At 40.2% G+C, this 562,387-nt stretch overlaps 2 protein-coding genes, 2 long non-coding RNA genes and 2 pseudogenes across 6 annotated transcripts; 2 read left to right on the top strand and 4 right to left on the bottom strand.

Moving 5' to 3' along the window:
• Nucleotides 1–34,135: 34,135 nt before the first annotated feature.
• Nucleotides 34,136–47,509, bottom strand: LOC125079552 (uncharacterized). Its single transcript, XR_007121142.1, has 4 exons — nucleotides 47,413–47,509; nucleotides 40,915–41,046; nucleotides 38,775–38,895; nucleotides 34,136–34,802 (listed from the first exon to the last, which is right to left on the bottom strand). It is a non-coding gene; the product is annotated as an uncharacterized LOC125079552 (long non-coding RNA).
• Nucleotides 47,510–82,700: 35,191 nt separating this feature from the next.
• Nucleotides 82,701–91,992, bottom strand: FZD4 (frizzled class receptor 4). The gene is made up of 2 exons (XM_047691218.1): nucleotides 91,265–91,992; nucleotides 82,701–89,154 (listed from the first exon to the last, which is right to left on the bottom strand). The coding sequence occupies exons 1-2, from the start codon at nucleotides 91,547–91,549 to the stop codon at nucleotides 87,826–87,828; spliced, it is 1,614 nt and encodes a 537-aa protein (XP_047547174.1). The 5' UTR covers nucleotides 91,550–91,992; the 3' UTR covers nucleotides 82,701–87,825.
• A 61,090-nt stretch (nucleotides 91,993–153,082) lies between these two features.
• On the bottom strand, nucleotides 153,083–154,597 carry LOC125079699 (cofilin-2-like; annotated as a pseudogene).
• Nucleotides 154,444–408,424, top strand: TMEM135 (transmembrane protein 135). 3 transcript variants are annotated; one of them, XM_047691065.1, is made up of 15 exons: nucleotides 154,444–154,837; nucleotides 184,153–184,280; nucleotides 186,588–186,680; nucleotides 202,689–202,722; nucleotides 253,789–253,854; nucleotides 324,076–324,122; nucleotides 376,845–376,886; nucleotides 388,411–388,557; nucleotides 391,554–391,623; nucleotides 395,194–395,361; nucleotides 398,468–398,531; nucleotides 399,485–399,561; nucleotides 404,011–404,109; nucleotides 405,370–405,437; nucleotides 407,286–408,424. In XM_047691065.1, exons 2-15 carry the CDS (start codon nucleotides 184,258–184,260, stop codon nucleotides 407,416–407,418), a joined length of 1,131 nt encoding a protein of 376 aa, XP_047547021.1. In that variant the 5' UTR covers nucleotides 154,444–154,837; nucleotides 184,153–184,257; the 3' UTR covers nucleotides 407,419–408,424. The 3 variants fall into 3 exon arrangements, with proteins under 3 accessions (XP_047547021.1, XP_047547018.1, XP_047547020.1); XM_047691062.1 differs by lacking the exon at nucleotides 154,444–154,837 and adding an exon at nucleotides 154,844–155,120; XM_047691064.1 differs by lacking the exons at nucleotides 154,444–154,837; nucleotides 253,789–253,854 and adding an exon at nucleotides 154,844–155,120.
• LOC125078416 (40S ribosomal protein S3a-like) lies at nucleotides 192,861–198,946 on the bottom strand (annotated as a pseudogene).
• Nucleotides 209,550–211,231, top strand: LOC125078417 (uncharacterized). Its single transcript, XR_007120886.1, has 2 exons — nucleotides 209,550–210,053; nucleotides 210,273–211,231. It is a non-coding gene; the product is annotated as an uncharacterized LOC125078417 (long non-coding RNA).
• Nucleotides 408,425–562,387: the final 153,963 nt, after the last annotated feature.

Here is a 562,387-nt window from a genome sequence, read left to right as displayed (position 1 = left end):
TTTATTCAGAATTTTGAATTTTAGAAAGGATCTAATCCAAAAGAATGAAAAAAATACGGCTAAAAAGGAAAAGAAAGATGAGCCAGCCAGTAGTGGAGTTGCAGGTGTTTTTCTTTTATCGTTAGTTCTTTTGGACTGAAAGTGGATTTAAAATGACTGGAAAGCAAGTTGGAACCTCAAGATCATGGTCTTGTCTTTGTGCGACCCCGTGTCCCTAGCCAGGGCAAGCCCCCGGGGACACCAGGCAGTATTTAAGGTGGCAATCTCTAACACCTACCGGAGTCTCTGGTCCAGAGCTTGTCAAGGACGACACATGATGCTGAAGGGTAGAGTCAGCCGGGGGAGTTATGACCCCAGTCCTTGGCACTTCCTTTCAAGAGGCTGGTCACTGTCCTAGACTAGGGGGGCTAGTAGATAGGCTCTGCCCAGGCCTGGCTCTCCTTGATTTGTCTGAGTTCTTTTCATGCCTGGCCCTCTTAGTCCTTGTTACGAACCAACTCAAGGATGCCTCGAGGTTGCCACTGTCAGTTTATTTCTATTTGGTAGAACGTCCATTTATTTTATCTAGAATGGAGTTTTTTTGAGCCTGAATGGGAAGTCTGTGAATAATGAGTTTAGGACAGCAGGCATATACCAGGTGTGTCCTTGGAAATCCAGCATGTCTGCTCCACTCTAACTGGTAAGCCCTTCAGAGCACTGTCTGGAAGGAATGCAGACCGACAGCCATTTTTGTAACCTCGGAGCAATGGCCAGGCTGCAGCTTCCTGCCTGTCTCATACCTGGGCTGTCATGGGGTTCCTCCTGCATGCCGCCTTTGCCTGGAGCAGCATTTAGAGGGCTTCCAATGGAGGAAGGGTATTAAATTTTTTTTTTGCTGGGCTGGCATTTAGAGCAGATAGGTGGTAAACATGGACCATTTCTAGCAGATAACATATTAGTTTATAGTCTGCTGTTAGCCCAGAGAAAGAAAGAAACCAGCTTCCAGGAGTAGAATAAATAAGGCTAAGAGATAGGACATCAGACTGCTGTGGGAACATGATGGCCTTGGAGTTGGGCAGACTGATTCCATAGTTGCCTGGTTCCTTTTGGTGAATAAATCTCAGTGCAGTTTAATTTAAGACTTAAAACCCTCCTATCTGATTCAAAGATCCTCTGTCTTCAGATCCATCTCCTCCAGTGGGCTAGAGTGGAGCAGAGAAAGAGGGAAAGGGCAAACATCTATGTCCTATCAGTGATTGCTACTCCTCAGGTAACAACAGCTCTTCCATCCTCCTTAGCACATACCTGTGGTAATGTAACCCTCTGCCTTCTGAGGTTGGTTCACAATTACCTGCCAGACAGCCCCCTCCAGTGGTAAATCAACAAAATACCCCAAGCCCAGGCTTGTTATACATAAGCTGCTCATTGAAGATCCAGGGGAGGGAATGTTCCAGGCTGAGGGAGCCGAATGTGAGGGCCCCTAGCAGGATCAAATTTGGCCTGTTCAAGAGGTGAAATGAGTGAAGGGGATTAAAAGGTACAAACTGCCAGCTATAAAATAAGTAAATCATGAGGACGTAATTACAGCACAGTGACTAAGATCAAAAATACTGCATTGCAGGGGTGCCTGGGTGGCTCAGTGGATTAAAGCCTCTGCCTTTGGCTCAGGTCATGATCCCAGGATCCTGGGATCAAGCCCCGAATCGGGCTCTCTGCTCAGCAGGGAGCCTGCTTCCCCCTCTCTTTCTCTGCCTGCCTCTCTGCCTCCTTGTGATCTCTGTCAAATAAATAAATACAATATGTAAAAAAAAATACTGCATTGCATATTTGAAAGTTGCTGAGAGAGTAGATCTTAAAAAGTTCTCATCACAGGAAAAATTTGTTATCACTGTGTATGGTGGCAGACATTAACTAAATTTGTAGTGATCATATCACAATAAATACAAATATACAATTATTATGTTGCATACCTGAAACTAATATTATAGTGTGTGTGTGTGTGTGTGTGTATGTGTGTGTGTAATATTAATTATACCTCAGTGAGAAAAAGAAAAAAAGAATGACACTTTGGTTTGGGGCCTGAGCCTCTAGATAGAGTCCAGGTACCATCTGCTGAGATGGTGAGAACTGGGGAAGGAAGGGACTGGGTTTGGGATCCGGGGAACGAAAATCAAGAATTTTTGTGTTGGTCATGTTAGATTCAAATAATAGACACCCAAGTGGAGGGGCACCTGGGTGGCTCCGTAGGTTAAGTGTCGGACTCTTGATTTTGGCTCCAGTCACGATCTCAGGGCTGTGGGATCAAGCCCCACGTTGGGACTCCGGGCTCGGTGGGGAGTCTGCTTCTCGCCTTCTCCCTCTGCTGCTCCCGCCCACCGTGTTCTCTCCCTCGGATAAATAAATCTGTAAAAAGAAAAGTGGAGATGTCAGGTAAGCACTCCAGTTGCTCAGTAAGGCTCTCCGCTTGCGAGCTTGTGAAATTCGCTGGAAGGACCTGAATCAGCATGTGGGATTTAAAACCGCAGGACCAGATAACATCACGAGGTGTGAGAATGGGAGCATGAGGCTTGAGAAGAGGACTGAGGACAGAGTCCTGGTCCACCAGTGTTTAGAGGTCAGGTTCATGGAGGACGAGGAGGAGGAGGAGGAAGGGAAGGAGGAAGAGGCAGCCCAGGGGCTGGGAAGAAGCAGCCCATGAGGTCAGAGGAAAACCGCGAAAATGTGGTCTCACAGAAGCCAAGGGAAAAAAGTCTAAAGCGGAGTGGGTGAAGAGGGAGGGCCAAGGGACTGTCCCTCTGGCTGCAGCGGGCAAGGCAGTGGGCTGTGGGCAGCAGACCTGAGAGGGGCCACACAGTCCTCCACACAGAACATGGCCTTGTGCATCTCTGGGCTCCCTGCTGCCGGAGCCCGGACTATGCTTGGTCAGTGCCTGGCGTGACTGATGGACGAAACCCTCCCGAGGAGCCTTGGGACAGCTCTGCCCCCAGGAGGTTCGAGGATCCAGGGCCACACCCTCCCTGGAGGAATCTGCCCTTGGAAGGGCAGGAAAACATGGGCTTAGGGATGCCCAGGGGCGCCGTCCCCTCCTGCCCAGCCTCATGTTTTCTGAGGGCAGAAAGTGCAAGATGACTCTTCAGTGTGGTATTTGTGTGTGTGTGTGTGTGTGTGTGTGTGTGTGTGTGTGTGTGTGTGTATCAAGTGCGTAAAAATACCAAGTGTCCCTTAGTCTTGATTTATCACTGCTTGTTGTCTTCAGACTTTAAAAAAGGACTCAGGCCAGGGCCCCTGGCTGGCTCAGTCTGGTAGAGCACGTAACTCTTGATCTTGGAGTCATGAGTTCGAGTCCCATGTTGAGTGGAGATGACCAAAGGAAAAAATAGAGGACGAAGGCGCTCTCTTCCATAAACAGGACAGTTTTGGGAAGCGTTGAGTTCCAATCCAATGAAGCAAGACTGAACTCTTCGCACTGGAGAGAAAGAGGAGAGCTCAGAAAACGAAATAAAAAGAATGAGTGGCTGGGCCTGGAGCCGCAGCTGAGGGCACGGCGGCCCCCCTTGGCTCTCTGCAGAGTTATCCCTTCCCTGGCCATCTTCTCTAAAAGTCCCGCCCTCCCCAGCCCCTGGCTCAGTCGCCCTCACTTCCCTTCCCTGCCTCATTGTCTCCGCTGAGCACTAAGGGCTGTCTCACCCACTCTGCTGTGTTGGTTTCTCTTCTTTGTCCTTCTCTGTCCCTAGAATATAGTTTCATGAAGGTGAGGCTTTGTGTCTGACTTACCCCACACTTGGACCAGTGCCTGGCACACAGGTCTCCATACATCATGTTTTATATAACCTGTAATGCCCTGACTTGGGATGACGTGGGTGTGGAGATTCCTTGGGTCCACATATATTCCAGAATAAAACTTGGGTGATGGCTTGTAGGCGTGTCTTCTAGCCTATATTACATTGCTATTATTTATGTGTTTGTTTCTCCTACAAAACCTTTAAATCTTATAAAAGCAGGGGCTGAACCCTGATCTTTCCTGTATCTTCCATTGGCCCCTGGTCCTCCACAGGAAATACATGGTGAGAAAATGAATGGATGTCTGTTATAACTTAGCCTGTGGTCCAGAGACTCCTGCCCCTCCCGCATCTCCTAAGTAGTCAGGCCATATGTCCCTTAGATGTCTGTGCTACCCCTGTCCTCTCCAGCTCCTCTGCCACGACCCCAATTCTGGCCCCTGCCCTCTCTTCTTTATATCATTATAGCCGACTCTGAACTCAATCTTGAGCTCCCTTGTTCTCAAGGGAAGACCTGATCAGGTCCATTACTCTGTGTCCTGTGGACTTAGCCTCTGGCCACGAGAGGCTAATGCTTAGTTTTCTTAGCCTCCGATCGAGCCCCTAATCCAAGATGGTGGTCAGGTTTAGCCTCCATTGCTCCCCGGTCCTACAACCTGCTCTCCAGCAATTGGCACCAAATGCATGGGTGCTTTCAAGCCTCTCTCATTGCCCAAGCTCTCTTCCTCTCCCTGGGGAGCCCTTTCCCCACCTCTTCAATTATTTCAGTTATTCATTCCAGAATAAGCCCTTCTTGAAGGTACTCTGGGCTCACCCTGGAGGCGCACCCCTGTGCTCGAGATGTTTGTGTGTCATCTTCTTTAGAGGTCACTGTAATCGTGGCTCTTGCTCTGCCTCCCCAGTGGTGAGCTCAATAACTACTACCTTCTTTCTAAGACTATCTTAGTGTCAGTGAAATGGAATTGCCGCCTTGTACATGGAATTGATTGAATGTTCTCCTCACATTTTAATAGATCTTTGAGTTAGGTTGTCCTGCCTGGTTAGTACATTTCTTTCCTGGGACTTACTAATATTTGCTTTCCATCCAGTTTCCTGATGTAGAAAATGCCATGTTTGGTAAACCAATATTGCTCAAGTATGACTAATATCCTCCACGGATAAGCCATTCTTAGACATAAGGACATTGTCCTTTAAAAGTGACACGTGTAACCACTCCAGGACATTTAGCAGACAGGCCAAACGCAGAGCCAGAAGATCCCATGGAAATGCAGCCACCTTTTTCCCAGCCTCAAGGGAAAAATGTGTTTGTTGGTTGACTATCATTATATCCACAAGAATTCATTCAGTTCCTTTATTACATTTTTATTGATCTGCTTCTTAGGCCTCATTAAGTTCTTCATGCTATTTAATAACCATATTCTCTGCCTTTTCATACATCTACAATCTTTTTTTTTAAAGATTTTATTTATTTATTTGACAGAGAGAGATCACAAGTAGACGGAGAGGCAGGCAGAGAGAGAGAGAGGGAAGCAGGCTCCCTGCTGAGCAGAGAGCCCGATGTGGGGCTCGATCCCAGGACCCTGAGATCATGACCTGAGCCGAAGGCAGCGGCTTAACCCACTGAGCCACCCAGGCGCCCCATACATCTACAATCTTAAACATGCTAAAATCTTATGGAGATTTATCTGGAAAAAAATTTGACTTGAATATCCAATTATTTATAACACCCACCATGTGAGAGGATGAAACATACAATGATCACATTTGAGTCTATGAATCTGGATATTAACGTTTGTGATCAGTTTTCTTTTCAGTCCATATTTTTTCAAATAGCCCATTTTTCTTGAAAGTTTAGCTTTTTGGAGTAAGAAAGAGCCTTTGATTTGATTTTTTAAAATTATCTTTACTGTGAGCTGCTTTTTCCCTTGACATTTTCTATTTCATTGATAGGGTCCCTTGGATCATGTTTTTCTTGACTCTGGAGCTCCGTAACCATTTTACCTAGTGTTTCTTTTAGATGCCGTTTAAGACAAACAAAATTCTCTTTTGAAATGTTATCGATCTGTCCAGAGAATCAAGTTAGTGATTTAGGTTTTTAAAGCTCTTTAGATGATTACAACTGAAAAGATAAAAAACAAAGCAAGAAATTTCTGTGACTGCAGAGAGAACTACAGAACTTTTCTAAGTGGCTAACAGGCATTTTTGAGACAAAACTCTAAACTTCTATTGAAGTGCCAATATTCTGGCTCACGGATTGTGGCCATGTTCTAGAGGTGAGACAAAGAGGCTTGCCTGGTAGACCTGAACTCCAGTTAGAGTTCCTTTTTGGAGAGGGTCTCACTGTTCAACTCTGCTGTCTGTCGCGGGTCCATTGACTCTTTACAGCCAGTGAGCACACATCCAAGGATCCTGCAATTTCCTCATCGATTTGTCCTTATAATGAATTTATACTGAGTGAAGGCAAGTATTAAGTCATTCATTCATGGGATCAATAAGCATTTATTGACCACCTACTGTTTGCCAGATACTTTCCAAAGTGCTTTATACACATCAGCTCGTTTACTTCTCTCCAACAAACCTATGAAGTCGGCATTGATTTTTTTCTCTGTTTCAGAGAAGGGGAGAAGGAAGCATATAGAAGTTAAGTCACTTGACAAACATACACAGTTAAAATTGGGAATCTCATCTTACCAGTCTGCCTCCAGAGTTTATACTCTTTTTCTACTTACAGCAAGGGGCTGTGGAACTACTGAGAATTTAGCAACTAACTATGCTTCTTTGTTGGGGAATGGGACATCCAGCAATGTAGCACAGAGCAAGAGATGTTTGAGCCTTGATAAAGCCTTTATTTAATCCCTGAGAGCAACTGGTTAGCAGATATGGAGTTACTTGGAAAGAAGACGCTCTAGGAAAATAATGTGCACATATTCGCAAAGCCATATTACACATCTAAGAACTTGCAACATGAGTTCAAGTATAATACAAATCAGTATGATTCTATTCATTTCACCTATTCAATGGAGTATTCTCAGATATCTTTTGCACTCTTGTCACATCCTATATATATTGATAACTAAAATTTTGGGACACCTAGATGGCCCAGTCAGTTAAGCATCTGCTTTCAGCTCAGGTCCTGACCCTAGGGTCCTGGGATGGAGCCCCACCTCCCGTTCTTTGCTCAGCAGGGAGTCTGCTTCTCCCTCTCCCTCTCCCTCTGCCTTCCCCTCCCTGCTACTTGTGCTTGCGCGCGCGCTCTCTCTCTCTCTCTCTCTGTCAAATAAATAAGTAAAACCTATTTAAAATGGCCAACACTTGGAAGGTTTTCAGGTGTCTTGGTGAAGGAATCTTAAAATTTTAATTCTAATCTGTCTCTTGTCATGATAACATAATTCCAAACAACTCTTTATTTAATACGCATTCCTAGCCATTTTGGAAGACCTTTCCTCTCTAAGTCACGATAATCCACCATCCAAAATGGCAGTTTTAAATGTCACCTTGCTCTATACATTCAGGCCAATAACCTCAGATTTCTTCAAGCTTCTGAAAAATACACTAAAAAACAGCCTCTCTCCCCAAGAGAACTTTCCTCTGCCAACTGGGCATGACATTTGCTCATTCTTGGATCGCCCCCTAGTGGTTTGCTTGATTTATGACCACTTCTCAGATACTACTAGGAAATGCCTGGTTGCTTTGGATGTTTCTAGTTTTGTTCCTTCCATACCTTCTCACCTTTGCTCAGGGGAACTGCCAAAGACAGCATCTTGAAGTGAAAAGTGAGTAGTGTGCAGAGTGACCCAGACACGATGGTCATCGAGACATGCTGCTGCCGATGGTGAGGATTAATCCTTCCCTCAAGTCTGTGCTCTTGTTTCTCCTCCTCGTATCATGGCACCATGTTTTTAGTTGCCCTCCCCTCACTCTCTTCCCTCTGTCAACATCCCACTGGACTGGTGCCAGGTAATTGAAAGATGAGACAAGGACTTATAGGCAGTGCTGTGCCTCAAAAATGCCAATGAAGCCCGTTTAATGCTGCTGGGTGGGAGACCCATCCCCTCACCCACAGAAACAAGTCACCACTCTAGAAGCCTCAGTCAGCCCCAGACTCCTTGGCTCCTTCTGCGCAGCGAGGGCTGTGACACACTGGCCCAGCCACTTGGGTATCTCCCAAATAACATGAAACACCTCTGTGTTTCTGCCAGCTTTGGGTGGGGCCCAGCCAGCATGATGGACCTGACCCTCTGCAGAATGTGGGTCCCAGTCTCCTGCACCAAGCAGACCAGAACCGGATCCTCAATGCAACAATCATCACTCTGAATAACCTGTAATTGGCTTGATTTAGTAGATAAGAATACCAATAAATTTTTTGAAGTATTTTTAAAGATTTTTTTTAAAGATTTTATTTATTTGAGAGAGAGAGGCAGAAAGAGAGCACAAGCAGGGGGAAGGGCAAAGAGAGAGGTAAAGCAGGCTCCATACCCACAGACAGCCCGACGCAGGGCTCGATCCCAGGACCCTGAGAATCATGACCTGAGACAAAGGCAGACATTTAACCAATGGAGCCACCCAGGCACCCCTTGAAGTATTTTTAAGGAAAAACCAAAACACTTGCTTTTGTCTGAATCCTAAGATGGTTGAAATCACAGAAGAAGTGATGGTTGAAAAAGAGAGGATCCTTGTATATGAAACAATGTCCATAAAATGGGACTAGTGATTTCTTCCCAGCACAGCTGTGAGAATTAGAGATAGAGAATGTAAAGGGCCTGTGTAATTAAACAGCACTTGAAAGAGGGCCATTCATTCACTCATTCAGAAAATATGTATTGAGTACCTGTTCTGTGCAAAGCACCACTTAGATAAAACTGAAAAGATGTGTGTGCTTGTGAAGCCTGGGCGACTATTTCTCATCCCACACATCAGGAAGACATCTTAGCGGGGAAATGACCACCATCTTTTCGGGACTTGTGGTGTTGTGCTAGAGTGGCTGTGTGGTTGCAGAAAGCAGAACTAGGACCAGTGGGTGGACTTTCAAGGTGGCTATTTTCAGTCAATGAAAGGAAGACCCTGGTTGTAATCATAGCTTATCAGAAATGGGGTGCGTCTGCCTCCGGAAGCAGAGGGTGGGTGGGCTAGGGGATGTTCTATCAGTGTAAGTATTTTATAAGGAATTTACGACCTAGAATCAGGGATCTCTGTAGTGTGGGCAAGATGGGGATACGTGAAATCCATGTTGCCTTCTATCTTTTAGTTCCAAGATGGCGGGACTGAGATAGAAAGTCTCGGTCGTTGGCCAGAGAGTCAGGGAGCTCTCTGGGTGGGAGCCCCATCAGAGAGCTGTTGGCTGTAGACGAGCTGAAGCCATAATTCCTGTCATCTTCAGCCTCCAGGAATGGAGTGCCTTGAGTCCAGGTCACCCTGGGTCTGGATCTGACCAGGCTGAGTGTGGGGAGGACCCTCTCAGGAGATGGGGCAATTTACTGTAGTAAGAGAGTCAGGAGGCTGTACTGAGCAGCTGGACACACACACACACACACACACACACGCAGATGGCAATAATGATCACACCTTCAGTTTCTTCAGAGCCTATTTCTCTTACTTACTTCAGTATTTCTAATCTTTTAAAAGCACCCTGAAAAGTAGGTGTGTTCATCCCATTTTGCAGAACTGAGGGCTGCACAGCTAATTAGTAGCAAGGCCAGGACTTGCATTCACTGTCTCTGTCCTTCCTGTGCCCCACGGTGCCCCTCTAGTGAGTGGAATGAGCTCTTGACTGAAACAGGATGCCTGGGTTCCTCTCCTGCTCTGGGCCTCACCTTCTACCCCTCGGTGGGAGAGCGGGCTCAAGATTTTCTAATCCAGTTCAAGAATCACCTCCTAAATACATATGAGGTTCAAGAATCTGGCTAGAGGCAGAGATACCAGGAGAGAGAAGATGGTGGCCTCCCCTCATGGAATTCACAGAAGAGTAAAGGAGGCAGGTTCCTACATAGGTCATTGTGAAAGAGAGTGTAATTCACTTTAATGGAGCAAAGCTCGCTCATAAGGTGACAGGGAGAATTCAGAGCAGGGGGCCTTGGGGAGGAGAAGTGGAAGCCAAGAGAGGGCCTGCCCAGGAGGAGGGATTGAGAACAGTGAGGCAGAGCCTTTGAGTTCTGAAGTTGTGGTAGAACCCACTCTCTTCTCTGGAGTTCCTAATCCCGCAGAAACCCAGTGAGTAATGGCCAAGGACCACATGTGGCTATCTGACCCTATTTTCAAGGTGCCTAGATGATTTTCTTCATTGTGATTTAAATCTCACCTGTTTCTACCACACCTCTGCTCTCAACACTTCCACTGAGCTGGCGGGCACTCGGTATGAGCCATGAAATGAGAAGGAGGCTTTTTGCCCATCCCGCCAGGGTGTTGATTCAAATGCATACGGCCCCTTGACCTTGTCTGTTATAGAAAGTATTGCTGATCCAATAAACCCAGAAAGGAGCCTTAGACAGAGTGGGCTAGTGGGAAGCCATGGCCTCCCTCCCTCTGTGGGCAGAGGCAAACAGGGCTGACAGTACAGTTAGGTAGCCACGTGAACGGAACAGCTCTGCAAATAGATCGACATCACCAACAAGTTTCCAAAACAGGAGAAAGCACAAGCAGCTTCCCTCCAGCCCTTGTGGATCGTGGCCCACATTCTTGTAGAGAGGAATAGTTCCACAGCATCACCAAATCTGGAATCTAAATATTTACTCTAGGGGCTTACAGAAAGACTGTTAGGTCATGAATGATGTCCTGATTTTGTGCTCTCGTGTACAGGTCAGTCTTCATGTTCATTGCAGTGGAGGAACGTGTGTCTCGATCACTCTTTATTCCTTCCAACATTTCTTCCATCTTTCCCTCTCTTTGTGTCTATTCACCATTTTTTCTTAATTTGGTCTCTGGGTTTTATAGAATACTTTATCACTTGACACCCTGCTTGCTCCCCTCTCATAACGGCCCTGGTCATCACCTTCATAATCATATTTTTGCACAACGATGTTTTGTTCTTCACAGTTCATAAAACACAGATTCATGATCTCATGAACCTCCCCCCACAAGGCGCCCTGAAGTCAATAAAACAGTTGCTCTTATACACACTTACAGGTGAAAAAAGTCCAGGCTACAGAAATTAAATCATTTGCTCCAGGCTGCTAAGCTCCGTGTTAGAGCTTCAGATTGAGTCCAACTCCCCTGCTGCTTAACTGTGTTCCAGCCACTCCCCGACATCAGCAAAACCCCAACATTTGGGCTGTGGCAAACCTTATTCAAGACTCAGATTCTTCCTTGATAGAACTTAAACAGTTTTGTAAACAAATTAATCATGTGATTTATAAGTCAACGTGTATATATTAACATCACTTATTTGGAATCTCAATAAACTTTTTATGGTTCAAAATGCCCCCCCAACACATACATACACACATAATCTCCAAGATGGGATCACCATTACATAGTAGATGCTCAGAGTTTTTGTTGAAGGGATGGATGGATGCATGCGTGAGTGGGTGGATGGATGGATGGACGGATGGACAGATGGATGGATTGATGGAGGATAGGTAGATGGATGGATATGGGACTGGCCCTATTCTGGGTCCTGTAAAATAGGCAAATGCCCTGCTCCACGTCACTCACAGTTGAGTAAAGAGGTGTTTTCCAGATTTACAGAGAATGCACTAAGATTTCCCAGGTATTACAAGCAATCCTTAAGTAAATAAGTAATAAAACCAAAGATTTCAAAAACATATGATAAAAAGACTTTTAAAACACTTATAGCTCTCATATGTGGATTTGAATGTCTGACAGCAGCCACCAAAAGCAAGAGTGCCCAGGTTCTGCCATCATTTAAAACAACCTCTGCCTAGTGGAAATAGCCCCAATTGTGGGTCTCCCATTTCAAAGAACCACTGGGTGTTCTTATTATTCAAGTGTTAAGATGTTTATGAGATGATCTTTGAGCTGAGATAACTAAAAGAAGGGAGAGATGAAAGGAGGGAAAGGGAGAAAGAGAGAGAGGAAAAAGCATTTTTAAAAGCTTGACTTTGGCGTGGCTGCTGCCCTCAGTAAGACCATATATCTTTGCCAAGTCAAAAAAATGAGCTGCTAAGATAGGGATTTGTTCTCAAATAGGTATGGCAAATGCATAATTTACTTTTCTTAGCTCCAGTGCAGGACGCCTGGCCATTCAGACACTTCAGAGGCACTGGCATTAAACCAATACTTAAATAGCAGCCCCACTGCAGTCCCTGGGAGGGTTTTGCACAGGGTGATGTATTTTGCTCAGTTTTTTCTTGGTGCCTGGGAGCAGGGAAGCAGGGCTGTAGTGGAAAGAACAACGGGACTGATCAGCTCTGCACAACCTCCGATTAAAGGAGACTAGCCAGGTGACAACTAATGCCATGCAGAATCCTAGATTGGCTCCTCATCCCTGGAGGGAGGGGGCAGGAGTCATAATGGACACGATCAGGGCAATAAGCAGAATTGGAATTGGACTAACATATAGTTCTGTAGCAACGTCACTTTCCTTGCTTTGGCAGAAAATACCCTCAGTCCTAAGATAAGTGCTCTTAAGCATTCAAGGGGGAATTGGGACTGTTTGTTACAGTAGCAATAGTAATGATGACAATGATGGTTCTTGTAAGAAAGTGGACCCACTGTTGCTGGAGACTGGGGTATGGGGGGCATCTCCTTTCGTACATAGGGATTCCACCCCCCAGAGCCTTCTATATCCATGATGGCTAGAGAGCAAAAGCTCGGCAAATCCTAAATCCCATCATGGTGTAACTTACTGCTAAGCAGAGTGGGTGGAGAGGTTCCAGAATTTGAGGAGTCATGGCCAGAAATTCAGACATGCAGGATAGTGAAAGTGGGTCACTTGGTCCTTCCCAGGTGGGATCTGTCAGTGGTAGGGACTTTTCTGGGAGTTGAAGGGCAGGACAGGTTGTCTTAGGTAGCATCCTTTGTAAGGACACAATGATCTCACTCTGCTTAAAGGAGTGGGACATAAAGCACCTAACCTTCAACCTCACCGATGGCCACTGTGATGGTCAATTTTATGTGTCAACTTGACCGGGCTGAGGGATGTCCAGATAGCTAGTAATACACTGTTTCTCGTGGGTCTGTGAGGGTGTCTCTAGAAGAGATTCGCATTCGAATTGTAGACTGCGTAAGGAAGATCTCCCTCACCAGTGTGGGCAGGCATTGTCCCATCTGTTGAGGGGGAGAAAGGATGAATTTGATCCCTGCTTGAACTGCAACATTCATCTTGTCCTGCCCTCAGACCTCAGCACCTGTGGTTCTGGGGCTTCGGGTTTGTATGAGAACTATACCACCAGCTGCCCTGGGCCTCCAGCTTGCCAATGGCAGAGCATGGCACCTCTCTCTCTATCTGTATATTTATAGACATCCTATTGGCTCTGTTTCTCTGGAGAACCCTGACTCATACAGCCAGGCATCATGCTAAGCACATCACACACATATCACTTAATCTGCACAACCCCCATTTTACAGATGAGGGGACAGAGGCTCGGAGCACCTAAGTAACTCACCCAAGTTCACACAGGCAAGTGATGGCAGAATAGTGTTTGAACTCAGAGATGTCAACTCATACCTCTAGCAGCTCTGAGTGCAGTGAAAAGCAAGAAGCAGTCAATGTATGTTTGAGGAATGGCCACCAAGTACCATGACAGGGACTCAGAAAGTTCTTGGAATAAAAACAGCTGGCATTTTCCTTGCAACTTTGAAGAGTGTCTGGAACTGAAGCTAGCAAATGTCCACCACATTTGTGGTCCTCTGGGAGAAAAGCAACCCCAAACGCTGGCTGGGACTACTGTGTGGTCACTGCTTGGAGGACATCGAAGCCAACAGAATAAACAAGAGCTTGGGTGAGCCCTTCTGCTGTGAAAAACAATGAAGTCTCACTCTCCCATCCCTGTCTGCCCTCTGAGAGCTGGTGAGCTTCACCCATCTGCACACCCCCAGCCAGAGTCCCAAAGACGTCCACCATGAGAAGGTGCTGCATAGTCTTACTGTCTGGCCAGCCCCTCACTCACTCAATCCATCTGTTCATTAATATATGCATTAAGCATTTGTGGAGTGCCCATTCTGTGCCAGACAATGAGATAGATGCTGGCATAAGATATAGCAATACCTAAATCCGGGCCTTTGGGTGTGTTTAATGGTGGGGGGTAGTCATTATAGAACCACTAAGTAAGAGTCAGATTTAATCTGGGAATCTGTGATAATAATAACTCTCCTTTATTAAGAGTTCACTGTTGGCAAGTATTCTGCTAGTAATAGAAATAGACAGAGATCATTGTATAATGCTATAATTATATAAATATAAAATACATATATTATATGACATAAATTAAACCTCTTTGCAATACTCCATGTGAGATGCTATTATCATTTCTAATTTATAAATGCAGAACTTAAAGCTTGCAGAGCAAGCCTAATTCATCTGCTTAAGGTCATATAACTGCTAGACAACAAGATTTAAAGCATCTCCCTCCAAAGCCCGGGGCCTCACTCTGTATATGGGGCTGCGACAGCACAGAGAGGGTTGAGACCATGAGTTTTGGAGAGAAATGACCGGGTTTGAATGTCAGCTCTGCCAGTTTTGGGTTGTGTGATCATAGGCAAATTACCAATTCCCCCGTGCCTCAATTTCCTCATGGAGAAGTTGAGGGCAAAGGCTGTTGTTTGCCCCCATGAGCCCGTTATAAGGTTGAAATGAGTTAATAAATGCAAGATGCTTTAAAAATGCTATATAAGGATTCCCTTTGTATGGAGAACCCATAATCTGAAAAGGAGACCTCAGAAGCTTAGCTGGCAGTGACCAGAGCTAAAAGAGAAATGAAAATAAATAGGACGGTAAAATCGGACAGGCATCAGGAAATGGGGACATGGGCCATGAACACTGGGCAGTTAAATTCAGATCGGGAAGAACAAGGCAAGTAAGGATAAGGGGTCAGAGCCAACACTGGTTTTAAGGCATGAGTTATATTAAGGTTGTCAGAAAATATGTGCACGTTTTTAGAATTTTGTTTCCAGCATTCTGGCTATGTTCAAAAAGAGTTTGTTTGGAGGAAAGGAACCCCATTTGGTTGAGCAAAAGGAAGTCATTCTGTTCTGTATGCAAAGTTTCTCCCTGGGACTGGATACCCAGAGACAATGTATCAAACGGTCATTTGAAGACCTTCAGGGTAATTGGCAACACAATAACGTGACCCCTGTAAGGGGAAAAGGATGAGATGAGCTCTGTGATCGCACTGCTTTCAGCCAGAGGTGCTCTCCGGACCGCTGTGCCTGATGGCGGCACCCGAGCAGGCCGGGGCCATCTTGTGGGGTTGAGGGGACAGAGGCCATGGAAACCGAGGAGGCTGGAATTATGGAGCAGATACCACAATGCTGGAGGATGTGCAGAGAGCCGTCGAAGTTTTCTGTGAGCTGATAGGGCATCGTTTCTATGCTACATTGTTAAGTGAAAAAGCCAAGAACAAAAGAGTTTATATAGTATGCTACTTTTTGTGTAAGCAAGAAGAAGAAATAAAGCATACATGTATCTCCTTATATATTCCCCCCTCCCAAAAATCATAAGAAAAAATCACCCGAAATCTTTAGAAGATCTCCTTGGACTTGCTGTTGAAAACTAAGCTCTGAATACATAGGCAGAAACTTCAGAGGGAGGGAAGGTACGGGATAACCTGGGACATGTTGTTGGGCCACAAAGGAAGGATGGGCTCAAAAAAAATAATGGGGCTGACCCAAAGGACACAGAAGTTCTAAGCCTTTACTCTCCTTATCCATCATGATCCTCAAATCTGGGACACTCTGAAGGTCATAAGAACTAAAGACAGGAAAGACATGATTCATTGCGTGAAAGAGGAATCCATAAGTTCATGCTGATAATCAATAGATAATAAACAAATCAGTTAATTTATAAATAGGGGAGAAGAGAGCTCTATCTTATAGTATGAACTGAGTGCTGATTGATCAAGTGGAAGGATGGGTGAAGTTGCGGAGGAATCACCATTTTACACACATCATGGTAGAGTTCAAGCAAGATCATCAGTAGCTTCCAACTAGGAGGGAAAGGTTCATGAGATGCCAAATATTTGCGTGATCACAATGTGCCTCCCTCAGCTAACACTTGCAAGGGGGAAGAATCCTAATCACGCGGTGGAGAAGCCAGACAGCATCGTGACCGGGTCATCAACATTAGCCTCACCGCTGAGGGAGAGCCAGACCAGGTGTTCCTCGAGGTGGGACACCCAGAAGGAGCGTGTCTAATCCAGCTGTGGAGGTATAGTCTGAATCTAATCTTGAGGAAATATTGAGTCTAATTGAGAAAGTTTCTGTAAAATAACTGGAAAATTGTGAATATCAAGACAAATAAAAAAGAGAGACTGAGGAATTTTCTTCTAGAAAAAGACACTGAAGAGAATTGAATGGGATACTAGATCCTAAACCAGAGGGAAAGAAATGTTATGAATGATGTTACTGGGACAATTGATGTCATTGGGGTCTAAACTGTAGACTCAATTATAGAAATGGAATAAAAACTGTAGCAAGTACTATATACCTGTTAAGTTTCGTGCATAAGAGAACTGCGCTGCTCATATCATCTTAGGAAGTATACCTTGAGTGTGTGGCAGGAGGAGGAATAGGGGCGTGGTGTAGCCACTGCCTTCAGATGGCTCAGAAAAATAAAGTACGTCCACGTGTGCGTGCGTGTGTCCACAAGAGAGAGAAAGACAGACAAGCAGAGACAGAATCTTAAATGTAGACTAAGTTTAAAATTGATTAACCTGAAATTTATGTGGGAGTTCCCTGGGCTACTCTGGCAACTTTTCTTTAAATTTGAAAGAATTTCCAAAGAAAAAGTTAAAAATAATAGAGGCAGACCTCTAGCTTCAAGAGGGAACAAATCTGTGGTCTGTGGTGGAGTTTACATTCCAGAGGCCACTCTCTGTGGGTTGTGCCAGACAAGATCATGGGACCGTATTCTTGCTTGGCTGCCTTCTTTCTGTCCTGCTTTGCTCCCTTCTCTACAGGATTCTCCTAAAATTCGTCCTGTACACCCAAATGCCTATCTTGGGCTCTGTTTCTCAAGATTCCAACTTAAAACACCTATCCCGGGGGCGCCTGGGTGGCTCAGTGGGTTAAGCCGCTGCCTTCGGCTCAGGTCATGATCCCAGGTCCTGGGTTCGAGCCCCACATCGGGCTTACTGCTCAGTGGAGAGCCTGCTTCCTCCTCTCTCTCTGCCTGCCTCTCTGCTTACTTGTGATTTCTCTCTGTCAAATAAATAAATAAAATCTTAAAAAAAAAAAAAAAACACCTATCCCGACCAACCCTATTCATCCTTCATTTTTAATTCCCCTTATCCTGGGGAAGGTTGAAAAATGGGCCCCTTGGCCCCTCCACACCCTCATTCCTGGAAGCTGGGAGTGTGAATTTATATGGCAAAAGGGACTTCACAGATGTGATTAAGTTAAGGGTTGGAAGTAGGGGATATTATTTTGGTCTCTGGGGAGGTGGGGAGAGTGTTGGGGAAGCTGATCTAATGGCAGGAGTCCCTATAAAGAGAGAGGTGGGAAATGGACCCCTGGGTGGCTTGGTTGGTTGAGTGCCTGACTCTTGATTTCTGCTCAGGTCATGATCTCAGGGTCCTGGGATTGGGCCCCGCATCCGGCTCTCTGCTCAGCGGGAGCCTGCTTCCTCCTCTCTCTTTCTGCCTGCTTCTCTGCCTGCTTGTGATCTCTGTCAAATAAATAAATAAAATCTTAAAAAAAAAAAAAAAAAAGAAGGGAGGTAGGAGATCAGGAGAAGTTTTCTGATGACAGAAGCAAGCGTTGGACTCATGCGCTTTGAAGGTGGAGGAAGGGGCCAAGGAATTCAGGCAGCCAGAGAAGCAGAAAGAGGCAAGAAAATGATTTCTCCTCTCGGAACCTCCAGAAGGAACCAGCCCTACTGACCTCTTGGCCTTACAGTCCAGTGAAACTTGAAACTGATACACAACTTCTGACCTCCAAAACTGTGAGGGAATAAATGTGTGCTATTTTAAGCCACCAAGTTTGTGATAATTTGTTACAATGGCCATAGAAAATGAATATACTCCTCTAACTTTCCTATTTCTGTTGCACTTATCACCTTGTATGATGCCATATAATTTACTTGTATCACTTTGTATGATGCCATATAATTTACTTGTTATACTTTTACTATTTTGTCTTTCTCCTCCCACTAGATGTAAAATCCGCAGAGGCAAGGACAGATGTCTGTTTGTTTTTGTCTTTTTTTAAAGATTTTATTTATTTATTTGACAGAGAGAGAGCAAGAGAGCACAAGTAAGCAGAGGGGCAGGCAGAGGGAGCAGGAGAAGCAGGCTCTCCACTGAGCAGGGAGCCTGATGTGGGGCTTGATCCCAGGACCCTGGGATCATGACCTGAGCCAAAGGCAGTTGCTTAACTGACTGAGCCACTCAGGCATCCCAGATGTCTGTTTTGCTCATGGCTCTATTCAAATACCTAGACCAGTGTCTAGAATTTAGCAGGTGTTCACTTAAATCTCCTGAATATTCCTCATTGCCCTCCTCTCCAACTATCCAAATTCTAACACCATGTGCTCCACGAATCCTTCGCTGACCTTTTTAGGTCACAGCTGTCTCTCCCTCCCTGAATTCCAAGAGCATACCCTCCCTGTTCCTTTTATTCATACTTAATCCTTGCGGCTGGCATGTGGTGTGAGCAGAGACTCCCATCAGACCGCCTGGTTCCAAATCCTGTCTCCATCACTAACTCACTGTGGGGCATGGCAGTGGGCAGATGTGTGACTTAGGTAGATCTCTGCAGGTAAGGGCCTGGCACATAGTGGGTGTTCAATAAATGGTAGTCCATACAGTGAGCCCCCAATAAATGTTGCTAAGAATAGAATATTTGCCTTACGAGTTCTGGTTTCTTTGTTTTATTTTATTTTTTTATTTTATTTTTTCAGTGTTCCAAGATTCATTGTTTATGCACCACACCCAGTGCTCCATGCAACACGTGCCCTCCTTAATACCCACCACCAGGCTCACCCACCCCCCCCCACCTCCTCCCCTCCAAAACCCTCAGTTTATTTCTCACAGTCTACAGCCTCTCATGGTTCGTCTCCCACTCCAATTTCCCCCCATCTCACTTCTCTCCATCTCCCAGTGTCCTCCGTGTTATTCCTTAAGCTCCACAAGTAAGTGAATCCATATGATAATTGACTCTCTCTGCTTGACTTATTTCACTCAGCATAATCTCCTCCAGTCCCATCCATGTTGATGCAAAAGTTGGGTATTCATCCTTTCTGATGGCTGAGTAATATTCCATTATCTATATGGACCACATCTTCTTTATCCATTCGTCTGTTGAAGGGCATCTCCGCTCTTTCCACAGGTTGGTGATTGTGACCATTGCTGCTATGAACACTGGGGTACAGATGGCCCTTTTTTTCACTACATCTATATCTTTGGGGTAAATACCCAGTAGTGCAATTGCAGGGTCATAGGGTTCTGTGGTTTGTTTGTTTTTTTTAATTCTCCTCTCTTCCTGTAAAGTTTCCCTCACTACACCAGGAGTGTCTAGAGGAGACAATGTTGGCTCCAAACATCCTAGTACCCTCATAGCACCCAGCAGGATACAGGAAATGCACAGGTGCTAACCCGAGCCAGGGATGGACACCTGGGGAGCTGAGAATATTTGTGGGTCACAAGATATTTCTTGTATGGCAGAATCCTCACTAAGAATTTAAGGTCTCACGGCAACTCAAAATGCTTACAACACTGTACTTTTTCTCTCTCTTTTCCACTCACCAGATTTTCCCAGATCTGTTTTCTCTTTCACAAAATCCCTTCCTAGACTTCAAATACTTCAGCATCCCCACCCCCATGTAGTTTTAAAATTTTGACTTCCTCGTGATTAACAGAAAAAGAAGGAAGAGACAGCCACCAGCTGTGAGAAGAATTAAAATCCAAACCCAGGCCTGTAGTCTGAAGCACGCTCCCATCATCCTTCTACAGAGCAGGGCCACGTCTGACACAGGAGCCCGCACAGGTATTCAACCTGCGATCACTCGAGCTCACGTCCATGACTCACCTTTAAAATGTATGATCATAACGAGAGTAGCTGTCATTTGGGGGGAACTGACTTGGTGCCTCATGTACCAAGGGTATTTTGCATAAATCATCTAGATTTCCGCCCCCGACAGCTCCATGAGGTATGTGTTCCTATCCTCGTTTCACAGATGAGATCACCCAGGCTGAGACATGAAAAACCTTGGCCTCGAGCCTGTAGTCCCGGCCTCACATGTACCACACATCCCGTTAAGGGGATTCTTTTCCCTGGACTTTTTCTTCAAAGCCTGGGGTTCCCGGCCTGACCGAGGACCTGGCAAAGGTAGAAAGAGGGTGGGGGGCGGGGGACGGGCAGAGCCAGTGCTGGGAATCAGGCAGCTGCCACAGGCCCAGGCCTGGATGGGAGATGCAGGGTCCCAGGAAGGAGCCAGGCAAACACGGGGAGGCTTTGAAAGTCCAGTGGCCGCGGGGCTGGAGCCATAACCCGGAGAAGGTACCAGGCAGCCATCCCTGAGAATCTTGGCAGGTGTGGTGCCCCCAGTTCTGGTCAAAGACTCTGTCTCTCTGGGGCCACCTCCCCCGATCACCAGCTCTCACGGTGACCCTCAGGGTCCCTCTTGTCCTGCGGCAGGCTCTCATATTTTACAGAATGTGTTAGTTTCATACGGCTGCTATAACAAACCATGGCATACTTGGTGAATTCCAGAACACAGATTTATCGTCTTACAGTTCTGTGAATCAGGAACCCCAAAATGGGTCATAGAGGCTAAAACAAGGTGTCAGTAGTGGTACATTCCTTCTGGAGACTCTGGAGGAGAATCCGTTCCCTTACCTTTTCCAGCTCCTAGAGGATGGCCTCTTCACGGCCCTGCTTCTCACCTTCAAGCCAGCAGAGAGCAGCTTCGGGTCTCTCGGATTCTGCACATTGGACTTCTTTTACTGTGACACTCCTGCCTCCCTCTTATAAGCACTCTCGAGATCAGATTCGGCCCACCCAGATAATTCAGGGTATTTTCCCCATCTCGAGATCCCTAACGCAGCTCGGTCTGGGAAGTCCCGAGGCCACATAATATAAGCTATCGACAGAGTCCGAGGAGCAGGATGTGACCGTCTTCCGTGGTGGTGGAAACAGGCAGCACATTATTCCGTTTCCGCAGAAGGAACATAGCAGGAGCTTGGTGGATATTTTTTGCCCTGGAACTGGCCCTCCTGCTCTAAGGAGGCACCGTGATGCTGTGAGGAGCTCACAGGCGCTGAAGCCTGATGGGTGTGAGATTCAATTTCCAACTCCACGGTTTATCATGGTCTTGGGCAAGAGACTTAACTTCTTTGAGCATCAGTGCCCACCTGCAGGAATGACAGCAGCACTTACCCCCTAGGGTTCTTGTGTGGTTCAGAGACAATGCGGGCAACGTGCAGAACTGATGAACAAGGAGCCATCCTAACCGTCTCTCTGCGTTCTCTGAGGGCAGTGACGGGAGTGCTAACTCCAGATGTTTGAGGCAGAAGGAGTCCCTGCCGGGGCCGTTGCAGAAATGCCTTTAAAGCCTTTCTTTCCTGCAGTGCAGGAAGAAGGCAGTGAGCTATTATTGTACAAGGCTCAGGAGATGGTCAGACTCTCTCTGGCCATCGATTCGTGGGTCTACACTCCTCCACTTGTGGGCAGCTTCTCTCAGGCAGTTGATTCCTGGTTTGGATCCCACTGAGGACTCCACGCACAGTGCCGGAAGCTCAGGGACCTCCTCCTACCCACCTCATGATGCCAAAGTGTTCCTAAGTTCAGTGGAAAAAGCGGGACTGGGCCAAGAGGACAGCTGATTACAAATTCATTTTCCGTGCGTGGAATAAATGGAAAATGTCAATGGATTACACATCATCCTTGGAACTGAAGTCACAAATGCAGCCTAGAGAAGCCCACGTGGTACTGAATAAACAAATTCATGGCTGGGAACCTGCTCCTCAATCCTCACTTCTTTGATTTCACCGTTGAGGAGCTGTGGGAGTCATTCTTCAGGTTTCTGGAGCTGGAGAAAAGCCTCCTCTCCTCCTGTATGGCCTCCTAGATCTAAATTGAGCTGGAATATTTCAGTGGTTGAAAGCCTGTCTCATGTTTTTCTGTATATTTCTCTTGCATTTAAAAAAACAGAGCACCAAAGGGGTGAGAGCTCCAGCACCTCCCAGATTGACCGCGGTGAGATAATCCTGTTTCCCTCACCAGTAGTGAGCAACCTGAGGGCAAGGGCCACCTCTCCTTTATCTCTGTATTCCCCTTGAGTCTAATACAGGGATCGGAGCATAGTAAGTCTTCAATAAATACTGCATACTGACTCAATGAATGAATGTTGCTCACCGAGGTAAATTGACTTGTTTAAGGTCAGTTGAATAGTAAGCAGCAGGGCAGGGACGGAATTCAAGTCCTCCGATTCTGACCCTGGACTTTTCCCTCCAACACTGAATGAGGGAAAAAGTGAACCAGCTACATGTGAATGTCCCAGCTGACGCCTGGAGTTCTCCATCCAGCCAGAGATTGTCAGAGGAGAGAGGCAAACTCATCCATTCTTCATAAAATTCGGCTCCTTTGCTTTCTGTGATTCTCTCTCTCTCTCTTTCTCTCTCCTACCTCTCTTTTCCCCCTCTCCACTCTCTTCTCCTCCTCCTCCTCTTTTTTCAAGGGTTTAAAAAATATGACACGTCAAGAATCCATCTTCCCCCACCAACCGAGCAGAGCATGAGATGGCTCCATCCGACCAGCAGAGGGCGCGCTCGGATGCACCGAGCTTCCAGGGACCTGCTGACAAGTCCTCATCCTGTCTGCTTGGCTAAGCAGAGACAATGGATTTTTTTTTTTTTTTAACAAAGGGAAAACAAACAAACAAACAAACAAACCACCTGAGCTAAAAGTCTTTTCCAAATTACCCCACCTGTGTCGACAGCACCTGTCTTGTTCCTTGGAGGGTTGTCAACCGTGTGGTTGCTCTTTAGGAGGCGAGTCTGGAAGGAGGTGTTTGCATCAGTCCTGGTCCTTTTCCGGTGTACCATTCTGGGGCCTGCAACCTAAACAGTGACCTGGGTAGCCAGCTGGAACCAAGCAAAGACAGCTGTGAGGAGATCTTTAATTTTGGAAATCTGAACGTGAAGGGACTTAGAAGTCATCCTTCTACAGAGAGCCAGAAAAGTTTGGCTGACATTACACAGCAGATCTGGGGCTACAGGGGTCCCTCACCTAACTGCCAGTGGGAGACGGTCTGGATTACATTGCTGTCCTCTGAAGAGTTGCAGTTTTATTTCAGCGGGCAGTTACTAGCCCATATGTTGACCCTGGTGAGACTTGGTTCTGCGTTTTATTAGTCGCTCCAGCATGGCCCTCACCCCAGGACCTGATCCTTATCCCTAAAGCATGGCCTTCTTGATGTCTCAGCCAAATTCCCTAAGTTTCATGAGATCCCTTCACTGGAGTTGGTTGAATGTACAGCGTTTCCGAGCACTGTCTGATCTCGGGAGCCTTCGCTCAGCTCTCAGCCCTTTGGGTGTTGTTCTCTCCCAGGACTTCGGGAGTCTGATCATGCACAGGAGCAAACTGATGTTCAGTCAGAGACCCAAAAGCTTCTCTATGCACATATCCGAAGCTCCTTTTCCGCACAGTGTCCTCTTCTCCTGCCCCACAAGTTCCCGCACCCCCTCCAGGGGAAGCCCACACTCCAGTGTCCATTTCTTCCACTCAGAGAAAACGTGGGCTGCTTCTACCCAGCAGGAACCCGGTGGTGCTTCCAAGTGGTAATTATGTAAAACATCTAACAAAATAGTAGCATCAATTCTCCATAATGGGTCATTGTAATTTGTTCTTTTGTAAAGGCTTAGATAATCTTCAGAGAGTATAACAATACTTCATTTACTCGGCCATGTGTAAAAATCAGACAATATTTTCCAGATATAAATACCATTTTTTTTTTCTGAGTTGTTTCAAGTTCTTGGAAATCTAGTGGTTCGACTAGGAACAATGGAGAATTTCATGTCTGTCCCACGCTCAGCAGGTTCCTGACTCTAACATCCCCTCATTTGTATTATTTATAAACATGTCTATTCTCCACACCCACCCCTCCATTCTTTTTTTTTTAAATTAACATATAATGTATTATTTGCCCCAGGGGTACAGGTCTGCGATTCATCAGTCTTAAACATTTCACAGCACTCACCATAGCACATACCTTCCCCAATGTCCATAACCCAGCCACCCTATCCCTACCCCCCCACCCCCCAACAACCCTCAGTTTTTTCATGAGATTAAGAGTCTTTTATGGTTTGTCTCCCTCCTGATCCCATCTTGTTTCATTTTTTCCTTCCCTATCCCCCACAACCTCCTACCCTCCCTCTCAAATTCCTCATATCAGAGAGATCATATAATTGTCTTTCTCTGATTGACTTATTTCACTCAGCATAATATCCTCTAGTTGCATCCATGTTGTCACAAATGGCAAGATTTCATTTCTTTTGATGGCTGCATAGTATTCCATTGTATATATATACCACTTCTTCTTTATCCATCCATCTGTTGATGGACATCTGGGTTCTTTCTGTAGTTTGGCTATTGTGGACATGGCTGCTGTAAACATTCGCCACCCCTCCATTCTTATCTTAGATGGTTCAGCTCCTCTGCCTGCAGAGGCCTGTTTTATTCATATTTGTGTCTCTTATGGACAGTGGCACAGCACAGAGTAAGTTCTTTCAAGTCTTATTAAATTTTTTAAGTGGAGTAAAAAAAAGCAGTTTTTCACACAAGAGAATAAAAATTAGAGTTATGCATCTACCATAGCAAAGCAATGTGTTGTAAAAGTGAAAATACAATTATCCCATTACCAACTCCATACTGAACAGCCAGTTAGGGGTAGTAGAAAGACATGGGGAAACAGAGACCTGGTTTCAGATCCTAGCTTCCTGCTGTTACTAAGTGAGGGACCTTGAATAAGTGACTAATACCCTGCACTTCAGTTTTTTATCTATCACAATTGAGTAACAACAATGGGGCACCTGGGTGGCTCAGTGGGTTAAGCGTCTGCCTTTGGCTCAGGTCATGATCTGAGTGTCCAGGGATCAAAACCCAGAGACAGGCTTCCTGCTCAGCGGGGAGCTTCTCCCACTCCCTCAGCCACTCCCACTGCTTGTGCTCTGTCACTCTTTCTCACTCTCTCTTAAATAAACAAAATCTTTTTTTTTTTAAAGGAATACTAACTACCTCACATGGTCTGTTGTGAAGATTATAAGGAAATAATATAGCTCAAGAAACTAAGTTCCCCACCATTCTACTGATTCAGTTGCCCATTAATGAATTCTGGATTTTTATGTAACACCAGCAAGTTTGGTGGACATTACGAGGTAGATCAGGAGCTATCGTGGACCCTCACATATATAATGTTGTCTAGACAATCATCTCTCTCCTTTTTGGGAATAATTTCCCTCCCCCGCAATTGCCACTATGTGATTTGCATAGGAAATTTCACATTCTTACAGTCTGTACCTCTGGCTAGAAATGATTGATCCAGAGGTAAGCAAGGTTACAGGCTGGGAGTGGCTTGTACAGGGTTGCCTGACTAATATAGGACACCCAGTTAAATTTGAATTTCAGATAAACCATGAATTATTTTTAGTATAAATAGGTCCCTGATACAGGGGACCTTTTTTTTTTTTCCCCTGTATTTTTATTTGCTAAATCTGGTACCACCGAGCTTGTGAGAAGGTTGGACTCAGTGTGAACACAGGGATGGCCGTCAGAGTGCAGCCCTGGGGCCATTGGTCAGTCATGTTACCACAGTCCATCTGCAAGGCACGTTGGTTGATGTAGTTCTTTATCAATGTGTAACAAACCATCCTCAGTTTCCTGGTGTAAAACAAAAACCATCATATTATGCTTGTGGATTCCATGCCTCGTGAATTAGGAGGACATATTTATTCCTGCTCCACAATATCTAAGGCCTTATCTGGGGTGCAAATAGCAAAGGATGACACAAGGAGCTGGAGGATTAAGTCATCTGGAGGCTTCTTCACGCCTACATCTGGCTCCCCAGAGGCTGGTTCAGTGGGTTCAGACCATGGTCTCAGGGTCTAGTTCAACCAGAAAGCCCACACACATCTTCACTTGGCTTGGAATCCCTCACAACATGGCTGCCTCGAGCTAGTTGGGCTTTTTACATGGTGGCTTAGGGCTCCAAACATGATTGTTCTGGTAAATAAGACACAAACTGCATCATGTTTTATGACATTGCCTCAGAAGTCCTACAGCCTTGCTTCTGGTGCTGGTCAAAGTAGTCACAAGCCACCTTGTGTCAAGGAGAGGGGATCTAGATCTCACCTTTAGGTGTGAAAGGACTTACAGTCATGACTTAGAGTGCCACGCTAATTAGGTGACCAAACTGAGACCTTTTTTTTTTTTTTTTTTTGAGAATGTCATTTTTAATAACACTGCTTGCCTCTTAATGTCTATCAGAGACCCTCTGTAAGGAGCTCTGGCTCTTTCACAAAGAACTCAAATGCCTGCCAAGTCCACGGCATAAAATTCTTTTCCAAACATCTGTTCAGGCCATCCTCAGCAGCACCGACATGACCACTAAATTTTTCTGCACTCTTTCTTGATTAAATCTCTGATTAAGAATTTAAGCAACTGCGTACCATAGCAGGACCGCCAGAACAAGCTTAATTTCTTTATAGACGGAGCCCTCCAACCTCATCAATTTTTCTGTCATTCGGCATAAAGCTGTGGGTAGAGGTTGCAACAGCTGTGACAATGTACAGCAGGAAAATGAGAAATGAAAATGCTTTTCATCTTAAGCGATCTTGGGCAGATCAACTATCATTCTCATGGTCAAGTTTCTACAGATTTCTGACAACCGGCGTGTCGGTAATAAGGAAGCGATTGGTTGAGAAGCATTTCTTCCCTGTATGATGTGTGCACGACTGTGTAATTAAAAATAGGGCAGATGCAGATTTTTATTTCCACTTCTATCTGGGTAGACTTTGGCAAGTCACTCCACTTCACAGAGCCTCGGTTCCCCCAGTGCACAATGCAAGTAATAATTCTGTCTGAGTGGTTTAGTGCAAGGATTAGAATAGTAAATTTGAACTAAAGCAGCCAAAACATCGCACAGTGGCTACCGGGATATAAAGGGACATTTTGGAATAAGTCAAGATCAAGCGCTTCCCATGTGCCAACACCACAGGGGACACAGTGATGATCAGGGTGCAGTCCTTGTCACCAGAGACATCACGGTCGATTTAGTGGGTCCCGTACGTGCTGCAGAGGAGCAGATTGTCTAAGGTCGAGTTTTAGGCAGGATGCTTCCACGCTTCCTCTGGCTAGCCAGCATGTGCATCAGTTTCCTTATCTGTTACAAGAGGAATAATACTCCTACTCTTCCTACCTCACGGGATTATTTCGAATGTCCTAAGATGTAGGTATTTGAGTGCTTTGTAAATGTGAAAATATTAAAGATGTGGTCTTGCCTTACTAGCCAAAATGTGACCCAGGGACCACCAGAACTGGCATCAGCTGGGAGCTTGTTAGAAATGCAGACTCTCAGGCACCCGGGTGGCTCAGTGGGTTAAGCCTCTGCCTTCGGCTCAGGGCATGATCTCAGGGTCTTGGGGTCCAGGCTCACATCGGGCTCTCTGCTCTGCAGGGAGCCTGCTCCCCGCCCCACCTGCCTCTCTGCCTGCTTGTGATCACTCTCTGTGTCAAATAAATAAAATCTTAAAAAAAGAAAGAAAGAAAGAAAGAAAGAAATGCAGACTCTCAGGCCCCCATCCCAGACCTACTTAATTAGAATTTCCAATTGAATAAGACCCTCAGGTGACACCTATACCTATTAATGCTTGCAAGGCAGTGGTCCACAAGACTACTGCATTTTGATGAAGTAAAAAACAAAGCAGTTTAAGATCCATTATAAGGCAACCTAGCTAGGGTACCATGCATAAGATTCTAATAAAAATTAAAAGCCTAATTTCTAAGGATTTCAGTTAAAAGGGAAAAACAGGGATGCCTATAGAAGGATTTGCAGGGTTTGTGGGATTTTGAACACATGCTTCAGTCTTATTACCCTAAGTTTATCCAGGAAAGAGGTTCCATTGTAAGATTGAATTGTATAAGCTCTCTTCCCTGCCTGCATAGCTGGGCCTCGGCCAAACAGGTTGTTTTTGCCGCCTCAATGACCAGGGCACCTTGTGGTACCCTGGGCTCACTATGGTAATTGCACGGAAACCAAGATGGCCGCCCATAGGTTTGTTCAGGGCAGTGTGCTGAGCAGATGTCTAGTTCTCACAGTGCCTCTCATTTACTCCTCTGTCATAACCTTATCCATTCTGCTGTTATGTGCATTCAAGTCCATCTCCTGTAATGCACTATGAGCTCCTTGAGGTCAAGGACAACATCTCTTGTCTGGAATGCCCAGCTCTCCATGGGAAGCGTTTGTCTCAGGCTATCAGAAAGGGCCCTATTCTGGCCCACCAGAATGGCCCATCAAGTGTGTATACTCTTCTCCTTACCCAGTTCTGTGTATTTAACTCTTCTAAGATTTCTTTTAACAATGATTTGTAATATTGTGCAAGTTTCCACCTCTTTTGTTAAATTTACTCTTCAAGATGATGTTTAGGCTGTTGGTGTGAGATCTTCCCTTCTTAAAAATAGATTCCCTCTAAGCATTGCTCTAGTGTATCCCACAAGTTTTGGTATGTTTTGTTTTCATTTTCACTTATCTCAAAGTGCTTTCTAATTTCCCTTGTGATTTTCTTCTTCGATCATTAGTTATTTAGGACTGTGTTGTTTAATTTCACGTATTTATAAATTGTAAACATATGGATGCTCCCTAGGCATCTCAAATTTAGTAACCAAAATTAAACTAAGATTTTTTTGGTCTCCCTTCTCTACTTTGCCTTCTCATCCTATATTCCTTAATTTTTTGGTATGTGTCTCTATTCATTTCCCAAGCCAGAAGCCCTAGAGTCATCCCATATTATGCACTTTTCTCTTATGGGCATAGCCAATAAATAGATCATCTAGTTTTATTGCTTCTCCATCTTCCCCAAAAATCTTGGCATGCATCCTGTTCTCTGTCTTCCTTCTGCACCGGTGCTATTGTAGAGACTAGGTCCTCTCCCTCTCCCCCTCTCCCAGATTATGATGATTTTTACCTCTTAGTTTCTAGTCCCTAACACCTTGCATTCACCTTCCACATTGCCTATAGAATATTGTTACATTCAAAATTGATCATATCCATCATTTTCCTGCTTGGAACTCCATTATCAGTAGAATAATCCCTATATTCCTTTGCATAACATAGTGCCTTCAAGGTATGGCCACTGTCCCAAACCCGCTCCATCTCTAGCTCCATGATGGTTTATACCACCATGCCTTACTCGATTGTCCCAGAACATGCTAAGTTACTGAACATGTTTTCTGTCTTTCATGCTTCCATGACCTTAAATGATACTACCTCTCCCAGAGAGCTCCTCCCAAACTTGGCATTCTGCCAACTAGCATCTTTCAAACCTCAGCTCAGAATCTGCTTTCTCTGGAAAGCATTCCCTGTTCCCCCAGACAAACTTAGGTGCTTCTTCTCTGTTCACAGTATACTGAATCTACGTCTCCAGTAAGGCAGTTATTTTATTTCATTGCATTCATTGGGATGTTTGTGTTCCAATTAGAAAATAGTTTCTTGAAGGTAGAACACATATTTTGTCTCTGGATTTCCAGTGCCAGAGGAAAGGCTGGCCCAAAACAGGTATTTCAAAACTGAATCTCCCAACTGTATCATACCCTACCACGTACTATATAACAGCATTAAATTTCCCTCACTACCAGTGACTCATGAGTGTTTGTTATGGACTTACCTATTTCATCACCAAGTACTTTATAGGCAAAAAAAAAAAAAAAAAAAGAACAGAGACCAAAAACCTATTTTGGCACCATCACTGCATAATGTTCTTCACACCATAAAACACTCTTTGTCTAATTCTGAGTCCATAAATTAGCTGATTTCTCCTATTCACTTCCCGTGATAGTTAAGTCAACTTGGTTGGACTGCTGTGCCGAGATTGATACTGAAATCCATGGAATCTGAGTAAAGCAGATTGTACTCCATAATGTGGATGGGCCTGATTCAATCAGTTGAAGGCCTTAGTAGAATGAAAACTAACCTCCCCTGAACATGGAATGTGGCCAGCAGATGGCCTTTGGACTTGAACTGACTCTTTGCTGGGTCTCTTGCCCACTGGCCTACTTATTTTGGATTATTAGCCTTCATAATCACATGAACCGATTCCTTAAAATGAATATCTCTGTCTCTCCACATACACACCCCTTATTTGCTCCACTTCTCTGGGGACCCCTGACTAATACCTGAGAATCTTTTCTATTAGCATAAGCATTAGCTTTTTTTATGCTGCTAAAGAATGATCAATTATTTTAAGGGAAGAATTCAGTAAATAAGCTCATTTGTTTTTCTACAAGCAGAGCAATTTATTCTATTCTTGCTGGCAAAATGGCAGTTATGGGGTATGTGGTGGTGAATAATGATGGTGATGATGACAATGAGAGCAGCTAACGTTTACCAAGTGCTTCCTCTTTGGCGGGCATTGTGCTAAGCATTTCACGTGTTATCTGTGAAATGGGTGCATTTGAGAGGGTGCATTTGAAAAACTGCCCTCAGCTAGGAAGAGCTGCCTCCTCCGAGGTCACACTCCCTTTGGGGAGGGACAACCTCCTCCCAATACCGGGGCAATGGATGACACCCCAGCTCCCTCCCTAGATTTGAAGACAAGTCTGAAGGGCCAGCCAGCTTTAGAGGGTCCCGTAAGACTGGCTGAATGCTTGAAGATGTTTCTCAAAGAACTTAACCCACAACGTCTCTGCTGTGAGGAGTAAATGAAAGAATCCACCAAAAGTCCTTTGCCTGAGGCCTGACAGAGAGCAAGTATTCAAATGATGGGATTGTTACTCATCAACCATCTAAAAAGGTAGGTACGGTTGTTATCCGCTTTTCACAGATGGAGGAATTGAACATAAGAGGGGTAAGTGACTGACTGACTTATATAGTAAAATTCAAGAGGGATTGCAAGTCCACGTGTGACCGAGTCCAAATCTGTGCTCAGCCTCATTAGGCTCTCCTGTCTTCTTTCACATCATTCTGGAGACTCCAGATGCAATATCTGGAGGAAGGTATGTGACAGGTGGAGACTGGGTTGTTGAAGCAAAGTTCAGGGCCAACCTGGGTTGGGAGTGAACTATACACATGTGCCAAGGCCATCCAAGAGGTGAAAACGCCAAATTGGAAACCCCTGGAAAGCAACAGGTAAACAGTTGGGAAAACCAGAGGGAGAAAACCAGGACTGTTGCCGGAGGAAGATTTCATAGACCCAATATGAAGAAACAGATGAGAAGGTTCAGGAAATATTCCTTGCGAGGACTTGGGACACTTCTTTACGGAACACCTGGAAAAGTCAAATATCCCTGACACCCACTGCAAAAAAAAAAACAAAAAACAAAAAACAAAAAAAAACACAAACATGAACCAGGAGCAAATTCAGTTCCTCACCTAATATTTAATGGGCATCTAACTACATAATCAATCCCTGTCTTCAAGGAGCCCATAGTCCAGGGTCCTGGGAGTGCAGGTGGGAACGTGCAGGACATAGGCACATTCACTAAACAGCTAAATGCATACAGTGCAGCTGAATGAAGAGTCAGTGGAGAGACCAAGCTGGCACAGAAGGCATGCTTGAGAAAACCCTGGAAGACTTTATGAGGAGATGACTTTTTGTTTTTGTTTTTGTTTTTTTAGAGAGGGTGGGAGGGGCGGAGGCAGATGGAGAGAGAGAATCCCCAGCAGGCTCCACACCCAGCATGGAGCCTGACTCAGGGCTTGATCTCACAACTCTGAGATCATGACCTGAGCTGAAATCAAGAGTCAGATGCTCAACCGACGGAGCCACCCAGGTGCCCACAGGAGCTTACCTTTGAGCAGGGTTTTGAAGGATAACAGAGCTCTCTGCAGTCATGGAGAATGTAAAAGACTAGTCTATTTTCTAAGGGGGGAAAGGACACCCACTATTTGTTTTTCTCCAGGGTGTGGAGAGCACTCCACGAGGAAGAATTCCTGTATCGTCCTATAATAGATTGTAGGCACTTGGTGATTTCCGTATTTCAACAACTAGAAGAAAATGCTCCCGGAGAAATCCTTGTAAATCCAAGCACTTCATCCTTTGAAAGCCCTGTCATGGGGCAAAAGAAATGGTCTTTTGAATGTACGTGTCATCAAACTCCAGCAGGAGCCACATGTGCACGGGGAAGGCAGCCTGGGTTCCCTGGAGCTCCGCAAAGGAAACAGATGCTTTGCTCTATTCTCAGGCTGTCGACCATTCCCGAGAGATTACTTGATCATGTCTAAGCCATGTGCCCCCAGAGACTTAGTGGAGAGCCCCGTCTGTAAGTCCTGGTAGCCGCGCTGACGTCTAGACCACAGGAATTCTGTCCTCGGGCTCTGACCGGAGGCATTTGAAACCACACCGGGAAGGTGGCTTCATGCTGAATGCACGGTTACTGACCAGGTGCTTTGAAACCAGAAGAGCCGCTGAACTGCCACAGAAGGAAGAGCTGGCCAGTTCCCACTACTGACGACCAGATGGCAGCTTTGGGCTTGGGGAACACTTGCTGCCCGGATGAAGTCTCGGCTTTTAGCCATTATGGTCCTGTTGCGTGTAATGTGTGTGGGTGTGACCCACGGAGGCACCTTAGGAAGTCTGGCCACCATGAGGTGGGGATGCGCCTGCTCCTCGTCCATGGGAGGGGCAGCTTTAAGGAATTAAAGGGAAATGGAAATGGTACTTTCAGTCCCTCTTTGTTAATAACTAGTTCTCTCTTAATAACTAGTTAAGTGGTTTGGGGTAAGTCCTTACGTTACTCAAATTCAGTGTGGACGGAGGGCACCACTGGACCCTCATGCAAACTTTGTCTACAGGAGTGTTAGATGTCAGCAGACAGGCACAGTGAACACCTCTGAGACCCAGATATCAGGGCAGTTTGGGTCCCTTCTCCTGGAACTCTGGGGAGTAGACTGAACAGCCAGACAGCTTCACCTGTCACACTCTGAGTCTTCATGATCAGACATGTCAAACCCTGGACATGACCTTCAGGTGACAGAAATCTACCTCCCATCTTTGAGTCTTCCTCTACCTTGCAATGGTCCTGGCCTTAAGAATTATCTGGAGAGTTCTTTAAAAATACCCACGTCAAGGACCGTGACCCAGAGATCCAGAGTAACTGGTCTGGGGTGGAGGCTGGGAAATCTTCTCTTTTTTAAAAGCTCCCCAGGTAAGTCTAATAGGCAGCTATGGTGAAAAGCTTTGCCCTGAAATCTCATACCATTGCATAAAACGTAATTTTTTATTCAGTGTTATGCCAGAATATACTACCACCAACAAAAAAGTAGTACTGAGGTGCCTGGGAGGCTCAGTCAGTTGAGCGTCTGACTCATGATCTCAAGGTCTTGAGATCAAGCCCCAGTTCAGGCTCCACACTCAGTAGGGAGTCTGTTCGAGATGCTTTCTTTCTCTCTCTCTCTCTTGCTAAAAATAAATGAATAAATCTTTTTTTTTTAAGTACTACTACTAATAATTGCTTAAAGTATACTGGCGGGACGCCTCGGTGGCTCAGTTGATTAAACATCTACCTTCAGCTCAGGTCATGATCTCAGGGGTCTGGGATTGAGTCCCGCATGGGGCTCCTTGCTCAGCAGGGAGCCTGCTTCTCCCTCTGCCTGTCGCTCTGCCTGGCTCTCTCTCTCTCTCTCTCTGACAAATAAATAGAAATCTTAAAAAAATAATAAATACAGTATACTGGCTAGCTTTTATAGCTTATCATCCTGAAAATGGCCATAGGCTCAGTGAGGAAAAGTTGCCAACCCGGAGTAAGCAGGTCATATGCGGGAGAGCTTGCAAACACCCGGGTTTTCTAATTATGTGAGCTCAGCCCTTTCAGAGCTTCACCTTGACTCCTAAATTACCAAGCCTGTTTTCAGTTATCAGACTATTTGAGGCCCGTGAGACATTTACAGCTGGACCTCTACCACCAGACTGAATTGGAACAGTGAGGTAATTATCGGAGTAATTCTGGCAATGGGGCTTATTTTTCCTGAATTACCTGGATAATGACCTCAAGCCTAATAAGATGGAAAGAATCCAGAGCCACATTCTGATAGTTTTATTGCCCCCTCAATGACGCATTCTTATTTAAAAGCTCTTGACTTAAAGAATTAAACTGTTGACGCTTGCATCTTCCTCGTTTGCCACAGGATGCCTCATTAATCATCTGGCAAGGATAGCAGCTTCTCACTGTTCAAGGATCCCATGGCTGTTGACTGCTCCTCCCCGCTGAGGAACGCAGCTGTCTTGGATTCCTGGCGTGTTCTCTGTGTCTCTGGGAGTCGTCACCTCACCTAATGAGGTGACAAAGAGGAAGGCTTCTGGGTGTTGAATTTTCATTTCTGCTTATCGTTTCTTCCTTAAACTACAGAACCAAACACGCGGCAGTCTTTCCTGTTTTCCCCAGGCTAGACTGGGCCGGGTCTGTAACGTGAAGTGCCTTATCCGTGTGGCAAGGCCTCGCCTTTCACATGAAGGCTCATGACTGGAACCTGGAGAAGCTATTCCAACTAAAGGGACAGGAACTGCCTTGCTTCTGCTGCTGTCACTGTCTTCCTCATGGATATGACCAAACATCTCAGAGGAAGGGGCGTCCGTCTTATTTCCCAGGGAGAGTTCTTCCTCCTGAGCACTTGGTCATCCCTCCAGAACCTTGGTTCATCAGTCATTCCTGTCTCTCATCTCTCCTCAGTCTTTGCTCTCTACTGGCTCCTTCCCTTCTGCAGATAGGACTCAGTTTTCTCCAGCCCTGGCAAGTAAGAAGCAAGGTAGCAAATGAGACTGGGTGGGACCAGGCCATAGCCCGCGGTGCGTGGAGTGGAAGGAAAAGTAAAAGCCAGATAATGGAGCCCGGGTAGAAACACTCAGATCAATACAACAATATGGGGTCCAAGAAAGACCAGGACACACTGGGAAAACATGGGTTTGGCATTGAATCCTGGCTCCTTCACTTTCTGGCTGTATGATAACTTTAAAACAGTGATGTTATTAAGACCCACCTCCTGAGGTGTTATGAGATTGAAATGATTTACTGCATATAAAATTGCTTAAAGAAATTTTACACTACATAATTGTTACTATGACTATGGCAAAAAAGGAAAGCCTGGCCAAGAACGTTAAATGCTTCTCTGGAATCAGGGTGGAAGAGGTAGTAAGGGTCTGTCTTTTAGTCCCGCCCTTTAAACTTTTGAAAATTCTCTCCATGATAAGAAATGGATCTTACCTAGTGTTCAAGAACACATATTCATTCATAAAAACATTGTTAAATACAAACTCAACTGAGTAAATTTTGAAGATCTCACAAGTGGAGGGGTTCTCCAGAAGAGCTATGGAAAAGGGAAGCTTTTTAAGGTAGAGCGGTAGAGGAAAAAAGGAAATTATTAGCAAAGAATCCACTGAAAATTCATGCCCACCCTGAGCTTTAGAATATTTAGAATATTTTTTTTTAAAGATTTTATTTATTTATTTGACAGAGAGAGATCACAAGTAGACAGAGAGGCAAGCAGAGAGAGAGAGAGAGAGGGAAGCAGGCTCCCTGCTGAGCAGAGAGCCCGATGCGAGACTCGATCCCAGGACCCTGAGATCATGACCTGAGCCGAAGGCAGCGGCTTAACCCACTGAGCCACCCAGGCGCCCTATTTAGAATATTTTAAATAGCTTATTGGGAAAGAGGGTCTTTGCAGATGTAATTTAGGCAAGGGTCACGATGAGATCCTGCTGCATGATGGTGGGCCCTAATCCAATGAGTGTGTCCTTGTAAGATACAGAGAAGCCGATGTGCAGATGAAAGCAGAGATTGCAGGTGTACTATGATAGGCTAGTAATACCAGCAGCCTCCAGATGCTGGGAGAATCTGAGAAGGATTCTCCTCTAGGCTTCCTGAGAGTCTGGCCCTGAGCACCTTGATTTCAGACATCTAGTCTCCAGAACTCTGGAAGAATACATTTCTCTCATTCTGAGCCACCTGGTTTGTGGTAATTTGTTAACAGCAACTATAGGAAACCCATACATGTGCTTATAGCTCACAAAATATCCTTACTATGTGTGATGCACTTTGATATTTTCTATCCATGCTGGTTGTGACCAACTGAAATTGATATCATGACCCTCTGAGGGGTTGTCATCCACAGTTTGTGAAAAAAAATCCACAGAACAGAAAAAAAAATTGTCCTACTTTGTGTCTCATTGAGGATGAATGTGGAGTAAGAAAGGATATTTGGACTTGGTCATCAAGAGTCAGTGCTGAATCCACATTAAATAAACACAACCAAAAAGCTGGTGGGTATTGGAGGGAAGAGTCAATGCTGACTAGCAAGGGAAAAATTCAAGAAGGGATGGTAGGAGCTGATGATTAGAATAGAGGTTTGACGATCTGAGAATTTTGAAGGGGTGGGGGGTGGGAGGTTGGGGGCACCAGGTGGTGGGTATTGTGGAGGGCATGGATTGCGTGGAGCACTGGGTGTGGTGCAAAAATAATGAATACTGTTATGCTGAAAAAAAAAATAAAAAATTTAAAAAAAAAAAAAAAAGAATAGAGGTTTGATCATTATAACAAAGACCCAAAGTAGCAGTGGCTTAAATAGTGGACTCCTGTTGTTAAAGAATAATTTTTTTTTACACAAAAGGTAAAATCTGGGGCACCTGGGTGGCTCAGTGAGTTGGGCCTCTGCCTCCAGCTCAGGTTGTGATCTCAGAGTCTTGGGATCGAGCCCCCAATCGGGCTCTTTGATCAGCAGGGAGCCTGCTTCCCCCTCTCTCTCTGCCTGCCTCTCTGCCTACTTGTGATCTCTGTCTGTCAAATAAATGAATAAAATCTTAAAAAAAAAAAGGCAAAATCTCAACTCTTGTACCAATATAAACTGAATACATGCCATAGATTTTTAACTCATTAACTGATGCGGGATCCAGTAGGATATTACTACTAGTTCAATGGAGAGTTCAAAGTATCACACTTACATAGGTCAAACAGGAAGGCTGAAAGGAATTTATAAATACATGTAAAATTGGCTTTTTCCATGGGGCAGGAGTGAGGAGCAAGGATGAAGGGAATCAACTATCCCCCCACTGGACAGAATTTGTTCGCCTGCGGAAGGGAAACAGTTCTTTGGACCACTATCCATTGTCTATAACTTAAGCGCTATAAAATAGTTCAAAGATAATGAATGGTAGACATAACCACTGGATAAGCTCCTCAGGACACCCTAAATCTTTTTATGGCTCATTTCAAATTATTTTCGTTTTTCCTGGCACTCTCTTATATGAGAATGTAAGTATTCTAGATACTTACATTAGAATTCTAGAATACATCAAGATCAAAAGCATTTGCACAGCAAAGGAAACAGTTAACCAAACCAAAAGACAACTGACAGAATGGGAGAAGATATTTGCAAACGACATATCAGATAAAGGGCTAGTGTCCAAAATCTATAAAGAGCTTATCAAACTCAACACCCAAAGAACAAATAATCCCATCAAGAAATGGGCAGAGGACATGAACAGACATTTCTGCAAAGAAGACATCCAGATGGCCAACAGACACATGAAAAAATGCTCCACATCACTTGGCATCAGGCAAATACAAATCAAAACCACAATGAGATACTGCCTCACACCAGTCAGAATGGCTAAAATTAACAAGTCAGGAAATGACAGATGCTGGCGAGGATGCAGAGAAAGGGGAACCCTCCTACACTGTTGGTGGGAATGCAAGCTGGTGCAACCACTCTGGAAAACAGCATGGAGGTTCCTCAAAAAGTTGAAAATAGAGCTACCCTATGATCCAGCAATTGCACTGCTGGGTATTTACCCTAAAGATACAAACGTAGTGATCCGAAGGGGCACATGCACCCGAATGTTTATAGCAGCAATGTCTACAATAGCCAAACTATGGAAAGAACCTAGATGTCCATCAACAGACGAATGGATAAAGAAGATGTGGTATATATACACAATGGAATACTATGCAGCCATCAAAAGAAATGAAATCTTGCCATTTGTGACAATGTGGATGGAACTAGAGGGTATTATGCCTAGCGAAATAAGTCAATCAGAGAAAGACAACTATCATATGATCTCCCTGATATGAGGAAGTTGAGATGCAACATGGGGGGTTTGGGGGGTAGGAAAGGAATAAATGAAACCAGGTGGGATTGGGAGGGATACAAACCATTAGTGACTCTTAATCCCACAAAACAAACTGAGGGTTGCTGGGGGGAGGGGGGTCGGGAGAGGGTGGTGGGGTTATGGGCATTTGGGAGGGTATGTGCTATGGTGAGTGCTGTGAAGTGTGTAAACCTGGCGATTCACAGACCTGTACCCCTAGGGATAAAAATACATTATATGTTTATTTTAAAAAATTTTAAAAAAATAACCCAATAGAAAAATGGGCAATTCACAAAACGGGAAATTCAATGGCCATTTAATATATGAAAATATTTTTAATCTTACTGCTAATAAGAAAAATAAGATTAAAGCAATGAGATATCATTTCACATTAAAAAAAAAAAAAAGAATTCTAGAATACTGTGGAGCTCCCAGTGCTGGGAGACTAGCCATTTCTATCCTATTTATTCCTCCTCCATCCCTACAGTGACACTTTTCATCTGCATGGACTAAGATGGCATGCCAGTGCCACAACCACATTCCTTTCAACAAGAAGCAGGGAAAGGGGAAACAATTATCCTTCCCTTTAATGATATAACCTAGAAGTTGTACACATAACTTCTGATTGTGTTCTGTTAGGCCAGAACTTAGTCATATGTTCATTCCTTGCTGCAAGGTCAGCTGGCACATGTAGGCTTCATTCCCTGTGGCCATGTGCCTACAACTGGAGGGCTCTCTTCCTAAAAAGCACAGAGAAAACAGAAGTTAGAGGACAATTAGTAATCTTAACGAAAGGACCGAAACCAAAATCATGAGTTTAAGGATTCCTAAATAATAATGAAGAAATGAAAACAGAACATCTTGGTTACTCCTTTGAGAATTGGCAAGAAAAGGAAGAAGCAGGCTAGGAACAGGAAGGAAAAGTCAGACAGAAGGGAAACAGGACTGACTTTTCCTGGTCTTGAACTCCAAAGCTCACAGTACAAACGCCATCCCTTCTATGTAGTCTTTCCTAATCCCCAGAGCTAAAAATCTCATTATCTTCTAAGCTCCCAGATCCCTTGATGTATGCCATTTGCCTCATCGCTATTTCTGTATGTGTCTTATCTTTCCTGCAGGCTCTAAGTACCTCATTTATATTTTCGGCCCTCACAGCTTGTAGTACACTGTTTTCCCCACAGCTGACTTCTTTCTCATTTATCACCTTCCTCCCTATTGGTCTCTCTTCAGTATGAACCAAGAGAAGAGTCTAGTATTTCCCTTCCCCTTTCAACAGCACACAGAGTTAACAGTGGTCTTTGAATAGTACTCTTTCCTTCTTTCACTCCTGATGACTGTGAGAATTGACTGTTCTCAGACCTCCGTGTGTAAGCAGGAGTTGCTCAGGAGAGAAGTTTGCTAATATAGGGAAGAAGGAGTGGGTGCTCTTTCTTACTTCTCATGATGCGTGTTTCTGTATGTTAATGTTTTGTTGTGTAGCTATTAAGATACTAGAGTTGATAAATATGTTCAGGGTCCTTCTGCAGCAAAACTGATTATGATTTCAAAAAAAAGTGAGACTTCAGATCCTGAGTTTGATAATCATGGCTTCAAATCAGACTTCATTTTGATCTATAGTAACACATAAGATTTAATCAGAGAGTAACATGCCTGTCTAAAAATGTAATATGACAGTCTAGCATTTTAGAAATTCAGAGAAACTTAAGGGGCACCTGAGAGGCTCCAACTCTTGATTTCGGCTTAGGTCATGATCTCAGTGTCCTGAGATTGAGCACCGCATCAGGCTCCAGACCCAGTGCTGAGTCTGCTTGGTATTATCTCTCTCTCTCCCTCTCCCTTTGCCCCTCCCTCCCCCCACTCGCAAGCGCTCTCTCTAAAATAAATAAAATCCTTAAAAAAAAAAAAAGAAAGAAAGAGGAATTTTGAATACACCTTAAAGATACAAATCCTGATCCTGCTGCTTACTAGGACTTGTGACCTTGGCCAAGTCACTTAACTTCTCTGGATGTCTCCCTTCTCATCCATGAAACGGGGATAATAAACCCACCTAGCAGAGCTATTGTAACATATAAGGCTCTTGTCTATAGTGTATCATAAATTCAATGGCATTTATTTTTATTTCAACCCCAAACTGAGAGTATTTGAATTTTTTTGACTGCCTTCATCCTTTTTAACCAAATGCGTGGTATTGCTATGTAGATAGATCTGTAGTCTGCAGAAGATACGTCAGGTGTATGTCCATTTTAGGCTATATTAACAAATGCTTCTGGTCAGCCCATCCATCATTTCAGGCAAATTATCAGAAGTATCACAGTAATTTGTATAACGTAACAGTTCATCTTCCTGTGGTGTGGGTAATTGGGGATTGGCTTACGGTCGTAAGTATACAGCTTTTAAAAACCTACTTCTGTTTCTTATTTACGTTGGATGGGGGATCTTTTTTAGGCTCCTTAAAACTTTAAGTAAGTCTCAGAGCCCCCAGTTAAAATGACCAATTACATTGTATAGAAACTCTTTCCTTTTTCCACACATAATGATAGGGCAGATATTTCAGATTGTATATAAGCAGTGGTATTTTAATAATTTTGTTGAGCCTTAAGGTGTGGTATCAAACACAGTATGTTCCTTCCACTCAGGAGTAGAAGAATGGGGCAGGCAGAGAGGAATGACTTACTTGACCTTCCTATTCTTCAGTAAGGCATTGACCCTTGTCAAAGAGAACACATATACATAGCACATAAACAAGGACTCCCATTTACCTTATTTTCAAATTTAAATTATAGTATCCGGTCATTCATCTTTGTCATAGTCCGCCAAACAGTTTTGCAAGAACATGTTTCATAAACAAGCTCTCCTTTCAGCATCGGCCAGGAAGGTTAAGGTTTAGGATCCTGTGTGATAGAAAACCTTTTTGTAATTCTCCCCCAAACATCTGTTCAGTCGTTCATCATTAACATCTGTCACCCATTTCTAGGCTCAACCCAGACAGAGCTATGTTTTTCTAACACACTCCATTCCAAATTGTTACCAAGTGATTCCTACTCAGACTAATCTTGCCCAGGGATTGAGAAGATGTCTTATTGGATCAAATTCATCCTCCGCTAATGCAGCATCTACCCTGCAGCCTTGGAAAAGACCCAGTGGCTTATAGGAAGGGAAATTCCTCATTACATTCTAGCACTTTCCTGCCTCAAATTGGTAGTTACACTGAAACTTTTAATTCTCTTTAATCCTTCCAGGTTAGCAAACATTATCCCATACATCCTATATGTTTGTGTATCAAACTTTGGCCCATGGAGGCCCATCCTATACCGTATTCAAGCCCCAGCGGGGTTGCTTTGCAAACAACTGTAATAAGAACATATGTAAGGTTTTCTAACACTTGACCCAATTATTTTCATAAAAAGGCAAGAAATGTTGGCTCATTTGGAAAGACAGCAGAGTGGTTAAAAGCATGCAGTGACCTGAACTGAGATCTTAGATCTTTGTTACCTCTAAGTCAGTTAGCTTTAGTCACTTCAGTTAATGACACTGGGACCTCATCTGCTTAATGGAGAAAATGGGAATCTCATTTTTATATGAGTTAAAAGAGACATTGTAGAGGTGCCTGGGCAGCTCAGTGGGTTAAAGCCTCTGCCTTTGGCTCAGGTCATGATCTTAGGGTCCCGGGATCGAACCCCGCATCAGGCTCTCTGCTCTGTAGGGAGCCTGCTTCCTCCTCTCTCTCTTCTGCCTCTCTGCCTACTTGTGATCTCTCTCTATGTCAAATAAATAAATAAAATCTTAAAAAAAGAGAAAGAGAGACGTTCTATGTAAGGTGCTTGACACAGTGCCTAGCACATAGCAAGCAACTCAGTCAGTGGTAACTCTTGCTGTCATCACCATCAACATCACCATCACCTTATCCTCACCAGCATATCATCATCATCACCATCATCACTATCACCACCATCATCCTCATCATCACCATCATCACCATCATCATCACTATCACCATCATCACCATCATCCTCACCATCACCATCATCATCATCACCATCAACACTATCACGACCACCACCATCATCATCATTGTCAAAGAAGTAGAAAAAGACCAGAATGGCTTTACCTTGCTCTCTTACTCTCAGTATGTCCTTTTCCTTTCTGCTTGACCAGAGTTTGCTGAGTGCCTCTTATCAGCTCAAACATGTGCCAAATATTAGCATGAATGAGAGAAATTCCTCTTCTTCAAGAAGCTCTCCCCTCAGTAGAGGAGATAGATCGACCAACACCCTACTTCAAATCAGACTGTGGTCTAAGTGCTATACAGTTACAAGTAAAGCTCCCCACAGATTATTTGAAGATGTTTTAACACCAAATCTCTGCTTTTCTTATTAGAAGACTTTAATTGGGGCTCATCTTACACAGCAGGTTAGGAATTTAAACCCCAGGGCAGACCTTACATTTCAGTGGGAACCTAATGGTTATAATTTAGGTCAATGTTTATAATGTCAATAGTGCAGTGAGACCGAGGAGAAGGGTTTCACCTCTGTTTCCATGCATGTTTTAAAAAAAAATAAAAAAGGGTAATAATGAAGAAGGCCCCCAAACCGAACCAGATGGAGAAACTGAATTATTCTTTTTATATTTCCTTCATCAAGTATAGTGTAAAAAAGATATGAGCAAGATGCCATGACTTAAAGCCACTTTGATACCATAAGGTTGGTAATATCAATACCAATCTCTTCCAACCAGTATCTATCTATCTATCTATCATCTAATTTTTTTCTTTATTAGAGCTCAGAGACCTGTGGACACCATTTTCCACTGAAAGTAGTCATAAGGAAAGAGTCCCTATGGGAATTCCATCCTGGCCATAGCTTTGGGCCCCTTTCCCACATTATCTGGGGAAAGGGCAAGTGGAACTGAGCACCTCCCAGATCTGTATCCTTCTGCTGTCGTTCCTTCGTGGGTCCCTGACCTGGGGTCCTAAGTCTTGTGTGGGAGATTTGTTGTCACACTAAAGACGTATGTGTTGGGACTAACAGACAGAATCTGAGTTCCTCAGAAGAGAGGGCTGGGACAGACAAAGACTTTCTAGGCAGAGGGTACTGCTTGGGAGAAGAGGGATGAGGGCTCCACATAGCTGGTCTGTAGAGGAAATACAGAATAGAAGTGGGGAAGAATGGGCCAAGAGCAGGACCCCAAACAGAGCACACCTTCTTAGGAACAGGTGAGATCCAGTCCCCAAACAGACAACTTCCTAGGAACAGGTAAGATGCCAGGCCCATTCTAGAAACCCATCAGATGTGTACACTGAGGCCCGCACAGGCCACATAATGCCACATGTCTTCGTGGAACTTTCCCAGTATACAAATTGCTCCTTCAGGCTTTATCAGTCGGTGATATATTTCTGTCCTCCTTCAACAGATTAAAAAATTGAAATTTACCAGCTGTGTATCTTTGGGTATTTTACTGAACTTCTCTGAACTTTTATTTCCTCATGTCTAAATGGAAAAAACAACACCCGCATCTCTGAGTGCCCACGCCCATTTATGTCCGTTGTCTGGTGCTAACAGGCACTCATCCATGCTCATCCCTTTGTGTCCTAGGATTATCCACTGGGAAGCGATAAGAAGTCGAACCCAGGTCTCCTGACTGGTAGGTCATGTGTGCTCTGAGGCATCCTTCTACTTCCATGCACACCCTGCAGACAAAGTGCACCTGGTAAGTCGCAGATGAACTGCCACCGTGTTTACAGTGTGAAGCTGGGAGGTGTGTGTCCCTCACCCTTCAATCCCCCACCTACTTCAACAAACTCTGACCCTGCCAGCACACTCCTGTGTTGATCCCTACCCAACTCCACGCCCCCACCTACAGGGGCTGAGAGGAGAACCAAGCTAATTCCAACAAGTCAAGAAAAAATACCACCTCAAGAGAGGTCACAGCCACAAAGTCGACTGGGAGGGGAAACTAATGACAAATGACACGAACAGGGCCAGATTTTTCAAGATGTGTTTACTTGTCTTAAAAAAAAAATTACAAAGGCAAATCAGATAACCAAAGAATGCATGGTTGGTGAGGGAGAAAAGTAGGAAACGGAGTTAGAAAAGGAAGGTGCTGACTAAACACTTGGGAAATAGAGACGTTTCTAAATCAACCCACCCTAAGGACTTGGTGCTGAGACTTTTGCCACCAAGCGGACTCCTTTCCCTGAGAGTCAACCTGAGACTGCAATCTTGTTCTCCAAGTTGGTGACATCTTTAAAACTTGATTTATTGTTTCCACCTCAAAGCCTTCCTGTGCTGCAGTCACAGACACTTGATTTCGGGGTCTGGAAGCCACCCTCCTCCAGGTAGGACTTGAGCCCAAGGAGGCAGGAGGGAGGCGGATCCGCCAGGTGCCCGGGATGCGCGTGCGCCTGTGCAGCTTCCGGCCCACCTGGCGCCAGAGCTCAGACCCAGAGCTGCTCAGGCACAGGGCAGGTAAGCCAGGTGCGGAATGACTCAGGCTCTGTAATGTGATCCATCTGATCCGGCAACCACAGAATCCACAGATTTTTTTTTTTTAAGATTTTATTTATTTATTTGACAGAGAGAGATCACAAGTAGGCAGAGAGGCAGGCAGAGAGAGGGGGAAGCAGGCTCCCTGCTGAGCTGAGAGCCTGATGTGGGGCTAGATCCCAGGACCCTGGGATCATGACCCGAGCGGAAGGCAGAGGCTTTAACCCACTAAGCCACCCAGGCGCCCCCACAGATTTTTTTTTAAAGATTTTATTTTATTTATTTGACAGAGAGAAATCACAAGTAGGCAGAGAGACAGGCAGAGAGAGAGGAGGAAGCAGGCTCCCTGCTGAGCAGAAAGCCCGATGCGGGGCTCGAACCCAGGACCTGGGATCATGACCTGAGCTGAAGGCAGGGGCTTAACCCACTGAGCCACCCAGGTGCCCCCACAGATTGTTTTAATGTAGACAGATCACACCATTTCCCGGCTTGCGGCCCTTCCGTCACATCCCATGCCCCCTGCCCCGCAGGATGCAACCCATACTTAATCAGGGGCTGTGAGGCCCTGCACGGTGGCTCTGAGCCACCTCGCCTTGGCTCACTTTGCGTCACTGTCCCCCACCAGGACTATGTCACAGCTGATTGCCTTTCTGACTGTTTGCAGGTGACTTTCTCCTTCTTGCTCACAGTCGAAGCTTATGCTCTGCCCTCTGCCTGGCCGCCTTGCCTCACTCTGCCTCGCTGGTGCCCACTGCTTCAAATCTCAGTGTTACTGTCTCTTAAAGAGGCTTCCTTGTCTCCCCATCCTAAGTAGGGCCACCCCATGATGAGCTCAACAATAGCCCAGTCTTTTCCTTAGTGGCACTTGTTAAAATGCGTGCGTGGGGTTCTTTGTTCAATGCCTGTTGCCCGTCTCTGATAGATGGAGGCATTGACTATATCTATTTTCTGTGTGTTGGATACCGAGAACCTCACAACAGCTCCTGGCTGTTGGTAGGACAGCTCCTGGCAGGGTGTGACAAATGTTTGGAAAGTGAATGAATGGCTGGTTTGAAGAGAACTTCCAGCTGATGGACTCCTACAGCTAATGGCTTCAAATCAAAATCAGCTCAGGACAGAATATCAAGTTATTAAAAGTGCCTGTAACTGAATTGAATTAGACAAAATTGTAGTTTCACAGACTGTCTTCTCCTTCTAGCCAAAGAACTGTGATAAAGGGAGGTCACTGGGGGGGGGGGGGGGCGCAGTTCTTTAAGCTTGGACACTTGGTTTCAGCTCAGGTGGTGAGCTCAGGATCATGAGATCAAGACTGGCCTCCGGCTGGTGCTCACCATAGAGTCAGCTTAGCATTCTCTCTCCCTCTCCCTCTGCCTCTCCTCTCTCTCTCCTTCTCTCTTTTATATAAATAAACAAACCTAAAAAAGAAGGGGATATCAGTGGGCTGCAAAGTTATAAAGAACTTTGGGAAAAACAAGGCCCATTTTTCAAAACCAGAAAGCCGCTAATCAGAAGTTTTCTGGGAGAGCTGGTCACTCTGGTTTCTAGTCGTACAGTCATTCGTGTAAATGCTAACATGTCAGAATTTAAAGCTTTTATTTGAAAGAGAAGCAGCTGCATCTCCAGCAAAACCCACAACTCCTTGCTCACATGGGGTAGTAGTTTCCAGTGTGATCCTGAGAGGCCCAGCTGTTCCCATAACGAAAGGCAACTTCCAGTCATTCCTTTGGTTTTCCACTGATTATAAAGTATTATTATAAAGGCATAGCATGTCAAGTCATGGTCATTTATGAAAACCAAGAAACTGCCACGGAAAAGTAGATAAAGAGAGAAACTCATGACTCATGTCTGTCTCCCTCTACTGAACCAGGACTGGGTTCATGGCCAGAAACTGGAAGTTGCTGTCTCTGGGTAGCAGAATGGTGCTGGGCACAGAAAAGATCATCTGTTCAGGTCTACCAGTGCTCAGACCCTGTGGGGACATTCTCTACAACCTCTAGAACGCCCTCGCTTTCCTCCCAACTTCTGTTCTATTTAGATGTAGCCTGTTCTCTGACCTACAATAGTATCTTCCAGCTAGAGTCTTTCGGACTCCTTTCGGACAAGGCATTTGTTCTCAATTTTCTACTTCCTAAGAACTGTAATTCAGACTATCTCATTCCCAACTTTGGCTGACTTGGATAAGAGTCTTCACTCAAGCCTCAGCCACTTTGGGTCCACCAGCCTTCCCTCAGTCCAAGCCCCTCTATGAAATCTGAAAGAGTGAATCCCAGAAAAATGGGATATGTTAGGGAGCTGCCACCAGCTGACAGGTAACAGGCATGGTGTCCCAGGCCTGGCTATTAAACTCCCTCCAGACATGAATGACAGAGGAGGAAAGATTAGTGGACATAATGCCACCACCTGTGTTTTTTCTAGAAAAACAGTAAAAATACAACCCCCAAACACAATAGCATCAAGGCACTGATTGGTGCTTACTTTTTCTAATATGAATGAATTCCAGACTGCTTCTCTAAACCATTTTATGTTTTCGGGCCTGAGTTAGAAATTTCTTCCTTTCCTCCTAAGGATAAAAGACATATGTAACAGTTGTTAAGAACTTGGGCTTTGGAGATTCTTGGTCCACCTCTGAATAGTGGGGGAAAGCTATGTAACCCCTGCAAGCCCCAGTTTCCTTTTGCCAAGATACAAGAGAGTGCAGACAAAGCTTGCCCACTGCGATGTCAGGGACCTCACCTGCCCCCAGTGAAGGATATTTCCAAAGATTAGATATCTTACCTTCAAAACAGCTTTTTCTGCTACCGTGTGCTCGAGCTCCAGCATCTTCTAGATATATTTTCTCCTCCTTCCACCCTCTTGCTCTCTAGCTCTCTCTCCGCGATGGATTAGGAGATGGGATGTGTAATGTTAATTTGCACAGCTGCAGTTAAAGAGTGTGAAAGAGGGGTGCCTGGGTGGCTTAGTCATTTAAGCCTCTGCCTTTGGCTCAGGTCATGATCTCGGGGTCCTGGGATGGAGTCCTGCATTGGGCTCTCTGCTCAGCGGGGAGTCTGCTTCTGCCTTTGCCTCTCCCTCAAACCCCCGGTGCTCGTGCTCTGCTCATGCTCTATTTCTCAAGTAAATAAATTAAATATCCTTTTAAAAAGAGTAAAAGATGTGATCCCCAAAAATATAGTCAAATAAGAATCACCCCACCTTCTGTTTTATAAGCTGTGTGTCTCAAGATAACTGCAGTCAGCCCTAATGGTCCACAGCACGCTCTCTGCTGTGTAGATGGAGCCTCTCAACACGGCCGCCGGTCATTCACAGCCCAGGTCGATGTATTACCGCCGTGCCAAGCTGTGCTATTATAATTTTTCATGGATAATCATTTAGAACACTTTTAGAACAATTGAAATGCTTACCTCCGGGCCCCTAGGTAAGTGATCTATGCCCCTCATGCCCTCGAAGTGAGGATTAAGAGATAAACCGTGTAGACCATTAGCTGGGTGACCTGGTACAGGCAAGTAAACAGTAATTTACAAATGTGCTAAAGGGGGGCTGCTTGAATTGGTAGCTTTTACTGAGGACGGTCTTTCCTACTAGCATCTGAGAAAAGCAAATCTGACTTAAGTAACATAGATCAGGAAAAGCAAGTCGATTTCAACCTTCCTTTCAGCTATGTTTGGTGGATGGAGGTCCCTGCATATCTGCAAGGTTAAGAAGCCTTCCGAAGCTCCATTTGGCCCAGCAGGAGTTCTGTGATCCATTTGCACTATCTGCCATGGGCCTGGATGGAGGGAGTGATGATTCCTCTGCTGTATATTTGCTGTCCCTGATGTTGTTGCAAACACATAGGACTGACTGGGCACCTGGGCGGCTCAGTCGGTTAAGCCTCTGCCTTCGGCTCAAGTTATGAGGCCAGGGTCCTGGGATCGAGCCCCACATCAGGCTTCCTGCTCAAAGAGGTCTGCTTCTCCCTCTCCCTCTGTGCTCACACTCTCTCTCTCCCCCTCTCCCTCACCCCTTCCCTCTGTCCCTATCCTTCCTTCAGCCCCTCCCCCTCCTCCTCCCTGTGCTTGTGTATGCTCTCTCTCTCTCAAATAAGTAAATAAAATCTTAAAAAAAAAAAAAAAACCCACATGGGACTGAAAGTCAGACTGGATTCTAGTCCTGCTCCACCTAGACACAGGAACTCCAGGAAGCCACCTAACTCAGACTGGTTTCCTCATCTTCCACAGTCCCATCCTGCACTTTGTCTCCTAGCGACCATAAAATACCCATAGCTCTCCCCACATATTGGTCTGTTTTCTGTCTCCTTGGCTCAGTTAGGGTTGCTTTGTTTTGTTTTGTTATTCACATAAAACTTCATAAGTGAAGCTGTCTTGTAATATATATTAGACACACCATTATATATAGTTTTGTGATAGAGATTGGCAGATAATTTGGGCCTATATCTAGACAGAAAGATGGTTCCCTGTGCTGACCTCGGTGCGTGGCACAGTACTTGGCACGGTCTAAGTGTACAGTAAGTGTTTATGGAATATATTAATGATTGAGAAAACTGAAGGAATCAAAATGTAGCTGTGGTATTAGGTCAATTGTCATTTTTATCTTTTTTCCATAAGGAACATGTATTTTCTTGTTGTGATGGTAAGAACACTTACCGTGAGATTTACCCTCTTAACACATTTTTAAGTGCACGATCCCGTAGTGTTAGCTGTAGGCACGGTGCAGTACAGCAGGTCTCTAGAACGTTTTCTTCTTGCATTATTGAAATGTCATACCTGTGAGGCAGCCATCTCCCCATGTCCCCCTAAACCCAGCGCCTGGCAACCACACTTCTACTCTTGGCTTCTAGGAGTTTGGCTGTTTTAGATGCTTCACGCAAGTCTTTGTCCTTCTGTGACTGGCTTATTTCATTTAGTGTGATGTCCTCGAGGTTCAGCTGTGTTGTCACATATGGCAAGATGTCCTTTCTTTTTTCACACTATATGTATATACCATATTTACTTTATCCATTCATCCATCAAAGGACCCTTAGGTTGTGTCCACACCTTGGCTATTGTGAATAGTACTGCGATGGACACGGGAGTGCAGACAATCTCTTTGAGATCCAGGTTTGGTGCTTTTGGATAAGTACCCAGAAGTGGGATTGCTGGATCCCATGGTGGTTCTAGTTGTAATTTTTTGAGGAGCCTCCACACTGTCTTCCATGGTGGTTCACATCTTACACCTCCCCAACAGTGTGGGGGGGACCTGTATTTTTAGTAATCAATATATGTGCATGTCTATCACTTTGGTAACACCGTCAGGAGACTCATATGTCAAAAGTAACAGGAGTTCATGAAGATGTTCATAATCTCAAGTCAGTTTCCTGCTACAGCTTGACTCTAGGGAGGAACAGGGGGAAAGAAGCACTTTTCAGCTATCTCGGGAGCACAGGGCTTCCCCCGCAGCCATTCCCAGGGGGACTCTCTAGCCCAGCCTTAGGCAGAGGCCGACAGCCGGGGTAGCTTCAAGGCTAGCATCAGGCTAGCAAAGTAGTGCTCTTTCCACACTGCGGAGTGCTGGACAACGATTTACGAGTAATAATTACAGAAGCTTCACGGTCGGTACAATTTGTAGAAACATGGAAACCACTGAAGATGTAATGTGAAGTAAAAGAGAGAGAGAGAGAGAGAGAGAGAGAGAGGAAGTGAAAGTAGTGTTAAGGTGGTGGGATTTAGGTAATTTCTTGTTTTATTTTCAAAAACTTTAATGGTTTGGATCCTTGCTCACCAGAGGGTGGCGCACTGAGCACAGGCAGTATAAGCCAGTTTCACCCCGGAGCTTGTAGGAAATGCAAAAATTGGGGCCTTGGGACCCCTGAGTGGCTCAGTGGGTTAAAGCCTCTGCTTTCAGCTCAGGTCCTGATCTCAGGGTCCTGGGATCAAGCCCTGCATCAGGCTCTCTGCTCAGCAGCCTGCTTCCCTTCCTCTCTCTGCCTGCCTCTCTGCCTGCTTATGATCTCTGTTTGTCAAATAAATAAAATATTAAAAAAAAAAATTGGGACCTTACCCCAGATCTACTGGCTCAGAATTTGCACTTTTTAAAAGATTTATTTATTTGTTAGAGAGAGAGAGAGAGAGAGCGCACATGCGCTTGAGCCGGGGGACGGGGAAAGGGGGAGGAAGAATCTCAAGCTGACTCTCCACTGAGCAGAGCCTAACTCAGGGCTCCATCCTACCACCCTAAGATCATGACCTGAGCCAAAACCAAGAGCCAGGCACTCAAGCCACTGAGCCACCCAGACGCCCCCAGAGTTTGCATTTTAACAAGATGACAAGTGATTTACTTGCACATTCAGTTTATATTATCTTTTTAAGAAAAAATAGATAGTGTTGAGTGAGTTTCCCCACTTTGGTCTTTGAACAATCCTGAGTTGTTAGTACAGGTGTGGTTGTCCCCATTCTACAGATGAAGAGGCAAGGCTAGAGTTAAGTGGCTGCCCAGGGTCACACATCCTTTCCCGTCTGGATCAGCTCTCAATCTCGCCATTCTGGAGCTGAATCCACACCAGCTACAGCCCACCCGGCCTTGTGTTTATGGGCCAGACCTTCCTCCCTATGGCCCGAGCTGGGCCACCCACAGTCCTCTGCCTTAGACTCAACAGCACAGCCTGCAGATCCTAGGCGCCCCATTCCAGGAAGAAGAAGAAGACAGGCTGAGTCTCCTGCGGACATTTCTCACTCTCCCATAAGACCCTGATGACAGTCTGCTGACCCCCACCCCGGGGGAGGGCTGAGGCTTGATGTTTGCAAGCTAGCAAGGGATTGTAGGGCCAGGTGTGAGCAGGGGAGAGGGCCACCATATGGCATCAGCTTGAAGCCGCCCTGGCTTTCATGGAGTCCAACCCCATCCAACTTCGGAGGAAGAAACAGGCCCAGAGAGGGCAAGTGACTTGACCCAAGCCGCAGAGCTAGTTGGAATCAGGGTGAGGAGCAGAGGTTTCCCAAAAACTGGAACTCAGGGCGGTATAGCTGGGTGCATCTGCAAAGGCACTGGCAGAGGAGGGAAAGGGGTAGCCACGTCCAGAGGGCTCCCTGCAGAACAGGTCTGCAGTGGGCTCCCCCAGCACTGTGTGGCCCTGGTAGTCACACACCTGCTCTGATCGGAAGTTCCTCCTGCCCCTCCTGCCCCGCCTCCAGCTACTGTGCCTCTCAGGGGCTATCCCCTCTTTAACCTCTGACAAAACCAAGTGGTGGTCATTTAAAGGGTAAGCTTGAAGAAATCAAATGAACATTTTAGGTAAGGGCTGCCAACAGGCAAGGAGTACTGGCTAGCGACAGTGTGCCATGTGCTGGGCTGCTCATACGTGCTCTTTTCAAAACAGAATTTAAGGACAGGCTGCTTCAGAAGAGAAATGCATGTCCAATTAAAAATTTCAAGAAAAGAATGCAACTGTTTTGAATGAGCCTCCAAAAGAACTTCTGCACAATGCACCGGAAATAGAAGATCATTAAAATACATGACTATTTAGAGATAAATGGACAGATGGGACAGCAATTAATGTTGCCCAGGCTCAGATGGCTCCTGTAAGGTCTTCCACAGAAATCGCATGACAGGGCAAGGTGCCGTGGCACAATATTTCATCAGAAGCTTGCAGCAGCATTTCATTAGACAAGGGGAGATGACAGACGATGGGGGATCGCCTTTCATTACAGCCCTTCTCTGACTGTACTAATACCTCGTGCCTTCTCTAAATGACAGACGAGTAAATTCATGCTCAATTGAAATAAAGCCAAAACACTGAGTCAGTTCAGGGTTTTAAAAAAAAAAGAATTGGTCAGAATCATTTGACTTCATAGACAGATCCAACCACAAAACCTAGACTGTACCTATGTAGGATATATTTTAGCATTTTGTGGGTAAAAAATAACATACCCTTAACTGTGAATAAGGTGTCTACATGCAAAATATGTATATCTGTACCATTGGCTACCTGAGAGTAATTTCTAAAGTATCAAGAATGAGCTAAATTCTTCCCAATAAAGAAAAAGACTTCGGATAAGTGCGCACTTCTATCATTCTAAATATTCTCTCTCTTGTTCACTGTTGTCCAGCAACGTTGAGTTTTATTTTCTTGAAATCCCCATCTTGAGTATTACATTACACATCTCTTTGTTTCTTTTCTCCTCATGTGACTCACATACTAGAGTGAGAACAAAGACTTTTATTTTGGAAGGCTGTGCTCCCAGTACCAAGGATAGTCCCTGGCACGTAATTGCTGCACAGTGAATAATTATTGAATAATGAATCATCTTACTTTTGTTCTCCTGTATCTTCTAACTGTCCCATGCATCATTTGTATAATAAGAAATCAAAATAATGAATTATGCTGGAAGTAATGGAATCCAAAAAGTGACCAGTATGGCTTATCATAAGATGAGTTCTGAAGTTGCTTCCTCCTGTCTTCGACTCTCCAGCTCCCCCCCGCCACACTCCCCAAGTTACCACTGCTATGGTTGTTACCCTGAATGCTTTTCTCTGGTTCTCATATCTCATGAGACTGTATGCTGCTGAGTTTTAGCTTCCCTGCTTAGCACTGACTGGGATTTGCTCTCAGGCCAAAGTCCGTAAAAATGCGCAACTCACACATGACATTATATTCTTCCAAGTGCTAACTCCTGTCCACTATCTGTCTACTTTTGGTTCTTCTCTAGTGCCTTCTGATCATTGGTTTTTATTTTTTATTTTTCTATGGTTCCTAGTTGTTATTTGTGGAGGGTTGTCTAGCGGGAACGACTCCACCATGATCAGAAGTGGAAGCTCAGACTGCCACGTTTTACAAAGTGCTCTACAGGGGCGCCTGGGTGGCTCAGTGGGTTAAGCCGCTGCCTTTGGCTCAGTTCATGATCTCAGGGTCCTGGGATTGAGTCCCACATCGGGCTCTCTGCTCAGCAGGAAGCCTGCTTCCCTCTCTCTCTCTCTCTCTGCCTTCCTCTCCGTCTACTTGTGATCTCTCTCTGTCAAATAAATAAATAAAATCTTTAAAAAAAAAAATAGAAAGTGCTCTACAGGAGCGTGGAGAGTGGGTTGGAGGTGACGGAGGGTAGAGAAACCAGTCGGGGAGCTCTGGCAGGATGCCCAGGAGCCAGTGAAGAGGGTGCTTAGCAGCAGCAAGTAGATAAAAAGGAAAGCTCATGTGTCAGAGGTCCAGACCGGGGTTCCAACTCTTCGGGAAAGTGGTCATCAATTAAGTCTGGACAAAATTGTCAAGAGTGTCCAGGCGGTGATGTAGGTTGTGGTGAGAGTTGATGTGATGGTCTTGAGTCGTGTCTTCCCAGAAGAGCGTGGGAAGGGACGTGGATCAGGAGTGGACCCAGGGAAGACAAAGACCGTGACCGGGCAGCAAGGTCGCTAAGAAGAGCCAGAGAGAGAATCGGGAACGTGGCAGTGGTCGTGCTGAGAGCAGAGTTACAAAACTGCTGGTTAACCAACCGACCACTGGTGAATAGCGTCAAGTGCGTCAAATGAGTACAGTGAGCTAGAGTCCCAAAAGTCGATTCTGACTTGGCCATTGGGAAGTCATGCTGACCTTGGTGGGAGCAGTTTTAGTAGAGCGTGGAGAAGCCCCATCAGAAAGGGTTAAAAAGCGAATGGAATGTGAGGAGGTTCCCACTGCTCCATACGTATAGATCCACCTCCCTTGTCTTCCTCTGTTCTTTCCCCACACATAAATTTCATAATCAGGCACCGTGTAATTTCTGAAAAGTGTAATTACATTAAGACATTTTCTGCCCCCACATTTGCATGAATATCCTTGGGAAAAAAGTGCCATCTGGTTATGCTTTCAAAAGCATTTAGAAGCCAACAGTTGGCAAATAGATTATAATGTGGCAGACACTGTCTATAGTGTCCATGAATAACTTTCTCCTCACAAGGTTTTACACTTTTGTTAATTCTTCCTTCCAGTCCTTTGGGATCCTAAGCTGCCAATTATTGTGTATACGGCTCTAATCTTCCTGAGCGTCCATTCCGGGCAGAGAGATTAAGGAGAGCAACAACTGTAGCAGCTAAGCATTTATCTGATGCTGGTATAAATGAGCATCACATACATTTGCCAGATGCCAGGCTAGGTTCTTCACATATAATAAATACGTTCATTCTTTTGACAACTTAACTAGTGAGTATTAGTATTCCCGTTGAAGATGATAAAACTGAGGTACAGAGAGGTTAAGCTACTTGCCCAAGTTCACAGAGCAGAGTCAGGATTTGAACACAAAAACAAGGACCTCATTCAATGGAAACTGATATTGTTATTATCACAATTCATTCATTCACTCAACAAATATTTATGGAGTACGTATTCAAAGACAGGTATTATACAAGGATCTGAGTATTTGGAGGAGAATGAAAATTTGGACTTTTCCATAAAAGATTCTAATCTTACCAGGCAGATTAATGGATGAAGAAACAAATAAACATATAACTGCAACTTGCCCTAAATGTTATGAAGAAAACAAACAAGAATCATGTGGGATAGCTTAACCCTACGTGGTAAGGAAGGCCTTACTCTAAGAGAATAAAACTGGCACCTGGTTGACAAAAGGGATCTGGCCATGGGGAGACTGGGGAAGAGTGTACCAGGCAGAAGGATCTGTACTGGGAAGGCTCCAAACAGGTAAGACCCAGGGGGCCCGCTCTGGCAAGGGAAAATTGAGATAAGCCAAGGTTGGAGATGGGGTAGGTGGCCATATCATGCAAGGTCTTGCAGGCCAGGGTAAGGAGTTTAGATTTTACTCAAAAGATAATGCCACATCCTCAAAAGGCCTAAAGCAGGGAATTAGCATGATTCAGGTTACATTTTTAAAAAAATAACTCTTGCTTTGATGTGGAGACCGTATCAGGGAAGGGGAAAGAGTTGGAAGGAGGAGATCGATGTGGTGTTGTAAAAGTTTAAGAGAGAGATGACGCCATCTTGGGCCGGTGTGGTGGCTGGATAGGTGGGGAGCAGAAGGCACTTGGCTGCGGGCTGAAGGTGCACCAATGGGAAAAGCTGGTTGAATCTTGCAAATAAATGATGCCCACAGAAATGGCTGGAATAAGAGGTGAGGCCCAGATGAATTCACATGCCGCATAAGAAGTGTCTAAGACAGCCCCCCTTTTCTTTTGAGGATGGTTTGTATGTAGAAACTTTCCGGCAGACTTCCTCTAAATCTCACTGACTTTCCTTGCTGGAGGCTGGGAATGGCGTACCCTATGGAGATCGCCTTGATGGGCTCAGACCAATCTTGGCTCAAGCCCTGCTCTTGGCACATTGTCCCTGAGCAAAATCAAGTTTCTGTGAACTGAGCAGGAACGGGGATGGCTAAGGGCGAGATGGCCAACAATAAGAATTCTGATATGGATGTGGCAAGTTTCAAAATATCTGAGGAAGGATGTCAATTAGATGTCTTCTCAGAAGAGAAGTTTGAGTTTGATGTATTTTTTTTAAGTTTATCATCCTGTTTAAAATGTGCTGAGTTGCTGAGGCCACTTCTGACCTTGGAAATTGCTGAGAATATAAATGGGAATCTAAATGGGGCCCCAGGAACCCTGAGGGCTTTAGTGAGTATATCAGGATTCACTTTTACACTGGGGAGACATGATTAGCCTCACAGCCTGCCCATGTGAGAACAGCTGAGAACGAGGGCGGCCGAGAGCGCATGGAGCAGCAGTTGGGAACCATCAGTGGCATCAGCCCAGCTGCCTGGGAACTTCCAAGTTGAGAGGGTTTAATTGGAGAGTCTTGAATCTCATTAAGGGACCAGGGTATCCATGGGGACGTGAAAAGAGTGAGACCAGGATTAAGATTTCGGACAAAGGGAAGTACGAGAACATTCTCCCATCGTAAGCCATGATGCTCTGGGAAGACAAAAGACTCATGGTGGCTGTGGGGTAGAGAGAGCCAAGTACAACCAGGGTGTGATAATGGCTGGCTCAGGGGTTAGAGAGACCTGGTTACAAACCTGACTCTAACCTTGGGATGGTTCCTCACCCCCTTTGAGTCCTAAGTCTTTCATTTCTAAAAACTCTGTACTGGCCACTCTGGAGGCTCAAGATGAGGAAGAAGATAATATAAGGAAAGAGACCTGTGGTGTCTCTCAGTGAGGCAAGTGTCTGCTTCGAGTTGTAAAATAGAGGCATCTGGCTGGCTCAGTGGTTGGAGCTTGTGACTTTTGATCTCAGGGTTGTAAGTTTGAACCCCACATTGGGTGTTCAGATAACTTGAAAATAGAAGAGTCATAATAATATACTAACCAAAACTTGGGGGGAGGATTAAATGTCTAACAATAGGGGCGCCTGGGTGGCTCAGTGGGTTAAAGCCCCTGCCTTCGGCGCAGGTCATGATCCCAGGGTCCTGGGATCGAGCCCCACATCAGGCTCTCTGCTCTGCGGGGAGCCTGCTTCCTCCTCTCTCTGTCTCTGCCTGCCTCTCTGACTACTTGTCTGTCAAATAAGTAAATAAAATCTTTAAAAAAATAAAAATAAAATAAATGTCGAACAATAGATTGATCAACCAAACCACAGAACAACTGTATAACAGAATGTTATATATCATTTATAATTATGTTTTAAAGAATGTAATTAGTGGGGTAACATTTACCATATAAAGTTATATGAACAGAGCAGGATGTAAAGTACATATAAATATTTTTTTAAAAAGAAAGTATATATATCAAAATGTTAACAGTAGTGTTAACAGTAGTTGTTTGGACTGGGAAATTAGAGATTTGGTATTGTTTTTTTACCAAAAAGCACACAAATTTTTTTGCCGTTTTCTGTGAGAATGAATTGCTTTTACAGAATATGGGAATTAGAGATAATAAATTGTGGATGTTTCAGTGTCACTGTGGTTGTTACCCTTATTAGTATATTGTTCTTATTTGCTGTTCCCCAAATCCACCTCTGGCTTGGCCGCTGGGAAAATGGCAACAATCCAGTGGAACCCAAAAGTGTGTACCTAGAGGAATTAAAAGGATTTGTCTTCATTTAATTTGGGTGGTTTCGACTGGGTGTGCCTCATCCTGACAGGAAGTATGTGTCACCAGGAAAGAATTTAATTCTTTGCAGCAAAAAGATGGTTAGTGAAGAGAGAGCAAACACCCGTGCGTGTTTATCTCAGACTCTGCCTGATTGTATCAGACCATCTCAGCTGCGTAGCTGGCACCTCTGGGAGAGGAGCTGCCTTCACCCAGCCTGCTGTCACAGGGCAGGGACATGCTGTAAGGTCCTCCTTGGGGCGCCTGGGTGGCTCAGTGGGTTAAGCCGCTGCCTTCGGCTCAGGTCATGATCTCAGGGTCCTGGGATCGAGTCCCACATCGGGCTCTCTGCTCAGCAAGAAGCCTGCTTCCCTCTCTCTCTCTATGCCTGCCTCTCCATCTACTTGTGATCTCTCTCTGTCAAATAAATAAATAAAATCTTTAAAAAAAAAATCTATTTTTAAAGGGTTTATTTTTTATTTGAGAGACAGAGAGAGCAAGAGCGGGAGGATACGGAGGGAGAGGAAGAGAGAATCTCAAGCAGACCCCCGCTGAGCACAGAGCCCAGGGTGGGCTGGATCTCAGGACCCTGAGATCACAACCTGAGCTGAAACCAAGAGTCCAGCGCTTGACCGACTGCATCACACATGCGCCCTGAAAAAAAAAACAATCTAAAACAAATATGGGGAAATGTTAAGATAATCTGGATAGTGGTACTTGAATGGACCCACATCATATCCATAACAACCTCTGATTTGTGATCTTACTCAGATACAAACGAGTATCTACCTCATTCTTTTCTGCCTTAAATGACGAATGTTTTACAAAATGCTTAGCACATTTGTGTACTCACTAGATGCCCGTTTCTTTCAGCAAAGGGAGTGAAAGTTCTTTTTAGTTGGTCTTTTATTTTTTTTTTTAAGATTTTATTTATTTATTTGACAGAGAGAGATCACAAGCAGGCAGAGAGGCAGGTAGAGAGAGAGGAGGAAGCAGGCTCCCTGCTGAACAGAGAGCCCAATGCGGGGCTCGATCCCAGGACCCTGAGATCATGACCTGAGCCGAAGGCAGCGGCTTAACCCACTGAGCCACCCAGGTGCCCCATTAGTTGGTCTTTTAATTTGAATGCTAACATTGGACTTTGTGATCTAAAGGACCTGACCACAGTCATTCTGGCTGGATCCACAGTCCCTGAATTCAACAGTGACACAGATTTTTCAAGGGAGAATAAATTGGCTCCTGTTAGGATAGACCATAACATCGATGTCAGCCCAAATCCCACCCAACGTTGGAGGTCTTCTCGGGTAGTGTATACAAGTGTAATTAACTGCTCATTCACTTACCGGATGCCCACCATATGCTAGGCATTGTACAGGCCCTGGAAAGTCAGGGATGACAAGACAGAATCCCCGGCCACAAAGAACTCACTGTCCAGGACAAGAGACAGAGGCAGAAACAAATTAGTATAATATGATGCAGTGAATACTAGATTAATAGCCCATGGGAGGAAGTGAAACCTTCACCCACACTTAATTTCATTTTAGTAATAAGGGCCATAGCTCTCCTAGACCTCTGAAGTTTAGAAACCATTAAGAAGAGTCTGTCTGCTGAAAATGAAAAGGCATCACCTTCACAAAGAATAATCTTATTTGTGTAGGAAAAAAAAAATAAGACTGAATGTGTGCGTGAGATACACAGAAATGAACATAAACGCAGAGACAAAGTTCAGGAAGGGAACGCACCATTGTCAACGTGTTTACTTGGAGGGAGGGGGTGAGAGGGTGGTGAGAGGAATGGGCTCTTGGTACCCATATATTCCTGTGTTGCTGGAAGTCTTTCACATTGAGGATGTAGTTTTCTATTGCTTACGCTATCATTGCATTATTATATGTGCACAGAAAATAGAAGGTAAAGGAGAGTCTCCCACAGATGTCCACACAGTTTGCTCCCTCATCTGCTTCAGGTCCTCATTCAAATGTTGCTTTCTAAATATCCTAGTTTCGGGGAACCTGGGTGGCTCAGTCAAACGTCGGACTCTTGATTTCAGCTCAGGTCGTGATCTCAGGGTCATGAGATGAAGCCCCGTGACCTGGCTCCTCGCCCAGGGCAGAGTCTGCTTCAGAGTCTCTCTCTCCCTCTGCCCCTCCCCCGCTCAAATAAATAAATAAATCTAAATAAGTAAATAAGTAAGTAAATGAATATCCTACTTTCAGTCCCCGTCCACTTCTCTGGTTTGTTTGTGTTTATAGTGTTGACTACAGTCTGATATTCTATATATTTATCTTCCTTTTCAAACTAATTGATTCCCCCAGACTCCTCCGCTAGAATGTAAGCTCTGGGAGAGGCCAGCTGGGTGGGTGTAGTTTCCTGGCTCTGAACCCAGTGCCTTGCACCACACACCGGGCAGGAGCTCTGCAGGTCCACTGCTGTTCAAGGCAATGATTTATGAATGGAAGGATTACGGATCTTTCCTTTTCTTCTTTCTGCTACTTGGCACCTGAATTTTTGTAATAAGCCCATATTAATTTTATTACCTAAGCTACAGTAAATCTCTTTTAATTAAAAAAAAATGTTACCTGGGAGGCAAGAAAAGGGGACTCCTATAGATGCCACACAGGGAGCAGAAAGGGCTGGTGGCTGTCAGGCCAAGGAGCCTGGGAGCGACCTCATGGGACACCTGGACAGAAGGCTGGAGTCCCTCCCTGGTGGCTCCTTGGCTACCCTGTTCCTTCCAGACAAGGGGACAAATGCCTGGCCTTGGGGTCACCAGCTCACAAAGGCTCTTCTGCCCTGTAGCTTCCCATCCCCTGAACAGCAGGGCCCAGAAATGCATCCTTGTGCCACTCTCCAGCAAATGGTTTTATCTAGTTCCTACTTAGGTTTCAGTCATTCTCTGCTGAGGCAACTTGGCTTCTTGTTTTCCTTGGGAACCAGACTCTTTTTAGTCGAAGCCATAAAGAGGATGAAACCCATTACCTGATACTTTTCTATTCAGCTATTCAAACCTGGCTACAGACGGCGGCCCCGCGGGCTGCGCTCTCATTGTCAGCGATGGCGTCCTAAATACCTGGACACTTTGAATAAGGCACATGTGAAGGTGAAAGCTGGGGGGTTTCCTTCATTCTCTTTTCTTTCTCTGTCTTTTCTCTAGTCTATTTCCAATCTAGAGCCATTGTCTTGAGTGAATGATAGTAGGGACAGCTGGGTTCTCATCTCCAAATGCCCTTCTAAGAGCAGTGGGGAAGGTGGTTATGCTGGCCCCGAGGTTAAAGGGCCATCTCTGTGAATTGCTTTGCCACTAACTTGTAATGTGAGCTTAGTTAAAAATCATATTTACCTCTCTGTGCCTCGGTTTCTTCATCTGCAAAGTAAGTGCTTTTAAAGGCTTTCTGAAGTCCCTGCCCAAATGAATTTTTGTTAAACCAAGGATCAACAGTGACACCTTGTGGAACCCCTTGAGCTTCCGTTGTTTCAGCCCACAGCCGGATGCGTTCCTTCGCAGGAAGCCAAGTCCCCCCTGTCCCCGGCCACCCACCCACACGCAAGTCCGGTGCGTCTTTTCCGATGAGGTTTGAGGCTTGATGGGAACGGGAGGGTTTCAACCGCAGATGTCTTGCGGGCTGGCAGGGACCTGGGAACAGTGAACGGGGTTGGGCTGAAGATTCGATGGTTTTCGCAGGCGCTCTTCCCACTCTGAAATAACCGAACCCCAGATTGCTCTGTGCCTTCATTTTTCCATTCATACCATAAAGTTGCCACTCAAACGTTCAAACTCCTGGTTAGTTAATTCATTCACTTACTTATTCATGCGTCAAATATTCAATGACTATCTTCCGAGTGCCAACTTCTAAGCACCTACCGGTGCTCATGACACAAGTTTGAGAAGACACAGTTGTACCCTTCAAGGACACCGCTCTTGTCTCATGGGGAAGAGAGCCAGAAGAACTGCATCACGTGCAGTAAAATAAGGCAGACAGCATGCTCACAGAATGGCATGGGGCTCAATACGGACATCTCTGTGGGCCTGAAAAGAATGTTTGACAGATGACAGGACACTTAAATCTGGACCTTAAGCAATAACTAGAAATTTGCCAGAGAGACACTCAAGGAAGAGGGAACTGAGTGAATGTGGGCAAGAAAACATCAGCTCTGTGCCCTCTCGGAGATCAAAACCCAAAACTTTCTTGACCAACCCAAAAGATTATCACTCTATTTCTCAACTGCCTATTTTGGCCAAACTTTCCAAAAGAGCAAATTCCTTGCTCTGTCCTCACACCCCCGCTTCCCATTCAAACTTCACCCAAACCCCTCAATGACTAATGGATGTCCCCACACACCATATCCAAATGACCCTCTCTTGTTGCTGGCTTGCTTTCTCTCCCAGCAGCCCTTAGGGGTGGTGAGGCACTCTTCTTGCCCAAATCGACTCTCTGCTCCTTCCCTTCCCCCCGTCCCTTGTCACCTCCTCCTAGTCCAGCCCTCGTGAACTGTCAGTATTCCTCCATGCTCAGTCCTGAACATTTTTTTTTTTCTCTCTACCTAGGGAATCTCATTCATTCCCATGGTTTTAAATATCGTGCATCATCTCCTAAATGTGCATACCCTCACATGACTTCTGCAATCCAGACTTCCCAACTATTAGGGTCTTAGCTTCTGGCACCTGAAGGGTAGGTGCCCTTCCCTGGCATTTTTCTTCTTTGTGTCTGCCTCCTCCTAGACTGAATATTCCCCATATGGGTAAATCCATTTTTACTCTCTTCAAACTTGTATGTTTAATGGTTAGTACAGCGCTTAGTGGGTCATTTTTAAAAAGTATTTGTGGTCTGAATGAAATATAAGTTAATATATTATTTCAAAGGACAGAATAAACCTGTAGTTTTGAGGTTTTTTTTTAAGTCCTTCTATCAGTCTAGTTCACGTTCAGCCAGGCAAGCCCCACAGGGTGTCATATGCTCTATGTTTTAGGATATGGTCTAATTTTGAATGGTTTCTTTTTTAAAATTTTTTTAAGATTTTATTTATTTATTTGACAGAGAGAGATCACAAGTAGGCAGAGAGGCAGGCAGAGAGAGAGAGAGAGAGGAAAGCAGGCTCCCTGTTGAGCAGAGAGCCCAATGCGGGGCTCGATCCCAGGACCCTGAGACCATGACCCGAGCCGAAGGCAGAGGCTTTACTCACTGAGCCACCCAGGCACCCCGACAGTTGTGGTTTCCAAAGCTGTCCACCTAGTCCCCTGCTGTGTGTTCGTCTTCATCTCCCTGCATCTAGCAGAATGCCTGGCACGTGACAGGGGCACAAAATATTTGCTGACTTTAGACCTGCACTGCCCAATAATGTATAGTCACATGTAGCTATCAAGCGCCTGAAATGTGGCCAGTCTGAGTTGAGTGCTGCAACTGTACAACACACACTAGTACAAAGTAAAATATTTCATTCATAATTTTTATATTGCTTACATAAAGTGAGACTATACTGCCTATACTGAGTTAAGTATGTTATTGAAGTTAATTGCTTGTTTCCTTTTACTTTTTTAAAATGTGATTACTGGAAACTTCTAAATTATGTATATGGCTTATATGTTGGATTTCTACTAGACAGAGCTGAGCTAGACCATAGACCATTTACTGGCTGAGAGATCATTGGATACATGCCAGACTTCTCTCTCAGTGAAAGATGTACAAGCTCTATGAGGCCCTTTCCAGTTGAAGCATTCTATGATTTTATCAATTTGAGGCCACAGTTTCTTTTTTTTTTTAAAGATTTTTTTTATTTATTTGAGAGAGAGACAGTGAGTGAGAGAGAGCGCGCAAGCATGGGGAGCAGCAGAGGGAGAAGGGGAAGAAGACTCCCTGCTGAGCAGAGAGCCTGAAGCAGGACTCCATCCCAGGACCCCAGGATCATGAGCCAAAGGCAGACACTTAACCGACTGAGCCACCCAGGCACCCCAGGCTACAGTTTCTTAAGTATAAATACTTATTAAATTGTTACTATGGGTTAGAGCTTTGTGCACATTGCCATTTAATCTGTATAAAAATGTGAGGGAAGAATGACACTCCTCGTTTTATAAATGAAGAAGAGAAGACCTGCCCAAGTGGAGAGACTTGTCGGAGGCTGGCTGGCTAGAGCTAGACTAGAATCTTCCTCCCTCTTCTCTGGTTCTTCATAGGAATTTCCAATGGAAAACGTGACTGGGGAGTTAATGCAGGTGCTTGGGCTCAGTTGTTCCCCAAGACGTATTTCTTTGTCTGGAAGAATCTTATATCATCAAAATCATTGTAAATATGTGTGTAAGGGGCTCCCAGAAGATGAGAGAGGACACCCGGGGCCTGTCAGGTTTGGTAGATCATTGATACCCAGCAGTAAAGTACTGGGAGGCTTCTGGGGAGAGGAGATCAAGAGCTACTGGGAGTTAATGTTCACCAGCCTCAGAAGGTCGGGTGGGGAGGAGAGTTGGGGGAGTGAAACATTGACCAGTTCTGATTGAGATGCAGGAATGTGGTAGGGAGGCAAGGAAAGGTCAGGGGGAGCAGTCGGCACCTGAGACAGCTCCCATGGGCAACATTCCTCTCCCAGAGACTGGACCAGGAAAGGGAATGTGCTCAGAAGGGGAGAAAGGGGCCTCTGGCCTCAACGTGCACTTAATTTGTGAGCTCCTACAGCCATTTCTAGGGCCTGGCGGACTTAAAAAAAAAAAAAAAAGTCCTGTCATGTTTGACTTTTTCAACTCCCCAGACCCAACCAACTTTTGGAGAGCGGGACCAAGTAGGGAGGGATAGAAAAACACAGATCAGTAAATAAGATAATGTTCTTGCCTTGAAGCTAAACGGGACAATGTGGTCCCTGAGCCTGAAGTTCAAGTGTTGGCTCTACCTGTGGGGTAATCCTGGGCAACTGAGTTACCCTCTGAGTCTCACTTTAGTCAACTGGAGAAGAAAAGTGATAAAACTGACCTCCTAACATTGTCCTATAGTTACATGATAATGAGAGAGTTCCCGTCTCCAAATTCAATCGATGTTGAAGAGTAGGAAAGAAAATACTGTTGTTTAAAATGGTCCAGAGTCTCCCCACAATCCTGAGGAGAAGGTGTAAGTTCCCTTCCTGCTGTGATCTGGCCCTGGCTCATCTCCCAGCTTCCCTCCTCCAGGCATATCCCCTCCCCTTTCCCCCTCTCCTCCTCCTCCCACTCCATCCTTAGCAGCTTCTGATCTGTGACACTTTTGGAACCAACAGCCCCGATGCCCGAAGCTCAGTGTTTCATTCCTTGGCGTTTACTGCCGCCTTTAAATCGCTGAAGGAAACCGATCCCTTGAAGACCGTCCTTTAGTACAACCCACCAAGGTACCCCTGTCCTTTACCTGGGGTTAGCCCTTAGCTCAGGAGGGCCACACTCCATCACCCTAGACATTACGTGACAAAGAACATGTTGCATCTCTCTCCATTTTTCTTCAAACGTAAAACCCAAGTTTGCTGGCTGGCTGCCCCATTTCTGTTATGTACACCAAGATTAAATTTCTCTTGGACTCGATGCAGAGCCCCTGGATGCTGGACTGGAAAGTAATATACATCTTCTCTTGGCAGGCAATCCCCCAAGTGGGAATTACCTTGAAAAATCACTGTTTATCTGAAGCCTGTGGGCATGTGTGTACACGCGCAAATATACACGAATGCCCTCAGGTCAGCACGAATGTCGACTCGGGTCGATGAGCTTTTTCTCATTGGTTCACGAGCTTTGGAAGTTGAACATCAAGAACGAGGAAAAGGGGTTTTGATACTTCAGCTTTAACGGCAACAAGGTTGTCAGAACTGCGTTCCTTGAATCTGATTCTGAACTCCAGGCCCAAAGGGAAAGCAGCTGAAGCAGGTAGCTCTTACTATCAGGAAGGAGTGTGCTCTTGACCCTTCTTGGGAATATCGAGAATGTTACACTGTTACCTCCCATTTACTGAGCACTCGCCACGTGCCAGGAACACATTTAGTGCTTACAACAACCGACAACTGCACAAATGAAGTTTTTCTTGTGTGATTGAGAAAATTCAGATTCCCAGAGGTGATGACTTCCAGAAGCCTTCTCAGCTCGTAGGCGCTGGAGCCTGAATTCCTACTCTGGTGTATGTGGCCCTAGCTACCGCCACACGCAGCTTTTCCAGCCCGTGACAAACATGTCTTCTGCGATGTTCTCACAGCGAAGAAACTACTTTTTATGGCTCTTTGACCTTCAAGTCAAGATGTCTAGGCTTTGGGGTTTGTTTGGGGTCATGTTCAAAGCAGGAATGAATTGACCGACTGAGGCTAAAACTTGGCCCCATGCCTCCCCAACCTGAATCTGTGTCTGTAGCTGTAAACCTGAACACATGTTGAGTCCACTGGAGTAGGTGCCCGTGTTCATTTTTCTTTTCAAACCTCACAACAATTGTGTGACTCAGAATCCTGGGTACCAGTAGCAGGACCACGTGAAAGAATTTGAACAGAGGGAGACTTCGGGTTGTAAAGACTGGGCTGTATCTGGGAGAACTAAAGGGTAAGAAACGTGGCCGGGCTTCCTAAGGGAGAGGAAGCCGTGTGTTCCAGCACGGCAGAACACAGACAACAGGAGCTACTTTTCTGGGTGGAGTTGTCTCTTGGCCTGGCTTCTCGGTGCCTCTGTGTTAGGGTGACCTTCCTTGTTTTCAAGTACAAGGACTTCATTAAGGTTACACTCCCAGCCTTTGGTCATGGATTTGGGAAAAGAATAGGGCACTCATAGCTGGGTCCTTCTCTTCCCCTTTCTTCCTGAAAGCCCCCAGAAAGCCCCCATTCTCCCTTCCTCCATCTTTGTGAAGCAGCCCCTGGCTATTTTGGGCTGCCTATAAAAAAACTAGTTCACAGCGGGGTTCAGCAATGCCACACTAAGCCACCTTTATCAGCAAAAAAGCTGATACATTGCTCTTCCCTTGTCCGTCCCTCAGTAGGCTCTGAAGTGAGGCAGAGAAAGGGGAGGCCACTAGTGGGTCCTTTCAAATTCCACCTTCAGTCAAAGGGAGGCCAACCCGGTCATGGTCTCACCCCACTGCCCAGACCAAGAATTAGCAGCACCTATGGGTTCGAGACCCACATGCCTTTGAGGCAGCTCTGCCAGGCTGGAGGGAGAGAGGAGAGTCACTGGAGGAAGAGAATCAGGCTGAGCAGCAGCCTCGAGATTCCTGTCAGAGGTACACGTTGTCCCGGAAACTGCATCTTAGGAGAGGACAGTCTCACAGCTAATATCAGAGCTGAGATTCTTACCCAGGTCCGATCGACCCTCATGGCATGTTCTTAATGGGACACAAGTAATGAGGCCCCCAGAAACTGGCCTTGACTTGGTACTCTCTAGTTGGCATTAAAGAGAATGAATACCCAGCATCATAAATAAAAAGAACTTCAACAGGGGCACCTGGTAGCTCAGTCAGTTAAGCGTCTGCCTTCGACTCAGGTCATGATCCTGGGGTCCTGGGATTGAGTCCCACATTGGGCTCCCTGCTCAGTGGGGAGCCTGCTTTTTCCTATCCTCCCCCATTGTGCTCTTTCTCACTATGCATAGACTGATAGAAAGCAGACTAGTTCCTGCAGAAGGTCTCCGCTTACAAGCTGTGTGTCCTAAATATCTTCACCTCAAGGTCTTTGATCATCATTCATTTCTTCATCCATTAAATTAATCTACGTATTAGTATATAATACATATGCATATTGTATGTTAATACCTAAGACATACATATATAGCATATGAGACGTCATATTATAGATTACTATATAATGCAGATGCTTATTTTTGTATCAATAAATGTACTGGGTATCTGCCACATGTCAGGCATTGTGTGAAGTAATCAAAAATACGATGGATTCTACTAGATGCTTTTTTCCTTAAGTAAGAAATGCAAAGTAAAACTAACTCTGCTGAAATAATATTTTTCTGCTCTCAGATTGCCAAATGTCCAAATGTTCTGCAACACATATGGGTGAGGCCAAGGGGAAACATTTATGCTGAAACATTGTGGGCGGGAATACAAAGTGGTACAACCCCGTGCCAAAATTTGTTAAAATGCAAGCTCATATACCCTTTGTACCAGCAATTTGTTTCTGAGAAATTATCCTTCAGATGTTCTCACACTCTTTATAAAAAGTAACGTACGCATGTGATTGTTATCATTGCAACACTGTTTGTAATAGCAGCAGATTAAAAATGACTTCAGTGGCCCTCAGTGTGGCCTTGGATGAGCCAGAGAGTGAAACACTGAGCATTGGTGACAGAAAACGTAGAAACTGTCTAAGGTCTGAAATGGAAAATTGCCCAGGCATGTTGGCAAAAAAAGCAGAAAAAGCAAAGTGTGGGACAGGGTGTAGAGGGTGCTAATGTAACGCCAGTGATAGAACAGTAACATGAATAAGGTAGTCATGTAGAGTAATACTCAAATGGGATTAGAAATATTTGTACACTAATAGGGTAAAATCACGTGATAGTAAGAGTAATGCTAATAATTAGTATTGTGTGTGTGTGTGTGTGTGTGTGTGTGTGTGTGTGTGTAAAATTTTGTATAGGCATTTAAAAAAATCTCTGGAAAGACTTATTTTTTATTTTTGGAAAGACTTTTAAAGCCAACACAAGGGGTTAGGGTTTTTAAAGAAATACAGGAGTGGGGGCTCAGTCAGCTAAGCCCCTGTCTCCAGCTCACGTCATGATCTCAGGGTCCTGGGATCGAGCTCCACGTTGGGCTCCCTACTCAGCAGGGAGTCTGCTTCTCTCTCTCCCTCTGCCTCTCCCCGACTTGTGCTCACGCTCTCTGTCAAATAAATACATAAAATCTTTTAAATTTTTTTAAAAATATATAGGTGGGAACCCAGGCGAATGGGGAAAGAGGTAGGAATACAACTTTTCTCTGAAAATCTTTCGAGAATGTTTGAACCTCATGAATGTATAACCCATTCAAAAATGGAAACAAATAGACAGAATTTAACTATAACAGCAAGTGGCATGAGGGTGAAGTAGGAGGCCGGGACGCTATGGCAGCAGATGACAGGGTATGGACTTGGCCAGCAGAGGAAGTCCCTGAGGAAGTCACTTTTGGAATGAAATTTGATGGAGAAATAGGCAAAGGGGCAAATGAATGAACAAGGACCCCGTGTGCAAAAGCCCTGAGGAGGGACAGGGCTTCAGCTTTCAGGAACAGAAAGATACCTTGTACAGCTGCCCTGCAGACACGAGGGGTAGGGGGACTGGGAAAGCAGGAGCTGAAAACACAGCGAAGGACCAAAGTATGTAAGCTATGTTAAAAAACTTGGACTTTATCCGAAGGGCAGTAGAAAGCCATTGAGTTTAAGCAGGAAAGTGATGGGATCAAGGTTATGTTTTGAATAGATTGTTCTGGAACCTCTGAGGAGAAATGATTGGGGGAAGTCAGAGTGGATGTTGACAACCCATATATCTGAGAAGCCGCTTTGGAGCACTATCTGGTGGTTCCTTACAAAGTTAAACATACACCTACCCTATGACCTGGCAATTTCATTCTTAGGTGTTTATCCAAGTTAAATGAAAACATATGTTCACAAAAGTATTTGCACAAGAATTTTTATAGCAGCTGTATTGGTAAGAGCAAAAATGACCTCCCTAAACCCTACAAATCTCTATGAAAAGATGAATTTCTAAGCAAATTGTGGTGTATTTATACACTGACATACTACTCGGCAATATGAAGGAAGGGACTCCTGATCCACACAACACAAATGATACTTAAATCTACTTTTTGGAAAAAAAAAAAAAAAAAGACACAGAAATGCATATACTGTATGACTCTATTGAAATGAAATGAAATTCAGGTACAGAAAAAATAATCTATAGTGTTAGAAATCAGAAAGTAGCTGCCTAGTGGGGAGAGAGAAATTGACTGGAAAAATGAGAGAATGTTCTGGGGTGATGGAAATGTTTTATTTCTGGTTGTCCATGGCAGTTATGTTGTGCATGCACTGTCAAAACTCATCAAACTAAACAACTGAGATTTATGCTTTTCATTCTATGTAAATCATATCATATATCTCAGGAATACAAGAAGAAGAAAAAGAGAGAAGGAAGGGAGGGAGGGAGGGAGGAAGGAAGGAAGGAAAAGGTCATTGAGAAAAGTAGGAGGTATTTGTGGTAATCTGGGGGAAAGGTCATGGTTGCCTGATGCCCTATGATGAGGTTCAAGTAAAATAATGTGCAGAAGAAGGCAAGCTCTGGAGGTCCATGCAGACTGTAAAGCTGTATACATATAGTGAAGCCCTGTGCAAAAGTGAGGATTTAGTCAAACTTAAACCATATCAAATTCTGGAGGTGAATGTGCAACATCTGATTGCCCAAGGCCGTCCTATTTATTTGCAATGAGGGGCTTGCGGGCTGTTAATCATGATCTTCTTGTAGGTCTGTCACCATGTGGCGGGAAATGGATCTAGAGGCTGCTGCGATTCATCAGAATACTTGATCTTGAGGCAAAAATAAAGCAGTGGTGGTGCCTGGCTGGCTCAGCCAGTAGCTCGTACAATTTGATCTCGGGGTTATACGTTCGAGCCCCACGTTGGCTGGAGAGGTTACTTAAAAATAAAATCTTCAGAAAAATTTTAGAAAGAATGAAGTAGTGTGGGGAGAGGTCGGGGGAGGCGGAGCTGCCTTTTTGCCAAGGGTAATTTTCTACTAAAAACTGGGCTTTCCAAACAACAACCAAAAAATGCATTTAGCTCCTGGCTTGAGTCTTGAATTTATTTTTTGAATAATTAGGGTTTGAAGGATACCAAGAAAAGGAAGCAGGCTGTCAATTCCTGAGGCAGGGACCATAACGATCAGTGACACGGCCACCCAGCTTTCAGGAGAGTTTGCTGGGAGCTGAGAGTGTGTGGGAAACCCACGTGGGCTGCTCGAAGCATCTGCCTCGGAGTACAGACGGGTTTAGAGAAACAGCTGTGGGGGAAAGCAGTCAAAGCCATCGGAATGGTTGGCTACTCACCATTTAACCAAACACAGCTTTTTTTATGTGCTTTTTTTCGATGTTAATAAATCCCTAATTATTTGCTTGCATTTCTTATTGATTTTTCTCCCCCAAAACCACTTTGAATGAGCAGACACAGCGGGGTCTGCCCTATCCACACCCAACGATGCTAAACCCCTTGCACTGTACCTGGGCCTTTTGTCATCGAGCCATCCCTGCAGGAGTCACGGTCTTAGATTCTATGACCTCCTGAGGAGGTTAGAAGAGCCTCTTGAGAGCTGCTGTGGACATTTGCCATATTTTTATTGTCGAGTGTCTGTCCCCTAATCTCCCTCTCTTTCTAAGGATTGATCTCTGCTGTAGTTTCTCCTGGTGTGAGGTAGAACCCATCTTTAACATTGAGAGTAGATAGGATCTCTCCCTATTCCTCTCTCTCTCCCCCCACATTTGCACCCACTGACCCACACATACATATACCCTTGGCCGTGGCAGAATCTAGTGACGGCCACCTGACTTGGGCTTAGCCCACCCAGTGCTCTTCCCTTGAACTGGGAGCCTCCGGAGAGCAATACTTGAGCATGGATATGGCTCGTGGTCATCCACGGAGGCAGCTGGAAGTCAGGTGTTCAAAAACAGCAAAAGTCATTTGTTTGGGGCTCCTGGGTGGCTCAGTCGTTAACCGTCTGCCTTGGGCTCAGGTCATGATCCCAGGATCCTGGGATCGAGCCCGGCATCGGGCTCCCTGCTTGGTGGGAAACCTGCTTCTCCCTCTCCCACTCCCGCTGCTTGTGTTCCCTCTCTCGCTGTGTCTCTGTCAGATAGATAGATAGACAGATAGATAAAATATTAAAAACAAAACAAAAAGTCATTTGTTCAAAAGTTGGCATGCTGACCCAGTACTTTCACCACGACACTATCACCTCACCCTCTGACTTGCCACTTCTGGTTTGGAAAACTGAATCCTGGGACTTAAAATGACGTGTCTATGTTCACATGATAAATTATCATCCAGGTCCAAACTCAAACCTAGATTTTTTTTTTAAGACTTTATTTATTTGATAGGGAGAGAGAGAGAGATTGCAAGTAGGCAGAGCAGCAAGCGAAGGTGTGGGGGGCACGCAGGCTCCCCGCTGAGCAGAGAGCCCCATGTGGGGCTCGATCCCAGGACCCTGAGATCACGACCTGAGCCGAAGGCAGAGGCTTAACCCACTGAACCTCCCAGGCGTCCCTCAAACCTAGATTTTTCCTGTATCCCCACTGCTTCCTGCCTAGCACAAGAATCTCCCTTAATTTCTACCCATTTCTATCCTCCAATACCCCTTTAGTAAATTCCCTTCTGTATAAGTTACCTGGAATCTGTTTCCACTGCTGACACCCAAGACAAACACACAATCATAGGGGCACCGGGTGGCTCAGTTGGTTAAGCGGCTGCCTTCGGCTCAGGTCCTGGTCTCGGGGTCCTGGAATCGATCCCCACATGGGGCTCTCTGCTCCGTGGGGAGTCTGCTTCTCTCTCTCCCTTTGCCCCTCCCCTCTGCTCATGCTCGCTCGCTCTCTGTTTCACTCTTTCTCTTTCCAATAAATAAATAAAATATTTAGGAAAAAAAATACACAGTCCTAAATACACAGTGGCTTCATGTCCCATCTCACGCCTTCATAGAAATGCTCTCAGGAAGTTTCTCAGACACTCAGATCCAGGGCATTACTCTGGGGGCAATGGAGAGACACTGCATACACGGGAGTGGGGATGAGGAGAGAAGAGCGAGGAAGAGGACCGGAGAGGGAAAAGAACCACACATTTTCCATCCACTTCATTCCAGGACTGAGGATACAGCAGGGGTCGGCCGAGGCAGAGGCCGTAACAGATGCCCTGGTGGTGACGTCACGGGGAGGGAGGCGTCTCGCCTTCGCAGTGGCAGAAGTGAGGTTGGGTGAGGCTGGGAGTCTTGCCCAGGAACCACACTGCGCCGCTAAGCAGACCTGTCCTTTCTGCTTGAACACGTGTGTTGAGCGCCAGTGGGTAAACCGTGTGCCTTCTTCTTTTATAGTAGGATTGCCAAGTTGTATCCGGGATTTGGAATGAGTTCATAATCATGTGACAAGATCACTGGATTATGTATTTATTTCTTTAAAAAACCCGAGGTAGGAAACTTGACTGAGCCCGCACGTGAGCGGCAGAGCTGGTGGGGCTCCGAAGTCTGTTTTGATTTAAGGGAAATGGATCCAGCTTGAGTGTAAATTCGAGACCGTGTTTGCTTGTCTCACACTTGTTTTTTTCAAACGACTTTCGTATGTTTTATTTCATCTGTTTTCCCCACTTCTGGATGAGAAAACTGAGATTCAGGACTTGAAGTAACGTGTCTGTGTTCATGCAACAAATGAGCGTCCGAGCGAAAACTCAAACCCAGACCCTCTGGCCGGACCCCACAGTCCCTCCCGCCCCACACAATTATTGTTGCATCACCCGGTCTTAACAAAGAGATTTGCACTGACTTATGCTGATGATTTGATTTGGCCTCTTGGGATTCTGCAGGTAAACATTAGTCTCACGTCACTGTCCGAGCACATGCAGCCTCTCTCTGTGTCTGTCTATATCTCTGCACCTTTCCCCTTGCTTTCCCCTCTCCTCCCTCCTCCCTTTCTCTGTTTCTCTCCTTTCCTTCTCTTCTTTCCTCCCTTCCTTTCTTCCCACAAACACACTTATTTTTTCTTACACGACGAGGGTCTCATGTTGACAAGGTGGGTGAAACTCCAAGCGTCTTTTAAGCGCCTGGAAGCAGATATTTTCTTACAGATTTTTATTGTTTGGATTGTTTTGCTAGGCTAATGAAGAAAGACCCGCAGGTCTCCTTATCTCAGGCCAACCAGAGGATGCCTTCAAGTTTTTGTTTTTGTTTCCAAGCTGGTTCCTTACAAATGCATCTAGAAGGTCACTCTCAGGTCCCCAAGATAGGAGCGGGCGTAATCAATCACACCTAGGACAGCAGCATCACAGAAGAGAGTCTCATGAATGGAAGGACTTGAGGAAAGGGAGAGGGGGAGCCTGAGCTGCCCCAGAATTGTGAACTCAGGAAGGGTGATCTGAGGGATTGCTTGGGATAGTCTAAAGAATATTCTAGCTCAGTGGCTATTCTTGTCCTCTGATTTTCTACTCCAAGTAAATAAATAAGTATACACTTACCCCAAAGGCTCAAACGTTTACCAGGTAATTTGATGATTGCAACTCAGCAAGAAATAAAGACTGTCTAATAGCTCTAAGGGCTGAGTCCACAAGGGGCCCCCAGGCAATCCCTTCAAAACAGACAAAGGGGACGCCAGTTCCAGCTTTGCCAAGGACGAGCTTTGTGAGCTAGGGCCACTCACTTCACTTCTCTGGGCCTTACCTCCTCAACGGTAAAATGACCTAATAAGTTAGTTTATTCTTTCAACAAATAACTTACTAAACATCCATCTGACACAGGTCTTGTGCAAGGAACTGAAAGGATTATTTAAAGGTAGGTAGACCCCTGGTCTCAAGGGGCCTCAAAGTTTAATTGGGGAAACTATGCATAATAAAGGAAAATAGAAATATTATAATATTTTTAAGCATTCTACTGGTGCTCTGTGCAAAGTGCAATGGAAAGACTAAGGTGGAAACAACTTGACCCAGCTTTAAAAGTCTGTGTGTGTGTGGCTTTCTTATTTGTGTGTTTTGTTTCGATCTGCTTTTCACACTAATGTATTTTATTCTTCCTTGACTTAGCTATTTTCAAATAATTGTTATTATAAACCATTACATACTGTGTAATTCATTATATACTGTTTAATTTCCTCAACAATTGTAAAAGTTAGATATTATGATCACCATTTTGGATATTTTAGATATAAGAACACTGAAGCTCAGAGAGGTTAAGTAACCTACTCAAGCTCACACAGCTGGGAAGTTACAGAACTTGAAGCGATCCACTTCAAGACTTGTGTACTTTCCACTATGTGGTACTGCTTAGGCGTATGCAGCAACTCAGGACTGGCAACATAATTTGTAGAAACAAGTGCAGAGTAAAAATACGGGGGTCATTTGTTCAGAAACTATTATAAATTTCAGGACAGTACAGTAGAGCATTAAATAAGGCAGAGGGCCTTCTAAGCGTGGGGCTCTGAACAACTGTCCAGGTCACACACCCAGGAAGTCTCCCCCACCAGCTACAATTTACTTTCCAGGTATCATCTCCCATCAAGGAGCAAAAGCATCATAGTAACTGGCAGGCCTAGACCTCAGTGACAGAGTTTTCCAGTAGTCATGCTTCACATGCACACTTCCTGAGCCCCCCGCCCCCTCCGCAAGAGGGCTCAGCATGGATTCCTCTGGCAGAACTTCCGGGCTCTCTGCAGTAGCTTTCCCAGAGAAGGAACATTTTGGGTGGGGTGGGGGGGTGGGGGGGAATAGATCTTCTTGGACTGACAAGGGTTCTGGCCGCACCAAAGTCCCTTAGCCTCTCTTATTCAGCTGTAGAATCGACCTGTAGGTGTGCTATAATGCGGCGCGGTGGGGAAAAAGCAACCACGACTCTGCATATGCTGGTTTATAAGCCTTGCTCCTGAAGCGTTCAAGAAGGTGTCCACTGCTATGGACCCAGCAGATTATGATGGGCCTTTTGGTCAGCAGTTCTGAATCAGTTGTATTTAATCATCTGAAATCATAGACCCATCTATGAAACTAAGGGCCATCACCACAGAAAAAGGACACATGGGTACATAAAGTATTTTGCATACAATTATAGACTCCCTGCTTTGGCTCCATATTTTTTTTAAAACCCTGGTTTAGATCCTAGCTTCCCCAATTATAGAACCTACCATATTAGACCCAGGCAGGAATGTAGAGATTATTTTTATGAAATCGTCTTATTCCTCAAGAGGGGGTGAAGGCCGAGGTCATTTGGGATAATAAAAGGTTCTGTACGTTTCCAAAGACTCAATGGTCAACTCTTCCTTGAGGTAGTTACCCCACTCCTGATGTGCACCTACCAAAACACTGTCACCACATGGGACATTCTAGAACCACGAATGGCTAATGTCAGGACATTAGTGAACACTTGGGGAGCACCTGACAAGCCAAGGTGTTGGGGATAAGAAGAGTCTGTGTCTTCAAGAAGCTCACAGGCATCTAGGGGAGAGACACATAACAATAGAATGTGACAGAACTTGTGTAATTATAGACATCTGAGGTAGGCTGAATGCTGACATACAGACGGATGCCATCAGCTCTGCTTGCTTGAAGCACACCAGGCTCCCAGGAGAAAAAGATCCTACAACAGGGTCTTGAAGAATGGGCTCCAGGCCATGCAGGGAAAGAGTCTTCTAGCTGAGGGGATGGGCACATGGCAAGGCAGAGAAGGACAAGGCAGCCTGAGGTCCAAGTGGGTGGGATTGGCTAGAACATAGGCTACGTCTGAGGAAGACGTGGGAGGTGGTGTTGGAAGGGACCAGCTTCCGGGTCCTCCCTTGGAATCTCTGAAGAATGTCAACCAAAGTGACAGATGAAGGAGTCTCTTCCTGGGGACAATACAAGAAGGGCGGCTATCCATCTGTTCTGCATGGACTGCCGCCGGGCGGGGGTGGGGTAGGGAGGAGGGAGGCAAGCAGCCTCTCTGAGACCCCTGTCACCTCTCTCCATAAAAATCTACTGCTACCAAACACTAGACAACATAAGAAGGGCCCTGGAAAGCATTCATAAATGACGGGCAGCAGCCTAAAATTTATCTCTGAGATGCCAATGAGATTTATTCACCAGAAAAGTACTGTTCTTCTCCACTGAAAGATGGCTGAATGGTAAGGGGCCTTAAAATGAAAGAAATATAAAAACCTGATCCCAGCTTGATATATGAAGTGTTTCTTCTGCAATTTATTTATTTATTTATTTATTTATTTATTTATTATTTATTTATTTTTTTAATTTATTTAATTTTTAATATTTTATTCATTCTTAAAATTGAGCTGTTTTAGTTAGCCCTAGGGGTACGCTGCCTCTGAAGAAATGTTAATCAAGAGAAGAGAACATCTCCAGAAACACGTTAACAGTTGCTGTTTCCTTGTCACTACTTCTCAGGATTCCTGGGCAGCATGGGCTAAGAAGTCCTCGGAAGGCGTGTGTTTTCTCCAAAGCAAAGGCAGAAACAAAATCCTAGTAACCTGGGACACTCCACGGAGTCGATGCTCTGCCCTGAAGATGTTATTCCGAGGCTCACCGCTAGATGTCATAAGAAACCCGTTTTTAAAGAAACAAAGCTTCCAAAATTGCAGACCTAAAGAAAACAATTCCCCCCAGTGTTCAGATTTTTTCAGGAAAAAGTGTTTTTAACAAGAACACAAACTGCAAATGTTCAGAACTTAAATCTTGAGTAGCTACATAATGGTCAGAATTCCTCAGACTACCTGTAAATAGCATGGTTCGTACAGGCTCACCAGAGATTTTTGTTGAACTACCCATACTAAACGTACATCGTGCAGGAAATTCCATTGCATTTACACTATTTATTTAATAAAAATAATCTCTGCGATTATTTGCATTTATTTCTGAAGGAGGATGTTTTTCCTTCCTCAGAATAAGTTCAGGAAATGGGTGAAGTGTTCAGGAAGTTAGCTAAATGCTGATGTAAATCCAAAAGGAAGGTCTGTTGTTTAAAAAAAAAAACCACCAAAAAAAAGCTAGGAAGTGGTTCTCTCTTTTACTTATGGAAAATGTTATACAGAATTTCTCACTGCAAAGGAAGAGGACTAGGAAAAATGTGTGTGCCCATGATATCTTTTTCCGTGGATCTGGGTAGGCAGTGCAGACTTTTACTGATAACGAACGGTAGCCGGCACAGAAAACTGTGTCAAGAAATAAAATCTAGATGGAAGGACACGACTGGGGATTAAGTTTGTCCTAAATTCAGCCCTTACTATGGCATTTGCATCAGCTATTCTAGGAAGCGTGTCCTGATAGGAAACTCTGAGTCCAGAGGAGGTGGTGGGGCCCCCGCCGATTAGGAACAACCAGACACTACCCTCTGCTCACAAGCTCCCTGTCCCTTCCAGCCACGCGCAAACGGTGTCAGGCTGACCCATGCCCTTCCAGGGAGGGAGCCTCTTTCGGGAAAAGACCAGCTCCCCAGGGCCGCCTGGGCCGTGTTCGGCAAATTTCAGAGGCCCTTCGGAGCAGGTGGTCATTTCTCCGCACCCGGCGGTGCAGGGACCAGGCTGCGTCAGGTGCTCGGAGCAAACAAAGCTTCTGGCCTTGAAACACCCCCGGCCAGAAAGCAAAGGTTCGGCCTGTTGACCAGGGGCCCTGGAGGCCGCCGCGCGTTGTGATTTCTCAGAACGTGGTCCCGGCCTCTCTCTCTCTCTCTGCGACCACCTTCCCTCAGGCCTTCGTGGTTTCTCGTCCAAACGGTGGGCCGGCCTCTGCCTAGTGTCCAGCCCCCAGTCCGGGCAGCAGCCGGGCCGAGCTGCGCGGAAAGCCCAAGGCGGACGCGAGCCCTCCCTGCCCTCGCACGGTGCCCGGCGCGGCCTCCCCGGCCTTTCCTAACTTGGCCTCGGGCCACCTTCCCTCCCACTGCAAGAATCTCCAGTTCCAGTTCCGGAGCGACCGGCCGCCTGCACCCCGGGCCACTCTCCTCTGCACGCTGATTGGCACGTTTATTCCTCTCCCTCTGGGTGAACGAGGAAATGGGGATTGACCACATGCCTTTTTACACTTCCACTCTTTGGATTTGTAGAATTTCGACAGGAGAGAAGCGAGGGAACACGGCTAGGAGGACTCAAGGCAGAGCCACCTGCACAGCCGTCCTTTCAGAGCAAATAATCCAGAGTAACACGGGGGCTGGGAAAGATGCTCAGGGGTGGGTGGTGAGCCATTCTGATGACTCGATGCCTTCCGTGGCACATCATGGGTACATTCTGGGTTTGTTTTTTAATGATTTTATCTCTTAGAGAGAGAGCACAAGCCAGGGGAGAAGCACAAGCAGAGGGAGAAGCAGACTCCCCGCTGAGCAAGGAGTCAGATGCACGACTCGATCCCACGACTCTGGGATCGCGACCTGAGCCGAAGGCAGCCGATTAACCAACCAAGCCACCCAGGCACCCCTCATGGGTATGTTTTATGTTTTATTTCTTACTGGAACCAGCCGATCAGCCAGTGTTTGTGATGAGCAGACCAAATCTTAAGGGTGGTGGTCTCTGGGACCCACTCCTTCCTCTCTCCTCTTCCTCTTGCCTCCCTACACATTTACCTATTGAGGCAGAAGTGTCATTTTCGGGATTAAATGATGAGACAACAACAGTTTGACGAACGTTTTCTCATTGTACTCGGTACTCAGAGCTGCTCTTTGCCAGCGAAACCACCAAGGTCCTGGAACATTGGTTAGGGAAAAATTACATAGCAAATGCACTAAGAAGAGTAGCAGGGATCCTTCAGGGGGTAGGGATAGCCGCAGACGTGCTGTACAGCCGATGAACTTCTGGAGGGAGACGTCGTATCTTATTTATCTTGGTGTCCCCTGCAGGGCTCTCCCAGGACAGTGGCTGGTGCATGATGGGCCCTCATTCAGCTCTTCAACAAATATTTACTAAGCAGTAGAGGATTTGTTTTTCCAGGTTTGGAGTTTTAAGCTTGTTAATAACAGCTGAATTCTTTCTCTGTTTTGTCATCTGCACTTTTGGACTCTGAGTTAGACCTTGTCTTTTGCGGCATTTTACAAGCACTCCATCTCTCCCTTCCCCGGCCTGGCCCAGTATTCTACAAACAGTAGGCTCGCAGCACATGTTGCTGGGGAGGGGAAGGAGGGAAAAAGAAGGAAAGAAAGACAACTAAAAATAAGCAGCACAGGGGGTAGGTGATCATTCTCAAAACTGCCTTTGAGACTAGAGAATTTTCTTTGAGAATTTTGCCAGAGCGTCTTTCCAGAAAGTCCTGCCTATGTGATGGCTCTTATTGTTAGCTTTGATTTGTTTCCTATGCTGGTTACATTGATCACCAACCCCCCACCCCCAGCCCCTAACTAACACAGTTTTAAAGCTCTGCCTCCCTCCCGTCTTCTTTCCATAGACATTCTGGTGACTCGTGCCCTGTGTCAGGCACAGCAAGGGCCAGACCCCGAGGGGCACACAGGCAGGCAGCTTTGGGCACCCAGTCACCCCCAGGGATATCAGTCCAGTGGGGAGATGGACACATGAAGAGACCATTACCAATAGTGCCGTGACGGCACCCAGAGTTAGCAGCACAGGGGCTTAGAGTCACCCTATGGTAAGAACAAAAGGCCAGAAGTGTAAGGAGGAGAGTCAAGGAAGTCTTCCCAGAAGAGATGCTCTAAGACCCGAGTCTTGAATGAAGAACAGACACAACTTTCCTCTTTGAAGAAAGATGGAAGGGGCATTCTAGGCAAGGGGAAACACCTATGAAAAAGCCAGAGACTGAGAGGCAAAGCGTGAACGGATTGCTCCCTGTGATTTATCAGTTCCATCTCATGGCTTTATACTTCACCCTTTAGCCTCCTACCTGTGAAATGATGCAACCCTCAGGCATTTTAGAAAACTTGGAGAGCCAATCCCTTCATCTCTTAAAAAGAAAGGTACTGAGAAGGTGGGTGCGCCAGGAGATTAAACACGCTGGTGGGTGAAAACAGGATCAGGCACTGAGAGGAAACCACGTGGGAGGCTAATAAATATTGGGACACTGAGGTGAAATGTAGTAAGTTCTTTAAAATCTTTATTCTCTCTCCTGAGAGTGAGACATTGGAATCCTTTGTGTGAGGGCAGGTGAATGTGTGGCTTCTCATAGCCTGAGAATAAGCTGAGAGAGAAGACAGGATGATTTTAGGAATTTCAGGTGGCACGAAGGCCCATTTTGAAAGCCTTTTGGGATATACCTTTGCATGTCCAACATTTTTACAACATCTAGCGAGATGATCCCATTCCTCCAACCCTGCTGCATTGAGAAGGAAAATGGAGAGAGGATGACCGCCTTCTCCAAGTGTGGTTTGTTTCTGTTCACAGAACCTCCGAAGACAGGAAGCCGAGGCTGACCTCTCTAGTCAAGAGTGAGCTCAACTTTAAAATTATGATTGCATGTGAAAGCTAAAATGGGAAAGAAAAAAATCAGTTCTCAGGACAGTAATGCTAAAAACCCTTGGGCCACATTCCAGTCAAGGTCCTGGCCTTGCACACAGAGCTCCCATTGGGGGTGGGTGGGTGGGAGACCAGCCAAGACCAGTTCGATCCAGTTGAGTGTCAGGGATCATGGGGTTGATTCTAGAGGTGTCCAGTTTGCAGATAAAGAAACTTGCCCGGGTGATTTATGCTGCATAATCCTTAAACAACAGAAGCTCATGGCCAGCTCTCATTATTGAGAGAGTTGCCTGCCAAAACATTTACCCATTCCCACCAAATGGTTTGCATGGGTGGAAGGAATCAGAGGAATCGAGAATGTTTTCGTTTCCTAGGGCTGCCATAACCAATGGTCACAAACTGGGTGGCTTCAGACCCAGAAATGTATTCTTGTGCAGTTAAGAGGCTAGAGGTCCACAGTCAAGGTGTCAGCGGGGTTGCCATTGGAGCCTCTGATGAACAACCATTCTTGCTCCCTCCTAGCTTTCGAGGGACTGACCATCCTTGGGGGTTCTGGCCCAGCGGGTAGCTGCATCACCCTCATCTGTCCCTCCGCCTTCATGAGGCAATCTCTCCTCTCAGTGTCTGTGTCCAAACTGCCCCCTTACTATAAGGACGCCAGCCACTGAATGAAAGTCTACCCGAATGGAGTATGAGCTCGCTTTAACCTGATTAAGTCTGCAAAGACCCTAGTTCCAAATAAGTTCACATTCACAGGTATAGGGGGTAGGACTTCAACATGTCTTTTGGGTGAACACACCCACTCACCACTGTGTGTAAGACCACAACAGAAATCCATGGGCTGAGTGTGAGAAGACCAGGCTGTCCAAACTGCTAACTCCCTGGGCAAGTCCCTTGCCCTAAGTTTCAGTTCTTCCTTAAACAAGACGATGCCTGTCCAGCTTACTTTAAAGATGCCATGAGAATAAGATGAAATCATGTAAATGTAAAACTATTTTCATGTGGAAAGTGTTCCTCCAGTGCAATCATGAATTCATTCCAGATTGTGTTGACTTTTCCTTAACTTCCTAACTACTTAATGAGTAGGTAATGAAATGAGAAACACAGCCTGTCTTACAGGGAAGAGAATTTAAATTACATACCTTCCTTCATTTATGGTTTCAGATAAAAGTACAATAGCAATCTGCAGTGAAGGAGAATAGTATTACAGATCCTTCTTCCTTGGGCTCTTTCCTTACACCAAAACAGGGTGGTATTCAGGTGAAACCAGGGTGTGGAAAGTAATTTAAAGGCAAACCAGGAGGGCTGATGTTCTCTCCTGGGCCATCAGCAGACATCTCTAATGGGAATGGTTCCTCTTTCATCTGCGTCTGTGTGGTCCTTATTATTTGCTCCCATGAAGTGTTCTGGTAAAGGCTTTGAATTCGCTTCATCTGATGACTTCTGGATATGGAGACATAGGCCACCCCATTTATAAAATTAACTAAGGAAATGATCATCCTGATTGACTGATATGACATACTCCCATATCTATTACACAAAAATGACTGTTGGGGAATCAGGAAGAAAAAAATTTTAATGAAAATGTTTAAAAAAAAAAAATTCCTCCTGCCCCTTTTAAAGACCCCTGAAGCTCTCGTGGTGATACAAAAAAACTTTCAAGCCACCAGATTAAGTCAGAGGAGCTTGGAAAGTATACTAAACATGGCCATGCCCAGTGGAGACACCAGAAAGAGGTGTCACAGACAACAGCTTGGGAACTACAGTTTCCTCCAAAGCATCATGTGACGATTTCAGTGATACTGATGACCACGAGAGCAATAAATTCTCTTGACCTTGGACCTCGGGGGTGTACTGACCCAGGAGAAATCCCAGAGGGGAAAAATAGCACCAGCAAAAAAGAAACAAAGAGGCTCTCAGAAAGAGCCTCTCAATCTTCCCTGCAGACCCAAATCTCTCTTTTGCACTACTGGGAAGGTGTGCCTCCTGGGAGCTCTGCTGCACCTTGAGGAACACGCCACATCTCAGACCAGTTAATAAACAAAACTTTATTTTCCTTTAATACAAAAATTAAATAGCAAAGTTTATTTTTTTTGTACAGTGATAAATTAGAAATTTACAGTACAGACATCAATGCAGACACACGTTTGTACATCCTTAAAAGCAGGGTCCATTTCCTTTGACATTCAGCAGTTCATGAGGGCAAGTGTAGCAGGTGCCTGGTACCTCTATGTCAAACATCTGGAAGCCCCCCAGGTTGGCCTCAAGGTGGCTGGAGGTGCAGGGTGGCACGGGATCCAAGGACAGGCCACAGGGCACGGCCTGCCTGCTGCACAAGGATGCTGAGTCCCAGTTCATCTCTTTACAAATCACGCTTGACACTGACTCCACCTTTCCTGCAAAGAGCTCAAGGGGCCTTTCACCCTCAGACCTTTGCAAGTTCTCAAAACATCCCTGTGAGGTAGGAAAAAATTCAGAACCACCTAGATGCCCCAGTGGGGAAGACAGCGAGAGAGCGGCCTCCCCCTCCCAAAGCACACAACCAGGTTGGGGCCCAAGCCCAGGAGTAGGACGTGGAGAGGAGCACATCCTGGGGGAGAAGACAGACCAGTCTTCGGGGAGCAGAGCTGCTCCCGCCCCTCTTCTCAGAAGCTCTTCTGAGAGGACAGTGGTCAGATACTGAATATGGCAGGAGATCAAGGAGCCACCAAAGCTTGGAGGACATGGCTCACAGAGGACCCCAAACAGGCCCTCTCCCAACTGCGTGGGCAAATATGGGGAATTCGCTGGTGCAAAGAAGAAGAAGGGAAGTAAGATAAATCAGAAACAGGATCAGGCTGCTACAGGGCAAATGGGCCACCGGAGGGGAAGAGGCCTGTTGGAGAGGGTCAGGGTTCACTTCCCTCTCAGGGAGAGTCAGCGGGCCATGACCGCACATGCGCGTGGCAAGATGCAGCGGCAGAGGGCTCTGAGCAGGCCACAGGGAAACAAAATCCATTATTTAAGGCTCTGGTACCTGATCCTTGGGAGGAGCAAAATGCTCTTCTAGGAGATTCCAAGATCTATGACCTAGGCCCAGAGGAAAATGATAACCTGGGTCCTTCGCCCAACATTAGGAAAATCAGAGGACTCAACCCAAATACAATAAAAGAACACCCAGAACTGTTAGAGTCCAGTGCCTCGACATAACTGGCTGGAAAGACAACTAACTCCCCCCAATCTCTCCCATCACAGAATGAAAATCAGGACATAGCTTGATCCTGGGGGCTCCTTCCAAAGTCCGTGCTCTGTGGCTCTCCCCACTGACTGCTGCTAGGGCCACTTCCCCAGAAGCCACAGGCCACACCAGCCTGGTGACATCCCGGTAAACCGAGTCTGTGCTCCAGGGCTGAGGCTGGTGAGCTCCTCCATGTCCTCAGGTCCCAGCTCCATTGCTAACACAGTAAGGCCTGAATTCAGTGACCGGGAACGCTGGGGGTTGGGAGGGCACCAAAGAAGACAGAGCTCAGGGTGCTGGTAAAGTCACAATTCAGAACGTCAACACAGAAGTTGTCCTGATCCTGGGTATAAGGGTGCTGGTGAGGGAGTGACTGGGGAGAGGAAAGTCAGAGAGCATCTCAGGGAAAGAAACAGCGGCACTGCCTTCTGTGGTTTCAGGACCCTAAGCAAACTGGCGGCTCAGAAGCCTTCTCAGAGTTCAGGAAACGGGAGGAAAAGGATATGAATCGACCAAGTAGCTCAACCAGACGGTTCTGGCCAGTTGCACCCTACCCCGTGCTCCTCGGCCCTGAAGGGTCGCCTTTGCGAAGAGAAAGAGGGGCTTGCCAGAGCAGAGGGTGGACAGAGGTGCCCTGGGGCCCCGTTGAATAAAATCTCCAGAGGCCAAGGTGTTTTGGGGGAAGCTACAATCATCCCTACTTATTCTAGATTTCAAAAAACCCTAGCCCTAACCTTTCCCCTAGCAAGATGTCCTCAGATTCCCCTGCACACGTCACACGTAACACCCCGAGCCCTGAGCAGCCTGCCCCCTCACCATCCCCACGAGGTGTGGGAGCTCACATCCTTTCAGCCAGTGTTCAGTGTTTTCCTGGGGGATCTCCACAGAGCTGGTCATGAAACTGGGCTGAGGCATCCTGTCAAAACTCCTGGAGCTGACGAGAGGGGAATCGTGGGGAGGGATGAGAGAGACAGGAAAGGCAGAAAGACCCAGGAAGTGGTTGATGGGTGGGAGACCGTGAAACAGAGGCCCGTCTTCCAAGAGCAACACTCGGCAGACCCAGGCGCATCCTCAGTCCAGGCCAGTGGGGAGGACAAAGCCTGCACTCCTCCACGTCCCCAAAGGTGCCTAACAACGGGGCTTTACACAGAGTGGGCACTCATAAATGTGCCAATAATTGACTTTTTTTTTTTTTTTCAAACAGATACCAGCGGAAGAGGTGATGCAGTCACGTCAAGGTAACGCGTAACTGACCGCAGCCACAAAGCTCTTTTCCTGAAACTGTAAACACTCTCCATTGTCTGGAATGTGAAAGGAAAGGCCCACAGCCCTGTGACACAGCTAGGGCTCCTAATCCCGGCTGCACCGAGGGCCACTTCCGGTCAAATGGACTTTCCCCTGAGAAGGCCAGACATTTGCAGAAGGGACGTGTTTGCTCCCGAACTCAGGCAGAGCGGTTCACCCAAGCCCTCTTATTATTATTATTTCATTTCTCACAGATATCGAGCACCTACTCTGTGCCGGGCCCTCTGCCGGGTGCTGCCTGGGTCACACGATCACTGAGCCATCAGAAACACAAGCGCCTGACGGAGGCCTACAGTCGTAAAGTGAGGCCAGTGCCCCGGCTGCACCGTCCTTCTTCCCCTTCCTGGGCCAGAGTCTCCGCGCAACTCCCAGGACGCTGGAGCGGAGCGTGAGTAAGGGCAGGCCCTGCCCCTGGGTGAACACTCCGGGGCCCTGGGCAGCTCTGGGAACTGTCTGCAAGCAGCACAGGGAGTTCACATTTGTATTCCAGAGGCGACACAGTCTCAAATGGAGTTCAACGGGCCCTTCTGGGGATCATTTCTCATGCTCCTGGAACCCTGACCCAGAGTCCAGCCAAGGTACTGGGGCTCGGCACGCGCACACACACACACACACACACACACACCAGGGACCCTCCGCGCCCAGTCAGCATCTGTCCTCAGAGCCCCGAGACTTTCCCTCCCAAAATACACAACAGACCTTCTATGCATCTTTACCTCAGACGGCTCAGGAGCCCCAGAAAACAAAGAAAGCAAAGTGTCAAACCACAGCTCAAAAAAGATGGGAAAGGACACATGTATTTCCAGAATCTGACCACCTACCACCTATTAGGGAATCTGAGTCCATGGAAATGTTTTTCCACAAAGAAATGTGATAAAAGAGTTTTCCTACCTGTTTCTGAAAGGGGGGTGAGGTGGGGCATGAATAAATAATAAGTGAGTCATTGCAAAGTAGTTGCTGAAGCAAAATAGGTATGAGCTACAAGGACTTGTGACATTGTCAACCATTTGTCCCAGAGATCTGGCGATTAGAAGGCCTAAGGTTAACAGAGAGTCCAGTTACAATTTTAAAAGAATTGCAACTTTTTGAGAGGCTGCTAGGGGAGTACCCCATTGTGAGGAACATAAAGCATAACTTTTAAAAGCTCTGGATACCCCTGCAAAAGGCAATTAAGACCTGTGTTGTTAAGAGTTTGCAGTTCACTTCATATGGTCTACACTTTATTCCCTACTAACCAACCTAGCTCCTGGCTGGAATCCTGGAGATTCATTAAGCACCATATAAATACTCCAGGCCACACTGCCTCCAATGAAATCTTATAAGGAGCCTTTGCCAATTACTAGGAAACAATTCTGCACCGAGTAGTTGGATTAGCTGTCCTTAGTTCTCTCTACAGAACAGAAAAGTCTTCATGGTGGTCATAGACTAGACTGATAACATTCTTATGCTAAAGAAAAGAAAGGCACTATCATTCTGAGAATGCAAGCTGACCATGGTTTTAAAGTCAGTTGAGTATACTATTACGTCATGGTCCAAGAATGTGCTTTTAATTGTAATTGACACACACAAATTACACAGCTAATCTGTGTGAATGCAAAGTTGCCAAGAAACTTAACATTTTAGCTCTTCCAGACCGGCGTCTGCATAGATGCAATCACACAAAGTAAAATATATTAAGTCCCCATTGCTCAATGCAACAGGTCTCTGGGGTCTGTAAGGTAAGTCGACTTGATAAATCTCATTTTCCTCTGAATTAAATGATTGTCAGAAAGTGAATCACCCTTACTTTCCCCCTCATTAGGCATGCTGCTGTGCAAAAAAAAAAAAAAAAAATCCTATAAAAATACCTATTTTGAGTCATTAATGCAAAACGAAGAAAACAGCAGCAGTCTACAACAGGGATGTTGAAATTTAAGAGGAAGAGACAGAAGAAAAATCCACTGGATACCTTACGTGTGTTTGTACAGTACTTTTGTTGTTTTTTTTTTTTTTTCAAACAATTCTGTTTTATGACAAAGGCACTGAAAGGTTCTGACACCACCTCTTGGGAGAGCAATCCACAAAGCCCTAAACAGCGGACAGCACAGCACAGAAACTGTTTATGTTAGATCAGCCCAACTATAAAACTCTTGTAACACTTGCCTGAACCCAGTGTCTCCAGTGTTTAGAGATTGCTTTGCTATCTGAAAGACCCAGTTAGTATTTAAGATTTTAAGGGTTAAAAAAGTTAATCTTTCTCCCTGCAAGTTACCTACTCACAGCCCAGATCTCACTCTGCAGGGAAAAGCAGTATCGCCCTGGACCCTCTTGGAATCGAGATAGGACCTCCACGCTCCAAGCTGCGACCTGCTAAAGTGATCAATGTTTTGATTTTTCACAGCTTCAAAAGCCTCTAACTGGCTTTTCCATTTTGGATCGTTCCAAAGTCTGCAGCAAAATCATTCCTTTTATGATGCAGGGGAGTGGCGGGGGGGGGGGGGGGGCAGGTGGCAGTGGCTTATAGGGGTCACTGATGTGTTGCCAGTTTGCTCAAACTGAGATACACTGCAGGAAACTTTTAGTCGCACTTGCGCCAAAATGCTAGCATTCCCCCCCACCTTCAAAATTTGGAAAGCGTGGAGCCCGGGTAGCCTTATACCACAGTTTCGTTGCCTTTCCCAGGCTTCACCCAACCGTTCCCTCGCTTTTCTCTCTTTACCTTCCCAGAATTCACCAATCTGTTAGAACACTTCTGCCAGGTGTGCAGAGTCTTGGCAGACCAAATCCACATGCCTGAGGTGATGCCCACCAGCAAAGACATAAAAATCTTCAACATCTCCACCGCCATATTGGAGTCATCTGCAGAATACTGGAAGAGCGCCCAGTTGGAGATTTCATAGAAATAGCAGGCAATCACACATGTGGCAGGCACCGTGTACAGGACCGAGAAGACCCCGATCTTAACCATCAGCCTTTCCAACTTGTCTGTCTTTGTCCCATCTTTTTGCAGATTGGATCGAATTTTGAACAAGGCCACTAAACCAGCAGCAATGAACAGGGTTCCAATCACCAAATACGTGAAGAGGGGAGCCACCACAAAACCTGTGAGGGCATCGAGGTTTTGGTTCCCGACGTAGCACAGGCCGGTCAGTTCGTCTGCATCCACCAGCCTCATAATCAAGATGACAATGGTTTTCACAGCAGGGATGGCCCAGGCAGCGATGTGGAAATAAGAGCTGTGCATCTCGATGGCCTCGTGACCCCATTTGAGTCCCGCGGCCAAAAACCAAGTGAGCGTCAGAATAACCCACCAGATGGAACTGGCCATTCCAAAAAAGTACATCAGCAAGAAAATGATTGCACATCCTGTGTTCTTAAGTCCTTCTTGGATGAGAACAGGTTCTGCTGCCTCTTCAAAATCGCAGGATATCCTTTCCCGGCCTACGGTCAGCCTGACAATATAAGCAATGCTATAAATATTATAGCACATACTGAGAAATATGATGGGGCGCTCAGGGTAGGAGAACCTGGAGGAATCGATCAGGAAGGTGAGCACGGTGAAGGCGGTGGAGATGAAGCACAGGCTGGCCCACACAGCCATCCAGATGTCCGTGAACTCCTTGGCCGAGCGGCTGTACAAGCCAGCATCATAGCCACACTTGAGAACACAGTTCAGGCTCCTTTTCACCCAGATGTACTGATCCGAGTTGGTGCCTACGGAGTGGCACTCTTCCCCAGGCTGGAGGGGGGTTTTGTGAGGTAAGGGCACCTCCTCATCACCCGGCCCTTCCATGCACATGTGGTTGTGGTCATTCTGGGGTGGGAATTTGCTGCAGTTCAGGCTCTCGGGCCAGGCAAAGCCAAATTCCTTCAGGACGGGTTCACAGCGCCTCTTGACCGAAAGACACATGCCCCCACACGGGCCAATGGGGATGTTGATCTTCTCTGTGCACATTGGCACGTAAACCGAACAAAGGAAGAACTGGAAAAGTAATGAAATGAACAAAGAAAACAATGACTTGGAAGTCTGACCAAATGCTTGCACGAAGCGGAGTTGAATGCTTCCAGGCAAAAGTACATATCGACTTTTAAACCAGCTATAAGGACTCTGACTGTTTACTCTGACCTCAGACTAGGGTGCTTAAAAAAATCCATCGCATGCACACTTTGCTTCCTGGGTTCTAGCAGTCCTTTCCCGGAGACCGTCAATAAATAAATATATAAAAAGGACCTGAAGAATTACATCACCCCTTTTTTGCATAACGCTTAAGAAAATAAACCTTAGGACTTGACTTTGCATCTCCCTCTTTCAAAGAGCTGAACAGACTAATCTAATGACTGAGTCATTCTGGTGATGGGGTAATTTATTTTGGTCCTCACTTCTTTATCATCATAAAAATAAATGTAAAAAGAATTATAGATCCGGCTTTTCTCCTATTTATATTCTCTCTTTTCTCTACTTTATCCCCTCAAATTTATTTTGTTAATCAGTCCCATACTGAAACAGAAAATGTCCTAATTGAGACACTGGTGGACCCAAGGATGGGGTGCAGGTTGGGGTCTCTGGTCACCAGGGCTTTGTTTGGCCAGATTTCCTCAATGAATAATAATGAAGCATAATAGGAAAATATAAATGTGAGGTCTCTGGAACAGCAGTACCAGCAGGACAGAGTCCAGTTGCTGTCCTCAATTCCTCCAGCATTGATAAACAGTCAGCTTGGCTCCTTACAGATGTTGTCTATGAAGTCTAGAGTTACAAGTCACTATTTTCCAGCATGTAAAGGGATCCAGTCCTGTCCTTCAAAACAGCTTGGCTGCTTCCCCAGGATACATGTAATTAAAAATATATATCCCTGCAAAAGCTGTTTCTCCAACAAAATTGCCACTGATGTCAGGATATGTGCTGTTTCCAAACTGAGAGCTAGTGGATCATTTCTGAAGCTTTTATAACCTAGTTCTAAAGTTCTGAACACTCCAAAGGGAGTGTTTCAGCAGCAACAGGTCTAATCCCGACCATCTTTCTGAAACCACAGTCCAACTTTTTTAAATGACCTGTGTAAAAACACACACCTACTAAGTAAGCTGCCTGCCTATTTCTTATCTCTTGGAAGCTATAACCAGAACCACGGATTTCTGAAGCTTTCAGCCTGGACAACTACCCTCTGTTTTTCTTCCCAAGTTCTCTCTTGTCTAAATTTCTAAAACTCACTCAGAGCCTCACCAACCAAAACACAACCAATGCTAACCTTTAAAAAAAAATCTCTTTCAGTTCCTTTTTTAAAAAAAATGAATGGGTTCTTGGTTTTGTAAGATTATAACCACTCTGTATATGCAAATTATTTCTTCACCTATTGTAGGTTGAACATTTTCCCTATCATTACAGAAGCTTTAAAACTTTTAATGACTGGGAAAAAAAACCTTCCAATATGCAAATTACCTTCCTGGAGCTTGACCACACACTATCACCTTTTCCCCAAACTGTTTTCTCTCCGCCAAATCCTAAACCTGCCCTCAACCCTGAGGATCAGAACGCTCTCAAGCCACCCAACTATTCCTTCCTGCATGACCTCTAAAGTCCTGCGGGACGACGCGAGGAGGGGCCACTCCGCAGAAAACGCGGCAGGGGGGTTTCATTTAATAAGCCACCCCAAAATATGAGGGAGAAAGAAGGTCTGAGAGGAGAAGTTCCCGGCTCCTTATCTCTCCTTCCAAGTCTTAGTTGCAGCTGGCTGCCCTGCTGGGGACTCGCCCACCGAACAGCGGCCGCCAAAATCCTTGGCAAAGATAACCCTCAGCTCCACTGGGGTTAGGGGCTTGGCTAGACACGGGTGAGCAGGGGAGAAAAACGGAAGGGCGGGGTGTAAGAGTGGGTTCTTTCGCAGGCCAGATGACTTACACAACGTTTTGGCTTCCAGTCCCTGAGAAGGGACAGAAAAGTGGGGGTGGGGTTGGAAATCACTTTTCCAGGATAGTTTTACCCTTCAGCCTTGGAAGGGGGCAGAGGGTTTGGCTTGGCAAGGGCTCCACGGAGTTAGCTTGGGGCGTCCCTGCCCAAGGGGTCCCGTCCCGCTAGGGGTGGGGGGGGCGCCCACCTGCAGCTGGCTGGAGCAGCCGTACTGGATGAGCGGCGTGAAAGTTGTCAGTTGCAGCTCAGCGTCTGTCTGCAGCTCGTGCCCCACCAGGTTGGGCATCTTGGTCACGTTGTAGCCCAGGTTCTGGCACATGGAGATGCGGATGGGGTCGCAGCGCCGCTCCTCCTCGTCCCCGAAGCCCCGCGCTGGCTCCAGGAGCAGCAGCAACAGCAGCAGCAGCCTCAGACTGAGATCGACGCCCCCGGGCGCCCCCAGGACGCTCGGCACTGCGCCCCGCCAGGCCATGGCCAGAGCCGGGGGCGGCGGCGGCGGCGGCGGGAGGTGGTCCAGCAGACACCCCCAGTTTGCACGGAGGCGCCGGCTGCCCGCGCTGCTCCCAGCTCCCGGGAAGGGAGTGTGATAAGGCGCCAAGGGCGAAGAAGGGGCAGCGGCCGGGTCTCCGGCAGCTGCGCGCGACTGTGTGGGATATTAGACGCCCGTGGCGGGGGCCGAAGGACAGACTGCGAGGGTCATGGCTGCAGGCGGAGAGCCCCCTGGCCCCTAGCCGGCGCCGGCCGCGTCCACTCTGCGTCTGGGCGAACACCGCCAGCACCCAGCACCGCGCCGCTCTCACCGCCCCAGCCCTCCGCGGCGCTGTGGAGGTTCGCTGGGCGGTGGCGGGGCGGGACGGACAGCGCGCCTCTCCAATGGCCGGGCGCCGTGGGCAGCGAGGGGTGGGGCCGCCTGCCGCTGGGAGGGTCAGGCCCCCGCCCGCCCGCCAGCCCCCCTCCCCCGTTCCTCCGTCCCTCCCTCCCCGAGCGCCCCGCCCGGCTTCCCGGCTCTCACTTTCCTCCCACCCGGTTCGCGGCGCTCGGGGGCCAGGCGGGGATGGAGCGGAGTTGCTCCCGCTGGGCCAGCCTGCGCCCTCCTCTCCCAGGTGAGAAACGCTCCCTGATCAGTCGGCTCCCTTTCCTTCCCCTCTTCCGGCTGTCACCTCAGCCCGGGGCTACCTACCTATCAGGCAGAGAAACGTGCACAAAGAACACGGGATTTCGATTTACAAACGCTGTGGCTTTAAATCCCAGCTGTGTGACCTTGAGCAAATTGCTCAACCTCTCGGCGTCCGTTTCCTCACCCGTAAAGAGACTTGGGAGGATTAGAGGTAATGCGTAAAACGCTTAGACCCGTGCCTGGTACAACGCAAACTCGCAGCTATTTTCACTGCTAACTTGCTTGGGTTGGAGCCGGGCCGCGTCTCCCCGCCCCCAGACTCGGCCGGACCTGCGCCCGGGAGCTGCCTGTCTCCAGCCGCGAGTGGGGGAGGCGCCCCGGAGCAGCCGACCAGCCGACGGTCTAGCGCTCCGATTTCCTCACCGTATGAAATGAAATTCCACAGGGGGATTCGAAAGGAAATGAGACCGGGACGCTCCGTGCTTCTCGGCCCGCCGCCCTTCCTGTCTCGGGGACACGGTTTCTAAATAAGGTTGGGAGGGTGAGAGGGCGGGAGGGGAGAGGCTTGACCTGTGCACGGGAGGCGAAGAAGGCGCACAACCGCCGGGGGTACCTTTTCCCCCCGCCTCGCGGGCATCCCTCCAGGGCAGCCTGCATCTCTAACTTATTCTGCTGCTGCGAAGGGCCCTGGAGGTCTGGGGATCATGGGACCGCTGTTTTGATCTAATTTTCTTCCCGCCTCTCATTCTCAGCCTCCCCGACCCCACTGCCTACCCCGTGGGTGGAGGTTTGTGTTCGTTCACCCTTTCCCCTTCCAGTCGTACCAGTGAAAACCTCAGCAGGTGGATTTCTAAGCCTTTACTTATTGCTTGACTGTGGTAAAGCTGCTCTGCCTCTCTGAGCTTCAAATGGGCCATCTGTAAAATAAGGAAATTCATGTCTACCCCACACAGTTGTTCCAAAAGTTAAATGAGAATGCCGGTAATCATTTAGCACAGTGTCTGGCACATACAGAGTAAGTGCTAAATAACTTGGTTTTTGTTGTTCTGAGGCACCTCCTGCTTTCCAGCCTGGTCCCAAAGACATCTCCTTCAGCCCAGGTCTGAAAATCTGAAGAAAGAGCTTTCTCCTCTCTTCTTGAGATCTTTTTGGCCAACACTTGCCAGGGTTTTCCTGGGGCTTGGTGACAGGGACCAGGTATGTATGCATGTTTGTATCCTCTATTTCAGCCAAGTCTGGCAGATGGCAGAGGTTGGATACAAGTTGGAAGGATATCTGTTCCACTCATGTGGTGCTCCTGTTTTGCTTTTTAGTTTTAGTTTTCATATACTGGCAACTAGACTTGATTGAGGGCAAGAATGGAATCAAGTTGTTTTGGTTTTTGGCTCTGTACCTAGAACTGTGTTAGGCACATAAAAGCTGCTTTGTCTCCAGCCATTGTCACAACCTCCCAGGGAAGGAAAAACTCTATTAGTCCCTTAAAGAGATGAAGAAACTGAGGCTAGAACCAAAGTAATAGTTAGAAAATGAAAGAACAAGCAAACTAGGGCCCAAGGAGGACCCTTGAAGATGGGAGGCAGGGTTATTTCTCTAGAAATATTTCCAGCTGGAAGTTTACATACTCAGCAGTAGGGTTGCCTCTTTTGTTTGACTGTGCTGAGTAATGCAGGAGGCCATAGGCCCACAGAGGTGAATAAATGATGAGATGAATGAATCCAGTGAATAGGTGATCCCCACCCTCTAGGAACTCACAGGAGGAGGCAAAGAAGAAACAGAAAACTGTAACACAGTGTGGTAAGTACACTGAGAGAGAATGGTGGGTAAAGTGAGGATGGAGGTAGCTGAGGTTACAGGGCTGCTCAGAGGCAGATGGCCTGCGGTATTCTGAGCTACTCAGCAAAGCAAAGTTAATGTGCAATGGGCACTTCTCCTGACATGTTTGCAGGACGGGGAGGAAGGCTTGCCATGTACTGAAGGTATGCATACATGGTTTATTGAACGATGAACTCTGCGAGGTCAGGGAGCAGCACAGGGCCTGGCATGCAGAAAGAACACCATCAGTGTTGGAGGAAGCAATGCTATTATCAGACCGACAACCAAGAACTTCCATAGAGCACTTACTCTGTGCCAGATACTGGGTCACATGCTTTCTGTGCATTAGTCCATTTATTTCACACAGCGGCTTGAGAAAACTGGTGTCTGGGGGGTTGAACAATTTGTTCAAGATCACACAGTAAGTGACAGGGGACTCAGACGCGTGGCTACGTGGCCCAGAAGTTCATGGGCATGGTACTGCTCTCACAGGGGAAACCGCTGGACACTCCACCCAATCCCTAGTTACAGACGACCCTTTTGCAATCTGGACTTCTTCCTAGCTTTGGCATCCCTGCCCCGGCTTGCTCGAAGCACTGTCTCCTTTGAGGACGCTGGAAGAAGCCCCTTCCCTGGCAGAAGCTTTTCCTGTCAACAGCTTTTCTTTTTTGGGCATGGAACTCATCGCAGGTATTTTCCAAAAAAGAAAGCCAGGGGAATCACATTTCAGTCTGAATGTGGAAAGAAAACAAAGACCACGACTTAGAGCTAAGTCTGAATGGCCTGGAGCCCCTCAGCCTCGCCTCTCACAGAGTGGTTTACACAGTCGCCAGTCTGCTCCGGTGACAGGCCTGGCATGTTTGTCTTTGTTGCAGAAAACACTTCCCTGAGGGAGTTCCAGGCAGAGGGCTCTCTGCCCTGTGACAGGCAGAGCATGTAGGAGAGGAGCAGAGATGGGGACAAGGCAGTGGAACCCTCCATTAACCTAAAGGGCAGGCTGGGGGCCCCTAGTGGCTCTGGCTTGAGGGCCTGGGCAGCTTCCTCTGTCCGCTCGCTGAGTGGGAAGGAGGCAGCCACTTTGGAGCTGCAACAAATGTGACTTCAGCAGGCCGCCCAGCAGTTGGAGGGCTCTCTATTTGCATCTAATGAGAGGCTGGGTTCTAATTAACTCCTGTGATGTGTTAATTTTTCAACCTGACATTTTCTGCTCTAATAGATTCTTGTAATGATTTCTAAATTAAAGGCTGCATTTGAAGACTAGGGTTTAGGTTAAAATCCACCACCTAGGGGGGTGGGGGGCCGTAAACATCCTTTCCCTCCTAAGGAAAACGTCTCATTTGCCGTTCTTTGCTAACCCAATTAAGTGCTGAAGTACTCACCCCGGAGCCTGCTTTTTATTTCCTGCGAAACAATCCAGCTAATCCATATTCAGTAGCTTCCAAGAGAAGTCTTATTCCAACCACTCAAGAAGAAACCAGCTTCTTTGAATATGGACAGAACATTTAGAACTCACAAAGAGCAGTCTTGGTAGAAAATGCAAGAAAATGGTTCATTATTATCCTGTTTGGTTTTTGAGGGGAAAATTCACTGGGACCAGAACTTCATAAGGACTGGGAATTTATCGAAGAACAAGGGGAGCATGGGGAGAAGCCAGGTGCCATCCCACCAGTTTATAGATAGTCTGGGTACTGTGTCTCCCTCTGCACCCAAACTAGTTATGAAACAAAAACATGTGTACTTGAGTAAAGCAAAGGGAACCCCAATCTTGCTCAAAGTTGAGGAATCACGGGCCCGAAGAGGAGAGACAAACCTCGGCCTTCTTATCACTTGCGCCACTAGCCGGGGGAGAATCAAGACCAGAGAAGTCTTGAATGTCAGGGAATCAAAGCCCTGTTGTTCCCCCTACCAAGCATAAGATGGTACAGAGGACAGTCTTATTTGTTGGTGGTGATGGTCTAATATACAGATGGGCAACTTCGAACCCACACAGGAGGCAAAAAAACTACCAATATACTTCATACCTCTACGACTTCATTTCATTTCAGTATTTGTCAGTCAAACCAGTAGCAAATGTTTAGTGATAGGTTCTTGTGGACATGTCACTAAGCAGAGTCCTGGGACGTTTGGAGGCATTAGAATGTGGTTCCAGCCTCCAGCGAACTTACAGCCACATTAGAAGAGGCAAAGATACAAGACCCAGAGTGAAAGTTATTTATAATTAAGTGCTTTTTCTTGAGCTCCCTTACTCATTCTGAGTTTGGGTGTTTTGTTTTGGTATCAGTTTTTGTTTGGCTTGGTCTTGACCCCTTTCACAGTCCTTCAAGGTTAGAGGCTGTGTCTTCTTCATCATTGTGTTCCTGAACAACGCAGAATTTACCTTATGTGTCTGCAGCACTCGATAAATGCTTGTTGAATAAAATGAATAGTTCAGGCTATGAGTGCTCTAATTCTTCAGAAAAAGAGAGCCTTCATTATGTTCAGGGTACAGGAGGCCATCAAAAATGCAACCCAGCTGGTTCTGGAATGATGGTCAAGTCTACTGTATAGGCTGTGCCTACAGGACAGCTTTCTGCTTTCTTCAGAACTCAAAAGTGATTTGCCAATCACTTCTTTTTTTTTTTTTTTTTTCTTGTGCAGGTTCTTAAATATTTTAAGGTAGAAAAATGCCTTGGCTAGAATTGTTGTTTGATTCGGAAGCCTGTTTCTAAACTTCATGAATCAGCCCAAGATATTCTCTTAGCATTGTTCATTGGCTAGTTGACCACTGATCTCAATATTGTCCATAGAAGGCATTAGGAATCATATAGGCCCTATATGTAGGAGTATCCAGCCAAAGATTTCTAAGTCAGGAGATCACCTATAAGTAGTAAGTTTGTAGAAAAATTGAAATGTGAGCCTAGCTGTGTGTGACTTTCCAAGAGACCCAGGGAAGCATGGCAGGGAAAGCACCTGTAATAATAATCTCACAGGCAGCATTCTCATCAGTTGATACAGGTGAGAAATGAACAGTAATAAAAATAATGTAAAATAATGAAAAAGTGTGAACCAGCCACCTGCTGTGGATAAACATGAACTAGACTAGACAAGGTGTCAGGTGGTGGTTTTAAAACATAGCCTCAAGTTCTTCGACATTCCTCCCATTGAAGGGCAGAATTTATATTTCCTCCCCTTGAATTTGGGAAGGCTTGTGACTTCTGCAACCAATAGAATACAGTATAAGTGACACCAGGTGACTTCCAAAGCTATGTCATAAGGCCTTTTAAGCATGGCCTTATGCAGATTCTTCCTTATTTGCTGGGAGGTTGGCTTTGGGGCTCTGAGCAGCCCTCTAAGTGGTTCAGCTATTCTGAGACCACCTACCAGTGTTCCAGTTGACAGTGCCAGGTAAGCCTCTCCTTCAGCTCCCCTGGGCTGTGCACCAGAAGTATGAATGGAGAAACCATCTTGGAAGTAGATTCTCTGGTCCCAGAGGTTCCTACCCCCAGCCGTTGAGTCATCTCAACCCAGACATCGTGGAGCATAGAAGAACCACCCTTGCTGTGCCTTTTGCAAATCTCTGACACAAAAAGTCCATCACGATGATTGTTTTATGCCTGTCCAAGTCCATTTGGGCTGATATAATCCAACACCTCACATTTATTTCTCACGGTTCTGGATATTAAGAGCTTCAAGATCAAGGTACCTGCAGAGGCAGTGTTAGTAAGAGCCCATTTCCTGGTTCCTAGATGGCTATCTCTTTGCTGTGCACCTCCAGGGCAGAAGGGATGAGGGGACTCCCTGGAGTTTCTTTTATAAGGACTCTGCTCTTGTGACCTAATCACCTCTCAAAGCTCTTACCTCCAAAGGAGAGAGTGACTCAGCTAGAAAAAGAACGAAGATCACCCAAAGGTGCATAAAAGGACTTATATCCTCTCTTGGGGAGAAGGATAGACTGCTTTCAGTTGCATGAGGGACCCTTGGGTTATGTTAAATGAAAGCATGATTTTGCTATTATCTTTAACAGCTACATGTGATTTTAAAAGGTGTGTCTGAATGCCAGGTTGACAAGGAGTAGATTCTGGTGGCTCTGTGCTGTCTATTTTGCTATAGTGGAACTCGTTTGTCAAAATTCCCTTCCCTACATTATTCCAGATGGGGACTGGCCACAAGAGAAATTAGCATAAGACTGGAGAGGTGGGAAGCAAAGTCCTGTTTTCTACTCTGAAAGTCACAGTTGGGTGCCTTCCTGACATTGAGTCAGCCTGTCTTATGGGCAAGGACAGCACTCTGACCTGTGTGAGCTCGTCTTCAGCTGCTCTGAGTCTTGGGCTAGGTGCATGATAGCTCCGTGGTTAAGGACTCTAGCTTCTGCAAGTCACCTGCATCGAGATTAGAGATGGTTCAACAGACTTGGCATCCGGTTTGTCCCTGTGTGTTCCGATTTGCCCTTGACTTCCCAAACTTTCCTTCTTGATTGCAGGGCTAGCTGATCTCTCAGACTTTGGGCCCAACACCAGGCACAGAGGCAATGACTTACATAAAGTACTTCACTGGTTTCCATAGTTTTGTGAGGTCTAGTCCTTGCTATAAATTGCTTATTCTACCTCACTCACAGTGACTCTGCTTCTCCGAGCATCTGGTGATATATCCCATCAAAATATTTGAAGGATGTAGCTCTGGAAGCTGCCTTAGAGTTCATTTGGCCCACTCCTCATTTTATAAATGGGGAAACTGAGGCCCAAAAGGTGACTTGCCCAAGTGGCACATTAATAACGAGTGCTTGAACCAGTTTGCTAACCTGCTCTGTGACACTCTAAGAATTTGGTAGATTTCTTTTTGACTTACGGGATTGTGACTGGCCTGCCACACCAGGCCATATTATCTACAGCATGCATTTAATGGAGCCTCTTCTGTCTGGCACTTTGTGAGGTGTTTGCTTAAGTCACCTCATTGAATCCACATGCCCTCCAGAAGATATCCTAAATTTGAGTTCTCTCCACTCTCTATCTCCACCACCACAAACTGTCCAGTCCCCATCTGCTCTCACGTGGCGTCTCCTGACAGACCTCTCCCCACCACTGCTCATTAACAATCTCTTCTCTACATGGCAAACAGGGACATTTTCAAACCAGCTTCCACAGATCATGCTCTTCTCTGAAACTGCTGGAAACTCATCAGTGGTCTCCCATTGCTGTTAGAAGAAAATTTATCAGACCTACAAAGTCCTGTAAGATCTGGCCATCTTCCCTCACTTTCAGTCACACCCCTGCCTTGCTCACCACACTCCAGCTACACTGACTTTCCTTTTATTCCTAAAACATGCCCAGCCATTTCTTGCTGTAGGGTCTGTAGTCTTTCTTCTGTGTAGAATGCCATCATCATATTCTCCCCCATCTTCCCAGGGCTGCTCCTTATTGACAAATGTCATTTCCTCTGAGACATCTTCTCCAACACTCCTGTTTCATCCTTCCCTCCAGTCACTCCTTATCCTGTTTTATTTCCTTCACGGCACTTACTGATGTCTGTTCACTGTCTTGATTATTCACTTGCTTATCTGTTCATTTTCTGTCTCTCCTAACTAGAAAGAATGTCCACAGCACAGGGTCTTAACTGTCTGATTCACTAAGATATCCCTGATGTCCAGCAGGTGCTGAGTAAATATTTGTTAAGTGAACAAACCTATACAGTACCTACTGTTATTCTACCCATTTTATAGGTAAGGAAGCAGAGTCCCTGAGAACGCTGAATTCCAACTTGTGGAGGCAATGGAGCTGTCTAAAGTAGGATGCCTAATGGTCGAGAGCTCAGGCTGAGGAGTCAGGAAGACCTGTGTTGTAATTCAGCAAAAGGTGTATCATGGGTTACTAGAAATGTAAGCAACCTTTGATAATCAGCTAGTTCCGTGCCTAATCATTATAGTAAAGTTAATCAGTCAGCAACTATTTTTTGAATTCTTATCGTGTACATTACTAAGGTAACAGAAATTGTTCCCCCAAACAGGACAGATACTAAAGATCACTCATTTATCACATCCTGGGAATTTCCAGATGCCTGCATTTTTTTCCTTCAACAGCCTTCATCTTTTAAATTTCTTTCTCATTTATTAAAAAATTTAAATTCAGTTAATTAACATACAATATATTATTAGTTTCAGAGGTAGAGGTCAGTGATTCATCAGCCTTATATAATATCCAGTGCTCATTACATCATGTGCCTTCTGTAATGTCCATCATCCAGTTTCCCCATTCCCCCACCCCTGTCCCCTCCAGCAACCCTCAGTTTGTTTCCTATGATTAAGAGTCTCTTATGGCTGGGGCGCCTGGGTGGCTCAGTGGGTTGAAGCCTCTGCCTTCAGCTCAGGTCATGATCCCAGGGTCCTGGGATCGAGCCCCACATTGGGCTCTCTGCTCAGCAAGGAGCCTGCTTCCCTTCCTCTCTCTCTGCCTGCCTCTCTGCCTACTTGTGATCTCTGTCTGTTAAATAAATAAATTTTTTTTTAAAAAAGAGTCTTTTATGGCTTATTTCTGTCTCAGATTTCATCTTTGTTTTATTTTTTCCTCTCTTCCCCTATGATTTTCTGTTTTGCTTCTTAAATTCCACATGTGAGTAAGAGCATGTGGTAATTGTCTTTCTCTGATTGACTTCTTTTACTTGGCATAATACCTTTAGTTCCATCCCCATCATTGCATATGGCAAGATTTCTTTCTTTTTTTTTTGATGGCTGAGTACTATTTCACTGTGTGTGTGTGTGTATATATATATATATATATATGCCACATCTTTATCCATTCATCTGTCAATGGACATCTGAGTAGTCCTCAATTTTTTTATTTCAAGAATTTGACTGCATTTTAGGCCTTCCTGCCTCCCCCCCCCCCATTTCTTTGGCCTTCAAGAAACTATACGTGGGGTTTCATTTCTGTCATAAAACAAAAACAAGGGACACATTTCAAAATAAACAATTTTCAGACACATGCAAAGAAATTGTAGGATCTGATAGCATCTGTTAGACTACCATTGACCTGGAAGGAACCTTCCATATCATCTTCTGCAGAACCCCACTTAACAAATAAAGAAGACTGATGACTTCTCCAAGACAGAGTTAGCACTAGATATCCCTTACCCTGCCTTCAGAACTCTTCCCATTACATCACACTGTCTTCCTTCCACCTCCTTAGCAAACCAGGATAGTTTGGGTAAATAACAGTAGACCTATTAATCAGACCTGAGGGTTCAGCCTGCAAATACAGAGAGCTGGGTGATAGATTATTTAGTGTAACTGGGCCCTTAGAAATCACTCTTTGAGGGGTGCCTGGGTGGCTATGTCAGTTAAGTGTCCGATTCTTGATTTTGACTCAGGTCATGATCTCAGGGTTGTGAGATTGAGCCCCGCAATGGGTTTAGGATTCTCTCTCTCTCTCTTTCCATCTACCCCTTCCCAACCTCCCCCAATCTCTCATGTACAAGAGCAAGTGCATTCTCTCTCTCTTAAAAAAAGAAGAGAAGGGCGCCTGGGTGGCTCAGTGGGTTAAGCCGCTGCCTTCGGCTCAGGTCATGATCTCAGGGTCCTGGGATCGAGTCCCACATCGGGCTCTCTGCTCAGCAAGAAGCCTGCTTCCCTCTCTCTCTCTCTCTGCCTTCCTCTCCGTCTACTTGTGATCTCTCTCTGTCAAATAAATAAATAAAAAAATCTTTAAAAAAAAAAAAAAAAAGAAGAGAAAAAGAAACCACTCTTAGAAACCAAAGAATCTACCTCATCACCTCATTTTTAGATTAATGTGGAGAGAGAAAAGGAAATGTTAATTGACTGTCCACTTTGATACTACTATCTAGACATATGAGTAAGGCTAGAACCCAGGCCTTCTGACTTCACAGATCAGTACTTACTGCATCATGCTGAAGCCTTGGCAGGTAGAACACAGAAACACAGTAAGCCCCAGGAAAGGGTGTTGAATGACTGACAGTATCTTCCAGCAAGGAAATCAGGAAATTCTCTTTCCATCTTAGAATTAAAAAACCTACCATGGTAACTGTCTACAGGAAAAAGAAAAGCTTAACAAAATTTCTTTATCAACTTAGGGCTTTTGTGAAAATTAATGAGATACATATATGAAGGTCCTTACCATTGGGCTTGGAAAATTCTGTTAGCTTTCCTTCACCTGTTTGTTGAGGCATTGAGTTGAAACTTGCCAGTGCTGTAACTACTTAAATCCAAGAATTCTCCACTTCTCATCCTAGAGGTAAGTTTTCTGTACAGCTTAGTAAGCTATGGTGAAACTCCAGGGGAAGTGTTCATTGTATATTCTAGGTGAATAGTGTCCCCTACAGTTGTACAAGATGTGGCTCTTTATACTCTGGTGGGGCAGCAAATACAGATAATCTGTAACTTAACAGTGGTTCAACTTATAATTTTATGACTTTACAGTGTGCAAAAGCAATACACACTCAGGAAAAACCATACTTTCAACTTTGAATTTTGATCTTTCTTCAGGCTAGCAATATGGAGGGATGATTCTCTTTCATGATGCTGGGCAGTGGCAGCAAGCCATAGCTTATGAATGTAAATAACCCATATACATACAATGATTCTGTACTCATACAGGCATTCTATTTTTCACTTTCAGTATGGTATTCAATCAATTACATGAGATAATTCAGCATTTATTATAAAATAGAAATAAGCTTTGTGTTAGAGGATTTTGCCCAACTGTAATCTAATATAAGTATTCTGAGCACCTTGAAGATAAGCGAGAGAAAGCCATGACGTTCAGTAGATTAAATGCATTTTTGACTTAATGATCTTTTCAATGTATGATGGGTTTATCAGCATGTGACCCCATCATAAGTCAAGGAATATCTGTAATAGTGAAGGTTTACATTCATTAAGTTAAATGATACTCTAAAAGGTAAGGACTGTTATTATGTCTGGTTATCAGTGATAGAAATGAAGATTTGGAGGGAATAAGGTTATCATACAGGCAGAGTTAGGAATATTTACAAATAGACCTGCAAATAGAGCAAGTAAATTAGAGCCAGAGAGATCTGTTTGGACAGTTTACTAGGTGTGTGATGCTGACCAATGCAATCTTTCTGAGCCTAAGTGATCATATCTTTAAAATGGGTAATAGAAATTATGGAAGACATTGTTAGTTGTTAAGCCAGTAGCTTCCCCCAGCCCCTACATGCCCAATCCAAACGTTTCTTCCTAACAACAATGTATCAAGATAGCAAGTGTTTCTTAAGAAGACGAGCTCTTTCCCAGTCTTTGGGCTTGGGGTAAATTTTACCCTTGCAAATGATTCGTTTAAGAGTAGGTATATGACATAATTGTAGCCAATGAGATGGATGTAGAAGTATGGGGGATAAATAGGGAGGGTTTGTCCCTAACTTCCAAAGGGTATGGCAGAAAAGTCTGCCTTTTCTTCCTCCAGCTTTTCAATATCATGTGAGGATGTGATAACTAGAAGTGTTGCTGCCATCCCTCATACCAAAAAGGGTATGGGTCAAATGCTGAAGATGAATGTGTGATAAAATTTAAGGTGTCAATTTGATTAGGCTGCAGGGTGTTTAGGTATTTGGTTAAACATTATTCTGAGTGTTTCTGTGAGGATTTTTGGATGTGTGTAATATTTATTTTTTTTTAAAGATTTTATTTATTTATTTGACAGAGAGAGATCACAAGTAGACTGAGAGGAAGGCAGAGAGAGAGAGGGAAGCAGGCTTCCTGCTGAGCAGAGAGCCCGATGTGGGACTCGATCCCAGGACCCTGAGATCATGACCCGAGCCGAAGGCAGCGGCTTAACCCACTGAGCCACCCAGGCGCCCCGGATGTGTGTAATATTTAAATGAGTAGACTGGATAAAGCAGATTGCTCTCCCTAATGTGGGTGGGCCTCATCCAATCAGTGGAAGGCCTAAATAGAATAAAAAGGCCAACCCTGCCCGAAATGGGGAAATTCCTCCTGCTTTCCTGGCTTCAAGGTGGGGTATTGTTTTGTTTCTGCCTTTGGACTCTAGCTGAACTATTGGTTCTTTCCTGTCTTGAGCCTGCCAGCCTTCAGACTGAAACTATACCATCAGCTCTCTTGGGTCTCCAGCTTGCCAACTTACCCTGAAGATCTTGGGACTAGTTAGCCTCCATACCCAATCTGTTATAATAAATCTCTTTAAATACGTGTGTGTGTGTGTGTGTGTCTGTGTGTCTGTGTGTGTGTATGCATATATAGCCTATTGGTTCTGTTTTTCTGAAGAACCCTACTACAATAAGAGAGCAGAGGGACAGAAAGAACTTGGGTTCTTGCAGATATAACTGAGCTTCTGAGTTAATCAACCCCAGTAATCTTTACATCTGGCCTTGTGGTTAAGTGACACAATACATTTTTCTTGTTTAAGTCACTGTTAGTTGGGTTCCCTATTTCTTGCACCTGGAGGCATCATAACTGACCCAACAATCAAGTCAGTAGGATCTTTGTGAAGATTCAGTGGTGGTCGTAAATACTACTTTTCTTCTCAGCATCTAAGTTATAGTGCAAGACTCTTTTGTTAATAATGATAATCCCTTAAGTAGTATAGTCTTATGTTTGTAACAGAATGCTTCCATAGGCCTTCTTCTACTAGGGCTGGATTTCATGAAGTTTGAGACACATTTGGTTTATCTCTAGCTCTAGCTCCTAGAATAGGTATTGAATGTTTCTTACTATGTCTTTTAATGAATTTGTTCTTCCTTAATTTTCACTTGGAAATAATTATGTAGGAACTGGGCAAAGTAAACTTGACACAATTCTAGATATGTACCTCATAGTATAGTCATTGGTTATAGAACAGCTTAGTTTGGTTCTCGGATGGGCAAACCTTATGTTGACAGCGATGTGCTCATATATTAACTACTATTATGTGAAGCCTATGCTGCATTGAAGATGTCATTGACTTAACAACCCATCATGTGGACATTCCCTGACTGCTAGGATTGCCATCAAGGACACAGTTAGGTTGCTTGGAAGGTCTTGGGTAACCCAGGACTCTAGGAAGAGCAATAGAAAATGCTAGACATGGTTCTAAAAGGTAAACAAGAATTTTAAGGATAGCCATCACCAAGCTGCCTCTGCTTGCTGGGAGATATGTTCTATACACCACAGCCAGAAACAAGAAAGGGAGAGAGAAGAAAGAGCCCTATGAGAGGTAATATATATGTATTCGGGGTGTGGAATGTAGAGTGGAAGAAGGTTATCAAGGGAAAGGAAGCCTATGGCTTTTGAATCCTCAGGCTTCTTCTAAGAGAAAGAGCCTTTCTAGGGAACATTCAACTCTTCACCATGACTCTTCTGTAGAAGGGAATGAAGGGAAGCCTGTGAGGAAGAAATTAATAATATATTAACAGCTTTTCCCTAATTTAATCTCTAGAGATTGAAGAATCTAGAAGGTGAGGTGTATGGCTCAGGAAATTGCATTTTCCATCAAATAACCCAGGTACTGGGGTACCAAGTACCCCATGGTATTGGTGATTTTTCAGACCCTACCTTGAATATTATTACAATATGGGGCGTCTGATCTAGGCATCCTATTTTGAGGAGACTCCTGGCAGGTAATTACTATGGCCTAAAATATCTTTGTCAGGCTTCATTTGTGAGGGTTGGGCACATAGGTGAGAGAAAGTGGATCTAGAGAGCATGATGCCTAGATCTTCTCTTCAGGGTATCCTCATAGTCTGCTCTGCCCCCAAGAGGGATCTAATCTTGAACAAAAGGTTTGCACAATGTCAGGGCTGCCTCTAGCCCATTTGTTGTGAGAACTAGTGAAGTAGTCCTCCTGATGGACACTGCCTCTGGGGTTCATGGCTTGGTGAGAGGAAGAAGGCTGGATTTTAGCCCCTCTTACCCAAAGTGGGGCACACCTGACCACTGTGCAGTCTGCTCAAGGCCTCAGATGGCCTTACATTATGTGAGGATCGTAATAATCTGAGGATTAATTAAAAACAATTAAAAATAAAATTAAAATAGCTCTTTGCGGGGGGTCCCCAGTAGAGCTCTAAATAAGCAGCATCATTTTCCCCACTTGTTTGAAACAAGTTGAATGAATGAATGAATGAATGAGTAAATAAACAAAGAAATAAGGCCAAAATATCACCCTTATTAGTAAGAGAAACCAGGCTGATTGGTAGATGCTACCGCTAGAGTTCAGAAAAGTAGCTGCTTTTTAGTCACTGGCTAATGTATACCAGGTGCTAAACTGATGCTAATTCTACCTCCCTACCCTCCCACCACCAAACCTTGAGGGGGTGAATATTAGGATCCCCATTCTGTAGATGAGGAAACTGAGTTAGCAAGTTGGAGAATCAAACCCGGGCCTGACCAGAGCCCACCCATCCCAGCTTCTTACTGGGCACTGTGACTTCTGGAGAACCAGCTACAGCTTCTGTAGCCAGAACCCAATCCAATCAGCCACCATTTTTAGGAGATTTCCAGAACTGTCCCCTGCAGAGCTTTCTCCTTTCCCCAACATTCTCCTTTGGCACAAGCCAAAAAGTCCTTGCTCGTCCAGAAGATGCCAAAGTGTGGAAGGCCTCAAGTGCTCCGATTCCAGGTCATTCTTCATTGCCTCTGGGAGCACTAGGTCGAATGCCAGCACGGATGTACTATTTTGAAACTAAATGCATTTCTCAGAAAACACAGGCATAGTGCCATTTTTCAAGAATATATTTCATATCATCACACAAGTCCTTGGTCTCCCACAGCACAGGATCACTGCTGCTGTTTATTCCAGGCCCTGCCGCCTACAGAGAAGAGTTGCTTAGTTTAGCCACTTGAGCATGTTGGGAAGAACCACCCTTGTGGACCCGAAGGGCTATTTTGCTCTCATGACTTCCATCATTACAGATAAGGCTTTCTGTGGGATCGTTGTTGTCTTAGGTCAGCTTCCTTGGAAGCAGAGCCTGAGATGAGTTGTGTTCAAGTGATTTATGGAGTGTTTTCAAGGAGAAACCACACAGGACAGGGAAGGGGTGCTAAGCAAGAATTTGGCTTCAGCTTGATCCCATGGGGAGCTCTGGAGCAATGCATCGCCCCACTGGGTTAGCGTTGCCTTAAGGTCAGGAGGGCTGGCCCTCTGTGCCTCTGCAACACGCGGTTATTGGCCACTGGCTGTGAAGGCCACATGAACGTGTACATGTTCACGGAGCCTCCTGGTCAAGGTGGCTCCCTCTTGGCCAAGGGCAGTTATCCAGAGAAGTGGGTAGCTGTGTGTCAGATGAGCCAACTTCCCAGCAGCTCGGAGAAACTGCCTGGTGCGCTGGCTGGTAAAGGGATCTGGGCAAGGTACCAACACCAGTTCTGAGTCACAAGACACAAAAATCATTTGAATCTGTTCATTAATTGGTTCATTAATCTCAAAGTTCCCAGAGATTATGTCTCATTATGTATTTCTCTCTACACATGTAATTGGTGAGTAAACCAAGGCAAAAACCACATAGTAAAATAGTCTTACACTTCTGAGTGGCTGTGACTAAAGATGATGTTCAAGCAACAGTCACCCTATTTTGACATTCAGCCAGCCCTATTGAAATATGCAACGGGGACTGCTACAGTATAATTTCCATTTGGTATTTCATTTGTGGGACCAACCGTACTGCATATAGTCAGTCTTACACTATGACCAATAGGTGGCACCAGAAACACCCACACTTATCCCAACTAATTGATGCGTTAGGTATGGATTTGCTCAAATTTCAATTCCTTTCTACTTAGGTTTTTGTGTTGAAAAGGCACTCGTAGCATTAAACCCAAACTTGATAACTTACAGTTTCCCATTTGCTAGTTGACCTCTTGCTTGGAGGGTTATTTGAGTGTTAAAAAAAAAAAATAGGGTGATAGGGCCAGTGAATTCAGAAAGAAAACATCTATTCATTAGCAAAAGGAAGGAAAAAAGACTGGAGCCCTGCATCCTTTTCCTTCAAGGTCTCTTGAGTGTATAAATGCTGAAGATTATTAGGAAATATTTGAATAACAGGATAAAAAAGTCAAGGATACTGCCTCCAAAACATGAACTTTATTCCCCACTGAAAACAGGCTTGGATTGTAACCAAGTTGTTCAAGGATCGCCCTGGCCAGTATCTGACTGCAGGGTTCTACTCCGGGAAAGACTGGCCACCATTTGCGAGCATGTTTCTTTTGAAGTTTGGACTTTATTGTTGGTGGGGGGAAGTAAAGGGGGGGAGGGGGTGCTGCATCTTCCAATTTTTTTCAACAATCCAGCACTGCACTCTTTTCCTATGGAAAGCTGTTCGAAGGAGCAGAATGGAGGAAAAAGTGCTGAACTGAGCATTAAGCCAGAATATACTGAACTGAGCATTAGGCTACTTTCATGATTTGATCTTCCATCCATGTTAGAAATGAGGATGCTGAATGTCAGGAAGGTGATCAAGGTCTAGCCAGGACCTCAGTCCAGTTCCCCCGACCAGTTGCAAGGCCCAGCTAAATCTAGATGTGTCACGAGCTCACCCTGCAGATCTGGACCAGCCATTTCACCTTACTAGGCTTGCCCTTCATGTATAACAGGGAGTGGGGGGCTTGTCTACCTGGCCCCAACACACCTTCCAGCTCGGAACCTCGATGCTGAGCTGTACGTGTAGAGCGCAGTGTCTTGTGTACTGATTGGGGTGGGAGGTGTGGCTTGGCAACGCAGTCTGTAGGAAGGGAGGGTAGAGCGCACTTTGATAGTGTTCCAAAGTGGAAGGTGACACGGCTATTATGCAATGCATTAAACAGTCTGGTTCTTGTATTTTTGGGGAAAAGTAAATACCAGGTCCTGATTAGCGTTTCCTATACCTGTCGTCGGCTTGTGATACTGTAAACACTGTGCCTCTGGGAGCTTGCCGTTCCAGATGAAATGATCCCCAGGTTTGGAATGACTCTTTCCACGGCATGTTCTTCTGCTGTGCATGCCACACATTGTTTTCACTTCCCTGCTCTGAACCTTTACTATTTTTGCTCTGCCTTTTTGACAGCAAGACTGATTAAAGGGAGATTTTTAAAAAAAAAATTTTACTTAAAATGTTCTTCCAAAGGATACACATGGATTCCTTGCTCCTGCACATCTCTGTTATGTGAATAGGAAAAATCAAGAAAGAGGAAGGGAAGAAACTAACCTGAATGGAGTGCCCACAGTGTACCGGGCTCTCTACTATGTCCACCCGAAAGTCGGTCTTTCTTCATCCTCTGGAGTGGGTGGCAGTGTGGTGTAAGGGCTGAGTGCCCAGGCCCTTGGGTTAGACAGACCTGGCTTCTTATCAGGACACTGTGCCCCCCTGCGCAACCTGTGTAAACTGTCAAAGCTTTGGCTTCCTCGATGAAACGATATCCACAAATTACTTAGGACTAGCCTGAAGTAAGTACTCCACGAGCGTTAGCAAACACCACGACTACCACCCCAAAGGGCTGCTCTCGCGCCACTTCACGCCAGGTCAAAACAAAACAAAAAAGCAAAAAACCCCTGAAGTTCTGAGAAGTTAAGTACAGGTTTTCCGAGCCCATAGTGATCTAACTTGGTTATGGTTACGTGTTGTTTCTTTTCCCCCAACGCCCCTCTTTACCCACAAAACCATCCTATTTCCCATCCCACGTTGTTTGGCTGGAACAGACCTGAACAGTGGCCAGAGTGACCCCTGGAGCCAATGGCTTGGTTCAAATCTCAGCTCTACCATTTATTTGCTGTGTCACTTTGGACAGATTCCTTAACCTTTTCTGTGCCTTAGTATTTTTGTTTATCACATGGGGATGATAGAAGTTACTATGAAGACTAAGAGAGCTAATACAAATGAAGTGCTGGTAGCATTGCTTCACACTCTTGAGTGCTCAAAAATTACGAAGTATTATTACTTACCTTACCTTGTCTGTCTCCTAGGTGTGGGTGCATGATTCAGATCCGACCAGTCACAGTGTCCCGTCTTCTTGCCTACCATGACTGGTCTAGGGCAAGGTGAGCACAATTTTTCTGTAAAGAGCAGATAGCAATATTTTAGGTCTTGTGGGCCAATCTGGTCTCTGTTACCACTACTCCATGTCTACTGTTGTAGAGGAAAATAGACATAAGAAATATGTAAATGAATGGCTGTAGTGTTTCCAGTAAAACAATTTATGGACACTGAAATGTGAATTTCATATAACTTACAGGAATTAGAAAATATGATCTTTCTTTTGGGCTTTTTTCCCCCAACCGTTTAAAAATGACAACACCATTCTGGACACACTGTCCAAAAGCAGGAGGTAGGCTGGATTTGGCCCATGGGTCATAGTTTGTTGACTCCTGGTCCAAGGAAGGGGCACATGACCCGCAAAAGGCCAGAGTCGTGCCATGAGTTTTAAAAGGTGGACACTGGGAGAGAACGTGTGCCTCTCTCTTCCTTTTGGATCATGATTTCCCTGGCTGTCTTCCTTCCCACATGGAGAGAAACTGTTTGTGACAGGAGAGAATGAGGCCAACAGCAAAGAGAATTAGAGCCAGCTAACAAATAGTGAAAAAGAGCCTTGAAAACCTCCCTTGAGCCTCTAGGTCTAGCCATACCTATGAATTCCATCAACCAGTGAATTCCTTTTATTTTTCTTCTAACGGACTTTGAGTCAGGTTTCTGTCACCTCTACAAGAGAGCTCTGAGAGTGACACGTGGGCTTGTTTTCCTCACCCTGCGCAACACTGCCTTACACAATTACTCAGAAAAAGGCAACGCTAGCACGCATTCTGTCCTCATCACGGACCAGAGAGTTGGTAAGTGCTTTCACGTGTGATCTCATTTACTTCTCACTGCAGCCCACCACCGTTGGCATTATTTGCCTCATTTTACCAAGAACACAGACCCATCCGACGGCAGTAGAGCGGTGAATGGCTTGTTCAGATGCAAAGTGTGAAGGCAGCTTGGAAAAGTTTGAAGGGATTTTTAAGGGAGGAAGGAATGGCTGGTTCAGGTCTCTTTTCTCACCCACTTCACTCCCAGGAAAGAATGATGGAAGAGGGAACTCTGTCAGGGCACGCTTAATCCCTTTTCTGGGAAAGAGAGCTTGTCGGGATCAGGAATCCCCACTGTTCCCTCTGGCCGTTCCGGGCACTGGGAGCGGCGCTCCTGGAGTCCTTGCCCAGCTGCCCAGCCCAGCCGAGAGGATGAGCAGCTGAGACGCACTGATGAACAGCCTGGGTTAATCCAGGCTGCAGTTGACCACTCCCTTGCAGGACCGATCCAGGATTTCCTTCAGAAGTATCGCTTCACAGCAGCTGGCTGCCTTGACTTTGCCAACGGCTTGACCCTTGGCTGCACAGAAAGCTTCCGCAGGTAGGACTCAGCCTGCCGGAGGCGCTGAGACACCCTGAGCTCCTGAGGACAGAGCAGACAGGCTTGTACAAACAGTTTGTGTGATGCAGGCTGAGAAAGGAGCCAAGGAAAACTAATCCTCCACCACCATCCATTGATCCTCACCTTGATGGATCAGCCCTTGGAGCTTTGCATTGAGGACAAAGAACTACCATATTAATAGCTACAGCCTATGGGGCAATTACTGTACCTCTTTCCATTTCTTATTGAAATAGCTGCCATTGTTTTTTGAGCAATTGCTCTGTGCCAGGTACTTTACTTGTATACATGGTTCTTAGTCATCGTAACACCCCTACAAAGTAGATGGAAATAGTACCTACTATTTTATGGACAACGTAACTGAGATGACTAGAGTCTAAGAAACGATGAACACAAGGAGGGAAGGGGAACTTGTACCTGATCGGTCTCTATTTCACACACCCCACCCCCATGCCAAAGGGGGTGAGGGATTAAATGAGAAGAGAGGGGCAATTCTTTCCCAGCCCTCAGTAGTGGGTCAGGAGGTCAGGAGGGGTCAAGCCACCCGAAATAGAGATGGGGCTTGAGGCGTGAGTCCTTCCTGGGGCTCTGGGCCTCTTCGACGGCAAGGATTATTGTTAATTGGTGTTTCCCTGGTGTACCCTCAGCATAACTCATACTTGGCCCTGAGCCGGGGCACAAAGAATGTTTGAATGAATGAGTAAATGAGTCCAAATATCTGCTTTCCATAAAACAGGAAATGGCTGCAGGGACCCTGCCTCGATGAGGTTTTCTCTTTGTTTGAGTTGCTTTCGAGAACTCTGAGAAATTATGGGAGTTTGTAGGGCCATCCGTGCTACCATTCAGTGCAGCAGGGTAGAAATTTACCCCATTTCACGGGTCATTTCATAGGCAGTGATTTACCTAAGGACACCAAGGTGGCCTGCAAGTCAATGCATCTTTCAAGAACACCTCCTACTGGACTGCTGAGCAGGAAAAGGATCTGATTCTACAAACTTTCTGTAGGCCTTTTTTTTCCCCCTGAACCTCAACCAGGCAATGTTCAAGTCAAGTGCTGGATACTGAAAAAATTAAGCAGAGACCTCTAGAAAGCAAGTCTTTCAAGTGGGGAAAGAGGGCAAAGGAGGGAAAATTTGGCCAAAAAGTTCAAAAATTGGAACTTTGACTATTTTCCGCCTTAGCAGGCAAGCCCTGAACCAAATTCCCTCTTGCTTGCTCTTTGGGGCAAGGCTGAGTTAGCAAGCTATAAATTCCACTAGTGTAAGTGTGAGGAATGTGGAGATGAATGTGGGGAAGTCTTTGGTCCAGAGGAAAGGGCATGACAGTGGGCCAGCTGGAGATGGAAGACAGAACATATCCCAAGTGTGAGCCAAGGAAGATTTGAAATTAGAATCAGGGCTCAACCTGCATCTAGATTTTAAGAACTCTGTAAGGAGATAGGGCTGTCAAGTAGTTGGAGAAAATTTTCCAGAGACCTGAAGTGACACAGCATTGATTGGCCAAGAAAAACGTTCGGCATAGTTATCTGATCATTTGAGTCAATGTATCTTCTTGGCGAAGAGCAGCGTTCGTGCAGGGCACTAGAGCTGGAGGGGAAGGGCCACCGAAGAGGGCCCCATGAAGGTGAGCAGGAGGAGGTCAGCTGGTGCCCAGAGAAGCCCATCTGGCTTTGCCATCAAAGGCAACTTCCTGGAGATGGGTTGTCCAAACAACGTGCCAAATTTCCGGTGGGTTGTGGATGGCGCCCTCCTGTAGAACCCATGGCCTGGGATCTGGGCCTGGAGCTTACTTTGGAACTTGCTCTGGAGGATCATTTTTATTGGGAAGTGTGGTTTGGAATGTAAAAACGGTTGAGGACTCTATCTTTGAAGATCAATGTTTTCTGGCACAAACTAAGGCGCTTTGGGTTCTTGGATATTTAAACAACTGCCTATTTCCTTACCGCGATTAGACTAGGTATAAACAGTGCATATGTGGGAACTTGGAATTCAAGGTCTTAAGGTTTGCTCTGAGTGCAGGGATTTAAAACTGTGCTGTCTTAACATGAACTCACCCAGTCATTGGGCAGGTGAACAGCAGAAAAAGTGTTGCGCTGATGGCCAGAAATGGGGACTCTGGACCAACTCTGCCATTCATGTGTGAAGTTGGGCGAGGCATTGATCTTCCTGTGTCTCATTTTTCTTACTTTTAAGATGGAGATAAGGCTGTCTGCTTTTCTTCCCACGGAAGTTCTTGTCAAAGTGAAATAAAGTAATGAGTAACCAAGTGCAAGTATAACCAAGTTAGGTATAAAAATGGATTCAACTGCATTATAGGAAAAAGGCCCAAGAGTCTGCATTTAAATCCCAGTTCTGTGTTTTGGCACCTGTATAATCTTGGACATGCTTCTTAACTGTCAGCGCCTTGATTTCCTGATCTCTAAGCACCTCTCTTAGAAAGTCGTTGTAGAGAAAGAATAATGTAGGTGAAACACCTGGCTTCTAGATGGGACTTAATAAATGATACTGGTTATGATTATGACTCTTACCAAGCAAGACTTACATGCTAAATTTTTACACTAGTACTTAACCTGGTATATGGTAAATTCTGATTATTAATGTTTCTACCAGATATGAAATCCATGTAGAACATTTAGAGACAGAATTTCTCTTGCCTCTCCAGAGAATGGCTGAGTAAAACGGAAGTAAATCCAGTCTACAAAGAGCAATCCTTCCTTTATGGGACCTAAAGCATCCCCAGAAATCCTGTTGGACAAGGAGTTTTTATTTTATTCAAATGGGAACAATGAATGGACTAAAACCACTAACAGTATTTAATGCATAGGAAAAACCCAAACTGGGGATAGGCCTTGGACATGATTTCTCAGCAATAAACTAGTGCTAACCACAACCACACAAGACTCATGTTCTGCCAGAAGCCTCAAAGCCAGGGTGGTGTCCTTCCTCCAACTCACCACAAGAGATTGTACCACAGCAATGGGGTAGAAGGAGCCCATATTTTAAAAATTACAGGACAAAGAAACTTGAGTCCAAAATATTCATAGGCAGGATGTATAATAATCTCATAGTATCCATAACTGCTAAGGGAGAACTAACAACACCAGCACGCTTTATCTGGTAAAACAAAGAGAAAATGGTAGGGAGACAATATTGGTTAAGCTTGCTAGAAAGCTCATAAAACACCTAGATATTTCTTTTTCTAACTCCAGGGTCTAATGATTACGTCAATTTTTTTTCCTGCCCGTTACATTTTTTTTGGACACAGGTCATTTTTGTGTTTAATGAGTTTCTGAAAACGTACATGAAAAGTTTAATATGTGAAAATCAAGCAATGCCTTACATGTTATGTGGGGAATTTATCCTCAAGAGCTTTAAAAAAAAAAAAGTAGATAAAGTCCCCAGTAGATGTTATAAATGTTTTAATCTTGGATTGAAAATAGAAACCTGAATGTTAATATAATATATGTGATTACTAAAAATGTTCAAAACACAAATTAAACATTAAATACAGGCAATAGAATTTCTTATCTAACATAATATCTCACCTCAAATTCTGCTCCTAGCCTATTTGAAATGACATTTTGCAGACATAAGCTATTGATTTCATGTTAGGAAGGAGGACTTTCTGATGGTAAATTTTCCATGGCTTGGGCACAGATTTTTGCACTCGAATGAACAGACTAATAAATGGATTATGAGGTTATCAGTTTTCTGCCAAGTTTCTATCTTGGATTAAGATGGTGGAATGATCATACAAGTAAATCTTGCTTCTCCTACCTTCCAAAGCTCTTAAAATAACACACATAATAGTAAAAAGGAATTAGGGTGAGCATATTTAACAACAACAACAACAAAATCAATACAGGACATCCAGTTAAATATGGATTTCAGGTAAGCAAAGAATAATTTTTTAGTAAAAGTATGCCCTAAATGAAATATTTTGGACTCACTGCATTTTATCTGCCAATCATAAAAGAAATCCACAACACTGTACCATTAGTGGGTCACAGCTATGAAGAATTTTTGGATTGCATCAGACTGGATTTGTCCTACAATTCTACTTCTAGGTATTTACCCAATAGAAATGAAAAAATACGTCCACAGAAACATCTGTACAACAATATTCACAGGAGCTTTATTTGTAATAGTCAAAAATCTAGAAACACCCAAATGCTCATTAGTCTTATGGCTAAACAATTTACATTTCTAGCAAGTTCCCAGGTTTTGCCGATGCTGCCGACTCAGGCACTATAACTAGAGAACTACCATTCTAGAGAAATCTATAAAAATAGATTGGGTCAGAAAGAAAGATACAAGATGAAAAGAAACTCCCAGCTCAGAATCAGGGTGTCAAGTCAAGAGTAGTAGGGGGCTCTGAGATAATTAATTATCGGGATCATTAATGACAATATAATTAATTACAGACCAGCAAAGCCATTCAGAGTAGCAAAGCCAGTCATGTCTCTGACCCCACCATCAGCACCACCACTGCCAGTAGCAGCAGCAGCCTTAGACCTGGGATAAAACCCGTAAGAGAATATTCCTCCAAATAGTGTGAATTTCCTGTCTGGAGAGGGATAGTGACGGGGGGTGGTAGCAACAGGGGTGGAGGGGGGCGGAAAAGAGAGATACAAATCCCAAAATGAGGGGCGCCTGGGTGGCTCAGTGGCTTAAAGCCTCTGTCTTCGGCTCAGGTCATGATCTCAGGGTCCTGGGATCGAGCCCCGCCCCGAATATGGGCTCTCTGCTCAGCAGGGAGACTGCTTCCCTTCCTCTCTCTCTCTGCCTGCCTCTGCCTACTTGTGATCTCTGTCAAATAAATAAATAAATAATCTTAAAAAAAAAAAAAATCCCGAAACGGACTCAGAAGACTAAACTATCTAAGTCATCCTTCCTGAGGTGGAAACTTCACTGAAGTCCAACAGCACCTGGCAGGAGGTGAGAGCAGAGAGGGTAAGGTGTCTTCAGCCTGTCTTCCCCGTGTCCCAGTCCCTGGGGTGGAGTCTCTCTGTCAAGGCACTACCCACTTAAAAGAAGATCACAGCCCCCCTGCCTTTTGGGGGAGAGCTCATTGGGGGAAACGAGCCCCAGCAGCTGCAGAGGGAGCCCATACCAGGACCCCAAATCATAAAAATATGAACAGACAATGAGGGATTCCCAGGCAGCTGGGGATCACCAGACCTCAAGACAGAGAAGGAGCAAGAACAAATGACTAGAGGAAGCAGAAATAACTCCGGGAGCAGAGGAGAACTTGAAGGAAATACGAATTTGTGTCAGGAGGAGATATTTATTTGAGACGTTATCCCATGCATCAAACAAAAGAACCCAAATAATCGTAGCCTAATACTGCCAGAGAAACTTAGGAGAAGCCGAACGTGGCCGAGCACTGTGTCGCTTACCGTTTTCCTCCTATTTTCTTTGTAAATCATAATGGCTAGGTGCAACAAAATATGCACCCAAACTGTGAAATAGGAAAAGATGTGCCTCGGCCAAAAGCAGAGCTGTGGGTTGGCAGGTGGTGCAGGCCATGGGATACCTCAAATTGCTCATTACACTGCAAGTGTAGGAAATTCCCGATTCAGTATGGGAAAGGCATTTTAGGGATGGCATGGATAATGTGTGAAAATCGAGTTGTAGAAAACTTGACTATGTGAAAGTTAGGAACCATCTGTGTCCACATTCCATTTGGCCTTCCCCAGAGCTCAGTAATATAAATCCTTCGGCTGAAATTCAAGGTCACCATAAAGATAACTAATATCTATAGATCACTTTACCACCTAGTTAACAAAACACTTTTACCAATTATCCTGCTCAATCCTTATCCTGGGAGGCAGTGAATATCCCTGTTTTACCCTTGAGGGAACAGAGGCAGCCAACAATTTGTATCTTCCTTCCAGGAAGTAAAAGGACCTGTCAGAAATGCAATTTTACAAATTGTTTCCCAAAGGGTGTTCTGCATGCAGATTGTTAACCATAGGACAGTGGTTCTCAGACTTTAGTGAGCATCAGAATTGCCTGGATAGCCTGTAAAAAACACAGATTGCCCTCTTCCTTCCCCTGCCCCACCAACCACTACCTCCCAGTTTCTGATTTAGTAGGTCTGGGGTGGAGCCTGAGAATTCGCATTTCCAACAGCATTGCCGAATGATACTGCTCTTGGTCCAGGGCACACGCTTTGAGAACCACTGCCATAAAATAGTCTCGGAAGAAGGGGTTCCATGGTCAAATGCTGAGGTATTTACTGTGTAATAGAATACAGAAGAGCTTCAGCTCTGAAAGGGAAAGTGTAGGGGAAAAGAATAGTTATACTAAAATGATAACATTGTGAATAATTTTTATTTAAAATTTATTTTAAATGAATGTCTTATCTTCTCAACTAAAATGGAAGGGGAGGATATAATGTACTGAAAAATAAGGTGAAAGATTATCTACAAATCTTTTTTTTTTAAAGATTTTATTTATGTATTTGACAGAAAGAGAGATCACAAGCAAGCAGAGAGGCAGGCAGAGAGAGAGGAGGAAGCAGGCTCCCCACTGAGCAGAAAGCCCAATCTGGGGCTCGATCCTAGGACCCTGAGTTCATGACCTGAGCCAAAGGCAGAGGCTTAACCCACTGAGCCACCCAGGCACCTCAGACCATCTACAAATCTTAATAAAAAATTCTTAGTGGTTTGGGAGAAAGTTTATGGTAAACAATGTAATCTTGACTATAGACCTTAAAATAGATCTATCTTTTCTGTGTGTGTATGAGTATGTGTGCATGTGTGTGTGTGTGAGAGAGAGAGAGAGAATAAGAGAGAGAAGAGAGAGAGGAAGACTGATTATGTTTGGATTTTGAGCATATGCATGTTATGTGTTATTTGCACAGTCAGGAAAATAAATATGCAACTTTTTAAAAAGGTGCTTACAGTCTATAGGAATCTCAGTTTTAAAAAGATCTCTATGGTTGTTTTTTTAAGACCAACTTTAAGCACTCTCTCTAATAAAATTACACAGTTCTTATAACATAATTCATACAAAAGTCAATTTGGGGCTATTTACCAGTGCAAAAAATCAACTGGGATCAAATTACCACATTTCATTGCATAGAGGCTGTAAGAAAGGCAAGTCTAAACTAGACTGCTCTTTTCTCTTCTTTTTTGTTTCCCATAATAATCTAATTTATCCTTACCTACTAGTCTTCTGTATTTTCTCAGCTGTGTTTGAAAACTGCTCCAAAGTTACTGACCAATTTTTGATACTCGTGCATAACAATAAATGTCTTGTTAATTTCAGAAAAAGAGGGGTAAATCCAGGCCTATTGTGATATGCTGATTGGAACAACCAAAGGCTAGAAGACAGTTCCTGTGGGACAAGTTCATACTGTACAAGTTTCGTTGCAGGGAAAATATTCCCCTGAGAGAAAGAATAAACCAAGAGTTCAAAATTAGCTGAATTTCAAAACATTTCCCGGATAGACTCAGAACGATTTTTTTTTTTCAATAGGTAGCTTAAATCAGATTGGGACTGCTTAAAATGACTACCAGTGGTTCTTATTTCTGTAATATGTTCATGAATATACCCCTTCAAAAATTCAGTTGATGCATATGTTGCATACTCTTAGGTGCCCAGTTTTGTCAGAGCTACAAAAAGTTCTCTACCACGAAAGAGCATCTCTCTAAATTGGTGGAGATAAAATCATACATAAGGAAGAAAGAAACAGGTGAAGGATGGTATAAATGAGTGGTTCAGTGAAGTTAGCCCACGAAACAAGGGCAGGAGCCATATCCCAATCGTCTCCAAAGCTCTCCGGACACTCCTGGAACAGAGAGGTGACAGTTCAGAGAGTTTGGCAGTGTAGCAATTCCTAAAGGATTTTAAAATCTCCCAAAATAAGGTGGGTTTTTGTTTAGATAAGTCTTCAGTAAGGAGGCATTTACTTTTTTCCTTCTTTGTCTTACTGCTTTCAGCTCTCAGTACATTTCCTATTCCACCATGAGCTAGTGAGGGAAACAGGCATGAGGGAGCATTTCCTCTAGGGAAGTCTGGTAGCTAGGATGCTCTTGGCCACCAGAGAAAACCCTCTCAAGTGGACAGAATAAAAAAGAAATCATCTGTCTCACAAGATAGGAAACACAGAGTGAAGATGGGTTCCAGGTGTATCAGGGGTAGAGGATTCTGTCAAGGGACCAGGTTCCTTTGTCTGGCACCCACTGTCTCCACGTTCAGGCAGCTAGCGATATGGCAGCTGCAGTCCCAGGAGGCGCTGTCCCAGATACGGCCGGAGGAGAGAGCAGGGGTAGGCAAACTGTGACCCATGAGGCAAACCCAGACTGTCTCCTGATTCTGTAAGTAAGGTCTCATGGGGACACATCTGTAGGAGTTCCTTTACATATTGTCTGTGGCTGCTTCCGCTCTGTAACGGAAGAATTGAGTAGTTGTGACCAAGAGTTTGAAAAGCTCTCAGAAAGCCGGGTCAGGACAGGCAACAGCCAGGCCACTGCGGCGCATTGCTCACCTGGCCAGTCCCGTGTGCAGGCAGCCACCCATCCAGCCACCCGCTCCCTGACCCATACTTCCGCAAACATTTCTGGGATGCTGATCTCTGCCTGGGTACTTTCAGCTGAGATACACACACATCCTCTCAGTCTCTCTCTCTCTCTCTCTCTCTCTCTCTCACACACACACACACACACACACACACACGCGCATGTGCACGCGTGCGCATACACACACACAGAGCACTGTTTAAAGAGAAAGAGATCCCAGACCCTTGATTCTCAGAAACTTGTTTCTAGACTGCTTGACCCGTAACATTTCTAAACCCCTGTTTCTTTTTGCTCCCAGTCCTTGGAATAATCATTCTCTGACCTGTCCTCCTCCTTTGGGCTTCAGGTGTCTTCTTCATGGGGGCTCCCTTGCATACTGAGCCTGATTCTTTAATAAACTAAGACTGTGAGGGTGCCAGGTCTGGTGAAGAGAGGAAGGGAACATCGAATAGCATCATGGAAGGTCTCCTGTGAGCCACCCTACACGCTTCCTAGCTTCACATCTGAAGTCAGGGGCAGGCAGGCAAGCAGGCATGCTGCTGGGTATAAGCATGAGGAAGGATCCTTTCATTAATAGTTACTAGGGAAGGATTGTTTCTCCAATTTGTTTAACAGGTGCTTGGGATCTTCTCATGCTCAGTCTCTTGCTAAACTAGGTATTTTTTCTAGTCCTTCCCTTTCCTAGTCTCTCTGAGGCCTTGGAAGATTAAAGTTAGAGTAAAACCAGAAATGGCTCTGAAAAATTATTCCATCCTAAGTGGCTTATTCTTAAAAGGACCTTGTACAAAATGTTAACGATACTGAACAGGGAGGGAATGATATCCATCCGTTCTCTGGGAAATAAATAAAATAAATAAAATAAATAAAATAAATAAAATAAAATAAATAAAATAAAAAAGTGAAGAGAACCATCATTTTTTTGAGCATCTACTATGTGATTTGTATATTAAGCCCGTCTCATATTCACAGTAAGCCTGTGATATATTGAAATTACTTAAAAATAGATTTTACTGCAAAACGCAGAAAATCTAACCAAAATGACTTAAAAAATTACGGGTTTAGTAGTGTAGTAGGTGATCCTGGCATTGACTCAGCTTCTCAATGATGACATCTAGTGATCACAGTGAGTTCCTTTTTCTGCATCATTAACCTTAGCAAGTTGACATTTAGTCTTATGCTTCTCATCTCTTAATGGCAAGATGGCTGCATCAGCTCCAGACACTACATCCACATTCAAGGTATAATTAAGAGGGAAGTACAGGGCCGGCCATGTTAGTCTCCACTTCAGCAGGAAAGCAGGAACATTCTTAGAAACCTGCTCATGAGGCTTCTAGTTAGGTATCATTGGCCATAACCAGATTACGTGGATACCTTTAGTTGCAGAGGAGCTGGAGAAAATCAGGACTAGAATTGTCAGGGTGCTCTTAGATTGGGGATGGGCAAACACCAACAAAATCTGGACCATGGCCTGTTTTTGTAAATAAAGTTTGGCCTCAACACAACCAAATGCGTTCATTTATGTATCGTCTCTGGCTGTTTTCATGCCACAGTGGCAGTCAGTGGCAAAGAGTCAAGGGTCTGCAAAGTCTAATTATTTACTATCTGCCCTTTTGCGGAAACATTTACCGGTTTCTGCTGTAAGCCACTCATGAGCCATCACCTAGGTTAGGTGTTTCTCTTCTGAAAACAAAACTGGGAGAGCCTCAAGAGCGACACAAAGAGGACACTGTCATTGGGTAGGCCACTACCATTATCCGCCATACACAGCCACTGTTACCCGTTTTAGATGAGGAGATTGAAGATCAGAAAGGGAAGTAAACTGCCCAGGGACCCAAATTGAATGAGTACAGTCCTAAGTTCAAACTCAGGGCTCTCTGACTTCATGGTTTTCTGATCATATCCTATTTTTGTGAGTTTTCTCATCTCTGAAGGATGAGTTTTCTCATCTGTGAAGGAGCTGTGAGATATCCACCTGTTATTCAATTTAGTTCTTCAATGAGCTGTACAAAAGGGCAGAGGGCCAAGGGATCTATCTTAATAGGTTCAGAAGATAATTAAGCATTTACTTTAAATTGTTTTTTTTTTTTCAAAGATTTTATTTATTTGACAGAGAGAGAGAGAGAGCAATCACAAGCAGGGTGAGTGGCAGGCACAGGGAGAGGAAGAATAAGTGCCGCCCCACCCCCCGAGCCAGGAGCCCAATGTGAGATTCGATCCCAGAACCCTGGGGTCATGATGACCTGAGCCAAAGACAGATGCTTAACCGACCGAGCCATCGAGGTGTCCCTTGAATTGTATTTTAATATTCATTTCCTATCTTGTTTTCTTTCCACTACGTGCACACATAGGCTGGTAGACCCTGATGTACTTTAGGTAGGTTTTTATCATCTTTTCTCCCCAGCACTTGACATAGCACCCAACAGGTAATGAGGATTCAATACGTTTGTTTGTTGTACACCCCCCTCCATAATGTCTCACACCAAGTAAATATATGCCATTCATGTTTGCATAAATTATGTCCCTGGTGAGGCTGTTAATTACATCAGTGGATACCCACTGTGCAGTAAACACATAAAGAATGATGATGGCATGACATCCCTGCCCCCACCGTTGGCCCTTGGAACTGACAGTGGTTGCAGATGTGATGTTTAATGGCAGTGGGAGTCACCTTTGGCCTGACCAGTCAATGCCATCTGTTTGTGGTGGCCACAGAATCTATGTTGAGGTCAGGCTTCAAACTTGGGCTGCCTCTGTCCCTTCATTTCCTCTGCCTGGAAACAACAGCATGAAGAGTAGGAGAGCCAAGAACAGCATACTCTGGGACAAAGGAAAAGGACAAAGCTTTGAGATGAAGAAAAGAAAGGCTTTCACAAATCCATGTTTCTTCATTTTCCTCTCACCTTTCTCCACAACTTGATCTAAGGGGAACTGGGAACCACCACATCCCTTCTTCCCATCTTCCATTCCAGAAGTCTTAGGCTTCTTCAAAAGTTCTCCACCTCTCTTGCTTGTAGGAATCAGCCATTTCCTTAGCCAGGACCCTTCTTCTCCAACCCCTTCACCCTCATCAAGCTAACTTCTCTTCTGAGGACTGACTTTGGAGTCACCTTTTTCCAGAAAGCCTTCCTCGCATTAGCTGAAGACAAACCTGATACCACAGCCATAGCCTTCTGTGCACTGGACCCAACTGTCTGCCTCTTTGTCTCTTGTATGAGTCTAGAAGCAAAACCCATGAGGCGCTACCTCCGGCTTATCCTATGTGCTCAGTTAATAACTGGCAAAGCCAAGAATGAAGAACAGGAGGAAGAATTCATCGGGCTCCTCAGTCTTCCCCTGGCCAGGCCAAGAAACATGTCATTCCCTCCTTCCTGGCGGTTTCTATTTGTTCCTCAGACTGTAGAAACTGTTAACCAGAACAAGTATCTTTGTTTGGAGATTTTATCTGCATCCTTCTCCACAGGGTGTCATTTTCCTCTGTCTTTCCAGCCAGGCATTCCTCGGCTGCCAGACCAGCACACCTCAGCTCTTTAAGTGGTGGAGCCTGGAGTCCTGGACAGAGGGCAAAACTACAGTGTAATCTTGCCTTCTTTCAGGGCCATTGACCAGAGGAAACAAACAAAAAAAAAGGACTGATTGGGGTCTCCTGATGCAGACCAGCCAGTGGCTCTGTAGTTTCCTTCTGTTTAAAATTCCTTATCTGGCCTTGCTAGCAAATCAGCAGGCCTGCAGGTCAATGCAGGATTATCTCTAGAGCGGGCTCTTCAAAGAGATCTGCGCACACCATTCCCCTGGGTCAGATAGCTGTGTGCGAGAGGCCTGTGTAATTGGGAGCACTCACGCAGCTCAACACGCAGCACAACCCATTAGCTGTTTTTTTAAAAGCAAGGGTTATTTATATTTCTTCCCATTATAAAGCAAATCAGTGCTCATTATAGAAAATTTGGCAAAAAAAAAAAAACCCCAAAGTGGAAAGAATAAAATTCCTTAACGATTTCACATATTTGATGGGTCTTGCTTAAAGTCTTTCACTAGGTTATTCCTTCAATAGTTGTGATTATATACATTTTGTAATAAATATACATTTATATCCTGGCTTTTTTTTTTTTTTAATTTAAAAACACAACAGGAATAGTTCCCCAATTTTTCTATTCTTGGATAAATAAATTTTCCATAGCAGGGTAATATATCACTGTTTCCTCATTGTTAGGTATTTTGCATGGTTACTTTTCATCTGAATTGTCTTGAATGCCATTGAGCATAAAGTCTTTTCTATATGTTTAATTCTTTCCTTAAGCTAGATTCCCAGGAAAGATCAAATGTTAGGAATATTTAAGTTCTTAGCTTGTATCACAAGAAAGGCTCTACCAGCTTATGCTTGTATCAGCATGTTAGAGAATGCCAGTGTATTTCTCCGCAGCCAAACCTAGATGGCCTCCTTCAATATTGCATCGTTCTCTTACTCAATAGGAAAAAAATCATCATAGGTGTAACTTGCGTTTCGTCCATTGTTAATGAGGTTAAATATTTTTTCTCAAATGAGTATTTCTTCTTGGACATTGGTGTCTATTTATATCCTTGTTGCCCCTCTCCATTTGGTTCTTTAGTATTTTTCTTGTTAATTTTTATGTGCATTCATCCTTATCTTCCTTATGTACTATAAAGACCGTCTTTTCATTTGTTGTTTTCCATTTCATTCTGGTTTGTTTAGGATACAGAATAACATTTTTTGTGCTTTAATGTGGTGCTTTTTAACTTCGTGTTATCTCTTGTGACTTTGACGCTTAAATAGCCTTCCTCCCAGATATTTGATAACCATTCTTTTCTTTGTTTGCTTTGATTATGTTTGTTTGTTTGGCTCAGGAGGGTAGTGATTAAGACCCCAAAACCTAGAGTGAGACTTCCTGAGCTCAAATACCAGCTCTATCACCCACCAGCTCTCCAATGTGGGGCAAGTTACTCACAGTACCTCAATTTTCTCATGTGCAAAATGGGGACACTAATGTACACGCAACTCAAACAGTTGTCATGATGATTACATTATATAATATGTGATATACTGGGGTGCCTGGGTGGCTCAGTCAGTGAAGCATCTGACTCTTGATTTCAACTCAGTTCTTGATCTTGGGGTTGCAAGTTCAAGCTCCATGTGGGGCCCCATGCTGGGCATGGAGCCTACTTAACAAAAATACAGTACAATACAATACAACACAATATTAGGTAATAATATGTGTAAAGCACTTGGAATTGTTCTTAGAGGCTTATAGTAAGTGCTGTGAAAGTGCTGTTTATTAATATTTAATTATTGTTGATTTATGTTGTTTTCGAATCCATTAGAGCTCAGGTCTCTTTTCCTACTTAAAAAAAAATTGATTGGGGCACGTGGGTGGCTCAGTGGGGTAAGCTCTGCCTTCGGCTCAGGTCATGATCCACTGTCCTGGGATTGAGCCCCACATCGGGCTCTCTACTCGGCAGGGAGCCTGCTTCCTCCTCTCTCTCTCTCTCTGCCTGCCTCTCTGCCTACTTGTGATCTCTGTCAAATAAATAAATAAAACCTTTAAAAAAAATAAAAATAAAAATAAACGTAAAAAAAACATTAAAAAATTGCTTATTTTTAAAAAATTTCTTGGATAGTTGTACCTACTTGCTTTTCAGGATGAAATTTCAGTCATGCTCCTAAAAAGATTTCCAGTGAGAATTGTAGTGGCCTTGCTCCATCTACTCTTATGTGGCGTCTACAGCGCTATATAGCATGGTCAGAGGCAGGGGTGTTGTGGTTAAGAGTAGGAATTAAAGCATCAGATACACCTGGGTTTGTGTGCATCTCAGTTCTGTCCCATTCTAGCAGATAGGTTACTTCCCTGATACTGAGTTTCCTTACCTCTAAAACAAAACAGAAGTAATAATAATAGAAATTGCCATAACCCAAATGTCTGCCAACTGACAGATGGATAAACAAAATACGGTACATTTATACAATGGAATATTCTTTGGTTATACAAAGGAATCAATATGATACAGGCTACAACACAGATAAAGCTTGAAAACATGCTCAGTGAAATAAGTTCATGTATTTCGTGATTCCATTTTTATGAAATGTCTATAGTGATAGAAGGCAGATTCATAGTTGCTTAACGCTTGAGTAGATGGGGAAACTGGAGAGTAATAATTAAGGATACCACGTTTCTTGCGAAGTCTCCTATGGTTTGAACTGATTGATGTATGAAGATTGTGTGTCTGCAGCCTCATTGCAAAGGAGATGGATGACTACATTGGAAAATTTGCAACTAAAATATGGGAATTTCCCCTAACATAGAAAGGCTATTCAGAAGACACTTGTTAGTCATGATTATAATCCTACCTACTACAAGAACAAAGAAAACCCAGAAAACCCAAAATCTAAGGTATGGGCAGAGGAATAGGACCCAGAGAAGAATATAGCTGAGGAAAGATGATAGCGATGGAAAGAAAATTTATGAAGAAAAATAATGAGGCCCCTGGGTGGCTCAGTTGGTTAAACATCTGCCTTAGGCTCAGGTCATGATCCCAAGGTCCTGGGATCGAGCCCCTCATCAGGCTCCCTGCTCAGTGGACTATCTGTTTTTCCCTCTCTTTCTGTCTCTGCCCCTGCTGCTGTGTGCACTCTCTCTTTCAAATAAATAAAATCTTTTAAAAAAGAGAGAGAAATCATGGAAGAAAATTGATGAAAGACTTTCGAGAAGGAGGGAGTACTGAACAAGAGGGTTAATCTTATACAGAAGGCAAATCAAATAAAGGCTGAGAATTATCCACTGGCTTTAGCCATTAAGAGATCATTCATAGCCTTACTAAGAGAAGTTTAATTGGTATGGTGAGGAGGAAACCTAACTTCAGTGGGATGAAAAAGAAATGGAAGATGAAGTAACGATATACTCTCTCAAGATTTGGGGACCTAGTCTCAACATGTGTATGTTGTAATAAACATCGTATTTAATCCTTGTAAAGCCTTATGAGGTAGGGACTCTTATTACCCTGTATTACACATGTAAACAGGCTTTACGATCCAACCTCCTGTGAGGAGCAGGTCTGGGTTTCACTCCCCAACTTGTCTGACATCAGAGTCAGAAAGAACTCAGGTACTAGATCACACTGTCAACATTTATAATAGCTGTTTGTGTCTTAGGGCAATCTCCATAAAAATGGATTCTCAGAATAGGAAGGAATTTGAACTCTGTTTCACTTCTTGGTCATATTCCATAGACCCTTAAAGTCAGAATATATCTCTACCCTAACCTCCTATCATACTATGCTTATTCCTCTGTTGTATTTTCTTTTTAATAATTTTTCCTTTTTCTGGTAATAGAACTCTTGATTTTTTTTTTTTCCTCAGAGGATTCATCCATTCTCTCAACCTTGGTCCACTTGCTTTGGCAGGTGCTGACTCCATCCTTGTCTCCAGGGCTGGGCAAGTCACATAGTCTTCATCAACTAGAACATGACATCCCTGTGGCCACCATGAAAAGATTAGGGAGAAGCGTGCAGACCAATCCAAGCCACTGCAACTCACATCCAAGACTTATATCACTCTGTTTTGGAAGAAAAGTCCTATTTCCTGTTAAACTTAAATTTGGTGAACATAGACCTGGAGCTGTGGGAAGTCATCTTTCCTTCACACAAACTCTGCAAGTGAAGCCTACACTTGGGAGAACAGATCAAGAAGGTGGAGAGATTGGGGGTCTCAGTGAGTACTTTGATCAAGCCTCATTTAAGCCCAAGACCTCTTGCCTTTTCATTGCATGAATAATAATTTTTGTTTGTTTAAATCCATTTGATGGGATTTTTCCCACTTGATGCCAAGAAAGCTAATGCATAGCTTATCACTGCCTGTCTTTCTTAGTTTCTCCTCCAATACAATGTTAATGATAGAGTGCCTTAATCCTGCCCATATGTCTCTTTGTACACCACCCTACCAGTGCCTAGGATGACATCTTGTATACAGCAGGTGTTCATTAAATGCCTGAGGTGTTTAGTAGAATTGAATGTGGACTGATTCTGCACCATTCCCTAAAGTTGCTTCAGAAAGACTTCCCTTTCTATAAGCTTGCTGACGGTCACCCTTGTCTACTAACCTCAAAAGTAATCTGCAGAAGACTTTCCAAATATTTGATCTTTCTTTTTGTTTGAATCCATGTTGAACTGGAATTTAGTGTAAACATATACCTGGAATACTCACCACACACTCCAGCAAAATAGCTTGGCAGATGCAAAGTGCCTTGCTCTATTAGTGCTCAATAAAATGAATTGTTTATTTTCTGTCCTTTGTTTAAAAAAATAATAATAACTGGTTTTTCTCTGGGGCTTGATTCCTTTTGCACAAAGGGATTGACATCCTCTCAAATAAAAAAAGGGTAAAGAAGTAGGACACTTTTTGTTTATTATTGTGAACGTTTAGCAGTAATTCTCTACCAAAATGGCCATGACCTTGCAGTTGTACACAGCTTAGGATTCGTAACATAGATTTTTGTAATAAAGGACCATTCCTGGCGAAGAGAGAAAGGATAGAAGCCGTTTTTTTTTTTTTATATTTTATTTATTTATTTGAGAGAGAGCATGAGCGAGGAGAAGGTCAGAGAGAGAAGCAGACTCCCCGTGGAGCTGGGAGCCGGATGCGGGACTCTATCCTGGGACTCCAGGATCATGACCTGAGCCGAAGGCAGTCGTCCAACCAACTGAGCCACCCAGGCATCCCAGAAGCCTTTTTTTTAAGGAAAGGAGCAAGTCTGGAAATCAGAGGTCAAAGTGAGATGAAATCAGGTAGTGTGGTCAGTTCAGGGCAATGTGAATGTGGGTTCTCTGAGGCATGGTGGGGCAGGCACTGCTGAGCATTGTGGGCCGGGAGTCCAGAGGAAACAGTCAAGGCAGCACTGAGGTAACGAGGGACTAGATGCTGCTGCCATTTCCACTCCCATTCCATATATTTATTGAAGTTCCCACTAGCAACTCTGCAGCTTTGGAAACTACTTATCTTCATTATAAAGGCATCTGCCTTTTCCCCACCATTCATCCCTCCATTCATCCACTCACTCATCCAATAATTCATTCAGCGAGCATTTGTTGAGTGCCACCTATGGCCAGGCCATATGCCCAGGGGTCATTCTGTGGTAAGCTTGTTTCTGCTGTAGAAGAACAAAAACCTTCCCCCCCAAAACCTTACCTAAGCATGAACATGTTCACTTACCCTGCCTCATTATGTAAAAGAGGATGGAAAGAAATGCTTTTTTCTTATATTGGGGAAGGGGTGGGCATTAGACTTTTCACTGGAGTCCATAATGGCCATGTTGAATACCCATGACCTATCATGACACACGAGGCTCTCCAATCTGACCCTGACCTATGTGACCTGTCCCCTCTCTTACCACTTTCTACTCAAAACACCCATACCAAATTTCTAAGCACTCCAGAAGATAGCATGCTTTGGTAGCCTCTTTGTCTTTTTGTAAATGCAGGTCACTTTGCTTGGAAAACCCCTACCCATCCTTTATGAATCAACTCATTTGTCACTTCTGTGACACCCTCGGTCACCTCCGCAAAGGATTCATTCCTCCGTTCTGGATGTCAGTACTGGTTGTTGTTGGGACTTAAGGTCTAGAGTAAGTTCAAGATAGTTGGAAACCTGTGAAATAAACCACCCACGTGGTACTGAAACCCTAAAGACAATAAGAGCAGAAATGAAGAATCACCTACAGATAAGAAAGTTCCCAAACTTGATTGTAACTTGACTGACAGAAAAATGTTACAACTCTGAGAGAGATTGTTCAGTTGCAAAGCACAGAATAAGAGTCTGAGCAGCAAATGTGTTTCCCATCTCAGTATTGCCCCAGGGGGTGAAGTTCCCTTGCTGGAGATAAACTTTGAATTATTTCCAGGTCTAATGACAAGGCTCTTCCTAAAGTGGAACTAGATACAGGAGATTCTGAATTTCCAGTCTCATGATGAGAAAGATGTAACAGAATTTCTTCGCCAGGCTCACAAAGCAATCATTATGATTATAATTAGGCTTCCTGTGCAGCTTAATAATAAGGAGCAGAAGCATCCCTCAATATAATGCTGATATTTTAATCTATTCGACAGTTTCATTGCTCACTGAAGATTATTAAATCATCATTCTGGTGTCTGTTTTTAGTCTCATGTGCAATTTATTTATCATGAGTCACTCAATTTATTTATCATGAGTCACTGGCAGGCCCCTGTCATCCCTAGCGCTGAACTCAGCAAGCATACGGACTAGCAAAGCAGAGGAAGAAATCTTGGAAGTTGGTGATCATTGAAACACAGTCCAGCAGTTCTCAACTTTTATTCCCCAACACACGTGGTGAATGGTATTCACATGACCAGTTCCCTTGGGCAGTCCCAGGCTGACATGAATTCCAAGGTGCTGGTTCTAGCTCCATTTCTTTATTTTCTACTTAAGAAAACATATTAGAAGTGAGTACAGCTTGCCATTGAGATGACCTTGAAACTGCTCTTGAAATTACTTTTGAAATGACCTTGAAATTACTCCTTTTGTTTTTGTTTAGCAGCCTGACTCTGGGCTGTCCAGTTTTGAGGGTGAAGTCTGTAAAGGATTTTAGCAGGTAAGTGACGTGATGATATTTGTATTTTAGAAACACAAAATGGCAGCTGAAATTTAGAATGCTACTGCACTATTTGGGCAAGAGGTAATGATGGCCTGAATCAAAGTTGTGGCAGTGAGGATGGAGAAGAAAGGATAGATTTGAGAGCTGTCTAGGAGTAGAATGGCTAGAATGATTGGATACTGGGGTGGGGTGGGGTGGGGTGAGAGAAGAGAAGTCACAGACGAAGTCAGCTTGCTTGAATGACTGGGGAGTCATAATACCACTAACGGGAAAAGAACTACAGGAAAAGCAGCTGGTTTGGGTGGTAGAGGACACATTCTACTTTATGTACACTGGGTTGAGGTTCCCAAGGAAAATCCAGGCATCATGTAAGACATCAAAAATGCAGGAGATTCAGATAGAAGTGTGAATATAAAGGTAAGTAAGGGTAATTAGGTTATTGATCACAGTTGAAGTCAAGGGAGGAGCGTGCAAGGTGAAAAGGAAACAGGTAAAGGGTTAAATCTCCGAATGGAAACAGGTAAGGGCTGACCAGCAGAGGAAGAAGCCAGCTAAGAAGGTTGGGAGGTGTTGAGATGCATCAAAACAATGAGGACAATGGATTGCCATGGAAACCAAGCGGGGAGAAAATTCCAAAAAGAGAGTATCTGGGGATGTCAAATCCTCCAGAGAAAGCAGAAGTAACAGTGAGAAGTAGTCATTGACTTGAGAGTGAGAAGACTATTGAAGATCTTTAACACGATGTCCAGGGTGTGTGGAGCATGGGCAGTGGATTACAGTGGGTTCATGTGTGAACATGAAGAATGGAGAAGAAGGAAGCAGAGAGGAATTTGGTGATAAAGGAAATACTAACAAATAGTGACATTTATTCAGCACTCCTTTTGTGTCAGGCACAGTGCCTGACATAAAATTTCTCATTTCATCGTATGAACTGTGTATAATTATAATCCTCTTTTATACACCAGAAACATACTTTAGAAGTTGAGTTGCTGAAGATCACCCAGCTAATAGGTTGTAAAAACAGGATTCAAACCTAGCATGAACTGACCCAAAGCCTAGGATCTTGACTACCATCCTGGGCCAGAAGAGAAGGTGAAGCCAGGGGATACTTTTGTTTATCTGGTTATAAAATTAGAAGTGGAATATTTCTTCTGAAGTGATAGATTTAGGTTTTTTTATCGTAAAAGTCAGGCACAGAAACAAAATCACTGCCTTCCTTGAATTGTCACGGTGATCTCATGTCTGGAATCAGCTGACTCAGGACCAGCTACCTGGCCAATCATTAATTAGTATGTGCTGAGCATGTGCTCCACAGAGGAGTGAATTCACCTGAAGTGCAAGTGAGACACCAATTGCAACTTCTTGGACCCTTGAGAAAAGGCAACAGGTGAAATACAGAGAGTGGGAGAATTCCAGATTCACCTCTGCTGGAGGCAGTCCAGAAAGGTATTTTGACTACAGTGTCTTATAGGGATTCAGGTCCATTGTCCAGTTGGCCTGGGAGTCTGTTTCACACTGAAACTCTGCGTTTACTCCAGCTTCAATCTAGAAGACCTGAACTCTCAATTTTACTGGGAAAATGGACTTTTCTGAGGTCCCTTGGTCTCACGCATTACCATTATGTGCCCCCCGTGTAGTAGATGCTTCGAGTGTATAAAGCTAACTGATGAGAATGAAAAGGAAGATATTTTACCATCTTACATTTTACATTACATCTTACCATTTTACAGAAAATCCAAATATAATCAAATCTTGTTAATTTCTTCAGTTAATTGCTCTACCTCCTCTGTCTTCATTAGCAGAAAGTCCAATGCCACGTGCCCCTGAATTATTCCCGAATTCAAAACATTTCCTCAATCCAAAGGGTCATCACCACTTCCAACCAACAAGTTGAAAGGAAACTGGGGAGCTGATCAAACCAAAGGTCTCTTAGTTCTCTTTCTGCCATTAAGGGTCCTTATTGCTCCTTTATAGTCCACTGCTGAGGCAGTGCTATTACTGGTCCAGATCTTGCCCTGGCTGCATGAGGCACCAAGGTTTGGCCTCAAGGCCCAGCCCTGCGGTTCACTTAGTACACATTCAGCATGTTCTGTCCCTGTATCTCAATGGCATCGTCACTCAGAAACTTCTGTTGGGCCTAGCTGTCTGAAGACAGTCCTTTCTTATGGCAAACACCTCTCTGGGGCCCTTCATCTTCTTTCCTGCCAACAGATCTCAGTGAGCACTACCTGATCCATTTCTGGTCCAATATCCTTGAACCTCAAAGAAAAAGGGCCAGAGACCCTTTCCTCTTTTCTTCCTAGGACCCTTTCCTCTTTTCTTACCCTTCCTCTTTCCTCCTTGTACAATTCCAGGGACGCCATTTGTATTGTATTCAGAAGGAAGGGTATCCCTTGGAGCCTATTCCAAAGAATATTTACATCCATCACAGCGGATGACAGTATGAATGGAACTCTCTGGTGGTGTGCAACTCAACGTCAACTTTCCTACCTAGTCCCAACCCCAGCTTTCTATTCAAGAGGAATGAGAAAGAATGGATATGTCTATACTAAGAAAGAATGGATATTTCTAGACTAAGACTACTGCCTTCTTCCCAGGCAGTAGGTCTCTTGTAGTTGCAAAAGGTCTTTTGTAATTGAGAAAGGCAAATAAAGGGACTCTTGCAAAACAAAACAAAGATCTATTTCAAAGTGATTTTCTGAAGCTTATTTTTTAAAAATAAGATGTATTTTCTGCTCCTCCAGCCATCTCATTACACAAGTAATAATAGCTATCATTTACTCAGCAGATGTGGCACAAATGCTTTACATGCATTATCCCATTTTCCTTGTAGAAAAATTCTGACTCTGATAATGGAGTTAAATTCTACAGAAATGAGAGTACAAGGTAGAATGTGAAAAAAAATTACATCAGTGAGGTAAGTGTAAAGTACCAAGAGAACCCAGAGGAGGAGGGATTATTTCCAACCAGAGAGGCTCATTCAGTCAACATTCAGCACATAATTATTTGTGCCTTTCACATCCTGCTCTCAAGAAACTCACAGGCTATGGGAAAAAGGATGAGGAAACAGGTCATCTTGACAGTGTGATGTCATCTGATGACTGAAATGTGGCCATCAGGGTAGGCTCCTTGGAAGAGGAGGCATTTAAACAGCAAACATGGAAAGTTTGGGGGGTTTCTAACCAGACTAGGATGGGGATCTCCGATATCCCAGTGCTGCACCTGGATCTTATTACAACTCCATCATCTAAAAGAGGAAGAGAAACAAGGGGTTGTTAACTTTCCCATTCAATTCTTCTCCAAGGCCCTAATTTTGAAGGCTTTAATGGTAACCAGTCCTTCCCCTTTGTGCAACTGGCTTTCCTCCCATGGAAGATTGCACTGCACTTTCCCCTACTTAATGCCATTCAGCCTGTGACCTCCTCTCCAATTTACCAATCCTGATTCCCATCCTCCACCTTTTCTCCCACTGAGAAGAAACAGCCAACTTTTGGACTTTCAGACCTCCTGGAAAGAGGCCAAGCTTCCATAAACTCCAGAATATTATTGTGTGAATTAAAATATTCACATGGTATCAAGCCTGCAGTTACTCCAACATTTATTTTGGAAAATATTACATTTGGAAAGTGGGAAAGATTCCAGAGCATTCTCTTACCTTGAAATATCAGTAGACACGAGGGGATTTAGAGATCATTTCTTGCTCAAGAGTTCGCAAACAATCTACAATTAGAGATACATAAAATTGCCTCAAATAACATTAGTGAAGGGCTCTGGGGCTTAAAAAATGCCTATAGAATCTTTGTGGAGAAATCTGGGGCAAAAGGCTGCAATTCTAACTCACTGAAGCAAACTTTCAAAACGCCTTTGAGTTCAATCCCAGTTGGCTCTTATTGCACGTTTCTCTTCCAATCAGTGATAATTAGACCTTGCTCAGTTGTACGTTTTCCAGGATCGTACATGCTTCAAACTCCATCCCTCTGGCGACGAGAGGCAAAGCTGTCTAGAGTCCCAGTGAGAGCTGTATCTAAACCTAAAGCCCCAGACACTTAAGGTCCCAAGCAGTCCTTACTCTCCTCTCTCTTCCACCTGTTTGTACTCAGCTCACTTTTGTAATGCGAAAGCCACAAGAGAAGAGTGGGGCAGGGCAGGGGCAGTCAGCTGTCCCATGGGAATCTTACCGATTGATTGATTGATTGATTGATTGATGCACCTTCTTCTTTAATGTGGCTCGGCTCCCATTGCCAATGATATGTTTGCAGTGGCTAGAATACAAGTGAGGTTGGAGGGCTTTGAGGGAAAAAACGGCCTGGAATGATGGTCAGATTGCAGTCCTTCTTGTGTGTTCTTTCAGCCTTTGAAATTTGGCAATTCCTGACACGTATCCCATTTATGAGAAAGAAAACCCACCCGCCCAACACACATGGGTGAGTGTGTGTGTGTGTAAACGAATAAAGAGCAAGTAGGACATATGTCAAGAGACAACAATGGTTACCTCTGAGAAAGGAAGTGTGAATAGATGGGGGTAAGAGCACACCACTGGTGCCCATCTATCCCATTTTTACGTTGACATTTTATTCATGTAGTGTGTAAATAAACATAAAGAAAAATGATTACAATAAAGGAAAAATTTATTTTTATTTTTTTAAAGATTTTATTTATTTATTGAATAGAAATCACAAGTAGGAGGAGCAGCAGGTAGATGGGGGGGGGCAGACTCCCCGCTGAGCCCGATGCCGGGCTCGATCCCAGGACCCTGAGATCATGACCTGAGCCGAAGGCAGAGGCTTAACCCACTGAGCCACCCAGGCGCCCAGAAAAAAATATTTTTAAGAATAACTAGGTAAAATTCTATTACTAATATGGAAGACTATCCAAGAAATGTTATATTAAAAATAGCAAGTTTAGTTATACTAAATTATTGCTATCGTTAAGTGTGGGAGATGGAATATTTCTGAGAGATGGAGATGCAGGCGGGGATTTTAATTTTCTACATGGTATGGTCCTTGGAATATTTAAATTTTTCAATATTGGCATTATTGATTTTTCTAACAGATTGGCTCATGTAGGATTCTGACCATGTTTCTTGATACTGCCCTCAAAGACAGTCAACTGCTGTTGACTGATCTGAACAACTAACTCACATCCCAACCCAAAGGATAATGTTCATGGCAGGTTCTTGTGTTTAATAACAATCCCAGCTTTTACCTGTTCTTACCTTAAATAAGCACTTCCTTCTGCTACACATTCCCTCCTCCCCTTCTCCTGGTAAACTTCTGTTTCTCCTCTAAAACCCGGTTTTCCCCAATTCCCCAGACAGAGTTCCTAATTTCCACTTTGCTCCCATAGCATTGAAACATATCCCCATTTCCACAAGTTGACCCCATCTATGCTAGTTCCGTGTTTCCCCTCTTCTGGATTGTCGGCTCCCCAGGGCAGGGATAGTAGCTTATTTTCTACTTATCTGTCTCGAGGTTTATATGATGAACAGCACTTAGTAAATATTTAGTTAATAGGATTGGTTTCCTCAGCCTCTCCCAGTGTAAGAGTTGTAAATCCAGTGGACCCCAAACGTGGGCATTATCAGAATCTCCTGAGGGAGCATTTAAGAACACAGGTACTGATGTTCCACTATAGCTATTTTCAATGCAGGATCTCCCAGATGATTCTTCCTCTACCTCTTCTGCTTCCTCTTCCCATTGTTTTGCTTCCTGAACAATCCAGTCCAGTGCTATTAACTGGGCAATGTGGGTATCCATAGTGGTGGTGGGCGGGGGGGATGGAGACCCAGGGTGGGATGATAAAACCTATGCTGGGTGAGTAGTGTCCCTGGGTAGGGGGGTGGTATGGTATGGATGTCAGAGCTGCAGCAGAGTGGGAAGGGCAGTCACACAGAGCATGATGCCGTGGTGGCCTGGGAAGGAGCATCAGAGCCTGACGCATCCTGGTGGGGTGTCCAAGCAAGCTGAAGAGTGGTGTCTCCATGCAATGTCTTCCTGCTTGGATGAAGTGTCAGAGCCCCAGAGGCATAAGGAGGGAACTGTATAGGTATTGGGGGCTGGAGTAAGAAAAAATTAATAAATAAGTACATTTATTGATGGAAAGTCTCTTAGCATCAGACAGTTACAAATATGGAACAGGAGAAAACTAGAATGACTCCACGGTGTCAGATTGTCATGGGAGGCTTTTGTGGTTTTCAAGATGGAAATAGATACAGAAATCAATATAGATGTAAATAAATGGTCCGTATGTGCAAATATGTATGAATATATATGTGTGTATATATGTACATTAATGTGTGTGTATAGGTGTACATTTATACATATATATCTCAATGTGTGTATAAAATACTTTAATATTACACACACATGCACGCGTACACATCTTAGTTCTGTTCACTTGAAGGGCTTGGGAGCAGCCCCACCCCAGTTGCAAAGAGTGTACTGAGCATCGTGCTTTCTGTAAGGAACCAGAGTTCTTTGCAGGATTGGGAGACTTCCATGCTGGGGCAGTGAAAGTAAAAAATGAATCTGGACATCTTGTGCCCAAAAAACCCAAAAAGGAGTGCTCAGAGAATATGAGGACATTTGTAAAGAACACAGGATCTGGCTTGAGGGAGCTCCCACTGACCATACCTGGGACAGTCTGAACATCAAAATAAGTAATGATAGTAATGGGTTATAACCCGTTGGATAAAATAGGACTCCATCAATACATATTGAGAGAAAGAAATGAAAAAATGTAAAGTTTGATAAGGAACTGGATATTTACATAATCTTAAATTTCTCTCCCATAAAAACATTTTACAGAGAGGAAAAAGAATGACTTCATGGTGAACAAAACTAACAGATACCATTTTATAAAATTTTTTATTTTTTATTAACATGTAATGTATTATTAGCTCCAGGAGTACAGGTCTGTGAATCGCCAGGTTTACACACTTCACAGCACTCACCATAGCACATACCCTCCCCAATGTCCATAACCCCACCATCCTTTCCCTCCCCCCCATCCCCATGGCAACCCTCAGTTTGTTTTGTGAGATTAAGAGTCTCTTATGGTTTGACAGATACCATTTTAATCAAGTGATCAAAATAGTCATCACTGTAATAGGACAAATCAAAATTGTGGGCCACCTGATGGGACGCAGTGAGAGAATGTGGCATTGCTTCTTTGATGTTCCTTTCTGAGGTGTAGCCAGTATCGAGTCATGAGAAAGCTTCAGACAACCAAACTGAGGGTGATTCTACAAAATAAATGACCCAGAATCTTTAAATATCAAGGTCACAAAAATCAAGGAAAGACGTGAATTTTCAGAATAAGGAAATAAAAAGACATGTCATAAACACAGCACAGGATTCTATACTCTTCTTTTACTTGAAAGGATGTTTGGGGAACAATTCACAAAACGTGAATGGGGTTTGAGGAGTAGAAGATAGAGACCTATTGATGTTCACTTTCCTTTGGTTTTCTTTGGTTATGTGAGAGGATGTCGTTGTTTGTAGGAAATACTAAAGTATTTGCTAGGGCACCATGTTAACAACTAACTCTTGAGTAGTTCAGAAAAAAAAAAATATTGGCGCCTGGGTGGCTCAGTGGGTTAAAGCTTCTGCCTTCAGCTCAGGTCATGATCTCCGGGTCCTGGGATCAAGCCCCGAATTGGGCTCTCTGCTCAGTAGGAGAGCCTGCTTAACACTCTCACTCTGCCTGCCTCTCTGCCTACTTGTGATCTGTCAAATAAATAAATAAAATCTTTAAAAAAAATTATTTGAGTCTTCTTACAACTTTTCTGTAAGTTTGAGATTATTTCCAAATTAAAAAAAAAAAAAAATCCCAGGTAAGTCCACGGTAGCTCTGTTGGATCAAAAGGTGATCTCGGGTTCAGTATTAGAAACTACTGGGTTAAACTGCCTGCGAGGACACCTACTCACTTGGACTTTCCCTCCACACCTGAACTTCTTTGTCATATGAGAATGTTGGGAAAAATACAGATTCCTAGGTCCAACCTGAAGCCCATTGGATCAGAATCTCCAGAAGTAAAGCCTGGATGTCTTTATTTATGAAAAGCAGCTCTTAGGTTTAGAGAAGTTTGTGAAATACTAAAATTCATCCCTCAACCTTCTCTCCAAGGCATGCATGGTGTGTCATTTAGGATCAAAGTTGTGAATGGTATTTGTGCGTCAAAGAAGGTGGTCAGATAAAGCTTTCTAAATCCTATTGCCAAGGAAGGACCTTTGGTGTCTAGGGGTCAACAAAGCTGCCAGCGGAGGACCGGGGGCATCCCCCCCCACCCCAAGACCTCCTAGGTAGTCGCTCTAGCTGAGGGCTTGAAAGGGCCTGTTGTCCGGCAGAGGATGCACTTAGCGCGGTTGGAAAGGAAAGTGAGCTGGCCTCTGGCAGGTCGCCGAGAACTGCATGGCAGGGGTTTCACAGCCGATGTGAGTGGACCATCCTATTATCACGGGTGGGGCTGGAGGGGAATGGTGGCGCGGGATGGAGAGCACTGAGCGTTCAAGCCTGCAGATCGGGAGATCCGGCAAAGGTCATTCCCTATTGATCTTGGCCCGGAGAGAATGGAGTATTGGTGGAGGTAGCGCGCTGGGCTGTGCAGCCCATTGGACCAGCAGCAGCAGAGCCAGGCCGCCAGTCGGAGGACTAACTCCTGACTGCTTGACCTTGAGGCCTCAAGGAGTAGTGTGGATGTTTGGAAATCAGAGCATATGTTAGCCTGAAGGGGAAATCAAATGCACCGCCTAAAGGGTCAGTGTATAGCTTCCGGGGTTCTTACAAGATCCAGAAGAGGGGAAAGGGACCCTAAGAAAGCGACACCAGTTTCCACGCGAATCTAGCACAAGGGGGCTCGAGTCATTGTCTCATCAACTCATTAGAAGAGTTGAATGTGTGATCATAATTCTACCTTGCACACGAAGCAGCAGTTTCTACCAGCAGCATTTCAGTGGATCTGCTTTGGTTTCTATCACACTGCTTGGCCCAGGCTGGCATCCGGTATGTCATCCCATACATCATCACGTACGTCATCACGTAGGAACGAGTGGATAAAACAGAAGGCGGTCAGTGTGACTTCCGCAGGTTCGCCTAGGAGCCCATGTCAGGCCTGCTTTTGTATTGTGCAAACTTACGTTAAACAGGTTACTAAGATACAAGGACTACGTTTTATAGTGCATTCCAGACGTGTGTACCCAGTATCCCAGACCTCACCAGACTATGATTAACAATGAGGTCAGGTTTACCTCGTAATGTCCAAATTACCGTGGCTCCATCTTTCATCTTATCTGATGACAGGAAGTTTCATCTTTTATGAGACTCCTCCACAAGTAGGCCTTTGCACTTCCCAGCTGCTCCTGCATTCCACAAATCCGTACTGTCTTGGCCGCCTCTGTGGTTCTAGAGCACTCAACGCAGATCCCCATCCCCACCTACCCCTCCTACAACTCCACCACGGCTATGCTGGCCTCAAGAGAAGGCTTTTCTTCCCTTCACTAAACGTTCCCAAAGGTGGACACAGACCCTTTAATTTCCCACATCATTGCAAGGACTAGACTGTAACATTTAGTAAAATTTTACAGAATGATCGAGGATAAGAGGAAGGCATTATTAGACTGATAAAGATGGCTGTGATTTCTGAGTGCTTTGTGTCCACAAGCCAACACATAAGTTGTAAGCCCTGGACACGCCTTCTGGCCAAGTTCCCGGGCTTAGGCTATCTTTTCCCTTTGGGGGTGACCTCCAGTGAGTTGGCTCTCCTGCAAGTTCAGGCCCCCATCTCCAGAAGCTCAGAAGGAGAGCACATTTCTTCCCGTGGTGTCTGTGGTCTCAGGCTCCCTCCCTGTCCACATCCTCTGAGGAAACCCCAGCCCTGCTTACCATGGAATCAGGTTCATTCCTATGGTCTCTATGAGATCATCACATAAAAGCAAAAAATCCAGCGGACTACATTGCCCAAGTCTGTGTGTGAGTATTACCACATATGAGATACTAGCAAGCCAGTCTTTCGTACTTAGCCTCAGCGAGTTCTGTTTCTTTCTTTTTCTTTTTTAAGACTTTATGAGAGAGAGAGAGAGAGAGCAAATGGGGAGAGGAGCAGAGGAAGAGGGAGAAGGAGACAGAGAATCTCAAGCAGTCTTCACGCTGAGCATGAGCTGGGACCCATGAGATCACGACTGGAGCTGAAACCAAGAGCCCAATGCTTAACAGACTTCGCTTCCCAGGCACTGCCTCCCTATTTCTTTTTTATGACATTTTTTCCACATAAGGTTAAAAAAAAAAAATCCAGAACTGTAGCTTCCCGGTAGTCCCTTAAATCTTTACTCCCAGTCTTCTGTGAGAAGCTTTTTAACAGGAAGTAGTAGCACCTCAACTAAACTAAACAACACCATGTAGACTGGAGGTGTCTACACCCACACCTGAAAGGAAATATTTCTCCAAAGGAGTCGTAAACTATAGAGATGTAGCTCTGCCCATAATAAAAGCAACTTGGATTATTATTATGCAGAAAAGTTTAGATCTCTGGAGTCACAATTGTCAAACTTCCATACCAGAAAAAGTTCTGGTTCAATATTAGTATATCTAACCCTGTCCATTTAGATAATTCTCCTCAAACCAAGGATGAATCTGCCTCCAAATGGATGAAAATTTTGCCTTCTTGAAAAACTACCTGAAGATCTGAAATTATAGTGTTCAAACCACTCTGCCTACCCCAGCCTTCAAAAATCTTAGGCTCATTTTTATTGGGGTTCTAGTTAAAAATGCTATGTGGTTGTCTGTCTCTGGCGGTCTCTTCTCTTTCCAAGGGTCTCACTTACTGGGGAGTCCAAGCTCTGAGGTGAGGATAGAAGAGAAACTGCTTCCTCCAACCAGGCTATACAGCTCTTCCCCTGCCACATAAATATGGAATGAATTTTGACTTCTCTTCCTTCAACCTTAGGTACCTGGCTTGTCAACAGTCATTCAGAAAGAACTTTATAAAGGTAAAAGAATTACAGTTAGCCAAATTGTGAAATTGAGATTCTTTAGGGAGTCAATTTCTGTAGTCATAGGTCATGCAGAATTAAATGAGTTTGGAGGTGTGGATTTTAGTTGGTTTAGGTGGTGGAGACTGTCAGCTCAGATAAATTGAAGCAAAAGGTGGATTTTCTCCATACTTTCCTGAATAGACTTTGGGATTCTATCATTAACAAAAGCTGGCAAGTGCTCACACTGATTTCTATTTCTATTTCTATTGGCCGCTCGCCCAAACAATAAAAATGGATTTTGCCAATCATGAATTTCAAAATCATCAGTGGGGGATGCCATTTTTAATTTTAAAAACACAGTATAATACATATATACAGTATACAGAAAAGGAGTCATAGAGAACTTTCCATTCTTTTTTCTTGATTTCAGTTCCGGTCATTCAAATCCTTATTGCCTACTGTGTGGCAGGCACTGGGCTAGGTCCTGAAGCTGCTATCAAGACGAATGAGCAAAGCTGTCCTCGAATTCGTTACCACCTGGTTAACAAATAGAGGTGAGTGGGTTGGCAGGATACAGAGTTAACTAAAATATTAAACTAAAAAGCCTATTCTCAGTTAAAAACATGGGTGTGAATTATGTGTTGTAGAAGCATTGAAAAGAGCAACTATATCTAGAAAACGTCTTAAAGGGTGAGTAGAGGGTCACCAAAAGAAGGGGAGGGGAATTCAGTATTTGATTGATATTACAGATCCCCTTCTTACTAGATGGACCCTAAAAACCATGTGGGCAAGGACTGGGTCCTGTTCACTGTTGTAAGCCTGGCACCCAGCTCAGCATTGGGCACACATCAAATGTTCTAGAATATTTGTTGACTAAATGACTGAAAGTGTCTTAGGCAGAGAGAACCACATGTACGATAACAAATACAAAATGATTTTTTAGACCATGGTTTATAACATCAGCACCATTAGCTTCTAGAAAGGAAAGAGATGAGTCCTAAGATAACATAGAAGAGCAAACTCTGCAGAAGAAGCCAACAGACTTGAGTTCTAATCCCAGCCCTATTATTAACTAGTTACATGACTTTGAATCAATGATTATCCTGTACCACCCTCAGTTTTCTCACTTGTAAAATAGTCTTGTAAGAGCTCATTCTAATGATGTTATATATTGTATAAAATAATCATAGTAACAGAAGGGGAAAGAATGTAGCATTGCCTCTTCTCTTTTTTCTAAATGTAAATGAATACATGCATCCCAGCTTTAAGATGGCAAATGGAGTACATACTGATCATTTCTCCCTCCCTCACCAAAACTGTAAGACTCATAAACCATAGATTTTAGGAAATATTCAAAAACAAGGAAGGAACTTTCTTTGGATCAGAAGCTGTGAACAAATGAGAAATCAGAGCAGGGAGCTGAGGCTCCCACCATCTCAAAGCTACCACTCTTGGTCATGTGCTGCCCTGACTGGAGGCCTTGTAGCTCTAATTTAACCAAAGAGATGAAGACTGAAATGGGAAGAGAAACTAAAAGGCATTGGTATTAGGGAGATCTTATCATTGATCTAATGCAAGTGTTTTAAACATGTGTTGTGCCATGGATCTCTTCAGCAGCGGAGTGAATACTGTGGCTCCCTTCTCCCTTAAGTTTGATTGAACTTCTATAACAAAATACCACAGCCTTGGTAGCTCATAACAGAAATCTATTTCTCACAGCTCTGAAGCCTTGGAAATTCAAGATCAAGTTGCCCACATGGTTCTCTTAAGGGTCCTCTTCTATTTCTTAGCTGGTAACTTCCTGCTGTGTCCTCATCTGGTGGAAGGGGTAAGAGAGCTCTCTGGGGTCTCTTTTATAAGGACACCCATCCCACTCATGAGGGCTCCACGCGCATGACCTAAGCTCTTTCCAAACACCCCATCTCCTAATACCATCACACTGGGCCTTAGAATTTTAACAAATGAATTTGAGGAGACAAACATTCAGACCATAGCACCTTCCCAGAATATTACCTTTAAATATATAAAATAAAATACATAAGATTATAAAAGATATTATATTGAAATGCAATACCAAATATTAAAATTTTGTGATATATTGACATTAACAAATTAAATAACAAGATTTGATAGTTTACTATGATTTTTGACATATCTTCTATAATTATAGGATATGAAAATATCTGATTTCTACTGGTGATAATACCACAAGTACTGTGGTTTGTTGTCTCCATTCAAGTGATGGGAGATATTTTATTTCAGTTAGAGGTTAATGGAAATAAAAATGAAATTGTTTTCTCGTCCAAGTTCATGGACTTCCCTGAATTCTATCAACAGACCCCAAGTCCAAAAAAAAAAAAAAAAAAAAAGTCTGGTCTAATAGAATTTCCAGGAGAATTCCCCAGAACAGAGAAAATGTGATACTTAAATTTTTTAGAACTGAAAGAGGACCTGATACTGATACTTCAGGTTAAAGTAGTTCACTAAATTCTAGCAGAATAATTTTAAAAAATGAAATAAACCTAACTAGAAACATGTAGTAAAACATCAGTGATAAAGAGAAAACCCTAAAAACTACCAGAGTAAAAAGAAAAACAACCTACAAAAAAAAAATTAAATAAAATAACACTGAATATGTAATTAACAGTGCTATGCAAGAAAACAATAGAGAAATATTTTTTGGATACTCAGGAGAAATATACTTTGAATTTAAAATTTTATTCATAGCCAGATTACCAGTAGTTTAGGAGGAATGAAGGTAAAATAATGCTGTTTTTTTGGGCTTAAAAAGATTTACAACAATTAGCACTCATGACCTAAAACAAACTCTAGCAAAAACCAAAAAAATCAGAAGGAAGTGTTAGAATGCAAGCATAACTTGGGAATAAATTAAATAATATAGTATATGTAAAATAAAAAGTGAAAGAACTCTATCCCAATGCCTTTACTTGTTGTGTATTCTCATACATGTTTTTCAGTGCCTAGGTACATATATACAAAATATCTTTTATTCTTTTTTTTTTTATTTTTTAAAAAAGATTTGACACAGAGAGAGACAGTGAGAGAGGGAACAACAAGCAGAGGGAGTGGGAGAGGGAGAAGCAGGATTCCCGCTGAGCAGGAAGCCTATTTGGAGGCTGGATCCCAGGACCTGGGAGCATGACCTGAGCCGAAGGCAGACACTTAACAACTGAGCCATCCAGGCGCCCCTATTTTATTATTATTTCTTTAAAGAAGTCTCTATGCCCAGTGCAGGGCCTGAACTCACGACCCTGAGATCAAGACTTGAGCTGAGATTGGGAGTTGAAGGCTCAACCAACTGAGCCATCCAGGAGCCCCTGTGAAGGTATATTTTAAGTTGTATTTCACTAATTCAGCAGCCCCTTGAGAGTGCCTATGTACTAGAGACTGGGTTCGGCACTAAAGACACTGCATCTATTTTGGGGGAAATGGCAGTTTTGAAGAACTTAATGCATTTGACATATATTAATTTCCTAAATTACTTTAAGCAAAAATATATGTCCATATTGCAAATGGGTGATATCAATCACAGGGAGGCTAACAATAGCATTTATTTTAAAAGATTACAACAACCTGCTACAAGCGTATCTGACAGAAAAAGAGATGGTCCCTGCCTTCAAAGCACTTGCAGGGGTTTTTTAGAGTGCCAGAGTTTCACAAGATATGGTTTAATAGAAAAGCAGTAGAACTTTCACGAAGAAGAATAAAATGACGCTACCCCATGTCCTGCATAGATTTTCAAAGGACTTGTGAAAAGTTAGAAAAAGAGGTACGTCTCTCCAAGGAAGGACACACTTGAATAGCAGCAAGAACTCTCTGGATGTGGCTAAATCCCAGTATGAACAATTGTTTGCGTCTCATTATGGTCAACAAATAGGACATGATGGCCAAGTTTGACCTCAGATGGGGCAAGGAGTAGATGCTGTGCATGGGGGTAAATAGTGTAATCTACATGGATGCTAGGCAGAACACAAAGTGATTAACTCCCCTCTTGCTTTTGTATTTTCTATCAAAAATAATAATCATTTATTAGAAAGAATAAAATTAAGGATAATTGAAGCCCAAGGGGTGAAAAGACAATAAGAATGTAGCTATTTCCCATGAATTCAAGTGTCTAGGCTCAAGTAAATTACATCATAGAACAATGGCAACTTGTCAGTATTCCAGAATTATGGAGCTTATGGATATTTTTGTGCAAGTCAGGCTAATATTGTCCTCATATTTAAAAAAGGGTAAAAGTCCATTTCTAGAAACTGGAGATTGGGGTGGTAAACCAAACTTTCTGTGTGGGAGTCAGTTATTTCTTCCCTCAAAATGTTACATTTTCACAGAGTATGCTAGGTGCAGAAGACACTATAATGATGACAAATAGGGAATGGATTCTGCCTCCAGGGAACTGAAAGTTTAATAGGGAGCTACACAAGTAAACCCAAAACAAATAGGGAAAAAAATAAGAAATTATAAGTAATCAATATTTCTGTCTTGCTTTTCCTTTAAGAAGAGGACAGAGTGCTTTAAAATTTCTCTCCCACCAAGGTCTCCATTTACTTATTCCCTCAATATTTTATTAAATGTGTCCTGTGTTCAAGGTGCCATGCTATGTAGCACGGAATATAATCCAGAAGAATCCAAAGTGGATCTCCCCTTCAAGAAGCTTACAGTGAGCAGGAGTTTTACTAAACATTTAAATGTGTCTTGGTTCTTTTGGGCTCCTATAACGAAAATACCATAGACTGGATGGCTTAAACAATAAATATTTATTTCTTGAAGTTCTGGAAGCTTGGAGGTCCAGGATGAAGGTCCTGGCTGATCCAGGGTCTGGTGAGGACACACTTTCTGGTTCATATTTGGTGCCTTGGCAGCATTCTCACGGGGCAGTGGGGGCAAGAGAACTCCTTGGAGTCTTGTATAAGGGCACGAATCCCTTTTTGAAGGGCTCCACCTCATGATCTAATCATCTCCCAGAAGCCCCCACCTCCTAAAACCATCACACTGGGAGTTAGAATTTCAACATACAAATTTTGGAGGGACATATTCAGTCCAGTGTAGTAAGCGATGATGATCAGCTTGTATTTGTTCATTTAAAACAGGTGTATAGTTATGGATATATCCATATATCCATATACATGTGGATATATATAGTTGCATAAATGAATATTTGAAAAAGAAGGGTCATGCAGTCCAGAAGCATGAAAGAGAATCAACTAAGATTAGCTGGTTGTCTCACAGGTAGCCTGAAACTGGAGGTGGCATTTGTGACAGAGACAGTGGGACATACTTAGCAAATCTTATTTCATCTTCTTTTTCTGGACCTACAGGAAGACTCCATTTCCCATCCTCCCTTGAAGTTAGGATGGGAACATGTAAATAGGTTCTGGAAATGGATGGAGGAAGTAATATAAGCCATTTTGAGTCCTTGACATGAATGATTGGACATTGAGTCACTGGACATAATCCAAATGTCCTAGAATGGAAAAATTGTACTGTATTCGTACAATAGGCTGTCACACAGCAACAACAACAACAACAAAAATCAATGAACTACAAATATGTGCCCCAACATGCACAAACTCTTGAGTGAAAGAAACCCAGACACCAAAAAAATATGTTTGCCTCTATTAATGTAAATTTGAGGAAAAGGCAAGATGAAGCTGTAGTGATAGAAGGCAGAATAGTGGTTACTTCTGTTCGTAGGTGTATTAACTGGGAGAGGGCACCAGAAAGCCTTCCGGTGTGATGAAAAAGCTGTTCTTCTGGATAGTTGTCTCAGGAGGGAGGGCAAATGTAAAAATGTGTCAAGTGGTACACTTAAATTTTTATACATTACTATGTACAACAACTAAAAATTATGCACACACACACACAAAAGAAAGAAAGGAACGAAGAAAAAAAGCAACCATTGAAGGCCCAATAAAGATGGAGGAACATTTAACCTTGAATCACTACTTGGAGGAAAGTTGCCCTGAATTGCTGGCCAGCCTGCTTTGGACTTTGTGTGAGCACAAAACAATCCTTTCTTATTTTAATCCCCTGAGATGTAGAGGCATATTTGTTATCTTGGCACATCCTAATCTTTCTTGGTTAATACAGGATTTATCATCCACAAACTGCCAAGGTCAGAAACCTGGTTTATCAGCACACCAGGGAAGGCTCTGTCTCTCATAGGCTAAGTGACACAAAATAATATTATAAATGAATGTATAAATAAAAATGTCAAATTATTAAATTATGGGGAGGAAAAAAAAAAACCTCCTTCTATAAACTAGTGTATCTGTGTTGCCATGATCATGCCCTTTCTCTCACTTCAGACAGACCTGCATGGGTCAAACAAAAATAAAAGTTTGGTTGGTGGGGCACCTGGGTGGCTCAGTGGGTTAAAGCCTCTGCCTTCAGCTCAGGTCATGGTCCCGGTGTCCTGGGATCGAGCCCCACATTGGGCTCTCTGCTCTGCGGGGAGCCTGCTTCCACCTCTCTCTCTGTCTGCCTCTCTGCCTACTTGTGATCTCTGTCTGTCAAATAAATAAATAAAATCTTAAAAAAAAAAGTTTGGTTGGTACACCTATTTGTAGAAAAAGAGCATTAGAATCAAATGTTCAATGACATCCTTCTGAAAGCACTTGTGAATCCATTTCACAGTAAAAGTAGTTTTGTCAGTGGGTCCAGAATTCCTGAGGTCCCTGACCTATAGTTTCCACTGCCTTAGGCACAGCCCAAATTGCCTCAGTGGCTCTCCCTTTTTTGGTTTTAATCCATCATCTTTTCTTTTTAGGCTTGTTATTGCATTCAGTCTAACTTTTTAGATAATGTGGCTGGACTCTGAGGCATTCCATTTATATATTTACTCCTAGTATGTGTAGATTGTGTGTTTTTCCTATCAAGGAAAAATCATAAGTCTTTTACTTTCAAATTTTGCAGTGGGAGTGGAAGGAGATCGAAATGGGAGAGGATGGAGTCCTTAGCCACAGTACGTAAGTTCTGATGACATCATCAGACTCATAGAGAGACTGGGAATCTTATAGACAGTGTACCTGAATATTTTGTGAGGTTTTTTGAGAGCATTTTGTGGCATTCTTGAAGGCCTGAAGGACAGAGCAGAACTTCTTATCAGAGGCTAGAGAAAAAGGGAGATCTCCATTACATAGTAGAGGGAAGTTTAGCAACACTATTGCCTGCTAGGTTATTGGAAATAGAAACTATCTCTAACAAACTGGTGTGTTTGGGTCACATTTCCAGGCAGAATGTTGAAAGGGCTAATTGATTTTTTTAAAAACTGTGTGTGGTAAGAGAGAGAGATGAAATAAAAAGAACTCAATTTTTAAGCAGAAATTTGGGGAAATATAAAGAATCTAGGACCTTTGGGTTCAAAAATAAAGCTGTTTTTCATTCTGAGCCTCTCCAGATGGTAAACGATTCTGAAAGGAAGGAATTGTTTTAAGGCAAAGGTTAAATCCGGGGTATAGCTGAAAGATTGTAGAAATAATTGATTTTTCTCTTAGACTAAGCTTGATAAAAGGGCTTCCAATATTGTAAGGACAATTTCAAACAGCTTTCCAACTTTCAGCTGAAGATGGAAAGTGGTTGTCTCAAAGAGATTTGTGGGTGTGGTTTTTTAATGGGGTGGCTATAATTTGATATATAAGAATCTTCCAAATTTTTAGAGAATTATGTTGGCAGAAGCAGTACCTGCTTGGACTGAAAGGGCATAAGGATCTCTCCATGCAACAGCTTTCAATGTTTATATGGCAAAAACTTATATTTACACCTTAAGAATGGAATATAATTGGGGCGCCTGGGTGGCTCAGTGGGTTAAGCTGCTGCCTTTGGCTCAGGTCATGATCTCAGAGTCCTGGGATCGAGCCCCGCATCAGGCTCTCTGCTCAGCGGGGAGCCTGCTTCCTCCTCTCTCTCTGCCTGCCTCTCTGCCTGCTTGTGATCTCTCTCTGTCAAATAAATAAATAAAATCTTTAAAAAAAAAGAATGGAATATAATATTTTAAATAAGATGATGTAAAGAAAAATGTGAAGTTCTGTTGTAACCAAAATTGGTAGAAAATCAGAATCATATGTAGCTATTTTGAAAATCTTGCCTGGGATCAACAAAGGGAGTGTGTATCTCAGTGTTGCTGGAGTTAAGAGGTACCCCAGTGTCATACTTAGTTTGAGCTAAGCTTTGTAACTGTGTTTATGCCTGATACGCATATCTACAATGACTGCATGTAAAGCTGACCAACTCAGTGTCGCTAAATCCTTCACCTGAAATCATAAGAGTTCTTCCGTTCTTTTTTATGGACATCTTCAAAGGCAGAATCTTGCAAAAGCAACAATTTTCAGCCTGGAATGTCTTCAAAGCCTTTGAATTTAGCCACAAATTTCCAGATTAGTGTCCTTTGTTCACTCTGCTTCTACTTTGAAGGAACATTTTGCTTCACCTTGTTGAAGAATCCTAAAACCCATTTTATGGGAAAGAAGCAACAGTGAAGGCCCAAGAGAGTTTCTAGTCAACCAATGCTCCTAGGGAGCCTAAAACAATAAATGGCTCATGTAGATAGCACATGTAATGTTACCCTTAAACGTACTGGTAGCATGATGAGAAGCCTTTCTTTCAAAACACATGACTTTTTCATCCTGAAGCACAGATGATCCTCCTTGAGAATTTATTAATGCCTTCCTGTCCTGGAGTGTCTACAGTAGCACCAGAAAAGATAGAGAATAATACTGTTTCCTTTCCTTTGAATCTGACAGTTGCCTGAAATTGCCTTCCACCATCCAACCCATCAGCACTGTCATCTTTGGCACCTGTGATGGTAATAACTGTGTTCTTTCCTTCTTAAGTTCTTCTTTCCTTCTTAACAGTTAGTTAAAAGAAATTGCCTTTATTTATTTATTTATTTTTGAAATTTTAAAAGTGGTATTTTTAATATACAAAAAATTATAAATAACAAAAGTATTGTCTTTGTTCTTTTGTGTTTTGTTATTGTTTAAAACTGTGAAATATTTTAAGCATAGACAAAATATCTAAAGACACTTATGTCCCATCTCCAAAATATGTCACAAGTTATTATCTTGACACAAACAACAATCCAAATTGCACCCCACCCCTCTGTCCCTCTCAAGTACTTCTGACGTAATGTTTGTGTGTGATTTTCTCTTGAAAGTTTTTTTTTAAATTAACATATAATGTAGTATTTGCTTCAGGGGTACAGGTTTGTGAATCTCACACAATTGTGAATACATAATTCACAGCACTCACCATAGCACATACCCTCCCCAATGTCCTGCTTTTAATTGTAATTTAAAAATTTCCTTAGCTATTGGTATGTATTCGTTGTGTTACATGGTAAACATAATGTAGGCAACTACATGTACTATTATATTTGAAAGCAATTGAGAGCAGCTATATGAACTGGCAATTAGTTTGCCATTTTTTTAAGGATTGTACATACCAAAATGATAGTTTATTACTTACATCTGGCATTTTACTTTATTCTAAATACATGATAGGAATTTGGGGATTGATGTGTAACACACTTTTTCCCATTTAAAAATAGGCCCCCATTTAGCATTTTCCTGCTGACCATCAGATTTTCAGAGATGGATTATTAAAATCAAGTAGGTGAACCTGCATTCTATTCCTGTAATTTCTGTGGACAAGTTTTATGCTGTGTTTCTTATCCTGTCATATTTTGAATTGGAAATTAAAAAAAAATTGTGATTAATTGTTTCTTGGCCTGCCACTGTAGATGGGGTATGTGAAGCTGGGAGATGACCTGATCAGGAGAGCTGTACTCGTTCCTGGGAAAGATCCTGGACTTTGAATAGGATGGGGTAACTGTATGTAACTTTTGGTTGGCCCCCTTGGGAAGGGGAGGTATGTTTATCTGTGGGAAGAAGAATGTACCCAGAAATTTGAGTAGTTAGAGGCATGGAACAATGGCAGACAATTCTGGTTGTCCCCAGTATCTGCTCTTAACATTTTGCTTAGGGTAATAAAACCCTAAGTGTTAACTAGGCATTATCCAACCAATAGAAAAAGCCTCATTTCCCAGCTTCTCTTGCAACTTAGTATGGCCATGTGACTAAACTCTGGCCAATGGCATGTAAGGAGAAGTAATTTGCATAGGTCTTCTGGGAAGTTTTTATTGAAAGAGAGGAAGTGTGTCCTCTCTTCCTCTTTGCTGGCCTTCCTGGCCAGCAAATGTCATGACTCAAGATGGAGCAGCCATCTTATAAGTCAGGCTGGAAAGCAAACGTAAATGTGGCAGAAGAACAAGTCAGGAGTCTGAGTTCCCTCATGGTTATGGAGCCACCGTTTTAGTCTAGGACTGCTTATGTTTACCTGAGAAAGAGAGAGAGAGAGAGAGAGAAGCTTTTATCTTTTTACCACTGTTATTTTGGGCTTTTCATCAATGAGCACTCCTCTTTGATTTTCCTTTAACTATCTTATCTTATTTATACTATTATTATTATTACACCAGTCATACACATTATCTTGTTTAGTCTTCTTGCCTATTTTTCACCTTCCCCTCTAGACTGCTAGCTTTATGAGAATAGAAAATTTGCTCCTCTTTTTTTGTGATACGCTATAATTTTTATTGCAGTGTGGCCATTTTTGTGACGATGGGGAGTTTGGTCTTAAAAATAATGTTCCGGGGCACCTGGGTGGCTCAGTGGATTAAGCCTCTGCCTTCGGCTCAGGTCATGATCTCAGGGTCCTGGAATCGAGCTCCGCATCGGGCTCTCTGGTCAGCAGTGAGCCTGCTTCCTCCTCTCTCTGCCTGCCTCTCTGCCTGCCTCTCTGCCTACTTGTGATCTCTCTCTCTCTGTCAAATAAATAAAATAAAAAAATAAAATAAAAATAAAAAAAATAAAAAAATAATAATGTTCCATTTGAGGTTCTTTTATACAGAAATTGCCATCATGACTGATATTTAAAATATCTTTAGTGTTGTAAGACTCATGTGGTAAACAAAACTGCTATCCTTACTCAGTACTGTACACTTAATGGAAAACAAAAGGGCAGTAATAACAGCTATTTCTTTTAAGAAGAATGAACATTGGGTACCAGAAGTTGATGACACAGTTAACACAACTTAATTGGCATTCCTCTTGGGAGTGGGGGGTTAAATTCATCACAAAAAGGTGCTTTCAGTGCATGGTGTTATATCCGTTCTCCCATGTCATAAAAATAAACTTGCCAAGGAAGGTGAGGTGTATGAATGCTAAAGCCTCACAGAACTGCAGTCAAGTGCAGCTATAAATAATACTGAATAAAGTTTACCCTCTGACAAGTGGATAATACTTTCAGTGCATTCAATTACACTTTGTGGTATCCTAAGTTATTCACATTGACAGTCACGTTCATTGTAGTGCTTGCTTCAAGGGAGGCATATAGCTAGTTGTTCTGGCTAAAATATGATGGGAAGGCAGTCCTTGGGTGCTATGTAAAAGTAACCATATGAAACAGCCTAATAGCAATCACTGATAGGCTGCTTAAATGAATGATATTTCCTTCACTCATTGGCTTAGAAGGGCCCATTGAAAAGGGGAAGAAACAGAACAAAACCTAACATTATTCCTATTGACTGAGCTGGAGAAGTGGAAGTTCCCTAACAACCAGATGGCGTTTGACTGTCACTTTATAAGGGTTTTCCTTCAAGTGAGCCTATTATGTTGACTCTCAGTTTCTCTCCAAGTGAGGAATAGTGCTTAGTATCGTCCATACCATTTACTTGCCACTTATGTTTAATACCTGTAAATTTCTTTTTTTTTTTAAAGATTTTATTTATTTTTATTTATTTATTTGACAGAGAGAGATCACAGTAGGCAGAGAGGCAGGCAGAGAGAGAGGAGGAAGCAGGCTCCCCGCTGAGCAGGGAGCCCGATGCAGGGCTCGATGCAGGGCTCGATGCAGGGCTCGATCCCAGGACCCCGGGATCACGACCTGAGCCCAAGGCAGAGGCTTAACCCACTGAGCCACCCAGGCGCCCCTGTAAATTTCTTTTTAAAGGCATGTTTAGAGCTAGCGTAAATCATCTCCTTTTGCAAAGGTGCACTTACAGGACCCCAGAATTTAAATACCAGGTCTTCTTTCTCAGACTCTCAGTATGTGGTATCATACAAAGCAAATTGGCAATCATTCAGAGAGATAGCAACAACTTCACAAAAGATGTGTATGGATCCTCCACAGTATCACCAAGTATCCACCAAGATCTGCTTTGCTTTCTCTACAATTCTTTTGCCATTGCTTAAACTGGAGAGAACTGGTTTCTTTCTTTTTTGTTGATCTCCTCCTCTGTAGAAGATTCTCATTAACAACTTCACTGACATCATCATTATTAGTAACTCCAGAAACCACGATGCCAGGGGCTGCTGTAGCAGCTCAGGCTCCGTGGGAGTGGGAGGGGAAAAAGGCTCAGGCCAGAACCTAGACCCTCCTTTTCACATCTGAATCTAAAGAGTTTGGAACAGCGCTTGGAAAGATAGTATGTGCTCAGTAAAACTTTGTGGAATGAATGAAGAGTAGATGAGAACGGGATTCCTTTAAGGAGTAGATGAGTAGATGAGAACGGGATTCCTGCTGCTTTAAGAAACTATAGAATTTAGAATTCCAATGACACTGTGTTATTACAGGTGAGGAAGCGGACATTTAGAGGGGTTAAATGATTCATAGGTCACACGGTCCGCTGTTATGCCAACTGATGGCCAAGTGTCCTAAGACCACTGCCCCCTTTACTGTGTGCTCCATTTGGCTGAAAAGCACTTGTTACGGATACCGTAGAAAGAACCGCTCAGGGGCCCAGGGTTTGGCAGGGTGATCTACCGCCCTTTCACCACACCGGAAGTGTATATACTTGGCTGATAGATTTTTCAAGCTTCTCGGACACCACAGAACTCACAAAGCGCAGCAGCCGGGAGCAGTGCGGTTGCTACCGGTAGGCAGCCTTAGCCGTTTGCTACCTGGCACTCTAGGGAAGGGGAGCTGGCAAATCTGAGGAGGACGGTTGTCCAGGCTCTCTTCTGGCCACCGTCTTCTCCCCCAGCCCCCAACAAAGACATTTCATCCCCTTCCTCGAACACTGCCCTCTGTTCTACTGGGTAGAACTTTGAGAGGACAGAGACTGGAGCACAGCGTGACCGAAGTCACCTACCATTGCGTACCCGCTGCAGGGCTCGCGCTCCAGCTAGGGGCTGACGTGTGCCGCGGGGCGACAGGCGCGTCCCCGAGCCACGCTCTCACTCCTTCCGCTCCCCGCGCCGCCCCGGGCTCCGGGGGCCGGGCGCGCGCACGCTCCGCCTCTCCCCGCCTCCTCGGTGCGCGCCCCGCCCCCTCGAGCTGCGATACGCCGAGGGCTCAACATCCGAGGACTTTGGCCCAGAGTAACCCCGTTCAGGTGACCTTTCCCCTCCATTCCGCACCTTCAGCAGAGGGCCCCCAGCGCCGGCTGCGGTTGGGTGCTCGCTCTGCTCCCTCGGGGCCCGCTCCCTCGGAGCTTCCGCGCACCCCCTCGCTGCCCCTCTGCGCGGCTCTCCGTCATGGCGGCTCTCAGCAAGTCCATCCCTCATAACTGCTACGAGATCGGCCACACTTGGCACCCTTCCTGCGGGGTCTCCTTCGTGCAGATCACCAGGGGCGCCCTGGAGGAGTCCCTGAAGATTTACGCTCCCTTGTACTTGGTGAGATCCATCAGCTCCTCCCTCCGCGAGTTTAGTGTGGAGGATGGGTCAGGGAGTGCAGTCGTGCTTCCGAGCGGCCTGAGCGACTCGTTCTCTGTCGGATTCTCATTTGGAGGGACCAGGAGGTTTTGGGGGAGTGTGGGCGGGATGGTGGAGGTCGAAAAGGTCGAATATCTCACCTGCTCCATTGGGCAGGAGAAGGGGGAAGGGAACTTGAGGTTGAGCTGTCATAAGAATGCCTGTGGATGGGAAGGGGACGGGACTCCCAACTTCAGGATTAAGTTAGGACACTTAAAATTGTGAATTGAGGGAACTGCGGTGCTTTTCCTCTCTCTTGCCTTAATGGAGGAGAGTTTGTAGGTCAGCGAGGCGATGAGAAATGCCCTGCAGTCTTTCCTTGTCTAAGTCCCTCTATAACCCCTCTCCATTTTTTTTTTTTTTTTTTTTTTTTTTTTTTTTTTTTAGAGGGGGTATTTGACAGCAGATCCCCTGTGGGCTCAGATCTTGTCTTAGTTTGGCATGATAGTATTGTGGCTGGAGGGTTTTGCAAGTGTTCTTGCAGGTTCACAGAGTAGACTTCTGGTTGAGATTTTGGGTGCTGATTTAAAGGATGATTCCAGAGTGAGTCCGTGAAGGTGACTGAAAGACCTGACGTTAGGTCACCAAAGCAATTTCAGTTTGGAGTTTTGAGTAAAGAATATATATAAATACGTGTATGTATCACTGAGAACTGTTAAAAGAAAAAACTTTTTTGTTTTTTTTTTAAGTAGGCTCTGTGCTCAAGGTGGGGTTTGAACTCACGACCCTAACAGCTCGAGTCCCATGCTCTACTAAGCCAGCTAGGTGCCCCAAAAGAAGTTTGTATTTTAATATTCTCACCAGCGTCTTTTTCTTTCTTTTTTTTCAATAACCTTGTGCTTGATATTAAAGATTTATTACTTTGACCATCAAGTTCATCCTCTCATTTTCTTGCCCATAGAGTGTGTGCCCCAAGAATGCAGAGATCATATATTTTGTATGTTTGCTATGGGTTTCATTGAATAGTCAATGGATGGTCAGTTCTTACCTTTCATTGAGTAGTAATTTGGGTCTGTAGCCTAATATGTCAGAAAGTGTGTCATGGCCGGATCTGTGGTACTTCTTGAAAAGTCTGGTTGTTTATTACAGAGATAGCAAAGAAGATGGTAACTTTCCCTGAGCTTGCAGAGATCAGTTTCATTTTTATCATATAGACCCATGCTTTTGAAACTTTTTAGTATGTGTTCAGACCTCTACCCCCTCACACCGTGGGATCATGTGAAAATGAGTGTTTCTGATTCAGTAGGTTGGGGGGGGGCTGAGATTCTGCATTTCTAACAAACTCTCAACCAATATTGATGCTCTTGGATCAAGAGTCACACTTTGATAGGAAGGATCTAAAATAGAAGCTAATAATAAAATTATTACAGGAGCTGGACATTTCTGCCTTGATTTTCTTTGGCCAAGATACATGTTTATCTGATTTTCTGCATGAATTGTGGCCAGTCTTTGGCTCAGTGTTTTTAAAAACAGAATGTCTACAAACAATATTGAGCTCTTGGTATATTCAATAATTAAAAAAGATTGTTCCTGCTCTTAGGGGATTATGATGGAGGTGGGGAGAGAGTTTATGCTATCTAATTTCTCCCTCTGAAAATTTATTGTGTCTCATTCATTCATTTAACAACTATTTGTTGAGTGCCTGATTTTTGTCATATCTATAGCCTGGACAATTTATTGGTTATGTTCCATGATAGGGAAGTTCAAGGGAGCAATAGGAACAGGTTTTTCTTTTACAACAGGTAGGGTGGAGCCAGGGGTCAGGAAAAGTCTACGATTCACTGTGATATCTCCCACTGAATACTTCTTGAGGATAAATTCTTTATCTTATTTGGCCTTGTGCCCCTTATAACCTATGTATTTTAGGTTTTGGTTTGCTGCTCAAGAGTGGTTGTGGAAAAAAAAAAAAAAAAGAGTGGTTGTGAAATAAAATTAATCGGGGGTGGGGTGGCCCAGTCAGTTAAGTGTCTGACTCTTGGTTTTGGCTCAGGTCATGATCTCAGGGTTGTGAGATCAAGCCCCATGTTTGGCTCTGCTCTCAACACAGAGTCCAGCTTGAGTTTATCTCTCCCTTTCTGCACTGCCCCCCGACCCTGCTCATGCTCTCTTTCTCAAATAAATAAACCTTAAAAAAAATAAAATTAATGGAACTAAGGTTTTTTTTTTTTTTTTAAGATTTTATTTATCCATTTGACAGACAGAGATCACAAGTAGGCAGAGCAGCAGGCAGAGAGAGAAGAGGAAGCAGGCTCCCCGCCGAGCGGAGAGCCCGATGTGGGGCTCGATCCCAGGACTCTGGGATCATGACCTGAGCTGAAGGCAGAGGCTTTAATCCACTGAGCCACCCAGGTGCCCCTTGGAACTAAGGTTTTATTATTACTTTTATTTATTGTTACTACTTTTCTTTTAAGAGTGAGAGTCCTTGAGACAGCAAGGAGGGCAGAGAGAGAGAGGGAGAGGGAGAATCTTAAGCAGGCTCTGTGCTGAGCATGGGCTGATCCCATGACCCTGAGACCAAGACTTGAGCCCAGACCGAAAGTTAGACGTTTAAACGACGGAGCCACCGAGGCACCCCCACCAATGTTTGCTTTTAAGTGAAATAGAAGAGAACAGAAAAAATGAGAGTCCATTGCAGGTACTAAGGATAAGTGTTATTTCATGACAGTTTTGTTTCAGTTATGTTTGTGTGTGTGACTGGGGCTACTTAGAGCAAATAGGAACACTGTGCCCTTTGTCAGTGTTGGATAGTTGTTGATTAAATATGTAACCTCCAGTGCCAAGATAAAAGGTGGCTTGGGAAGAAGTGGGCTTTAAAAGGGATCAAGGACATCTGCATTTGAATCTCAGCTCCATTAGTTACTAGCTGTTTGTCCATGTTACTTTGTCTGTCTCTGAGAATTAAATGAAAGAATTCATTCAAGATGTATCATGTATTTTCCTGGTTCAAAGTAGGTCTTGAAGAATTAGGCATTTTTTTTTTTCCCTCTTACCCCAGTGACATTTAAGTTAGATATAAAGTTCAATAGGCAAGGCTTTTTGGCAGACGTAGCATTTGAGTTGGGCCATGAAGATGGGGGGGGGCAGACATTGATTCTTTTTTTTTTTTTTTTTTAAGATTTTATTTATTTATTTGTCAGAAAGAGAGAGAAAGCACACAAGCAGGCAGAGAGGCAGGCAGAGAGAGGAAGGGAAGCAGGCTCCCTGCTGAGCAGAGAGCCCATATGCAGGGCAGGGCTCGATCCCAGGACCCTGAGATCATGACCTGAGTGGAAGGCAGAGGCTTTAACCCACTGAGCCACCCAGGCGCCCCCATAGGATGTATTTCATAGGAAGAATGAATAGGACTTAGAGACTGAGTATTGGGGTAGTGGGAGGACTTGTTTCTGCTTTGAGGACTTTAAATCTGGTTGATGCTGTTGCCATCGTTGAAAGGAAGCTGGTTTTGGGGAAATTTTAATTAAGAGGTTTTTTTGGAGCCTATAAATTGGGTTTTATCTCTCTGCTTTTCATTTTATTATTACCATGTGTGTTGAACTAAACTGATTCCTTTTATTCCTTTCATATTTACTGTTCTCTCTCTTCGTTTCCCTCTTGGTATCTACAGTTGTTTTTATGCTTCTAATGCTTAAACCATGTTGAAATGTATGTGGACTATTACTTTTAATAGTGAATCTTTGTGTTTCTATAGTTTTTAAAAACATCAGTCCTCATCACCAATTCACTTCATGTATTTTTTTTTTAAAGATTTTATTTATTTATTTGACAGAGAGAGATGCAGTGAGAGAGGGAACACAAGCAGGTGGAGTGGGAGAGGGAGAAGCAGGCTTCCCGCTGAGCAGAGAGCCCGATGTGGGGCTTGATCCCTGGGATCATGACCTGAGCCAAAAGCAGACACTTAACGACTGAGCCACCCAGGCGCCCCTCCTGTATTTTTTTTTTTAAAGAATCCTGAATGTACTGTAATATATACTAATGATTTATATATGTACCAAAAATGTATTTCAGGATGTTATATTTCATTTCTTGAATGTTAGTTATTACCGCACGCCTCACAACAAGCGGTACCCCTTTACACACACACACACACACGCACGCATATACACGCAGGAAACAGGTGTTAAACTGTTTAAACCCTAGGCTGTCACTAACATTAATGAAAGAAAGCTAGTGCCATCTGTAATTTAGAATACAAATTTAGAATACACACTTGCCCATTTAAGGGGATGGATTCTATGCTGTTCAAGATCTTAGGTCTCTTCTTTAAGAATGAAGACTTGCTCACATAACTTACTCAGGTAGTTCTAAGACCTTTCTTAAATATGCCTTTCCTCAGTGACTATCTTTAAAACCTTAAGATTAGAGTACTGGCATTTACAGGTAGCTGACTGCAAAGTATAACCTTTTGCACTTTTGGGAAGGAGTGATTTAAAAACCTGCCTTTTCATTGACCTTCAGATGTTTATAACCTTCTTCAGACCACAAAAATATTTATAGAATATTGATTCCCTTGAGCCATATAATCTAACCAATTCTCATTTCATCACCTCTAAACTGAATAAACATTTATACAATAGTTGGAATTCTTAGAAATTAAAAAAAAAACAAACAATTTAGGGACAGTCTCTAGTTAGTTGCAAAAGGCTTGGAAACCACTGACGAAAGAAATCTGTTCATTAAGGTAGACTAAGACCCCCCCCCCCTTTTTTCTTTATGTTCTCACATAGTTTTATTTTATAGAAAACATGGTAATTCTAGAAAACTCCCAAAGCTTGACTCCACTTGCAGGAGGCTGTTCAGATTTTTGTATTTTAGTGTGGCTTACAGGCAGGTTCTTACACTCTGGGATCAAACTGCCCAAGTTAGAATTGTAGCTCACTCCTTACTAGCTGGGTAACCTCAGACAAATTACCCAACCACTCTAAGCCTCTATTTCTGTGTCTGCAGTATTGGAGAAACGGTAAATTTTCCCTCGGGAGATCTTTGTGAAGATTAAATGAGGCATACTATGTAAAGTGCTTCTGGCACATAGTGTAGACGAAGTTTTTGAGGGTGGTGGTTGAGCAGGTTTTCTAAAGGAGACCAGCAATGAGACGTTTCGAAATTCTTTCTTTCTTTCTTTTTTTAGATTTTATTTATTTATTTGTCAGAGAGAGAGAGAGTGCAGGCAGGGGGAGGGATAGGCAAAGGGAGAAGCAGGCTCCCTGCTGATGCAGGGGCTCAGTCCTAGGACCCAGAGGTTGTGACTCAAGCTGAAGGCAGACGCTTAACCTACTGAGCCACCCAGTTGTCCCATGAGACTTTTTTTAAAGATTTTATTTATTTATTTGACAGAGATCACAAGTAGGCAGAGAGGCAGGCAGAGAGAGGGGGCGGGAAGCAGACTCCCTGCGGAGCAGGGAGCCTAATGCTGGTCTCCATCCCAGGACCCTGGAATCATGACCTGAGCTGAAGGCAGAGGCCTTAACCCACTGAGCCACCCAGGCGCCCCTACCATGAGACTTTTCCAGGTTCTCGGTAATAGGCCATTTGTTTTTGTTTTTACTAAGAAAAAAAAAAAAAAGAGAAAAAGAGACTGAAGTCATGGCAGAAATACAGACTGCTAAACTGAGAATAGCTGTTTGGATTATTTGACCTTTGGAGATAATGGAATTTGTAAACATATTGACTAATCTCTCTTAAAGTTTTGTTTGAAGCCTAGTTTGGGGGCGGAGGTAAGGGACTCCCTTTATCAGTCTATTCAACAAATAAATAAATGATTTTTACATAATTTGTTATTATGCCTTTGGAGATATAACAGTATGGTTTTTTTTTTTTTAATAAGCACTTTCATTATGAATTTTCCTATGTTTCAACATAACATTTGGGGTCTGTTGAACTTGTTTCTCGTATGTGACTTCTTGTTGACTGATCTCTGTGGAGTACAAAGTGCACTTCGAGCACACTGTTCAGCTGAAAGTTGACTTACTAAACACTCCTCAACTCAACCCTGTAGCAACTGTCTCAATGTGGCTTGCCATATCTGCTTTACTACTGTTTGCCTCTTCAGTTATCATACATCAGGGATAAAAATTAATAAATGTTGGAATGTAGGATCTAAGTAATTATGAGCCATTACTGTTCATGTTTCTGAGTCAGTAGATTATAGGTATTTGGTTGATTTAAAAAAACTTAAACAGCCTTCTGACCATTAATGTGTGTATTTCAATGTCAGCATTATTTACTTTTGTATCTTTTTTAGAAAATTCTCTTTACGTCAAGGGAGTGGTCCTCTCTCTAGGAAAGTTTATCCTTTTCAACAAAATAATATATTTTGGTAGAGAGAGAAACCCACCTGGAGGAGTGAGGGAGCCAGATCCATACTAGTAATCTCTGTGGTGATAGATTTTTCCATTAGATTGCCTTCTTATCCAGCTCTAGTTATTCACTGAGATGCAGACGATTTTGAATAACCAGACCTCTTATTTAGTACTTAGAGAATTGTATTTGTCATGGACTTTGGACACTAAAACATTTTAAATATTGATGAAAAAATACACACTAATGGAGGGGATACTGAAATTTGATGATTAGGTTTTGTAATATCTGAACCGAAACTCTTAGTATTTGGAATATTTGTCCCCTTACTGTTTACCAGCTGTTTATTGCATCTGCCATTTGCAGGGTGCTGTTACAGCAGCCGCGTTCCATGTGTGGTGAAGAATTAAAAAAATGAATGGGACGTATTTCTTAGATTGAATGTATAGTCCAGGAGGGAGTTAGGTGTGTGATATCCTGTAATACAAATTCCTTGAGATAAATACTGGGAGGTACGGAGACAATGGTTTGAGAGATTAGAGGTAGATGACATTTGAATGAAAGATAAGGGGAAGTTTAATGGGAAAGGTGGCATTTTACTGGCCTTGAAGGAAAGGTAGGATTTGGAAAGGTGGAAATAGGTGATTGAGGGAGAAGAATGGCTTAAACTAAGCCATTCAGGTAGAATAAGGTATGCTATGCTTCGGAGAATGGCAGATGGAATTTGGATTTTATTTGATTTGACATAGTAGGGATCACTAAAGTTTGCTAGCAGGGTGTAGTATGCCCGAGGTTGTTTTAAAAAGCTTAATCTGGCAGTGGTATATAGAATTGTTTGATTAGAATTAGTGACTCACTTGTAAAGTAGAGGAAAGTTTTAAGCCTTGTTTATTGGGATGTGTAGGAACTAGTGCTTTGGAGAAAAACTATTTTCATTGAGATATGCTGGATCGGTTTGGGACCATATTGAGTTTTAGCTGCTAGTGCAGTATATGAGTGGAGAATGATCAGGAAGCACTGAGAAATGTAGCTGCTAATCTAGAGAGAAGATGGGGCTAGAGATTTAGGTTAAGATGTCATAGGAATAGAGATTAGAGTTGAAGTTATGGTAGGTTGACAAGGAAGAGAGGTCCTTAGGTCAAGAAGGGAGAGAGTTGAGAAAGAGAAGACAGTCTGAGGAATGCTTGTTTTTGGAGTAGAGGAAAAAAAAATGAAAGAAGCAGTCAGAGGTATGAAGAGGTTGAAAAGAGAATGTTGCAGAGAAATCTTGAGCAGGGAGTTTTGGGAGATATTGAGAGGTAGGAAGAGCATGGGCTTGAATCTCAGTGTTGCCACTTATTAGCTTTGTGACCTTGAGCAAGATGCTTAACATATTTGAACCCCAGTATTTTCATAAAAAATCTCTCTCTCGCTCTTTTTTAAAGGTTTTATTTATTTGAGAGAGAGAAAGCATGAGCTGGGGGAGGGGGAGAGAGAGAGGGAGAAGTAGGCTTCCCTCTGAGCAGGACTTGATACCATGACCCCGGGATCATGACCTGAGCCGAAGGCAAATGCTTAGCTGACTGAGCCACCCAGGCACTCCCTTATCTCATATTTTTAAAAAATATAAACCAGCACTTGTTATTCTTTTGCACGGAACTCTTCAGTGGTTTTCCATCTCAGTGAACGTGCAAGCTTTACCATGGCCTACAGAATCGTACGTGATCTGGCTGTTGCTTGTTTGATTGCGTGTCATAGTCTTTTCCCTTTGTGTTTATTTCACCTCTACCCAGATGCAATTACATGATTTATACTTTTGAATCTAAGTTTTGCAATCTGGCATAGAGGGCTCTTGCTTTCTGAGGGATATCTTAAGAAGGGACAACAGATTGTCAAAAAATGAGCATTTCTAAGGAGTGAACTAATACACGGAGACTTCCTCTTTTCGAGTTTTGACTTGGAGAGAAAAATATCTTGCCTATTTGTGCATAAGCAATATACATATGCATATAAGTAACTGCTTTTATTGATTATGACAAGACAACCTGGATTGAAAGGCTGAAGGACAAACATATCCATAAAAAGGGATAAAAAAGTGTGGTAGGACTTCAATCATGGGTTTATAATATGCTGGTCAAATAATGGACTCTAACGGGTTCTGTGCTAGGTGATAATTAGGGAATGGGAATTAATTAATTCATTTAATTAATTAATTGAAGGGACTGCTTAACAAAGCGAAAGAAAAAGTTTTTGGAGACTCTTTTCAAAACATGTTGGTACAATTTCTTGCATTACTTGTGTGGTATGGTGATCAGAAGTATGTTTATATTTCTGAGGACTATACTAGCCACATACTAATTCATAATGGTAGTTAATACTTTTATGATTAGGGATCTTAAAATATTTCATCATAGCTTACTATCATATTAAAGATTTGTTTGAATCTCGACATAAGGTCAAACTTTAAAATTGTCTGTTGGTTTATCACTTATCTTAGCTTTTTTCCTATTAATTGATCTCCTCTCAAAAGTGTTGTCATTTGAGATTTTTTTTGTGTGTGTGTTTTTTTTCCTTCGTGTTTAATGTAAGTCTGTTTCATCTTGGGCAACAAGGATTATAGCTGAAAACTATTCATTAATGAGCCTGATTTATTGATGAATCAAATTAGTATTTTCCATTGATATTACAAACTGTATATGATGCTCTCTTTCCTCATACTTAACACCTGAGGAGAATTAATAATTAATAATTAATAATTGGGGGCGCCTGGGTGGCTCAGTGTGTTAAGCCTCTGCCTTAGGCTCAGGTCATGATCTCAGGGTCCTGGGATCGAGCCCCACATTGGGCTCTCTGCTCAGCGGAGAGCCTGCTTCCCCCTCTCTCTCTGCCTCTCTGCGTACTTGTGATCTCTGTCAAATAAATAAATAAAAATCTTAAAAAAAATTAATAATTGAAGTGAATGAAAGCAGATTTTAAGTAATTCGGCTTTTAGCTGCACTGGAAAATATTCAGTAAAATAAGTTTATATGTGGAAAAAAAGTGAAAAGAAGGAAGAATGCTAGATCAAGTTTCATTAGATTTGAGCAGGTTTCTTTTAAAGAATGCTGAATTTACAGTGTTTTCAACTTATTACCATTTATTTTGTATAGTCTTTTGACTTATTACACGTGTCATGTTGCATTGGCTTCTTGATTCTAACTAGATTTTGGCAGTTTGGATTGGGCTTTATCCAGTTTGGGAGTTGCGTCAAAGGATACCTTTGTAGCTTTTGGCAGTAAGAAGGAGGTTGGTTCTGCTCAGTCGTGATTTCTTTCTTTTTAAATTTTTCTTTCTCTCTTTCTCTCTCTCTCTCTCTCTCTCTCTTTCTTTTTTTTTTTTTTAAAGATTGTGTTTATTTATTTGACAGACAGAGAGAGAGAGATCACAAGTAGGCAGAGAGAGAGGCAGAGAGAGAGGAAGGGAAGCAGGCTCCCTGCCTAGCAGAGAGCCCGATGCGGGGCTCGATCCCAGGACCCTGGGATCATGACCTGAGCCGAAGGCAGAGGCTTTAACCCACTGAGCCACCCAGGCGCCCCTCTTTCTTTCTTTTTTTAAGATTTTATTTATTTATTTGACCCAGAGACAGAGAGAGATCACAAGTAGGCAGAGAGGCAGGCAAAGAGAGAAGGGGAAGCAGGCTCCCCGCTGAGCAGAGAGCCTGATGCGGGGCTCGATCCCAGGACCCTGAGATCACCACCCAAGCCGAGGGCAGAGGCTTAACTTACTGAGCCACCCAGGCGCCCCTCAGTTGTGATTTCTAAACCTTGCAGAAAGTAGACGTGGAGACTCCCCCCCAACACCACACCTGTGTCTCAGAAACTCTCAAGTACAGGGGTCGCTGGGTCGCTGAGTTCATCAGGATGAGACTGAATTACAGAGTATGCTTATAGTTCCATTTGGAGCCTGTCCAGTGTTAATGTAACTATTTACTGAGTCTTCATTTTCTCCCACTCTTGCTTTAGGACCTTCTTATTAGAGATTGCCTACAATGTGTCAGAAATACAATGGTGGGGGGAACAAGATGTACTTGGACATCAGGGTTAAGGGGGGGAAGATAAATGTACAAGAAAGAGACAAGAAATTCTTTCAACTATGATAAGAAGTTGCTAACTGCTTTTAAGGAGTACAGGTTGTTTCTAGACTGTGTTAGAAGAGGAAGATCCCTTCTAGTATAGTGGGTTTGGAATGCTTTCCCAATGAAGAGCTACAGTGAATATATGAATATATATTAAGTATATATGTATTAGGCTTAACGTTTATGGCACAAAACCCAAATTTTACCATGAGGAAACAGAGAAATAAGAAGCAATTACTTCACAGAGAGTATTTAATGATTTTCTTAAATCCAATATCCTGGCCAAGAATTTGATTTCTTTCCTTTTGACTTTGACCCTTATTTAAACTTGAAGCTCAAGACAATTATAAGGTATCTCAGACCATACAAACACCTTGATTACCAGATTTGCTGAGATTGAACCTCTTTTATAATAAAATCTGTATTTTAAATAAGGTAGTCAGACATTTTCAGTTACAAAAGATTACAGATGTCATTACAAATATTAGAAAAGCTATTTTAACTAACTCTGTTTGTCTTCACTCATCTAAAGGTAAATCAAGGATGTTTAAGACAAAATTGTGAGATCTGGGAGGTTAAGCATCTTCTTAAAGCTTTTTCTGTGCTCTTTTCTTTTTTTTCTCATGGTTAAATTTGTGGTTAAGCCTTTTTTCTGGTTCAGGTAGATGATCAGGGTTATCCCATCAGAAAAATAGTAAGGGGTGTTATTATCTATCACGTAGGTGAGGGGGTAATTAGTAAGGCTTCAGCATGAGTAAGTTTTAGAAATATGTGAGTACAAGTGCAGTTTAAACTTTTGGAGCATGGCTTTGTCTTCTGTGGATGGGATTTAATATATGAAGAAATGGTAAGGCACTTTGGTATTTAGCTTGCACAATCCCCTGATAGCTGTGAGTTCTCTGGCTGAAATTGTCCCTATTTCTCTGGCTTGAGCTTTTTAATTCTGTTTTAAGGATTCAATTCAGTATACCGATATTCTTATTGGAGAGAATGGAATATGTGTGCATTCTTTCTCTTTTTCACCCGAATAAAGTTCTTCAATGAGAAGTCTACTTTTAGAAGTTTTCTTCATTAATCAAGGTATTTCCTATTAGAGCCCATGATATTTGTACTTAAATATGCAGGAGATGATAGGGTATGAAAATTTTTTTGGTTTAAGGTTATAGTATTACATGGGAAGTTATATCGGTAAGTGGAAGTAACAGGTAATGTGTACATTACCAAAAATATTAGTATTACTTGGTTTGGAACATGGGTGTAATGTATATAGGGCTCAATCTGAGTCTTGTTCTTGGTTATATTTTTTTCTCAATATTGTATGTAAAGGAGGTTTATCTTAAAGCTGATGTCAACTTTCATATATATTTCATAGTAGTCCTTTTATTGAGAGTAAAGTTATTATAAGGCTTAATGGTCATCACCAATGCCTGATGATAAGATATTCATTACAGGGAGGTTTATAATAAGTAGTTAAGGAAAACTTTTGAAGATTTGCTTGTATTCTCCAGCATATGTTATTAACAAAGTTGTCCTAGATTTTTATTATTTTTTAATCTGGTTACCTGTACCTGATGAGGCAGCATGTGTATGCATTGGGTGTAAATTACAAGATTTTGGTTTTTGTTTTGTTCTTTGATTTATAGTGTGACCCTCAGTTTCCTCATCCATAAATAGATGATAATCCTGTCTTAATTACTTCATGACTTGCTGTGGGAACATATGAGATAGTTCATATGTAAAAGCTTTGAAAACTGTTATAAGATATGTATTGGTCTGTTATGACACTTGGTTTCTTGTCTTTTTTTTGTTTCTGATATTTAAATTCAGCTTTTGTAGCTTATAGTTTTAATCTTAAAAAGTAAACATTTTGGAAGCAGTTTAAATGTAATGCATTTGTCAGTTTTCCAGAAACACATAACCAAAAGGGTATGTGTATATGTGTGTGTACACACACACACACACACACACACACACACACACACATGCATACTTATTAAAAGGAATTAGCTCACCCAGTTACGGAGGCTGAGAAGTCCCAGGATCTACAGTTAGTAAGCTGAAGACACAGGAGAGAAAGCCCTCATCAGGCTTGAGACCAAAGGTGGGGAGATGTTTCTTTCTGAGTCTGAAAGTGGGATAAGACTAATGCCCCCCTGAAGGAAGGCAGGCAGGAGGAGTTCCCTGTACTGAACTGCTTGGTTCTGTTCAGGTCTTCAGGTCATTAGATGAGGTCCACCCACCTGAGGAATCTGGTTTACTCAATCTACTAAAAATGTTCATCTTATCTAGAAACAGCCTCACAGACACACCCAGAATGATGTTTGGCCAAACAACTGGGCATTTTGTGGTCCAGTCAAGTTGACACATAACTAACCAGCGCATGCAGTATAAATTTATTCGTGACAATAAAGTAATTCTACCTCCTTTATTCTAAATATTTTAAAAAATGAGGTCTTTTAAAAAATATTTGTTTATTTAAAGATTTTATTTATTTATTTGTTAGAGAGAGAGCGCGAGAGCTCTGTCTCTGTCTCTGTCTCTGCTCCCCCTGAGAGACAGGGGAGCGACAGGCAGAGCAGGCAGAGCAGGCAGAGCAGGCAGAGCCTCCTGAGTGAGGCGCCTAATGTTAGACTCAATCCAGGACCTTGGGATCTTGACCTGAGCTGAAGGGAGACGCTTAACCCACTGAGCCATGCAGTTGTCCCTATTTATTTTATTTATTTTAAAGATTTATCTATCTCTGAGAGAGTTCTCAGTGCAAATGAGTCGGGGGAGGAGCAGAGGGAGAGAGAGGGGGAAACAAACTCCCTGCAGAGTGCCGAGCTCATCTCTTGACCCTGAGATCATGACCTGAGCTAACCGCTCAATGGACTGAGCCACCAGGCGCCCGAGGTCTTATTTTTTCAAAAGGTTTTGAAATTTGTTAGAGACAAAATATAGGAACTCTTCTGACTGTGGGTGAAGATCCCTCTCTAGTTTTGTTCATTGAAGTTCTGTTTTTTATTTTCAATCTGTTGGTGCTATGAAAATGCAGTTTAGTTTTGATTCTCATGGGGACCTGTAACTTCTCTTTTTTAAGAGCTTTTTCCTGACCATGTAACATTTAGGTTATAGTGAACACTCCTCTAATATCTACTGATCCTGTTACCAATGGCTCCCTTACAGTCTCTAAGTCGGGAAATGAATGGGCAAAGCCTTGATGCATTCCTCAGCCAACTGCTCCATCCAGGGGAGTCCCGAGGGGTCTGGACAAATACAGAGCACAGCTCTGGGTTGAGCCAAGCACTCAAGAGATGAGGTTTTGGAAAAGAGAAAGCGAGAAATTATTTTAGGTGCTGGCAGTGGGAGGGAGGTATCAGGTTCAAGTCTTAAAAACCAACCTTTTTGGCCACACATAGAGATTTATTGAGAGAGATTGAGGGGTGGGTGCATGCAGGAGGGCAGGCAGAGAGCACGTGGTCATGGGTTGGGGTTAGCATGTATTCAGTGGTGATCCTGAGCGGGGAAGGGGATGGGTGGAGTGTGGTGTTCTAGGCATTCTATTGCTGTCAGGGCTTTTTCTGGTCTGTTTGGTGGTTGGAATGTTCCAGTTATTATCAAATGTCTTCCTCAGTGACTCAAGAAAGTGTGATAAGAAATAACATGGTGGATTTTAGTTAGAGCATGAATTAACCAGTCTTGTCTCTTTCTGATTTTAAATGTTGGGATCTATAGTTGAGCAACAGGACTCACTGACAATCCTGTTATAAGAGAAGGCAGAACAGGGACTGAATTTGTAATCGCCATTTACTTATTTATTTATTGTTTTTTAAAAGATTTTATTTATTTATTTGACAGAGAAATAGAGCGAGCACAAGTAGGCAGAGTGACAGGCAGAGGGAGAGGAAGAAGCAGGCTCTCCACTGAGCAGGGAGCCCCATGGGAGGACCCCAGGATCCCAGGATCATAACCTGAGCTGAAGGCAGCCACGTAACCGACTGAGCCACCCAGGAGCCCCAATCGCCATTTATTTTTTTCAAACATCTTACTTACTAGAGACAAATCTCTGCAAAATACTTAAACCTGCATAACACAAAAAGGAACTGGGGTTGGGGCTGGGAGTGATTGTGCAGAGTGAAGGAAACTAACATTTTAAGATTCCTACGATGTGCTAGTTACTCGGCTGGGTTACTTAATATTTATCATCTGATTTATTTTAAAAGTACTGACATGTTGGAAGAAAGAAAGCAACATTAACTGCACAAGTGGCTGGTGCTATTTTCCTCTGTTAGGATTAGTTCTTTTGACTTACTGACTTAGTGGTATTAATGTTGTGTTTCCGTTGTCTTTCATCTTTTGTTCTGTGGACTGGGGATGTAGTTTCTACCTCTGGAGCCATCATCATGCCTCATTTAGTCTTCCCCCAGGTTCGGTCACTGATACATATATATATATACCCACCCCAGTATATATACCCCACACTGATATTTTTATACACACACACACACACACACACACACACACACACACACACACACACATTTATGAATATCTTATTAGGTTATTTATATCTCTCAGTTGTGTTTTCCCTATATTTTTGTACCTTTTTCTTTCAGGATAGGCAGCCTGAATTCCTTTAGGGCATAGCAAGTCATAACTTTCTATTTGTAACATGCACTGTGGCGAAATGATACTTGTCCACATTTAGAATAGCCTGATTTCAGCATCAGGCATGGCAGTTTAGAGCATGGACTATGGAGCCACTTTCTGGAGTTCAGAACGTGTTCTGCTACTTAATTTGTTGTGTGACTTTGGGCAACGTGATTTCTTTGTGCCTGTGTTTTCTTAGTTTCTTATGAGAGGGGATAATGATCATGCCCATCTCATAGACTGCTGTGAAGACTAAGTGAGTTAATATTTGTATGGTGTTTAGAGCAGTTTGTTAAATTAAGAAAATAAATATTCTGTTAGTAAAATATTTAAAAAATCTAAGTTCATTATGCTGTTTTCTTTGAAGTAGTTATTCTCAATATGGGGTAATTTTGCCTTCTAGGAGACATTTGTCAATTCCTGTAGACATTTTTGGTTGTCACAGCTCATAGCATGCTGCTGGCATTTAGAGAATAGAAGACAGGGATGCTCTAAACATCTTCTAATATATAGGATAGTCCTCCCCAACACCAAATAACCTGGTCCCCAATGGTGATAGTGTCAAGGTTGAGAGACCCTGCCTTAAATAAATCATTATTTGCTAGTGATTACTTAAAGATTAAATACATAAAACATGAAACCATCTCTTTGTTATTGTGAAGAATTTTTTAAAAAAATTTTTTTTTTATAAAGATTTTATCTATTTGACAGAGAGCAGGAGCAGGGAGAAGGGAGAAGCAGTCTCCCCACTGAGCAGGTTGCTCAATGCCAGACTCCATCCCAGGACCCTGGGATCATGACCCAAGTTGAAGGCAGATGCTTAACAGACTGAACCATCCAGACATCCTTATCATGAAGAATTCTTATTTCCCAAAGGAACTAGATTTCTCAGCCCCTCTAGAAGTAGTCTTCTAGAAGAGTTAGTGTCAAGCGTTGGGCCTAAGAAAGACTGCTGAATTGGAATTTGGTGCTAATAAGGCAAAGATCATGGAGTTGGCCACCTTGAGGGCCAGTTAGCTTTGTTCTGTTCCATGGCCATAGACGGTAATCTGAATACTAGTCAGCCATCTCTATGATGAATGTACTGCATTAATCACATGGGGAAACAGACAAGGGAATATAAGTGAACAAAATTAAATGCATACAGGTCTGATAGATGTTTAATAGTAATATTTTTATACAGAGAAGCTCCTAAATTGGGGGCCCATAATTATAATTTTGCATCACACTTCAGTATATAGCCTTTGTGTTAGTCAGATTGGTTACCATACTTGTCCTATGTGAACTAACCTTTTTTTTTTTTTTTTTTTTTCCTATGGCCTGTCCTTAGTGCTGCCTCTGTTTTTTGGCAGAGGAATGTTCATAAAGATATTCTCCTGTATTTTTTCTAGATACTTTACTGTTTATGTAATCTTTAAATTTAAGTCTATGATTCATTGCAAACTAATTTTTTTGTATAGTATGAGGCAGAGATCAAGGTTAATGTTCTGTTCTACACAGATATCCAGTTCCTCCAGTACTATTTATTTTTAAAAAAAGATAAAATTTTAGAAGTGGGGAAAAAAGAACTCTTAGCATCATTTGTTTTTAGTGTTGACCTTTAATTTTTATCTTTCAACAGAATGTTTTGATATACATAGCATTTTTCAACATGATGATTTTACATATATATATATATATATATATATATATATATACCAAGTGAAATAATTACTATAGTCAAACTAATTAACATATCATCTCCTCACATTGATGAGAGCATATGAAGTCTACTTTCTTAGCATGTTTCCAGTGTTCAGTATCATGTTATTAACAGTAGTCATTATGCTGTGTGGTAGATTCAGTAGACTTATTTGTCCTACATAACTGCAACTTTGTATCCTTTGACCATCATCCCATTTCCCTCTAGCCACTGGTAACCATTCTGCTGTGCTTTTCTCGGTTAGTCATTTTTAGAATTCACATGTAAGTGAGTTCAGGCAGTATTTGTCTTTCTGTTCCTGGCTTATTTCACTTACTGTAATGTCTCCATGCTCATTCATGTTATCACAAATGACAGAATTTCCCTCTTTTAAGACTTAGTCATTCCATTGTCATTCCCTCCATTGTCATTTCCCTCTTTTAAGGCTTAGTCATTCCATTCCACACTTTCTTTGACCGTTTATCTATTGATGGACACTTAGGTTGAATTTATATCTTGGCTCTTGTGAATGATGCTGTAAAGAACATGGGAGTGCAGATACCTCTTCAGGATACTGATTTCATTTACTTTTGGATATGTACCGAGAGATGGGATTGTTGAATCATGGGATATTCTATTTTTTAATTTTTTGAGGAACCTCCACAGTGTTTCCATACGAATTTACATTCCCACCAACAGTGTACAAGGATTCCCTTCTCTCCACTCCTTTAGCAGCACTTAACCACTTTTTTGTCTTTTGGATAAGAGCCACTATGACAGGTGCACAGTGGTATCTCATTGTGATTTAATTTTCATTTTCCTGGTTAGTGGTATTGAAAATATTTTTATATACTTGTTGACCATTTGTGTATCTTCTTTTCAGAAATGTCTGTCTGATCCTTTTTTTTTTTTTTAAAGTTTCTATTTAAATTCCAGTTAGTTAACATACAGTGTGATGTTAGTTTCAGGTGTTCAATATATTGATTTGACACTCCCTTACAATACCTGGTGCTCATCACAACGTACACTCCTTAATCTCCCATCACCTGTTTAACCCATCCCCCACCTATGACCCATCTTATAACCATCAGTTTGTTCTCTGTAGTTAAGAGTCTATTTCTTGGTTTGTCTCTCTCTCTTTGTCCCTTTGCTCATTTCTTTTGTTTGTCCCTTTGTTCATTTCTTTTTTTTTTTATTTTTTTTTAAAGATTTTATTTATTTATTTGACAGAGAGAGATCACAAGCAGGCAGAGAGGCAGGCAGAGAGAGAGGAAGGGAAGCAGGCTCCCTGCTGAGCAGAGAGCCCGATGCGGGGCTCGATCCCAGGACCCTGAGATTATGACCTGAGCCGAAGGCAGCGGCTTAACCCACTGAGCCACCCAGGCGCCCCCCTTTGTTCATTTCTTAAATTCCACGTATGAGTGGAACTTTAAACCACTTTTAATTTTTTTGTGTGTATGGTATAAGAAAGTCGGTCAGTTTCATTCTTTTACATATTGCTGTCCAGTTTTCCCTTTGTTGACAAGACTTTTTCCTATTGGTTATTCTTTCCTGCTTTGTTGAAGATTAATTGACTATATAATTATGGGTTTATTTCTGGGTTTTCTCTTCTGTTCTGTTGATCTCTGTGTCTGTCTTTGGCCCAGGATCATACAGTTTTGATCACTATAGCATTGAGATATAACTTGAAGTTTGGAATTGTGATGCCTGCAGGTTTGCTTTTCTTTTCCAAGATTGTTTTCTCTTTAGGCAGCATTTTTGGGTCTTGTTTTTTTTTTTTTTAAAGATTTTATTTATTTTATTTGACAGACAGAGATTACAAGTAGGCAGAGAGGCAGGCAGAGAGAGAGAGGAGGAAGCAGGCTCCCTGCTGAACAGAGAGTCTGACGCGGGGCTCGATCCCAGGACCCTGGGATCATGACCTGAGCCGAAGGCAGAGGCTTTAACCCACTGAGCCACCCAGGTGCCCCGGTCTTGTTTGTTTTTTAATTTAATTTTATTATTATTATTTTTAAATCATTTAGCTACTCTGTGGTTTTGATAGTATTATTTAGTGTGTTTACATGTAAAACAATTATTAATAGGAAGTACTTACTGTTGCTATTTTGTTCATTGTTTTCTATTTTGTAGTTCCTTTGTTTCTCTCTTGCTGTTTTTCTTTGAGAATTGATGACTTTTTTTTTTTTTTGTGGTGGCATGCTTTGATTTCTTTATTTTTCCTGTATCAACTATAGGCTTTTGCTTTGTGGTGGCTAATATAAAACATATTTATAAACAGTCTATTTTAAGCTGACAGCTTCAATCACATACAAAAGCTCTACCCTTTACTTCTCATCCTCATTTTATGTTTTTTTTAGTGACAATCTTTTTGTATTATGTATCTTTCAGTATATTTTTATAGCTGTAGTTATTTTAAATACTTTATCTTTTGATCTTTATATTTTAGAGTTAGTACTGTCAGTACTTTTGAATTGGTACTGTCACAGCACCATGACAGCATTAAAATACCTGACTGTATATTTGTATGAATTTGATGATGCATTATCTTCACCAGTGAGTTTTATATTTTTCATAGGTTTTTATGATACTAATTAATGTCTTTGCATTTCAGCTTGAGGAACTGTCTTCTGCTTTTCCTGTAATGCAGTTCTAGTGATGTTCTCTCTTACCTTTTGTTTTTTTGTGAAAGTTTTTATTTCATGAGCTGAAGGACAGCTTTGGCAAGTAAAGTATTCTTGGTTGGCAGTTTTTTTCTTTCAGCAATTTGAATATATCATCCCACTCTCTTCTGGCCTACAAGAAGACTGCTAAGAAATTCACTTATTCTTTTGGGGTTCCTTGGTATACAGTGATTTGCTTTTCTCTTACTGCTTTCACAATTCTCTTTTGTATACTTACAATGATGAGCACTAAGTAATATATAGAATCATTGACTCACTTTAGTGTATACCTGAAATTAATATAACACTGTAAGGTAACTGTACTGGGATTAAAATTAAAAAAAATTTTTTTTCTTTGACCTTTGAGAATTTGATTATGATGTGTCTACCTGAAAATCTCTTTATAGTCAATATAGTTGGGGTTCTTTGGGCTACTTGGTTCTGAATGTCTGTTTCCTTCTGTAAATTAGGGATGTTTTCAGTTATTGTTTCCTTAAGTAAGGTTTCTGTTTTTTTCTCTTTCTTAACTCGTTCTGGGATTCCCAGATGCTAATTTATTTGACTTGTTTTCCATAATTCTCGTAGACTTTTTTCACTCTTTTTCAATCTTTTTTCTTTTTGTTTCTCCACCTGGGTAATTTCAAATGACCTGTCTTTGACCCCAGTGATTCTTTCTTCAGCTTGACCTAGTCTGTTGTTGAAGCTAACTAAGGACTTTTTTTTAGTTTTGTCATTGTTTTCTTCAGCTCCAGAATTTTTTTTCTGTTTCTCCTCTCTCTATTCCTCCCTTCCTCCCTCCCTCCCTCTCTCTCTTTCTTTCTTTCTTTTCATTTTTGTTGAACTTCTCATTTGGTCATGCATTATTTTCCTGATTTCATTTAGTTGTATTGTATTGTTGTTGTTTAGTTGTATTGTAGTTTACTGAGGTTTTTTAACATGACAATTTTGAATTCTTTGGTAGTTCATGGATCTCTATCTTAGGATTGGTTACTGGTGTTTTATTTTGTTTCTTTGTTTTCCTGATTATTTGTATTCCTTGTGATTTCATTTTGATGTGTGTGCATTTGAAGAAGTAGGCATCATTTCCAGTCTCCAAACTCTGGCTCCTGCAGTGAAAGCCGTACACTGTGCAAGCTATCCAGAGATTTTGGGTAGGTTTTTTAGTCAAGCCTGTGCATGGATTTGCTGTTGAAGTCTTCAGGCAGATTGGTCTGGTGTTTTGGGGGTGAGTCTAGAGCCTAGGTTGACTGACGTGGGCCTTGTGCTTGGGCCTATTGGGGACAGGCCTTGTGGCTTGGATGTTGGTATTGGGCCTGGAGCTTTGGTCCCTGGAACAAGTTTAGAACTTGGTTTCTTGGAAGTTAGCCTGTTGCTGGGATGGGTCTTGAGCCTGCGTCTACAGTTGGTGTGGGTTGGCCTTGTGCCTGACTTTACTAGGCCAGGCCTGGTTCTAAGATTTGTGGTGAAGTTGGATGCTCACTTCACTCTTCTTTTATTGGGTGGGTGTCTCTCTCCACACTGGTTTGCCTGGACTTGGAGGTCAGGTGATACACATAATGTGAGATTGTCTTTCCTGCTCTTTTCAGTGTGTCTTTTCTTATTTCTGTGTTCTATCCATGTGTTGTAATCTCTCACCTGGAATCCTTAGCTTTTGTGAAGGTATTTTCATGCATGGGTAGTTACTCAAATTGATGTTTCTGCAAGGGGTTGAGTGCTGGAAACTGCTATTCTGCCATTTGGCTCATGTCACTCATGTATCATTTAATTCAGTCTCTTTAATAAATGAGGAAACTGAAATCTAAAGAAATATATCTAAACAAGGATCTTTCATGGCAATTATTAGTTGTAGAGCTAAAATTAAAAAATGTATCTCGTGATTACTTTGTACTCCATCATGGTATTTATTTCTGTCTCTTGTTCAGGTTATTTTTTCTATACTAAACCCCATTTTCTCATACTTGTTCATCTCTCACCAACCCCCATTTCTCATACTTGTACTCATATATGTGCATTTACACATATATCATATGCTTATGGTAGAATGTCTGGAAAGTACTCCCAAGCAGAAAGAAGAGTAAAATAATCTGTTGCCACAATTAGAAATAACCAATGTACAACATTCTCATATTTGTTCCTTGTGTTTATTAAAAAATAATGCTTTGTAGTCTACATTTTCACTGTATATGTTTTGATTTATTTTTTCCTAGTCATTAGTCTTCTAAAACTAGATTATATAACTAAAATAAACAGAGGTTTACCATTTTAATCATAGTGCTATTATGTATCTGTATTTAGCTAAATTTAAGTATATTTGGAAAATTCCTAAGAATTACTTAGTGTGGAATTTGTTGGTCAAAACTTATGGACATTACAACATATTATTTGCCATAAAAATATATTTATGAAGGTGCCTGTGAATGTCTGATAATGATTTTATATACATGTACATGTGCTGTTACTACCTGGTAGCATTTTTTGGTGAGATCAGTGTTTCTTAACCTTTTTTAACAGGGTAGTATACCTAGGAGTGATAATAATTGTGTGCCACACTAGGGAAAACTGAGATGTTTATTACTGTGCTCTGCAGCCGACTAGGCCTGACTACCCAAACTGTTGAGAGGATCAGTGTTTTGGCCACCTGTAAACTCTGGTTGGAAGCTCTGGATTAGAGCTCAGTGATGATAAGGTCCTAGGTTATTTCTCATGTTTTGTGTAAGATTTTTCCTGTTTGTTGCAATAGACTGTAGTTTGGTATACCAGTATTGCAAATATATACAATTTATCCACTTCATTGTTAATGGATATTTAGTTTTTGGCAGTATTTGTAATTACAGATGGTGCTATTAATATGACTTTTGGTGGAAATAAGCACTTCCTTCTTCTGAGTTTATATACCTAGGAGAGGAATTGCTGGATCATAGAATAAGCATACATTCTATTTTGTTAGATAGTGAAGAAACTCTTCAGTTTTACACTCCTGCCAGCAGTATATGAAATTTCCAGTTTTTTTCATTTCCATCAGTACTTTGCATTATCAGTTCTTTTTATTTTAGTCATTTTGATGTGTGTGTATTCCTATTTCTTGATGCAATGAAGACTAATGATGATAAGCATATTTCATTTACCTATTGACCATGTGGATGACTGCTTTTTTTTTTAATTGACCTTTTTATCTTGAGATGATTGTAGATTCTTATGCAGTTGTAAGAAATAATGCAGAGAGATTCCCTGTACTTTTTATTTGGTTTCTCCCAGTGGTGCTAAACGATAGTAAAATGTCACAACCAAAATACTGCCATTGACATAGTCAAGATATAGAACATCTCCATCACCAAAAGGATCCCTGAGGTTGCCCTTTTATAGCAATACCCACTTCCTTCCTACATACCTCCCTCCTCTTAATCCCTAGGCCACCATTACTTTATTCTTCATTTCCATAATTTTGTCATTTCAAGAATGTTATGTTAATGAAATCATACATTATGCATTGTTTTGGGATTGGCCTTTTTTATTCATATTTTTTATGAGATTCATCAAGATTGTTTCACGTATCACTCATTTATTCTTTTTCAGAGCTAAGTAGTATTCTCTTACATGGATATTTCACCATTTTTTTTTTTTTTAAATCATTCACTTCTTAAAAGACATATGGGCCCTTTCTGGGTTTTGACTATTAGATTAAAAAAAAACTGCTATAAACATTTGTGCACAGGTTTTGAACATACATTTTCAGTTCTCTAGGATAAACACCTTGGATGGTAGTTGCTGCATCATATGATAGTGGTTTATATATTTTTTCAGGAAACTGTCAAATTGCTTTCCAGAATGACTGTACCATTTTGCATTCTCCTTCGTAATGCATGAGTGATCCAATTTCTCTGTTTTTTTTTTGCCAGAATTTGGTGTTTCCAGTATTTTAAAATTTTAGCCATTCAGATGTTTGTATAGTGATTACTCATTGTGATTTTGATTTGCATTTCCTTTTTTTTTTTTTTAAAGATTTTATTTATTTATTTGTCAGAGAGAGAGAGGGAGAGAGAGCAAGCACAGGCAGACAGAATGGCAGGCAGAGGCAGAGGGAGAAGCAGGCTCCCTGATGAGCAAGGAGCCCGATGTGGGACTCGATCCCAGTATGCTGGGATCATGACCTGAGCCGAAGGCAGCTGCTTAACCAACTGAGCCACCCAGGCGTCCCTGATTTGCATTTCCTTAATGGCTAGTGTACTCATTTGCCATTTGCTCATCTTCAGTAAAATGTCTGTTCATATCTTTGCCACTTTATTCATAACTTTTTTACTGTTGACTTTTGAGATTTCCATATATATACTAGATTTTAGTCCTCTGCTGTATATGTAGTTTACAAGTATCCTCTCCCATTCTGTAGCTAGTCTTTTTATATTCTTAACATGTCTTTCAAAGAGAAAAGGTTTTAATTATGAAGTGTAATGTACAGTTTTTCTTTTATGAATTATGCTTTTTAAAAAATTATTTATTTGACAGAGAGAGACATAGCAGGAGAGGGTACAGAAGCCGGTGAGTGGGAGAGGGAGAAGCAGGCTTCCTGTTGAGCAGGGAGCCTGATATGGGGCTCGATGTGGGGCTTGATCCCAGGACATTGGGATCATGACCTGAGCAGAAGGCAGAGGCTTGGTCACTGAGCCACCCAGGCGCCCCTGAATTATGCTTTTGGCCTCATGTCTACGAACTCTTTGCCTAGCCTTAAATCCCTAAGATTTTGATTTTTTTCCCCCTAAGCTTTTATAATGTATGTTTTACATTTATGTCTGTAATCTATTTTCAATTAAATTTGTGTGAACTGTGAGAGTTAGGTTGAGGTTGTTTTTTTATTTTTACTTTTTATTGTCTGGCCTGTGGATATCCAGTTGCTCTAGCATCATTTGTTGAGAAGTCTTTAGTTGGAAGTATTTGTGTGGGTCTATTTCTAGGTTCTCTGTTGTATTTCATTAACGTATTTGTGTATTTCTCTGCCAATAACACAAAGCCCAATTGCTCTTTGAATTTAGTAAGTCTTAAAATTGGATAGACTGATTTACTTTATTCTCTTTCCCAAGGTTGTTTTAGTTCTTCTATAATCTCCGTTTTTCTGTATAAATTTCAGGTAATTTTGCCTATATCTCTGCAAAAATCTTTCTGAGATGATGATAGAAATTGTGTCACTTTGGGGAGAATTGACATGCTGAGTCTTTTAGTCCAAAACATTTATTTAATACATACTTTGCTTTCTTTCATCAGCATTGTGTAGTTTTGAGCATGTAAATCCTATACAGGTAGATTTTTCTCTAAGTGTCTTATTTTTTTGATGATTTGTGAACGCTATTGTATTTTTAATTTTGGTATCTATATGTTGATTGCTCTTGTATAGAAATACAGATGTTTTTAAAAAAGATATTTATTTGAGAGAAAGAAAACAAGTGGTAGGGAGGGGCAAAGAAGGAGGGAAGGGGAGAGAGAGAAGTAGACTCCCCACCGAGCAGGAAGCCCAATGTGGGGCTTGATCTCAGTACCTGGAGATCATGATCAGGAGATCATGACCTGAGCTGAAGGCAGGCGCCCAACCAACTGAGCCATCCATGCGCCCCTACAGATAATTTTTGTATGTTTATCTGTATCCTTTGTCCTTGCTGAACTGCCTTATTATTGTTGGTTGGTTTGTTTTTATTTTGTATATTGTTAGGGATTTTCTATTTTTCTATGTTGGACAATCAGGTTATTTGCAAACGGATAATTTTGTTTCTTCCTTTACAGGAACAGAGGGTTTTTTTTTTTTTTTTTTATATCTACTTGAATATATAACAGAGTAGCTGATTCTGCCCACTATTAAGTCTAAAATGAAAGAGACATTACATTCCAAAACCTGAAGATACTAGGAAACCATTAGAACTGATATGGTTGGGACACCTGGCTACTCAAGTTTGAGCCCCATGTTGGGTGTGCAGATTAATTTAAAAAGAAAAATTCTTAAAAAAAAAAAAAAGAACTGATGAGATGGTTGTTGAGGATCAGGGAGTTATTAAGAATGACACTAACATTTTGTTCCTGAGTAATTGGGTGGATGTAATGGGGGGGGAGGACTTATAAGTAAGAGCATTTTGGAGAAATGTAATGAGTTCTACTTTGGACATGCTGATTTTTTAAATGCCTGTTGGACATATTTCTTGATATGACCAAGAAGGATGGATATTTGAAGTATGGATTAAGAATTTAGGCAAGAGGTTGGAGTTATAATTCCTACTGTGAGATGATAGCTGATGCCATGGGAGAGAGCATATGTGGAATGAGTAGCAATCTGAGGAAGAAATGCTAACAAAGGAAAAGTTAACAATGGGAAATAACAATGGGAACAATGGGAAACAATGAATGGGATAACAATAACAATGGGAAACAATGGGATAACAATGGGAAAATGAAAAGAATGCATTGTCACGGAAACTATAGAAACCTCTGTGGTCAAAATTGCACCTGTTTGTCAAGATTTGTCTTAGAAAATTCAGTGATACTGGGTATTTACCCCAAAGATACAGATGTAGTGAAAAGAAGGGCCATCTGTACCCCAATGCTTATAGCAGCAGTGGCCACGGTCGCCAAACTGTGGAAAGAACCAAGATGCCCTTCAACGGAAGAATGGATAAGGAAGATGTGGTCCATATTACACTATGGAGTATTATGCCTCCATCAGAAAGGATGAATACCCAACTTTTGTATCAATGTGGACGGGACTGGAAGAGATTATGCTGAGTGAAATAAGTCAAGCAGGGAGATTCAATTATCCTATGGTTTCACTTATTTGTGGAGCATAACAAATAACATGGAGGACATGGGGAGGTGGAGGAGAAGGGAGTTGAGGGAAATTGGAAGGGGAGATGAACCATGAGAGACTATGGACTCTGAAAAACAATCTGAGCGTTTTGAAGGGGTTGGGGGTGGGAGGTTGGGGGAGCCAGGTGGTGGGTATTAGGGAGGGCATGTGTTGCATGGAGCACTGGGTGTGGTGCATAAACAATGAATTCTGTTACACTGAAAAGAAATTAAAAAAAAAAATTCAGTGATATCTTTCAGACATCATCACTTGCCCAGTCCCATCTCCTTTTAGTCGTTCCCTAATATATATTTCTAAAGCAGTTTCTTTTTCCTCCAGTCTGGCATTTCACCATGTTATAGTTTCTTGTTGGTGTGTCTATTTCTCTATCAAGATTTTATATTCCTTGATGGCAGAGATTAGATATTCATCATTGTTTTTCCTGTGTATGGCATAATTCTTAATAACAATTTGTTTAATTGAATGAAGTAGGAAATGATCAGTTTCAGAGGTTTCTAAGGGGTGGAGTACGAAAAGAACTGAGAAGAGGCCATTGGATTTGTTGATCATGGACCTTAGGAAAAGTGGTATCTGGGAGTGAATAGAGAGTTCTCTAGTCTTCTTTCAAGTCGTCCTGCCCTTTCTTATACTTCCTACCTTATTCCCTAATTATGTGGTTTTAACTTTTGTCCCTTTGATACATTGTTTTATCATGATAGAAAAGTATTTTTTCCCTGTGGCCTGTGAAAATTCCATTTTTCCAGATATAACTCATATCCCTTTTGCAGTGAAACTGCTGCCTACTCCTGTATTAAACTCACTCTTTGATAAACTTCCAAGGTACTTCATGTTATATTATTAAAACTTAGTCATTCTTGAATCTGTCCATATCTTATCATACCATGTTTTAATTCATATTCTGTTTATAACCTATAACATTAATAGTGTACTCGATACATACTTAGATCTCATGTCTTGATTTTTAAATATCATTACTAACTTATCTCAGAGCTTTTTTGGTTTGTTTTAATCTTGAAACCTTTCTTTTAAATTCAGAGTTCAGATACAAAAAGCACTGAAAACAAATTATGTTTTCAATCTAAATTTAAAAGATAAGTCATGAAGATTCATTGGATGATATCTTTATGAAATATTTTTGTGACTAACTTCTCTACAGGATACTGTATACATCCTCTGTACAGGAACTTCTTCCTGTTTCCCTGTCCTGGTAACATTGTGGTACTAACAAACCTATAGTAGATTAGATTCTCAGTCTTTTTTTTTTTAAATGGGCTCCAGGGCACCAGAGATCATTAATTTTATTTTTTACTTTTTGTATTCATATGGTTTTGTTGCACAGTAGTCATGTTTGAATAGCTGAATGAATTTCATTGGTTTCTATCACTGAAGTTCTCTAATATCCAGGCCGATAATACCTGTAAAATATTTGACATTCAGTCTTTTTTTTTTTTAATTTTATTTTTTATAAACATATAATATATTTTTATCCCCAGGGGTACAGGTCTGTGAATCGCCAGGTTTACATACTTCACAGCACTCACCATAGCACATACCCTCCCCAATGTCCATAATCCCACCCCCCCTCTCCCAAACCCCCTCCCCTCATCAACCCTCAGTTTGTTTTGTGAGATTAAGGGTCACTTATGGTTTGTCTCCCTCCCAATCCCATCTTGTTTCATTTACTCTTCTCCTACCCCCTTAACCCCCCATGTTGCATCTCCTCTCCCTCATATCAGGGAGATCATATGATAGTTGTCTTTCTCCGATTGACTGATTTCGCTAAGCATGATACCCTCTAGTTCCATCCACGTCGTCGCAAATGGCATGATTTCATTTCTTTTGATGGCTGCATAGTAATCCATTGTGTATATATACCACATCTTCTTTATCCATTCGTCTGTTGATGGACATCTAGGTTCTTTCCATAGTTTGGCTATTGTAGACATTGCTGCTATAAACATTCGGGTGCACGTGCCCCTTCGGATCACTACGTTTGTATCTTTAGGGTAAATACCCAGCAGTGCAATTGCTGGGTCATAGGGTAGTTCTATTTTCAACATTTTGAGGAACCTCCATGCTGTTTTCCAGAGTGGTTGCACCAGCTTGCATTCCCACCAACAGTGTAGGAGGGTTCCCCTTTCTCTGCATCCTCGCCAGCATCTGTCATTTCCTGACTTGTTAATTTTAGCCATTCTGACTGGTGTGAGGTGATATCTCATTCTGGTTTTGATTTGTATTTCCCTGATGCCGAGTGATGTGGAGCACTTTTTCATGTGTCTGTTGGCCATCTGGATGTCTTCTTTGCAGAAATGTCTGTTCATGTCCTCTGCCCATTTCTTGATTGGATTATTTGTTCTTTGGTGTTGAGTTTGCTAAGTTCTTTATAGATTTTGGACACTAGCCCTTTTGACATTCAGTTTCTATTTGAATTGTGCTTTTTTTTTCCATTTAAAAAGTTTTTTCCATTATTCAGTTTAAAACTGTTCTCAAGATATTTCAGATATTTATCACAACATTTGGAAGTTATTCTCTATGACCCATGTTGTAATTTCTTGGTGTATAATTTACCCATTATATCTTCAATAAATTAAAGTGTCTTCTTTCCCATCCCAGAAATTGTATTTTTTGAGAGGAACCAGTAAAATCTCAGTTTTAACTTTATTTTTAAAATGTATGCTATTATCAGTACCTTTCACCTAAGAGCTAATTTAAGTGGGAAAAATTGGTCAAATTAAACAAAAAAGCCTTTCTCTTTCCAGATCGCAGCAATTCTCCGGAAACGAAAATTAGACTATTATTTACACAAACTACTCCCTGAGATCCTACAATCTGCTTCATTTCTGACTGCTAATGGGGCCTTGTATATGGCTTTCTTTTGCATTTTAAGGTTGGTACTCATAATCACCACTGGAGATTAATACAGATTCCTTTTTTGAAACTGAAACAAACGGATGTTTTTATAAATGTTGTGCAGGTCGCTGCTTGTATATTTTTTTCTCCATCAAAGACATTTATTTATCTCAAAGAGAGCTTGTTAAACGAGGAGTTGTGGGCCTCTGGGCCTAAAGATGTAATATAAACTTTAAAAATTATTGCAGTGATTATAGAGCAAAAGTGTTTTGGTGTGTCCTGCATTTTCTGAGGCCTACTGTATTTACCAAGTTGTTGATTAGGATTTCTTAGCTTTTTAATTTCATGGATCAGGAATTCAGAGCACCCATCCATGATATAGGTGAGGTCCACATGCAGTGAGTAGACTTCAAAAGGACTATAAAATGCTCATGTTTACATGTACAACAGTAAATTAACTTTTGGAATATCCTATTGATGGAACTTTTGGTCCTGATTAAGTCTTATGATTACCTGTGTCACATGCTTCTTATTATTTGGATACAGCTGGAATTCAGTTTTTAGTGCTGTGATATACCTAACATGTTTATTATATATTTTCTTCTTATCTTTTTCCCCCTTGATTGTTGAAAATCCAAACTAGTGTTTTTCTTAAAACTGTCAAATTAAAATACTAAGTTTACATTTTTCTCATATTAGTGTGGCTCAGAGTAGTTCTGTAGGTACATATTAACTACAGTTAAGAAGATAATTTTCATATATCTTTTACAGATTTTTTTCCCTCAGTACCTTAATATTTATAAACTTTTAAATTATGCAGAAAATAATTGATAAGGTTTATACTACTGAAACAAATCATGCCTTTAACTTGAAACTCTATCATATGTTCTCTGGAAAGTTTCTAATACTTGCTCACACACTAAAAATAAAGTTCCAAGATAATTAGGTCTTAAAACATTGTAATAATCATAAGTTGCTATTGTAGCATATTTCTTTAAGTTCTGTGAACCTGTTTGGTTAAATTGTGGAAATGCAAAACACCTACTGGGTTTATAGTTATATTACTTAAAATAACATCTGTGGTCCTCCTGTAACTGTCTCCTTGAGTTATTTTTCTTTAATTTTTACATTCAACAACTTCTTAAGGCCTTTGTAGATTTTATGTTGGAGGGGAAAAATCACTCTGGTTTTCTCAGGCCAAAGGTTTCTGATGTTCATTTTAGAAATACCCATGTTATATATGCTCTGTTGGTTTTCTGATTCTTCTAAAGCTAAGCTTCAGTTAAAAATACCATTTCATCAGTGATTCTTAATCCCTATGTGTATGTGCATACATTTTTCTTATAATGTGTTATTTAGCAATTGGCCAACTTTGTTCAGATCATTTCTTACAAATTTTGTGCTGCTTATCCCTTTCTTAGGAACATCCAGTCTTTGAAAGGAAAACAAAAAACTTCCTAATGTTTCCAAATATGTTTTTTGGTCTTTTAAGAAACCCAAGCAGCTAATGACCATTTATAGTGTGTGAGATACTCTGTAGGTTCTTATTTTCAAGGGACATATCCCAGTAAGTGAATAATTATATATATACTTTCATACACACACAAAACTAAAAAATAGAAAATACTTCCATAAGTACTATAAGGAAAAGTTATCAAGGGTTGTTGAAGCAAAGAAGGGGAGACATTTGTTGAATATTTATCATGTGTTAAAAAATAATAGTGGTAATAATAATCATAACAACAGCTAACATTTTCCTCACACTTTCCATGCATGGTGCTAGGAAATACCTCATGTAGTTCTCATAACAACTGTATGAGACAAGAAGTATTATTGTTCCCATTTGATACCTAAGGCAGCTGAGAATGTAGAGGGTTTGCATCGTGAGTAGTATTGGATCTAGGGATTGTGTGAATGGATCTGACTGACTAAATTATTGGAAGGAGAGCTACCTATCAGTTTGCTGTTGTAACCAGAATAGGACATGGTGAGGGACTTAATTTGAGGCAGGGGTGGCAGGTTGGAGAGGAATTTAAGAGAACGGAAAAATTTAAGGGAATGATTTAATGTGTGGGGGAAAAGGAAAAGGAGAAGCTAAGGATGTCTCAAAGCATCACACTTGAGTGGGTAAGTAGGTATTGATCCCATTCACCTAGAAAAATAGTGGAGAGAGCAAATTCATGGGGATAGAGAAGAGAGCTGATGAGTTTGGTTATGGACATGTTGAATTTGGGGCGCTGTGGGACATTAGGTAGAGGGTGGGCTGAGAAGGGGAATTTCTGTTCGCAATAACTGAAATAACCACATAGCAATTTCATACAAACATTCCAAATTTGAATTTCAGGAAGATACTTGGAAAATTCTACTCTTGGAGTCCTGGCTTTGGTGCCGCTTTACCAGCATCTTATGTGGCCATTCTGATTGAAAGAAAAAGCAGGTACAATTTTATATATGTACATATTTAATAGAATTGATTTACTGTCCTCCACCCCAAATAAATATTTTTTAACTTACTATTTATTGTAGCCCAGGGATGAAAAATATTTTCACATGTGTTTTAGCCTTGCAAATATTTGATGCAAAATTTAATTTAATTTTAATATTATTATGTACGTTTATTAAGCCTGTAAAAATGTAAAGATTGACTTTATAGAACAATAATACCCTTTGGTCTTTGTTTGCTAAAAAGTGAGAGAGTTCTCAAATGGGCCTAAGACAGGACATACACAAATCTAATTAAAGATCTTTTCCATAACCACAATACCACTGTCACACCTAGAACATTAATGTAGTTTTATCTACATGTCTAATTTGCTTCAAGCTCATTGACCTCTGTTAAATCAATTATTATTTTTAAGGTATCTTCTCGTTAAAAATTTTTTTTTTGTTCATATACACTAGAAAAATGTTTCCTGTGACATAATAAGATTTCTATAAAATGCTACAAACTGTTATGTAAATTATTCAGTCGGGTAAGCAGTTGAAGGTAAAGCTTTTGCCCGAACGAATTTTTACCATCTTATAAATATTATTTTCATCACTGGGAACTGCTTTGATTTCCATCTTTTTCCCAGAGAGTCAAGATGGGGTCATGTTTTAATCAAGGGGTCATGTATTAACCAAGATCGAGTCATCATCCAGTTTATGAAGATGTTCATTATAATCACTGATCTCCTAGTAAGAGTCTAGATAGATCTTGTCCGATAACCAAGTATTTAGTTGAACCACCTAAGGTCACTTTTAATGCCTTCTTGTTTAAGTAATGTAACGGTATTTAAATTTTTGGGGTCTAAACTTTTGGTTCTTTGCTTGTATCATAATATGATTGGATTATTAATAACTAAATCAAGGGATATTATTACCCCAGCATCATCAAGTCAGTATTGCCAGAAACATAGGTTCTGTTGCCTGAGAGTATAGTATAGAATACTATCGCATATTAAGAGTGTGGATTCCAGGGGCGCCCGGGTGGCTCAATGGATTAAAGCCTCTGCCTTTGGCTCAGGTCTTGGTCCCAGGGTTCTGGGATCAAGCCCCTCATCTGGCTCCCGGCTCATCCGGGAGCCTGCTTCCCCCCACCTCCCGCCCCACCGCCTCTCTGCCTAATTGTGAACTCTGTCAAAGAAATAAATAAAATCTTAAAAAAAAAAAAAAGTAGGGGCACCTGGGTGGCTCAGTGGGTTAAAGCCTCTGCCTTCAGCTCAGGTCATGATCCCAGGGTCCTGGGATTGAGCCCCGCATTGGGCTCTCTGCTGGGCAGGGAGCCTGCTTCCCCCTCTCTCTTTGCCTGCCTCTCTGCCTGCTTGCGATCTCTTTCAAATAAATAAATAAAATCTTAAAAAAAAAAAAAAGAGAGTGTGGATTCTGGAGTTGTATTTTCTGGCTGGGGCAGCGGGCTCTGTCACTTACTGTGTTATGGCTTTCCCCACCTGAAAATGGAGATAGTGATAATCTAGTCACATGGCTATCCAGACAGTTAAAGGAACTACTGTATGTAAAAGTGCTCAGAACAGTGCTTGACACATAGTAAATGTTACATGTTAACTGTTATTATTGGTTTTTGCCTATCAGGAATGAGAGTTATTCTACTGATTATTGTTAACTTCCTGATTCATTTAAAAATGTGAACACCTCTTTTAGAAATACGATTTCAAAATATGTAACTTATACGTGAAGCTTTAAACATGCTTTAAACAAAGTTTGCTCCGATTTATTTATTTTTAGCTCTTGAGTAATAAGAGCATTTTGAAGTTATTTGCCTACTTTTCAACAGAAAATGTTGAAATTGAACACCTGTATAGCCACCTAGAGTCAACAGTTGTTAACATGTTGCTGTTTTTGTTTATTTGTGATTATATATATGTATGTGTGGTTGTGTGTGAACCATTATAAACATCGTGACACTTTACTTCTAAATACTTCAGCACGCATATGTTAAAATAAGGGTATTTTTCTGTATAGTCACAGCACTATTATCACATATAAGAAAATTGTCATTCCCTGATACCATCTAGTCCATAGTGTCCTAAAATGCTTTTATCCTGTTTTTTTTGAACCACACCCTAGTATGGTTATAGTGTTATGTTTCCTTATTTTCTTTTAATCTGGCTTAATCTCCCCAATTTCCCCACATGGCATTGATTTATTGATGTGACCAGGTCAGTTATGTTATGCATAAAACTTTTCTGGTTTTGTCTGAATTTTTTCATCATGGAATTGTTTGATTGGTTCACTTAACTGTAAACTGAAGTTGGGTCTGAAGACTTATATTAAGTTTAAACACTCTTGGTAAGCATATACTTTCTAGATGATGGTGAGGCCGACAGGAGGTCCATATTTCTAAGTGGTTCCAAGTTTGAATATGTGATTAAAGTGGTAATCACCAGATCTTTTCCATAAGCCTATTTTGAGGGAACGAGCTGAATGGATTTCTTGACATTCCACAGTCGTCTTGTCTTTGCTGGAGTGAACCTGAGTTGATCATGATACCATGATTTGAGGACTGGTTAGTCATGTGTTCGAGTGTTTGTCTCTGTGTATTCTTTATCAGGTTTGAGTGTCATTTACTTCATAAAATAGTTCAGAAGTTTTCCTTCTTTTTTTCTTGCTCTGGGGTAGTTTAAGTAGCAATGAATTTTCGGGACTTTGAGTCTTTGGTCCATTTCTCTATAAAACCTGGGCATGGTGACTCTTCTGGGGATGGTAGTTTTTAGAAAAAGTTGTCTGTTTCCTCTGTGGAATTGATCTGTTTAAACTTGAAGCTCACTCAATAAAGAGGTTCAGTAATTTTCTCTGATAGCTGGAAAGTTCTATTTCCCAGAAAGTATTTATTTTACAAAGATTTTAATATTTACATGGAGTTGTACAGAGTGGTCTTATGATTTGATTGAATTTCATATTTTCAGTGGTTATTTTTCAATTTGTTTTATTTATTTTGTGTGATTGTGGCATTTCCCTTTTTGATTAAGTTAACTAGTAATTTTGTTGATTTTTTCCCCCAATAAATCATCTCATTTATTACTTCTGTTTTTTGGTTTCTTAATTCTTGTTTTTATTTTTTTTCCCCCTTCCTTCAACCTTCTTTTGATTAATTTGCCTTTTTTTGGGAAACCTTTTCATTTGTTGCTCATTTCTTTTCATTCTTTAAGTTTTATTGATAAAAGTATTTAAGGCAGAATTTTCTTTTGATAAGTGTTTTATTTATATCCGATAGGTTCTGATATATAATACTTTCATTATCATCATTTTCTAGAAATTCTGCAATTTTAGTTTGTATTTCTCTTTTAATGTAAGAATTATTTAGTAGAGTGTTTAAGAAGATGGACTATCCCCTTTGTTACTAATTTCCAGTTTTATTGCATTCTTATCTGAGAATGTTTTCATAGTATTTTCTCTGTATGGAACTTAATAAGGTTTTCCTCATGGCTGAATTTATGCTAAATTTTTGTGCCTTTTTTTGAACATTTGAAAAAAAAGTACATTGTCTTTTATCGGGAGTTCAAAGGTTGACAGACAGCCATAAGATCTGTGCTATTGGGTATGGTTTTAGGTTGTATCTTTAATTTGAGGTGCAGTTTCTAGCATTAAAAAGTATATTCTTTATTTCATTTAATGTATTTTGGCTTGAGTTCCAAATTTTTAGTTATCTTTTTTTCTTCTTGCTTGCATTTGCCTAGTATGTCTTTATCTTCCTGAAACACTTGATGTGTCTCTCTCATATGCCATGTAAACTTGGGTTCTATTTGGAGAGCCAGTCTGAAAAAATCATTTTATTTTGATATGTAAGTTCAGCCCATATACATTTATATATACAACTTATATATTTTTGGTTTAATTCTGCCTTATTATTTTATGTTATTTTTATTATGTTTGTCATTGTTTTTTTGCTTTGACATGATTACAGAGTCATGAAAAATTACACAAATAGTACGTAGATCTACTTAAAACCTTAACCCAGTTTCCCTCCAATGATAGCATCTTATGTAACTGTATAATAATATCAAACCGGGCAATTGACAGTATTGTCAGCTAGACTATGGCCTTTATTCGTAGTCACCAGTTTTTACATTGACATGTCTTGATCAGTACAGTATCATGCAGAGTAATTTTACTGTCCACAGAATCCTCAGTGCTTGGCTATTCATCCCACTCTCCCTCCAGCCCCTGGTAACTAGTCATCTTTTTACTGTCTTATAGTATTACCTTTTGCAGACTGTCATATAGTTAACATCATACAGTATGTAAGCTTTTCAGATCGGCTTCTTTTACTTAGTAATATACCTTTAAGTTTTGTCCTTGCCTGTACATGGCTTGATAGGTTGTTTCTATATTCCACTGTCTTGATGCACCAGAAGCTGTCTTCTGCCCTACTGAAGGACATCTTGTTGCTTCCAAGTTCTGGCAGTTATGAGTAAAACTGATAAATATCCATACATGGGTTTCTGTGTGGATGTAAGTTTTTAGCCTTTTTGGGTAATTACAAGAGGTATGATTGCTGTATCATATATTAAGAGTATGTTTAATTTTATAAGAAACCACCAAACAGTTATCCAAAGTGGCTGTATCAGTTTGCGTACCCTCCAGCAATGAATGAGAATTCCTATGGCTCCACATCCTCGCCAGCATTTAAGTGTTGTCAGTGGTCTGTATTCTGGCCATATTAATTGATGTGGGGTGGGATCTCATTATTTTAATTTATATTTCCTTGATGGTATATGTTGCAGGGGATTTCTTCATGTGCTTTTTTATTTTAATCTGCAGGTGTCTTTATAGGGATTTCTTGTAGACAACATGTAATTGGGTCATGTTTTTGATCAACTCTGATAATCTCTGTTTTAATTGGTGTGGACTATTGATGTTCAAAGTGACTATTGATATACTTGGATTAATATTTACTATATTCATTACTGTTTTCTCTTTGTTCCCTTGTTCTTTTTTTAAATTTTCTATTTTCTACTCTTATTCTGCTTTTTGCTGAATATTTTATGTGGTTCTGTTTTCTCTCCTTTCTTAGTATATCAGTTATACTTTTTTTTTTTTTTTTAAAGATTTATTTATTTATTTATTTGACAGAGAGATCACAAGCAGGCAGAGAGGCAGGCAGAGAGAGAGGAGGAAGCAGGCTCCCTGCCGAGCAGAGAGCCCGATGCGGGGCTCGATCCCAGGACTCTGAGATCATGACCTGAGCCGAAGGCAGCGGCTTAACCCACTGAGCCACCCAGGCGCCCCTATACTTTTTTTTTTAACTCTTTTTAGTTGTTGCCCTATTACAATTAACCCTAGTCTACTTTCAAATAACACTATACCCCTTCATTGTACCTTATAGTAGCAATGACAACACACACACACACACACACACACACATAAAATACATTAGCACAATTACATTGTTGCTTTTATTACGTTGTTGCATTATTATTTTGAATGAACTGTTAACAGATAGAGCAAGTAAGAATAAGAAAAATAAATTATTTTACCTTCACTTATCTTTAATGTTATACCTTTCTTTACATACACAAGTTTCTGATCTGTATTGTTTTCTTTCTCTTTAGAGAACATTTCACATTTTTTGCAGAGCAGGCCCACTGGCAATGAGGATTCTCAACTTTTGTATGGTCAAATCTTTGTCTTTCACTTTGGAAGTACAATTTGTCAGGGTATGGAATTCTAGGTTTGTGGTTTTTTTTTTTCTCTCAACTAAATATTTCACTCCACTCTCTTGTTTGAATGGTTTCTCAGGAGAATTTGGATGCAATTACCTTTGTTCCTCTATAGGTAAGGTGGTTTTCTCCTCTGGCTTCTTCCAGGGTTTTTCTTTATATTTGATTTTCAGTAGTTTTAGTAAGATATTCCTAAGTGTCGCTTTTTGTTTTTGTTTTTGTTTTTGGCATTTATCCTGCTGGGTGTTTTCTGAGTTTTCTTGATACGTGGTTTGGTGTCTGACATTAATTTAGGAAAATTCTCAGTCATTGATTGCTTTGAATATTCCTTCTGTTTCATTCTCTCTTTCTTCTCCTTCAGCATGTGTATGTTATACCTTTTGTAGTTGTTGCACAGGCATTGGATATTCTGTATTGTTTTTTTTTTCCCCAGGCTCTGTTTTTTTTTTTTTTTTTTAAACATCACAAATAAGATTTTTTATTTGTTACCATTGAATGTCTGAATTTTAAACAGATTCTTAGACTGGTGGCTCATATCCATCAGCTCGTTCCACTTTAGTACCAGTCTCATCCCCAGTAGCTTTTCCAGATCTACTACCTTCACCATGAAGCTCCATGAGCTTTCCCAATTCAAACTTGGGCTTCTTCAGCACTTTTACTTTTCTAATGAAGACATCATGGAGTGGATAAATAGACTGACAAGCTTTTTCTATATCTTTTCCAATGCTGTCTGGAATCAATTTATTGACCACTTCTTTCAAGTCATTTGTCTGAACCTCTTGGGTCATGATCTCCATCATCTTTTTCCGAATTTGGCGGACCTGTTGATGCTAAGCATAAGAGGTCTTCCGAATCTGATTATTGCGTTTTTTAGTAAAACCAACACAAAATAGACGAAGCAAATAACCATCGGTAGTCTTGACATCAACATGAGCTTCAATCATGGTCTGCCATTTTTTGACCATGGAGCACATTTTGTCCCGGGTATGTCCCCATGCCATGGAAATTGCTCAGGCAGTTTTTGCCCTGAACATCTTCAATAATTAGCTTGAATTTTCTAAATGCAACTTCATCATTCTGCAGATCGGCAAAACTCACTTCAAAAACACGACCCTTGAGGCCATCAGATGCGATTTTGGTTCCTTGAGTTCTTGTGACTAATGTTTTTCCAATATTTCTTTATTGAACATAGCTGGTGCTTTCACATCATACCAATCTTTCTTAGAAAATGGATCAACCACTTTCTTCTTGGCTCCCTTTTTGCCGCCTTTCGTAAGGCACTTGTTCTTGCTGACTGCCATGGCGCTGCTCAGGGACTCTGTTCTTTTCGTTTTATAGTTTTCAAGGATTCTTGTGAAACATCCTCTAGCTCAGAGATTTTTTTCTCAGCTATGTCCAGTCTGCTAGTGATTACGTCAAAGGTATTCTTCATTTCTGCTGTAGTTCCTTTCTTTGTGGTTCCTAGGATTTTCATCTCTCTGCTTACCTTGCTTATCTGTTCCTGCATGCTATTATCTACTTTATCCATTAGGGTTCTTAGCATATTAGTCATTGCGTTAGTTTTAAATTTCTGGTCTGATAATTCAACATCTCTGCTGTGTCTAGTTTTGATGCTTACTCTGTCTCTCCAAATTGTGTCTTTTTTGCATTTCGGTGTGCCTTGTAATTTTTTTCGTGATAGCCACACATGATGCGCCAGGTAAAAGGAATTGCTGGAATAGGTCTTTAGTAATGTGGTGGTGAAGTGTTGAGGGGGAAGGAAACTGTTCTACAGTACTGTGGTTAGACCTCAGTCTTTCAGTGAGCCTCTCTCTGAACTGTGAACTTCACAAGTATTTCTGAGGTTTTCTTTTCCTCTTAGGTGGGGCCGAGATGGTTGTAGTGTGCTGGAGTTGGGTATTTCGCTTTCTTCCATGCGGAATTCTTTTTTTTTTTTTTTTTTAAAGATTTTATTTATTTATTTGACAGAGAGAGATCACAAGTAGACAGAGAGGCAGGCAGAGAGAGAGAGAGGGAAGCAGGCTCCCTGCTGAGCAGAGAGCCCGATGCGGGCCTCGATCCCAGGACCCTGAGATCATGACCTGAGCCGAAGGCAGAGGCTTAACCCACTGAGCCACCCAGGCGCCCTCCATGAGGAATTCTAAAGCTGGCTGGAGTTGGGTATTTCCCTTCCCCAAGTCGGTTAAGCTCTCTTCATACCCTACTAGGTTAGGCTCTGGTTAACCAGCTTCTACCAAAGGCAGACCTTGTTAAGAGCTGAGTACAGTGGCTTATTTCAGAATGGTTCCTTTTTGTCTCCCCCTACTTGGAAGCGCAAACGGCTTTCCCTCTGATATTTACTGTGGGACCTTAGTTGAGCTCCCAGAGGTAAAACTCACAAGGGTGTGAGGGTTCCCCTGTGACTGGCTCCCCCTGGAGTTTTTCCCTCTCAGACTGAGCCTCCTAGTGACAGAAAAATCAGTTTAGGTTTTCCTGTCCTGGCTCTCATTCCCTTTGAAGTTTCAGCTGGTTTCTGCTCTGGTAAACTGTGATTCTCTGTATCTGTCTATCATCTTTTCAGTTTTGGGGGGCAATAGTTTGCAGGGTGACCTTGCTTCTGTATGGATCTAAGAAGAGTTGTTGAGTTTCCAGCTTCCTCAGCTTTTTACTTAATGTTAGGACTCAGTGTTGACTTCTGAGCTCCTTGCACAGAAACTGGAAACTGGAAGAAGACATTTTTTTTCAGTCTGTTTTCTAGTACTTTTTTGTTTTTCTTTCTTTAGTGCTTGCTGTAAGGAGTACAATAGAGATCTTTAACTTTAGAGCTTCTTTTTTTTTTTTTTTTTAAGATTTTATTTATTTATTTGACAGAGAGAGATCACAAGTAGACGGAGAGGCAGGCAGAGAGAGAGAGAGAGGGAAGCAGGCTTCCTGCTGAGCAGAGAGCCCGATGTGGGACTCGATCCCAGGACCTGAGATCATGACCTGAGCCGAAGGCAGCGGCTTAACCCACTGAGCCACCCAGGCGCCCTAACTTTAGAGCTTCTTAGTGTTAATACTTCCATCGTCTTGTAAAACATGGAAATGTGTTTAGGTTCATATTAGAGGCTGCTTGCCATAGGATCCCTTTTACCTGTACCATCCCCCTCCCCCGCCAGCTTTTTTTTTTTTTTGGCTGGCAAGTAGTCACTTTCTCTTATACCAGGGATTCCATCGTCCATTCTTTCTCCACGGATTTGTAACTAATTTATGTATATGTCATATACCGATTTATATATATGTGTGTGTTGTTGAGGGCTTAATTCTTTTCTCTTGATACATTAGTTTAGGTCTTATTTTTTTAGAATTTTAGTTAAAAAAATCAAGCATTTCTTTGAAGATAAACATGTGTTTAAATACAATAACAGCAAAGTAAAATTGTGCTATTGATACCAAGAGCTATAACTTTTTAAGGCACAAAGAGGTTTCCTGGAGGTGAGGTGATAACTTGGATTTTAATTACTAGTTTATTTCCTGTTCTCTTTTTACTTTTGGTAGTGAACTTTTTATTTTAAAGTGTTCTGCTTTCATTTCTTTCAAGTGAACTATTGCACTAGTGTTTTATCCATAGACATTAGATAGTCACAGAAAATTTGTAGGTGGTTATGCATTATGATCTGTTCTGAATAGTAATTGGAGTTGTTTAACCTAATCAAAAATTTAAGTGTAGCTTTTTAATAAGGATTATCACGTAGTTGCTGAAGAAAAATTGATTTTTTCCTTGATGTGATTGTTAAGGAGTCGAACCCTTTGTGGTATGTGTTGATTTAGTTCTGTTGTTTATTAGGTGATGCCGTTAATACCTGGAAATAGCTTGCTAGTTATTTTTTGTGGGGGGAGAGGGTTGTGTGTGTATATGTATAGCAACCACAAATCCTACTTTGGGATCTAATTAAAAACTTTAAATTTTATTCTCCTAGTATCATCCAGAAGGTAGTGACTTATTTTTCTAAAGAGCAGATTAAAAAAAAAAAAAAATTTGGGAGTTAACCTTAAAACATAGGAAAGCAAACTTTTTGCTTAATTTTTTTATAAGTTGTTTTATAGTGTATCTTATTTAAAAAATTACTAAGTCTATTCTATGTTTATCTGAAATTGTGCAAAAGTTAATAGCCTATTTGCTTCAAAAAAGTTTTTTGTGCTTACCACAAATTTTTATTAAGATTCCATTAAATATCAAAATCCCTTAAAAGAATATATGTAACTTACAGAGGTTGAAGTTATGTGTATATTAAAGTTAATACAGCTAGTGCCCAATGTGAAGTTTATTGATATTACAGCTTTTACTTTAAGGACAAGGATTATGTGATTATGCCTTTAATTAATGAAGAAAATCAATGATATGTTGGTGGAGACAGCCAGTAGGCAGCCTCAAGTGTGAGTTTAGCTTCAGGAGAAGTGTAGTAGTAGTCATAAAAAAAAAAATTAGAAGTTTTCTTCTTAAAGGTAGTCATTGAGGCTATGTGAGAAGATTAGAATGTAAAAACCCAGAATAAGAAGCCTGAGGGTAGAAGGTGGGAAACAGCAACATTTAAGTTGTCCATTGTGATATTCATACAGTTCATAGTTAATAAAGCCAGTAATAGAATGGACATTACAGAATATGGAAGATTAGCAGTATTTTTTTTCAAATTAGCAAGTAGTGCTAGTTCTAATTTTTAAATCTATAAAACCTTATTTAATCATGAAATTTTTACTCAAAGATTATATATTTTGTACTCAATTGTGTAATCAGTTTTTCCAAAGCATTTAATGAGGTGAGAACGTACAGTGACTAGGCACACATCCACACATATGTGGTGCACGCATATAGGTACAGAGACATAAGTAATGATCTGTCTAATCTTCATAAGGACGTCGTCATCTATACTGGGTTAGCTTTTTTTCCTTCCTACTTTTTCTTTCTTCTCTTCAACTCATCCATCCATCCATCCATCCATCCTTCCCGGTCTCCCTCACTCCTTCCCATGATAGAATTCGGTGTGCTTTGCCAGCTAGTTCCTGACACCTTGTAAGAGGGCAATTTACTTAAATCTTAATCGTATCACTGTGGGATTCTGAGAAAACTTTGAAGTTGTTTCCAGGGTTTCTTAAAAAATTTGTGCCACAAAGAACTGTGATCATAGTAACTCAGCAGGAACATCTAGTTTTCCCTAGGTGGGCTGTTAAGAACTAGTCTTCTCTTTCTTTTTCTAGGAAGTGCTTTGTTTGTGGTTCAGAAAGTTGTTCTGATGGATTTTGTTTTGTAGAATTGCTATGGAATTTGCTTTGATATTTAGTATTAGTTTAGATAAGTTGAAACTGTGGGGTGCTCAAACATGAGCATGTATTAAAATATCAAAAATTGCATATTTATTCTAAACATACTCATGGGTTGAATTGTTAAATTATACTGTTGTTATTATGAAACTCCTAGGCAGACATGATCAGAATGAATGAATTCTATAATGTGTGAATAAAATACCATGAATTTGGTTTGTAAATTCTTGACATCATCATGTGTCAGTGTTGTGTTATCGTCACGGGAAGAAAATTTAAATTACCTTGTAGTCTTCTGAAGTGTTTACTCTGTTTTATCTGCTGTATATAACAGTATATGATTATGAAGTCTTGCTCATATTTTATCTGTTCCTGTACTTTAAGGCAGGATTTTATACTGTTCTAAAACATTCTAGAGGTGAAAATTTATTCTATCTTGAAAGACTTTCTGAGATGATTAAACAGCATCTCTTAGTAAGCCATTACAGGTGTTACGACATTCCACTTTGATTTTCTTTAATCTGTAATTTCTCCTTTTTTGTAGAACATAAAACATATGTGTAGAGAGGGAGAGAGAGAGAGACAGAGAAAGAATATATTAGCGTTTAGAATTTAGAAGTTATACCATGCCTGCTATAGTCCCTAATAACCTTAGTTATGAAATGTGTTATATACAATGTTGTTCAAAAGTTTCAGTAGGTTAGCCAAAGAATATATACATTAATGTTTCCAGAAAAAGAAAAAAAAATTGCCCATCTAATTAGATACAATAATGTTGTGAGAAGATAATAAAATTTAGAATTTAAGCAGAGTGTGAGGATGAATACCTTTTACTCTACTGAGGTATTAAGAAAATTTAATTATTTTAATGTTTTCCTGTGGGAATAGTAATACTCTTATTACACAGAGTTCTTAAACAGTGGTTCTTAAGACTTTTTTAGATAGTACCCCTTGCTGTGCACAGCGCCTTAAATTTTGCAGGCAAGTTGAAGAGCTTCACCCCTTCCCATATTAAAAAAAAAAATTTATTTGTGGCTCACTGAGCTTCACCTTTCCCTGGATCCAGTGATTCTGAGAAGAATGGGATTATTTGTGTATCACAATCTCCTGTGAAATTTAAAAAGCTATTGTTCTTCTTGGCCCTAGCCTTTCCTAGTTAGGCCTAGGCCACCTTCTGTTCTTATTGGCACCTCCTCCTTCCCCATCACTGACGTAGCAGTATTTTAATAGGTAACTTGGTTTCCAGAGAGAATTTACTCAACCAAGAAGGGAGTGACCTGTTGGTCTTCAGATCTGGGCTAGAGGTAGTCAAGTGGTAAATAATAAAATGGCATTTAATTGACTTGTCAGTTTCTTGTGATACAGAACATCCCTGGAGAAGTGATAAGATAAATCAATATTCTGATATTCTGCGCCTCCCAAATTGACATTGGAGCTGAGGTTCAAGACATCGCCCCAGGGAAACCTGCCAAGAAGAGTCTGCTATGTAATACAGCCTGTCCTGCCCTTCTCAGATACTGTTCATTCTTGAGGCTCTTAGTTCTGGGTTGGAATTCAGATAAAGCTGGGAAGGAGGTGCTCTTCCTCATTATCTGAGAACAGTAAATTGGGACTAGAGACAAGGATAGGATGTAATTTAATAACAATACATCCTCTGCTTTTTCCCAGTAGTAGGAATGTGTCAGGGCTTTACTTACTCTCAAAGCACAGAAGCCTGTTAGGATATTGTATTAAATAAGTCATTGCAGAATTTAAAGGAAAGTTAGGGACAGATTTTCTGTCTGAGAAGCAGCGCTTTGGAAAGAACATGGAACTGACTTCTAATCCCAACTTGTCTTTGCTACTTTTGTATTTGTGAGGCAAACACTTTTCTGATTCTCAGTTTTCGATAGAGTAAGGATAATAGTGTCTACACTGCATAGGACTATTGAGAGGATAAACTCTGATTTCAAGTATTGATTATACCTTGTAGATTATTACATTTTATGCATATGTAAAATAATCTGATCACATCTTTGCTTGCTGATCAATTGATATCACTAATTTTCCCTCCCGTTTACTGGCTGTCTTTTGTGATTATATTTCTATACATACTGTATGTCTCTTGTCTGTTCCTTTTTATAGGGCTAAGTTCCTAGTAACACTTCCTCTAGTGATTCCATAACCATTTGTTTAATGCCTATTAGATATCAGGTACTACTTCTAGGTGTGTGAAATGTGAAGGTAAACAAGATAATCTAATCTTTGCCTGGTAGTTAAAGATAAACAGTTACAGTATCAGGTTGATAATTTGTTGAATTTTAGAGATGGAAATAGAATAGTGGGACAAATACATTAGTTTACTTCATAAGGTAATGTATAATCAGCACTGCCACTGAAATTGGAGAGACACTTTGGTTTTGGTTTTGTGATTAAGTGTGTTGATTTTTTTCTTCATATGTAAATAGCTTTTGGTAAGAATAGGTATCACTTGTGGGGCGCCTGGGTGGCTCAGTGGGTTGGGCCGCTGCCTTCGGCTCAGGTCGTGATCTCAGGGTCCTGGGATCGAGGCCCGCGTCGGGCTCTCTGCTCGGCAGGGAGCCTGCTTCCCTCTCTCTCTTTCTCTGCCTGCCTCTCCATCTGCTTGTGATCTCTCTCTGTCAAATAAATAAATAAAATCTTTAAAAAAAAAAAAAAGAATAGGTATCACTTGAGAAGGATTTAAGTTTTCTGTGTATGTGTGACTCTTGGATGTTGATGTTACCCTAATTTTTCTTTATTTAATTTACTTAAAATAAGTACTAATAGAACACCTTCGGTTTAGAATTAGGTAGGAACTGATAAGATCAGTAAAGATGAGTAAGAACAATTTCAGTTCATTTGTACAAGTCATAGACAAGAAAGCTATGAGATCATCTTATCATTGATTTTAAAATTCCTTTTTAGAGGAGCGCTAGAATTCTGTTGTTTTTGGAGGACATTGGGAGATGGAGAGGAGAAGTGAGATGGGGGAAATTGGAGGGGGAAACAAACCATGAGAGACTGTGGACTCTGAGAAACAAACTGAGGGTTTGGGAAGGGAGGGGTGTTGGGGGTATGGGTGAGCCTGGTGGTGGGTATCATGGAGGGCACGTACTGCATTGAGCACTGGGTGTGGTGCGTAAACAATGAATTTTGGAACACTGAAAAGAAATAAAATGGAAAAAAAAAAAGAATTCTGTTGTTTTACTAAGGTGTGTTAGGACCTGCTGAGCAGGGTCATTGCCTACAGGGTTTGGTTCCATGAGTTCGCCTAGATCTCCTTACCCCTTTCAACCAGAGTAGGTCCAACATTATGTTTATATGTTAGTGATAAATGTATGTTTTTTTTTCCTTAAATAGTTTTTATGTTTAAATGTAAGTTAGGTAACTAGTCTTGTTCCCTAGTTTAATTTTTTTAAAAAGATTTTATTTATTTATTTCACACACAGAGAAAGACAGTGGGAGAGAGCACAGTACGGGGAGCGGCAGGTGGAGGGAGAAGTAGGCTCCCTGCTGAGCGAGCCAAATGCGGGGCTCCATCCCAGGACCATGGGATCATGACCTTAGCTGAAGGCAGACAATTAACCTATTGAGCCACCCAGGCACCCCTTGTTCCCTCATTTTAATGAGAAAATTAAATTAGAGTACCAAAGAATTAAAGTTAAATGAAACCCTGGTTTTTGAGCTTCAGTTCAGTTAGATTGTATGGCCTCCATGTGGTTTTAGTGATATTAGAAATCTTATTAAGCCATTTTAAATAGTGAACAATCCAGATTATATATGACTGGATCTGACTTCAAGATTTCATTGACAATGTTAATATGAAGACCTGGCATGAAATTTAAGTGAAAATGATTTGATATTGGTACTTGTTTTATTTACAAAGTTTTTTTTTTAAGTACTAGAAATTTTCAAAATTGAAACTCTAACTTTTTATAATTTTCAAAGTTTCTTTTCTTAAAGGATTTTTTAAAGTGAGAGAGAGAGTGGTGGTGGGGGGACAGTAAGAGAGGGAGAAGCAGACTCCCCACTGAGCAGGGAGCCCCATGTGAGGCTTGATCCTAGGATTCCAGGATCATGACCTGAGCTGAAGGCAGACACCTAACTGACTGAGCCACCCAGGTGCCCCATCAACGTTTATTTTAACTCTGCCCTTAAACTCTTAAAACACTGAAGACTTCTTTCCTAAAGAAGAGGATGTGCTTTATTTATGGTTTTACATGCAGTATAAGTTAGTTGAAGTGATTAAATATTCTTTGAGTTTCTACCTTTATTTTCATTAAGTAAGTTTGATAAGTGTGTAGTTTTTCCCTAAAGTGACTGTTTCTTGAACGTTCGTTTGTCTTTTGGCATTAGAAAGTTCATTTAGTGCCTAACTTCTCACTTAACAATGAAGTTAAAACCAACGTGGTTTAATATGATTTGTAAGGACATCTAATAAACAGTTGTACTGTGTGTGAAATAAATAGAAGACCTGATTTTTTTTTTTTTTGCCATAAATGTGCATTGTTTTGGCCTTGACCTTGACCTTTTGGCAAGATGAATTCTTTAGGGTTCTTTGTTAAATTTAGAATTCTCTAGCGTAAATGTAGATTAATGGCAAATTATAATCCTCTATTAATTCATAATGATAATAGTAATTTTTAAAATAAAGATATAATTAACACATAACATTATATTAGTTTTAAGTATACAACATAATCATTCAATAATGGTATATATTGTGAAATGACCATTACATTTAATCTAGTTAATAATTATAAGGCAATAATAATTTTAAATTATTTCAATTAATGACCACCAAAATAGAATGTTTAATGAGCACTGAACAGAATGACTTGTAGAATCTATTTAGATCCAGTTGTTAGGGTACTGAAAACTAAGTTCAGTGTAATCTGTCCTTTTTCTTAACTCCTCCTGATAATCGTTTTAATTTCTAAAAAAATGATAAAGCGATTATTAAGTCAAATGGATGCTTAATCTAACTCTCTTTTAAAAATTATTTGCAGGAGAGGGCTGCTCACAATTTATATGGCCAATTTGGTAAGTAATTCCCTTTTTGTTGTTGTTGTTGCTTTTGAAGTTTTCCCATGTACTTTTTTTATCTTTCTTTTTTAAATCAAGTTCCCTTAAAAAAAAAAAAAGGAAAAGAAAGCTACTGAAATTTCAGAAGCTCTTCTGTCTCTGTTTTGAAGGATAGTCTTAAATGTTTAAAAGAACCTTGATGCCATCTATTTATTCCTAGCATATGTGACTTATTTTCATTTATTTCAGGAAGAAAGTGATTCACTGCCCTTTGCCCTTCATGACTATTCTTTTCTTTAAGCGTAGATCTTCATCTTTGCTAGGGTATATACCTCTATCTCTTTCTCTGTATCTTTAATTTCATTTCATACTCTGCTTCTCTTGCCATTTCTTATGGGAAAATGATTTAAGGATGAGCTTTTGTGATGTCATTGTTCTTGGACATTAGAACATTGGTCCCATCTCCAAACTGAGTATATTTAATAACATAATTAGCGGGTCTTCTAAATTTCAAAGTTTATAAGAATGAAATCAGTGTTGTCTAGTCTAATATTCTTTATGGTAACTATATGATCAAGATTATATAATTTTCATTGCTAAGTCCATTATTTAAAAATATATTTATATGAAAAAAATTTAAAGTTGCTTAATAGAATTAATAGGCAACATTGAAAATTCAGCTAAGAAAAAAATATTTATTTATCTGAGGAGTTCTTGAATTCTCTAACAAGAGAAAATAGTTCAAAGTTCTATATAAATACTCATTTCAGGTATAAAATAATTTAATTTTTGCTCTGCATTTATCATATGTCCATTACCATGCTGTCTGCTGATAGACAGGATGAAGATGGTTCTTATACTTGTGGAGTTTGCTGCCTAGTGAAGAAGTCAGAAGTAGTGAAGAAGTAGAAATAGTAATGTTTGGAAAGGACTGGAATATAGATTATAGCATGTTGTGAGAACCATAATAGTGATACCAACCTATTGTGGGTATTGCTCTTCTTTCTCACTTTTCAAGAAACTTAGAACTATTTCTCCTTCATGCTAGAATGGATTTGAGTTTTAATGTGTTTTTTTTTCTTTAACCATGAACATGCTTTTCTATACTACCACATGGTATATACTTTAATACCCAAATACCATCTGTATTTAAATACTTTCCTTTAAAATCTAAGTAAAGTTTCACAACCTATTTTTGTGTGTGTTGCCTGGTTTAGGTTGTTAATTCCTGGAGAGATGATCTTTGACTTTGTTTGATATAATCAATGTAGGAGATTGCCCTTAATATATTATGTTAATATATTAATAACATATTAATATATTGTATTTTTAAAGAATAAGCCTTTAGATGAAGGAATCATACGTAGCTTCATATGCAGCTGTAAGAAATACTAAAGAGATCTCATATACCCTCCATTTCCCCTATAGTAATACCTTACAAAATTATAGTAGTATCAAAATTATATTGATGTATTTACCATAGTTAAGATAGAGAACCTTTCTTTTATGACAAGAATCAAAACTTAATTTTGATCTTTTATTAAGGTTTTTTTAATCATTAACTACAAAATTTTAATGAGATTGAAGGTCTTTTAAACAGACTTTGACCATGTTTAAAGGAAAGTGAACTTATACATAATATATTCTGGGTACCAGTGATAACCTAATAAGCTTGATTTTCTTTATCTAAATAGAGCCTTTTATTTATACTATTACTATAAAGCTGTTTCTTTAGTAGGAGAGTAGTTGGTGCAGAGTAGGTAAAGATTTAAATATTTTCAGAGAGACTGAATTCAGCTTTAAGAAATAACTTTGTTGTATCACTTGATTGTATTGCTTACTAGACTAAGTTGTTGGCTTATAACATCAACAACAATATTTTGAAATGTTAGGAGTTTTTATTTTAAAATTATTTATTGTATTAGGTATGTATTTCTGATTTGGAAAAGACAGAAGAGCATTAAAAAACAACGTAAAAATCATCTGTAATTTTACCATGTAGTAATTATTACCAGTTTAGTGTTTTTTATGTCCTTCCTTCTCCTGCAGTGTGTATACATAAATGCATGGACATAGATGCACATTCACATTACACATTATATACCCTTTTTCAAATTTTCAAAAATTAGGGACATATTATTTTGTGACATCTTTTGTTACTGTGCTGTATAGTTTTATTGCTCATGCTATTACATAATCATTTTTTTGAGGTTGTACTCTTACCTTTCCACTTCTTGTTATATCTTTGTTATAATGGGTTGGTTTCATATGTATACATATATACACAGCCCCCCCTCAAAATGTTCGGAGACAATGAAATAATAACTGTTTGGTTAGTAACAATATCATCTTGTTATTTTTGGCTATGATAGTTACCTGTTCTTAGTCATTTTGACCAGAAGATTTCAAAGGCATTGACTGCCTTTGAATGAGTACAAGCTAGAAGAATATGCAGAACTGGCTTCATATTATCTTTATTGCAATTTTTATTAGTAAATATTTACTGCATGCACAGCACTTTTGGTGTATTGGGACACAAATATAAACCATTATTCTGTCCTCAAAATTAATTTTGTTGAGGGTACAGGTATATCTAGATCTGAATTTAAAATGAATAGGTAATTAATAGTACAAGACAGTACATTCATGTCAAATATGTGATAAGACAATACAGTCTTTTAAACTTTAGAAAAGGAAGTTAGCTTTGGGCAGGAGCAATCAGAAGGTTTTATGAATTACATGGGACTTGAAGAAAGGAGGGAACTTGGAGGCAGCTCTATCTTTGAGACATGTCATTGGTGACCATGGGACAAAATTCTTACCTTTCCAAGGATTGCCAAGCTGGGGTCAAGGTTTAGGAGCCAAAAAAGGTTAAGAACTGTTGAGCATCTACTCTGTTAGACACTGTAAGTGCAATTGGAGTCATTAAAATAAACAAGGTTATATGGTTTCTGCTTCTGAGGGACCTTCTGCTTTACTTGGGAGAGGAATATGTTGATAGTTGTCTCAAAGCAGAAAACAGTCTAGTGTTTCTACTATGCAATTTTGAGTATACCTTCTGCTAGTTGTGTTTGTGTTAGTGTTATAGAGAACAGGTGAAGAGTCAGATACTCTAAAGGGCATTTCTTTCTTTTAAAAAAAGATTTATTTATTTATTTATTTGAGAGAGAGAGAGTGAGAGAGAACATGAGAGGGGAGAAGGTCAGAGGGAGAAGCAGACTCCCCATGGAGCTGGGAGCCCCATGTGGGACAGATCCTGGGACTCCGGGATCATGACCCCAGCAGAAGGCAGTTGCTTAATCAACTGAGCCACCCAGGTGCCCAATAAAGGGCATTTCTATTAGTGCTTTTGTTATTATCAAAGTATCTTATCTTATCGTACAGTTACTCTTATTACCCGTGATATCTGTCAGTAAGCCCTGGCAAGTCTCAGTTATTAGATCAGTAATTTTTAGGATTAGCTAGCAGTTTCAAGAATTACAAACTTAAGGCAATTGACTTACTAGCCATCTGAGAATGGTTTTTGTTATGTGTTTGTTAGCAATTTTGGAAGGAAAAGTCTACAATTTTAAAAATAGTATAGTTTTTTTTAGCTTTTTAGAATTGATGATTAGTTGTTAAAGGACGAAATATATGAAAAGTATAGAGAGGGTGTAAAGAACTAAGTGTTTTCTCTAGCTTCTGCCAAAGATATGGCTCTAAAATGGTGGAGATGTTTTCTTGGGGCTAATGTACTAAATCGAATTACAACAAGAACACCCGCTGCTTAGATTCAACTTTGCCACAACATTATTTTAAAGAGAACACATACAAGTTTGCATTGGTGACTTCCCTTTATTATGTTTGTTGTGACAATGACAGGTTCCCAGTCTTTCAAAGTTCATCATATACTGCTAACAGTTGTTTAAAATGTGATGTTAGGTGTAGTTCATTTATGTTTAGTTTAATTTATAATTTATGACATTTAAAAATCTTTCTATATAGGTCCTTTTGAAAACTTTTCTCTGCAATTTCATTTATGCAACCAAGCATTCAACAGTGCACGTTTTAAAATTGTAAATATATATTTAGTAGGCCCGCTTCTTGCATTTGTGTTTTAATTTTAAACATGCAGTGTCCTTGATTAAAACATCTGTATTTGATTTTTTAAACATAAGGTTTGAAAATGTTGATTCATATGTTTTCTTGTAAGGCCACTTGAATTTAATTAGATTTAGCAGCTACTTATTATATATCAATACTGTGCTGGGCACATAAGGATACAAAAGAAATACAAAATGGATTGTAAACTAGTTGGAGAAATTTGACAGGTGAACTTGAAAGAAAGAAACTGAAAGTATTAAGTTAAAAAAACAATTACAAGCACCCTTTCTCAAATTGCTCCCCTAAGCCTTCCCTCTGGAGCATATGACATCATCCATCCATCCAGTTGCTCAGGCCAGAAACTTAGAGTTCTCACTCTTTCTTCTCTTTATACTCTCACTTCAATCCAGTAGGAAATCTTATTCCACTTCTAAAATATATTCTGGATCTTAAAGTGACCCGCCACCTCCAGTTATAACTGTAGTCTGAGCCATAATATCTCTTGTTTGCATTTTTCCACTCTTGTCTTCCTGTGGTTTCTCTTCCATATGTGGAAGTGAGAGTCATTGTAAATACAGATTACAGCATGTTGATCTTCTGCTTAAAACTCAGAAAATCCTTCCCTTCCCACTAGACACCAAATAGAATTCAAATGCCTTACTCTGGCTTACAAGGCTCTGACTTCTACTTTTTCGTCTCATTCTTTTTTTTTTTTTTTTTAAAGATTTTATTTATTTATTTGAGAGAGAGAGACAGTGAGAGAGAGCATGAGCGAGGAGAAGGTCAGAGAGAGAAGCGACTCCCCGCGGAGCTGGAAGCCCGATGCGGGACTCGATCCTGGGACTCCAGGATCATGACCTGAGCCGAAGGCAGTCGTCCAACCAACTGAGCCACCCAGGCGTCCCTTGTCTCATTCTTTACACTGGCTTTCTTTCTGTCTCTTGAACACTTGAAGCTTATTCTTTTACAGCGTTAACATTTGATTTTCTTCTTTTTTTTTTTTTTTAAAGATTTTATTTATTTATTTGACAGAGATCACAAGTAGGCAGAGAGGCAGGCAGAGAGAGAGAGAGAGGGAAGCGGGGCTTGATCCCGGGACCCTGAGATCATGACCTGAGCCGAAGGCAGCGGCTTAACCCACTGAGCCACCCAGGTGCCCTGATTTTCTTTTTGCTTGGAAATGTATTTCCCTAAATTTCTTGGCTAGCATCTCCTCCTTACCTAGTTGATTGACCCACTGTCACCTGGTGAGAAAGTCCTTTCTTACTATCATAAACAACTTGCCCTCACCTCTCTATTCTGTAACTCCTAATCTTATCTTTTTTTGTGGCATTGATAAGCACTGAAATTGTTTTGTTTGTTGTTTTTTCCCCCTCATTGTGTATAAGCTGCTTAAGGTAGAATTTTTGTTACTTTAGGAGAGAATTTTGTCTTGTGCTTCTTTGTCTTGTTTCTTTTTCTTTCTTTCTTTCTTTTTTTTTTTTAAAGATTTATTTATTTATTTGACAGACAGAGATCACAAGTATTCAGAGAGGCAGGCAGAGAGAGAGGAGGAAGCAGGCTCCCCGCTGGGGCAGAGAGCCCGATGTGGGGCTCAATCCCAGGTCCCTGGGATCATGACCTGAGCCGAAGTCAGAGGCTTTAACCCACTGAGTCACCCAGGCGCCCCTGTCTTATGTTTCTATATAAATAATTTAATTAATCATCTTAGGGATTTTAAGGTTGGAGGTTAAACTTTGAAACTATTAGGGGCTCTGCTATAAATGACTTGGAGTACTACTGCAAGGTCGGTTAGACAAGAAAAAAGACTGTAATTTGTTTTTGGGTATAGCTTTTATCATCATAACTAGTCTTCATCATCCAGGTTTATTTTTTTTTTTTTGCTTGAGAAAGATAACATAAAATATAAGGAAATTAAAAGAGACAAATGCAAAGGACAACTAATAAAAATAAGTAAATCTAAAAGAAGTAGATGTGAAGCAGAATTTTATAAAGGAATATAAGTAAAAGAGACAAAGAAAAGCAGTGTATAAGAAAGGAAAATGCAGGATACAAAAACAACCCATATATTAAGCATTTGGCTTCCGTTGACCTCTGAAGGGGGGTTGTAGCTCCTCTTTACTACTGGCATGGTCTCTGCTGACACCCCGAGATAGGGGTAGGGAAGCAGAGGCCTAGTTATCAGCCAGTGGGATGGAAGTCTTGGTATGTGGTAATTCTTTGACTGTACTTGGTATTGGTATTTTTTGACTTAGTACTTAGTATACTCTGACTCTTCCTCATTGGAGGTGTTAGAGTCCCTAGTATAGCTTTGTGAGGGTGGTCATTTGGTCATTGCTGGGGGTTGGGCCACAGGGTTGTTTTTTGTTTCCATTTTGTTGTTGTTGTTGTTGTTGTTGTGTTTGGCTGGAGTAGAGTGGTTATTTTTCAAAAGTTTGTGTTTTGATAGACTGCCTTTATCTTGGTCCTTTAGCAAGACAGAGTAGATTTTTGTCTGTGCTTATTAGCATTTCTAGTTTGCCAGGCTTCTTCAGATCTAAGACTGGAATATACCACCATGTCATTCTTTGGATTATAAGATCTGTAGATGGTCTGCTGTCTTTTCAATTTTCAGTTTTTAATGTTTGTTTTTTATCTAATGTCCAGGGTTTTTAGTTGTAATTAGTGGAGGTAAGGAAAAGATGTATGCTGGATCTTCCTAGAAGCAGAAGTCCTTCTTCATTTTTTTTTTTTTTTTTTTTTTTGTAGTCAAAAATAATCAAGCACTTAAGAAAACAAGGCACCAAGATCAATATCTGACAGGAACAAATAAACAACAAAACAGACCTGCAGAGACTGTGTATATTGGGATTATCTAAAAATGTTATAAAACTTGTATGTTGACTATGTTTAAAATAAAAGATGACTTCTGATGCAGGCTAAATTGGAGTAACAGGGAACAGATTTACCCTTCCGCCTGAAACAACAACAACAAAAAAACCCCTGACAAAATAGCAGAAATAACAGTTTTCAAAACGTTGTATATTAAGTAGTGAAGAATAGTGATCCTGAAAGATTGGAAACTAACAAGATGAGCGCTGTGATTGCTTTGGCTTCCTACGTGGAAAGCATTTCTAGGCCATGGAGAAGGGGTGCAAAACTGAGCCTTGACTGTGCCCCAGAGTTGAGAAGATATAGCCAGGATTCCAAGGAGACAGAGTGGTCAAAGTTTGCAGGTAGGAGAGGAGAACGATATGCAGAGATGTGCAGAGGATCCCAGCAAATAGGTGACTTCTTTTTTTTTTTTTTTTAACTTTTTATTTATTTATTTATTTGACAGATCTCTGTCTGACTCTCTGGCAGAGAGTCAGGCAGAGAGAGAGGAGGAAGCAGGCTCCCCCCTGAGCAGGGATCCCGACGTGGGGCTCGATCCCAGGACCTTGGGACCATGACCTGAGCCGAAGGCAGAGGCTTAACCCACTGAGCCACCCAGGTGCCCCAAATAGGTGACTTCTGATTGGTGCATGCATGTGAGGAATCTGCTGAGGTTGGGGAAAGAACCAGCCAAACCCATTAGAGAGGAAAAAAAAATTCTCTGAGCTCCTGCAGGGCTAGGAATGGTTACTGTTCCCATCATTAAGAGTGGAAAATTTCACAATTTCCAAGGCACTGTGAAGAGTTAGAAGCATTAGAAGTCATTAGAAGCATTAAAAGGATTTTACCTCAGAATGGGGCAAAATTAGCCCTAACTAAACTGCTCTGGGCCCAACTAAAATAACTACCACTACCACCACCACCACAACAAAACAAACAGTAAGATGTGAAAGGATCTGTTTCCAAATGACTGTATCCCAAAATAAATCTAAAGAAAATTACAGGAAACAAAAATGTACAGCAATCAATAAAATAAAGATCACAATGTCTGGCATACAATGAAAAATTGCCAAGCATGAAAAGAATTAGGGAAAAGGCCAATAATGATGAGAGAAATCAATCATTTGAAACCAACTCAGAAGTGATACCTATGATAGAATTAGTAGACAAGGACTTCAGAACGGTAGTTATTTTTGTATTCCATATACTCAAGAACCTAGGAGAAATATTGAACATGTTAAGCAGATATGGAAGATATAAAGGAGATCCAAATTAAACTTCTAGAGATGAAAGCTGTAACATCTGAGATGAAAAATACACAGGGTAGGATTAATGGCGTGTTAGAACTTGCAGAAAAGATTAGTGAACCTGAAGGCATAACAATAGAAACTATCCAAAATGAAACACCAAGAGAAAATAAAAAAATAGGAACAGAATATTAGTGATCTAATAGGACAACTTGAATAGGCTGATATGCATATGAAGTCTCTGTAAGATGGAGGGCGAGAGGGTCAGTAAAAGCATTTGGAGAAATAATGAATAAAAGTGTCTCAAACTTGTTAAAAAGTAAACTGTCAAAAAAAAAAAAAAAGTAAACTGTCATGTCCAAGAAGCTCAATGAACCTTAAGCATCCTGGCAACAGGAAGAAAACTATCTTATAGTCATTTAACCTAGTGATAAAGAAAAAAATCTTGAAAGCATTCAAAGAAAAGAGAAACATTTTATTTTGAGGAACACAGATGATGACAGCAAATCTCTCAACTTGGAATAATGCAGAGCAGAAGACAGTTAAGCAACATCTTTAAAGAACTGAAAAAAAGGAGCTGTCAACCTAGAGTTGTATACCTAGAAAAATATGTTTGAAGATTTTGTTTGTTTATTTATTTATTTGCTTACTTATTTGAGAGAGAGGGAGAGAGTGAGCAGGGAAAGGAGCAGAGGGAGAGGGACAAGAAGATTTTGTGCCGAGCTTGGAGCCCCATGTGGGGCTTGATCTTAGGACCCTAAGATCATGACCTGAGCTAAAATCAGGAGTCAGAGGCTTAATTGACTGAGCCACCCAGGTGCCCCTAGAAAAATGTTCATAAAAAAACAAAGATAAAGACTTTTTCAGACATATAGACCTGAAGGAATTCATCACCAGCAGACGTGTAGTAGAGGAAATGTTGAAGTTTTTCAAGAAGTATTCAGGAAAATGCTAACAGTTGGATATCTAGGTCTACACAAAGAAATGAAGATCACTGGAAATGGTAACTATATAGATAAATTAAAAAAATACTTTTCATATATATATATATATATGTATATATATCCCTTTAAAATTATAATTGTAAAAATAATAGCAATGTAGTCTGTGAGGTTATAGCATATGTAAGGGTAAAATATGGCAACAATAGTAAAAAGTTCAAGAGGGAGGAATTGAAATGTGATGTAAGGTTTTTATAGTATTTGGGATATAATAATCCTAAATGTTTATGTGCCTAATAAGAAATCTTCAAAATAAATAAAGCAAAAACTGAGGACTGCAGTGAGAAATACACAGATTCACAATGGTACTTGGATCCTGTAGCATTCTTTTCTTAATAGTTGATAGACATGGTCAAAAGAAAATCATTATTCTTATAGAAGCCTTCAATAACACTATTAACTAACTTGATATAGTTTACATTTTTTGATTTTCTATCAAACAACAGAATGTACATTATTTTCAAGTGCTGTTAAGATTGACCGTATTCTGGACTACAAAATAAGTCTCAAAGGATTCAAGTTATACAATTTGTTGTTTAGCCACAGTGTAATTAAATTTGAAACGAGTAAGAGATACTAAAAAATCCCCAAATATTTGGAAAGAAACATACTTCAGAAGATATCAAAAGGGAAACTAGAAAGTGTTTTGATCTGAAGAAAAAAGCAAACACAATATATCAAAATTTGTGGTATATGTTACTGCCTGGTTAGAGGGGATTTATAACACTAAACATCTGTTTAGAAAAAGAAGAAAGTTCTTAAATCAATGACTTCAGTTTCTACTTCAAGAAACTAGAAAAAGAAGAACAGTTACACCCAAAGAAAGCAGAAGTAAGGAAATAAATACTAGTTTTTTTGAAGTAAGTGAAGAGAACTATGAAAACCAAAGAAAAAAATATACCCAAAGCTAGTTCTTTGAGAAAATGAGTAAAATTGTTAGCCAGACTGATCAGATAAAGAAGAGAGAAGATAATAATATCAGGGATGAGAAAGGTGATATCAGTATATAATATACAGGTATTAAAAGTACAGTAATCACTGATATTTTCAACAAGTTTAAGTCTGTACATTTGACAACTTAGATGAAATGGTTACATTTCTTGAAAGATACAAACCACCAGAATTCACTCACGAAGAACTAGATAACATGATCATTATTGTATTTATTAAAGAAATTGGATTTGTATTTAAAAACGTTTTCCCAAAGAAAATACCAGGCCTTGGTAGCTTTGCTGGTGAGGTCTACTAAAATATTTAAAGAACAAATAATACTAGTTATACTCAAACTATATCAGAAAGTTGAAGAGAAGTGATTGCTTCCATAATCATCCAGTGAGGCCAGTGTATGTAATTTTTTTGAAGTATAGTTGGTATATAATACTAATTAGTTTCAAGTATACAACATAGTAATTCAACATTATATAAATTATGAAATACTCACCCATAATAAGTATATTACAGTGTTATTGACTGTATTCCATATACTGTTTTTTTCATCTCTGTGACCTACTTATTTTGTAACTGGAATTTTCTAAGTCTTAATTCTTCACTGATTTTGCCTGTCCCTTCCCTTTGGCAACTGTCAGTTTATTCTCTGTATTTATAAGTCGGTCTCTCTTTTAGTTTGTTCATTTGTTTTGTTTTTGAGAGTCCATATGTAAGTGAAATCATTTGGTATTTGTCTTTTTCTGTCTGGCTTATTTCACTTAGCATAATACCCTTTAGGTCCATATTGTCACAAATAGCAAGATTTCATTCTTTTTTATGTCCGAGTAATATTCCATTGTGTATATAGACCACATCTCCTTTATCCACTTATCAGTGAACATCAGTTGCTTCCACATCAAGGCTGTTGTAAATAACACCACAATAGACATAGAGGTGCACGTATCTTTTCAAGTTGATATTTTCATTTTCTTCTAGGAAGTACTGAGAAGTGGAATTAATGGGTTATATGGTGCTTCTGTTTTTACTTTCTTGAGGAACCTCAATACCTTTTTTCAGGATGGCTGTAGTAATTTACAGTCCTCCTGACAGTACACAAGGGTTTCCTTTTTTCCACATCTTTGCTGACACTTGTTATTTTTTGTCTTCTTGATATGAACCATTCTGACTAGTATGAGGTGAGATATCATTGTGGTTATGATTTGCATTTCCCTAATGATTAGTGATGTTGAACATCTTTTCATGTGTCTTTTAGCCATCTGTGTGTCTTCTTTGGAGAAATGCCTATTCAGGTCCTCTGCACATTTTAAAATCAGATTATTATTGTTATTTTTTGACGTTGAGTTTTATGAGTTCTTTATATAATTTGGATGTTAACCCCTTATTGGATATATCCTTTGCAGATATCTTCTCCTATTCAGTAGGCTGCCTTTTTGTTTTGCTGATGGTTTTCTTCAGCAAAGTTGTGCAAAAGCTTTTTAGTTTAATATAATCCTAAATGTTTATTTTGCTTTTGTGCCCTTCGCCCTAGTAGAGAAATCCAGAAAAATATTGCTAAGGTTGATGTCCAAGAGATTACTGCCTATGTTTTCTTTTAGGGATTTTATGGCTTGAGGTCTTACATTTAGGGTTTTAATCCATTTTGAGTTTGTTTTTATGGATAAGAAGGTAGTCCAGTTTCATTTTTTTGCATGTAGCTATCCAGTTCACCCAGCACCATTTATGGAAGAGAATGGGTAAAAGACATTTACCCATTATACTCTTGTCTCCTTTATCAAGGATTGATTCACCATATATATGTGGATTTAGTTCTGGGCTCTCAGTTCTGTTCTGTAGATCTATGTGCCTCCTTTGTGCCAGTACCATACTGTTGTGATTACTACAGCTTTGAGATATATCTTGAAATCTAGGATTATGATAACTCCTGCTTTATTCTATTTGAAATCTCAGGACTGCTTTGTATTTTTGGAGTCTTTTTTGGTTCCCTGCAGATTTTAGGATTTTTTGGTTCTAGTTATGTGAAAAATACTATTTATACTTTGATAGGGATTGCATTAGATCTGTGGATTGCTTTGGGTAGTATGGACATTATAATCGTATTAATTTTTCCAGTCCCTGATCATGGTATGTTTTTTCATTTATTTGTGTTGCCTTCAATTTCTTTCATCCGTGTATTATAGTTTTCAGAATATAAGTTTTTTACCTTTCTGGTTATATTTATTCCTGGGTATTTCATTGTCTTTGATGCAGTTGTAAACGGGATTCTTTTCTTTATTTCTCTCTCTATTTGTAAATCATACATCTGATTAAAAGGAGTTTATATCGAAAATATATATATAAGGAATTCATAAACCAAATATCAAAAAATTATCTGATTAAAGTTTGGCAGAGGACTTGAATAGGAAGGAAGCCCTAGGAAGACATATAGTGGCCAACAGGTACCCAAAATAATGCTCAACATCCCTAATTGTCAGGGGAATGTAAATCAAAACCAGAGTTATAGATCACCTCCCACCTGTTAGAAAGGCCATTATCAAGAAGGCAAGAGATAATTGTTGATGATGGAGAAAAAGAAACAGTTGTGCATTGTTGGTAGTAATGTAAATTGGTACAACCATTGTGAAAAACAGGCTCTTCCTCAAAAAATTTAAAGTACAGCTACCGGGGCACCTGGATGGCTCAGTGGGTTAAGCCGCTGCCTTTGGCTCAGGTCATGATCTCAGGGTCCTGGGATTGAGTCCCGCATCGGGCTTTCTGCTCGGCCGGGAGCCTGCTTCCCTCTCTCTCTCTCTCTGTCTGCCTCTCCGTCTACTTGTGATTTCTCTCTGTCAAATAAATAAATAAAATCTTAAAAAAAAAACAGAGCTACCAAATGATCCAGCAATTTTACTTATAAATATGTATCTGAAGAAAATGAATAATTTTCTTGAAGATACATTGCACTCCCGTGTTCATTGCAGCAGTATTGGCCAGAGCCATGACACTTAAAGAACTTACATGTCTCTCAGTGAATGAATGGGTAAAGAAAATGTGGTATGTATGTACAATGGAATATTATTGAGTTGTAAAAGAGAAGGAAATACTGCCATTTGGGATGACTGGGTCAGATATTTAAGGTGTTATGAAGTGAAATAAATGAAATAAAGAAAGATGGATACTTTATGACTTCCCTTATATGTGAAATCTAAAATAGCAGATGATATGGAAACAGAGTAGAATGGTGGTTGCCATGAGCTGGGATGGGGGTAGAGGAGATGGTTAGATGCTGGTCAGTGAGTATAAATTAGTAAGTTCTGGGGATTTAATGTATAGCATTGTGATTATATTTGACAGTATTATATTATATACTTTAAAGTTGCTAAGATAGTAGATATTAAATGTTTTCACCATTAAAGAAAATATGTTAGGTGATGGAGATGTTAACAACCTTATTGTGGTAGTCATTTTGCAATATATACATGTATGAAGTCATCACATTACACACCTTAAACTTAAAAATATCATATTTCTGGGGCACCTAGGTGGCTCAGTGGGTTAAAAGACTCTGCCTTTGGCTCAGGTCATGATCTCAGGGTCCTGGAATTGAGCCCCGCATCGGGCTCTCTGCTAGGCAGGGAGTTTGCTTCCTGTCTCTCTCTGCCTGCCACTCTGCCTACTTGTGATCTCTCTCTCTCTGTCAAATAAATAAATAAAATCTTTAAAAAAAAGTATAAAAAATAAAAAAAAGGAAAAATATATTTCTATTTTATCTCAGTAAAGCTGGATTAAACATATTATGTAGATTTATGGTGATAACCCAGTTGAATAACTAAAGTCATAAATAGTTTAAGTACTTTTTGAGTTGCTAGTTGACTAGCACTAGAACTTCTCATGTTTATGTCATTTCTCTGGCTTTGCCTGTTTTCCTCTCCCTTTTCTCTTCTTTCTTTTATCTTATTTTATTATTATTTTTACTTACGTGTGTGTGCTTATGGATTGGGAGTTACCATTATCAAGGTTACTGCTATCGGGATGTACTGTATAGCCAAAATTAGTATAATGCTAAATATTCACTAATCCTGAAATAGCCTTGTCACTGTCCTTGGCGGTCTCTAGATAATTAAAAGATACAACATTTCATGAAGCCCTTTAAAGTTAATATTTAGGGGCGCTTGGGTGGCTCAGTGGGTTAAAGCTTCTGCCTTCGGCTCAGGTCATGATCCCAGGGTCCTGGGATTGAGCCCTGCATCGGGCTTTCTGCTCAGCAGGGAGCCTGCTTCCTCCTCTCTCTCTCTCTGCCTGCCTCTTCGCCTACTTGTGATATCTCTCTGTCAAATAAAAAAAAAAAATCTTAAAATAAAGTTAATATTTATAAAGAATTGAATTACTGAGAGGTATAGACCTGTCAGTTAACAGCTGAAGAAAGTGTTGAAATTTGTCTTTTTAAATTCTGGTCCCAATTGGACTATTTCCTCAATATTTACTCTAAATATTTGTCTGTGTTTTAAGTGAACCAAAATTCTCTTTGTGAGTTTTCGGTTTTAATTATTCTTAAATATAATGGACCTCCCAAAGTCCTTTATAAGAATTTTTAACTAAATTAAGGGAAAAAAACTACTGAGACTATGGCTTAGGAGCCTAAGGATAGAAAATGAAATCATCATTCTGCCAGCCAGTATATTAGACTTAGTCCACAGGGCTGAGATTGCTTTTTGAATAGTGTCAGTGAGTTGTAGTTTATACTGACAAGTATGTGAGTTGTATTATGTGTGAATTAGGAACTAAAGTGTAACATTTAGGCTGTTTTTCTGTGTGTTACAGACTACTGTAAGTAAGAAGTGCAAAAGAAACAATACTGAAGCAGATTGTGAACTGAGGGACTTATCTGTGCAGGGCCTGGAAGTAACTGTACAGATTAGTTAAACAAGGGTACAGTACTTGTAATGGCATATTACTTTTAGAACAGAGACTTTGGCAAACTAGCTAGTCCTGCACATAGGTAGAAAAACAGAAGTCTAGAATAGAGCACTGCTTGCATACCAGAAAATTCATGCACCATTATTATTTTTGAACCAAAACAAAAGCAGTATATACAGAGAATTTTGGAGAAACATGGGATCTTGAGGTCTGTAAGAGAAACTCTGGCAACTAATTTGTTTAAAAAGGGGACTGATGATTGAGCACTAAATGAAATAATTTATATTGTAGTTTAAAAATATATTAAAGAGGGCGCCTGGGTGGCTCAGTGGGTTAAACCTCTGCCTTCGGCTCACATCATGATCTCAGGGTCCTGGGATTGAGTCCCGCATTGGGCTCTCTGCTTGGCAGGGAGCCTGCTTCCTCCTCTCTCTCTCTCTGCCTGCCTCTCTGCCTACTTGTGATCTCTCTCTGTCAAATAAATAAATAAAATCTTGAAAAAAATATATTAAAGAAATTTGTAAGATTTTTGTAAGCCAGATCTTTAAGAATTTTTTTAAGCCAGATCTTTTTGTAAGATTTTTGTAGGCCAGATCTTTAAGAAGTGTCCATTATTTTATTTAAAAGAATTCATAGTACTGCAAAAAGCCCATGACATTTTATTAATACCCTTAAAATTTTTTTTAAACAAATGTATGTATGTATGTATACGTGTATGTATGTTCATTTTTATTGAAGTATAGTTGATGCACATGTTACGTTAGTTTTGGGTGTACCAATATGGTGATTCTGTAAGTCTATATAGGTTGTGCTGTGCTAACCACAAGAGCAGCTACCATCTGTCACCATACAATGCTAGTACAGTACAATTGACTGTGTTCCCTGTGCTGTTCCTTTTATACCCATTACTTGCTTTTCCATAATTTGAAGCCTGTATCTCCCACTCCCCTTTACCCATTTTTACCATCCTCCCTTCCTTCTGCTGACCAGCAGTTCTCTGTATCTGTGGGTCTGGTTCTGCTTTTTGTTTGTTTGCTTGTTTATTCATTTGTTTTTTAGATTCCACATATAAGTGAAATCATATGGTATATATCCTCTCTGACTTACACCTTCTTTTTAAAAATTTTATTTAAATTCAGTTAATTAACATATGGTATTATTAGTTTCAGAGGTAGCAGTCAGTGGATTCATTAGTCCTATATAATACCCAGTGCTCTTTACATCACATGCTCTCCTTAATATCCATTACCCTGTTACCCCACCCCCCCACCCACCTCCCCCAACTTACACCTTGTTAATAATTTGAGATCACTTTAGTTTATAGATTTCTTTTTCTCTGCATTGGAAATGACTTTAGCGACTTTACTCTTTAGGGATTTCTATTTCCATATTTCAAGTGGGACATTTTTTAAGGTAAATTAAAATGATTTTATTTGTCTTGGGAACTGTGGTTTATCCCTGCCCTACCTCATGCCAGTCCCTCTTTATTTCAGTATACACTTTTATAGTCACTTTCACTTTTATATTTATGCAACTGAACTCTATTTTCATTGAGTTTACTACCTTTGAGGTCTATAAATTGTATAATTTAATGACTTAGCTGGCATTGACTTTTCTATTAATTTTTTACATCGAGCTGATATTAGGTAAGGTAGATAGTTAAATTTAGAAATATTTACTCGAGTAGAATACTAATGGTTTAGTTTCTTGGGGGAGTACTGTTTATTATTTTGCTTTCTAAAATAAAAACATTTTCTGTACATAGCAATTTTAGTTTAATGTCACAAATAAAAAAGAAAAAGAATAGAGGCTATAATATTTATCATTGGGCTGGTCCGTTTGGAATCACAATTAAGAAGATCTTTGGGAAACTTGTGGCATAGTCTTAGAAACTCATTAAACATTAAAATGATTTATGTAGAATTTAGTTTATTTAACACAGCAAAATAATATTAATCTATTGCTTACTTTTCACTTATCTAATTAGAATATAGATTAAAGATGATTTTAGTTAGCAAGTCTGAAAATTAAAAATAGGTTTACAAAACCACTTTCCAAATTTTACTCGAGGAAAATTAATTAAGACCCATTCTGTTACTGTTTTATAGTTTTGACCCACCTCTGGGCAATGATCTATATATGACAGTAGCTATTAATTTATGTGCTACAACTGCATGTATTGATATACTTTACAATGTAAAAGTACATATTTCTACATCTAGAATTGGTATATTTCATCTGGGTAATTATTAGCCTTTATAAACATACTTTTATTATGCTTTAAGACAGAAAACAGTAATATTGAAAGCCTAAGCTTTCCTAACATATGGCTTCAATTTGCATTTTAATCAGAATATGGAAGTCATTAGTCTGACATCTGAAACTGAGGTAGCAATAAAAAATTATCACTAACAGGATAGCAGACACAATTTATTTTGTGTTTATTACTGGGTGGCCTTCTTGAAACTTTCGTGAACTAATTGATTCCAGATATTAGAAAATTACAATTAAACTATGACATTTATTTTGGATGCATTTAAGTTGAACTGTCTTAATAGGATTGGTATAAATTAATGATCTATAGCTACTAAGATTTATAGCATATGTGCACAAACACGTATATGTATATATATAAATGTTAAAGAACCAAACAAATTCATTTGAAAAATGCTAAATGGCTTAATTATAGTTAATATGTTTGAAATGGGAATGTTGGTGAAAAGAATTTCAGGTTTTATTCTAAATATTTCCCAGTCTTATTGTGGGGCTATATTATTTCTATAATAAAATAATCTGCAACATGAGATGATATTTATTTTAACTAAAACATGCAATCATGGTTGTGTAAAGAACTGTTCAATATATTCTTGAAACTAATTTCTTAATGGAGAAAATACTTAAATGTACAGTGTTCTGTGGTTTAGAGCTTTATTTTTTGTCTTAAAATTTTCAGATAAGGGTCTCCTGGGTGGCTCAGTCGTTAAGCATCTGCCTTCGGCTCGGGTCATGATCCCAGGGTTCTGGGATCGAGCCCCACATTGGGCTCCCTGCTTGGCAGGAAGCCTGCTTCTCCCTCTCCCACTCCCCCTGCTTGTATTCCCTCTCTCGCTCGCTCTCTCTTTCTGTGAAATAAATAAATTAAAAAAATTTTTTTTCAGATAATTTTAATTTATACACTGAAATATATTTTCACTTCTCACATATTCCATACGTTGCCTATGTTGGGGAAAATGACTAATAAAACATAGTTCTTGTCCTTGGGAAACTCGAGGTACAATGAAGCCTAAGTACTGACAACTGAATACCTTACAGTATGATACAGTAAATGTTATGTTAGTGATGTGGAGAAAGGATGAGAACAATTTGCCAGGAAATATAAGGAAGAGTTTTACTGTGGAGACTGCATTTGAAGGATGAGTACAAATTTTCCCAAAAGATAAGCAAGGCAAAGGGAAAGAGAAACTCTGGCAACTAATTTGTTTAAAAGGGGACTGATGATTGAGTACTAAATGAAATAATTTATATTGTAGTTTAAAAATATATTAAAGAGGGCGCCTGGGTGGCTCAGTGGGTTAAGTCTCTGCCTTCGGCTCAGGTCATGATCCCAGGGTCTTGGGATCGAGCCCTGCACTGGGCTCTCTGCTCAGCAGGGAGCCTGCTTCCCTTCCTCTCTCTCTGCCTGCCTCTCTGCCTACTTGTGATCTCTGTCTGCCCAATAAATAAAATCTTAAAAAAAATACACATAAGTTAAAAGAATAAATTAACAAAGAATGACTAAGTACACATGGCCAATTTAAACCTTCATTTTTGTGCACACAATGCTCCCTTCTGCCGAGAATTCCCTTTGCTTTGCTTATATTTAAGTGTATAAATTAAAATTATCTGAAAAAAAAATGTTTTTAAATTTATTTAAAAATAACCCACTGAGCCACCCAGGTGCCCCAACTTACGTGTATTTTGCACCTAAGTACCAGGCACTGTGTTGAGTGCTGTGTGTAACAAACATAGTGAACCTTGACAGACATGCTTCTATCATAAAATTCATCTTAGTGTGGAAGAATAAACAAATAATTAAAATCATAATGGATGTTACAAAAAGGGAAGCATAGGGTGTTATAGGTGTGTGTGTATAACAATGTTAAATATAGGAGAAGCTTTTGGAATCTCAAGGAGTGGTGTAAAATGGGACTGAATGGGTTGGAGTCTTATTTTGAAAAACGTTATATATTAAGCATAGGAGTATACATATTACCTTATTAAAAATTAACTGTAGAAATTCCACAGCATGATCACACTTTCTATTTTATGACTGTCATTCTGAAAGTTCTCTTATGGGTGGGATATAGTAGGGATAGATGGCCAGTTGAGAGGTTTTTAAACGTTCAGTCAACAGAGTTTTACTTAGAATTAGCATTTAGGCTGGAAAGAGAAGACTAGGGTATGTCAATCTCTGTCTGAATTTTTAAATAATTTCTTCAATTCCATTTGATACTATTTTCAGGAGACCTCTACTGGATGTTTTCTGCCTATCTTATGATGCATAATAAAGCAAATTAGTAGTCTTATTCCACATCCTTCCACCAAACCCAGCTTCTCCATAACAACCACTAATGTCTTTCAGCTGATTTCACAAAATAAGACATATCGGACTGTTCTCAACTAGCACCTTTGCGTTTTGCTAGTTCTTTGCCAAGCCCTGATTTATATTATATTAAAACGTTAAACCACTTTTTTGTTGATAAAAATCCTAGGGTTTTTTTTGTTTGTTTGTTCACTTAGGTCTTTAATCTTAGCCTCTCGCTGGTACGGGTTTGTTTTAGAACTCTACTGTGTCTCAGGCAATAATGCTTAACGTTGGGTATTAGCAAACTTTGTGTATAGAGCCAGATAGTAAATATTCTGGTTTTGTGGACCATATGATCTCTGTAGTTCCTATTTAGCTTTGCCAGTATTGGACAAAGGCTGCCATAGACAATATGTAAACAAATGGGTGTGGTAGCACTCTAATAAAACTTTTTTAAGGACCCTGAAATTTGAATTTTTACAATTTTAGCATGTTAGGAAATACTATTCTTTTGATTAAAAAAAAAAACCCCAATTTTAGTTAGTTTCTTCAGGCTGTAATAACAGATTACCACAAACTGGGTGACTTAAGATAAGTATTCACACAGTTCTGGAGATTAGAAATTTGAAATTAAGGTGTGGGAAGACTCTGAAGTCTATGGGGAAGAATCCTTCCTTACCTCTTCCAGCTTCAGGAGATTCCTGGTAATTCTTGGCAAACCTTGACTTAACTGGGGCATTTCAGTCCACTGTCAAATGGCTGCCTTCCCTGCATGTGTGTTTCTGTTTCCAAGTCTCTGTTTCCTTTTTCTTACAGACCAGTAGGCATTGGATTTGGGGTTACCCTAGTCCAAGGTGACTTCACTTTGATTACATCTGCAATGGCCATCTCTCAAAATAAGAGAGAGAGGTACCTGTCACATTCACAGGTACCAATGCTTATGATTTCAGCATATCTTCTTTGGGGCAATATTCAAACCATGTCTCTATTTAAAATATAAAAACCATTCTTAGCTTGTGGGGCACGCAAAACAGGTGGTACAGTGGATTTGGCCCCTGCCTGTGTTTGCTAACCTCTGCTCTAGCCAGAGTTGGCTTTTCATTTATTCTCTGATTAAACATCTTATTCTTATTGGAAAACAAGGTGAAAATTGACATTCATCGAACTCCTACTATCATCCAGCCATTTTGTTGAGTGTTTTGACATCTTTTATCTTGTTTAATCTTCAGACAGCACTGTAAGACAGATGTTACTTTTATCACCAGCAGCTCAGGAGATGGACCAAGAACATTGTTAAATTACTTGTTCAAGGTCACAATGCAAGGTAGCCAATAGTCTGGGATTTGAATCTGCACCTGAAAGTGAGTGACACTAATATTTTTCTCTTCCTGCTGTATCAGTATAGTTCATTTGCACGCACTGACTTCACACTACTCTTTGGAATAGATCCCAAACCCTCAATCTCCTTTAGCTCTTCACTAGAATGATTGCACATTCACAGCGTTTCAGATCTGTCGATCACATTGGCTTTGGTCGTGTATAACTGAAAACAGTTCAGTTAGCTTAAGACAAAAACTGGGATTAAGGGAAGGACATCGAGATTGCTCACAGAATCCAGAGAAATGCTAAACAATTAAGTCTCAGGAAAGATGAACCAGGGCAGCTACAGAGAACTCAGCAGTGGGCCCTTTTTTTTAATATGACACTATCATTATAGTGATTCAGCTCCAAAGTCCCACCTCTCCCCTTTCCCCTTGGCCTTTACCCTGAATTTACAAATCCTTTTGGGGTGAATCTAATTGGCCTGGTTTGGGTATAGTGTATCTGATTCTGGATCAAATGACCATAGCAAGGTAGGGGATTTTGTCAGTTCTCTCAGTGACATTTTTGTATCCTACACGGGGCTCCTCTGTGGTTTAGAGGGTCCAATAGAATAATTCCCATCTAATACATGTTACGTGTCATTGTTATTTCCTGGTTATGTGCCTAAAACAGTGACACATTTCAAATTAGAAATGTTACGCCTAGAGATTATATTCTCCTGTGTTCTCCTATGGAACTTAGTTTGTGATTCTCTAGTAGTAGCAGTGTCTTTTCCTCGCACACACCCTCCTTTCTTTTCTGTCCTCTTTCTTTCTTCCCTCCTTTCTCCATTTCTCTTCTGTTTCTTTTCTCTATTATTACCCTGGTAAGCTCTTTTAGTCATATTTGTATTCTAATGAGCCTCATCTAGAGATCATCTTTTGAAAGAGTATTCAGTGATCAGAAAGTAAATAAGGTCCCTAGATGGGAACAAACTTAGTACATATGATTTGTAGCCCAGATGACTATTATGGCTGGACAGAATGGAATGAACTGAGATTGGAAAAATAGGCAAAGGAGAGTTCATTTTCAGGGACTTGTTTTCATTTTATGTTTAATAGAAAGCCATTGAAGACTTTTAAACAAAAGAGTGATCTGATGATTTGCCTTTTCAAACAGTTACTCTAGCTTATTTGGGAAGAAGTAATTGTAGGGGAGATAGGCAACAATATTGGAAACTTCGGGGCCAGTTCTCAGGCTATAATAGCAGATTGAAAGAGCTCCAGAAAGTTTAAATGTCATGTAAAATTGATTTGATTAAACTTTACAGTTTATTTTAGTACAGGTAAATTTTGGCTATCCTCTAAAATTTCTATTAATTTGTTTTAGTCTTTTACCAAAGTAAAATTTGTAGTAAGCATATAACATATACCTCCTCTCTCAGGGCTGTTCTCACCCGCCCTGTCTCTTTTATTGGTTGTTTTCAGCAATGCCGTGAAAAACAGTATGTATTTGAGATCTGCTGTGAGGCATGTTCCAGGAATTTTTTACTTGTGCTAGTGAAAATATTCTAGTTATCTCTTTAAGTAACATAACTTTCCTTGAATTGCATCCTGAAATACTTTCTTGAGTAGAAGACAAAGGAATGAATTATAGCTAGCCTGACATTAATTACCCATACTCTTGGGAACCCAAGAGAGTGTTAACTCAGCCAGTTTAGGAGTCGTCATGCAAAAAAGGTTGAGATCCCTGATCCAGATGAAAGGTAACCATTTTATTTTGTTTATGTATTAATCTTTTTATTTTATTTCAGTTAGAAATAATCATTTAAATTAGGAGATTTATATGAAGCTGACTTACTAGTTTTATTAAAGTGCAGTGCAAATACAGAAAATTTTAATTCACAGGATTAATATAAATCTTTATTGATTGATTGCTTTGAAAAGGAAGTGTAATTCATATCTTTAGCACTAGGCTTTGAAACGCAATATTTGTGGCTATTCCTTTGGAGTCTGGAATCTATATTTTTACATTTATGGCAGCACCAAAAATTTTTTTTTTTAAATTTTTATTTTTTCAGCATAACAATATTCATTATTTTTGCACCACACCCAGTGCTCTATGCAATCCGTGCCCTCTACAATACCCACCACCTGGTGCCCCCAACCTCCCACCCCCCCACCCCTTCAAAATTCTCAGATCGTTTTTCAGAGTCCATAGTCTCTCATGGTTCACCTCCCCTTCCAATTTCCCTCAACTCCCTTCTCCTCTCCATCTCCCCTTGTCTTCCATGCTATTTGTTATGCTCCACAAATAAGTGAAACCATATGATAATTGACTCTCTCTGCTTGACTTATTTCACTCAGCATAATCTCTTCCAGTCCCGTCCATGTTGCTACAAAACTTGGGTATTCATCCTTTCTTTTTTCTTTCTTCTTTTTTTTTTTTTTTACAGCTTTATAAACATATATTTTTATCCCCAGGGGTACAGGTCTGTGAATCGCCAGGTTTACACACTTCACAGTACTCACCATAGCACATACCCTCCCCAATATCCATAACCCCACCCCCTCTCCCAACCCCCTCCCCCCATCAACCCTCAGTTTGTTTTGTGAGATTAAGAGTCACTTATGGTTTGTCTCCCTCCCAATCCCATCTTGTTTCTTTTACTCTTCTCCTACCCCTTCAACCCCCCATGTTGCATCTCCTCTCCCTCATATCAGGGAGATCATATGATAGTTGTCTTTCTCCGATTGACTTATTTCGCTAAGCATGATACCCTCTAGTTCCATCCACGTCGTCGCAAATGGCAAGATTTCATTTCTTTTGATGGCTGCATAGTATTCCATTGTGTATATATACCACATCTTCTTTATCCATTCGTCTGTAGATGGACATCTAGGTTCTTTCCATAGTTTGGCTATTGTAGACATTGCTGCTATAAACATTCGGGTGCACGTGCCCCTTCGGATCACTACGTTTGTATCTTTAGGGTAAATACCCAGCAGTGCAATTGCAGGGTCATAGGGTAGTTCTATTTTCAACATTTTGAGGAACCTCCATGCTGTTTTCCAGAGTGGTTGCACCAGCTTGCATTCCCACCAACAGTGTAGGAGGGTTCCCCTTTCTCCGCATCCTCGCCAGCATCTGTCATTTCCTGACTTGTTAATTTTAGCCATTCTGACTGGTGTGAGGTGATATCTCATGGTGGTTTTGATTTGTATTTCCCTGATGCCGAGTGATATGGAGCACTTTTTCATGTGTCTGTTGGCCATCTGGATGTCTTCTTTGCAGAAATGTCTGTTCATGTCCTCTGCCCATTTCTTGATTGGATTATTTGTTCTTTGGGTGTTGAGTTTGCTAAGTTCTTTATAGATTTTGGACACTAGCCCTTTATCTGATATGTCATTTGCAAATATCTTCTCCCATTCTGTCAGTTGTCTTTTGGTTTTGTTCACTGTTTCCTTTGCTGTGCAAAAGCTTTTGATCTTGATAAAATCCCAAAAGTTCATTTTTGCCCTTGCTTCCCTTGCCTTTGGTGATGTTCCTAGGAAGATGTTGCTGCGGCTGAGGTCGAAGAGGTTGCTGCCTGTGTTCTCCTCGAGGATTTTGATGGATTCCTTTCTCACATTGAGATCCTTCATCCATTTTGAGTCTATTTTCGTGTGTGGTGTAAGGAAATGATCCAATTTCATTTTTCTGCATGTGGCTGTCCAATTTTCCCAACACCATTTATTGAAGAGGCTGTCTTTGTTCCATTGGACATTCTTTCCTGCTTTGTCGAAGATGAGTTGACCATAGAGTTGAGGGTCTATTTCTGGGCTCTCTATTCTGTTCCATTGATCTATGTGTCTGTTTTTGTGCCAGTACCATGCTGTCTTGATGATGACAGCTTTGTAATAGAGCTTGAAGTCCGGAATTGTGATGCCACCAACTTTGGCTTTCTTTTTCAATATTCCTTTGGCTATTCGAGGTCTTTTCTGGTTCCATATAAATTTTAGGATGATTTGTTCCATTTCTTTGAAAAAAATGGATGGTACTTTGATAGGAATTGCATTAAATGTGTAGATTGCTTTAGGTAGCATAGACATTTTCACAATATTTATTCTTCCAATCCAGGAGCATGGAACATTTTTCCATTTCTTTGTGTCTTCCTCAATTTCTTTCATGAGTACTTTATAGTTTTCTGAGTATAGATTCTTAGTCTCTTTGGTTAGGTTTATTCCTAGGTATCTTATAGTTTTGGGTGCAATTGTAAATGGGATGGACTCTTTAATTTCTCTTTCTTCTGTCTTGTTGTTGGTGTAGAGAAATGCAACTGATTTCTAGCACCAAAATTTTTATCTTAATTTTATTTCACTTTCATCAAATATTTTAAAATATTTTACTTAACAGTTGTTGATAGTTATTTATCCTTTCGTTAAAAATGAAAATTTAAATGACCATAACCAAAAGTTATATTAACTTCTAGCAAAAAATTTAGTATACTGTATTCTTCAGCTTTTTTTTTTTTAAGAAGGAAATTTAGTCCTTTGCTAGTAAGAGTGTATAGATTTAGAAGTGCTATGGTTTTTTCTTTATTCTTTTTTTTTCGTATAGCACACACACAGATACACACACACACACACATATATACATACACAGAAACACTTGTGGGAGAAAGGGCCTCATTGATCCATACCATTATGAATCTGATGTTTTTAAAAAGACATGGTTTCCATTTTTGGTGTTAAAAATTGCTTATAAAGTTCCTACGAAGTATAGCCTGTGCATATTTGGAAGTACTAGAAAGGAAGCATTACACTTAAAGAAGACTGGTTTTAATTACTAAATAGGCATGTATACTGTATGTGTTTATAAAATTTATGTTTGCATTCTGACTTTTTATTAGAGTAATTTATGGTGGAAATAAAAGTCAACAGGAGAGGCAAACTAGTACAGGAAATGGTGAGAAATTGTGGAATTAGGGGGAATGATTAAGAATTGGGATCTATTACATTCTTATTAAGAACACACATACAAGTGTAGGTTAAAAAAGCTAAGTTCATTTACTATATATTTATTAACAGCCTGAGCCTGGTAGAAAATAACATTGATTGAGCAATTTTGGATATTTTCCAACTTCTATTTACTTTGTTAAAGCCATAACAAGGTAATCTGGTTCCTTTCGACTTAAATAAGACAAAGAATTCAATATCGAGACACTGTTTATAGGTTGTTAAATATTTTAGTTTGGTGTCTGAGGATAATGTTAAGCATTGTGTTCAATTAGTGTGAACTAACTAGTAGAAGTGCCAGATTCTTAAATGTCTTAGTTCAATTAATACAAAATTCTAAGGGCTCCATTCATTCCAAGTTACTTGCTCCAGGGGTGCCAGCCACACAGTCTCCATAAGCAGACTTTTCTGGGGACTGATCAAGACTCATGGCCTCCAGGTTTTGGGGCGCTGGCATTTCAGTATCTGAAACGTCACTTTTCCTTTTTATGAGCTTCTCTGTTTTTATCCCGTTCTTTCTTCCATTTTAAGTTATGCATGGAGTCAAACATGAATGCTAACACTAATAGAGTTAGAAATGAGTATCATTTGGTAAGACATACTAGAAAGTTATGATAACAAATAAATAAACAAACCCAAGTGAAACTTTATGCCAGTTTAGGATATTGGTCTTCATTAGATGAAATTTTAGACAAAGATGGCAGTAATGTTGTTTTTTCCTATTGATGTTAGGGTGAGGTGGTGGTAAAATGGCGAGGCAGGCACCTTTTTTGTTTGGTACTCTCCCACCTTCTTTTTCAGCATCTCTGTTCCTATTTCTGTTTTTCTTCAGGTATCTATCCTTGTCAGCTAATTTCTTATGTTTCCTGTGTCCAGAGATATTTGCAACTTAATGCAAATCTTTGTTAATGAATGAAAGATCCTGAATGTGATCTTTCTGTGAGAGGAAATGAAGATCCATTTTGGAGGTGAGAGGGACTTTCAACATCTCTTAAATCTTTGTAGGCAGATAAGTGTTCTGTTTGATCGTGCTGGATTGAGAGTCTCACTTTTGTTTTATTCTGTCTAGTTCCAGTTCCTCTTTGAGTGGGTTACGAAGATAACAAAGATTGCTCTAGATATGGTTGTATAGTGTAGTGAAACTCTTGTCTTCTAACCTTTTATAACCTGTTAAGAATATTAGAGCTGGAAAACGAGACTGTAGCCCATCTACACTTTGATGGCACCTTTTTTCTTAATCTCAATTGCGCGTGTGTGCGCGTGCATGTTAGCATGCATGGTTGCATGTGTGGTATATGTGTGTTTACATAGTTCCTCCAGATCTTCTGCTTTGCTGACTCAAGATTTTTGCTCCAGGTGTTTCAACTCCCTGAATACTCTCTTTCTTGTGGGTTTTTGTAACTTTAAGTTAGACAGCTTTTAGAAGAACAAGTTATTCATGATTTCTTTTCGCTACCAAGAGAAAGCTAAGAAAACGCATTTGATTACTGAGTTACTATCACATGGTACCACTAAGTAGGTAATCAGTAACCATTTATTGAAGAAATGAAGAACTTTACTTTGGAAATTTCTTTAGATGTTTCAGGAGATTCGATAAACTTCTGTTAACCCTGAGAAATGTTATTAGGAAATAAGAAGAACTTCTGTCTGTTGCTGATGGCGTGCAAATTAGTACAACCACTTTGGAAAACAGTTTTGTATTCTTAAGTCAGCTTGGACATACACACATTCTACAACTCATTGGCTCATTCTTAAGTATGGACTAGAGAATTTTTTACCTGTGTGTGCCAGGAGAAACCGAAAATATTTAGAGCAGCATGCTCATAATTATAAAAACTCAGTTCAAAAAAAAAAAAAAAAACAAAACCAAAAAAAAACTCCGTTCAACTTGGGAATCCACCAGCAACTGAATGGATAAATAAATTGTATATTCATATTCTAGAGTACTAAATGGCATAGAAGCTTTAAGTCAGTTCTGAGTAACTCCAATGAATTATTTCTTTCAAAAACTCATGCTGTTTCCTATTTGGAAATTAAGCTGCTTTAAGTTTGTTTTTCTTAGTATTATAGCTTAACATTATTAATACCTGAGGCTTTTTTACATATTACTTTCTGGTTTTGTAATTTATAACTTCTACTTTCCTTAAAAATAACCTTAATAGTGGTATGGCCATAGTTGAAAGGAACAACAAAGTTTGTACTATCTGCAGAGTTTAGTTTTACATGCTCTTTACTCATTGTCATAAATAATATAAAACTGTTTACATTCTTTCTTTGGAAAAACTGAGCCCCAACTTAATAAAATATAAATATTTGGGAAACTAGTTCATAACTCTCCAGACATCTAGGACCCCAAATATTTAAGAAGTGATGAATGTGGAGTTCCACTCCAAGATAAAGATTTTTACCTTAACAAATTCTGAGGCAAGTTCTTCAATGGGCTAGATTTATTTGGATACAAGTAGCTGGATACCAACCTACAAGAGAATTAAGATGTAAGTATATTTATTTTTTAAAGTAAGTTACAAGGAGTCTGAAGAGTAGTGGTTCCAGGATTCTGTGATGTAATCAAGAACTCAGTCTAGGGGCGCCTGGGTGGCTCAGTGGTTTAAGCCGCTGCCTTCGGCTCGGGTCATGATCTCAGGGTCCTGGGATAGAGTCCCACATCGGGCTCTCTGCTCAGCAGGGAGCCTGCTTCCCTCCCTCTCTCTGCCTGCCTCCCTGTCTACTTGTGATCTCTCTCTGTCATAAATAAATAAAATCTTAAAAAAAAAAGAACTCAGTCTATTTACATCTTTCTACTTTGCTCTCTTTGGTTCATTGGCTTTTTGCTTTTGTGCTTGTCAATAAATTCCACGATGATGATGATTGTGATGGTAGTAAAGGATGTACAATTAGTATTTCTATTTTTGGGGCAAGGACTTGGTTAACAGATTGCAAATTGGGACACAACTCTTTGAAAGTAATGTTCTCTTGATATTTTAGAAGTCATCTGACTGAAATCCTGACATTATGGAAAAGGAAGGCCTTCTATATTCACATCTCCTTTTTCTGTTTGTGCTCCTTCTTTCCTTACTGTTCTTTTTATGGCCTATAGAAGTGGACTGTGCATCTGGGTATTACAATCATCGTTAATGATTCTGGGTATTCTAGTATGGAATGAATAGCTGTGAGATGTTTTAAATGACTTATATTCAGGTTGTCTTCTAACTTCACCCATTATTTATTTATTTATTATTTTAATTTTTTAAAAAAGATTTTATTTATTTATTTGATAGACGGAGATCACAAGTAGTCAGAGAAGCAGACAGAGAGAGGAAGAAGCAGGCCCCCTGCTGAGCAGAGAGCCCTATGCGGGGCTTGATCCCAGGACCCTGGGATCATGACCTGAGCCTAAGGCAGAGGCTTTAACCCACTGAGCCACTAGGTGCCCCCACCCATTTTTTTGTATTCATTAATTTGGTTGTATAAATGGTTCTATTTCTAATTTATATGTTAAGAGTTTTTATTTTATTTTTCAACTTTGGATTTGACTTTCCATCTTCCATTTTCTTTTGTCTTTTTAGATTGTACATATGTACTTTTTAAAATTAGACTTACTGGTACTCCTGGGTGGCTCTCAGTTAAGTGTCTACTCAGGTCATGATCCCAGGCTCCTGGGATGCTTGCTCAGCAGGGAGCCTGCTTCTCCCTAGGCCTGCTGCCTCCCGCCCCCCGTTTTTGCTCTCTATCTCTCTTTCTCTCTGACAAATGAATAAACAGAATCTTAAAAAAAAAATTAGACTTAATTTTCAGATTATTTTTAGGTTTATAGAAAAATTGAACAGGAAATATAGATAGTTCCCATAATCTCCCTTTTTCCTTTTCCCTATTATTAACATTTTACAGGAAGTATAGCACAGTTGTTGCAATTGATGAACCTATAGTGATACATAATTATTAACTAAAACCCTAAAGCCTGTAGTTTATATTAGGGTATACACTTTGTGTTGTACAATCCCTTGGATTTTTTTTTTTTTTAAAGATTTTATTTATTTATTTGACAGACAGAGATCACAAGTAGGCAGAGAGGCAGGTAGAGAGAGAGAGAGAGAGGGAAGCAGGCTCCCCGCTGAGCAGAGAACCCGATGCGGGGCTCGATCCCAGGACCCTGAGATCATGACCTGAGCTGAAGGCAGAGGCTTTAACCCACTGAGCCACCCAGGCGCCCCAATCCCTTGGATTTTGATGAATGCATAATGTGATGTATCCACCAGTACAGTATCATATAGAATAGTTTCACTGCCCTAAAAACCCCTCTGTTTGACCTGTTCTCCAATCCGTGGCAACCACTGGTCTTTTCATTGTCTTTATAGTTTTGCCTTTTCTAAAATGGAAAAGTTGTTTATTGATTTTAGTCATTATGAAAATGTCATCTGAAAAAAAAAAAGAAAAATTTATTTCTTGTTTTCTAAACTGGCTGCCTTTTATTTCTTTTCCTTGTAGTACTGCACTGGCTAGGACTTCCACTACAATACTGAATAGAAATCAAGCTGACATCTTGCCTTGTTCTTGATCTTAGGAGAAATACATTCAGTCTTTTCACCCTTAAATATATTAGCTATAGGTTTTTTTTTTTTTATTCCCTTTTTCCATTTGAGAAAGTTCCCTTTTATTCCTAGTTTTTATCAAAGTTTTATTATCAGGAATAGATGTTTGATTATGTCAAATGTCTTTCCCGTATCTATAGAGGTGATCATGTGCTTATCTTTTTCAGTTCATGGTGAATTATATTGCTTGATGTTTGAATGTTAAATCTTGCATCCTGGAATAAACCCCACTTGACATGTTATTTCTTTTGTGTTTTATTGTTGGATTCAATGTATTCAGATTTTGTTAAGCTTATTTATATTTATGTTCATGGGGCAAATTGGTCTCTACTTTTCTTGTAATCTCCATCTGGTTTTGCTGTCAGGATAACTGCCCTTTTTGAGTTAAGAAGCATTCCATTCCCTCCTTTTCAGATTTCTGGAAGGGTATGTATAGAATTCGAATTAATTCTTTCTTAAATGTTGGTATGAATTTACCAGTGAAGCCATATGGACCAGGAATTTCCTTTGTGGGAAGATTCTTAACTGTTCTTTCAGTTTCTTGTAGAAACACTGGGCTGTTGAGGCTCTATTTCTTTTTGTGTGAGCTTTGGTAGTTTGTGTCTTCCGAGCAGTTTTTCATTTCATTTATGTTGTTTAATTAATTGGCATAAAATTGTTTGCGTATATTCCCTGATTATCCTTTTAATTTCTGAAAAACTTATAATATGACCCTATTGATAATAGTAGTTTGTGCCTTCTCTTTTTTTTCCCTCCAGATGATAGTCTATGTTGGGAAGTGTTTTGTTTGGGTCTGAAAAGAATGCTTGTTCTGCTTTTGTTTAGGGCAGAGCTCTATAAAAATCAGTTAATTGATAGTATTTTTCCAGGGTCATATCTTTACTGATTTTTCTCTCTGCTTTTCCATCCACTACTATGGAGGGATATATTTCTGACTGTAGTTGTGAATTTGTCTTATTTGTCCATGTTGTTGTATATGTTTCACTCATCTATTTTGAATCTCTGCTTTTAGATTCATAAACATTTAAGTTTTTTTTTAAAGATTTTTTTTTATTTTTTTTATTTTTTTTTATTTGACAGATCACAAGTAGGCAGAGAGGCAGGCAGAGAGAGAGGAGGAAGCAGGCTCCCTGCTGAGCAGAGAGTCCGATGTGGGACTTGATCCCAGGACCCTGAGATCATGACCTGAGCCGAAGGCAGAGGCTTTAACCACTGAGCCACCCAGGCGCCCAACATTTAAGTTTTTTATGTCTTCTCGATTAATGGGCTCTTTTATTATTATGAAATGGCTTTCTTTGTCTCTGGCGTTATATACCTATATCTAAAAAAATCACTGGCAAGGGGAATGGGATTAACATTGTTCATTTAATTAAACAAAAGCTTTGTAGAAAAAGGTGGGTAACTTAAAGAAAATCAGCATTTGGGACACCTGGGTGGCTCAGTTGGCTGGGCATTTGACTCTTAGCCCAATTCAGGTCTTGATCTCAGCTTGAGTCTTGATGTTAGGGTTGTGAGTTCAAGCCCTGCTTTGGGCTTCAGGCTAGGTGGGAGCCTGCTTGAAAGAAAAAGAGATGCCTGGGTGGCTTGGTCAGTTAAGCTTCTGACTCTGGATTTTGGCTCAGGTCTTGATCTCAGGGTTGTGAGTTCAAGCATGGTGATGAGCTCCACTTGGGCTTTGTTTTTGGCAATGCTTCTGGCTCCTGTGGGGCCCTGTGTGGGGTTCTGCATTGGGCTCTGCAATGGGTCTGGAGCCTGTTTAAGATTCTCTTTCCCTTGCCCTCTGTCCCTTTCCCCTATGCTCTCTCTTTCTACCCCACCCTCTACTGCCTCTCTCTCAAAAAAAAAGGAAAACCCAACATTTCTTAGAAGAGAGTTAAAGAAGTGAAGAAAAGGGGAAGGATATTGTACAGTTCTCTAATAATTATTTATTACATATACTAAACTTGACTACTTAAAAACATTTTATGTGCTAATTAAATAAAAGGTGAAATTTAGATATAATTTGAAGTAAAACAGACTGTATTATCACCATTTCATGGTTAGGAAGACTCAGTTGAGGGATGCCTGGGTGGCTCAGTTGGTTGTCTGCCTTCGGCTCCAGGATCGAGACCCACATTGGGCTGATTAGAGAGTCTGCTGCTCCCTCTGCTTGCACTCTCTCTCTCTCTCTCTCTGACAAATAAATAAATAAGATCTTAAAAAAAAAAAACAACTCAGTTGAATGAATGACTCAACTCTATTATGAAGTAGAAGTCTAACTCTAAACTTAATCATTTGTGTTTTTATTTGTTTGTTATCCTTTGTTAGTTTGTTTTGACTCTGAGTCTAAAAAGATAGCACTGTGGGGAGAAAATCCCATGCTTTTTGTAAGTTTTATTATGTTCAGAGAGGAAAAGCAGACCGTAACATACTACATTATTTCGTCATGCCGCACTGGATAGAACACGACAGAATATATATTTACAAAAATACACTCTTCTTTAGAGCCAGATGACTGCTATCAATTTGGAAACAAACCATCTGCTTATTGTTTAAATTCCTGGATAACTTATGAACCCACATCTATAAACAGAAGTTAACATTCTTCATAACCTTAAAACCACTGCTAAGGTCCATTGTCTCCATATGTAATGCATATTTCCTGTGTACTGAATGGAAACAGATTATGACATTTATGTCTAAAATGATCAAGTTCATTTCATTAACATGATAGACTAATGAGTTGTACTTTCGGCATTTAAAATTGTTATAATACAGTTTAGGACATATTTGTTCACACTGTGGTAAGGCATAACCCCCAAACGAACAACAAGTAAGCTCTTACTTGACGTATTCCGAACAACTACTTATTCATTACTATTGATTCTTGCATTTATCCACCATTTTTTGAGTGTTCCTCAGGTGCTTGATGCTAGAGGTTTAATGATAGGTGAAATACAACCTACAGTCTAGTGACAATTTTAGATGAATAGGTAATTAATATAAGAAGTAAGCAATAATGATTATTTTAAGTATAATACTGTAATAACTATTACTTATGTAAAGTATACATTGGTGAAAGAACAGAGAGAATCAGAGATTACTCAAGTTTCTGACTGGGCAAATGGTGGGTAGAAACACAGGTACACGAACGCTCACCTTCAAGTGAAGACGAGATTGGTGATGTTCATTTGCTGATTGCTCGGTTTTTACATGGAGTACTAAGTACACCATTATTGGTGGCATATCTAGTTGCCACCTAGTTGTATTAAATGCAGAGTTTTCATACCAGTTTACTCTTCTTGGTCTACTCAGTCTTCCTGTGAGTGTGACATGCAGACTCTATTAATCTTATGTGTCTTAGATTATTCATGTCTTGAATTTACTGTTGGCTATGGTATTATTGCCACTTTATTTCTGCTTTGGTCAACCTCTACTCTGTCCTCAGTTTATATGAATTTAAGATGAAATCTATAATTAAAGCATATAAATATCCTTTCAAAAAATGATTTCCATCAAGGTGATATCCAGGTTTTTTCCTAATAGTTGGTCGGAATTAAGTTGCCAATTAGTTGAGAACAGCTTTGAGGAGGAAGGCAGGTGTGCATTTAAAACAAACAAACAAACAAACAGCTTTATATTTGATGGACCTCACCTGTTTTAAGTAGAAAGTTTGACAGATTTTATAGTCATGTGACTAAAACCGTAATTAAGATAGAGAATACTTCTCTCTTCCCTAAAAACTCCCTTTGCAGGGGCGCCTGGGTGGCTCAGTGGGTTAAGCCGCTGCCTTCAGCTCGGGTCACGATCTCGGGGTCCTGGGATCGGGCCCCGCGTCGGGCTCCTTGCTCAGTGGGGAGCCTGCTTCTCTCTCTGCCTCTGCCGGACTCTCTGCCTGCTTGTGCTCTCTGTCAAATAAATAATTAAAATCTTTAAAAAAAAAAAAAAGACAATTTAAAAACTCCCTTTGCAGTCAGTTTCCTTCCCTCCAGGTCCTAGCCCCAAGCAATCACTAATCTGCTCTTTGTCACTGTAATTTTGGCTTTTCTATAATTCATATAAATGGTCATATGTTTTCATTTCTCTTGGGTAGATACTGAGGGATAGAATTGCTTGGTCTTATGGTAAGTGTATCTTTAACTTTATAGGACTCTGCCCAGCTGTTTTTTAAAGTGACTGTACCATTTTATATTTCTACCAGTAATGTGTGTGAGTTCCAGTAGCTCCATATTCCCACTATAACTTGGCATTGTCATTCTTTTTACTTTTATCCATCTGGTGCATGTGTAGTGGTACCTTATCATGGGTTTAGTTTGCATTTCCCTAAAGATTATGACGCTGAATATTTTTTTTTTTTTGTTTTTTGTCCATTCACAAATATATCTCTATGTGTATGTGTGCAATATTATGTATATGTGTATATATTTTTCTTTTTGATGGAGTATCTTTTGAAATCTTTCGATCATTTTAACATTTTTTTGGTTGTGTCTTATTTTTGAGTTGTAAGAGCTATTTATATATTCTGAATGCAAGTACTTTGTTAGGTAATATATGCACAAATTTTCTGTGAGTCTGTGGTTGCTTTTTTCATTTTCTCAGTTGAATCTTTCAAACGTTTTTAATTTTGATGAAGCACATTTTACCTGTGTATCGTTGTCTGATGCTGCTTAACAAACCATTACAAATTTAGTGAGTAAAAATGACAATTGTATTTACTTTGCATGAATCTTCAGTTTGGGAAGGGCTCACCCAGAATAGACCCATTGCTGTTCTACTTGACATTGCTGGGGCAGCTAAGGGCTGGAGTCATCAGAAGATTCACTCACATGAATGACACTTGGGCTTGGAGTACTTGAAGAGCTGTATATTGGAATAATAAGAGCATCTCTCTCTATTTCTATATAGTTTTTCTGGCATGGTGGCTTCAAGGTAGTTGGACTTCTTACATGCTGGCTCAGGACCTCAAAGGCACATGTACAAAGTGAGAACACGATACAGAAGCCATTTTGCCTTTAATGGTTTAAACTTAAAGTCAGTATCACTTCTGCCTCATTAAGTAACAGTTACAAAGGTATTTTCAGAGGTCGCAGGTACAAGGGGAGGGAGCAAATGAAATATGTAGGAGAGTTGACGTCATGTTTTAAGATGCACATGTGGTGTAGGATATTTGTTGGTGTGACTGTCTTTGGACAGTACAATTTGCCATAATGAATTTTTTCTTTAATGTTTTATTCTTTTTTTTCTTATGTAACTTCTTTTTGACCAAATCAAGTGTTTTCAGTTCATTTCCAGTGTTTTCTTCTAGGACTTTTATGGTTTGAGCCCCAAAATTTAAGTCTGTGTTCCATTTGGAATTAGTTTTTGTGTATGGAGCATGGCATGGATCAAGGCTCATAGGTTTCTGTTTAGAAAGCCAGTTGTTCATTTCTCTTTGGAAAGTCAATTGTTCCATCTCCATTGGTTGAAAAGACTACTTTTTTCCCAGGTCTTCTTACTTGTTTTTTGTTTGCCACTTCTTTTTTGCTTCTTATTCCTCTTTCCTTGGATTCCTTAAATTATATATATATATATATATATATATATATAAATTTTTTTTTAAGATTTTTATTTATTTGACAGAGAGAGAGAGAGAGAGAGAGATCACAAGTAGGCAGAGAGATAGGCGGGGGTGGGGGGGGGGAAGCAGGCCCCCTGCTGAGCAGAGAGCCTGATGTGGGGCTCGATCCCAGGACCCTGAGACCATTACATGACCCAAAGGCAGAGGCTTAACCCACTGAGCCACCCAGGTGCCCCTAGATTATATATTTAATGTGCCATTTAAATTTATCTGTTGGCTTTTTGGATAGATTGCTATGTATTAGTTTTTAGTGGTTCCATTAGTGATTATAATGTACATGCTTAATCTTTCACCACCTACTTAGATCAATATTTTACCACCTTTGGTAAAATGAAGGTTTACAACCACTTAGACTTCTTTATTCTCCCCCTCTTATGTGATAATGCTCATGTACATTAATCTACATATATTGGAAACTCCATCAGACAATATTATAATTTTTTCAATGGTCATATATATTTTAAACATCTTAAGAAATACAAGCTTTTACATTTACTCAAATGTCACCATTTCTGTTCCTTCTCTACATTCATAAAGTTTAATGTTTCCTCTGGGATTATTTCTCTTCAGCCTATAGAAATGTATTTAGCGTTTCCTTTAGAACAATTCTGCTGGCAACAGATTCTCTTACTGTCTTTCGTATAAGACGGTCTTTATTTTCATTTCATTCCTAAAGGATATTTTTGCTGGATATAGAATTCTGTAATGATAGGGGTTTTTTGGGTTGCAAAACTTTAAAGATGTTCTCTCATTTTCCTGGCTTCTGATGGCAAACCCATAATTATTCTAATAGTAGTTGTTCTATATAAAATAAGTATGGGTATTTTTCTAGGAGGCTACTTTCAAGATTTAAAAAATTATGTGGATTTCAGCATTTTGTTTATAATATATCTAGGTATGGTTTTATTTGAGTTTATTTTTCTGGGGATTCATTGACTGACTTTCTTGAATCTGGAAATGTATGCCTTTTACCAAATTTAGGAAGTTTAAAGATACCATGTCTTCAAATATTTTCTCAGTATTAATGTTTTTCATCTCTTTCTGGATCTCTGGTAAAACATATGACAGATCTTTTGCTATTCTCCCACAAGTGTCTGGGGGTCTATTAATTTTTTTTCAATCTTTTTTTCTCTCTCTCACATAGAATGGATAAGTTTTATAGATTCACCTTTTAGTTCACTGAGTCTTTCCTCTTTCTTCTCCACACTGTTGGAGAGCCTTCATTCACTGAGTTTTTAAATTTAAAATTTTTAATTTTACATATGATATTTTTAAGTTTCAGAATTTCCTTTTTTGTCTTTTTTTTTTGGGTCTTTTAAAAATTAATTACTTTTATTAACATACTAATGTATTATTTGCCCTAGGAGTACAGGTCTGTCAATTGTTAAGTGTGTAATTTTATATCACTCACCATATCACATACCCTCCCCAATGTCCATAACCCAACCACCCTCACGAAACCCCCCTCCCCCCAGCAACCCTCAGTTTGTTTTGTGAGAATAAGAGTCTCTTATGGTTTGTCTCCCTCCTCATCGCATCTTGTTTCATTTTTTCTTTCCCTATCCCCCAAACCCCCCACTCTGCCTCTCACCTTCCTCATATCAGGGAGATCATATGATAATTGTCTTTCTCTGATTGACTTATTTCATTCAGCCTAATACCCTCTAGTTCCATCCATGTCATTGCAAATGGCAAGATTTCATTTCTTTTGATGGCTGCGTAGTATTCCATTGTACATATATACCACATCTTCCTTATCCATTCATCTGTTGATGGACATCTAGATTCTTTCCATAGTTTTGCTATTGTGGACATGGCTGCTATAAACATTGTGGGGTGCACGTGTCCCTTTGGATCACTCTATTTGTATCTTTAGAGTAAATACCCAGTAGTGCGATTGCTGGGGCATAGGGTAGCTCTGTTTTCAACTTTTTTGAAGGACCTCCATGCTGTTTTCCAGAGAGGCTGCACTAGCTTGCATTCCCACGAAGAGTGTAGGAGGGTTCCCCCTTCTCCACATCCTCACAGTATCTGTCGTTTCCTGACTTGTTAATTTTAGCCATTCTGACTGGTGTGAGGTGGTATCTCATTATGGTTTTGATTTGTATTTCCCTGATGCCGAGTGATGTGGAGCACTTTTTCATGTGTCTGTTGGCCATCTGGATGTCTTCTTTGCAGAAATGTCTGTTCATGTCCTCTGCCCATTTCTTGATTGGATTATTTGTTCTTTGGGTGTTGAGTTTGATAAGTTCTTTATAGATTTTGGATACTAGCCCTTTATCTGATATGTCATTTGCAGATATCTTCTCCCATTCTGTCAGTTGCCTTTTGGTTTTGTTCACTGTTTCCTTTGCTGTTCAGAAGCTTTTGATCTTGATAAAATCCCAAAAGTTCATTTTTGCCCTTGCTTCCCTTGCCTTGGGTGACGTTTCTAGGAAGAAGTTCCTGTGGCTCAAGGTCGAAGAGGTTGCTGCCTGTGTTCTCCTCAAGAATTTTGATAGATTCCTGTCTCACATTGAGGTCTTTCATCCATTTTGAGTCTGTTTTTGTGTGTGGTGTAAGGAAATGGTCCAGTTTCATTCTTCTGCATGTGGCTATCCAATTTTTCCAACACCATTTGTTGAAGAGACAGTCTTTTTTCCAGTCTTTACTGCTTTGTCAAAGATTAGTTGACCATAGACTTGAGGGTCCATTTCCGGAATCTCTATTCTGTTCCATTGATCTATGTGTCTGTTTTTGTGCCAGTACCATACTTTCTTAATGATGACAGCTTTGTAATAGAGCTTGAAGTCTGGAATTGTGATGCCACCAACTTTGACACACTTTTTCAACATTACTCTGATTATTTGGTGTCTTTTCTGGTTCCATATAAATTTTAGGATTATTTGTTCCATTTCTTTGAAGAAAATTGATGGTATTTTGATAGGGATTGCATTAAATGTGTAGATTAATTTAGGTAGCAGAGACATTTTCACAATATTTGTTCTTCCAATCCATGAGCATGGAACGATTTTCCATTTCTTTGTGTCTTCCTCAACTTCTTTCATGAGTACTTTATAGTTTTCTGAGTACAGGTTCTTTGCCTCTTTGGTTAGGTTTATTCCCAGGTATCTGATGGTTTTGGGTACAATTGTAAATGGGATCGACTCCTTAATTTCTTTTCTGTCTTGTTGCTATGTAGAAATGCAATAATTTCTGTGCATTGATTTTATGTCCTGACACCTTACTGAATTCCTCTGTGAGTTCTAGCAGTTTTGGATTGGAGTCTTTTGGGTTTTCTACATAAAGTATCATATCTGTAAAGAGTGAGAGTTTGACTTCGTCGTTGCTGATTTGGATGCCTTTAATTTCTGTTTGTTCTCTGACTGCTGAGGCTAGGACTTCTAGTACTATGTTGAATAGCTGTGGTGATAGTGGACATCCCTGCCATGTCCCTGACCTTAGCGGAAAAGCTCTCAGTTTTTCTCCATCGAGGAGGATATTCGCTGTGGGTTTTTCATAGATGGCTTTGATGATATTGAGGTATGTACCCTCTATCCCAACACTCTGAAGAGTTTTGATCATGAAAGGATGCTGTACTTTGTCAGCTGGTTTTTAGCATCTATGGAGAGTATCCTATGGTTCTTGTTCTTTCTTTTATTAATGTATTGTATCACATTGATTTATTTGTGGATGTTGAACTAACCTTGCAGCCCTGGAATAAATCCCACTTGGTCCTGGTGAATAATCCTTTTAATGTACTGTTGGATCCTATTGGCTAGTATTTTGGTGAGAATTTTTGTATCTGTGTTCATCAAGGATATTGGTCTGTAATTCTCTTTTTTGATGGGGTCGTTGTCTGGTTTTGGGATCCATGTAATGCTGGCCTCATAAAATGAGTTTGAAAGTTTTCCCTTCCATTTCATATTTATTGGCACAGTTTCAGGAGAATAGGGATGAATTCTTCTTAAAATGTTTGGTAGAGTTCCCATGGGAAGCCATCTGCCCCTGGGCTCTTGTTTGTTGGGAGATTGTTGATGAGTGCTTCAATATCCTGACTGGTTATGGGTCTGTTCAGGTTTTCTACTTCTTCCTGATTCAGTTGTGGTAGTTTATATGTCTCTAGGAATGCATCCATTTCTTCCAGATTGTCAAATTTGCTGGCGTATAGTTGCTCATAATATGTTCTTATAATTGTTTGTATTTCTTTGGTGTTGGTTGTGATCTCTCCTCTTTCATTCATGATTTTATTTATTTGGGTCCTTTCTCTTTTTGATGAGTCTGGCCAGGGGTTTATCAATCTTATTAATTCTTTCAAAGAACCAACTCCTAGTTTCGTTGATTTGTTCTACTGTTCTTTTGGTTTCTATTTCATTGATTTCTGCTCTAATCTTTATTATTTCTCTTCTTCTGCTGGGTTTAGGGTTTCTTTCTTGTTCTTTCTCCAGCTCCTTTAGGTGGAGGGTTAGGTTGTGTATTTGAGACTTCTTATTACTTGAGAAAGGCTTTTATTGCTATATACTTTTCTCTCAGGATTTCCTTTTCTGTGTCTCACATATTTTGAACAGTTGTGTTTTCATTATCATTTGTTTCCATTAATTTTTTCAATTCTTCTTTAATTTCCTGGTTCACTCATTCATTCTTTAGTAGGATGTTCCTTAGCCTCCATGTATTTGACTTCTTTCCAACTTTCCTCTTGTGATTAAGTTCTAGCTTCAGAACATTGTGGTCTGAAAATATGCAGGCAATGATTCTAATCTTTCGGTACTGGTTGAGACCTGATTTGTGACCCAAGATGTAATCTATTCTGGAGAATGTTCTATGTGCACTAGAGAAGAATATGTATTCTTTTGCTTTGTGATGAATGTTCTGAGTATATCTGTGATGTCCATCTGGTCCAGTGTGTCATTTAAGGCCTTTATTTCCTTGTTGATCTTTTGTTTGGATGATCTGTCCATTTCAGTGAGGGGGGTGTTAAAGTCTCCAACTATTATTGTATTATTGTTGTGTTTCTTTGATTTTGTTATTAATTGGTTTATATAGTTGGCTGCTCCCACGTTAGGGGCATAGATTTTTAAAATTGTTAGATCTTGTTGGACAGACCCTTTGAGTTTGATATAGTGTCCTTCATCATCTCTTATTATAGTCTTTGGCTTACAATCTAATTTGTCTGATATAAGGATTGCCACCCCAGCTTTCTTTTGATGTCCATTAGCATGGTAAATTGTTTTCCACCCCCTCCCTTTAAATCTGGTGGTGTCTTTGGTCTAAAATGAGTTTCTTGTAGATAGCATATCGATGGGTTTTGTTTTTTTTATCCATTCTGTTACCATGTGTCTTTTGATTGGGGACATTTAAACCATTTTATATTCAGGATAACTATTGAAAGATATGAATTTAGTGCCATTGTATTGCCTGTAAGGTGACTTTTACTGTATATTGTCTTAGTTCGTCTCTGGTCTACTACTTTTAGCCTCTCTCTTTGCTTAGAGGATGCCTTTCAATATGTCCTGTAAGGCTGGTTTGGTGTTTGCAAATTCTTTTAATTTTTGTTTGTCCTGGAAGCTTTTTATCTCTCCTTCTATTTTTCATTGACAGCCTAGCTGGATATAGTATTCTTTTTTTTTTTTTTTTTTAAAGATTTTATTTATTTATTTAACAGACAGAGATCACAAGTAGGCAGAGAGGCAGGCAGAGAGAGAGGGGGAAGCAGGCTCCCTGCCGAGCAGAGAGCCTGATGAGGGGCTTCATCCCAGGACCCTGGGGTCATGACCTGAGCCAAAGGCAGAGGCTTTAACCCACGGAGCCACCCAGGCGCCCCTGGATATAGTATTCTTGGCTGCATATTTTTCTCATTTAGTGCTCTGAATATATCATGCCAGTTCTTTCTGGCCTGCCAGGTCTCTGTGGATAAGTCTGCTGCTAATCTAATAATTCTACCATTGTATGTTATGAACTTCTTATCCTTAGCTGCTTTCAGGATTTTCTCTTTGTCAATTAGATTTGTAAGGCTTACTATTAGATGATGGGGTGTGGACCAATTTTTATTGATTTTGAGGGGGGGAATCTCTGTGCCTCCTGTATTTTGATGCTTGTTCCCTTTGCCGTATTAGGAAAATTCTCTAGTATAATTCACTCCAGTATACCTTCTGCCCCTCTGTCTCTTTCTTCTTTTGGAATCCCAATTATTCTAATACTGTTTCGTCTTATGGTATCACTTCTCTTTCAAATTCTCCACTTGTCACCCAGCAGTTGTTTGTCTCTCTTTTGCTCAGCTTCTTTATTCTCCAACTTTTGGTCTTTTATATCGCTAATTCTCTCTTTTGCCTCTTTTATTCTAACAGTAAGAGCCTCCATTTTTTATTGCACCTCATCAGTAGCTTTTTTGATTTTATCTTGGTTAGATTTTAGTTCTTTTATTTCTCCAGAAAGGGTTTTTATTTCTCCAGACAGGTTTCTCTAATATCTTTCATGTCTTTTTCCAGCCCAGGTAGCACCGTGAGAATCATCATTCTGAACTCCATATCTGATATATTACTAATATCCATATTGATTAGGTCCCTAGCCATCGGTACTGCCTCTTGTTCTTTTTTTTTTTTTTGTGGTGAGTTTTTCCACCTTTTCATTATATCCAGATACAAATATATGAACGAGAGAATAATATACTAAAAGTGTGGCAAAGACCCCAGAAAAATGTACACAAAACAAATTAGAAGAGACTCCAAACTGGGGGGAGAAGTAAGGGGCTAAAAAGAAATTAAAATATATATATATACATATATATATATGTTATATATATATATATATAAATTAGACTTGTGAATAGAACAGAGCCACCCACTTGATTTTGGGTGTATTTTGGTCTCTTAGAAGAAACTACATCCCAGAATTTTAAAGAAAGAAAAACTTATGTATATACAAAAATAAGGGTAAACATGATGAAGGGATGGAATATGACTGTAAGGATGAAAATTAAAAAAAAATTCTAAAAAAGGAATCGATAAGATTAGTTGGTTGGAAAAAGAAAGAAAGAAAGAAAAAAAAAAGAGGAGAGAATGTGCTCAGCCTAGAGACTAGAACAAAGCCCTGTGCTAGATTTAGGGTATATTTTGATCTATTAAAGAACTTGTATCCCAAAATTTTTTAGGAAAAAACAAACAAACAAACAAACCCATATGTATACAAAAAATACGGTTGAGTGCAATGAAGGTTAGAATATGACTATAATAATGTAGGTTTAAAAAAGTTTTTTTTTTTTTTTTTTTAGAAAGTTATTGTTAAAATAACCTAGTTAACAAAATTTTCAAAGAAGAAAGAGGAAAATTTAAAAAAATTGGAATAAGAAAAAAAATTAAAAAAATTTAATTGAACTTTGCAAGACTAAAGGATCATGGGGTGGAATTCCATGTTTGAATTCCATTTGTTGAATTCATGTGTTGAATTCCATGCATTGCTTTGCCCTAGCTCTGAAGTTCCTCTGTTCTCCTTGATCGGTGAGCTTGGTCTTGGCTAGATGTTCTTGCTGACTTTCTGGGCGAGGGGCCTTTTGTAGTGATTCTCAAGTGTGTTTGCCAGAGGTGGAATTGTACTGCCCTTGCCGGGTGCCAGGCTATGAAATCTGCTTGGGTTCACTCTCGAGAGGTTTTGTTTCCTGAACACTTTCCATAGAGCCCTGGAGGATGGGAATGAAAATGGCGGCCTCCCAATCTCCAGCCTGGAGGAGCCAAAAGCTTGGGGCTCCACTCCTCAGTGCATCTTCAGAGAAAAGTGGTCAATCACTCCCATCTCCCTGGTCTCTGACCTCGCTCCAGGCTCACCTAGCCTGTGACTGAGTGTTTCTGTCTCTGGTGCATGGCCCTCTTTGGGGCTCTAAATCCAGCAGGTTCCTGCCATGCTGCTGCTCTGGAGGAGGAAGGTCAGTCTCCCTGGATCTGCTGCTTGTGGGTTCCCTGCTCGATGAGCAGTGGCTTGACTGTGCCTTGGATCGTGGTTTAAGGTAACTCTGATCCGAAAGCTCACTCCTCGGCTCTGTCTCTATAGGCGGCTTCCCTGCTCCAATATCTGGCAGCTCTCCCACACTCAGACAACCCCAATCTTTCTGTGACCCTGCGGGACCTGAGATCGCACTGTCCCTGCGAGGGCTCCACCCCAGTTTAGCCTCTTGAGCGATGTCCCTCAGTGGAGCAGACTTCTAAAAGTTCTGATTTTGTGCTCCATTGCTCCACCGCTTCCCAGGAGCTGGCCTCTCCCTCCACGGTTTATCTTCCTGTCACTTGGGATTCACTTCTCTGTACGTCCTACCTTTCAGAAAGTGGTCGATTTTCTGTTTCTAGAATTGCTGCTCTTCTTCTCTTCATCTCCGTTTGGGTTTTAGTGTTCAGAATGGTTTGATAACTATCTAGCTGAACTCCTGCTACCTGATGTCATTTTAGTCTGCTTCTCCTCCGCCATCTTGACCCTCCCCCCCAGAATTTCCATTTTCAAAAATACTTTCTATTTCTTTGCTGAGAACTTCTCTTTCCATTCATAGTAAGTGTGTGTAATTATCTCACCTCGTGGAACATAGTTAATAGGTGCTTTTTAGACATTGTCTGGTAATTTCAATATCTGCTTGTCTTTTGGGAAGTAGTCATGATTTTTTTGTTCTTTGCAAGTTGGATACTTTTAGATTGAACCTGGACGTTTTGAATATCATGTTGTAATACTCTGGGTCCTGTTACAATCCTCTGGAGAGTGTTGATTTGTTGTTGCTGTTGTTGTTGTTTGATTAGGTTTGGATTGCAAATTCTGTCTCCTCTTTGGTAGGCAGGAGGTCTAATGTCCACCGTTCAGGCAGCAGTAGTTCTTAGTAGTTATGTGCTCATTATCTTTCCTGTGATGGGGCTTTGGGTCTGTCCTATCTGTGTGCCACTCATGGGTCGTGGTAGGACTTGGCTTGTATTTTAATTGTAGTTCTGCTCTCAAAGCCTTGGCTTTGCTGCTTGGGTCTGTTCAGGGCTTACGCTGATTTGGGATGAGCCCTGTATTTGTGCCAATTCAACCACAGATTTAGTTAGAGGGGCCTCCTTTTCTAGATCTTCCTTTATGGGATTACCCCTCTATTCTCTGCCTCACTGGGCCTCCTTTTCTTGGTCCTGGGTCCTGAAGGACAGGGTTTTTCTTGGTGGTATAGCTGCCTGCACCACTGTCATAGCGGCACACACTGAACAGGGCCTGCTTTTGGGACAAAGTGGCCAGAGAAGAGAGTGAAAAACACAATGGGTATTTTTCCTTTCTTCTTTGCACTAAAGGAAAGGATCCCTTTCCATATGCCTTTGGCCAGAAAATCAGAATTTCTTTTCCAGTACCAACTACCTATACTGCTGATGCTTCATCTTATAACGGGTTTATCTTTGGGCCAGAGTCAAGAGAGAACAAAGACAGAAAACGCCATGAACAGCCAGGGATTAATTCCCTACACATTCGGTGGCTCACTTGGGCCCACTCTTCCTTTTGTGAGAAGCAGATAGCTAATCCTGTTTTCCTATTTTTTATTAAGTGCTTTTATTATCATAAAAGGAAAATACCTAGTGCTTGAAAACCTCAGTGTTTAAATCTTTTCTTCTATGGCTAATGCTTAAATCTTTTTTCTTCTATGGAAGTAAATTTTGCATATGATTTCTGAAGACTTTTGATAATTTAATCTTGAAATAATGTAAGTTTTCTACTTTCTGGCTATCCTGTCAAGAATTTTAGCAGAATTAAATGACCATCTGGCATAGTGTGTTAATTGTGGTTGATTGTTTTATATAGTGCATTTTTAATTGCTATCTGATGTGGTTTTTAATTGCATTTTAATTGCCATTGATGACTGATTTTTTTTAAAGATAGAATTCTGCATTTCCTTTGAGAAATTAATAATAAGAAAATGATCATTTATTGAGCATGCGAAAGTTTCCTTCAGTAACATACCATTATTATCTTTATTTTGCTAATGATAAAGTTGAGCTCAAAGAAGTGAAGTTGCTTGTCCATGTTTACAAATGGCAAAGCTAGAATTTGAACTCAACAATCTGTTTCCAAAACCTGCTTTTCTTAATCTTTATGCTAATTGTCATACATTGCACCAGATGCTGGGAATACATAAATAAAAGATTGAATTCATGCCCTCCAGGACCTCTCTGTTTAGTTGGCAAAGCAGGACAATCAGGGGATATTCATAGAACAGTAAGTGCTGTGACTCTTTGACATAGATGTTTTGTTCTTAGATTCATATCTGTGATTAAGGCTTATTCATATTTGGTCTTTCATTAGCCCAATTTTTATTTTTACATTAAAAAAATCAAAATTAGTATTTCTTAAACATCGTTTCATTACGAAAGTGCTGTCCTAAGCTAGACCTTGGATTCACTATTTTGTATTTAGCTAGCCCTTTACTGAGCTTTTCACATATGTCAATACCTGCATTAACCAACACAAGAAGATGGGTTGATATTCCTGTTACCTTTTTACAAAGGAAGTCAGAGTTTAGAGAGTTTAAATGATCCGCCTCACGTTTGCCCAGATTGTAAATAGTGAAAATAAGGTAATTAGAATTCTAGTTGCTTAATTAATAGGAAGTAAATGCCTGCTAAGTACAACTTTTGTATTTATATAAATAAACTTCAAATTAAATTAATGCACTGAAGTCTGACTGTAATATGATGCTTTAAAGCTATTATACTGCTTTTCAAGGTAAAGCATTTTAAATATAAATTTCTTTTTAATTTTACTTCGTGTTGGTTTACTGAAAGAAAAGTTACTAGCATATAAGAGCATGAGTCTGTTGAATTTTGGTTATCTTCACTTTAGATGCTACTCAGTATAGTACTGCTTGTGTTATAGCATTTACATTGTTCCAAAATTCTGCTTTAAATCTGTTTTATCTTTTAGTGTGACAAAAATTGTTACTTGCTTTGGTTTCCTTTTTATTATTACCAAAAGTATGTGTGTGTGTATATATATGTATGTATATATGTAGACTGTTAGAAAGGAGGGAAAAAAAAGAAAACATCCGGAGACTACTACTGTTACCAGCTCATTATAATTCCTGGATCTTTTTTTATTTGCACACATACACAGACAAATACAAGGATCCAGCCCAGAACCTTGCATTTATTACATCTAGATTTCATGTCTCCTAAGTCTCTTTTATTTAACACTCTTAAAAAAGCAGTCTCTCTTGGTAACCTATTTCTAAATAAGGACCTATTGATGTTTTTTTACCCTGCCATTGACAGAAAATGTTTAATGAATGTTTTTGTAGTAGTCATTGTAGTTATTATCAAAACTCAAGGAGAGGGAAATTTCAATGAAGAATTTGCTGGTGGTCACTTTACAAATGCTAAGAGTTAGCCCTGTATCTCATTGTTTTTGACACTTGTTAGACATTGTTTGGGTACAAGTAAAATAAAAGCAATCTCTTTAGTAGAGGTCAAAAGAATGTTGTACACTCCAGTGGTTCCCTATAGAATCAAAGGAAGCTGAGCTGAATTGACAGAGTGCTGTTAGAATGAGACATCTTGAAAATGTTGGTGGGAAGAGCCGATGAAATAAATCAATTTAGTTGGAAACAAAAGATTGAGTTTGGAATTCTTCTATTGGAGAAAGTACAGATAAAGAATTAGATCTTCAGACTACCTCAGGTTTTTGGGACACAAAAAAGCAAATAATGTGATCTGGTTTAGAGAAGTTATTGTATATCCCAAATGCTTGCTGCCTCTGCCTGTCACCTTTTGCTTTTCAAATATATATAGTAACTAATGTGACCTAGAGGAATACTGATAATCACATCACTAGATTAAATAAGGTTTAAAATGAAATAGGAAGATAGGAAGATGGAAGATGTAATTTAATATACATATTGTTAAGAATAGAAAAAATGCAAGTACATCATTGATGAGAAACTTTTTCCTTCAGTAACAATTTCTGTAAATAGATCTTTTAATATCTAGTTCTTTATGCTTTAGTAAAGTTTATTTGTCATAGCAAAGTCATTCACTTATAATATGTTTTTTATATGGGTATATGAATAACAACCCCTTTTCTTTGCCATCAATGGCCTATTTTACCTCTCTCAGTGAATTATGAATTGCAATTATATTCATATCGTGCTGCAATCACAAAATTTAACAGCGTTTGCTCTAAAAGATTTTTTATTTTCTAACTTCGTGTGTAGATATCCATCCCCCCCGCACCCAGGGTGTGTATGTGTATGTAAAGGAGTGTTCTCAAGATTGCTCTTCTCATACACAATGTTAGAAAAAATTGGCTTTCATGGATAAGTTACATGCTATATTTTACCAGTAAAATTGAATGAAAAATTGTTACTTTTTAATTCCTCACCTGTCTGGGGTTGCTCACTTTTCCTAAACTGCAGTTTTAGCTTTCTAATTCTGTAACTGTGTAGCTTTGTAACAACAGAGATGTATGACTTTTAGCCTTAGCTGGGCTTTTAGTACTGCTTGGCAATTCCATTCCTTTCTGCTTTGCTTTTACTTTTAGTCTCATCCCCATCTTTCTTTCTCTCAGTGTCTTTGTCATTCTCAGATTATCCTGTCCTGTGGTTTAGAGAGGGAGAGGGAAAGGGAGGGGACAGAGGGGAGGGTGAAGAGCAGAGGGAAGGAGAGGGAAAGCATTTGCCTATATTTGTACCTTCTCCCTTTTAACTTAGTTGACAGATTGCTGTGTGCTCTTGATCCTGTCTTCCATAGGAATCCCCTTCTGTTGGGATCATTTTCCTCCCTGTGTCTGAACTTCTTCTACCTGACTGACTGCTTCTACTTAGCCACTACAAACTTGTTTAAATCTCTTCTGTCCTAAAAGTATACTGTCTTCAATTTTGTCTCAACCCAGTTCTTTCTAGCAACAACTCATAGTCATTTCTTACCTTTATTGTCAAACTTTTTCAGAGTTTACTTACACTGTTTGACTTTATGTCCTTTTATTTAGTCCTTGGCTTTATTCTTGGAGGCACTCCTCAATTGAAGTTGTAAAGCATTTGACCTCTTTGCAAAATTGGACACTCTTGATTTACTTAAAATTAACCTTTAAAAGTTAAAAGAAAAGTCTTGATCAAGGATGTCTATGTAGTGTAAACAGTCAAATAGCATGCTTGCTGCAGAGCTAATGGAAAGAGAGCAGTGTTCTTTTTCACCTCTTCCGATGCCTGATTTCCACCACCCAGAGGCAACCGCTTGCAACCATTTACGTATTTCTTTTGTTATTTATTTCCTTATGTCTAAATTAACATGTTCACACTGCTGTTTATGTTACGCCGGTCAGACTAAGTTCATACACACACATCAGTTTTATTCCAGTTTCCTCCAGGTTTCCAACCCTCCAATCCAACTCTTTGGATTTCTTTAGATGTGCATTCGGTTTTTAAATTTAGGATTGCCTTTTTCTGTTGTTCTTTTTTTTGCTGGGGGGGGATTACTAATTCTTTAAAATTTATGTTTTGTAGAGCATCCTTTGAATTCTGTCTTCTATTTAGCAAAGGTTGGAAATGAATCCTTGTGCCAAGTTAAAAATCAGAAGAGCGTATTGAACAGATGAATTTGCATCCTCTTTTTTCCCAACCATAGTCTCACAAAACCTTTTTCTTTTGGCCTCATTGGCTTTCCTGCTTGTCTTCGTCCATGCCAAGCATGATCTCACCTACTGGCCTTTACATTTCTGGCTCCATCTGACTGGAATAGTTTTTCCTGGACTCAGTGTTTTTGTCACCCCGAAATTCATGTCAAAACCCTACCTCTCAGTGGGAGGTAATTCAGATTAGATGATGAGCTTTCTCCAATGGGATTAGTGCCCTTATGAGAGTAGAGAAAAAGCTTGCTCCTCTTTGCTTCCAGCTGTCCAGGAACCCGGAAATGAGTCCTCCCCAGACCCTGAATCATCAAGCTATGCCCTTATTTTCTCTTCTAAGAATGGTATAGTTTTAGCTCTTATATTTATGCCCTTGATTTCTTTTGAGTTAATTTTTGTATATGGTAATAAGGTAAGGGTCCAACTTCATTCTGTTGCATGTGGATATTTTCTTTAAAAAATTGTCCTTTCCCTCACTGAATGGTTTTGGTACCCTTATTGAATGTCATTAGGTGATATATGCAAAGGTTTATTTTTGGGCTCTCTATTCTGTCCCACAGAATTGATTGATTACCATAGCTTTGAAATAAGTTTTGAAATCAGGAAGTGTGAGTCCTTTAACTTGGCTTTTTCGAGACTGTTTTGGCTATTTGAAGTCCTTTGGGTTCTGTATGAATTTTAGGATGGATTTTTCTGTTTCTGTAGAAAAAGTCATTGGGATTTTGGTAGGATTCACATTGACCCTATAGATCATTTTTGGTGGTGTTGATTAACAGTTGTCTTATAGTTCATGAACACAGGATGCCTTTCCATTTATGTGTGTGTTCTGTAATCTCTTTTAGCAGTTTGCGTAGCTGTCCATGAACAAGTCTTTTGCTTTATCGGTTAAACTTATTTAGATTTGTTAATTTCTTTTTAGGATTATTCATTGTTAGTATATAGAAAGCAAAAATTCTTTTTGGGTGTTATTTTATATATGGAATCACTGAATTACTTCATGTTCTGTCAGTATTTCAGTGGCAGTCAGGTGATTTGAATGGAACTTAAATGGAAACTAAAAATCAGAAAAAAAATGATAGTTTCTGAATTGAATCCATATACTAGTTTTTTACTTAATCTTTGTTAGTCAGACTAGGGTTTAAAATTATGTAAGTATACTAATTTGAAACTCTGTAGACATGGATGAATACCAGCAGATCAAAATAACTTTTGAAACAATTGCTTGCACTCCTTAATATTATTAAAATGTTCTGAAGATGCTCTTTCTGAAGTATAATGGAGATCATGTATCTCTTAATATGACTTATTGATACTTCTCTAGAAGTTGCTGGAAATATAATCATAATGAATGTTTTTTACAGTTTGGGGGGTATACAGTTGAGTACAGATTATGAATGTGTATTTTTGCTTTTCTTTTTAATTCGCAGGCCACAGAAACACTATTTAGAATGGCAGTAGCAAGAGGAACCATCACAACGTTAAGAAATGGAGAAGTAAGATGAGAATTTTGACATAAATATTATTTATTTCGTAGTATGCAGTTTTTAAAACATAAAATGTGGTGAATTCTGTGATGCTTTATATAACAAATTGAGAAATACATGATGTACATAATACTGAGTGAATCTGACCTACAAATCTATTTTAGTTCATTCATATTGAACCGGATCTTGGGTTGAAAGCAAATTGCTAACTCTTTAATATTGGTTACCAATTGCTTTTACTTTTAAAAGAAGATGACAATTTACTTAATAATAACTTCTGCAAATATATATATTTTTAGTGATAATAATTCTGTACTTTTTCCTTTCTTTTTATTCTGTGTTCCACAGATCTGATACTTCTTTCTTAGGATAAAATAACTTGTAAAGTTGACATTTGTTACAGAGAGAGAGAGAGAAACAAGAGAGAGAAGGTGGGAAAAATGGAATTTAGTCTGTTTGTTTTATAGGTTAGGCTCAATTAAGATAACAGATTCTAAGTTTTTACTGTTCTAAATGCTCCTGAGAATTTTTTTTTTCTCCTGAGAATTTTTTTTTTTAAAGATTTTATTTATTTATTTGACAGACAGAGATCACAGGTAGACAGAGAGGCAAGCAGAGAGAGAGGGAAGCAGGCTCCCTGCTGAGCAGAGAGCCCGACGTGGGGCTCTATCCCAGGACCCCGAGATCATGACCTGAGCTGAAGGCAGAGGGTTTAACCCACTGAGCCATCCAGGCACCCTCTCCTGAGAATTCTTAAAAAAAATTGCTACTACTGAAATAAATTTTCACTCCAGAATTATTACCAGCCTGATTACCACTCTCTCTGCCTTTTCTTTTTTTTTCTTTTTTTTTTTTAAAGATTTTATTTATTTGACAGAGAGAGATCACAAGTAGACAGAGGCAGGCAGAGAAAGAGAGAGAGAGAGAGGGAAGCAGGCTCCCTGCTGAGCAGAGAGCCCGATGCGGGACTTGATCCCAGGACCCTGAGATCATGACCTGAGCTGAAGGCAGTGGCTTAACCCACTGAGCCACCCAGGCACCCCTCTCTCTGCCTTTTCTTAATTTACTTTCTCACCAAGTTGAGGTTGAATATGATGTCATGTTGCCATGTTTTTTCTATTCTACTAGCTGATACTTAAGGATAAAATATAGTGTTCCTCGTTCTAAAATTAAATTCTGTGCCATTTATTGTAGTATTATAATTTAATAACCTAAATATTTAATAGTAGAAGTGACTGAATATCTGAGGAGTTAACTGAAATTGTATTATTGTATGATTATAAGTTTTATTGATCAGTATATCTGCTGTTAGGTGAAAATGTACAATCATTGGGGAATCATATACTCTTAAATGCTGAATTGTATATTGGCAAGGAACTTTGGTAGTAACTTGTAATACATATTTTGTCTATGAAAAAGACTTAACTGATCGCTTTGTATTCTCAACAAACTAGTATGTGGTGCCATTTTGAGAAAAAAATAATTCCCATTAATAAAGTCAGGTGTATTTGTCTGCCTAGAATATGTCAAAATGAATCTCAGAATTTAGTAATTACTAGGTATTTTTTTGGGGGGGGTGGCAATGCATTTTTAAACTTTATGTTCTGTTGCAAGAAGGTAAATGTATGCAAGACAGTTTTTTTTTTTTTTAAGATTTTATTTATTTGACAGAGAGAGATCACAAGTAGGCAGAGAGGCAGGCAGAGAGAGAGAGAGGAGGAAGCAGGCTCCCTGCAGAGCAGAGAGCCCGATGTGGGACTCGATCCCAGGACACTGAGATCATGACCTGAGCTGAAGGCAGAGGCTTAACCCACTGAGCCACCCAGGTGCCCTGCAAGACAGTTTTAAACGTAATCTTTTGAGCATATCAACACATATTTGATATGTACATATTTTATATAATGGAAAGGAAGTTGTTAAAGCAGCTGGCTTTTTTTTTTTTAATCTTTTTTTTTTTTTTTAAGATTTTATTTATTCATTTGACAGAGAGAGATCACAAGTAGGCAGAGAGGCAGGCAGAGAGAGAGGAAGAAGCAGGCTCCCCACTGAGCAGAGAGCCCGATGTGGGGCTCGATCCCAGGACCCTGAGATCATGACCTGAGCCGAAGGCAGCGGCTTAACCCGTTGAGCCACCCAGGCGCCCCATATAAGCAGCTGGCTTTTGATCCATTTCTCCCTCCCAGTTACCAGTTACTGGGGATTGCCACAGGTTACTAACCTCATTAAGAGGTATTAATGTTGGACAGAGGGTTTTTTTTTTTTTTTTTTTTTTAGATTTTTATTTATTTATTTGAGAGAGAAAGAGAGAGAGCTTGCACACTCAAGCTGGGGGGTGGACAGAGTGAGAGGGAGAAGCTGGCTTCCTGCTGAGCAGAGAGCCCAATGCGGTGCTGGATCCTAAGACACTGAGATCATGACCCCAAGTGAAGGCAGAAGCCCCAACTGACAAAGCTACCCAGGTATCCCTTGGAAAGAATTTTTAAGCACTCTCTGACTTTAAGTTTTGAAAGTGAGGTTAAAACTATTAAGTTGCACATTTTTTTTTCTTTTATATTTTAAGATCTCTGGAAATGGAATGTGTCTTCTCATCAGTGATACCTCATAGTAATTCTGCGATTTCTTCTAAGTCTCTGATATGTTAACATTGATAAAAGATAATATTTTGTATTTTAAAAAATACAGTGATGTGGTCAGTATTCAGTAAATGGCAGTTAGGATAGGCTACAGAATAGTTTTAATTTAATTTGACTTGGAAAATAGAAAATCAAGACAAAACAAAGATATTATTAAATATGTGTATATACAAGTGGCATAGATTTTTGGAGCTGCTGGGCTAAGTACTATGGAAATAGATGATATAACATGCCTCTTGCCTTTAGAGGTGTTTACTCTGGTTGAGGAAACAATTGCATGAATACCTGGAAAAAAATCTGGCAGAGTAGAAAATGCCTAGTCATGTTGAGTTTGGAAGTAACTGGAGTCCAGAGACCACTTGGAATGTGCTAAATTTTAGTATCAGGGCAACAAAAGAGAATTCATTTGGTAGTAGGAGAAATGCTAAAAGGTTAACAGTTTAGGGAATTATTTAAACAGAAGCTGTAATCACCATATTTATCATATTGGAAAATTTATGAAATACTAAGGGAGGAGAGGGGCAAGCAGTTTACTTATCCTGGGGCACTTAAATAATTGTTCTAGCCTATTGCTGTTAAGCAGAGATTAAGAAGTATGCCTTTACTCCTTTCCCTTTTCTATTCTTTTACCAGAAGCCCTCATTTGACCCATGAACTCCTTGGGCCCTCTTGACCCACATATTAGCGGGGTTAGTTCCTTTTTCTGCTAATTCCTAATTCTGCTTAAAACGAATTTGGGTTTATATATATGTGCACTTAGATGCCAGGCACTGTAATACTTAAAACCCAGTCTCTCCCCAGAGAGAAAGTAACACACACTTGTTATTCATTTAATCACCTCATCCTGCTTCTCTATGCTAATTATGTCTTTTATTTTATTACTTGGTAATAAAGGCTACATTTATTTTTGAAAAAAAAAAAAAAAAAAAAAAAAAAAAAAGAAGTAACTCCATGACCGTGCTACCAAGTAGGAAGAATAAAGACTGGTATATCCAAATTACGAAAAGATCAGTCTTTGAGTAAGTTATTGTCTGGTTGCACTACGACACTGACATTTGCTTGTCCACCCTTCCCTGTGTTCTGACTTTAAGCCTACGCTTTGTCTAGTTATTGGGCATTTCTTCCTGGACGTTTTAAGAAATGTTGAGACCAGAAAACCTGGTTCCTCTCTCAGAAAATAAGAAGATAGTTGTTGAAGGGTTTGAAACTGGCTTTAGAAGTTATAGTAAATCATTGGAGGATTTAAACAAAGGGGTGACACATTATCTTTTTAAAATCTTCACCGAGGGAAATTATTATGCTCATTTTATAGATAAAATGAGGCTCAGAGGATTTAAACATTTTGCCTTTGATCAAATAGCCACGAAATGGGAGAGCTAGGATTTGAGCACCAGTCTGACTCTAATGCCCACTCATTCCACTGTACTGTATAGTCTCTGCCAATGTAATTCACTTACTTAACAGTTTTCTAATTATTTAGTTATCCTATAGCTCGACAGCTGAAAAATAGCAGAGTAGCTAAGACCTCTAAGATTATGTGATCAGCCATGATTTTTTACGCCTTCTGATTATCACTGTTCCCTCTTAGTATGTATAAAGAAATATGTGACTTAAAGTGAATGGAAAAAATACTGACCCTTCACAGTTCTGTTTAGTCACTAGATGTCTAACCATGTTGATATGCTTTTTGTACAGTCCTGTGTGAGGGCTGGATCTTTAGTATCTTGATTAAATTGTATAAGCTAGGAAGCAGTTTTTTGGGAAGAATTTTTTTTTAAAGACTTTGTTTACTTATTTGACAGAGATCACAAGCAGGCAGAGAGAGAGGGGTGGGGAAGCAGGCCTGATGTGGGGCTTGACCCCAGGACCCTGAGATCATGACCTGAGCTGAAGGCAGAGGCTTAACCCACTGAGCCACCCAGGCGCCCCTGGGAAGACTTTTTTAAAAAAAATTTATAACATACAAAATATGTGTTGATTGATGATGTTATAAGGTTTGCAATCAATTATAGACTATTAGTAGTTAAGTTTTTTGGGGAATCAAATTTATATGCAGTTTTTTTGACTCTGCTGGGGGTTGGTGTCTCTAGCCTTCATGTTGTTCAAGGGTCAACTGTAGGTTTTTTTTTTTAAATCACATTTCCCTGAGAATTTACTATATGCGTGCTTATATTGAGTAAGCCTGTGAATCAAGAATTTATACTTTACTTCCTTTCCAAGTAGAAGAGCCAGCTTTGTGTGCTGGAAAGGACACTAGTCTGCATGCTAGTCCATGTGGATTCTCTTCCTGGCTTTAATAACTATGTGATCTTGGGCAGTTTATTTAATTTCTCACAACTTCAGATTCATACTTTAGAAAAATGATTTGATCAGTTGATCTTTAAGCTTTAACATTTTCTACTTTAGGCAGCTTTATGTGCTCTCCTTCCTCCAGCCCCCCCCCCCCCCTTTTTAAGTAGACTCTATGCTCAATGTGGAGCCCACTGCAGGGCTTGAACTCACGACCCTGAGATCAAGACTTAAGATGAAATCAAGAGTTGGATGCTTAACAAGTAAGCCACCCAGACGCCACCCCCTCTTTTTTAAAAAAAATGTGGTTCTTAGCCTTTACTGTACATAACAACTGCCCATGGAGCTCCAAAATATTTTGGTGTGTGGGCTCCATCCCCAAAGACTTTGTCCATCGTGTCTAGCTTTGGACTCCATTATCTATATTTATATAGATCTACTAATCTATTATAGAACTACTACTTATCTAGTATACACAGCTACTAAAATCTACTGATTTTAATGCCTAGCCACCACTGTAAGCTATTTTAAAGAAGTATTTTTCACTCTTAAACGTCTTCTTTGAACTCAAGAAACACACAGTCTGAGTAAGATGAAACAGATGATAGCAAGGAGTTTGAAGTGTATTTAAAGATTTTTGTATGTAAAGCAGAGCACAGCAGCATGGATTTGGCTGTTTTGGAAAGATGGTTAAGGGATTTGATTCAGTATCTAGTTTTGTTTTCTATTACTGTGTGGTATTAGGTATTCTGCATGTTTTATTAGAATGGAAACCTTTTTTTGCCTTTCTGGGACATGCTTTAAATAACTAATAGAGAATATTTTGCTTTAAATGTAATTGCTGGAGTAAGGATAGGAACTTTTTGGTATGGATTTCTGTTTCTTCAGATTTAGCCCCTGCCTAGCACATAATAAGGATTTTAGTATATGTCTGGTGAACCAGTAATAGAGTTATTTAGAACTTATGTGGCAAATGTCACTTTGATTTAATCAGCTCTTAGTTTAAGATAAATATAGCCATAAAAACAGATTTATATGTTTAATAAGTACTAGGGCTATATTATTTCAAAATGATGATGAAATTTGTAATAAAATGATATATTTTTTGACAAAACTTTTTCATGAATTGAGGACTATTTGAAGAGACTATGAAATATACATATTTGATGTTCAACCTTGTTCACAAAGTTAATTGATTATTCAGATTTTAAGATCCATTTCCAACATTGCTGAAATTGTTAAAAATTATATACAGTTTAGTATAATACTTTACATATTTTTTCATCTTCGTGAATAAAAATTATTTATATAAAGAAATCTAGAAGTAAGCTTTCATACATTTATATTTTTAAAATTGGATTTTTTTCCTAGTTAAATATTTTATATATTTTTACTGTTTCTCTTTTAATACCACCTAAGGAAATATGTAAGTCTTTAATAAGTGAAGTGTTAGTATTTCAAATAGTGAAGTCTGTAGCCTGGTGTCTGGTGAATGCCAGGAACTAATGGCTTATAAAATCTGATCAAATGAATAAATATTTACTGAGAGCATCTTTTTTTTTTTTTAAAGATTTTATTTATTTAACAGAGAGAGAGAGATCACAAGTAGGCAGAAAGGCAGGCAGAGGGGGTGGGGGAAGCAGGCTCCCTGCTGAGCAGAGAGCCTGATGCGGTGCTTGATCCCAGGACCCTGAGACCATGACCTGAGCGGAAGGCAGAGGCTTAACCCATTGAGCCACCCAGGCGCCCCTATTCATAGTATCTTAAAGACAGCTAACACATGGCACTGGGGTCAGATCTGGTGTCCCTTCCCTTTCTTTTCTTCTCCAAATATTAGTTGGGTGTCAGGCACAATACTAGGTTCTGGGTTGTAATGGTAAATAAAGCTAATAGGTTGCAGCTCTGAGGAAGCTTTATATTTGGTCCAGTGGCTGAGTCCATAACTTGCCACTTGCCACTTATGACCTTGCTACTCTGTGTCTTCTGCTGTAAATAGGGTTAAAACCATCCTCTTCATTCATTACTTTGTGAGAAACCAATGAGATAATATGTGTAAAGCAGTTAACACAATGTCTGGCACAAAGTAAGCCTATTAGAATTTAGCCTATCCTAAATGATAATTTTTGTTTTTTTTAGAGCGAGAGAGTGGGGTGCGGAGAGGGGTAGAGGGAGAGAGGGAGAAAATCTTAAGCAGGCTTCATGCCCAGTGCAGCACCTGAGATAGGGCTTGATCTTACTACCCAGAGATCAGGACCTGAGCTGAAATCAAGTCAGATGCTTAACTGAATGAGCTACCCAGGTGCACTGATAACTTTTTTCTTTAAATACAATTGAGCATGTTCTATATTAGAGGGAGTATGTGGAGATCTCTGAACTGTGGCTATTTATGAGTGTGTGAAATGAGAACTGGTGATGAAAGACAGACTTTAAATATTTTGGTCAGCCTGTATTGCCAGTGCCCTCAGCTGTCATGTGCCAATAGTTTAGTAATATACAGAATATATGTTTAGTTACAGACTTGAATTCTCCTACTCAACCAAATTTTGCTGATCATGATTTTGTTTCCATACATAGAATAAACATAGCAGGAGGAAGTGTGATGCTAGAAAAGGTGAAATTCACCAATAAACCTAAGAATTCTATTTGAAAAACAGGGTAGAGTCATTACATAGTGGAAACTTAGTTCTGATCATTTCAAGTCTTATGACAAAAGTTCCACAGTGAATGGTGAGACCCTGACCTTGCAGAAGTGCAAGAGTAAGGCTCAGTTGATCCTATCGAGGGAAATTAGCTTATCTCTTCTGTAAGAAGACCTCTGATTTACATGTTATATTTTGATAGGAAGAAAATATTAAGATGTTTTATATATGTTCATTACTATTTGAAATATAGTCTTTGTTAACTTGATTAGCTTCCTCCCATATCCCCATGCTTAGCATCTAAGGAAAAAAGAGGGAAGGAATTCTGACCATTCTAGAAAGTTCCTGAACAACTCTTTCAAGTCTATTGTTTTTTTTTTTTTTCTCTTCTGGAAATTGTATGCTTATTGACAAGCTGTACAAATAATCTATTAAGAGTTTAGCCTAGAAAAGTTACTATAATGTTTCTTCCTTTCAAGCAACAGCCAAAATGTAGCTTTTTAAAAAAGCCTATGGGGGAAATGGTTAGCATCCTTTAGAAAAACAGAGAAGAAATAAATATGGAAAATGATCTAGAGAGAAAGGTTAGGGCTCAGAGTATTTATAACCAGCCAGGTAATGCAGGGAAGTCCCAAAACTTTCTCTAACGAAGTGGGAAGAAATGAGTTTTGGTTACAGAACAGGAAGTTGGAGACAATTGAAGCCAACGGTCATTACTTTTAGGGTGATGAAACATTCCAGGGCTTCAGAGAGGTTGTGGGATTGCTATCTTGCTCATTTAAAGAAAAGGTTTATTTCTTAATTGCTATCAATCTGGGTGGTTTAGATATTGAACTGGCAGAAGCACGAGACTGGTTTATGTAGCATCTTGGTGCGTGTGTGCATGCGTGCGTGCGTGGTGCGTGTGTGTGTGTGTATGTTTTTTTTTTTTTCAGTTTTCTAATTCCATTAATCAACACAGCATGTTATATTTTGGCAGGTGTTTGGAAAATTCAGAATCCATGCCAGAATTACATCATAAAACAGTGAACTTCAGAACTTGTATTTTATTCTTACTGGAATATTTTATCTTTGTCACTAAATCTACTTTAAGTGGCTCATCATGTTATATGCTGTGGCATTGTCATGTACTCCTGGTGAACAGAATTTATTTGGAAAATTCTGGTGCAGACAAAGAAGGCCAGGGGCTAAGCTGAGGTTTTTAAAAATATCATATCACAACGTTTAAGCTTGGTGGCCTTGTCTTTACCAACTCTGCATGTGCCTTTCTATACTGAGATGATTATCTGTTCAAAGTACCCTTATTTTGTTCCTAATAGGAACTCTGCTTTTAATTTAAATACAAAAATAAATGTGCCATAATTTTCTCCTTAAACAAAACAAACAATATCTGGACAATATCTGGCTAAGTATGGAACACTTAGGTTTTATTTTTCAAAAATTGGAAGGGCTCTTAAGATAATATCAGTTTGTTTTGATCCTAATAGGAAGAGCTTTAGGCCAGGAAAGCAATTATTTCCACATGGATAAAGTCAGTCCCAGCTACCTCCCCTTCACCAGTCCACTGAACTTAAACTTGCCTACCTTGGTTACAGAGCTAAGTGTGGTTGAATGCCTGAGAAAATGCAGGCTGTATTATAAAAATAAAGTATTTAGATATACAGAAAATATTCTTTTGTACAAAGCATACTAAAGGAATCCTGTGTAAAATGTTGGGGTGAGTTCACCAAGTAATTTAAACTCTTTGAGTTGCCAAAGAAATGTAATTTTATACACACATATATGACCAATATAATTTGTACCATTTGGTTTGTACATCTTTTCTATCTCTTTATTGACTCTTGGCTGTATTATCAATTGGTAAATTTGTTATCTAGTGATAAGTATTATTTATGGTGGTTAGTAGGGAGGCGGCAGATCAGAAAAGATATGATGTGTATTAAATGATGTGATTTGTCTTTCTGGTGATCAGCCCTGATTCTAAATCTGTCTCTGTGACTCAACTCATTAGCATAACAGACACTCCTATCTTCAGGAAATTCCAAGGATTTTTGAAGTTGTGTACCAGAAACTGGAAACAGAGACCAGATTTGTTCTTTATAGCATAGTCTATAGATTTGCTTTTTCTGAAAACTTCATATACATGACTTGGGGCTTTACATATACATGTTTTGGGGCTTTATCTGTATCAGATTTTTCTTTTTTCATGACTGAATAGTATTCTATTATATGGATAATATTTTGTTTATCTATTAACCAGTTAATGAAGATTTGGATTTTGGCTATTATAAATAATACTTCTGTGAGTATTTCTCTAGAAGTCTTTGTGTTGACATATGTTTGATAACTTGATTGGAATTGGGTTGATACCTAAGATTGGAATTCCTAGGTCATCTGGGTAGTTGTGTCATTTTGCATTCCCAGTGGCAGTAGATAAGGAGTCCAGTTTTCAGCATCATTGCCAAAATTTGGTGTTTTCAGTCTTTTTGATTATAGTCATTCTAGAAGTATGTGGTGGTGTCTCATTATGGTTGTAATTTGCATTTCCTTAATGACTATGATATTGGGCATCTTTTTGTGTGCTTATTAGTCATTCATATATCTTTGAAGAAATGTTTATTGGAATATTTTGCCTATATTTTCATTGGGTTTGTTTCTCATTATTGAGTTGCAGGAGGTGACTCTTAAAAAATTCTGGGTACAAATCTCTTATTAAATATATGATTTGGAATCTCCCCTCCTCCGTCTGTGGTCTTTCTATTTTGTAAACAGTACTTTTTGAAAATAAAAATCTAAATTTTTAAAAGTTTTATTTATTTATTTACTTATTAATATTTTATTTATTTATTTGTCAGAGAGAGAGAGAGAGAGCAGAGCATAAAAGCAGGGGGAATGCCAGGCAGAGGGAGAAGCAGGCTCCTCGTTGAGGAAGGAGCCCGATGTGGGACTCGATCCTGGGACCCTGGGATGATGACCTGAGCAAAGGCAGACACTTAGCCAACAGAGCCACCCAGGTGTCCTATTTTTTTTAAGTCTTAAATTTTGATGAAGATTCTGTTCAGTAATTTTTTTTTTTTATTTATTTTTTGTGTATGTGTACCTTAGCTAAGAAATCTTTCCCTAACCCAGAGTTGCCTTTGCATTTCTCCTGTGTTTTCTTCTGGAAATTTTATAATGCTTGGTTTTACCATTTAGATTTATGATCTATTTTGAGTTGACTTTTGCATTTGTGTGAGGCAAAGATTCAGCTGTTTATTTTGCATATAGATATCCATTTGTCTGAGGAGCATTTGTTGAAAAAATTCTCCCTTGCTTGTTGAATTGCCGTGACACCTTTGTCAAAATCAATTAACCATATCTGTTAGGGTTTATTTCTGGAAATTTTGTGGTTCTGTTTCTGCTAATAAGATGGAGGAAATATAGTCCATCTATCTCTCCCACTGATTGCAACTAAAAACCCAGAACAGAATACATAAAGCAACCATCTGAAATCTTAAATGATAGGAGGAGGTTTGGGGAAGGGGGCCAAAACTGAAAGTGTGAACTAATACCAGTGAAGTTTCCTGTTTCTTCCCACTCACATCCTTTATCAACTGGTTTGGACTCCAGAGGATCTCCTATTCTTGATCTGTTCAATGAAAACAAAAAAACTCTAAGAAAGGACCCCCCCCCCCCATTCCTCTGTTTATGGTCAGAGAACTAGAAAGGAGGGCTTCTGCATGAAGAAGACTGTAGAAAATTGCCATTTTCTTACTATGTTTTGCATTTTGATTTTATTCTCCTGGTAGGACTCCAAGCAGACCCCAGCCTTGAGGCCTTCCTCTAGCAGCAGCTGTGAAGCCATTTGAAACTCAACACAGGTGTCTTTCTCTTTGACCAGAGAAACTAGAAACGGGGTTCTTGTATCCAAAGAGTTTGGGGAGAATATCTGTTCCTTCCTCCTTCCTTCCTTCCTTCTGTCCCTCACCCCCTTCCCCCTCCCTCCCTCCTTTCTTCCTTCCTCCCTAGCTTCCTTCCTTTCTTTCTTTCCTTCCTTTCCTTCTTCCTTCCTTCCTCCCTTTCTTTCTTTTCTTGCCACTTTGCCCCAAGGCAGAAGTTGTTGCAGGTTATGTGCAGTGGTGTGGGGAGGCAAAACCCCAGTGTAAACAGGCTCAAGAAAAGAAGCTTGGGAGTTGGAGTGTGGGGAAAATCATGGAGAGGCAGGAGGTAGAGAAAAAGATGAGCTAAATCTGTATCTGAGCTAAATGATATCTGAGACTCACCTCTGTAATCATGATAAAGGCTTTGAGAACTGAACTATAGCCTAGACCACTGCCCTTAGGTGGCGCATATGTGGACAGACTGAATACACTGAAGAATCTCGGGAAACTGAAAATGATATGGAAACCACAGTCTGGGGGCACCTGGATGGCTCAGTCAGTTAAGCGTCTGCTTTCAGCTCAGGTCATGATCTCAGGGTCCTGGGATCAAGCCCCATGTTGGGCTCTCTGCTCAGCAGGGAGCCTGCTTGTCTCCTTCCCTCTGCCTGCTGCTCCCCCTGCTTGTGCTCTCTTTCTCTCTCTCTGTTAAATAAATAAATAAAATCTTAAAAAAAAAATCTTGAAACCGTACTCTGTAGAAGGTGGTTAGGACTTGTGGTTGGAACCTAACCAGGTTGATGGCCTACAGCCACAACAACATCAGCAAAAACAGCAAGCAGTAGCAGCAACAACAACTAATAATAATTATCCAGAGGACCAAGAATCTTTAACATGACCAAGAATGTCATGATACACATGTCTAAGATACAATCCAAAAGTATTTGACATGCCAAGAACCAGGGAAATCATAACCAATGGTGGGGAAAACAGCAATCAGCAGATGCCAATCCTGAGGTGATGTTGACGTTGGAATTATGATAAAGAGTTTCAAAGCAACTGTTATAACCCTGTAAACACTTTTGATGTGAGTAGCAAGACTGAAGTTCCCAGCAAAGAAAAACCATAAGAAGAACTAAATAGAAATTTTAGGACAGAAAATTAAAATAACTCAAATACTAATATTAAGTATTAAAATATGTCAAATATACTAGGTGAGTTCAATAGTAGAGTGGAGAGGACAAAGGAAAGAGAAGTGAAGTTGAAGAAAGCTCAGTAGTAGTTGTACAGTCTGCACAATAATGAGAGGAAGACTGAGGAGAATGAGCAGAGTGTCAGATACACTAGCAATGGTCTCACCTTTCTCTCATAAGTGTCTCCCAAGAAAAGACAAAAAGATTTGTGTAGAAAAAATATTTGAAGAAATAATGGCTAAAAACTTCCAAATTTGTATGAAAGACATATATTTACGTGTTCATAAATCTCAGTGAACCCCTACAAGGCTAAATATTATATGACTTCATTTATGTGATATTCTGGAGAAGTCAAAACTTACAGGGATGGGAGAATGGGTCTGTGGTTGTCAGAGATAGCAGGAGGAGTGGTTGGTTACAGAAAGACAAAAGAAGGGAAAATTTTTGGTGTTGGAACTATTTTTTATCACGATGCTGATGGTGGGTACAAAATTCTGTACATTTTTCAAAACCCATGGAGCTGTACACCATAAAGAGCAAGTTTTATTGTATGTAAATTAAGAGTTAAAATAACAAAAACGTGTATTGGAAGAGAATCTCATTAAGAATAGTTGGGTTCTTACGATTTCTCCTTGACTGTTGAGGATTAAGGAGCATAATTAAAGAGGCTGGTTCTACAGATTATTTCCTTTGTTTTCTTACAGAATTTTTTTTTTTTAATCTTTGATATTCTTTAGTTTCGAAATGATGATATGCCTAGGTGTAGTTCTTTTTTTGGTATTTATCCTACTTAGTGTTTTTGGAGCTTGCTGAGTCTTTTTTTTTTTTTTTTTTAACTATATTTATTTGACAGAAAGAAAGAGAAGGAGCACAAGCAGGGGGAGCAGCAGGCAGAGGGAGAGGGAGAAGCAGGCTCCCTTCTGAGTAAGGAGCCCGATGCGGGGCTCAATCCCAGGACCCTGGAATCATGACCTGAGCTGAAGGCAGATGCTTACCCAACTGAGTCACCCAGGTGCCCCATATTGTTTTGTGCTGTAGATTAATTTGGAAATTTTCAGTCATTGTTTCCAATATTTTTTCTGTTCTGTTTTTTCTTCTCCTTCTGGTATTCCCGTAACGTATGTTATGCCTTTTGTAGTTGTCCATAGTACTCAGATATTCTGTTCTGTTTCTTTCAGTATTTCTTTTCTTTACTTTTAAGTTTTAGAGGTTTCTTTTTTTAAAGATTTTTTTTTAAAAGATTTTATTTTTAAGTCGTCTCTATACCCAACATGGGGCTCGAACTCACAACCCTGAGACCAAGAGTCACATGCTCTACGTAGTAAACCAGCCAGGCACCCCAGTTTTAGAAGTTTCTGCTGATGTATCCTCAAGTTCAAAGATCTTTCCTTAGCCGTGTCCAGTCTACTAATAAGCCAATCAAATGCATTCCTCATTTCTGTTAGTGTTTCTTATCTCTATCATTTCTTTTGTTTTTTTCTTAGGGTTTCTAGCTCTTTGCTTATATTGCCCATCTGTTTTTGCATGCTGTCTACTTTGTCCATTACAGCCCTTAGCATGTTCCTCATAGTTCTTCAAATTCCTTGTCTGATTATTCTGACATCTGTGCCATGCCTGGTTCTGATGCTTGCTTTGTGGCTTCAATTTTTTTTTTTTTTTTTTGCATTCCTAGTATGTTTTGTAATTTTTCTTGATAGCTGGACGTGATGTTTGAGGTAAAAGAAACTGCTCAAATAAGACTAGTAATATGATGATGAAGTGTGGGAGGAGGTGAAGCATTCTGTCATCCTTTGATTTGTTTCTTTAGTGAGCCCGTGCCTCGGGTCCGTGAGCTTCACAGGTGTTTCTCATTTTTTTTTTCAACTCCCTTAGGTGGGACAGGACAGCTAAAGTGGGCTGGAGATGGGTGTTTCTCTTCCCCGACATCAGTTAGACTCTCATAATACCTCAGTAAGATAGGCTCAGGGTAACTAGTTCCCTTGAGGGTAGGCCTTGTTAAGAACAGAGTTCTCTGGCTGATTTCAGAACGGCTCCTTTTCCCTTAGCTCTGCTTGGGAGCACTAGAGGATTTTTGCCTGATATTTACTGTGAGAACCCAGTCAAGCTTCTGGAGGTAAAACTCACCAAAGTGTGAGTCCTCCTCCTGCCATGAGTGGGTTCCCCTGGAGTTTTTAACTCTCAGAGTTGTTCACACAGAGCCTCCAGCAATTTAGTCAATTATAGGTTTTCCTGCCCCAGCGCTGGTTCCTGTGGTTTCCACCCCTGAGTGTCTGCTGAGGTGAGCCTTGCCTTCCTGTATTCGCAAGTCTGTTTCTCCAGTTTTGGGGCTAGTGGTTTGCCCTGTGTCCTCACTTCTTCTGGATCCAAGGAGAGTTGTTGGTTTTTCAGTTTGTTCAACAGCTTTTTACTTGTTAGCGTGGAGTGGTGACTTCCAAGTTCCTTGAGTGTGGAACCGCAAACAAGTCCCTCAGATTCCTTCAGGAGGATTGAATCCTCGTCCTCATTATTTCTATATGATGTTGAAATACTCAGTTTCTTTTGAACAAAAGGTCCAGTCTTTTTTTTCTTCAAGACAGGATTGGTAACGTGGAGTGTATTTGAAATGAGAGAGAAACCTTAGTATTTCTAATAAAGCCCAAGAAAGAAGTTGAAAATATTTTCCAAAAATTCCAAACAGAATTTTGAATATGTAATGATGTTTAATAGGAGTATTAAAGTGAAGTTTTTGTTTATTGTTTTTCCATGCAAACTTTCCAAGTTTACATGCTGAAAGGAAATGTATATGTTTTTGTATTTCCTGTTAATAGTAGGAATGTACAATGTACATTTTGTGACCTGCAGGCTATTTCTTTTTTTTTTTTAATTCTGTATTCAAATTAGGAGGGAAATAAAGTGCTTTCTCGTATGTGTGTTTAAGTTCTTGTTCACTGCTCAAGTGGATTAGATGGAGGTTCACAGGCTGAAATAAGAATTCTCAGTCAGTGACCTTTTAGCTCCTGATCTTATTGCTCTGATAGCTATCTTAACGTGTTATCTTGTGTTTTAAAAATACAGATTCTGCTGTCTTAAGAGTTGTTTTTACTTTTGGTTTGCATGGGTTTTGTCAAAGTTGTTATAGCAGTTAGTATTTTTTTTTTAACCATTGCTTTGTATTTTCACTTAAATGTTAAGTACAAGAAAACCCTTGAAAGTCAAGTTATAGGAGTATATAGTCTTCTTTATAGTTTTCATAAACATGGTCTATTACTAAAGTACAGATATAAATTAACATTTTTTTAAATTTTCTTAAGATTTATTTATTTATCAGACATAGAGAGGGCAGGCAGAGGGAGAGGAAGAGGGAGAAGCAGGCTCCCTCATGAACAGGGAGCCTGACAGGATCCCAGGACCCGGAGATCATGACTGGAGCTGAAGGCAGACACTTAATGACTGAGCCACCCAGGTGCCCTAAATTAACATTTTAAACAAATCACATACTCAACGAGGTGAGACCAGCTCCTAAAGAATCACTGTAAAATCATATGAAGGTGTTTTCCTTTTCTTGTGTTGCCGAGGCTGTGCAACAGTCTGGAGAGGCTAAAACCCGGACATCGCAGCCTGTGACCGCCTCCTCTGCCACCACCTCTGGCAGTGAAAAAGGAATCCAGCTGTTTCCTTACCTCACAGACCACTGAAAGGGAGATGGTGATAGCTAGTCGTGCCATGCCAAAAGACAAACAAAAGAGTCAAAAGCAAGTAAATATTTGTTGAAAACAAACTATGTGCCCATTCCCATTTTTGCCACTTTTCCTATTCAGATCCCCCAAGTGAGACCCATCGCCATTGTTACCTCCTCCGTGAAGCGTGCTTTGATTTCCCCAGCTGGAAGTAATTTTTTCTTTCTCTGAACTAACACAGCACTGTATTTGTACTCTATAAAAACTTCCAGTATTTCCTGCATTAACATTTGTTATTTAGTTATTTGCCTTATATTTTCTGCTTGATTTAAGCTCTTCAAGGATGGGTTTTTTTTTTTTTTTAATCTGCTTTTCCTTTGTATTCTGTATAACGCTTAATACAGAGTCCTATTTTATAGTCAGTAAGTTAATGGAAGACCAACTGAAGGTAAATTAAGAGGAGCAAACTAAAAATGAAAGTCCTCTTGTATGTATGTTTAAGTTACAGTTTCTTGTTCACTGCTTAGACTTATGACTGGGAGGAAGGTTGTTCCATATAGCCTGTAGTATTTGCCACATACCCGTTGTGATAAAATGATTAAAATGATAGCACCTTAATCAGAGTGCTGTGAATTGTAGGTGATGAGGGATAGTTTTGCACAGAAATTTAAATCTCCCTAAATCTCCCACATGTAGGGCTGTGCCAGATAGAATTTCTGTTTGCTTTTTTTTTTGTGGTGTGTGGTTACTAAAACGATGGATTTTAATATTAATGTGATGGGAATTTGTGAAGGTACTTTTTTGCATCACTTACTATTTACTTCATGAAATCAGATTGGCTTTAGGAAGTATTTCTTCTTTAGAAAATTATGTTTTTAAACTGTGTTCTGGACAAAGGGAAATGTAATAATAAATAAGACATGGCCCCTACTTTTCATGCATCTCATTTCAGAAAAGTACTGTTTCATTTGGGTTTCCTTTAATTTATCTCCAGAATATTTAGCGTTAAGTATTTGAAATGTGATTTTTTGTTTGTTAAATAAAAAGTAAGTAAAATTAATACTTGATTTTACTATGGTATTTGATGGAAATTTCCTCTATTACGGGCCCATTATCTACCAGGATTTAGTTACTTTTAATTCTAATAGTTCTATAGAACTGAGGTTAAGAAAGGTCAAAGAGAGAAAGCTATTGCTTGAAGCTAAAAGCTGTATTGTATTTGAATTGTAGCTGTCCAAGTGACTGATGTTTCTTTTCAATTGACATGGTTCAGTAATCATTAAAATTTTGTTTGTTTCTGCTATAGTCTATAGTAAAGTTAACAGCAAGTAAGATTTAGCTCTTACTGTTTTTAATTCCAGAGCATTTTTTTTAAAAAAAGGACATTACAATGAAATCATCTGATAAAAATAAACTTTTCTAAATGATGAATTCCTTTGTATATTTGAAATGTATGCAACTGATAGCAAAGTGTGCATATCACATATTTTTTGAATGCTGTTTCTGTATTAATAGTATTGTTTAAAAATCCCAGCAGAGTTCAATTAATCCTAATCTTTTTTGTTTTAAGAGCATGTTTAGTGAGCATTCTCTAAGTCAAAAATTTTGCAATATATTTTTCAAATATTTTAGAACTTTTAAATTCAAAAAGGACTTTATGTCACAGTTATTTTGTTGTTTTGGAAAATTATTTAAGAGAAATTGAAATTTTTCCCTTTATATATTTATTTGTGAATTATCTGTGATCTAAAAAATTGATGGGAAAAATTAAAGAATAGTTACATGAATATCATATATACATTGTATAAAGGCATTTTAATTTCAGATTACCTTTCTGGTTGGTATTAGCTACATAGTTGGGCTGGTTATTTATTTTGTAGTTTAACAAAGGTTTCAATTTTCAGTAGTAGGGTGTGTCTTTAAATGTTACTCTTTGAAAAATGCATAGTGAGAAATTAATGTGTAGTTTTGCCTGACAGAACGGCTTCTAGATAAGAACTTTATAGAAGTATCTGATTAGATTTTTAAGAATCAGCAATTCAGAATGGTTCTTAGAAAATTACTAAAAATTAGTCCATAGTAAATGAAGAACTTTCTAATGCTAAGTAAGTTTCAAAAACTATAGACATGACAAATTGTGTTAAGTATGTTTCATAGAGTTAGATGCTCTGCTCTTTTTCCTTCTTAAATATTGTGTTTTATAAGGGGCATTACATTTAATGAAATTATCATGTTTATTTTGTATATTACTTTCTATATTGAATTCCAGTGGCTGGGATGTGGTACAGGTATAACGGGGGCCCAAGGATATAAGATTACTGGCTCTGGGGATCCCAAACAGACCAGGTTCCATGCTTGCCACTGACAAAGTCCAAAGGCAGAGAGATGAGTGGTGGTGAAATAAAGGAATTTATTTCAGGGACTCCGACACCAGGAAGACGGTGAATTAATGTCTCAAAGACTGTCTCCAAAGTGCTGAACATACTTCTGGGTTTATATAAGGAAAATGTGGGACAAAGGTCGCTGGGTACAGCAGTTGGGCAGTAAAGGTCAGGTAGATCATTGTCTTGGGGTCAGTTATGTGGGTCATGCTAGTTCAGGGCAGTCCTTACTGCTTGAGGGGTAGTTTTGGTTCCCATCAGGGCATGCTTTGCCTGTGGGGCCTTTTGCCTGAATGAAGAGATGAGCTAGAAAGAAGGACTTAGTCAATTAGAAAGAACAGATTGAGGTCAAAATGGAGATAGTTGAACTGCTCTTTCAAATGCTTCCTGAAAGGTTGATATTGTTAAACACTTGTGAGTAAACATTGATTTATGAGATTTTTAAAACCCGACAGAAGTAATTACTACACATTGGTTTACTTCTGTTTATGAAAACCCAGTAGGCAGATAACTTCTTGGCTAAATAAAAAATTTAGGATACCATGTTACATTATAAGAAGATTTTCTTTTCTCTTGTCTTCTCTCCTTTCCCCTTCTTTCCTTCCTTCTTCTTTTCTTTTCTTTCTTGAAATTTTATTTATTTGCTAGAGGGAGAGAGATGGATCACAAGCAGAGAAAGCAGCAGGCAGAGGGAGATGTAGGCTCCCCACTGAGCAAGGAGACAGATGAGGGACTTGATGCCAGAACCTTGGGATCATGACCTGAGCCAAAGGCAGATGCCTAGCCAACTGAGCCACCCAGGCATCCCATAAAAGGATTTTCTGATAAAAATTTATTTTTCTTATGGGATATTTTAAACTTAAAACAGAGTTGCTGTCCTCCAGCTTTGATAATTATAAACTGATTGCTCCTATCTTTTATCCATATCCCTACCCACTTCCCTATTAGCTCTGCTTAATAATTTTGAAGCAGAGTTCATACATCATATGATTCATCTATAAATAGTTTTAATATGTATCACTAAAAGATAAGGACTCCCTTTAAAAAAATGTAAGTACAGTATCATTTACCTTCCTCGTAAGTTTTTCATTATTCACACAATGTACTTCACTGTTCATATTTCCCCAGTGACCTCTTTCTCTTGTTTGGTTAAAGTGAGAATGCAGATAACATTCCAATTGGCTAATAGATCTTGAATTGTTTTAGTTGGTCAGTTCCTTTCATCCATCTCACTCTAGAAACCAGCCCCAAAAATGGGTAATGAGATTTTAAAAATGTTTATTATAAAGTCATAGATTTAAACAGATTTTATGTGTTTCAAACCATTGTCATTATCCTTATCCTTCTTTGTGGTTGGATGATTCCTTTTTTGGCCAGTAGAAGCCTCTACAGGTTGGCTTCTGAATCCTTTTGATGTAACCTTAGTAGTTTTTTTTTTTTTTTTTAATATTTTATTTATTTGACAGAGAGAGAAATTACAGGTAGGCAGAGAGGCAGGCAGAGAGAGAGGGAGGGAAACAGGCTCCCTGCTGAACAGAGAGCCTGATGTGGGGCTCCATCCCACAACCCTAAGATCATGATCTGAGCCAAAGGCAGAAGCTTAACTCACTGAGCCACCCAGGCACCCCAGTAGTGTTCTGATAAGATGTTCATCTTGTACATTTTCTGGCCCCAGTGGGAGTCAACCATTGTTCTAAGCAACCATGATTATTTTATAAAGAAGGAGTTTAACTTAAATGTTTTAATCTTTCAAAATAATTACTCCCCATGAATTAAAATTTTCATTTGACTTTCATTTCATAAAAACAAAGTTTTTATGAGTGAATCATTTTTTAAGATTTGTTTTTATGAGTGAATCATTTTTTAAGATTTGTCCACTGTTGAAGTCAGTAGTCTGAGATTTAGTTTTTCACCCTAGGAATTCTGTTATAATAAAGTTCATCTGTAAAGGTGGTTAAATTTTTGTGATGTAGAATTTGAGTGACTAGCATTATAATACTCCTTTATCTTTATACATGTATGTATAAATAGTTACTTCAATTTTATAAGTAGGAAAACAGATTTATGAAATTATGATTTTGTTTGTGAAACTCAGTAATTTGAATCATCTGATTTTAATAATTTTCACTTGGTGATATTCCACTTTTAGATTTGAAATTGATATAGGAGTGAATGGGAATTTATTTTATCAAATAAGAGAAAGGAAAAATTGAGGGTAAAAAAGCTTCCAATATTTAAACATTATTAAACATTATTAAAGATGGTATACTAGAAAGTACGGTTTTTATTGTGTGGTTAGTATTATGGATGCTTTGTTTTCATGGTTTATAATTAAATGAATCTTGGTCAAAATAATAGTTTGACTAAGTGCTTATTACATGATTAGTGAAGAAGATTTTATCCTGGGATGCCTGGATGGCACAGTTGGTTAAGCATCTGAGTCTTGGTTTTGGTTCAGGTTGTGATCTCAGGGTACCCTCTCCCTCTGTTTGCCCCCCTCCCCCAGGCCCTGAAATAAAATAAAATCTTTGGAAAAAATATTTTATCCTGTTGGGTTTTCCAATATGTTCGGATTTTGAGATTTTCATTGTTTAGAATTGTCAGTGTTTGGTTTGTGTCTCAAAAGGAGATATGTCAAACCCAGTAAGAGTTCATTAATAAAACTCTTAGAGTTTATTCCTCACAGAGATTTAGCTTGAATTTATATGTCAGAGGTTCCATAGGACCACTTTACAGGAAGTCTCTGAGGTAAAGCAGTAAGTTAGAAGGGCCAGGCAGTGACAGAGTAAAGTAGTTGAGCCCACATTCTGACTAATGTGTCCATGTGAATGAAAACAGGGAATGGAGAAATAGTTCCTGTCTGTCATAAAGTATTGTGGTCGCGTTGCAACTGCCAAAATTGAGGTGATCCTGTTGAACTCAATGTAACCCTCCTGTGGATTTTGAGGATCTTTCAGAGCTTGACCTTTAACCACCACAGAACTACCCTCTGACCCAGTCAGAATATGGTCTCTTGTAAGAGTTTGCAGTAAGAAGACCTGAAACATGTTGTGTGCTGTGTGTCTCTGCATGTACTTGCGTGTACACGGGGCACCATTGGATTTGCGTGACGCGAATACTTTGACCATTGAGGGTCTTTTGACGGTATTTTACAACTTTAGATTTCAAAGATTGGAGCATTTTTCAACCAAACTGTAAAACTGTAAAGAAAATGTCTAGTCGCCATGCTGTTTTAACAGCTTCTTCTTGTTTGTGGTAAAATAAACAAAGTCAGATTCCTTTGCCATTCATTCATTTAGCCCAAAATATTACTTACGCCTGGTTAGAGGCTGTTTACTTGCCAATCTTTCAAAGTTAAACTTCCTTAGACTATTTTATACTTCAAGACTCAGATAATGTCTATATCTGACTTTATTTAGAAAGAGCGCTTTGTGTTTATGCTACAGGATATTGTGCTAAATAAGGTTATTTATTCAGCATTTTCAGCTATAAGTTCAAAGTTGAACAAGGAGGAGGAGCACCATCACAGACTCCTCTTTGTTGTGATGATGAACATTAGTGGCTAACTACGTGGTGTTCGGATGTCTGTTTCTTCGGAGTGCTGTAGAAAGGGAGCCCATGCGCTTTGCACAGTCATCTTTTTGTTTGTGTTCCACCCCCAGTCTCATACAGAAGCTTTTATTTAAAAAAAAAAAAAAAAGTCATGGAACTTCTCTAGGTTAATTGAATTGGACTAATATGAAGTCAGTCTGAAGAAAAAGTGTTATGGCCTAGCATCCTGTATTTTATTTTATTTTTAATCACTTTCTTCTTTTCCTTATCTTGTCTTTTAATGTTACCATTGGGTTTAGTAGAAAAATTCTAAAAGTAATGTATGCTAGTTGACACTTTCAGATTCTACAAAAATGAGTAAGGTAAAAAGTGAACGTCCCCTCTTTTCACTCTCTCTCATTCTCCACTGTGGGTGAACCACCGGTAGCAGTGTGATCTTTCGTAACCGTTTTGTATTCATTGACAAATATAAGCGTACCTTCTATATGAGCACAGAGAAAGACTATATATGTATCTACTTTATAATAAAAATGGGATCTTACGAGCCCCGCATCGGGCTCTCTGCTCAGCGGGGAGTCTGCTTCCTCCTCTCTCTCTCTCTCTCTGCCTACCTCTCTGCCTACTTGTGATCTCTGTTAAATAAATAAATAAATAAATCTTTAAAAAAAGAAAAGAAAGAAAAATAAAAAAAATGGGATCTTCTACATTCTGCTTATTACTTTTTTCACATAAAAGTAGATCATGAACATCTTTCTAATTGGTACATGAGTCAATCCAATTTATTCTTATAATTGTATAAGTATTGTGTGGTTTAGAAATGCCATTGTTTATTTACACATTCTTTTTACCATTGAACATTTGGGTTGCTTTCAGTAATTTATTTCTCTGATGGTAGAATGAGCGCCATTGAGTATATATAGTCTTAGGTACTTTTGTTTATTCTTATGTTGGACAGATTTCTGCAGAAAAAATTGCTGGGTGAAAGAGTGTATACATTTAAAACTGGTTATATGGCCTGATTGCCTTCCCAGAAGTTAGAACTACTTTATACCCCAGCATACATTCCTCACAGCTTTGCCAACAGTGGCACTTTAATTTTTGGCCTTTTTAATAAGTCAGAAAAGTCACTATTTTCACCCTTTTTTTTCCATTCTGAACTGCTTCTTAGTTTTCCTGAATTGTTGCTCTGACTTGTGACTTTTACTAGCAGCTGACTAAGAACACAGGCAGTAGAGAATTTGCTGACGAAATGAGGAAACATAACAGTGGTCAAGTTTCTTGGTGTTTGGAGAACTTCTCATTGTTACTTCACTGTTTTTCCCTTTAAATGTGAATCAGTTAATGCTGGAGCATCCAAATGACATCACTTTTTGTTAACTTTCATATTTTTAAAATTTATGCCAATTTTGAGATCATAGAAGATGAAAGATGAAAAATAAGATGGCATGATAGCACATTTTCAAATCATAAGTTGGAGGTGCCTGGATGGCTCAGTCATTAAGCATCTGCCTTTTGGCTCAGGTCATGATCCTGGGGTCCTGGGATTGAGCCCTGCATCAGGCTCCTTGCTTATGGGAGCCTGCTTCTACCTTTTCCTCTGCCACTCTTCCCATTTGTGCTCTCTCTCTCTCTCTCTGACAAATAAATAAATAAAAATAAAAGATAAGTTGAGGTAGCTTAATAGAGTTTCCAATTTCTAGTCTTTTTTTCTTAAAGACTTTTTATTTTAGAGAGTGCTAGCACAAGCAAAGGGAGACAGAAAGGAGAGAATCTCAAGCAGATTCTGTGCTGAGCAAGGAGCCCGATGTGGGGCGTGATCTCATGACCCTAAGATCATGATCTGAAATCAAGGGTCAGATGCTCAACTGACTGAGTCAGCCAGGCACCCCTTAAATTTACAGTCTCATTGGCTTTTTTTTTTTTTTCCCTTTTCCCGCGGGGATATTACACTCTCCAGGGTTGAGTCTGTATCTTCTACTTACGTTTTTTTCTTCCTCAGAATCTTCCATATTCCTTAATAAGGATTTGTTGATTTAGGTTGACTTAAACTCCAAGATTGGAATATAGGACATTCATTTATTCTGTAAATTCATGAAGGGAATGTATTTATGGGAAAACTTTCAAAATTCCAAATTTGAACAAGTCAAGTCTTAATGGTATTTTTTTCCAAACATGGTTAGCTCTTACCTGCCTGGGAAGATAAATTGTTGGTTTTTTGAAATACTTTTATGGCCAGTTTTGAATCTTGGTTAACTGCAACCCTGTGCTATTCTCCATCTTTAAAATATTTTTATTTGACATTATTTTCCTATGCCTCTTATAGTATGCCCAGGGAATTCAAATAAATCTCATTAGCATCCGTAAAGCCTATGTTATGAATGGAAATTTGCTGCAGAAATCACCACTACATTAAGTAAATTTTAATGCAGATTTAAGCCCTATTTATAGAATTAGACACACATAGATTTTATATGCCTTCTAGCTTGTTTTAACTTTTTTATATACATTTCCCTCTGAGTGTTCTGTGTCATGTTAATTACTTTTCCTTGATTTTGTAATTTTCTTTAATTTTTTTTTGTGTGTTATCTTGTTAGCTTCCTAAGATGCCAGAGGGTAGAGAGTATCATTGTCATTTTTTGAATTTAAAATTTACATTTCCCAATGCAATATATTCTTTTCATAGTTGCATAAAGTAGAAAAAAAATTTTTTTAGAAGTCTTATTATTGGATTATTTCATGCTTTCTAAGGCTTTATATGCATAGGATTATTACCTGCAATATACCAGCTGTACTCATGACCTTCCTCGTGCTTCCCTTCTAGGAATCCCATGCATTCTCAGCCACATAGTAATTATTTTGAATATGTTAAGAGTTTGTATAGTGATAAGGATAGCAGATACAACATCTCAATGGGCATTTGTTTGACAGAAATGTTTATGGGACTGGGAAATATGCATTCTGACATTGCTGTTAAGATTTTTAAAAGAATCATTTTAAAGGCCAACGATAGAGCAGCAGATTCAGATTTTCTTTTTAATTCAATTATGCTGAGCAAGGAACTTTATTTTAATATTTTTGAATCTCCTGGATTCCCAAGAGAGCTGTCTTACAAAAATCTCATTCACTTTATTTCATAACCTTGTCAGATAGGGCCAAAGTTGACTTTCTCTCTTGTTTACAGATATTTTCCAGACTTCAAAGCTCTTACTACTCCCTGATAAACATAATCACCGTCTTCCAGAAGTAAAGTACTGTCGCTACCTAATTCCAATTTATCTTTGCCTGCTGTCTCTGAGGATTATCACAGATAATGCCAAGGAAAATAGAGAACCATCTGGTTAAAAGAGTAGTGGTTTTAAGTGGTATTGCGTGAGGGAGAGAGAGGGAGTGGGGTGGGAGGAATGTGTATTCTTAACAAGAATGAAACAACCTTTTTCTTAGTTTTTTTCTTTTCTGGTGGTATTTTAGTAATTGGAATACTTGAAACCAGCTCTTAGACTATCACATCTAAATACTTGGAAATCTTTTTGAATTGCAACAATTTGCCAAAAAAGGTACCCTAGCACTCCCAGAGTGTTTGAGAGAAGCAAAGAGGAAGCCACAGTCTTTTCTGTCCTCATTTCTTAAGTCACACACCATCCACTATCCCTTTTGCCACATTCTGTTTGTTAGAAGTGAATCATTATAAAAGGAGGGGAATTAGGTTCTACCTTTTGAAGGATGGAGTATAAAGAAATTGTGCAGTGTATTTTATTTATTTTTATTATTTTTTTATTTATTTATTTTTTTAGGATTAATGCCTTTTTTTTTTTTTTAAGATTTTATTTACTTATTTGACAGACAAGTAGGCAGAGAGGCAGGCAGAGACAGAGAGAGGAGGAAGCAGGCTCCCCACAGAGCAGAGAGCCTGATGTGGGGCTCGATCCCAGGACCCTGGGATCATGACCTGCGCCGAAGGCAGGGGCTTTAACCCACTGAGCCACCCAGGCGCCCCAGTGTGCAGTGTATTTTAAAGCCACAATATTATGGTCATGATGTTATGGTATATGGTTATGATATATGATTTTTTAAAAAATGTGATGTGAGTCTATTTGGGATTTTTGCAGCAATGTTAATAAATGAGATGTGGTGTAGTTTGCTCTTAATGAAGTTTTTTCTTAAGGTTTTGCATTGGGTGTTATACTCCCTTTTCAGAAATAACTTGGAAGTTTTTCTTATGTTTTTATATTTCTAGGACAGTTTCAAGTATCATTTGGGTATTGACAGTTTTTAAAAGTATCCTGGAATTCTCCTGAGAAACTGTCTGGGCCTGAGCCTTCTTTAGTTGGGAGCTGTTTAATTACTTTTTCTATTTTTTTCATAATATTTGATTTATGTAGACTTTGTATCAAAGCCATTTTTGATCCCAATTTCAGCATTTTTTAAGATAGTTTCTGAAAGCAAATTTATACTTAGAAGTCCATATCTTACGTTTTTATACTATAAACCAATGAAAGTAAAATAAAAATGTTATTACATGCTTACATATTTTATATATAGGCAAACATCAGAAATATTTCTTTAAAGAGAAGTACACTTGTCTTACACATATTTGTTTTTTAACCTGTAGGTGAAGGCATTACTAGTTAGGTAAATATGAGTGAATCTAAGAGTTTTCAAAAAAACATGTATTTACTTTTTTTGTATTGTGTATGCTATTTGAAGACATCAGTCAATTCATCATACTACTAATGAGAGAGATACTCTTTTTTTTTTTTTTTAATTGCTTTTCAGCGTAACAGTATTCATTGTTTTTGCACCACACCCAGTGCTCCATGCAACACATGCCCTCCTTAATACCCACTACCTGGCTCCCCCAACCTCCCACCCCCCACCCCTTCAGAACCCTCAGGTTGTTTTTCAGAGTCCATAGTCTCTCATGGTTCACCTCTCCTTCCAATTTCCCTCAACTCCCTTCTCCTCTCCATCTCCTCATGTCCTCCATGTTACTTGTTATGCTCCACAAATAAGTGAAACCATATGATAATTGACTCTCTCTGCTTGACTTATTTCACTCAGCATAATCTCTTCCAGTCCCGTCCATGTTGCTACCGAAGTTGGGTATTCATCCTTTCTGATGGAGGCATAATACTCCATAGTGTATATGGACCACATCTTCCTTATCCATTTGTCCGTTGAAAGGCATCTTGGTTCTTTCCACAGATTGGCGACCGTGGCCATTGCTGCTATAAACATTGGGGTACAGATGGCCCTTCTTTTCACTACATCTGTATCTTTGGGGTAAATACTCAATAGTGCAATTGCAGGGTCATAGGGAAGCTCTATTTTTAATTTCTTGAGGAAGAGAGAGATACTCTTTATCCCTAACCTTATATAGCAATTTGAGTTTGTTTTTAGATCTATTCTCAATTAAACGGTCTTCTTTGAGTTTATTTCTTTATAAAGTCAGCTTACATGTTGGTAAGAATGTGATTATATGAGTGAATGAAACACATGACAGTGGTTTTAAGAAATATTTTGGTTGTCAGGTTTCCATTTGTTAACTCTTTCCTACTTTCTCAGATACTGTAGTCCACCCCTAAGTTAGAATTGGGTGACATAACAGTGGAGGTGACTTGGCACTTGCTCTTGAGGAGGAACTTAGATCTAATAGATTCTAAACTAGGACAGTGATAGTAAGATCTGATTGAAGAAGTATTTAGGGGATGTCAGAATTGTAAGCCAAATTTATAAAATTATTTTGTCTTCAGTTTTTCTGGAGATTAAGATATGGACCATTCAGTAGTTGAGCTTGTTAATTTTTGTCCTTTTCCTTGTAATTTGTATAATTTTTTCAGGTTTTTCCCATTTATTTTTTCTTAGAGCTAAATATTAATGAGACTGCAGATATCAAAATTATTTTAGTTTGGTACTAACAATTAGAAATTAACCCCCATTATTTGGGGGGGATAATAATTGTTACTAAATACCCATGAATTGCTGTTTAGCTTTTAATTTTGTGGTTATGACATTAAGATGATCTGAATTTTCTTTTTATTGTGTAATCACAAAAAGAGAAATAACTCAGTTTTCTTTATTTTTCTTTAGTTGTTTCATTTTCATGTCTTAAGTGTTCACTAATGAGGAGAATTATATATTATACTTGTTCTGAATTTTTGCTGGCCTTAGGATCTAGGATATAGTAAATACCCAATAAACTTCTGTTTTATTTGTATGTATTGAAGCATTACTATGGAAAATGATAAAATATTTTCATGGTAAAACATAGTATTGTTATTTCTGCTTTTTTCACTTCCTGGCAAGAAGAGTTAGTGTGATGTTCAAATTATGGTATTTATGCTTATTATTTAAAATCTTCATAAAATATCTGTTTTGAATCAGCTGAACACATTTTTAAAGGTTATGCTGTTGTATGAATCTTTAGTTTTTTTAGTGGTTTTTACTTCAAGAACATTTAATGAAATAGGAACATTTTTTGGCTTTACATAAAAGGCAACAGTTTCCCTGTTCAAGCTAAAAAAAAAAAAAAGAGAGGTTGGTAAATGTAGGTCTTCACTGAGTAGAGAGAGCTACTGAGAAAGCTACTATTTCATGTACATATTCTCAAACTTAACAAAATACTAGCAGTTGTGGTTGAACTTAGAAAGCACTGTCCACCGTGCTAAACCCTGCAGTATCTTAAAGATTATTTATTTATTTATTTGACAGAGAGAGATCACAAGTAGACGGAGAGGCAGGCAGAGAGAGAGAGAGAGGGAAGCAGGCTTCCTGCTGAGCAGAGAGCCCGATGTGGGACTTGATCCCAGGACCCTGAGATCATGACCTGAGCCGAAGGCAGCGGCTCAACCCACTGAGCCACCCAGGCGCCCCCCTGCAGTATCTTAGTCCAGGTAACTATGTACCACTCTGCAAATCACAAAAGAAATCTCTTAAATGATTTAGTGGACAAAGACTTCAAAATATTCTGTTATAGTTATATCAAGTCTTCTTTGGAGCTATTTGCTTTCTATTTTAGTTTCTTTTACATTTTATAGTTCTGCTTACGTAAAGAATATCATCGATGCCAATAGTAAAAACAATATGAACACCAATAATAATACCAATGTATTTATGTATAGAGGAAAATTTGATAGGTCATAAAATATACAAATCAAGGCACCCATGAAACTTAAAATTCCCAATCTATACATTGAGCAAGATTCCTGTTGCACTTGACATTCTCTGTCAGCTCTCCAGAATTACCTTTGAAGTCACTGTTGTTACAAGCATGGAAGTAAAGAGAGAAAGAAAAATCTAACCTTGTGTTTTTAGAGCTCTCATTGAAGTTGATCGACAACTACTGTGAACAAATCTATCCCTCTTTCAGTATTAAAGTGTCTAACAATATATAACAAGCTACATGTGATGTGGTATTGTTTTTTAGAAAATTTTTAGGTGTCTTGCTAATTTCTTGGTGCTGGGTCACAATTTTAGCTTTTGCATAACATTAAAATAGATGAATTACATCTTCTTCCTAAAGATATGTATGCATATGCCATTTCATGTTGGATTCTGTTTTTCTAACCTTTAAAACTATGTAAGTATTACATTTTGTTTTTATTATGTGTGTGAAACATATATTAAAAATTAAGTCCTAGCTGTGTGTTATTTGAAGGAAGCTTATTAAAATCTGAATTATAGGGGCGCCCAGGTGGCTCAGTGGATTAGGCCACTGCCTTCGGCTCAGGTTATGATCTCAGGGTCCTGGGATCGAGTCCCGCATCGGGCTCTCTGCTCGGCGGGGAGCCTGCTTCCTCCTCTCTGCCTCTCTGCCTCTCTGCCTACTTGTGATCTCTCTGTCAAATAAATAAATAAAATCTTAAAAAAAAAAAATCTGAATTATATTTTACTTAGAAACATGAGTATAGGGGTACTTGGGTGGCTCAGTGGGTTAAACCTCTGCTTTTGCCTCAGGTCATGGTCTCAGGGTCCTGGGATCCAGCCCAGTATCAGGCTCTCTGCTCAGCAGGGAGCCTGCTTCCCCCACCCCCCCTCTGTCTGCCTCTGCCTACTTGTAATCTCTCTCTCTTTGTCAAATAAAATAAAATCTTAAAAAAAAAAGAAAAAAGAAACATGAGTATTCTTTGCAGAATACCAAATGGAAATCCAACTAACCAAACTTAGGTAATTTATTTACTGTGAAATGTCTGTCTTTACTTCATCCTTCCCCTTTTTTCTTTCTCTTTTTCTTGTATATGATGCTGCTGCCAAGAATGATAAATTCCAATCAGTAACATTGAGAAAGTTATTTCCCCACTGCACACAGTGAAAATGATTTTTGTGTGTCTGTTATTTTCAGCCTGCAGTTTCTGGGAGCCTGCCTCCTAGTGTTGATGTTCCATGTTAATAACAAACAATGAGTAAAATTTGAGATATTTCAGAAATATGGCATTTGCTTGTTACGGTAGCATTTTAAAATAGTTTTCAGTATTTGGGCAAGACTGTTTCACAGCAGTTATAAATGTGTATGAAATGATACCATTCTGTTGGCTGGCGTTATGAAAGAAAAACCAGTTTTAAAAAAAATCTCCCTTCATGATTTTAGTTGAGGGAATAAAATCATGTGAAAATAATATTTGTAACAGTTTTATTGGGAAATATTTGGGGATTTTGCACGAAAAGATCTGTAACTTTAATCAGCCTCTGCAATGGTGAAATACTCAGCAATTAAAATATTTGATTACAGATCGCATGTATGCTCATATTGTAACTTTTGGAATACTTAAAATAGTTATGAATTTACATTAACAGATTTTTTTTTCCTTTTCACTGTAGTTAACTTAGTGAACTTGGAACAAATGCTGAGGAAGTAAAAAAGAATGACAAAGTTACAGAACTCCAGTGTATGTTGGATTATTTTAGGATATGCCAGTCTTTCTAGCCTAAAAATTATGTAACTTGATTATGTCAGATTTAGATGCCTGGCTATTAGAATGTTTTCTTTTTCTTTTGTGCATAGTTGGGACCATTATTTTTATGGAATTTAGTGCAGGGAGCCTGACATTGAGGCTTAGTTTTACAGGAAGATCTTTTCAGAGTTGTCAGGAAGTAGATTCCAAATATAATTGTGCACAATCTGGCCACTTATTCAGTATTTCCTGACTTTCTGATAAGACAAAGCCCAGACTGAGTGAAATTTTCAGTGAAACCTGAACTTTTAGACGTTAATGCATAATCCTACAAGTGGGATAAATGCTGTGTGTACTTTAAAAAAATACTAAGAATTCTTTTTGAAAATTGTTATCCAAAAAGGAATTGAAATTACTTTATGAATAGATTCATGTTTTTGTAATTATATTATCTAAAGTTAAATATGCGTTTTTAAAATTTAAGTTTTGGAACATTGAGGGACTATTGATGAAGCAAATTATATTCCTTAAGAAACCTGAGCTGAGCATATTTACAACCAGAAAGAGGAAATTAAGTATTTTCAGGTTTAGTCTATTTTTTGCTTTAGACAAACAAAATTAGTATTCTTACTCTTTTTAAAAAATATTGTTACTCTTCTTAGAAATTTCCTGTTATAAACAGAAGTTGTAATATCTACATGTTTATGCATTCTTTAAATTTAAAATTATGCAAGACATTCCAAGTCAGCATAAATGGTAAAACATACACGGCATGCATATAGAGTGTTGTTAAGTATTATAAAAGGAAAAATACACTAAGTTCCTTTGTGTTAGAAAATACTTTTCCTGTATTAGAATCAAGGAAGGAGACAGTAACCTATAGTTTGACATTAGATAAAATCTCTTTCTGAGTTAGCAAGAAAAATTTGCTAAATTTGTGCAATGATGAGATAGGTTTCTTTATGATAGTACTTAACAGTTCTATTAAAATTTAGTTTTTCATTATTTTGGTTTATTTGTGGTCATTGTGGTGTTTTTTTTTTTTTTTAATGTGTGGCTTGGTAAAAAAGTCACTTAGGTTGGCAGGAATCTAACCTAAAAAAATTTTTTTTCTTGCTTAACTATTTGAAATATTTCTTACAAATCCACATCCATTTATGTGGTAAATACCATGCTAATTAGAATGAAAAAGTTACAGAATTTTTAAAATTTGTATATTATTGGGGGGAGAAATTTGACTATTTATTTGGAAAGCAGTAAACAAAGCACAAATTAATTCTATCTCAGAATCCATTTTCATTTCATTTCATTATGCATTTTTATTGGGATACTTCTTTTTGATCTAAATTTATTTAGAAGCTGGTTTACTGGAATGGGAATCTTCAGAACCCTTGAAAAACATTAAAATATGGTAGGGAAGAAGAAAACAGAACAAAACAAAAACAACGAAGAAGTTAATGTGGTGACCTTCCATGTTCAAAACATCTAAATAACTGAGTTTGGTTAGTTGGTTCCTTCCTTCTATCCTTTCCTTCCTTCTCTTCCTTCATTCCTTCATTCCCTTTCTCCATCCTTCCCTTCCTCTCTTGCTTTTCTCATCTTCCTTCCCTCCTCCATCTTTTTCCCTTCCTTTCTTTTCCCCACCCCCTCCGGTGAATGAACAAATGATAATCAAACATCTACTATGTTCAGGCACCATGGCAATTGGTGGGGACAAGTAAAAGGAATGGAAACAAGTTTAAAAAGATGCTTTGAAATAGAGAACATATGACTGAGTGCCTAGTTCTGTAAATTCATTCAATGAATTTTGAATGCCTTTTACTTTGGTGGGCACTAGAGATTTTTTGCTCATACAAGGGTCATGATGCAAAAAATATCTGGTGCTATAATGGAAGTATATAGCAAATACCATGGGAGTGTAAAGAAAGGAGCATCTCTATCAGCCTTCAAAAAAGATTATTAGCTCAGGTTTGGAAGCCTGGTTCAGATTCCTCATGTGTTATTAACAGTTATTTAATATTAGAATTTATAAATTTTGTAGACCCAGCCTTACTGCTACCCCAGAATCTTTAGAGTTAGAGATGGGTGGCAGGGGGAAAACATCCTATAGGGTTACTGAGTTATCTTCTCCCTGCATTCTGGGGAGTAAGAAGACATCACAGTTGTGGTCTGGGAGTTAGGAAAGGTAGTGTTGCATTCAGAAAATGAAATGTTCCTTGTCTGTGTGCATCAAAGGATGGCTAGAGCCATGCTCAGGACATAAGCGTTCTTGGAGTTGCTCTCATATTCGCTTCTTTCCAGGTCACTCTGCTAAAGATACATGTGGTTCCATGTCACCTTCTTGATACAATACTTTTACACTACAAAAAATATTTTAAAAGTTGTTAGATTCTAAGGCTTGTTCTCAAAAGTTTATGTTGTATCTGACATACAGTAGTATTGGGATTTCTCCAAAATTAACTTAAAAACAGACTTATAAGTGATAACCTGTGTGTTGATAGACAACTTCTTGGAATAGATTGCAGTGTAATGTTCTGGGATTTTGATCCATATCTGATTATTTCTGACCAAACTAATGTGTAAAAAGTTTTTTGTAGTATCAGCAGAATATAAGTAGCTAAAAATAGTAACTTTAAAGATGATACACCACTTTCAGGGTCTTTTTTTTTTTTTATTGAAGGTTTTATTTATTTGTCAGAGAGGGCACAGGCAGGGGGTGCAGCAGGCACAGGGAGAGGGAGAAGCAGGCTCCTGCTGAGCAAAGAGCCCCATGTGGGACTGACTTTGGGATTGTGACCTGAGCCGAAGGCAGATGCTTAACTGACTGAGGCACCCAGGCATTTCCACTTTTATGTTTTTACACTTTTTCAACATGTTTATCATTGGCAGAGCAAAATCAAAGGGAATATTCAGAGGATGGATTGAGAAATTGATGTTATTTAAATATTTAAAAACCAAAACGTATTTCAACTTTTTCTGGTCCTTCTAGTTTTTATATTTGCTAATGCATCAAAGTATGTATATTTTGTACTAAATTCTGTACACAACTAGATTAAAAGATGTGGTTTCTTCCTTCAAGGTATTTACTGACTTGACCTCTAGGGTTCCCATGATTAGTATAAGTATGACCAAATATCTCCACACAAACCAAGGAACCACCTCTTCCTCTCCATCCCCCTTGCCTATCTGCCTACTCTCTTATCTTCCCTCCTTTTTAAGAGTAAACATTGGGTTTGATAACAGCCATTGTCAGCTGGCAGACATTTTTTACTGTTGATAAGATAAAGGACAGAAGTATCTTAGAAACCTGGATATAATAGGAAAATTATTTGTTAAAAATGCTCTGGAGTGTGGTATGTAAATATAACAAATTGCTATTGGCATATAGATAGATGTAGAACTGATTAAAATGTATAGTGCATACAAAAATTAGTAAGTCATTGTCCCTGTTTTCCGAGGACCTCAAGTCTCGTTTGAAGAGCACCAGATATATAAGAAATTGTAACATAAGGTCAGCCTTCATTAGTGCCACAGAAGAATAGCATTTTGATTTGGGGATAGAGCGATAAATTTAATTGCTTTTAATTCTAAACTATATGCTTTTTCCAGTATTTTGAAGAAATGTGGAATAGAAAAAGAAAGGATTTGGGGAACTTTTGTAAATCTCTTTTACTGGAAGTTGTGTATGAGGAATGTGATAGAAGGTAGTTTAAAAAATTTGCAAATTCCAGAATTTGGAAAGGTCTTAATTTCCCTAGGATATACAAGTTTAGATGTTTATTAGTAATTCTTGTGGATTTATAAATACACTTCTGGAGATCCCACTTTTTATTGCCATATCAGAGCTTTTTTTTTCATTCCAAAGACCTTGGATAAGTAACAGCTGTTTAATAGAAAGGAAATTAACATCAGCATTAAAGTTTTTGCTACTACTCATTTTGAAACACAATTTCCTCTAGGATCAATTTTATGGATATTTGAAAACATGATATGAATGGCCTATACTGAAAAAATTGGAAAGCTCTTCAATTAAAGACCAGTTATTGGGCTGGGAAATAGGAATAAATCCTAGATAAGCACTAAGGTTTGCATTCAATGTGAGTCATGCTGATGATTCTATAACAGAATCACGTGTTTGAGAATGTACTCACACTCTGAATTTTTGTCTTTCTTATCCCATTTTCCTTGACAAAAAAGATTGACAATTTGGGAAGAAAATTCAAATGAAGATTTTGACCTCTTTTTTTTTGAGGAGATGGTGATAAAATGTGTTCTTTTAAAGAAATTCTGCCTTCTGTTAAGTATACCTAATTTGTCTTCAGCTATGCTGATTTTTGTTTTGTTTTGTTTGTTTTTTAGCTGTCTTTAGAAATGGAATTTTTAGTATGTACTTGAGGGTAGGAAATATGGAAGATTTAAATGAGGACATATTCATCATATATTAGGAGAAAGAATTTTTTCCTCCCTTTGGGAGAGTTTGATTCATTCATTGATCTAGTATTTACTGGATCAGCCTGTGCTCAGTACAGAGAAGTAGCCTTTATACTGGCCAGCCATTCCCGGCCCCTCACTATGCATAAGGGGTCTGCTTAGCTCACTTTCTTTTTTTTTTTTTTTTTAAGATTTTATTTATTTATTTGACAGAGATCACAAGTAGGCAGAGAAGCAGGCAGAGAGAGAGGAGGAAGCAGGCCCTCCGCTGAGCAGAGAGCCTGATGCAGGGCTCCATCCCAGAACCCTGGGATCATGACCTGAGCTGAAGGCAGAGGCTTTAACCCGCTGAGCCACCCAGGCGCCCCCTTAGCTCACTTTCAAAGCCATCCTGCGGATGCCATGGGGCTGTTTTGGGACCCTAGTTCCAGAGATAGTCCTGGACCCATTGGCTGTTGGCATTAGGCCCTCTGGGAACACTGGGGCTCCAACTGGTTGTCTTAGTCTCCCCACTGAGTGCCTTGCAGAGACTGGCATGGCAGGGAGAACCGATTGTTAGAAGAGAGATTTTGGTAAGCTAAGATTTTTGGTTCTTTTGTAGTAAGTTAGGAGTTGCTTATTTCATATACGGGGTAGATGAAAAATAATAAGCTCTTAGAATGGGCCTGAGAATTATAACTCCTAGTGTTACCTTACATGAATGTTTTGCATGATGCAGAACTAAAAGTCATAAAAGGCACTAGAGATCAACCAGAGTTAAATTAGATATGTTCTGTATGACTTTAGATTAGTATGTCTCTTGTTAATTTAAATTAGGTTCCACTCATTGATTGCAAACTGAAATTGTCTAAGAGGTTTTCAAGAAATAAGTAAATGGGGGCGCCTGGGTGGCTCAGTGGGTTAAGCCTCTGCCTTGGCTCAGGTCATGATCTCAGGGTCCTGGGATCAAGCCCTGCATCGGGATCTCTGCTCAGCAGGGAAATGCCCCCCCCCCCCCCCCCGCCTCTCTGCTGACTTGTGATCTCTGTCAAATAAATAAATAAAATCTTAAAAAAAAAAAAAGAAATAAGTAAATGTTTCTGTGGAGATTCTTAATAATTTTTTTTGGCATTTCCAAAGCATTTTATTTTACTGACTAGATTTTGAATAGTTGCTGTATATGTCTTCAAAACAAGTTCTTATATGATAGTGTTTTTTTTTTCTTACCCACAACCCCACATCCCCAAAGTTAATTTTTTAAGTTAGTGACAGTATTAGAAGTCCTTATAACTACATCACCTTATTAATTCAAGAGTGTTTAATTAACAGTTGTTACAGTGTATCAAGTCTATGGTAGTGTGTCTCCCCTAGCTGACTAGGACATTGCAAATTGATAAGGATCACATAAAATTATACCGTGTTTGACAGCAAACATGGTGACTTGGGCATGAAATTATTATTTATTTACTTTTAAAATTTAAGTTATAATTTTTTATTAGATTTTTCTTTTTAACTGTAGAATTATTTTCAAGCTATTGCTCCTTAATCATAGAAACAAGCTTTTCTCTGCAATTAGGCATATCCTACCTGCTGGTGTACAGTTCTGCCACTTTACAAACAGATTAATTTTATGAGAGAGATAGACCTACAACCTATATGCTTTCTCTATGCATAATTGCCTTGTGTATGTATGTACATATATGTGTATATATAATTTTTAAATTTTTTCCACTTTAATGATGTTCTGTAGTGTGATTGATGCTCTCTGTCATCCTTTTGGTTTGGATAAAGTCACCAGTTTTCACAAGCCATGGTGTAAAAAAGGAAGTATGTGTATCACTTTTCCTATATTCATCTGTGTCTGTGTCATATTAACATAATGTTGGTGTGAATGACCGTTTATCATGATTTCTGTTTTAATGAAGACAGTTTAGTGATTTATATTTAGAGGGAGAAGAACTTAACCTCCAATTCTAGATTTGCAGTCATTGTCCATATTCTTCCAGTTCTGTTTCTGCTGAAATAGTATGACATCCTCATTGGAAATTGGGGCTGATGCTTACACAAAAACGAACTTTCACTTTTTCAAAAAGCTACGCTCCAAGAAGGACATGTTCAGACTACTTTTTGGAGTGTAGAGAATGCAGCACTGACCGCAGAGAATTTTCTTAGAGTGCAGATGCTGGGGAACTCCTTGTGTAGCGCCATTACAAGTGGTTTAATGTTTCTGAATGGCATAGGTTACAGGGAGTGTCAAGAGGATGGAAACCTCCTTGTATTGACCTTTCTGAGACAGTGCATTCATGTCAGAAACTAGTCAAGTGCAGCTGCAAGACTAATTGTGTGGGGAAGCTGTAAACACAGAAAGCTGTGACCTCTACTCGGAACTCTGTTTTACGTACAAGCATTCACTTTGGAACTACTGACTGTGAACTTGAATGGACAATAGTTTACTCAACTGAGCACAGACTAGTAGTATTTAATAATTATTGAGCTTTTCGGCATGAGTTAGATGCCTGCAGATTTCTTGTGGAGGCATTTGAGAAAACTAGCTTAGGCCTAAATGAGTGAGTAGAAGGAAGAAAGAGCTTGGGTGTGTAAAGCCAGGAGAGAAGTCTGCCACTGTTACCCTTTGAATCTTTTCTTTGAGCTTGTCTACTTACAATGGAATTTCACTTTAATCCTCAAGATAACTTGTCCTTCTCTGAGGCTCATTACTACTTGTTATAAACTCCTCATTAAAATACAAGTAAATTAAAATAATTCATAATTTTTGACTTGATAATTATTTTACAGAAGTGAAACAGTGGTTTTAAATTATGAGATGAGAGCTGATTTTATTTTTAATAGGAAATAGCTTAGCCACCTAAATATAATTCATATGGGCATGCACAGGGCTTTAGGCTTTGTCTGCATATGAACAAAAATGTTATTATTTGTAAAGTAACCTAACTGGATATTTGAATAATCTTGTTAGGTTTTGGTAATCTTAGAATTAATTCAAGATGGCCAGCTTTATATAATGCTTTATCTTTATAGTGTACAAGTCATTTTTCAATTTATTTTAGTTTTAAAAAAATTAGTAGAATTTATTTTTTAGAGAAGTTTTAGGTTCACAGCAAAGTTGACAGGCAAGCATGACGGATTCTCATATTACCGCCTCCTTCTCCAGGCCTCCCTTCCTATCAGGATACCCCACCAGAGTAGGAAATTTGTTACAGTTGAAGAACCTACATGGATACATCATTGCCAACAGAAGTCCACACTTTTCCTTCAGAGTTCACTCTTGCTGTTGTTCCTTCTGTGCCTTATGACAAATCTGTAATGACTGTAGGTGCCACTATAGGGTAACGCAAAGTTTCATTGCCTTAAAAATCCCCTATGTTCTGTCCATCCCTTCTTTTCTGCAAACCTCTGGCAATATTGATCATTTTATAGTCTCTTTGTCTTTTCTAGAATGTCATATAGTTGAAATCAAATGGTGTGTAGCCTTTGCAGCTTCTTTTGCTTTGTAATGTGCATTTCAAATTAATTAATTAATTTTATTTTTAGTAATATGCATTTAAGATTCCACTGTGTCTTATTGTGTCCTGATAGTTCTTTTTTTGGGGGGGGGGCGTGCTGAACAATATTCCATTGTTTTCGTTTAGCTTTTAGGAATAGAAGAAGTCTAATATGTTAGTGCTGTTATTTTTTAAAAAAATTCATTTTAATTTTCATTCTTGTTAAGTAAAGTACAATTATTTCTATTTGCACATGAGGAAACTGAGGTACAGAGAAGTTAAATAGGTTTTCCAAAATCACATTGAATCCCAGAAGATCTTGCTGCTGTCATTCTATCTTAGAGAAGGAATATGTTAACATAAATAAAATCTGATATGTTGAAATTTTAAGCGTAACTAAATTTTTATTAAAAATACTGTATTTTTACATCTTTTACATTCTATCCATTTTTTTTTTTTTGGTGTTTAAAATAAACTGCTTTGGGAAAAGAAGATGTAATGAGTGTGTGTAGTATATAATGCCCTTTTACTGAGGTTTTAACTAGAGCGTTAGTAGATGCAGTTAAGTCTCACTAACTTTAAGATTTTGTGCAGTACAGAGTTTAGGTTTTTATCCTTTTGTAATCTTGTCAATTATATATCTTTTCTGATGCTGTCAATGAATATAACATGCTAATTGTTTAAGTCGTTGTTAAGACATCTGCTACTTGAAGGAGTTAATTTGATCATATGATGACAGCTAATGTCAGCTATACATTGTGAAAGCTCCTACTTTGGGAGATGTGGGAAATAATTTAGGTTTATATATAATGTGCCTTTTCCCCTCATGTTTTAAAAAAACCCGGTATTTGAAATCATTACATATGTAATTACTACACTGAAAAAATTTATTTATTTTGCTAAAATATATTAATATTGAATTTATATTAAACCATTCAGAAACTTTATTTTAATGACCATTACACATGCATAGTACTGTAATGGAATCTGTCTTGTGATTACATTTTCTTAGACATGTGAGATTTGAAAACATCCACACATAAATATATCATAAATATACATGCATGTTTTTGGCTTTTATTTTAAAGAAAATTTTAAAATGTTTATGTCATTTCCCCTTCCATAGTTTGCAGTTTTATTAATCTATATGGCTTTTGAGGGACAAGTAGCAAACCGTACATGTATCTTTATAAAGTAATACTTTTATATTATGCAGATGTGTTTGTGTGTAACATATTACACATAATAATGATTGACATTTGGTATCAGGCATTGTGCTAATTTAGTTATATGGGTTTTCTCATTTAGTTTAATGTCGATAACCTATGAAGTACATGCTACTGTTATTTTTATTTTATAGAAAACTGTGGCTTCAGATCATCTAAATGCCACATGATCACACTCTTGATAAGTAGGATGTTGTCAAGAATTATAAAGAGTCAGGGGCACCTGGGTGGCTCAGTTGGTTAAGCGTCTGCCTTTGGCTTCAGTTGTGATCCCGGCATCATGGGATCGAGCCCTCGCATCGGGCTTCCTGTTCCGTGGGGAGCCTGCTTCTCCCTCTCCCTCTGCCTACTGCTCTACCTGCTTGTGTATTCTCTCTGTCAAATAAATAGATATAATCTTAAAAAAAAAAAAAAGGGAATTATAAAGAGAGATTTTACCCTACTTTCAGGCTCACAAATTAGCCTGCCTTGGTTTCATGGATTTTGCAGAAGACATGAGATTTCTGTTCAGAGACAAATAACTTACAGCAATAACAGTAGATGGAATATCATCATTTTCCTGTGATGGTTTCTGGAGCCCTAGTTGTTCTGGTAGTTCTAGGGTAAAGTGAAGAGCGCCAGGTGATACCTGCAAACACAGTAGATTACATGACAAGCAGAAAACTCTGAGCCTGGGGAACCCAGATCTTTTATAATGGGCAGTAAGCATGCCTTTTTGCTTCAGAGCAAAAAAACTTCTAAAGTTGTTCATTGTACACAGACATCCTTGAAAGACAGTCTAGAAAAAGGTAAGTGCCTCTCTTGTAAGACATGCAGGAACATGAAAGACCTATGGAGAATTTTTCTTCCAGTCAATTGTTGGTGGAATGACTCTAGAGTGAATCTCTTTAACTATTCCTTGTTATACTCTCTCCCCAAATAAAATATTTTTTATTTTTTCTTTATTCTTTTATTTCCTTTTCTCCTCTATATAGTCTTTTCTAGGTTCTTCTTATTCAGATAATTTTTAGAATTATCCTTTCCTCTCTAGCTTCACTGCCATTACTTGTTTCTGGGTGCTTGTCCTCTTTTGACTCAATTATTGTAGATAATCTGGGAAGTCTTTTCTCTTGCTTTTTGTTTTTCTCATTCATTTTGTTTTTGGCCTCTTCCTGAAAGTGCCTTATAAATCTCTAATAGGTTTACTTGGCTAATCTTTGTTCTATGAATGGGTGGATTGAATATTCATACAGATGACCCATCAAACCCAGACCCTTTGGCCTAATATTTAAGACCATCTATAATTTGTTCCTTTCTTGTGTATTCAACTTTGCTTCCCACTGGTTCCCTACAAAGTACAATATAATACTTGTTTCTATAACTATACTTTATTCATTTGTTTCTTCCATCTGAAATGCCCTTTGTAAGTTCTTTTCTGAATTCTACCTGTTCTGCTTTACCTTCACCATGAAACTCCCTGATAGTATGGAATATATGTTCTGTGAGCACTTATTTTAAATCAGTATTTATTATTTAATGCTAATTGTTGTTGAATTAAAATAATTCAGTTTTAATTAAAATAATTAAAATAATTTTTGCTAGTTTTGTCTATGGCAAAAGTCAGGCTATGTCATCTACATTCTTTGTATGCTACTGAAAGAAATGGTGGCTGCGAGCCTCAAGAAATGAGAAGTTACATAGATGGGAAAAAATAGATGTGGAGATAAGTTGTAAGGAAGATATGGGAACATGGTTGAAACATAGGGTTGTTTTAAGGAGTAATGTGAAGTGAGATGGGAAAGTTCTAAGATTGTTTGATGGAATGGTGGCTTTGGATTTTCAATAAGCAATGAAGACCTGTAGATATTTGAGTAAGAATGGTGTGATAAAAATGGTGCACTTGGAAAGACATGTCTGTCAATTTACTATGGATTGGGAGAAATGAATACTAAGAAGCCAGCTAGAAGGTATTTGTAGTTATCTCGGTGTCGTTGGATAGCATAGATATTTTAGTGTGAAAACTAATACTTGGGGAGGGATCAGAGGTTAGAGTAGGATGGAGTCGTTGCCATTTCTGTAGTGGGACATAATTTAATATCACAGTTTATATGAAACTTTTATATTCTTTAAAAGTTTGATATAGCAAATGATGTTACAGCCAGATTTTGAAAAAATATCAGTTAATTACTTAATATTTGTGATGCTAATGTAGCTGTTGGGGAGATACAGATGAATAAGAGACAGTATCTTATTTTTCAGACCTAAAAGTTGGGTGAGCATAGTAATTTGTTAGATTTTGTTCATGCAGTGTGTCCCTTCCCTGTCTGGAGTCCATATCCCAGGCTCTTCCCTTAACTGTCTCTCAATATGCCACTGATCAAAAGGGTGGGAAACTGGAGAATTAGGAAAATTAGCGAGTGCTTTGGTGGGTCTTTTTCTCCCCTTGCAGAGATAACCCTTTTGGCAGATAGACTTTTTTTTTTTTTTTTAAGATATTATTTATTTACTTGAGAGAGAGATAGCTTGAGCAGGGGAGGTGTAGGGAGAGGGAGAAGCAGGCTCCTTACAGAGCATAGAGCCCAATGCAGGGCTTGATCCCAGAACCCTGAGATCATGACCTGAGTCCAAGACAGCTGCTTAACTGATTGAGCCATCCAGACGCCCCAAGGCAGATAGACTTGATGGGATGAACATGGGGATTCACTTTCTTACTAATTGTAATAAATCTTCATTTTTCTTTCCATCACTAGGCCTAACTGGTCACTTATGTTTGCACAGGTGGTTGTGAACTACTGTTCTAGTCATTTAAGATGTAATTCATTTTGTAATACTTTTATTGAAACATAGCTTTGTAGTAACATTTCATAAAGTGAGGAAATGATATGCATCTGGTTTGAAAAATCCATACTGTGTTCCAGATTGTTGGCAAAACTTCAGAAACTGCATCTGAGAGTAATATGTGGTCATTTGTGTGAAATGTTGTGACTTAGTATTTAGTAATGCTGGTGATACATATCTGTATATAGTGGATAAAAATAGAGAATTGTGAAAATTTGTTATAATTAATCTCAAATTAGTCTAGGACTACAGAAAGGCAAATGATGATACATTTAACTCATGCAAGAATTTTTAAATGTTTTGCTCTTTTCTTCCCGAGAACCCGTTCATGCGGCTCATGGTACAGATTACTTTTGTAATTATTCAGAGATGAAGATTTATTAAATAAAATAATATGAAAACAAATCTCGCAGGAGGGCAAATATTTCTAAAGTATCCACAGTGTAACCTGTGGTAGTGTTGCTAAGAGGGTAATCTGAAACATCTGTTAGGCATATTCATGTTTACTATTAGTTTGAGAATATTTATTACATACATATAGTGTAGTTAAACAGAATAAAAAGTTTAGTCTACACAAGTTTAAATCTTTAAAGGTATTTTGGCAGGATACTAATAGCTTAAAAACTGTTCTAGCAGGAACCATTATTTTGGGGATTTTCTTTGTATTTTCATTGAAATCTTGTTTATGTGTTATTGCAATGGATGAGTAAACTTGAAATTATCTCCATGTCTGTGTTGGCCGGAATAGTCCACTTAAAGGTAAGGTTAATGAAAACTCTCTCTCCCTCCCTCCTCTCTCCCTGTAATGTTGAAAATTATGAAGACATGCATTTGATGTAGGCAAGGCATGACGAGACAGTATACCTACTAGAGTAGTAACTAGCTATCATTTTTAGGGATTTTTCTGATTAAATTTATTGATGATTCATAGGGCACAGAATGCTAGAGTGAAGGATGAGAAAAGGGAGATAGGAAACTTTTTAGTAATTGTGGCTCAGATGTGTTGTTTTTTTTTTTTTTTTTTTTCCCCAGATGTGTTTTAATTTGAAGGCTTGGGCTATTTGTTTTGGGACATTAAGTTCTTGGGACAGACTCTGAAAGAAGCACCAAGTTTTATGTTTTTAAAAATATTTTAAAGTTTTACCTAGGGTGGTGAAATTGATAATTCTGCTTTTGTATTGCCCTTGGAAGTTTTGCTGTGATCCTCTTACCTTATGGCTCTTGTTCTCTGCTTCCCTGTGATCTTTGCTGTACCTAAAATAGTTTCAGGAGACTTTCCAGGTGTCGCTTAGATCTCTCGCTGGGATTCAAAGACCACATGTTTCTAGTTTAATGAGTTGTCATTAGGTAACATTGTTTACTTAATTGAAAGCATAAATTTTCCAGGCTATAGTAACAGTAATCACCACCATTTATTGACCCTCGTCCCTGTGCCAGGTAATGTGCTAAATGCCTTACATGCATTTATTACTTCATTAAGTTCTCAGAATAGCTCAGAAGGGATGCATTCCTAGCGCCATTTTTACAGATAGAAAACAGGGCTTGGAGACACTTTCCCAGTTGCCAAAGTTCACACACAATAAGGATTTCAGAGCCTTAGTACTTTCCAGAATAACACACTGCCTGTTGGAGTACTAAATTTTTAATGAAGTTGGGTTTTGGTGTTTCCTATAAATATACTGTGTACTACCATCACATAAACTCATATATGCTCCTTTCATGGAAGATTTTAAAAACAGAGCTGTCATTGCTGTTGCTAAGTTCTCTATTCCTGGTCTTCCTTCCCCAGGCATCCTATTGTCATGGACTTAGTGAGGTCCGCAGAGTAAGAAGTATATGGAAGAGAATTAGGAAGAAAACACAGAGAGGAGGGAGACCCTGTAGAATTGAGGAGGCTGCAGAAACCATTATGGAATGGCGCCCTCGACCATGCACTGTCTTGAGCTGGCGTGCATGCTTTTCTCTTTATTCCTTTTAAAGCTCATTTAGTTCATTAGGAGGTGGAGTTTGGGGAGACAGAACAACTAAAGAGATCTGTTTTTAAACCACTCTTTCCTTTTGAGTCCTTGTTTGTAAAGATCACCAAGTGTAAAGCATTGAAATTCTCTTCAGATAGTGTAGCAGATAGTAAATAGGTAAAGAAAGGGCTCTTCGACTTCAGAGCTGTGAGATCTTGGGCATGTTTATTAACTTTTTTTAGTATTACTGTCTCACGTAAAATGGGCACCGTGATACATACTCAGGGTTTATTAAAGGGCCAAAATCAGATATTATATCTATCTGTATACCTCATATATATCTGTCTATGAAGAATAAGGCTTGATACATGGCAAACACCCAATAGTTGGTAGTGAATATTAACTAATCTGCATAAAAGTCATTGGTTTTTTTAGTAAAATATGTAGACCCCATTCAGTTTTGAACTGTTAAAAGATAAACAGAGACAGTAAAATTTAGAAGAGTTTATTTGAGCAATGAAAATTTTCATCGGGGAACACCAAACTGAAAGTGGTTGGGAGTGCTCTGTGGACAGGAGTGGGGGAAAGGCTTTTCTACAGCAGGAATGGAAGCCAATGCAAGGAAACTGTTTGATAGGCTATAGCTTAACTGGGTGCCTCATTTGGAAAAACCTAATTTGTTGGTTGTTGTGATTGGTTGTTCTTAGGTTTCAGTTTCTTAACCTTGAGGCATTTATGGAAATTTATTCTAGCTTAGGTTTTGGATTGCGTGGAGGTTGCCAAAGCGTAGAGCCACTTCAGTCTAAAGGCTTTCTTGTTTAGGTGGCTGGGTGGGGATGCCTGGGTGGCTCAGTCGGTTGAGTGACTGCCTTCGGCTCAGGTCATGACCCCAGGGTCCTGGAATTGAGTCCCACATCCGGTTCCCTGCTCAGCGGGGGGTGGGGGGTGTCTACTTCTCCCTCTGCCTGCTGCTCCTTCTGCTTGTGCTCTGTTGCTTGCTTTCACTCTCTGTCTGGCAAATAAATAAATAAAATCTTAAAAAAAAATTACTTTAACACTACCCACTTTAGCTCTTCTGCATTTTTTTTTCTTGCTGGTAAATGGTAATGACTGCCTATCTCTTGCGCGAATTGTGGGACTTACAAAATGGATGGATTAAAGTAGAGATATGTAATTACTTGAAAGGATCAGAATGGTTCTTACGTCAGAATAAAATTTGGCTGAAATATAATGGAATATAATATAATTCTAAAGGAGAACTTTATGAATTACAGAAGGTGTTGGTCATTCAAGGAAGGGAGAACTAGGAGTTGTAGATTGAAGGTTAGCACTGCCAGGATAGTAGAGAGAATGCCAAGGCCTGGGAGTAGAAATGTCCTGTGTGTGATCAGTGTATTTCTCCTGATTTAATAGAAATGGTGTTTTGTTTGTTTGTTTTAGCTCGACATCGCTATGTATTGAAACCTCCGTTAATTCGTCTTGCTCTGATGCTTTGTTCACCAAGAAATCTTCTAATCTGGCTTATGCAGTTTGCATTTAGGGAGAGTATTCATTAATAAAAGCCTTAGAATGTATTGTTGTTTTGGCAGTTAAGTTTTATATTACACATTTATAAACTACATTTTGGCTAGAGCTGTTTCTGATAGCTTGATGAATGTCAATAAGCATTTGTGAAATGGTCTCTTCGCATGCTAAGAAATCAGGTTTCTTTGCCTGCTGAGAGTCAAACTACTCTCCAGTAGTGTCCCATGGAAGGTGTGCTGCCAGATTTTAGTCAATACAAACTTTTATTGTAGTTGCAACTATACAGTTCTCTTGTGACATCATTTGGCAGAACATTGACCGTAATGAAGCATGCAAAGTGATAATGCCTGAGATACCTAGAGTGTGATGAGAAGCCAGCACCAAAGAAAGACTTCTGAGCTATTTGAGAACTTGGCCTCTACAGGAGGAGTATCCACTTATACTCACAGACTCTACAGAAGGGCAACTTTCGAGCTTCCAAACTAGTGGGTCCTGTATCTGTTGTTCTCTGTTGGATCTAAGCATGGTGGTATGTATTCAGTAAATTTTTGTGGAATGGGTGAGTAGATTGAATATTCATTCAGTGATGTATAGGAGGTCAGTTGTGGACATAGAAAACATAGAATACACTTCTTTTTAGAAAGACTACTTTTTGGAGGTATGATCAACGTACCAAAAGCTGTACATATTTAATGTATACAACTTGATAAGTTTGGAGGTATGTATACAGCTCTGAATTCATTGCCACAATCAATGCCATAAACCTGTCTATCACATCCAAAAGTTTCTACATTCTTCTTTATTCTTTCTTTTGTGTGCGTTTTATTTTGTTTTTGTGGAACATGCTCTTTAATGACCTAATAAAGATAATATTTAGGCTGATATCACATCTCTTATCCTCTTCTAAATGGTGATTTAAAAAGACCTTCCAGCTATTCAGTTCAGCAGCAGAAAGTCTGTAAGTGAACTATTATAGCATTCCATAATGATGTGATGTTGGAAAACAGTTTTAGATCCTTAAAATGAGACAAAAAAAATGAATTCTTTTATGGAATCTAAAATCTATTAGCTCTATTGTCGTAGTAGTCGTAGCCATGGCTGACTTTGGTGTTATTCTGAGTCTTAATTTCTTCATTCCAAAGTGCTCTGAGCACACAAGAAGGTTGAGAACCTCTGTTGCAGACTGTGGTGAATTCTTGATGTAATGCAGTCCTGCTAGGGATCAGTGGGGCCACTAGGTGATCTACCCAGGTGCCTTGTCCATGAAAAACAGACCTGTTTTCATATTTCCTTTGACTTAGTAGGATTGGCAGTAGGTATGCTTAATTAAGTCTTATTCGCAGAATACCTATATGGGAATGTTACTTCTTGGTAGGCTATGCTGTAGGTCATCATGTGAAGGAGAGTTTTCTTTAAGGAAAACACACTACCTGTGTAGTTCAGACTCTATAACACTTTTTTTTTTTTTGGTGTTTTCTTTTGGCTATAGCACCAGGTTATGAGGCAGAAATATATATATACACTAGTAATTATAGTGTTTGCTTAATTAAATGGTCTTATTTTAAGTATTTAAAACATTTTCCCTTATATTACATCACTATGGAATGTTATGGGAAAGATTGAAGCTATGGGTCCCTTATGCAGAGTTTCTGCTGCTACAACAATTGAATGATTCTAAGATATTTTCAGCCAACCTCTTGAATAAAGAATTGGATAAAGTTGTGTCAGCTGCCAAAGAATGCATCTTTCTTAGATTATAAAAAGTATGTTCTAGGTTTTATATATACATAATTCACTTCCTATCCAATACTGATGGAATATATAAGGAGATATAGGTGCTAAAAATTTTTATTCTATTATTTATTATAACTTCTATCATTTATATAAAACCAACAATTCATTGGTATTTAGTAATGCAAAAACCCAGGTTTTCTATACATTTTGGATTCATTAAGATATTTCAAATCATCCTAGATTAAGTTGTTTCTAAAATGTGTCAAATATTTCTTTCTTAACTAGAATATAATAAACAACTTAAATTGTTCATTATTATTAATATGAAAGATTTTATAATCCCAGAATACTTATACATTTAGGACCTATCAAATTGGGGAGGGTTCTTTATTCTAACTTAAATGATCTCCATTGACTCTTAATTTTGAGCTTAGCTTACTTATTATCTATTGCTTTATAGGGAACCTCCCCCAGAACAGCAGCAATTTTATTTGCTTATAATTCTGTGCATCAGCAGTTTTGTCTGGGCTTAGCCAGGCAGTTCTTCTGCTGGTCTGTCTTGGGATCACTCACCTGTTGCTTCGTGGCCTTAGATGATGTTGAACTAGGCATTTGCTTCTCTGTCTCCCTGGTCTCACCCTCAGGTTGGTTAGCTTTGGCTTCTTTACACAGTGATCTCAAGGTTCCAAGAGGTGATGCTGGAGCCCAAGTTTGGGAGTCCCACACTGTCGTTTTTGCCACATTCTGTTGATGGAACCAAATCATAGGGCTAACCCAGGAAGGGAGGGAAACTAGTCTCTTTTGTTAACTCTAACGAACAGAGAAGCAAAGTCAGATTGCAAGTGGCCATACACGTAGGCATGGGAGAAGTTGTTGTGGCCAACTTTGCAAACAGTAATGTTCTTAACCAGTTTCCTATTTTGCTTTTGCTTTCAACTATTACATCATTATCATTTTTATGCCTTCCTCTAGCATCCCTGATTCTTAACCTTTCCGTTCTATGAATTTGCTATTATGTTTTTGAGACCACTTAACCCACATTTTTAGAATGACATGTAAATTAAGAAACAGACTTATTGTAAGAAAGGACATGAGGTAATTTACTATAAATCAAGTACATGCTAGTCGTGACATCTCTTTCAGGCTTTGAACTTTTTTTTTTTTCAAACTATGTGCCAAGATAGTGTTTCCTAAGATATTCTTCACATGTTTCTAGAGTTTTGCAAAGCCTTTTAAGAACTACTGGGTAGCGTAGTATGGGAGACAAAGCAGTACCCCAAGCAGAGCATTTCTGCATTTATTTATTTTACTTATAAAGGTTTTTACATATTTGATTTTATTTGAACAAATAGTCTTTGCTTAAAAAACAAAACTGCCGGGGCGCCTGGGTGGCTCATTGGGTTAAGCCTCTACCTTCGGCTCAGGTCATGATCCCAGGGTCCTGGGATCGAGCCCCGCTTTGGGTTCTCTGCTCAGCGGGGAGCCTGCTTCCTCCTCTCTCTCTGCCTGCCTCTCTGCCTACTTGTGATCTCTCTCTCTGTCAGATAAATAAATAAAATCTTAAAAAAAAAAAACAACTGCCATTTTAGGTAATTAGATTTACTGACCAGCTGAGTTTTGGATAGCTGAGGTTAATTATACAGTTAAAACACAAATGATTTAAAACCTTATGAAAATCCTTTGCCTTAAGCCATTTCAGAAATGCATTTTCTCAATGGGGAAGTTTTATGCTTTAGTTTTATCAGACCCTTTAAAAACATATTCTTAGGGGCACCTGGGTGGCACAGTGGGTTAAGCCTCTGCCTTCGGCTCAGGTCATGATCCCAGGGTCCTGGGATTGAGCCCCGCATCAGGCTCTCTGCTCAGCAGGGAGCTTGCTTCCCCCCTTCTGTCTGCCTGCCCCTCTGCCTACTTGTGATCTCTCTCTCCCCATCAAATAAATAACATCTTAAAAAAAAAACAAACCCAAACATATTCTTAAAATTTAGTAGCCCCAAATTCATAGCACCAATTATACACAAAAAATGAAATTATACAAAATTAAGGACTAACTTACATCTAAGAAAGCAGTGAACACAGTAAAACAGCAAAATGAAGAGTCTTAGTATGTTTAAGGAATATATATCGTTTAGCCCACCAATAAGGGAGTCGATTTTTTTTTAAGTATTTAAATCTTTATTAGGAATTGAATGCTATTTAAATGAAAAGGAAATAATCAGAAAAGAAAAAAGTCATTCCATAAGTTATAGGTGTATTTTTGAGGATATGAAAGCTTAAATGGAAAAAAAAAAAAAAGGTTTATAAATGTTGCTGTGAAGGCATATGTGACCCAGGGCTGGACATGCCTGGAGCTGAATGATAGTCCACTTATTCTGTTCCTCCATGGAATAGCTTGACCATTGAGTACCTAAAATATTGATTGAGATTGTTTACGTGTCCCTTGTAGTTCTGACCTACAAAGGGATGAACGTATTGAGATTATCATCTTTGAAGGACAGGTTTTGTGGAAGATCCTTTTTTTTTTTTAATAAACTAGAAATTACTGGCTTAATTTAGAGAGAGTATATTTCAGTGCAGTGATGAGGAAGAATTTTCAAATAGAACTGTCCAAAAAACGAATCTGGTTGTCTAGCAAAATTGAGAGTTTTTCATTCTAGGAGATTTTTAAGTAAAAGCTGTATAGTGATCTTTTATGGTCATCACAGAAGGGACTCATGCAGGAGAGAACTAGTTAGATCAGATAGTTCTCAGGGTTTTATCAATGCTGAAGATTGTATGAGAGGTCCACCTAAAAACATCTGTAGGCTTCCTCTAGGTCAGTGGTTTTAGCTGAGGGTGATTTTGAACACCCTCCCAGAGATTGCTGGTAATGTTTGGAGACATTTTGTTTGGTTGTCCTCACTGGTGTTGGGGGTGCCTTTGTCCTCTGGTGGGTAAAGGCCAGAGATGCTGCTACACATCCACAGTGCACAGGACAGCCTCCCACTTCTCAGCCCCTAACAACGAAGAATTGTCACTATTGCCACGGGTGAAAAACTCTGAGAGTTGGTTCTAGGGATTTGGCAGAGTGAGTGATTTAGACGGTGGTCCATTTGATCTTTTTTTTTTTTTCCCCACAGTTTACATTAAGGTTTATTCAGTGTTGTGCATTTGTGGGTTTTGACAAATGAATAATGACGTATATCCACCACTGTAGTATCATCCAAAATAGTTTTAAAGCCCCCCAAATCCACTATGCTCTGTTCATCACCCCCACCCAACCTCTGGCTACCACTAATCTCTTAATTGTCTACATAGTTTTGCATTTTCTAGAACATCGTTTAGTTGGAAGCATTTAGTATGTAGCCTTTTCAGATTGGCTTCCACTTAGTAATTTACATTTAGTTTCTTCCATGGCTTCTTTTCATGGCTTGCTAGCTTGTTCTTTTTTTTTTTTTTTTAAAGCACTGAATTATCCATTGTCTCCATAAACCGTAGTTATCCATTCCCCTGCTGAAGGACATCTTAGTTGCTTCCAGGTTTTGGCAGTTATGAATAAAACTGCTATAAACATGTGTGCAGATTTTTGTGTGGACAAAAGTTTTCAGGTCACTTGGGTGAATACCAAGGAGTACAGTTGCTGGATTGCTTGATAAGAGGGGGGCACCTGGGTGGCTCAGTGGGTTAAACCTCCGCCTTCAGCTCTTTGAGACTGGTTTGGGCCCGAAGTGATTAGTCCAGCTGATGTTGGCCTTAGGCAGAAGTGGAAAATCGGAAATAGTTATTTTCATCAGCTTCTTGCCCTGCCCTTCACATTGTCAATTCCATTGCTTGCATGCTCTGTGGGGTCTGCCTCTGTACCATCCTTTTGGGTTTGTCCTTTCTAACGATTCTTGATCTCATCAAACTTAGCTCCCTTGGGCCGTATTTCTTCGACATCTGTTCTCTGTTGCCTAGATAATAGAAAAAAGAATATACCTATTCATATTGTTTTAGTGCCCTTCTGTTAATTGGTGATAATACCTGCATCTCTTTTTCTCCTCTCGCGGTTCGTGGTGATTCTGCTGGATCCTTCCAAGATGGACAGTTGTCTACTCATGGGGCTATAAAATTTACAGATTGTCATTCACACAGATTATATGTGAATACTTTATTAAAACAAGAATATGGAATTCTTGTCTGATATCTGTGCAAAATGATTTAAATAAAAATTTAAACAAGACATTAGAAATATTTACATGCATTTATATGAAACTAATTAGAGCTAGCAACTCAGATTTAAAATACCAGTGAAAGCAGTTTGCGTACTGGAAATTACTAATACTAAGAATGATCTATAATCACTTGGGTACAGATTGCTTAACTTCTGAAGGTTGGCTGACCATCAGTTTTATTTACATATGTATGCAGAAATGGAATAACCAGGCAATAGTTTTGTTTGAAATTTAGTTGATATAAATAAAAAGCTTTGATTTGTAGTTTGGTGAACTAACAATCTGAAATGAAATTCAAATGTCATCTTATTATTATAGGTAATGGGAAAAGCTTTCTTCTAGTCCTTCATACTATGCTCACTCCTAAATAATGAGTATATTTAGTTGAAGAATTTACTTGTTGTTCAGCTAGTTCTCAATATATATAAAAGTGTATTTCCAATGAAAGTTTTGAGGCATATAAAGTTTTGAGGCCAAATACCAATATTTTAATGTTTAGGTTTCCCTTAAAAACTGGTTATCATACCCTTTTTCACTTTCATAATAATGAGATCATTCCAGTTTACACTTTGGCTCCTAGCTTGTTTAAGATGAAGGAATGTACACTCAGGATAACTCAGACACTGAGACTCTGTGTACCAGGAACCACCTGCTTTCCTTAGGGGCCTATTCTGTTAAAATATTAATCAGACTATTTGTTGTTCTGACAGAATTTCCATGTGAAAAATTTGGCTAACATACATGCATACCTCATTTTTGCCATGCCCTGTATTTAATACACTAAGAAAATTACATTTAGAAATGCTCTTTAGAACTTTGCAGTTTCTACTCCCAATTAGTTTAGTTTATTGTTACTAATTAAATTTTGAAGACCAAGAAGCCCAAGTCATATCAGTTTCAAAGTGCTTTGGTTGTTGTGAGGACTTAGTTTTTAGGGTATTACTCACGTGACAATATTAGGTCGATGTGCTCTGCTGGTATATTCATCTCATTCTTACTTTGTGGGTGGAGACAATGGTATTTAGATATGTTGTTTTAGAAATATCCCAGGGATGGGGCACCTGGGTGGCTCAGTGGGTTAAGCTGCTGCCTTCAGCTCAGGTTATGATCTCAGGGTTCTGGGGTCGAGTCCTGCATCGGGCTCTCTGCTCAGCAGGGAGCCTGCTTCCCTCTCTCTCTCTCTTTCTCTGCCTGCCTCTCTGTCTACTTGTGATCTCTCTCTGTCAAATAAACAAATAAAATCATTAAAAAAAAAAAAGAAATATCCCAGGGATGTCTTTGTATATGCTGTAATTTGTAGAATTTTATTTTGGAAAAGGCTCTTTGTAAACTGTAAAATACCTTTAAAAATAACCACCTCAAAAAATCTGACTCAGGTGAGTGAAATAACTTAGTCTGTAATTTAAGTGAATGTTTTTGTTATTGTTGTTCTTAACCATTAATTCCATGTCCCGAATGTCTATATGTTCAAAAATCTGCATTTTCAAGGTTCTGCTTTGGAATAGAACCTAGAGTAAGTATAAATTCACATTTTGGCGATTATTAAATAAATGTAAGATGCTAGAGAAAAGTAAACTAAAGCTGCAGCTATGCTAATTGCTGCTAAAAAGGACTGTGAGAACATTAAGAATGCTATTGTGAAAAGGTTTAAAAAAAAATAACAAACCTCTGTTCAACTCTTCCCATGCCTGTTACTGACATCTATAGGGGAAAAAAATTGAGAAGAAAATACAAAACTTATTTTTCCTTTCATGAGAGTTTCCATAGGAGTCGACGATGATCAGTTTGTGAATATAATTGAGGGACTCAGATACCGTATGAGGATCACATTCTTTATCCTGAAGATGCCTAGTCATCTCAGGTATGAAAAAGCAAGTCAGATGGAGAGAAAGAAAACAAGATGGAGGGTTCTCCAAGTTTAGACTGTACTCAGATTTGCAGGTATATTGTTTTGAGTTTATTTGGAAAGTATAGGGAGTACTCCTTTGGTAAGAGGGTTCTGCAGAGGAGTTGTGCATATAAACCAACCTATGTTCCCATCTGCCTCTGTCTTGTCTTTCCGCACACACATACATATATACATGTCTACTGATAAACATAGTACAGAGTAACATACTTCGAAGGGCAAAGAGTCTGAACAAACATTCCCAGATATCAGTGCCTAAAATGGTGGTTTTGAATGGTAGACAGACACACACTTCCTGTCTGCGTTTTAGGTCATATGGTCCAGATTCATCTCGGTAACTGCTTGTGTATAGATTTCATTCAAGGTCTTGACCTCATGCAGCTGGAATACAAGGCAAAGTAGAGATTTCCACGATAGAGTTGATGCCCGCTCTAAAAATCTCTCTTTTGAGAGTCATTTTGTAATCCATAATTGATAGCTAATACTGGATATAAACTTCATTTTGTACTAGATTTTTATCTCTGTTTATTCTTAATTCATTTTTACTGTTGGAACAAGACCAGATAGGCATTTAAGTTTCTTCTTGTTGCCCTAGACCCTTAAGTACTGAACAAAGTTGACTTTGGATTTTAAAAAAGATACTGGTAGTGATTTTTATTTTAATTCTTTTATCATTCTCTTTTAAAACTGTTAAGATGCTTTTGTAGGTACTTTGAAAAAGCATACATTCCCATATTATTGTGTCTCTTCGTGATAAACTAGATACTGAATCTGTCTTGTTTGACTGGGGCAGAAAAAAAACAACACAGACAATGAAGTTTTTTTTTTTTAATTAATTACCCAGCATAACAGAGAGGCCTTGATCTGTTGTGTTCCCTTCATGTAATAAGCATTGGAAGCTCAAAAGGAACAATCTTGTGTGTGGATTCAGTTTGGAAGAGATGATTGAAGTCCTCCATAGTTCATCTGATTCAGAATTCAAGCACATTCTATACCCACCCCACCCTAGCCTTTATTATCATTATTATTATTATTATTTTTTTTTTTGTAGAGGTAATGCACACTACATTGTGCTTTAAGAGTTTTTAAATGTTCTTTAGGAAACAAACAAAACAGCCCATTAGTCCTGGACCTTTCCTGCTTGAAGAAATGGTAGTATGTAAAGACGAATCAGCAGCTGGGTAGAAATAGTGAGAACCAAGACAGATATGAGCAATGCCGTGCCTAATCAAGGAAGGATTTTCTCAAATGAATTCTGGAATGAGCATATACCCAAAGAATGAGCATTGGGTATACTATTTGGGAGAACTAAGTGATATTTTATCATACCAGCCCATGAGTAAAATTACCCTATGCTCTGTTTAAACCAGCAGTATAAAGAGATGACATATCCATTTACTTATTGTTGGTGGCCGTTTTGGGGGGAGGATTATGCATCGGCTTGAGCTGGTTCTCAGTGGACACCTAAAATATTTGGAACCCAGCTGGAGGGCAGCTGTTGGTTTTTGGTCCCCAGAACAGTGTTGTTTGGTAAAGCAGTGAGTGCTGTCCTACTGGCCACCTTATTAATATTATAATGACCCTCATTCTAATGTCTTTCTTACCTTTATCAAATGATATAAGTCTGAATTGCTATATTGCCATGTGCTGTTATGTGGCCTTGCCATGGCCTCTCTAAAGTAATCTTGGTGCTCATATGTATTTGTTTTTGTAATGTCCCTGAGGGAAAAACACCTTATCACCCTAAGCCCATTTCTTATTTGAGGTTAATGGGAATACCATCATTTGGATGAAAATAACTACCTACTACAAATTGTCTACTTACAATAATGAGGTTTCACTTAGGTGACCTGTTTACTTCGCCCTGCTGAAAACACAATATTTTTTCAGCTTTAACTTTGTTCTGAGTCCATATAAAAACCCTTCTCCATGTGCGGAATGACATGTGAGTTGTTTGTTTTTTTTTTTTTTTTTTTCCTTGAATTGAAACAGTAACATGTTTGGCAGTGTTAGGATAAAGAATGATTCTTTACATAGCTATGTAAACATACTGGAAAACTGGCTCTTGTAATTTTTTTCTCATCTCACTTAGTATATAAACGAGGAAGGTTTCTAGGGTTTTTTTTTAATTTTTTTTTAAAGATTTTATTTATTTATTTGACAGAGACAGAGATCATAAGTAGGCAGAGAGGCAGGCAGAGAGAGGAAGGAAAGCAGGCTCCCTGCTGAGCAGAGAGCCCGATGTGGGGCTCGATTCCAGGACCTTGAGATCATGACCTGAGCTGAAGGTAGAGGCTTTAACCCACTGAGCCACCCAGGTGCCCCTCTAGGTTTTTTTTTTTTTTTTAATTGTAATATTCAAATTACTTATTTTAGAAATTGACAAAAATGCATTTTTTAGATATGGTTTTCTTTACTAGAATGAATATTTCATAGAAATCTTGAGGCTTATGGAATTTTTCTTGTCATCTTTGCTCTTTTCTTAAATCGGGTTCATTATGCAAATAGTGAATTCCTTCACATAGAGAGTATATCTTAACTTACTATTTTATTTGCTGTGTATGAAAATAAGAGATGTTTCATGATTAAGTTGAATGAAATTTATAAACTAATGCTTTAATGGGGGGATTTATTAATTTTTTTTAAAGATTTATTTATCTATTTGACAGAGAGAGGCACAGCAAGAGAGGGAGCACAAGCAGATCACGAGTGAGAGAGGCAGAAGTAGGCTTCCCCCTGAGCAGGGAGCCTGAGACATAGGGCTCCATCCTAGGACCCTGGGATCATGGCCTGAGCTGAAGGCAGTCGGCAGACACTTAAGGACTGAGCCACCCAGGTGACTCAATGGGGGTTTTTTAAAGGAATATTTGAGAGAAATCTGTCACAAATCAGGGGTTTTGTCATCACACTTGGTTTCTAACCCTGCCTCAATTCCATAACTATCTATGTTTCTCTGAACATCTTCCCTGAAATAGGCATAGTAATCCCTACGTTGCAGGGCTGTTTTGAGGCTCACATGCAGTGTTATAGGTCAGGCACCTACTACTGCCTATAACATGTAGCGAGCTCAGTAACATCGGCAATTGGTGGTGTTGGTGCACTGTTGTTTTAATTATTATTATATTGAGCTATGAAAAAATTCCCTTCCCTTTGTAAAAAAAATGACAGACCTGGGTTAACAAAATAATACGTTCGAAACATTATGGGGATTATTCCTCCCGTGGAAGCACTGTAACCACTCAATCAACATTAATAAGGATAAAATATTTTCTAGAGGCAGAGGAGTATAATTAAAAGCCTTGAATTTGAAACCAGAGTCATCTTAGCTTTGAGTCTCAGTTTAGCCACTAAATAAACATTCTATGATTTTAAGTGAGTAATTTATCTTCTGAGCTCACTTCCCTCATCTTCAAAATGGGACTGATAACAACCTACCCTGAAGAGCCATTGTTAGGATTAAAGATATTTTAAAAATACCTTTTATAGTACCTGGCAGTGTTAATCAATAGCAGTTTATTATCTGTTTTATTCCTCCACTTTCCTCTTTCTCCATGTTCTCTGGTCCTTGCATCTTTAAACTTATCCATGGTTTCTTTTGGCTTCCTTTTCACACTTGCTTCTTTTCCTGTTTGTTTTGAATTGCATTTTTGATGACTTTTAATGATGAAGTGAATTGACTGTACAATAGAGAAATGGGTGTGGGGGGAAAAAGAAGCAGTTGAATATCTTGATAACTTTTAAATATCAGTCAGGGACCAAACTTTACTTCTGATAAACTGCATTTCCTTTATTTGATCATAATTCAGATGCGGAAAAAGGTGTCGTGGGTATGTGACCATAATGTCTAATCGGTGTTTATAGCCCAGTACAAAGAGTATGCTTTCAATGAATATTTTGTTCAGTGAATGAATTCACATCTTGGCTTTTACCTGATTTCTAAAAAAATTTAAAATAAGTACTGAATGTTTCTATGTATAAACCTTTATCTGTAGTCTTCAATAGTGAGTTGTTTAAAGCTATTTATTTTTTAAAAATCTACTAGCAAAATTAGCATCTTGTTGTTATAAGGAATTAACTTGCAGATTGTATTAGTTACTGCATACTGGAATTTTTCATAGTTATATATTTTACATTGTTTCATTTTTATGGAAGACAAAGTACAGCTTATTCACTTAACCATAAAAGGACAGGATATCATATAGGCTGTACTTCCTTGCCACTATCTAACATAATTCTTTTACAGCTGAAAAATTTCAAGGTTAATGTGTTGCCAGACTGTGTCTGCTGACCTTAAAAGGTATAAATCAAGAATAGCCATCAGTACAAGGAAGAGACTAGGCCCAAATTTTGGTCATATTTAGTGTTATTTCTTACACTCAGCTCAATCAATGCAAATACTTTAAATTGTCCTAGTATGTACATATATTCTGTGATTTATCTCCTAGTATATTACTGACAGTTTGCTTTGAAATAATTTTCTCATACAGTGAAAAAAATTGACACAGGGAATCATAGAATTTTGGAGTTCTGAAGAGTCCTAGAGATTAATCTGACTTTTTTTAAAGATGAAAAAATTAAAGTTTAAAAAATGAAAGTGATTTGATAAAGTTTATAGTCTTACTCTGGAGACCCAAGACTTATTTCTTACCTCTAGTCTGGTGTTTGTGACTCTAACATTCCCCATAAGGTGTTTTGTACTGTTTCTGTATTTGTTTTATTATGGAAGGGAAATTCAAAACAATCATTAAGTAAAACTGCTAATCTAAAGCAAAGGGACAGGTTAAAAAAATGGATTATATGTTAGGTGGATTTTAATTACACAAGGACTTATTAAAATCATAAAGCAATACATAGCTATTTAACTTGAGCATTGTGCTGTTTAAAACTATGCATTGTCTAAAGCCGGTTAATATGATGATGACATGCTGTGTGTTCAGTGTCAAAATGTATACATTGCAAATTATGATAACACTCATTCATCCAGTAAGAGTGGTTTCTCCCAAGAGGCCATGCAACGATGGGTATTTGCAGAAAAGTGAAAAAATGCTTAGAATCTAAAGTTCAGCCTTTTAAAAAGTGTATGAATGGGAGTGCTATTTAGTTTTTTGAAAGATGGATTCTGTAAACAGAAACTAACGTCATATCAAAAGCCTTATATATAAAAAATCCAGGGGTGCCTGGGTGGCTCAGTCATTAATCATCTACCTTCAGTCAGGTCATGATCCCAGGGTCCTAGGATCAAGCCCACATCGGGCTCCCTGCTTGGCAGGAAGCCTGCTTCTCCCTCTCCCACTTCCCCTGCTTCTGTTCCCTCTCTCACTGTGTCTCTCTCTGTCAAAAAAAAAAAAGAAAAAAAAATCCATCCATATATGGAATTAGGTAAAATAGAGACTGTCCTTTGGGACCTTGTGTTCTAAGTAAGTTCTGGTGGAGACCTAAAACAAGGTATATACATGACCAAAAGCATTGCCTAAATGTGTCAAATAATTAAAATAATAACATAATCAGATGTTTTGGCGAGTACCTCTTGAAGGGTGACGTGTAAATATTCTGTTTCTAGCATATCATATTGGAGTGATTTGTTTATGTGCCCGCATATCCACTAGACTCATCTCATAAGGGCAATAGGCATCAACTATTATGTATTTTCATTTCCCTAATATGCTGGCAATATAGCAAGTACTGAATATGTATGTAAATGAAGTTGGGAACCTGTGTTTTATCTGTTCTTTTTCACCCAAAGATCATATAGGCTCCTGATTGTCTGGAGCTTTCCTTTTTATAGCTCTCTCTCTCTTTGACTTTTGAAGTCACAAAGTGTTAGAAACACACAGACACCAGATCAGTTTTTGTGAATGGGGGGTGGATGCATGGCTAACGTATGACTAAAGTACATGGGGGCAAGGGAAGTTTGTTGCTTCTTTTATAGAAACAGAGGTGAGCTTTCAGTATTTGTGTCAAGGAGAAAGAGGGCTCAATGAATGTGGGGGAAGTGGGCTTGATGAGTAACGAAGGCCAGGTAGCAAAGTTTGTCATTGTCTTTGGACACACTCAAGAAGGAGTGGTTGGGGACAAGGAACATTTATCGAGTATGTTAAAGAAAAATAGGAGAGCACTGTGGTAGGAAGTAGTTAAATGCACCATCTGTTTAGGTCTCTAGTAGGCTCTAAAATGACTTCAGGATATATGTTTTAACCATTTTGAGGCTTAAATGGTAAAAACAGCTTTCTTTTCCAGGACATGTTCACACTGGGCCATATTCACATTTTTAATATTTCTGGTTAATTTTAGGATTTTAAAGTATTCATATATTGTGACACTGTTTCTTTGTTAGAGCCTTGAGAGGGATAGTTTTCATATAATTCCACAGAGGGAGGAGAGTAGTAGTACCATTTTTTTCCTGAAAGTTTTGTAACCTCGATTGCAAGAAACCAGGTATTGAAAATCTATCACTTCCTAAAAAGGCATTCCAGAAGAAACTATTTTTGAGCTGAATGAACTTTACTTTTGTATTATTTGTTATACTTTGTGTGTACTCTTTGCCTAAAATGTTCTGTTGGCATTGGGCATTATAAGATTTCCTTTCATGATTACTTTTATTTAACCATTCATATTCTTGGGGTAAATAGATAATAATGAAATCAAGTCTATGTTTTCATATAAGTATATGTAGTTTCAAAAAATAAAAATGGGGGCGCCTGGGTGGCTCAGTGGGTTAAAGCCTCTGCCTTTGGCTCAGGTCATGATCCCAGAGTTCTGGGATCGAGCCCCGTATCGGGCTCTCTGCTCAGCAGGGAGTCTGCTTCCTACTCTCTACCTGCTTTTCTGCCTACTTGTGATCTCTCTCTGTCAAATAAATAAAATAAAATCTTAAAAAAAATGGTTTTTAACAGATCAACAGTCCAAAAATAGGCAAAGGATAAGAAAAAGAGTTAAACAAACTGACCAAAAAATGAACGAAGATGTTTATAAATCTCAGAGGCTCGGTTTCCCTTAAGAAAAATGCAGCTATAATATGAGCTCTCACTTCTTCCATCCATCCAGATTGGGAAGGATAAATAGTTTAATAAAACACAAACTGGGTATGGGAAAATAGGTAGTGTAAGGAAATAAGTGCTTTCATATATGGATGGTGGGAATGAATCAAAATAAAAAATGCACCTACCCTAAATACAGTGAGTTCACATCTAAGAATTTACCTCAAAAGATCTAAGTGCATGTTTGCAAAATGTATTTTGGTATCCAATATTTTTTGGTTCCGTTCACTCTAAATATCTATTCATAGACTGTTTTAAAAAATGTCAGCATTTACACATGGGTGTGTGTGTGTGTGTGTGTGTGTGTAAAATTAGAAAGGAAAGTATAAAACAATGCCTTTATTAGGTATGTATCTATATACAAATGTATGTACAGACAGGATATCAGAGATATGGAATAAGAGGGAAATTTCTTTTCACTATATTATTGTTATTCAATTTGCAGTTTTGTTTTTATTGTGTATGTGCATTACTTTGTAAAAATCAGTTTGAATAGTTTTTGACATGTGATTTACATGCTGTAAAACTTGCCAGTTGAAAGTGTTAATTATGTGAGTTTTAGTGTATTTATAGAGTTCTGTATCTATCCATATAGTCTAATTTTAGAAACTTTTCATCACCCCTAGAAGAAACTTTGTACTCTTAGTAAACAGTTGCTGTCAAACCTCACTTCCCTAGCTCTAGACATCCATTACTCTACTTTCTGTAAATAGATTTGTCTATCCTGGAATTCATATAAATGGTATCATACAATATGTGGTAATTTTTAACTAGCTTCTCTCTGTTAAATAATGTGTTCGAGGTTCATCCATGATGTAGCATGCCCTACATTGCCTTTTGAGTTAAAAAAATGTTAAAATTAGAGTAAAAAAAAAAAAGTGCAAAATTCCTTATCCTTTTTAGGTATGTTGTGCAGTGGTTGTGAAATGGAAGAGAATTACAGAGAAATTACTTCTTGTGAATAGTTACTATTTCTCGAGTGTCTTTGATGTACTAGTATCTCTTTTAGGCTTTATGTGTGTTATCTCATTTAGATCTTACAATAGATGTAATAGATGGTATTATATTGTTTCTACAAGTGAGTAAATTAAGTGGTATGATTATAAATTTTGTGTTAATTTTCACATAGAAGTGTAAAGTATAATCATAGATGTGTGCAGATTGTCTGCTTTACAGTCAAAATTAGAATATTTTAAGTGCTATATAACATTACCGCAGTGCACAGTGGAAATACCATTCACTAGCCAGACAGTTGTAATAGAATTTTTTGCAATTATGGAGCTATTCTGTATCTCTTCTGTTATAGTATCCACAACTACATGTGGCTATATTACGTGAAATATGACTAGTGTGAGTGAGGAACTGAATTTTATTTTATCTTATTATTTTTTAAAGGTTTTATGTATTTTTTTTTGACAGAGGGAGAGAGCACAGTAGGGGGAACAGTAGGCAGAGGAAGAGGGAGAAGGAGGCTCGCTGAGTAGGGAGCCCGATGCGCAGTAGCTCGATGTGGGGCTCCATCCCGGACCCTGGGATCTGACCTGAGCCAAAGGCAGACACTTAATGACTGAGCCATCCAGGCACCCCCTAAGGAACTGAATTTTAATGTTATTTAGTTGTAAATAATTTAAATTTAACTACACTCTGCTTCTGGCCTTGGCGTAGTAAGTTACTGGTTGATCAGGGTAATCCTTACTCCTACATCTGTAACAACCAAAACTTGCGCAACATACGAAACAATGTTTCAGTGTCCTGGACTTTAGGCGCTGAAGGGCAGAGGTCTCTGAAAGCCGGGAAACAAATGAAGTGAGCCCTAGGAGTATGCTAGCTTACTTTGTGGGGAGTTTCCAGGGTTGAATCAAAGAGGAGGCATTCTGACAGTTAAGGACTTTCTGCGTTGAACAAACTTAATGGAGAGTGAGAGGAGACTATGTTGGATAGAGTTCACAGAACAGAAGTCTAGAGAGAAAAGTGCTTAGCTGCTTACTGATTAGGGCATGTACCTGTGGGAAATGCCTCAGGCCAAGGAATGAATACCCTGAGAGGATTTAAGGTCCTTGCTCCAGTGCTAGGCTTTCAGATAGCAGGGGGAAGAGTGTCTTGTTTCTACTAGCCAGACTGGAAAACCTGAATGCATGTGGCGTTGGATAAAGTACACATAAGGGTCTTATCTCAGTAATGGGGAGTGATTGGCTCTAAATTGAGCACTAGTCTACTCCCTCCTAAAATACCTTAAGAGCACGTCCTTAAATGATCAAACGGTTTCCAAACAACTGTGTCGCAGAACAAAGCTCAAGAAGATTTATGAGAATACAAAAATAACCAGCACTCACCAAGGTAAAATTCAGAGAGTCTGATCTCCAGTGAAAATTACTGGACATGCAGTAAGAAACAAGAAAATTTGACCTTTAGTGAGACAATAAATATGTCAATATCAAACCCAAACTGACAAAGCTGTTAGAGTTAATAGTAAAGGACATTAAAAAGAGTTACTCTAACTGAATTCCATAGTTTCAAAAAATTAGAGACATGGAAAATAGGGGGAAAAATCCAAAACTTTGAGAGATAATAATTACAATGCGGAAGATGGAAAATTTTCTGAATGGCAATAATGACACACATAATGTCACTATGTGACACACACATAGAAAATACTAGTGAAGACATAACAATAGAAACAACTCAAAACACAGAAAGTAAGGAGAATTTTTTTTTTTTTAAACAAAGTAAGAGAATGTTAGTTGTGGGACAACTTCAGGGGACCTACCGTACATTAATTTGAGTTCCTAAAGAAGGAAAGGGGAACAGAAAAAAAAAATTGATGTAATTCTGGCTGAAAAATTTTCAGATTTGGTGAAAATTATAAACCCACAGGCCCAAGAAATTTAATGAAGCTGTAGTAGAAGAAACATGAAGACTACTGCAAGGCACATCATAATCAAATTATAAGAGGATTTTAGAGTGACATTTGTTGAGCTAACTATTGAAATAAAATGATCCATCAACCTAAAAATCTACACCCTGCAAAAATCTTTCAAAACAAAAGAAACTATTTTAGATCTACTTTTTAAAGGAAAAAAGTTAAGATGTACTCATTTTATAGTATAGGTTAAAGTACGATAGATGACAACAATAGCATAAGTGGCAGAAGAGGAGGAATGGAAGTATCCTATCGTAAAGGTTTATATTATATATTAAGTAGTATAATATCCCTTGAGTGGAGACTGTATCAATTTCAAGTTCTGTACAGTAAACCCTAAAACAAACACTAAAATAAGCCAACAAAGGAGAGAAAAGAAAATCATAAAAAATAGTTAATCCAGAAAAGGCAGAAAAAGGACACAAATGAGAAACAATAGAAAAATAAGTACCAAGGTGATAGATTTAATTTTGAACTTACCAGTAGTCACACTAAATATGAACACTCAATGCCAATGAAGAGATGGAGATTTTCAGATTTAAAAAAAAAAAAAAAAAAGCAAGAAACAACAGGTGCCTACACACAATGAACTTGTAATATAGAAGCCCAATCTGTTAAAAGAATGGATAACTAATAGTATCAAAAGAAATGTGGTGTTACTATCAGACAAAATAGATTTCAGAGCAAAGGATATTATCAGAGATAAAGAAGGTAATTTCATCATGATAAAGTGGACATAATTCTAAATGTTTATGTTCCTAAAAAGAAGGCTTCAAAATACTCAAGGAAAACTACAAGGAGAACTACAGGGAGAGATTGTGGAGACAACTCCACAATTATGGCAGGACATATTTTGATAACTTCTCTCAGTAATTGATTGAACAAGTGGACAAATAATTGGGGATTCAGAAGATTTGAACAACACCGTCAACCAACTTGACCTAATTGTTACTTATAGATACCTCTCCCAGCAACAGTAGAATGCACATTCTTTTAAAATGCACATGGCAGGTGGTGCCTGGCAGGCTCAGTCTGAAGAGCATGCAACTCGTGGTCTCAGCATTGTGACCTTGAGCCCCATGTTGAGTGTAGAGATGACTTTAAAAAAAAAAATACACGTGGAAATTTACCAAGTATATGGAACATATTCTGATATGTTCTGGGACACAAAATAAGTCCTGATAAATTTAGAAATAATCAGGTCATATTTCTAAATAAATATAGAAATAAAGTATTTTCTGACCATAATGGAATCAAATAAGTCAGTAACAACAGAAAAGTCACTTAAAATCCCCAAATGTTTGGAAACTAAATAACATACTTCTAAGTTGTGGATCACAGAAGTAAGCAAAAATAAAATTAGAAAGTATTTTGAATGAGTAAAAATGGACAACCAACTTATCAAAATCATCAGGGTACAGGTATAGCAGATCTTAGGAAGGTATTAATAGCATTATATACCTATACTAAAAGAGAAAAAATCTAGATCAATGACTTAGATTTCAGTCTTTAAGAAAATAGGAGAACAAAAGCAAATGAAATCCAAACAGAAAAGAAATTAATTAAGACTAAATTGAAATCAATGAAATAGAACACAAAAATGATAGAGAAAATTAATGAAACTGAAAGTTTGTTCTTTGGTAAAATCAATGCAGTTAATATATCTACACTCAGACTGGTCAAGAAAATAAGATACAGACTACTAAATTGGGAATGAGAGCAGTGCCATCACTACAAATTCCACAGATATGAAGATGGTAATAAGCTATTAACTTTTTGGGTGTGCTGGATGTTTGTTATCTTGATGATGATGGTAGGTATATAGTATGTGCCTATATCAAGACTTTAAAAATTATATATTTTAAGTATGTTAGTTTTACATCAGTAAAGCTCTTAAAAAATTGAACTAGCCACATGTGAATAGTAGCTATAGAACTGGACTGTGGAGCAGTGCCTTTGAGCTCCTGGAGGATCAAAACTGTATTTAAATATTGTCTGTATAGAGCAACTATAGAGGAACTCATTTGACCAATATTTGTTTAGTGAAGGAAATGCAAGATACAACTACTAAGCATGAGTGTATCACCTACCTTCTCAGCATATTCGTTTCCTGATATGAAGAAATAGAGGTTCGTCTAAGTTCTTTTTAGCTTTAAAATTCTGTAATTTGAAGCACAGACAAAATCTTCTTATTTAATTACAAATTTACATTTATTTGGAAAACCATTTTTTGAAAGTCAAGCTATTTAGTAAATTAACACAATCAATTAAAAATTTGAAATACTACATCACTCACATTTCAGTTTTTCTTTAGCATCTTTAATTAAGATAATACTGAACACCTTTCATAATAAAAAATCAGACCTTTCCAGTGGTTCTGTTGATATAGTCCCCTCGCTTATCTCTCATTTCCTCAGTGTCTGTACCAAGTCTCTGCATCCTTGACCACTTTATATAAAACAACAACCCCTATTCTCCTGTATTTATTTCCTTAACCTGCTTTGTTTTTCTCCAGAACTGCTATCACTAGCTTTTCCTTTAATATCTTCTACCTAACTAAAAGATAGCTCTCATTAGGGCAAGGATTTTGTCCATTTTGTGTACTGTTGTAAGTTCTAGAACTATGCCCAACACCCAGTAGGCATTCAGTATGTATCTGGTAAATGAATTGATCAATTGTACATCAGTATTCTTTAGATTCTCCTCCCCTTCCCTACTTGCACAGATATTCATCTCTTGGCTCTATACTGTATAAAAAATTTGAACTCTAAATATTGGTGATTTGAGAGATTTTGAAAGGTCTGCCTGTTGGTTAGAAACTTTCCAGACTCAGGTGTCTAGGTGACGTTTTTTGTATCCAGATCACTTCTATAAGTAACAAAACAAGATTGAAACAGTTTGCTGAATGCCTAACAGTCATTGTCTCATTGAATCTTCCCAACAGTTCAAAGTGAGATAAAATTCTCACTTTACAGACAAAGGATCTAAGGCTTAGGGAAGTTAAATAAGTCTTTGAAAGTCACATACAGCTAGATTCAAACCCAGATCTGTCATACCCCAAAGATTGAGATCTTGGGGCGCCTGGGTGGCTCAGTGGGTTAAGGCCTCTGCCTTCGGCTCGGGTCATGGTCCCAGGTCCTGGGATCGAGCCCCACATCGGGCTCTCTGCTCAGCAGGGAGCCTGCTTCCTCCCCTCTCTCTCTCTGCCTGCCTCTCTGCCTACTTGTGATCTCTCTCTCTCTCTGTCAAATAAATAAAATCTTTAAAAAAAAAAAAAAGATTGAGATCTTAAACATTGTACTCTTTACCAGTTTCAGATGTATTATTTGCAGAGATAAATGTTAGTTTAACATGAGCATCAGTAGATTTAGCTTATGAGGATAGAGCATAGCAACATTTTGAGGGAAAGAGACTAAGGAAGTTTTCCTTGGAGAAGTTAGAGGTTGTGGGAAGTATTTGTGGGACACTTCTAGAGAGGTTTGTGAGTAGGTCTGCAAAGGGGAAAATGACTAGGTCAGGGAAGGAATGAAACATTGAATATTAGGAAGGGTGGCTTTGTCCAAAGGGTAAAGAATGCTAGATACAACTTGAAGTTCATAGTCTGGGTCTTTGGCTGGCAAATTATAACCAGTAAACAAACTCACTTGGACTTTAATTTTTAATTGGTTGATCAGTAACTGAAAGTTATTCCTTATGCTTTAACTTATGTTGTCAAAAGCAGTGATATGAACCTTATACATTATTGATAGGGTATTTTTAAAGTTAATGGAAAGGAGAGAGGGAAAGAAGGAGTGAGGAGAACAGAAGATAATGTGTCGGTGTTTATTAGGAAAGAGAGATTTTATATACTTTACGTATAGAAAAAGATTTTATGTATTTTATATGTAATAATAAAAATATTTGTTTTGTAGTAATTGATACTTATTTTCCTTTGGTTTGTAGGTTTGTAGATTTTTAAGCCATTCAGCTTATGTTTGTAGTGCTTATCATAAGTCAAGGCGGCAAACCTTTCAAACTTAATTTGTAATAGCAAAACTATTAGACTTTCCTTAAGTTGACTAGAAATTATTTGTGTTGTAAGTAGCAAAACACTGTTTTGCACTGTATTCATTTTTGGCATACTCTGTGGTCAGCTTTTAACAGTTAAAGATTGTTCATTTGTCATTTGTCTATAATGTGGGGCCATTGACAGTCATGTTGAGCCTACACTGTTGTTAACATAAAAACACATTTTACAACTTGCTTTTCAGTGATTTACAACAACTTATGGAGATCCACTTTATTGGCACAACTAAGCTTTGGTTAGGACTTGGATTCTGGATTCTTTCCATATACTCTTTTTTTTTTCATTAAAGAGAGAAAGAGTAGGGAGAAAGGGGCAGAGGGAGAATCTTAGGTGGGATCCATACCCAGTGTGGAGCTGGATGCAGGGCTTGATCTTACAACCCTGAGATCATGACTTGGGCCAAAATCAAGTCAGATGCTTAACTGACTGAGCCACCTAGGCGCCCCCTCCGTGTATACCTTATTTGGTTGTGTTCAGTGTTATATATTTGAGGAGAGCTTTTAAACTTAGGTTTACTGTGTTCAGATGCCTGTTTTTGAGGATTTTTTTTTTTAAGATTTCATTTATTTATTTGACAGAGATCACAAGTAGGCAGAGAGGCAGGCAGAGAGAGAGGAGAGGAGGAAGCAGGCTTCCCGCCAAGCAGAGGACCCGAAGCAGGGCTCGATCCCAAGACCCTGGGATCATGCCCGGAGCCAAAGGCAGAGGCTTTAACCCACTGAGCCACCCAAGCGCCCCTAGAGGAATTTTTAATAGCTAGTTCATATCCCAGAAAGGATGATTAATTCTATTTTCAGGAGTTTTTCTCATTGATTAGAATTGGTTGACAACTGAACTGTATTTTACATTAAAAAAAAATCTGGTCATCTGGGTATAACAGTTAATATGTTTATGATTTATTTGCTGACTTCATTATAGAAGAGCTATTTTCTTTGCTCTTAAGTGACTTGCTTTTTCTTGGCATTTTGAGAGATGATTTTTTTTTTTTAAAGATTTTATTTATTTATTTGACAGACAGAGTTCACAAGTAGGCAGAGAGGCAGGCAGAGAGAGAGAGAGGGAAGCAGGCTCCCTGCCGAGCAGAGAGCCCGATGTGGGATTCGATCCCAGGAACCTGAGATCATGACCTGAGCCGAAGGCAGCGGCTCAACCCACTGAGCAACCCAGGCACCAAAGAGATGATTTTTAAAAAATGATGGTTCCTTTTTGAACCATGTTACCCTTCTACCCAGTATATATACATATATACATATCATAATATATATTCATGTTGTATAATATATAATGTATATAATTTATTTATATGTGTGTGTACAGTCTCTTTATTGCCTTAATATGGTTTATTTGAAAGGTAGAGAATGTGATACATGTATGACTAGTTTTACACATCTTTAAATTGTTTCAGGTACAAGATTTAAGTGGGTATTTTGCTTTTATAAGACACAAATGATGCAACATGGATGGAGCTAGAGAGTATAATGCTAAGCGAAATAAGTCAGTCAGAGAAAGACAGACACCCTGTAATTTCACTCACATGTGGGATTTAAGAAACAAAACAAGTAAAGGGAACAAAAAAGAGAGGAGAGACAAACCAAGAAATAGACTCTTCTTAATTATAGAGAACAAACTGCTGGTTAGCAGAGGGAAGGTGGGGGGGGTGCGGATTAAAGAGCACAGGTGTATTGGTGAGTGCTGGGGGATGTATGGAATTGGGGAATCATTATCTTATGCCCTTGAAATTAGTATAACATTGTATGGTAACTATACTGGGATGAAAATTGGAACAGAAAGACAACACAAATGATATCAGTGTTCTTTTGCAAGTAATATATTTTCTCCTTGTTGTAGGTCCTTTTGTTCTGCATCACAGCTGCCATGTACATGTTCTTTTTCAGGTATGTCCTGTTATACCTATTTATTTTCATAGAAAAAATAGTGTTCCTTTGTGGTTTTTAAAAAATCATCCATGTAACTAAAGTTATTCCCTAAATAATTATTTCTCACAAGTGGCATGAGATTTCGTTTTTCTTCCTGTGTTTTCTCCCTAGAGTGGTTAGAGATAAACCGCTGCTTCCTAATAGAATAGAAGAGAAGTTAAGAAGATTTGTTTTCCCTTTTTCCATATTATTTATAGGTTCATCTGGGAAAGCTGAATATATAAATGGTCTCAAAACCTGACAAGTGAATTTTTGTTTTTTGTGGACCTGAGTTCAGGTGTTTTTCACTCTCCTTATAAAACAGTCAACATTTTAAATTAAGAAAAAAATGTTGGTAGGATTTAATCTAAATCTTCTACAGAGGTAATCTAGCACATCAGTCATTGTCTTTAAAATATTAAATGAGTCCATCATGTCAGAGTTGTATTTCTCATTGACCTGAAACGGTGAGGCCCATGGAGGAGTCTTAGGATGGCTCAAGATTTCAAGGCCAATGGAAAGGATACCGTCGTTCTATAACCATAGCAGTACAGTAAGGGGATTTTGGATTGGGAAGAGTCCACACCTTCATAACCTTTGTGATACCAGTAATTCCCATTTATTTCACTCTTATTACACTAATTTGAATAGACTTTTTCTTGATTTTTTTTTTCCTGGAATAGGCAGGATTCAGTCACAGCAGAAAGGACCAAACTTTTAAAATTAAAATTTGTACTGGATTAACAAAAGCAGTTACAGGTTTTAATAAGATGTATTTGGTAGATATCTTCATTTTTTTTTTCTTTTTACCTGAGTCAGACAATTCAACCATACCAGAATTTTAAAACAACTGATTTCCTGCCAGAACATCCTAATAAATATTTGATAAACACAATGATAGGATTTTAACTTACTGTGACTTTATCAAAAAATTTATATGTGCATTTAAAGTGATGCTGCTGCTGTTATTCTTGTAAAGGGACAGCCAGGCCATAAAAGGGAAAAATAGATCAGACTTCAAGGTAGGGAGAGCTTGATTTGCAAAAGATTGGTGGTGGGTGCAAAATATTTTTTGTCAGTTATTAGTGACTGAAAAATCATTGCAGCTCGCTGGCAGTCTTTGTGAAATTGTTTGAGCTACCATATAGTTTCTTTCTTATATTTTAACAATTTAGGGGTGAGGTAGAGGAGTTAGGGACAATGACAGCATCGTTTCATTGGTTTCTAAAAATTGTGTATTGTATTCAGATACATTATTAGAAAAATATTGTACAAAGTTCACATGATTTGATCTTTATGTCTATCTAGTCTACTGGGGAAAATATTAAAAAGGGAAAAATTTAGAAACCTGTCTTCTGTTGACCAGCACAGGAGGAAAATAAAATATCAGGTAAATTTTCTTTTAGTGAAAATTCCTAAAAGAAGATAGTTAAATGCAGCAATCCTTCCAGTATGACATTTAAAGACAGTGTATTTGATCAACAGTTAGCATTTCTTAGTCATCAGTTTTTGAGGTTTAAAAACAAATTGTTTGTTGAATATAGTGATAATGCCCAAGTTTTAGCTTGGTCCTCAGAAATCGGACTTTGAAAACTGCTGCCATCAACGTAGTATTTTTGGTGTAGGAAGAAAATCAGCCCTATAAATATGTATTTTGGTGTAGAGCTATGAAACCTTTTCCTGTTTAAGTCACAAAGTCTAGGTTAAAAACAACAATTTAAAATACTTTCCAGAAGGCTCAATACAAGGTTTTAGTGCCAAAACAAACATTTTCAGTTTTCTGAGGAAAGGGGTTGTTTTCTCCTAAAAGAAGCACTATCACCAAATTCCTACTGTTCTTGGCAGAAATTAGTTTGAATAACTCAACAAAAGAGGTTTGGCAAATGGTAAAATAAAACCATTTATAAAGTACTACAATCAAACAAAACAGTGTTAGATGTTTGAACTCCGGCGTGTGTTTGGAATGAACAAACAACATTGTACATAGCAGTTAGCAAGTCTAATTGCATTAAAATACTTTATCCTTAAAACTCGGTTTTATATACAAATACTTGAGGTCACATTTTTTCCATTTATTAACAGTTTTAATTCTAATTGCTTAAAATTAGATAAACAAATATCAAATGATATAGTCCCTAGGTTTCCATTTATGGTAATTTCCTTTGAGAGGAGAGGATAAGGGAATCATTTGATGTTAGAAATTAATCAACTTGTGTTTTTATCCTAACCTGCAAATGGGAAAAAGAGAAATGAGACCCCCTTTCAATAGAGAGAAAATGTGTCAATTTTATTTATTTAGAAAAGGAACTTGAAGTAGTAAGTCCATAGCATTATTTTCTAGAAGTGACATATAGGATGTGATGATTATAGTATGAATTTACTTTAAAAGTAATGCAGTGTTCTTAGTATTAAAAGAATGGCTATCAACATGTGTAATAAAAACTCTTACTTTGAGTAGTTCTTTTGTTATTTTTTTAATAGGTACAGTTTTCTTTTTATGTGCATTTTTTCATACATAGTGATCTTGATTTTCAATCTGTACACCAGAAATAAGGCTTACATTCAGATAGAATCCTGGGAAAACTTCAGAGGCTTGGGTTGAGGAAGGTTAATACGTGAGGAGAGTTCTAGGTCTTTGTCAACTGGCCATCCATCCATCCAGGTTTCTTTCGATACCAGCATGTGCTGTGGATTCTGTTAGGAACTGGGGTACAATGTTTTGAAGATATTTTGAAAGAAGTCTTTCTGTACAACCCCCCAGTGGGCATTCTTCTTAATGATTGTGCTTCCATTGTTCAATCATGTTATTATTTTGTATGTTGTCAAAACTTTGTCTTAGAACATGTCTGTCACTACGACAGAAAAGTCATGGTTGACAATTTGGTAGAATATTTTTTCTCACGCATACCTTTAAAGTCCCCCCCGCCTTTTTTTAAACTTCCAAATGTGTACTTATGGGTAAAGCAACCTGTTATTTTTAAGTCAAGGATTTATTATAGTTGTTGATTCAGGCTTGTCTAGGATCTTTCTAACAGTCATATGGAGAGAAGAAATTAGTTTCTTTTGAACCTTTAGCTTTTTTTTTTTTTAACTGAAAAGCAAAGGAAAGAATCAACAACAACACAAGCAGCATGCCAAAACTACTACACATAATCCTGCTCACAAAAAACAATGAAACATGCTACACTTTAAACTATTTATTTATTGGCTTTATTTTCAACATTAGGTATCTGTGGATGGAGAACACATAGTTTAGGAAAGTGAAATAATTCAGCTTCACTTTTTATTAATAACTTAATTTAAAATAGACAGTATCATAAAGCATATCATGACGACTTTGATCCCATTCTGTTGAATACTTAGCTAGAAATTCTTTCCACCTGCCTTTGCAAAGGTAGCAACAAATCCAACAGTTTGTTTAAACACGTAGATCGAAAGGCTTAGGCTTGTTGTCATAGCAAATAGTCTATGGACTGTATGATTCACAAGGAGACATATCTTAATCTGCTATAAACATTGAAAAACATGGCATTTTTATTTAGAATCCAATGCAAATTAAAGTTGATTGTTGTTGTGTTTAAAACATTATTTAGAACACTATTAATGCCTGCCATTGATGAGTCCTAGTCGACTCTCTGTGAAGGTAGGAATAATAAACCGTTTCAATAGTTGTAAGATAATGGATATATTTTGTTTTCAAGAAAATGAAATGACACTATTTATAGGCTGTCTGCATTTTTTGTGTGAAAGACATTTGTGATAGTCTTCGAATTTTTTATTTTTATATTTTTTAAAGATTTTATTTATTTATTTGACACAGAGAGAGAGATCACAAGCAGGCAGAGAGAGAGAGGGAAGCAGGCTCCCCACTAAGCAGAGAGCCCGATGCGGGGCTTGATCCCAGGACCCCAAGATCATGACCTGAGCCAAAGGCAGAGGCTTAACCCACTGAGCCACCCCGGTGCCCCTGCCCTTGATTTTTTTTTTTTTTTTTTTTAAGATTCATTTATTTACTTGACAGAGTTCACAAGCAGGCAGAGAGAGAGAAAGGGAAGCAGGCCTCTGGCTGAGCAGAGAGCCTGATGTGGTACTCAATCCCAGGACCCTGGGATCATGACCAGAGCCGAAGGCAGAGGCTTTAACCCACTGAGCCACCCAGGCGCCCCTGCCCTTGAATTTCTTAATGTAAATGTAACCTAGTATCTTTGAAATAACTTGAACAGCGAGTGAAGAACTTTTGATCTGGGTCTTTTGACCATTATTGATTTTTTAATAAAAGGCCTTAAGTTCTATTTTTTAAAGTATTGCCTATAATTACACAAAGATCCAGTCTAGAAAATCAGATATGGCATTTGAACTTTAAAAGTTTTACTTCAGGATTAGGAGAATTTTCCCCGAATAATGAAATTTGTATTTTGAAGAGATTTCTTCCAGCAAAACAGAGAGTGAATTGGGGGTTTGGAGGGGATATAATGGCAGGTAATGGGAGGATACTGTTGCAGTTATCCTGGAAGGAAATGGTGGGGATGTGACTGAAGGTTATTATGATAATGACATAGTGAAGAGTGGATCTATCTGAGATATGAGGACTTTTTTTTTTTTTTTAAAGATTTTATTTATTTGATGGAGAGACACAGCAAGAGAGGGAACACAAGCGGCAGCCAGGGAGTAGGAGAGGGGAGTGGGAGCAGGGAGCCTGATGTGGGGCTGGATCCCAGGACCCTGGGATCATGACCTGAGCCAAAGGCAAGATGCTTAACGATTGAGCCACTCAGGCCCCCGGATGTATGAGGATTGATGCTTGGATGAAGAAGAGAGAAACACTGGAAATTAACAAATTAGAAAATTAGAAAATGTGTGGAAATTGAGTACAGGTTTTGCAAATACTGAGATTGAAGTGCATTTAAGATACTTACATTAAGAGATATAAATATCACTTGGTTATTTGAGATTAGGGGATAGAGGCTATGCTTGATTGTCACACCAATTGGTGGAGTACAAATTATATACAACTTCTGTATGCTCAGTTTTTTCTTTACTAAATAGTATAAATTATTATATGGACCTCAGAGGTTGGGTGATTAAATTAGACACAGCATCTTTCAAACTTTTTGAATATGACCCTAAATAAACTACATTTTGTATTGTGAATACAAACATACATAAATTTTCCAGAATAATACTTAAACTTATCACATGGAATACAATTTCGAGATTTTTTTATTCTGATTTATCTATTTAAAAAGCTGCTTTGAACCACTAATGAGTAACAACAGCAATGTGAAAAAAACACTGAGCTATTACAGGTGATTACCTAGCTCAGTGATTATTACTTTAGCAGAAGTGGATTATGAGTAATGATTATTATCTGTAAACTAGGAAAGCAAGTTAATTAAAATGGAAAACTTCAAGAATGAGGGCATTATCTTTAGTGTTAATGCTGTAAGTATATTCATTAAGGTAAGGGCTAAAAATGTTCATTTGGTCTAGCAACCTGGGGTTAGTGGTAACCAGCTAGGGAAATTTTTGTTGTTGAATTGGTTACTAGATTGAGAAATGTGACATGATGTTCATTTTAAATATAAACAATTAAATCTGTCGTTTATTTTTTTATAAAGTTGGGAAAATTTATTTAATAAATGCAAAAAATGTGAGCTGAGGAAGCAGAATGAGTATAATCTCAAAAAGTTTGAGAGGAGAAAGGGCAAGTTGTTACAGGAATAGGTTTTCCTTTGGATTCCTTTTTAGTTTATTATTTTTTTAGGCAAGAGAGACTAGACTATGGGAAGGTTTGAGTCAGAGAAGGTTATACAATAAGCCAGAGAATTAACAAGTTGGAGAATTAGGAAAGAGAAGAGAAATTGTCTAAAATGCAGTCCAAAATGTCAACATAGATAGCTAGATTGTTAAATATGTATTTGTCTGAGCGAGAGATTAGGAGAGAATTGAAGTTCTGTTTGAAAGCCTTGAACATACAGTTAAAGTGGAAGAGGACTGATACATTAATAGAAGAGGTAGTTAATAAAAAAAATCTTAGGCCTTTGGCTCTCTAAATTCATTGTCATTCTTAAAAGGTTAACTTGTTAATAAAAATTGGTATGGGCTTGGGAAACCAACATTCCTCAGAAGATATATGCAGCTGAATGTACTTTCATAATTGGCAACTAAGCTAGTGAACTTACCAAGAATGCGCAATCTGTCCTATGCAAAGGTAAAGGTAGAGATCATTAGGATTGTTGTTTTCCTCAAAGCAAGCTGAAAAGGTGAAGAAACAGGTTTAAAATTTTGTAAATCACTTTCTCCAGCGATGCAGAGCTTATTAAGTCAAATGACTGTAATCTTTCTTTTTTGGGGGGTAGAAAATTAGTCTGTCCATGTGGTGAATGTACTCCCTCTGAGGATGGAAGTTGTAGCAAATCCCTTTTCACTTTTGCCTGTCAGCCTTTGATACACTGTGCCTCGAATAAAGAAATTGCTCAGACATTTTATATCTAATGTAAATGTTTATTGTCTTTAGTAGAAAGTGAAGAGAAATGTTTGGAGAAGTGGTATCAACTCAAAATGCAACTTCTTATGGACTTAAAGTGCACTTCTACTGTGATTACAGTAGAAGTGGTCAGTTGTCTTTGCAGTTTTATTCTCAAGAATAAAAATGGCATTTTTGGGTGTTTTTCTAAATGTAAATGTTTTGTTTACTTTTACTGATGTTGAAGTTCAGGAAGTGATGACATCCACATGTTACCAAGTCAGTGATGAGTTTACACCATTAACATGCCAGTTGGTTTATTCTAGAAGTTCTGAGGGTCCCCTGGATATTGGGGTCTCTATGAATGAAGATGGCAGTTTTGCAGTAGACCTTACTTATGTTTATCCTTTTTTTAACTAAGAACCTGAAGTACACTTCTGACCTAAAACAGTTTTAACTTCTGTTAGCACTGTTCACCGAATCAAGTTGGTACCATTTAGTTGTATTTGTATTTATTTTTTATTGAACCTGTAAGATACAATGTAGCTAGAATTTAATGGTAGTAATAGCTATGTCATGAACAAGAAGTCATTTGTTCCAAGTTCTACAGTTGTATTTATTTTATTGAAAAAAGAATAATTCTTGCAGGTAATTCTTCTTAAGCAGTTAGGAGCAATGAAAATGTTTTTGTTTTGGAAACAACAATTCACAGAAGATTTTAACAAAGCATTTTTCAATAAAGCATTTCATTTTTGAGCAACAAGAAATCGCTCCTGGGTATAAGAATCTGTTACCTTAACAGAAGTCTCAGCAAATCAAATATAAGTAAGAGAAATGATACAATAAATCTCTAACATTAATGGTGAATTCTTGAAATAATGTAGATACATTTTTTTTCCCTGATGATGTCAGTAATAGTTCATCAGCATTGGTGATTATTGCTGGAGGCGTTTGGGTAAAAGAGTATCCCATAAATGTTTGAATAAATGATACTGAGTTTAAAGTATCTAATGATTAGAAGTAAAATTTTTAGCTTTTCAGAATTTTCATATACTTAATGAAACATGTAGATGTGATTTTGGAAGTTCTATGGTGTAATAGAAATTGTATAGTCTTCAGTGCCTCACGTTCAAACAAACCTCTCTTTAGGTTTTGGCTCTACCACTTACTAATTCTGTGGCTTCGGTAAATTATTTCTCTGGTTGGTTTTAAAATTTTTCATCCATAAAAGTATCCCTGTGGCAATGAGAATTTAGAACAGATACCCCTCAGGAAAATATGTTTTTAAAAGATATTTATGTTTCCAAACCAATACTTTAAAGTTAACATATAAATGAATCTATAAAATGTATTTGGAGTATAGTGCCAGTGGTACTATAGAAACAAACGATATTTATGAGAATATATTTTTATTTCTAATGTGTTAGAGCTAAAGCAGAAGGCGGCTTGGGATTTATCCAGTTCTTGAGCTACTCCACAGCGTCCTCTGTTGGAGAAAGAGCTCAGAGCATAGGAGACTGGATTGTGAGGGGATGGAAGAACAGAATTAGACTCTGAGGAAGAGAGTGGTTAAAAACAAAATGAAACAGGGGCGCCTGGGTGGTTCAGTTGGTTAAGTGTCCGACTCTTTGTTTTGGCTCAGGTCATGATCTCAGGGTCATGAGATGGAGCCCTGTCTTGGGCTTGTGCTCTGTGACGAGTTGGTTTAAGACTGTCTCCCAAAAGAAACAAAATCAGGCTAATCTGCAAGAGATTGGGATTATGGTTTAACCTGGGGCTTTCTGTTCACGTGTCTTCCTTTTTCTTTCTTTCTGTTCCCTATTCTGATGCCACCTGACTGGAGGGTTTTGGGGCAGCACAGTAAGTGGGGCTGGAGAAGAAGGGGTTTTGGAAGTACAGGGTGGATGGGCACTGTGGGGGTTGGGAGTAGGTGGGTAGAGAAGAGAGTAGAGAAGAGAGTGAGGAGGAAGGAAGTGTATTGGCCCCAAATTCCCAGAGCAGCAAGATTTGGCTGTGTTTCTGTTGCCAGCCTTTCTTTCAACAACTTGCTAATCCATCCGTTCAAAATTGGCTTAAAAAAAATCTAAAGATGTTAAATGGTTAAAATGGGTAAAGAATGGAACCAAACAAGGTTATGGGCATTAAGGAGTACATTTGTGATGAACACCTGGTGGTGTATGGAATTGTTGAATCACTGTATATAAACCTAAAAGTAATGTAACACTGTATGTTAACTAACTAGAATTAAAATAAAAACTTAAAAAAAAAAAAAATGGAGCCAAACAGGGCATCCTTTTCCCTCCAAGTTCCAAATGTCTCTAGGCATCATACTGCATCATACTCTATCATAACTTGATGAATAAAGCCACGGGTGACTCCTGAAAGCATCTGTAGCATTTTTGTCATTTTCAAGCAGCTGCTGTGCACTTGACCCCGTTTTCACGCAGTTGACTGTTTCATCTCTTTCCTATAGAGGTGGGAATGGTAGAGAAGAGGAGGAATAAGAAAGAGGAAACAATTGCTAGAAGCAGTGGGGTAAGAGGAGGCCTAAGTTATGTTGGCTAGAGTGGCCATTTGTATTGAAAGGATCTATATTCATTTTTGTGTATCTTCAGTGTAGCTAAAAGGCAGTATTTTCCCAGAATTTGCTGGTATATCATCTTCTTGTATAAAAGGGGTTCAAGAAAGCTCCTGTGCTTCTTCTGCTGTATGAAGTTCCAGTGATAAGTTGGCTGTGCGTGAGGAAATGGGCAATTTGTCAGACACCAAATTGGCTGGCATCTTGGTCTTGGACTTCCTAGCTTCTGGAGCTGTGAGAGATAGATTTCTGTCATTTATAAGCCATCCAGTGTCTGGCATTTTGTTATAATAGCTTGAGCTAAGACAGCTGGGAAGGGCTTTTCAACTTTCTAATGTAACGATTCATATTTCAGGTGTCCATTACAAACACTGGCCTGTAGACCTCCTTGCTACCCCAAGGTGTAGGCCAACTACTGTCTCCGTGTAAGCTTCCCTTAAATAAAGTAAAGTCTTTTAATAGGAGTCTTTTAAATGAAGTCTGAAATTACAAACACCTTTGAATTAGATTTACTGTTCATTCTTAACCCAAGTACCACTATACTATTTACAATAGAAAATCTATTAGCCAAAACCAGGGATTCCAGCTGTGCAGACTTACACACCTCTACACCATAGTTATAATTATAACTTAGTCTATCCCATTCAGGCTTGAGATTTATATAAATATTAATGGTTTTGAAAGTATGGGATTAAAATTATTTGAAATTGAATATAATATATAAGTGATAACTACAGAAGCTTGAAGCTATTTAGCTGTGAAGAGAAAGAAGTACTTGCAGCTACTTCTAAGAATTATCTTTTGGCTTTATTTGGTTGAGTTATGATATGATGCCTAGAGAGATTTTTTAAATTTGGGAATTAAGATGAATATAGAAGAATGATTAAACTTACTCTATAATGAGATAGGTCTCATATGCCTTATGAAGTAGAAAAATAGCCAGAACTTTGTAAAACACATTAGAAAGGACAAATAGCCTCAAATTAAGATTATATTGACTATTTTGCTCATTGTAGAAAAATGCCACAAACAAAATCTTTCAGAGAATAACTACCACCTTTGTGTATATCCTTACAGTCATTTGCTATGTCTTTGTCAGTCTTTCTCGCCTCTCCACCTACCTGCCTTCCCTCAGTCTTCCTCTTCCTTCCTTACTCCTTTTCTTCCCCCACCTTTACTTGTTTCCCCTCTCCTTCCACATAGATATTTTTATGTTCTCTCTCTAACTTCTCAGTTGCTAGATAATGAAATGCCTTTTCTTGGCATATCTGCATTAGAAAAGACTATGAACTTTCTGTGATTAGTCTAAGCAGCAAGCGTTCCCTTGAATTACACACACATCCACTCACATCCACTTGTCCAGGTGCACACAACAAATTATGAGAAGCAGTAGAAAGGATTCTGATAGCAGTCTTCAGTTCTTCACTAAAAGAAACTGGTGGTAACTCTTAATAAGCTCAACATGACTGAAATAATGATTCCAAGTGTCTATTCTTTCAAAGTTCTGGGAATCCTCTTCTGTGTGCTATCTTCTGTTTAAGGAGAATTATTACTAATCACAGATAGTTCTTAGACTTTCTTGATACGGATGTACAAATTTGAAGCAGTTAACTGCTTATTTTATTGGTTATGAGGAATGCTGTAATTCACTACTTTTTTTTCAAGCCTGACTCTTTGTTTCTGTTGTTTTCTACCCTGTGAGTTCTCTTGGAGCTAAGTAAGGGGCACGATAGTGTGGCAGAGTTGGTTGAGAGCATGAGCTGCGGAGCCAGGCTGCTTTATGTTAAAATCTTTGCTTCATCTAACTTGTTTTGTGATCTTGGCGAAGCTGCTTAGCCTCTCTGTGCGTCAGCTTTCTCATCTTGAAGTGGGAATAGTGATAGTGCTTACCTTATGCGATTATTATAAGAATTAAATGACTGTCATATTGTACATCCTCAGTAAATGTTAGCTCTTTTTATTATTTAAGTCTGAGCTGTGTAGATCACATAATGTCTGATTCTATTTCTATGGTATGTCCAGAATAGGCAAATCCATAGAGAGAGAAAATAGATTTACATTGCTTATGACTAGGGGACTTGCAGGGAAATAACTACAAATGAGTGTTTTCTTAATGGTGATGAAAATGTTCTAAAAGTAATTATGGTGATGGGTACACTAGGCTGGGAGCATAAAAATCACTGACTGTTACGCTTTAAATAGTGAGTTGTATGTTACGTAAATTATATCTGTTAACATGCTGTTACAAAATGTGATCTGGAAACAAATCTTTGTTGCACAGGGGCATGGTGTTTCTTGTGTTATCACCATGAGATATCCTTCTGATTGCTGCATCTCAGGGATGCTGCTCGTTTTCCTGGGCACACAGGCATACATTGAAAGAAACCATCAGGAAACTGACCTTTTTCTCAGGTCTATTTGAAGGAGTGGTCCTTTGGAGAATGACAGAATGAAGAACATGCACATGGCCTATAGAGACTGTCAGCTCTCTTTCCAGAACGGTCAGAACTGCAGTTTAGAATGTGCATGCTCTTAGTTAAGAGACACTGCACTTTGGAATTAGAAGGAAAACGAAAGAGGAAGCTACCGTAGAAGTCACAAGTGTATATAAGCTTGTTAATACAACATTGTGCTGAAATTTGTTTTTTTGATATTGCTGAGTTAGGATGTTAAATTTTTTACTTAGTAGGAGGATTCGAAAAGTGCAGTTTAAAAAAAGTTTTATAGGCTTGCCAACAAAGACTGATTTCAGAAATATATGCAGATACGGTCTAATATCAAAAGTACTTACTAACTGGTAAGTAGTTAAGATGAAGGATGAGATAAATTTATTTATATGAAACAGGTGTTCAGTGAAAATATTCTCAAGTATAAGTCTGACACATTCTTGCTTATCAAAATGAAAAGTCATGGATTGCCATTTAAAGACTGATCATGAGGACATTCTTTCAATACCTAGAAAGTTCATTGCTGATACATTCCAATTTAGTTTGAATGAAAATTAAATTATATAGTCTTTGGCAAAAGAAATTAATAGTTCGTGACTTGATTATATTTTGAATATGTAGTTCATAGATTATATTTGATTATATATTGATATTGATTGTATTTTGAAGAAGAATTTTGCTCTAACTGCTATTTATTTTGAGGGAGATGTTTCAAAATTGTTGTCCTTGCCATAGAAAATTATTGAATTGAATGGAAGGGTGTAATAGAGAATTATATTAATATTTATATCGTATATCATCCATTTTTTTCTTTCATGGTCTATTCTAAACATTTTTTAAAAAGTCGTAACAAAAATTGGAAGTATTTGGATTTATCGCAGTCTGTATCCTTAAAATGTCAAATAAAATCTCCGCTCTCGAAGGCTTATTTTTCGTGCTGCACAGGTTTAGTGATAGGGCTTCCTGGGGGAGGAAGTATGCTACAGCTGCACTGAGCTGAAAGTCACAGTAAAAGAATATTTTTCCACCGTGATCAGTTTTCAGCACAGATTCTGTCTCTAATGTGTGATTGAGTCACTGAACCAGGGAGGTGTTTACCTGCAAGGTGAGCTGGTCGAAAGGGGAGAAGCTTTTAAGTTCTACAATTTCACCCATAGTCTTCTCTAGAGGAAGAAAAAAGTGGGTCTCCTCCCTTTTTTATGTGCTCTTGTCAATCACAAAGCCTCTTTGTACTGGTGGGGCCTGGATAGCGACTGAGGGCTGGCTGCTTATCCAGTCCCCTCATCCTAAAATGCAAAATAAAAGGAGGAGGAACACATAACTTTGGGTTCTCAGGCCTTAGAGAGTAAGTCGCCTTTGGCAGCCTGTGCTCTGAATCCAAGCGACCTTGGAATGTCTTTCTGAGGTGATTTGCTTGTTCACTAAAATGCAATATGTAATTCTTACGGTTTAAGCTCCATAGGCACATTCAGAACAAAAATGATATTCATATCAGTTAATGGAAAGCAGTTGAGTTTATCAGATTTAATGTCTTATATCATAGAAACATCAAGCTCTACTAATAGCACAATTGCTATTTTAACTTATGTTTCTTGCTTGAGTGTTAAAAAGATTCCCAGTTGTACCAATTGTAATTGTACCAGTCACAATATTTTGCACAAACCCTTCTTTTAGGGTGTCATTTTAAGGTATTTTGATGGATTCTTATGAAAAAGGAGACTTCCCTCACCTTTTAAAATTACTGGCAACTTCTGGTATGAAACATGTAGGGAAACTTGTAATAGCAAGCCAACCTTGTTGAAATTACTTGAGTCCTGAGACTTTTATAGTCATTAAAGTTTTTGATTGCTTTACTAAAGTTATTGACTCTTTCTTTTGGATTTTTAGATTATATCCCTTATAATTTTCTATTACATTCTAATGATAGGAAGAACTATGTGAATGAATATGAGTTGGACTGATGTGGCTTTCACATTAAAAGAATATCAGCCTGTGAAAGTGTTCTTTTAAATTATTCTTTAGAGCAAAACTAAAATAGTTTCAATAAGGATGAAAAAGAAAGGTTTTGTTGTTAAATGAGGTATTCCTTTTTATTGATTCCAAAGTACACACTTATTGATGTTCAAGAGGTATAAAATGAACTATTACAAATTTGAATGTCTAATGTGAAATCTATAAGGAAATTCTCAAACTTTTATGTGCATACAGCTCACTTGGAGATTTTATTAAAATTCAGATCAACATCTGATGATTCAGTTGGTCTGGGGTGGGATCTTAGCTTCTGGATTTCCAGCAAGTTCCCAGGTGATGGCAGTGCTGCTGGCCCTGGGATCACATCCTGAGTAGCAAATCTGTAAGTCATCTCAAGAAATAAATTATAAAATTAAAATTAAAAAAAATATCTGGGACTTTAATCTGACTGTCTCTTTTGGCAATCTGTTCTAGTAGTTGACAATATATAGAGTCAGGACATTTCCCCAAATATCCTAAACATCTCTAACAAGGGGGAATAGGCTTACCCTGAAGTCCTCTTCTCAGATAAAATAGAAAACAGCTATTCATATACTCACTTCGGATGCATAGGGAGTATTAGGTTTCTTTTTCTCTCTCTCACATTTTTCTCAACATCAACTTCTTTTCATTTATTATATATTTTACTTTAATTTATTATCCCAGTTTTAGCTGCAAATCATCTAATACCATAATGTGTAACAAGCAAGTTGGCTGGGCTGGTTCTGTGTCTCATGCAGGCCTGTGGCTCAGTTTTAGGGCAGGTCTGCTCCTCATGGATTCATTTTGATGCCCACGCTGAGGGGACAAAGCTACACAGGGAAGGCAGTTCTCAGGGCAATGGAATGAGGTTTGTTTTTACTAACACCACCTCCAAAATATTTGTATGTGTCTATCTTCAGTCCTTTATTAGCACACATCTATATTTGCTCATTTACCAAGGCATTCTTTTTCTGATTCTGAGTTCCTTAGTTGGGGTTCTGAGTTGTTTTTGTTGTATAAACCATACTTACAAGGGGTTGCCTTTCCAAAGCATTCAACTCAGTTTCCATAGCAAAAAAATTAGTCCTTTTTGGTTTATGTAATATGTAGGTCAGTTACATAATTACATTAACAAATATAAATGACATAAACACATTTGGGGACAAATACAACTGATTTTTGGCAGACGTACAACTCAGCTAGTGTGAACAGATGTGTATGTGGTCATATTTGAGAGGGGTGTTTTTAATCTCTGAGCAATCAGTGTGAATATTAGAATATTTTACAGAGAGAAAATAGAGAAGCTAAGATAAATTTGTCTTATTAAATGTAGTCTCCTAAATGAAGATTAGATAATTTTTTACAGTAAAGAGCACATTTAAAATACATTTACTAACTCCTGATCCTACACCTTTTACCCCTGCAATATCATCATCCTGGCTTATTTTCCATTCTTTCAGGATTTCTTCTATGCCTGAAAGCTCTCAAGATTTGGCCCTTAACCCACCCCCCCCAACACATCTTTTTTTTTTTTTTTTTTCTTTTTTTGGCAGTGGGGGGATGGGGCTTGTTATTTATCCTAGTAGAGCCAAACTTCAGTCATACTTTCACTGTAGGAATCAGTTTATATATTTGACATAGATCTTGATGCCTATTTATTCTAGCCTAAAAATAAACGAGGTTCAAGAATTCAGGGACTATGTACTGATTCAGTATTAGTTTAAGTTCATTTGACATGTTGCATAATTCCATAAACAAAAGTATTTTCCTTTAAAGTGAATATTACCAATACTTAAAGTTTCAGAGGATCGTTTTTAGATTTTAGAATTTTAGGATTAGATTTTTAGAGTAGGGAGCAAATTAGAGATTATGTAATAAAGCATTGTCCCTTTTTTAGAGAGGAAACAGAATCTCTGAGATTTTTTGTGACTTGTCTTAGCTCAGTCAGCAATTAGGGCAGGGGTAGAAGTATAATTTTGAATAATTTGCTTTAAATACCATAAATTATTTCAAAACAGTTGAATATTTAGAAATTTATGTGAGGAACATGGCAAGTGATTTAGCTATTTTTGTACTCTTAAATGTACAGTGTAATGGAAAGCCCTATTTGAGAGGAAAGATGAAATTAAATGGAAAAATCTAGAAATTAAGGAAGATAGAAATTTGGTCACAATTTTCTTAATGCATGTTTTGGGTTTTGTGTATAAAATAGTTTTAACTATAACAGAAATACTATCTCATGGGATTATTCTTCTTTCAATTTGAAATAATATTTCTGATTATTGCCATTAGAAATCCTTGGAATTCCTTTCTTGTGACTAGATTTTAAACTAGAAGGGAGAAAAGCTCTTTTGTAGTCAGATGGCTATGCTTTCTGTCTCTGTGTTTCAGCCCCTCTCTCTTTATTTCCCTATCTTCCTCCCTGCCTCTGCCCTTTTCCACCCTGTTTCTTTTTCAGTCTTTTGGTTTTTTGCTTTATTGTATCCTGTCAAGGGAATAACTAGAATTGGTTTATGGCACTTCCCATTAAATATTAGTCATGTCATTTTAAGTATGACAAATGTGTCTGTAAATGGCATTTTAGAATGGAATTAAATTCATGTTACTCCTCCTTATGCCTTATTATTAATTTCTTAAGATGAAGAAACTATACATTAGCATATATTTATAATCATCTCTGAAATTTTATCATGAATTGATCCTGTTTTTATAAAATGTGAGTAGATATGTATTAAACAGCAGTTTGTACATTTTAAGGACTTCAGTTTTAATTTCTGCAATATAGTTGCAGCCTTAAGGCCAGTGCATATAGTCAACTGTCACTTAAATTTAATCTTCTAAAGGTAAGATAGTAATTTCATGTAGGAACTTAGAAACGTATTGAACTAGATTCTGTATTTATTACTTTTGAGGACATTATTTTACTTCTGGTATTAAAGTTTATTTTGTTGAAAAATAATTGATTAGGTTTCCAAAGAGATTTTTATAAAAAGAGATTGTTATTTTTTAAGCTCTGAACTACTTGAAATTTCATAAGCTGAGTCTGAAGCTAGGTTGTAGAAGACAAGTTTTACATTCTTGGTTTTCAGATCAAATTGGCTATAGAAATAATAAGCTACAATTGAAATAAGAAACTTTGATGTAAAGCAGAAATTGGAATGTTACTAACAGCTGTTGTCAGAAAAGAGAGTAACTAGAATTTTATTGTGCGTCTAGAACGTCTCACGAGTCTCATCTTTTAGCTTACTGAATTTAGTTCTGATTCTGCTCTGCTTCATTTCCCTTCAAGAACCAAATATTGTTTCCTCTCCAGAAATGAATTAAATGGTATTAGGCTGATCATACCCACCTTGTATAACGTTCTGTCTTGTCTAAAAGTATTCTTTCCAAATCTTAATTCCTATTTTTACAGGTTAATAACATCTAGATCTGCTGTAGATCTCGACCTCCTGCCTGTTTCTAACCCTGCAAATCTGACTAGGTTCTCTTGGCTGTTGAACTTTTTAAAAAAAGATTTTACTTATTTATTTGAGAGAGGAAGAGAAAGGGGCAAGAGCATGAGCAGGGGGAGGGGCAAAGGGAGAAGAAGACCCCTCCCCCTGCTAAGCAGGGAAGCCCGATGCAGGGCTTGATCCCAGGACCCTGACATCATGACCTGAGTGAGTTCAAGGCAGATACTTCACTGACTGAGCCACCTAGGGGATCCTCCCCCTCTTTTTTTTGGCTGTGAACTTTTTGTTTAAATTTAGCATGTCTCTTCTTTTTCAGCATCATTCCCACCCCCGCCCCCCAACCTGTCAGTTAAGTCTACTCTGTGAGTGGTCATCTACTGGGTTGGAGTCCTTCATGTCACACTTTGGGCACAGTGTGCCTTATTTCCGTGCTCAGTTTTGTTGCATGTGACTAATGTACCCGAAGTAGAAACTTCTATATTCTCATAGCTGTAACACTTTTCTATAGGAAATAGTAAAGAAAGTCTGATTCCTGATCATGCAACATAAATGAAAGACCTTTTAAATGCTTATGGAAGAGCTAACAATACCCTAGTAGTGAAAGAGACGAATGTCACGAATCTGAGGAACAGACATTTAAGCTTTATCAGCTTTGAAGGAGTCCTACATTCATAGGAACTTTATATATCAATAGTATACAAAGTTCCTGGGACTTAAAATAATCCACCCTACTGGTCATTTCCCAGAGCCTCAGGGCCAGTTTGTCCCTCTTTGGCAATTGGAGAGGGCTGTGGATGGTGACACTTTGATGAAAAATGAAATAATTATAGCTAGCTAATGTTTACTAAATGCTTATTATGTGCCGGGCATTGTGCTGAGTGCTTTTTGAACAGTATTGAGTTAATCCTTGGTGGTACCCACTGTACGCTAGGGCAGGTACTATTATCTTCTCCGCAGTCTATGTGAGGGAACTGAGGCTATATAGTAGGGAAAGGCTGAGTAACTTGCCAAGGATTGTGCAACTAGAAATAAACAGAGATGAGGTTTGCATTTGGGTCTCTCTAATTGCAGAGTCTGTTCTCCTCGTTTTCTCACCTATCTGACCACATGAGTACTTCTGGTCCTTTTCACAGTATGTTGTACATAGAAAGTGTGCATGTTTACAGCATGGTGGGGAAATGGCTGAGGCTGCTTACAACAGGAGGCAGTTGACGGGGAGATGGATAGATATCTAGTGGTCTCTTCCTGTACCCCCACTGAGTCAAGTCAGCGTGAAGAGGGATTTAGTACCTAGTGATACTGTTCAGCCATTTGTGGCAGGCCCACCCATTGGGACGCTCTGTGCAACACTATAGGGGCCGGGTAGAAAACAGGAGGTGTGGGGTAAATGCGTTTTTCCTAAGGTCACAATGCTTCCAGATCCCCTTACCATGACAGGCCAGGTGGTGTGAGTTTGGATTGGTAATGTGTTCTCAGATCTGTTATATTCCCCCTTCTCTGTTTTTCCCTTTCTGTCTCCTGTAGTCAAAACAGCATATATTATTGATGGTTCAGTTTCATTGATTCAGGAAATATTTATTGAGTATTTTTATGTGCTTTAGTTGTTAAAGATTCACGGTTAGCCAGCAGAGATGATAGTTGTTGCCATGGTCTCGATGTTTGTGCCCCGCTTCAGGTTCATGTATTAAAATTCTAACCTTCAAGGTGATGGTATAGAAGGGGAGGGGACTTTTGGTGGTGATTAGTCTATGCAAGTGGAACCCTTGTGAATGGGATTAGTGTCCTTATAGAAAAGGCCCAAGAGAGATACTTTGTTCCTTTTGCCGTGTGAAGACATGGCAAGAAAGTGTCATCCACAAACCAGGAAACTGGTTCTCACCAGACACTGAATCTGCAGGTACCTTGATCTTGGACTTCTCAGGCTCTAGAACTATCAGCAGTAAATTTCTATTGCTTTTTAAAGATTTTATTTATTTATTTATTTATTTATTTATTTATTTGGCAGAGATATATATATATATATATATATATATATATATATACCAAAATTAGGCAGAGAGGCAGGCAGGGGTGCGGGGAAGCAGGCTCCCCACTGAGCAGAGAGCCCGATGGGGGGCTTGATCCCAGGACCCTGAGATCATGACCTGAGCTGAAGGCAGAGCTAGAGGCTTAACCCACTCAGCCACCCAGGCGCCCAAATTTCTATTGTTTAAAAGCTCCTAAATCTATGGCATTTTGTTAAAGCAGCTCAAATGGACTAAGACATTTGTACATCAGTAACTTTAATCTAACGTGTGCCATATCCTACCGGTACCATGAACAAAGTGCAATGAACAGGAAGGGAACTGGGATACGTTTCCGTTAAGTGTAGTGAATGCTTCACCAATAAGTAGCATCTTATCCAAGCCTTGAAAGATTAGAAGAATTTAAAACACAAGAGGTTAAGAGGTTGGTGATGAGGACAGTAATGCAGATAGAGTTGATAGTATCAGGAAAGACTTCAAAGATGAAATGCTTAGAACAATGTTTACCTGTTAAATAGAAAGGGAGGGACAGGGAGAGGAAAGGAACCCTTTCTTGCCCCACTGTTTCTTCCGGTTAACCACCGTATTTCTTTGATCCTTTGTGTAGCCAGACTTCTCAAACCATTTGCCCATACTTGCCGCTTGGCCTTCTTCTTTGCCTCTGTAATCTGATTTCCACATAGTATGCCTCTGAGATTCATTTCATTGAGATCATCAAAGACACCCTGTAACTAAATGTCCTGCGTTTATGTTTCTCTTCAGGTCTCTCAACTGGTTATGACATTGTTGTCCATGTGTAATCCCTTAAAACACTCTCCTTAGTTTCCCTGAAATCATGCTTTTCCTCTCTGTCTAGTCATTCCTCCATTCCCTTTTTGTCCTTCTCTTATTTCTGCCATCCTGTAAGTGTTCTTGTATTCAGTTGTTCTTTTCTAGGACCTCAGCTTTTCTTACTCTTCATACTCTCTGTGGACACACTGTTCTCTGGGTTCAGTGATCATGTCTATACTGACAATCCCCTAATCTGTATCTGTGTCTCAGATCTCTGCTGAACTTCTTGCGTAGCTATCTCACTGCCTCTCAAAATAAATTTTTCCCGGGGCTCCTGGGTGGCTCAGTGGGTTAAGCCTCTGCCTTCGGGCTCAGGTCATAGTCTCAGGGTCCTGGGATTGAGCCCCCCATCAGGCTCTCTGCTCAGCAGGGAGCCTGCTTCCCCCCCACTCTCTGCCTGCCTCTCTGCCTACTTGTGATTTCTCTCTGTCAAATAAATAAAATCTTTAAAAAAAAAAATAAATTTTCCCCAAATTGAATATACTGTCTCTGTCTCAACCCCTCCCCTAACCTTTTCTCCCCCAAACTCTGTTTTTCATCAAGTGTTCCTTTCAATAAATGGAAATGCCACTTACCCAGTTGGCCCCAGTTGGAAATTTGGCCACCATCCCAAACTTCTCCTTTTTAATTACTCCGATATATTCGGTCACCAAGAATTATCAATTTTGCCTCTTTATTAAATGTCAAATCCCTGATACTCTCTCCATGCCCACCACTGCTGCTCTTCTCCTTGATCAAGGCCTCCTTTGCCTGTTCCACAACTGCCGTCTTATAGGTTCCCACACATCCCTTGTCTCACCTGTCCATTTCGTTTCCAAACTATAACCAGAGCAATGTATTCAAATCCTGTGCTTCTTGTTTAAAGGCATTCAATGAATTTTTTGCCCTCAGAGTCAAGTCTAAACTCAGATATTTATAAGGCTTTTTATAACAGTCTGGTCTCACCTAAGAGACTAGGAGCTTGGGAATTGGAGTTTGTTGCTTGGATTTAGATTCTACTTTGTGTGATGTTGGGTAGATTATCTTTCGTTTGCCTCATTTCTTTGCTTTGTTAAAATGGGATTAATGATAAGGCCTAGGATTATTGTTATAGGATTGAATGAGTTGTTAGAACAGTACCTGGTACATAGTAATTAGTCAATAAATGTTAGCTCTTATTATTGAAATGGTTACCTAACCCAAATCCATTATTTAAAAAATCCAACCTTAAGGCCTTATGGCCTTAATATGGTCATTCATTGGGTAGAGCACAAGGATTTCTGTGATTTCGGCATATGTGGGGAGCATGAGGAAGTTGGTGATCCTTGCAAATATGTACTAGCACAAAGTAAGTGGTTTACATGTTGGGTGCCAGATGAGAGAATAGACATTTGAAGACCATCAGATTTCAAAAGCAGAAGAAGATATTTTGTGGAAATTTGATCTGTCCTTTAAAAAGATAATCAGTGCAGTGGTGCTAACATTAATTGAACCCCTCCTATGTGCCAGGGACTATGTTAAACATTTTATGTGCCTTATTTTCCTCAAAAGAGATTTCGGAAATGTTATTTGTAGCCGTGTTTTACTGATGAGGAAACTGAAGGATAAAAAATGAGGGAGTCCTGTCAAATGTAGAGGTGGAATTCAAATCCAGATAGATGACCAAGAAGTGCTCCAGTTATTCATGTTTTCAGATGTTTTTCCTTATCTGTCACAAGTCTTTTGAGGCAATGCATACACACACACACACACACACAATCTCTCTGTCTAATAGTGTTGAAAAATAATTTAGTGTTTTCATCCTGATGTTATTTTAAATGTATGTAAATATGGCCTATTTATCCAAACTTCTCATGCATAAAATATATTCTTCGAGTAAATTATAGTCTCAGCATGTAAAGAAAAAAAATTCCAAGCACCAGCCTTGTAACGTGAAGGATTTCGGGAGTCAGTGTTCAAATGCTCAAAATAAATACGTAAATATTTGACATGTTGTGTTACCTCAGGCTTTTAAGTGAAACATTCTGAGTTATGTTTAGAGGAGCTTGTGTTAAATATGTCTGTCGCTTTAGCCTTTTGTACTTTTGCAAATGTAAAAAAAAAGAACTAATATCCTATTGACAATAAAGAAGTTCTGTTCAGGCTTGATTTAATCTGACTCTGTAGGCTTAGTACATTTCATGAAAGGAGAGCATTCGGAATAGAGCTTTTGTCTGAAGATTTAGGATGTTTCTATTGGGTTTTTATTTTATTTGTGATAGACTTTAAGTGGTGTTACAACAAGTACTGTGTTTTTGAACACCAAACACATTAGAATCTCTTGTGAGGATAGAATGGCTTTGGTTGCCACCTATGTGGTAATACCTTTTTCTTTCATTTCACTGGGAAAGATTATCCAACAATTATTGTCGTTCATCCCAGATTTAATTTGGTATTATGCATACCTATTGCACGGTCTGCTTTTTGTTCTTTCTATTAAAATATCTAAAAGTTAATTTTGATTTTTTTTTTTTTTTGATAGCTTGCCCTAGCTGGCCAAAACTCTGAAAATTTTTCACTTTTCAGAATGTTATGGTCTTTTGTTCTGTTTCTTTAATAAAGAGATTATCAACTCTATTTTCAACCATCAGGGTGTAGGGTTGTAGACAACACAATTCACAAGTTAATCGAGCTCTTTATGAAGAGACTATGACTTACTGCTTTTCACTAATACCAGATAAAAGAAGGTTTTTTTCTTTGATTTTTCTCGCAGACATATTTACTTACATTAGTGCATTTGTATTCTAGGTGACTTCTGATTTTTTCCGCCTTTAACATCTTGGGAAATGAAGTGTTGGCGATTGGCTTCTCTTTTCCACTATTTGTGTTTTTATCAGTGATTTTAGATCATCCATCCTGACATTTTAGTTTGATTTAGGATGGGGGAAAATGTAAACTTAAGCTCTTTCTTTCTCTTTTTTTTTTTTTGACTGTCTTTTGAACATGTAGTTAACAGTTTTGTAGTGGAATGAGCACAGGCTTTAGAATTAAACTAATCTGGATTCAGATTCCACTTTTACCATTCACTGGTCGTGTAACCTTGAACAGTTTACTTAATCTCCTGGAGCTTATTTATTCATTCATAAAATACCAATAATTTCTCCTTTGCTCATTGTACTGAAGATTAGAGATAATCCTGATAAGGTCTTGTTCAGTGCCTGACACATAGGAAATACTCAGGAAATTTGTGGGGATTGTGCCACTTCTGTGAAGGAAGGTATTTTATCTTAGTTTGAGAAAATATCTGTTAGATTTTGTGGTAGTTGTTAGTGCTAATCTCTAAATATTTCCAGATTTCTCCCCTGACCTTGGGTTACATGGTAGGCATCTACTTTACTGACCCTTGAAGCTAAATGTGACTAGAATTGGGCCAAACAGATGTGAATGAATGTGATGCATGTATGTCCCTTCCTGGCAGAAGCCTTAAGAATTCATGTATCAGTTGCCATATCCCCTACTCCTATCTCCCTGTTGGAGGAAATATGTGTCAAAGTAGAGAGGCTCCATCAGCCTGGGTTCCTGACTACAGGGAACAGAGCTCCTCCTGCTGAGCTCGCAGCGTGAGCTAGAAATAAACTTCTGGTAGCATGCCACTGAGATTGGCGCATAGTTCCTTACTGCTGTCAAACCACATCCAGGACGATACGGAACTACCCAGAAAGTGTGTGCAGTTTTTATGTGAATGAAGCAAAATCTATACTTGTTGTCAACGAAGATTCGACCTTTAGAAAACACAAATTGTTTATGATTGTTCTTTAATGCAAAACTGATTTTGAACACTCTGACCTTTAAAAACACACACACACAATTTTGTAAGAACGTAGTGCTTAAAAGGCATGTTGGAATCTAGATGGTGCATTCAGAGTGAGTATAACATGGGGGTTGGGTACATTGTTAGGCCGTAGACAGCCTCTGCGTTTCATTCAGTGTGGAGGACCCCCGGGCTGATAGCAAGAGTAGCTGTTTAACACCACTGAACACCACGGATCCTGAGAGAAAGATAAACAATTAGGAACCGTAGATTCAGATTGATGGTATTTCCTAATACTTGCTGCCGCTTGCACCACTGGTGGGATGGACCATCTAAGCATCTGCTCTGCGTGCTTTGGGGGTTGGGCGGGAATGTGCACACTTGCTCAGGCTGCTTCATCTCAAGCAAGTACTGGAATTCTTTTGGTTTTGTTTTCTCACCCATGAAATAGGGTGGGGTAGTGCCTCCTGATGATGTAAAGATATGAGCTAATGTATTATGGGACAGCATATTCAATGTGTAGCTCTGTGACTGTAATTTAGAAGGTGCTAAAAATACGGGAGTTCCTGTCCCCTCTTGTTAATTGCATTTGTTGTGAACTGTGGTGCTGATGCATAATTAAAGACCCTCCTTTTGTTTACATGATTTTAGAAAGGACGGATACTATTCCTTTTCTTGTGAGTAGTATCCTTTATAAAATCCTTTTATTTTCTGTAATACGACATAAAACTCACTGGGCTATGAGTTTCTTGAAGGGCATGAACTCTTTTTTAATTCTAGAGGCCTTCCGAGTACCCTGTCAACATAGGTCTTCATTTCTGTCTATAGTACAGGCCCTCAACAAATGGTAGGTTAGGTTCAATTGCTTCTTTAGTTATCCAGCAGCATAATTATCATGCTTATATTTATATATATGACTGCATATTTAATATAGAGATATTAGAAATATTATTTCTTGACTTGCCTATGTGAATAGGTATTAGTCTAGAAACTTTCTATTAAGTTAAATCATCCAAATGCTGTTTGCTTTGTGCCCATCTGATAATAAAAGGTTGTTGGTGAAGCAAATTTCCTCCTATATCATATCCTGTTTTGTCCATTGTCTCGTATTTGAAGAAAATCTTGATTCCCTGTTTAGGGCTTTCTGAATATCGTTGCCATGTGAGAAGAGAGGCAATATACATCTGAAACTGCAGCAGAGTTTAAAAAAAATCCCACAATTGCAAATTTATCCTGATCTATGCCAGGAGACTCTGTATACATTATTGATTCTGTAGAACTGACAAAATTTATAGATTTAGTGATATGTAACCAAAACATCTTTGGTGGCAAATGCCAATGTTAGAAACAGTTTAGAAACAAATTCTAGTTTAGTTTTAGGAATAGTTTTTGCTTTATGTTTGAGTAGTCTTAATTATATTCATTATCATTTCATGCCACATAAGAATAGCATTTCCTTCAGAATGTGTAGTTCTTGAGTAATTAACACTACTTTTGATTAGCATGCTATATGACAGTGTATTATCCAGGATTTTGATTCATTTGAATGGTATTATAATAAAACTCTGATTATCAAGTCATCATTTTAATGGTATTTTACACCCCAAAATTTTGTATAATAATAAACAGAAGAAGGAGTGTGAGTGACACAAGTATGAAAGAGAACCATCCTTTATGAAGTTTGTATTAGAAATCATACACTCTTCCTGAATGGACATGTCCCAGGGTTGATAAAATATTTGTTTTATAAATCAATTACTAATGTTTAAATGACAACTCTGAAGTGAAGTTTTCCATAAGCACATGGAAGTTTTCCTATATTGCACACTCATGGCTCCTGTTAGTACTGTCTTACTATATGGAAGAAAAGAAAAATGCTGTTTTCATATTTTAACTAGAATAATTTAAAGATGGCATATATTTTTATTATCCATTATTCTCTTTTTACAAAATTTTTAGTTTTTACTTAAAATGTGCATTCCTCTAGGGCGCCTGGGTGGCTCAGAGGGTTAAGCCTCTGCCTTCGGCTCAGGTCATGATCTCAGGGTCCTGGGATCGAGCCCCACATTGGGCTCTCTGCTCAGCAAGGAGCCTGCTTCCCCCTCTCTCTCTGCCTGCCTCTTTGCCTACTTGTAATCTGTCTGTCAAATAAATAAATAAAATCTTTAAAAAAAAATGTGCATTCCTCCCCCAGCATATTAGATTTCTATTTATTTAGACTTAGTTTAATGCACCCAGTGATACTAGTATAATGAATGTTTGGATTCAGACTCAAGCTAAGTCTTATCTTCCTCAATATTAAAACTGTGTAGCTTTTTGGACCTTTGTTATCCCAATACAATAAAGATTTTTATAGTTAAAAGATGGCTATGGTGTTTGTCACAGATTTTCAGTTATTGGAAAAAATAAGAATAGAAGGTGAAATTTTTTATCATTTAGATAATAAAATAAAAAGTATCGTATTAATTATATAGGGGGGAAAGTAGTGTTAGTAATCCACAGCTGCAGGTCTGAGGACCACGTTATGTAAGAGCCAAGCGAAAATCTGAGTCCATATGTACTGTCTGGAAAACAGCCAGTTGCCCCTCAAACATTTCCTCATAATGTTCATTAACTTTTCATAGAGAAAGTGTTTCACACTTAGATTAGCTCTTTTAGGAGGAGGAAATTTAGAGCTAGAACAAATAATATTTAATGCTCATTTTATAGACCAACTGTGAGAAACCCAGCCAGAAGCCAAGATTTTCAGTCCTACACATCTGGTCATGATGATTTTGGAATCTTTACACACTGATGATATGTCTTTGTTATGACTTTAGACTATATTCTGGCCAACTCATTAGGCAGGTATGGAAACAAATCCTGAGTCAGACTGAGTTCCTATCATGCGTGAAGAATACTGGATTCTTTTCATCCTGAAAGAGAAAAACAGTTCTGTGGATGGTTTCATGGAGCCGTTTTGCCATATTGTATGTAAAGGGAGTATATTACTCTTCGGTGTTTTCCTCTCTCCCATTCATTTTCAAAAAATAAAAAGAAAAGAAAAGAAGATCTGCTGCCTTTCGTTTGTATGCTACTTTTCCTTATTTTTAGACCAAAGTTTGATAAGGATCTGAAGGCTTGAAAATAATTCATATGCATCATTTATAAAATATTTAAATATTCTCTTAAAGACACCTTAAACCTAATCGGCCATCATTGTGATATGAAAGTTAAAAAAAATGAAAGACAAGTTCATTTTAAAATAGTCTTTAGGTGGCCTGTGTGTTATGCCAAATAGTGTAGTACTGTTATATCTGAGATAAAAACAGGAGTACAGGGTATTTTGTTGTTCATTTCATCCCCTGGATCACAGCTCATTATTAAACACTATGCAAAAAAATCAGTAATCATTAAATGCATAGGGAGGATTCATTGTTCATTAAGCATCTTCCCAGTTTACTGAGTGTTCCTTGAGATTCTGAGAAAATCATTTAAGATCTTTTTATCTGCATTTAATGAAAAATAGTATCCTGAACTATCTGTTGAATATATGGATTTACATCTAAAAGACTTTATTGAAAACCTTTCTTTTTTAAACCAAAGATTGAATCTCTTCCATGACTCAGAGTAATGTAAAAGGAAATATTTATTTTGAGGATAAGCCAATTTATATATTATTGGACATAACACAGACCACCCAGGCCTGAAGCCTACTGTTTATAGTTAAGGATCTTGAATCTACATATGTTCTTGATGAGCAAGAGTTATCTTTGTTCCAGCTAGAAAGTTTTATGTCTACAAAGGGTAATAATTTCATGTTTCTCCCCACCACCCTTGGCTAGTAAAATTCTGTCAAGGAGATTTTTTCCACAGGGGAAAAGATTTCTTTGGACCTTAGTAATAATAACATTTCCAAATTTCATCTGTCAAAGGGCTAATGTTTAATATTGTTGGAAAACACTAGAGTTATATTTGCCTTCAAAACCAGTTTCTTGTATAAATATGAGTATGTGTATGTGTGCATGAATGTATATACACACACACATAAAATGTAGCTGCCTTGTTTTTAGTGCAAAATTTGTACCTTGATTTGAAGCTTCATTTTCCTCTACTCATCCATTAAATCCTAGAATTCTTCAAAGGTTGATTTTAGACTCTCTTCTTATCTCTCTTCTGTATTCTCATTGTAAATAGCTTATCCCCTGTTTATAGCTTGAACTGCGATCTAATGGTAGGAGGGAAGAGAGAGAAAATGGCGCAAAGCAGAAGCTGTCAGGCAGGAATATCCTCCACTTTTCATTGAAAAGTCATGTCAGTGGACCTCTGTTTCTCGGTAAAGTAGAAGGTAGGATCAGAATTCGGAGGATTTGAAATACTGGTTTTGTATAGATCAGAGGGAAATGATAGGATTGCTGGGCCATGTTCAGGATCCTTTGATCATGGTGATGACCCCAGCAGCACATACCAGCCTCATTGTATTTACGGAGAAAGTAGTTTCACGATGGTTGCAGTTTTGCCAATGGAGGCGATGCAGGGACTGAATGGGTAAGGAGTTTGGAGAAAGAGAATGTTTCCTAGGATTATGGAATTTAAAGTGGATTAGGAAGATAGTGAAGAAGAAAGCACTAATAGATGGGAAGTACTACGTAGCTAATTAATTGGAAGAAGAGATACCAAAGAATCTTCATGGTAGGAATAGTTCATCAAGACAGAAGTAGTAAGATAGACTGCTTGAATAAATGATTCAAGAATAGGTAGGATGGCAAGATTATGGTAATAACTGTGGAAGTAAATGACTGAGCTGACGTGGAGTTATTCAGTGGAACTGAGAAGGCCAGAAGACCACCTGGATCTGACACGTGGATACGGAAATCACCCAGAGTAAATGGAAGGATTTGGAATCCAGAGAAGACAGTGAGTTAAGTCCCCAAACCTTTGATGAATATGGGAGAATGACAAGAGATTAGTAGATACAACAGTGATTTGGAGGCAGAGGGGGTGGTATGACTGAATGCATAAGCCTCAAATGATCAGGATCTTTATTAAAGAATTGGAGATAAATGGTATAAAGTGAGAAAGAGAGAGTAAGAAGAAGGTGATTAGTAAATAGATAGCCTTCATTTGAGATGGCTGCTGGACATATATGTCTCTAAGGGATAGCTACTTTTCACTGGAGACAGTCCAAAGGAAAAAAAAATACACATACACACAACCTTGTCAAGATGGAGTTAGCATTATAGGACAATACACAAGGTAATAGATACTCGGTGAAAGGTGATTTGGTAATAAAGTTGATTGAAACACCAATATTATGTGCTTACCACCTTTGGTTTTCATGTGTATTGGTGTTTGGAATGGAGTATACCTACTACAGATGGACTTTAATAATCTAACCATTAAAGAGATGAAGTCAAGAGAACTAGGATGAGTGAGAGAAATGATCAGAACTATGGGTGATGTCAGTGCAAAATTTAAAAGTCAAATGAAACATCTACTGTCTAAGGACTGTAGAATTCTATTTTTGAATGTGGTAAACTAATTATGCACCTGTTGGAATTAAATTTCCCTCAGTCTCTCGTGCTGTTTAAAGAAAATGCTTCCAAGTTTTATATTCTTTGAGTTAATGATCATATGATCATGTTTATAAATTACAAAGATAGTATAAAAATTCCTTTTTCTTTAATGATTCATTTAACTTAGTAAGTGGTAAAACTAAAAAGTTGTTTTCTCATTGAATGATGTCATTATCCTTCCTTGGAAATATTTTTTTAAAATTTCCCAGTGAAATAAATCTCCTTTTATTAAGCAGATACATTTGGCTGCTCCCATCTTCCAGTATTGGACTCTGTATATGCTTGAGAAAATCTCCTTGTGTTAACCAGTTTCCTCAGATCCATTTAGTATTGAAGTATAAATTTATAATCAAAGCTATTTATTGTTATTGGAAGTGTCAGAGGTAATCATGTAGCTAACATAGATATAACAGTTATATTGTGTCAAGTGTTGTTAAAATACTTTACATGTATTAATTAATGCTCAAAGCAATCCTATGGGTGTAGTCCCATTATTATCATCATGCTGCTTTTACAGATGGGTAGACTGAGGTACAGAGAGGGTAAACTAACCTGCTGATAAGTGGCAGAGCCAGGACCTAGACCCAGCTGTTTGAATCCAGAGTCTGCAGTATTAACCATTATGCTAAATTACTTTATGTGATATCGGGAAGATTATGGCCTGTGAAAAGATAAAACTTTTTCTTATCTTTTCTTATTTTTTCTTTTTTCTTATCTTTTCTTATCTTTTTCTTATTTTTTTAGTGCCATGGGTTACTTAGGATTCAGTGTTTAAGAGTGAAGAACCCAAAATACAGTGCCTTAAACTTAGTGAGAGAAATTTATTTCTTACATAAAAGAACCCTTGGTGGGAAGTCCAGGGCTGATATGGCAACACCACAGTCATTGTGTCTGGACCCACTATCTGTTTCATCAGCCTTGTGAATATATTTCATTCTTGAGATCACTTCCTATACTAGCATGGCTGCTGGAACTGCAGCTGTTGTATCTGTCTTACAGGCAGTAAGAGTGAAAAAAGAAAAAAACGGACCCCTTCTATCAAATTTTGCTTTCTTTAAACAAAGCCCCACACAACACTTTTGCTCTCATTTCATGATTTAGAATTCAGTCATATGGTGGTCTTTTATTCTGGATAGCAGCACGCCTAACTAGACAATGGATTTCTATTACTTAGAAAGGGAGAATGGATATCGTATCCAGGAGTCTGTGAGACACCATCCTTGGTATCCACATCTTTTCCTACTGGTCTTTGACACTTATTTATCAGAACATTTTGGACTGAAAATTTATTTTTAAAAAACATTTCATTTATTTACTTGGGGGTGGGAGGAGAGAGAGAGAGAAAGAAAGAAGCAGGCTCTCCACTGAGCTGGGAGCCCAAAGCTCGAGCTCCATCCCAGGACCCTGGGATCATGACCTGAGTGGAAGGCAGATGCTTAACTGACTGAGCCACCCAGGCACTCTGGACTGAAAATTTAAATAACAGACACAGGTTAGGAGAAATATTGAAAAACAGTAGAATGGGGATTTGGGGGCACTCATGGCATATGGTGAGAGTAACAAAAAGCAAATTGCAGAGGGCACAAGTCATAATTGCTATAGTTTTCCTGTAGAGTCAAACTGTTCCATAAAGTGACTAGTGAAGTCTGATTATACGTTGACATAAAATTTGTTATTAACAGGTTAATAAAAAGCAGTACTTTTTAAGCAGTGCTTTTTACTTGGGCTTCTTGTCTCCACTGGGAAGGGAGTGGATGAAAAATTCTCACTTTGTGTCATTTATTTAGGTGTGTAGGAGAAGATTGATTATTGAACCAAGAATCCTAAGTGATAGAGGGAAGTTCCTTTCTAATTCTCCCTATCTCTCAGGAGATAAGCACTCTTGTCCACACCCTTCAAAGAGTGGAAGACACGCTATATCCCATTTCACATGGAGTTGTGGGAGTTTTACCATATAGAAAAAAGAAAAACAGAAGTATTTTAGAGGAAAAATGTCTCTTTGGAAAAGTTCTTTGTCTCCCCCCGCCCCCCGCCCCAAGGAAGATAATAAGTTTCCAATAGTTACTTAAATTCATTTCTTGTTTTATTCATACCTTGGATTTCATGATTGCTTTTGGTAATACATAAAAAGTCTTCATGAAAGTAGAGAATATTTTGCATGATATACATTTAAAAAAACTGTGAAACTAAATGTCATGATCCATATTCTTATTTTGGAATACAGGAAAGCTGAGTAAAGTCTTGTTTATTTTCAGGGGAGATTAAGTACACCTACTTTTTTCTAAAGATGGTCTAAATATGAATATTTACATGACTTGTTCATTGTGCACATTCTATCAGTTACACATTTTAGATGACTTAAGTTTCCGATAAGTAATCTAAGGATTTGAGTTAGAATGAGAAAACCTTCTACATCTTTATTTCAAGAGTGTATTAGGAACAAAATTCTAAGCTTAAGGGTCAAAGATACTGGATGGATGATTGTGGATTTCAGAAGGAATTCTTTTCTGTCTCCTCTTTGCTATTGTATTTTTTTCTCTTGCGGCACAATTAGTAAACCCAGTTTACTAGTGTTATTGATGTTCTTTATTTGTTTTGTTTTGTTGCTTGTGGAAACCTGATTAGAGCTTTTCAGAGTGAATTTCAGCCAGAAGTGATTTATTTTGTGTATCTAAGCTGGATTCCAGCTATTTGAGGTTTTTCACTTGGAAGTCTAGGTTTCAGAGCATCTAGATGGAAAAGGCAATTCTTGGTTAAGATGCCTCTCCTCATCTTTCTTAAGCAGTTTAAATTCTTTGTTTTTCTAAGTTTCGAAGAATTTTACTTAGGTTTTCATGTTAAAAATCAGTATTTAAGCTTCAATTTGTTATACTGGTAGATTTATAGATTCCAAAATTTGCTTTTAAAAAAATGGCTAGTTTTAAGGAAGGATTCTGTGTTCTTTTTAAAATTACTTGTACTGTTCTAATTTCACTTAAGCAAATCAGTAGAAATGTTTTGGAGAAACTTTCAGTTTTTATCATATCAAATCATACATACCCAAGAGAGCATCTGTAAAAATCTCAACTCAGTTTTTCTTACATGAACTCCCGGTTATAAAATACTTCTCATGACACTTGCTGTATCAGGTTACCCATCAGCTTACTTTTTAGAAAGATCCTATATGATTGTTTCCTTCTTGACCATAATCCTTAGAAGAAAAGCCCCCCTTGAAAATTATATACCAGCAGTAAAAATTTATGTCTGTGTTCATAATCTTACTGGGTTCAGTTGATCAGTAACCACCTCCAGGACTACAGTATGGTCACATTAACTTGGTATGGATTTCTGTGAGGTTTTCATGGTTCTAATATCAGTGAAGAGAAAAAAGTTGTATCTCATATTCTGTTATCACAGTATTAGTTTTAATCTTTAGAAAGTCACTTAACATGTGCAGGCTGTAGTTACTTTTATGATAATGTAGAAGTTTATTGTTCTGTATGGTAGGCACTGGCCGCATGTAGCTACTAAGCAGTTGGAATGTGACTTGTCCAAATTTAGTGTGCTCCAAGTGTAAAGCACACACTAGATTTTGAAAACTTAGTGCAGAAAAAGGTGTAAATCTCACCAATAATTCTTTTATGTTGATTATTTGTTGATATGATATATCCTAGACCTCTTGGGTTATGTGAAATGTATTATTAAAATTAATTTCTCATCTTTCACTTTACTTTTTAATATATGGGCATTAAGAGATTGAAAATTTATATATACATAGCTTGCATTATATTTCTGTTGAATAGTGATGCTTTAGCAGATACAAGACTAGAGATGATCTCTGTTGATCCTTCTGTTCCCAGTATTGTGGTGATTCTCACTGATGTCCTGATTGACTATGGAGCCTTCATTTTGTTTTTGATTGTTATGATATTGCTCTCTATTGAGGACTTTTATAGTGTGTTACTTTGGAATGTAGAGCTCTTGGAAAATCCTTTCTGTTTCTCAGGGCGTGAACCAGACTTCTTTGCTTTGAAAAATTTCTCCTTTACACTTTTTATGATGCCTAGATTTTCTCATTTCTGAAGTTGGATTTTTCTACATGGGAAGCTATTATCATGCCTTTCTTCATCATTTTTATTATTAAAATACTCAGATTTATTAATTTCATCTGTGATCCCATTCCATCCAAGCCTTTTGACTTCTCAGAGTCTGAGTTCTGTCATTAGGTCTAGAATGGATAATAGAATGAATACAGGATTTAGAGTCAAGAGTCTTAGATTCTAATTCTGGTTCCTTGTCTAATAATTTATTAACTTAACAATCCTGGACAAGACACTTATCTTCCTAAACCTCAATCTTTTTATCTGTAAAATGGGTATTGTGAGATTCAAATAAAACTTCATGTAAATATTGTTACTACTTACCCATGCTCTTATTCAGAGATATTTTCCTTTTAACATTCTTCTTGACAGCATTTGGCTTCAAGGGTGCTGTCCTTTCCTAGTGTCCTTTATTCCTTGCTATTTATTCTTACCATTTTAGGTCTTCTCTTTCCCTCTTTCCTTGTTATTTGTGGTCCCATGATTTTTAGTCTTTCTAACAGACTGTGGCTATAAAGAAAAATAGAGCAAATATCTTATTGCTCACAAAATGGAAAGCATCACTTGGGATTTGCATGTAGATTTTTAATAGCTGAAATCATTGATTCAGAGAAGAGTTTAATCCCAAGGGTGGGGGAGGGAGAACACCATATATTGAAAACAAGACCCGAGGGGAAGGGAGAACCCAACACATACTGAATACCTATCACGTGCCAGCACTGCCCTTGAGAGATGATTTCATATTACCTCCTTTTATTTCATGTTCACTACAATTTTTTAAGGGACTTTTGTTTTTTTCCTCCTGTCTCAAAGATAAAGGAACTACAGACCAGGCCATTAAGTAACTTGCTTTCAGGTTATTCAAGTCCCTCCTTACTGTTTATCTGCATTCTCCCTCCCCTCCAAGACCATTGTTTGGTAAGCACTGTTTACTTTGGGCGCTTGAGTTCTATGCTAACAATGTAGACAGAGTTGATCTCCAGTGTACTAGTGAAACTAAATGAAATTTGAGTGTTTTTAAACAAGGATACCAGATACAATATTTATGAAATGAATTTTGTACTGTTTTGGGAAACATAGATCTCTAGACCAGTCTTTAGAGTGGGTGGAAGGGGTGGTAGTGGTAATTCAGGAGGCCTTCCTTCCCCAAGCTAAAAATGTCAACAGAACTTTCAGGTCTGAAAGCTGCTGAACACTAAAAGTGAAACCTCTCAGTGTCTGATTTTCTTTCCCACATTCCCTTCGGATCCAGCTCTTGCTCTTCTGCCAACTAGTCCCTTACTGGTAGGCAAAGCTAAAATGGTCATTGTAAATTTGTGAATCATGCTGTGCCTTTCAGGGCTAACTCCAGACTCACTTGAAATGTCTTCACAAATGTGACTTATGACAGTCTCTGCCCACTTCCCTCAAAGCTTTCCTCTGTCCATGCTTTTCTGCTTATTAGCTCCCTCGTGTTCTACCCCACACATGTCTCTCAGGTTCCACCAGTCCATTCTTCCCTTCTGACTTGCTGACTTTGTTTTTGAAGCAGCCAAAAGATACCGGATACCTTGTGCTTTCGAAGTCTAATGGCATATGTTCTGTACAGACTTGAGTGTCGTGGCAGGAGTGAATGGACTCTTGAGAAAGAATACTGTATTTTCAAGTTCGTGTTTTCATATTAAAGAAGGCCAGACAAGCACTCTCTCTCCCTCTCTCACACGGCAAGAAGGCTGCCGTTAGGGCCCCTCCATGGCTCAGTCAGTTAAGCGTCTGCCTTTGGCTCAGGTCATGATATCAGGGTCCTGGGATGGAACCCGGAGCCCCAACTTGGGCTCCCTGCTTAGCAGGGAGTCTGCTTCTTCCTCTCCCTCTGCTCTGCCATTTCTTCCCCACCCCCCACTTGTGTTCGCGGTGGTCTCTCTCTTGCTCTCTCAAATAAATAAATAAAATCCTTAAAAAAAAAAAAAAAAAAAGAAGAAGAAGCCCAGACAGGACATTTACAAAATATGATTTGTAAGTGCACGGGTTTCTAAAGAAGTCTTTTTTCCCTTAAGGAGAAAAGAGGGATCTGTTATATTTCTAGAACAAATAACCCTTAAGCTCTTCTTCATTTTCTCTTTCATTTACATGATGAATATTTGAGAAGTTGTTATCTCCACATTCAGACCTCTGCAATTTTTCTGTTTTAAAAAAATGAAGTATTGGGGCGCCTAGGTGGCTCAGTGGGTTAAAGCCTCTGTCTGCGGCTCAGGTTATGATCCCAGGATTCTGGGATCAAGCCCTACATCCGGCTCTCTGCTCAGCAGGGAGCCTGCTTCCTCCTCTCTCTCTGCCTGCCTCTCTGCCTACTTGTGCTCTCTGTCTGTCAAATAAATAAATAAAATCTTTAAAAAAATGAAGTATTACTGTTACATTAGGTAATTTTATTTCAAGCTAAATATCAGAACGCTTTAATTCTTCTGTCCTACTGTGTGATTGTCTTTTGTGCTTTTATTTAACTGTCCCTCCTTTTTAGCTTCTTGGAATTTTGCCTCTAAAGCTTGAATTTCCTTCCCTTTCTTCCTCAAAAATGAGATGCAGAACAAGGCATGGCTTCAAGTCCAACGTAGATTCCCATCTTTAAGTTCTAGCAACCAATACAGGTTCCTTAAGGCCAAAGCCTGCCTGTTAGCCACTTGGCTGTTGGGTGACCCTGTGTTCTAGGAAAGGGCACTAGACTAACTCTAAGAATGTGGAGTTTTGATATACTGTTGCCAAAGATTTTAAAAAATAAAATCACTCTGTGTATTAAGTATTTGTCTGGCAGGATACTGAAAACCTAAAATATAGCCCACACATACAAACTTGTTGAAGACAAAATACATTTTTCACCAAGTTAGAGTCTCATAGTGAGAAAAGCCAAGCTAGTTTGGATTTTAAAAATTTCCTCCCATTTTTCCCTACTGCCAAGCTCCACAGGGACCCCTAATCATGTACCACTGAAAAGAAAATATTTTCTGCATTTTTAAATAGTTTTATTACTTTTGACTCAGCAGCATTTCAATTTACTTACATATGTGAGGGAAAATAAAAGACTATAAGGAACGGACATTAGCTAGGGTGATATTTAAGGAGGGAATTAAGATGTGATTAGAATTACTTAGATGTTCCCATATATCAGTTTTGCCATGTTTAAAAAAAGAACGTTTGTAATCCTGAAACTGTGTGTGTATATAAATCTTTTCAGCTTCTTTACATTTCCCAGGTTTGTTAAGTGTTCTGAGGTATTTTCTTGCTAAATATTAGATTATATACACATTAAATACTCTAAGATATTTTGCTCTAAAATGTTGCACGTGAATATTTCACCTTTCAGAGCTGGTAAAAGCAAGAGCATGTTGCAGAAAGTCAGCTTGTGAAAAATGTAGATGATACTGTAAGCAGTGTATCCTGATTATGCTATGGCACTTAATTCAGCAGAGCTCAGATAATTTTCTCATATGGAAATATGATGGACTAATACAGACGTAGATGACCCCTTGAAGGTAAAATCTGATTTTGACCATTTGAGTATTTAGTTGTTATAAGAAGTTCTTTGACTTTGGGTAGAATGTTAATTATATAATATTTTTTCTACTTAGAACATAGAAGAAGGTATCTTCAGTGGGCCCTAGAATATGTTCTAGGGCACCTCATACAAATTTGGTATTGATTTATAGTTTCTTACTTTGAAACCTAGAATCAGATTAGGACTGCATCAAGTTTGAGCAAATCAAAAATTTGTGGATAATATTTTGCATCAGAATTTTTAAGTTTTGAGGAATCTGAAGGACCATCCAATTCAGTCCTTTCATTTTATACTTGGAGAAATTAAGGCTGAGAGACGTATGTTTCTGTTTAAGATTTTGTAACTGTTTAGTCAAAGAGCCAGATTTAAAAATGAGCATCTCAGACTCTGGCTTATCATAATTAATTATGGAGTCTAAACTGGGAGGAAAAGACTGTTCATTAGAAAGAAAAGAGTTAACCTCTCAGTATATCAGAACATATATAAATCTATCTACCTATTTGTAGATGAACCAATTACTTCTGTGGAAATTCTTGATAACCTTAAGACCGCTCTGAGTCATTAAAGTTGTTGACTCCAGTGATGTAAGTGAAACATTGCCAAGCAGGAATAGCTGTCTTTCCTTTCTCTTGCATTTCTAAATTATCAATGCCACAGGATTGATATCTCAGAAATCCCTTCCAGATGGCTTCACTGTTTGTTTACTGAACTCTGTGGCAACACTGCTGGTTCCTCGTTCAGGCTAGTTGGATAGGGTTGGTTTTGTTTTTAAGGTAAATAAGACCGTTTTTATGTAAATCCATTGTTGTGTTTTGTGTGTGTGTTCAAAAAAACTTCGTTTTTCCAAGTAGTTTGATAAATTAAAAACTTTTTATTTTAGTGTCCTGTGTAGAATGTTATTTTTAATAAAGCTTGGGGGAAAATAAAACATCCCTTTCTAAAGTTTCTCAAAAAATAATCAGGGTATCTCTGCAACCAATCCCTTTTTCTTCTCTTCCCTACTCAACTCTATCCCCCAGAATATTCACAGAAGTGGAGTTGTAAGGCTGATAAGAGCCATCAAATTTAAGATTTCCCTTGAGATCCTCCTAGAACGGACTAGGAAGACTTCCGGAGCCCCTTCTGTTCCATACCTTCCCCTAGCGCTCCCTTCATCTTTTCTGTCTTCGTCATTCATTTCTCCCCTGGAGGTTGCTTTGCTGATTTTGTCATCTTAAAATTATAATGCTAAAGGATGATAAATTCTGTGTTCGGTGAGTAATTTTGAGATTTTTTTAAACTTTCATGACAGGCATTTAATCCTGTGTTTAGAGAGCTATGTATTATGATGCCGGAACCCTGTGGCACTTTCCCATCCTCCCAAAAGACCACCAACAAAACCCCAGCAATTAACAGTGTATTGAGCACCTTCTGTGCTTCAGACTGGACCTCTGTGTCCTATCGCAGTGCTCTTACGGGAAGTCAGACTGATTTTACATTTGAGGAAGCCCTCTGAGGTCAAGTGATTTAACTATTAGTCTGAACAGGTTCTCTTGTGCAGTTAGTTCTGCACTTCCTACCCTAACCCCTTCCCTGGTACCAGGGAAATGCCCGTCTGCTTTGTCACTCTAGATGAGATTCTTTCCCTAGAATTTCATACAGGTAGGATTACACAGTATATACACTTTTGGGTCTGGCTTCTTCTCCGCATTTTTTTTTAATTCATCCGTTCTATTGAGTATATCACCAGTTCGTTGTTTTTTGTTTTTGTGTATTTTTTTCACTGCTGAGTAGTGTTCCCTTGTATGCCACAGTTTACACATTCATATGTCTGCGGAATCCTCTTCAGTTCGGGTCAACTTTTCCTTTGACAATTTATGTCGTATATATTTGTCCTGGATTTGTAAATAATTAAGTTATAATGTGATTATATCTCTTTGTATCTTTGGAGGGAGTGCTGTAACGTTGGACCTGTTAGATAGTGGTGTTAAGGTCGTGGCAGATGCTGTCTGATTTCCTCTTGCTATTCTTGGCTTGATGTTTTAGCTTGGAGTTTAAACTGATGCGCTTGGCATGGGTAGGGATTATTACATTTTCTTTATAATTCTCCCACTGCTGAGGACAGGAACTGCCATACACTCACCTTTGTAGTTTGTTGTAGTAGTAACAGAAGCAGTAGTAATAGGTGATATTTACTGAGCACTTAGTATATTAATTATATGAAGTTGGTGCTATTTTTTGCATTTTACATATAGAGAAGCAGACACAGATTTATACAACTTACTTGTCTGGTTCTATAGCCCTCTCTTTTAACTCTGATGCCTCAGTGCTTAGTAATTGTGTGATGAACGAATGAATGTATAGAAGCATAAGGATAGCTTCATAGTTTTCTGGATATGGTGTTAGTTACAAAAGTATGTAACTCCATCCTGATATGACTCATTGATAGCAGTAGTTTTCATCATCCTTCCCCTGTTCCCACAATAAATGAATGATGTTACTTTATTAATCATATACACACAGAGCAATATCTAGAATTCCAGTATGGTTACCAGAAATGAGGTAGAGACAGTCTAGATGAATTCCTACTTGGCTGGTGACAAGCAAGTAATTGGTCTTTTATTATGTTAAAGTACTAAGATTTTTTGACTTGTTTACTACAATAGCTAGTGTTAATGACCTTGATTTTATATTATCATTAAGTTTCGTACTTTATGTCTGCTTTAGTTGTGGTTTTGAAAGGAGTTACTATTTTTAAACTAATTTGTTAATCTATCAAAAGATACTAAAAATCTGTCTTAAAGTTGATGTGCCTCTCTGCCTTTATTATCTTAAAGAACAATATAAGTTTTTTGATGGCTTTAATATCTGTTGCTATCAACAGAATTCAGTTTGCAAGTTGATATGTTACAGAGTTTAAACAAATATTACTAACAGATTAATTTAGAAGTAAATAATGAAATGAGATTCAGTAGAAGGTCATGAAACTCCACTTTGAATATCATTGTTAAACACAAATCTGGTCATGTCATTCTTCTGGAGCCTGGGGCCTTTTGCCTTATAGGTAAATTTCAGGTGGTGTAGCCTGTGCCAGTCTCCTTCCACTCTGCTCCAGTTACATTAAACTTCTTCAGTTCCCAAAATGTTCTCTTTTCTCTAACTCCTACAGATATTGCCTCTCCCTGCTTTCTTCTTCGCCTTCTTCCTTTATCACCTGAAATTTGGCATTTTTCTGCATAGCCTTCCATGACCACGCCAGGGTTAGGCATTCTTCCTTTGTGCTCCTATGACACTGTGTACTTTATATTGACCTACTTTCTATAATGTTGTAGCACTTTCCACTTATATGTATACCCTGCTGGGTTGTGAACCTCTGGAAACTGGAAAACAGGGAAAATAGCTATGCCCAGCACTTGGCAACCTGCCTGGTACATAGTTAACTCATAGTAAATATTTGTGAAATATTGAAATGTGTGAATAAGTGAATGATGAGTGAATGTGAATAAGGCCCTTGTCTACAAACTTTATGGGCTTCTTTTATTTTTTTTTAACTCCGGTACAATTCCTGGTAAATTAACAAAGCTAACTACAGCAGCATCCCCAGTCCTGCGTTTTAGACTTGATAGTTTTACTTATGGTCACTTATATTGCATTTGGGATATTTAAAATAGCTCTAGGGGCACCTGGCTAGTTCAGTCTGTAGAGCATGGAACTCTTGATCCCAAGGTCATGAGTTCAAGCCCCATGTTGGGTGTGGAGCCTATGTAAAGAGACAAAAAATAAACAAAAAAACTCCTCATTAAAAAAAGCTGAACGACTCCCATTTGAGACTTATTTTATGCATATTTTTGTCTATATAAATTCATGCCACATTATCAGTGTAAAAAAATGAATACAAATTGATCTTAAGGACAATTGATAGGAGTAATTAATAAGGGACAGGGTAGCTAATTTAAACATATACAAACTTCTGGGCACCTGGGTGGCTCAGTTGGCTATGGAGTCTGTATCTGCCTTTGGCTCGGGTCTTGATCCCAGAGTCATGGAATTCAGTCCCAGGTCAGGTTCCCTGCGCAGCCGGGAGTCTTGCCTCTCTCTTTCCCCCTCCCCACTATTGTGCTCTCTCTCTTTCTCTAAAAATAAATAAATAAAATCTTTTCTAAAAAGTTTCTTAAAAAAAATATATATATATATATATATATAAATTTCTTTAGAAACTGAATATGAAAAACTCCAAAACTCTAGAATTGCTGTTAAAAAAAAAAAAAAAGAATCCAAGCAATTTGGTACCCAATTAGAAATACATGAAGTACGATATTATTGGTTACTACACAGATAAAAATTTCTCTCTTTCAACATATATTTTTTGAGTGACTTATGTGCTATGCATGCTGTAGGCACTTGGGATTCAGAATTGAACAATGTAAATTCCTGAATGCTTTAATAAATAGGAAAAAATGGAGCCTAGAACACACACACACACGTTTATGTGTATATGTAAAATACTTATTAGTTTGTTGTAGATAAGCCTATTTCCAAAACAAATACCTAAAGATTTTAGGACTATTTAGGGGCGCCTGGGTGGCTCAGTGGGTTGGGCCGCTGCCTTTGGCTCAGGTCATGATCCCAAGTCCTGGGTTCAAGCCCCGCATCGGGCTTTCTGCTCAGCAGGGAGCGTGCTTCCTCCTCTCTCTCTGCCTGCCTCTCTGCCTGCTTGTGATTTCTCTCTGTCAAATAAATAAATAAAATCTTTAAAAAAAAAAAAAGATTTTAGGACTATTTAAAGTGAGATATTAAAGTTGTTGCGAAAGAAACTAAATGATGGTAGCATTTGGGAAGAGAAAGGGAATTGTGCTTTGAATTTCCTTAAATGTAATAAACAAATACAATTGATCTTCAAGAATAATATATTTGGCCTGTATGGTAGACTCTGTTATTGTTCAGAAACCTTTGCTGCTCCTCCCTGGGGAAGCATTATACTTCCCTATCCTATTGACCTCATGCCAAGCATTAGCTTTGCCTTGTCTAATGAAATAGGAGTGGAAATGATTTATGTTTACTTATGAGCAGAAGCTTTGAGTTAGAACATAGTGTCTCTTTTCTTCTCTGCTTTGACAATCAGCAGGTCTGAATAGATGCTTCTTCCTCACCCTAAAGTCTGAAATAAAAATGACCTGTAAGTCGAGCCATTGCCAATCCTTGTTTGACGTGTAACATGAGCAAGAAAAACAAAAATCAAAAAACTTCTGTTGTTGAAAGCCATTGAAAATTTATTACAGCAGCATAACCTAGCCCAATGGTTGTCCAACTTGAGCATGAGTTAGAATCACGTGAAGATTTTGTCAAAAGGCGATTATATAAGTTTTACAGATGTTGGGTCCCTTAGAGTTTCTGAATTCAGTAGGTCTAGGGTAGGGATCAAGAATTTGGATTTCTAACAAGTTACCATCTGATGTTGAGGTGTTTCAGAGACCGCACTTTAAGAACTCACCTTTCCTGACTGATACAGCCCATGAGTTCATATTCCTGGATACTCTAATTACTCAATAAATGTTATAACAACAAAATGCAGAATATTTCCCAACTTCATTAATAAAGAAGTAAACACGATAAGTGCTCCCTTGATTTCTGGAACATGGACACACAAAATGTGAGAAACCCTAAATTTGGTAGAGTGGACGAGATAACCATGGAAATTACTATCATATTAGTCAGATTCAAATAAAAGCTGCTAAAAATACACAAAGAGCAAAGGGAGTTTGAGAAAGGAACAGTCAGTCACATCTGATTGTGGGAGAAAAATGCCATCACAATGGACTTAGTAGGAATTCTCTCAAAAAAGGAGGGTGGTTATAGAGGTCATTGCATATGGCAGGACCAAGGGTGACCAAAATGAGAGAGGTGAGAAAGTGTGAAATGCATCTGAACATCACACTGGTAGAGTTCGCTCCTGAGAGACAGATAAGGGAGATTCTCTTTCAGAAGTCCAGTTTTTTACCTGGTCTGTAATGAAGCACAGCGAGGCTTCAGATCAGTATTGTTTTTTGTATTCATGTGTATTCATGTCTTACATTGAGGAGTTTTCCTTGCTAAAGGTGGCGAATTAATACCAAGGGTAGGCCTTATGATTGTCCAGGAAGTTCTGGAGAGACTGCTCTGAATAATAGCTATTGTTGAAGAGGAAGTTAGTGAGAGAGGCCAGCGTGGAGTCCTGAGCAAAGGACACTCTCCGGCAAACTCTCCGGCAAGTCAGGTTCAGCTAGGAGACACGTGAAAGTGAGGAAATTGATTCCTTGCGCAGCAGTCCCATGTAAAGTCTTTGCATAGAACCAGTTGGAAGAGCATTGCTGTCTCCCTTCATTCAGATGTTTTGTGGTTTCTCTTCTTTGGCCCAAGGTCCCACTGCTTCTCTATGGTATTTCTCTTCCACCAGGAGACCTCAGCAGGGAGAAAGCTAGTTGACTGGGATGTAGAATGATTTTACTGTTGTGTGGAATGTGTCAGGGAGTGAAGTGTTTTCAGGCAGATCACTTAGCCTTCTGGGCCTTGGTTTCTTAATTTGTAAAATATAATTATCTCAGGTTCTAGTATTTCATTTTTCTAATACTTTTGGCCAACAGAATTCCAATATGTGTTAACTCGCCTAATTTCTATTAAACATAAGTTCATAATCTTTGAGATGCATGAAGTACGTGCAGTATTTGAAGTGAAGGTATTTCTTTAGAGTTGGATACTCTGTAGTGCTCAGTTAATCAGAAAACAGTTTTCTGAAAGCTTCCAAAATACTGTTTTTGCTCCATTACCTATAGATCGAGTATTTTATTTATTTTTAGATTTGAACTTTGATACTGAATAAGCATAAGCTTATGAAGTAGTATTGCCTCCTGTTCCAGTTTCAAATAGCTGCTCATTTTGTTCAATATGAAAACCAATTGCCACTGTTATTTTAATGACATAATACCAACATGCATTTGAAAACAAATTAATGTTGATTCAAAGATTTTGTATAATTGAAAACATTCATTTTAATCTCTTTTACAACCATTATAGGAGAGGGAAGAAATGAAAATACTTGCCAGTCTTGAGGTCTTTAAAAAAATAGATTGGTTCAGAATTGTGGTTATAATTCTGTCTAATGTAAATAATTTGTGGCCATAGCAATGTCCATATCTTAAGGAACTTGCTAAGTTTTTCCTTGGATTTACATAAAACACCATTTTGATCTTAAATTTGGTTTTTGCCTCCAGTTAATTTGTCAAGTCTAAACACATGCCATCTCCTCAGCAACTGCAAACAGGCCTTTCAGGTTCGGTTCAGGGCAACTCAGATCTATTGCTTTTTCAAGTGTTTTAAAACTTGACTAGTATTGCTGTTACTAGTTCATTTTGGGAGGGAAATTCATCCTAATTCTCATTTCTTTTAGAAACCTTCTAAAGGTGATTCTTGGTTCCTTAGCAATTGAAAACAGTTTGGAGCATGACCTTCCTTAGTCTGGATTTTAAAGCAAAAACAGTTCCAGCCTCTGCAAGTTTAAGGAGAAATATGATTCTTTTGGAGTTGTTACTGTAAGTTTGTTACCCAAATGTTTCCAATTTATATTTAGGACACACCAGAAAAAGTGCACAATAATCATCTGGGGACTTGCAATCACACTTGATTACTGCCGCCTGCTTCAGCAACGTCCCTTAGGTCCCTTAGAACAAAGCTAGGCACCAGTGTTCCATTCCATATGAAATAAAGTACCAGAATCAAAAATAACATTTTTAATGCACTCGGAGAATGGACTTATATTTAAAAAAATCCAATTGAAAATGAGTTTGAGGGGCGCCTGGGTGGCTCAGTGGGTTAAGCCGCTGCCTTCGGCTCAGGTCATGATCTCAGGGTCCTGGGATCGAGTCCCGCATCGGGCTCTCTGCTTGGCAGGGAGCCTGCTTCCCCCCCCCCCCCTCTCTCTGCCTGCCTCTCTGTCTACTTGTGATCTCTCTCTGTCAAATAAATAAATAAAATCTTTTAAAAAAAATTAGTTTGAAGATGTATAATATGCTCATGAGGCAAAGAAAATAATTGTCCTCAGATTTCTTGGTTTGTTGCTATTCCATCTTCAGATTTTTGTACGAGGTTCTTAAGATAGGAACATAACATTAATTATTTTGCTTTCTCTTATCAGTGCCATATGCAGGCTGAAACTGAACTCTTTCAGTCGGTTAGTCAAATAATATTAGACCTAAGAGGAAAAGCCCGTTGTGCGTATGTATGTAAGCAATGTAATGTATTTTAATTGTGCACCCCAAGTTCTGAGTAGTAAATTGAAATTGTTGACTTAAACCATTAGAGCATGCTATGTAATTAGGATAGTGAAGGTTTTTTAAAAAAAATTTTTAATTTTAAACAAAACAAAAATAAAAGGCTAGAATTAATTCCATGTCAATCTTTTTTTGTTATTCTTATGATAAACAGGTGTCAATCAAAATTCTGTAGTTATTGATCAAATTTCAGTTACTAATTTATAACTTAGGACTTAGGTAAGTCTCTATACTTGAAACTGGATTAGGAAAATTAATGAGAAAAAGTGATTTATTCTTTTATGTGAGTTTTCAAAACAAAATAAAAATTTAACTTAAAAAAACCCAAAAATATACAGTTCAACAAAGATGATGGAGATGGCCTTAAGAGCAGCGTAATCCCAGAACTTGCACATCCCTTGTAGAAACATTGATGTTTTCATTAACATTAGGAAACCACCAAGTACATTGGTCCTATCCAACGCTGCTGAATGGGCTAGACTTGGCATATATCTAGCCAGAAAAGGGAGCCAGAGAAATAAGAATATTTCTTATATAATATATTCTTATAGGGCTGCTCAGCCTCTAACATAGATTATATTAATCAACTTACGGATATTCATACTATAACCTTCCTTTGTTAGATGTCAACTAGATTCAGGGATATGTCATTTTCAATACTTGTATTGGTTTAGGATATATGATTTTAAGATATTTCAACCCTGTACTAAAACTTTTTTTTTTTAAGATGAGAGAGAGCATGCATGTGCGCATGGTGGCGTGGCTGGGGCAGGGTGGGCAAAGGGTGAGAGAGAATTTTAAGCAGGCTCCCGGCGCAGCGGGGAGCCCGTCTGCGGGGGCTCGAGCTCACAGCCTTGAGGACCTGAGCTGAAATCAACAGTTGGATGCTTAATCCACTGAGCCACCCAGGTCCCCTAGCATACTACAGCATTTCAATAAAATCATGGACTTTTACTTTCATTAAAAGAAGAAGAAGGGTGCCTCGGTGGCTTAGTGGGTCAAGCCTCTGTCTTCGGCTCAGGTCATGATATCAGGGTCCTGGAATTGAGTCCCGCATCGGGCTCTCTGCTCATCAGAGAGCCTGCTTCCCCCACTCTCTCTGCTTGCCTCTCTGCCTACTTGTGATTTCTCTCTCTGTGTGTCAAATAAATAAATAAAATCTTTAAATAAAAAAGAAAGAAAACTATATAAAATTGCATGAGTTTTCTTCATAATACAACAGTGAGTTACAGATTTGAAGCATTTAAATAGGCATTTTGGTTCCTTTTTAGCTTTCACATTAAACTTTTCAGTCGTATTCACTCCAAATATATTTATGTTTTTAGTACCAGTAATAATTAGACAAATCAAAAAATTTGATTTTGATTCAGCTATTATTTATAACTATTACTTATAATTAACTTTATATGCCATTCTTTTTATACCTTCCATATACCTGAAGTCTAAGCATTTTCTGTTTTAAATAATTTTGTTCGCATATAATAATGTAATGTGTTTTTGATACTGACTTCAGTGATTACGATACAGTCAACAGAACAGAATATTTTAAGGCTTATCGGTGTACTCAGCTATTTTAAATCTAATTCATCTTTATTTGTTGCCAGTCTTTTAGGATCATTAATTATGGTTTTGCATATACAGCTTTTCTCAAATAATTTAAGAAGACAAATGGAGAAAAGACTGGACTAAAGAAATTTAAAGCTGAATTAGAAGTATAAAGCATAGGAGAGTAATTAAGCTCTTGAAAAGCACTGCTGATACAAGAAATTTCGTGTCATAACTTTTAGTCAAGGTTATAACTTTTAGTCAAGGTTATTTTTAACCTTGACAGACATACACAGAGCTTCGCATATGCCTTTTATTTTTTTTATGGTCAGAGATGGCATATAATTTATCTTTGTCTTCCTCGAGGGGTCAGCAGTACAGTGTTTTCTGTGTATGAGCTGCCCAATAAATAAATGACTGCTGAGCAACTAAAGATAGACAATGTAATATTTAATCAATATTTGAGTTTCCTTTTAATCAATTCAATGATTAAAAGTGGATAAAAGAACTCTGAATTTGATACTTAATGCATATTTCTTTTTTTTTTAATCCTTGTAGTCACCTAATTATTCATGTTCACTGGGGATACAGTTTCAGGAAATGTTAACTTAAACTATCCAGTTAGTAATTTTATGCCTTCTAGCAAAACTTTTACAGCAGTATTAATTAGCAACACTGACTACTTGGAGTTTACGTTCTCTGCCATTGTGGAGGTGAAATAGAGATGAATAACTTTTGCACTGTTTAATTTGTTCCAAAGTACTCCAGTATTGATGTTTTAAATTAAACTACACAAATAATACGTAAATTTATACTTGTAAAATTTTTTAAATATATGATATAGAGAGTAAAAGGTTATATTCTTTTCATTCATCTTAACCCATTCGACTTTATTAGGTAGCCTACTATCAAGTGTTTTGGATATATCTTTTTGACCACTTTCTATATAACATTTTATATGTATATACTAAACATTTTTACATTTTGTCACTAATTATATTTCAGCATTGATATTTAATATAGCCAATAATGTTACATTTAATCGTTACTGAGATTATATCTGTAGAATTCCTTCTTTTATTTGACAGTTTCTTATCAGGTCTTTCTATGCAGACCAACCTAATATTTGGTCTTGTAGTCTTAAAGTTAAAAAAGAAAAGGTTCCTTTTGAATCTTTGCAAGAATAAGTTCCACATCAGTAAGTATTACAAAACAATAAGCAAATATAGTAATATTTGTAGCAGGCTAGTAATCTAGGGCAAATTCAGGGTTTTTAAAAAAATTTTTTATTCTCGATGTTGATGAGATCATTTTTTATTTATGTTATTAGTGACAGAATAATTAATTTTGTTTTTCTATTCTGATTTCTAACTTTTAGATTAGAATTTGCTAATTACTTAGAATAATTCATTCTATTTTTTCTGTTGTGATTTCTAATAACATTAACATTAAATAAAATAATAATTGGTAGATTTCAGAATTAGAAGACATTCAATCAGACAATTATGAAGATAATTTACTTCCAGGCTCTTGTTTAACAACAAAATTGAACCCTAAAGTTAAATGATTTACTCCAGGTTGGGAGTGAAGTTACAACTGTGAATCATTCAAATCGAGGTTCTTTCCAGTATACCATGCAGTGCCTTCAAGAAATGTTTTAAAGATTTATAAAATACTATATCTTTTATATCCCATTATGTTTACCAAATAAAAACTGTATATAAAAAAGTAGGAAACAAAAGTTTTCATTGTTTTCAGTTTAATGGAGAACATGATGATGTAGCATGTGTACATATTAGATTTTTATGCTGGTGTCAAATGGTAGGGTGCTCTTAAAGATTTCTTAACTGTATGAATGATAAAAAGCAGGAACATCAGCTATAATTAAAAGTCTAATATTATGATATTTACTTGTGGGAATTTAATGCAATGTAACTAAGATTAACAACATTTCGAGTGTCAGTAAATGTATTTTTAAGGGTGAACATGCAACAAAATGATACTGAAATCACCTCACAGAGCCGCAAACTTCCAAAAATGGTGTACTAGTGACATCTGCTGGTATAATATGGTAATAAAAATAAAGGTATCTCCTGGAAGTAATTTCATGGAAATTAAGTGTGAGACAAAGAATCTTTGTGGGCAGAATTGTTTTTTTTTTAAACTATCATTTACACTTACAATTTAAAAAAATTGTGTTTGTGGGTTCCCCCTCCCGTTGGCATTTGACCAAATATATTTTTCTCATAACAGTATTGAACCTCTTTAATAAGATTTTTTTTTAAGATTTTATTTATTTGAGAGAGAGAGAGAGAGTGAGCACGAGCAGGGGGAGGTCCAGAGGGAGAGGGAGAAGCAGACTGCCTGCTGAGCAGGGAGCCCAATGCGGGCCTCATCCCAGGACCCTGGGATCGTGACCTGAGCCAAAGGCAGACGCTTAACCCACTGAGCCACCCATGTGCCCTATAATAAGTTTTGTGTCACCTAAGTTTTTTGATATGATGCTGCAGTTTTTTCCTTCCTCTTTGCTGAACCTTGCACAGAACCTTGCAGATGTAGATAGTCAATAACTACGGTTGAGTCATACCAGGTATTTACACCATTTATAGCCTGATAGAAAAGTCTAAGTGTACATGAGTTATATTCATTGTATTTATGCATGCTCAAAAATAATATATATTGTTATATATATTACATATATATAATATATAACTTTATATTAGAGGATGATTTCATTAGGAGGGGAAATGACTTTGGGTTCCCCACCGCCACCCATGGAATTGATTTTCTGCACTTTAAAATATAGAGAAATAAACTACACTCAGTCCTTGGATATTTTCTCTCTTGGCACTTATTTCCTAGATTGTATCTAGTCCTATGGATTTAAGATCTACTTATAGAAGAATCACCCTCTTTCTTGACACCCAAACCTGGACAGCAGCCGCTCGCTTCATTAACAGTTCCTTTTGTAGATAACATTCATCTCAAACTTACCAGGTGTAAAATAAAACTTTGATTTTCTCCTCGCATCTGTCCCTCCCGTAGTCTTTCCTCCACTTCAGTAAATGGACATTTTATACTTCTGCTTGCTCAAGTCAAAAATACTTTAATAATTTGTAAATTTTCTGTCTCTTGTCTACATTCAAACCATCAAGAAATTCCACCAATTCTGCTTTTGAACTACATCTGGAGTCTTAGTAACCTTTCTCTACCTCTACTACTTAATGATCCAGCAAGGCCACAGTCATCTTTCCACTCCTAATTAGCCTCTTTGCTGTTAACCTTGCCTTCCCGAGGTTTGTTTTCCAATGAGCAGCCGAGGTTTGTTTTCCAATGAGCAGCCGGAGATTATCTTAAAATTTAAGACAGGTTTTGTCATTCTTCTGCCCAGAGCCATCCACAGTTTTTTTGTTTTGTTTTGTTTTTGTTTTTGTTTTTGTTTTTACTGTACCTAACTACAAGAACTGTAGACCACGCCTTCCCTCCTCCGTGTGACTGTGACTTCACTTTCCTACTGAGGCTTCACTCCAGCTGCACTAGTCTACTCTGGTGTTCTTCCCGGCCAGGCAGACTCCTCATCAGGGGCTTTGTGCTTGCTCTTCCTTCGATCAAATACTCTTACCTCCATTCTGTAAGGCTTCCCATCACATCCTCAAATTTCACCTTGTTGGAGAGGCCCTTCTGGACTACGCTACATAAAATAAGAAGCCCGACCCCATTGGTTTCTCCTGTTAACCCTGCGTCGTGTTTGTCATAGCACTCATCACCACCTGACATATTTACTTGTTTCGTCCTACCTTTCCCTGACCTAGAATGACAGCTGTATGAAAACAGAGATCCGGTATTGTCTGCTGTTACCTCCTTAGCCCTGGGACTAGAGTGTACACATAGTAGGCATTCACTCAGTATTTGTTGAGGAAATCCGTGAGCCTTAAGACCTGAATGCAGAAAGTAATTTGATTTGCATTATAATAACCGAATCTGTTAAATAGTGAGGCACCTTCTAATGGGGTTTGTTCTGTATAAATCTTTCTGCGCGTACCATACTTTTCACATTTAAGTCCGATTACGATAGCATTTCATAGTTAGGCTAAAGCTCAGACAATACTCTTGGTATCAAAATGCAGAGCGATATTACTATTTTAAAGATTCTTTTTAGGGGAATAATTACTTTTTTGTTCTTTTGACATAGACATCTGACCCTCAATTACATTAACAGACCTTATACACATGAATGGAAAGAAGAATAGCCCCTTTTGAATTCGGGCTAAGACTTTATCAACATGAAGTGCTTCCCACAGGGTTCTGCTGAAAGAACCAAACTTCCATCATAATGAAATTGCAAATTCATTTGTACATGCCCCTTTTTATTTGAAAGCTACTTTTTGATGTTTGGTCTGCAATTAGATTTATTGTTTAAGGTCACAAATATGCAATCCTGACTAGACCAAGTTGTCAGAATCCTTTATCTATTCAGCATTGCACAAAGATAAATGGCTATCTCTTAACAATAGCATACCAAAGCCAAAATTTGTTCCCACTTGTATATAATCTTTAATCAATCTGCTGCTTTCTGTTTTCCGGTCAATAGACACCTAGCCTTACCCCCTTCACCACCCCACCTATCTAGAAATTGCCCAATTATGGGTTTTAAATTACTGAGAAACACTTTCTTCAGATGGAAAAAGATAACATTCAGATTTAAGAATGTTAATGCTATAATTTTCCCATGCATATTTTTAGCTTTACATATGAATTATTTTGCCTTTACTCTCATTCTCTGTGGGGTGAATAATTATGTAGTATGTTAGCTAAATTCTGTGATTACATTTCTCACTGTTAACATGATCGCAGAATAGATCACGTTGCTTAATTAAAATGAATTCTTGAGTTTTTAAAGATTTCTGTGTGCATGAATTAAATTCTTTTCTGAGAGTCTGTGTGTCCTTTCTACGTTTACACTTTTTTCAGAAGGACTTCTTATATTTTTATGCATTTCCTTTGTGACCTTTCATATAAAAGGTATACTGAGAGAATCACCCAATTAGATTTGAGGCTGTACTTTTTATCCAAGAATATCCAGTGTCTAAAATTAATATACATTTGGTTATCATCCATCTCTATAGTTTCTCCAAGGGATTCTGATACTAGATTTCCAAGAAGTCTTTAGCAACTTGGTCATACTTATAAAGCAGACCATTAAGACCAGTATAGTAATGTCCCCATTTTAAAATCTTGTTTAAATATTTTTTTGCAGATCTGAGAATCTTTTTTTCTTAATTGTCATGCGGTTTGAACCTTCCCTAAATTAAAAGGAATACACTGTTTCAGAAGGAGATATAAGAGAAAACTAAAGCTTTTAAGTTAGAGGAACTTTTTAATTTTTTTCCTAAATTTTGACTACGATTTATTTTGTGACCTCTTGGAAATTGCTGCATTTTCCCTGGGTGGGGGGGGGGGAGGAGGCCCTGCCCAGCTATGGAATAGAGAAATACCTGTTCATAGAGGTGTGATATAATTAAATGAAACAACACATATAAGGTGCGCAAAACAATGCCCAGCAATAGTAAGTACTCAATAAACTTTATTTGAACTCCTGCGTCTGTGCCCTCCCCTTACCCCCATTCTTTCCCCCATGCTATGTTATCCGTTCTCATTGGGCTTACTCAGAAGTTAAAACTGTTGAAATAAACTTGAAGCCTTTTTGTGCCTGCCAACTCTACGTTGCTCTGCATTCGCTGAATTAGTAAGTAGGGAGAAGTCAGGACCTTGAATTGACCTATTCATAATACCCAGCAGGTGTATGTGGCCTTTTCTTCTCAGCAAATCGCTCCCCCAGGGATTAGGTAAAATGAATATTCCACTCATTTTAAGTCCACATGGAGCCCTTAGAAGGTGTACTTAAATCTCTCATGGACCTACAAATATGAGAGTTGAGCCTTAAGTTAATTTGACATAGGAAATTTAAATCATCTCCTGTAAGATGGCTTGCTTCATTGTTTTATTGCATTTATAAATCTCTTTCTAAATCCCTGTCCTAAAAGTTTCACCTTCTAAAAGTAACCAGTTGCAGAATAAATTTTAATAGCTACTTAATATGCTATTTTGTATCTCAAAAATTGTTACTTTATTATACATTTTTACTATTTTAGGTGCAAAGATGGGTTGAAAGGATTTACATTCTCCGCTCTTAGGTAAGTAGCTTATTTACCTTTATTTTAAGAGAGAATTTGCAAGTTAACTTTTCAAAAAGTAGTGTTACCGCACATAATTATAATAGATGTTTATCAACTCAGTTTTCTAGCTGAAAGTAATTGCAGAAGTCACAAAGTCACTTCTACGATACTGTATTAGAAGAGTAATTTATTGGATTTCTTTTCCCCTAAAAATCAGTTAGTCAACAACTACTCTTTTTTTTTAAGATTTTAAAAATTTATTTATTTGACATGCGGGAGAAGGGAAGGGAGATGGCAAGCACAAGCAGAGGGCGCAGCAGGCAGGGGAGAAGCAGGCTCTCCGCTGAGTAGAGAGCCTGATGTGGGGCTTAATCCCAGGGCCCTGAGATCATGACCTGAGCCGAAGGCAGACACTTAACAAATTGAGCCACCCAGGTGCCCCTCAACAAATACTTTTGGGACTGATTTTGTGCCTCATATACTGAGTGTTAAGAAAGAGTTACAAGAACTCTCTTGGAGGAGCATTGGAAAGAGCAAGCTACACATGAATAACAACTGCAGAATGAAGTATGGAATTGTGTGGTACCACATTACAGGCTTCACTAGGACAGGGCTTGTGTCAGACACATTTTGGATCGTAAGCTTCACTAGAGTCACTAGAATCTGCTTTTCGTGCTGTCCACTATTCTCACCATAGTGTTTTGGCAGATGATAGCAGACAGTGTAGAACTGTTGGTTGGCAGCATTAGCATTGTATTTTATAGTTCACCGAGCATTTCCGCAGAGGTTCGAAGATTGTCCCAGCAGCTCTGTGAGATGGGTATTTTTATGCCCATGTGACATAAAGAAGAAATCGAGGCTTAGAGTATTTGACAAATTTAATGTCACACAGTGACTTCATACACTTACTTGCAACCTAATGCTCTTCCAGTTTGAATCATAAATGTTGCCTGTGGTATTCTTCTAAGTACATATAGTAGATGCTTAGTGAAGATTAAATATGAAGTGTTTGTTATAATAGGAGGAAAAAATGAGGGTAGGCTTTGGTATACCAGAAGATTTCATATGACTGTCTTAATAGGTTATTTTGAGAATCAAATGAGTTAATGCATGAAAAGTGTTTAGAACTGTTCAGGCAGGCACACAGTGGTCAAGAAATGTTGGCTATTATAGTTTTTATTATTCTTTTGGGGATAAGCCTTAAACTGCATTTGAAAGGTAGCTTTAGAGAAGCTTTAGAAGGGAAGAGAAAGAACCTTCTGGGTAGAAGTGAAAAATGTTAGCAAAAGTATGAGAATTATAAACATGAAATGTGAGGTAAGAGTGGGAAAATCAACTTAACTAGTATGAAAAGCTTATTTTAAGGATTCTAAGGCTTTGTGGTTTTGTGGGAGGTTTTTTTGCTTGTTTGTTTGTTTGTTTGTTTGTTTGTTTGTTTTTTAAATGACGGTCAGAGCAGGGCCAGATTATGGAAGACCTAAACAGGGGGGAAAAAAAAAAAAGAGACAAATTTGACTTTGAAGGGTGCCTGGGTCGCTCAGTGGGTTAAAGCCTCTGCCTTCAGCTCAGGTCATGATCTCAGGGTCCGAGATCGAGTCCCGCATCGGGCTCTCTGCTCAGCAGGGAGCCTGCTTTCCCCTCTCTCTGCCTGCCTCTCTGCCTGTTTGTGATCTCTCTCTCTCTCTGTCAAATAAATAAGTAAAATCTTTGAAAAAAAATTTGACTTTGAAAAGATGGGCGGTAGAGAGCCACTAAAGGATTTTGAGCAGGGTAGTTGACATTGTTTCAGAAAGATTAGTCTGGCCACAGTATTTGGGATGGCCACTGTAAAAGAGAGAATCAAAAGGAAGAAAGATGAAGTGGTAAGGACTGGGATTTGGGTGTCAGGGGAGGATTAAAGAGAAACAGGCAAGGTTGTGACTGGCGTAAAAGAAAATGAAGACCTACTGACTCATATTTTCCTTCCTCCTCTTTCCCTCTAATCCTTGCTATGATAGCTGAAAACCTAAGTAAGTACCTGAAAAAAAGGTGCTATTCAAAGAAAATCAGATGGCATGCAAGGAAACTAGTTTGGGAGGGGACAGATTGAGGCCACCGTGTGAATGAGAGTAACTTTGGCTGTGGAAACTCTGTGGTAACAGTAACTAAGTCATAATACACAGCAGTAATTTTTTCACATTATATTCTTCATTAAAAGATCATGAGACATTTTAGAAAACAACTTCTTGTTGTTGCAGTGGCTATTCAGGACTCTGTGTTATGTCAGAAACTTTTATAACAAAACCCAAAGTTGACTTTCCTAAGAAGAAAACTTTGCCTTTCCCCGTGTCTCTCCATAGGCTCCCAGAATCCTTACAGAAACTTTTGTGTCTCTTCATCAAATCCACTTAAAATAAGGGGCTGGATTGAATTGTTTGCACTTAGAATTTACTCTGTATTATAGGAAGACATTCTGGAAAAAAAGATTATTAATTCTTGCTAATTTAGTAGAAGTTATGAGAGCAGATAGAAAGAAAGAGTTGAGGATAGAGTCAAAGGCTGAGAACCAGTTCAGGAGCCTTATGGTATACTAAACCTGCATCAACATAGTTTAATAGTTAGAAGTATATAGACAGCTTGGTGATTAAGAACCCAGGCTTTAGAGGCAGACAGTTTTTTGGGGTTCACGTAATTACTGTTCTTGGCTGTGGTCAAAGGTTTTTTCATGCTAACGCTCATGGAAATGATAGCACCTGCTTCATAGTATTGCTATGAGGATTAAATGACTTAATATCAATACTGTCCTATCATACAGAAAATGCTCACTATTACTGTATTTGCTCATTCTAAATGTATTAATTAAATTTTTACTATGTGCCAGACACTATACCAGTCCCTGGGGTGTTATAGCAAAAGATGTATAGAGTCTCACAGACCCCACATTTTAGTGGGGGATGCAAACCATGAACAAGGTGCTTCCACTACTGGGGACTTACTGGGCCTTGAAAGCACAAAGGAAGGATTGCTCACTCACTCCAGCTTGTACAGGGACAGCTTCTCCAAGGAAGTGACCTCCGATTTGAGATGGTCAATCCTGGCCAGAAGAGGAACAATGTTACAGACAACGTGAGAGAGATGATTATATCTGTTCTAAAATAGTTTTTGTCTTGTTTGTAAAGAACAGTAGTACAGATCTTGAACTCTGCATGAACACCCATGATTAAGAACAAAATTCTTTTGGAATAACAGCTACCAGGACTGCACAGCTGCCACCTTGTGACAATCTCATTACATGCCTGTTATGATTTAATAAGCTAGATGTTTTACCAAGTTTGTCTGAATGAGATGGGATTTGTTGGTAGTAATAGCTTTTTCCACCTCTCTTTTCTGATTGTTGACATTTCCTTACTCTATTTGTCATAGGTCCCATGTTCTAGAACCTTAATGTAGAATTACTGATCCCTTGTTTTTATTTGCATTTTATGGTATTTTCTGAAAGTTCAGCAGGTAGAGTTCTCTTAAGAAAGCTTAGTTATTCTTTATTAAGAGCCATGAGTCTTATAGTGAAGGTACAAACAGCAAAAATGAAAACTAGTACAGGATACTGATTGAATGATCCTCCCTCCCTCCCTCCCTCCATCCCTCCTTCCCTCCCTCCTTCCCTTTCTCTCTCTCTCTCTCTCAGTGTCTGGGAAAAAATATTCCAGTTTTGATGAGATAAGAGTAGTGTCTTTCCCCAGATATTAGATTTTTTCAAAAGAGAAATAACTAGATTGGAATAACATTGAACTTAAGGTTTTCTAATGAAATTATGTGAGAATACATGGATCTTGACCATTTTATGATTCTCATTCTTTAGTTCTCTCCATTTCCCTGAATATCTTTATATGACCTAATACTACATTGCGGCTATTATGACTCAGAGTGACATGAGATAAAATTTTATACTGAAAAATGAGGACCTCACCTCATTCAGTTGTAACTATTAGTAGAATTTAGACAAAAACAGAATTTTTGTGATCAACTAGTAGACCCAAGTAAATATTTTGCCTGCTTTTTTGCTTGAAAAAAACTTTTAAGATGTGTAATATCTTTAAAAAGTGGTAACTTGGGGCACCTGGGTGACTCATTGGGTTAAAGCCTCTGCCTTTGGCTCAGGTCATGATCCCAGGGTTCTCGGATTGAGCCCTGCATCGGTCTCTCTGCTCAGCAGGGAGCCTGCTTCCCTTCCTCTCTCTCTCTCTGCCCGCCTCTCTGCCTACTTGTGATCTCTCCCTGTCAAATAAATAAATAAAAATCTTTTAAAAAATTAAAAAAAAATAAAAAGCAGTAACTTAAGTTAAAAGGGTGAATCATAAAAAGGTTATGCTATATTTTACTTGGTTAATTTGATTTTGAAATACCTGCATTTTTGGGAAGCTTGGGAAGATGTTGGAGTAGGAGGACCCTAAGCTCACCCCATCCCATCTTGACAACTAGCTATCTCTCACATCTTTGGATTGTTCTCTAGTGTATTTACACTAGAGAACAATCCAAAGATGGGCAGGACAAACTTCACAACTAAATGTAAAGAAGCTGCATCTGAGAGGGATGCCTGGGTGGCTCAGTAGGTTAAGCCTCTGCTTTCAGCTCAGGTCATGATCTCAGGGTCCTGGGATCAAGCCCCACAATGGGCTCTCTGCTCAGTGGGGAGTCTGCTTCTCACTCTCCCTCTGTGCTTCCCTCCCCCGATAAATAAATAAATAAAATATTTAAAGAGAGAAAAAAAAAGAAGCTATATCTGAGAGGTTACAAAGGGTAGAAACAGTTGGGTTGGGAGCTGCCCATAGGATGGGAGTAGCTGTGGGTGTAGAGAGGGGAAAGAAACTGTCTCTCACACTAGGGAGCCCAAACCAGAAGACAAACCCCCATAACATCTGGCTTTGAAAACCAAAAGGGCTAAATTCCATGAGTTTGTATAAACAGCAGAAGTTGGAATGTGGAGCTTAAAAAGTCAGCTGACTCAGCACTGGGCAAGATGGGAGAGTGAGTGATAGCTGGGTCCCACCCTTAAAGAGACAGCAGCCGATGGTGAGGCAATATAAAAATGAGAGTTTGCACAGTGCCTGCGACAAACAGGAGGAAGATCTGTTTATACTGATTTTGAGTGTGTTGGGGGACTTCTGGGAACAAAGGAGCTGGCAGGCACCATTTTCCTCCCCTGCTGCCCAGCTTAAACACAGGGCCACCTGTGGGAGGCACTGTGCAGACACTTGCTACCTAACCTGCTAGCAGTATGCCTTGCCCATGTGTTCTGCTGAGGACTGGTGCACTCCAAGCCTGCTGAGCTCAGCACTGAGCTCAGGACCTTTTGCTAACACCATTGCCCTGCCCCCAAGCTCTCCTACAGTCATGCCTCCTCAGAGCTTACTGCCTGTGTCTCACTAACACCACAGAGAGCAAGGGAAGCCCACAATAGGTACATAGTCAATGAAGATGTCTGGACTGAAAGAGAAAGTGACCCAGACACAACACAAACAACACAAAATAGGAGATTCCCCTGAAGTGCCAGGTTCTGGTGAATAGGGGACACTGAACTGCAAAGTACTACAGGACCACTTCCTCACGAAGCCACTACTTTCAAGAGCAGAAAGTGTAGCTGACTTTCCTAACACACAGAAACTGACACAGAGAGATAGAAAAACAAAGAAACAGAGGAATTTGTCCCAAATGAAGAAACAGGACAAAATCACAGCAGGAGATTAAGTGAACAGAAAAAAGTAACATGTTTGATAGAGAATTTAAAATAATTATCATAAAGATATTCCGTGGACTTCCGAAAAGGGTGGAGGACATCAGTGAAACTCTTGACAGAGATTAAAAATAAGGTATCAGAGGTGAAAAACTCAATAAATAAAATTAAAAATAAAATAGATGGAATAAACAGTAGCTATAGGAAGCAGAGGAACCTATAAGGGATGCAGAGGATAGAGTAATAGAAAGCAATCAAGCTGAACAGGTGAGATAAATAAATACTACATAATGAGAATAGCCTTAGAAAATTCAGTGATTCCACGAAGTGTAATAGCATTCACATTATAGGAATCTCAGAAGGAAAAGATAGAGATGGTGGGGGATGGGTAGAAAATGTATTTGAGGAAGTAATAACAAAACTTCCCAAATCTTGGGAGGGAAACCGAGATCCTGATTCAGGGGCAGAGAGATCCACCCATTAGGATTCAAACTAAGGTGGTCCACACCAAGACATCTAGTAATTAAAATGGTAAAAAATAGTGATAAAGAAAGAATTTAAAGATTGTGAAAGAGAAGAATACTGTTATATACACAGGAAACCCCACAAGGCTATCAGCTGATTTTTCAGCAGAAACTTTGCAGACCAGAAGGGACTGGTATGATATATTCAAAGTGCTCAAAGGGAAAAATCTGCAGCCACGAATATTCTACCCAGCAAGGCTGACATTCAGAATAGAAGGAATTTCCCAAACAAACAAAAGTTAAAAGAATTCATGACCACTAAGCCAGCCCTGCAAGAAATTTTTTTTGTAAGAGGAAAACAAGAATCATAAGTAAGAGTAAGAAAAAGCAGGAAGTGCAAAAGCAATAAAAAAAATAAGTATTTCTATAAAAATCAGTCAAGAGAAGCACAAAATAAAAGCATGTAAAATATGATACCATGTATCTGAAATGTGGAGAGGAGAGGAGTAAAGAATGAGTTCAAAATTAAGCAACCATTAGCTGAAAATTGACTGCTATATCCAGAAGATGTTATATGTAAACCTAATGGTAACTACAACTCAAAAACAGTAATAAATTTGTAAAAAATAGAGAATAAGGAATCCAAATATTTCGCTAAAGAAAGCCAGCAAATCATGAAAGAAGATAGCAAGAGAAGAGAGGAACAGAGAAGAACTATAAAAATAACCATAAGTAAAGTAACAAAATGGCAATAAATACATGCATATCAATAATTACTTTGAATATAAGTGCACTAAATGCTCTAATCAAGGCACATGGTGACAGAATGGATAAAAGCAAGACCCATGCACATGCTACCTGCCAGAGGCTCATTTCAGACCTAAAGACACATGCAGACTGAAAGTAAAGGGATGGAGAAACATTTATCGTCCAAATGGAAGTGAAAAGAAACCTGAGTAGTGACTTATATCGACAAAATAGACTTTTATGCAAGGGCTGTAACAAGGGACAAAGAAGGACACTGTATAATCATAAATAGTACAATCCAACAAGAGGATATAACAATTATAAATATTGGGACACCTGGGTGGCTCAGTGGGTTAAAGCCTCTGCCTTAGGCTCAGATCATGATCCCAGGGTCCTGGGATTGAGCCCCACATCGGGCTCTCTGCTCGGCAGGGAGCCTGCTTCCTCCTCTCTCTCTGCCTGATTCTCTGTGATCTCCGTCTGTCAAATAAATAAAATCTTAAAAAAAAAAAAATTATAAATATTTATGAGCCCAACATGGGAGCATCCAAATAAATACATATAGCAGTTAATAACAACAAAAAGAAACATAAAGAAAATTATCAGTAGTATTACAATAATAGAGGACTTCCAACACCTCACATACATTAATGGACAGATATCCCAGTAGAATATCAGCAAAAAAGTAGTGTTGTTGTTTTTTAAGATTTTATTTATTTATTTGACAGATCACAGGTAGGCAGAGAGGCAGGCAGAGAGAGGGGGGGAGGCAGACTCCCCACTAAGCAGAGACCCTGATGCAGGGCCTGATCCCAGGACCCTGGGATCATGATCTGAGCTGAAGGTAGAGGCTTAACCCACTGAGCCACCCAGGTGCCCCCAAAATAGTGCTTTTCGAATGACACATTGGGCCAGATGGATCTAACAGATATACTCAGAACTTTCCATTCTAAGACAGGAGAATATAGACTCTTTTCAAGGGCACATGGAACAGTCTCCAGACTAGATCACATATTAGGCCAAAAAACAAGTATCAACAAATTCAGAAAGATTGAATTAATAAAAATACATGTTTTCTGACCACAATGCTTTGAAACTAGATACCAAGCACAAGAAAAAAAACCATGAAAAGCACATAAATACATGGAAGTTAAATAACATACTACTAAACAATGAACGGGTCAACCAAGAAATCAAAGAAAAATACATGGAAACAAATGAAAATGCAAACACAGTAGTCCAAAATCTGGGATACAGCAAAAGCTGTTCTGAAAGGGAAGTTTATAGCAATATAGGCCTACCGTAAGAAGCAAGAAAAATCCTAAATAAATAACCAATCTAACCTTACATCTAAAGGACTAGAGAAAGAACAACAAACAAGACCACAAGCCAGTAGAAGGTAGGAAATATTAAAGATTAGAGCAGAAATAAACAAAGTAGAAACTAAAAAATCAGTAGAACAAATCAGTGAAACCAGTAGCCAGTTCTTTGAAAAGATCAGCAAAATCAATAAAGCTTTACCCAGATCCATAAACAAAGAGAGAGGACTCAAATAAATAAAATTAGAAATGAGAGGGGAGAAATAACAACTGACTGCACAGAAATACAAAAAGATTGTAAGAGAATGTTAACCTATGTCCCAGCAAACAAAAGTCCAGGACCAGATGGTTTCACAGGTAAATTCTACCAAATGTTTAAAGAAGAGTTAACAGCTGTTCTCAAACTATTACAAAAAATAGAAGAAGGAAGACTTCATAATTCATTCTCTGAAGCCAACATTACCCTGATACCAAAGCTAGATAAAGACACTACAAAAAAAGAGAAATACAGGCCAATATCTCTTTTTGAATATAGATGCAAAAATTCTCAACAAAATATTAGCAAACTGATCCCAATGATACATTAAAAATTCATTCACCAGAATCAAGTGGAATTTATTCCCGGGATGCAAGGATGGGTCAGTATTCACAAGTCAGTCAGTGTGATTCATCACATCAATATAAGAAAGAATAAAAACCAAATGATAATTTCAATGGATGCAGAAAAAGCATTTTACAATAAAGAAGTCCATTTATGATAAAAATCCTCAACAAAGTAGGATTAGAGGGAACACCTCAACATAATAAAGGCTATAAATGAAAAGCCCACAGCTAACATAACACTCAATGGTGAAAAACCGAGAGCGTTTCCCCTAAGATCAGGAGCAAGACAGGGATGTCCATTCTCACCACTCATATTTGACATAGTACTGGAAGTCCTAGCCACAGTGATCAGAAAAGAGGAAGGAATAAAAGGCATCCAAATTGGTAAGGAAGAAGTAAACCTTCCTCTATTTGCATTTGACATGATACTATATATGGAAAACCTTGAAGACTCCACCAAAAAACTACTAGAACGGATAAATGAATTCAGTAAGATTGCATGATACCACATCAATATACAGAAATTCATGGTATTTTTATGTAGTAATAATGAAACAATAGAAAGAAGCTAAGAAAGTGATCCCATTTATAGTTGCACCAAAAGTAACAAAATATCTAGGAATAAACTTAACCAAGAAGGTGAAAGCCTTGTACCCTGAAAACTATAAAACATTGATAAAAGATGTTGATGTTCGCACACAAAACAGTGGAAAGATTATGCTTATTGATTGGAAGAACAAGTATGATAAAAGTATCCATACTACACAAATGTACACAATCTACAGATTTAATGTAATTCATATAAAAATACCAACAGCATTTTTCACAGAAGTAGAACAAATAATCCTAAAGTTTGTATGGAGCGACAAAAGACCCTGAATAGCCAAAGCAATTTTGAAAAAGAAAAGCAAAACTAGAGGTGTTACAATTCCAGACTTCAAGTTATACTACAAAGCTTTATTAATCAAAACAGTATGGTACTGGCACAAAAATAGCACATAAATCAATGGGACAGAATAGAAAACCCGGAAGTAAATTCACAATTATATGGTCAGATAATCTTAGACAAGTCAGGAAAGAATATCCAATGGGAAAAAGACAGTCTCTTCAACAAATAGTGTTGAGAAGATTGGACAGCTACATGCAAAAGAATGAAACTGGCCCACTGGCTTACATCATACACAAAGCTAAATTCAAAATGGGTTAAAGACCTAAATGTGAGACACAAAACCATAAAAATCCTAGAAGAGAGCACAGGCAGTAACTTCTCTGACATCAGACATAGCACCTTCTTCCTAGGTATGTCTCCTGAGACAAGGGAAGAAGCAAAAGCAAAAATAAAACTATTGGGACTACATCAGATAAAAAGCTTCTGCACAGCAAAGGTAATAATCAATAAAACTAAAAGACAGCCTATGGGATGGGAAAATATATTTTGCAAATGCCGTATCTGATAAAGATTAGCATCCAAAATATGTAAAGAAGTTAAATAACAACACCAGAAAAACAATTCAATTTAAAAGCGGGCAGACAACATGAACAGGCATTTCTGCAAAGAAGACATTTAGATGTCCAATGGACACATGAAAAGATACTCACCATCAGTGATCATCAGGAAATGCCAGTCAAAACTACAATGAAATATCACCTTAACACCTGCCAGAATGGCTTAAATCATCAACACAGGAAACAACAGGTGTTGGCAAGGATGTGGAGAAATAGGAACTCTCTTGCACTGTTTGTGGGAATGCAAACTAGTGCCGCCATGCTGGAAAACAGTGTGGAGATTCCCTACGAAGCTGAAAATGGAACTACCCTACAATCTAGTAATCGCAGTGCTGGGTATTTACCTCCAAAATACAGAAACGCTAATTCAGAGAGATGCATGTACCCCCATGTTTATTGCAGCATTATTCACAATAGCTAAATTATGGAAGTAGCCCAAGTGTCCATCAGTAGATGAATGGATAAAGAAGAGGTTTTATATATATATGGCTGCTTCCATGATTTAGCTATATATATATATATATATATATATATATATATATATATATGAATATTATTGAGCCACAAAAAGTGAAACTTGCCATTTGAAACAACATGGCATGGAGCTACCAAGTATAATGCTAAGCAAAGTAAACCAACTAGAGAAAGACAAATAACATATTATTTTACATATATGTGGAATTTAGGAAATAAAACAAATGAACAAACGAAAAAAATGAGAGAGACAAAAGAAGAAACAGACTCTTAACTATAGAGAACAGATTGATGATTACCAGAGGGTAGGTTGGTGAGGGGATGGGTGAAATACGTGAAGGGGATTAATAGTACACTTGCCTTGTTGAACACTGAATAGTGTATGGAATTTTTGAATCAGTGTATGGTATACCTGAAACTAATATAACACTGTGTGTTAACTATGCTGAAACTAAAATAGAAAACTTAATAGAAGAATTTGCATTATTAAAGAAATGGCTGTCAACATTTTCTAAGTATTCAATAGATTTTGAAAGCCTATATTTATAAAGGATAAGATTTTATGCAAATTTTGAAAAACGTTATTTTAAATGATACGGTACTCTCCAAAATGTATTTGTATACTAACAGAATCAGGGCATTTTTTTTTTAATTGTCTTTTTCCTTTTTTTTTTTTTAAAGGTGAAAATGCCTCACTCACATTGTGCTCTTTTCTTTAGGTTTATAGTAGGGAAGGAAGAAATTCCCACACATTCTTATTCACCAGAAGCAGCATATGCAAAAGTGGAACAAAAGACAGAGAAACATGAAGAAAAGCCTAGAAGAATGAATATAATTGCTCTAATCAGGAAACTTGTGGATTCAGTGTAAGTTTTTTATCTTGATATTTAGCACACTTTACTGTTTTATATGATATTTGTACTCTGCCAAGGTGTTTTTGTTTTCTTTTGAGTAATGATATATTTATCACTATATATACATATATATACATATCATTATATATACATATCATGTATATATTTATATATATAAATATATATGTATATTTATTTATATATATATATATATATATTTTTTTTTTTTTCCCTTTTTACCAGAAACAGTGCATAGAGTTTTATAAAAGGCACATAATGGCAGTGTTACTTATTATTCTTGTCTGGCCTATAGAACATCATATGCCTTTGAATTAGATTTATATGAACTTGTAATAGTTTTCTATGTCAAACTAGACACAGTTGCAGGAGACCAGAATGGGGAACTTTAGGAAACAGGTCAATATGTGCTAATCAGATATGCCACATGTGGAAAAGAGAAAGAAAAGTTCCGGGACACATTTAAGAAGATACAGAAATGGTAAGGAGCAAATTTTACATAAAGGTTTTTGTTAAGAGTAGAAATTTTCAGGGCTTTGGAAATTGAATAAAATATCTTTATTTGTGTATTATACAAAGAAGTCTGAGTTTCATACAAATAATATTTGTATTTCAAGTATAGATATTTAAGAAAATTAATTTAGTGATTTAAAATTAGAACATTAGTTAATAAAAATTATCTTGGTAGTGGTGTTTTAGAGACTGTTGAATGAATAGCCAATGTAGAAAGTTAGGGATCAGTTTTGGGAAGCTGAAGCTATAAATCAGACCTGTCTTAGACTCTCATTTCACGCCTGCTGGCTTTGTGACTTTGGGCAAGTGATTTAGCCCCTCTGGACCCTGAAAATCTCATCTGTTAACTTGGGTTAATGATCTCTGTTAAGGAGTGTTGCATCCGTTAAATGAAATAACATATTAGTTGCCTCATATATGTGAGCACAGAGTAGGTGCTCAAAATATTTACTGAATTTAAAGACTTTGTCTTCATTTTAGCATATATCACATATAGAAGGTAAGAGGCAGGAAAGGAATAACAGATGGCAGAAATAACTGTGATAGTGAACTTTAAAAATATTTATGTATTTTTTGTTTGTTTTATTTTTTTCATCATGATAAGTATACTCCTTAATCCCATCACCTGTTTCACCCATATCCCTACCTACCTGTCCTCTGATAATCAGCAGTTTGTTCTCTAAAAAGTGTCTTTTTCTTGGTTAGTTTTTCTCTCTCCATTTTTTTTCCCTTTGCTCATTTGTTTCCTAAATGCCACATATGAGTAATATCATATGGTTGAATAATATTTCTGTGTGTGGGGGGGCACCTCTTCTTTATCCTTGGATGCTTGGGCTGCCTCCATAATTTGGCTATTGTAAATAATGTTGCAGTAAACATAGAGGTGCCTATATCCCTTTGAATTAGTGTTTTGTAATTTGGGGGTAAATACCCACTAGTGCAATTGGTAATGAACAAGTTCAAAATAGTTATGGACCACCTGAGTGGAGAAAAGTGACAGGGAATCCCTATTTGTGGAAATCATGTCACTGAGAATCAGAGGGGAATGCAGAGAAGGGAATGCTGAGAATGTATCATGTGGGTGAATGATGCCTTGGGTATCAGAACTAATCAGGTCATGGCTGAACTTGTCAGACTCGCCTCAGTGTGTTCTCTGCTGTGGAAGGAGATGCAGGGTAATATACATAAGTAGAGCAGATAAGACAGGAGATGGGGAGTCCAGGTTTTGAGAAGTTTTAGTAACAGACCGAGGGAAGAATAAGTGACAATCTAGCTGATAGCAGAATTGAATTTCTCTAGCAAAGAGAGTTTAATGATATCTGTGTAGTTCCAGTAGCGCTGGCTGAGGAATGTCTTTGAAGAGGACACTTAGAAGTATGAAGAGTGATGGTTTACATACAGCCCCTCTTCTCTGATTTACCTCGTTTAGGGCCCAGCTTTAATCCCTCAACTTCACATGGCCAGATACGTCCCATCATTCTGATGACATAAGGGCTACGGACAGCAGGAGCTTCTACTCTCCCCCTGTCTGTGAAAGGCTGCCCTTGTACCCCAGCTATGGTACACAGTTGGATTTCCTAAAGAGTTTTGCTAATCAGTTTGCAAATGGAATTATAGAGATATGGAGCCAGAATATCACTCTACGCTTTATTGTTGCAAATGAGAAAGTTACTGTGTTCCAACCATGAAGATAATTAATAACCTGCAGTCTACAAGAGTTATGAAAACTGCTCATTTTGGAACGTGAACACTTCACAGAGAAAGGGGGAGAACCAGAGCCACATTAGATATTTTACTTATTTTTTTTACGCCTCAAGTGAATATATAGTCCTAGAGTCAACATACCAAATAATTAAAAATCCGTCTATCTTGAACAGTAGTCCCCCCAGCAGAAACATTTACTAAACACCAGAGGACCAAGTGGTTTGCATTTAAATCACAAATAACCCACTTTGGAATTCCCACATGATCTATTACTGTACTTATTTTAAAAACTGAATTTTGAAGTCTAATACCATATCATGTTTCCTTTCCAGATGTTTTCTCTCATATATAATTAAGTATAAATTCCTGTAACCTGAGCACTTTCTCATTGTGATTGTTGCTCAAGTACTGACTTCATGGGTGACTTGTGACCGTTACACTCTACAGTGAGCAACTTAAAGCTTACAAAAGATTTGGCAGAGTATAGAGATAATATGTACATATTTCTCATATTTAGTCACACATATTTACCAGTGTTTTTTCTGTTGTGTATTTAAGTGTTTTGGCTGCAGTCACGTATTTTATGCACTGTTTCAAATGGTGAACTGAAAAGAAAAAAAAAAAATCTGTTCTCTTTGCTTTTTTATGTCCTAAGAAATCAAAAGATGCATGCATTTAGAAACAAGTGGGTAATGTTTTCTCCTTTTCTGGTTAGAGAGTTTTAAGCACGTCTGCACACATACACATCATTTGTTATTTTTGTTTTATTTCAGATGTAGGCATGGACCAAGGCATAGATGTTGCAAACACTATGAAGATAATTGCATCTCTTATTGCATTAAAGTAAGTATATAAAAGTATCACTGTTAGCTATGGGGAATATGTGTAGAAAAAGCGTTTTGAAGATTTAATTTATTTACTTGAGAGAGAGGGAAAAAAGCATGAGTGGGTGGAGGGGCAGAGGGAGAGGGTCAAGTAGACTCCCCACTGAGTGCACAGCCAGATGTTGGGCTTGGTCTCAGGAACGAGATCATGACCTGAGCTGAAGTCATATGCAAAACTGGCTGAGCCACCCAGGCGCGCCCCATATAGAAATAACTTTTTGAATTAAAGCGTGACTTCAAAGGAAATGGAAAAGTAGACAGTAATTGCTATCGTTCCTTGCATTTGACTTGAAGAATGAGATATTTGTGAAAAATAGATAACGGTTTAGCTTTTAGTATTCATTTACCAGGTCCTTGGTTAATTAATTTCAAAATTTGCTTATTTAAAAATTAATGAAAGGGCACCTGGGTGACTCAGTTAAGAGTCTGCCTTCAGCTCAGGTCATGATCTAGGGTTCTGGGATTGAGCCCCGTGTCAGGCTCCCTGCTCAGTGAGGAGTCTGCTTCTTGCCCTTCCTCTTCTTCTGCCCCCTCCCCCTGCTCATGTTCTCTCTCTGTCAAATAAATAAAATGTTTTTAAAAAATTAGTGTAAAACTTTCAAAGTAGAAAAGAAGGTGACGCAACAACAGCAAAGAAGACAGAAAAATAAAGTTATTAGAATGTGTATGTTGTAATGTATTCTTATTAGAATACATTCTAGAACAAGGTCCCTGAAGTGTGCTGTGCACTAGTGGATCAGCAGTCACAAACATGCACTGTACACGGTCTGGTGCAGTGGCATTTGGTGTTGGACTTGTAAAGATGTTAGTTTTAAGGCATGGCACTGACTGGAGCACGTCCACAGTTGCTCTACATGCCAGAAGTCAGCTGTGCCCACTGGCATAAATTCCTCCCTCGCTGATAACATTTGTGTCCGCGAGTGTCTCTACTTGCCACTCCCCTGGTCTGTGCCTGCTGCTGTCTTCCCATCCTTCAGCACCACCACCTCTGGGGATGAAGTTAGTGTCCTTGCAGTTAGTCTGGCACAGGTGGTACCACCTGCTAAAAGTTCTTTAGTTTTGGGTGAGGCTCTCAAAATCCTGAGGCTTTAAAAAGTTTACATTCTTCCTTATAATATCTGATCCCCACTCTGTTGATGATGGGAAGAGGTACAGCACCCCTAAAAAACAGCCTCCTGGCAGTCACTGTGTGGGAGAGGGACTGTATCAAGTGCTTCTGAATGCGAATGCCTGTGGTTTGATATTGACGGTGGCATGTACCCACCCAACACTAACCATTACTGTCCCTGAAGGTCTGAGCAGAGGTTAAAGGAATAGAGTATTTTTTCACTTGTGTGATGGTTTCTGATACACTCCTTCCAGATCTGATTTCCTGCCGCACTAGTACACTGGCAGGGTGGGGGAGGGTAACAGTGTTGCTGGCAGCCTCAGTGTCTGCCAGCTCCCAGACAGGAGTTATACCTCCCAAATGGACATAATTCTGATTTAAGGGGAGACTTCAGGAGGAGAACCAAGAGCAATACTCTGATTAAATCAGTTATTTGAGAAAGTTTGGGAAGAGGGGAAGTGATTATTAAAAACAATATATGAGAAAGTTAGGCAGAATTACTGAGGAAGGAAAACATCTAGTCATTGTTTCAAATGCGTACCAGTCCTACAAACTTGGTATAAATTGGAATATTGTCCTTGAATGTAAAATTATTTGGAGACCTGTAGGTGAGGAATTACTCTACAAATATAATAAAATATTTTGACAGTGCACCTTATTATTCCATCAGCTCAGTTAGACCACATGTTGAATCACATCCCTGAGCAAATATTCATATGAATTAGCCTTCCCTGCAACTCGCTATGCTCCATTCATGCTTTTTCTTATTTCCTCGTAACTACCAGTCTCTGTTTTGTCTTTGTGCTTTCTGTCCGAGCTCTCTCAAATGTTTTTCACATGCTAGCTCCTGCTTTTTCTGTGTGTTTAAATATCACATCCTCTATCACCTTCCCTTACCACCCAATTTAATATAGGCTGCCTGTTATTTCCCTCCTAGACTCTTGATTATTTCCTGCACAACACATACTGTAATTTGTAATTATTTAATTTATTCACTTATTTACTCTTTCTGTAATGAGCATGAAGCTCCATGGAGGCAGGAATTTTGTGTCCTCCTCACCACTCTGTCCCCAGCTTCTATGCAGTGGTTGGCACATAAGAGGACTTCAGTGACTATTTCCTGAATACATGGAAGGGTGAATGGATGAATGGATCTCTTGAAAATAGCATGGAAAGATCGAGCATGAGTGTGACCCTTGAATCCTTAGATTAATATTGTTAAGATTATTAATGGCAGGATAAAGTGTGAACACTTCATGCATTAAACATATACGGGGCACTTTCAGTTAAGCAAATGCATGGTTATTTATGCTAATTTGTCAGGCAGCATAATTCTCATGTTTTAACCGGGTATTAGACAGTTTCAGGTAAATTGATGAATGTTTCTTAATAGTAAATCAGTTTTCTTCTAAAAATAAGGCTGTTCTCTGGAAGATACAAACCTGACCTTTAGAACTCAGCAGGAATGTAGACATTTTTCCATCCTACTGGTGGTGAGAGGAGAGGAGGATGGGAGACCGGTATTACAGTGTATTGGCTGAATCATGTAAAATACTGTTCTTTTATGTACCATTTGCTTTTGTGCTAATTGTAATTTTTCAGTCTCGGTATGAAGTAACATTTAAACTTTATTACCCTAATTACTGAAATGAAATTGACCAACAGTAGTCATCATCTCTGTTCCCTTTTGCCCTATGGATAGTTGCAGATAATACGGAAAAATGATGGCAGCTAGTATTCCTTTGTAGTGGATTTGCTTTTTCAGGTTTTGTTGAGTATACTTTAAAGCTACCATTTCTTAGAGATGTTTTCTTCTGATACTGTTAAACAGAAATAAAATCCTAGATATAATTTTTTTTTTCCTGGAGAATTCTCTTAACCTGATCATTTAAAAAGTTGATACCAAAGGCCTAAAAATAAAATTACTTTTTCTGTCAAAAGAATTCCTACTTGTAGTAATGATTAAGAAGAGTTCTCTTAAAATTTCCGAAAAGCGTTTGGTTTTGTTAACTGGTTTTTTGGGTTTTTTTTTAGTTTTGTTTTGTGATTTTTTTTTTTTTTTTTTGAGTAGTGCTTTTTTCCCTAAAATTCAGTTGTGGTTTAGGAATTACAACTCTATTAACAATGTTAACAAAATGTCAAGAAATGGAAGTTTGGTGCATAGACAAGCTCGGCTAGTGCTTGTGAGACTTTCAAGTTTAAATCAAAGAAAGTATAGTCCCTGAAAAATTTTACCCTTATTTTAAGGTAATTGTTTTAAAATTGTTTGAGGTCTTTAATGCTTAATTTTGAAAATACTTTGATATAAATTTGTGTTATTTATTTATTTAGAGTTCTGTTTTGATTCTGCAACAGTAAAATGTCTGTCTATCAGACTTAGAAATTTGGATGTAAATCAGAATTTATCCCAATTTTCTCCAGGGTTTCATCAGAATGTTTAGCGTGGGCTACTTGATCCAGTGCTGCCTCCGAGTTCCCTCTGCGTTCAGGCATCTTTTTACACAGCCATCCCGGCTATTTTCTCTCTTCTACAATAAAGAAAACTTCCAGCTCGGAGCTTTTCTGGGATCTTTTGTTAGTATATACAAGGTAAGGCTTTCAGAAGAGGAAAGAAAAATGGGAAATAAATAACATGGCTATTACTAGAATGAGATACAGCCTTCACCCATCCATCATTTTTTAAATACTTCTTTCTGTTGTATTCATAAATATCTTAACGTCTCCAAATATACACAGTATATTGGGAATCGAGGTTGGAGAAATTTCTTCTTTTAAAATGTTACTTAATGTGCTGAAAAGTGTAGACCTATTTGCATTTATACATAATTTTCAAGATTCTCAAAGACTTACTTTTTTTCTCCCCCAATAACGTAGATACTGAAAAAATATGAACTTGATATTTCTGACATCAAAAGTGGATTAATAGATCTGGTCTATTTGTATTTCTTAATCCTACTTCCTGCCTGGTTATTAAATTAATTTCAACATATTTCAGACTGTTCTGGTGGTTATCAACACTTGAGCCAGTAAAGATTTTCTTTTGTAACTTATATAAGCAATGACTTATGATCTCTCTTTGACCTACTCTCTGCTCCTACTACACTCTCTCAAATAACCATAGTGAACATCCTTCCACCCCTTTCTCCATGTTCCTATAAGCATACCCACACATTTATAAGTGCACACCTAAACACTTATGTAGGAGTCATCCATGACACAGTGCTCTGAAATTTTAAGTAATGGTGTTTTGTTTAAACTCATATAAAAATCATTTTACTGACATTTTACTAACCATCGAAAATTTAGATTCTAAATCTAAATGTAGATTCCAAATGGTAAAATGTGTTGATTAAGGGTAATTGTATGCATACACACACTTTGTTCTTAAACTAAAAAAAAAATTAATGCTGGGAAACCTGAATTTTGGAGTCATTTTGGGTAAGATGGTTATGTGTCATTTTATATAAGTATTTATTATAAAAAGTAGGTATGGGGGAAGTATTTTGAAATGGACGTGAGAACAGGAATAACAAATGATAAACTATAGTTAATTACTTGTTATGAACTATTACTAATATTGAAAATATTTTCAATATGGTTGGACTAGGAAACATTACTAATGTCTTTGAATACACAAGAGTTAATAGGACACAGTATTGGCAATTATATGTTTATATTCATATTCTTTTTCATTTCTCATGTCATAGAGTTTGTATTTATTCGTAACGTAAACTCTTAAGTGTTACATGTGGATTATCCCCAACATCTTTGTCCCAGGTTGGTTATTCTTCACCATCCAGCATATCTCAGAGCATGTTTTGTTTGTTTGCTTTAATTTCTGTTACTACTTTTGTGTTCAGGTAATACAAGCTAGTAGTGGTATTAAACTACAGAAAAATACAACTAGGTCAGAAAATATCTTACAAAAAATAATGGTACAGTGTGTTCCAAAGCCACATGCAATTGAAAATAAAATTGTCCGTGCCGTTAACATACTTATAGGAATATAATTAAGAGAGGACAGGGAAACAATCCCTATTTCTTCTGTGTCTTCTAAGTGAACTGACTCTTTTTTCATTTTGTAATGTTCCTCTTTATTTCAGGTAATATTCTTGCTCTGAAGTCTGTAATGTCTGATATTAATATAGCTACTTCAGTGTTTGATTATACTTGATATATCATAGTCTTACTGTTCTTTTATTTTAATCTTTCTGTGTCTTCAATTTAAAGGTTGATTTCTTTTAGATGACATATAGTTGGTTCTTTTTTATACAGTTTGATAATCCTTTGGTATATTTAGACTATTTACATTTAATATACTTTTTGATATGGTTTAGCTTAAAGCTCTTCTTGCTAGTTGTTTTGTATGTATTTCCCCCCACACCCCCAAGTTTTTTTTTTTCTTTCTCTACCTCCTGGATTTAAAAAAAAAATTATTTTTTATTTTTAATTTTTATCAATTTTTTAAAATTTTATTTATTTATTTATTTTCAGCATAACAGTATTCATTGTTTTTGCACCACACCCAGTGCTCCATGCAATCCGTGCCCTCTCTAATTTTTATCAATTTTTAATATTTTTTGTATTCATTCTTCTCTGTTGGTTTACTATTTATACCTCTTTTTTTTTTTTTTAAAGGATTTTATTTATTTACTTGACAGAGAGATCACAAGAAGGCTGAGAGGCAGGCAGAGAGAGAGGGGGAAGCAAGCTCCCTGCTGAGCAGAGAGCCTGATGCGGGACTTGAACCTGCGACCCTGAGACCATGACCTGAGCTGAAGGCAGAGGCTTAACCCATTGAGCCACCCAGGCGCTTCTAGATGATAACTATTTTAAGCTTTGGGGACAACATGATTGGTCTCTCTCCTGGCTACTCAGCTCTGCTGTAGTGTGAAAGCAGCCATAGACAATATACAAATCAAGGAGCATAGTTACATTCTAATAAAACTTCATGGCACTTTAATTAGAACTTCATAAGATTTTGACACATCGCAGTGTGTTTATTTATTTATTTATTTCATCCATCAAGAAGAATAAAAGCATTCCTAGCTCATGAACCATACAAAAACAGGTGACACAGCAGATTTGGCTAGTGGGCTGTATGTAGTTTTTTGACTACTGCTTTAGAGAGTTAATTTATTTTTATAGAAATAAACAATATTAAAAAATGTCTTCTAAATGTATCTTCATTTTGCCATCTTCAGAGCTCCTCATTTCTTTTTACAGATCTAAACTGGTATTATATTCCTTTTGCCTGCGAAACTACCATTAACATTTCTGGTAATGAAGGTCTGTAGGTGTTGAATTTTCTCAGTGTTTATCTACCCGAGAAAGTCTTTATTTCATCTTCCTATTGAAAAATATTTTCTCTCAGTGTAGAATTCTGGCTTCCAGCTTTTCTCTTTGTTGGAGTAGGAGTGATTCTGTATCTAGGCAAAGTAGAGTTTGTGATTTCGTTTTGAAAAACCATGACAAGAAAAACATTATGTGTGATTTCTTAATATGAGTCTATGCAGAACAATAACTTTATAGCAGTTTATTGTGGATAATTTTCCCAATCATGTATTTAGTTTGATTCGGATAGGATCACCAGTTTGCCTCCACGTTCTATTAGTGACTCACTCATTATAGATGTTACATGCATCTTTTCTAGAAATGAAACAACTGAAGTCATTGCATTTTCTTCTTGATACAGGGTACTAGTTGCTTCCTGCGCTGGGTCAGAAACCTGGATGATGAACTGCATGCTATTGTAGCTGGTAAAGCAATGATAAAACGGAGTTGTTATTATTGTATCAATCAGTGGTAGGAATGACGCAGAAGTAGTTTCCAAATTCATCTGATTTCTAGGGATCTCTCTTTCTCTGTAATAGAATCCCTACTGAGGCAGTAGTCCAAACATTTTATATTTGCAAAGTTTAACCTGTCAAGGCATTCTTGCCATCAGGTGTTTTGAATTGGCAGTGTAATGACTTGGGCATCTGCCCTGCTACAGGCCAGAAATCCTAGGGAATGTGTCATAGAAGAACACAGAACTTAAACAAATTTTGTGACTAATGGGAAGGCAGTTCTATTTCTTAAAGTATTCTGTTTTTTGCCATGAGCACATTACATATAGTTCAATAAAATAAATTTTTTATTTTTTAGAAATGTAAATAATTTCATAAAAATTAAAACATGAGATTAACATTTTCTGCAAGTTGTAACATACATGCTACTTAAGTTAAATTAATAATTTTCAGGTATTTAGTGGTAATATACCTGCTAGCAGTATTTCAGGCCTCTTCCTGCCTTGGGCTTCCGTTTATGGAATGAAGGCACTGCTATGGAGGGAAGTATGATGATAGCACTAAGAGTAATTTTGAGCTGTTAGAAGAATTGATTAATAAATATTACCACTTAAAAATGATTCTGAAAATCATTATATTTGTCAGACCACTGTTGTTTTTAAAGTTAAAATTAGAATGTAAAGTTTCTTGTAATATATGTATCAGAACTGTGTGTTCCTAACTCTACAAGTCAGTTTCTCAGTTTAAAATATATGATACTTACTCCATTTTAATGTCATGAAGTCTATTCCCATCGTTGATTTTGTATAATAAAAGGCAGTGCTACAGATCAATTCTGTCTTACTTAAGTGAAGTGACATTTCTGAGTGACTTACCCACAAATACTCGGGATTTGATCAGTTTTGCTTTATTTGTTGTTTCAGGATTTTTGGCAGGAGTATCAATGATGTTTTATAAAAGTACGACAATTTCCATGTATTTAGCTTCCAAATTGGTGGAGGTAAGCAAACATTTTTATGCATGTATATTTCCAAAGAATATAAAGATTTTCGTGAATATATATTCCAGTTTACAAGAGCAAGTCCGTCTATGAAAGTATTTGTTAAGTCGGTTCTCCCGTTTCTTCCTCTTTCTTTATGTGTGTTATTTTCAAATATATATAAGTGTAGAAAGAATAAAGTAACCAGTACTCATGTACCCATCATATGGCTTCAACAGTTAACAGCATTTGACCAATCTCATGCCATCTCTACTGCCCCAACCCCACAAGTATTGAATTATTTTGAAGCAAATCCCAGACATCATATCACTTCTTCCAACTCAGGATAAAGATGCCTTAAAAACAAACCGATTGGGGTGCCTGGGCGGCTCAGTGGGTTAAAGCCTCTGCCTTCGGTTCAGGTCATGATCCCAGAGTCCTGGGATTGAGCCCCTCATCAGGCTCTCTGCTTGGCAGGGAGCCTGCTTCCTCCTCTCTCTCTGCCTGCCTCTGCCTACTTGTGATCTCTCTCTCTGTCAAATAAATAAATAAAATGTTTTAAAAAAAAAAACCGATTGGGGCACCTGGGTGGCTCAGTGGGTTAAATGGGATAGAGCCCCACATCGGGCTCTCTGCTCAGCAGGGAGCCTGCTTCCTCCTCTCTCTCTGCCTGCCTCTCTGCCTACTTGGGCTGTCTGTCAAATAAATAAATAAAATCTTTAAAAAAAAAACAAAAACGATCAATAGTCCTACCAAAGTGTAATCAAAATACCGTTTTCCTACATTTAAAAAACCTTGTCATTCTTTTCTGCTATCAGTAAATATCCAGTTAGAGCTTATATTCTCACTGATAATCTCGCAGATGTCTTTTTGCAGTCTCTTTGTTTTGAGATCCAAAGTCTCTTTTAGTTTTTAATAGCAACTCTCCTTCCCCACCTCTTTCTTTTTTTCCTTGCCATTTATTTGTTAAAGATCTAGGTTATTAGGTCTGTGGAATTCCCACATTCTGGATTTTGCTGATCATATCCTCACTGGTGGTGTTAACACGTTTCCTTAACCCACAAATTTCCTGTAAACTGTTCATTAGATCTAGAGGCTTAAGCAATTCAGGTTCAGTTTTTAGGAGGTGGAGGGGGACAGAAATAGCTCACATTTACTGTGTGTTTGAATTCCCATTACATCGTATTAGGAAGCACAGAAATGTCTAGTTGTTTCCCTTTTTGTGATGCTAAGATTGATCAGTGGGCTCAGTATTAATAAAGCTAAATAAATAAATGTAAAAAAATAGAGCCAACATAAGACTCCCTATTAGGCTTTCACTTAATTGTTTTAGCAGCCATTAATACTCATTGTCAGGGTCTTTTTATTTCATTGAGAGTTATAAAATTGTCATAATCTATAATTGTTTCTTCTTCATAGCTATAAGTGGGAATTCTTTTGAAAAGAACTTTCCCTTTTCAGCTGTTTCAGCTTTGAAATAGTTGGCTCACAAAGTGATAATAAAATGCTTGATTACTTCCTTTTCTTTACTGTTGTTCAGAATGAATTAGTTTTTGGCATTTTGCAAAATTGACCTGTGAGTCTTTATTTTCACGTGTCATCCTAAAGACATGAATTTTAGCATACTTGATTTGTTTCGACCCAGGCATTGCTCTCATTGCCCTGTCTTTGACCATGAGAGCGTCTACAGGTTGATTCCTGTTTCTTTTTTATATAATGCCTAGATCTCTGGTAGCTTTCTCACTTTGTGATAAAACAAGATGTTCCAGGCTCATCTTGGCCATTTCCTGCCCCAGGCACAGAATCAGCCTTTTCTGCAGTGACTGCTAGTTTCTTTTCATGGGAAATGGTATTTAGAGACTTTTGGATACCAGAAGTTTCTTGTTCATTGGCTAGGTAAGCTTTCTTGGCCATTCCAGTGAACAGAGCTAGAGAATCCTTCTCCCCTCCACCCTTTTTTTAGAGAAAGAGAAAATAAGGAGCATATTGATATTTCCAATTCAAAGTTAAGATTACAGATTTTTTTTAACTTGTTTGATTTTCTTAAAAATGTTACCTCACTGAAAGTCTGTATCCTAATAACATAAAGAGAATTACATATTTGCTTTATTCAAGTGTGTGTGAGAGAGAGAGAGAGAGAGGAAGGGAGAGAAAGAGTTTGATATTTTTCTCAGTGCAATTAGAAGTTATTGGAGAGTTTTAAGCATAGGTTTTAAGCATGGAAATGACGTGATTTAATTCATGTTTTAAGAAGAAAAAAAATATTCTAGCCATTTTGTAAAGAATAGACTAGAGGCAAGACTGGAAGCTGGGAGGGTTGTTAGTCTTGGGCAGGAGATGGTGGCTTGTGCCGGGACAGTAGCAGTAGGGATGAGGAGAAATACACAAATTTGGTGTATGTTTAGGAGACAGAGTTGACAGGGCTTGTTAATGGAGAGGACAAGGAGAGTACAAGAAAGAATGTATCCCCTAGCTAGCGAAGATACATTCTGTGACACTGGGGAAATCTAGTATTGAGATCTAGTTTGTAAAAGGTGTGTTTTGTAGCTGCTTCCCTAAATGCCTAGAGTTTTTTAAGCCAAGCAATGGTGTAGCTATTTTCTTAAATCAGTAGGCCATATTGGGTCTTGGCAAAAGAAACTGGATGTAAAGTGTGCTGATGAGAATTTTTTTTTTTTTAAATTCAGAAAGTTACAGATTTAAACTTAGGGTGTCCTTTGTGGAATTAATGGCTATGGCATAATAGGCAATCATTTTCCTATGATTGAAGTTAATTTTATATTAAAATGCTGCATTACTCTTAATAATGAATATTAAATAAAAGTTAGCTGACTTGACACATTTTTCTTGGAAAAAGTTATTTCCAAGATGTATTTATTTAATATTTATTATGTTCCCATTACTATACTAGGTGCTGGTAAGCATACAGAAATATAGGATATGGTTTCCCCCCTTCATTAACTTAGAATCAGGTTCAACAGATAAGTTTTATTATAAGAAATTAAGAAAACAGTTATTCCATGTATCAAGAGCTACCTGTTTCACATGTTTCTATGATGCTCTTTTACCACATTTGACTTTGATTTTTGTCAGCAAGAATACACTATAATATACCTGTTCCTTGTAATATACTGTATAGTATTTGCAAAATACCAGCCCATGTATATATTCCTTCCTAAGTAGATTACAACTCTTTGTACATTATCTTACAGATTGAAATTAATTTTTTATTAAAATGCTGCATGATTATGTAATGAATATTAGATAAAAACCAGCTGTATAGACAACTTTTAAGGGAAAATTTTTTTTCATGTTCTTTAGTTCAAGAAGACCCCTGTCTTCTTGAACCTTCCTCCACATGCTGTTCTCTCCTGGTTCTTCTTTTTCACTTTTCGTACTAGTCATACTTTAGCTTTCCCACGTTTCAGAGAAACCTTTGCCATGAATTACGCCATGTTCTATCCATATAAATGGACTGGTCCTTCCCATATGTATTGTGCACTTTCACCCAGCTTGTTGCCTCTGCTTTTTCTGTCTTGTGCCTCTTAGGGGGCAGTACTATTAGGAGCGTGGTCAGCAGGCTCGCTAGTCCAGAAACTGTTTGCTCTCGGTTGAGGATGAGATAAGTATAGAAATTGAGAGCAAGCATTTGGAAACTTCTATAGCAACTTGGCAGAGTTAATTTGTCTTTTGAATATAAGAGTGAAAATTTGGTTCAGTTTTGTGTTTTTAAATTTTATTTTTCTAGTAATTTATTTTTATTGCTTTATGAAAGCATCAAGCCATGACAACTAGATTAAAAAAAAATTTTTTTTTCCTCCCTGCAGGTGGTTTGAGAAACACTACTCAAATGTAGTCATTTCTGAGATTCTCTTTGCTCCTTTGTCCTAGACACAGTAGTTTGCTTCCTCCTAAGCGGGGAGCCACAAAAAAAATTAAACACACACAATAAATATATATACATAGTTATACATCTAAGTGCATTCGTTGTTTCTCTTATGCACCAACTTAGATGTTCTTGTATTCATTTTTAAATCCCAGGCTCCTGCGTCGTGCCCAGCATGTCACTAATTAACACCATTAAATGTTGAATGAAGGAGTGAGTGAGTGAACAGTAGCAGAGAAGGGAGGACCTGAGCATTGGACCAAAAGCATTGAAGGATAAATGATATAAAAGAAGTAGCAATAAAAAGTTACCGAATTTCACAGAAAAGTATTATTACTGGTGTCTCAGGTTTCGGGTGAGGGAACGCGGAAAGGAAAGGGCTGACACTTAACTCTGTCATGGATGATAGGACCTGTAATTTGAGCTCCAAAAGGATAATGACTATTTGGAAGGTAGAAAAAATAGTTGTAGACAGGGAGTGAATATATTGCTCCACCGTATTGTTCATGCTATTTAAAGTTGTGTGTGTTTGGGTTTTTTTTTTTTTTAAATCTATCTTGGATTATGTTTGTTTTTCATTCCAGACAATGTATTTCAAAGGCATTGAAGCAGGAAAGGTTCCCTATTTTCCCCATGCAGATACCATCATCTATTCCATCTCTACAGCAATTTGCTTCCAGGCAGTAAGTATAGCTTTTTGAAATGAAAAATAGAATTATTTCTATTTCTGTACATTAAACCAATGGGTGAAAATAAAGGCCTAGAAACATGTCTATTGGTTATAGTTTACCTTTAATTTTAATTTTTTTTTTTTTTTTTACCAAGATAGCTTGTAAGTTTCAAATTGTTAACATGTTAACTTAATGGGCCAAGTCATGTTTCCTGAACACAGTAATTTTTAGGTTTAAACAGAGTGCAATTTATAGGTAAATTATTACTCTAGTACTTTGGCTAGAATGCCCATTTTATTTTATTTTATTTTTTAAGATTTTATTTTAAGATTTCATTTGTTTATTTGACAGAGAGAGAGACACAGCGAGAGAGGGAACACAAGCAGGGACAGTGGGAGAGGAAGATGCAGGCTTCTCACCGAGCAGGGAGCCCGATGCAGGGCTTGATCCCAGAGCCCTGGGATCATGACCTGAGCTGAAGGCAGATGCTTAATGACTGAGCCACTCTGGCGCCCCTAGAATGCCCAGTTTAATTAAACTTCTAGAGGAAGGAAGATACCATGAGCATAAATAAGAATAATTGTGTTTCCCTAGTATTACTCAGGTAGCAAGGGTAGGAGTAGAATCTAGATTATTAGAGGCATTGTTCAACTTCTTTAAATTCTGTAATTGTCATTTGATGTTCATGGTTTTAGGGCTGTTGCAAAATTTGGGGGACCACTTTTTTTTTTTTTTAAAGATTTTTATTTATTTATTTGACAGAGAGAGATCACAAGCAGGCAGAGAGGCAGGTAGAGAGAGAGGAGGAAGCAGGCTCCCCGCTGAGCAGAGAGCCCGACGCGGGGCTCGATCCCAAGACCCTGAGATCATGACCTGAGCCGAAGGCAGCGGCTTAACCCACTGAGCCACCCAGGCGCCCCTGGGGGACCACTTTTATTTGCACTTTTTCAGAGTAATGCCACCAGGTTGATAAACTCATTACAACTAATGAAGTGACAGCTCCCTAATGAGTATTCAGTTAATGCTTTCCTAATAGTAGTGACTTAACTCTATTATTTCATAAGCAGTATTCTTATTTGAGGTCCTATTTACAAAGATTCTCAAGAATTATTCAACTTAAACCTAGATACATATTTTTGTATCTTCATCACTGTTGCTTTTAAAATACATGAGCAATAAAAATAGGAGATAAAAATGCACTTTTGGCTAATACAACTAATCCTCTTTCCTATTGACTAAAAGAAGTCTCAGACTGAAATGTTCTAACCACAGGCTGTCATGGAAGTTCAGACCTTGCGGCCGTCTTACTGGAAGTTCCTTTTAAGGCTCACCAAGGGCAAGTAAGTGACGGAGACGTTGTAACTGACCATAGAAAACAAGCAGTTGCCACAAAACAGATTTTGAATCTTTCCATCTTTTTGAGGGAATATTCTTTCAGTGGTCAAGTAGGCCTCTTATGTATAAAGCAAATATGACCATCTTAACAAGAATAACATGGGGCCTTCTTTTAGTGAACATTATTTTGACTTTTCTTTTCCCTGTATTATTTGAGATATTTTAAATGTTGTAGGAAAGTTCTGTATCGATCTGAAAACTGCTCATTAGTTGCTACATAACACACTTAAGTCTCACTTTCAAAGTCTTTGATCTCTTCTTTTTGATTAAAAAATGCTAAGCAGATTTATTAGCAGTCTTGCTTAAATAATTGAATGATTTCCATTTGGGGAAGAATAATCCTATTCTTTCTTGATATTATAAGCATAATTTCCTCTGCCTTTATTATTCTGTTCTTCATTGTTTTTGTTAGCATTTTCTGATCTTAATCTAATTCTCTGGGAGGCAGCTTGACCTAACAGAAGGACTGTGGGCTTTGGAGTCGGACAGACTTAGGTTTGACTCTGGCTCTGATAACCTTTAGCTGTGTCACTGGTGAGAAGGTTGTTTACCCTCCTGAGCCTCCATTTCTCTCTTTCTACTAGAAACAGTAATATATTTTCTGTATGATTGTGGGAAAATCGAAATGTTTATAATAGCACTTAGCACCTAGTAAGCACTTAGTAAATTGCAGCTGTTATTAATATTACTAGCATTCGTAGTTTTAATAGCAAACAGTTGTGTAGTGCTTACTGTGTCTCAGATATGGTTATAAGATACACACATACACATACAACACAGGGACACATGCATAGGTATTTAATCCTTAAAGTAGCTCTACAAGATAAGTACTTTTAAGATCCTGATTTTATGTGGGAGTCAGCTGAGGTGCACATGGAGGTAAGCTAGCTTGCCAGAGTCACATGGCAGTTGAAGGATCTATGGGATATGAGCCAGGTCGTCTGGTTCAGCAGTCTTCCTGTTAGCCATGATTTCGGTGTGTCCTTTATGTTATTATTGGTTAATCATCTATTTCTTTGTCATTTAGTTTTTTGCCTATTAATAAGCTTATCCAGCTGATTATTTTGGAAGGGAACTTAACCTTGGAAAGGCACTGAAAGTTACATTTATTTTTCTTGGAATAGTGGCAATGGCCCAGGGTTCAAAACTAAATTTATTATTCTCCCCAGAAGAAATGCTTGGGACCAGGCATAGAGACACAGTTTCCTCTTGCACATTGGCTAAATATGTGTCTTTCAAAAAGATTTTTTTTAACCTTTTAAGTTAGGTGATGGATAAAATGAGGGTATACTTTTACTTTGTTGTGTCTATTAGAAATTTGCAAACCTATTATGCTGTTTTCCCTTTAATCATTAAATACTTGCACATTTGGGTGTGTTTTGTGTGGATTGTGAGATATCAAAATGTCAGTTATGAAAGAAATTACATTTAATACTTTGCCTCATTGGTAATATTAAGCTCAGTCATTTGTTGAGTTTATTTTCTGTGATTTCATTCATCAGAAAAATTATAATGAGCCTGTTTTTCTATTTGACATAATCTAGTAGAAAGAACTTGAAAAGGGTCTTCTGAGAGTCTCTGGGGTCTCAGGTCGGGGGATTATTATCTCTTCAAAGAAAATATGAGACCAGGAACCTTAAAGTAGAGGATCAGTGTGACTTTTGAACCAGCCGTTGAGTCTTTTGTCATGTCAGTCTTTTCTGTCTTCCCATTCCATGAAAGACATGTCAAGTGAACCATCTCATTTTATAAACGTCGTTAAATGCTTGTTCACTGTGTCCTCTTTTTTGCAGATTTGCTGTCATGAACCGAAAAGTCCTCGATGTTTTTGGTACTGGTGCATCTAAACACTTTCAGGATTTTATCCCTAGGTTGGATCCGAGATATACGACTGTAACACCAGAGTTGCCCATCGAGTTTTCTTGAAGATGACTGTAATTTATTAATGTGACCTAATGTTTCATTATTTTCTTCTGAAGACTCACTTATGTTGAATCGCAAAGAAGGAGTCTTGAGCTTGAACTTCAGTGTTATTTCAATGAGAGATGCTCTTTGTTTTTCTTACCAATCAGAAGTATAGAAGCTTTTTAGGAAGGTGTTGCTTAATAATTAAGCACCCTTCCGTAGCCAGAATCTGATTCTGGGACACTGTAGTGGTTGACATGATGCTATATTATTGATTAAGTTATGTCCATAAGCAATCTTAAATAATCTGTGTAGAAATGTAGTAACAAATAAGAGTATACTTAAAATTACTTTAAAAGATGTTTTTAGCTCATTCCAATATAATTCTTGGTTAAAACTAAGAATATTTCTACATTTTAGGATACAAAGGATCACGGGTACATGGATTTGGTCTGTATTTTTTTTTTTTTAATTTTGAATTGGTAACTATAGTAGTAAAATATATGGATATGAAGTAACTCTTCACAGACAATGCTGCTTTAGTATAAAGCAATTTAATTGAAGAAGGTGGCTGTTCTTACTTCAGGGATGCAAAGACGGGTCTTACGCTATTTGAATAAATGTGGTGGTATCCCTGTCTTCTTCCGCTGATGATAGCTTCATCTCTCTCCAGGATGAATTGGGCTGTCTGGCAGCCCAGTGAACGAACCTATGTACTAATGGCAGGTTAGAAGTAAATGGAAATGGACATACCTGATACAGTTGAAATGTGTGTTTTAATCTTTTGCAGAAGCATTTCACTTGAATATTTAAAAGCTAATGAGGTTGTTTCTAAACCTCTTGTGGGTTTATGATGTTTGTTTTCATTTATTAGGACTGAATTCTTCATGGCTAAGGTTGTCTGCCATTGTAGATTTAGAAGGGATCCATAGTGGTTTTGGCAGGTTTGTCATTTTGTTCCCTCTCGACTGTTCTACCTACACAATGGATATTTTACAACTACAAACAATATAAAAATCCGGTAGTTGTTTAAAAAGGCCATTTCATCACTAACGGGATTCAGGTTCTCGAGCCTCTTTTCAAAAACTTATTGTCACCATTTTTATTCCTGTTAGAATAAAAGAAGTGACAAAATGGAGTCACTGTTGATTATAAGTTCAGGACAGCTGTAATTGAAATATGATTACTCTTTAGAGTATTTCAGGGAAAAGTTTTACTTTTCTAAGTTGATAAAAGGCTTAATTGGTTATAATGTCTATAGTTAATATAACAAATAGGGATGATGGTATATTTTTTTAATATCATTTTGTTGCTGGAAAGTTTTGGGCCATTGTAAATTAATTATACAGTAGAACTTGTGTCACAACAAGGATTATAACCCAGACTTTAAAAGTGCTTAATCCTCCATATTCAATTTCATCAAGCCCTGTATATTTCTGTTTACATGTAATCCTATCCTTGGTTGTTAATGGCAAATTGAAACCCAATGAAAAGACAGACTCTGGTACCATGGTAACAGAGAGAGCCACTTTAATTAGATCACAATTCTGCATTGTGATGAACTTGGAATTGACTTCTCTATTAGACAGTACTGTTAAGGCATCATTTTGGTTTCAGACTTCAAAATTCATTAATAAATTTTAAGTTTTTATTCACTGGAATCAAAATGACAATTGGTACTGTGTTTACTTTTAAAAATGAAGTATTATACCAGTGTAGAAAGCACTGCTTCCTGCCCCTCATTTTCTTTATTTAGAAATCATGTTTATAATATTTTTCCTGTCTGCTTAAAAGAAAAGCATTTTAATTCGTAAGTTACTGTTTTCATTAATATTAAAAAGGCTATGATTGTTAAAAGACAAATCTACTGAAATTTGATGAGATTGTTTAGTAAAATTTTACTGTCAAAAGGCACATTTCTATGATTTACTTTTTTCTCAAACTAGTCATGTTTTAATATAAAATGTAAAATGAAATAACCATCATGAAGCGTCATGAATACAGTAATGAACGTATAGCTCGGGTGAATAGTTACCTAATTTGCCGTGGTGAAAAGAGAAGTCCGATTTGATTTCACTGAGGCAGCCTGCAAAGTGTAGCTGTTTGAGAAAACAAGAGACTGTTCGTGTTCCTGAAGACAAAGCGGGTATCTTTCTACCTCTAACCAAGCAGGTATCGACTGACAACTTGGCATCATAAATAAAGCCAAATAGATGTCCTTTCCAAAATGTGTTTTTTAGTCCATTTATACACTGAAGACCTCCTGCTAATGGTAAGTTTCCATCAGAACTGACTGCAGGAAACCTGGATACGCCCCCTTAGCTTTTCCCACATCTTTTTGGAGTCTGGAAGACAGTGCGTTGGTCTGGGCAGTCTTACGTGGTTGCATTGCTATTTCCTGCATGAATAAAATCCTAGAGGTAGTACTGACCCAGTTAAGACTGAGTTTGCAAGATAACAGATTGTCTCCAATCTATTAGATTCTTGCCAGTTTCTCATCAGATGGCTTGAGTCCGTTTTAGTACTCATGTCCGAAATAAAATCATGTTTTGTTGTTTCACAAATCCTGCGGTCACTTCCGTAACTTTTGTCTTGATCTCTGGACATGGTTGTCACTTGGTTGATTTCTAGTTTATTTTTGGCCTTCATTTGCTGCTTAGTCCGTGGTTATTTAATTTAGAATTATATCTTTTTATTCTTTGCTCTCAGATTTTATAATTTATTGTTTTTTTCTATGACGAACATGTCTTGTATGATGAAACCCAAACTGGCCAGTTGTCACAGCATTTTCCTGTCAAGCTTGTGTATTTCCTGGTGGATTGCATCTAGGCTAACACTTGATTTTGTCGTTAAGAGCGACAAAATTGTATTCTGGTTGCATTTTATTCTAGCCCTGAGTTTCTAGTCCCCTGTCAATGTATAGTTAGTGAAAATCAATTTCCTTTACTCACAAGGAGCCTCGTCCATTGGATTCTTACACCTCCTCGGAGCAGCCTCTCGGCAGGGCCAGAGAGCATGTGCTCACTGTGAGCCGTGGCCAGGCCTTCACCACCTTTGAATCAGAGAGGCCACCACGCCCACGGAGTCCTTGAATTCTCTCTGTGGTTTATTTTTATCCTAAAGACAAAGCAGTTTGTCCAAACAGCAAGATCATTCTCACGTGGATGATTTCTTTGCCCCACAGAGACAGCAGTATTCATTTCTGAACTGCGCAGATACCTGAGAAACTTCATCTCTCCCAACAATTAACCTGTGGCTGCTTTTCCACCTGCTGTTCATTTTCAGGTAGAGAACTTAGGGTAACTGGAAGATGAGTGATCAAGAAAAATGTTGTCAGAAAAAGAGTGAGGAATGAATGTTTCCTGCAGGGCTAGGTTGAGACTGTGATTAAATAAGATTAGTTGAATTAATGGACACCCAGGAGACTGTTCTGACCGTTCCCTCAAGCCTGCGCCTTCCTTTTTGTAGCTCCTTTTGTGGCAGTGCGTTCGCTTGCTCTGCAGTGCCTTCTCGTGCGCTTAGCAAGGAAAAGAGTGTCCAGCACCAAGCTGACCCCGAGATCAGGGGTATGGACATGGATCCTGGGGGTGTGGTGCTTCCCTCTAGCCTCTGATATGGGGACCCCAGGACTGAGGCTGTGTTTCTGAGTCATCTGTAGCCCAGGGGACTTCGCTGTTGCTCTGCAGTTATGAAAAGGGTGACTACAAAGAAAGGAAACTGACATAGGTGTGTGTCTTCTGGAAGCAGAGAAGGGGCAGAAGTTGGCCGTGATGTAGCATGTATCCTAGGAGTGCACCAGGGCACCGAGCACCCGTGTGGCTTTAAGCTTCCCGCCATGGTGAATTGGAAGAAAGATTTCATATCTGGTACCACTTTCTTGCTCTTTGACGTGGCTTTTCTCTCCTTCTTCCCCTCTCTATCCCAGCTCTTCTCTTTTTCCTCCTTCCCGACCTTAGAATCTTTATGTCTAACCTTGTATTGCCCCTCCCCACTGCTCATTACTGTGCCCCTTGCCTTTTTTCTGCTGCCTGGTGTTCCATGCTGCTAATTACGCTTCTTGAAGGTGAACGTGCCATTGCTCCCTTGGGTGGCATCTGGTAAGGTGGGGGCATCTTGTGGGATCATGAAAATTGAATAACCATTTTCAGGGACAATGCTATAGCTCCACATTTCCTAGGCTGAAGGCACAGAAGATAATTGCACACATGTGGAAAGAGACATTCCTCTGAATGTGGAGCCTTTAAATTCAAGATAGTCAACCTCTTCTTAACAACCCTGTGACGTCATCAGACTTGCTACATGGAAGGGGCGAGAACTCATTTCCTATTTCCTATTGTCTTCTCCATTTTCTTTCTCCCTCTTCCTCCTCCAGGTACGTCCTAAGTGAAATAATGTATTGGGCTTTATGCATTGTCCTTTCGGACCTGAAAATCCCAGTAACACACACACACACACACCATTTGGTCCACAGCCCAGGCATCAAGTCAGGAGCATTTGTGCTTTTTCTCTAGTTCACAAACCACCACAGCTTGCTTGTTTATTCAATTTAGTGCTTGCCTCCCCTTGCCCAACCTAAAGCATAACTTTCTAACCTTATAAGAAAACCCCAGGCTGTGGGTGATCCTTGGCACACACCGTACAAGCCTCAGCAGCCCCGAGTGGCTGGGGAGGTCCGGCCCTCTGCAGATGGACCTGTGTGCCTGTATTAACAGAGATCACCCAGGAGTATTACTTTCCTCTGTCCCTTAATTTGGACCAGGCAATTTTGGAGGTCTCCTTCCTCAATTTCTAAGAGACTCAGTGTCTCAGTTATCATTCAACCCCTTAAATGAATTTTCAGATTATTTTGGTCACACAGGAGGATGCTGTGGCTGTTGGGATGGATTGGGGCCAAAGGTCCACCAAAGTTTAAAGCATGAGGTTGTTCCTTGGTCATTAGGAGGGTGGGGTGCCTAAAGGGATGGGTGAGAGGAGACTGAACACACACTTCCGCACCCCTCCTCCCTCCTATTTCTTACCTTCCCAGGACTGTGCCACATTTATGCCCCTTATTTTTTCAGTTTGAGTTCTTCAGAGGAAAAAAAAAGTTCTCATTTTCCTGTTTCTTTCAGAGGAAACTGAAGGTGAGACATAAGCATCAGTCTGACTCTTGGTCAGGGAAGAGCCTCAAGGAATGCTGTGGAATGTGCTAGAAAGAGAGGTAGCTTAGCTTCTCTTTCTCTCCTCTCCCCTCAGAAGTGAGCCAGAGGGATTCATTCAAAGTGGGGCTATCAGGAGTTATATTCCAGTGATGCGGGAGACGGGGGTGCACTACCAAACGTGGCGTAGAGAAGAGACACAGTTTGTGAAAGAGGGGGGATGGGGATCTTTCTCAGAGTTATCAGAGTGTGGGGCATATCTGCAAGCATTATAGATATGAACCTGACCGGAGGCCAGTGGTCACACTGGGTATTAACTGACAAAGTGCTTGGCTTCGTCGGGGTATTCTGTGTTGATGGTGTGAATGATTGGACGGCGTTGTCATGCTTAAGAATGCCAGCAGTTGTTTGCTCATTGAGTTGAAAATGTGTTCAATGTATTAAAAGAGGTTTTATACAAATAAAGTTTTAAGTTCCTCCTTTTGAAATGGAATTTGTAATCTCAGTAAAATCTACAAAACTACGGGAAGAAATTCAGTAGCTTCTGAATCTGAGCTACAGTTTTTAAAGCTTGCCATTCTCAGGAATTAGGGTTTTCTTGAGGCCTTCTTAGGTCTCAAGGTCTTCTTAGGTCTTATTTAGGATAAATAAATCTATAAAACTTAGAGGTAGAGTAGAATCATATAGGCATTTTCCCTCACTATAACTCTTTCTGTAATTTGGGACTAAACTTCAGAAGTGGATTGCAGCTCATCGTTATTTGCTCACCTAATGGCTGTTTAATCCTTCTTTTTTTTGATGGAGCACGGACTTTGTTTAAGGCGGCAATACACCCAGCTCAGGGGGCTCAGCTCTTCTTTTTCTAGGGCTTCCCCGTCTCTCCTTTTTTCTTGTCCAGGTATTTTTCCGTCCCTTTATCTAAAGATGGCCATGTGATCCAGTTTGGGCCAGTAAGATGTGATGGGAAATCTGGGAAGCTCTTGGGAAATTTTTCCCTCCCTGATCTAAGCAAAGCTTTTTTAGCTTCTTCCTTTTTCTCTTGTTCAGAACACTTGTTAATGGGATATGGATCTGTGGCAACAACCTGGCAGATACAAGGTGAAAAGTATAAAGATGAAAAACCACTGTGTTAAAGATGTCAGAGCAGAAAAATGGTCAAAGAACCTGCCTCCCAGATGACATTCCTGGACCATTGAATCGAAGCCAGTAACCACATACCTCTGAGAATTTTGAGAAAACAAACCTCAATCACTTAAGGCTCTATTAGTCAAGGAGTCTGTTATGTTCAGCTAAAAACCTTTCTTTCTTTTTCTTTCTTTCTTTCTTTCTTTCTTTCTTTGAATGGGAAATATTTTTTTTTTAATTCAGTTAAGATTTAGTGTATTATTAGTTTCAGAGGTAGAGGTCCGTGATTCACCAGGTGCATAGACACCCAGTGCTCATTGTGTCATGTGTCCTCCCCAGTGCCCATCACCCAGTTACCCCATCCCCCGCATCTCCCCTCCAGCAACCATCAGTTTGTTTCCCATGATTAGAAGTCTCTTATGGTTTGCCTCCCTGATTTTGTCTTATTTTATTTTTCCCTCCTTTCCTCTATGTTCCTCTGTTTTTTTCTCCTCAAATTCCAATGTAAGTGAAATACTATGATAATTGTCTCTCTCTGATTGACTTATTTCACTTAGCATAATACCCTCTAGTTCCATCAACATCACTGCATATGGCAAGATTTCGTTTTTTGTTGGCTGGGTAATATTCCACTGTGTGTATATACCACATCTTCTTTATCCATTCATCTGTCAACAGACATCTGGGCTCTTTCCATAGTTTGGCTATTGTGGCCATTGCAGAGAAAGGGGAACCCCCTCACACTGCTATGGGAATGCAAGCTGGTATGGCCACTCTGGAAAACAGTGTGGAGGTTCCTCAAAAAAGTTAAAAATAGAGCGGCCCTACAACCCAGCTAAAAGCATTTCTAATTGACACATTCCCGTTCTTTGTAGATCAGACCTCAGATTCTTTTCTCATTGTATCCCTTCCTCCCTTGATTGAGAATGCTCTCTTTTCCTCTCCTACTCCACTTCAGCATGTATCCTGAAATAGTCTCCTCTCTGAAGGCTTTGCTGATCTTTTAATCTCTGTCTTCCTGAAGCCATTTGCTAGTATTTCCCATAAAACATGTTCCATTTGATCCTCATTAGTTGTGCTCACCTGTTGCTCCTTGAGAAGATGGTGTATATATTTGAAGGGCAAGGACCACAGCTTATTCCCCATCTCTGTGCCTAAACCTGACCTTTCTCTTGGGGGGTGGGGTGGGAGAGTTAGGGTGGGAGGTAGTGATCTCAGCAACTGCCTAGAGAATACATGCTAACTTTGTGGAGTCAGCAGACTAAAAATCTACCCTTAGCCATCCCTGTAAAAGTCTGGAAAATATTATCCTTATAAATGATTTTGTAAATACTCTGGGAAATTGGCTTCTGCTGCCATTCCAGCAGCTACTGGAGCCAGTTTGGCTTCAGGTCTTAGAGAAATGATTTGTCATCTGTTTCATTTGTTTGCTTTTCCCTGACAGAGTGGAATTCTAGATTGTTCCCCACTTTAAAACCTGCCAAATCTAAACCAGAAGTCGACAGGGCAGAACACAAGTCCCTTCCTTCCCATTCATTTTCACAGGGTGAAACTTCCCAGGTAGTTTTCCTAGAATTAGGCTTCATGTCTGGCTTTTCAGTAGCATATTAGGATTATTCTTTTCTTATAACAGAAAAGATCTTAGATATTTGAGAACAGTGTAGGATTCTTAACAGTGTATCAGGTCCTTAACAAATAGCTTCTTCTGATATTCATTTTTAGGGGGGAGGAAGGGAAGTGAAATGTATGAGGTGCCTGTGATGTATGGTAGATTGTTTACATCCCATTCAAACCTTCAAACTATGAGGTAGATATTATTGGTTCTGTCTTACCAGTGAGAGAACTGGGAATCAGGGAGGCAATTTGCCTCCCTGGTAATTTGCCTGTGGTGACAGTACCGGAATTTGAGTTCAGATCACCATGAGTTGAAAGTTTTAAGTTTTGTTTTGTTTTGTTTTTCTCAGAATATAACAGTTCCTGCCAAGAAGTGGCATCTTTACTCCTCTCTGTTAGAAGTCCTCATACAGCATTGTAATAAAAATCATGCCTCCAAAAAATGGTTGTGATGTTTACTTGCAGCTCAGATAGAAGAACAAGAATTGGAACTGTCTTTTCACCTGAAAACAAAAACAAAAAAAATCCTGATAATATGTATATAAAACAATAGTTTTCAGACACTGGACATCAAGCACTGCAGGGCAGTGATCCCAGGAAGAAGGAAAATAAACGAGTTGACTCCTGTGATTTCCTCAGCCAATACCTAAGAGAGATTACAGATTACAATTTAGGGAACAGCACAGAGTACCCAGAGAACTCTCTGGAGTGAGGAAACAGACCTGGGAGTCCAGAGAGGCCAAAATGGGTGAAGTTGATAAGGGAGAATACAAGAGAAGAGCAAGCTGCACAGAGAGAAAGACTAGAGATCTAAAGAGGGTTCCCCTTGAGACTTAAGCTGAGTACTTCTGTATTCATGGGAGGAAACTACTGAAACTGGAGAAAGAACCACCTGAAAGGAGCAGAGGGAGCAATCACTGAAATCTACACAGGCAGTGAATAGTTTATATTCCTGCTAGCCAGAGTGGAAAATGTTGTAATTCAAAGAGCACCAGATAGGAGAGTCAGAAAAGTATTACTTCAGTAGGAGAGCAAAATTAACCCAAGACTAAAGGCTCAAAAGTATTGGGGTGTCTGGTGGCACAGTCAGTCCAATGTTCCGACTCTTGGTTTCAGCTCAGGTCATGATCTCAGGGTCATGAGATGGAGCCCCACCTTGGGCTCTGTGCTCAATGCAGAGTCTGCTTAAGTTTCCCTCTGCCCTCCCATCCTCCCACCCCCAAACCCTGCCCAGCACACATGCACACGTTCTCTCTGAAATAAATATTTGAAAAAAAAACTTAAGCCTCGAAAGTATCAAACTGTTTCTAAGGAACTCTCTCCTAGAACTAAATAGAAGAATATAGGGATACAAATATATATTGAGTATATTGAGCATGCAACAAGGAAAACTTCAAAGTGTTTGTCATCCAATAAAAAATTGCCAGACATGCAAAACCCTAGGAAATACAACTCATAAGAGAAGGGAAAACACACAAAACAACAAAAACAGACCCACAATGACACAAATAATAGAGTTATAAGGTGTACAAAAGAACATTGTAACTAAATGGCATGTGGTATACCTCTTCAAGAAGGTAATAATTAGGAAGAAGAGAAAAAAGCTGAGCATGTTAAGTGGAGTCATACAAGACATAAAAAGGACCAGAAAATAACTTGTAAGAGATGAAAGAGAAAATGAGGAGGAGAAACAAAAAAAACAAAAAAACAGCTATGTGATTAACAGTAGATTAGAAGCAAAGGAAAAGGTTATGGAACTTGAAGACCTAGCAGCAGAAACTATTCCAAACTTAGAGTGAAACATTACTGGGGGAAAAAGTGGGCAGAAGAACCTCAATGAGCTCTGGGTCTTCTGGTGGCCTGGTATAATTGGAAGACCTCAAAGGACATGAGATGGGTGCAAGGAGGAGAGAGGTACAGAAAAATATTTTGTGTTTTCATCTTGACTCAAGTCATTTGAGGACATAATGGCCACATTTTAAAATTAGATGAAAATTGCAGCAATGTCTACAATAGCCAAACTATGGAAAGAACCTAGATGTCCATCTACAGACGAATGGATAAAGAAGATGTGGTATATATACACAATGGAATACTATGCAGCCATCAAAAGAAATGAAATCTTGCCATTTGTGACGACGTGGATGGAACTAGAGGGTATCATGCTTAGCGAAATAAGTCAATCGGAGAAAGACAACTATCATATGATCTCCCTGATATGAGGGAGAGGAGATGCAACATGGGGGGTTGAAGGGGTAGGAGAAGAGTAAATGAAACAAGATGGGATTGGGAGGGAGACAAACCATAAGTGACTCTTAATCTCACAAAACAAACTGAGGGTTGATGGGGGGAGGGGGTTAGGAGAGGGGGTGGGGTTATGGATATTGGGGAGGGTATGTGCTATGGTGAGTGTTGTGAAGTGTGTAAACCTGGCGATTCGCAGACCTGTACCCCTGGGGATAAAAATATATGTTTATAAAGCTGTAAAAAAAAAAAAGAAAAAAGAAAGGATGAATACCCAAGTTTTGTAGCAACATGGACGGGACTGGAAGAGATTATGCTGAGTGAAATAAGTCAAGCAGAGAGAGTCAATTATATGGTTTCACTTATTTGTGGAGCATAACAAATAGCATGGAGGACAAGGGGAAATGGAGAGGAGAAGGGAGTTGAGGGAAATTGGAAGGGGAGGTGAACCATGAGAGACTATGGACTCTGAAAAACGATCTGAGAATTTTGAAGAGGTGGGGGGTGGGAGGTTGGGGGCACCAGGTGGTGGGTATTGTAGAGGGCACGGATTGCATGGAGCACTGGGTGTGGTGCAAAAATAATGAATACTGTTATGCTGAAAAAATAAAAAAATTAAAAAAAATTAGATGAAAATTATAAATTCACAGATCCAGGAAGTTCAGTGAATTCCGGGGACAAAAAAACATGAGAATCATGTCAAAACAAATTTTAAATTGCTTTAAACCAGTGATAAAAAGGAAATCTCACACAGTATTTAGAGGAGGAGGGGAAAAGACGTACATACAGAGGGTTTCAGATGAAAATGACAGAAAGCTCCTCAGTGTAAACAATGGAAGACAGAAGACAGAGGAGCAATATCATTAATATAATAAAAAGAACAGAACAAAACCTATCACCTTGGAATTCTGTATGCAGTGAAAATATCCTTTAAACAACAAAGGCAAAGAATTTTTCAAACATCCGAAAACTGAGTGAATATATCACCAGCAAACCTGCATTACAAGAAGTGTTTATTTTTTCTTCAAGTACAATTAACATACAGTGTTATAATGGTTTCAAGTGTATAATATGATGGCTCAACAGTTCTATACATTTCTCATGCTCAAGAAGTCTTTCAAACAAATAGGAAATAATACTTGCGGAATTATGATAATCTGTAGAAAAATAGGAAAACTTTTTGTTATTTTTAAATCTTACAAGATAATTGCTGAAAGCAAAAATAGCAAAATGTCAAAGTAAAATAACACAATTACAGAAAGTTTAGATAGGGGAAGATGGAAATATACTATGATGACATCCTTATTCTATACATGAAGTGGTATAATATTAATTGAAGGAAAATTGTGGTAAGTTAAAGATATATATAAATTCTAAAGTAATTACATTTCCCTCCCCCAAAAGTGTTATAGTTAAAAGCCAACAAAAAATTACAATGGAATCTCTTAAGTATTCAGTTAATCCAAAAGAAAGAAGAGAAAGGGGAGAAGGTAGCAAGATAAAAAGGGAATAAACAGCAAGGTAATAGATTTAAGTGTAAACATATAAATAATCACATTGATTATAAATGGTCTAAATACCCAATAAAAAAGCAGATTATCATACAGAATACAAGAAGGAGAGATGAAAACCCCCCCTTGAAGTATGAAGACACTAGGCTTTCAATTAAAGTATAGTGAAAGATACACTAACACTAATAAAGCAAATGTACTATAGTAGTAGTAAACAAAGTAGATTTCAGAGCTTGAGAATATTACCAAGATTAAGGATTAGAATGGTTATTTATGATAATGGGGTCAGTTCAGTAAGGAAATTACAATCCTAAGTATGTGTATAATAACAGAACTTCTAGATACATGAAGAAAAGACTGATAGAGCTACATGGAGAAGGAACTCACCCGTAAATATAGTTGGATATTTCAGTGCCTTCACTAGTTGATAAAACATGGGAAAAGTCAGTATGTATGTATGTATTTATATAAGATTTTATTTATTTGAAAGAGAGAGTGAGCAAGAGGGAAGGGAATCTGAAGGCAGACTCCACGCTGAGCACAGAACCTGACACTGGGATTCCGCCACTCTGAGATCATGAGCTGAAATCAAGAGTCAAGACACCCAACCAACTAAGCCACCCAAGCACCCCAAGTATTTAGAAGACTTGAAAAAATACTTTCAGCCATCTAGGGATACCTGGGCAGCTCAATAGGTTAAGCGTCTGCCTTCAGCTCAGGTCATGATCCCAGGGTCCTTGGACTGAGTCCCGCGTTTGGCTCCTTGCTCAGCAGGGAGCCTGCTTCTCTCTCTGCCTGCCCCTGCCCCCCGCATTTTCGCTCACGTGCTTACTCTCAAAATCTTAAAAAAAAATATTTCCAGCCATCTTAACTGATCTTTATAGATCATTCCACCCAACAACAGTACAACACAGATTTTTTTTTCATATACATTGAGAACGTTTCCTTAGAAACTGTATTCTGGGCCATTAAACAAGTTACAGTAAATGAAGAGTTCAAATCATACAAAGTATATTCTCTAGCAAAAGAAAAAAAAATTAGAAATCAATAGCATATATCTGGAAAATCTCCAAATATTTGGAAACAGTATACTTCTGGTGAAGAAATAAAAGTAATTTAAAGATTTTTTTTTTTTTTTTTTTTTTGACAGAGATCACAAGTAGGCAGAGAGGCAGGCAGAGAGAGAGCGGGAGGCAGGCTTCCTGCCGAGCAGAGAGCCCGATGTGGGGCTTTATCCCAGGACCCTGGAATCATGACCTGAGCTGAAGGCAGAGGCTTTAACCCACTGAGCCACCCAGGCGCCCCAGTAATTTAGAAATGTATTGGCCTGAATGACCTGTATATATTAACTACAGATAAGGCAACACTTAGAGAAAAATTTGTAACACTAGTTGTTGATATTAAAATAGAACATTCTCAAATCAGTGATCTCAACTTATACCATAAGGAACCAGAAAAAAGAGGGCAGATTAAGAAAAAAAAAAGTGAAATAATAAGGATAAGATAAATCAAAATAGAAATGGAAAGCCGAGAAAAATTAAAAAGTTGTTTCTTTGAGAAAAATTAGTAACATTGATAAGCCCCCTAACCAAACAGATTGATGGTGGGGAGAGGAGTCAGTATAGGGCTATTAGAATGAGAAAGGTGACACCATTACAGATTCTTAAGGAATGATAAGTATTATAAACAACTTTATGCCAATAAATTTGATTGTTTAGATGAACTGGACAAATGCCTTAAAAGATACAAAATAACAAAACTTATGCAAGAAGAACTAGATAATTTGAATAGTGCTGGATTTTTTTAAAATTTTTTAATTTTTTTAAACATATATTATTAGTCCCAGGGGTACAGGTCTGTTAATCGCCAGGTTTACACACTCCACAGCACTCACCATAGCACATACCTTCCCCAGTGTCCATAACCCCACCACCCTCTCCCGACCCCCCTCCCCCCAGCAACCCTCAGTTTGTTTTGTGAGATTAAAGAGTCTCTTATGGTTTGTCTCCCTCCCGATCCCATCTTGTTTCATTTATTCTTTTCCTACCCCCCAAACCCCCCACATTGCATCTCCACTTCCTCATATAAGGGAGATCATTTAAATAGAATTTTTAGTTAAAAGGCTTCCCACAAGCAAAATTCTAGGATCAGCTCAATTTACTGGTGAGTTCCACCAAACATCCAAGGAAGACAATACCAATTCTATAGATGCTTTTTCAGAAAGTTAAAGAGAAGACCACATCTCATTGTATAAGGCCAACAATTTTCCTAATTTAAGAAAAAATCAGGCAAGGAAATTATAAAGACAACCAAAGTCCAGCATCCCTTCCAAACATATAGACAAAAATATTTAACAAAATTTTAGCAGAGTGAATGAAAAGAATAACATTATGACCAAGTGGGGTTTATCCCAAGAATGCAACATTGGCTTAACAATGGAAAATCACTCAATGTAATTTATCATGCTAGTCTGCTAAAAAAAAAAAAAAATTTTACATGGTCATCTCAATAGAACTAAAAAACAATTTGCCAAATTTAAATTTAACCACCCATTTCTCATAACTCGACAAACCAGAAGTAGGAAAGACTTTCCTCAAACTAGGAATAAAAAGCAATTTTTAATGAAGCAGTCACCTACAAAAAACCCTACAGCAAACATCATGCCTAATTGTGAATTATTTAATGCTTTTCCTGTAGTATCAACATGACAAGAATGTCTCCTTTTACCATTTCTGTTCACCATTATACTGGAAGTTCTAGGCATTGCAATAAGACATGAAAAATCAAATTAGAAAATAAACACTTTCTTTAGTAGACAGCATGCTCATTTATGTAGAAAATCTTATGAAATCTACAAACAACTTTGTTAGAATTGATAAAGTTTTGCAAACTGATGCTAGAGTGTATATAAAAATAGAAAATGTATAAAATGGCCAAAACTACTTTAAAGAAGAACTAAGGGAACTTACATTATCTGATTTTAAGACTTGTTATAAAGTTACCATAAGCAAAATAGGCTAGTATTGATATAGATAAATAGAGCAGTCAAACATAATACAAAGTCCAGAAATCAACCTAGATATATTTCGGTAACTGATATTTAGCAAAGATGCTATGGTAATTCAGTGGTGGAAAGGGTGATCTGTTCAGCAAGTGTGCTGAAACATTTGGCTAGCCATATGCAAATGCAAGCACAAAAACAAAAAAGAAAACTGGCTCTTCAAAAGACACTTTAAAAGAAATGAAGAGGCAGCTCACATACTAGAAGAAAATATTTGCAGATCACATCTGATAAAGAGCTCTTTATCAGATCCAATATATAAAGAGCTCTTTAAAATTCAATAAGGAGATGACTTCTGGCATGACTGTGAACAGCTCTGCTGACTCTCCAGAGAAACTGGTGAAAATTATTTTTTAAACTCAATCATTTAAAAATTCTGGAAGTGGTCCAAAGAACAAACAACAGATGAAGAAACATTTCTTCAAGAAAATCTAGGACAATTCAGTAAGAAAGGTAAATCTTACTTTCAGTAAAAATGTCTCTGATGTTTGAACCAATATCCTACCCATTCCCCTCACAGCTCAGCATGGTGGAGACTCCACTCCAGACTGCTGCAGCCAAGAATATAGGTCTCTCTCACTCCCCAGCTTCTAGCAAGAAAGCTTTCCTTCAGGGGTAGCAGGACTTTCGTTGTTTTCATCCTGTCCCCAGCTGACTATTGTTGAGGCAAAAAATCTATGGCAAGTACATTTGAGAAGTGGGAACTCTGTTCTCTCCAGCCTTTATTGTGGAATGAGGGCTCTCCCTTGGGTGCAGCATGCTGAGAATATGGGGGCACTGACAGCCTTTCACCCATCTTGTGAGATGGTGGTTTCATGCTATGAAAGGCAAGTCAAGAGGACCTCAGGCTACTCCCCTTCCTTCCCTCCACTGAGCACTCAGCTCCAATAGCAGAAGCCTCATTCCAAGAGAAGTTTGCCATTGACTCTACTCTCAGCCCACAGTCAGGGAAAGATGGAAGGGGGCCCTACCAGTACTCCTGTCATCACAGGGTTATTAAGCCTACCCAAAGCTATCCCCCGCAACCCCCCCCCCATCCGCACATGGAGGGGCAACCTCAGAGACTGAGAGAGAAATAGACTTTACTAAAATAAACCAACCGGTCAATGGACAAATAAGCAAGTAAGAATAATATGCCCTGGATTTGGAGAAACATCCAACCCAGAGTTGCTACACTGTATTATCTAAAATGTCCACTTTCCAATGAAAATTTATTAAGCATGCAAGGAACCAGGAAACTATGGTCCATTTAATGGAGAGAAAGAAACAGGCAACAGAGACTGTTGTGAGAGTGACCAGGTGACAGATTTTATAATATATTTTGGTGTAGTCATTATAGACATGTTCATAGTAAAAGAAAGCTGGATTAAAGGAAGGTATGATGACAATGTAGTATCAAATAGAGAATATCATAAAGAGGTAGGATTTTTTTTTTTTTTAAGATTATTTGCCAGAGAGAGAGAGAGGGAGTGCACAAGCATGGGGAGTAGCAGGCAGAGGCAGGGGGAGAAACAGGCTTCCTGCTGAACAAGGAGCCCAGTGTGGGACTTGATCCCAGGATCCTGGGATCATGACTTGAGCTGAAGGTAGACCCTTAACTAACTGAGCCACCCAGGTGTCCCAAGAAGTAGAATTTTAAAGAACCAATTGGAAATTCTGGAGTAGAAAAGGACAATAAACAATTCAATGGAGAAACTCAATAGATTTGAACTGAGAGGAGAAGGAATTAGTGAACCTCAAAATGGATCAACAGAGGTTACATAAACCAAAGAACAGAAAGAAGAAAGAATAAGTAAACAGAGCCTTGAGGAAGATTGGACACCTTAAGTATGCTGATATATGCATAATGGGAGTAGCAGAGAAAAGAGATAGAGGAGAAAAAATATTCAAATAAGTAGTGGCTGAAAACATCCCAAATTTATTGAAAAACTATAATGTACACATCCAGGAAGTTTGGTGAACTCCCAAGTTCGATAAACTCAGTAAACCCAGTAACAATGCTAAACATCAAAACTTACAAGCAGCAAGAGAAAAATGACACGTCACTTACCAAGGGAATCCCAATAAGATTAACAACTGACTTAGCAGAAACAATGGAGGTTAGAAGACCTTGGGATAACATATTCAGAGTGCTCAAAACTCAACAATAAGGGATGCCTGGGTGGCTCAGTGGGTTAAGCCTCTGCCTTCGACTCGGGTCATGATCTCAGGGTCCTGGGATTGAGTCCCGCATCGGGCTCTCTGCTCGGCGGGGAGCCTGCTTCCTCCTCTCTCTTTCTCTGCCTGCCTCTCTGCCTACTTGTGATCTCTGTCTGTCAAATAAGTAAATAAAATCTTAAAACAAAACAAAACAAAACTCAACAATAAGTAAACAGTTTGACTTTTTAAATAGGCAAAAGAGTTGGATACATGGATAGCAAATTGGCACATGAAAATATGATCAAACTTCTTGCAAATTAAAACCAGAATGAGATGCCACTACACACTCACTAAAAGGACTGTGATCTAAAAGACTATCTGAGGATAGTAAGGATGGCAAGGATAGGGAGCTGCCCAAACCCTTTTTACAGCCAGTGGGAATGTAAAATGGAGCAACTTCTTTGGAAAAGAATTCGATAGTTTCTTAAGAAAATTAAACATACAGTGCCATTTTACTCGGGCATTCTGATGGTAAGTACTTACCCAAGAGAAAAGATATTATATATCCATACTAAGACTTGCATGTGAGTGTTCATAGTCGCTTTCATTCTGATAGCTGGAAAGAAGATCCAAACTAAACGTCTTTCAGTAGGTGGATGATCGACAAATTTTGGTATGTCCATACAATAAAATATTATGCAGCAATTAAAAGAATTAACTAGTGATTCCTGCAACCACCTGTTAATTTTTTTTAAAAACCTTTTGATTGTGTAATATACAAAATTGCAAACTCTGTCCCCCCCCAAAATTCAGATAAATGATTTATCACAAAACAAATAATTACATAGTCACCAATTATTAAATCAATAAATAGAATGTTGCCAGTACCCAGGAAGCCGATCTTGTATCCTCTTGCAATCCCAAAGCTCACCTACCTCAGAAGTGACCAGTGTCCTTTTTATAATAACCACTTCTGCCTTAACAGGCATTCCCAGGCTCTGGAGATTCTACTGGCTAGTTAATTGAATTTTATGTAAATGGAATTATGCATTACATTTTTGTTTTTATATTTTATTTTCTGTTTTGGTATCTGGCTTCTCTCTCTCAGCTTAGGTTGTGTGTCGCTATAATTTGTTGATTTTCATTTTGTACGATATTCTGTATATACCAAGGATACAAGTTATTTCTTGTGTAGGGCTACTGTAAAGGTGCACTCTTAACGTTTCCATCTATGTCTCTGGGGGCCCTGCACGCATTGTTCCATGGGTAATATCTGGGATGGGGGTTAGGATATGTTACCTCTTCAAGTGTATTAGATCAGCTTTTTCCAAAGTGGTCGTTCCAGTTTTATACTACCTGGCTGTCAGAAGCCTTATTGGACCCACAGCCTCACAGCTCAAGCAACCCCAAATACTCAACTCCCCTCACTGGGCTTGTCTTACCTGTGGATCTGGCTCATTCATTCATGTTCTAATTGGCTCTCTAATGCCTTCAAGAATTTGTTTCTTTCATATTTTGCCCCTTTTTCATGGTTGTCTTTATTTGGAAGGTTATTCTGAATAATCTGTTCCACCATTACTGGGAGCAAAACATTCACTGTTTATGGAAACATTCACTGTGTGCCTAGTGTCTACAGATAATACTGGGTGCTAGTGGATCTTTCTTGATCTTAAAAGAATAATCCTTACTGTTACTGAGACCGGTGGGCCTACGGTAGTCTCAGGGATCCTGAATGTAGGCTTTTCATTGGGGCCACATGGAGTTTCCTAGAGCCACGTGCCTGAGCCCAGAGGAGTGGTGGGGTAAGCTTTAGAAAAGTAGAGGGTAACCTTCGTTAACATTGACTGATCACCCTCCTTGTGTCATGTGGTCTCCTGCGAACATCACATAGAGCGATTTCTAATAAGCACCAAGGTGACATTTCCAAGCGGTCTGAGACCCACAGATGTACCACTAGCCTTGTTATTCTGTGAAGCTGTTATTTGGATTATAACCCTAGTTTTATAAGTTCTGGGAGTAGAAACTTGACATTTTTCGTGAGAGGAACTGCTGCTACATTTCGGTGTAAGTGTACTCAGGTCACTATGAACTACAACTTTGTTCTAAGAAGTACCACTTGAGAGGTCCATCTTAATGCTATAAACGTAAGACACTGGCCACTTGTCCTGGAGTATGGGTATAACCAGGACTTCTATAGCTTTGTGAAGGCCAAGGTCACCTGCTTCCAGGGGCTCCATTTGCTTATGTCGCTCTCCCAATAAGGCCTACCCCACCCTAGCATCTCAGGCCCACTTAACCACCTCCACTTTTTTTTTTAATCCTTAACACTGATAAACCCTTCAATATGCTAAAATATTAATTTATTAAATCTGTTGTTTCATTACCTTCCCCCGCTAGAGAGTGCGGCTCACAAGGATGGAAATCGCTTTCATTCACTGACCTGTCCCTAAGAGATAGCCCGTAAGAGTTTCTGAAACATAGCAAGCATTTGGCAAATGGTTACGGGACTTCCTGATTATAAAAGCCATCGATAGAAAAAGCATAAAGCAACAGGGCCATACTTATTCCCCATATGGGTGAAGTGGTCCATATTGCAGACAGATATTTGGGGGCTATTTTAGGGCTATATCATTATTACTATTATTATAAAGGTTTCACGCAATGAGATGTGTTTTCAGTGTTGTTTTGAATGCTTTTATAGTGATTAACCTGCTCAATATGACAGCAGGAATAGTGGGGAGTTAGAACTGCCGAAGAGAAGCCCTGAAATTCCCCCACAGCTAAGGTAAGACTGAAGTGTCCTTTGTCTTGGAGTCTCAGGCCCAGGAAGGCAGAGAACCGTGCACAGACATGCTGCTTTCTTTGACCGGCTCCCTTAGTGGGAGCGGCTGTGCCAGCGCTGTCTCCCTCCCACCCCCGACCCCGCCCATTGCTGGTGGTGCCACACGGGGAGTCTCGTCCTCCAGAAGTCCAGCCTGGCACCCCCTGCCACTACCACTGAAACCCACATTGTCTTTCTTCGTTCCAAAAGAAGAACAATATTACCCTTCTTTTCCCTGCCTTGCTGCGAGAGTGCTGTCACTTCATTTCTCCTAGGTGTGCTTTTCCCAGCTTTCTGGTATCTTCCCTCCCTTAACCATGACCAGCCAAGTAGGGCCTGAAGCCTCTGATAATAAAAATCCAAGCACCCTAGGAAAATGGCTGGACGTGTCATCAGGCCAGCCAATGTCTATTGCACACAACGCCTGCTTGAGAGGGTAAGAAGAGACCCAGACCACCTCCTCCTTTTTTTTTTTTAAGATTTTTTATTTATTTATTTGACAGAGATCACAAGCAGAAGGAGAGAGGGGGAAGCAGGCTCCCTGCTGAGCAGAGAACCCAACGAGGGGCTCGATCCCAGGACCCTGAGATCATGACCTGAGCCAAAGGCAGAGGCTTTAACCGACTGAGCCACCCAGGCACCCCAGATCCAGACCTTCTTGAGGAACCTGTGACTCTTGCTCACTGTGTGACTTGAGCCTCCTGATGGGCCGCAGGCAGTTGTGAGGCTGGACTCTGGTCATCAGAGGAAGCCCTGAAGGAGCGTGTGCGTCCTTCACACAGAGCACCCAGTAACCCGTATCAGTTACTGTTTCCATCCACTGGCTCAGCAAACACGGAATGACTCTTGTTGATGGAGGTTCGTATTTGACAATTGACTCAATATAATTTTGACTTCTAATGGCAGGAAACATTTCTACAAAACCTAGTCTGAGTTTTCATGGGACTGGGCGAGGGTGGTCACTGTAACATTGATTTTTGTGAGGTTTTTGCTTCATAGGTCCTTGTTCTGTTTACTGATGACATTCAAAAGCAGACTGATTTCCTTCCCTCTCGAACTTGCTCTTGGTCTGGTCCAGCCTTGAGTGGCCTCACTCCTCTCTCCATCACCGATGCTAAATCTTTTCTCCCACTTTCTTAACCACTGGCCATCAAGTCCTGGAGATTCGAATTCTGCAATATCTGTCTGTCCCCTTCTTGCCATGCCTTCTACCCACACCTTCGTCACGCTCAAGAACACAAGTTCCAGGAGGGAAGGACTTTTTGTATGAACGGTGCCTGGCACATCACAGGCCTGCCAAATGTCCACTGAAGATTGAAGGAATTAATTTTGTCGCTGGAATGCTGCAACCAATCTCTTTAAATCAGCCTCTCCACACACTTGCCTCTTAAGCAGATCTTTTAAAGATCAACCTAGTTACTCCCTTTCAGTGCCTCATTTTAGCCCTTGGGAGAAACGTTCACACCCAGCACCTAGCTTCTAAGGCACACCTCAACTCAATCCAAATTATGCTCAAAGTTCCATCTCTTCTCCCATCACCCCTCCCACAAACTTCCACAGTCACATTTGCTGGTTGTGGGAACCTATTGTGTGTTTTCACTAGCCTTTGCCTTTGCCTGGAAAGTTCCTCTGCTTGGAATGTAGTGCCTTGGGTCACCTGCTGAAATCTTACCACATACTACACTTCCAGGAACCTCAGTGATGCCTCCGGTTAGGCTCCTGATGTTCAACAACGTTATCGCCTCATCTGCCCGCTCGGCTTACTGAATTTCTCGTCATCCCTTGTCCTGTATGTTGGTCAGTTGTAAATATCTGAGCATATGAGTCCCTTGAAGGAAGGGACCATAGCTCGGTCATTTTTAATCTCTTGTGCCTCACTCGGTGCATGGTAGAAGGCAATCGTCTGATCTATGGTGGAGACTCTGGTTATTTGGGGGGTAGATATTACCCTTATCATTGTAGGGACAGAAGGACCAGCCTGACCAAAACATAGGGCAGGCAGAGTATGGGATAGCTGGGAAGATGGGTGGTGTTGATAAGGTGTTGTCATCATTATAGTCACAGCCCTGGTGGCCATCGTGATCCCCGTCGCACTGGCTGTTTCTGGGGGTCCTCTGGACTCTGGTCGCGCCGGTCACTCCAGATCTCGCCACCAGGGGGCACTCGCGCTCCACGGGTGCGGCTACGGTGCTCCGATTGGGCTCCCTCTTGGCTCTGCTCTGTGGCCTGCTACCCGCCTCTGGAATCCAGCGGGGAGTCAGGGGGTGCAAGAGGTTCAGCGCTGAAACCCACGGGACCGAGGGGCTGTAAACCCAGATCCCAGCTCTCTGAGCCATGAGCCGACATCCATTCCCACTACACCCCTGCATGGGTCTTCACACAAGTGAGGGTCCACGCCCTGCCTCCCCAAGCCTTTGTTTGTGTTTATTCTGTTCCCTGTAGAGGGGTGATGTCCCTTCTCCCAGGGGGCCTGTCTGGCCTTTAGGAGGCTCAGCGCGGGGGGAGGGGGGAGCGCGGGGAGACACGAAGACACAGGGAGCTATCACACCTTCAGTCGTGGAGTCTGTCCTTCAGTGGCATTTACAGGACCACCAGGTCTGGGAAAATGTGTTCTCCAGGCAGCCTTCTGCTGTCCTGCCTCCCTGCACCCAGCCCATGTTCAGAAACGCCATGTATCTGCTTGTCCTTGTTATGATCATGTTAACCGGCTTTTCCTCCGAATAACAGATGACCTGCAAGAAATGGGAAGGTTGGGGGGAGATTGGAGGTCACCTCCTGCAAAGAGGATGCCCTGATGTGCTCAGGCAAGTGACCAGGGTGCCTCGGGCCAGGCCTGGCCACATATGCCATCTCCCTTCCGGAGCTGTGTATCAAGTGCACCTCCCCAGCCGAGGCTTCTGTCCTCCTGGGCCTGGGCTCTGTGGCCCTCCTCTCCTGTCTTGTCCCTCAGCCGTCAGTGGGTACCACACTCTAGGCACAATCTGTCTGGACTCTTCCACTTCCCACTCAGAGGCTGCTGGGAGCTGTTAGTTCTCATTTGGAAACCGGAGTTCTCAGTGTGCGTGCACTCGTGGAACTAGAGAGGTTAATTTGCTCAGACATAGAGGAGCGATGGTTAGAAAACCCTCATATATTCATGTGTTTATATATTTATAGCAACTGTATCTTCTGTATAAAGTTCTAGAAGAGAGGATGGTTTTTTGAGGGGGGGGTGGGGGAATTTATTCATTAGTTTTAGTAATCTCCATGCCCAATGTGGGGCTTGAAGTCACAACCCCAAGATCAAGAGCTACATGCTCTTTGGCCGGGAACCAGCCAGGGGCCCTGAGAGGCTATTTTTGAGGCATATATAACACAGGATGTACGGTGCTTAACCCCCCACTGCCACTCCAACACACTTGGTTGGGGGGGGGGGTCACACAGGAGAAGCCAGGAAGGCTGTGCCTTGGGCTTGGTGTGTGGAGGCCAGGAGGGACTGGAGAGAAAGGAGGGTAGAGCAAACCATGTGGTGGCTGGATCACAGTCAGGAAATCTCTCTTCCCTGCAAAAAGCTTAAAATACCTTCTCTCCCACTGAGGAAAACTCACAGCATGAGACTGCATGTGAGATAGCCTTAGCACACGCAACAGAGGAGAGGTTGTGCTGGCCCACAGGTTCGGGGCCTTGAACCAGGTAGGCCTCCCAGGGAAGCAAACTCCCTCAACACTTCTGAGGCTAAGCCACAGGTCCTTAGGCGAACCCTGAGGAGAAGCACGAGTAGAGGCCTAATTCCTTCTGTAAATCCCACCCAGGGCCCCCATGCTGGGAAATTAGCCCGAAGAGAGAAAGGTCATTAGCAGATCGTGGGCCCTGATGAGAAGTGGAAATGAGCGCTGCGTTGGCTGCAGGAGTGTGGGGACTCTCCCCATCCCTCAGCGAGGAGCTGGGGGCTGATACTGGAACCTGCTCCTCCCTGGGGATGTCCGAGCTGGCAAGCTCTGCCCCAGAATCATCGGGAAAGTGCAAACGCACTGCATATAGTGTTTCGGAGCTCCAAGCAGAACAAAACCCCTTCCACACACCCGGGTCCACCCACGATGCCAGCCTTCCAGGTCTTCTAGTTTCGATAGCCCAGCAAACTGACTGCTTCCTACTCCTGGGGAGCCTCATGGAAGGGTCACCAGCTCCCTGGGAAAGGTCTTGCCGGAAAGGGTCTGAAAAGGAGGCATGTCTCTTACACCTTTAAAATAAACCTCTCTGGGGCACCTGGGTGGCTCAGCGGTTAAGCCTCTGCCTTCAGCTCAGGTCATGATCTCAGGGTCCTGGGATCGAGTCCCACATCGGGCTCTCTGCTCTGCGGGGAGCCTGCTTCCCTCCCTCCTCTGCCTACTTGTGATCTCTCTCTGTCAAATAAATAAAATCTTTAAAAAAAATTTTTTTTTAAATAAACCTCTCTGCCTAACCTGCCTCCTAGAGGAGGTGATGAGACCAGACAATGCTTTGCAAGTGGCTCCTGGGCGGGGTGACACTGCTCCTGGGCGGGGTGACAGCCAGTTAGTCTTGGCCCCGCGCCCCCAGCCGCCTGCTGAACTGCTTAGCGTGTATGTGAACGAGCATGTCAGCGTGTTCCTCCCCAAACCACCGTCTCTGCACGAGCCCGCGGTGGCGCCGCAGAGCTTTCCAGGTTCCCAGGGAATAAGGGCAGCGGTGCTCCCAGACGTATCTGTCTCCGTGACATGATCTGGGCAAGAAATTCAGCCCCATCTTTAAGCTCTTGAAACAATATCTGGGTCGACACCACAGCAACGAGACACATTCGAGTTGAACCTTGGGCATCCCTGTTCTTGCGGTTTCCTGACACAAAACCATCTCTGCCGTGCGCAGCTGGATGCCACCCTGCTGTGGGGAAGTTCCTGGGCCAGACCTGGGCTTCCTCTTATCTTCTCTCCTGCTTTCTCTCCTTCCAGTCTCCTTCCCTCAGCTTTCTACCCCACTCCACCCCACCCTCGCCAGGACCGAGCACACTCCCCTCTTTTTCTCCTAGGTCCGCTTGAGCCCGGGATTTTGCGGCTGTCCGTCTGATCTTCTTCCCCAGGGTGTCCCCACACAAGCGTAGTTCTTCCCTCAGAGGAAGTCTGTGGCCGGCTGTTGAGATGACGTTTTCACCTCTTGACGTTTACCATAGCAGAATCCGAAAAAGGTTTTCAACAGCTTTGGTGGGGAACAGGTTAGAGCTGGAAAAATACCTACGTATTTTGTTAATAAACATGAAATGATAAAACTTGTGAATGCTGTGGAGGGAAGGGAATCAAATTCTCCCAGAGATCCAAGCCGCCCTATCCCGTAGTTGAGACCAAAAGGGGAGCAAGCATGCACCCTCTCAGCTTAATATCTAATCCCTGAACTCCCCCTGCACTCCAGGGCCTAGTGGTTTGGGGAGGTCTCCTGGGGTCTGATCTCCTCCCTGCAGCAAAGGTTCTGGGAAGGAACAGAAGCCAGGGCCCTCCTGGACATCTGGGGACACGCAGGCGGGGGAGGGGGCAACGGGGAAGCTGGAGTTGGGAGGCACAGAGTGAGACCCATGGGGCTGGACATTCCCGGGGTCAGCGTTAGAGCTGGGCTGAGTACCATGACCCGGACCGGGGAAGCACAGAGGGACTCCTGTTCTTCTGGCCAGAACCCAGGAGGGACCCCTGTTCTGCCTCTCTGGAGCCAGCTGGTTATCCAGTCCTAGGACTGTCACAGGGTAATCGCCTGGTGACCTGTGCCTGGCCTTTCTGGGTAGACTGAGCCTCCTTGCAGGCAGGCCCCAGAAGCAGGTCATTGCTGTGTGCCTGGGACTTAGAGGATAAGCAAAAAATGTGGAAAGAAGGAAGAAATGATTGGATCCCTGGCTGGCATCCTGGGTCTGATTTCTGGCTTCTCCACTGATGGCCTGGAAAGCTCTCTAAAACTGGCATGGGAAGAGATGCCTGTCTTGAAGGGAGGGGGTCTCATGAACTGGGTGCGAAATCACTTGGAAAGCTGAGAGGACAAAAAACATGGTTATTGGTCAGAAGCTCACAGGCCCGGCCCTGGTTGCCAGCAATGTCATTCTGGACGGAGCTGGACTGCGCCACCCGCAGGCACCCACACTTTTGCCTCGAATCTCCAAGAGAGCCATTCTCTTTCCTGCTAATTTTACTGGGGATAAGTGGAGACCCAGAAGGGTGAATCACTTGTCCAGAGCCACAGGCTGTGGGCTGTGTGCCGCCAGAGCCAAGCTCAGACCCGAGCCTGCGCTCACTCTCTGACCCCCAGACGGTCAAGGGCAGTGCCACGGTTCACGCGGAGATGATGCCAGACCGGACGTGGGGCTGTGTGTGCTAATTTTAGAAGGCATTTGAACATAAACTCCACGGTTCTGAAATTCAATCAGGTAGAACCTGAGCATAAAGAAATGAAAGCTTGGGATGTGTTCACAGTTTACCTAAATGCTGCCCACTCTCTTCCTCCGTGCCCCCTCCTCCACTCACTTCCCCTCATGCCATTTTTTTCCTAGTAGTGCTGCTTGTGGGCACACAGACCTCCCGCCTTGTCTTCCTTGAACACAGCCGGGTACGGCAGTCCTCATGTGCAGGAGGGCCTGAATCCCTGTTGAAGACTGAGCCAATGAACAGGGATGGAGTAGATGACCAGATCAATGTAGCGCTGGGACACAGGAGCCTCTGATGGACAGATGGACGCTGAACTCAGTAGCTATCTATGTTTGGTATCTCTGTTCCCTTCCAGACTACCAGCATTCACACAGCTGGCATGGGGCTTGGCATTGTGACAGATCCACAAAAGAAAATCATTTTGGAGGGATTCTGCCTCTCTGGCTCAGTCTCCTCCTGAAAAGTAGGAGCAATCTTAATCGTGACCTTGCAAGCTTTTGTGGGGCTCAAATGGTGCACAGACATGAAGCTGATACTAAATGGTCAATGTTAGCTACTCCTTTCTGGGAGAGGCAGCCCTAGCCTTCTTCCCCTTCCTGCTTACCACCTCCCTCCAGACTGTGGGCACCACACCACACAAATTTATACACACCACCCATATGCCCTCACTCTTCCTCAGGTCCAACAAACCTGAAAACATGGCCATTTCCTGGCTGACACCCATGTTACATGATGGATAGGTTTTCCCCCTATTTCTTCCAGGGTTGTTTCTTGATCAAATATTGCTAGACATTTCCAGCGGTAATAACTGGCCCATACTTTTTCCACTCCTATAAAAACTGGCCAGAACCTCCAGAGAGCAGGCTTTCATTCCTGCCTGCCCTGCTCATGATGAACATATACGTACCCTCAGACCCTCAGTCTGGAGCAAGCAGAGCCTGCCGTGAGTCCGTCATGGGATCTTAGCCCAGGAACGGTCGGGCATGCAACTTGGAGCCCTTCTCCCTTTAACCCTCAGGCAGCCAGCCCTGGTCTATGTCCCTCTTCCTGGGTCCCAGTACTCGTTGCTTTCCAGCTCTTCAGTTCTTTGTCCCCACACACCCCAAGCCGAGGAACAGACTCAGTAGGGGATAGGTTGGACACAGTGATAATACATTTGATTTTGAAAATTTTGAATTCGAGACCACTAATAGGACCATCTAGAGGGAAGCTTTATAACTGAGAAGGACCTCAACCACAGGTAAATAAATCTGGGAACTTCCTGCGTATTGATAGTGTGTATGTTAGGAATTGCATTTAGTTGCTAGAGTCCAAAACTGGGACTTAAACAAGTTGAAAGTTTATTGTACTTAATATTAAAGGACTGTATGTTTTTTCATAGCATCTTTTGGAACCAACGAGTCCTACTGTCTTTCTGCTTCACCATTTTAGTATGTGCCTTCAGTCTTAGAATTAATCGCCTCACTGTCAAACATAGCTGCTAGAGCACCAGTCATCATCTTTGTATCCCAGGCAGGAAGCAGGAGAAAGGGTAAAAGGTAAAAACAAACAGACAAAGTGACTATGCCTGCCATTGTCTACCTTCTTTTTAAGTCCTACCCAGCAACCTTTGTTTACGTATTATTGAATGAAATTTAATCAAATGGATACATGCATGTGGAAGGGAGGCTGAGAGATGTAATCATTTAGCTAGCTACTTGCCCTGCACCATTTGGCTACCAAAAACACCTTTGGTCTCTTACAAAGAACACACTTACCCAAGAGAGACAACCCTAAAGTCTTGACCAGCTTGAACTGTAGGATCTCTGGATGATGGGTAGTGTATACCTACTTTCACATTTGGATGCCTTTACTGTCTAGTGAGGCAAGCACTGGAGGGCCCAGTCATCTCTGCACCTCCCAACCACCCAGTATGCAATGATGGAGTTGGAGCAGGAGAACCAATATACACACTGTTGGAAAGGAGAGGATAGGAGGCATGGCACAGTCACTGGCCTGACACAATGACCCATCTTCTGGGACAGAGTTTCTGAAGACTCCTTAGCATTGTACAGGAGCAAACTCATTGTTTCCCTGTGTCCTTAAAGCATCATGAACATCACCTTTCCTTTGCCTGTACTGTTCCCTATGCTTCAGCCCTCATTCTTTTTCTAGGCAATTCCTGCTTCCTCAGAGCTGTCCTAGTTAGAGCTATTGTTTGTCCCTTTGTAATTTTAGCTGTCACTCTTGTACTCCAAACAACATCCTGGCTGAGATGATAAGTTGTATGGTCACCCTGTTAATGAACCCTGACATGTTGTCTGCTGCCAACAGTACAGACCTGAGTTCTGCTGAAATGACAACTGGGAGCCCTAGTCTGAAATTAGACAACTCAGGGTAAGGAGCACAGGTGACTGGAAGCCTTGGTCCTAGGGCAGGCATGTCCTGTAGGCTGCAGAAACCTGTGCAGCCTTCCTGGCACTTGTGTGTACCTAAGGGTTAAGCCTGAATGTCACTAGCCAGTCAATGGCATTTGGAGGCTCATTTTCCTAAATGAAACAGACAGTTCCAATTTTTTTTTGGCTTTAACAGACAGATTCTATATTCTTTTTCCCAAGTCTCATCTTCTGGTACCTCAACTGTCGCTTTCTCCCTGGGACTCAAATGACTTCTGCTCACTGCTCAATTTGTCTCCTGGTCTTTATTTTTGTTTCTGTAACAGCACTTAGGTCAAAAATACTGTTTAAAAGAAGCACCCTTCTAGGATCGCAATTTTAGCATTTGTTGCTACCCTGGACCATGAGTTCCTTGAGGATGGGGACCATGTCTTGCTGTCACAGTGTCTCTGTCACCACCCCCACCAGTGCCTAGCATGGAGCCGAACCTTGACATGTGCGTCTTGAATGGGTGGACAGTGAATATGAATGAGATGGCCAGACTGCCCTTGGCCTTGAGTGACATTACCAGACTGCAGTGGGCTTTGCACCAGTCTTCCATGGTCTCTGGATGTAGGGGTGGATTCATCTGGAAGCTGTCCCAGGAAATAGGTGGCCTGGGCTTGAGATATCTTGGATACTTGGTAAAGATATACCTTAGGCCTATTTCAGGAAGTTTGCCACCACCTTCAGGAAACCAAACTAAGTGCTTAAAATGAGACCCCCCTGGGGAGAATTAGTATTTATTAGCAGTTGTTTTAAAAAAGCACATGACACCATTTTCTCATCTCCCCCGACGATAAGGAGGCAGAGGCTTTACAGAAAGAAACTTGAGTGAGTGAGGGAAGGATGGAAGGGATGACTGAATAAAGGAAGCAGGGAGGAGAGTCGTTTATCTGTACACATAATTCCCATGTCTGGTTGCTGCTTCTAGCCTGGCAGGGATCCCATGATTCAGACTTCGCCAGCACGCCTAGAGCTTATGGAATCCCAGGATCTGTCGAGTCTTGTATTTCACTGTATGTCATCCATATTAGTCATGATTAGCCCAAAACAGAATCCACTCTAAGTATCTCAAGTACAAAAAGGTTTAATACAGGGAATTAGTGATGTCTGCGGTTACTGGGAGGTGGAGATTTCTGCTTTCAAGCTGCCATCTCCAGGAGGCTGCCCCCCACCCCCCAACTCAGCTGCTGCTCCGAGGGGAGTGATTCCCAGAAGGCTGCCCGTGGTTGGCGGCTCAGGTTTGCAGCACGGGAAAGGATAATTCTCGGGGTGAGTCCCCAAACGTCTGCCTTCTGCCAAATGCCCAGGTGCCTGCAAACGTTTGCCCCAGGGAATATTGACTTATCATTCTCCTCAGTCTTCCAGAGCCCCCCAAAAGCCTTTCTTGGCAGAACCAATCCAGAAACATGCTAGAAAGGGATTCTAGGGCTAGTTCTGTGCTTTTCCCCTGAGGGGCTGGGGCACGATGCTGCTGAGACTATATATATCTATATATATAGATATATATAGATATCTCCTGCCTATATATGTATAGTCCACACAGACCCATCTCCATCCATTCACTCCCTCATTCGTCCAGTGAATAATGAGGGCCTGCCATTCCCCAGAGTCCGCACTGGTATTGGGCTTGCTTCTCTAGGAATTGTGAGCTTGGGTCTGTTTGTCCTAATTATTTTTCTGTCTCCCACAGTATGCTGCACAGTTTGGGGCACACAAGCTAAGGTGCAGTGACTGCCTGTTGACTTAGCTGATCTCAAACTCAGCTAGCTTGTTATTTCCAGCCAAAGAGGGTGAAGGGAGAAACACAATTTCCATATGTCCGTATAGGTATATAATTATTTAGTATATATTTTTGCATACCTTAGCATTATACTGGCATTATGTGCTAATTAAAAACTTGGAGAAAAATAATTAAAATGAAAAAAAAACACTTCTAGTTCATTATCATTTACCAATATTTTTAGTTTGTTTTTAAATTATTTTTTCCATTTTCTTTTAGCTAATACTAATACATTATTTTTATTACTTTGTATCTTTTTTCTTAATATGTTACAGGTATTTTAATATTATTTATAAAGATTTTAATAGCTGAGGAAGAGTCGATCGAGTGGATTCATGATCATTTTATTCAATCATTCTCTTGGTACTGAACATTTAGATTGTTTCTCATATGGGGTAGTATTGAAGCTCTCATTCTTCATTCTGTCTAGCTGGTTTTTCTTCTTGGGGATATATAGTGGAAGGAAACTCAGTTTCCCCCCATCATATTTAGGGAGAAACCCAGTTCTTCGCTATTGCGCGTTTACCCTGGAGTCCCCATTACTACTCACACAGCACACTTCACTTCTGACACTCCAGGTCACTAAATGTGTGGGGATTTTTCACTACAACAAGCAATTCTCTGTAACACCAGCGGGGTGTCCTGCAGTTTAACTCAGTTCTGACACTGTCTACCCAGAGATCTCATCAGATCCCTCAGGTGAAGGACTCAGTCGCACCAGATGCTCGCCCCGCCCCCTTCAGATGCCAGCTGCATGTTATCATCTGTGCTTCTGTCCAACCAGAGATAGGTGGGAGATTCCAAGGATCCCCTCCCTGGGGTCCATAATTTTCTAGAGTGACTCGTAGAACCCAGGGCAACACATTCACCAGTTTATTAAGAGCTATGATAAAGGATAAAGATGAACATCCAGATGGAAGAAATGCAGAGGACAAGGTCCTGAGTGCAGGAGCTTCTGTCCCTATGGACTTGGGGTTCATCACCCTCGGTGTGTGGATGTATTGCCAACCCGGAAGCTCTCTGAACCATACACTGTTGGGGTTTTATGGCGGCTTCCTCACGTAGCTTTGATCAATTATGGACTCCCCCTCTCTGGAGGATGAGGGGTGCCCCTGAAAATTCCAAACTTCTAATCATGGCTTGGTCTTACCTGAGACCTGCCCCCATCCAGGAGCCATTCTGGAGCCCACCCAGAGTCGCCACATTAGAACAAGAGATGCTCCCAGTCCTCTTACCACTTAGGAAAAGACGAGGGTTTCGAGAGCTCTGTGCTGCCATGGGCGGGTGGCAGAGACCAACAAATACACTTCTTATTTCACAGGGTGTTCTGTGGCTTGGCTTAGGGCTTAAGTTCCCCCTCACCTCCCTGCCTTTGCTGGTGCCGCGGCCTTCCTCCACGGGCGCTGCCTTCCTCCCCCACTCCAGAAGATGTTTGGGCAGTGCCAGGCTCAGAGTGCCTGCTCTGCCTGTCCTTGTACTCACAGTACAAACCAGGGCTCAGAGCTTCCCTCCGGCAAGGCTCTAGTGGTTGCTGCTCAGCGTCCCGGCCCCAGTGGTAGCGCTTACCCCACGAATGGTGCTGCTGTCCTCTCCTGCCTGACCTTGAGCTCCTCAAAGAACCCCCCTTCCTCCACCCCAAGCGTCCACAGCAAGGTGCCTGGCACTTGCAGTGCTCAGGATGGTGTTGAATCGGGATAAAGATGCACCCTCCCCACCCCCGAGGGAGCTAGATCTGGCGAGAGTCAGCACACGCCACCCTTCCTCCGTTGCAAAACAGGAAGAGGACTTCTGAGGTTCCCTTTGTTGCCCTGTGGAGCGGGATGCACATTTTTAGAGAGTTCCAAGCTGAAGGTTTTACCTTATCAGCGGATACCCATTCCCAGCATCTCTTTAAATGCTAATTAGGGTCTCCCCTGAGGGATATCAGGCAGATTCAGCTTCGCTCTGAATAATTTTCATCCTCTTTTTGCAGAAGTGCAGGTGTGGCATGAGAGCGGTACCTGGATGCCCCAAGTCCTCTGACCCGCGCTCAAAGTTGTCTCGCTTCAGTTCCCTCCACCCGGCGCCTCGCAGTGCCCGCTCCTGCCCGGAGTCCCTCCCTGTAAGGAAGCTCCGGGGAAGAAGGAAAAGTGAGTAGCATTGACTCTTGTAACGTCCATGATTTCAGGGAGGGTTTATCAACCCCCTTGTAACAAATGAGGAAACTGAGACCCAGAGCCCATTATGAACTTGCCCGAAGTCACAAAGTCTAAGTGGCAGAGGTGGGACTCAAACACGTGCCAAATTCCACGGGACCCACCAGATGAGAAAACCAACAACAGCCTTTTATTGAAGACTTTCTGGGGGTGGGAGCCCCCATGAGAGAGCCGTCTCAGCCTTATCTGGCAGGGAGATGAAGAAAGGAGGGCACCAGAGGGTAAGCAGCTGGTGTACGGTCACAGGGCCGCTGAGCTGCTTCCCCTTCCCGTCTCACTCACCGTCCTGCCCCACAGGTGTTGCCTCCTCCGGCGGGTTAAAGGCTGAGCTGTGCTCGGGTTGCTGTGTAGCACAGCTAACTATTTGTCCCAGTGGACACGACACAGGTTAGCCTGCAGCCGGCCACCCGCACTCGGCCAGGGCTCCCTGTGGACCCTGAGATTTGCAGTCCAGAAATCTCAGTCACTGAGCCACACGGCTGCGGTGCGGTGGACAGCTTATGCCTCCTTCCCACCTGCCAGTAGCTCTAGATGCCCCAGTTGAATAGAATGTCCCTTCAGGCAGGCTGCATTTCCAGTGTCCTGGTGTGTGGAAGCATGTTTACCTCACTTTCCTAAGTTCCAGCAAAGCCTCCTGGCTGGCCTCCCACAACCTTTCTTGCTGCCCTCCAGCCCATGGTTAAAACATGCAAAGCTAATTATGGCACTCATTTCCTGAAAACGCTATCGTGTCTTCCTGCGCTCTTCAGATAATGGCCCCAATCTGTGACTGACCACTGCGTGGCACTCCTGTCTGTCCTCACTGTGTTTCAGCCACGCTGACCTTTCAGTTTCTTGGTTTGCTCCCTGCCACCTCGAGACCTATGCTTTTGGTCGTCCTTTATTCTAAGATGGTCTTGGGGCACCGGTGGCTAAGTTGGTTAAGTGTCCAACCCTTGATCTCAGCTCAAGTCTTGATTTTGGGGTTGTGGGTTCAAGCCCCACATTGGCCTCCATGCCGGGGCACGGAGCCTACTTAGAAAAACAAAAAAAGTACAGAGTGAGGACAAAGTGGAGGTGATTGATGTCCTCTTTCATTCCCCCAGAAATGTAGGCTTAATTAACAGGTCAGTCAGGAATTTTTAAGAGGCACTTGGGTGGCTCAGTCAGTTAAGCATCCGACTCTTGGTTTTGGCTCAAGTCATGATCTCAGGGTCGTGAGACTGAGCCCCACATCAGGCTCTGAATTCTGCATAGGATCTGCTTGAGATTCTCTCTTTCTCAAATAAATAAATAAATCTTTAAAAAATATAATAAAATAGTGTTTTCTATGCTATGTCAGACCCACTTCTCTGCTCCTAAATCTTGGCTTAAATGTTGCTTCCTCAGAGGGCCATCCCTAACTCCTGCAGAGCCACACTACTTCCCTAGAAGCTCCTTGCGCTTGGCTTTCATGACATTTACCTTCATGTATCATCACATCTTTATTAGTGTCTGCAATGTGTCAGTATTGATCCTTCATCGGCGTGCAAGCTCCCTCATGGGGCAGGAGTCTCTTTGTCCTGTACTTTCGGCACCTGGCATCATGCCGGAGTAGAAGGCCTTTGCCAGGTATTTGTTGGTTAAACGTTAGATGTTGTGAGGCCTGGGTGGCTCCACTAGTTAAGCGTCTGCCTTCATTTCAAGTCATGATCCCGGGGTCCTGGGATTGAGTCCCACGTCAGACTCCCTGCTCAGCGGGAGTCTGCTTCTCCCTTTCCCTTTGCCCCTCCAACCCAGTCTTGCTCTCTCTCTCTCTTTCCCCCTCGATCTCAAATAAGTAAAATCTTTTTTTAAAAAAATGCTGGATGTTAAGGATAGGGCTACTCATACTTTCAAAGCTCTTTCTTGCAGGCACTCGGATTTTCCATGTCTGATTTTGCAGAAGCTCTTCCTGAAAACTTTTCTGCATCCAAATGAAGTTGTCTTTATACTCTGATCATCAAGGGCTGCTGGAGACACACAACTGGAAAGAATTTCTGCTTGTAATTAAATTGTAGCTAATGAAATAAGTGACATGTTGATCTGTCTCACTGCTCACATATCTGGGACTGTGGGTTGCATACTAATTTCTGGGCTACCTCGATTAAAGTCCTATGGGAAAAAACTCGCCCGCTTTAGAGAAACTGGGAGGACAGTGGGGCCCTTGCAAAGAGATTGTAAAGGACAGAAGGCAGGGAAGCTGGAAGGTCCCATAGGTCTGCTTTCACCCAATCATGGCTGAAGGAGAGGCAGATGAGTAAGATCTGGGTTTTGAAACCTTAATCAATATGGATTATAGAAATGTGTCTCACAATCCACTGTGAATCTTCTTAGCCCTGAGGAGAGGCAAATAGTAAGGAAACAACTGAATTTCAGGGCTTTGGTCCAAACCCAATCAGTGTCTCTGAGCTGTCCCTTGGTTCATACAGTATCGGGGCAGCATTTTTCTTCCCTAGTTGCTGTATCAGGAGGGGAGAACCAATGTCAAGAATGAGGACCTAGAGGGCCGGTAGTGTCAGCAGACCCCTGGGAATGGCTTGACTGCATGTAGAATGCGCCTACCCATTAAGGCAGATAAGTAGAATCTGTGTCAAGATTCATGAAAAACTTTACATCCTTGTTAATTGCCATATCAGTCATTCCAGAAATCAGTGTTCAGTTTATGCAGAGAACCCTGACCCGCTGTTTGTCCTTGAGGGCTGCGCCTGCTGGAGAAAGTAACAAGTGCTCTAGACATGGCACTATTCTGGGTTTGGAGGTTTTATAATGAAACTGTATGTGTGTGTCTCTTGCGATAGCTGGGCTTTGTGGGGTCACATCCTGATAGGATTGGCCAATTTAATCTGTAGGAAAAGGTCTTGTACATAGAGTGAGATAGTCTCACTCTCAGTCATCCATGGAAGAGGCAGGGAAGGAAAGAGCATTACACAGAAGAGATAAAGAACTCCTGTCTCTCTCGGGGCTTCTCTGGGTTCTACTTTTAAGTCCTTATGATGTCTAGACTCACCTGGGGATACCTGCCAGGTGCCAGGTTTTGGGGACCACGTTTTCTGGTATAGTGCTTGCTTTAAACTCTTGGGCCTAAAGTGGAAGGAGTTCTCCCCGTTTTCACAGAAGGCAGATGGAGACTCTCAAGACATTAAGTTTCATAGCTAGTACAGGATGGGCTTGGATCCAAAACAAGGTCTTTTAAAACATGTAGCCTGCACTTTTACCCATGGAGCTATTCAGCATTCAGGGTCGTGGGTTGGAAGCCGTGATGTGCTGGTAGCTGTTTAACCACCGGCTCTCAGAATTGAATAAATAAATAGCATCCTGATTTTTGCCAATTTCAATGGTGTAAATATTCCCAGCACAGTTGATTTCAAGGTGCCAACATGAAGATACTCACTGAACAGGAGCTGGGAAGAGAGACACAGCGATTGGGCTCAAGCTAAAACTTCTATGGAGGGGGAGCCCCCAAGCTCTGGAGAATAAAGCCTGTGATTAAGCTGAGTGAAACCTTGAGAGTTAGTTTATGGAGCTACATACTGCTCTCTTCCTTCTTTGTTTCCCACTAGCCTTTCGTGAAGCCCCGAGTGAGTGCCCCTCCTGGCTCCACCCCACCACAGGGGACTAAGGAAAGGGGTGAAGACCTTTCTGGCTCACCCCTACCAGTGTCAAGTGGTGTGGGGCCAAGAAGCTTTGAGAGACATCCCCAAAGGCACAGGGAATCTTGGGCTGGGGGGCTGTGGCTGTTCCTCCTCTCATGCAAATGTTCTTCCTTTTGATTATTTAAGAGAGATGGCCATTTTTTTCCTAGAGAAGATTTGAAAATGTTCTCTGAGATAACTGTAATCTATCTCCCTTCCTCCCTCGCCCCATCATTGTATGTAATCATCTCTTGACCTTCTGCCTCAAGGTCATCACCACCCTTACTTTTCCATTGGTGTCAGGTTTCCCTTAAATGTGTCTTGGACCACCTGTATAAGAATCACCTAGAATGCTTGATTGGAAATGTAGATTTCAGGTCCAGAAAACTTCATTTAACCAGCATTTCATTTGATAATCATGTTTAATGTTTGAGAGCCATTTCCCTAAACTATATTTTCTAAAATGTCTCTCACAGAATCAGAAGCTATGATAATGTGATTATAAGAAATATACATTTGGTCATTCAGATAACCAAAAAATGTGAGAAATATTTATTTGATCTTCACCTGTGATTCCTGACTTAGCTTATAAAACACTTGGAATTGCCTTAGTATCTGGGGAGATAAAGATCTCTTTTGTTATGTTAATGAGGTGAATTTGGGGAGGCCCTAAGAATGGGGACCCATTACCAATGGAACCAACTATGTGATTAGAGGGTTGGAACTCAGTCCCACCTTCTTCACCTCCAGGGAGAAGAGAGTAGGAGCTGGAATTTCTATCAGTCACCAATTGCCAATGATGTAATCCATCATGCCTATGTAATGAAGCTTCTATGAAAACCCACAAGGGTGGGGTTTGGAGAGCGTCTGTTAGTAAACATGTGGAGATTTGGGGAGAGTGGTGTGCCTGGAGAGGGCATGCAAGCTCTCTGCCCTTTCCCCACACCTTGTCCTACACATCTCTTTCATTTGACTGTTCTTGAGTTATATCCTTTTATAATAAACCGGTGATCTAGTAAGTAAAATGTTTCTCTGAGTACTGTGAGCTGCTCTAGCAGATTAATGGAACTCAAGGAGAAGGTTGTGGTAACCTCCAGTCTGTAGCAGATTGGTCAGAAGTATAAGCAATAACCTGGACTTGCTCTTGGCATCTTGAATCGAAGGGGGTTCGGAGCTCTAATTTGTAGCAGGTCAGTCAGAGGCACAGGCAATAGTCCGGCTGGCACCTGGAATCTGAAGATGAGGGGAGGCAGCCCTATAGGACTGAGCCCTTACCCTGTGGACTCCAATGCTATCTCAGGGGAGAGAGTGACAGAATTGAGTTAAATTGTAGGGCATCAAGCTGGTGTCTAGAACATTGTTTGTTGTTGGTATGGGAAACTCCAACTCTTTGTACACACATTGAAATTGGGTCCAGGAACCTGTTCAGCAGAAATTGGACATTAATAAGGATGGTGTTTAAAAAAAAAAAAGGACAAAGGACATGAAACAGGCCTTTTTGGCAAGGGTTGGCAAAGAGCTAAACATTAAGCAGTGGCCTGCTTTGATATGGTTCTTGAGGTAAGAAGAGTTTTTACATTTTTTTTTAAAAGATTTTATTTATTTGACAGAGAGAGAGATCACAAGTAGGCAGAGAGGCAGGCAGAGAGGCAGGCAGAGATAGAGGGGTAAACAGACTCTCTGCTGAGCAGAGAGCCCAATTCGGGGCTCTATCCCAGGACCCTAAGATCATGACCTAAGCCGAAGGCAGAGACTTAATCTTCTGAGCCACCCAGGTGCCCCGAGGTTTTACATTTTTAAAAAACTGGACACCAAAATAAAGAAACTTGACCACAGGGAAATCTGGCACCCTTCATATGCTAATGTGTATACAGCATTTCTTAATCTTGTTTGAACATAGAATTCCTCCCTCTTTATTTTTTTATGGAGCATATTGTGGAACTAGTGTTCTATGGAGTGTGTTCTGGGAAACACTGCTCTAAACAAATGAATTCCGATCCAGATTTGGCAGTCAGGGTCCCCCAAATCTTTCATTGTCGTATTGGCTGGGAGTGCCATTCTGGCATGACTCCATGGTCAATCCACATTCTCCGGGTTCCTGTTCAAGACTTCTCTCCTCCATCATCTACTGACATCTCCCACATCAGTCCCAGTCTCTTTCTTTCAGAATTCTTGGGACATTTAGCATTTGTTCAGTAAAACTGTGACTTTCTGAAGCTGTCCAAGGAAATGAAGGGTTCCAAAAAGCAGTACTTTCTGGATCTCTGAGAGATTACCATTTGGGGCATGAAAACGTTATTCAACTTAATTATTTTGGATGGAGAAACTTTTGAACTATACTACATAATTTGCTAATTGAAACAAGAACATTGAACATAATTTTTTTTGGTGACATGGTATAGGGGGAAGATCATTTGATGAAAGTCATGTTTCCAGCTCACTTCTACCACTAATGAGGTGGGAGGCCTGAGAAATTCCCTTTTCCACCCTAGCCTCTGATAAAATGAGGCTATTTGCCTAGATGTTCTTCAAGCTTCCGTATAGCTCTAACACCTTGTGATGTGCTCAGATTGCAGAGTTCCAGGAAGGGAATGAGATGAGACAAGGCCATTCAAGCTTATATTAGATTTATATCTGGTGATTTCTCACTAGCCTCACACATCAGTTAATACGCTTACGATACAGACTTTAAAAACATTCTAATTGATACTTAATGCTATTTGGTGAATAAAACTCAGATTTTTACACAGCAAAAGATTAGGAATCAAAGACTATCTTAATACCATTAAGTGGATTTTCTTCTTCATGAGTGAGTCTGGCAAGCCTTTGATCATGGACTTGGACAGAATGTTGGTATTTTTATGACTTTTAGAAAGCTCCAGCTGTCTGAGACACTCTGTCCCTCAGGTCTCACAAATCTGATTTGATCACTGTTAATTTATTTCCCAGATAAAGCTATTGACTGTGGGAAAGTTGCTTTTCACTTTGCAGGAAGGTCATGAACTTCATTTTGTGGATTTCTGTTTATTAGTTAGTTGGTGCCTTTGGCATGCAAACCTCAGCCAGGCTTTCACTGTGCCTCTTAATCATTCCATCATCTCTGATTTTCCAACAGAGACTGCTTTGGACAGTTCTGTTTTCTCCTTAATCTTCAGCTCATTCAACTTTTTCAGCCTAGGAAGAGGCTGTACTTTTCTTCTCCATCTCAAAGTTCCTAAAGAACCTAATGGTTTTTTCTTTCCCCATTCATTCGTTCATTCACTGAACTATTTCTTGAGTGTGTGATCTGTTTGAATGTGTCACAGTCCTTCCTGTTCAGGGCACCCCCATTCTGGTGGGAAGTCAGAATAAATGCGCCAATAAATGTGTATCTTACAAGTCTGAATACCAGAGAAGAAGCATTTACCTTGCTCAAATGAAAGAATCAGGAAAATTTCCCAGTGACAGGGATCTATGAGTTGTGTCTGAAGGGTAAGTCAGAATTCCATACGAGACAGTTGGGTGACCAGCATTCCAGGTGGAGGGAATAATATGTGCAGAACCATCAAGGCCTGAGAAAGTATGGCATGATCAGAAAGAGTGATGGAGGGCCTCGAAAGGATGATGTTTCAGGCAGTGTTGGGAGAGGAGCTAGAAAAGCTGGTAGGGGCCCTATCATCTGCATAGAAGGGGAAATGTGTTTCCTCTCCTGTGCTCCTGACCCCAACCTTTGGCCTTCTCCAGGATCTTGCTTCAATAATGTCCCTTTTTGAGTTCTCCCTTTCCTTTTTATCTTCTCTTTTAGTCTACAGATAAGCTTACATCTCATCTTTCAACACACACACACACACACACACACACACACACATGCATGCACACATACCACAATTTCACTCCAGTCTGCTTTAAGCTTGCACCTCATGGTCCTTAGTATCTCATTTTCTTTACTTTTGTGTCTCTCATTCTCTCCATCCCATTGCAATCTGGCTTGAGAAAAAAAAAACAAAAACGAGAGGGAATATGTGTGCAGTATCCAACTTTTATACTTTTAAATCTAAGACCTATGACTCAACTTCTTTTGGTTCACCCACTGTAAAGTTTAAAGAATGCCATTTTCTCTTCTTCCTTATATTTGCAGCTCCTGTAGACTCAGTTCCTCCCTGAATATATTTTAATTTACTTAAATCTGTTTTCTTTCCTTCCCTGCACAATTTTGTAAGGTCAAGGGCTCCTTTAATACCAAGGCCATGGGGATGTGCATTCGATGCAGAGGCTGAAACAAGGAGCATTTTCCCCTTTATCCTCACTCAGAGAAGAAATGCACAGTAATGGGAAAGCAGCAGAAGAAAACGAGAGAGAGATGATTCACACTGTCAGGGGAAAATGCTGTAAGGGTTTTGTGTGCCTACTTTGCAGAGGTCATTCTACCATTCCAGCTCCTTCACAAATATCCAATAGGCGTTACTATGTGGCGGGCATGTAGGATACTGAGATGCAAACAGCACCTTCTAAATTCATGGATTCCTAGTCTGGAGAGACAGACCAAAATGTCAGATTGCAATCTAGCAGTTTGCTAGGGGCCTGCAGGGAAGAGTACAGAGAACACCAAATGCTGAGTGAGGTGTCTTGAAGGACAAAGAGAAGCCTGCCAGGCAGCTGAAGGAAGAAGGCTCTTAAGGCAGAGGGAGCAGGAAGTCTCAGTTCAGAGACAGGAGAAGCTGGTGCATTCAGGAGACCGCAACCAGGGTTAGTGCTTGCTGTGGCTGAAACTGAGGGTCTGGAAGTGGTCACAGGCTGCGTAACGAAGGGCTTTGAGGGGCATGCGTGAGACTGGATTTTATCCTTTAGTATTAGGAGCTGCTGAGGGGTGTAAATCAGGGCAGAAATAGCAGTAGAGAGCTTTGTAATTGATCATGGCAAGCCATCCTTTCTCCCCCTTCCTTAGGATATCTCTCCCTGATCTTTACACTCAGATTCTTATTCTTTGTTAAAATACAAAAATCCATTACTTTCCTTCCCCTCCTCACTCTACCCCACCCAAATTTACGATTCTCCCTGGTTCTCTTCTTTAATGAGTTTTGCCATTTCTCCCTCTCCATACCAGAAACCCCCCTTCCTAATCTCCCACACCTAATGTTGTGACTCTGATTCTTTCAGACTTCTCATATTCATGTCCTCCTTCATCCTCCTGATAGCTTTTCTGATTTTGCTTAAGCTCTCATCATTTCTTTTCTGGGTTGATGCAATAGCCACGGAACAGATCTGAGCCTTAATTATCCTTCATAACTCTGCAGAGGGAGCCCATAAAATGGGAAGCTGATCATCTGGTATCCCTTGAATAAAATCACCACTCCTCAGGAGGTAGACTCCCACAGCCTCTGCTGGCTGGGCTGGAAGAGCTCATTAGTCCAGGGTGGGGAGATCATCAGATGGCATCTCCCAGAAAACCGGAAATAAACCTCAGAGCCACAAAGCGGCTGCTGTGGGTACTTGACCTGCACACTGTGAAAAAATTAGGATCTGGGCAGTCATGTTTAATCTGTTTACAACGGAATGAGACAATTTTCCCTACAGAGAGATATGCAGAGTGATGGCAGAGGGGATGAGAGATCCTTTGGTTCCCAGAGAGAGCGGGACTCAGTGGTGGGGTAGGTCTTGGCCTGGTTCGGAGGGTGTGTGTTTCGTTTCTGGCACCAGGTCTTCCTGGGGCTTGTCTGTACTCCCTATGTGTTTGTGTTGATAGTTCTCATTATCCAAAAAAAAACAAAAAACAAAAAACAAAAAACAAAAAAAAACAACCCACCTTTCACTTACTATTGCTCAATTAAGTTCTGTTTCTTACAACCAAAAACTTAAGTGGGGGACTGATGGAACCAGCTCACATTCAGGCCTCTCTGACCATGACAGCTGTGGTTTGCGCATGTCCATTGTTTCCCCAGACAGCGCAGGTCCAATTGCGCATGTCCAGCCTTTCCCTAGACAGCACAGGTCCAATTGCCCATGTCCAGCCAGCCTTTCCCCAGACAGTGCAGGTCCAAGCGCGAAGCCCTGAACACTTCCCATTGCACTGTATTACCTTTCTAGGATCATGGCCTAGAACCGAATCTCGTAACTGGGGACTGGGTTTAATGTGTCCAGGGCTCTTCTTCATCACAGATGGAGGGCTATTACTGCCATACAGAGCTGTTGATGGTGTCAGGGGTTTTGGATATTTCCATGGAAGTCAAAATTTTACAGAGCCTTGTGCAATCATTCAAAATTAATGTCTTCTGTTTGACAAAACTATGTTTGCCATTGGAGATACAGAAAGGATAAAATACAGTCCCTGACCTCAAAGGACTCAGAGGGATAGATACAAGACTTTCGGGTACAGACAAGTTTTTTTTAAAAATGCTTATATTACTGGTGATGGAACTGAGGTCTAGGAGGCAGGATTTAATCGAAGACAGTGCTAATCTCTCTGTTCTTATCATGCTGAATATATATCCTGTTGGGCACTAAATTATTCTAAGTCTTTGGCCCCACTGGCATAGGCACTGGTGAGAAATTAGAGTTTTGCATACTTGCCCTCAAAAAGAATATGGAATCCAGCGTTCTTGGAAATTGCATAAGCTTTAATAATGCCAGCTAGTAGGTTGGTTTTTGGGAATAACCAGTTGAGTTCTGCAAGGTCATCCTACTTAGTGAAGATGAAATAAATAGATGTAAAATACTCCCCAAATTGCCTAAGCAGTTGATTTCTGGTAATAGTAAAATGTAATAAGTAGGTCAATAACAGTGTGGTAACAATTTTACGGAGGCCACATGAGACTATAATACTTGTTATCCTAAATTCATTGATTTTTGTAAAATCTGGACGAAGTCCACTGCAAAATGGAAGCAAAGTGTCAGCAGAAAGGGAATGGGACACCAGAGAGATGACTTGAATGTCCTGGTACCATCTAGTCTGGATAGCAAGATGATCCAGGGCAGAAAGATGGACAGGAAGGAGGCATTTTGAAAGTATGTCTGCTGTGCTGTGGGATGTCATGCTGAAGCTGGTGGTAGGGCTACCCCTGCCTTAGGAGTTGGAAGGGCTGTCCTAAGGAGTCCAGCCTAGCTGGAGAAATGAAATGGGCCATGAGAGGAAGTGAGGTCAAGGTGGAGAGAGTAACTGGGTGTGTTAGACTCGAAGGAGGCAATGAGCAGATGTGCACTGGATAGGGAAAAGGAGCAATAAAGTTAGTGATACCAAGAGCTACTCAGGGAATTACTCAGCTCTGAGTCTGGGAGTAGAGTAAGCATCAGACAGGTTGGCCTTAAAGAAGCTTCCCTGGCTGGACCCCAGGCAAGAAATCAAGAGGAATTTTTTAGAAGATTCTCTTTCTGAATGTATCCTAGAAGTATAGGAATTCCATTTTGTCTATAGTATTTGCACAGGGTTGACATAGGATTTCTCTGAATTGTATAGGGCTAAAGTTAAGGAAAAAAAACCGAGTAGACTAAAATCCTGAAACATGATAATACTTTAACCACTATAGCTGGCATTTGTAAAAGGATGATATTCTATCTTTCCTCCTTTATTTGTAAGCCAAAATACTTCTAAAGAAAGAACATTTTCTTCAACATATATTTTATTGCTCTAAAATTCAGTTCATAAGGAAAAGGCAGAAAAGTGCTTGATTGTTACCCTTTAGTTAACAATATTTAGAGTAATGAATTAGTTCCTAGTATCCTTCAAAACAGACAATGAGTTGTATATGTATGTGTGTGATTATAAACTCAATGGATTTAAATATATTTGATACATTTTAATACCCTGGAGTTATTATTGGTACCCAAATTATCACATCTTTAGCGAATGAGATTCTCTGTAAATTGCCCCTGGAGTCCTTTTGACATAACTGTAGTAGTCTTTGGTTGCTTCTTTACTTTTTGAATATAAAGATGTTTTAGAATCATCTTGTCAATGATTCTTGTCTCCTTCCCTCCTTCCTTCTCTCTCACTCTCTCTCTCTTCCTTTCCTTTCCTTCCCTCCCCTTTTCTCTTTTTTCCTTCCTTCCTTCTTTCCTTCCTTCCTTCCTTCCTTCCTTCCTTCCTTCCTTCCTTCCTCTTTCTCTCTTTCTTTCTTATCTTGTATATTTCTGGTTCTGGATCTAGAACTAGCCATTTCTTCAAAGAAGTCTGGTTTCTTTTAGTGATGTGTTATTTAGAGACCATAATTAAGGTATGTGAGTGCTCAAAGCTACTGGATTGGTTATTATTTTTAGGTTTTAACAGTGAAAGGGCTATGAAAGACATTTAAAAAGAAAGCAGATCATGATATTAGGCCAATATTTCAAATTCATCTTTAGGGATTGCTTTTAATTTCATTTTGATTTATACTGTTTTGGAATTTTAGAAAACTTCAACATGGTTCAAAATACAAATTATTAAACAAGGAATATATGGAAAAGCTTATCTTCTAATTCTCTATCCCTGACCTATTCCTTTCTCATGTTTTATTTGTTTTATAGCATGTTTTTCCTTTTCTTAATGTAAAAAAATACAGTCAGTTCTCATTATTCACAGATTCCATGCTGCCAAATCCATTTACATGCTAAAATTTATTTGTAACCCTCAAATCAATACTTGTAGCATTTCCCTGTCATTCATGAACATGTATAGAGCATTGAAAAACTTGAGTCAGGGGGGTGGGAGGTTGGGGGCACCAGGTGGTGGGTATTGTAGAGGGCACGGATTGCATAGAGCACTGGGTGTGGTGCAAAAATAATGAATATTGTTATGCTGAAAAAAAAAAAAAAGAAAAGAAAAACTTGAGTCATCTCAACTTGACATAGCTGCTCCTAGCTGGGCCTAAACAAAGAATGTTCTTGTTTCAGGACTCATATGTAAACAGGTGTCTTTATTACAGTGTGTTTAGGCCTGTATTTTGTGCTTTTTGCTGGAGATTTCATTGTTTAAAATGACCCACAAGCAAAAAAAAAAAAAAAAAAAAAAAAGGGTGCCTGGGTGACTCATTGGGTTAATCCTCTGCCTTCGGCTTCGGCTTCGGCTCAGGTCATGATCCCAGGGTCCTGGGATCGAGCCCCCCATCAGGCTCTCTGCTCCATGGGGATCCTGCTTCCCCTCTCTCTCTGCCTGCCTCTCTGCCTACTTGTGATCTCTCTCTCTGTCAAATAAATAAATAAAATCTTAAAAAAAAATGACCCACAAGCATAGTGCTGAAATGTTCCTAAGAGTAAGAAGGCTGTGATATCCCTTACAGAGAAAATACATTTGTGGGGTAAGCTTCATTCAAGTACTTAACTTTGATTTTTTTTCACTTAACATTAAATCCTAGAGATCATTCCGTGGTAGTACACAGAAACATTCCTTATTCTTTAAGATAACTGTATACCATTTGTAGATATACCGCATTTATTCAACTAGTTCCCTATAGATAAACATTTATTTTCAGGTTTTTTTACTACTTAAATTGACACTAATATACATATATATGTGTGTGTGTGTATATATATATATATATACACATATATATATTAGTGTCAATTTAAGTGTCAATATATATATGTATATATATACACACACACACACATATATATATACACATATATATATACATATATAAAATTGTGCATCATCTTTTTATATTTTTGCCAGTGTATGCTTGCATAGATACTTAGAAGTAAGATTGCTGTATCAAACAATAAATGCATATGTGATTTTGCCAACTATTACCAAATTCCATAACCTATGGTTTGTATTATTTTGTTTTCCTACCAGCAGAGAAGTGTCCATTTCCCCATAGTCTTGATCAAAGTTTCTTATCAAATTTTTGAATGTTTGCCTGAGAGGTGAGTAATAAAATCTCAGTCTAGTTTTAATTTACATTTCTCTTATTATCTTAAGAGTGAGGGTGAGTGTCTTTTCATATGTTGAAAGGCCATTTGCTTTTTTTGTTGTGGTGGTTGTTTTCTGCAGCCCTGGGCACTTATTTCAAGGAGACACAAGGGAATTAGAAAGGCGGCACAACCAGGACTCCAGAGACGTGGAACATTGTTTGTCACCACATATAACTCAGCCTCAGCATGAAGAGTCCATCAGCAGCTCTGAGCCCTGATAAGAATTTGAGATGTCTTCTGAGTTTATGACACAGCAACTCCATCTCTGTTTTTCTCCCCACCAGCTTCTTCCTGTTTAATTCCTGACTCATTCTCCCTTCTGCTCTCAACCTTTTTGCTTTTAGCTTACTCATACATTTGACTTTGTCATTAGTCATGTCACCAATGGCCTCTGCCTCTTGCCTTCTCTTTTTTTGCTTCTCTCTGCTTCTGCCAATTGATCCTACCCTCTGCTCACTTTTTTTGCACATCTGATAGGAAAATTTCCTAAGAGTGGAGTTAATGGGTTGGGTTGTCCAGTAACTATTGAGTATAAAGTATCTTTCTGGGTAATGCTTTGTACCAGGCTGCTGGCCAATCTAGACATACTTATCTTTGGGTCAGGTACTCAGCCTTAGTTCAGGAGCTTATGGTTAGAACCTAAGGTTCTGATAATACAAAGTGTGGAAACGCTGGGGTAAAGAAGGCCTCAGGAGAAAGGTATGGGCAAGGCTTTCCATGGTTTTTCTTGGGATATCCAGTATACACACTAAGAGCAAGAATATTATGAATTAATTTGTCCATTTTACAGATGAGTAGACTGAAGCTTAAAGGCATTCAGTAACTTTCCCCAAATCACATGGCTTATTAGAATCAAAGCAGGTGCTTCAGAGCCAAGATTCAATCCTGGGAGATGAGTCTAAGACATTTTGATTGCATTGACTCCTCTTTGGACTCCACGGGTATTTGGATCTGGCCTTTGACCTTTAGCATATTTAAGCTCCATATTTAAAAACAATAAAAATCTAAATCAGGATTATGCCTGAGTGATGAATGTCTATTGAAAAAACATTTTTCAATAGGACTCTGCACTAATCTATTTCCTTGATCAACATTTTAATATACTGTATTTAATATACTGTAGTTAAAGCAGTTCCAGTTTTACTTTTATGTTACTAATATTGATGTGGATAAATGCTTTCTGTATGGATTTTACAATAAACTTTGATGTTGCCTATAGTTTTGTTATTGTCATTTGTTTTGCTATTGAAAGTTTTCACAGATTATAGTTTCTTCTGTTTTTTTCCTGTATGGCTCTTATAGTTATTAACTTCAGTTTTCTCAGATAAAATTTTTTAGATGTAAATTTTGCAAGAAGTTTTGATTCTTTTTTTTTTTTAAAGATTTTATTTATTTATTTGTCAGAGAGAGAGAGGGAGAGAGAGCGAGCACAGGCAGACAGAGTGGCGGGCAGAGGCAGAGGGAGAAGCAGGCTCCCTGCTGAGCAAGGAGCCCGACGTGGGACTCGATCCCAGGACGCTGGGATCATGACCTGAGCCGAAGGCAGCTGCTTAACCAACTGAGCCACCCAGGCGTCCCAGAAGTTTTGATTCTTTTAAAAAAGATTTTATTTATTTATTTGACAGAGAGATAGACACAGCGAGAGACGAAACACAAGTTGGGGAAGTGGGAGAAACAGGCTTCCTGAGGAGCAAGGAGCCTGATGTGGGGGGCTCGATCCCAGGACCCTGGGATCATGACCTGAGCCAAAGGCAGACACTTCACAACTAAGACACCCAGGTGCCCCAGAAGGTTTGATTATTTTGCTAGCTTTACTACGTGCAGTTTTACCTTTGACAGTTTTATTTTGTTGTTGATTATTTCTTCAAAATAGATTTCCCACACCCTCAGGTAATTTTTTTTCTTTTTGTATTTTGCAATATACTCAGTAATCTATGATTTTTCAGTTCCTTTTTGCCTATAACAAATTTTAGCCTGTTGTGTTTCCACTCTCATCTGTTTCATTGTTGTATTTTGTGGTAATTCTATCAGTAACTCTTGCTGTGAATTGGAAAATGTACTGATGATTTGTATTACTTTCTTGGGACAAAAAAGAGTCCACCAGGGGGCAAAGACATAAGATTTTGTCACCAGCCAGAACCCAAGGCCCTGCCTTTACAGCTCACCTGCCACTCAGTAACCTTTGTCTTATCTTTTCCCCTGCTCTCTTTCTTGCTTTTCTTGGCTTTTCCTTCAAGTCAGACAAAGGAAACCCTAATCACCCTCCAGGTGACAGCAACTGCCCTGATAAAGTCTCGCTTGGTCCAGAGCACCCAGATCCTTTGAGCTAACCCTGACTAGCACCTGCACAGGTGGACAGAGTGACTTTTGGAAGGACTGACAATCTCCTTTACCTCATTATAATACTAACATCTCCACTGAGGAAGAAGCCATAGCCTGATTTACATAACGTACAATGTATGTAGAGGCATGTGTGACTTTGTGCCCACCTCTACATATATACATACAATGACAAGGCTTCCCTATCTAATATCTAACTATTCGTTCTCACCCTAAACAAAGGGAATCCATTCACCCTCTCTCAGGGAGTCACGGTTTTTGGAAGCCATTTCCTTATTTACTGCAAATAACAGTTTCTTCTTGTGACAGTTCAAACTGGCAGGGTTTCTGACTCACCAAGAAGTGAAACCCACTTTAGTTTGGTTACAGTTTGAATGAGTGACAGGTTGAAGAATTGCACATAGCCAGGAGTTTGGATTCTGTAAACAATGCTCCTTCTTTCCAACCTCAGACACTTCCAAGGATACTTGGTATTTTTCTTTACTTCCAGAAGTGGTTTGGGACTATCTGGCCAAGGATCAGGCCCTTTGTCCCACAGGCTGCTAATGGAGAGAAGAGGTCACCCTGAATGTGTGGGGAAGGTTGGAAAAAAACAAACAAACATGTAAACAAAAAAGCTCCCCAGGCCCTACTTGCCTCTGTCAGGGGGGACAAGATGTTCCTTTCCTGACCTTGGCTCCCAAGGTCCCCAGTCTGGCTTGGGGCTGGGCTGGGGCTAGAAAGGAATGCCTTTCATCCTCCTTGATCCGTCCAAGTTCTTCCAGGCTTGGAAAGGCTCCCAGGCTTTTCTTCCAGTTCCCTTCAGAGCAAAGGCTCCCTGAGGTTTTGCTTGTCTGAATTCCAGGGCCTTATGTCAGTTAAAGCACTTAGAAGTCACAGTCAGTTGTCTCCTTGATGCCTTTAACTTCAACTGTCCAAACTATTGCATTAGGTTCAATCCAGTCCACGGCTGTTAAGGCCATGGTATCCAGTGGGATTTTTATTATTAATAAAACCATAGAAACAGGGTTAAGGATTAGACAAAACAAATAGAAACAACCCTTATACTTGCAGTCAATTTTTATGACGAATCAAGCATGAAGTCCCATGATTCTAGCCTTGGCGTTCTCTGGAGATAAGGTATTTCATGACCTTGTTCTGAAGTGGCCCACCCTGGAGGTGCATTTAGTGGGCTCTACTAAGCAAAAGGCCAACATATAACATTCTTGCTGATGCCCCGTGTGATCAGCCCAAGGTACACATGGATGGATAGTATTTATTATAAAACAAAACATCTTTCTTCTTCCCATTACCCATGGAAAAATGGTATTTAACATGCTGATCACAGTAGAATCAATAGAAATTTGTTGGCTCTGACTTTTTCACAGCTTGCTTTCTGAAATTTTTGATCTCCCTTTCTAACCTGCTTTCTTTCCAACCTGCCCCTGATCTCAGCTCAAGATCTCTCACTTGATGAAGTTTTAGAATATAAGTGAGGTTTGGTTGGGGTGTGGTCCGGAGCCAATGACCAAGAAAAATTCTCGAGACAACTTTGGTGCAAGATGGTGGTTTATTAAAGCTCAGGGACAGGACCCATGGCAGAAATTGCTGCTGCATTGGGGTTGTGAGGGCTGGCTGATTATATGCTATGGGGTTGGGGGAGGTAAGGCAAAGGGAGGGTTTGAATGAAGACACACAGGAACGGGAGGCTTTCTATTTGTGAAGTTAAGGTTGTTTTTTCTTTCAGTAAGGTATTAGCAGTAAGAGAGTTGAGAGCTTCCTGGAGGAATGTCACATTCCTGCTATCACACATCCTTATCAATGAGCTCTAGGTTTAGAAGAAATTTAACTTTATTTGAATTTCTCTGTGCCTCAGCCTCCCTCAATTTTATGGAGGGAAAGATGTTAGGACTTCAGGGACTGATTTATGAGTCTCTGGAAGTTAGGCTATTGATAACAAAGCCTCTTCCTTGTAAATCACTGGGACATTTGTAAATGGAGGGAGACTCAGGTCTTGCAGGATTGTGATCTCTAGAAGTTAACTATTTGTTTTTCCTTTAGGGCAGCTAGGAATGCCTGAGGAATGCCACACATGTCACAGGGTTGGGGGGGTGTAGAGTGCCAGCTTCTGCTTTGTCCTCAGCTTGCCTTCTGTTCCCTCATCACACTCTGTGTGTGGACTTAGTCTTTGACACCCCCTAGCTACTGGTGTTTGCCTTACCCATAGCTACGACTCAGATTATCCCATTGGCTTGTGGGCTTGGGATGCTCCTGGTAAAGGCCTCTACTACTTTTGCCACCTGCTGGAGCCCTTCAAATGCCAGGGTCACTATCGGGTTTGCCCAGGACTTGGAAGGAACCGGAGACAGTGGAAGGAGTGTTAACTACTTGCCCATCTCTCTGCCTTCCACTGACAATTCTCTGGTTTAGCCTTCAGGTATAACTAGAAGAGAGTCTCTCTGAAATAGGGTCAGTGGATCTGACTGAGCATGAGGTGTAGTAGGCCAGGGTCCTCTGGTCTTGGAATAGACTATTTTCTCTTCAACCTCCATGCCCTTGAGGGATCTATCCAAAGTAACCCAGTCAACTTGTATTCACTGTTCTTAAAAGCTACTCGGGAGTGCTGCTGTATGCTGTAGATCTGAATTGATGGAGGGCTTGAGCTATGTGTGCCATTGCTGGGAAAGCGCGCTAGGCTAATCAGAGTGAGATCTGAATGCAGTTCATCCCTTGGACCATACAGTGCCCAGAAGGTGCCCGTGAACTATCATCTGAATTTAACTGAATGTGATTTGTGATTGTAAATCAACGTTCGTGTGAGCTCATTAGTAAAAGCTCTATGGCTTATGTACAGGGTAGAAGATATCTAGGACTTGCATCATAATATAGGGTTTGCCAGTGCTTTTATATCTAATATTTATCTCACAGCTATTAATTTCCCTGCTATCCTCTTTGGAAATCCTCTTGGAAAGTATGTGGGGTCTGGGATCAGAACAACAGACATTTGAATCTCTCTCTACTACATGCCAGCTGTGTGCTTGCATTTCCGTCTCTCTCAATAAAATGAAGGTAATAAAACTACCCTACTGGACACTTAGGAAGACTGAGTGTACTAACATAGGGAGTTTCTCTTCTCCAATGGGCAACTGATGAACAATGCCTGTTATCCTACTCGTTCCTCCCCCTCTTTGCCTCAAAGAAATAAATAATTTTTTTTCCCCTCAAAATGAAAGGTGAGCAGTAAAATGACTTGCTACATTTACTTCGCTTTTGAAGGGAGGAGCCCAGAATGGGACCAAGACCCACTGACTTCCAGTCATAGGCTTTCTGTCAAACAGGATTTGAACCCGGGGATCAGCCTCCTGCCATACCGCTCGTCAGCTTGTGGCTGTGGCTAAATCCCTCTGTGTTACTCAGTTTTATCTCCCCAATCCTTCAAACTGGGGGAACAATAAAATATGTCTTATGAGATTGTTTTGAGGACCAACTTCAGTTACTTAAAACAGTAGTTTCTTATCCAGAAAATACGTAAGAATCAGCTGAGAAACTTTTTGAACATGTCCCTGCACAGGGCCACGCCTTGAGGTTGGGAGGTGCAAGCAGGCATATAAGTTTCGGGAAAGCTTTCTGAGGTACTTCTAATGTTCCCCAACTCACCCCAAGCTCCCACCTGGCAAGAGCGTCTGCTTCTCACTATAAAAGTTCCACACAAATGTGAAAGATTATTAGTATTTCTCATGGGTCTACATCGCATGGAGCCCTTCAGATGCTCATAAAATGGTTGTGTTGTGGAGGAGAGATCAACAGTCTCTTGGGTCAGCAGATATGGAACAAATCAAAGCTGTACATTTCCAGCTGCGTGGCCCTAGACGGGTTATGGAACCTCCGTGAGAGTCACTGTCAGTGGGAACTCAGGTGGTCTGGTGCTCAGGGTGAAAGAGGGTACAAGTGTAATGACCTTCCTTAAACCGAAAGGCCCTCTCTTAGTTGAGGAGATAGGAGCCCAGAGAGCTCAGGACCTTTGTTTAAGATCAGACAGCTTGTGAGTGGTGGCCCTGGAATTTGAACCTGGGTGTAGCTCATCCCAGAGCCAGAGCTCTCACATCCTACATCATCCTTCATTCACTCACTCGGTCACAATTTCTTGGGTGCCTGCTATGTGCTCAGTGCTCCCCTAGGAGCCCCCAGTCTTTACCAGGAAAGCAAACAGGTAAAACCTCCTGTTCTGATGGAGCTTTGGAATAAGAAGATGAACATTAACAAAGGGGAAAAAAATCCAGCGAAGACGGGGATCACGAGTGTGGGGTGTGGAGGGTGGGTAGGCGGGGCCTCACTGAGAATGGCCTGAAGCAAGGCTCGAAGGAGGTGAAGGAAACAGCCATGTGGTTATCTGGGAGAGGACGGTCCCAGGCAGGAGAGCGCCCGGTAGACAGTCCTGAGGTGAGGGCAGGCTGGGCAGGTTGGTGGAGCAGCACAGACACTCGTGTGGCCAGCCCGGTGAGTGCACGGCAGGGCAGATGGAGCCCCCCAGGCTGTGGGTGGCAGAGGGCTGGCCACTGCAGGGCTGGAAGGCTCTTCAGTTTTGACTCCGGATTGAGGTAGGAGCCACTGAAGGATTCGAAGCAAATGACTGACTTCATTTCGGTTATGCGAAGTGAAGGAAGCGCGTCACAGAAGGATAAATCCTGCATGATCTGACATAGCTCTGTGAGCTAAGAGTCAGACTCCCAGGGGCAGATGGTAGGGTGGCGGGTGTCAGGGGCTACAGGGAGGGCCCTGAAAAGTAGCCAGTCAATGGGTGTAACGTTTTAATTATTCACAGTGCTGAATACAAAAGAAAAAAATGTTTAAAATGCCGAACACAATCCCTGACACTTAGTAAAAGCTCACTGTAGCACTGTAGCCATTATTTTTAGAATTATTGAAGCTTGTGGTGATGGTGCCTCCTTTGGAGGGTGTGATGGGAGGGTAAGTGTGGGAAGGCACCAGAGGCAGGAATTTAGCTACTGTCTGGCTCTCTGAGACCTTCTAGACCCTCCTAGATTTCTCCTTGTCACGACTTTTACTTTGGCAGAAATGGAATTAATGGGAATCCATTCCTGACCGTACTATCATATCGAATGGGAACATAAATCTGAATCAGCATGAAACTGAGAGCAAACCCTTGGGACACCTGGTGTGTTTCTGCGCACATGTGTGTGAGTATGTGTTTAATGCAGGTCGCTGGTGTTAGATAGTCCCCCTGTAGTAGCAGGAGGGGCCCCCGAAAAGTTGGTTTGGCTGTGGAGGCTGAAGATACTTGATGCACCAAGAGAATCTGAGAGAAAGTTTATTGCTCACAGGAGGGGCACTGGGAAGGGTGGGAAAGGTACGGACAAGTCCAGGTCGCCGTGGGCAAAGCAGAGGTAGTGGAGTGGGTTTGGGACTTTATGGTGGCTAAGGAGTGGGGCTGGGGAGAGGCTCCTGCTCTCGGAAGATTTATAATTCCTCCTAGTGCCAGAGGAGCTGACATCATAGGCCTTCTTTTCAGCTTGTCCAGATGTGACGTCAGAGGGAAGGGAGAGTGAGGCCTAAGAGAAACCAGCCATCTTACATCAAAAATGAGGTCAGGGGCGCCTGGGTGGCTCAGTGGGTTAAGCCTCTGCCTTCGGCTCAGGTCATGATCTCAGGGTCCTGGGATCGAGCCCCGCATCTAGCTCTGCTCAGCAGGGAGCCTGTTCCCACCCCCTCCTCCCGTCTCTCTGCCTACTTGTGATCTTTGTTAAATAAATAAATAAATAAAATCTTCAAAAAAAATGAGGTCAGACTATTACAATCGGTTATAAAGAGAATAAGAAATAAATACCACAGAAAATCATTTTAAAGTAGTTCCCTATACTACTTCCATAGCAAATTGTTTCTGATGTAAGGATTGGATGTGCTGATGTTACAAATGAATCAACAAAGACACATTTACCACAACTCCAGTGACTGATACAGAGGGTGACCAATATGCTCACACCTCTGGCCTGAGGGATTGATTATCCCTGCAAGAAGGCCCAAAGTCACGGTTGGCCTTGCATTAGGATTTGAAATACTCAAGGCCAAGAGATGTCTTGGCCTGAACCAAGCATTTATGGGTATTGAGGGAGTGGGTTTCATTCATTCATCATACTAATCAAGGGCTTACTTTGCACCCAGTACAGTCTCGGGGACCTGTGACACTGAATTAGAAACAGTTAATTCTGCAGGATAATAAAACAATTACAACATGGCGTTATATATTACATAATATGGCCAAACCCTCTGCTCGAGGAGGTAAAGGGGTCTGAGAGCATACAGCCAGCATGATGGTGGAGGAAGTAAGGGGAGAGAAATGGGATTGGAGGGAACAGGGCAGATTAAAAAGATCATGAGGTAGGAGAAGTGATAGAACCTGGGCATGGGGGGTTGTGTTCAGTGGAGATGTGAAAGAGTGAGTAGGCCCGGAGATGGCCCCCATGCTGTTCTCCGAGCTAGGTAATACCCATGGAGAGGCAGACTGGTGGGGGAAAGTGGGGGTTTAGTGTAGGGTATGCTGAGTCGCAGATGCCAATGGGACATCCAATTTGATGCATCCCAAAAGCCACCAAGGAGAGAGACCTGGACTTTCAGTATGGTTCTTGGGGGTTTTCTCTGGATGTCTGCTGTGACTGGAATCCTTGCTGTGCATCCAGTCATCTGGGGAGAGTGACCATGATCTGATGAGGGCACTGGACAGCACACTGAGGAACATCAAGTTTGGGTGGGCTAGTACAAGAGCAGATGCTGGTGGCCCTTGGCATGGATTTTAAGCACAGGCATTAGTTGTCTAATGTCCTCAGTAGCATGGAAGGCCAGAAGGGGAAAGAGGAAGCTGAGAGAACTCAATTGTAGGCGGTTCCTGGGGAATCCCAGAAGTGGTGGGAGATTGGTGGTCCCATGCTTTTGAGGGAGGCCTGGGCTCCCAGTGTTCATGCTGATGAGAGCAAAAGCAAAGAACCACTAATAGACAACATGACCCCATTTTCCCACAGTAGTGTGGCCTCAGGACCTTGGGATCACCCTTGTGATTTGCTGCTTCCCACCCTGCATGGATGGCTCTGGTCTGAGGTGAGGTTAGGAGGGAGTTAGTGCCAGATGTGGGTTAAAGCCATTTGTTTTATCTCCTCACCTCAGCCGGCAGAAGAACATGGTTGCCTGGCTGCTTTGACATGGGAGGGGCCAAGGAACAAGAACATGTGATGCTGTCAGCCTCAGGTGACTGGAAATGATGTGCCTAAGTGTGAACCAGCTCCAGTGAAAAACCTACTCCTGGGCGTGGGCTTTGGGGCAGAGCAGATCTGCCTTGGTAGCCTACTGTCGGTCTCTCACTAGCTCTGTGAAATGGGGCAACTGAATTTCTATTTTCTTGTTCTTAGAAAGATGAGAATTATTCATGTGGATAAAGACAAAAGCATTAAGGAAGAATTAGTTTACCTGTACTTGCAGAATGTTCTAGAATGCTTGAGGTGACCCAACTTTACTTCCCTCAGTGTGCTTGATTCGTGCCTTGCTTTGTGCCTGCAACGGTGACTCCAGTGTTGACTGTAAGTTGAATTCTTCTCTGCAGACACAGGTCCTGAAGGCAGATGAGATGGGCACTAAAAGTCATGTTGAGTCTTTTAGAAAGTTGGGTGAGTACTCTTGGTTTTTAAAATGTCCTATCTGACTGTATTGTTGCTTCCCCAAAGGGAACACAGAGGGGTTGATCTGGTGCATCAACGGCTCTTTGCAGAGACCGCATCCTGTAGGAAGGGGAGCATAACGTTTAATCCTGGCCGCTTCTTCTATCACTGTGACCCGGGAGGAGGGTGAGACTTCTCTTGAGTTTATTTTCCCACCTGCAATCCAGGTTTTATGGGGGCCAAAGCATACAGTTTGTGAGCCCTGTTTAAGAAAATTTTGAAGGGGTGGGGGGTGGGAGGTTGGGGGCACCAGGTGGTGGGTATTGTAGAGGGCACGGATTGCATGGAGCACTGGGTGTGGTGCAAAAATAATGAATACTGTTATGCTGAAAAAAATTAAAAAAATTAAAAAAAAAAGAAGAAAAAGAACACAAAATTATGAATACAAAATCAGTTACAAAATTTACATTTAGAATGAGAAAAGAAATAACTACAAACTACAAATTAAAAAAAAAAAACTAAAATAGGGGTGCCTGGGTGGCTCAGTGGGTTAAAGCCTCTGCTTTTGGCTCAGGTCATGATTCCAGGGTCCTGGGATGGAGCCCTGCATCGGGCTCTCTGCTCAGCAGGGAGCCTGCTTCCTCCTCTCTCTCTGCCTGCCTCTCTCTGCCTACTTGTGATCTCTGTCTGTCAAATAAATAAATAAAATCTTAAAAAAACCCAAAACCTAAAATACCACAACGTCGTAGTAATTTTTTTAAAATATTTTATTTATTTATTTGACAGAGAGAGACCACAAGTAGACAGAGAGGCAGGCAGAGAGAGAGGGAAGCAGGCTCCCCGCTGAGCAGAGAGCCCGATGCGGGACTCAATCCCAGGACCCTGAGATCATGACCTGAGCCGAAGGCAGAGGCTTAACCCACTGAGCCACCCAGGTGCCCCACAAACGTCGTATAATTTAAGAAAATAATACATTATTATTATTTAGCTGCCTGGCATACCTCTATGATACTGTTTTTTGTTACCTTTTTTGCCTTATTACTGTCTGATTACCTTTTTATATGACTTTGTAATATCACTGTCTATGAGAAAATAGAAAGATGCTATATTCTTTCCTCTTGCATGCTGATCAAAATTTTTATTTTATTATTATAGTATTGAGATGTTCTTTTTTAGCTTCACTAGTGTGTAAATTTTTTGATTGTCGATTTTGAGAAACCTATAAAGTTTAAAAAAACACACATATAAGTTATATCAAGTACTCTCGTGTAGCACTCTCTGAAATGAGAATAGTCTTTAACCAGTTTGTCTTTGATGTCCTATGTTGTCATTGTCAATGTGTCAATCAGCAAAAAATGTTCCAATGCATCTATCTGCTTCCCTCCTCTTCATTAATTGGATTATCAAATAATTCAGGAGTCTTTTCATGACTTCTATTCGGAATTGATCTTTTCCTTTTCAGGCTTAACCACATTTGTTTATGATCTGAATTTTGGCTTTTGTTACCATTGTATCTCCGTGTCAGAACAATTTCTGTTGATTTCATAGCTCATGTATTTCATGAATTTATTTGAATCTTCTTTCCATTTCTTAATAAATCCATAATTGGCTCTGTCCTATGACCTCAGGGAGTGATTGGAGGGACTTCATCGGTTGATGTAAGCGGAAAGACTTTATAAATGGCAAATGTTATGTTCTTATAAATTACTATAATACCTTCCTGCCCCCTCCACCTGTGCCACCCCGAACACCCCAGGCCCTACAGAGAATGGGCTGGGAAGATCTGAGTGACTTACTGCTTCCCTTTCCAAAAACTGGAAGGAGGGCAGAGGGTGGGAGTGGATGTTAATTCTTTTTTGTGTCTGTCATACTATACATCACATGTTCTCTCTGGGGCAAGAACAATGAAGTATAATGCTTAAGATTTTCTTTAAAAGTCTGCTTTTAGGGGCGCCTGGGTGGCTCAGTGGGTTAAGGCCTCTGCCTTTGGCTCGGGTCATGGTCCCAGGGTCCTGGGATCGAGCCCCGTCTCTAGCTCTGCTCAGCAGGGAGCCTGCTTCCTCCTCTCTCTCTCTGCCTGTCTCTCTGCCTACTTGTGATCTCTGTCTGTAAAATGAATAAATAAAATCTAAAAAAAAAAAAAAAAGTCGGCTTTTAGAAAACATCATCCCAGAATTTTCTGTTTCTGATAAAAGCCTTTGCTCAGAGCTTTAAAAGTTCACTCCGTTTCTGCAGCCTGGGCCATAGAAATGGAGGAGACTCCTGCTCTTCCCTGTGCCCCCCATTCATCAGTCCTGTGAATGTGTCCCCAACAGGTGTGGCTCACCCCACATTTTATCTGTTACGTCTCCCCAGCAAGGGTCCTTTTACTGAAATCTTTCCAGGTGCATCTCAAGGGCAGTTATCCTGCATAGCTTGGACTCTTTTGGAGCTTGGTTTAAATAGCAAATCTTAGGCAGTCTACCTTTAAAAGGAATATTTTTAGGGATGCTTGGGCTGCTCTGAGGGTTAAACCTCTGCCTGAGGCTAGGGTCATGATCTCAGGGTCCTGGGATGGAGCCCCGCATTAGGCTCTCTGCTCAGCAGGGAGCCTGCTTCCCGCTCTCTGCCTGCCTCTCTGCCTACTTGTGATCTCTCTCTCTCTCTGTCAAATAAATAAATAAGATCTTTAAAAAAAAAAAAAAAGGAAAATTTTTATATTTGAAAACTCAGCTGTTAGGAATAATTTCATAGGGAAAAAAATCAATGCAGGAAATTAATTTCACTGGGTCATTATTTTTAAATGAATAATGAAGCTGGTATACCCTTAAAAATGTGCTGTTAGCATTTCTGAGTTTTTCTAAGTGTAGTTACTTACACCCTGTGGATTCCAGTGGGCTGTCTTTGGAGCAGAGAAACATCACCTCCTCCTGCCAGTCTCTTCTGATTCTCTGGGCAGAGTTCAGAGCCTCTTCCTTTCTCTCCTTCTACCCTCCATGATACTATGTGTTCACCTCCATCATAGAACTCATCGGGTTAGTACTGTTCATCTACTTGTCTGCTTCCTGTATTAAATGCCAGCTCCCTAAGGGCAGGCTCCTCAGGCCTCACTACCTGTAGGTTTTGCTAGCAGTAGGGGCTCCTAAGTCCTCCCACCTGGACTTCCCCTCCAGTGGGCTCCGGGCACTTACCTGAGGGCTGCTGAGCTATAGGCGTCCTCTGCACTGCGCCCTGGGGGGGCTCAGCTGTTCCTAGGTAGGTCATCCGGGCTGTAGCAGTCCCTCTAGTCCCTGTACCCATGCCTGATGATTCCTTCTGGTCTGGACGGCGGTGGCACTGACATGTTGGATGGACCTTTCTGGGGAGATAAAGGTTGCCACCCATGGTAGTGAAGGCAGATAAGCTGTGTTTCTCGGGAGTTCAGGCTCTTTGGCACTGTCAAAGCTCCTGAGAGTGGGCTTGCGAGGATCTCCTTGCAAGGAGAGGTCCTGTTGACTGCCCAACCTGTTGCTCATGTTGGGGCTCAAGTTGAGGTCAAGGAAGCCTGCTCTCAGAAGTTTTCCAGGGAGAAGATTCTAAGACCCTAGCTATGGGATCTGCTTGTGGTCATCCTCACTCCAGAAAGAAAGGGCATCAAGCGAAGATGGTGATGGATGAATGACTCTTGAAAGCATAGGGAATAGGGTTTTGTGATGAGTCACTTATTTCCCCCTCCCTGCATCCCTACAGCCACAAATAGTACGGACATACATACATACATACATACCACTCAGTATTTCAGCCAGTTGAAGAAATTGCCAAAGCCCAGGTGCAGTGTAGGAAAAGTTACCTACCCACGATGTGTGTGTTTCCTCCCCAGTAGAAATGCTCAAGCAGGGAAGGTGAGTATTGATTTCTGAGGAATGGCAATGCTCAGCGGTTGTTCAGGTGGTGATATTTGGTGTCCCACATGTCTCAGCTACTGCCCATCACTGATATGGTCTTCTCCTGCCTCAGAGAGCAGCACCTCATTCGTAGACTTCTCAGTTCTATCTCCACTGTTGTCCTGGGGGCCGGGCCACCCTTGTCGGCTTCCCAGACCACTGCCTTCTTGTGGGTCTCTCACTTTGACTTGTGACACTTCAACAGTCACCCAGAGGGCAGCCAGAGCCATCTTTTACAAAATACAAATTAGATCACGTTATACTCGGTCACACATCCTGCTCCTTGATGGCACAGTTGCTTTCCTACTCAAGAATTTTTTGTACATGATCTTCCTCTCCCTCTCTTCAATGGACTCACTCCTTTGCCTCCCACAAATATTACTTCTTTAGGGAGACATTGTCTGCCTTTCCTATTCAAAAGCTGTCCTTCCCATTAGATGCCCTCAAAGTACACCCTACTTTTCCTTCATGGTACATGGTAATATTTGTAATTATATATCCATTTGCTCATTGTTTTATTCTCTGACCATACTGTAAACTCTGTGAGCGCTGGGGCAATGTCTGTTGGTTAGCTCTAACTAGTGCACTAAACAAATTCATAAGAAAATGTATCCACATGTTTATAAATTACATTTTTAGGTCTACATCCCTGCTTATATAGTCAGGAAATATTTGTTGATTAAACAAACAAATAAATAAATTATTTTATTTATTTATGCACATTATTTATGTGCAGAGCTGCTACTGGTCCGTCCTGGTAGTGGGCTGTGGCCACAGCCTACCGTGACTAGCTATCCTGGTTTGCTCAGGACTGAAGGATTCCCAAAATCTGGATCTTTCAGGACTCCTCTTGGGATGAGTTGGTCACTCCACCATAATAACTCTTCTAATGTGGACAACAAACCATCTTTTCATCTAGCAGATTCATTCATTCATTTCACAATTGAAGTCTTTCTCCAAGTCAAACAATGGTATAGAGATTAGAGCCACAAGGATGAATATCATCTAGTCTCTGCCCTTGAGCACTCTATGCCTAAATACCCAGTGCCTACTACATGCTAAGCTTTATGCTAGAGCTAGTGTTGTATCAATAAGAGACATGACATCTCTGAATTCAGAGACGTGCAAACTAATAATTTCTTAGCATGGTAAAAAGATCTATGTTACCTGCAGGTATGAGGTGTACAAGAAAAGTTCAAGCAGGAGTGGGAAGACTTCTTCCCTCCCTTCCTAAGTTCATTCGTTCGTTCTTTCATTCCTTCCCTCCTTTTTTTTTTTTTTTTTTTTTTGAGAGAGAGAGAGAGCACACATGGGAAAGGAAGAGGGATAGAGAAAATCTTAGGCAGGATCCATGCTCCACACGGAGCCTGATGTGGGGCTTGAGCTCACGACCCTGAGATCATGACCTGAGCCAAAATCAAGAGTTGCACTCTTAACTAACTGAGCCACCATCCAGGCATCCCTGAGTGGGAAGACTTCTAAGAGGAGTGGTGATGTTGAAGGGTAAATAGGCTAAGTAGAAATATGCCAATTAAACAAGGGAGATAAACGTAGTACGAGGGAGCATGGTCTGCCTGGAGGGGTAAATGTGGGATGAAGTAGGTCTTCGAGGAGACCCCAGGAGCCAGGTTCAGGAGGTAGCTGGCAACCAACAGGCCTTCCTGGTGAGGGTGAGTGGGTCCATTCTGCTAGGTTGTGTGCAAGGAATGGAAAGTAGTGGGAGCATGGGTTGAAAATGTAGTTCAGGGCTTGACCACAGTGACGTAAACTGCTGGGCTAAGCAGTCTGGATTTCATTCCATTGGAAATGGGGCTTGTGGAGGGAAGGATTCTGGCAGAGACAAATTCAAGAGTATCTTTCCACCTAAGTTGACTGTTGACTTCCTCCCTCCCACACCCTATCCAAGCTCTCTGCAGTCAATATTCACAGCGCCCTGTCAGAGCTGGACTCCTTCTTGTGGTCCCTTTACTTTTTCCTTCCTGTGTTTTGCACTTTCCACTCCCCACCTTTCCTCTGATGTGTACTCCTCCCAGTGTCAAAGCTCCTAATAAGTTTGGGCAGAAAAAAAAAACTTGATAATGATTTTCTGGGAGTAAAAAAAAATCACTGCAGAATCAATCTTTGAGTTGTTTGATTTCTGGAAACAGCCAAGAGGTCTAGATTGTGAGATTAGTTTATAGAGGACCTCCCACTGCTCTTTGATTCAACCTGGATGTTTTCATAAATTCCTTGAGCCACCCCCTGCCCCCAGGCAGTGTTCCTGAAAGGGGGGTAGGGAGAATTTCTGGTAGGAACAAAGGTATAGGCAATTCTCTGAGCTTGATCAGCCTAAACAATCAATTACCCTGAGAAAAGAATGACATAGTGTGGGTTCTTCAAAGAGCCCTTCAGGAACAAGGAGGCATGTATGGCTCTCCTAATGATGAGCCCATGCCTCAGTTTCCCCTCTTGTAAAGGCCTCTTCAAAATCGAGTAGTCTTTGTAGTAGCTTTGCTTAGCTAGCAAATTGTCCATACATTCATTCATACACTCAAATATATTGTTCTCCATTATGGTCAGTTTTGAGGATACGAAAAAATGAAAAAGTCACACTTGTATGCTCAAGGGTAAGATAGACTAATGGTGATTGTATATAAATGGAGAGTGGGGCAGGAACTTGCTCTTTCTCCCATGTAAGGTCCAAGTTGATTTTAATATGGTTTCGTTTTTATAGGAAAAGCCTTCTTTAGGCTTAATGAAACTCGTCTATTTGCATATGCTGTTCCATCAGCCTGGAATGATCTGTCCCAACGATTCGCCTAAGACCTGTGCAGTTTTCAAGTGTCAGCCCAAAGGTTGTGACAACTCTTGTGAATCTTCTCTACCTACTGGAGTTAGGCCCACCCAAGGGCTTTTCCTGTATGCTCAGAGCACGGGGTCCTTCTTTTCAACATTCACACCAGATGGTAGTAATGCTGACATGTCTGCTGTGAGCTCTTGAGCTCAGGGGCTGTGCTTTTATACTTTGAGTCTTGAGCCAGCACAAGACCTGGCACATAACAGGTACTCATTAAATTCATGATTTAATGAGAATGAATAAAGGGGCTAGCCCTTTTAACTTGGGCATATGTGTACCTCACATTCCATGTCACTGTTCAAATCCAAAGACCTGGAGGTAAGGTGTGCAGATGCTTGTAAGTAGTTTTCTTGAGTCTGTTTTTGGAAAGGGGAAGGGTCTATAAAGGTAGATGCATACTGGGGCCACATGCTAAGAACCAGGGCGTTCATGGGAGCTTTTCCAGGCGAGGAAGGGTATTTAAGGCAGGACAGTGACACCTAGTGGTGTAAGGAGGACTGGCCAGCTGCCAGGCTGCCTCCAGGTGATTTGGGACGGTCTCCCAGCAGGTCAGGACTCCGTGATGATGACTGAATTGCTGGTCCGTAGGGTGAAGTGGATGTGCTAACTGCCAAAGCCACGTTGTGCTGATAGTTGACAATACTGCATGTACACTTGAACTTTTTTAAATGTTCTGTTCTTAACACACACACACACACACACACACACACACACACACACACAGTCTGAGTCTGTGAAGGGCCAGACTACATGATCATAGAGGCCCCCGATCAATGTTCCTTGAGCCCATAGAGTGGAAAAGGACCAGCCCAAAGACACACAGCTAATTAGTCCCAGAGCCAGGCCTACGAGCCAAGTTTTCTGATGCTCAGAAAGAAGTCTTTCCTGGCCATCATTCTTCCTTTCCTCATGGCAGGACAAACCAGCTTCAGTAAGGTGGAATTACATTGCAGCAAACACCAAATCGACCATAGGGAGGACCAAAACAATAGGAGGGGAGGATTGATAATATGTCCGTGGGGAGTCACAGTTTTTCTGCCTTAAGAATGGAAGCAGGGGTGGGATTGGACCCTCTGGAGAAGGCTCTCCTCTGCAGGCACCCAGGCCCTGCATCCTTCCCCCACCTGCTCAGGGCCAAGAGCTATTGTATGTGTCAATGCCCATGTCTGGGTATTGTCAATTGCCCATGAATGGGCAAACCCAGTCATGCCACCTGAAGGACTGGTTTGACAGTTCACACTAACATTATATTGCAAAAGATTTTTAGTAAGGGCAGTGGTGGGAAGGGTTAGAATCCTCCTAGGGGCTCAGTTACTTACCGGAGATCGTCCCACCGCAGAAGACTGCGGCATTGGAACCAAAGGGGACCATACGTGATGTGGGAGGAACCTGGGCTACGGGCTGGGAAGAAACCCGCATGAGGACTCTAGGCCAAGTGCTCTGGCCGGGAGAGCCTGTTCTGAATGGAACATAGAGCTTTTGTTGAAAGAACTTGGTGGAAAGGTCTAATATCAAAATGGGCGAAGGATGGGCTCTCATTGTAGAGTTTTCTTCTTCAGTTGTCATTTTTGTAGTCGATGGAATTCTTTAGGGATTTTTTTTTTCTTATATACATGGAAATGTAGGTATTTGTAGGTTGCATGTATCTTTTCAAATTAGCGTTTTGTTTTCTTTAGGTAAATACTCAGAAGTAGAGTTACTCGATCATATGGTAGTTATATTATTCATTGTTTGACGACTCTCCATACTGTTCTGCATAGTGGTCACAGCAATTTATTATAAAATTATGCACCATACAAAGCATGTCTGCCTCCCCCAATTCATATACATGAGATCAAACCCCTAGTGTGACCTTATATACAGAGTCTTTTCAGAGGTAATCAAGTTAAATTGCGATCATTAGGATGGGCGCTAATCCCATCTCATTCATGAAAAGGGGAAATTTGGAGGCAGACCCATGAGGAGGGAAGATGATGTGAACAGTCATGGGGCCAAGGAGGGACCAGATTCTCTGCTCACAGCCCTTAGCGGGAGCCAAGCCCGCCAGCACCTAGATCTCAGACTCTCAGCCTCCAGAAACTAAGACAGTGAGTTTCTGTTGTTGAAGACATCCAGCCGGTGGTACTCTGTTATGGCGGCCCTAGAAAACTAATACAGACATCCCGGACTGAAAAGCGTTCTGACAGAGCCATAGCTTTCAGAGTGGATAACATCATCAATGATTCCAGACATGGCTGGTTCCCTCAGTGGGCGAGAGAGGACTTCCTGCCTGCTCAGGCTGCTGACAGTGCTTTCCCCCATTAACATCCGCTCATGGCCTGTCAGGACAGAGTGAATGAGGATGTTCTTTTCAAGCCTATCAACTTCCCAGTCCTGTTCCACCCCACTGCCCTGCCTCGGGAAGAATTTCTGGCTATCAGTCACTCCTTCAGGCCCGGCCTCCACAGCCTCTTGCAAAGAGATTTTCACCAGGCTCAGCTCTATTCATCTTTAATTAAGCATCGCTTTGTGTGGTGTATACTTTTATAATACATTGCACTGGGTTAGCCCAGGCCCTCATCCTCTTCTCTGGGGGCAAGCTGACACTGTCCGGACACCACAGAGCTCCTCAGAGCTCGCTTGGAAGGAAAGGATACTGAGAGTGGGGAGAAGCCAGGGAGGCTAAGGAGGTAGGCTCTGCTGGCCATGGTGAGGCTGTGGGAATAAGAAAACTATTCTGCCTCAAAAGGAGAAGAAGACCTATGTTATAAGGATCGAAGGCACCATTTTTGCATCAGGTTTAATGGGAAAGATGGACTGGTAAGAGACACATACCATACAGTGTGTAAGTGCTGGAGTAGAATTAGGCCCGGAAAGGCAGCGGGCCATTAAATCTGTCTTTGGAAGTGGGGCTGCGTGTAGGATGAGAGCGTTGGCTTTCAACTGGGAGCAGTTTTGTCCCTAGGAGATATCTGGTAACGTCTGGAGCCACGCTTGGTTGTCACGAGTTGGGAGGGGATGATACTGGAATCCTGGAAAGGATCTTCCTAAACATCCTCTGATGCACAGGAGAGGCTTATCTGGCCCCAGATAGCAATAGCACTGAGCTTGAGCGACTCTGGGCTGGAAGAAGCTTCCTAGGGGCTGAAATGGGCAGGGTGCCCAATGTGGTGGGAGAGGGCGCTGCAAGGCCAAGGAGGCCGCTGGCCTGAAGGCTCAGAGGCCCCAGCAGGAGCTTCCTGGGAGCTGTGTGGCAGCGAGCGAGTAGGTGAAGAGGCCAGACAGGTAGAACAGGACGTGGGGTCCTTGCACGGACTGCATTTCCCTCTCAAGGCTGGGGCAAGCCACTGAGGGTTAAGTGGTCAATGGTGAAAGTAAACTCGTATTTTAGAATTATCACTCTAGGGCCCCTGGGTGGCTCAGTGGGTTAAACCTCTGCCTTCTGCTCAGGTCATGATCTCAGGGTACTGGGATCAAGCCCCCCATGGGGCTCTCTGCTCAGCAGGGAGCCTGCTTTCCCCTCTCCCTCTGCCTGCCTCTCTGCCTACTTGTGATCTCTCTCTCTGTGAAATAAATAAATAAAATGTTAAAAAGAAGAAGAGTTATTACTCTAGTATAAAAGTTTGAGGGATACAACAGGGTAGAGGAGTGGGGGCCAGGAGGGCTCAGATTCCTGAACAAAGAGATAAAAAGACAAATATCTGTAAACCCATACTGAATCCGAGAGCTGAGAGAATGTGCCAGATTGGAAAGCGGTGGGGGGAGGTGGGGGTACTGTGGGAAACACAGAGAGGTCAGGCCACTTGCTTAAGTTACGGACTTTTAAGCCGCTTTGGTAGACCTGGAAATTTTAAGAAGATCTTAACGATAAATGCCTGCCGTGAGGGTCACTTTATATCCCGGGTTTGCACGCCTAACAGCTCAAGGGCCTTGCAGCTCTTCCCCAAACAGTACTTGTACTTGATTTTCCTCCCCGGTAGTGAGAGCCCGGCTGTCATCAAGAACAGGATAAGTGATATTTTAGGTCACACGGTAGCCCTATGAAGCTGATGTTATCCCCAATTTATGAATTTGCGAACCGAGATGCAGCGAGGTTAATGACATAAATAGTGTAACAGGTGGCTGTCCCCGCAGCGCAGACCCCGCCCCCAAATGAGCAGCTTATTACCGCCGGTGAGTTGACTGGGAGCTGAATGCCCTCGCTGATCTCGCTGGGCTCTCCCACGCGGTCTCTGCTCTCAGGGTCAACTGATGACGTTCTCACAGTGATGGCAGAGAAGTCACAGAGGAAGCAGAAATGTGGGAGCCCTTGCTCAAGCCTCTGCTTTCGTCCGCTGCCTTGGCAAACCCAGTCATGCCACTGAGGCCAGAGCTGGGGCAGGCAGCTGCGGGTTCCAGGACTGGGCACGGGTGGAGGGAGCCTGCGAGTCTGGGCCATTCATCTGCTCAGGCCACCCCAGCAAGTAGTGGCAGGGCCAGGGTCTGAACTGGATTCTTCAGATTCCAAACGGGGGGCTTTTCCCACTAGCTTCTGCTGCTTTGATAGTAAGAACAAAATAATAATAGTAATAAAAATGTACGTGTCAGTTAGGGCTTTGCGTTAGTGAAAACACTTTCACATATGCTATTATCTTAACCAAGGCTTAGAAGAGCCCCGTGAGGCTGGCAGAACTGACACCTTTGTTCAAGGAAGAAGGCAAACAGGTATTTGGAAACATAAAGAGCTAATTCTCTTAGTAAGCAAAGGGAACTCAGGCACCAGTAAGGAAATGGTAACTCAAGAGAAAAGTGAGCAAAAGGCCACGAACGGGCCATCTATAAAGAGAGAAACGTAAATAGATGATAAATATATGAAGGGATGCATGCTCTCATTCAAAAGAAAAGAAATGCAAAAGATAAAAAGTGAAGTATTATTTTCTCCTCTTAGGTTATCATTGACTTTGAGGTTCCATGAGACCCAGTGTTGCTTAGGGACAGGAATGGGGGCCAGAAATAGGAAGACTTTTGTGCTGTTGGTGCAAGAATAAATTGGTATGATATATTTAGAGGGCAATTTTGGCAATAGGGAGAAACTCTATGTAGAAATCTGACTTAACTATTTTATTTTTAGGGATTTAGCCTAAAGCGGGAAGAACAGGAGTCGGCAGAGACAGGCACAGGCCGTTCATTGTGACATTGTTGGCGAGAGCCTCAGTGGAAACACTGTGAGTCAATATTAGGAAATGGGTGAGTGCCTTCTCCTTCAGTGTCATCCAGGCTGCAGGGCGGCTGTCAGGGAGAATGGAGGAGATCTCCATATCCTGCCATGGAAAGACGCCTAAGACATCTTGTGAGAGCAAAAATTGCAAGTCTGTGACTGGGATATACAGTTTTCATTCGTATGAAGTAAAAATATGCCTCTCCATGCTTGGACCTACAAAAACCATATCTCATGGGGCACCCAAGAAGCAGTTAGCAGTGGCTAATTCTGAGGAAGAACTGTGCGGGTGGAGGAGAGAAAGTGTAGCTCTATGTTTCACCACATTCCCTCCTCCCTCACTCTTTGAATTATTGCCCTATAAACATGTAAAGGAAAAAAAATCAGGATGAAATAGAACAGACTGAGAGAAGGTTATTGAGTTTGAGTATCATTTTTACTGGCATATCTTACCTTTTCTGCTAGCCGGTTTGCTCAATTAGCAATTCTTTTTTTTACTGCCTTCATCTACATCTGTTAGACTTTATTCTTGCTCAGCATTAATACTTAAGAATGCCCATGAATTGTTTCCAAGGAAACCCATCTATAACCAGAAGTTATTGGCATGAGCTCCTATGGCCACAGAGAGAGGGACTTGTTTCTTAGCAACTCACCCGAATTTTCTCATTTTAATTAAAATCATACATTTCCTTAAAAGCCTATTCACAGTAGGGCTATGGAAGGTCATTTATCCTCGTTGATGAAATTCACCCCTTGGAAAAAAGGCTTCCGTGGGTGTGGAGTGAAATTCAAAAACACGCTCCCACACAAGGGCGCCCTCTTTGTTAGGTGCCTAAATCTGTCAGGGCTATCCACCCGCCTTCCATCAACCCCTTCTGGATCTCTGCCCATGGCTTCCTCGAGTCAAGTGTGTGAAGGGTGGATGTGGATTCCTGGCCTGCCTACCCCTGAGGCTCCTATCCAGACTGAATGAGCCCCAGTAGGGACAGCACGTTGATGATGCCGGCACCACCTCTTGGTGGTGTGTTCACGGCATACCTGTGTTCATGGCAGATAGCACTGGCCAATCCTGATCCTGTTTTCCACAGAGTGTAGAAGGCCTTTCTCATTGTGCCGCTCTGGGCAGTCACCACACTGTGCGGGGGCTGCCTTCTGGGTGAAAACTTCCATTCTGTCTTGGGTGAAGAGATCTGAAGACATACACAAGATTCCACGATCGCCCACATCGTGTGTCTCCTGAAATGGTCTACAAAGAGAGATAAGCACCGCTTCTGTGATATTTCCAACAAATAAACATTCATTCGAAGTACGATCAGGAGGAAACATCAGGCAGACCTGGACTGGGGGACATTCCACAAAATAAGATTAACCTGTCAAGGCCACAAAAGACAATAAACTGAAGAATGGAACATAGAGACTGATGAAAGTATCATATCATATCTCACAACTTCTCTGTTACCATGGAAACACTTCTGGAGGACAGTATTTTTGTGATTATCAGCTGCTGAGACCCTCTGATGATTCATTGTTTTGGACTCCATGAGACTGGGGGAGATGGACTGAGGGCATTCTGGGAATGGAGAGGATAAGGAGAGAGACCTAGGGAAGGGACTGACACCGGGAAAGGATCTTTGGACAGATGGAGGTCCTGTGAGGACTTCGGCTGTGTGGGGGAAGGAGGCAGGAGCCCTGGGTTTGGATGGAAGAGGAGGCTGTGATTCAGCCTCACCTGCTAAGTCCAATGTCCCAGCTCTGTTGGATGAACTGGGTTGTTACCCAACCATTGGACAGTATTTATGGGTGCTGGTCCAGATGCCGGGGCTAGAACCTGTGAGCAGGACTGACTCCAAGTCTAACAGAGAGGTTGGCGTGTAGACAAACAGATAAACCATGTTAGGGAGAGTGTAGGGACGATGGGTGTGGAGAGATTCAGGGAAGATTTCCTGCAGGAGGCAGACAATATCTGATCTGAGATGGAAAGATTAGCTGTGGGTTCAGCAGGTAACAAGAAGCGAGAGCTTTGCCTTCTGTGCAACAACAGGTTTGGATTTGATGTTGACCAAGGTCCCTCCTGGTTCCCATGGCCTCAGACTTTAATTCGTGATTCTTACCTCTCTAGCCTGAAGCCCTATCCTGCCATTAATAGGTTTGAGTGCTGGGGACAAGAGGTCATGTTTTCGCTGCCCTGAGTCTCCCCAGCACAAAAATTCTTTCAGCCTGGACAGATAATGGCTCTCTGCAGCCTGGAGACTGGCGGGTACACTCTCTCTGAGTGAACTGGGGTCTTGGAGACACCATTTTGTTGCCTGCTTCAAGGTAAATGAAGCTCCCAGATGCTGGCAAGCAGATGCCCCAGGGCCGGTGTTATCAGAACCAAGAGGGGCCTGAATCTTCTGTGAATGGAGTTTCTTTGAGGCAAACTCCCATAGATCTGTTCCCTCCAGGGAGGGGGCCATCTCACCCTTGCTGGGTGGCAGATGGTGACGGAGAACGAGGACAGGCCACTTTTGGCCCAGCTGGCAAGCTGCCGCGCCTACGTATAGCCCACCAGGACTCTCCAATGTGGACTGAGCTCTGTAGACACAAGAGGCAAGGAACAGAGAATGATCACGACGTGACTTAAGCGAGGCATCTGTAAGCAGATGTTGGGAGGAGCCAGCGAGGCAGCAGGATTCCTTGAGGCTGGGGAGCCTGCGTTTGAGACCCACCAACCTGGATTAGTAACCCTCTAAGGCTTAGCGTTCTGATCTACGAAATGGGGTCATGATAACACCTTCCTCGAGAAGAGTATTGTGAGATGAAGTGAAAGAATGCACTTTGGCTCCTAATAAGTACTAAGGAAATGTTAGGTACTTTTGTAAGTATAATGATTATTTATTAATCATATTCTGCACCAAGCATTGTAATAGGTTGACAATTCAGAAAGTTCTTTATTATTATTATTATTTTCTTTCTTTCTTTTTTCTTAGAGAGAGAGCATGCAAGCAGGGAGAGGTGGAAAAGGATAGAGAAATTTTTAAAATTAATTAATTAATTATTTTTTCATTTTATTTATTTTCAGTGTTCCAGAATTCATTGTGCACCATACCCAGTGTTCCATGCAATACGTGCCCTCCTTAATACCCACCACCAGGCTAACCAACCCCCAATCCCCCTCTTCTCCAAAACCCTCAGTTTGCTTCTCAGAGTCCACGGTCTCTCATGGTTTGTCTTGCCCTCCGATTTCCCCCAACTATCTTCTCCTCTCCATCTCCCAGTGTCCTCCGTGTTATTCCTTATGCTGCAAAAGTAAGTAAAACCACATGATACTTGACTTGAGAGAGAGAGAATCTTAAGCACACTCCATGCCTAGCACGGGGCCTGATCTCTTGGACCAAACCAGGAGTTGGACGTTTAACCAACCATGCCACCCAGACGCCCTGACAATTCAAAAAGTTCTTTAAGGATGGGCAGTGAACCTCAAACGTACAGATTATTTACAAAGAGCAGCTACAGGTGGAAAGAATCTCTCAAGATTGGCTGGTCTAAGCTTTAATTTTCTTGCCAGCAAACTGGGGGCAGTGAGCCCTTGCAACATCAACCTACACCATTTTTCTGGTGCCCCTGACAGACCATGTGAACCCAGGATGCTCTCATGGTGGCTGAAGGCCAGGTCCTAGGCAGGTGGGAGATGTCGGGCACAGGAAATCATGGCTGGTGGAGGGAATGTGGGCAGAAGAAGTTCTTTAGGGCTGTGTCCTGGCTGGGGCGACGCTGATGGTCCCAGGAAGTTGAGCAGCTGTCCTGAGCTTTCTCTCATCCCACACTGGAATTCCGAGTCTCCTTTTCCTTGATCATGGGCCACTGTTGAAATTACGTATGATCTTCCTTGCACGGGGCGTATCTGTAGCACATTGTCTACAGTTTCTGGTATTGATTCCTTTAAAGTAGATCAGGTCCTCAGCACACCTGGAAATCAATCAACCTAAGCTTCTCAGACTTTGGATTTTTATGTTTCCTTCCTGTGTCTCTTACAGCTGATTCTATCGCCATTCTCTCAAGTTTTCCTGGAGTCTTTAGCTCAGTTTCCATAGGAAAAAACAAAACAAAACAAAACAACAAACAAATAAACAAACAAAAAACCCCACCACCGCCACCAACACTCTTTTCACACAAGAAGTTTGTCATTTTACCCGGGACTTATTTAAAGGATTTAATCACAGTAACAGGTCCTACTGGAGTGAACAGATGTAGATATGGATGAAACAGATTCTCTGGAGTGCACAACGCAACCGGGGGACACTCGGGAGGAGACGCCCTGGAAGGTGGCTGGCTGTGGGCATCTGGGTACCACGGGCATCACTCTGTGTATTTTACAGGAAACAGCACCAGCCCAACCAACGAGCTGGTTACACAAGGTCTGTGAAAGAGTGTCTGCTGTCCTTGCAGACTGCAGAAGAAGCCTTCCTGTCTCTTGGTCTGGGTCGTCATGCTCTGTTCTCTTCATCAGGAAGGGCCTTCTCATCACTTTTCAACTTTCCTCTCTTCCAGGCCAATGCTTCTTTTTCTTTTTGATTTTAGGTTTTCTCTCCCTCTACCCTATTCCTCTCTCCTCTCCCTACAACTCCCTGCTAGACCCCCATGCACTTCTGTCCTTCCCATCTCCCTGAGAAGGTGGCTGGGCCGCAGGATGGACAGAGGCTGGGTTCCGTCCCCCCTCCTCCCACTTCTACAAGAGCACACGTCCCACTCTAGTGCACTGAGTTGGTCACTTCCTGTCCTTTCCACTAGTGTTGGAGCATCTTGGTGGGAAGGCCTATGACATACTCTACGTTGTTGCCCCAGCCCCCAGCTCAGTGCCTGACACATAGTTTTTCCCTAAAAATGTGTTGCGTGATCTGCAATCCTTTCAAGACCATTATACGTGCAGTTCAATCTTCTAGTGTTATAGCAGATAAAGCACCACAGTCCAGTGATCTCGAGTAATTCCAAAATGGCCTGAGCTATTTATTTGCATTTCTTGAATGCAGTGAACATAACCACACTGCTTAAAACTTCCTTCTGTAAGCTTTTATGTATTTAAATGTGTCAGTTCCTTGGTATTCCTAGTCACTGGCTTGGAGGAGAGCGCATGGAGTACCACATAGGTAAGGTTTGTATGGGCCAGTCCTGGAAATGGCACACATTCCTACTTAACTATACTCTTAAAGCCAGAACTTTGTTATGTGCTCCTCCTCTCCACTTTTAGAGGGAGATGTGGTCTGGCAATATCCCAGGCAGAGTAAATTGCTAGGTCATAGGAGTTTGCATATTGTTAGCGTTATTAGGTAATATCAAATATTTCCAAAGTGGTTACCAATTTTACTCCCACCAGCCCTGGATAAGAGCTGCCATTGTTTCTCATTCAGGCGAATATTTTTACTCATCTTTGGGCCTTCGGGATCTCTCGCATGGTCACCTCTCATCTATGATAGCACGTATCACTTTACATGGTATATATTTGTCTCCCTTAGAGACTACTTCCTCGTTGATGTGCTTCCATTGCAAATATTCAGCAACCCTACCCAAGGTATGTACCCAGCAGAAAGATGCGACCCATGCACCAAGAGGTGTGTACAATATTCATAACAATATTAATTAGGCAGAACGTGGAAGCAACTTAAATGTCTGTTGAGAGTTAAATGGAATACTGTAGCACAGTGAGAATGATCAAACTCTAGGCATAAGAGCAACATGGATGAGCTTTCAAAACATAATAAGGAATAAAACGAGTGCATGCTGTATGAACATTTATATAAAGTTCAAAAATGGGCAAATCTAGATGATAGCATTTAGGGTTATATAAATAGAAAGAAAAGAAAGGAAGCAATAACTGTGAAAATCAGCTTATCTTTAGGGAAGGGGGAGGGGGAGGACAGAAGAGGGTGGGTGTCTCCATTGAGGGGGAGGAGGAATTAGGAAGGCTAATACAGGGCCTTAGGGATCAGAGTTAGTTGTAGGGCCGGTTCAGTTTTAAAATGCAAAATAGGGTTATTTCTGCCCAGCAGGGTTATGATTTTTAATTTCTCCCTTTGTGCTTGAATTGATCTTGAGCGATTAAGTGAGTTTGCTTAAGCTGTGGGTGAAAGCAATGCTGAGGTTACTTCTAGTGCTTCCAAAGTGTCTTCAATTCAAATCAGGTAATGTTTTTTCAATTCAGTTCCACGCAGCTCCTCAAGTACTAATTTAATAAGCGTTTGTTGCCTACTATGTAATAGGCGCTGTGCTAAATGTTAGAAAAACAGAGATGAAAAATAGATGAACTCTCCATAAGCATCTTGCGAGGGAGAAGGAAGCTCATACACGCTGCCTTAAATACATGCAGAACGTGACATTCCAAGACAGAAGTGTAAACAGAAGTTTCCGAGCAGGAGAGGACAGCGAGCAGCCGAGGCTGGGGAGCTCTGGGAAGCCTTTGTAGCACAGGACCTCTCAAGCTGCACCTTGAGAAATGCAGAGGTGAGGAGTGGAGGGAATGATGGAAGGGCGGGTCTGGTGAGAAAAAAATGTCAAGAGTAAAGACATGGGGCGCAGAGGATGAGATGCGGCAGGAAGGGTGGCACCCAGAGGGTCGGTGGTGGGTTTGAGGGAGAGGGTGCAGGAGGCAGATGGAAAATAAGGTTAGGCAGGCTGGGGTCTGATCAGGAAGGACTTGAAAGGTGTGCAAGCAACTCGGGTACCTTTCTTTCTCACACACAGTAAGAAGAGGGGGCTCTTGATGCGTTTGAAGCAGAGAAGCAACTTGGCCATGTCTGCTTTTAGAGGATGGTTCAGGTAGGAGGCTGGGGGAAGAAATGGCGAGAGAAAAATCTAAAGGAGGTCATTACATGGTCTTCACTGCCTCTGTCCCCGGCAGAAAAATCTCTGAGTAAAGGGGAAGGCTAGGGCCATGAGAAGGAAGAGAAGGGAACAGGCTCACCCAGTGTGCTGCTCACTGATGCTGAGTGAGGAGGAGGGAGAAGCTGGTGATGGGCTTAGGGACCAGCATGCACGGCGTGGAGCCGGCGTGCTCCTGCTGTGAATGTGAAGGGTGCGTACCATCTCTACCCAAAGTGTGTTGAAACCCTGAAGAAGGGATGAGGCTCCAGGACTTGAAGTATGCATGCTTGCTAGCTTGACAGGGTTTTGAGTCTCCCAGATGCTCTCATAGACTCATGGTTCCCAAGCAGTGTCACATTTGTTTTGCATGAGAATGATTGAGCAAGCTTGAGATGATATCTAAAGGGACCCCTGTCCCAGCAGAAAGAAACATTGTTTCCACCTAAGTCAAAACCCTGATTTGTATCATCTTCCCAGGAGAAAATATCCTGCAGAGAGTTGACAAACCGGCCTGTCCTCCAGAAGAGAAAGTCCTAGAATCAGCGGTTGGATAAGTTGAGGCACGGTTATCCACATTTCCCTGTAACCTTGTTGTGTTCTCCAAATTTCTCCCATTTGCATATTGTCTGCGAACCCAAGATCTTGCCTTTGATGAGAGATTTTGTTCACTGTTTGAATGTTTGAATTTAACTCCCCAAACTCAGAGATTAACTATCACTCCACAAAAAGTTTCCATTAATCATTGCAGATATCATGTCACAGAGGGCAATGACAAAATCTTCTGGAGGCTCTTGGGCCTTTATCTGCCATCATCATCTTTTTTTCCTGCCAAATGCAAACATTTATCTTACTGCCAGACTGGATTCCCTGGTACCCACTAATTCATCACTGGCTAGCCCATGGACAAACATATTCCTTACAGGAGATTTATTTCCACCCACAATACATTCACACTCCATCTAAACTAGGAAAAGAATGAACTTGCTTTCCTTTAAAAAGAGAAAAAAGAAAAGATCCTTTGTGAAGGTGATGGGTGGGGAAGAAATTTGAAGGAGCTTTTTGAATTTTTTAAGACTGGGTTTTGATCCTCTCTTCAATTTGAGCAAATCTCTTAGCATCTCTGAGCCTCAGTGTGCTAATTTATAAATTGTAATAATAATATTCCTGCCTACCCACCCCATGGGGCTGTTGGATCAACTGCAAAACCATCTGGGAAGACAGTTTCTAAATTGCAAAGCACCATGTAAATGTCATGTGTCAGAATTATTCAATGATATTGTATGAATTTTAGCTTTAAAGGGCAAATGTCTATCTTTTTCTATTCTTTCTGGTTCTTACACATATCCAGTCTTCATTGACTTAATCTGTTTCCTGAGTGCCTATTTTGGGACAGCGTTTGTGTTGGAAACAGGGTTGACAGTATAGGACAGAAAACTTATGTCAATTTCAAGATCAAAAAGATTCTAACAGAGGTGATAAAATAGTATTAACATCTCCTTAGAAAATAAGAATAGGTTGATATGGAATATTCTGAAAGGAATGGTGTGCTGTAATAATTCCCAAGCCTGGCCAGACACGAGATTCACTTGGGGGAGCCCATGGACAGTAAATGCTCTGATCAAGTTAGGATATGTGGGGATAGCCCCAGAAATCTATGCTTTGTGTTCCCTTATGTTTTTTAAGCAAGCTCCCTAGTGAATTCTTAGATAACCGTCTGAATCAATTCCTTACTGGAAGCAGAGTCATAGACGACATTGCAGAGGTAAAATGGAGCATGCTCGGTCAGTGAGGGCTGATGAGGCAGGGAAGGGTGGGGTTGGTTTCCTGGAGGAGGTGGGCCCCAAGGTGGGAAGAATGAACAGAAGAGCTTAAATCCAAGTTACTCCATGGCCTTGACCTGACTACCCTTGCCACTCCTGCAGGATTTGGCAACATTGCCACTTCCTGAGGTACAAGTTTTCCGATTCCACAAGATGGGGCTGGGAGCACACGTGGGCTCCCCCAGGGCCCTGTGTTTACTTGAATTCCCCTTCTATTGAATTGAATTCCCCTATTTGTAGTGAAAAATATAATGAAAAATCATGCTCCAGGCACTTCTGGGAAAGAGTGCGAGGGAAAGAGTAGTGAACAGACCAGCATGCTAGACAGCCCAGAGTGGAGATAACAGACGCTTGAGAGGCATCAGGATAAATATGACGGCTGGCAGGATATCTGAACCTCTCCTGATGGAGGAAGGGTGGGATTTTATCAGGCATTGCAAAGTGGGGAAAGGGTGGAAATCTGAGAGGCCTTTCCATCTAAAATCAGACTTGAAGCTCGAATCCTCTCCCTGTGCTCAGTCAACTCAGACTCAAACCCTTCCAAGCTAGGGAGCCTTCTGCTCCAAGGCTGCAGCCCTTTCTGCTCTAAATGCTCTGTTCTACCACAGCTGAGGTGTGTTGGGCAGACCATGGTTATACCAAGGGGGCTATGTTGCTGTGAACCAGGCAGTTCCCAGCCACCCTGCTCCACCTTCTCGGGTGCACACGTCAATTTTCCCTAGAGTCTTGACCTTAACCTTCGCCAGGGACCGTGACTCTCTTTCTCGCCGCTATATACTCAGTCCTAGCGCGCTGCCTGAACCAGAGCAGACACCCAGTAAAGATGCGATGAGGGGAGGAATAGATGCTCAGGGAAAAGGACAGTGTGCCCAGAGCACTTTGGCTGCAGCGGTGGCCTGGAACCTTGACGAATGGGAGGTGAAGGCGGGTGTCCTGGGACCAAGGCATTAGAAGTCATGAGCACTGAGGTTCAGATGCCCTTTGTCCCCATTGCCTTTCTGAAAACCGCCCCCGACTTCATGCCTTGCTCAAACTGGGAACGTGGAAGTGTAGGTGACACAGCATGATAGAGGCCAGGGAGAGCCTACCCAGAGTCAATGAACATCTATCTCAAGGTAGCTTTTTCCAGGTTCTCAAGTCTCTGTCGGTTTTCACATAATTGGATCCCAGGAGCAACCCGCTGCTGTTCTGGATTTAATGGATAGGGGATCACTGAATAAGAGTGAGGAGCTCCTGGAATCGCATGTATGTTCTGACTGGGAATTGGGTGTGACTGGTGATGTCAGAACACAGATCGCTGTGTCAGGCAGGCTGACAACGGAAGGGGCAGTAAACTGGGGGACAGAGGTCCAGGTTCTTTCAGGCTTGCCCCTGACTTGATTAACAATCTTGTGCAGGTCAGGTCACCTCTCTGGGACTTAGTTTACTCACCAAAATGAGGGAATGCACTTAGGTTTGTAAAATGGAGTGTCCTGAAAGACAGAAGGAGACATTAAGTTTTTTTTTTTAAGTTTTTATTTAGATTCCAGTTAATGTACAGTAAAATATTAGTTTCAAGTGTACAATATATTATTATTCCACACTTCCATACATGGTATTGTGCTAATCACATCAGGTACACTTCTTAATCCCCATCCCCTGTATCACCCATTCCCCACCCACTCCCGATGCTCTAGTAACCATCTGTAGTTAGGAGTCTATTCCTTAGGGGTGCCTGGGAGGCTCAGTGCGTTAAGCCTCTGCCTTCGGCTCAGGTCATGGTATCAGGGTCCTGGGATCGAGCCCTGCGTTGGGCTCTCTGCTCAGCAGGGAGCCTGTTTCCTCCTCTCTCTCTTCCTGCCTCTCTGCCTATTTGTGATCTCTGTCAAATAAATAAATAATCTTAAAAAAAAGTCTATTCCTTAGTTTGCCTCTTTCTCTTTTTTATACCCTTGCTTGTTTATTTTAAATTCCCTATGAGTGAAATCATATGGTATTTGTCTTTCTCTGACTTTTTTTGGTTAGCTAGATATTCTCTAGCTCATCCATGTCATTGCAAATGGCAAGATTTCATTCTTTTTTATGGCTGAATAATATTCCATTGTGTATGTGTGTGTGTGTGGATACACACACACACACCCCACATCTTATTTCTTCTTTATCCATTCATCAGTTGATGTATACTTGGGCTGTTTCCATAATTTGACTATTGTAAATACTGCTGATATAAACATCAGGATGGAGGTATCCCTTTGAATTAGTATTTTTGTATTCTTTGGGTATATACCTAGTAGTGTATTTGCTGGGTTGTAGGGTAGTTCTATTTTTAACTTCTTAAAAAAAGATTTTATTTATTTATTTGTCAGGGAAAGAGAGAGAGTACAAGCAGGGGTAGCAGCAGGCAGAGGGAGAAGCAGGCTCCTCGCTGAGCAAGGAGCCCATGTGGGACTCGATACCAGGACCCCAGCATCATGACCTGAGCTGAAGGCAGATGCTTAACCAACTGAGCCACCCAGGTGTCCCCATTTTTAACTTTTTAAGGAAATTCCATACTGCTACCCAGAGTGGCTACACCAGTTTGCATTCCCACCAACAGTGCAAGAGGGTTCCTTTTTCTATATATCCTCACCAATACCTGTTGTTTCTTGTGTTGTTGATTTTAGCCATTATGACAGGTTTGAGGTGTACCTCATTGTGGTGTTGATTTTTGGTTTGTATTTCCCTGAAGAGTGATGTTGAACATCTTTTAATTGTTGGCTATCTGTGTGTCTTCTTTGGAAACGTGTCTTTTCATGTCTTCTGCCCATTTTTTAACTGGGTTATTAATTTCTTTTGGTGTTGAGTTTTGTAAGTTCTTTTTTTTTTTTTTTAAAGATTTTATTTATTTATTTGACAGACAGAGATCACAAATAGGTAGAGAGGCAGGCAGTAGGAGGAAGCAGGCTCCCTGCTGAGCAGAGAGCCCGATGTGGGGCTCGATCCCAGAACCCTGAGATCATGACCCGAGCTGAAGGCAGAGGCTTAACCCACTGAGCCACCCAGATGCCCCGAGTTTTGCAAGTTCTTTATAGATTTTGGATACTAACACTTTATCAGATATGTCATCTGCAAATACCTTCTTGCATTCCATAGACTACCTTTCAATTTTGTTGATTGTTCCTTCACTGTGCAGAAGGTTTTTATTTGGATGAAATCCCAGTAGTTAATTTTTGCTTTTATTACCTTGCCTCAGGGGACGTATCTAGAAAGAAGTTGCTAGGGTTGATGTCAAAGAAATTACTGTGGTATTCTCTCCTAGGATTTTTATGGTTCCAGGTCTCATATTTAGGTCTTTAACCCATTTTGAACTTATTTTTGTGTATGGTGGAAGAAAGTGGTCCAGTTTCATTCTTTTGCATGTTACTGTTCAGTTTTCCTGGTACCATTTGTTGAAAAGGCTGCCTTTTTCCCATTGAATATTCTTTCCTGCTTTGTTGAAGATAAATTGACCATATAGCTGTGGGTTCATTTCTGGGCTTTCTGTTCTGTTCCATTGATAAATGGTTCTGTCTTTGTGCTAGTACCACACAGTTTTGATTATTACACCTTTGTAATATAACTTGAAGTCCAAAATTGTGATGCTTCCAGCTTTGTTTTTCTTTCAAGATTATTTTGACTATTTGGAGTCCTTCGTGGTTCCATACAAATTTTAGGATTGTTCTAGCTCTGTGAAATCTGCTATTGGCATTTTGATAGGGATTGCATTAAATGTGTAGATTGCTTTGGGTAGTATAGACATTTCAACAATATTTGCACATGGTATGTTAGAATAGATCACATATCAGGTCACAAAATAGAAGTCAACAAATATAAAAACACTGGAGTCATACCATGCACCTTTTCTGACCACAACACTATGAAATTAGAAGTTAATCACAAGAAGAAATCTGGAAAGACCACAAAAACATGGAGGTTACACAACGTGCTACTAAGTAATGAATGGGTCATCCAAGAAGTCAAAGAAGAAATGAAAAATATATGGAAACAAGTGAAATTGACAACACAATGATCCAAAGCCGACCAACGGGATGCAGCAGAAGTGGTCCTAAGAGGGAAGTTTTACTTTAACGAGCAAGAAAAATCTCAAGTATACAATCTGACCTTATACCTAAAGGAGCTAGAAAAAAACAACAAACAAAACCTAAAGCTAGCAGATGTAGGGAAATAATAAAGATGAGAGCAAAAATAAATGATACAGAAACCAAAAAAACCCCAGTAGAACAGATCAATGAAACAAGGTAGAACAGATCAATGAAACCAGGAGCTGGTTCTTTGAAAGAATTAATAAAATTGATAAACCTCGAGCCAGACTTATCAAAAAGAAAAGAGAAAATATCCAAATCAATAAAATCACAAATGAGGAAGGAGAAATAACAACCAACACCACAGAAATATAAACAATTATAAGAGAAAACTATGGAAAACTATAAGCCTGCAAGTTGGGATAATCTGGAAGAATAGATACATTCCTACAAACATATAAACCACCAAAATTGAAACAGGAGGAAATAGAAAACTTGAACAGACTGATAACCAGTAAATAAATTGAATCAGTAATAAAAGAAACTCCCAACAAACAAAAGTCTAGGGCCAGATGGCTTCCCTGGGGATTTCTTCCAAACATTTGAAGAAGGGTTAATACCTGTTCCTTCTCAAACTGTTCCCAAAAATAGAACAGAAAGGAAAACTTCCAAATTTATTCTATGAGGTCAGCATTCATTACCCTGATACCAAAACCGTATAAAGATTCCACTAAAAAAGAGAACTACAGGCCAATATCCCTGATGAACATGGATGGAAAAATTCTCAACAGAATTCTAGCAAACCGGAATCCAGCAATACACTGAGGTGTTTGAAGAGGAGAAATGACATGGGTCTTAAGTCACTGGCAATTGTGTGAAACAGGTTAAATTGTATGAGGAGTGTTTTCACTGTTAAGATAAGTCATGCACTGTGATCAAATCACTTTTCTTGAATAACTTTTTTTCCTGGAATTATTAACTGTGGGGTTTTTTTTTTGTCTTTTATCTATGTTTTTTATGATCCTATTATTCTTAAAATGCTTCAACTTAATTTAAAAGCTCATTTAAATATTATTAGCACATGGTCAGACTCACCAGACATGTTATAATCTATTAGCCTAGTTATTTCCTGGATCCCTCTCTTTTGGAATCCTTTGTCTTTCTGATACAGTCTGGACGAAGGGCTCTGCAAGCACACCTGACATCTGTCATCCTGGGACTTTCTCCACTGCTCTGCTATGTTAGATCTCCTATTTCCTGGATCATGTATATTAGTTCTTGATTTATTTCTTCACTCTGGTGGAGAATGTCATCTGGTAGTTCCTGGAAAAGTGTTTTAAGGGAGGGACGCCTGGGTGGCTCAGTTGGTTAAGCAGCTGCCTTCGGCTCAGGTCATGGTCCCAGCGTCCTGGGATCGAGTCCCGCATCGGGCTCCTTGCTCAGCGGGAGCCTGCTTCTCCCTCTGCCTCTGCCTGCCATTCTGTCTGCCTGTGCTTGCTCTCTCTCCCTCTCTCTCTGACAATAAAATCTTTAAAAAAAAAAAAAGCGTTTTAAGGGATGTAATTTTTTGGAGAAATTTTATGAGTAAAAACGTTGTTTTTTTCCCCCCAAACTCACAGTTTACTCACAGTATGTCTGGTCATGACCCTGGGTTAGAAACCACAGAATTGAAAAGCCTTTACTGCATCGATTTTTGGCTTCTAATATTGCTGTAAATGCTACAATACTGATTCTTAGTCTTTACTACATCACTTCTGTTTTTCTTTTTTTCTCTGTAGATTTTAGGGTCTTCTTTTTGGCCCCCAAGTTCTGAAATCTGACCAAAATATATACCTTTTCGTATTAACTTTTCCAAGCAATGAGTGGGAACACTCGATTCAGAAACTCAGATCCTTTTGTTCTGGAAAATTTCTAGTGTTACTTATATAACTTTCTCCTAGCTCTTTCTGGTTCTGGAATACTACATTTTGGGCCCCCTACATTGATACTCTAATTGCCTTATCTTTTGTCAAAAAGGAAATTTAGAGAGCTCTACTTAATTATGGCTATTTTCTTGAGCAAGAAACAGACTGGGAGACTTAGAACCCACAACGGGATTGAAACTCATAGATGTGATGTTCTAGGATGGCTTCTCAAGTGAGAATGAGGAAGGCAGGGAGCCTTTACAATGACTGATTATTGATAACTGACTATTTCTATGGGAGTTTCTGGGTTGGTAAAGTGATTATCTTATATCAGTTTAGGAAGATGACTAAAGTTTTGATATGATTATCAGAAGTATTTATGAGAAATAAGTTGCCTCACATGCATGAAATAAACTAGAGGAAGTTTTGCCTAGGTGCCTTAAATGGATTTGTCTGATTAGAGGATCTTGAAGCCTGGTGTCTCCATTTTATTTTAACACTCTTTTTCCATATATTCCATCACTTGGTCTACTTTCCCAGAGCCATCCTCAATTTTTCTGTCAATCATTCTATTGAATTCATTTCATTTATAATGTTTTTAATTTACAAAAGCTGCTTCTTTTTCTATAAATGTTTTGTTACAAACTTTTTTTTTTTTTTTTTTAAACAAATTAGTATCCTAATCTTCCTCTCCTGGTAATCTAAGGATATCAATCGTAGTTTTCTAAAAGTTTTTTTCCCTGTGTTTTTCTGTTTCCACTGAGTTGAGTTACTTTTAAAAAATATTTATTTTAGGGGCGCCTGGGTGGCTCAGTGGGTTAAGCCGCTGCCTTCGGCTCGGGTCATGATCTCAGGGTCCTGGGATCGAGTCCCACATCGGGCTCTCTGCTCAGCGGGAAGCCTGCTTCCCTCTCTCTCTCTCTCTCTGCCTTCCTCTCCGTCTACTTGTGATCTCTCTCTGTCAAATAAATAAATAAAATCTAAAGCTGGAAAGAAAATAAAATAACCATATTTCATAAAAAAAATAAAATAAATAAATAAAATCTTTAGAAAAAAAAATATTTAGTCTCTGCCTTTCACATTGAAGACTTTATACAAATGTCTGGTGATCCTTAAGAGTGACGTCCTAAATGGGTGATTGGATATCCTAACTATCTGTGGGAGGGATTTGATAACTGATTTGTGATTTTCACTGTGGGTTGATTTTGTGGGGAACTTCCCAGGCCTTTCTATTGGAAGATTCTCAGGTATCTGTGTCTATGGATCTGCCCAGGGGGCCATTTGGTTTTTCCAGGAAACTAATCTCTTATCTGGGAAGAACACACCTGGCCAATGGCATTCCTAGAGCCAAGGTGGTATTCGGGGAATGGGGAATCTCATATTTAGTATGTAGACTTTCATTTCATTCCCTTGTTTTCAGTATAGCCTTTTTCCATTCTGCCTGGTAATCCCAAATCCGTAACTGCTTCATGTCAGTTCCTCGCACAGTAATCCTCCAGTGTCCTGCCTGAACAGGTGAGGTAGTTACCTACCTTCGACAAATGGGGGTGGGGACCTGAGATTCTGTTTGTTAAAGAGACTTCCACTAACACCTTGCCTTATACTCCTTGATGGTGGAAATGGGCATCTCCTGCACCAGCTTCTCTGGAGCAGCACAGAATGAATGGGTCAGTCTTACGGACACCGTTTTCTGGAGCACCTGGTATTCAGCTTTCTCAGGCCCACTAACACCTTCTGGTACTTTCCATCTTTGCAAAATTTGTTGACATCTGTCTTTCTCCCCTTCATTGCTCTTGTAGGTTTATACTTTTTGAATCCTTGTAATATCATTTAAAATAGTAGAGAGAGAAGGAACAATGATGAACAAAAGGTTTCAATTCATCATTTTAACCAGAATCCCAGACTTTGTATTAAAGTGATTTTATCCTGTCATGCTTAAGCTATTTTTCACTACGTGTCATTTTAGTACAATCTAAAATCTTGGTACGAAAATAGAAGTATTTCCTCTGATGACTCTCTCTTTCTCTCAATGCAGATTTCTGATTAAAAGGCAAATCTTGAATTTGAAATAAAGTTCCAGCTCATTCCATTTGAGGTGTTAAACTCTGCTGACCTAAACATATTTTCTGATTCTAGGAGTCTGTTGCTACTCTATTTCACGAAGAACTGGAAATTTTCTTTGACCCAAACCATCTCTAGAGATGGGTCAACTCTGCACTGGTCTGCGTAATGTCGCCTCCTTTATACAGCTATTTATTTTAATCCTGTGGCCCATCCCAGATGACTTGGGAAGGGTGCTGTCCTCTTTAAGTGACTGCACACCACCTATAAGTTTGGAAACAGAATGAAGAGATAGCCCTTGCATAATAAAAGAGGCAAAAAGAATTGCTCTATGCAACAGGGAGCAACCCAGGGAGATTTTTACCTCCAAGCTTTTAAGCCATTGAGAGAAGATGCAAAGTTTAGGCACACTAATGCATGCTCACTCCCTAAGGGATTTTACTGTGCTTCCCAAACCAGTTAGGTGAAGTTCAGAGGCTGTGTCCTCTGTCCTTGGTGTAACTATCTGAGGCAGTTTACGGGTGGATGTGCCCTGGGATGCACAGGAATGACCCTGCAAGGCTTTTCCTGATCCCTCCACACGGAGCAGCCGCCCTGTATTGTGAGCCAAGCATCTGGCATGTCTGCTACTGCAGCATTTGATGCTTTCTACCCTTGAACTTGTCCTTTGACTTTTCCAAAACAGCATTTATTGCTTTTCTCCAACTATAAAATTCATAGATGTTTATTGTAACATATTTGAAAAAAATCACATACAAAAATGAAAAGAGTTAATGTACAACTCTGAGATAACCCATTTTTTTCCCTTTGTATGTATGCACATCGACGCTTCAAGAAAATTCTTCTCTCTCTGGACATATTATTTGGAGATATGCTGTTTTTTTTCATTTGCTATTAAACATTTTCCTGTCATTATTCTTTGAAATCAGATTTTTTTATACCTTTGAAGTATTTATGCCCTACAAAAATATGAATTCTGGTTTCAGCTCTGACATGTAAAGAGTTTAGATGTTATTTCCATCCTCACAAAAAAGAAAAAGCAAACTAGAAAGAAAAACAGTGAGTCTAGATATAGACCTCACACTTTAAAAATTTTTACTCAAAATGGAAAACCTGAATGCAGATGCAAAATTATAAGACTTCTAGAAGATAACATAGGAGAAAATCTAGGTGGCCTTGTGTTTGATGATCAAGTTTTATATATAATAGCAAAAACACAATCATGAAAGAAAAAGTTAGGTTGGACCTTGTTAAAATAAAAATTTCTGCTTTGTCAGTGACATTGCTAAGGTAATGAAATATAAGCCATATACTGGAAAAAAATTTGCAAAATGCTTATCTGATAAAGGACTTGTATTCATAACATACAACCAACTCTTATAATGCAACAATAAAAAAATCCAATTAAAGAAGAGGGCAAAATATCTGAAGAGCTTCCCAAAGAAGATATGCAGATGGAAAATATGCATATTAAAATATAGCCAACATTATTTGTCACTGGAAAACTCAAAGCAATAATGAGATACCACTATATACCTATTGGAAAAGCTAAAATCCAAAACACAGACACTACCAACTGTTGGCAAGGATATAGAGTCATGGGAATTCTCATTCATTCTCAGTGGGAAAAATGGTACAGCATTTTGGAAGATGGTTTGGCAGTTTCTAACAAAACTGAGCATAGTTTTACCATACGATCCAGTGATCACACTCTTTATTATTTATCCAATTGAGTTAAAAACTTTTGTCCACACAAAAATTGCTGCACATAGGTGTTCATAGCAGATTAATTCGTAATTGACAAAACATGGTAACAACCAAGATATCTCTTAGTAGATGAACGGATAAATAAACTGTGGTATATTCAGACAACGGAATATTTTTCAACACTAAAAAAAATGACCTATCAAGCCATGAAAAGACACAGACCTTAGATGCATATTATGAAGTGAAAGAAGCCAGTCTGAAAAGGCTACCTGTGGTATGAGTCCAACTATATGACATTTTGGGAAAGCAAAGCTCCAGAGACAGTGAGAAGATCGATGTTTTCCAGGGGAGTGGTGAATAAGCAGAGCACAGAAGGTATTTGGGACAGTGAAACTATTCTGTATGATGTTGTAATGGTAGATAAATGTCATTCTATATTTGCCAAGACCTATAGAAGGTACAACACCAAGAGAGAACTCTAAGGTAGACTATGAACTTTGGGCCACGGTGATGTATCAGCACAGGTTCAACCATTGTAACAAGTGCACCATTCTGGTGTGGGGTGTTGAGACTGGAAGAGGTCATGCATGTATGTCTTGTGTGTGGGGGGTAGGAATTCTGTACTTTCCTCTTGATTTTGCTGTGAATTGAAGTCTGTTCTGAGAAATAAAGTCTATTAATTAAAACAAAATCCTTTTTACCTCAGACCTCTCCTAATAGTCAATTATTAAAATTTTAATATTCTTTTAAGTGTATGTAAATTTAATTTACTAAACCAATTCCCAATTTCTAGACATTTAGGCTTTTTCCTCTAGTTTTTAATTATAATTAATGGCATGACAATGAACCTGCTTCTTGAACCCTGAGCTGATTTGGCGTCTTGAGGGGATAGAAAAGGGCCTTGATTTAAGAAAAAAAAAAATCTGAGTAATGGTAGGATTGTTTGTTACCTCAGCATTACCTAGTGAAAGCTGACTGATACACTAGGCTGGCCAATAGGTGGGTTGGGCATAAACTCGGGTCCCAAGATCAGGAACTACCAAAGGTTTCAAGGGAGGAGAGGTTTCCAAGGTTACTAGGATTGTTAAATTCAGTTTAAAAAAAAAAATCAGGAAACATATTAACTGATAGGCCACTTAGTTTGGCGACCAGGTAACACAAATGACAGGGCTTGGTAAAGGGCTCCTGGGTGATCAGTCCGTAAGGATCTGACTCTTGATTTTGGTCATGATCGCAGGGTAGTGAGATTGAGCCTGGAGTTAGGCTTTGTGCTCAGTGTGGGGTTTGCTTGAGATCCTCTCTCTCCCTCTCCCTCTGCCTGTCTACCCCCACTAGCATGCTCTAAATAAATAAATAAATAAAATTAAAAAAAAAAAAGAAAGGGCTTGGTAAGTAGTAAAGAGCTATATAATGATAAAGTGTTATTATTAAAGTGCCATTTACATTCTAGAAAATGAATTCATCATCTCCATAAATAGCCGTGTCTGTGAAGTAGGAAGACAAATACCAAATCAGAGCATCAAAGAAGAAAGCAAGTGTGAAAAAATGATGTTATCTAGATGAGGGACTTTTGGGAAAATTCCTCTTCTCTTAGAAAAATAGCTTTGTTGATGTAAGTCTTTGTGTTGAGGTTTGAAGAGGCAGAATATCTTGATTATACAACGGGCCCAAAGCTGATTCTGGCTGCTGTATCACAGAAAGGGTATTGAAACCTTGCTCTTAATAAATGGCCCTGTCATGCAAAGAGTCTGCCTTAATCATCTTGGGGAGACACAGAGAAAGGCCATCCCGAATTCAAGTACCATCTCCCTGACTGATTGGAAAGTACTCCCTGAACAGTGGTGGAAAAGGCCTACAGAGCCAGGGACCAGACTCTCTTTCTCTGATAATAACACAAGATGATAAAATGTGTTCTGCCAAGTGTCTTGGTACTTCTCTTCCTTAAAAAAAAAAAGAAAAAAGAAAAAAGAAAAAATCCTTCCCAGCTTTCATCATTACTTTATCACATTTCTTCATGTAATTGAAGCCGTGCTGTTGGATCACATTAATCTCTCATCTGTAAGGCAAGACTGGTCCTCCTCAACATCAGAGAGGACAAAAGTAACAAATCTCAGTAGGGGTGTTGAGAGAAATGTTGTCTTAATGAATGTGTGGGAAGAAAGAGAAGGAGCCATGAGGGTAGGAGGGATTTGGCATTTATCTAGAAGGTAAATCTCGCCCCATTACTCATCTGCTTCCTTCCTTCAGGGGCAGCTCGACTTTAAGGATCAAGGCAAGTGTGCCCTGCTTTCTATACCCATACTTTGTGGGAACTGCTCTGACTGGCCGATGGTTTTGGCCCTCTCTGCCTTCCTTTTGGTGGGAAACTCTGGCCTGTCTTCCAAGTGTAGTCCCAGAGTTCTGCCTCAGATCTGAACCGCAGCATGTTTTCACCCTTATGACACTGACCATTAAAGAGTGAGTTGCTGTGGCTTTGTCCTCCATGTTAGCATTTTTCTATAGCAGGCGGGGAAGCACAGAGAATCCAACACTGGTTCATCAGACTTGGAACCATGTCTGCCACATGACAGATGTGCAACAACTGTTGAATTTGTCCTCCAATGTCTTTTTCTTCCACTTTTACTTTGGGGAAGGGCCTGGCTCCAGAGCCATGTCTCACCCTATCTCTTATCCAGCCTTGTGGTTCCTTCCAGATGCCTTCATGGCTCTAGAGAAGGAATGAGAACCTCTGCAAGGAAAGAGAGTAGGAAGGGGGGGCCAGAAGAGGTTTCACGGAGGGCCTAGGCCCCCAGCTGCAACGTTTAAGGATGTGTAAGAGTGTGTCAGGCATGTAAGAGAACAGGGGACATGTCCAAAGAGATAGTGGCATGAAACAGATTATTAAAAATAACAGTTTTGCCATTTATTGAGCACCTGCTTTGTGATATTCTTGTTGAGTGTTTACCTACAGCGTCTTTAAGTCTGGCAACAGACTTACAGGGGCATATCCCCTTCCCAGGATTCCCAAGGGAACAGCCATTTAAACAACAAATTCTTGCTCAGAGAGGCTCAGTGATATGCTCAAGGCCACACAGCTTCTAAGCGGCAGAGCTAGAATTTTAACCCACCATGGTCTGAGAAGAAAAGCTTAAGCTCTTTTACCACTCAAGGCGATAGATGGAGTTTGGAATCGCTCTGTGTCTCATGTTCGCCCTCGGTAATTTATGTGTGTTTGATTCTATAAATGGCTACATTCTCTTGCAAGTCTAATTTATGTTTGCTGAGCAGAGCGATTAAGGCGGTGGGCTCCGGAACATCTTGGCTGCGTCCTCAGCTCTGTCGCTCATGTCAGGGATGGCCTGGGATGGAGTCTGACCCTCACTTTGCTTCCATTTCTGCTTCCAGAGAATGGGGCTGATAACAATACTGCTCACATCGAGGGGCCTCCGTGAGCATGCGTGGCATTCCTCGTGCAATGCCCGGCACAGGGCAGCACTCAGTAAACACGAGTGTTTGGCTGTTCTCAGGGACTGTATGTGATCTCCCTCCTAGGTCTTTGTGTACTCCCAGAGACTCTACTGCATTTTACTTATTCATCGAGCAAACACTGATTCAAAATCAAATTCATTGGTGATACAGGGAAGCACAACACAGCACATGCAAGAATAACATGGCGGACATCTGCTGAGCCCTTCACAGTTGACAAACACATGGAGTGTTCAGAGAGCTAACTCAACTCAAGGTGCTGTACGCTGTATAGATTCACATGAGCAGGCTTGAAATGGTGTAGAACCGAAACCCAGGTTGGAGATGTGGGGAAATTGCATAACAGGAAGCCAGCCAATTGGGTTGTTTGACTTCTTGAGGTACCAGTGGAAGTTGTCGTTCACCGTGAGGGGCACCGTGATCTAGAACCCCACCGTGTGTTGGAGTATAGCCCAGTGTGAGAGGACAGAGGGCACGAAAGGAGAAGGGAAGCAGGAAGGCAAGCGGTAGCTTCCCAGGCATTTAGCAGGAGGCGCGCTGGGGCAAGGACACCCTGACACAGTTGGGAAGAGAAGCCCAGATTCTGGAACATGTACATGTCTAGGATGAAAAAATATCCAGAATCATGTGGTTTCTGTATATCATCACATCAAAGCATTACCTAGCTTTTCAACTACAAATAACTGATTCCTTTCTAATTTGGAGGACTTTTCTGTGTAGGAACACATTTTTAGTCACTTTCTAAGAGTTACTAAAAAAGACAAAGAGTACAACAATGTGTGTTGCTGTCAATAAGTAACCCTCAAATCTCAAGCAGGCCATCAACCTCAAGATTTAAATTTGGCTTTCACATCTCTGCAAATGCGCCCCTAATTATCCCTTGGCGCGCAATCCCTTATGTGGTCCCATTTCAGAGGGGTCCTGTAGGAACATTAAACAACAATACTAGCTCTCATTTACTGATGGCCATGCATCCTTCCTAATCTCTAATTCTTCGCAATAGGAAAATCTCCATTATCTAAGATGAAGAAATGGAGGCTTATAGAATTGAAATAGTAACATACAGTCCCCAAACTCCTGGAGAGTTTGGAGTCAGGCAGATGTCTGTTCAAGTCCGACTTTGCTGTATATCAGCAAAGTCATTTAAGCTTTCTGTGCCTCAGTTCCCTCCTTTGTAAAACAGGGATAACAACGCTTACCTGATGGGCTGTTGTGAAAATTCAAAGGGATGATATGTAGAGAAGGCTTGCTGCCTGGCACGTGGTAATTGGAAGCAAGAAAGGCTGTGCTAACCTTATTGCCAGACCTCATCTACCCCTTTTCCTAGCAGATAGTGTGGGTTTGGAAGAGAGCCAGCTCTCAGATGTGTATACCAAATACACTTGTCTTTTTGATCGGGCCCCTGCTGGGGTGATGGTGCTCAATCAGAAAGGCAAGAGCTTTTCCTTCTTGATTCCAGGGCACCTGAATGAGCTGATGTGATGGCTGCCTACAGTTTGGGGAGTTTCCCCTTCTCTAGCCAATTACTTCCCAAATTCCTTACCTCTCCATTACTACGGGCTGGGAAATTGTGGTTATGGAGCCTCCTCCTGTCTGGTCATCTGTTCAGCTAAAGAAGTTCTTCTGTGGCAGGTTGTAAGTTTTTTATATTGGCTGTTTATCAACATCAGTGGAACAAAGAAATGACTAATATATGTCCATGTTTGACAGCTCTTCCCTTGGAGATTCTGATTCAGCGAGAATTTGTATTTTGAAAAACCTTTGCCTACTGAATTAGATGCACAGCCTCCGTGAGAACCACTGGGTGAGAACCACTGGGTGAGAAATGTGGCTGAGGGAGAACAGGGTGTGTTTATCATGTGTCCTCTAAGGCGACCATCAGATGGCCATTTTAGTTCCACAGCTCATGGCTGGAAAGAGTGGTTTGAACTGTGATTGAATCCCAGTTAGGAGGTGATAAACTCACATGTTAGGCCACTGTGTCCTCTCCACCACCCGTTAGCTAAGTGATATTGTCTCTATTTTACAGGTGCAGAAATTAGGGCCCATAGAGATGCTGTTACTTGCACAAGTATTCACAAGGCAAAGGGTTCCTATACAGAATTCTCTGACTGTGATCCCAGGGCTCCTTCTCTTACAGTTCAGGGAGGTGAATCACAACAATCCATTCATTTTGCTGAAGTTGTGACTGGGTTAAATTACCTTGAAAGTCGTGCTCTACGGGATCACATTGAGGATGTACTGATAGCTACAAACCAATGCCTGGTAAGTCTGTGCAGACTTTATGGAAGACATGACTTCTGGAATGAACTCTGAAAGGACACCAATTTGTTTGGTGGAGAGGGGATGGGTGTATGTTGCCTGAGAAGTGAGGGGAGGAGCATGAGAAAAGTCCCCAGCCCTCTTAGATTGCTGCTTTTGGGAAGGGGGCGGGGTGAAAGGATCCAGTACTTTTTTTTTTTTTAAGATTTTATTTATTTATTTGACAGACAGAGATCACAAGTAGACAGAGAGGCAGGCAGAGAGAGAGAAGCAGGCTTCCTGCTGAGCAGAGAGCCCGATGCGGGACTCGATCCCAGGACCCTGAGATCATGACCTGAGCCGAAGGCAGTGGCTTAACCCACTGAACCACCCAGGCGCCCCGAAAGGATCCAGTACTCTTGAGAAGAGGTGAGGGAACTGGCTGGCCTTTGGAAATCACTTAAAAACCCTTTTGAAAGAGATAGCCCTTAAAAAGTATCCAAGTAACTGCTCAGCATTCTCCAGTTGAAGAGGTTTTATGGAAATGACATCTCCTATAGCAATTTGTCTATCGGGCACAAAAATGCTTAATTAAATAGAATTATTGAATTCTCCTCTGTTGATATGCAGAGGGGTTTCTTCCTGTACATTTATTAAAGTACTAGTTGCATGGCAGGATGTAATTAAAAGGTAATATTAAACTCTTTAAGAGAATCCACTCAATCACAAGAAAATCTAACCTATGAGTTGAATACATATGTATTACAGCCTGCAGTGAAAGGGAGGTGGTGGGGAGAACATTCTGTCTTGCAGCACTTAGGGGATTTTCTAAAGCAAGGTGGGACCCTATAATTTCCAAGATGTCCAAACTGAACTATTTCAGTGTATTCATTCCTTTATTTGTTTAGCAAACATTTCTGACGACCTGCTATGCATTTCAGGCCCTGGGCGTTGGAGGAGGTCATTGAGAGGACATGACCTTTGGTTGACCCAAGAGGTGCACCTGTAAAATTGGGAGGCTCCTAACCCCCCTTCCCTGTCCTTGGGATGTCTGTTTCATACGGCGTTCCCGCAGCTGGAATTATTTAAGGATGAAACCTGGAGAGAGTAATGTTATCGAGACCATCTGGTGGGTGTAGTAATTCAGCCCCCTCGTCTTAAGGCCTCCTTATAAACTTCAGACGCTGCCGGCCAAGACCAGTCTGGTAAGTTCCTCAATCATTGAAACCAGCCACCGCTGAGCTGGAGCGGCCTGCCTCTCCCTTTAGCCCGTCCTTGCCCTCGGTGTGCGGGACTGGTTTGCAACCAACCATGGGTGAGCCCGCCGGCGGGAAGAAAGGAGTCTTGGGGAAGAGGCATTTGCGGGAGACACCGGAGCTGGCCGTCGACCTCTGTGTAGGGAGCGGCGGCCTGGACACTGGGCGCTGCGGACCGTCACGTGCCTGCCCGAGAAAGCCCGCCGGCTGAACGTGCTTGTGGGATCCCAGACATGCACTGTGCGTAGCCGCAGACCACGGAAGCACGTGGCGGCCGTGCAGGTGGGTGTGTGTTTGCGCGCGCGCTGGGGGGCCTCACCCGGGGGCTTCGCCTGGGGCAGCTCCACGGGCTCTCTGGGCCCCGCTGGAGGCTGGAGCTAGGGTTCGAGAGCCGGACGAGCGGAGGCTGGAGAAGCACGTGCCGGTGTTCACCTCTCGGCTGGCTCTGGGCAGTCAGGTGAGCCGGGAGAGCGGGACCGTCAGTGGAAGAACGTTGCGTGTGGTTTCCGGAAGCTGGGAGGGCGCCGGCTGCCGTGGACGGAGGTCTGGGCTGACAGACCCGGGACGGAGCTCGAGTGAGCTGCGGGGAGGAGGGATCCTTGGGGGATTGAGGAGAATGAGGGAGTACTCTGTGATAGTGAAGCGGGGGAAATGGCCCATGTTGTCCTTTGTATCCGGGGTGAGACAACAAAAACACATGGACGGGAACTCCGGCCCGCAGGGCAGCCCCCAACTCCGGAAGTACTCACCACGAGCGACTATGTTCCCACTGAGCTTGCTGGTGTCGATGCCAAATCCCAGCAAGAATCCAGGGTGAGTGCTAGTGCCTCCATGGGGATGGGGAGAGGTGGCCTTTTCTGGGCAGGAGAGAGAGAATGAGCTTCATCACCACACACCGGCCCTCTGGTAATGCCTGCGTGGTCTTGGGGTGTGGGGTTCGGGTACTCTCGTAGATGGATTATTCTAGGCTGTAGGTAGCCCTGACCAGCCCAGGCTATCTCCCTGGTCATGTGGGACCCGGGAAATCCATAGAGGAGGTACAACAAATCCTTAGAGAGCTGGGAATGATCCAGTCCATCTGCATCCCTGTCTTTGAAGGCTTGACGGAGCCACATGGACTGCAGGGATGCCGCAAGCATCTGGTACTGAACAGTGTCCTTGCTGAGCCCGGTTGTGGGACAGACATGTATGATGTGGGGGTGGCAGGTGTCTACTACTGGCCTGGAGCGGGGGTGGGGACTGACAAATACCAGCAACTGGTACCAGCTGTGAGAAAGATCAGAGATAAAGAGGAAACTAAAAAAGCCAAAGGCTATCCCAGTTGGCTATAAAGGTAGTAAAAGTAACTTGGAAGTGGTTTGACCTCCTTGTTACTGAGACCTACCTAAAAAGTAAAACCAGTAATCCAGTGCTACATTTGTTGGCCTGTGAAAGCCTTTAAACTTGCCCAATCTACCCCACCTGCCCCTACTATCACTGATAAGCCACCTACCTCCTTAAACGCCTCCAGGTTATAGTGCTATACGGGGAGGGGTGCCTCCCATTCCCAGGTATAGGATGCAGGCCAAGGTCATCACCAGGTAAGGCCCATTGGGGGCAATCAGTGTATCATGTGGAGCTCACTATTGACTGGTGCCCCAGAAATAAACAAGGTGAGGGTTCTGGTGGATCCTGGAGCCAAATAGACTCTAATACATGATAACCCTAAAAATTTCTCTGGTCCCTTAGTGCCACTGATGGTACAAAAGGCAGTTGGTTATGGTCCAAGTGGTCCTTTGAAACTGAAAATTGAGTGTTCTCACAAGAATATGAAGCTCTCTAACATAGCAGGCACAGATACTTTACAAGGTCAAACTCATAAACATCTGTTGGTGAATTTGTGCTTGGGGATCAAGTAGTTAAGCCAGTGCTGAGGGGAAACACAAGCTGGGAACCAGTACATCTGCCACTCCCAGGAAGAGTGGGAACTGTCAAACAACATGAATTTCTTGGGTGTGAGGGGAGCATAAGGAAACAGGAGAAACTCTCAGATCTGCACTGAATGGGGGTCTTATGCCCTGTACCTGGTGCTTTCAGCGGCTTGGTATGGCCAGTACAAGTGCTGGTTGGCTCATGGGAGATGACTGTGGACGACCCAAATTGAACACAGTAGTGCCCCATCCATGCAGCTATACCCCTAAAATCATGAAAGAGCTACCGCCTTTGTAGGGGGTTTTGGGGAATTTGGGGGATTTTGGAGGATTCTTTGTTTTCCATCTCGCCTTTGTCACTGATAATAACTGGTAAAGAAAAGACATGTGGGACTGGGGATCAGAGCATCAAGCTGCCTTTAAGAAGGGAAAAATACGGTGAAGTAAACTAAAGCTTTGAAAATCTACCAATCAGGGCTATCGTTTGAATTAAATGTCTCTGACTCCAGAAGGTATGCTTTGGGCACTGTGATCATCAACAGAAGGAGAGGCCACTCCTAGGATTTTGGTTCAGGCTCTAGAAGGGCAGAGACCAAATAACACTGCCATAGAGCAACAGCTCCTAACAGTATATACTGTATTCTCCAGGTAAAGCCTTTCCTGAAGAAACAGCATAATTTGGTAGGAACTCCCCTTCCTTTTTGCACTGATGATCCGGCTGTTTTAAAGAGATTAACTCTATGGCATGAACAATGGAAAAAGCCAAGGGGTGGATGATGCTGCATAAGACCTTGTGGGGAGCCTGTGGCTCAGTGGGTTAAAGCCTCTGCCTTCAGCTCACATCATGATCCCAGGGTCCTGGGATAGAGCTGCGCAGCATCGGGCTCTCTGCTCGGCGGGGAGCCTGCTTCCCCCTCTCCCCTCCGCTGGCCTCTCTGCTTACTTGTGATCTCTCTCTGTCAAATAAATAAAATCTTAAAAAAAAAAAAAAAAGACCTTGTGGGGATAATATGCTCACACAAACAAAAACCAAATTCACCTGCAAGAGCCTGAGGCAATGCTCACTGTTTTCCAGTGCTGTAGGCACTGACACCCTCTGGGAATCAGGAAGCTGATCACCCTAGGCTGAGGATGAGCCCTAGCAGCTGGCCCTTCTGTAGATAGAGCAGATTGGGAGCATAAAAAGGGTGACCCCTGTAGCTCCTGGGTGCGATGGTATATTGCTAAGGATGCCAGTTTTGTTTTTTGTTTTTTAAGATTTTATTTATTTGACAGAGACACGAGAGAGGGAACAGAAGCAGGGGGAGTGGGAGAGGGAGAAGCAGGCTCCCCGCTAAGCAGGGAGCCTGATGCGGAGCTCAATCCCAGGACCCTGGGATCATGACTTGAGCAGTAGGCAGATGCTTAACGACTGAGCCACACAGGTGTTCCAAGGATGCCAGTTAATACACTCATAGCATGCCCTGTGTGTTCTAAACAATGCCCAAGGCAATTGCCTAGGAATTCGGAGGCTATCCACAGGAGTTCCCAATTGGTAAAGGATTGGAAAATTGATGAAATTGACCTCATTCTTTCAAGCAAGGGTTCTACGTACACCTTGGCTTGCGTAGACACCATGTCTGACCTCAGCTTTTTCCTGTTGCCACACAACCAGGCTGTAGCCATGAGAAGATTAGAGAAACTGAATACCATGTGTGGGTACCCTTGTTGGATGGACAGTGATGGGGGGGGTCATACTTTAAAGGTCATAATAGACAAAAATGACCAAAGAACAGCATGTGATGTGGAAATTCCATTGCCTCTGTAATCCACAAACAACACAGTTAAAATTTTATATCTGTATATGCAGGTTACATTACTAACAAAGCCACCTTGGCCGGGCCAGCCAAAGTACTTTCCCAGGCTTTAATACATTTTAATGGCTAGCCCGTTGGTTCTTTTGCCCCATTTGCCTCACTGGGGACCCTGCTGAGGTACCCAGCACCACCTAGCTGTAGGGATCACAGAAAACAGCCACTGCCCAAACTCTCAGCGGGGATCAACATGCTGTGCTGCCCTGGGAGAGGTGTTACCTACTGGAACTGGCAATCGAATGTTCCACCGGAATAGTGCAGCCAGATAGTCCCTGGATAAGCTACCTCCAAGCTGTAAAACTCTTTGACCCCTCAGGGCACACTGTGGAAGAAGGGAACATATAGGATGGTAAGAGCCAGTTACAGGGAGTGGAATATTGCAGGTGTCACTGAGTGGATGTTCTCACCAGTTGGCCCAAGAGCTGGGTCTGGGCCACTGGGGGCTCCTTACCGTGTCCCCTGTCCTTAGAATGTGTATTCCTTCCCACAGCTGGGTTTTGTTTTTTTTTTTTTTGTTAGTCCAAAGGGAGTCATAAATTTTTTTTTTTCAGTGTAACAGAATTCATTGTTTATGCACCACATCCAGTGCTCCATGCAATACGTGCCCTCTGTAATACCCACCACCTGGCTCCCCCAACCCCCCCCCTTCAAAACCCTCAGATTGTTTTTCAGAGTCCATAGTCTCTCATGGTTCATCTCCCTTTCCAATTTCCCTCAACTCCCTTCTCCTCTCCATCTCCCCATGTCCTCCATGTTATTTGTTATGCTTCCACAGCTGTTTTAAGGATGCAACCTTGAGAGAGCAGTGTGTTGAGACCATTTGGATGGTACACTTGACTCCACCCCATTAGGGTTTCTACATGGACTTCTGAGGTTCTGGTGGGTGTTGGGGGAGATCTGCTCCTCTTGCAGCTGCCCAAGACCTGTGTGTGTAGGTTCCCTTGCTGACTCAAACTGCCACCTACCCTTCTGGTGTAGTTTACCTCTTTCTTCAGTTGCTTCTTGTCCTCTTTGTATGGGTTGGGGAGGGGGCAGTTTATAGAGCAGCACTGTGTTCCTTAGGGAGGAGAAAGAAACAGTCCTTCCCTACTTTGACTGAATAGGAGAAGGCAAGAAAAGAAATCTTTTTGTGAAACAGTGTGTTTATTTTGCCACAGTGGTGCTGTGTTGAGAGGCTAAGAGTGCCAAGAGAAGGGGTTTGATTAGGAATGAGCCTTTGGAAGGATGGATAGAATTAAGCTCAGCAGATCGAAGTATGGTTATGTGAAGTGCAGAGGTCTAGCACCAAAAGAGTATGGTGAAATCTGGGCACCAAAACCAACAGTGACCCTGATTGCCACAGCAAAACAGAGCTTAGGATGAATGCAGCTCTGAACTTAGAGTGCGGTGAGGGAGGCTGCGGAGATAAGTCTGGATGTGGGAGATAAAATGGTTTGTGGGGTTCCTGGGTGGCTCAGTGGGTTAAAGCCTCTGCCTTGCTCAGGTCATGATCTCAGGGTCCTGGGATCAAGCTCTGCATCGGGCTCTCTGCTTGGCGGGAAGCCTGCTTCCCCCTCTCTCTGCCTGCCTCTCCGCCTGCCTCTCCACCTACTTGCAATCTCTCTCTCTGTCAAATAAATAAAATCTTAAAAAAACCCCCCAAAACCCAAAACGTTTTGCTATGAGGGTCATAGCTTGCTGGCTTCCAAGCTTGAACTTCACCCTCAAAGTAATGAGGACTTAGTGAAGATCCAGGGATGATACAACCAGTGGTTTTTTTTTTTTTTAATTTATTTTTTAATTATTTTTTATAAACATATATTTTTATCCCCAGGGGTATAGGTGTGTGAATTGCCAGGTTTACACACTTCACAGCACTCACCATAGCACATACCCTCCCCAATGTCCATAACCCCACCACCCTTCTCCCAACCCCCCTCCCCCAAGCAACCCTCAGTTTGTTTTGTGAGATTGAGAGTCACTTATGGTTTGTCTCCCTCCCAATCCCATCTTGTTTCATTTATTCTTTTCCTACCCCCTTAACCCCCCATGTTGCATCTCCACTTCCTCATATCAGGGAGATCATATGATAGTTGTCTTTCTCTGATTGACTTATTTCGCTAAGCATGATACCCTCTAATTCCATCCACTTCGTCGCAAATGGCAAGATTTCATTTCTTTTGATGGCTGCATAGTATTCCATTGTGTGTATATACCACATCTTCTTTATCCATTCATCTGTTGATGAACATCTAGGTTCTTTCCATAGTTTGGCTATTGTAGACATTGCTGCTATAAACATTCAGGTGCACGTGTCCCTTCGGATCACTACGTTTGTATCTTTAGGGTAAATACCCAGCAGTGCAATTGCTGGGTCATAGGGTAGTTCTATTTTCAACATTTTGAGGAACCTCCCTGCTGTTTTCCAGAGTGGTTGCACCAGCTTGCATTCCCACCAACAGTGTAGGAGGGTTCCCCTTTCTCCGCATCCTCGCCAGCATCTGTCATTTCCTGACTTGTTAATTTTAGCCATTCTGACTGGTGTGAGGTGATATCTCATGGTGGTTTTGATTTGTATTTCCCTGATGCCGAGTGATATGGAGCACTTTTTCATGTGTCTGTTGGCCATCTGGATGTCTTCTTTGCAGAAGTGTCTGTTCATGTCTTCTGCCCATTTCTTGATTGGATTATTTATTCTTTGGGTGTTGAGTTTGCTAAGTTCTTTATAGATTTTGGACACTAGCCCTTTATCTGATATGTTGTTTGCAAATATCTTCTCCCATTCTGTCAGTTGTCTTTTGGTTTTGTTAACTGCTTCCTTTGCTGTGCAAAAGCTTTTGATCTTGATAAAATCCCAATAGTTCATTTTTGCCCTTGCTTCCCTTGCCTTTGGCGATGTTCCTAGGAAGATGTTGCTGCGGCTGAGGTCGAAGAGGTTGCTGCCTGTGATCTCCTCAAGGATTTTGATGGATTCCTTTCTCACATTGAGGTCCTTCATCCATTTTGAGTCTATTTTCGTCTGTGGTGTAAGGAAATGGTCCAATTTCATTTTTCTGCATGTGGCTGTCCAATTTTCCCAACACCATTTATTGAAGAGGCTGTCTTTTTTCCATTGGACATTCTTTCCTGCTTTGTCAAAGATGAGTTGACCATAGAGTTGAGGGTCTATTTCTGGGCTCTCTATTTTGTTCCATTGACCTATGTGTCTGTTTTTGTGCCTGTACCATGCTGTCTTGATGATGACAGCTTTGTAATAGAGCTTGAAGTCCGGAATTGTGATGCCACCAACTTTGGCTTTCTTTTTCAATATTCCTTTGGCTATTCGAGGTCTTTTCTGGTTCCATATAAATTTTAGGATTATTTGTTCCATTTCTTTGAAAAAAAAAAATGGATGGTATTTTGATAGGAATTGTATTAAATGTGTAGATTGCTTTAGGTAGCATAGACATTTTCACAATATTCTTTCAATCCAGGAGCATGGAACATTTTTCCATTTAGTGTTTTTGTTTTTAAGCAAAAAAGTAATTTGCTGGCTTTTGTGGTTGATACTGCTATAGGGGTAACCAAAAAGAATCAGATTAGGGCTGAGAACCAAGGATTTGGCATTGTCAGGACTCCCTGTGGCTTATCTACTTCTCTCTCCTTTTCGAATGGTGGCCTTCTCACCTCTTGGCTGCAGCCTCCCCACAGGGCAGAAGATGTGAGGAGGAATTTAAATTGTTGGCATCTATGTTTTGGGGAAGGATTCTGGTTCACCTTGCCTGGCCTGACCAGTCGTGCCAGTGATGTGAGATGATTGACAGCACCCGGTATTAAACAGCTCACTCCAGGGCATGGGTAGGAGAGCAGCGAGCCCAGTGGCAGGGAGGGGAGAGGTGATGAATCCTGAGCTGATTCAGTGACAGAGGGAACGGTGAGCCGGGGCAGGGGCAAAGATAGGAAGGAGGCAAGACTCCCAGGGCAGGGGATTCCATGAAGGGGAAGGGAGAGAGAATGAGGTCTGAGGAATGTATGATGCTGGCCTTAGTTTCCTATTTGATAAACTGAGGAATGAAGTGGTACTTTCGAGGTATGGGGAGAAGCTGTTTATCACAGGAAATAGAAACTCAGTCTTTCTGTTTTACTTCCCATGACTACTTAAACCTTACCTGATTTTTTTTTCAAAGATAGTATTTGTCCCTTGGAGGTAGAAACTCCACATAAGTGAGTTTGTCACTAAATATCTGAAATGGATCATGTCTTACATACATCTTCAGTAGCTGATTAACAGATAGTTAGGCTGGGAAAGTCAGTTGTGAGAATTCCAAAAAGAGAAAGGTGGTATGCTGCCTGATAAAATGATTCAGGGAAGGCTGGGGTCTGTCCACTGTGTTCATGTGGTCCAGGATAGTTGGCGCTACACTGAACAGGTCAACCTCTTAATAAGTTTTTTTCTTTTGTGAATTTTGTGTTTGTAAGCATAGGAAATGTAATAAACCTGCATTTATTTTATTTTATTTTATTTTATTTTATTTTATTTTATTTTATTTTATAAGTGAACATCATTTGGATCTTTGGCTAGTTCAAACTGTCCTCTCTAGTAGTTTGAGTTAGTAGGACCTGCTGGATGTTGACTAGAAACAACACTTACTGCACACAGGGTCTTTGCACACCGTCTGCCCTGTGCCTCAGGTGCCCTTTTCTGTCTTCCCTGCCGGGGAGATTTTGACTTCCCCTTCAAGGCTGCCCTGGACAGAATTCATCACTCTATTCCCCGATCTTTTGTTGTGTTTATGAACCAACTAGTAGCCCAGCAGTTAAGAGACTGGCCTTTGACTTTACTTGCTTTCCACTTCTGTGAATTATTAGGCAAGTTACTTCACCAGTCTGAGCCTCTGTTTTCGTACTGTGCAGCAGGGTTGACAATTGTGCTTTCTAACGTTATCCCGAGGGCTAAACGTTAGAGCTCACGTGAAGTGCACAGCGCAGCACAGCGTCTGACATGTAGTAAATAGTAAATGCTCCACAAGGGAAGGATGGATACACGAATGAAATGATGAATATGTGCATAAAAGAATGGCCTAGGACAAAAGGCATCTACCTTTTAGCCTGTTTGGTTACTAGATGGTGATTACGATCATGGAAATCCTGCCCGATGAATGTCCTCACGTTTACTGAGCAGTCTGGAGTGCCAAGGGGGATATTATTTCTCAGTGTGCTCTGCTTATCTCTGTAGGATGATAGTTCTACTTTCCAAATGAGGGAGACTGAGAGGGTCAAGTACTTGGTGGATTAGGCTGACTGGAACCCAGAAATCTCATCCCCCCACCTGCAGGGTCTTTGTGACTCTGGGCTTAGCTCCTCCTGGAACCCCAGCCCCTGGCCGCTGTGCTGCAGAAACTGGGCATGAGAGGCTTTACCTCTCTGCTCACAGATGATTAGCCCATGGCCCTTTCTCCTCCTCCCCTCTCCCCGTTGCCTGGAGGAGGGCCATCTGCAGTCAGCCAGGATGGGCTTGCCACACAGGAGAAAATAGTCTGGACAGTGTCTGAGTTTCCGAGATGTGTTTTTCCCTTGGGCTTCCAGACTCCCTAGTTACACCATACTGACTTTTTTTTTTTTTTAAAGTTTAAAATAGTTTAAGTTGGGCTTTTTGATTCAAGATCTTTGGCTTGAATAAACAGTTGCTAATCCTTACCACCACCTATGAGTTAAATAATAATCTTCCCTTTTTGGATGTAAAACCCAGCCTCAGGTTACCTGTCTGAGATCATGTAGTTATTAAATGGTAAAGCTGGGTCTTCAGCTGAGCTCTACATGATTCAAAAACCCTTCCTGCTGGCTGCTTCTGCTGACATTGCTTCTCCTGCTGGTGGCCTTGATCCTCTTAAATGTCAGTCTGTGAGGATGGGAGGTACTGTCATTGTCTTAGAAACTTTGTTACCCAGTCCTCACAGTACCAAGATTGCTTCTTTGGAAAGACAAATACCATATGATTTCACTCCTCTGTGGAATTTAAGAAACAAACAAGACAGATTAAAAAAAGACTCTCAACTATACAAAACAAACTGGTGGTTGTAAGAGGGGAGGTGGTTAGGGGATGGGTGAAATAGGAAAGGGGGTTAATAGCATGCTTACCGTGATGAGCACTGAGTAACGTATAGCATTACGTTATAGGAATCACTGTATTGTAACCTGAAACTAATATAATACTGTATATCAGTTCTGCTTGAGTTAAAAAAAGATGGTTCCTTTTTATATTCAGCTCCCATTTTTGTCTAATTCAAATTTATTTGTAGACTTTTCTATTTAAACTCTTCCTCACTCCCTTTCTAAGGAACTCAGGGACTGTGAAGAGCCTCCCTGCCTGGCTGCCTCTGACCTGTGCTGCAATAGGTCCATTAATCTCCCAGACTGTGAGGGAGGTTGTGGATGCCCAGACGGCATTTCTGGGGAGACAGCAGAGACAGCCACAAAGACATGACTGGAATCTAAACAGCAGTGGCCTGCTCGAAGCAGGAAGGTTAGGTCTAGGAGGACAAGAAAGGTGGCAGCTTTATTTAATTAGTTTATTGGTTTGCTGTATCAAGAGTGAATATATAATGGCCTTTGATTTGATAATTCGTGAGATAAGAGCCTTCGTTGTCAATCATCAGAGAAATTCTAGGGGCAGAGAGGAAGAGATCCGAGATAGAGTATGTATATTGGCTTACATGTAGGTTTCTTGTTCTTATTCATGGTTTAAATTATACACAACTGTGTTTCCAGTTACAGTCCCACCTATTTTAACTATTTGCTATTTTCCCTTTCCTTATTTAAAAGCTACAAATGATAACCATATCCTTTAGGATTTTTACTGTTCGTTATATTGATGAGATAGTTTCAGACTATTAGGAAGGAGATAGAATTCTGTCCTCATTCTACATCCTAAGGGATTCTGCATCTGTTTATACACGTGCATTTAAGGATAGTATGGATTATAATTTGGGGTGAAGTCTCTTTATTTTGACAAACATGCTTTTAAGGCTTCTCACTTCCTTCTCGGAACTAACTACTCCTCAACCTTGGTCTCCTGTTCTTCAGGAAGTTTTAAAATTCTCAGCACCAACATCTCTGCTTGTCAATGTTTGGCAAACTTGTAATTTCTGGTTCAATATTGTCTCTCTGCTGCTTGCAAACACTATGCACTGCCTAAAACAGGACCTTGCACATTTGTGTTTAACAAACATGTGTTGAAGGGACAATGGACTATAATCTGCATGTCATCAGAGCTGCTTGGGTAATTTGGGCTGGTTGGAATGTGGGGAAATGGAATCCAGGGTGGCTTCCCATCCCTCCATCCTGGTAGGACGTGAGCCATTGCTTCTCAGGGAATTCATTTTGTTCTTCGGGAGTTTGAGGACAGAAAGAAGGTTGTGAACCACTGTTTCTGGACTTCTGTGCTCCTATTGTATTATGATTATTTAGTTTAATGTCTGCTTCCTCAGGTGAACTGTGAGCTACCAAGGGTGGGCTAATGTCTTACTCATTGCCCTGCACATTTATTAGCAATTTCTATTACAGCTAGGTGTTGATATTTTTTGAGTATGGATTATGTGGCACATGTGAAGCATGTAAATTTACGTGTATGTTATTCCTCACAACATCTTAGGTGAGGTAGGCACTATTCTACCCATCTTAACGATGAGAAAACAGAGGGTGACAGAGATTTTAAGCAAATCTGCAAGCCCATACATATAAGACCATAAATGTGAAGGCTGGAATTCAGACTTTGGCTATCTGGCTCCAAAGACCACACTCTTCACCAGTGCTGTCTCTTTATTACGTGTTGTAATTAAATTCAGTTCGAGATTAAAAACTGAGCCTTGTTGGAAGGCTCAAGAGAAAGAGACCTAGCATTTTAGACCCAGTAGGAGGGATGAGGTCATATACTCCAGAGGCAGGTCAGGCAGTCATATATCATCATGTCTTAGAACATGGGCATCTAGAAGGGAGGAGCAGGAAGTACAGCTCCCTCCTTATGCAGGAGTTTAAACTCAAGTGGGCTGCCCTTGGGTTGGGAAAGCCATGAGGTAAGTTTATCATTGTGGTTAAGAGCAAGTGCTGGGAAGATGGAAGAGAAGCTGCCTTAGCACAAGGCCTGATATGTGGTAAATGCTCAGTCCATGCTAGCTACCCCTTAGCCCCATTTAAGTATTCAGAACAGATGTCACATATCCACAAAGATCAGGATGCTAGTGCTTGTGATTGGTCATGGAGCTGAGGTCTTATAGAGGCAGGAAATGAACCAGAAGAGTCTGATTCTGTCTCCCTCATCCCCTTTGTCCCCCAACCTTGCATGTGGAGCTGCTACACCTGGGGGAGGAACAGGTTCCCTGAGAAGGATGAGCTTTGGCTGGCTGAGCCCAGAGTCCTTCTTCCCACACTGCCCATGGGCATTTCTGTGCAGTCCTGTCTCTTCCCATTTCTCTTACCCATTAACCCACACAAAGGTCTCTCTGGTTAATTGAATTTGCTAGAAGGCTGCCTTCTGTGATTAGGCATCCCACAGCCTGAGCTTAGAGGAAGAAGGGAACAGGTGGAGAGGCAAACGTCTTGTTGAGTGCAATTCAGTGTGCTGCTAAATTCAATCTCTGTGGTTTCTGTTCTCATTCAGCCACCCACAGTGATAGGTTTAAAATGCTCCCAACACATCAGCAAGGTGGGCAGTGTGCCAAGACCAAGGCTGCCCATTTTTCCTTCATTTTGTGTAAAACCCTGGTGACTATCAGGTAAGTGTTGTTCCTTTTTGCTCCATATCTGCAATTCCAAGTTGCTAAGTAAGGCAGGCCTGTGGTGTCTGCTCCAAATGTGGTCTCCACAATGGGTTTTAACAACATCAGTTTCCCCCTTGCCCCCCTAAATTTCCTCTGTCTAGAAGAAATTGGTAGGCCTCGGGCATCTTAGTTTTTGAGCGTTCCTCTCTTGTCAAAGACAATATTCATCTAAATCTTGCATGATAAAAAACTTACTTAAAATTTCATGTCAGTTGTAGATGAGTCGAAGGTGTGTTGACATAATTAGTATCAAGCGCATATTCATTTGGATTATAAATTTCCTTTTTGTATTTTGTAGCCAGTATATTTGTCCTGTCTCCCACCTCTTATTTAGGCCTCTGAAAAAGCCCTACATCTTGGGCCCACATGTGGGCCAACCGGGGCTTAAGGAGACCTATGTGTTTTATTGTCTGCCCCTGTTGTGAACTTTCCTGAAGCAGAATCCAAGAATATTGTGTGCGATGGCTCAAAGCACAGGCTTTGGCAGCAAGCTGGTCCAAGTCTGTCGGCCCAGAGCATCGGTTTCTGAGAACGGAGCCTCTGTTTCTGTCTTCATTAAAATGTCAGTGATGACAGTGCCTCCTGGTTACTGTGGTTTGAATAATTTCTGTGGTGGCTCTGTAACCCAGAATTCCCTTTCTGGTATGTTTCTGGTTTGAGTGGCCCCAACAGAGATTCCAGTGGGAGATTTGCCAAGTGCAAGGGAAGCAATCGTCATTTGGTAGTTGACACACATCTTTGTTTATCTGCTCACCTGGTTGGCGGGAGGTAGCAGTCAGACCTGCAGTGACTTTTCCTCTCCTCAGATCCTCCCTCGGCTGCTCTGACTTCCTGGCTGGTATGTCTATTAAGCTCCAGGACAAGGCCTGGCTTCTGCAGAACACTCATACCATGAAACATTCAATTCATGACTTGATTTCAGCCCATTTTTGTGATCTCTGCCCACTTCACATCCCTCTTGCCTTGCTGACTGCCTCCCATAATGACTTCCGGCTCCAACATCCGAAGGGAGGACAGCCAGATCCCAATTGTATCAAGTCAAACCCCTGTAACAAATCTTTCTATATTTATAGCGGTTTTGTTTCTCTGATTGAACCCCACTGGAAGCAGAACCCACCTATTATTGTCGGAATAGGATGAGGCTTGTGGAGGGCCCATGTAGGGCCTGGCCTGTATTAAGTGATTGATAAACCTCTCCATTACAATTCCCCAACATGGACAGGACTTGACTAGTAAAAACCCAAGTCCAGCTCCTAACACTGAGCCTGGCACCTAGCAGATGCTCCTTATAGACTTGTTGAATGTTTAACATTACAGGAGAGAGAAACAGGGCTATATATGGCAACACATGGGAGTTGAGGGGGAGGTGGTGTAATCATTGAGTAATACAACATCTATATTTAAGAACACCATTTTAAAGAAATGCAACGTATCCTTTCACGTTTATGGAGTGATCACCTAGGGCAACATCATACACTCTAAATTTAAACACAGTATGTTCCTTGGGACCAGTTTGCATGAACACTTAGACTGGTACTTAATAAGGTGTTCAAATAAAAATAGATGTTTCTATGGTACTTGAGAATAAAACTATTCTCTTGCGGATCTGCACATTCTGAGTAGTCCTACCTGGTCCTCTCTCTCTGATCTAGCTTCCTCTGTGTCCACAGTGAGGGTGGCCTTTTTTCTGGTGTGACCTCTTGGTACCAGTTAGTCTCTCTGCTTCGGCCACCAGGTCATCACGGCCATTTGCTGGGTCTTGTCTTCAGCTCAGACTGTACCATCTCAGACAGCTTAACTCCAGTTGCTCTGGTTGTTCAGTGCTGCATGATAAATCACCCCAAGTCCCAACCATCACTTATTCTCCTGAATTGGCAAGGTGGTCAGAGTCCACAAGAGCAGTTAGTCTTTGTTGCATGGTGTCTGGGCCCTCAGTTGGGTAATTTGAATAATTGGGCCTGACGTGGCCGAGGGCCGGCCAGGCATCTCCCTCTCCTTGTAATCCTAGGATCCCTCCCTGTGGCATCTCCCTGTGGTCTCCCCAGGGTGGGGATATCAGGATAGCTGGACTGCTTATCAGGTTGCTCAGGACTTGAAGAGCAAGGCTTCCGAGAGTTCTGGGTGGAAGGAAGCTAAAATGATTCTTAGGACCCAGCCTGTGAAGCCCAGATCCTATTGGTCAAGCTAAGCAGGATGCCCAGTCAGATTCAAGTGGAGGGAAATTAGACTCTACCACTCAGTGGGAGAAATAGCAATGAGTCTGTGGCCCTTCTTAATCTATTACACCTTTATGTATGTTTGTATGTATGTATGTATTCTCTTGCCAGTAGCTCCTTTCCTTCCATCTTCCATTCTCTTACTTCCTTGTGCCTACAGGTGGAGATGTCAGTTCCTCTGGTGGTTTCACCTTCTTCCTCTCCTGGCTTTACATCCTCCGCCTTCCAGCCTGGACTCTCTGTCTACCACTTCACTACTTGGTGTCCTTGTCTCCCTCACTTTCTGTCAGACTCTCCAAGTCTTGACCATGGAGCAGTCCAACCAGTAGTCCTCTCTACTGTCCCAACAGTCGTGAGATTGCCGAGGAAGTGGTTGCATTAGTGCTTTGGGGGATCTTGGAGCCCTCTCCAGAACCGTGCCTCTGCTGTCCACTCTCCATGGCCACAGCAGCAGACTGTCCCAACCCTTGTCTCTGACAACAATCTCTGCCTCTCTCCCCACTTCTTCCTTCATTCTCCACCAGATGACCTTGTTTTGTATCTCACAGAACATGATGAAGAGAGGTTCTCTCGACTCTCTTCTCCTTTTTTCCCTAAGACTAACACATTGGAATCTGAACCCTGTGACATCCTCTGGCTCAGTGAATACAAGGAGGGCAGCCTGTCTGTCTCCTTCTGTTTAAGGCCACCTCTCTCTTGGCACTCTGCTCCATCTCCTTCTGCCTCTTTAGCAACTTCACTCCATCACTAATCCCTTATCTTTCCTGTATCTTCAGGGTCTCCTTTTAATGGCTTTTTCTATTATTAAATAGGAATATCAACAGAAAGGGCTAACTTTTATTGTTTCTAATGGTTCAGGCACCATGTAAGCACTTGACACCTTGTAGCAATTAATAGGACTCTGTTTAGTTAGTATTGTTATTATCCCCATCTTGTGAATGAGCAGATGGGATCCCGAAGAGTTGAGGGATGTGCCCAGCTTCTGTGTAGAGCTGGCACTTGAACTCAAGTCTGGCTCTAGAAGCTGAGCTACAGTACGTGACGTTCATTACATGCTGCCTTGCCACAGACACTAATGTCCAAAATAAAAGCCAAAAATACTTTCTACACTTAACTAATTTTGGCTTCTGACTTCTTTTTTTTTTAATCTTTTAATTTTTTTTTTTAAAGATTTTATTTATTTATTTGACAGAGAGAGACCACAAGTAGATGGAGAGGCAGGCAGAGAGAGAGAGAGAGGGAAGCAGGATCTCCGCTGAGCAGAGAACCCGATGTGGGACTCGATCCCAGGACCCTGAGATCATGACCTGAGCCGAAGGCAGCGGCCCAACCCACTGAGCCACCCAGGCGCCCCTAATTTTTTTATTTACAAATTTCTTGAAAGAGTTGTCTTCACAAAATAGCTTTTCTACTTCCTCCATCTTCAACTGCTCCCAGGCCCCCAAAACCACCCAAGCCCCCCTCAGCCCTGAGTTTAGATTTCAGTACTGATTTCTCTGTGGCACCGGATATCTCTGACTACTGTGTGTTCACATCCCTCCTCCTTTGAGTTTATTGTGATTTTCTTCCTCTGCCACCCTGCCCCTTTCTCCTTTGTCAGCCCTTCTCCCTCTGCCTTGCTCTTTTTTTAATGGTTCTCTTGGTGGTTCTTACACTCAGGTTTCCGTCGGGGGGCCGGCCCCTCACCCTGCCTAATTTCCCTGGGGCAGTTTGGCTGTTCTCCATGCTGCCCTTTCACAAACTCTGTGTTGATGACTCTCAAAGTGGGTACTGCTGGCTCCAATTCTGCTCTGAATTTCGGCTTCATTCGTGAAGCTGCCAACTGGAGACTTGGTTGCCTGGTTTGTCTGTGGCCCCCCCTCCCCCCCGAATCCTGGAGGGGCTTGTGGGCCAGGGAGAAGCCAGGGAATGTAGGCAGCTTGACCACGTGACTTAAGCCTTGGAGGAGGACCCGTGATGGTTCTCATTCAACATGTGAGCTGGTAGGAGCCGAAAGACCAAGATGGGGCTGCTTATATAAGCCTGCAGGTGGCTGGTGCATGAGGAAATGATGTTATGTAACATCAAAGAGAAGGATTGTTATTGGCTCCTTAGAAATCCCAAATGAAATATGTACAAAACTGTGCTGGCCCTTTTGCTGTTGCAGACTTGCTGTTTTTCTTGTTATCTTTGAATCAGTGAATGGCTCCATAATCCACCTGGTCACGCAAGTCAAATTCTGGATCATTTGCTTTTTTTTTTTTTTTTTTTTTTTTTTTTTTTTTTTTTTTTGCTTCCCCACATCAACTCTGTAAGTCCAGTTGATTGTACATCCTAATTCTATTTTTAAATCACTCAGGCCTCTCATTACTTCTACTTTTTTAAGACAAGCCATCACCATTGCCTGTCAGGATTCTCCCAAAAGCCTCTTGACTAATCTCCCCACTGCTGCCTGACTTCCTTCTAGAATGACCTATCTAAAATGTAACTGTGAGCATATCACTCTCCTGCTTTTGGAATCTTTCAGCTACCCCCACTGCTTACTGAATAAAGTCCAAACTTCTTAGCATAGTTTTATTACCTGGCTCTTCGTTACCTGCCTCCTGACTTTCTCTCTCCAATTGGGCCCAGAGAGCCAAAGCCTGAATTCTTTGCTCTTCCCCAGCATTCACTGTCTCCTGCTGGTCTGCAGAATGAACCTTTCTACTGGTTTCTAGGCTGCTTAACCCTTCTCTTTCTGCACAGCTCTACTGTGGGTCACCTTCTCTGCACAGGCTTTTGGATCAGGCATCTTTTTTGTGCATCTAAAGGACCTGGGCTGGGCAGAGGCTGGGGGGAAGGTATCCTCTTATATGGGATCGTGAGTTCCTGAAGGGCAGGGCCTGGCATCTGTCTCTATCCACAACTGAGCACCGATTGTTTGGCTAACTCCTTCTTCCATCCCTTAAAACCTTGCCCAGGCATCCTTCCCTATTCCTAGGTAAAATTAATTATGTTTCCTATTATACTTCTGACCATCGTATTTACTTCACTTTTATTAAGAATAATATCAACTGAATACGTCCTTGTGTCCTAGTCTTCATGCGGACTCCTGCTCACTGGTAGTCTTACTGCCATTGATCTCTACACTGTCCCTGGGAATGAGGTATTCTTTGTATTTTCTAGAAGAAAAAGCTCAGTTTTTGAGGTACTGTAATAGATGCAGGAAACATGGCATGAACAAAGCTGATCAGGCCTTGGCTAATTGTCTGGTGGGAAGGATGGATATTAAACTAAAAATCCTATAAATGAAAGTAAAAACTAACATTGTTGAGAACTCACTATTTGTCAGGTACTTTTCTGAGTACTTTCCATGTGCCAGTTTGAGTGCGAATAAAACCCTGGAGAACAGGCATTACCACCCATATTTTACAAAAGATGCCAAGGCTTGATGATGCTAGGTAACTCATCTGAGTTCCCACAGCTACTGTGGGAAGTGGGTATTTGAACCCATAGTTGCCTGATTCTAGGCTCCCTAGGAATGACAGGGCTCACTCTGAGAGTGTTGCAGAGGATGTGGCTTGATGGGAACGGGCATGGAAGGCATCTCAGATGGGGTAACATGCGAGCTGGGACTTGAAAAGAGAGTCTGAGAGGAATTTCAGGCAAAGAGAACAGGATTGTCTGGATTGCCTCTCTGTCCTCCTCCTGGACTAGAATTGTGGTTGGCTCATTTGTGTATCACCAGTTCTGTGTATTGGGCATATATGTGTGTGTGTATCTCTACGCATACGGTAGTTAGCACTGGGCAGATGTTTTGAGGACTGCTTGCCCAACACATTCGCGGTGTCAGTAAGCGCATGACTTCATTCCTTATACACGAAACTGGAAGGTAGGTATAATAAAGGTAATGTCTTTGAAAAGAACAATAGAAACAGAACAGAAATGATTTGCTTAGTGTCCTGAGGCCACGAAGAGGCAGAGCCAGAACCTAAAATCAAGTCTCTCTGTGCTTAGTCTCCCTGGTAACACTTTCTTATCACGGTGGCTCACCTTCTGGTTACTGCCATTGTCCTTTCAGGACGCTAAAACAACTGTGGCCATAGGAAGCTGAGCCTTCATGGGGCCACAGAAACTCTAAGATGTCCAATATCTCCCTAGCAAAGAACCTAGTCTGTTTGGGAGCCATGTGTCCTGTACTAGCATGGGCAAGTTTTTTTTTTGTTTTTTTTTTTTTTTACCAAATTCTAGAAGCCTGGGTTTTCTTCATTATAAACCAGCAGGTGTTACAGTTTACCCAAGAAGAACACAATAGGGGTGGGGTACCTGGGTGGCTCATTTGGTTAAGTGCCTGTCTTTGGCTCAAGTCATGATTCCAGAGTCCTGGAATTGAGCTCTATGTCAGGAGCTTGTGTTCTCTTTCTCTCTCTTTCTGCCAAAAAAAAAAAAATACAATGGGGGCTTGATGGCAGCTGCTGATAAACTCCTTAGCTAGTACTCTGCGGGACGGCCAATATGGCCCATCCTTTGTTCAGTGTTTATCTGGTAAACCTTGTGGTGATCCACCACCCCTTCTTGTACTGAGGGGGTGTGGCAGGAGAGAAGTCTTCCAAAGCCTTGGACCTACAATTCCATGCCCTCTTTTTTTGGGTCAGGGACCTTGTGGAGCTTCTAGGGACCCCACATGGGCTGCACTGTGCTTGCTGCCTTTGTCTTCTGTACCTCCTAGATGCCTCTTCTTGCCACTTCAAGGGCAGCCCCTGCGTGACCTTAGCTCTCCAGTTCTTTTATTTTTATTTCTATAGGAGCTGAAGTCCAGCCCTGAGGGCTGCTTTGCAACTGCCCTGTCTTTTCTTATAGGTCTATCTTTTGTTACTGCTGATTAAAACTTTATTTCCCTTCTTTCCAAGGGTCCCCTTCAGTAGCCATATTCCTGTATACTCATTGTCATTGCCAAATGGGGCAACCGTGTTTGTACCACTGGATTTTCTTGCCTGTCCTGACTGTGGCTGACCACATCAGAAAAGGTATTTCAGGGAGATGGTAGGACAGCAGCTAAGAATTAAAGGATGGAGAAGATTGAGGCAGGCCAAAGGAAAGGAAGGGGTAGGGAAGAATGAGGGAAGGTGGGAATAGAGGAGACCTGGGGATAGAATGGGACTGACACATGGGTGGTATAACCAACTGGCTTGGCTGGCATTGATTAGGATTTTGACAGCAGTGTGCAAGGGGCCATGGGAGGAAGAAGCCAATTGCAGAGGCCATGAAAGTTAGTCTGGATCCATATTCTGGGCCCAAACTCTACCATAAATATGAACAACCCCATGGTACAGATTCGAGCTGACCATTTTGAGGTAGGGTGACTATGGTAGTTGGGGTGTATATATCCCTTATGCTTCTCAGGAATGCATTTGGTGGCAAGAAACAGAAAGCTTAACTTGCAGTGCCTTAAATAAAGAGGCTCTGTGTTTTTCATGTCATGAGAAGCCTGGAATTTGGGGCACATAACTTCAGTTCAATGTGTTGATGATGTCTCTGTCGATGTCAGGGCTGATGATGCTGATATTCTCTTTGTCACAAGAAAGTTCCTGCTGCTCCAGACTTCTCATCTTCGGTTAAGGCATATAGAGGGGAAAAAGAGGGTCTGCCTCATCTGACCCTTTTATGAGGAAAGCAGAAACATTCCCAGGACCACTTCAGACTTCTGTTTAATTCTGCTGCTCTGAACTGTGTTCTCTGGCCACCTACTCTTCATGGAAGGGGGACTGGTAAAGTGAGGAGTAAGCTCTCTCAGCCTCTGAGGTGGGAAGGTGTTAAGGGACAATCAAACTGAGAGAAACGATCAACAGAGTCTGCCACAGTTACTTTCTTCTCACCCTAAAACTGGACAGATGTCAATATTGTTATCCTGTCACAAGTGAAAAAATTGATGTTTCATCAAGAAACTACATTGGTCAAGGTGACACAGCTAGTTGTGGAGGCCGAGAAAAATTAAGGCCATCCCACCTAAGGTTTAGCCTTAGCATAAGTGCAGCCATCTTAGTGCTGGCAGCCATCTGAGACCCCTGTGCCCAAGGGCTGAACTTTCCCCTACTTTACTTTAGTTCTAAGGACCCCCACCCTGCTTTAGTAACAAGAACCCCCACCCTGCTTTGGTTCCAGAGACCCCCACCCTGCTTTAGTAACAGGAAGCCCCACCCTGCTTTAGTTCCAGAAACCCCCACCCTGCTTTAATAACAGCAATCCCCACCCTGCTTTAGTACCAGGAACCCATAAATACCCCCGCCTTAACTAAGCTCTGGGTCCAAGTCCCTACTCCTCTGTGTCGGGTATACTTGGGCCCAAGCTTAAGCTTGTTAAATAAACCCTCATGTGATTATATCGGTGTTGGCTCCTCTCTCGGTGGTCTCTCGGTGTGAAAACTTGGGTGTAATTCTACTATCTGGGAGAGTTGGAATTTAAACCCTGGTCATTCTGATTTCAAAGCCCTTGCCCTTCATGGAGCCCTGGCAGGTTCACTCTGCCCTTGAGCATCTGCAGGTCTGCCAGCCCTAAAGGCAAGCTCCTGAAAATCCTACAGACTGCAACTGTGAGCGGGAAAATACTGAAGATGATTTGATTCTTTTAGGAAACCAGGGTTCCCATGGTGTTGCTGGATGGAGGAGGTAGACAGAGGAGTCTGGAAGAAGGGAAAGCAGAAACTGAAGCCCTTGCTTTGTCCTCACTGGCATCTAAACAAAGTTAGACATGCTGCTCTGGGAGGACTCTCTGGTTCTGAAGAGAGAATGAGAAGACCTGGACATTTGATCTGTGAGGCTGGAGGAATTGCTCTATGAAAATACTGCAGGATACATGGGCTCTCTGCTGTTTCTGGAATGGGTGGCTGAGAGGCCCTAGTTCTGGAGGCAGTGAATATGGGAAATAAAGGCTTAGTTAAGTTTGACTAAATGATGTTTCCTAGGGAGCCGGAAATGATAAGTACTGGTTTCCCATCAATCACACCTTAGGTGACTATTTTAAAAGCAAATTGTCCCTATTGACAATGGAAAAAAAGAACATTTCCGGGTGTGGGTTTTGCCCTTAACCTAACTGCATGTGGCTATTTGGACAATTTTAGAAATGGAAATGCCAGATTCTGGGAGGGAAGCAGGCAGTATTGAAGTTTGGTTTAAGGTTGGTTGATATTCCTGGCCTAGGGAGGGAAATCATTGGAGAATACCAGCCTCTCCTGCCTGCCAGGGAGACAAAGCAGCTCTTGGACCTTGGCTGGCACTGGGTCAAGGAGAAGTCTGGCAAAAGCAATCCCCAGTCTGTCCAGGCTTTCAGAGAGAAGATTTGGGGAGTGGACTCCTCCTTCCTTGTATTGATAGGTCTCAGGATGCGTTTTAGTTCTCCTTCCAGCGAATGGCATCAGCTGGAGCCAGCTCCAGGCTCTGTGTCTAGTTTGTTTCAACAGCTGTGTTTGATGAGCAGTTCCTTTAAGATTGTGGAGGACTTTCTTGGGCCGGGGCCATGGCCAGAAAAGTGAATTTTGGAGAAATAATATTAAAAGAAAATACAAGTCAAAAAAACTGTTTAAGGGCCCCTTGAACCTTTTATTTTAAAACCTTTTGTACTTAGCCCTTCCCACTCAGGCTCTAGCCTCCTTCCCATCTTGCCATGCTTCCCAGAAATGATTGGGGGTCTTTTCTCTGCCCCTCAGAGCCTGCCATGATTTTCATGCTTCTGGTGTTTTGCTTTTTCCTCTGCCTACATTTTTCTGATCTTCATTCTTTTCCTTGACAAATGCATTTGGGACTCAACTCAAACATCTCCCTGCCTTTAGGAAGCCTCCTCTAAGCCTTGCACACAAGGAGTTGCTGTTTCCTGTGGCCGTGGCGTGGCCTCAACTGTGACACTTCTCTAAGAGAGAGAACAGTGGTTCTCAAACACAGTACTCCTAGGATTTCCCCAGACTTGCTCAAAATACAGATTCCTGAGCTCTAACTCCAGAGTTTCTGACTTTGTGTATTTGGGTGTGAGACCTAGGAATCTGCATTGTAAGCTGGAACCCAGAAGATTCTTATATACCCTAATATTGGAGCTCATTGCTGCACTGTATGATAATGGGGTATCATCTGACTATACTTTGGAAAGACTGTGGTAGTATAATTATTTGTTTAAGGTAATCTGTTTTTTTTTCCCTGCGATTATACTAGCTTCTCTGGGCACAGACTAGTGTCTCTAGTGCTGAGCATAGTGCCTGGCACACAGTGGGCCCTCACTGTTCCAGGCTGTCAGGGAAAAAACTAGCCTTTTGTTGGTTTTATTGCCCCTCATTTTATTGATATAAGGAAGGCCCATGGGACATACAGCTGTCACTCAGACCTGGGCGTGAGTCTGAGGATCGTGAGACCTACATTTCATGTACAAAGACAGCTGCTACAAAAGAGGAAAAAATCACAAAATAGAAGCACTTGAGGGGACCTTACCTTCTTGGTTCTGTTTAGGCTTCCATCAGGTTTAGGCCAGCTTCTCTTTCAGCTGTTTCTGCCCGCATGCCCTCAGGTATGTACTAGATATATTTTGACAGTCGGTTAAAGTCATTTTCCTTTCTTTGAAAGCACCTCCCAAGCCAGGCTGCCACCCACATCAAGAAGGGATAGGACGGTGTTCCTGTGAAGTGACCCTGAGCTGACTATCGTATTCCCTCTTCAGAACTTGATGTTCCAGATGTCAGATGGGGATGGGGAGGGGAGCTGTAAGGTCACGCTGCAGCTAGAGTCAGCGCCATGGCAACGTGGAGCTCCATGCAAATTGAAAAGATGAGGAAGGAAGGAAGAAAAAATCGTCCAGGGGGAGAGGAATGTAGTAAGTTTGTAGCAGAGACAAGAGGCCATGTTGCTTCAGAGAGTGACAGAGAAGACACAGGAGCAACTCCAGATTTTCCAGTGCCTGTATGGCTCAGCTGTGTTTCTGTCCTTGCATCCTGTTAAGTACTCCTGATTCCTTGTAATCAACCCCCTTGTCTAAAGTTAGTTTGAATCTGTTCCTCGAAACCTCAGACAGCAAGCAAATGAAAGACCTACATACAGTCTTGGTATAAATAAGGCCATCTGCTGCCCGTTTCGCCTTGCTATTGAGAGGTCCCACAGAAGGTTACCATTTTGCATCTAACTCTAATAAATCCCACCTTGTTTTCTAGTCAATTCTGGGCTAAAGTTGTTCTCTCTCCCTTTGCTGCTTTATATGTTAACGTAGTCTGAGTCCCCCTGAGTGTATAAAGAGATTCAAACTTGAGAAAAATTCAGGATAAAGGGCTCAAGTTCATTTGCATTCCAAGGCTTACAATGTCCTCAGATTTGCAGTGTTTACTGAGCATCTCTGTAGGAGCCAAGCCCAGCAAGTGACCTCCAAGTTGGCAGAATACAGTGAAATCTGGGCTCCCGATGCTGTAACTTTTGCTCTCAGGCTAATTTGTTTGCACATCAGTTAACAGGTAGACTTGAGCTCATGGAAGTTGGTTAAACTGTGGGCTGACTTGGCCAAAAGATACATTGAATCCTGCTAAGCCCCATCAGCTAACTTGTCAGTAAATCTACCAGTCCATCAAATCTGCACAAGTTCACGGACATAGCACTGATTCAGTAAAACCTGTCTGGAAACAAGAGGTTCTGAAGGGGAATCTATAGGTTTAGAATTAGACACACTAGCCTTGCTGCCCATTCCATCGTCATCTCTTCCTGCTTGAGTTGAAGTAAATTTACTTATCCCCCTGAGCCTCCACATCCTCATCTGTAAAATAAGGTTATAGATGAACTTGGGAATGTGTTGGGTATTAGAGTGTGTAATGCAGGAAAAACAGCCAGCAGAATGCTCACTACATGCTAAATGCTCAGTATGTTTATGTTCTCTCCCCACATCGGTAACTCAGGCTACATAAGAGCAGAAAGGCGTTTCTCCTGTTTTCTCACTTAAATCTCTCTTCCCAAATACCTGCCAGCCAACAGCTGAGGTACCGTGTGGAGCAGCTGTAACGTGACTAGTTGCTCACCCACAGGAAGCTGATGTTGCTGTCCTCCTGGATTCTACTGCCCAATGGTGGACTCTCCTTGACCATCTCTTAACCTTGAAAGAACAGAATCACCGCTGCTCATAGGTGTGTGGTGATGATTGCAGGAGAAAATGACTGAGGGATAAAATGTTAGGGAATTGGACTGGGTGAAGATGGGAATGTCTCTAGTTGTCCCGAAGCCAGATGAGCTGCCCTTGGCAAGAGCAGCCAAGATGAGGGAGAACTTTAGTTTCTTTTGAGCAAGGTATTCCCTCAAATTTTCTTTCTTTATATAAATGAATTAGGTTGCAGCTGAAAGATAATACATTACTTACATTTGTATCATTGACAGCAATGGTTTATGAACCTCCAGCCTCCACTTGGTTCACCAGATCCGAGGATGAGGGATCAGTGGAAGAGAGGAAGAAAGCAGACACCCATGGGAGGGGCACTATTTCCCTCTACATTCGTTAGGTCACAGATTCTTTGTCAGTTTTGTTATTATGATTTTATACATCAGATCCAGACTCTGAGAGGCTGAGTAGCTTGCTAACTTCCCACAGGGAATAGATCTAGAATTTCAGTGTAGGCTTGTTTGACTTTAAACACTGTTTGTCCCAGCTACTCTTGCTGCTAACAAATCAATGTAAAATGTAGTAGCTTAAAACACCCATTTTAATATGTCCATGGATTCTGTGGGTCAGGAATTCCAGATATGGCACAGTGGGGATGCCTTGTCCCACCCTTAAGGAATAGGGGTAACTGTTTGGCTGGGGCTGGACTCTGATGAATGCGCCATCACTTCCATGTTTGGCATCTGATGCTGGTCATCAGCGTGGCCCTTCACCAGGCCTGTCGACCAGAGTGCCTACACATGGCCTGGACGTGTGGCCTGGACTTTCCAACAGTATGGTGGTCTCAAGGAAGTTGGACTTCTTCTTCTCTTTTTTTTTAAGATTTTATTTTATTTTAGAGTGAATGAGAGGAGGGGAAGAGGGAGAGAATCTCAAGCAGACTCTGCACTGAGCATAGAGTCTGATATGGAGCTTGATCTCATGACCCTGAGATCATGACCTGAGCCGAAACCAAGAGTCGAATGCTTAACTGACTTAACCACCCTGGTACCCCAAGGAGGTCGGACTTCTTAAATGGTGTCTTAGGCCTCCAAAAATGAGTGTGTCAGTGAATAAGGCAGAAGCTGTATCACTTTTTTTTTTTTTAATTTGACAGAACAAGCAGAGGGAGGGGCAGAGGGAGAGAGACAAATAGACTTTCTGTTGAGCAGGGAGCCTGACACAGGACTCCATCTGAGGACCCTGAGATCATGACCTGAGCTGAAGTCAGATGCTTGACTGACTGAGCCACCCAAATGCCCCTCACCCTTTCTTACTGAGCCTCAGAAGTCTTCCACATTCAGTTGGTTATCATTAAGTTGTAAGCCTGCTCAGTTTCAAGGGAAGGGGACAAATATCCCACCTCTCGTGGCAGGACTGTCAAAGGAGCTGTAGCCACTTTTCTTTAATTTCCCTATAGTTTGATAGGATAGCTGTGGCATAGGTTTTGATAGAATATGGCAGGTCCTTTGCAACAATTTTTTTTGCTTCCCACAGGAAGCAAATGGTGTGACCAGCATGTGGCTGGTCAGAAGGCCTACCTGTCGGTCAGCTGACTTGTCATCTTCCAGTTGGTTTTGTAGGCTTTGCCAAAGTACATAAGGCTTCTAAGATCTGGTATACCTGAGCAGGAGCTAGAAATCCCAGTTAAAGCTGCCAACAGAGACAGATAAAAGTGGGTATTATCTGGAAGGGAAGTTTAATGTAGGGAAGGTAGATTTGCATTGGTGATAATTGGCAGAAATGATGAAAGGCGCATTATAAAGGTCATCGTTGTCAGCCACAGGTAAGAATAATTCCCTGTCCAGGGAAAGGAAAGGCCACAAACAGAGCTGGCAACAACAGCAGTGAATGTAATAGTCGTAGAGGGATTGAATGTGGGAAGCATCATCTGTGTGCCATATCTCTAGATAATCCAATCATCCCGTTCCCCAGTGACTTAAGACAGTTCTTGTCATGTGAAGGCAGTCACTGAGCAGCTTTGTCGACTGACTGGCAATATAGAATTTGATGTGTTACAGGTAACTGCCTTTATGGTATGAATTTTCAACATGAAGAAATGAATAAGTGCCCAATCCCCAAGTCTGCCCTACTTCAATTGGAAATCACCAAGCTGAAGTCAAACCACGAACAGTCACCTTTTTCCGCAGTAGAATTTTCAAGCATAGGATGCTGTAACACCCCAAGGACTGATTTTTTTTCAGCTGCCATCTGAAGAAGAGTAGAGAAAGTAACATTTATTCCCTATCTATTATGTACCAGGACTAAGTGGTTAGGCAAATTCAGGAGCACAGGGTGGTATAGGATTTGTTGAAAGCTTACTGGGAAGACAGGTAGATGAGTCTGGCCAGCAAGCTGACCCACAAACATAGAATTTGAGAGACCAGTGGCAGGCAAAGCTTGTGTCTGCTGTACAATGCTGCTCCAGATTAGCATACTCTGAGTTACAAATGATCTGGAATATTCTGACACAGCAGCTATGAGGAATTGAAGCAAAGGCATAAGGAACTTTCTGAGAAGGGTTGACTCAGGTGTTATGCTCTGGTGGGCTGCCCATCTGCTTTGTGTTGATGGAGAGGATTTCTCTGCAGAAAGTTGCTCTAGTCATTGAAGAAACAGCACAAAAGTAAGGAGAACTTTGAAGTGAGCATGGAGCAGATGCCTGTTGAGATAGTGACAAATCACAGCCTTAGATTTTAGGGTCACAAAGATCCTGACCTTGACAGGATGGCAGCAGTGCTGTCCTCAGTCTTAGTTCAGGATGGAACCGGACGAGGTCCCAGAATCCATCCTGGACCCATTTCCTCCCCACACCTTTCTCTCCTTAGGATGTGAAATATTGATGAGTTTGTTTTCTTCAAGTAATGAATACTGTATTCATCCACATAATTGTCCTCTAAAAGTAATCAGAAGCTTTGTCATTTTGGGGTGGGGAAAGTAGGCTGAAACTCTGATGCCTTTCTGACTCTGCTTTGTTTCTGTGGAAGACACATAATTGGCTCAGCATTTCTCTTTCCCTGGTCTCAGGTGCTCTCTTTTTTTGGGGGGGGGGGCATGCTAGAGATCCTAGACTTTCTTATTGGGACTGGCGGACTTGGTGGGTTATTACGTGAGGCTGAGAGGCTAAGATGGAATATGACTTTTTTTTTTTCCTGAGAAAATGCTGCCAGCTTCCTTGCTAAAGATGGATGGCAATAGATTCCTGCCCATTAATCATGGATTTGATTTGATTTCATTCAATTCAAAGTCATCAAATTCCTTCCCATTCCCTCTCATTCCAGTTTATCCCATTCCCTTCCATTACATTTTTCTCACCGTATTTTATAAGTTCCATATAATTTATGTGGATATGAAGTTTTACTCTGTTTACTGAGCTTCTATTTCTCCTATGGACAGGACACTCTGCTAACCATCCAAGAGTACACAACGGTGAATAAATCACAAGCAGCCCCCTATGATAATGACGTAGGGGATTGATCCAGCTACCCACAAGTTTATCCACTCCAAATTCCTCTTGTTGCTCCTCCTGATCTGGGAGATAGTCCCCACCATACTTCTCTTCCTTTGAGGCCTTGTGAGTGGGAGGAATGCTGGCATCTTGGGTTCTAACTCTATTTCTCTGAAGATCCAGAGTGTGTCCAAATAGAAGGCACATGGTTGTCACTCTATATATTTTGTTAATTGACATCTGTGTTTATTGAACAACATCCTGTGCGGCATTGGACAAAACATTTCCCTCTCTGGATCTCGGTTTCTATTACTATGGAATAGGTGGTTTAACTGGGTCTGTGTTTTTCAGACTTTCATAGGAATTCTGAATCAGTTCCAATGAGATCAGACTCTGAGAGGCAGGATAGTACAGTGATTATAGAGCTTATGATGAACCCTTGAGAGAATAGCAAAATCAGGCGGGTAACTGACTATGGGGGATTTTAGGGAGAATATGTTTATGATTGACTTTATTGCCTAAGAAGTAGGGACCATATCAAAGATTTGATTTATACTATAATATTTTGAATAACTGAATAAAAAATACTTTTTCTGGGTTAATGAGAATTGTGCACAATTTTTAATACCCATGTCTTATCACATATTAAGTAAATAAGCTAAGATTGTTGAGACTGAAATTATTCCTTTATTTTCTTCGTGGGTCTTAGAAAGAATTTACTTCTGTAACTGCACAGGAGAAAGGGAAGCTCTTGGTGGATGTGGTTTTAGGGGTGTTGACAAGCAGTTTCCATATGTAGGGAAAACACCAAGAATAGAAACAGATCCTTTTTCTGCCCCAGGACTTGGAAGAGAGACAGGGTTGTTGGTGCATCTCCCTTCTTTGTTTTCTGGATCGAACAGACCACTTTGCTATAATTGCCAACCTGTAAATTCAGTTGGGAACCTTACTATGTGCCAGGAAGTGGTGGTGAATAAGAGACAAAGACCCTGTCCTCAGTTATAATTAACATTTATTAGTGCCCATCATATAATAAATATTAAGTACTTTATATGTGTATCTCATGTCACCCTCCCGGAAACCTTGGAAGGGGGAAGTACTATCCTCATCTCCATTTTAGAGATCTGTAAATAGAGGCATTGAGAAATCAAGTTCTCGACTAAGCATTCACAGGACTAAACAGGAGGGGAGATGGTGTTGGGATTTGAATCTAGGCTTTGAATCCTGGCTCCAGAGCCAAGCCCTAAACACTTTGGCTCTACCACACTAGACATGCATATATTCTAGTGAGACTGCCAAGAACTGTGTGTGTGTGTGTGTGTGTGTGTGTGTGTGTGTGTGTACACAATTCAGTTAAAACACACTGGTAGGTTAAAGACTATTAAAATTGGCTATAAAGTGTCCAGCAGGTAATTTGTAAGCCACTTTGCAACAAAAAAGATTTTCTTTTCCCTTTTGAGACTTTGTAAAAGCTGTTCCATTGCATGAAATGCCCATGGATCTTCCCAAGACTGGCTCTCTTAAATACTTATGAGATTTAAGTATTTACGATAATATAACCCAGATTTTAAGTATACAGTTAAATGAGTTTTGACAAATAAATACATTGCTATAGCCACCTCTCCTACCATGAATATTTTTATTACTTAAAGTCTTTGATGCACTTAACCCACTGTATCCTTTCTGCCTGGCTGATCTTTTGATTTCTATTAGCATAGTTTAATTTTGTCTGTTCTAGAATTTTATATAACAAATCAGATGGTATGTGCTCTTTTGCGTCTGGCTTCTTTTACTCACCATAAAGTTTTTAAGATTCATTCATGATTCTGTGGCGTGTGTGTGAGTGTGTGTGTGTGTGTGCATGCATGTTTGTGTTTTGTTATTGAGTCCATTGTATGAACTTATATTTTAAAATTAAATTATCTGTGGATGGCTATTTGAGGGAGTTTCTAGTTTTTGCATACTGTGAATTAAAGCTTCTATGAACTTTTTTTTTTTTTTTGTATTGTTTGTGAATACCTGTTTTCTTTGGAGTAAATATCTAGGAGGAGAATTGCTGGTGAGTATATGATTAACCATTATTTCCTAGAGTGGTTGTGTTGTTTTGGTCTCACACCAGCAATCAGTCTATGATAGTTCCAGTGGCTCCATATTCTCATTGCAATACTTTGCATTGTTGGTCTTTTTAATTTTAACATTCTAGTGGTTGTGAAGTGGTATCTCATTATGGTTTGGTTTGTAACTCCGTAATGACTAATGATGTTAAATATTTTTTCATGTGTTTCTAATTCATATACCATTTTTGATAAATGTATGTTTGAGTCTTCTGCCCACTATTTGTATAACTTAAGAAACATATAGTTCTTCGCATATTCTGAATTCATTTTTTATATCTATGTCTTAACAATTTTTCTCTAATCTGTGGCTTATCTTTTATTTTCATTAAGCGTCCTACTCCTATTTTGAAGAAGAGAAGTTTTAAATTTGAACCAGATTCAATTTAGCAATCTTTTATAGCTAGTTTTTTTTTTTTTAAGATTTTTATATATTTACTTGACAGAGAGATCGCAAGTAGGCAGAGAGGCAGAGAGAGAAGGGGAAGCAGTCTCCCTGGTGAGCAGAGAGCCCAATGCGGGCCTCGATCCCAGGACCCTGAGATCACGACCCAAGCAGAAGGCAGAGGCCCAACCCACTAGGCCACCAACGCACCCTCTTTTATAGCTAATTTTTGAGTAACCTTGCCTTTACCAGGGACATGGAGATATTTTCCATCATTTTTCTCTAGCAGTTTTATAATTTTTTATTTTATGCTTAAGTCTGTGATCCATCTTGAGTAAATTTTAGTTTATTGCTTGAAGTAGGAGTCAAGAATGAACTTGTACTATATTGAGACTATATCATATTATATTGAGGTCAGAATTTTCTAGTAGTATTTGTAAAAAACATAATTTCCCTGTGGAAAGTTTAATTATATGTATGTGAGTCTGTCTTAGATCAAAGGAAAGAAAATAGACCAATCTGTGTATTCTTTACATATACCACACTGACTTGAGGATTATAGCTTTGTAGTAAATCTTGAAATCAGGTTATATATAATTCTTTAAATTTTGTTCTTTTTCAAAATTATTTTGACTGACTGTTCAGAGTTCTTTGTATTTTTAAATAAAATCTTAGAATTAGCTGGCCATGCCTCCTGAGATTTTTGACTAGATGAATTTGGACAGACTTAACAACTTTACAATATTGTATCTTCAAATTCATGAATAAGGTTTATTTTTTCTAAATTAATTTACCATCTTCAGTTTCTCTCTATAATGATACTTTGCAGTGTAGAAGTCTTGTACACTTTTATTAAATATATTGTAAAGTATTTTGATTTTAGATGGTATTTTAACTGGTATTTTTAATTTTAATTTTCTATTTTTTCCTACTACATATAAATGCAATTAGTTTTGGATCTGGAACTTGTATCTCATGTCTTTGCTAAATTTTCTTATTTTTAGTAGATTTCTTAGGAGTTTCTATGTAAACAATCATGATGTCTGTTACTATAGCCTAAACTTAATGCTTTTTACCTTTTTATCTTATTATACTGGCTAGAGCCTCTGGTACAATGTTGAAAAGAAATACTACAAGTGGACCAAAATGTCCTATTTCTAATTGTAAAGTTATTTAATATTTCATTATATTAGCTATAGGATTCTTACAGGTATGTTTTTTTCAGACTCAGAAAATCCCCTTTAATTTGCTGAGATAAACATTTTTAAACACAAATGATTGCTGAATTTGGTCAAATGCTTCTCTCCATCTATTGTAATCATTTTTTTCCTTTATTCTATTAATGTAGTGTACTTGAATTAATGTTAAGTATTGTACCGATCTTGCATTCCCAGTATAAGCCTCAGTGGGCATGATACATTACCATTTTATATATTAATTTAATTTGCTATTACTTTATTTAGAACTCTTGTGCCTACATTAGTGAAGGTATTGGTAAATTCTTTTAAGGATTTGTTATCAGGATTTTGCTAGACTTACAAAATGAATTGGGAAACAAATATTTTCTGAAAACATAGAAGTATTTGTATATTAATATGGTTAATAAGATTTTCTAGTTCTTCTTGTTTTAGTCTTCTTGTTTTAGTAAGTTGTGTTTTTAAAATAATTTGTCTGTTTTACCTAAACAAATTAGTTTAACAATTTAATATAACCTCATTTCCTATGACTGCAAGATGCGTAATGATGCAGAGAATTTGTCCTTTCTCTGTCTCTTGATTAATCTAGCCCTGAATTTATCAAGTTTATTAACGTTGCAAAAAACTATTTTCTTTGTTGATTTCTTCAGCTATTATCAATCATGCTGATGTCTTCTGTTATTTCCATTATTTTGTTTAGTTTTGGTTTGTTTTCATTTCTAGGTTCTTAAAGCATAAAATAAATGATCTGTACTTTAATCTCTACTGTAAACATTAAGACTATAAAATTTCCTTTGAGGACTGCTTTAGTTAGTTAATTTTAATATGTTGTAATTATCCCATTAAATATGTTTTTAAATTTTCTTTGTAATATCTTCTTTGACCCATGGGTATTAGATGTTTATTGCTTCATTTTCAAATATATGTATATTTTGCTGTATGTAGTATTAGTGATTTATAATTTAATGTTATGGTCAGAGCATATAATCTGTGATTTCAATCCTTGAATTTGTTAAAAACCTTTTTTATGATCCAGCATAGGGTCCATTTTTGTGAATGTTTCACATGAACTTGAAAAGAAAATGTATTCCATAGTTATTAATGGTAGAGTTCTGTAAATGTTGATTTTTACTGAATTGATAGTGTTGGTCTAATCTCCTAGATTTTTTTCTATTTCTCTCATTAGTTACTAAGAAAGGAATGTTGTAATCTGTAGCCATAATTATTGATTTGTCTATTTCACTCTTTGAACTTTGCCAGGTATCACTTCCTATAATCTAAATAAACATCATTTAGAACTGTATGTCTTCCAGGTGAAGTGATCTTTTTATTATAAAATTTCCCTCTCTCCTTCTGGTAATATTCTTGAAGTTAACATTGTTTAATATTCCAACTTTTAAAACATTAAAACTCTAGCTTTCTTATACTTAATGTTTTCATGGTATATCTTTTTTCAAATCTTTAAATTTTAATCTGATTGTATTTTTTTATAGTCAAAGTATAATTCTTATAAACATCATATAGTTAGGTCTTGCTTTTTTTGGTCTGATCTCACTGACTATGGGTGTTCGTAGTAATTGCATGTTGGACAGAAATGGAGGTCTTTGTCCTCCTTCTACATTTTAAGCAGAAGCAGAACTCAGATGGGCTAATTCTTAATTTTTACTTGAATTAGTGATTACCTTAACAGGACATCACCCATGATTCCCTCAGATATGGTTAGGTATCCTTTATTCATGCTCCAAGAGCATGGTGCCCCTCTCCCACCAGTAGCATTGTATCACATTCTGTGCATTATAATAGTCTGTTACACATACTTGACTGGAAACATTTTGAGAAACAATTCATTTTTGTTTAGTGTTGTATCCTTGATACCTAGCATGTGCCCTGGCCTCGAGTATATGCTGAATTTATAATAGCTGAATAAATGGATAATGAAGTGCCTTAAGAGATGTAAAGTAAGCAGGTAACATTCAGTATATGTGTATGTATCTGCAAGCTTGTGTGTATGTGTGTAATTTTGTTTTAGATCAGAGGTAAGCGGAGATACTACAAAAGACATCAAAGAAGAGATAAAAATATTAATTGGGCCATGCAGTATGAATAAAATATTCAGGCATAGATGGAATAAGACATAACAAACATTCCAGAATTTCCCTTAGAATACAGTAGTTTCTCAAAAACTGTCCTGGGTTCTATGAAGGCAGACACCAAGTCTGTGTTGTTTATTGCTATATTCCTGGAGTCTAGGACAAATCCTGGCACAATGTGGGTTTTCTTTCTACCTCTAAAATCCCATCTATCCACTTAAAAACACATATATGTGTATATAAAAATATAAGTAAATGTAATTTTAAATGAATAAATGTTAGGGATAGGAAATCTGCAATTATCTTCCGTTATTCAGAAAAAAACTGAGGTTCATAGATGTGAAGTCACTTGTCCAAGGACACACAGCAGGTTTGGAGAAGGAACAGGACTTGAAAACTCCTTAATCAGCACTTGTTTTCTTTCACCATAACATGTCTCTTGTCGTCAGCTTTCCGGATAGAATTCTGTTAAATATTAATATTGGCTTTGGATTTCACTTCTGGTTTTGATGGGAGTATTAGGAACTAGATTTAGCCTTCCACCTGAAACAACCAAAAAACTGGATAAAATCTATGAATTGATGGCTTTCAAGGCACTATGCATCAAGGAACAGTGATCCCTGAGAGACAGGAAAGAGATGAGGTCAGCCCTAAAATTGTCTCAGCTTACTGTCCTGAGAGGGCCACTGGGTAGTTGTGCAGAGAGAGAGAAATCAGGTGGAGGTCAATGTGGGGTGAAACTGAGAGCTAAGGAGACAGAGTTGAGAATATGAAGTGACTGAGGTGTCCAGTGTTAATTGGACAGAGGACTGAAGAGGAGAGAAATACATGGAGAGAATTCCAAAGATCTGCAGAGGGTTGCATCTGACTCTTCGGCAGAGAATTGTTCAGCATGTGATGCAGGCACTCGAGGCAGGGGAAGAACAACTCAAAAGAACAACTCTTGGCACAAATGTACCAAGAAAAGTGCTTGTTCTCACCTGACTGGAAAACCTAACAATTCCTAGTAATTCCTAGTAACTCAGTGGATATACAGCAGGGTTGGCCTCAGTAAGGAGTAATTAGCCCCAGACTGAGCGTTACTCATTTATTCCCTAATCTTAAAAGCAAGGCCCCAAAGGATCAAATTGACTCCCAAGTAACTGGACCATATCCCATATGATGCTAATGAAAATTTATAGCAATACAAAAATATCCGGTACTCAATGGGTAAAATTCATAATTCTGGTATCCAATAAAAAGTTACTATGTTTTCAAAGGAGAATACAACCCATAAAAGGAAAAAAATCAAAAGTGACCCACAACTGACACAGATGTTAGAATTAGCTGACGAGGACTTTAAAACCATTATTATAAAGGTGTTTCACGCATTCAAAAATTCAACAGAGAAATGGAATATATAAAAAAGAATCAAACTCAACTTTTAGAGAGAAAAACCACCATATGTGTAGTGAAAAATACAGGGTGGAAATAATGACAAATTATATATTACAAAAAAAAAAATGAAATTCACCTTGGGGTAGAAACTATCCATAATGAAATACAGAGAGGAAAAAGTAAAAACGTTGTTAGAACATCAGTGAGCTGTGAGACAACTGCAGATTGTCTATGTGTAGTTGCAGCCCCTGAAGAAAAAGTGAGGGAAGATAGAAACATTTTTGAAGATATAATGATTTCACTTTCCCCACAAATTCCATAGTTGATGAAAATGATTGACTGATTGATCCATGAAGCTCAAAAACTCTAAGCATGAGAAACATAAAGTCAACTACACACAGGTGATTCATAATCAAGTTGATCAATGATAAAGGGAAAAGCTTCAAAACAACCAGAGAAAATAAGACTCATTGTAAACAGAGGGACAAAGATAAATAGAGCAAATTTTCTATCAGAAATAATGCAAGTAAAAGGATAGTGGAGCAAGATCCTGACAGTTATGAAAGAAAACCTGTCAACCTACAGATCTACACTCAGAAAAAATATCTTTTAAAAAATAAAAGTGAGATAATGACTTCTCACACATAAAATCTGGAAGAAATAATTACCAGCATACTTGTACTATGAGAAATATTAAAGTAAGCTCTTGAGATAGAAGGTAAGTGTTTGATGCTGAATAAAAATCTGTACAGAGGAATGAAGAGTATCAGACATGATCATGGTAATTACATAGATAAATACAGATTGTTTTTTTAATTTTTAAATTAAAAAATCCAGTATAGTTAATATTTACTGTTAATAGTTTCAGTTGTACAATATACTAATTGAGTAATTTTATACATTACTCAGTGCTCATCATGGTAAGTGTACTCTTAATCCCCTTACCTATTTAACCCATCCCCCACCTACCTCCTCTTGGGCAACCATCAATTTGTTTTCTATAGTTGAGTCTGTTTCTTAGTTTGTCTTTTTTTTTCTTTGCCCTTTTGCCTTCTTAAATTCCACATGAGTGAAATCTTGTGGTATTTATCTTTCTCTCATCAGTTTATTTCACTTAGCATTATACCGTCTAGATCCATCTATGTTGCTGCGAATGGCAAGATTTCAGTATTTTCTTGACTGATTAATATTCTATTATGTACATATAACACATCTTCTTTTATTCATTTATGGATTGACATGGGCTGCTTTTATATCTTGGCTACTGTAAATAATGCTGCAGTAAACATAGGAATGCACTTATCTTTTTGAATTAATGTTTTCATATTCTTTGGGTAAATACCAGTAGTAGAGTTACTGGATCATATGGTAGTTCTATTTTTAATTTTTTGAGGAACCTCCATAATGTTTTCCACTGTGGCTGCACCAATTTGCATTCCCATCAACATGAGGGTTCCTTTTTCTCCACATCCTCACCAGGGCTTGTTGTTTCTTGGGTTTTGATTTTAGCCATTCTGACAGGTGTGATGTGATATCTCACTATGGTTTTGATTTGCATTTCCTGATGGTTGGTGATGTGGAGCATCTTTTCATGTGACCAGTTATTCATCTTTTCATTGATCATCTGTATGTCTTTGGAGAATCGTCTGTTCGTGTCTTTGGCCTAATTTTGAGTTGTTTTTTTGTTTTTTTGATGTTGAGTTGTTTAGGTACTTCTTATATTTTGGATACTAATCCTTTATTGGATCTGTCATTTACAATCATCTTCTTCAATTCAGTAGGTTGTCTTTGAGTTTTGCTGTGCAGGAGAGTTTTATTTTATTGTGGTATGAGCAGTTTATTCTGGGTTTTGTTTCTCTTGAGAGACATATCTGAGAAATGTTGCTAAGAAATTAGTTCACTTCTAGTATTGTCTTCTAGGATTTTTATGGTTTCAGGTCTTAGGTTGAGGTCTTTAATCTATTTACATTTTTTGTATATGGTCTGAGAAAGTGGTCCAGTTTCATTCTTTTGCATGTTGCTATCCAATTTTTGCAACACAATTTGAAGAGACTGCCTTTTTCCCATTGGATATTTTCATCTCCTTTGTGAAAGATTAATTGACCATATAATCATGGGTTGTTTCTAGGCTTTCTATTCTGTTCTGTTTATCTGTGTGTCTATTTTCTTTTTTTGACAGTACCATACCATTTTGATTACCTCACTTTTGTAACATATCTTGATATCTGAGATTGTGATACCTCTGGTTTTATCCTTTTTCAAGATTGCTTGGACTATTTGGGGTGCTTTGTGGTTCCATAAAAATTTTAAGATGATTTATTCTAGCTCTGTGAAAAATGCTGCTGGTATTTTGATAGGGATTGCATTAAATCTGTAGGTTGTTGTGGGTAGTATGGACATTTTAACAATATTTGTTCTTTCAATCCATAAGCATTGAATATCTTTCCATTTGTATTGTCTTCAATTTCTTTTATCATTGCTTTATAGTTTTTAGAGTATAGGACTTTCACCTCCTTGGTTAAGTTTATTCCTAGTTATTTTATTATTTTTGCTGCAGTTATAAATGGGATTATTTTCTTAATTTCTCTGCTACTTATTATGGTATAGAAATTAAATGTATATCTGTATATTGATTTTGTATCATGCAGCCTTGCCGGATTAATTTATTCTAGTAAGTTTTTGGTGTAGTCTTGAGGGCTTTCTATGTAAAGTATTGTGTCCTCTGCAAATAGTGGAAGTTTTACTTCTTTCTTACTGATGTGGATGGCTTTTATTTCTTTTTGTTGTCTGATTGCTGGCTAGGACTTCCAGCACTATGTTGAATACAAGTGATGAGAGTGGACTTCCTTGTCTTGCTCCTGACTGTAGAGGAAAAGCTCTCAGTTTGTTTCCGTGAGTATGCTGTTTGCTGTGGGTTTTTCATATATACCCTATATTATGTTGAGGTATGTTCTCTCCAAACCTGCTTTATTGAGGGTTTTTATCATATATGTATTTATCCTTTCTCTTGTTAATATGTTGTATCGGATTGATTGACTTGTGAATATTAAGCCACCCTTGCATCCTGGGAATAAAGCCCACTTGATCATGGTGAATGATTTTTTTAAAAAGTATTGTTGGATTTGGTTTGCTAATAACTTGTTGAAGATTTTTGCATCTATGTTCATCAGAGATGCTGGCCTCTAATTCCCTTTGTGTGTGTGTGTGTGTGTGTGTCTATTTTGTAGTATCTTTATCTGGTTTTGGTATTGTGGTAACACTGGCCTCCTAGAATAAATTCGGAAACTTTCTTTCCTCTTCTATTTTTTGGAATAGTTTGAGAAGAATAGGTATTAACATTCTTTAAATGTTTGGTAAAGTTCACCTGTGAAGCCATCTGGTCCTGGACTTGTGTTTGTTGAGAGTTTTTGGTTACTGATTCAATTTCTTTGCTGGTTATCAGTCTGTTCAAATATTCTATTTCTTCCTGATTCAGTTTTGGGAGGTTATGTTTTTCTTGAAACTTATCCATTCCTTTGTTATTGTCCAATTTTGTTGCCCTATAATTTTTCATAATATTCTTTTACAAGCCTTCATATTTCTGTGGTGCCAGTTTTTATTTCTTCTCCTTCATTTCTGATTTTGTTTAAGTTTTTTCTCTGTCTCAATGAGTCTGGCTAATGGTTTATTAATTTTGTTGATATTTTCAAAGAAAGAGCTCTTGGTTTCATTGGTCTGTTTTTGTTGTTGTTGGAAGTTTCTATTTATTTCTGCTCTAATCTTTGTTATTTCCCCCCTTCTGCTGGCTTTGGGCTTTGTTTGTTGTACTTTTTCTAACACCTAAAGGAACTTTGTTAGGTTGTATATTTGAGATTTTTCTTGCTTCCTGAGGTAGGTCTGTAATGCTGTGAACTTCCCTTTTAGAATAGCTTTGGCTGCATCCCAAAGATTTTGGACCATTATGTTTTAATTTTTATTTGTTTCCATGCTTTTTTTAAAATTTTCCTCTTTGATTTCTTGGTTGACCCATTTTAATTGCATGTAATTTAACCTCCATGCATTTGTGCTGTTTCCAGAGTTTTTCCTGTGGTTGATTTCTCATTTCATAGTATTTTGGTTGGATAAGATGCATGGTATGACTTTAATCTTTTTGAAGTTGTTGAGACTTGTTTTATGGCCTTATATGTGATCTGTTCTGGAGGCTATTCCATGTGACTTGAAAAGAATGTGTATTCTGTTGTAGGGTAGAATGTTTTGAATATATTTCTTAGACCCATCTGGTCCAATGTGCCATTCAAAGCCACTGTTTCCTTTTTAATTTTCTGTTTGGATGATCTATTCATTGATGTAAGTTGGCTTTTAAAGTTCCCTACTCTTATTTTATTACTATCAATTGCTTCCTTTGTTATTAGCTGTTTTATGTATTTGGGGTATCCCATGTTGGGTGCATAAATATTTACAATTGTTACATCTTGTTGGATTGTTCTCCTTATGATTATAAAGGGTCCTTCTTTGTCTCTTGTTATTCTTTGTTTTAAAGTATATTTTGTAAGTATTGCTACCCTGGCTTATCACTTTCATTTGCCTGATAAATGCTTATATATCCCCTCACTTTTAATCTGCATGTGTCTGTAGGTCTGAAAATGAGTCTCTTGTAGATAGCAGATAGATAGGACTTGTTTTTATCCACTCTGTCACCCTGCGTCTTTTGATTGGAGCATTTAGTCCATTTATATTCAAGGTAATTATTGATAGGTATGTATTTATTGACATTTTCTTCCTTGTTTTAAGGTTGTGTTTGTAATCTTAGCTGTTCTTTTCTTATCTTGCTCCCTCATGGCTTGTTGTATTTTTTTTTTAAAGTGATATATGTAGGTTTCTTTCTCCTTATTTTTTGCCTGTTACCAGTTTCTGATTTGTGGTTGCCATTAGGTTTATATATAATATCTTATGCGTATAACAGTCTGTAGTAAGTTGTTGGCTGCTTATGTTTGAACTCATTCTTTACTCCTCTTTCCTCCCACCCCATCTTTTAGGTATATGGTGTTATAATGTACATCTCTTTGTTTTGTGAATCCCTTGACTAATTTTGATGGATATAATTAATGTTACTGCTTTTGTGCTTCCTACTTTTTCTTACTCCTATTTATGGTCTTTGTTTTCCACTCAGAGTTGCCTTTAATTTTTCTTGTAGGCTGGTTTAGAGGTCATACATTTCTTCAACTTTTGTTTGTCCGGGAAACTCTTTGTTTCTTCTTCTATTCTGAGTGATAGCCTTGCCGGGTAGACTATTCTGGATTACTGTTTTTTTTTTTTTTTTTTTCTTCCTGCATTTTGAATATATCCTGCCACTCCCTTTTTGCCTGCAAAGTTTCTGCCAAAAAATCCACTGAAAGTCTTATGTGGTTGTAACTGTTTTATTTTCTCTTGTTGTTTTTAAAATTCTCTTTATCACTACTTTTTGCCCTCTTAATTACTATGTATCTTGGTGTGGACCTCCTGGGATTGATTTTCTTGCAGGGTCTCTCTGCCTCCTGGATATGGATTTTTGTTTCCTATCCAAGATTCAGGACACTTTTGGCTACTATTTCATCAAATGATTTTTCTGCCCCCTTTTCTCTCTCTCCTCCTTCTTGGATCCCTATAATGCAAATATTATGTGTAACGTCATTGAGTTCTCTTAGTCTGTTTTCATTTATTATTATTATATTTTCTATGTTTGATTACTTTCAATTACTGTCTTTTAAATCACTGATTTCTTCTTCTGCATTTAGTCTCAATTTATTCCATCTAGTATATTCTTAATTTCATTTATTGAGTTCTTCATCTATGGTTCTTTTTTATGTATTCTAACTCTTTGTTGAGGGTCTCACTGAGTTCCTCCACTCTTTTCTCTAGTCCAGTGAGTATATTTATGACCATTACTTTAAATTCCTATCAGGCAAATTACTTACCTCCATTTTGTTGAGCTGTCTTGCTATGATTTTTGTCCTGTTCCCCTATTCTTTATTTCATTTGAAAAAACATTTCTGTTTCTTCATTTTGATTATGTTGGTTTCTCTGTGTTAGGAATGTCAGCTACATCTTCTTTTCTTTCAAGTAGTTGCCTTCTGAAGAAGAGGTACTTTAGTGCCCTGTAGTGCAGTGTCCCAGTTCACTGGAAACTGATACTGCTGGGGTATCTCCTATGTGTGATGTGTATGCCTTGCTCTTGTGGCTGAGACACATTTGCCTTCAGGTCAGTTGTCTGCAGTAGTTTCCTTTGCTGCTTTAGCCTGGGTTTGGTCCCTGTGTTAGTGAGCCATTCTTGGGCTGTTGGCCTTATGCTTCAGTTGTCAGACCAGCCATTTGGCAGATGAAGAAACATCAAACAGCAGGGCATTTTCTCTATGTTGTCCCCTGAGAAGTTTTCCTTGGTATATAGGGCCTGCAGTCATGTGAGCTGTCTGCCCCCAACCCAGCACTAGGGCTGCAGTTAGACTGATGTTCATGGCTATCTTCTCATTCCCAGGGTAGGAATCACTTTGGCATGTGCTGGCACCTGTCTGGGCAGCTTACACACTGTGAGGATTGTGGCACTGCTTTGGATAGACTCCAAATGTTGGAGGGAGCAGATCCACAGGAAAATGCTGGCACAAGGTGTGTGGTGCCAACAAGGTCTGCCCGGGTCCATTATGTGAGGAGACCTGTAGCCACCCTGGAAAAACTCCTGCTGAAGCTGTGACAGAGGGGGAGGGTCCTCAGAAGTGCCTGTGGGCAGGGTGCACTGAGCGCAAGCTAGTTGGAGAGTGAGTGTTCTTGCACTGGTTGCTGCATGTGTTCATGTGTCTAGTTTGAGAGGTGGGGAGGGAAGTGGCACCTGCTAGGTCTTTTGTTTTTGAAGTTCCCAGAGATCCCTTCCCCTCTAGCACATGCTTTAAGATTAGTAAGTAAATCTTCCCATATACCTCAGGCATTTTTCAAATTGCTGCTTTTTTGATGTATCTCAGTATCGCAGTGTGGCTGTTGTGCTGTCTCTTTAAGGGTGGGGAGTCTATTTTCTATTGCCCTCCTAGCTCATCCTGAGCCAAGCTGCTGATTTTTAAAATTCCAGGTGTTAAGCCCTACTGATTTTAAGAAATCAAAAAGTTAGGCCTCTCTGGTTTTCAAAGTAAAGAAGTATGGGGATTTTTCTTCGCACTGCAGGTTTTCCATGCCTGGGATACCTGGTCTGAGAGTCTGTTTCCCTCCCCTTTCCATGCCCCTGGTATCCCTCCCTCACCACAGACAGTCCCATGGGTCAGTTTGGCTCCCAACCACATCCCCACACTTCCTACTCTCGTTGGTGTAGCTTCTTCTCTACATTTAGCTGTGCATAGTCTGTTCTGCTAATCTTTGAGTTTCCTGGGTTATTTACAGTGATTTGGGTATTATCTAGATGTATATGTGGGACAGCATGAGCTTAGGATCCTCCTACTTTGCCATCTTTTCCACAAGTAGTCTATAGATTGTTTTCTTATTTGAATCTTTTTAAAAGGCAATAGTTTGAACAGATATAAAAATCATATAGTGTGGGATCTATATGTGAAAGCGAAGTGTGTGAGAACAATAGCACAAAAGTCTAGGAAGAGAAATGAAAGTATACTATGCATGAAATGGTATAATATTTGAATATAGACCATGAAAAAATCTATAACCCTAAAACAATTACTAAAAAACTATAAAAACTAAACAAAAATAAAATTATAGCTAATAAAATCCCAATAGTGCCACTTTACAAGAATATCAATTAATCCAAAATAAGACAAAGAGCAGAAAAAAGTAAGAAGGAACAGACAGAACAAATAGCAAAATAATAAAATGAAACTTAACCATATTAATAATCACATATAAAATACATCAACTAAAAGGTAGAGATAACTGGATAAAAAAAGCAAAACCAAACTAACTACCTTTGGGAAATGTACTTTTAAACTAGTAGTTAATAGTGAAGGCTAGGAAAAGATAATGCACAGTGGAAAAAACTTAAAAAGATAGAAAGGATCAATGGAACAGAATAGCGAGTCTAGAAATAAGTTCACACTTAAATTTAAGGGTAATTGTTTTTTGGAAAATGTGCAATAGCAATCCAGTGAGGAAAGGATGGTATTTTCAGCAAAAGATGTGGGAACAATTACATGTTAAGATGCAGAAGAACAAGCTTTAATGTATACATCATGCCATATATAAAAACTAACTCTAAGTGTATCATCGACATAAACCAAAAGCTATAAAGTTTCTAGATAAAAATTTTATTATCTTGGATTAGATACAATACCAAAAGCAAAATCCATAAAAGAAAATAATTGATAAATTGTACTTCATAAATTTAAAAACTTTTGCTTTTTTGTAAGACACTGTAAGAGAATGAAGAGACAAACCATACATTGGGAAAATATTTTTGCAAATTATATATCTGGTAATTTTTATCCACAATATGTAAAGAACATTCAAAACTCAGTAATGAGAAAATAAGTAACCCAACACAAAAATAGGTAAAAATTCTTAACAGATAGTTTACCCAAGAAGATAGACAAGTAGTAAATAAATATGTGAAAAGACCATCAATGTTGTTGGTACTTAGGGGAAGACAAAACTGCAACGAGACAATTTTATGTTCCTTTTAGAATGGTTACAATTTAATGGGGTACCTAAATGGCTCAGTCAGTTAAGCATCCAGCTTTTGATTTCGGCTCAGGTCATTATCTCAGGGTCATGAGATCATCCCTGTGTTGGGCCCTGTGCTCAGCATGGTATTTGCATGATCTCCCTCTACCCCTCCCCCACTGCTCATTTCCTCTCTCTCAAATAAAAATCTTAAAAGATTAAAATTTAAAATACTGATTGTATCAAGTATTGATAAGGATGTAGAGAAACTTGAACTCTTCTCCATTGTTGGTGGAGGTATAAAATGTTTAACCAGTTTGGAAAGCAGTTAGGTTTATGTGAAACTTTTTAGAAACTGCCAATCATATGGTTCAGTCATGCCACTTAAGAGAAATAAAAACATACATCCATACACAGATTTGTATGTAAATATTCAGAGCAGCTTTATTTGTGTTATTTATTTATTTTTTTAATTTTTTTATTTTTTTCAGCATAACAGTATTCATTATTTTTGCACCACACCCAGTGCTCCATGCAATCCGTGCCCTCTACAATACCCACCACCTGGTGCCCCCAACCTCCCACCCCCCACCCCTTCAAAATTCTCAGATCGTTTTTCAGAGTCCATAGTCTCTCATGGTTCACCTCCCCTTCCAATTTCCCTCAACTCCCTTCTCCTCTCCATCTCCCCTTGTCCTCCATGCTATTTGTTATGCTCCACAAATAAGTGAAACCATATGATAATTGACTCTCTCTGCTTGACTTATTTCACTCAGCATAATCTCTTCCAGTCCCGTCCATGTTGCTACAAAACTTGGGGATTCATCCTTTCTTTCTTTCTTTTTTTTTTTTTTTACAGCTTTATAAACATATATTTTTATCCCCAGGGGTACAGGTCTGCGAATCGCCAGGTTTACACACTTCACAACACTCACCATAGCACATACCCTCCCTGATATCCATAACCCCATCCCCTCTCCCAACCCCCTCCCCCCATCAACCCTCAGTTTGTTTTGTGAGATTAAGAGTCACTTATGGTTTGTCTCCCTCCCAATCCCATCTTGTTTCATTTACTCTTCTCCTACCCCCTCAGCCCCCCATGTTGCATCTCCTCTCCCTCATATCAGGGAGATCATATGATAGTTGTCTTTCTCCGATTGACTTATTTCGCTAAGCATGATACCCTCTAGTTCCATCCACGTCGTCGCAAATGGCAAGATTTCATTTCTTTTGATGGCTGCATAGTATTCCATTGTGTATATATACCACATCTTCTTTATCCATTCGTCTGTTGATGGACATCTAGGTTCTTTCCATAGTTTGGCTATTGTAGACATTGCTGCTATAAACATTCGGGTGCACGTGCCCCTTCGGATCACTACGTTTGTATCTTTAGGGTAAATACCCAGCAGTGCAATTGCAGGGTCATAGGGTAGTTCTATTTTCAACATTTTGAGGAACCTCCATGCTGTTTTCCAGAGTGGTTGCACCAGCTTGCATTCCCACCAACAGTGTAGGAGGGTTCCCCTTTCTCCGCATCCTCGCCAGCATCTGTCATTTCCTGACTTGTTAATTTTAGCCATTCTGACTGGTGTGAGGTGATATCTCATGGTGGTTTTGATTTGTATTTCCCTGATGCCGAGTGATATGGAGCACTTTTTCATGTGTCTGTTGGCCATCTGGATGTCTTCTTTGCAGAAATGTCTGTTCATGTCCTCTGCCCATTTCTTGATTGGATTATTTGTTCTTTGGGTGTAGAGTTTGCTAAGTTCTTTATAGATTTTGGACACTAGCCCTTTATCTGATATGTCATTTGCAAATATCTTCTCCCATTCTGTCAGTTGTCTTTTGGTTTTGTTCACTGTTTCCTTTGCTGTGCAAAAGCTTTTGATCTTGATAAAATCCCAAAAGTTCATTTTTGCCCTTGCTTCCCTTGCCTTTGGTGATGTTCCTAGGAAGATGTTGCTGCGGCTGACGTCGAAGAGGTTGCTGCCTGTGTTCTCCTCGAGGATTTTGATGGATTCCTTTCTCACATTGAGATCCTTCATCCATTTTGAGTCTATTTTCGTGTGTGGTGTAAGGAAATGATCCAATTTCATTTTTCTGCATGTGGCTGTCCAATTTTCCCAACACCATTTATTGAAGAGGCTGTCTTTGTTCCATTGGACATTCTTTCCTGCTTTGTCGAAGATGAGTTGACCATAGAGTTGAGGGTCCATTTCTGGGCTCTCTATTCTGTTCCATTGATCTATGTGTCTGTTTTTGTGCCAGTACCATGCTGTCTTGATGATGACAGCTTTGTAATAGAGCTTGAAGTCCGGAATTGTGATGCCACCAACTTTGGCTTTCTTTTTCAATATTCCTTTGGCTATTCGAGGTCTTTTCTGGTTCCATATAAATTTGAGGATGATTTGTTCCATTTCTTTGAAAAAAATGGATGGTACTTTGATAGGAATTGCATTAAATGTGTAGATTGCTTTAGGTAGCATAGACATTTTCACAATATTTATTCTTCCAATCCAGGAGCATGGAACATTTTTCCATTTCTTTGTGTCTTCCTCAATTTCTTTCATGAGTACTTTATAGTTTTCTGAGTATAGATTCTTAGTCTCTTAGGTTAGGTTTATTCCTAGGTATCTTATAGTTTTGGGTGCAATTGTAAATGGGATGGACTCCTTAATTTCTCTTTCTTCTGTCTTGTTGTTGGTGTAGAGAAATGCAACTGATTTCTGTGCATTGATTCTATATCCTGACACTTTACTGAATTCCTGTACAAGTTCTAGCAGTTTTGGAGTGGAGTCTTTTGGGTTTTCCACATAGAGTATCATATCATCTGCGAAGAGTGATAGTTTGACTTCTTCTTTGCCAATTTGGATGCCTTTAATTTCCTTTTGTTGTCTGATTGCTGAGGCTAGGACTTCTAGTACTATGTTGAATAGCAGTGGTGATAACGGACATCCCTGCCGTGTTCCTGACCTTAGCGGAAAAGCTTTCAGTTTTTCTCCATTGAGAATGATATTTGCGGTGGGTTTTTCATAGATGGCTTTGATAATATTGAGGTATGTGCCGTCTATCCCTACACTTTGAAGAGTTTTGATCAGGAAGGGATGCTGTACTTTGTCAAATGCTTTTTCAGCATCTATGGAGAGTATCATATGGTTCTTGTTCTTTCTTTTATTAATGTCTTGTATCACATTGATTGATTTGCGGATGTTGAACCAGCCTTGCAGCCCTGGAATAAATCCCACTTGGTCGTGGTGAATAATCCTTTTAACGTACTGTTGAATCCTATTGGCTAGTATTTTGGTGAGAATTTTTGCATCTGTGTTCATCAAGGATATTGGTCTGTAGTTCTCTTTTTTGTTGGGATCCTTGTCTGGTTTTGGGATCAAGGTGATGCTGGCCTCATAAAATGAGTTTGGAAGTTTTCCTTCTATTGCTATTTTTTGGAACAGTTTCAGGAGAATAGGAATTAGTTCTTCTTTAAATGTTTGGTAGAATTCCCCCGGGAAGCCGTCTGGCCCTGGGCTTTTGTTTGTTTGGAGATTTTTTGATGACTGTTTCAATCTCCTTACTGGTTATGGGTCTGTTCAGGCTTTCTATTTCTTCCTGGTTCAGTTGTGGTAGTTTATATGTCTCTAGGAATGCATCCATTTCTTCCAGATTGTCAAATTTGTTGGCGTAGAGTTGCTCATAGTATGTTCTTATAATTGTCTGTATTTCTTTGTTGTTCGTTGTGATCTCTCCTCTTTCATTCATGATTTTATTTATTTGGGTCCTCTCTCTTTTCTTTTTGATAAGTCTGGCCAGGGGTTTATCAATCTTATTAATTCTTTCAAAGAACCAGCTCCTAGTTTCGTTGATTTGTTCTATTGTTTTTTTGGTTTCTATTTCATTGATTTCTGCTCTGATCTTTATGATTTCTCTTCTCCTGTATTTGTGTTATTTATATGCATGCCAGCATGGATGAATCTCAGAATAATTATGTTGAGTGAAAGGAGACCAAAAAAAAAGAATACATGAAGTATAATTCTATTTATATAAAATTCTAGATAATACAAACTAATGTGAGTGACAGCTGATCAGTGATTGCCAGGAATGGGAAATAGTGGAAGGTAGAATTACAAAGGTACATAGTAAGTTCATTGGGGGTAACAGATATGTTTATTATTTTGTTTGTGGTGATGGTTTTGCAGGTAAATATATGACAGTTTCTCAAATTTGACTCTATAAATACATGTGAATTGTATGTTAGCTTCTTTAGCTGTTTTATTGATATAATTATTGATACTGTGAAACTTTGATGAGAAATTCATTTTTATATCTGTTTAGTATGAGAGATACTAAGCAAAACAATTTTAAGCATGTCTAGAAATATTTTTTATGACTTAAATACCTACATGGAAATAAGGCTGAGTTATACAGCATGCTTTCAGACCCAAAGATAGAGAACAGAAAGATATAGTTTCAAGAAACCTGAAACTCTAGCTCACTCAGGCACTTTTTCAGTATGGGTAGTTGGAGCCATGTATTTTCATAATGATGAACATAATTGTTGAGTTGAATTTTAAGTCTTGGAACTAAAATAGCGATCAGTGGGAACTATGTGGAGCTCAATTATAAATGAATGAAATTCTAATTGTAAGTTGCTTAATATAGTAATTATTGAGGGAGATGTACAGTAATTAGTTTATAATACTAAGATTTTACTTTGTGATTTTTTAAAATACCTTTCAAAAGAGAAGTAGCTGTGGGCAAGCAGAATTGGGTGTGGAACCTGAAGTATTTTTAGGATTTTTCTGCATCAAACCAGGGCTTGTATATTGGCATGAAGTGTGAGTGACAGAACATTTGGGCTCAGGAATCGCAGAGAACAGTGTGCAGTAGTGAAAGAGCTAGATGATAAAACTGGGTGGTGAAATGTATGACTTTTGAGTGGGATGTCAATATGTAAAGGAGTATCTGTGTCAAAACATACAAGTATTCCTACTGATTTGCTAGTTGTCAACTGACAGGTTGCAACAAGTAAGCAAAGCTTTCCATCAGCTTCTCAGACTGTCCATAGTCTTAGGATGTAGAATGTGAAGTAGTACCAAGGAGATTTGGGAGTTGGGCAAACTTGGGTTGGGATTCCACGCTCACCACCTATTGGCTGTGTAATCATTAGCAAGATGTGTGGTTTCCTTATTTAAAAAGTGGAAATAAAACCTATCATTTTAAGGTAGTAGAGCTAGCAGAGATAATGTATATGAAGTACCTAGTACTCCAGGTCACTTTACCTGAACATGGGAATTTGCTCTATAAAACGGTCCTGAAACTTGAAAGTCCTTTATAACACCCTCAAACCATACTTTGCAGGGTTCTTGTAAGAATTAGAGGTATTCTCTGTAAAGGACCTAGTATGATGCCTTGTACATGGCACAGAGCATGTTCTTGATAAATGGTACTAGTATGTACATTATTAAAGAAACTTGGGTAAGGATCTGAATTAGGGGTCAGAAGACCTGGTCCTAGTTGCAACTGAAGCACCATTAACAGCTGTGTTCCCTCAAGCAACTCCCTTAGCATTTGTCCTTTGGAGCTAATTACCCCTAATGCCCCCTCTGTCTTTAGAATTCTATAGCTTGTTTCCCTTTTACGTTATTTTTTTTTTCTTTTTAAGTTGAAGTATAGGTGACACACAATGTTCCATTAGTTTCAGGTAGACAATGTAGTGATTTGACAGGTTATGTGTTACACTGTGCTCACAAGTGTACCATTGGTCACTGTGGAACACTGTTACATCATTGACTATATTCTCTATGCTGTCTTTTATCTTCGTGACTTACTCATTCCTTGACTGAAAACCTGTACCTCCCTCTCCCCTTCCCCCATTTTCTTCCCACTCCCCCACTCTGGCAACCATGTTTGTTTTCTGTATTTTGTTTTTTAGATTCTACACACATGTTAAATCATATGGTATTTTTATTTTTTGTCTGACTTACTTCACCTAGCATAGTACCCTATAGGTCCATCCATGTTGTCACAAATGGCAAAATTTCATTATTTTTATGGCTGAGTAATATTCCTCTGTGTGTATACCCATACCCACACCACATCTTTATCTATGGATGGACACTGGGGTTCCTTCTGTATCTTGGCTATTGTAAATAATGCTGCAATAAACAGGGATACATATATTTTTCCACTGTTTTTGTTTTCATAGTGTAAATATCCAGCGGTGGAATTAATGGATCATATATTTTTAATTTAATTTTTTTATTTTTAATTTTTTGAGGAAACTGCATACTGTTTTCCACAGTAGCTATACCGATTTACATTCCCACTAACAGTACACAGATTCCTTTTTCTCCATGTCCTCACCAAATTTATACTTCTTGTCTTTTTGATACTAGCCACTTTGACTGGAGTGAGGTGATATCTCACTGTTTTTTAATTTGTATTTTCTTGATGATTAGTGTTGTTGAGCATGTTTTCATGTGTCTGCTGACCATCTGTCACCTTTGGAAAAAAGTCTACTCAGATCCTCTGGTGTTTTTTAAATGAGAGTTTTAGGGTTTTTTTGGGTGGGGGTGTTGTATAAGCTTTTTTTGTGTGTGTGTATTTTGTATTTTGGATATTGGTTAATATCCCTTATTAGATATATCATTTGCAAATACTTTCAACCCTTCAGCAGGTTGTCTGTTCATTTTGTTGATGGTTTAGTTTGTTGTGCAAAAGGCTTTTTATTTTGGTATAGACCCAGTTGTTTATTATTGTTTTTGTTTCCCTTGCCTGAAGGGATATATCTAGAAAAATGTTCTAAGGCTGATGTCTTTGTTTCCTTTTAGGAGTTCTATGGTTTCAAGTCTCATGTTGAGCTTCTTTAATCCATTTTGAGTTTATTTTTATGTAGGGTGTAAGAAAGCAATTCAGTTTCATTTTTTTGCCTATAGCTGTCCAGTTTTCCCAGTACCATTTATTGAAAAGACTGTCTTTCCCCCATTGTATATTCTTGCCTCCTTTATTGTAGATTAATTGACCATATAAATGTAGGTTTACTTCTGGGCTTTTTAAAAAAGATTTTATTTATTTATTTGACAGAGATCACAAGTAGGCAGAGAGGCAGGCAGAGAGAGAAGGGGAAGCAGGCTCCCTGCTGAGCAGAGATCCCGATGTGGGGCTTGATCCCAGGACCCCTAGATCATGACCCGTGCTGAAGGCAGAGGCTTTAACCCACTGAGCGACCCAGGCACCCCTATTTCTGGGCTTTCTAACATGTTCCATCGACCCAGCAGAATATTATTCAGCCATGAAAAAGAATGTTATCCCTTCATTTGCAACAGCATGGATGGATCTAGAGAGTATAATACTAAGTGAAATAAGTCAGTTAGAGAAAGACAAATACCATATGATTTCATTCATTTGTGGAATTTAAGAAAAAAATTAAATGAACAAAGAGAAAGAGTCAAAAAAGTAAACTTTTAAATATAGAGAACAAATTGGTGTTTACTAGAGTAGAGGTGGGTGGGAGGATGGATGAAATACATGAAGGATATTATGAGTACACTGATCTTGATGAGCACTGAATAATGTATAAAATTGTTGCTTCAGTACATTGTGCACATGAAATGAATTTTATGCTGTACATTAATTATACTGGAATTAAAGTATAAAATTAAAAAAGAATATCTTGAAATTTGGGATTGTGATACTTCCAGCTTTGTTATTTCTCAAGATTGCTTTGGCTATTCATGGTCTTTTGTGGTTTCATACAGATTTTAGGATTATTCTAGTTCTGTGAAGAATGCTGTTGGTATTTTGATAAGGATTAAGTTGAGTCTGTAGATTGCTTTAGGTAGTCTGGCCATTTTAACAATACTAATTCTACTCTGTGACCATGGAATATCTTTCTATTTGTGTATTCAGTTTCTTTCTTCAGTATTTCATAGTTTTAGAGTACAGATCTTTCACCTGTTGGTCAAGTTTATTTTTAGGTATTTTATTCTTTTTGGTACAATTATAAATGGAATTGTTTTCTTCTCTTTCTATTCCTTCATTATTAATATATAGAAATGCAATAGATTTCTGTATGTTAATTTTGTATTGTACAACTTAACTGAATTCATTTATTCTAATAGTTTTTTTGGTAGATTTTTTTAGGGTTTTCTGTGTATAGTATCGTGTTATCAACAGATAGTGAAAATTTTACTTCTTCCTTACCAATTTGGTTGCCTTTTATAACTTTTCTTTTCTGATTGCTATGGCCAGGAGTCCAGTGCCCTTTTTAAATTAACTTTGTATTGTTTTCTTTTATCGTAATTAAAAAGAATAAAAATTCAAACAATGAGAGGAGAATAAAATGGTTTCTGTCATCCAAATTCTTAACTACTTTCAATGGTCTCTTGTGTCTTCTTTCAGGAAATGTGTGTGTGTGTGTGTGTGTGTGTATGTGTTTACTTTCACAGAAAAAAATACACAGGTTCTAAACCTACTGTTCTGGATTGTAATTGATTTTCTTTTCAAGCAAAAACTTACCTTGAAGATTTTACCATGTCATATTGGTCTATCTGCTATGTTTTGGTTTTTGTCAATGACACAGTAGTTGGTATGTTATATTCCTAAAGAGTGGAAGTAGTATAGCTCATTTAATTAGTCTTCTAATAAACCTTATTTTTTCCTTTGCTTTGAAAAACAATGCAGCAGTCATTTATCTGTGCACATTCTTTTTTCCATATGCATAAATTTATAAGATTTTTTTTATAATATGTATTTTTAGAAGTTGAATTTCTAGGTCAAAAGGTGTATGTAGTAAAATTTTGATAATCTCAAAAAGAGGCCCTCCAAAGAGAATGAACAAATTTATATGGCCACTAACTATGTGTTTGTAATTATCTCCCCATATACTTACCAACACTGTGATAACCTAATTTTTTACAGAGAGTAAGTTTTTTATTAACACTATTCAGTTCATCCTCTATTAATCACATTTTTTTCCCTTTAGAAATTACTTGATTTGACAAACATTTAGTCTCGTAAAACTTTATTGTGTGTGAAGTATAATATTAGATGTTTGGAGAAGTCAGAATTCATTAGATACCGTCTCTGCTCCTGACCAGATGTTAACACTATTGTGGGAGGCAGACACATTCTGGCCTCAGATTACCTTTCCTACCCTCTATTTGTAATAACTTTTGTGAGCACCGCGGGACTGAAAATGAGCAAGTTTCATGAATATTTTAAGTGAGTACTAGAAGTTTCATGAATATGTTAAGTAGGCATGAGAATTTCCATGAATATATTAAATAGAAGAATGATCAGCATGGACAGTGCAGCCATAGCTTGCTAACCTCTATCTCTTGCATGCTCATTTGCTACCTTTGCATTTTTTCACATTATGAGCTAGTACAAGGAGATCTGATTGGGGATTTATGACTTACCATGTCTCTTTCATGCTTCTTGCAGGTTACCTGACTCACTATCCTAAGTGTCTGTAACTAGATTAAAACTGTTCTGCATCACTCTGTAAAAGGGCTCCCTTCTGGGTAACAATGATGTTTTAATGAGCAGCAGTATGTCAAGATCAGGACAACAAGGTAAATGGTAAACATAAATGAGGCTTCTGGAAGCAAATGGATGGCAGAAATGGGGAGAGGAGATGAGAGTTGGGGAAAGACAATAATGATAATAGCAAAATGCAAGAATGAAGACTAATATTGGTGACATTTAAGTTCTTAAAAGCCTTATGTTAGGTTTTTAATTTTTGCCATTATTAATTTAGGCTGAATGTGCCCATGAAGTATTCTTTATCAGACACACATTCCTTACTAAATACTTCACAGTAAATAAGTGCTCTGGCGTCCTCTTTGCCCTAGTCTTGGCCCCTGGGCGATGTGATGAGTGAGAGCCAAGTCAACTGTTCTGTGCAAGTAACTGGATACCCCATAAGTGAGGAAAGAGAAAAATAATTTTTTTTTCTTTTGGCACACAAAGGAGAGGGAGGCAGCTGTCTTCCCTCTCTCCCGAAAGATTTCCTCCTGACTCTAGTCCATTAATGTGCAAATAAAAATCTCTCCAGATACTTAATAGTCCCTTGCCTCTAGGATTTGTGACAAACAGTATCCCAAGGTCGGGGGTTTATTACTTCTTGAAATGGGAATACCTCGGTAGATAATGCTCTCTTCAAGCACCTTCTGACCTAACCCAGGAATTTACCCTGGGATTTAACCTCTTGACTTTTGGGTCGATTTTAAACTACAGATCTAGGCATATTTCAAGGAGAAGTGAAAGTAAGCTTTCCCTCACTTTAGAGCATATACATTTTTATAGCTCAGGAGGCTGAAGCTTTTTCCAGGATCATAGATAAATTCTAGGAAGTTTTGTCTCTCCATAACTTGATCAGGCTGTATCCTGGCATGCATTCACTCCAGTAGTCCCTGATCTTTACTGGGATGCATTGTTTTGTGAATAGGTAGGGATTGGGGTCCACAAGCTCATCTAAACTTAACAGTAATTCATCCATCCATCCATCGTTTCTTTCTTTCTTTCTTTTTTTTTCCTTTTCTTTCCTTTTCTTTCTTATGATGTTCTGTTAGTCACCATATAGTGCGTCATTAGTTTTGATGTAGTGTTCCAAGATTCATTGTTTGCATACAACACTCAGTGCTCCATGCAATACATGCCCTCCTTAATACCCATCACTGGGCCAACCCATCCTCCCACACCCCTCCCTTCTAAAACCTTTAGTTTGTTTCTCGGAATCCATAATCTCTCATGGTTTGTCTCCCTCTCCTGATTCCCCCCTCTTCATTTTTTCCTTCCTTCTCCTAATATCCTAGATGCTATTCCTTATGTTCTATAAGTAAGTGCAAACATATAACTGACTTTCTCTCCTTGACTTATTTCACTCAGCATAATCTCTTCCAGTCCCATCCATGTTGATGCAAAACCTGGCTATTCATTCTTTCTGATGGCTGAGTAATATTCCATTGTGTATATGGACCACATCTTCTTTATCCATTCATCTGTTGAAGGCCATTTTTGCTCTTTCCACAGTTTGGCTATTGTGGCCATTGCTCTTATGAACATTGGGATGCATATGGTCCTTCTTTTCACTGCATCTGTATCTTTGGGGTAAATACCCAATAGTGCAATTGCTGGGTCATAAGGTAGCTCTATTTTTAATTTTTTGAGGAACTTCCATACTGTTTTCCAAAGTGGCTACAACAACTTGCATTCCCACCAACAGTGCAAGAGGGTTCCCCTTTCTCCATATCCTCTCCAACATTTGTTGTTTCTTATCTTGTTAATTTTGGTCATTCTAACTGGTGTAAGTTATCTCAGTGAGGTTTTGATTTGAATTTCTCTGATGCCTAATGATGATGAACATTTTTTCATGTGTCTGCTAGCCATTTGTATGTCTTCTTTGGAGAAAGGTCTGTTCATGTCTTTTCCCCATTTTTTGACTTATTTGTTTTTTGGGTGTTGCGTTCAAGAAGTTCTTTGTAGACTGTGGCTATTAGCCCTTTTTAGTGTCATTTGGAAATATCTTCTTCCATTTCATGGGTTGCCTCTTTGTTTTGTTGACTGTTTCCTTTGCTGTGCAGAAGCTTTTGATCTTGATGGAGTTCCAAAAGTTCATTTTCGCTTTTGTTTGCATTGCCTTTGGAGACATGTCTGGAAAGAGGTTGCTATGGCTGACGTCAAAGAGGTTACTGCCTATGTTCTCCTCTAGGATTTTGATGGATTCCTTTCTCACATTGAGATATTTCATTCATTTTGAGTTTATCTTTGTGTATGGTGTAAGAGAATGGTCGAGTTTCAGTGTTCTGTATATAGCTGTCCATTTTTCCCAGCACCATTTATTGAAGAGATTCTTTTTTCCACTGGATATTTTTTCCTGCTTTGTCAAAAACTATTTGACCGTAGAGTTGAGGGTCCATGTCTGGGTTCTCTACTCTGTTTCATTGGTCTATGTGTCTGTTTTCATGCCAGTACCATACTGTCTTGGGATCACAGTTTTGTAATATAGCTTGAAATCAGGCAACGTGATGTCCCCAGCTTTGTTTGTTTGTTTGTTTGTTTCAACATTTCCTTAGGGATTCCAGGTCTTTTCTGGTTCCATACAAATTTTAGAATTGTTTGTTCCAGCACTTTCACAAATGCTGATGGTATTTTGATGGAGATGCTGTTGAAAGTATAGATTACCCTGGGTAGCGCAGAAATTTTAACAATGTTTATTTTTCTGATCCATGAGCATGGAATGTTTTCCCATATTTTTTGTGTCTTCTTCTGTTTCTTTCATGAGTGTTTTGTAGTTCCTAGAGTATAAATCCTTTACTTCTTTGGTTAGGTTTATCTTATGATTTTTGGTCCTATTGTAAATGGAATTGATTCTCTAATTTCTCTTTCTACAGTTATATTGTTAGTGTATAAGAAAGCAACTGATTTCTGTGCATTGATTTTGTATCCTGCCACATTACTGAATTGCTGTATGAGTTTTAGTAATTTGGGGATGGAGTCTTTGGGTTTTCCACATAAAATATCATGTCATCTGTGAAGAGAGAAAGTTTGACTACTTCTTTGCCAAATCGAATAACTTTTATTTCTTTTTGTTGTCTGATTACTGTTGCTAGGACTTCTAGTACTATATTGAACAATAGTGGTGAGAGTGGGCATCCTTGTCATGATCCTGATCTTAAGGGAAAGGCTCTCAACTTTTCCCCATTGAGAAAAATACTCACTGTGGGTTTTTCATAGATGGATTTTATGAAATTGAGGAATGTTCCCTTTATCTATAATCTGAAGAGTTGTAATCAGGAAAGGATGCTGTATTTTGTCAAATGCTTTTTCTGCATCAATCGAGAGGACTATGTGATTCTTCTCTCTTTTATTAATTTGTTCCTTCACATTGATTAATTTGTGAATGTTGAACTGCTCTTGCATCTCAGGGATAAATCCCACCTGGTTGTGGTGGATAATCTTTTTGATATACCATTGGATCTTATTAGCTAATATCTTGTTGAGAATCTTAGCATCCATGTTCATCAGGGATATTGGTCTGAAATTCTCCTTTTTTGATGGGGTCTTTGGCTGGTTTTGGGATCAAGGTAATGCTAGCCTCATAGAGTCTGGAAGTTTTCCTTCTGTTTCTATTTTTTGAAACAGCTTAAGAAGAATAGGTATTATTTCTTCTTTGAATGTTTGGTAGAATTCCCCAGGGAATCTGTCAGGTCCTGGACTCTTGTTTTTTGGGAGGTTTTTAATCACTGCTTCAATCTCACTACTAGTTATTGGTCTAGTCAGGTTGTCAGTTTCTTCCTGTTTCAGTCTGGGAAGTTTCTAGGTTTCCAGGAATGCATCCATTTCTTCTAGGTTGCTTAACTTACTGCCATATAGTTGTTGATAATAATTTCTGATGATTGTTTCTATTTCCTTGGTGTTAGTTGTGGTCTCTCCCCTTTCATTTATAATTTTATTAATTTGAGTCCTTTCTCTTTTCTTTTGGATAAGTCTGGCCAGTGGTTTATCAATCTTATTAATTCTTTCAAAGAAACCAGCTTCTAGTTTCGTTGATGTGTTCTATTATATTTCTGGTTTCTAACTCATTGATCTCTGCTCTAATCTTAATAATGTCCCTTCTTGTGCATGGGGTTGGCTTAATTTATTGTTGATTCTCCAGTTCTTTTTTCTTTTTAAGATTTTATTTATTTATTTGACAGAGATCACAAGTAGGCAAGTAGGCAGAGAGGCAGGCAGAGAGAGAGAGAGAGAGAGAGAGAAGCAGGCTCCCCACTGAGCAGAGAGCCCAATGCGGGGCTCGATCCCAGGACCCTGGGATCATGACCCGAGCCAAAGGCAGAGGCTTTAACCCACTGAGCCACCCAGGTGCCCCGATTCTCCAGTTCTTTAAGGTGTAAAGGTAGTTTATGTATTCAGAATTTTTCTATTTTTTTCAGTGAGGCTTGGATGGCTATGTATTTCCCCCTTTGGACTGCCTTTGCCCTATCCCATAGGTTTTGGACTAATGTGTTTTTGTTCTCGAGATGAATGAGTATTCTGTTGTTTCAGGGTGGAATGTTCTGTATATATCTATGAGGTCCATCTGGTCCAGTGTGTCATTCATAATTCTTGTTTCTTTGTTGATTTTCTCTTAGATGATCTGTTGCTGAGAGCAGCATGTTATGGTCCCCTACAAGTAAAGTATTCTTATCAATATGTCTCTTTACTTTGGTTAACAGTTGTCTTATGTAGTAGGCTGCTCCCATGTTGGGGAAATAGATATCTATAATTGTTAGATCTTCTTGTTGGATAGACCCTTTAAGAATCATATAGACCCTTCTGTATCTCTAATTACAGTCTTTATCTTAAAATCTAATTTGTCTGATATGAGAATCGATATCCCAGCTTCCTTTTGAGGCCTGTTTGCCTGAAAGTTGGTCTCCATCCCTTCACTTTCGTTCTGGGTGTATCTTGTAGACAGCATATGGATAGGTCCTGTCTTTTTATCTGCAACCCTGTGCCATTTTATGGGAGCATTTAGGCCATTTACATTGAAAGTGATTATTGAAAGATATGATTTTATTGTCATCATGTTGCTTGTGAGGTCCTTGAGTCTGTGGATTGTCTCTGTATTTCTATTCTATATCACTCTTGGGGTCTTTGTCCTTTTATAGAACCCCACCTTAATATTTCTTGCAAGGGCTGGCTTAGTGGTCACATATTCTTTCAGTTTTTGCTGGTCATGGAAGCTCTTTATTTCTCCATCCATTCTAAACGACAGCCTTGCCAGATAAAGTATTCTTGGGTGCATGTTTTTCTCATTTAGTATCATGAATATGTCTTGCTAGCCCCTTTTGGCTTGCCAGGTTTCTGTAGACAGGCCTGATGTTATTCTGATAGTCCTCCCTCTGTACGTAAGGAATTTCTTCCACCTAGCTGCTCTTAAGATGTTTTCCCTGGTTTTAAGATTCGTGAGTTAGCAGAAGTGACTGTATTCAGTCCTGTGTCTCAGAGATTGCAGTCTGTTCTCCAGAAAGCCCTCGCTTATTACATGCCTGGGGGTCAGTCTGCTCTTCTTGATCTTGGAGGGTGTTCTCTCTCCCTATAGGACACAAATGCTTGTTTCATTCCTCAGATTAGGGAAGTTCTCAGCTAGCCTTTGCTGAAATATATCTTCTAGTCCTCTCTCTTTCCACCCTTTCAGTGATCCCAATAATTCTGACATTGGAACGTTTCATAGCATCATTTATTTCTCTAAATCTGTTTTCATGGATTCTAAGCTGTTTGTTCCAGGCCTTTTCCTGATTCTTCCTTTCTATCAGTTTGTCTTCTAGATCATTAATTTGTTCTTCTGCCTTGTTTACCCTAGCTGTTAGAGTATCTAGATTAGATTGGATATCATTCAATTGCATCTTTAAATTATGCCAGGTCAGCTCTCACTTCTGCCCTTAGAAAATCCATGTTGCCATTCATGGTTTTCTCCAACCTAGCTATTGTGTGCATAACTGTTACTTGAAGTCTATTTCTGACATCTTGCTTATGTTCACATCCATTAGTTCTGTGGCAGAGGTCACAGTCTCTGAAAGAGATTAAATTAAATTAATTGAATTAATAAAATAAAATTTAAATTAATATAAAATTAAACTTAATATAAAATTAAATTAAGTTTAATTTAATTTAAAATTAAATAAAAAATTCAGTCTCTGAATTTTTCCTGTGTTGGAGGTTCCTCCTTTAGTCATTTTAGTAAGAGATGGTTGAGGGAATGTACAGAGTCCAAACTATTGACCACAACCCAAGCAAGATGCACCTGTTTTATAGGGACCCTAGGGTTGTCAGCCTCTTGAGCTTTCAGCTTGTCTTCTGTGGGGGGAGGGCCTGCCATGCTGTTACTCAGGCAACCCTATTTGGGCACAGTTGCCCTGACCCCCGTGGCGGGGGAATGGGCTCAGTGAAAACCAGTTTTGGGGGGCTTTTGTTCCCTGGCATCTTTACCTGACAGCTTTCTGTGTCTCTTCTGAGAGTCAGAGCAAAAGTGACTGTATTCAGTCCTGTGTCTCAGAACAGAGATTGCAGTCTGTTCTCCAGAAAGCCCTCCAGATCACACAGTCTCCATTTTGTCTGTGTTGCTAAAAACTGGGTTGTGTGTCCCACAGCAGCACTCCCAGCCCTCGCTTCCAGGTCTGACATGTGCTTCTAAAACTGCCAGCCACTGGCTTGCATGTATGCCCCTGAAGCTCCGAGTTTCAGTCTGGGGAGCTTCCCTAAAGTCCTTTCCCTGCTGTTTGTTACCAGTCAGTGAGTCTGTTCCCCGTCCCCAACATGGGAGGCTTTTGTGCTTCTGTGTTACTTCACCTTCCTGGCACCTGTGCTTATGGTGACTCCCTCCCCCTTCCATTTATCTTGTAGCTCCCTGCTTCATACCTCAAAACTGGCCACCGGAGATATTCTGTTGGCATGGATCCTGATATATCTTCTTACATCTCAGGCTGATTTTGTGGGTATTCAGAGTGGTCTGGTAGATATTCAGCTCAATTCAGGGGACCTGTTGAAACAGGGTCCCCTATTCCTCTGCCATCTTGGACCCCTTCTTAACAGCAGGTTATAACAGTCATTGTGTATGCCTGGGAGTAAAAGAAGGGTGTTTTGTTTTTGGATACATTTTCTGGAGGGATTTTGGAGTGTTTTGTAGAGGAGCTGGCTCTTAAAAATGGGCATGAATTGTCAAACAGAAAGAGGTTGGAAAATTTTCAACCAGGAGCAGTGCTTCTCAGAAATTCCGGTAGAAGACTCCAAATAGCAAAAGGGGGTGGCCACAAACCTCAGGGGGCTGGCTTTGGGAGGGGTGTCTGTGCTGCCGCCCCCATCACCAGTGTGGTGGTGGAGGGGATAGTTAGAGACTTCTCACTGCCATGAAGTTTCATTTGAATTTTGCATCCAAGTTAAAAAAAAATAAAGTTTCACTCTCAAATCTTGGTGATCAAAGTTAAGTTCTTCCCTGGTTTTTCTTCCTTTTGCACATCCTCAAGGAAGAATACTTCCTTAGTTTAAAAATCTGGGACATAGATGGGTCATCATAAACCGAGACATGGAGATAGGACTTATGGGGAGGGACAGAGAAATGTGAATTGGTTGTTGAGTTGAGATGGGGGAGGCACATGGTGGAAAATGGTGGACCAGGCAACACATGGTGTAGGTCTTTGAATGCTATGCCAAGAATTTTACTTTACAGCTGATGAAAATGTGCTAATAGTCTTGGCAATGGAAATGCAGAATCACTTCAGTTGCAGGAGGCAGACGGTGACTTAGAGGCAAAAAATTCCCTAGAAAGCTACTGAGGGTGAGAGAACTGTGGGCCTGTGTTGGGACCTTGATTGTGGGAGATAAAAGGAGGTACAGATCTGAGTTGACTGGGAGATAGAACCCATGCTGGCTATAAGAGGGTAGAGTGAAATAAGTAGAAGATAATGCCAAGGTTTGGACCCAGAACAATGGAGAGGATGATCCGTCTTCTCAGACTATTTTTCCCTTGATGTTTTTTGCTTTGTTTTTTTAAATCCCCCCACCCCCACATTGATGTTCAATGATAGCAAGTAGTATCAGATTATACCTACATTTTTTGTTCCTAAATTTATCAGAAAGATCTTACAATATTATAAAGGTAGGTATAAAAAATTAGTATTCTCCCCATCTCTCTCAGAAATTACTTTGTGGCTTTAAAACCTGTAAAATAAAATTTCCTTAGTAGGTAGTAAAAATATCTATTAATTCT

The sequence above is a fragment of the Lutra lutra genome, chromosome 10 (assembly GCF_902655055.1).
Source record: "Lutra lutra chromosome 10, mLutLut1.2, whole genome shotgun sequence".
NCBI classification, from domain to species: domain Eukaryota; kingdom Metazoa; phylum Chordata; class Mammalia; order Carnivora; family Mustelidae; genus Lutra; species Lutra lutra.
Note: the sequence above shows the minus strand (reverse complement) of the source record. Positions and strands in the feature narration are given on the sequence as shown.

Bases quoted from the DNA above. Each gene is read 5' to 3' on its own strand.
- TMEM135 (XM_047691062.1), top strand. From the start codon at position 154,980: ATGGCGGCTCTCAGCAAGTCCATCCCTCATAACTGCTACGAGATCGGC. The intron at 202,723-253,788 runs GTAAGTAATTCC...TTTAATTCGCAG, and splicing joins CAATTTATATGGCCAATTTG to GCCACAGAAACACTATTTAG. The intron at 399,562-404,010 runs GTAAGCAAACAT...TTTTCATTCCAG, and splicing joins TAGCTTCCAAATTGGTGGAG to ACAATGTATTTCAAAGGCAT.
- FZD4 (XM_047691218.1), bottom strand. From the start codon at position 91,549: ATGGCCTGGCGGGGCGCAGTGCCGAGCGTCCTGGGGGCGCCCGGGGGC. The intron at 89,155-91,264 runs GTGGGCGCCCCC...TTACTTTTCCAG, and splicing joins GCTGCTCCAGCCAGCTGCAG to TTCTTCCTTTGTTCGGTTTA.